This window comes from Panthera onca, chromosome D4 (genome assembly GCF_046562875.1).
Source record: "Panthera onca isolate mPanOnc1 chromosome D4, mPanOnc1 haplotype 2, whole genome shotgun sequence".
NCBI lineage: Eukaryota > Metazoa > Chordata > Mammalia > Carnivora > Felidae > Panthera > Panthera onca.
In genome coordinates this window covers 28,601,590-29,178,305 of record NC_138351.1, presented here as the reverse complement: position 1 = coordinate 29,178,305, position 576,716 = coordinate 28,601,590, and the positions used below count along the sequence as shown (strand labels likewise).

The 576,716-nt window shown below is 43.9% G+C and overlaps 8 protein-coding genes, 1 long non-coding RNA gene and 5 pseudogenes across 18 annotated transcripts; 6 read left to right on the top strand and 8 right to left on the bottom strand.

Annotated features, from left to right (window-relative positions):
- Positions 1 to 5,937: 5,937 nt before the first annotated feature.
- Positions 5,938 to 9,783, top strand: LOC132677592 (procathepsin L-like). The gene is made up of 7 exons (XM_078436885.2): positions 5,938 to 6,067; positions 6,360 to 6,479; positions 6,582 to 6,716; positions 6,915 to 7,139; positions 7,838 to 8,000; positions 8,898 to 9,015; positions 9,497 to 9,783. The coding sequence occupies exons 1-7, from the start codon at positions 5,942 to 5,944 to the stop codon at positions 9,594 to 9,596; spliced, it is 987 nt and encodes a 328-aa protein (XP_078293011.1). The 5' UTR covers positions 5,938 to 5,941; the 3' UTR covers positions 9,597 to 9,783.
- Positions 9,784 to 11,448: 1,665 nt separating this feature from the next.
- On the top strand, positions 11,449 to 31,142 carry LOC145713080 (uncharacterized). Its single transcript, XR_014136014.1, has 3 exons — positions 11,449 to 11,609; positions 30,261 to 30,336; positions 30,675 to 31,142. It is a non-coding gene; the product is annotated as an uncharacterized LOC145713080 (long non-coding RNA).
- On the bottom strand, positions 20,581 to 30,219 carry LOC132677043 (procathepsin L-like). Its single transcript, XM_081791053.1, has 7 exons — positions 30,154 to 30,219; positions 23,297 to 23,419; positions 23,052 to 23,198; positions 22,644 to 22,868; positions 22,035 to 22,197; positions 21,271 to 21,388; positions 20,581 to 20,819 (listed from the first exon to the last, which is right to left on the bottom strand). The coding sequence occupies exons 1-7, from the start codon at positions 30,217 to 30,219 to the stop codon at positions 20,720 to 20,722; spliced, it is 942 nt and encodes a 313-aa protein (XP_081647179.1). The 3' UTR covers positions 20,581 to 20,719.
- Positions 31,143 to 55,360: 24,218 nt separating the features above from the next.
- LOC145713079 (protein YIPF6 pseudogene) lies at positions 55,361 to 56,077 on the bottom strand (annotated as a pseudogene).
- Positions 56,078 to 77,528: 21,451 nt separating this feature from the next.
- LOC145712410 (procathepsin L-like) lies at positions 77,529 to 81,742 on the top strand. The gene is made up of 8 exons (XM_081790888.1): positions 77,529 to 77,627; positions 77,784 to 77,919; positions 78,224 to 78,343; positions 78,444 to 78,578; positions 79,004 to 79,228; positions 79,927 to 80,089; positions 80,742 to 80,859; positions 81,332 to 81,742. The coding sequence occupies exons 2-8, from the start codon at positions 77,794 to 77,796 to the stop codon at positions 81,429 to 81,431; spliced, it is 987 nt and encodes a 328-aa protein (XP_081647014.1). The 5' UTR covers positions 77,529 to 77,627; positions 77,784 to 77,793; the 3' UTR covers positions 81,432 to 81,742.
- A 7,321-nt stretch (positions 81,743 to 89,063) lies between these two features.
- Positions 89,064 to 90,279, bottom strand: LOC145713078 (large ribosomal subunit protein uL10 pseudogene; annotated as a pseudogene).
- Positions 90,280 to 106,508: 16,229 nt separating this feature from the next.
- LOC145713077 (procathepsin L-like) lies at positions 106,509 to 109,867 on the bottom strand. The gene is given in 8 exon segments (XM_081791056.1): positions 106,509 to 106,608; positions 107,062 to 107,179; positions 107,825 to 107,987; positions 108,434 to 108,658; positions 108,842 to 108,960; positions 108,963 to 108,987; positions 109,086 to 109,208; positions 109,742 to 109,867. Coding segments are annotated over 8 exon segments (999 nt in total).
- Positions 109,868 to 144,978: 35,111 nt separating this feature from the next.
- On the bottom strand, positions 144,979 to 157,631 carry LOC145713011 (procathepsin L-like; annotated as a pseudogene).
- A 44,240-nt stretch (positions 157,632 to 201,871) lies between these two features.
- Positions 201,872 to 211,487, top strand: LOC132676774 (procathepsin L-like; annotated as a pseudogene).
- A 7,441-nt stretch (positions 211,488 to 218,928) lies between these two features.
- Positions 218,929 to 222,208, top strand: LOC132675114 (large ribosomal subunit protein uL10 pseudogene; annotated as a pseudogene).
- Positions 222,209 to 224,867: 2,659 nt separating this feature from the next.
- On the bottom strand, positions 224,868 to 229,438 carry LOC132663538 (procathepsin L-like). 2 transcript variants are annotated; one of them, XM_078436887.2, is made up of 8 exons: positions 229,387 to 229,438; positions 229,088 to 229,223; positions 228,676 to 228,795; positions 228,441 to 228,575; positions 227,542 to 227,766; positions 226,660 to 226,822; positions 225,915 to 226,032; positions 224,868 to 225,200 (listed from the first exon to the last, which is right to left on the bottom strand). In XM_078436887.2, the coding sequence occupies exons 2-8, from the start codon at positions 229,211 to 229,213 to the stop codon at positions 225,101 to 225,103; spliced, it is 987 nt and encodes a 328-aa protein (XP_078293013.1). In that variant the 5' UTR covers positions 229,214 to 229,223; positions 229,387 to 229,438; the 3' UTR covers positions 224,868 to 225,100. The 2 variants fall into 2 exon arrangements, with proteins under 2 accessions (XP_078293013.1, XP_078293012.1); XM_078436886.2 differs by having other exon boundaries at positions 229,352 to 229,432.
- Positions 229,439 to 244,508: 15,070 nt separating this feature from the next.
- On the bottom strand, positions 244,509 to 248,439 carry LOC132663540 (procathepsin L-like). The gene is made up of 8 exons (XM_060609915.3): positions 248,286 to 248,439; positions 247,755 to 247,897; positions 247,338 to 247,460; positions 247,095 to 247,241; positions 246,689 to 246,913; positions 246,353 to 246,515; positions 245,367 to 245,484; positions 244,509 to 244,884 (listed from the first exon to the last, which is right to left on the bottom strand). Exons 2-8 carry the CDS (start codon positions 247,884 to 247,886, stop codon positions 244,785 to 244,787), a joined length of 1,008 nt encoding a protein of 335 aa, XP_060465898.1. The 5' UTR covers positions 247,887 to 247,897; positions 248,286 to 248,439; the 3' UTR covers positions 244,509 to 244,784.
- A 17,336-nt stretch (positions 248,440 to 265,775) lies between these two features.
- DAPK1 (death associated protein kinase 1) lies at positions 265,776 to 454,367 on the bottom strand. Of its 9 annotated transcripts, none has more exons than XM_078436895.2 (26): positions 454,279 to 454,367; positions 452,611 to 452,780; positions 354,553 to 354,774; positions 326,421 to 326,559; positions 324,349 to 324,478; positions 324,118 to 324,166; positions 324,004 to 324,030; positions 323,152 to 323,304; positions 322,740 to 322,785; positions 321,479 to 321,568; positions 320,018 to 320,110; positions 317,643 to 317,762; positions 317,099 to 317,197; positions 316,163 to 316,261; positions 314,756 to 314,854; positions 313,583 to 313,780; positions 311,551 to 311,748; positions 306,931 to 307,029; positions 299,643 to 299,720; positions 286,902 to 287,124; positions 279,422 to 279,610; positions 277,333 to 277,530; positions 276,013 to 276,151; positions 274,474 to 274,594; positions 271,473 to 271,661; positions 265,776 to 268,289 (listed from the first exon to the last, which is right to left on the bottom strand). In XM_078436895.2, the coding sequence occupies exons 2-26, from the start codon at positions 452,670 to 452,672 to the stop codon at positions 267,057 to 267,059; spliced, it is 4,293 nt and encodes a 1,430-aa protein (XP_078293021.1). In that variant the 5' UTR covers positions 452,673 to 452,780; positions 454,279 to 454,367; the 3' UTR covers positions 265,776 to 267,056. The 9 variants fall into 9 exon arrangements, with proteins under 9 accessions (XP_078293021.1, XP_078293022.1, XP_078293015.1 ...); XM_078436896.2 differs by lacking the exon at positions 454,279 to 454,367 and adding an exon at positions 454,044 to 454,147; XM_078436889.2 differs by lacking the exon at positions 454,279 to 454,367 and adding an exon at positions 453,909 to 454,027.
- Positions 454,368 to 569,454: 115,087 nt separating this feature from the next.
- Positions 569,455 to 571,891, top strand: LOC145713019 (uncharacterized). The gene is made up of 2 exons (XM_081790887.1): positions 569,455 to 569,832; positions 569,940 to 571,891. The coding sequence occupies exon 2, from the start codon at positions 571,058 to 571,060 to the stop codon at positions 571,646 to 571,648; it is 591 nt and encodes a 196-aa protein (XP_081647013.1). The 5' UTR covers positions 569,455 to 569,832; positions 569,940 to 571,057; the 3' UTR covers positions 571,649 to 571,891.
- Positions 571,892 to 576,716: the final 4,825 nt, after the last annotated feature.

The following is a 576,716-nucleotide window of genomic DNA, read 5'->3' as shown; positions in this document are numbered from 1 at the left end:
AATGTCATGGAATAAGGGGCCAGTCTGCTCTCTGCTAGCAATACCCTAAAAAGTTCATTGTAAAACCTAATCTTACCTTTCTTTAAGTGGCATGTTCCCTTTAATAATCTGTTATTTTCACAATGTTGCATTCTTTCTAATAGGTGTTTTTTGGTGCAACTAATTACATTTTTATCTGACTTGGGTGTATTCAAAAAATTGGCTTTATTTTCAGATTTCTGAAGAACCAGGCCCCAGAGCAGATTCTTAAAGTGGACCAGCAGCATCAGTATCCCCAGGAATCTTGTCAGGAGCACAAATACTTGTCCCCCCCACCCCCCCGCCCCAATCTGGCCAGGCCTACAGAATCAGAAACTCTGGGCCTCCAGAGTCAGGATTCCAGGTGATTCTAAGACATGCTACTGTGGGAACCACAGCTCTAAAGCATGAGCTTGAAAGACTCTTTAGAAAAGTGGAAGGTTTTTTTTAAAAAAATTTTTTAACGTTTATTTATTATTGAGAAACAGAGAGAGACAGAGCATGAGCAGGGGAGGGGAAGAGAGAGAGGGAGACACAGAATCCAAAGTAGGCTCCAGGCTCTGGTCTGTCAGAACAGAGCCCGATACGGGGCTCGAACTCACGAACCGTGAGATCATTACCTGAGCTGAAGTCAGATGCCTAACCGACTGAGCCACCCAGGTGCCCCAGAAAAGTGGAAGGTTTTTAATTAAAATCTTTAGTCTTCACCATTGATGCTTCTGAAACAGCTCCATTCAACCATCAGAAAGACCACATTTTCTGTGTATGAAACCAGGGTTCCTTCCCACTGATTTCTCCTTGACCGGAGTTCTGTCCTTCCTCTGAGCTATGATCCTGCAGTCTCTGCACAGGGTGGCACCCTCTCCATGGCCCTCTGGCCTCTGGTCCATGGCTGGAGGAGAAGCAATCCTTCCCCCTGGCTTCACTGGCTTTTAATAACAGGTAGAACTCTCTGGTCTTAAGAAATAACCAAAATTACTTTATAAATCCCAAAACTTTCCTCCAGCCACTGCCCTATCTCTGTCTTCAGGTAGATCCTGGAGTCTAGGATGCCTGTCTACAGTGACTGTCTTTCATCTCCTGCTACCACCTCAGGCTGCCAGATATGACTCCATCCACTCTATCAGGAGCACACTGTCCAGTTCTTCTGACCCTATCCCTGGGCAGTGTTGGGTCCCTTGGCTACTGTCTCCTTCTTGGCATGGGTCTCTCCTGAGCATATGTCCACTTCTTTTCTGACCTGTGATATTGTGATTTATAAGAAACATGTATTTGCTCATTCAATGACCAAAATATATTTCTAATATTTGTTTGGTCCTTGTCCACAATTTCTGGCTTACAACCCCCTAAACCCTTGGGATTTCCTATGTGTTGAGAGTGATCAATGTGTCTTTTGTTATGTTAATAAGGTGACTTTTGGAAGGAGCCTAAGGATGGAGGCTAGTTGCCAATAGAGTCAGCCATCTGTTTAGAGGGTTGGAACTTTCAGCCTCGCCCTCTGACCAGAAGGGGAGAGGTGAGGGGCTGGATGTTGAATCACTTGCCAATGGCCAATGATTTAGTCAATTGTATTTATGTAATGAACCTCCTTAAAGCCCCCAAAAGAGTTTTCCAGGTTGATTAGCATGTGGAGATTTGGGGAAAGCTGGCAGGACTAGAGAGGGCAGGGGAGCTGTGTGCCCTTTCCCACAGCTTGCCCTGTGCAACCCTTCCATATGCCTATTTCAGAGTTATATTCTTTATTAAAAAACTGTGGTCTAGTCAGTAACTAAAGCTGGAAGCTGCCCTAGCAAATTAATTGAACCCAGAGAGGGCATCTTGGGAATCTTTGACTCATAGCCAGTGGGTCAGAAGCCCAGACAAGAGTCGGGGCTTATGACTGGCATCTGAAGTGGGCAGGAAGGGCAGTCTTGTAGAACTGAGCACTAACCTGGGGGGTCTAATGCTATCTCTGCATAGGGTGTCTTTAATTGAGTTGAATTTTTGGATACCCCACTGGGGTCTGAGAATGGATTGGTGCTGTGTAAGACATTGAAATTGGGTCCAGGAGCCTTTCATGGCCTTCTTTCTAAGTGTCTACATGTGCCTTCTCATTTGCTTTTACAAACTCCTGTCTTTCCTATCTCAATGGCAGTGCAGGATGCTATCGGGATGCAAACAGTGGGAGTTAACTCAGTCTCAGGGCCAAGAGGAAAGGTCATTTAAACACCAGCAAACTATCTAGTCAAGTTGATGCTTGAGATGTGGGTTCCTTACCATGATGCTGAACACTGAAGGTACCCTGAGAGGCCATCTAGCACTCTCTGGGTGACCTTCCATCCAATCTAAGCTGGACTCTGCCCCCCCCCCCCCCCCCCCCCGCTAACCACAAGGCTTCACATACAGAGGCTCCTGACCAGACCTGAGAGTCAGCTTGCCTCATCACTGAACCAACAAGGAATAAGCACCTAGAGCTCATACTTTCAAATCAAACCCCAAAATATCTAAATCAAAGATGCACCAGGACAACATCAGGCTTAACCCAGGGATTCAAAGTGACTCAACATCAGACAATCCACTGAAGTCTTGCATTAGAGTAAGGCAACAGTGGTAGGGATGTAGAGGCTAGAATGTGCCATCAGAGGATGCCATGCTCTCCTTTCTTACTGCAGCCTTGGGCAGGGTGGCTCGTACAACCCAATGCAGAGTTCAGGGTGAGTATAATTCAGGACCCAGGATTGTTCCTCAACTAACTATGGCTTGGTAGCAGTAATAGAAGTAGCAGAATTTTAACATGTACTTGACATTTTCAGTCTTCCAAAAGGAAACATCAATTTTCTTTTTCAAGAAACATTCTGATTTTAACCAATGGGCTATTAATGCTTTATTAGAGACGTTATCTGAAATGTGCACCTCAAAGATTCCAACTGAAATCTTCAAAATCTCTTAGGAATACCTTAATTTGGTGAGTGTACAGCACCTGGTCTAAAGACTGCAAAGCCATGAGGATAAGGTTTTGCTGGAAACAGAGGTGAGAGACAGCACCTTCGGTCATGGTGTGTGTTGCTTTGATGAATGTGGTGAACACTCAGGGGAAGACCCATGCACCATTCATATGCCTCTTTTCTCAAGCTGAGGCCCTGGGTCCCTTCAAGTGAAATCCCAAAACAGGGAGCTGGGAAGAGCTTGGGACTCCCCCACTCCATTCTCAGAGGCCACATATCAAAGATTTGAGGACATTGGTGGAATGGTGCCTGAGTGACCGTCCTTCCATAGGCAGGGGATGGAAGAACTTTTGGGATCTCTAGCCTGTGATCAGCTCTCATTTCTTCCTGATCAGCTTCCCAGGGTAAATGCTTGGGTCTGTCTGAGGGGGAGTCCAGGAGTTCTTTCCATTTTCTAGCATCCCCCAAAGCACAGGGAAGGTGGGACCATTCACTGGTTTTCATTGTACTTTGGGCACATGGACTTCAGCAAGCTCATAGGTACAAAGAACAGACCGGTGGTTGCTAGAAGTGAGGAGTGGGGTGTGGGAGAAATGGGTGAAGGGCATTAAAAGGAAAAAAGAAAAAAAATAATGCTGTCACCTGTTTAATTATTTTGTCCAAATCAACTTTAGTTCAAATTGGTATAGTTTTGAGAGTGGAAAAAAACATGAAAATAATTCCAATAATATAAATTTTGAAATATTCACTAACACTAGTTTCAATTATTATGGTATACATAGAAAATATAATATTTCATACAAAATACTTATAAAAATAAAATTATTTTATATATTTTAATATATATGTGTATATATATATATATATATATATATATATATATATGCTTTAAAGGAAAATGAAACACTTATAATGGTTACCCAAGCATTAAAAATAATATAAACACAGTAATTATTTCTGTTATATATTCACACAATTTCGCACTTCCTTAGCTATCTTATCTCATAGCTTATCACTGCTATTATTTCTAAGGAATATGTTTTTTCTCAATATTGACTTTGTTTTAATTTTTCATCAGACTGCCTAGAATATTTCTCAAAATTTACATTTTTTGGTCAATAAATTTGAAATTCTTGGTACTCCTAATTGACATTTCTATGAAGAACACAATATTGGAGAAAATATATGGGAAAATATTCTGTCTACGAGTGCTGAGGGATGTGTGCTCAGAGCAAATTCTGCTAAATGCAGGATGGTCTGCATTTTATTTTTTCATATGTAAATGTGGAAATATTTGAGCTCAAAACAGATGTAGGTATACATCATCATGATTCCTGGGAAGAGGTGAAAATACCAACATGAGGAGGAGTTTGGAAGAAGTGGATTCCAACCCTCATGGATGACTTTGAGGGGCTCAAGTCTCCAGTGGGAGGAAGACACTACAGGTGGAGTGGAATGAGCAAGGGAACTAGGATTAGAAGTGGAGCCTGGAAATGGGACTCAATGGCTTCAATCTCATGGTAGAACTTGAACGGATGAGGAGTTGCTTCTTATAGATGAACAAAGAACATGGTTTCTTGAGATGGAAAAGCATCTTGACCTCCTGGTGAAGATGCTGTAAAGATTGTTGAAATGGCAACACAAGATTTAGGATATTACATATCTTGAGTTGATAAAGCAGATATAGGGTTTGAGAGGACTGAGTCTAAAATTGAAAGAAGTTTTACTGTGGGTAAACTGCTAACAAACAGCATTGCGTGTGGCAGAGGAGTCATTCATGAGAAAAGAGTCAATTGCAGCAAACTTCATTGTCGTCTTATTTTAAGAAACTGCCTCTGCCACCCCAACCTTTAGCATCCACCACCCTGACCAGTCAGCAGCCATCAACATTGAAGCAAGACCCTCCACCAGCAGAAAGGTCACACTTGCTGAAAGCTCAGATGATGGGTAGCACTTTGTAGCAATGAAGTATTTTTTAATTAACGTCTGTACATTTTTTTAAAGATCATAAATACTATTGCACATTTAATAGACTATAGTGTAGTGTCAACATGACTTTTATATGCACTGGGAAACCAAAAAGTTCATTTGACTCACTTCATTGTGATATTGCCTTATTGCAGTGGTCTGGAACTGAAGTGGCAGTATCTCTGTGGATGCCTGTGCTGTCTTTTGCCTCCATTCAGAATGACCACCTTCAACATACTTTTACAGTTAAAACTTGTCAGTGAGCTGACTTTGGCTTTATTCTTTTGAATGGTGACCAAAATTTCTCTTATCTCTCTTCTTTATCTATAAAATGAAAATACACTTATCTGACCTGAGTTGTGAGAAAAACGTCTAAAAAATGTAGTTATCACAGTGTTAGATCCACAGTTGATAGCATCTGATCACTAACTGTATTCCAATGTGCCTTTATGACACACGTCCTCCCCATCTTATAATGACATCAATTAACTGGAGGTGGACATCTTTTTCTTTGCTGAATATGCGTATACTTGTTTTTGTCAGCTGGACCACTGTGAGCTCATTGTTTTAGTCAAACCAATTAAGGATGATTTGAGGGGGGACATGAGTCCACATGATTGTCTAGAAGTTTTTGTTCTGCTAAAAACAAGATATAATCATCAAGAAAACTTCAGAATAGAAGCCATCAGCTTGGAAAACAAAAGCAAAACAAACAAGATCACAGTGTGCCCAGCTGGTGTGGGCAGGGCCAGTGAGGCCAAACCCCAGGGCTTTAGATGGGTGGCCTTAAAGCCACTGCCCAACATCAGAGATCCCTGGGACTACACCTTCTGACAGCATCTGCACAGCTACATGATCAGGTGAGCAACCCGGTGGGGCTGGTACAATCTTTGGGTAAGTACTTGGGAGAATAAATTCAAGGATTTTACTCCATCATAGTGATTTTAACATCTAGAAGAAAGGAGGATGGATTTTTAGACAGATAGGTCTAATCAGATACTCATTTCTTTTTCCTTCCTAGGTTTTGAAACATGTATCCTTTTGTCTTCCTGATCGCCCTTTGCTTGGGAATAGACTCAGCTACTATAGAGCTTGATCAAAGTTTAGATGCACAATGGATTCACTGGAAGGCAACACATGGGAAGCAATATGGAATGGTTGGTAACATCCAAACTATCCAGGGGACCCAAAGAGAATGTCCGTGCTGGTGGTAGTTCGTAGCACAGAGTAGCATCTTGAGGCTGCTCTTCCTAAGGCAGTAAGCTGGGCACCATGACTGCGCACAGTGTGGGCATATGTCCTGCTGTGTGGTTGCTGGAGAACAGCTCCCAGAAGCATCAAGCCATCCCTGGCTGTGATTTCTTCTCCCCTCTGTGAGCACATCCACTTGGCGCAGGTCAGTAGGTTTTAAACAGAAATAAAGATGATAAGTCATATGTTTGCCTCTAGAATGAGGGCTGGAGGAAAGCAGTGTGGGAGAAGAATATGAAAATGATTGAACAGCACAATCGAGAACAAAGCCAAGGGAAACACAGCTTCACGATGGCAATGAATGGCTTTGGTGACATGGTGAGTGTGGCACGGATTGCTGAATGTTTTGTTCTCTCTCTCCTCAGTACTTTGCCAAAAAAATCTTATGCTTGTCAACATTCTACTTTCTTTTCCTTGAAGACCAATGAAGAATTCAGACACATGATGAATGGCCTTAAAATCGAGAAGGATGAGAAAGGGAAAATGTTTAAAATACCTTTCTTTGCTGATATCTATGTACCTGTGGACAGGAGACAGACACCTGCTGTAAGTCCTGTGAGTATCAAGGATGACCAATCATCAGGTCTCTCTCCAAGAAGAAAGCCAAAAAGAAAGTGTCCCCCTTGCTATGGTTTCCTGTTGTGGAAACCATCTACCATGTTAACTATATTTTAAAAGAGTTTTCAGATCCATAGACTGCTGTCAGTCTTGCTATTGGTTTTGTAGACTGAGACCTTGATAATTTGTTTTCAGGGTCGGTGTGCTTCTGGCTGGGCTTTTAGTGCAACTGGTGCCCTTGAAGGACAGATGTTCCGGAAAACTGGCAAACGTGTTTCCTTGAGTGTGCAGAACCTCCTGGACTGCTCTTGGCCTCAAGGCAATGAGGGCTGCAATGGTGGTCTAATGAGCAATGCCTTCCAGTATGTTAAGAACAATGGAGGCCTGGACACAGAGGAATCCTATCCATATGTTGCAAGAGTGAGTGGAGCTCCTCACTTGTCACCATTCCAGCTCTGCCCTTAGAGCTGAATGCTTTTGAAGAAAACAGACACCATATTTAACATTCGCATTTTCAATTGTAGACTATCTGCAGCCTGTCAGGACTGTCATTAAACGGTATTAGGCTGGCATAGTTCTCTGCTTAGATGGTTACCACATAGCTGTTTTTATTTCTATATCACATGGAGATATGCATGCCTTTCTATATAGGGTACAGATTTCTCCAAGGTGAAAAACTTCTTATGGACAGGTAGACCACAAGTGTTTCATTGAATCCAGACCAATTAGCTTTGCTTTTTTTTTAAGTTTATTTATTTATTAATTTTGAGAGCAAGAAAGACAAAGCATGAAAGGGGGAGGGGTACAGAGAGAGAGAGGGAGAGGGAGAGAATCCCAAGCAGGCTCCATGCTCCGTGCAGAGCATGGGGCTTCATCTCACAACTGTGAGATCATGACCTGAGCCGAAATCAAGAGTTGGATACTTAACCGACTGAGCCACCCAGGGCCCCTCACACCAGTTAGTTTTTCAATTTCAAAACAATAAATACCCTTTCACCTCCTGGGTCGCTTCACAACAAACTTGACTTGGAAATCTTTTACCTGTAAGCTGCCTTGAAGTCATGTTCCCCAGGAAGTGGATGGTTGTAATCAAGTTTCTTTTCCCTTACCATTCAAAGGATGGACCCTGCAAATACAGGCCTGAGCATTCTGCTGCCAATGTCACCGCCTTCGAGAACATCCCCCAGCAGGAGGAGGCCCTTATGATGGCAGTGGCAAATATGGGGCCCATCTCGGCTGCTATAGATGCAAGCCTGGATACCTTCCGCTTCTATAAAGAAGGTAAGCATTTGTCGATGTAGAAATTTAGGTAGAAAAATTGGAAAACCACCCTAAGAAACAGCAAGAGTGACACTTTGGTATGTAGAACTCAATGTAGAATTTAGGGGTGTGTGGACTTAACATAGTTGTTCATTCTGTACATGTAATATTTATGCCTGCTCTTTCCATATGCCATGAGTTGACATATCCCCATGAGGATAAGTATATCATAAATATATTTAAATGGTTACATAATTTGATTGGTATGGCTTACTTTACTTTTTTCTAAATATTAAAATTTTTTTTAACGTTTATTTATTTTTGAGACAGAGACAGACAGAGCATGAACAGGGGAGGGGGAGAGAGAGAGGGAGACACAGAATCTGAAACAGGCTCCAGGCTCTGAGCTGTCAGCACAGAGCCTGACGCGGGGCTTGAACTCACGGACCGTGAGATCATGACCTGAGCTGAAGTCGGACACTTAACTGACCAAGCCACCCAGGCGCCCCATACTTTTTTCTAAATATTAGACCTTGATAACTTTTAAAGAATTTTGCTACTGAAATTAACAGTGGAAAGTAGCCCTTGGCTCAAGTAATTTTATGTTCTCTGCTGTTTCCCTAGGTTGACATCCTACAAGTAGAATAATAAGGTTTCAGTGGGTGATTTTTTTAATGACCCTTGACTATTATTTTCAAAAGGGATTGTGACAGTTAGTATTTCTCCTGGTGTGAGATGAGGGCCTAAATCCCCACCCCTTCCCACTAAACAAAAATATCTGACTTTTAAATCTCATCTGAATTCATATCAATATCACAACTGAATTTTGAAATGCCTCCCCTACTGTGGTTGATAGGCTGGGTTACTATGACATGTCACGTGGGAATCCTCACCCCAGCATTGAATATTACTCCCCAGGCATTTATTATGATCCAAAGTGCAGCAGTGAAGACCTGAATCACGGTGTTCTGGTGGTTGGCTATGGCTTTCAAGGAAAAGAACCCGATAACCAAAAATATTGGTTTGTCAAGAACAGGTATGAAAATCCAGGAATACGTACTTTTGAATTTGAAAAAGGAATGTTTTTTGGAACCAGTGTTTGGACGCAGGTCCCCCAACCCTTGAGCACACTTCTGAAATCCCAGCAGTGTTTACCCCATCTAGGGGGGAACACAGACATAGTCATATAATGACAACGTTAAGATATTGCCTCACCTGCTAGAGTCCTAATATAGTTTTGGTACCACTGTATTTCTAAATTGTAACTTTAAAAAATTTCTATAACACATCTGGGTCCCAAAATTTTCCTTTTCCTGCTCACATTGCAGTTTTGTGAAAGGTCTGGGGATAGAATTCTGTGCTGGGTTAGAACTCAACCATGAACAAGAACAGCCTCTCCTGATTCTTCCTAAATCTGTCCTGGTCTCTGCTGCACTGTTCAGTATCAAGTGTTATTATTCATAAAGATAAACGTGTTTTACCATTTGTAACAATTGGAAAACCCTGTCTTCTTTCAGCTGGGGTGCTGACTGGGGCATGGACGGCTACATAAAAATGGCAAAAGACCGGGACAACCATTGTGGAATCGCCACCATGGCTAGCTTTCCTATCGTGTAAGATCATGGTGATAAAGAAAGCCTTGATTGGCAACAGAATATACAGAAAATAAATTTTATTTTTAAGTCGATCACATCTTATTGTGCGGGATAAAACACTTGAATCACCGAAGATCCAAGTTGTGATTGGATTCTGTGCCCGTTCACACTAGTGATGAAACTACTTCTTTAATCCCTGCTCTAATCAGTGGTGTGTGGTTAACTTTCTTAATAACTTTTGAATTTCATGTTTTAAAAGGTTGCATGAAAGTTTTACCTTTTAAAATAAAATTTACTGTCATATGCTGAGGTGTGATTCTGTTTTTAATACATAAACTACTTTATAGTAAAAAATGCAAAGGTTTTGTGGAGAGGAAGAAATGTCCTTATTTCCTCCAGTATTCCTCCTAATTTCCTTCCTTATTTCCAAGTGGTTTAAGAATTTAATTGAGATGAAATGGGTCAATGGGAGGAAAAAAAGCCTCAAAATTTTATTATCAGGCAGGGAGGCCCAGTAATGAGTTTGAATACCGACCCCCCCACCCCCCGCCCAAAAAATGATCAAGTTGGGCAGGGTTTTGGTGTTTTTTTTTGGCAGTCTTATATATTTTAGACAAAGACAATAATTTGTGAGGAATTGACAGGAAAAAGAGGTGTGTGGGAGCTTTAAATTGTAGGAATTCCAAGTGGCATCTGGGCTGAGTTTGTATATGAGTGAAAAAGTAACAAGGTTTGTTTCTACAGCTTTCTCAGCTTTGAAGCCCCATCTTGCTGATAAGGATGTCTCTTTACGTCGTAGCACATGGAGGGGACCTTTCATATGGGCCACTCATTTCCTGCTTTCAGGAGGGGCATGTGACAGCCTGGGTGTTGTTGCACCGGTTGCATCCCAAGTAGCTTCAACTCAAGATAGTCAATATGCCATGGTGGCACATTTTGGGGTGGCCTCCCTGGGGCTCAGAGTTTCTTCCTCTGAAACTCCCCTGAAAGTTTATATAATAAATAGCTGAGCAGGTGACTGTGGAGAGAGAAGTCCAGTTTGGATTGAGCAGTAAGAAATCTACAAAGAATAAGAAAAGCATAGATCACCATGAGGATGCATGAATGGGTGAACGAGGGTGTGGGGTACAGGCTTCTAGTATGGAATGAATCGGTCACAGGAATCAAGGGCACAGCATAGGGAATATAGTCAACAGTATTTTAATAGCAATGTAGGGTGGGGGTAGCTACATTTGTGGTGAGCACAGCATAATGTATACAGTTGGCAAGTTACTATGTTGTACACCTGAAACTACGGTAACATCGTGTGTCATTTATGCTCAAAACATTTGGAAAAAAGAAGGCAAGAGGATGAATAAATAGAAGAGAACGCATTTCCCCACACCTCATGAAATGAGTCCCACAATCCTGGAAATAGATCTGCTCAAATAAATGTGTTTCATTTATTTGGTGGAAAATATTAATTCCTTTTTAAAAGTAGATTTAAGTTAGATATTATGTGCCTCATTTGGGTTAGATAAAAAGCAACATTTTCCACTGATGATTGCACGAGCTCCCCCTGCTGGGCAGTCCGGTATCTAGAACATGATGACTTTGGAGACCCCCAGAGGCTAAGCTTTTACTTTCTGACTGGAGTGTTTTCAAAGCATGCATAGTGGTATTGAACCCTCCTTGTTCCATTATCATAGACAGATTTAGGATTGCCTTTTCTAATTCACCATCTCTGAAACTTGGGAATAAGATCTTTAATGCTGAAGAGAACCTGGAATTCTGATGTATCATCCGATTTTCTATGATTCCTCAACAGGCATGTTGTGTGGCACAATTTTATGAACAAATGATGTCACCAAGCACAGTGACAGAAGAGCCAGGTATCCAAGTCCATATGGTTCTGACCATTTAGGTGGGAGCCCTTTATATGCTTTGTTACCACATGAAATAAAGGAGCAGGGGTGCCTGGGTGGCTCAGTCCTTAAGCATCTGACTTCAGCTCAGGTCATGACCTCACGGTTGATGAGCCTGAGTCACATATCAGGTGAGTTCGAGCCCCTTTCAAGTTAGCCTCCTGTCTCTCTCTCTCCCTCTCTCATTCTCTGTCCATCTCTGCCCTTCATTCACTTGGGCCCTCTCTCAGTCTCTCAAAAAGAAAAAAAAAACAATGTGGTTTATAGACAAGGTGAGGTTGAAACCTGTACTTTTCAAAGTCTGGAGTGTTAATTGATAGTGTTAATGTTCATACATCTCCATTTTTCTTGTGGTCCTTTCAGGCTTTGAGAGCAGCACACGTTTCAAAATAGCTGATTTCAGAGTCTTCTGATTTGGCTCTGGCAGCTAGAAAGCTTGGTTCTGTCACTCAGCCAAGGAAGCCCAGATTTTTGGTCCACATTTTTAGGTGGTTCCTTCCTCTGCAACTTTCTTGGAAGATTCACGGATTCAAAGTTGAGCTGATAGTTTTATCTCCTTAATCCAGTCTCTTTGTTCTGACAATGAGTCAGTTCAGTCAAATTCATTTCAGGAAGAGGCAATGCAGGTATCTTCCTAGAGGGAGGCCTCTGCTTCAAACAATCAGGTAATAAATAAGAAGAAATTCTATGGCAGTACAAGAAAGATAATGTTTATTAATAAAAGGATCCAGTTATAAACCAGTTTCTGAGTTCCAAGGATAGCCAGTTGAAAGAATCTCTAGATGCTGGGCTTAAAGCATCTTTAGGCAGGTAAGGTAGGTAGGCAGTGGCAGGCTGACAGACTTTCTGAGAGGCTCATAGAGGAACAGGCATGAAGATTGTCTACATATGAGCTATTGCGGTGATTTCTCAGAAGGTTACATCAAGTTGTTCATATTCAATTTGCAGGGCTTCAGGAAAAGGGGAGTTTTGGGTATCCAGTGATTCCAAGTCAAAAGGATAGAAAAAAAGTGGAAAACATTAGTTTGGAGATTGTGGCCAGGCTTCAGAGGAAACTAGAAGAAATTAGGATCTCGTCCAGTTCATAGTGAACTCTATTAGACTGTAAAATCCACAATGGTGTGTAATTGAAACATAATGTTTCTTTCTTTTTTTTTTTTTTTAACGTTTATTTATTTTTGAGACAGAGAGAGACAGAGCATGAGCAGGGGAGGGTCAGAGAGAGAGGGAGACACAGAATCTGAAACAGGCTCCAGGCTCTGAGCTGTCAGCACAGAGCCCGACGCGGGGCTCGAACTCGCGGACCATGAGATCATGACCTGAGCCGAAGTCGGCCGCTTAACCGACTGAGCCACCCAGGCGCCCCCATAATGTTTCTTTCTATAATCACCCTCATTTTTACCAAGGACAGCCAAATTAAGACCAATTTGTTTGCAAAGTGTAATAGTTGCTTTTTTTTTTTAAAGTTGGCCTGATGATGAAACTGCTGTAAATCATAGCTTATGAGAAAAAGTTTCTTAGGATTCCTTACTAATTAACAGTCCCAAACATCTGTTTTCTTCATCCTGTTAATTCATCATGAATTTGTTGTCTCTTTGTCACAATGTATAAAAACTGACTGCTTTGCTTAAAGACTCAGATATAAGTATCAGGATGTTTTTCCAATGGGCTTTATTGGCTCCATAAAGTCTGCCTGAGTTCCTTCAAGCAGTCTGGTCATATCTGTGTCTGTGCAAGTCCCCGCTTGAATATGACATTTCTGTCAAAGTGTTGGTGATGTAACCAGTGTTTCCAAATATGTCCTGTTAACAAGGTAAGCAGATTCTTACTCAACTTATGCAAATTAAAATATTGTTGTGAAAATATGAAAACACTCACTGAAAGTTTTTGAATTCTGGACAGATCAGGTAAGGAGAAAAATATAAGTGTCTCAGTCTGTTCACAAAGGCATGTTTTATCAAATGGCTGTAAGTCATAGCTTAAAATAGTTTTTTAATACTGTAAAAAACATTTAAAAATCAGCAATGTTTCAAAAAATTTGTAAAAATGAGAATCATCCTCCATTCATTCAGTGCCATGTTATTAATTCTTATTCTGCTTGAATCCAGATCTTCCATTCGTTCTGGAAATTCTTACCCAGTTTAGCTTTATGATCTTAAGGTTATCAGAAGCCTATACAAAAGAGTTCTTTCCATCAGCCTCATGCAGGTGAAACACATTTGCAGAAGCTTGTTGCAAAAGCATCTGAGTAAAAGTCTAACTGTCTATAAATGATAAAAGACTTAAAAATGTCCAAAGTTAGGGGCGCCTGGGTGGCTCAGTCAGTTAAGTGTCTGACTTCAGCTCAGGCCATGAACTCATGGTTCGTGAGTTGGAGCTCCGAGCTGGGCTCTGTGCTGACATGTCAGAACCCGGAGCCTGCTTCAAATTCTGTGTCTCCCTCTCTCTCTGTCCCTCCCCAACTTGTGCTCTGTCTCTCTCTGTCTCTCAAAAAAGAATGAAAACATTAAAACTCATTCTTAAATAAAATCTTAAATAAAATCAATTTTGCCATGGCTTGCAAGAAACCAGGAGAGTTTTTCTTCTGGCTGATAGCAGTGTAGCTGGTGAGCAGCACCTCATAAGGTCCTTCCCAGCGAGGTGACGGCACACGTTTTCTTCTAAAGATCTTGAGGTCCACCTGGTCTTCTGGTGGCAACATGACGAATGGAGGTGTTAAATTCCTTACTACCTGCTGTAGCAGTGGCACATCTAGTCAGAGAGCATCAGCCCATCTGCTGAGCATGCAGACAGTGACCAAACAGAATAGCACAGGGCTTGGGGCAAATCTATCAAATCCGTCTATACAACCACAGAGGGCAGGTGGGCCTAGGAAGCCTTCCTGGGGCGTGCTGATTTCTTCCAGAGATTTCCCGGGGTTTACAAATCATTCACTGGGAAAGCATGTGGTCAGGAATGTTGTGGATGCCTGGGCAAATCCAACTGTCTTTTTGGTCCTTCATTATCTTTGTGTCCAATTTGGTGGGTGGTAAGTGTAAGCCACAGGGTCAAAAGAAAGGGTGCTCTAGGAAGTCCATTTGGCCCACTGTATAATCCATCTGATAGTTGTTTGACACCTTTTTGTATCTGACTGTCTTTTGTAGACTGTGGGGCATTTGCCGGGTAATGAATATTGTCAGTCAGGGATAAAGGCAGGGTTCACAACTGGGTGGAGAAAGAACAAGGGGGCCTGTTTGGGGTGCATACTTACAGCTCTGCCAACCCTATCATTTTCTAAAGATGCAACATCAGCTGTCTTAGTATGTGCTGAACTGTGAACAATGATGGTTTTAGAAGGAGGGTGAATAGTTGTAATATGTCAGCAATTATAAGCCTTTTAGCAATGGAAATAAGATGACGGAGGGTTAGTTAAAAGCGCTTGTTTGTAATGGGTCTGTCATGTTGTAGAGAGGTGCTATGATTTATGAACTTGTAAGACAGCAGGCACCACGTGGGGACACACAGGTGAATAGGGGAGCTTAATGTCAGAGTGCTGGCTTTGTCCATCAGGCGGCAGCTGTGGCCACCGCAGGAAAGCATGGGGACATACCTGATGCCACAGCATCTGATGGGCATGAGAAATGTGCTCCTGGTTGTATCTGATTGGCAAAAGGCTGTCCCAGAAAGCATGCAGCAACACCATGCCTTTCATTCAGTATAAATGAAAGGGCTTGTCAAAGTTAGGTAAGCTAAGAGGTGGGGTGTGGACAGAGCCAGTTTTAAGGCTTCAAAGGAGGTTAATGCCTCTAAAGTCCATTGATATCTGAGAGAAGAGCATACAAAGGTTTATCAAACATTGCAAACTAGGGACCCTTTGGAGGCAGTAGCCAGCTGCCCCTTAAGATTTATGTAACTGTGTATTCATTTTGGGGAGAGGGATGGACATAATTGATTCAAGAATATTTGGAGTGAAATTTTGAATGCCCTGAGGCATGTCCTAAACAGGTCACGTCATCCTAAATAGAAAACCGTTGTTTACATCTCTTGGAGTCTAGATGTAGAGCTGTATAAGCTGTCTGCCTTGTTCAGCTAATGCCCCTAAGAGAATGAGGGAGTCCATAAAAGCTCCCAGCTTGCTTTGTTTATAGAGTAAAGGGTACCAGCAGGGAGTCTTGGGTAGAAGTTACAGTGTCTAGCTGGACTTTAAGGACTTGGGAAAATATTGCATACACCAAATATCCTTGGGGTATGCAAGGCCAGGTGAATGGTCTCCTTTTAACTGTGAAGGCACAAGAAACCAGGAGTCAGGGTGCAGAGGAATTGAAAAGGAAGCTGTTCACAGGTCATTTCTGTAAACCAGGTTGCATCAGCAGGAATGATGAAAATTATCAGCTGGATTGCAGGGCACAGGATGCCGAGAAATTATGAAAGAGATTATGGCTTCTAAATCCTGTGCAAACTGATGGATTTGGTTTCCCTCTGAGTCACATTTGCCTTCTTTCTTTATGGGCAAGATTGGGGAGATACAGGGTCGGGTGGTAAAGACAAGGATGCTGTGGTTCAAGAGAGACTCAGTTACAAGGGTATCACTTGCTCCGAGTCTCTAGAGGGAGGGTGCTGGGCCACGAGGGCGAGGGTGGGTCCCTCTCCCAAGAAATGCACCCAGGCTCCCACTTCCTAACAACTCAACTTCAACTGTGTGTGTAGCCCAAAGACTGACTCGGGCATCTTTTAAACATCCATCCTCTTCAGAGGAATTTATCTCAGGATGAACTTGCAGTAAAGACAGCAGGACACTTGGAGCTTGACCTGAAGGTGAGGAAACAAAAGTGACTTTTCTTATTGCAATTTACATTGGCATTAAATGTAGGTAACAAATCTTTACCAAGAAGGTTTGCCAGTTAACACCTGGGAAGCAGCAGGGCCTGGGAGTGTGAACAGGGCCTGAAGAATCTGGGCTGGGCTGGGACATGGGCAGTAAGATGGGTCGCCCCAAGACTCTGAGAGCCTGAACAGAGTCAGGTGACAGGTAGAGATCAGTCCTCTGAGCAGATGGGAGAGACAGTCACACCAATGCGACTCAAGAAATCTAGTTCCTGAGCCTCTGTTTAAAATTTTCTGGAAGGTCCTGGTGTTGACTGAGTACTGGCTGACCCATCATTTAAAGGGAGAATTGTCCCTCTGGAGAAAAATGAATTTTTTCAGGGTTATGGGGATTAGGGGAAATTGTTTCTTAGACTTTTCTTTTTCTTAAGTGCAGGACAATTTCTCCCCCAATGTCCTGTATTATTTGCAATATCTGCAGTTGTCTGGAGGCAAACGGGGACACGTCAGAGTGGGCTGGAGTCATTCTCCATCATGCTTTCACCTTTCCAAAGATTCAAGTTGTAAGGCAAGACTTGTTTTCTGTTCCTTTCTTTTATTCCTGTTGGCTTTCTTGAGAGCTATTTTCAAAGATGCAGGTAGCTGTCTCCATTATTTTGTTTGGTGTTTGCCGCCTCCCACCAACCACACTATCGTGGACTTGTCAGGTGTTTTTTTTTTTAACCATATTTTAAATGTTTATTCGTTTATTTTTGAGAGAGAGAGAGTGCGAGCAGGGAAGAGGGAGACAAGTACAGAATCTGATGCAGGCTCCAAGCTCAGAGCTGTCAGCATAGAGCCCAATGGGGGATCCGAATGCACAAAAGGTGAGATCATGACATTAGCCAAAGTTAGATGCTTAACCGATTGGGCCATCCAGGTGCCCCTGTTTTTTAATATCAGGGGGGAAATTTCTCACAGAAGCAGAAATTACAAGAATTTTATGTTCTGGGGCTACTGGATTGAATACAGTGTGCTTTTTAAAGTTTGTATAAAATGCTTAACAAATGCACTTCTTCCTGAGTGTATATTTCATCCGTAGACCAATTCACTTTGGGGGAACAGGCCTCTTCCGTTGCTCCTATTAACCCTTGAACAATTGAGCCTTCTCCTGGTCATTCCCAGGAGGGCCAGAGAGACGCTGTGGCCCTCTGTGTCCCCTGTGAGGGGGGCTGTTTGGCCTGCCTGGTAACAGCCATATACTCATGGGCTGGAAGGACTCCCTTTAGCAGCCAGTGAAGGTGTCTGTGAGTTGGGTTGTAAAAAGGTATTAATTTTTAAAATTTCTCTGTAATTTCGGTAGAATCTTCTGAGAGTAGAGGTAAAGGGACTTCATAATTGAGAAGGTCTGTCACTGTCCAGGGGACATGAATTCTTTGTGACAGGGGTCCAGGAAACCCTCCTCGAGGACATTGCTCAGGAATGCCTGGAACTGGCAGAGCTTGATCACGAAGCCCTCAAGACTCTGAGCAATTGTATAGACTGCAGCATGAGATTTACCGCCCTTCCTGGCCACTCCTGCTAGATGTACTTCTCAACACTCAGCACTTACAGGAACAAACTGTATTTCCCAGGCCAGGAGGCCAGGCTGAAGTACTCTCTATAAATCTTGTAATGAAACAATTGTAAAAATAAGGAGCTGATGTTCAGGTTTTTTCAGGGAGAGTTGGAGTTTTTGTATTTAAGGGAACTGGCTGAAGAGCTGGGGCTCGGTTTTGAAGGGAAAGTTTCTAGACCAGGAGCCCAGAGATCCAAAAGATCTCCTGGAGGGTCAGGGACAGAGGCGTGGGGATGAAGGAGATATAAGAAGGGGGATTGATGTCAGATTTGGTTTTTGATTCTTATTCTGATTTTTGTTCTTTTATTAAGAGACTCCCTAAGGCTAGCCTTATACTGGTTTGTGTTTTCTTTTCTTTTTCTTTAATTTTCTTTTTTCTTTTTTAAAATTTACATCCAAATAGCATATAGTGCAACAATGATTTCAGGAGTAGATTCCTTAGTGCCCCTTACCCATTTAGCCCATCTCCCCTACCACAACCCCTCCAGTAACCCTCAGTTTGTCTACATATTTATGAGTCTCTTCTGTTTTGTCCCCCTCCCTGTTTTTATATTATTTTTGTTTCCCTTCCCTTATGTTCATCTTTTTGTCTCTTAAAGTCCTCATATGAGTGAAGTCATATGATTTTTGTCTTTCTCTGACTGACTAATTTCACTTAGCATAATACCCTCCAGTTCCATCCACATAGTTGCAAATGGCAAATTTTCATTCTTTTTGATTACCAAGTAATACTCCATTGTATATATATATACCACCTCTTTATCCATTCATCCATGGATGGACATTTGGGCTCTTTCCATACTTTGGCTATTGTCAATAGCACTGCTATAAACATGGGGGTGCATGTGTCCCTTTGAAACAGCACACGTGTATCCCGTGGATAAATGCTTACTAGCGCAATTGCTGGGTCATAGCATAGTTCTATTTTTAGTTTTTTGAGGAACCTCCATACTGTTTTCCAGAGTGGCTGCACCAGCTTGCATTCCCATGTGTTTTCTTTTCATTTTGATCCTCCCCTAAATACCAAGAAGGCAGCTGCTAGGAAGGAGAACTCTCTAAGAAGTGTTCTAAATATAGAACATTTTCTAATTTGAAAGATCTGCTGTCTGCTAATGGCCAGTGGGATCACCATTAATATATTTATTTTAATCATGACTCAATCCACGAAGCCTCTTTATGAAAGGACTCAGCGACAACTTTCCAGGATTAGAATAAGTCTCTACCATGGATGTAAGGATGTTTCTGGAGAGGGTATGGATGAAGAGGTCCCCATGATCCAAAGTTTACTCCTGAAAGAGTCTAAGAAAACAAAGACCTTTGTGGAACATCCTAATAACAAGTGTGCCAGGATGCCCACAAGGAGCTCCAGGCTCTTATGACCTGGCTTTGGTCCCCAGGGAGACTCTGCTGCTGTACTGTATTTGAGCCTGTCACCAGGGATGCCCAGGGATCCAGGCAAGGGCTGAGACCCCACCTCATGATGGGGAGAGGAAAAGCCACTGAGCAGAGGGGCGTGTGGGATGGAAGACAAGGCTGGGTCCATTTGGAACATGCAGTCTGCCATAGTCAGTCTCTGAACATCCCCTAGAAAGGACTCTTTGTAAAAGTCATCTTGCTTCACCATGACAGGCTCGCTCAGACTGCTGTCCACACCATCCTGGGAGTTCAGCCCAAGACTCTGAGAACATGTGCAGGTGCCGATGGGACAGAAAGTGGGTAGATCTGACTGATGTGTGAACAATTCAGCAGATATTAGAAGCTTCTGTAATTTACAAGCCATTCATATTTATTTAAAAATTGGAAAATCACAAATCATCTTCCATAAAACTATTTTGAGGAGCACTTGGGTGGCCCAGTCTGTTGAGAAATAGACTCTTGATTTTGGCTCGGGTCATGGTTTCAAGTTCATGAGATTGAGTCTCATGTCAGGCTGTGCACTGACAGTGTGGGGCCTGCTTAGGATTGTCTCTCTCCCTCTTTCTCTGAGTTTTCCACTGCTTGTCCTTTTTGTTTTTCAAAATAAATTTTAAAAACTTAAAAATCCTATTTCTAAGAGAAGCTTATAGACATGAAATAAATAAAGCAGAAAAAAATTTTGACTCCTCCCTAAGTCTTGCATGTATCATAAAGTAATTACCAGTGTTTCCTACATTCCATAGACCTTTATAATTTCTATCAAAAAAAATTGCAAGGGAAGCAAATGATTCAGAAATTAGAAAGTGGAATTTGGACAAGTGTGTGTGTACTTACAACACTTGGTTCTTTTAGGAGCAAAGGACTCAGAAGAGTGAAGAAGTCTCCATTGATATTTCAATCATTATCACTAAAGCTTAGTTAGAGATCACACACTATTCAAGTCCTTCTTTTTTGTTCCAACATTTTATGGTGGAGGAAAACATTAATGGTAGCTAGGCCATGTTTGTGGGTTTCTCTAAAGAAATTAAAATCCTAAACTGTCAGCTCACAGAGCCCAACGAGGGGCTCAATCCCTGGAACCATGAGATCATGACCTCAGTTGAAATCAAGAGTTGGACACTCTCCATCGGAGCCACCCAGGCACCCTGTAGTTGTTTTACTTTTAAAAAGTAAAATTTCATACATTTTTAAAAGAAACTTGAAAATTCAAAAGTTACCAGACTAGTCACTCATACAAAAGTATTTACAGCAATAATGAGTGAAGTGGTAATATTCACAGTGTAAAATGTCACACAATCAAATCACAACTTGGTTTTTAAATGATTCAAGTGTTTCACCCCACACAGCAGGGTGTGGTAGGCTTGAAAATAAAACCCATTTTCTGGATAATTTGTTGCCAGTCAAGGTCTTCTTTACACCATCATCTCACACGATAGGAAAGCTGGCCATGGTGGCGATTCCACAGTGGTTGTCCCGGTCCTTGGCCATGAGTATGTAGCCGTGTTTGCCCCAATTTGCACCCCAGCTGAAAAAAATGTTTTTTTTCATTTATTACAGAGGAAGAAACACATTTCTCTTTATGGACAATAACACCTGATACTCAGCAGTGCCTGAGGCCAAGACAGATTCAGGACGAATCAAGAGAGGCCATCCTTGCTCATGGTTGAGTTCCAACCCAGCAGAGAAATCTATCCCCAAACCTTTCACAAAACTGCAAAATGAGAGACAGGAAAAGGAAAGTCTTGGGTCAGATGTGTTTCAGATGCAGTACTACTCAAACTATAGCAGGACCCTTGCAAGTTTGAAACAGTAGCTTAATGTCATCAAATGAATATGTCTCTATTCCCGCTAAGCGGGGCAAACACTTCTGGGGTCTCAGAAGTGGGCTCAAGGGTTTGATGATCTATATCCAAACACTGATTGCAAAAAGGATTTCCTTTTCAATTCCAAAGACAAATATTTTTGGCTTTTTATACCTGTTCTTGACAATCCAGTATTTTTTGTTATCTGATTCTTCTCCTTCAAAGCCATAGCCAACCACCAGAACACCGTGATTCAGGCGTTTATTGCTGCACTTTGGATCATAATAAATGCCTGGAAAAGTAAATTTCAATTCCAAGGTGGGACATCAAAGCAACATGATAACATCTAACAATAACCGAGTCACCGCAGTAAAGGAGGCATCTCAGAATTCAGGTGGGATATAAATCCAATAAGATTTAGAAATCAGTTCTTTTTGTTTAGCAAGGCTGGGGATTTAGGCTCTCATGCACATCTTCACACACACATCATCACAATCTCTTATGTAAAGAACAGTCAAGAGGCATAGAAGAACACTCGTTGAAACTTTGTCATTCTATTCTACCATGTCAGCATTGGGAAGCAGCAGAAAAACACACAATCACTTGAGCCAAGGGGTTCTTTCCAGCGTCCATTTCACTAGTAAAACTCTTTGGAAATCTTCCAGGTCTAACAGGTGGGAAGAACTAAAGTAAGTTAAACTATACCAATCAAATTATGTAGCCATTTGAATATATTTATGAAGTGCTTGAAAGCAGGGGAATTTGGGTGAAGTCATGTCAACATGCTGAACAACAGGCACAAAATCACATGTGCTGAAGGAACAACTACGTGAAGTCCATACCCTCCTGATCTGTACACAGCAAAGGGTCTATCTTGCCTTATATGATGGTGGTTCCCCATTTGTCCTGCCTACTTTTGTACGTAGACACATGCTGACCTTTTTTATAGAACTGGAAGGAATTCAGGCTTGCATCTACAGCAGCAGAGACAGGCCCCACAGTTGCCACTGTGGTCATTAGGCCATCCTCCTTGTTTACGACACTCCAGAAGGCAGTCACGTTGGCAACAGAATTCTCAGGCTTGTATTTGCAGGATTCATTCTTTCAAAGGTAAAGGGGGAGAGGCTTGATCACTACCATCCACGTCCAGGGGAACAGGAGTGCAAAACTGTTTGCAACTGAATGATTTCCGAGTCAAGTTTGTTATAAGGCATCTCAAGACATAAAATGGGTTTGATTGTTTTGAAGTTGAAAAATTAGCAGTGTCTATCCAATGAGACACTCTTTGGGTTTACTCGTTCATAAAGTTTTCACTCTGGAGACCTGTACTGTATATAAGATGGTGTTCGTGACACCATGTAATATAGTTGTAGGAACAGCTATATGGTAATGAGGTGATCAGAGAGCTGTGCTAGGCTAATACATTTTAATGGCAGTTCTGACCCTTTGCAGGTATAGAGTCTACAATCACATACAAGAATTCTAAGTACAGGATCTGTTTCTACTGAAATGCTCAACTTTGATAAAAGATAAGGAACTCCACTTACCCGTGCATGATATGGATAGGATTCCTCTGAGTCCAGTCCCCCATTGTCCTTAACATACTGGAAGGCTTTATCCATTAGGCCACCATGGCAGCCCTTATTGCCATGAGTCCAAGAGCAGTCCACCAGGTTCTGCTCACTCAGTGAAACAAGTTTGCCAGTTTTCCGGAACATCTGTCCTTCAAGGGCACCAGTTGCACTAAAAGCCCAACAAGAATGACAGTCACCCTGAAAACAAAATGCAAACACTCTGAGCCTACAAAATAAATTGAAAGGCTTTGACAACAGCCCATAAATCTTAAAACTCTTCTAAAACATAACAAACTGCATATTGTGCCTCAATTTCCAAAGCAACAACACTGATTCCTTTTGGCTTTACTCTTGAGAGGGATCTGCTGAATATTGTCCCACCTGATTCTTCACAGGAGTTACATAGCCTTTCTCTCTCCAGTCTACAGATGAAGGGATCTCAGCAAAGAGAGGTGCTTGGAACACTTTCCCCTTTTTGTGTTTCTGGATTTTAAGGTCATTCAACACCTGCTTGAATTCTTCACTGGTCTTCAAGGAAAAGGAAACAGAATGTTGGCAAGCATGAGATGTTTTGAAAAAGTACTTAGAGGAAGCATGAAACGTTCAGCAATCCGTGTCACACTCACCATGTCACCAAAACCATTCATTGCCATTGTGAAGCTGTGTTTCCCTTGGCTGTGTTCTTGATTGTGCTGTTCAATCATTTGCATATTCTTCTCCCACACTGCTCTCTTCTGTCCTTCTTCATCCTGGAGATAAATATTTAACTTATCATCTATATTCCTATTTAAATCCTGGGAATGACCTGGGATGCCTGAGTGGCTCAGTCAGTTAAGCATCCAACTTGGGCTCAGGACATGATCTCGTGGTCTGGGGTTCGAGCCCAGTGTCAGGCTCTGTGCTGACAGCTCAGAGCCTGGAGCCTGTTTAGGTTTCTGTGTCTTCCTCTATCTCTGTTCCTCCTCAGCTCAATTTCTGTCTTTCTCTTTCTCTCAAAAATAAATAAATGTGAAAAAAATAAAATAAAACAACCTAATGACCTACACCTAGTGGATGTGCTCACAGAGAGGAGGATATCCCACACAACCAAGGATGGCCTGAGACTTCTGGGAACTGTTCTCCAGCAACCACACAGCAGGACATATGCCCATGTTGTGCACAGTCCCAGTGCCCTGCTTACTGCCTAGGTAAGAATAACCTCAAGAAGCTACTCCCTGCTATGAACTCCCACCAGCATGGAATGTTCTCTGCAAGAGTCCCTTGGAAAGTTTAAATGTTACCAACCATGCTATATAGTTTCCCGTGTGTTGCCTTCCACTGGGACCATTGTTCATCTAAGCTCTGATTGACTTGTGGAGCAGCTGACGCTATTCCCAGGCAAAGGGTAGCCAGGAAGAAGGCAGGATGCATGTTTGAAAACCTAGGAAAGGAAAAAAAATGAGTGTCTGATTAGATCAAACCACCTAAAAAGCCATTCTTCCTTCTGAGATGTTAGAGCCACTGAAGTAGAGCAAAAAGATTGAATTTATCCTCCTGAGTGTTTACAAGGGCTGTGGAGGAAGGCTGAGGATGTGGGACGTGCAGTGCTCCCACTCCCTGCTCTGTGACCTGCCTACTGGTTCCAAAGCATGGAAATGGCAGTGCAGGGAGTGAGGAGCCCTGAGTCCTGGTGTGGTGGGGGGGGGGGGGGGTGGGGAGGGGGGGCAAGCTGCCATGTCTGGAGGGGTCAGGTCCTGGAAAAGTGCCTCCTGGGAGCCCCAAACCCCCAAGGCAGCTGTCCCCAGTGTTTTCAGAGGTGGCCCACCCTTCATGCCAGTTCTGGGGATCTCACCTGTGGTAGGTGCAGTTGTGCAGCTCAGTCACACCTTCAGGTCAGGGGATGTCCAGGAGGCCTGGCAATGGTTGGGAGGCTGCCCATTTAAGGTCTAAGATTGGCCCTACCAGCCCTGCCCCCACCACCTGCGTGCCCTGCAATTGGCTGATCCATCCTGTGGGCGGGGCCTCTGTGCCCTGGAGCTCTGGGCATGTGATGCCTGGGTCCCTAATTATCCCAGGGGAATTTGTGCCTGCTTTAGTGGCCCCAGGGGGAGGTGAGCTGGGGAACCAGGGACAGCCCTGTGGAGGGGGTCCGGCGCCTCCCTGGGGACCCACATCAAATAATTACCATGAATTTATGCATTGGCGGATGGTTCATGAAAATAACTTACAGGGAACCCCAACTGGCTTTTAAGGACCCTGCCTGTCCTTTAGTCCTAGGATTTTTGGTTAAAATCTCCTGGAGGGATGAGAACAGGATAATCTAGTCTAGTGGTTCCTGTTTATTCCGATCGAAGGTGCAGCAGGTGGAGGGTGCAGAGCCCACATGGGGAGGTGTTATAAGTGTGTCAGGATGGGATGCCCCTGGGTTATGGAAGAGTCTGGAGAGGGCAGGCAGTTCCCCAAGCAGGGTATGCGCTGGGCAAGGCTCAAGTCCTTTCAGGGAAAGGGGCAGAAGGGAGGGGTGTATGGAGAAGGCATGGCATTTTTTAATGCTCCTGTCCTGCCTCCCCCAGGTAGAGATTCTTCTTCCCTCTCAAGCCTTTCTCAAAACTGACAGAAAAGAGTTATTTCCAGAATAATATGGCTTAATAAAAGGAGGACAGGCAGAATGTAGAAACACCCTTTCCCTGCCTACTGTCTGTCTTATGGATTAGTATGTTTCTCAGTATCCAACATGTTTTTCTTCAGATTTAATTTTAAAAGTTTCAGAAAGACATTTAATTCAAGCAAAAAGGTATTTATTAACCTCAGTTTCCTCAGTGAAGACATAGGGCAATAATTTGATTTTCCTTAGAGGATTCTTGTGAAGATTAAATGAGATAATACATGTGAGGCACGAGCATAGAGTAGGGCTAATTTAATACTACTTCCTTGTGAGGTCACAGAAAATCCTTCCAAAGGTCATGCTTCATTCAGAAAGTATTTATTTGAGAATTTGATACATAGGCAATCCCTATTGACTTCTTTTCTTCCCGTGAACCAGGTCACCAGTTTAGTGAAATGAATCATAAATTATAGTGGTTAAGTAAACCTATACATTAAAAAGCCAAGCTACATCTGGTTAACATTCTTGAATTATACTCCCAAACTGATAAATGAGGCATACATATCCTAACTATACCCACGGAACCTAAAATACAATCTATTGTCTCTCATTTGACCCATTATGCTAGAGATGATATCACATTTTAAATTACAGATAGCTTTTTTTCTTTCCTATTAGAATTTAGGCAGTCATCTGAGTGTGCTAAGGTGGCTCAAGTTTTTCTACAAGCTGTTCAGATTACAACGAGATGATATTTCATACTCCTCAGGATGGGTAATATTGACAAGGGTGCAATAGCAAATGTGGGTGAGGGTGTGGAACTGTTGAAACTCTCATACATTACTAGTGGGAATGTAGATGGTAAACCACTCTGGACGGTGGCTCACCACTTGCTTATAACAGTAACTATACACGTGACCATTAACTCAGCAATTGTAGTGTTAGGATCTACCCAAGTGAGAATATTCACATCAGCTTTACTCACAATAAGTTCTAACTGGAAACCAGAGGAGAATGAATAAACACACTGTAGTACATTCTTACTCAACATTTAAAAAAGAACAGTATATCATTCTTTTTTTAAAAAAATTTTTAAATGTTTATTTTTGAGACAGAGAGAGACAGAGCATGAATGGGGGAGGGTCAGAGACAGGGAGACACAGAATCTGAAGCAGGCTCCAGGCTCCGAGCTGTTAGCACAGAGTCGGATGCGGGGCTCGAACTCACCGACTGTGAGATCATGACCTGACCCAAAGTCGGATGCTTAACCAACCGAGTCACCCAGGCGCCCTGAACAGTATATGATTCTTAAAAACAGTATGTCAAGCAAAAGAAGGCACATGTTCAAAAGTACATATCTACATGTATTATATGAAGTTCAAAAGGCAAAACTAATCTGTGGTGATAGATCTCATAACAGTAGTTACTTTCAGGGGAATTATTGACTGGAAAGGGGCAAAAGAGAACTCATTAAAATGTGGGAAATTCTTTTTCTTTAAGTTTCTTTTATTATTTATTTTGAGAGAGAGAGAAAGAGAGAACAAGGGAGGGGCAGAGAGAGGGAGAGAGAGAATCCACAGCAGACTTTGCACTTGTCAGATGTGGGGCTTGATGCATAAACTGTGAGATCATGACCTGAGCTGAAACCAAGAGTTGGATTTAGCCAACTAAGTAACCCAGGTGCCCCAGAATGTTGGGAAATTCTATACCCTGATCTGGGGGATAGTTCCATGGGTGCGTGTATTTGTCAAGACTTACTCAGCTATATACTTAAGATCTATTAATTTCATTTTATGTAAAATTCTACCTCAATAGAAACTTTGTTAGGATAAAATTTGAGATCAAAGCAAAAAGAAAAAAAAAACCCACAAAGTTAAATTGTAAAACATGGATGTTTTGTCAGGATACTGAGCAAATTCCTGACTTTTCCCTGAAAAAAAAAATCTGTAGAAAGTAGCCAAATCTTTCTATTGACCTAGAGCTGTGCCCCAAGTAAGACTACTATCTGTGCTTGTTAATGTGGTGGAAATAAGCAGCGACAGTAAGACTCCCTCGGAAAAGCAGCTGTGAAAGGAAAGCCTGACCTCCAGCTTCTCTGGGTCACCAGTGCCTGCAGCCTGGGTTCACCTGAAGCCACAGGGCAGCTCTCAGTGGACAGAGTGGTCTGAACTCAGGATGAGATCCTGGGAAGCCTGTCCATCCATGAGGCCCTTATTCTCTTCTTCTGTGAATTATTCTGAAAATACTCTGACACAGGACTTAAATAACATGTTGAATCTTTATTTTTTTTTTCCTGACTCATTTCCTGACTCATTTGACAATTTCCATTGTCAAGTTAGCTAACATAAGGTGTATACAGGGTGCTCTTGGTTTCAGGAGTAGATTCCTGTGATTCATCACATAAAACACCCAGTGCTCATCCCAACAAGTGCCCTCCTCAGTGCCTATCATCCATTTTCCCTGCCCTCCCGCTCCCCACCCCGTACCACTGTCAGTTTGTTCTCTGTATTTAAAAGTCTCTTATGGTTTGCCTTGCTCTCTGTAACTGTTTTTTTCCTTTCCCTTCCCCCATGGTCTTCTGTTAAGTTTCTCAACTTCCGCATATGAGTGAAAATCTATGATATCTGTCTTTCTCTGACTGACTTATTTCACTTAGCATAATACCCTCCAGTTGTATCCACGTTGTTGCAAATGGCAAGATTTCATTTCTTTTCATTGCCGAGTAGTATTCCATTGTGTGTGTGTGTGTGTGTGTGTGTGTGTGTGTGTATACATACATATATATATATATATATATGTATATATATATATACATACATATATATATATATGTATATATATATATATATATACATACCACATCTTCTTTATCCATTCATTAGCTGATGGACATTTGGGGCATTTTTATTTATTTTTTTTTAATTTTTTTAACGTTTATTTATTTTTGAGACAGAGAGAGACACAGCATGAACGGGGGAGGGGCAGAGAGAGAGGGAAACACAGAATCCGAAGCAGGCTCCAGGCTCTGAGCCATCAGCCCAGAGCCGGACGTGGGGCTCGAACTCGCCGACCGCGAGATCGTGACCTGAGCCGAAGTCAGACGCTTAACCGACTGAGCCACCCAGGCGCCCCAGGGAGCATTTTTAATCTTTTAAAGCAGCAAGAGAACAATTAGTTACTGATTTCGCATTTATTTGTAAAACAATAAAAGTTTCCTCCAGATTCTTAGTCTGTGTTTCTAAAGTAGACCGTTAGAACATCTCCTAGGGAAGCAAAGACGTGTGCACCTGTTGGGAAGGAGCAGAAGAGGGGGAGATGTGGGAACTGACTTTGCTTCAGGAGAAAAGCTGGTTTTACTTCTGTATTTGACTTTTCTGTTTGTAAAGCCTGTTTCTCTATGTGAGGACCTCATTTCTACTGAAGTATATGCTCCTGTCATTTCATACAAAATAAAAACTGCACAAGTGTTTGTGTTCAAGGATTTACAATATGTTTATGCTCTGGGGGAAATCTTTCTTTAAAAAAATATTACTTCAGTCAACATTTATTCAGGGTAGTTTTCTGGTTCAGTACTCCAAATTATGGAGACTATGAGTCCTTTAAAAATTCACAATTTTTTATTTTATATCACATTCATTATAGTTTCCAAATATTTTGCATCTTCCAGGTAGCACCAGAATGATCCTTTAATAGAAGAAATACATCGCTTCAGGGAAATTTAACAGGAAGTAGAAGAGAAGGTCACAGTGTGCACTGTTGATGTCACTGTAACAGGCCAAGTGCCCCCAACCTTTATGCAATACAAGCAGGAAATATTTAATTCACATGGTATAAAGTCATAGCAAGTGGTTTCTGATTAATTGTCCATGACTGTTGGACTACTTAGTCCTTCACAGTGTTATCCCTGGGCTCATTGTCTTTTTATCCCATTCTGAAGGAGTACCATCACCCTCATCATAATCTTTGTTTTCTGCCATTCTTTAATTGCTGGCCCTAAATGGCATTTCCAGGCTCATATCTCATCCCTGCCTCAATGCCATAAACAGTCCATCAGCGTGCTACTCTGATGACCTGATGTTACTCTGAGGAGCTCTCCTGTGCCTCAGTGTATTTGCCAAGCTGTGTCTTCCCCCTGGAATGTTCTTCCTTTCCATTCCACCTCTTAAATGTCTGGTGGAATCCTGCTCTTCCCTCCAGTCCCCTATGAAAAGCCAGTAAATGGATTTTTTCTTTGTGTCTCCAGAGCTTCTGGACTTCAAAGCTTTCAGGGTGCCTGTTACAGTGTTTATAAGTTTTTGGTAATCCTGGCTAGGCTGAGCTCCTCAAAGTCATGTTCATGTCTATTACACCATTGAACCCAGAATCTCAATGATTGGGTAAGCAGGTGCTTGATTAATAAGAAAGGTTGCATGTTGCACTAAAAATATGGGCAGCAGAACCAAATTATGACTTTTAGTTCCTTTAGATTTTGACTTTTTTTTTTTATTTGCAAAGTACATCCATGCATAAAGTTGCTCTCATTTTGGTCACATTAAAAATGAATAAATGGAGCTGAAATATTCACATTTATGTTTATATATTTTTCTGTTTCTTTTTCCAACTTTAATCTGTGATAATTCACCCAAGGCAGGAGAATTTTCCTTCCACACTATATATTAAGAAAGAATATCATGAATAAACTAATGTTCAAGCAAGTGCAGAAAATGTTTTAAATTATTTAATAGAAAAAAAATGCTTATAACATGGTTAGTATTATTATCTGCATTCAGATGGCCAGATTATTACAAGTATATCAGCTACTTATTAAGATCATCAGTCTACTTGGTTTCACTTTATCAACAATAAGAACAAGTTACTTGCAACTTTTGCTTCAGACATTCTACAGTCCAGGAAACCAACATCATCACCATCATCGTCATCATCACCTTTGTGGTAGTTGTCAACAGCTTGTGATATGTTAGGCATTGTTACATGGCTTAAATATATCACTCTATTTCCTTTCACAGTGACTTCTGCCTGAAAGAGTCTTTGAATCCTTGTTGCACGTCCCAATGATGAAAATTTGGAGTTGGCAAACTCTAAGTTAGTCCATATGCAAAGAGTAAGAAAAATGACATGATGTGAAACTAGGGTAGTTGACAGCTCAGGTATTTTAAGATATCTTTGAAGAGCAAAAGACAGGTAATCCAAACCAATTATATTCTTTTTTTTTTTTAAATAGAATTTTGGAGAAGATATTGGGATATTGACAGAGTTCATAGCAATGCTAAGAAATAGATGTCAGGACCAAAACACCTGGAATCCAGGGCAAATCTGGCATCTAAGCAGCAGGAACTAGTCAGCAATGTGGTCAGGGCTCAGTTGCTGTAATAAAAGAATTCACATTGTTTCCTCCATCCTTGCATCCACTCTGCTTCCAGATTGAAAAACCTGGAAGACAATGTCTGTCAATATTTCATCCCGTGTCTAAGGGAGGGAAAGGCATCTTAATATAGCCCCCTCTCCCACAAGACTGCATGTGATGGGGAAGAAGAAACCACAAACGAGAGCACGCTGTTCCTACCAAGACAAGAGGAAATGGATGCTGGTGGCTAAGAAATAGCCTTTGTTCAACATGGCAGCCCCCATTTAGCTTCTCAAGATACAGATAAGCTTTTTCTTTTTATTAAATGTTTTCTTTTGAGATAATTGTAGTCACATGCAATTGTAAGAAATACTACAGAGAAAACCCATGTCCTTCTTAATTAAATGAAAACAAACACATACATGTATGGAATAGAATAGAAAGTCCAGAAATAAACTCACACATATACAGAGAATGTGAATAGATATTTTTCCAAAGAAGACACATGGATGGCCAAAAAGTACATGAAAAGATGCTCATCATTGTTAATCACCAGGAAATGCAAATAAAAATCACATTGAGATGTTACCTCACACCTGTTAGTGTTACTATTATCAAAAAGACAAGAAATAAAAAGCATAGTGAGGATGTAGAGAAACTTTGTAGAGAGACTCCTTTGTATACACTTTGTGGGAATGTAAACTGGTGCAGCTCATGTGGAAAACAGTATGGAGGTTCCCCCAAATTAAATGTAGAACTACTATAATAATTCCCACTTCTGGGTATTCATTCATAGAAAATGAAAATACTAACTGGAAATGATATATGTACTACATATCCATTGCAGTATTATTTAAAATACTATTATTATATATAAAAGAGTCAAGATATAGAAACAACCTAAGTGTCAATCAATGAATGAATGCACAAAGAAGATGTGGCATATATATACACTGACATACTGCTCAGCCATAAAAAAGAATGGAATTTTGCCATTTGTGACAATATGGATGGACCTTGAGGGTCATTATCCTAAGTGCGATAAGTCAGACAAAGAAAGGTAAATACTATATAATCTCTGTCAAATGTGGAATCAAAACAAAAAGCAAAAAAACAAAAATCAAGCAAAACAAATAAACAAAAAAAACCAAAATAAGCTAATAGATACAGAAAGTAGATTAGTGGTTGGCAGACACAGGGACTGTGGAGTGGGAGAAATGGGAAGGGGGTCAAAAAGTAAAGGATATTACAAAAAGAAAAAAAGAAGCCTGAGGGGGAAAAAAAAAGTATCTTACCTTCTGTTCCTTCTTTAATTCCAACATTAGCCTGGGGCAGAGAATTTATTGCCTCTAACCCTGCAGGTAAAACAATGCATAGAATCTAAAACACCTTCAATTATTGTGCATAGAAAGAGTCTCTCTTAACAATGCTTTCTTTTCTTCTTTCTGTTTCCTGATGGGCTGGCGTGCATAGAAGTTTCTCTGTAAAGGAAGTGTGTTTCTTGCTGGAGCTTAGTGCAGGGAACAAGGAGTAACAACTACATCCTACATTCTCACATTTTTCTGCCAAGTTTCCAAATATTCCAGCCTGGTTAGGTGTTGTCCATACCCCCAGGGACAATAGGTGATAGGTCAACCACCTTGTAACTGACATTTCCAGCTTCTCAGCTTACTTAGTAAGGAGAGACGTACCCTCACTGTATCCACCCTATCACAGCCCAGCCAATCCACATTGTATAGACTTTTATTTGTAAGACCCTATTTCCAAGTACCGGTTTCTCTATTAGACATCACTCTTCCAGTTTCAAATGACAGAAACCTAACTCAATAGGCTTGAAAATAGTATATTGCCTTTGCATGGGAAACAGGGTAGTTTCTCTTCAAGCACAGCTGGATTCCAAAGCTTAGTAGGTGTGGGACGAGCCTCCATGAATGATGTAATCACGCCCAGTGTGCGTTCCTTCCATCCATCCACTCTGACTCGTGGCTGTTGGCTTCACTCAGACTTCTTATAATCACTCTTGACCATTATAGACTTATCTATTTCTAAGGATGGCATCCTCAGAAAAGAGAAAGGATTTTGTCGAATAGCATAGACAGTCTTGGAATTGTTCCACTGGCTCTAACGAGCCTGCAGCAGATGCTCATTTTAAATACATATCTGTGACACACTGTATGTTAGTCAATTTGACAATAAATTATATTAAAAATAATTAAAATAAATACATCTCTGTGGCTTGTAGATGAAGGAAGAGATGTTGGGCTTGGTCCTGGAGATAGGTTTGGTCAGTGACACCTGAAACACTTTCAAGGAGGAGGGGGTGAGTAAGTCGGGGTGGGGGGGGGGAAGACTACAATTGCTGAGTCATAGGGTAATAGAATGTTTCCTTTTATAAGACTCTGTTTGGGTGTAGGGGACATGGGGGCAGGAAGACAAAAGGTATAAGCTTCCAATTATTAGATAAATAAGTTCTTGGCATGTAATGTCCAGTGTGGTGACTACGGTGAACAGTGCTGTATATTTGAAAGTTGCTGAGAGAGTAAAATTTAAAGATCTCATCATAGGGGTGCCTGCGTGGCTCAGTTGGTTAACCCTCTGACCCTTGATTTCAGCACAGGTTATGATCTCAAGTTTGTGAATTCGAGCCCTGCATGGGGCTCTGTGCTGGCAGCTTGAAGCCTGCTTGAGATTGTCTCCTCTCTCTCTGCCCTTCCCCAGCTCTCTCTCTGTCTCTCTCTAAATAAATGAACTTAAAAAAAAGTTCTCATCACAAGGAAAAATAATTATAACTTTGGGGGTGATGGATGTTAATTAAAGTTATTGTGGATCATTTTGCAATTTATACACATATCAAATCTTTGTTGTATACTTTAATACAATGTTATATCTCAGTTACATGTCAATAAAACTGAGAAAACTAGAAAATGCTAAACTATAATTCTAGAGTGGCTGTACCACTTTACATTCCCACCAGCAATGACTAAGTGGTCCAGTTTCTCCCCGTTCTTACCAGCATTAGGTGTTGCTGCTATTTGTATTTTACCCAATCTAATAGGTGTGTAAAGATGATCATCCTGGCTTAAACTGGCATTTCTCCAACGGCTGATAGTAGTGAACACTGTCTCATGTGTTCATTGGCCATCTGCATATGCTCCTTGGTGAAGATAAGAAGTCTTCCTTCGTGCACATAGTGCACAGATGTCAGGAGCTCATTCAGAGCCAAACAAAAGGGCTGCTGTTGTTGCCTGTGTTCTGTCCAGGGTCATCCACAGGCACCCGTGCGAAAATGGCTCCTTGATCCTGTCTGCAGACGAGTACTGGGTGTTCAGCAGTGTCTTCCGATAGAGGAGTGCAGCAGAGTGTCTACTTTCTCTTAACACAATCTTGGTCATGACTCTCATGGCTTCTCTGACTAGCTTGTCAGACCAGTGTGGACTGTCGTTGTTCCTGCTGCAGGGAGGCTGTCTCTGTAACTCTGCAGTTCTGGGCTCTGGATTTGCCCTGTGTATACTATGCCTTGTAGACAAATCCTGAGAACGAAAGTCCTCTAGGGCAAGGCTTCTCAATCTGATGTCCATTGATCTCTTGGGTTCATGGACAGACTTCAGGCGGTCTTTATTAGTCAGGGTTCTCCAGAGAAACAGAAGCAACAGGATGTATATATAGAGAATGAGATTTATGATAAGGAATTGGTCCACATGCTCAGGAAGCTACAATTCCCAACATCTGCAGCCAACAAGCCAGAGACACAAAAGATCCCAAGGTAGTTCAGTCCAACTGGGACCACCTGAGTACCAGGTGTTAGACCCAGAGAGCCAATGGTTCAAGTTCCAGTCCAAATGCTGGCAGGCTCCAGGCCTAAGAGAGCCAGCGTTTCACTTCAAGTCCAAGGTAGGAAAGACCAATGTCCCAGCTAGAAGTCAGGCAGCAGGAGGAGTTCCCCATTACTCAGGAGAAGGTCAGTTGTTTCTTTTTTAAACCTGTTTAGGCCTTCAACTGATTGGAAGATGGTTGCCCACATTAGGGAGGACAGTCTGCATTACTTAGTATACCAATCCAATGTTATTCTCATTCCAAATCACTCTCACAAACACACTGAGAATGTTTGAACAGATGTTCAAGTATTCTCTGAACTACTTGAACTACTATTCTCTGAACTACTACAAGTTGACACATAAATTTAACTCTCACAATTCAAGCCCTTGTCATACTTGGCATACTCACACATCTTCTCAAACCATACTTCATCTCCAGATAAAGACAATGACAAGGTCATAATTCTGCCTAAAATGATCCAAATAAACTGTACAACCAAAAATGCACTAATGCCTTTCTCCACAGAGGAAATAAGTTTCCTTATTTACTCTTGTCTTTGATACCCCAAAACTAAAATACTATGATGTAAAATCAACAATAACTAAATACTATGATACAAAGTCAGCACATCTTATGTAATTAGATAAAGGAATAAGAGAGGGGGAAAAAGACAAAGATATTTTATGCACATACATACACATGTGTATTCATGACAAAATAGAAGGAAACGTTCATGATAATGACAACCCTCATTCTGGAAGTGGCCACATAGTACTACATATCTAGTATTTATAACTACTTTCTTCCACAGGCTCTGTCCCTTTCCCTGGTACTGGAGATGAACCATTCTACATTCCCTTGGCCCTCAGCAAACACCTCAGCTGGTTATGATACTTTACCTGGTGTAGTGACCCAAACCTTCATCCTTGAAGGGTCTTAGACCAAACTAGCCTGCTGGATTGGGTTGCTGTAATTTTCTATTGGCCTTAACCACAGGTCAACCTAAGGTATCTCCTGTATTCCAGACACAGTCTCCCTTACCTCCATTGTATAGTAGCAGTCCAATTTCTCCTTGGTAGTGAGAATTATTTACCTCAGCCAGTACCATAGCTCCCTCTTTTACCTGTTGACTCAAAGGTGTGATGAACCTAAGTGGCTAAGCAACAGTCTTAACTTCCAGTTCAGTGGAATCATTGTGTATATTCTGGTGGAAGCATTTCTCCCTCTGGAACTAGAGCATCTAGAGCAGAGGAAAATAAGGTGGTAAGAACAGGAAGCATAAATTTTACAATTGGATCACTAAGGGTAATAGTGAGAGCTGCCACTCCCATATCCACTCTTTGATTCTTAGACCTTGGAGGTCTGGCTATTGGGGAAATAGCACCATATTGGATGCTGATTCAGACCACATGCAGCCTGCTAGAAAGCCTGCTAGAAAGCCTTGCAAGAGCCTCAGTCCTGCAAGATATTGCCATGTAGCTGGTGCTGTAACTGAGTCTTCAAAAGGCCATCGCACCATTCTATCAAGCCAGCCATTTTGGATGTTAGGAAACATGAGAAGACCAGGGAATTCCATGGGCATGGGACCATTGCTGCAGGTCACCGGCTGTCAAGTGAGGTCCTGGAATATGGTAATGCTGTGTGGGATACCATAATTGTATTGAATCCTTTCAGCAAAAGGATTGCATGCAGGGAAGGCAAATTTGTATCCAGACTGTCTGTTCGATGAAGAACAAAAGGCTGCCCCTTTCATGATGGAAGGGGTCCAATGTAATCAACCTGCCACCAGGTAGCTAGCTGATCACCCTGGAGAATGGTGTCATATCAGAGACTCAGTGTTCGTCTTTGCTTCCAGCAGATTGGGCACTCAGCAGTGGCCATTGCCAGGTTGCCCTTGTGAAAGCAGACCGTGTTGCTGAGCCCATGCATAATCTCCATCCCTGCCACTTTGTCTGTGAGTCCTTTGGGCAATGGTGGGGTGACTGTGGAAAGAGGCTGACTGCTATTCACAGAACAGCTCACCCTACCCACTTGATTATTAAAATCCTCCTCTGCTGAGCTCACCTTTTGGTGAGCATTCGCACAGGACACAAATATCTTTCTACCCATTAAGAAAGGTTTGTTCACATACTTTCCCTGAAAATTTCCTTGGAACCACTGTAGTGCTGCAGCTGTGTACTTCCAAGTGAATGCTACCCATTGTGCAGAACCACCTGTAAACCTGGCCTGAATCTTATCTTTCTCTGTCAATAGACTGTAGAGAACTCCTAGGGAGGCCATAGGTGCAGGCTGGGCAAAAGAAGGCAGGGTTGGGGCCATGGAATTTGGGCTGCTCCCTAGGGTAAATTACTCATGTTTTCAGGGCCCACTTGGGCTTAATGGTGCATATATCGCTTCCATCTGATGAAGGGTGTTGATGTGCATGTCCAACTTTATGGCTTTGTTCATCAGATAACATCCATGCTTGCCGGGCAGCCCAGGTCACACTGTAAACTGATGACCCGTGGTTAAATATTCAGTCTCTACTAAGGCTCAGGAGCAGGCCAAGACCTCTTTCTCAAAAGGAGAATATGGATTTCCTCCAAAATCCTCACTGTGCTGTGATTTACCTACAGGAGACTGCCAAAGACTCCAAACAGCACCCCTATCTGCCACTGACCTCAAACACCATTGAAAGTGACTCAAGCGGCAGAACAGCCACATAGCTATTGTACCTGGTGCAGAGCTTTCTCTTGTTTTTGAACCTCACTCAAAACCAGCAGTGTGTTTAGTAAATAGTAAATAGACATGACATGACATCCACAGGAGGACTCAGTAAATAGACATGACATGACATCCACAGGAGGAATATGTTGTTTCCTAATTCAAAGATGCCAAAACCCAAAGGAAGCCTTGTACTTCATTTTTGGTTAGCGGCGGGGAGATACTATAACATATCCTTCTCCTTAGAAGAGGTCTCTCCACCAGCCCCATACCATTGGGTGCCTAGGCATTTCACAGAAACAGAAGACCATTGAATTTTTGTCTGATTTATTTTTTTACCCTCTAACACAAAAAATGTCTTACCAACAATTCTAGAGTCATTGCTCTCTTGCTCATTAGGTCTAATCAGCATAATGTCATGTAATAGACCACTGTGATATCTTCTAGAAAGAGGGACAATCATGACCCTTGTGAACTAAATTATGACAGAGGGCTGGGGTGTTGATATATCCCTGACATAGAACCTGGAAGGTATATTGATGGCCTTGCCAGCTGAAAGCAAGCTGCTTCTGATTAGACTTATGGCAGAGATGGAGAAAAGGGCATTTGACCAAATCAAAGCCACACACTATTTGTTCAAGCCATGCATCCACATCTGGTCCAACACTGTCATTGATGTGACCTACTGCTTAAGCTTACAATTATCCACTGTCATTCTCCAGGATCCAACTGTCTTCTGCACAGACCACATAGGAGAGATGAATGGGGATGCAATGACAATCACCACTCCTATGACTTTCAAGGCCTTGATGGAGGCACTAACCTCTGTAACCTCTCCAGGGATGTGGTATTACTTCTGGTTTTACTTTCCTAGGTAGAGGAAGTTCTAGTGGCTTGTACTTGACTTTTCCATCATTAATATCCCTCACTTCACATGTCAGGGAGCCAATATGTGGATTCTGCAAAACACAGGGCTCAGTAATATCTATTCTAATTATGTATTCCAGAACTGAGAAGATAATCACAGGATGGGTTTGGAGACCCACTAGGACAACTGGGAGATGGATCTGTACTAAAACTTCAGTGATCACCTGATTTCCATAAGCCTGTACTTTGACTGGTGGACCATAGCGACATTTTGGGTCTCTTGGAATTAGTGCTGATTCAGAGTGAGTCTCCAGTAGTCCCTGAAATGTCTGATTATTTCCAATGTATTTACCCTGGTCAAAGCCAGAGATGCCTGGAGGAAAGGCTGGAGAGGGATTAACAGGAAAAATGTTTGCTAGTGTCCCGGGGTCCTTCCTCAAGGGGCCCTGGACTCCCCTTCATTCAATGGTCCAGGGTCTGTAAACTGGATCAAGTTTGGAATTGATTAAGGGATGTGATTCTCATTTATGACTCAGGTTAGACTTTTGTTCACTTAGTCTGGAACTTTTCTGCTTAGTAAGAATTTAGCAGCTTCATATTTGTTTGACCTCTAGGAACACTGTGATCAACTAGCCAATGTCACAGGTGTGCGTGAAGCAGACAATTCTGATTGCTGCTCTGACTTTGCTGTCCATCACAGTGATGGCACCAACCCTGCCTTGGGCTGCCACTGGACCCATTACAAATTCATTTCTCACAAGAGTGGTCCAAAATATGTCTTCTGCATCTTCCCAGTGTGGGTAAGAATGTCTTAAGTGACAAATCCTATCTAATATTCCAATTTTTCTACACCCGTATCCCTTATTCTACATTAAACCAGAGCCGGTCTGGAATTTCCACTCAGTCACTATGGGACACACATTTTGGTCCATGTTTCACAACCATGTGAAACTGCTAGACCCTTTCTGACTCCCCAAGCTCCATCATTAAATGTAGAAACTCTTCTTGAGGAGTCCATGTCAAGAAATTCATCTTAGTAAAAGTTTATGTTCTTCTCCCCACTGCCTCACTCTCTTACTATTCTTTCTCATACATGTTCCCCAGAGCTGTTTGTTTAAGTTAGAAAACTCGAGTAGTTCCTTTGGGTATCGTGCAACCCCATACTTCATACTTCACGAGTAGGGGCCTGGTGAGAACTCAGTTTAGCTGGAGCAAAGAGGGGAAGTAGGGGTAGGTCCTCTCTTTGTTTGCTCAGCTGTCATAACAATCTGCCATTCCACCATTATACCTCCATTCCTTAGGTGTGGACGGGAGATAGTGTTCATTCATTCAACAAATACTTATTTAGGACCTACATGAACATGATGATAGATTCACAGGCAAAGGCAGACAATAATCAAATAAATATGTAGTAATTTAGGCCACTGGTTTTGGAATTAAATAATTCTGGATTCAAATTTTGATTCTGCTTCTTACTAGTCATGTATAACCTTGGCAAGACCCTTCACCTTAAAGAGCCTCCATTTTCTCATCTGTGAAAGGGGATTAAAAATGCCCACCTCTGATTGATATTGTAAGGATGATAGAGGATACATTATATGGTGGTCAGCATACAATCCCCAGCATGTAGCTACTACTATTATTCTTAATGATTTTCTGGAATTTATTAGGGCCCTTAAACCATCAAAACACCCTCGTTGGGGTCATGCTTTTAGATATATCACTGAAGATTATAGAATTATCAGACAACACAGAAAAAGAATAGAACATGTGACAAGGGTTTAAGGTCTGGGGAGGGCAGAGCACCTGAGGTCATAGGACCAGCAGAGATGGACAGAGGATTAGCAATACGAGGCCACAAACACTCACCTGGGGCCATTCCAACAGGCTGCCTCAGGTGTGCTCTGTGCTCGAGGTTGGATGAAGAGTGAAGTCACCTTAGTAGGTGCCCTTGGAGTCTCTCAGTCAAACTGGTTTCCATCATCAAAGCTTTCTGCCCTGCATTTCCCTGCTTGTTGAGCCCCCAAATGTGCACGACACACTGAAATAGGTCACCTGTGGGCAGATTTTTGGGCAAAATGCAATGCTGAGTCCAGGCTTTGCCTTGGTGAACTTTGCTCATCAGTGATCCATCTCGGAAGCTGGTGTTCCTCCCCCCTCCCCCCTTTTCTTGCATGTTGCCAGAAAAATGAAAAACAAGTGAAAATGACTTTGTAGGCTTCCAGTAGAATCAGTCTACAACGGTCCAGGAAAACTGGACTTGCCAGGAGACATGAGTGAAGGATTACCTTAAATTTCAGTCTCTATGTCCTGGATGTATCCATAATCTAATGGAAATGCAGTGGTTTGCTATAAAAATGAAGAGTACGTGAATGTTTCATTACCAAGTGGAACAATCAACCAAACCTGTCACCTGGCTCATGAGCAACAATGTCACATTCCTTATGTCATGTCCCTGGTGGGGGGGGGGGCAATAATGCAAGGTTGCCCTGCCACTAGACCTTCATGAACAAACTGGCAGTGGCTGTTGTGAAGGGGATTCTCAGAGAGACCTTGTCCCTTGTCCTTCCAGAGTTTCTTTGTTACTTTTTTTTCTCTTCCTTCCTTCCTTCCTCCCTCCCTCCCTCCCTTTCTTCCTTCCTTTCTTCCTCTCTCTCTTTCTTTTAAGTTAAAAGACAAATAAAATAAGAAAAATGGAAAAAATATGCATCCAAATTCCCAGTCTACTTTCTTGTGGCCTCTTGAAGCCAGTGGACAACTGAATATAGTCACAAACACTCTGCTTTGGGTGATGGCCTTTGTTCACCATAATTCCCCTTATCCCATCTTATGGATGAATGAACTGAAGCTTGGAGAGGCTTGGCAGCTTCCTCAGCTGGTGAGCAGGGAGCCAGGGTTTGATCTCAGGAGCTGTAACTCCAGACAAGGCAGCACACAGAGCTGTACCAGACCCGGGATTGAAGGCTGGATGTCAGTAAAGATCATTAAAGACAATTGCAGAGGACAACAGCCAATGCTTTATGCTGCAGTCCTGGGGACAGCAACCAAGGCACCACAGTCCTCCCTGGGGCCCCACATCATTACCCCAGGCACAGTCCCTAACCCTCTGTCACTGTGTCCATTCAACATTTCTGGAAAGTGCCTCCTGTGTCTGTGACTTGCACTGCCTCATGGGGAGATTTTCCCTTCTCCCCCCGGGAACCACAACTCTCTTCTCCTAGCAGAAGACCTCCCACTCCTGAGTTCTTTCTTCTAGAGCAGGTCCTGGGTGCTGTTGTCAGGGCTGAGGGGAGACTGTATCAGATGCTGAGAGGGGCCCTGTAGCCACCTGCAGACCTGTGTCATGTGTGTCACAGGACAGTGGTACTGTCTGAAATGTCAGTGTTCTTTTCCCATTTGCATTCCATTTCTAGGGACTGGTCCCCTCTATGGCCAGGGACATCCTTGTCTCATGGAAAATGAGGATTTCAACAGCAGGAATGCAAAGAGGAAAAGAGTCACTTTTCAGCACTTGACGTCTCATTTAGAATTCCTGAGTCCAAGGGCTCTGAAAGCCAAGTTTGAAGACAAAATAACAAACAAACAATCAAACAAAACCAAAAGATTTCCTAATTGCAGGGAGAGAGAATACCTCCTATAATGTGTCTGTCATCAAGGAATGAAGTGTCTATTGCTTAGTGGAATGGGACAAGAGGGGAGAAGGGGAGGGGATTCTCAGACTGAGGACAGTAGCCTGCTTGTACTCATGCTATGTGAAGCTGGTCTAGAAAGGATGGGCTCTGGAAGATTTCCAGGCATCCTGGAATGACCAAGGGCTGGCAAAAACAGAATGTTTATAAAACTCCAGGACCCTTGCATAGCCATGGGGAGAAGGAGGGGCTCCATGAATGAAAGAGACTAGATTTTGCATGGTGGCTTTAAGTCACATTGATTTTAAGAAGAATAAAGGAATATGGTAGTTCTCAATAGTGTGGAGGTTAATTATGCCCAAAGTCTGGGTTACAGACATAGTTGAGTATGACAAAGGCTAATTAGTTCACAGAAAATGGAAGGAAGTGGCAGGGGGTTGATGCATTCTGGGAAATTGAGGTTTACTCTCCCTCCTTAGGCTTGTCCTAGGATTCCAGTGGATGCACTTTCACTTCCAGTTCTACTCAGATACTAATAAGGATTAAGGTTAACATATATTAAAAGAAAATGCCAGAGTCTCTCTAATAGGTTAGGCCATTTTGGCTGCATCAGCCGTATGTGCTCAGATTTTAGTTTCTCAGTCTTAGCTGGTGAACTCCTTCCCCACACCCCACTCTCCTCCACCCTGTGTTGTGTGCATTCCTGTTGCAAAGGGGGAACTGTTCTAAGGTCAGTTCCCCATGATTTTGTATAGTGGATGCTTAGTGAGCTCAGGGGAACCCAAGAAGTCTGGGCACAAATCCAACAGAGACTGTGCCAAATGGTGGTACTAGAATGGTCAGACTTGGTGGCAAGGATCACCTGCACAGGAGAAGATCCCGCCCCAGGTACACAGGGCTTGGGTTGAATACACATGAAATGTGGGCCCCACGGTCTCCTCCTCTAGGCACCTTACAGCAGTCTACACAGCACACAAGCATTTGCAGGTAAGATACACAGCCTCCCCCACTCTTGCTGGCTCAGAGCTCAGAAGTTAGGACGAGCAGGCAGAAGGTCCTGGCTGGCTGGTCACGATCACAGACTGAGGACATGGACAAGGGGAATATCCAAGGGGAAGGAGAAAAGCTGGAACCCTTATTCTTAAATGTACCTGTTTCTCTGATTCTAAAACTGGGACACTTGGCAAACAGAAATGTAAGGAAGAAAACAAAATGACTCAATTCTCAACACTATCGTAGTCCACATGTCAGTGTATTTCTCTGTAGAATGTTAGTCCGAGTCTGACAAAGTCTATGAGGTTTCAGAAGAATGAGTTTGTCCATTCCCTGTGCAATGAATCCTGCGCTGGGAACGACCATTGTCAGGAACAGACTTGTCTAGTGAACTATGGGCTCGTGGTTGCCAAGAACAGATCAGATTGGTAAATGTCAGGTATTTCTAGAGCTCACTGGTTGCATTGTGAGGATAAAAGGTTAGAATAGAGTTTGTATACAGTATCATACAAATAATAATTTCACAGGGAAACATTGAAATCATCCTGGGAAAACATTTTTGCTAACTGCTGACCCCTAGTGGTGAAAAGTGACAGGCCTGACGGAGAAGCTACCTCTGCACCCTGGACGGAAGACACTTCCTCCCCTGTGATCTTCTCTGGGGACAGCAAGCCGCGGCCCCTGCAGGGCTCCTCCTGGACACTCCCTCGCCCTCTGCTCTGGGTATTTCCTTCCTATTGCAGCCACACAATGTGGCCAACGACAGCTACTCAGCTGGCCCGTGTCCTTAGCTCTGGGGGCTGACCTCGGGGAGGTGAGACCTTGCAGCCAGTACATCTGGGCAGGGTGGGGTGGGAGTGGCCCAGGCCAGAGCCTGTGGGGGAAGGAAGAAGCCGGGACAGGCCTGAGCTGGGCGAGGTGTGCTGTGACCCAGTTCACCACGAAGTGATTGGGGGGCAGCCATGTGCTGGAGCCTCTGGTGCCCCCCCGCAGAGCCCACCACATGCGTCTCTTCCCACCTGCGTGTTCAGTGCCCTCACACTGGGGCTTGGAATCAGCCCTGGTGGCAGTATTTGCATCCCAGGAACAGCCGGTGCTGCAAATCAAGGCTTGTTTGCTCCCAGCGAGCTGGCAAAGCAGCCCACCCCTGCTCTGGGGGCTCAGGAGACCCACAGCCACACCTTGGGTTGTGGGAACCACCTTCTTACAAAAGGAGCGGCCCCTCTGACTCTGCCCTGTGCCCCGCCCCAAAGTGAACAGGCCAGTACAGCTGCACAGACCTGCCCAGAACTGTGCTGTTGCTTAGACCAATTCTGTCTCCCAGGAAGATGAGGGGTGCATGTCAGAATGGTGGGGAGGGGGTACAGGTAGATGTCACGAGTGCATCTAGTTTATTGTCACCACACCTGCCCTGCTGATCTGATTTTAACATCCGAGTTTTGGGAGTGGTTAAGAAGTTAGTCTGTTTTGATTTAGTTTTATGGTCCTTCCAATCAGATGCTTCATACACTGATATCAAAGCAGTTATTTTTCTAAGCCTAAGAGAGCACAGTGAAGGAAGGTGCCCAGGAACATACTGGAAAAGAGGACAAAGTTGGGAGTTTGCCCAGGATTAAAAAGTCACCACAGATAAACTGCATTTGCATCATGAAGAGTTGCAGCTCCTTCCCTGCTGGGTCTAAATGCATCCTGCCTTGTGCAGAAAGCCTTGTCCTCTCCCTGCTGCTATCTGGTGTCCCCAGATTCTGACAGTGCTTCCCAGTCAATATGCTGAAGTTCAGTCACTTTTGCAAGGAGCATGAAGCTACGTGGCCAGGGGAAAATGTTCTGGAAAAAGGGAAAGTAGAACCCAAGATTCACTGGGGCTCCAAAGAGCAATGCAGTTACCAAACGATATTCACTTAAAAGATATTCAATGTCCAGATATGCCAAGACCTGTTCTAGGTACAGGGGAGACCACAGTGCCCAAGTGGCAAGACTCAGGCTGTAAACAAATAAGGAAAATGCCAGTCAGGGGTTGGCAAACAACAGCCTAGGAGCCAGTGCATGTTTTTGTAAATAAACTGTTATGGAACACAATCACCCCTTTCATTTCCTCTTGTCTATGACTGGTTTAGCGACACATGACCGTCACGAGAGAAAACACCTGGTCTATTACAGAAAGGATTGCTGGCCTGGTGTAAGTGCAGGGATTCAAACAGGGTGAAATGAGAGAAAGGGGGTGGGGGGCTACTTCCCATTGACTGCTCAGGGGACCCCTCTCTGCCCATGACATTTAAACCAGCACAAGAAGGACAAGAGAGGGGAGGCTGCAGCAGAGGAGGGGCTGAGGGAAGGCAGAGGGAATAGTGAGTGCAAAGGGCCTGGGGCAGTAGAGAGCTGGGTGTGTCACAGGAAACACACCAAAAGGAAGGGGGATAGGCCTGGCACCGGGGCTTGAGCATGGTGGTCTGGGGGAGAACAATGCCTGAGGAGATCTAATCAGAGAGGTAGGTGGCTTGACAAACCTACATCAGGAGATTGGTTTGGTCCAGGTGTGCTCAGCAGGTGGGAGCAAGATGGAACCCACTTAGGGAATTTCCCTCCCAGTGTGCAGAGACACCAGGTAGAAGGTCATTTCTGAGTTATGATAGCACTTGGATGGGGTTGTCCAGACTCAGTTACTTTGTGAGCCATGGGCAGGAATGCACACAAAGGCCCCCATTCCTGGGTAAATACTTGAAGTAGAAAATTAAAGCAAACAAACAGGGAAATAGCACATGTCCTGCCTCCTACTTACGCAAATACACTCTTCTGACCACCTGGAAGGAGGGACTGGCTTAGAATTCTGATTCCTCTTGTTCCCTGCTGCTCCCACCACCCCTGCCCCCAGCTCTTCACAACACTGGCAGCCACACCTGCAAGAGGCCCACAGCCATGGACACTCCAGCCTCACCTCTGCACCTAGCCACACCAGCCTGCCTGTGAGGGGCGGGTGGGGAAACACACAGGAGAATATTCTAAGGCAGGAGCCATCTTTAGGAAATCCATAGCCCCTGCTCCTCACTCCCAGGCGTTACTACAGGATAGCCTGCCATTCTTAAGGTTGGGCTTCATTTGCTTGTTACTACTTCCCTGCCCTAAAAACTTTCAGGGAGCACTCTGGCCCAATCTCCAGGTTCAAATTAAATGCTGAAAGCTGGAAAAAGAATTTAACAAAAGCACCTGAGACCGGCGGTAAGGCCCACTTTTTGCCTGCCTGTAGGCTCCATCATCAGGCGCTGCAGGTCAGACATTCTTATCCAATGTTCTTTACAGGTGTACCCTACAGCCCCACCACCAAAGAATTGGTGTCCTCTGGGCACCAACAGATCTTTTAAATTATAAAGCTTTTTGCCCCTGGTTTTAAAATGTCCTACAAGAGGGGTGCCTGGGTGGCTTAGTCAGTTAAGTGTTCCACTCTTGATCTTGGCTCAGGTCACGTTCTCATTGTTCATGAGCTTGAGCCCCATATCAGGCTCTATGCTGACAGTGCAGAACTTTCCTGGGATTGTCCTTCTGCCCCTCCCCTGCTTGAGCTCTCTCTCTCTCTCTCTCAAAATAAATAAATAAAAAAATATATCTTACCAGCTGTGGAGAGAAGTTAAATAGAATAATAACTATTCACTACCCCCCCCCCCCCCAACTTCACAGAGGAAACAGGACTAAAATTCCCCTAGGCCCTCCTACAAATGATCTGCAAAAGGCCAATATTCAGGGGTTAATAGAAGCCATGTTTCATTGGGTACCCAGAAAGAAAGCTTTTGTGAAAATGCTTTACACAGACTTTACAAAGGTATGAATCTTTTGATTCCCATTTCAGTGAAAAGTCTTTCTGATATAAACAGAGAAACAAAATCATTTCATTAAAAAGATGGGCCAATCCCTTGATATTCAATCTATAATCCAGTTCTTTGGGAAATTAGAAACAACCATCTGTCTTCCAAATCTCCGCAAGACCTGAAGTACAACTCTAAAAACAAGTCCAAATCCACATGTATTTACCAATCCTCCAAACTCACCTATTCCTCTCAAAATGTTTCTGGATGTTATAAAAGATCAGGATATGGGAGCAAATTGTCCTGTACTTCAGGAAAAAAAATCCATTTTCATGTTTTTGTTAACATTTATTTATTTTTGAGAGAGAGAGAGAGAGAGAGAGAGAGAGAGAGAGAGAGAGAGAATGTGAGCTGCAGAAGAGCAGAAAGAGGGATACAGAGGATCCGAATCAGGCTCTGCACAGTGAGCTCAGAGCCCGATGTGGGGCTGGAACTCACAAATCATGAGATCATGCATGACCTGCTGAAATCAAGTCAGCTACCCGGTGGCTGATTGACTGATTGAGCTACTCGTGGTGTCCCAAGTAGGATCCATTTTAAATAGCAGTTATTCTGAAACTCTAGAAAAAAAGTGTACATTATTTTCTCTCTTCTTACAATTATAAATCTTGTCTTAAAATGTAAAGACAGCCCGAATCATCTGAGCCTGGCGGGGGGGGGGGGGGGGGGAGGGGGAAAGTAGGGAAAGTGGCCTTTCAAAAAATTTTACTTACTTGCTTACTTGCTCACTTGATTAATTTAGCGAGCTTTTTAAAATACAAACTGCTAAAAGGGCTCTTCTTCCCACACTCTACCACCTCCGATATCAGTAAGATATGCTCTTAATTTCTACCTTGGAGAAAACTTAAAACACTCTTTCTGCAGCTTTGTGATACAAATTTTCTACCCCCATCTTCTCCAAGACCTAAAGCCATTTTTTGAAATGCAAACTGTAGAGAAAAAGGTGTCATCAGAAAAAAAAAAAGTAGGGGCGCCTGGGTGGCTCAGTTGGTTAAGCGTCCGACTTCGGGTCAGGTCATGATCTCACGGTCCGTGAGTTTGAGCCCCGCGTCGGGCTCGGAGCCTGGAGCCTGATTTGGATTCTGTGTCTCCCTCTCTCTCTGCCCCTCCCCTGTTCATGCTCTGTCTCTCTCTGTCTCAAAAATAAATAAACATTAAAAAAAATTAAAAAAAAAAAGAAAAAAAATAGAGGGAGATATTTGAAAAATGTGCCTAAGTCCTCTCCAGAAAATTAGTATTTTTTTTTACTATCTTGTCTGTGTATATGTCTGCACATGTTGTAAATGCGGGATGATTTCTGTTCCTCCAGATGGTATTGCTAACATTAAGTTGTGAAAGAGCTCTATTTGGTACTAAAGGTAATTTAAGGTTATTGATTTTATTAAAATAGACGTGTCTTTAGAATTATCAGCATTAAATATGAGACTTTTATTGTGTGTTTGCTGAGATTCAAATAAGTGCAGGCTAGCTCTATTGCAAAATTTGTCAAAAAATGGTATTAGGATGGAGATATATATTTTTATTAGAGAAAAGAAGATTTTTCTCTTAATGTGAGGCTGATTGGGGGCAAAAACAAACGAACAAAACAACAAAAAGTTAAGACAATATCTGAATGTAAGAAGGAAAGTTGTAAAAGGTTTATGGAAAAGTAATCTTTGGAGAGGAGTTTTATGTTTGGTCAGTACAAGCTAGAATTAAACTAATCTTGGGGCATCTGGGTGGTTCCATCAGTTAAGTGCTAGACTCCTGATTTCGGCTCAGGTCATTATCTCACAGTTCATGTGATGGAGCCCCACATAGGGCTCGGTGCTGACAGCACTGAGCCTGCTTGGGTTCCTCTCTCTCCTTCTCTCTCTGCCCCTCCCCAGGTGGTGCTCTCTCTCTCTGTCTCAAAAATATAGACATTAAAAAGAATTTAAAAAAATAAATTTAAGTAAAAAAAAATTTTTTTTTTTGAGAGAGAGTGTGTGTGTGAGCGGGGGAGAGGTTCAGAGGGAAAGAGAGAGAGACAGAGAGAGAGAGAGAGATCATACCAAACAGGCTCCACACATATCATGGAGCTGGACTTGGGTTTTGATCCCATGATTCTGGAATCGTGACCTGAGACAAAATCAAGAGTCCGAGGTTCAACCAACTGAGCCACCCACGTGCCCCAGAAATGAATTTTGATATTAAAAGCACCCTGGTGTAGGGTCCTACTTTGGCTCAGGTCATGATCTCATGTTTTGTGAGTTCAAGCTCCCCATTGGGCTCTGCACTGTCAGTGGGATTCTCCCTCCCTCTCTCTACCCCTCCCCCACTTGTGTGTGCGCGCGCACTCTCTCTCTCTCTCAAAATAAACAAACTATATAAAAGAAAAAGAAAAAAAAAAGCACCCTAGTGGAAAATTTGTTTCTCTTTGTTAAAAGAACAAATATTTCTTGAACTAATGGTTGGCTGTTCATTAAAAATTATAAACAAAGGGGGGCGCCTGGGTGGCTCAGTTGGTGAAGCGTCCGACTTTGGCTCATGTCACGATCTCGCGGTCTGTGGGTTCCAGCCCCGGGTGGGGCTCTGTGCTGACTGCTCAGAGCCTGGAGCCTGTTTTACATTCTGTGTCTCCCTCTCTCTCTGACCCTCCCCCGTTCATGCTCTGTCTCTCTCTGTCTCAAAAAATAAATAAATAAATAAATAAATAAATAAATAAATAAACGTTAAAAAAATTATAAACAAAGGTTTTTCTTTACCTTCAAAGTTATCTGCTAAAAAAACAAAACAAAAAACCAGATTCTATATACCATGAAAATACTTTTCTATGTCTATCTGGATTTTGAAAACTTAAGAAAACTGAGTCTTTCTATTAAAAATCTTAACAAATTTTGCTTATAACTATATAAACTTTGACATCTTTTTTCTTTTCTTTCTTTTTTTTTTTGCCTTTGACATCCTTTATTGTCACTTTGTTAAATGCGTAACTACTGTTACATAATGATCTATGATCCCATTTAATCAAATGCTCAAACCTTTTGATGTGTATGTGTGTATATATACATATATATACACATATATACACACATTTATATATATATATATATATATATATATATATATATATATATGAACATTTAAAAGATTTTCTGAGAAATTAATTAGCCTTTCTTGGTGTGTTAAAAATGACATAAATTAAAGCATTGTCGAGTAAGTGATGCTAAATTCTGTTAGATTATAATTGTATAGAGATGTTATTAAAATAAGTGTTTCAAAATCGTATAAAATTGTATAAAGCCCACAGAGACCTGATGTCCAGGTCTGTTATTATATTGAAGTGTTGTGTGTCATAGAAACAATCAAATGTCCTTGTCAATTGTATTGTCATGAACTCTCACCAGTTCTTTAGCCATAGCCGTTTTCAAGCTTTTTATTATTTACAGACATTTATACTTCTACTCAATACTTTTATAAAAGCTTCCTGCCAATGTGTTTCATCTTCAGTGAGGCTTATGAAAAAAATAAAACATAGAAACAAAACCAGAAACTAAACCTCTGAGTATAGATTTCTGACAACCTTAAGATCATAAAACCGAGCTATGTAAAAATATCCAGAACTAGTGGAAAAACTGGATTCAAGAAGAACAAGACTTAATAACATGGGACTGAATGAACCAAGGAGGATTGGTAGCATTTTTATGACTTCATGCTCACTTAAAAAATGTTTTGTTTTCCCAGAGTTAAGGAAACATTTTCTTTTAAGCTAACTGACTTCTAGCAATTTGATGTATTACACTGTTGTAAGCAGGATTGAAACAGCTGTCTTTTCTCCCCACTTGAACCCTCCAAAATTCAGAACCTCACTGAGTACTCTTATATTTTTATGGCGATGTATTTATTTGCATACATTCAGTAAGAATCTGTTTTCCTTAGAACAGGGACACATTGGAAACACTGGTTATATGACCAAGGCTTTGACTGGAATGTCCTACCTACCTGGGAAAGACATGCACAGACTCAGATCTGACCAGACAGCTTTAAGGAACTAAGGTTGACTTTATGGAGCCTATAAAGCCCCAAGAAGATGTCAGCCTTGTGACAGAGTTCCCAGCAGCCTTACCAGGTGAGTAAAGAGGGTGGCTTCCTGACAGGTACAGGAACCCCAGGATATTTGGGGAACCTTGAGTAGAGAAGAATCCCCCCAAACCTATAGGTATTGCAGATGAACTCTGAGGGCAAGTAATTAGCTTGGTTCCTGGCCTTGAGAGGCTATTAAAATTTCAACTGAGAAATTTCTTATGAAAAGTTCCATCAAAGCAGCTTTTAAAGAGCCTACATCATCAATCACTATATTTTATTTTATTTTGTTTTACTTTACTTTTTTTATTTTTTATTTTTTTTTATTTGAATACAAGTTAGTTAACATACAGTGTAGTCTTGGCTTCAGGAGTAGAACCGAATGACTCATCACTTACATATAACAGTGCTTATCCCAACAAGTGCCCTCCTTACTTCCTATTACCCATTTAACTCACCCTCCTACCTACCTCCCCTCCAGGAGCCTTCAGTTTGTTCTCTGTATATAAGAGTGTCTCATGGTTTGCCTTCCTCTCTGTTGTTATCTTACTTTTCCTTCCCTCCCCTTATGTTGTTTGTTGTGATTTCTCAAGTTCCACATATGAATGAAATCATATGTCAATCACTATTCTTGCTGCACTTAGGTAAATAATCAGGCCAAGTATTTTTCAAAACTAGACTTATTTTGCAAATAATATTAATTTGACTACCTTTGGTAAAAATGAAGTGATTATAGAGAGATTATATGTTTCAGACACAGCTTTGTACATAGTAGATTCTAGTACTGATCATCATAACAACTGGATTCTGATTTCTACAACTGTCTTCCCATGCCTGGCAACAATTCTCCAAACCATCATTTTAGGGACTGTGCCTAGGGTACTGATTTTGGGGAGGTGGTGGGGAAGGTGTGAGGTCCCTTGGCTGCAGCATAAAACATTAACTATTGTCCTTTGCAATTCTCTTCCATTATCTTCACTGATTGTCAGCCTTCCATCTTGGGTCTGGCACAGCCCTGTGGTGCTAAGTGCTTTCTGGTCTGGAATTATAGCTTACAGCTCCTGAGATAAAATCCTGGCTCCCTGCTTGCTTGTTAAGGAAGTTCCCAAACCTCTCTAAGCTTTAGTTCATTCATCTGTAAGATAAGATAAAGGTTATTATGATGATCAAAGGCCATCAGTCAAAACAGAGTATTCCTTGAGTGAGCCATAAATCCCAGTTGTCTACTGGTTTCGTGAGGCCACAAGGAAGTAGACTGGAATTTTGGATGCTTTTTTTTTTTTTTTTTTAATCTCACTTACCGGAACTTTGTCATATTTTCAAAGTGATTACTTGTTTTTTAATTTTTTATTTTTTAACATTCACACATTTATTTCTATCCAAATTGTCTCAGAAATTAACAGTCTAATGAAGAGTAACAATGTCAGTATTTTACCTGGAATAAAACAGCTGCATGCAATGGATGTCTGATCATATCATGATAGCATTTAGATACATTTCAATGACTTGATGACCCAAAGATTTGAAATGACAGGAGATTTTCATTTTCATCTCCAGGAATAAACAGGAAGTCCAGGTACAGTAAGTAGTTAGCTTATAAAAAGTGTACAATTAGGGGCGCCTGGGTGGCGCAGTCGGTTAAGCGTCCGACTTCAGCCAGGTCACGATCTCGCGGTCCGTGAGTTCGAGCCCCGCGTCAGGCTCTGGGCTGATGGCTCGGAGCCTGGAGCCTGTTTCCGATTCTGTGTCTCCCTCTCTCTCTGCCCCTCCCCCGTTCATGCTCTGTCTCTCTCTGTCCCAAAAATAAATAAATAAATAAAAAAACGGTAAAAAAAAAAAAATTAAAAAAAAAAGTGTACAATTAAATCTTCAAATACAAAGGCTTGCTAACCTTCTCATCACATCTGGGGAATACTTTATAAAAAGACAAATATAGTAAACAGTTAAATGCTTACCAGTCCCATGCTCTGTGACAAGCCCACCTTGCCCAACAAAACAAAACCCCATCAAAACAAAAAGATCCAATTGAATTCATGTAATAAGCCTTTTAAAATGCAAAAGACTTGAAAATTAATGGTATGGCTGACATTTATGACTACATGGCACATTCAAATATGTTTGCATCAGTTGAGTTTTTATAATCTGAACAGCGATTAAATCCAGTCTTTACCCTTCCTATTGCTAAAGAATATGACAGTGGAGGCTCAATCTCAGAAGCAGGAGCAGCAAATGACAAGCCACGACAGTAGTGATGCACCACACTTGGCAATGATCCACCACATTTGGTAATGATGCTCACACACTTGAGTTTCATCTAAAGCATGAAAATTCCCAGTTCTTGGAAGAGGGTTTCCTTTGTTAAAATCCCCTTCTCTTCTAGTCTTTTTTTCTATAATTATCCATGTGCCTTTGCAGCAAATCAGGGAAAGCTGTGTTGAGGGTTACAACTTCCAGATAATCAGGTCTTCTGCTACAGAAAGCAATGCACTTTTTTTGCATATATTAAGAAAATATAATTTATGCCATAAAATGGATCATTCATTTTGAGAAAGATAATCTCCATTTCACCCACCTTCATTTAAATCAAATAAAACCATTCTTGAAGTCACCAAAGAGCAACAGGTTAATATACAGAACAAGCTGCCTTAACACCCAATATGTATAACCCCCGCCACCCACCCCCGCACAACCCCTACTTCATTTGTGGCCCTAAAAATTCCTGACCAAAATATTTAGCCTGAATAAAATTCAGCAGATAATTCCCTTTTGAGAAACAGTATTATTTTTTTAAATTTTACATTATAACCATTGTGACAGAGTATGAAATAACTTTGGAAGAGAGATGTTTTTGGTAAGAAGTTAGAAAATTTCAGACAATGGAAATGGATGATACTTTTGGACCAATTAGAACCAGTTTCAAAATATTTTCTTTACCACTTTAAGACTGAAACATTGGCTTTGTGCTCACGGGTTTATTTTGAAATTTAGAAGGGAAGCTGAAATAAAGATATAACCAAAAACTCTGGACAAGGCTGGGACAGAGGGGACCAACTTTGTAATGCTTTGTAATTTATTATCACTCCAGGAACCCATTTGTCCTAGTATTGTTCTTAGTTAAGCTGAGAATGGAGAAAGTGTGTTTTTAAAATTATATATCTATGTGTAGATAGTCTTTAGATACAAAATGAATAAATATTTAAATTCCATGATAAAGAAAAAATGTGGAATAAATTCCTATTTTTATAAGTAACTGTATATACAGTGGATGTTGTCTGCCTGACTCCTAATCTTTTGTCTACTAAGAGTTCTTCAATGGGCAATTTATAGAAGGCAGTAGCTCATATTACCTTAAAGGAGCCCAGTTTAGCTTAGAAATCAGCCTTTCCAGACACTCTGCTCCCTGAAAAGCCCTCACACTTGTGTGTATAAATAGCTGAGAATACAAGCAGGTGCACATGTGCAAAAAAAGTACTTGTCTAAAGAAGAGTTAATTAGATTTACAAATAAAGTCTAAAACCAAGAAAATATATTGCTATTCCCCAATCCGACAAGCACACCTAATGAAAAACTGCTAAGGCCACTATGAAAAGGTGGCAGCTGTAAACCTAACTCATCCTACGTCATGCTCTAAGCATCTAGCTGTTCTGTGAACCAGCCATCAGAACACTAAATCCCTCCGTGTTCACATGGTTAAGTGCAGGCTTCTGATTTAGCTTTACTTTCTAGTTAGAGGCCAGACTACGCAGAATAATTCTTTAGAGTTATGCTGTATCCAAACTACCTCCTACTGTTAAGAAGAAAGTGCCCACATGATAATATGAATGAAGGACTAAGGTCTTCCACCTGGATAAGTTCAAGCACTGGTCCACGGAGAGCTTTAATCAAAGGAAAATTATATGGTAACTGTGAACAGTTTGCATATTCAGAGCTAGGGGGGGTAAGATTAAAAATTAGAGTGTCACTGAGGTGCTGTTAAGCATGGCAGAAAGGTGACTATATGGAAAGACTAAAGAAGCCAATTCTTTAGCTGCCCTTTGCTTTTTAAAAAAGTAGGGGCGCCTGGGTGGCTCAGTCGGTTGAGTGTCCGACTTCGGCTTAGGTCATGATCTCACGGTCCCATCCGTGAGTTCAAGCCCCGCATCAGGCTCTGTGCTGACTGCTCAGAGCCTGGAGCCTGTTTCGGATTCTGTGTCTCCCTCTCTCTCTGACCCTCCCCTGTTCATGCTCTGTCTCTCTCTGTCTCAAAAATAAATAAATGTTAAAAAAAATTAAAAAAAAAAGCAACAAGTGTAGAATTTTCCCCTGTCAAAATCTGAACACCGGTGAATGCATGTTTTCTCCTACCCAGTTATGAAACCCCTTCCCAACCTCTGTCATTGCCTTTTTAAGCCTAGGAGAGAAATAAAAGAAAATGGATACAGACTATCCATTCTTATTTATGAAGAGAGAGGCATATTCTAATAGTCATAAGGCAATGTATTTAAGAGCTACACCTGAACTGGTATTCTCAAAACTGAAAATACACTTACTAATTCTACTCAACTTGCAGGATGTATCCATGTGCTTTCTAAATCATTGGTTGTCACTCAAATGGACCACAGTGACCCTATCATGCCTTAAGGCAGCACTATACTGTGTATACTATGTATTTTCAAGAAATGACATTAAGAGGAAAAGGACAACCTTTCAAACATCAGTTCCTTATATAAGTGGCGATGGTGCTTTATGGCTCCCAATTCATCTCAAAATATCTCCAAAATTAGACAAAAGAGGGCCAGAGGCAAAGCTCCATGGTGAATTGTATCCTTCAGATGAGCTTTAAATTCACTGGCTTTTAATTTCCATTTCCTGATTTACTTGGGAGTGAAGGTGAGAATCATCCAATTGATGACAAACTAGAACAAGAAAACAGGATAAATGGCGAGGGCTTTGCGGTTTGGAGGCTGGCTATCGGCAAAAAAAGCTGTAGAGGCTGCTATAGACCAGGCAAACATCACAATCACCACAAAAAGCCAGACCATGAAGTTTATTGGTCCCTGCTCAGCCAAAAGGACCAACTGGCAAACCAGCATTGACACTGTTAAGGGAAGTATATGGTAACCCAGCACACAGAGGCTCTGGAAAAAAGATAAGTTTCCTTCAAGAAGTTTTCAGTTGAGGGTGGTGGTAACTGCACCAAACCAGACAATGACAAAGACTTCGGCAAACTGGGGCCCTCCATCCTTTTCACTATCTACAGAGCTTCTTTGAAGCATTAATGCAAGTGTCACACAAAGGATCAAAGGGCCCCATAAATCCCAATCTCTCAAAAGACTATTACTTTTTCTTGGGTACAAAACATGCATGAATTTTTTCCCAACAGCTTTTAGATCACGCATAATAGTATTCTGAACAGATTCATTTAACGTGGAGCTGTCAAATTCCCGAATGTGAGATCTCATAGGAATGGTGAATTCTCCTTCCACGAGGATGTCTTGTGAGATGGATATATCAGAAAGGCCTGCAAACAGGGGCCTGGGCCACGTTGTCCCTGGCTCTCCCGAAGACTCTGCTGCTTTCGCCATCTTGGCCCTCCTTCTCCCAGGTTGCTCCCTACTTGTTTTTTTTTTTAATTAAAAAACAGAAGAAATTGTTGGGAGGACAATGGCCAAGGTCCCTCTGAGAATCCTTAAAAACAGCCCCTGCCAAGTTGTTCATGAAAGCTCTAATGGGGGGAGACAAGCCAGGGAAATGAGGCATTCCTGTCCCATCCCCAGGACGACCATGTAAGCAACATGTGACACTATTGCTCACGAGCCAGGTCGCTGGTTTGGTTAGTTGTTCCACTTGATAATTAAACATCCACATACTCTGTATTTGCACAAAAACCCACTACCTTTTCCATTAGATTACAAATAGGTCAAGACCTAGACACTGAAATTTTAAGGCAACTGTTGACTCATGTTTTCTGACAAGTCCAGTTTAGAAAGTGAATCCACTAGAAGTGGAGAAAGTAGTTTTTGACCTGCTGATTATTTTTCTGAGAATGCGCAAGAAAAGAGGGGAAGAACACCAGCTTGATCACTGATGAGCGAGATTCACTGAGGTGAGTCCAGGAGGCAGCATTGCATTTTGCCCAAAGATCTACCCACGATTGACCTCTTTCAGTGCATCATGCCCATTTGGGGACCCAATAAGCAAGGAAAATCTGGGCAGAAAGCTATGATGATGGAAGCTGGTTTGGTTGAGAGACTCCAAGTGCACCTTAGTCCTTTATTCTCCATCCAACCTTGAGCAGAGAGCACACCTGAGACACTGCGTTGGAATGGCTCCAGCTGAGAGAGTTGTGGCCTTCTGACCCTAATCCTCTGTCTATCTCTGTTGGGTCCTGTGACCTCAGGTGCTTTTCCCTCCCCAGACCTCAAGGGCTTGTCATGTGTCCTATTATTTCTGGACTGTTTGACAGTTCTCAAATCTTCAGTGATATATCTTAAGATATGACCCTAACAAGGGTGTTTTGATGATAAGGGCCCTCTTAAATACCAGAACATCATGAAGAATAATATAGTAGCTATATGCTAGGGATTGTATGCTGACTGCCATATAACTTATCCTCTATAATCTTTGCAATACCCTTCAAAAGTAGTCATTTTAAATCCAGAATGTCATTTCAGCTAAGTTCCCAAACTGGTTCTTTTTTTTTTAATGTTTATTTATTTTTGACAGAGAGAGACAGAACATGAGCAGGAGAGGGACAGAGAGATAGGGAGATTGAGAATCTGAAGCAGGCTCCAGGATCTGAGCTGTCAGCACAGAGACCAATGCGGTGCTTGAACCACAAACCGTGAGATCTTGACTTTGAGCCAAAGTCAGACAACTGACTGAGCCACCCAGGAGCCCCTCAAAGTGGTTCTTAATATAGAACCTAACTGCAGTTTCCACCTACCCCACCAATGTAATATTAACTTGTCAGCCATGAATTTTTCAATCTAGTCCAATGAGTCTGCCACTTGGGTCCTCTCCGTCCCTCAAAGAGGTGAGGTAGAAACCATGTTTTGTCCCCTAGAAAGAGCACTGCCAGGAGCAATCCTTTTCCTTTGCTAATAACTCTCTGGACACCCCCTTCTATAAAGTCTTCCATTTTATACTACTCCTGGATGCACATCTCTATATGCTTAGTGGGGTCCTGCCTGATTCATGAAGCATTTCAGAAAGCCACTTAGATCTCCAAATTTATTTGGTTGAATTTTGTTAGTTACCAGGAGGAAAAATTTCCTCTGCCCTTTGAGTTGGGCTAAGAATCTAACAGTTGCAGAAGAAAAATCAAATTTAGTTTCATACATACAGGGAACCCATGTTGTCATGGAATTCCAAAGACAGGCAACATGAGGCTCACAGGACATCCTGAGATAAGGAGAAAGGTCAGGGCTGGGGATACAAAGAGGAGGGAGACCATTGGCAAGCAGGATGTTTGGAAAACAATGTTTGTCCTGTTGTGTAGTTTAGTTTCTTAGGGAAGGAGCAATCTGTAGGCTAATGTCCCCTTCCTTCTACAGACAGATAGTTAAGGGGAGAGGTAAAGAGTTTTTCCTGAATCAGCTGGGTTTTGGTTTCTTTTAACTCCAAAACAATCTTTTTGCCAAAATGGCCCATCTTGGATCAGCCTGCACTTGGCCCCTGGATCCACATTTAAAAAATTTACTCCAAAACTTGAGATTTCATCTACTTGTTTTTAACAATTTTGTGCAGATTACTTACAAAGCTTTATTAGGCATTAGACAAAGTAAGTTTTATCCTAGGCTATTATTTTATTTATTTATTTTTTTGTGGCTGTAAGATCTTATAAGAGATAACTTATTTGGTTAGTAAACTCAGGTAGAATACAAGTCTGTTTATTTACTGTTCATAACTCTAAAGATGTGTTTGTGTTAATTAAACCATCAAACTTAAAGTAACTTATCAAATAATTTCTTAGATCTTTTGAACTTGAAAGTATCTGGGTTGGTCTCTACCTTTTGCAGTTTTAGAATGCCCAGTGCTTACTGTCATTTGCCTTCGAACCAGGTAAATAGAGGTCTTCACAAGGGAATTTTAGCAATGCCATCTGAATGTAGAAGCGTTTACAACACATAAAAATATGAACGTGAATGTACAGAGTCGCAGACCTTATAGCTTCTGGTGTAAAATTACTGTCATGAAATAGGTATAAAACTTACTAGTTGGGGGAGCCTGGCTGGCTCAGTTGATAGAACATGTGACTCTTGATCTCTGGGTTGTTGGTTCAAGCCCCATGTCGGGTGTAGAGATTACTTAAAAAATAAAATCTTAAAAAAACTTTTTACTTTGGATCTGTTTTTATTTTTCTGTTTGGTAGAATAAGGCCTAAAAATTAAAAACTGAAAAAAATTAAAACGAAAAAATTCCAGCAGGCTCTGATGATCAACTTTAATTTTGGTGTAAGTTTTTCTTATAGAGTTATAAAAATTTTTAAAAATATATTATCAGTTTTTAGCCAGGAAAACCAATAACATTTCTGGCAGTATTAAACAACATCATGGACCTGAAAGACATCCTCCAAAAGGGTGTAAACAGTACTACTTTGACAAGATCTAGAGCCACTCCCAAAGATAGCTGAAGAGAGAGCCCAGGCAAGTGGAAAGGCAAGCCACATTCTTAGGATGTAAAGCCAAACGGACAAGAAGGAAATAGTTATTCCTGGGAAAAAAGGATCCATAACTAATGAGACTGGACTTGGAAAGGAAGGGATAATGTGAATTTTTATTTCTCAGGAGGAATTGATTTAAAAATGAAAGAAAAAGGGGCGCCTGCATGGCTCAATTGGTTAAGCATCAGACTCTTGATTTCAGCTTAGGTCATGATCTCATGGTTCGTGAGATCAAGTCTCTAGTCAGGCTCTGTGCTGCTGGCATGGACCTTGCCTGGGATTCTCTCTCTCCCTCTTTCTCTTTCCTTCCCTGGCTCTCAAGTGCAGTCTGTCTCAAAATCAATAAATAAACATTTTTAAAAAATGAAACAAACACATACAGACAAATAGATAAATAAATAAATAAATAAATAAATATGAAACAAACAAACTAAAAACTCTTGGGGGCCCTGCTCAGGTTTAAGAAATGTTTTACTGTGGGCGGGGCGCCTGGGTGGCTCAGTCAGTTAAATGTCCGACTTTGGCTCAGGTCATGATCTCATGGTTCCTGGGTTCGAGGCCCATGTCAGGCTCTGAGCTGTCTGCACAGAGCCTGGAGCCTGCTTCAGATTCTGAGTCTCCCTCTCTCTGCCCCTCCCATGCTCATGCTCTGTCTCTGTCTCTCAATAATAAATAAACATTAAAAAAAAAAGAAATATTTTACTGTGGGCCTCAGTTCAGTCCTTGACCAACAATGAAAGGCCTCTCAGGAAGATCACCTGTAACCTCAGGTGGTGTCCTGTGAAAAGGTGAGTGTGTCTTCAGGTGGAAAGGCACCTAGGACAGGAAAGTAGCAGATGTAGCACTCAGGGCAAGGAGGGCTGAGGAGGTGGAGGACGTAAGTCAGTCTTATAGTCTTTGGTCTTAAGCACCTCTTGTGTTTCTAATTGTTCAGTAGCCTTTTGTAGTGAATCTTTCAATGCAGCTATTTTGGAATACTGAAGGCTTTTGGAGTCTTCTGCATATGCATTAAAATAAGTACCCCATTCTGTTTATTTAAACTGAGAACCCTGACTTTCATGTATACATCTTAAGTGAATAGTTCCGTCCAACTGGAAATTCCCCATAATGGCCACTATAATTCTAGGTTATTTTTAATAAATGTTTTCATCTTTCTAGATATCTGTACCTTCTGGGACTACAGTTCTTAGACAGAAAGTAAGCAGGTGTGTGAAAAGCTAGCACACCTGACTCTAGAATTTAAGGATCCCAGTAGTTACGGCTTTGGGTTTTGTGGAGCCAAGCTAATACCTGAAAGAGAGGAGTCATGGGGTTGAGGGCTGTGTGCTGTGTCACAGGGTACCAAGTTATCGGAAAATTTTCTTGAGGCTGACAGGTGACCTGGTGTCTGTCTAACCTGTTCTATGACCACCTTCTGCCATCATGGGTGTCTCTTTGAGATGGTCAGAGCTCTAGCAGCCTTTAAATGCTCAACCCATGCCCATTGAGTTTTGTGGTTTCTTGGCTTTCAAGACCTGCTGGCAATAGCCTTTATTTACACAAAACAAGACAGGCAAATATGTACCTTCATTTATTAGCATAACTGTGTCCTGTCACTATGAAAGCCCTGTGAGCACCACCGCCCATTCCCTTGGGAACCTTGGTAAGGTTTTCCACATGGAGAATGTGGCCTGAAAGGCGGGGGGTTGGCTCAGGGCAGATCCTTCTGTCAGCTCAGTGGGGCTGCGCCTGGCACAGGTGAGGTGCAGGGCCAGTCCTGAGGGGATGGGCCACTCCCAAACCAGCTTGGCCACCACCTTTTGGTTTAGAGGTTCAGAGCTCGCAGAAGGTGCTGTCCTTGAGCCTGGCCCCATCATACACCCCACCTACTGGGCTGTGGATGGCCATGCCATGTGCCCCTGTCCACATGCCCTGGAAATGGAAATGGTTGCAGGGTGGGGAGCAGTCCTGCAAGTCTCCTGCAAATCGCACGTCCTCAGCCTTCCTCCCCAGCCCTGTGCAAACACTTGGGAGTATTTCTTCTCTATCAGGGTGGCTCTAACACCTCAGAAGAAAGGAGATAGCTTTTAAACAGTTTGGTTTAATTGGAAACTCATGTGTTTTGCTTTCCTAGGTTTTGAAACATGCATCCTTCTCTCTTCCTGGCTGCCCTTTGCTTGGGAATAGCCTCAGCTGCTCTGCAACTCAACCAGAGCTTAGATGAACTATGGTCCCAGTGGAAGGCAACACACAGGAAGCTATATGGCATGGTTGGTAACATTTAAACTGCACAAAGGGACCCCCGCAGAGAACAGTCTGTGCTGGTGGGAGTTCATAGCAGGGAGTATGTTTTTTTGTTTTATATTGATGTAATATTTTTATTTGAGCTACTATCCATATTCTGGTCACTTGACCTAATAATAGCCTATGGTAATATTTTCATGCCTTCAATACAAAGATGCAGTCTAGAGTTAGGTATTGCATTTAGTTGTCAGAATTTTTTAGTCTCTTTTAATCCAGAATATTTCCATAGCATATCTTTGTCTTTTTTTTTAATTTTTAAAATTTTTTTATATTTATTTATTTATTTATCTATTTATTTATTTATATGAAACTTATTGTCAAATTGGTTTCCATACAACACGCAGCGCTCATCCCAACATGTGCCCTCCTCAATGCCCATCACCCACTTTCCCCTCCCTCCCACCCCCCATCAACCCTCAGTTTACTCTCAGGTTTTAAGAGTCTCTTATGGTTTGGCTCCCTCCCTCTCTAACTTTTTTTTCCCCCTTCCCCTCCCCCATGGTCTGTTAAGTTTCTCAGGATCCACATTAAGAGTGAAAACATATGGTATCTGTCTTTCTCCGTATGGCTTATTTCACTTAGCATAACAAGCAGAGAGTATCTTCTTGAGGCTGATCTTACCAAGGCAGTAAGCAGGGCACTGTAACTATGCACAACATGGGCATATGTTCTGCTGTGTGATTGCTGGAGAACAGCTCCCAGAAGCCAGGCCACCCCTGGCTATGGTTTCTCCTCCTTTCTGTGAGCATGTCCACTTGGTGCAGTAGAGTTGGTTTTAATTTTTTTAATGTTATTTATTTTTGAGAGACAGACACAGAGCATGAATGGGGTAAGGGTAGAGAGAGAGACACACACACACAGAATCTGAAACAGGCTCCAGGCTCAGAGCTGTCAGTACAGAGCCCAACACAGGGCTTGAATTCACGAGTGTGAGACGATGACCTGAGCCTAAGTCAGATGCTTAATGGACTGAGCCACCTGGGTGCCCTGAGTTGGTTTTAAATAGAAATAAAGATGATTAGGGAGAGTTTAAGATGACAGAGTAGCATGGAGACCCTGAATTGTCTTATCCCTGAAATGCAGCTAGATCACCACCAAACCATTTTGAACTCCTAGGGAATTGATCTGAGGATTAGTGCAACAATCTGCATAACTTGAGCTACAGGGCTTGGCAAATCTGCGGTGTGGAGAGGTGAAGTGGGGAGAGAAAGGCTGCGGAGGGAAGGGGGCCATTTTCATGGAGAGAGAGCAGAGAGAAAAAGAGAAATGGGGAGAGTATGGCCCATTGGGATCATGCACAAAAGGCACACACTCCTTCCAAAAAAAAAAAAAAAAAAAAAAAAGTAGCTGGAGAGAAAGAGTGAAAATACTCGCAGGAGACTGAACAAGAAATCTGTTCCCCAAATCATTTACAGGGAGAAAGAAGAGGGTTTCAATACCACCAAGATTCTATAATAAGTGAAGAGCAGAGTCTGAAATTTTGGAGCTCAGTGCCTAGTGGTGCTCTGGTGAGGAAGCAGGGCGAATCCCCAGAAACAGGCAGCAGGATCTGAGGTGTCCATGTGCCACATGGGGAGAAGCGATTTCCCTGCTTGGTGCGCATTTGGTAGAGGCCATAGGGCCTCCCTGCAGGCAAAGGTCCCACAGGACCCCAGAGAGCAACCACGTTTGCGGGTATTGGGACAAAGACACCAGACTGTGGCAAAACCTGGTTCCCGCTGTATGTTGTGGTTTGTCATAATCTCTGAACCTCTGCTGCTTCCCGACAGCACAAACGTTTTCTGGGGCAAACCAGCACTGGCCATTGCTCAGTGAGACCCTCCCTCAGAGAGTTGGCACGGGTCCGAACTGTGGGAGTCTCTGAAGCGTGTGGTTTTAAAACAACACCCCATCTGAGATAAAACTCTGGAGGAAGGTGCCGCCGGGCAAGTGAACAGCTTGGACACAGACGGGGTAGAGGCGGGGAGTGGAGAAGGCCTGAGACAAAGAGGGGTGCTTGATTTTGGGTGAGTGAGAGCGCCAATTTCCAGTGCCAGACAGGAGAGTAGGGGATTTTCTATTTCCACTTGTACACTGATCCATCCCAGTAAACTTAGCAGGGCCACCTAGTGGAGAGCAGAACTATTACACCAAGCCTCACCCAACTGCACCTTCCAGGCTAAAGCAGCTGGACCATCCTGGGTCAGGAGGGAATCCCCCCCGAGGCTGCACCCCACACTCCAACAGACCCTGTTCTGGGGCCAGGATCAGGCTGGGGGTGGGAGAGCAGACTGTCTGTGAGGCCGGTTGGAGCAAGGGCAGTGAGAACCATCCCTGACTGTGCAGATGTAGAAGTAGGCTCTCTGGGTGCACAGAGCACCCACCCACACCATCCTATCAGAGTTCTTGTTGGGTTTGGTGTCAGTGTTCATGTGTCTGTGTCTCCTCAGGACACGGATCTGGGCCGGGTCCACACCTTCCTGTTCCCTGCACTTTGCTCAGGCCATGGGGGCCTCCATAAATGAGTGAGTGAGTGAACCTGTGAATAATCCTGCTTCTCCATGTAGGGCTGAGAGAGGATAGTGGGAAGGTTACGGGGTCCTCCGGCCCCATACAGCTTCGTGTATGTACTTCCTGATGCCCCTTCTCAGCATCTGGTGCCATCACGGTGTCATGAGGGAACAGGACCCCTCCACACAGAGGGGCAGGGGCCCCTGGGCCACGCTGACAGGCTGACTCTGGTTCCCTTTTAAATTGACGGCTTCACGGGAATTCTCCACCCCATTTCTTGTGCACCAAAATACCATGGACGCGGGCACATCCCTGGTGACAGAGAGCATGCTGGTTGTTGCCAGAGCCCGGGCAGGGACAGGGGGTGACTTGTTATAGCTACGGAGCTTCCTTAGGGGATGGAAATGCTCTGGAACCCAGAGCAGTGCTGGTTGTACACACTGTACAGGTAGTAAAGCCACAGAGTTTCAGTCCCTCTGAAATGGCTAAAATGGTCAGTTATCTGTTGTGTGCACTTTACATGAATTGTTTTTAGATGCAACGGGACAGAATCAGACATGGGTAGCGTCGCTGACCAGGGTACCACTTTCAGGTGTAAAATAAGTAAGTCCCAGGAGGTAATGCACAGGATGGAACCACAGTTCATTACACTCTATTGCATATTTGAAAGTCCCTAAGGGAGTAGCTCTTAAAAGTTCTTATCACAAAAAGCACAGACCAGGCAGGAATTCTGAACCTGGGGCAAAATTTAAAATCTGCTCAGGGCCTTGCCTTTTTCTGTGAGTAACACACCTTCTGTCACCTGTGTTCAGGATACGCACTGAGGACCCTTCCTCCAGTAGCTGTGACCCTCCCTAACATCCAGGGTGGAATCAAAAGCAGCTGTTGGGCCCCTCGAGGTCTGGGAAAACCACCCTGGTGGGATCCCTAAGTGTGGGCTGCTGAGAAACTTCAGAAGACGAGGGCCCAGACTCTCCTCCACCAGCTCTGCAAGGTTCCTGCCCTCACCCTGGCCCTGCAAGCCAGCACATAGTCGCCTCCTCCCCGGCTCCTGTCTCTCCACTCCGTGCTTGCTTTGTGCTGTCTCCTGTCACGGTCTAGGAGGAGTGCTGGCTTTGCGTTGGTTGCTTGGCTCGTGTCTCCTAGTGCCTTGGTGGCCTTAGGTGTGGTCAGCCTGGCTGTGGGCCCTGTGTCCACCCCCTTCCTGGCCTGCACATGCAGATGTCCCAGCAATAGCAAGGACAGGCCTCACTGAAATCATGGTCACAGAAAACAAAAGTCCACATCACAAATGTGTAAACTGAACATGGCATCGTGTTCTATTGGGAGGACAGGTGGGACCCAGCCCTTGAAGACACAGTGAGCTTGGACGAACACAGCTTCCAGATTGCACAGATCCAGCATTGGCCCCAGGATGGGTCCTCACCTTAGGCTTTCTTCTTGGAATGCTGGGCACACCCAGTGACTTGAGAGCAGAGGGCAGCACAATTGGGTTCCTACGGAATCCTGTTCCTGTGCATCTCAAAGTTGATGATGTTGGAATGAATGCTCCGTAATGTGGCTTAATGTTGGGATTGCACACTCACTCACATGGAGCTTTGTTGGGATTTTATTTCTCCAGATCCCCCCAAGTGAGGAAATTACCTTTGGGAAAATAAGAATATAGCCTATCATTGATTTTCCATAACAGTTTCAATTTTGTACCTCAAATTCACTTGTGTACATGATATCACATAGTGTCATATCTGTAGCCACATCAAAAACAATGGTATTATACATGGTGTTTCTATGTGACCCCTCTCTCCATGAGGAAGGACATCTGAGTTGAATTTGTCGGGAACGGGGGACAGTTTACTGAGGTTAACATGCCCTTTCCACTTATTTTTTGTGAACACAGGAGAAGAATTGGTACTTTGGGAAGAAATAATACCAAAGTGGATTGATGTCTACACTGTTGCTCATACATATTGCTACTACTTTCTGAGCACCAAGTGTGTGCAGAGCACTGGACAAAATACAGTACATGTGACACCTCATAGATGTCCACACGAGAGCCTACAGGGTATCTCTCCACAATTTCACTGAAGCCTGGAGGGGCCAAGCGGGCTGCCCTTGCAACACAGCTGGCAGTTCATGAAGCATCTGGTTCTTTTGCCAGTGCCTAGTGATGACTTCAGCATAAAGGCAATCTCATACACGCATTTTTCATTTTCTTCTGTAGTTTTGATTTTATTTATAAATGTAGGATGGGTTACACCCTCTCTGAGGGCAGCAGTTTTCCTGATTTAATGATTAGGCTCAGACTCTGAATATGGACCAGGCCAGTGCTTCTAGTTGTAGGTCAAGTTCCCTCACAATTCCTGCTGTTGCCCCTAGAGGGAGCCAGCTCCCTGCTGTGGGGTTAAATTTACTCCAGTCTGAACCACAAGGGAGGCAGGATAGGATGAGAACTTGTGTGCCTGAGTGAGAGACAGAGAGAGAGAGAGAGACCGAGAGAGACAGAGACAAAGAGATTGGTGACAGAGAGATAAGGATAGACAGAGAGAGAAACAGAGAGAGAGAGAGACAAAGAAATCTATTTAGATCTGTTACCTGGAAATTGCATAGGTCCTCATAGATAATGAAGATTATGCCCCAGGAGCCCAGGAGTTACCCTGAACCAGCCACACATCAAGTGACACATGGTTCCTGGGGAGGGAGAAGTGTTATTTGCTACTCACCCCTCACCCCTCAGAAGTCGTGTCTCCATTCATCTTCCTTCTCACCGATTTCCCCTAACTTGAAGAATCTGCAAGTAGATTCTTGATTAAATGCAGCTCAGGGTGGCGGGATTATCTACAAGTGTCAACGTGTGCGGCAGCATCCTTCAGCCACTGCTTAAGGAGACTTGGGACTTTGGGCTCAGTGACAGAAGATTCTGTCAGGAGGATGTGCCCTTTGGACCCAGGAGCCACCCCAGCTGCAATCAGCACAGCGATGCAGCGGGTCTCCCGGGGAGGCTGCTGACCTGGTCCAGGTGCCACACACGTGTCATCTCACCGGATTCTCTGGACTTGGTGAGCTTGTGTGATAAACCCCCTTCGGGGAGAAGTAACCCGGGGCTCAGAGACATAATGTGCCTGTGACAAAGGCAGAGGCTGAAACCCAGGGTCTGGCAGTGCTGTGTACATGGGTGAGGGAGGGAGGAGGAAAACTGGATTTGCTGCCAACATTCACACTTGGAGAGATGTCACTGGACAAGTTGGGTATTTGGGCCTCTTGCAGAGGGCTGCTGCCCTCTGTCCCCAGAGAGGAGCACAAAGGAGGGTCTTCTGCCCAGTTTGCAAAGGGGCTTCTCCATCAGGCCACTAGGGGCCAGCAGTTAGCAAAAATTAATGTTTTCCCTCTGTAATTTTAATGTCTCCACATGAAATCATTATTGTTGTAATACTGTGTACAAGTCTGTCCTAATCTTTTATCCTCCCGACAAAAAATTCCTGCAGGAGGTGCCAGAATGCCTTTCATTTGGCAAATCTGGTCTGCTCCTAGGAAGCCAGAGGCCGTGGTGCCACTGAGACAGTCCATCCCTGACGGTGCTTGTCCAGGACACAGGTTTGACGGCACGGGGAGTGGACAGACCCCTTCCTGGGAAACCCGAGAGCCTTCGCCACTTGGACTAAGAGTCTGCAGAGAAGCACACTGCGACGGGGCCCACGTTGCCACTGAGGGTTGCGTCATTTCTTCTTTACATTTCTATTGGCCAGGTGTCCTACTTGTATAATCAGAGAGACCTATTCACTTAAGAGTAACTGTTCCTGCTTTTCTCCTTCCTGCCTTGAATTTTCCCATTGGGCTTATCCTCAGTCTGAAATCTTTGCTCTTATGTAAGGGCTCACTTTGTGTTTGGCTCACCGACTGTGAAAGCCAGGCAGCCCGGGGGAAATGGTCAATTCTTCAGGACTTTGCAATGTGTGTTACTATTCCCTGCAAACCTAAGGTGCTACCTACAGCTGTATCTCAGCTCCCCGGGTCCCTCCCCCAGTGCACTTATGGGGAACCGCCTCTCACCGCCCAAGTCCCAGCCCTGAGGCAGACAGACTAGCTCTGCCCTCAGGACAATGGAGGAGAGACAGGCAGGCGCGCTAGTAATGGGGCCGTGGGTCCATGGGCACCACTCCTGGGCCCCCAGGCTCTAGGTACAGACGCAAGGGACCCAAATCGTGTTTCCAGCTAACCTCACAGGTCTCACCATAAATGTTCATGCGATATTTCAAAATTGATCCATTATTTCCATTTACTAACAGACGTGGACTTGAAAAGTGGATCGTTAATATCCCTCCCATAACGGAAAAGCACTACTGCTGCCATTGATAGAAATATTGCGTGAACAGCCAACCACGGGGCTGACATCTGGTACGTGCAGTTGCTCAGTCCTGCTTTCTCAACAGGGGAGATTAGCCGGGATGGACTTCAGACCACAAACCGAGACCTGCCCCTAGAGCGACCGAAAGCCCTGGAGGGGATTCCATAAAGGAAGACCTTTCTCACTGGGACGCTCAGCGGCACTGAACACCACGGACAGCTCCTGTGGGCACTTATTGTTGCCTTTGACAAAAGATGGTCTCTCGGACCTGAGTGGTAGTGCTTGATCCACATCAGTCAGGGTCCTGGTGGGGACATTAATGAAAGGCAGAGTCATGGGCAAAAGTCACAGGAAGACCCAAGAGACAGTGAAGCATCTGGAGGCTGGGACAGAAGGAAGCCATTACCTCCCCTGGGGCAGAAAGACACAGGGATAAATCCTTTCCTGGGGAAGCTGGAGCCCAGGGGTGAAGCCGCTCAAGAATTTAGAGTCACAGACACACAGCTGGAGTCAGAGAAGCAGCACTGAGTGATGGGGGAGGAAACACGTGAGCCTAATCTCCCCCCAGCTCGTGCAGCGCCCCCCATTAGCCGACCCTAAGTAGAAGCCCAATGACAGGCAAGCCTGGGAGAGGCCGTCCATGGGGTCCACCTTTCGGGGCGTCCCTTCCTTAGGAGAGTGGATGCTCTTTTCTCATGACAACATTCTCCTGAATGGCGATGGCTCTCTCTCTTGTTTCAAAGAGACCCTCACGTACAGGGATGTGGCACCACACTGCCCGAACCCAGAAGTCAGGGTTGTCTCTGTCTTTCTCTGTGTGCAGAGCTCCACAGAAGGTTCTCACTGGCCCAGCGTGGGTTCTGGAGTGGGCCTGCATAAACATCAAGGGGTGGGGAGATGGAGTTCCCTGGTGGCCTGGCCCCAGGGCCCCAGGGCCCAGGGGCAGTGCCGGGAAAGGAGCCATCCTCCCCACGGGGAGAGTTCTGTTAACAGGGAAGGGACCAGAAGAGCTCTGGACAAAGAAAAGCAATGGATGGCAAGAGTCTGTCTACTTTTCTCAGATGCAGGTGCCGGGACTGGCACGTGTTCATCAGAATGTGGGGCTGCCTAGGCTCCGGGAATGTTAAAGTAAAACAGCGAGGCATATAACCCAAGTCCGAAGGGCTTAAGGAGCACTGCGCTCACTGCCCCATCCTGGGAAAGGCCTCGGGGGACAGGCCAGGGGGCCTTTCAGGGTGTTCTGTTCCTGAAATCAGGTGAGGTGGGAACTGTCTGGTGAAGTCCCACCATGCGTGGCTGGCTCCACCCCCTGCAGGAGGAAGAAACCAGAACATGGCTCAGCCCCTGCAGCCAAATGAGACTCATCAACGTCCAGAGTCCACGGGGCTGTCACTAAGCCTGGATGGCGTGACCCTGGGAGAGCCCCTCCAACACCAAGGGCAGGCCTGGCTGTACCTGCGCAAGCAGCCACTAGATAGCAGGCAGACTGTAAAACCTGAGGGAGGTTGGGAGACCTGAGGCTGAAAATGACTGCCTTTGTAAGGAGTAAAAGATTTCCAGGTTTGCAAGATGAGAAACGTTCTGGAGACGGCTGGTGCTGAGGGTGCACAGGACTGGCTGCCTCTGCACCCCGCAGGTAAATGTGCTAAAACGACTAATTTTGAGTTTTGTTTCTCTTACCACAATTTCTTAAAAACAAAGTAAAAAGATCCATCAAGCTGAAAGTTAAAAATAACCAGGTAAGAGAAAAGCTTGCAGAGGAGTGTGCAAAATTGCCCACTGTGTTTAGAGTATGCAGAGAAGCTGGGCTCCCAAAAAGGGCTGAGATAGAAAACATGATCCAATGCACTTTGCAAGAATTTGAGATTTGTTACTTTAGGGAAACATCTAAAGTGGTATCAGAGGAGGAAGAATTAAAAATTTTGTTTGACTTTTTTCTCTTTTGTTTTTCCATTTTGCCCCCAGTTTGAATCATAGTCTTGTCCAGACTTTTGATTCTTGAGGACTTAATTGAACCAAACTGTTTATTAGGTGGGTAGTTATCAGATTCATTGTCTAGAGACCATGGCTGAGCAGCTATGGTGAGTGCCAGCCCCAGGCTCACAAGAAGGCACAGCGTCAGGTTCACCCATGTGCCTGCTCATCCAGGGAGGTCACCAGAGTCAAGTCAACAGTGCCTGAAAAATTGTTTCTGGGTGTTATTTCCAGGGATTGGAGCTATATTTTGGGTGGCCACCTGAGAGTAAGATCAGACTTCATCTTTGCAACCAAAGGTCATGTGTTGCTGACAGGCTGGGGCCTCAGCCCCCTCAAGCCTGGAACTCAGTAGCTTCCAGACACAGGCCAGGACAGGGGTGGGAGCGCAGGTCCCCACTGAACACCCTGGAGGAGGGAGGGTCAGGGAGGAGACCCTGGAAGGGGATTTTAAGGAGATTCCATGGGCACCTCTGGAAATGTGTGTGACCGGAGCGAGAAATGACTCAGGATAATGCTGCTAATCTTCTAGAACCCCATCCTCAGATGCTTGCTGGTTGTGACTATTGCTCACGGGGTCAAGTCTTTGCTCCTAAAGAATGAAGAAGAGTGTGGGCTTGGGGAGGAGGGGCAGGAAAGAAGTTGCACAAGGTTCTACAGCAGAGTTACCCCCGAGATGGGACTCTGATGTGCCCTCCCTCTTGGGGCTGATGTTTGGTGAGGAGGCCTGGCCAGGTGCCAGATGCTATGACTCTACCCTGCGGGGCTCCTGTCAGGGGCACAGAGAGGGGACTGAGGCCAGCTCTGGGGAGGATGATGTGCCTTGTCCCCCTGAAATCATGGAATTTACAACTAAAGAGACTTTCAGAGGGTTTGATTAAGCCATTCTCTCTGTGACCTGAAACAAAGGGTTTAAGATTTTAAATAAAATTTTATATTTAATTATTATAATTCAGAATAATTGTCAGGCTGTCTGCCCACACTTGGGGACCAGTTATTCTCCTGTGCTAAGTATTTAAAGTATAATATTGTGTATGAGGACAGTGTATCTATCTATAAAGCCTGGCTTATTATTGAAAGTATTATTGAAAGTGTGTGTGTTATGAGTGTATGTATACATTGGATACTGTGAATGTGCGTATGCATACGTGCGCATGTGTATGTGTGTGCATATGTATATATGTGCACGAATGAATGAATGTAGGTAACTATATTGTGCCTATGTGTAAGTGTATGTGTGTATATATATGTATATACACATGTATATATATGTATATATACATATATACACACATACATGTGTATATATACATATATATGTAAGTTTGTGTTATTATGTGTGTAAAGGATTTTCTGGCCCTAAAAACTTGATCTCCTGGGCAAGAGCCTTGAGACTCATTGATTTATCCATGAGTGTCCATTTCCCACATTCCAGGGACTGAAAGAGCATGCTGAGAACTTTTCCTAGAAAAATATGTATTAATGAACTTTTGCCATACCTTGTAATATTTTTTTACAACATTGTTTTACTAAATATAACAGATTTTATATCAGGTTTTCGCATGGATGGAAAGAAAATTCAATCTTCCTACCATCATGAGAAACAAAAATGTTGGTCAATATTATAGTTGTTAGTAGTTTAGAAAACCTTCAGCTTCAAAACTCATTATGGATGCAGTTTTAAGAGTTTTTTTCCAAATCTGGAAAACCTCTATCAAGTTAGATATTTTTTATTGAAACATAAGCTTTAGAATCTTTAGACATGTGGAGTTTTCTCATTTGCTGACTCATTTGAATGTTCGTTGAATTGCAACAATATTAGCCAGTCTCTAGGGGTCTGCATCCTTCTCAGTCTGGTCTGAGGGGCTGAATTCCTCTGTGGGCTCCCCTCACTGGGGACACAGCCTCACTAGCACTCTGGGCTTTTCTCCCTGTGAGGCTCCCTGCCACCTGGCCCAGGTCCCCACTTCTCCAGCCTCCTCACATCTCTGCGCCTGGGAGCCTGCTGTCCAGCTGGGGCCCTGCCTGGCCTCCCATTGGGAAAGGACTGGGGGACCTTATCAGTCAACAAGGACTGTACATAGCAAGGACGCCACAAAAGACCCATCATGTAGAGAACACCCAGCTCCAGGGCCAACATGCAAAACTGGTTATCTTGTAGAATGTTCTGGTTTGTGGCCTTATCTGATTGTTTCTCCTGGTGACATCTAACTTATGCCCCATAAACTGGACAAACGTGGACTTCCAACATGGTTCGCTTCCATTTATCATTTTGGCAAAATGCTATTCTGAAAATAAATAAGAATAAGCTTTACTACCTCTGTTCCCAAAGTAGTTTGAGACTGTTTTTAACATAGATGAGCTTTTCATTTGTTGACTCCAGAACCTGAGCAGCCCTACTGTGTGCTGGAGGTTCCCACACTGTGTGAATTTCATGAAGAACATGGAGACTGACACTCTGTTACACAGAGTAAGACCACTTAGAAACAGCAACAGCTTCCCAGTGCAATCACCAGTCATGGTAAAATAGTTTTAAAACATTGTATTGGCTATCAAGAGAAACAGAAAGAAAGAAAACAAGCATTTAAAAGAAAGAAATCTGAAATCTAGGAGAGTCAGAGCCTCAGAACTGTGGACATTTTTTCTTTGTTCTTTTTTTAAAATTTTTAACATTTATTTATTTTTTGAGAGACAGAGTGCGAGCAGGGGAGGGGCAGAGAGAGAGGGAGACACAGAATCTGAAGCAGGCTCCAGGATCTGAGCTGTCAGATCCAGGATCTGAGCTGTCAGCTCAGCTTGTGGCTCAAACTCACAAACTGCGAGATCATGACCTGAGCAGAAGTCACATGCTTAACTGACTGAACCACCCAGCTGCCCCTGGACATTTTTTAATTGAATAACTTAATCTTAGAACAAAAGCATCCTATGGTCCTATTTCTTCTCCATTTCACAAGACTAGTGACCACATTGCGGTGGGCAGGGTGGCTTTCAGGTTTATTGCTGTTTTGCTTGTCTAGAAGCATTTGTTCTGTGCTGTGCATAGAAATGCAGGGAAAGCCCCACAGGCCCTGCCCATGAAATATTTCGTAGCCACATGGATCCCGTCCCCTGACACTGTAAAACTCATCCTTTGTTCCGCAGGCAGGGCCTCCCTTTGGGAAGACCAGTGATTCTGGCTGCACTTGAAATGTGCTCACAGATCCCAGCGTTAGTAGGAAACCTGGAGTCATGCACATGTCAGACCATGGCCTGTCATGAAACACAAGGGTCAGTGCATCTCTGTTCCATAGACTCAGGGATGGAGAATGGGAAGAGCAGGTTTTCTTACTTCATAAGAGTGTTCATGTTCCCACCTGAACTTCCCGTCCCTGTCCTTCCTTCCACGTGACAGAGAAGCCTGGAATCCTCATCCACGATAGCCATGTAAACATTTCTAAGACAACTAGTTATGGTGCTGCTTGTGGATTCCTTTGTCTCTTGAAGACGTGCACAGTGGAAGACAAGGTGATTGTGAATCGGAGGTCCTCAGTGCCACCCAGCTTCTCCTGAGCATCTGGCATTGGAAGGACAGTGTATCTATCTATAAAGCCTGGCTTATTATTGAAAGCCAGGAGCTCAAAACTCTGGTTTTGCAAGTTAAATCCTGAACATTTGACTTTTATTTTCATGTCTCCTTTACTACACTTCCCAAGGCAATGGATGCTTTTGGTAAATCAAGGGCGTGTTGCATATACAAATGTGAATCAAAAATGAACATAAGCCTTCCAAAAATATTATCCCCATCACAGTCGAAATTGAGTGGCTGAGAGGAGAGGGGAGAGGGGTGTTATGGTTTCATGGGGACAGAGTTCAATGTGAGATGAGGAACATTCTGGAGATGGATAGTGGTAAGGGTTGCAACAGTGTGACTCCACTAAATGAAAATGGTTGAAAGGGTCAATTTTGTTGTGCATATTTCACCACAGTAAAAAGCAATTCACCTTGCTTCCCAGTCAGCAGGCGAGCGTGGGAAGCTGTCTCACTCTGTCCTGGAAAAAGAGCAAGGAACACATTGGGTAAGATGGTGGTCTGTGGTCTCATGAGGACAGTGCTGACCTCCTGGGGTCCAGCTCCCTGGTGCTGTCCTATGAGTGTGACCAACCAGCAGGGATCTTCTGCTGTCCACCTGTCTAGATCATGAGCTCTGAGCAAGTAGGGGTGCAGCGGGCTGTGCACCTTCCCTGCAACAGCATACTTCCTGTCCAGTCCCTGCAAATGCTTGTGTGCTGTGTAGACTGCTACAATGTGCCTGGAGGAGGGGGCCGTGGGGCCCACATTTCACGTGCATTCAACCCAAGCCCTGTGTGGTTGGGGCGGGATCTCCTCCTGTACAGGTGATTGTTGGCACCAAACTTGACCTTTCTAGTAACACCAATTGGCACAGTCCATGTTGGATTGTTGCCCAGACTGCTTGGATTCCTCTGATTCAAGTGCTCACTGAACCTCTAGGGTGCAGTGACCCCACTGCATGGGGCAGTGACCTTAGAACAGTTCCCCTCTGCAACAGGAATCCACATAAGTCAGGTGGAGGAGACTGGGGCTTGGGGAATGAGTTCCCAGCCAGGACGCAGAACCCACATCTGAGCACACATGGCTGAAAAATGTTTTTCTGTGCTCTTAAGATCTCTGGTCTAACGTGAGATTAAACTGACATAAGGCAAATTCATCAGAGGAAGCATCCAAGTGTATTAAAATTTTTTATTGACATGGGGGCCTTCACAATCGAATTAAATACCCCAAGGGGTGACCACAGCTGGAAGCTTCTATAACTTTAGAGGAAGTCTTGATAAATTTGTAAAGAAATGACAAGACAAAGCACAGTAAGTTGTTGGGAGTGACAAGGAGATACTTTGGGGGGCAGGGGACAAAACTAGTGGAAGAACAGGATTATTTAGGAATTGTGTTTGCATAGATGTGTTAGGTGTTGACTCCCAGCCTCTGTTGGTCAGGATGCTCTCTTGCTGGATCCTTTCTCAGGGGAGAACACCTTTCTCAGGGAAATTTTATGACCTGCTTCTGGAAAGGGGATGTTAGAGAGCCCTTCCTGCATCTGCTGCTTCTCAAGTGCCTGCAGCTCAAAACAACCAATATGCCACAGTTGCTTACTTTGGGGGAGTGTGTCCCAAACCCCTGCAGCCTCAGCGAATAGTAGAATGTCTTAGGAACAAAACTGAGGTTTCTGCGGAAGAAGGAATGCTGCATCTAGACTGTGACACAGTGTGTGTGTGTGTGTGTGTGTGTGTGTGTGTGTGTGTGTGTGTGTTACGTGGGGTGGAGGGCTTAAACTCTGTTCTGTTTCTCTGGGGACCTCAGACTGATACAAAGACCCATCATATAGACCCACCCACCATCTCCTAGCATATCTTTCTCATGCCTTTTTCCCTTCTTTGCAATTATTATTATTATTATTATTATTATTATAGAAAGTGGTTAGTTTCATTACAGGAAGTGAATAGAGAGTCAAGACGGTGTTAATTGTCATCAGGATAGGTGGAAGCAAAAGGCCTTACTTAGCATGGCACCAATATATTTCTTTTCACGTTCGTCTATTGTGATGTCCCTTGAACCAGGTAAGGGATTTATTTCCAAGCTCATAAGAGCTGGAGTGGGTTTCTAAGTAATTCCCAACTTTCTCAAACCACTGAAGAGCTTTCCACAGTCAACCGTCTCCCTACTGCTGGACACTTCGATCCTTCCCATCTTTTTGCTCTTACAGACAATATGTAACTTTAGAAAGGCTCATCTAGGTTTCCCTGCTGACCCCCAGGTCAGAGGGCCTGCTTATCTAAACTTCTCAACGTCCACAGTGCTGCCACGTTGCTGTCCCGTGGACATCCTGTGATCTGTCTCTCCAGCAGGCAGAAGAGGGCCGTGTCCCAGCACCTGAGGACATCTGAAAGGATCAGTCGCAGCTGTTTATTGTGCATCTGCTAAGTGAGAACGGATGGGCCATGTTCTTCTCATTTCCTGATCCTCAGGGAGGCTCACCGTCTCCCATGGCTTCATCTACTATTTGTATTTTCTCTTCACAAAATGTAGTCTTATATCCTTAGTTTATCTCTCTGAAGTGATTTATCTTTTCCCTCTTAATAGGTATGATCTTTGATGTGCACTTTGTGTTACATGTTACAAACATTTTTCTCCTGTGCTGTGGAGTGTCTTTTAACTTTGTTCGTGGGGTATAATTCCCATTTTGACGTAATCACATCTATCTTTTCTTTACACTTTGTGCTTAGTGTCTTTGGTCCCGTGTAAGGTCATAAATACATTTTCTTTTATGTTTTTAATACTTTCATACTTTTGTTTTTTTATATTGAATTCTGGAATCCATCAGTAATACGTTTTGTGGATCTGCTTCTAATTTTTCCCAGATGACTAGCTATTTATTGACCATTCTCTTCCCACTGATTTGAAATAGCATGTTTCTTTTTATTTTTAAAAAGCATCTATTAAAATAATCATATGGCTTTTCTCCTTTTGATGTGTTAATCGCTCAGCCTTCCAGTCACTGAAGCCTATTTTCCCAGAGTCCAATGCAACCCAGTGAATGCTCCCACATTCCCCAAGTAGGGCCAGAGCTCTACAGAGTACTTTAGGGGATGCTAGAAAATGGAAAGCACACCTGGATTCCCCCTGAGACAGGCCCAAGCATGTAACCTTCCAGTGGAAAGGCAATCAGGAAAGAATGAGAAACAGAAGAAAGGGGTTCTCAGGTCACAGGCTAGAGATCCCAATAGTTCCTCTGTCCCCTGCCTATGGAATGACGGTCACCCGGGTGCCATTCCACCAGTGGCTTTGAATCTTTGATATGTAGCCTCTGAGAATGAAATGAGGGGAGTCCCAAGCTCCTCCCAGCTCCCTGTTCTCAGATTTGACATGCAGGGACACAGATCACTAAATCACCACTAAATATATCTCAGTTTGCCTTCAATACACACTTTTTTCATATCTTATAATGGCATCAACTAAATGGAAGTTTAACATTATTTTCTTTGTTGAATAAGCATGAGCTTTTTCTTTTGGACCCTTAGCTGGACCACTGTGACTGCTCTATTGTTTTAGTCAAACCAGTTAAGGACCATTTGACAGGAAAGTGAGCCCAGACCATTGTCAACAAGTTTTTCTTCTGTAAAGAACAAGCAATTATCATCAAGAAAACATCAGAATAGAAGTCATCAGCTTGGGAAACAAAAGCAGATCAGGAAGATTACAGTGTACTGGGCCATATGGATAGGGCCAATCAGGCCAAACCCCAGGGATTTAAGTGGGTGGCTTCAGAGTCACTGCCCAGCACCAGAAAGCCCTGGGGCTACACCTGCCGAGAGCATCTGCACAGCTGCATGATCAAGTGAGCAGTGTTATCCTTCTGTAAGTACTTGGGAGGATGAATTCAATGTTTTTACTCCACCATAGTGGCTCTAACATCTAGAAGAAAGGAGGATGGATTTTTAGACAGATCAGTCTAATCAGATTCTCATTTTTTTTTTTTTTTTTTGCTTCCTAGGTTTTGAAACATGCATCCTTTTGACTTCCTGACTGCACTTTGCTTGGGAATAGTCTCAGCTACTATAGAGCTTGATCAAAGTTTAGATGCACAATGGATCCGGTGGAAGGAGACACATGGAAAACAATATGGTGTGGTTGGTAACATCTAAAATCTAAACTATCTAGGGGACTCACAGAGAATGCCTGTGCTGGTGGGAGTTTGTAGCACAGAGTAGCATCTTGAGACCACTCTTACCAAAGCAGTAAGCACAGCACCGTGAGTGTGCATAGTGTGGGCATATGTCCTGCTGTGTGGTTGCTGGAGAACAGCTCCCAGAAGCATAAGACCTTCCATGGCTGTGGTTTCTCCTCCTCTCTGTGAGCACATCCACTTGGTGCAGGTCAGTAGGTTTTAAATACAAATAAAAATGATATATATATATATATGTTTGCCTGTAGGTTGAAGAATGCAGAAGAGCTGTATGGGAGAAGAATATGAAAATGATTATGAAGCACAATAGGGAATACCTTCAAGGGAAACATAGCTTCTTGATGGCAATGAATGGCTTTGGTGACATGGTGAGTATGGCACAGATTTGTTGAAAGTTTTGTTGTTTCTCTCAGTACTTTCCCCCCAAAATCTCATGCTTGTCAATATTCTACTTTCTTTTCCCTGAAGACCAATGAAGAATTCAGGCACATGATGATTGGCCTTAAAATCCAGAAGAATGAGAATGGGACAGTGTTTAAAGTCCCTTTCCCTGCTGGTATCTCCTTACCTATGAATAGGAGACAGACACCTGATATTAGTCTTGTGAGTATCAAGGATGACTACTCATCAGGTCTCTCTCCAAGAGGAAAGCTAAAAAGAAAGTGGCCCCCTGCTATGGTTTCCTGCTGTGGAAAAATATATTGTAGCTATATTTATTTATTTTGTTTAATGTTCATTTATTTTTGAGAGAAAGAAAGAGTGAACGAGTTGGGGAGGGGCAGAGAGAGAGGGAGACACAGAATGCAAAGCAGGCTCCAGGCTCTGAGCTGTCATCACAGAGCCTGATGCAGAGTAGACGAAGGTAGACCACAAGCCTTGAGATCATGACCTGAGCCTGCAGTCCGACGCTTAACCATGAGCCACCCAGGTACCCTGCCGTTGCTATGTTTTAAAGTTTTCATATAGATGGACTGTTTTCACTCTTGCTATTTGTTTTGTAGACTACGACCTTTATAATTTGTTTTCAGGGTCGGTGTGCTTCTGGCTGGGCTTTTAGTGCAACTGGTGCCATCGAAGGACAGATATTCCGGAAATACGGCAAACGTGTTTCCTTGAGTGCGCAGAACCTCCTGGACTGCTCTCAGGCTGAAGGCAATGAGGGTTGCAATGGTGGTCTAATGAGTAATGCCTTCCAGTATGTTAGGAACAACAGAGGTCTGGACACAGAAGAATCCTATCCATATGTTGCAAGAGTGAGTAGAGCTCCTCACTTGTCACCCTTCCAGCTCTGTCCTTAGAGTTGAATGCTTTTGAAGAAAACAGACACCATGCTTAACATTCGCATTTCCAATTGTAGACTCTCTATCTGCAGTCTGTCAGGACTGTCATTAAGCGGTATTAGCCTGGCATAGTTCTCTGCTTAGATGGTTACCACATAGCTTTTTTTATTTCTACATTACATGGAGATATGCATACCTTTTACACAAGGTACGGATTTCCCCAGAGTGAAAAACTTCTTATGGACAGGTAAACCATGAGTGTTTCATTGAATCCACACCAGTTAGTTTTGCTTTTTTTAAAAAAGGTTTTTTATTAATTTTGAGAGAGAGAAAGAGAGGGAGAGCACAAGAGGGGAAGGGGTCCAGAGAGAGAGAGAGGGAGAGAGAGAGAATCACAAGCAGGCTCCATGCTCCGTACAGAGCCCAACACGGGTCTCGATCCCATGACTGTGAGATCATGACCTGAGCCAAAATCAAGAGTTGTATGCTTAACCTACTGAGCCACCAATTAGTTTTTTAATTTTAAGACAATAAATAGCCTTTCACCTCCTGGGTTGGTTGCTTCACAACAAACTTGACTTGGAAATCTTTTACCTGTAAGCTGCCTTGAAGTCATGTTCCCCAGGAAGTGGATGGTCATAATCAAGTTTCTTTTCCTTTACCATTCAAAGGATGGACCCTGCAAATACAGGCCTGAGTATTCTGCTGCCAATGTCACTGCCTTTCAGACAATTCCTCGGCGGGAGGAGGCGCTCTTGGTGGCAATTAAAAACATGGGATCCATCTCTGCTGCTATAGATGCAAGCCTGGATACCTTCCGCTTCTATAAAGGAGGTAAGCATTTGTTGATGTAGAAAAATTGGAAAACCACCCTAAGAAACAGCAAGAATGACACTTTGGTATGTAGAATTCAATGTATAATTTTGGGGTGTGTGGATTTAATATAGTTGTTCATTCTGTACATGAAATATTTATGTCTGCTGTTTCCATTTGCCATTACTTGACCCAAATCCCCACGAGTGTAAGTATATAATAAATATATTTAAATGACAACATAATTTAATTGGTAGAGCTTACTTTACTTTTTTCCAAATGTTAGACCTTGATAACTTTTAAGGAATTTTGCTACTGAAATTAACAGTGGAAAGTAGCTCTTGGCTCAAGTAATTTTATGTTCTCTGCTGTTTCCCTAGGTTGACATCCTACAAGTAGAATAATAAGGTTTTGGCGGGTGATTTTTTTAATGCCCCTTGACTATTATTTTCAAAAGGGATTGTGACAGTTAATATTTCTCCTGGTGTGAGATGAGGGCCTAAATCCCCACCCCTTCCCACTAAACAAAAATATCTGACGTTTAAAGCTCATCTGAATTCATATCAATATCACAACTGAATTTTGAAATGCCTCCCCTACTGTGGTTGATAGGCTGGGTTACTATGACATGTCACATGGGAATCCTCACTCAGCATTGAATATTACTCCCCAGGCATTTATTATGATCCAAAGTGCAGCAGTGAAGACCTGAATCACGGGGTTCTGGTGGTTGGCTTTGGCTTTCAAGGAAAAGAATCCGATAACCAAAAATATTGGTTTGTCAAGAACAGGTATGAAAATCCAGGAATACATACTTTTGAATTTGAAAAGGGAATGTTTTTTGGAACCAGTGTTTGGACGCAGGTCCCCCAACCCTTGAGCACACTTCTGAAATCCCAGCAGTGTTTACCCCATCTAGGGGGGAGCACAGACATAGTCAGTCATATGATGACAACATTAAGATACTGTCTCAGGCTTGCTAGGGTCCTGATATAGTTTTGGTACCACTGTATTTCTAAATTGGAAGTTTTTCAATATTCTATATCACACCCAGGTCCCAAGGGTTTCCTTTTCCTGTTCACACTGCAGTTTTGTGAAAGGTCTGTGCTGGGTTAGAACTCAACCATGAACAAGAACGGCCTCTCCTGATTCTTCCTGAATCTGTCCTGGCCTCTGGTGCACTGCTCAATACTGGATGCTATTGTTCAAAAGATGTATGTTTTCAGTTGTTTGTAATAGTTGGAAAACCCTGTCTTCTTTCAGCTGGGGCACTGACTGGGGCATGGGTGGCTACATAAAAATGGCCAGAGACCGGAATAACAACTGTGGAATCGCCACCAGGGCCAGCTTTCCTATCGTGTGAGATGATGGTGATGAAGAAGGCCTTGACTGATAACAGAATATCCAGGAAATGTATTTTATTCTAAAGTTGATCACATCTTATTTTGTGGGGTAAAACACTTGAATCACTGGAGATCCAAGTTGTGACGAATTCTGTTAGTGTTTACGCTGGTGACGAAACTACTTCTTTAATCCCTGCTCTAATCAACAGTGTGTGATTAAGTTGCTTAATAACTTTTGAATGTTTATGTTTTAATTTTTTAAAATTTATTTTTGAAAGAGAGACAGGCATACAGGGTGTGAGTGGGGGAGACCAGAGAGGGAGACACAGAATCTCAAGCAGGTTTCAGGCTCTGAGCTGTCATCCCAGTGCCCAATGTGGGTCTCGAACACACAAATCATCAGATCATGACCTGAACTGAGGTCAGACACTCAGTGAACTGAGACACCCATGTGCCCCTGAGTGTTCATGTTTAAGAGTTGCATGAAAGTTTTACCTTTTAAAATAAAATTTACTTTCATATGTTGAGGTGTGCTCTGTTTTTAATACATAAACTTCTTTGTAGTAAAAATGCAATGGTTTTGTAGGGAGGAAGAAATATCCTCATTCCTCCAAAATTCTTCCAACTGGTTTAAGAATTCAATTGACATGAGACAGGTTAACAGGAGGAAAAAAAAAAAAACAACCCTCAAAGTTTTATTACATAGGCAGGTAGGCCCACTAATGAATTTAAGCCCAAAGAAATGGCCAAGGCAGATAGGTTTTTTTGTTTTGTTTTGTTTTGGTTTTTTGCAGTCTTATATATTTTGGACAAAGACAATAATTTGTGAGGAATTGACAGGAAAAAAAAAAGGTGTGTGGGAGTTTTAAATTGCAGGAATTCTAAGTGGAATCTGGGCTGAGGTTGTAGATGAGTAAAAAAGTAACAAGGTTTGTTTCTACAGCTTTCTCAGCTTTGAAGCCCTATCTCTGCTGATAAGGATGTCTCTTTACCTCATAGTACAGGGAGGGGACCTTTCATATGGGACACTCATTTCCTGCTTTCAAGAGGGGCATGTGACAGCCTGGGTGTTCTTGCACGGGCTGTATCCCAAGTAGCTTCAACTCAAGATACTCAATATGCCATGGTGGCACATTTTGGGGTGGCTTCCCTGGGGCCTCACACTTTCTTCCTCTGAAACTCCCCTGAAAGTTTATATAATAAATAGCTGAGCAGATGACTGTGGAGAGAGAAATCCAGTTTGGATTGAGCAGTAAGAAATCTACAAAGAATAAGAAAAGCATAGATCACCATGAGGATGAACAGGTGAATGAGGGTGGGGGGTACCTGGTATTCATTCATACCAGGTATGGAATGAATCAGTCACAGGAATCAAGGGCACAGCATAGGGAATATAGTCAACAGTATTTTAATAGCAATGTAGGGTGGGGGTAGCTACACTGTGGTGAGCACAGCATAATGTATACAGTTGGCAAGTTACTATGTTGTACACCTGAAACTACGGTAACATCGTGTGTCATTTATACTCAAAACATTTGGGAAAGAAGAAGGCAAGAGGATGAATAAATAGAAGAGAACACATTTCCCCACACCTCATGGAATGAGTCCCACAATCCTGGAATAGATCTGACCAATTAAATGTGCTTCATTTATCTGATGGAAAATATTAATTCCTTTTTTAAAGTAGATTTAAGTTAGATATTATGTGCCTCATTTGGGTTAGATAAAAAGCAACATTTTCCACTGATGATTGCACGAGCACCCCCTGCTAAGCACCTCCTGCTAAGCAGTCACAGTATCTAGAACATAATGACTTTGGAGACCCCCAGAGGCTAAGCTGTTACCTTCTGACTGGAGTGTTTTCAAAGCATGCATAGTGGTATTGAACCCTCCTTGTTCCATTATCATAGACAGATTTAGAATTGCCTTTTCTAATTCATCATCTCTGAAACTTGGGAATAAGATTTTTAATGCTGAAGAGAACCTGGAATTCTGATGTATCATCCGATTTTCTATGATTCCTCAACAGGCATGTGGGTGTCACACAATTTTATGAACAAATGCTGTCACTAAGCACAGTGACAGAAGAGCCAGGTATCCAAGTCCATATGGTTCTGACCATTTAGGTAGGAACCCCACATGCTTTGTTGACACATGAAATAAAGGAGAAGGGCACCTGGGTGGCCCAGTCCTTAAGCATCTGACTTCAGCTCAGGTCATGACCTCATAGTTGATGAGCCTGAGTCACATATCAGGTAAGCTCCAGCCCGGTTTCAGGTGAGCCCCCTGTCTCTCTCCCTCTCCCTCCCTCCCTCCCTGCCTCCCTCCCTCCCTCTCTCTGTCCCTCTGTCTCTGCCCTTCATTCACTTGGGCCCTCTCTCTTTCTCTCTCTCTCAAAAAAAAAGGCAGTGTGGTTTATAGACAAGGTGAGGTTGAAACCTGTACTTTTCAAAGTCTGGAGTGTTAATTGATAGTGTTAATGTTCATACATCTCCATTTTTCTTGTGGTCCTGTCAGTCTTTGAGAGCAGCACACGTTTCAAAATAGCTGATTTCAGAGTCTTCTTATTTGGCTCTGGCAGCTAGGAAGCTTTGTTTTGTCACCCAGCCAAGTAAGCCCAGATATTTGGTCCACGTTTTTAGGTGGCCTGTCTTTGGTCAATACAATTCCTTGCTCTGCAACTCTCTTGGAAAATTCACACATTCAATGTTGAGCTGTCTTCAACATTGACCTGTCCTCAGGGTGGTCCGAGTGGATGCCTGGCTGGCTTCTGGCGGGTGGGCCAGGTTTCTGCTAGATCTGTGCCAGACATGGGAGACTGGTGTATTTTGTATATATTGGGAGAAAAGAAAACCCTTAACTGAAGATATAAAGAAAATGCAGCTCTTCCACTGACAACTTGGAAGGAAATAATTTCCCCTTTTTTAGCCTTAGAAGACCAGCTCATTCTTCAAGTCTTCTGAAACAAAATTAAAGTATGACTGAGAAGGACCAAGATGGCAGAACAGTATGGAAGTATTTTTTGTGTCTCTTATCACTGAAATGCAGCCAGATCACCACTAAACTCTCTCACACACCTAGAAAACTGATTTGAGGATTAATGCAACAATCTACACAACCTGAACCCCAGAACTTGGCAGGTACGCAGAACGGAGAGGTGAACTGGTGGAGAGAGAAGCCGTGGAGGGCAGGGAGCTGTTTTTGCTTGTGGAGAGAGGACAGAGACAGGGCTAGAGTACAGGAAAAGCATCCCCTCCCCCATAAGCAGCTGGAAAGAAAGTGGAAAAATGGAAACAGCAGCAGGGACTGAACAAAAAAAGGGAGAAAGGACAAAGGAGAGGGTTTAAACACCATCAAGACTCTATAAACAGGGGGGAGCACACAGTCTGAGGCTCCGCAGCTCGATACTTGGTGGGGCTCTGGTGGGAAGGGCGAATCCCCAGGAGCAGAGAATGAGGTCCGAGGGGTCCATGGGCCACACGGAGAGTGGCAGTTCCCCTGTGGGGAGGACATTTGTTACAGGCTGTGCAGCCTCCCCACAGGTAAAGATCCCAGTAGACCCTGGAGAACAACCACATTTGCTGGTGCTGGAATAAGGATGTTGAGGGGGAAGCCTGGTGCTAGATGTGTGTTGTGATTTTCCATAAACCCTGAACTGCTGCTGCTACAAGATCACGCGAACTTTTTCCACGGCTGGCTGGCACCCAGAGTCCTGCTGGTCTCTGTGCACCAGCAGCAGCGTGGTATCCTGAACATTCCTGTGGACAGGCTGGCACCTGGCCATTGCTCTGCAAGACCCTCCCCCAGAGGAACTCAGTGGGTCAAAGCCCCAGTTCCTCAAAAGGGAGGGGTTGAAGGGAGGGGCCAACATGGTAGAGAAGTAGGGGGATCCGAAGTTCTGTCCTCTCCAACAAAGCCATGTTGAGGACAAAGGACCTTGAACCCCAAGAGTCCGGGAGGAAAAGAGGCAGAGTTGCTTCCAGGGACCCACCTGGACAACCTGACAGGCCATAGGAGGAGCGCTTCAGGGAACAGACATCATGCCCACAGTGGAGGCCTATCTACTGGAGTGGGATTGAAGTTGAGATAGCCCCTCCTCCAGAGCAGCGCTTTTGCCTTGCCTGGTTTAATTCACGGACAATTCTTATTATATAGATATATTCTTCCTTCCTTTTCTTATTCTTATCTCTTCCCTCCTCTAGTCTGGTTACCCTGGTTTTTGGCCTATTTAAGCAGACATGTTTAATCCGTTCTCTTGATACATGTTCTATACTTCCTTCCTTATTTTCCTTTCTCTCCCTCTGGATTAAGCCATATAGTTTTTCAGTCTGGGCAATTTTATCTTCTCTTCTCTTCTTCTTCTTATTCTCTTCTTATTCCCTGCCTCCTTCTTTATTTTCCTTACTCTCTCTCTGGATTAAGCCATATAGTTTCTTTGATCAAGTTTATTTTCTCTTCTTTTTCCCCACCCCCTTCTTTACTTTTGTTTCTCTGTCCCTATTAAGCCTAATAGTTTCTCTGTCTGGACAACTTTACCTTCTTTTCTTTTTCCCTGACTCCTTCTTTATTTTCCTTACTCTCTCTCTGGATTAAGCCTATAGTTTCTTTGCCTGGTCAAGTTTTATTTTTTCTTCTTCCCCAGCCCTGTCATTTCTCTTTTTGTATGGGATAAGGCCTCTTCCATCAGCACTGCCTCCACCCCATTGTTTACTTGTAGCTGGTGTTTCTGATTTTTTGCTTTTGGTTTTGTGTGTATGTGTGTGTGTCTTTTCTGTTTGTTTTTCTTTTTTTTGTTTGTCTGTTTGTTTTCCTTTCCAGGACTACTTCAATGAACAAACCAAAGCACACCTGGTGGAGGGTCCAAAACATTACTACAAGCAGGGAGATAAAGTAACCAAAGTAACAACAACAGAGAGCAAGTAACTCTCTGAAGAACACCTCCTGAAGGGCCAGGCCTTGGACAGAGTATCATCCCTCTTTAATATAGTAGTGCTTGCAGGTGCAAGACATATAACAAGCATTTAAAACACATAAGGGACAGAAAACTAGCCAAAATGATGAAACGGAAGAATTCTCCTCAAAAGAAATTCCAGGAGGAAATGACAGAGAATTGATCAAAACTGAACGAGAATTTCGAATAATAGTCATAAGATTAATCACTGGGCTTGAATAAAGCACAGAAGACAACAGAGAATCTATTGCTGCGGAGATCAAGGAACTTAAAAATAGTCACGATGAATTTAAAAATGCTGTAAATGAGGTACAAAATAAACTAGAGGTGGTGACAGCAAGAATTGAAGAGGGAGGGGGAAGAATAGGTGAAATAGAAGATAAAATTATGGAAAAAGATGAAGCTGAGAAAAAGAGAGATAAAAACATTCTGAATCACAAGGGGATAATTAGAGAAGTAAGTGATTCAGTGAAATGTAACAATAACCATATCATAGGAGTTCCAGAAGAAGAAGAAGAGAGAGAGAGGGGCCAAAGCTAAGAACAAATCATAGTTGAGAACTTCCCCAATCTGGGGAAGGAAACAAACATTGCAATTCAGGAGGCACAGAGAACTCCCTTCAGATGTAACTTGGATCGATTTTCTACATGACATATCATAGTGAAACTGGCAAAATACAAAGATAAGGAGAGAATTCTGAAAGCAGCTAGGGATAAATGCCCTTAACCTACACGGGTAGATACATGAGGGTAGTAGCAAACCTATCTACTGAAACTTGGCAGGACAAAAGGGAGTGGCAGGAAATTTTCAATGTGATGAACAGGAAAAATATGCAGACAAGAATCCTTTACCCAGCAAACTTGTCATTCAGAAAAAAGTTGAGCTGATAGATGGTTTTATGTCCTTAATCCAGTCTCTTTGTTCAGACAGTGAGTCAATTCAGTCAAATTCATTTCAGGAAGAGGCAATGCAGGTATCTTCTTAGAGTGAGGCCTCTGCTTCAAATGATCAGGTAATAAAGAAGAGGCAATTCTATGGCAATACAAGAAAGATAATGGTTAATAAAAGGATCCAGTTATAAACCAGTTTCTGAGTTCCAAGGATAGCCAGTTGAAAGAATCTCTAGATGCTGGGCTTAAAGCATCTTTAGGCAGATAAGGTAGGTAGGCAGTGGCAGGCTGACAGACTTTCTGAGAGGCTCATAGAGGAACAGGCATGAAGATTGTCTACATATGAGCTGTTGCAGTGATTTCTCAGAAGGTTACATCAAGTTGTTCATATTCAATTTGCAGGGCTTCAGGAAAATGGGAGTTTTGGGTATCCAGTGATTCCAAGTCAAAAGGATAGAAAAAAAGTGGAAAACATTAGTTTGGAGATTGTGGCCAGGCTTCAGAGGAAACTAGAAGAAATTAGGATCTCGTCCAGTTCATAGTGAACTCTATTAGACTGTAATATCCACAATGGTTTGTTATTGAAACATAATGTTTCTTTCTATAATCACCCTCATTTTTACCAAGGACAGCCAAATTAAGACCAATTTGTTTGCAAAATGTAATAGTTGCTTTTTTTTTTTAACTTGGCCTGATGATGAAACTGCTGTAAATCATAGCTTATGAGAAAAAGTTTCTTAGGATTCCTTACTAATTAACAGTCCCAAACATCTGTTTTCTTCATCCTGTTAATTCATCATGAATTTGTTGTCTCCTTGTCACAATGTATAAAAATTGACTGCCTTGCTTAAGGACCCAGATATAAGTATCAGGCTGTTTTTCCAATGGGTTTTATTGGCTCCATAAAGTCTGCCTGAGTTCCTTCAAGCAGTCTGGTCATATCTGTGTCTGTGCAAGTCCCCCCTTGAATATGACATTTCTGTCAAAGTCTTGGTGATGTAACCAGTGTTTCCAAATATGTCCTGTTACAAAGAGAGCAGATTCTTATTCAACTTATGCAAATTAACCTATTGTCGTGAACATATGAGAATACTCACTGAAAGGTTTTGAATTCTGGACAGATTGGTAGGGAGAAAAAGATAAGTGTCCCAGTCTTTTCACAGAAGCATGTTTTATCATACAGCTGTAAGTCATAGCTTAAAACACTTTCCTTAATACTGGAAAAAACATTTAAAAATCAGCAATGTTTCAAAAAAATTTGTAAAAATGAGAATTATCTTCCATTCATCCAGTCTCATGTTATTAATTCTTGTTCTGCTTCAATCCAGATCTTCCATTCATTCTGGAAATTCTTAACCCAGTTCAGCTTTACAATCTTAAGGCTTTCAGAAGCCTATAGAAAAGAGTTCTTCCCATCAGCATCATTGCAGGTGAAACACATTTGCAGAAGCTTTTGTAAAAGCGTCTGAGTAAAAGTCTAACTGTCTATAAATGATAAAGACTTAAAATGTCCAAGGTTAAAGATCTGATGAGAGATCATGACAAGGCTGCTGACAAGGAAATTGGTTATTTCTCTGACACACGACAGTAACATCTCAGGACATATCAGGTTTCTAAGAGTTGCATATGATTTCTAAAACACTTACTTTATTAACATATTTCTACATAAATGTAATCTAAGGGTGTTAGTATCCCTTATTTGACATTGCTTCCTATGTAATTTAACATAAGAAATAAGCCTAATTAGTGTAATATCTTCCTTTTTATAAAAAGACCAAATCTCTTGAAAAAGTTCCATGGATCCTCTGGAATGTTTTAATTGCATTGTGGTCAAAATACTTCATTTTAGAATTTGATTTTGGAAAGTGTGTGTTACAAAAAATCAAAATATTTGAACATTTTATTAAATAGGATCACAGATCATTATGCAACAATATTTAACTATTCAACCCAAGTGACAATAAAAGATTCCTTTTTGAAGAGAAGTGAGCCTTTATTCCCTTGTTCCACAAATAAAATGGGCTGAATTGGTTGCTTTTCGGTGATTAATCAAGAGACCAACAAATCCCATATCCTCATGCAACTCATCTGCCTCTTCCTATGCTTCAGCTTTGGCCAGGGCTGAGGGCAGCAGCAGGTACAGCAGTGATGGTGATGGCTTCAGCAAGTGGGAAGCTGTAATAAGTCCATGCAGACAAAGCCAGAACCTGCTTGTGTCCATTGATGATAGGATGGGGCAGTGAGGCAACAATCAGGTGACCTATCTGCAGACAGACACTGGCAACACTGCAGACGCCCTCCAGGAAGTGAGAATGTAGTTTCCTCTGTGATGTCAAGCACTTCACGGTTGTAGATGCTGCGATTGTCAAACACTTGCTGGTGATCATCCCAAAGGAGAAGGGGGAGTTTCTCAGCACATTCAGCTGTGTGGCCTTGCTGGCCCCCGCTTTGTCTCCAGTCTTAGCCGCACGTCACTCAGGATTTCAGTGGTGCCCCTGGACATTTTAGTGGCGATGCCTAAAGCCTGGGAGAAGAAGATCTTCTTTGGCCCCAGACAAGTATTCTGGGCTAGTACAGTGACTTCACATGGGGCTATGGCACCACCATGGCGGCAGCTGGCACCTTAGCCAGAAGCATGTCCCTGATCTTGGTGAGGTCCTCCTTGGTGAGCACAAAGCCCACATTCACCCAGATATGAGGCAACGGTTTCTCCAGAGCTGGTTGTTCTCCAGATGCCCTCAGATGACCTCATACATCATGGGGATCATGCCACAGCAGCACCACAGCGTTCCCATGTAAACACATGCGGACCTACTGCGTCTTCCTGGAACCCACGTTGTCTGCTCCCACAATGAAGGATGATCGTCCAAAAGATGGATGATATTAAGGAAGTACTTGGACTTCCAGGTCACCTTGTCTTCCCTGGGCATCATGGGGATGCACCAATGATTGCCACGCAGAGTTTAAGAAAGAAGTGACTCTCATGATGACACCTGGAGAGGAGGGCCAAGAATAAAAGATTTTAAAGGCAAATGCTGCAGGTTATACAATAGTGAACAAACTTTAGCTCTTTTAATATTAAGACTCAGTTTTCTTGAATAATCTGATAAAGACGAAGCACAGAAAATTTATATTTTTTTATATCCTTTTTTTGACAATTTATTTATTTATTTATTTATTTATTTATTTATATTTTAATTTACATCCAAGTTAATTAGCATATAGTGTAACAATGATTTCAAGGCTAGTTCCAGTGACTCATTCCCTATGAATACCACCCACTGCTCATCCCAACAAGTGTCTTCCTATTGCCCCTTACCCATTTAGCCCATCCCACCTTCTATCTCCTCCAGCAATCCTTATTTGTTCTCTATATTTAAGTGTCTGTTATGTTTTGTTCCCCTCTCTGTTTTTATATTATTTTTGCTTCCCTTCCCTTACGTTCATCTGTTTTGTCTCTTAAAGTCCTGAGTGAAGTCATATGATTTTTGTCTTTCCCTGACTGATTAATTTCACTTAGCATAATACCCTCCAGTTCCATCCACGTAGTGGCAAATGGCAAGATTTCATTCTTTTTGATTGCTGAGTAATACTCCATTGTATATATATACCACGTTTTCTTTATCCATTCATCCATCGATGGATTTTGGGCTCTTTCCATACTTTGGCTATTGTTGATAGTGCTGCTATAAACATGGGGGTGCAGGTGTCCCTTCAAAAAAGCATACCTGTATCCCGTGGATAAATGCCTAGTAGTGCAATTGCTGGGTCATAGGGTGGTTCTATTTTTAGTTTTTTGAGAAACCTCCATACTGTTTTCCAGAGTGGCTGCACCAGCTTGCATTCCCACCAACAATGCAAAAGAGATCCTCTTTCTCCGCATCCCCGCCAACATCTGTTGTTGCCTGAGTTGTTAATGTTAGCCATTCTGACAGGTGTAAGGTGATATCTCATTGTGGTTTTGATTTGTATTTCCCTGATGATGAGCGATGTTGAGCCTTTTTTCATGTGTCGGTTGGCCATCTGGATGTCTTCTTTGGAGAAGTGTCTGTTCATGTTTTCTTCACTGGATTATTTGTTTTTTGTGTGTTGAGTTTGATAAGTTCTTTGTAGATTTTGGATACTAACCCTTTATCTGATATGTCATTTGCAAATATCTTCTCCCATTCTGTCGGTTGCCTTTTAGTTTTGCTGATTGTTTCCTTCTCTGTGCAGAAGCTCTTTATTTTGATGAGGTTCCAATAGTTCATTTTTAGTTTTGTTTCCCTTGCCTCTGGAGACGTGTTGAGTAAGAAGTTGCTGTGGCCGAAGCCAAAGAGGTTTTGCCTGCTTTCTCCTCCAGGAATTTGGTGGCCTCCTGTCTTACATTTAGGTCTTTCATCCATTTTGAGTTTATTTTTGTGTGCGGTGTGAGAAAGTGGTCCAGGTTCATTTTTTTTGCATGTCTCTGTCCAGTTTTCCCAGCACCATTTGCCGAAGAGACTGTCTTTACTCCATTGGATATTCTTTCCTGCTTTGTCAAAGATTAGTTGGCCATACGTTTGTGAGTCCATTTCTGGGTTCTCTATTTTGTTCCATTCATCTGAGTGTCTGTTTTTGTGCCGGTACCATTCTGTCTTTACAGATTTGTAATACATCTTGAAGTCCGGGATTGTGAAGCCTCCTGCTTTGGTTTTCTTTTTCAGGATTGCTTTGCTATTTGGGGTCTTTTCTGGCTCCATACAAATTTTGGGATTGCTTGTTCTAGGTCTGTGAAGAATGCTGGCATTATTTTGATAGGGATTGAATTGAATATGTAGATTGCTTTGGGTAGTATCAACATTTTAAAAATATTTGTTCTTCCCATCCAAGAGCATGGAATATTTTTCCATGTTTTTGTGTCTACTTCAATTTCTTTTATAAACTTTCTATAGTTTTTAGTGTATAGATTTTTCACGTCTTTGGTTAGGCTTATTCCTAGGTACAATGTGGTTTTTGGTGCAATCATAAATAGGATCATTTCTTTGATTTCTCTTTCTGTTGCTTCATTATTAGTGTATAGAAATGCAACTGATTTCTGTGCATTGATTTTATACCCTGTGACTTTGCTGAATTCATGGATCAGTTCTAGAAGTTTTTTGATGGAATCTTTTGGGTTTTCCATACAGAGCATCATGTCATCTGCAAAGAGTGAAAGTTTGACTTCCTCTTCGCCGATTTGGATGCCATTTCTTCCTTTGTGTTGTCTGATTGCTGAGGCTAAGACTTCCAATACTATGTTGAATAATAGTGATGAGAGTGGTCATCTCTGTCATGTTCCTGACCTTTGGGGGAAACCTCTCAGCTTTTCTCCATCATTCCAAGTATTCTTGAATCAATTATGTCCATCCCTCTCCCCAAAATGAAAACACGGTTACATAAATCTTGAGGGGCAGCTGGCTACTGCCTCCAAAGGGTCCCTAATTTTGCAATGTTTGATAAACCTTTGTATGCTCTTCTCTCAGATATCAATGGACTTTAGAGGCATTAACTTCCTTTGAAGCCTTAAAACTGGCTCTGTCCACACCCCACCTCTTAGCTTACCTAATTTTGACAAGCCCTTTCATTTATACTGAATGAAAGGAATGATGTTGCTTCATGCTTTCTGGGACAGCCTTTTGCCAATCATATACAACCAGGAGCACATTTCTCATGCCCATCAGACACTGTGGCATCAGGTATGGCCCCATGCTTTCCTGCGGTGGCCACAGCTGCCACCTGATGGACATAGCCAGCACTCTGACATTAAGCTCCCCTATTCACCTGTGCGTCCCCACGTGGTGCCTGCTGTCTTACAAGTTCATAAATCATAGCACCTATCTACAACATGACAGACCCATTGCAAACAAGTGCTTTTAACTAACCCTCCGTCATCTTATTTCCGTTGCTAAAAGGCTTATAATTGCTGACATATTACAACTATTCACCCTCCTTCTAAAACCATCATTGTTCACTGTTCAGCCCATACTAAGACAGCTGATGTTGCATCTTTAGAAAATGATAGGGTTGGCAGAGCTGTAAGTATGCACCCCAAACAGGCCCCCTTGTTCTTTCTCCACCCAGCTGTGAACCCTGCCTTTATCCCTGACTGACAGTATTCATTATCCGGCAAATGCCCCACAGTCTACAAAAGACAGTCAGATACAAAAAGGTGTCAAACAACTATCAGATGGATTATACAGTGGGCCAAATGGACTTCCTAGAGCACCCTTTCTTTTGACCCTGTGGCTTACACTTACCACCCACCAAATTGGACACAAAGATAATGAAGGACCAAAAAGACAGTTGGATTTGCCCAGGCATCCACAACATTCCTGACCACATGCTTTCCCAGTGAATGATTTGTAAACCCCGGGAAATCTCTGGAAGAAATCAGCACACCCCAGGAAGTCTTCCTAGGCCCACCTGCCCTCTGTGGTTGTATAGACGGATTTGATAGATTTGCCCCAAGCCCTGTGCTATTGTCACTGTTTGGTCACTGTCTGCATGCTCAGCAGATGGGCTGATGCTCTCTGACTAGATGTGGCACTGCCACAGCAGGCAATAAAGAAATTAACACCTCCATTTCTCCTTATGGAGAAATGCCATTCCTTATGATTTACATCAGACAAAACATTCTCTTTACAGGAGGTGTAAACCACCTGCTTGCAAAATCTCTGGGATACACATTAAAATTTCATACCATATATTATCTTCAATTATCAGGGCAAATGGAACATTAAAATCTAGACCTAAGATGGATTGTAAGATAAATATCAAGAAATTAACCATGAAAGGGCAAACACATTGCTCCTGAACCTTATTAGGATCCCAAATACTCCAAACGGGACACGGACTGACCCCTTTTGAAAGAGTGTTTGGTTGTCAAAGCCTACTGGCATCTCTAAATCTTCCATCCGTGGCTGGACAATATGATGCTATGACTAACTCGAGATGAGGACTCTCCAGTACACCTGAAGCACCTTGCCAACAGGGAAAAGAGGCATGGCCTCCACCAACTGGTGAGGCTGGCCACAGCAGTCCACCAGAAGACCAGGTGGACCTCAAGATCTTTGGAAGAAAATGTGTGCTGTCACCTCCCTGGGAAGGACCTTATGAAGTACTGCTCACCAGCTACACTGCTATCAGAACAGAAGAAAAACCCTCCTGGACTCTTGCAAGCCATGCCAAAATTGATTTTATTTAAGATTTTTTTTAAGAATGAGTTTTCATATCAAAAGGATACTGATGCAACATTAAAACTTATGTTTTCTCTCTGTGTCAAGGGACAAAACATTTTCTTAAGAGTGTTAGTTTGCTTATTATAAAAAATATAACCAAAGTTTTTCCTTACCTTAATGACCAGTTGTCTAGAAATACAAACTTTCGTGGGAGGGCCGAGATGGTGGAACAGCATGGAAGGGTTTTTTTTGCATCTCTCATCCCTGAAATGCAGCAAGATCAACACCAAACCATCTTGCACACCTAGAAACTGAGTTGAGGAGTAACACAATGATCTGCACAACTTGAACCACAGAACTCAGCAGGTATGCAAAGAGAGAGGTGAACTGGGGGAGAGAGAAACTACTGAGGGCAGAGAGCTGTTTTTTCTTGCAGACAGAGGACAGAGATTGGGGGAGATTAAGGGAATAACCCCCCCAAAGCAGCTGGAGAGAAAGAGAAAGAGTGGAAACAGATGCAAGGGACTGAACAAAAAAGGGAGAAAGGAGAAAGGAGAGGGTTTAAATTCCATTAAGACTATATAAACGGGGGTGGTGTAGAGTCTGAAACTCCACAGCTCGACACATTGTGGTGCTCTGGTGGGAAGGGAAAATTCCAGGAGGAGAGAGCAAGGTCTGAGTGTCCTTGGGCCACATGGGGAAAGGTGCTTCCCCTGCTGGGATGACATTTGGTAGAGGTGAGGTGGCCTCCCCAGAGGCAAAGTTCCCATTAGACCCCAGAGAGCAGCCACATTTGCTGATGTTGGAACAAGAATGCTAAGGGTGGAGCCTGGCACCAGATGTGTGCGGTGATTTTCCATAATCCCTGAAATGCTGTGTCTACACAATCGTAGGAACTTTTTCTGGGGAAGACTGGCACAAAGCAGCAGTGTCTGGGCATCAGCAGCAGCACTGTCATGCAAACGTTCCTGGGGGCAGGACTGCACCTGACCATTATTGGTGAGACCCTTCCCCAGAGGATCTCAACGAGTCAAAGCTGCAGGACCCTCAGAAGTGAGGGGTTAGGAAACAGCCCCATCTGAGATAAATTTTGGGAGGGAGGTGCCACCTTGCAAACTGATGGCTTATTCACGGACAGTGTAGAAGTGGGGAATGGATGGAGGTGGGAGACAAAGGAGGGTTGCTTCATTGCTGGTCGGGAAGAACACAGAGTTCTGATACTAGAGACTTGGTAGCTGAAAGATGCCATTGTCACCCCTCCAGCACATGCACATACACACCTATGCTCACCACAGCAATTAAACCCAGTAAGTATGCAGCACCATCTAGTGGAGAAGAGAGCCATTACACTAAACCCCACCCAATTGGGCCAACAGCACTCTTGAAAACAAGTCTCTCCAACAGCTTAGTTTATGGACTCTAAAGTTCTTCATAGTTTACTTCTAGGGGAAACTGGATGTAATTTCAATAGTGTTTCATTCTGTTCACTGTTCTATCTATTCATTTTGTTCTTTTTATTTTCTTTTCTTATTCTTGAATACAGAAAGAGAAAAACGTTATTTTTATTTTCTGGTTTTATAAGAAAGATTTTCTTTAATTTTTTCTAGTATATTTTTTTGTAATTTTTTGAAATTCTATTTTACTTTCAACATTTCATTTTATTCTATCTTATTGTATTCAGTTTTTCAAATTTTCAAACGTTTTCTTTTTTTCCTTTTTAAAAATGTTCTCTTATTTCCCTTTTTTCTCTAATCTATCAAGCTTCCATCAACAGCCAGACCAAAACACACCTAGGATCTAGCATCATTTATTTAATTTTTTGTGTTGTTTTTAATTTTTTAATTTTTTTTACCTTATTAATTTATTTTCTTCCTTTGAAATGACAAAATGAAGGAATTCACCCAAAAGAAAGAACAGGAAGAAATGACACCCAGGGAATTAATCAACATATATACAAGCAAGATATCTGAACCAGAATTTAGAATCACGATAATAAGAATACTAGCTGGGGTTGAAAATAGCATAGAATCCCTTTCTGTGGAAATTGAAGTAAAAACTAGTCAGGATGAAATTAAAAAATGGTATAACTGAGCTGCAATCTCAAATGGATGCCACAGTGGCAAGGATGGATGAAGCAGAGCAGCAAATCAGCAACCTAGAGGATAAACTTTTGGAGAATAATGAAGCAGAAAAAATGAGGGAGACTAAGGCAAAAGACCACTATATAAGAATTAGGAAACTCAGTGACTCATTAAAAAGGAATAACATCAGAATCGTAGGGGTCCCAGAAAATGAAAAGAAAAAAGGGTAGAAGACTGTGGTGAGTGAATTATAGTAGAAAACTTTCCTAACCTGGGGAAAGACACAGACATCAAAATCCAGGAAGCACAGAGAACTCCCATTAGATTCAACAAAAACCAATCATCAACAAGACTTATGATAGTCAAATTCACAAAATACTCAGGCAAGAAAAGAATCATGAAAGCAGCAAGAGGAAAAAAAGTCCTTAACCTACAAGGGAAGACAAATCAGGTTCACAACAAACATATCTACAGAAACTTGGCAGGCCAGAAAGGAGTGGCAGAATATATTCAATGCGTTGAATCAGAAAAATATGCAGCCAAGAATTATTTATCCAGCAAGGCTGTCATTCAAAGTAGAAGGAGAGATAAAAAGTTTCCCAGAAAAGCAAAAATTAAAGGAGTTCGTGACCACTAACCAGTCCTGCAAGAGATATTAACGGGGACTCTCTGAGGTGAGAAAAGAGGGGGAAAAAACACAAAAGACCAAAAGTGACAAAAATTACAAAGGACCACAGAACACCACAAGAAACTCTAACTTTACAGGGAACATAATGGCAATAAATTAATATCTTTCAGTACTCACTAAATGTCAATGGATTGAACCCTCCAATCAAAAGACATAGGGTAACAGAAGGGATAAGAAAACAAGATCCATCTATATACTGTTTACAAGAGACCCATTTTAGACCTAAAGACACCTTCAGATTGAAAGTAAGGGGATGTAGAACCCTCTATCATGCTAATGGTCACCAAAAGAAAGCCAGAATAGCCACACTTATATCAGAAAATCTAGATTTTAAAATAAAGACTGTATGGGTCACCTGGGTGGCTCAGTTGGTTAAGCATCCAACTTCAGCTCAGGTCATGATCTTGCAGTTTGTGAGTTCAAGCCCTGCATTGGGCTCTGTGCTGACAGCTCAGAGCATGGAGCCTGCTTCAGATTCTGTGTCTCCCTTTCTCTGTTTCTCCACCCCACCCCCACTCTGTCTCTCTCTCAAAAATAAATAAGCATTTTAAAAAATTGAAAATAAAGACTGTAACAAGGGATGAAGAAGGACATTATATCATAATTAAGGGGTCTATCCACCAAGAAGATCTAAAAATTTTAACATTTAAGCTCCAAACGTGAAAGCACCCAAGTATATAAATCAATTAATCACAAACACAAAGAAACTTATTGATAATAATACCATAATAGTAGGGACTTCACTACCCCACTTAAAGCAAATGGACAGATCATGTAAGCAGAAAATCAACAAGGAACTAATTACTTTGAATGACACACTAGACCAGAGGGACTTAACAGATATATTCAGAACATTTCATCCTAAAGCAGCAGAATACACATTTTTCTCAAGTACACCTGGAACATTCTCCAGAATAGATCACATACTGGGACACAAATCAGCCCTCGATAAGTACAAAAAGATCAAGAACATACCTTTCATATTTTCAGACCACAATGCTATGAAACTCAAAATCAACCACAAGAAAAATTTGACAAGATAACAAATACTTGGAGACTAAAGAACCACCTACTAAAGAATTAATGGGCTAATGAAGAAGTTATAGAGGAAATTACAAAGTATATGGAAGCCAATGAAAATGATAACACCACAGTCCAAAACCTCTGGGAAGCAGCAAAGGCTGCTATAAGTGGGAACTATATAGCAATCCAGGACTTCCTAAAGAAGAAAGAAAGGTCTCAGATGCAGAACCTAACATTACACCTTAAAGAGTTGGAAAAAGAACAGCAAATAAAACACCAAAACAGCAGAAGACAGGGAATAATAAAGATTACAGCAGAAATCAATGCTATCACAACCAAAAAAACAGTAGAACAGATCAATGAAACCAGAAGCTGGTTCTTCGAAAGAATTAGCAAAATTGATAAACCCCCAGTGAGTTTTATCAAAAAGAAAAAGGAAAGGACCCAAATAAATAAAACCACGAATGAAAGAGGAGAGATCACAACCAACACAGCAGAAATAAAAACAATAATAAGGGAATATTATGAGCAGTTATATGCAATAAAGTGGGCAATCTGGAAGAAATGGACACATTCCAAGAAACACATAAACTACCAAAACTGGAACAAGAAGAAATAAAAAAGTTGAACAACCAGTAAAGTTGAATAACCAGTAAAGAAATCGAATTACTAATCAAAAATCTCCCAAAAACCAAGAACCCGACACCAGATGGTTTTCCAGGGGAATACTACCAAACATTTAAAGAAGAGTTAACACCTATTCTCTTTTGAAGCTGTGCCAAAAAATAGAAATGGAAGGAAAACTTCCAAACTCTTTCCATGAAGCCAGCATTACCTTGATTCCAAAACCAGATGAAGACCCCACTAAAAAGAACTACAGACCAATTTCCCTGATGAACAGGGATGCAAAATCCTCAAGAAGATACTAGCCAACTGGATAAAATAATACACTAAAAGAATTATTCACCATGACCAAGTAGGATTTATATCCAGGATGTAGGGTTGGTTCGATATGAGCAAACAATCAATGTGATTCATCACATCAATAGAAGAAAGGACAAGAACCACATGATCCTCTCAATAGATGCAGAGAAAGCATTAGACAAAATACAGTGTCCTTTCTTGATAAAAACTCTACAGTAAGTAGGGATAGAAGGCTCATACCTCAAGACCATAAAAGCCATATATGAAAGACTCACCAGTAATATCATCCTCACTGGGGAAAAACTGAGAGCTTTCTCCCCAAGGTCAGGAACATGACAGGGATGACCACTCTCATCACTATTATTCAACATAGTATTGGAAGTCTTAGCCTCAGCAATCAGACAACACAAAGGAAGAAATGGCATCCAAATCGGCGAAGAGGAAGTCAAACTTTCACTCTTTGCAGATGACATGATGCTCTGTATGGAAAACCCAAAAGATTCCATCAAAAAACTTCTAGAACTGATCCATGAATTCAGCAAAGTCACAGGGTATAAAATCAATGCACAGAAATCAGTTGCATTTCTATACACTAATAATGAAGCAACAGAAAGAGAAATCAAAGAAATGATCCTATTTATGATTGCACCAAAAACCACATTGTACCTAGGAATAAGCCTAACCAAAGACGTGAAAAATCTATACACTAAAAACTATAGAAAGTTTATAAAAGAAATTGAAGTAGACACAAAAACATGGAAAAATATTCCATGCTCTTGGATGGGAAGAACAAATATTTTTAAAATGTTGATACTACCCAAAGCAATCTACATATTCAATTCAATCCCTATCAAAATAATGCCAGCATTCTTCACAGACCTAGAACAAGCAATCCCAAAATTTGTATGGAGCCAGAAAAGACCCCAAATAGCAAAGCAATCCTGAAAAAGAAAACCAAAGCAGGAGGCTTCACAATCCCGGACTTCAAGATGTATTACAAATCTGTAAAGACAGAATGGTACCGGCACAAAAACAGACACTCAGATGAATGGAACAAAATAGAGAACCCAGAAATGGACTCACAAACGTATGGCCAACTAATCTTTGACAAAGCAGGAAAGAATATCCAATGGAGTAAAGACAGTCTCTTCGGCAAATGGTGCTGGGAAAACTGGACAGAGACATGCAAAAAAAATGAACCTGGACCACTTTCTCACACCGCACACAAAAATAAACTCAAAATGGATGAAAGACCTAAATGTAAGACAGGAGGCCACCAAATTCCTGGAGGAGAAAGCAGGCAAAACCTCTTTGGCTTCGGCCACAGCAACTTCTTACTCAACACGTCTCCAGAGGCAAGGGAAACAAAACTAAAAATGAACTATTGGAACCTCATCAAAATAAAGAGCTTCTGCACAGAGAAGGAAACAATCAGCAAAACTAAAAGGCAACCGACAGAATGGGAGAAGATATTTGCAAATGACATATCAGATAAAGGGTTAGTATCCAAAATCTACAAAGAACTTATCAAACTCAACACACAAAAAACAAATAATCCAGTGAAGAAAACATGAACAGACACTTCTCCAAAGAAGACATCCAGATGGCCAACCGACACATGAAAAAAGGCTCAACATCGCTCATCATCAGGGAAATACAAATCAAAACCACAATGAGATATCACCTTACACCTGTCAGAATGGCTAACATTAACAACTCAGGCAACAACAGATGTTGGCGGGGATGCGGAGAAAGAGGATCTCTTTTGCATTGTTGGTGGGAATGCAAGCTGGTGCAGCCACTCTGGAAAACAGTATGGAGGTTTCTCAAAAAACTAAAAATAGAACCACCCTATGACCCAGCAATTGCACTACTAGGCATTTATCCACGGGATACAGGTATGCTTTTTTGAAGGGACACCTGCACCCCCATGTTTATAGCAGCACTATCAACAATAGCCAAAGTATGGAAAGAGCCCAAAATCCATCGATGGATGAATGGATAAAGAAAACGTGGTATATATATACAATGGAGTATTACTCAGCAATCAAAAAGAATGAAATCTTGCCATTTGCCACTACGTGGATGGAACTGGAGGGTATTATGCTAAGTGAAATTAATCAGTCAGGGAAAGACAAAAATCATATGACTTCACTCAGGACTTTAAGAGACAAAACAGATGAACGTAAGGGAAGGGAAGCAAAAATAATATAAAAACAGAGAGGGGAACAAAACATAACAGACTCTTAAATATAGAGAACAAACAAGGATTGCTGGAGGAGATAGAAGGTGGGATGGGCTAAATGGGTAAGGGGAATTAAGGATTCTACCAAAATCATTGCTTCACTATATACTAACTAATTTGTATGTGAATTTTAAAAAATAAAAAAGAAACTTAAATTTAAAAAAACAAAACAAAACAAAAAAAAGAATATTTGGAGTATGATTTTGAATGCCCTGAGGCATGTCCTAAACAGGTCAAGTCATCCTAAATAGATAACCGTTGTTTACACCTCTTGGAGTCTAGATGTAGAGTTGTATAAGCTGTCTGCCTTGTTCAGCTAATGCCCCTAAGAGAATGAGGGAGTCCATAAAAGCTCCCAGCTTGCTTTGTTTATAGAGTAAAGGGTACCAGCAGGGAGTCTTGGGTAGAAGTTACAGTGTCTAGCTGGACTTTAAGGACTTGGGAAAATATTGCATACACCAAATATCCTTGGGGTATGCAAGCCCAGGTGAATGGTCTCCCTTTAACCGTGAAGGCACAAGAAACCAGGAGTCAGGGTAGAAGAATTGAAAAGGAAGCTGCTCACAGGTCATTTCTGTAAATCAGGATGCATCAGCAGGAATGATGAAAATTATCAGCTGGATTGCAGGGCACAGGGTGCCGAGAAATTATGAAAGACATTATGGCTTCTAGATCCTGTACAAACTGATGGATTTGGTTTCCCTCTGAGTCACATTTGCCTTCTTTCTTTATGGGCAAGATTGGGGTGGTACAGGGTCGGGTGGTAAAGACAAGGATGCTGTGGTTCAAGAGAGACTCTATTACAGGGGTATCACTTGCTCCGAGTCTCTAGAGGGAGGGTGCTGGGCCACGAGGGCGAGGGTGGGTCCCTCTCCCAAGAAATGCACCCAGGCTCCCACTTCCTAACAACTTCAACCGTGTGTGTAGCCCAAAGACTGACTCGGGCATCTTTTAAACATCCATCCTCTTCAGAGGAATTTATCTCAGGATGAACTTGCAGTAAAGACAGCAGGACACTTGGAGCTTGACCTGAAGGTGAGGAAACAAAAGTGACTTTTCTTATTGCAATTTACATTGGCATTAAATGTAGGTAACAAATCTTTACCAAGAAGGTTTGCCAGTTAACACCTGGGAAGCAGCAGGGCCTGGGAGTGTGAACAGGGCCTGAAGAATCTGGGCTGGGCTGGGACATGGGCAGTAAGATGGGTCGCCCCAAGACTCTGAGAGCCTGAACAGAGTCAGGTGACAGGTAGAGATCAATCCTCTGAGCAGATGGGAGAGACAGTCACACCAATGCGACTCAAGAAATCTAGTTCCTGAGCCTCTGTTTAAAATTTTCTGGAAGGTCCTGGTGTTGACTGAGTACTGGCTGACCCATCATTTAAAGGGAGAATTGTCCCTCTGGAGAAAAATGAATTTTTTCAGGGTTATGGGGATTAGGGGAAATTGTTTCTTAGACTTTTCTTTTTCTTAAGTGCAGGACAATTTCTCCCCCAATGTCCTGTATTATTTGCAATATCTGCAGTTGTCTGGAGGCAAACGGGGACACGTCAGAGTGGGCTGGAGTCATTCTCCATCATGCTTTCACCTTTCCAAAGATTCAAGTTGTAAGGCAAGACTTGTCTTCAGTTCCTTTCTTTTATTCCTGTTGGCTTTCTTGAGAGCTATTTTCAAAGATGCAGGTAGCTGCCTCCATTATTTTGTTTGGTGTTTGCCCTCTCCAACCAACCACACTATCGTGGACTTGTCAGCTGTTTTTTTTTTTTTTTAACCATTTTTTAAATGTTTATTCGTTTATTTTTGAGAGAGAGAGAGTACGAGCAGGGAAGAGGGAGACAAGCACAGAATCTGATGTAGGCTCCAAGCTCAGAGCTGTCAGCATAGAGCCCAACGGGGGGTTTGAACGCACAAAAGATGAGATCATGACATGAGCCAAAGTTAGATGCTTAACCAATTGGGCCATCCAGGTGCCCCTGTTTTTTTAATATCGGGGAGGAAATTTCCCACAGAAGCAGAAATTAGAAGAATTTTATGTTCTGGGGCTACCGGATTGAATACTGTGTGCTTTTTAAAGTTTGTATAAAATGCTTAACAAACGCTCTTCTTCCTGAGTGTATATTTCATCCGTAGACCAATTCACTTTGGAGGAACAGGCCTCTTCCGTTGCTCCTATTAACCCTTGAACAGTTGAGCCTTCTCCTGGTCATTCCCAGGAGGGCCAGAGAGAGACTGTGGCCCTCTGTGTCCTCTGTAAGGGAGGCTGTTTGGCCTGCCTGGTAACAGCCATATACTCATGGGCTGGAAGAACTCCCTTTAGCAGCCAGTGAAGGTGTCTGTGAGTTGGCTTGTAAAAAGGTATTAATTTTTAAAATTTCTCTGTAATTTCAGTAGGATCTTCTGAGAGTAGAGGTAAAGGGACTTCATAATTGAAAAGGTCTGTTGCTGTCAGGGGACATGAATTCTTTGTGACAGTGGTCCAGGAAACCCTCCTCAAGGACATTGCTCAGGAATGCCTGGAACTGGCAGAGCTATATCATGAAACCCTAGAGACTCTGAGCAACTGTACAGACTGCAGCACAAGCTTTACCACCTAACCGGATGCTCCTGCTAGATCTACTTCTCGACACTCAGCACCTACAGGAGCAAACTGTATTTCCCAACCAGGAGGCCAGTCCGAGGTACTCTCTATAAATCTTGTAATGAAACAATTGTAAAAATAAGGAGCTGATGTTCAGGTTTTTTCAGGGAGAGTTGGAGTTTTTGTATTTAAGGGAACTGGCTGAAGAGCTGGGGCTCAGTTTTGAAGGGAAAGTTTCTAGACCAGGAGCCCAGAGATCCAAAAGATCTCCTGGAGGGTCAGGGACAGAGGCTTGGGGATGAACGGGATATAGGAAGGGGGAGTGAAGTCAGATTTGGTTTTTAATTCTTATTCTTAGTCTGATTTTTGTTCTCTCATTAAAAGATTCCCTAGCACTAGCCTTATACTGGTTTGTGTTTTCTTTTCATTTTGATCCCCCACTAAATACCAAGAAGGCAGCTGCTAGAAGGGAGAACTCTCTAAGAAATGTTCTAAATATAGATAATTTTCTAGTTTGAAAGAATTGCTATCTGCTCCTGGTGAGTGGGATCACTATTAGTATATTTATTTTAATAGTGACTCAATCCAAGAAGCCTCTTTACGAAAGGACTCAGCGACAACTTTCTAGGCTTAGAATAAGTCTCTACCATGGACACAAGAGATGTTTCTGGAGAGGGTATGGACAATGAGGCCTCCATGATCCAAAGTTTACTCCTGAAAAGAGTCTAAGAAAACAAAGACCTTTAAGCAACATCCCATGAACAGGTGTGCCAGGATACCCCTGAGGAGCTCCAGGCTCCTATCACCTGGCTTTTGTCCCCAGTGAAACTTGCTGCTGTATTGTATTTGGTGCCTGTCACCAGATGGCCCAGGGACGTGGGGAAGGGCTAAGACCCCGCCTCGTGATGGGAAGAGGAAAGGCCACTGAGCAGAAGGGTGTGTGGGATGAAGACAAGGCTGGGTCCATTTGGAACATGCAGTCTGCCATAGTCAGTCTCTGAACATCCCCTAGAAAAGACTCCTTGTAAAAGTCGTCTTGCTTCACCATGACAGGCTCGCTCAGACTGCTGTCCACACCATCCTGGGAGTTCAGCCCAAGACTCTGAGAACATGTGCAGGTGCCGATGGGACAGAAAGTGGGTAGATCTGACTGATGTGTGAACAATTCAGCAGATATTAGAAGCTTCTGTAATTTACAAGCCATTCATATTTATTTAAAAATTGGAAAATCACAAATCCTCTTTCATAAAACTATTTTGAGGAGCACTTGGGTGGCCCAGTCTGTTGAGAAATAGACTCTTGATTTTGGCTCGGGTCATGGTTTCAAGTTCATGAGATTGAGTCTCATGTCAGGCTGTACACTGACAGTGTGGGGCCTGCTTGGGATTTTCTCTCTCCCTCTTTCTTTGAGTTTCCACTGCTTGTGCTTTCTGTTTTTCAAAATAAATAAATAAACAAATAAATAAATAAATAAATAAATAAATAAACTTAAAAATCCTATTTCTAAGAGAAGCTTATAGACATGAAATAAATAAAGCAGAAAACAAATTTTGACTCCTCCGCAAGTCTTGCATGTATCAAAAAGTAATTACCAGTGTTTCCTGCATTCCATAGACCTTTATAATTTCTATCAAAACAAATTGCAAGGGAAGCAAATGATTCAGAAATTAGAAAGTGGAATTTGGACAAGTGTGTGTGTACTTACAACACTTGGTTCTTTTAATTAATTTTTTTTCAACGTTTATTCATTTTTGAGACAGAGAGAGACAGACCATGAACAGGGGAGGGGCAGAGAGAGAGGGAGACACAGAATCTGAAACAGGCTGCAGGCTCTGAGCTGTCAACACAGAGCCCGACATGGGGCTCGAACTCATGGGCCGTGAGATCATGACCTGAGCCGAAGTCAGACGCTCAACCGACCAAGCCACCCAGGCGCCCCCATTTGGTTCTTTTAGGAGCAAAGGACTCAGAAGAGTGAAGAAATCTCCATTCCAGCAGCGCATATATTTCAATCATTATCACTAAAGCTTAGTTAGAGATCATACACTATTCAAGTCCTTCTTTTTTGTTCCAACATTTTGTGGTGGAAGAAAACATTAATGGTAGTTAGGCCACGTTTGTGGGTTTCTCTAAAGAAATTAAAATCCTAAACTGTCAGCTCACAGAGCCCAATGAGGGGCTCAATCCCTCGAACCATGAGATCATGACCTCAGTTGAAATCAAGAGTTGGACACTCTCCATCGGAGCCACCCAGGCACCCTGCAGTTGTTTTACTTTTAAAAAGTAAAATTTCATACATTTTTAAAAGAAACTTGAAAATTCAAAAGCTACTAGACTAGTCACTCATACAAAAGTATTTACAGCAGTAATGAGTGAAGTGGTAACATTCACAGTGAAAAATGTCACACAATCAAATCACAACTTGGTTTTTTAATGATTCAAGTGTTTCACTCCACACAGCAGGGTGTGGTAGGCTTGAAAATAAAACCCATTTTCTGGATAATTTGTTGCCAGTCAAGGTTTTCTTTACACCATCATCTCACACAATAGGAAAACTGGCCATGGTGGCGATTCCACAGTGGTTGTCCCGGTCCTTGGCCATGAGTATGTAGCCGTGTTTGCCGCAATTTGCACCCCAGATGAAAAAAAAATGGGGTTTTTCATTTATTTCAGAGGAAGAAACACATTTCTCTTATGGACAATAACACCTGATACTCAGCAGTGCCCCAGAGGCCAGGACAGATTCAGGAAGAATCAAGAGAGGCCATCCTTGCTCATGGTTGAGTTCCAACCCAGCAGAGAAATCTATCCCCAAACCTTTCACAAAACTGCAAAATGAGAGACAGGAAAAGGAAAGTCTTGGGTCAGATGTGTTTCAGATGCAGTACTACTCAAACTATAGCAGGACCCTTGCAAGTTTGAAACAGTAGCTTAATGTCAACAAATGAATATGTCTCTGTTCCCGCTAAGTAGGGCAAACACTTCTGGGGTCTCAGAAGTGGGCTCAAGGGTTTGATGATCTGTATCCAAACACTGATGCCAAAAGGATTTCCTTTTCAATTCCAAAGACAAATATTTTTGGCTTTTTATACCTGTTGTTGACAATCCAATATTTTTTGTTATCCGATTCTTCTCCTTCAAAGCCATAGCCAACCACCAGAACACCATGATTCAGGTGTTTATTGCTGCACTTTGGATCATAATAAATGCCTGGAAAAGTAAATTTCAATTCCAAGGTGGGACATCAAAGCAACATGATAACATCTAACAATAACCGAGTCACCGCAGTAAAGGAGGCATCTCAGAATTCAGGTGGAATATAAATCCAATAAGATTTAGAAATCAGTTCTTTTTGTTTAGCAAGGCTGGGGATTTAGGCTCTCATGCACATCTTCACACACACATCGTCACAATCTCTTATGTAAAGAACAGTCAAGAGGCATAGAAGAACACTCGTTGAAACTTTGTCATTCTATTCTACCATGTCAGCATTGGGAAGCAGCAGAAAAACACACAATCACTTGAGCCAAGGGGTTCTTTCCAGCGTCCATTTCACTAGTAAAACTCTTTGGAAATCTTCCAGGTCTAACAGGTGGGAAGAACTAAAGTAAGTTAAACTATACCAATCAAATTATGTAGCCATTTAAATATATTTATGAAGTGGTTGAAAGAGGGGCATTTGGGTGAAGTCATGTCAACATGCTGAACAACAGGCACAAAATCACATGTGCTGAAGGAACAACTACGTGAAGTCCATACCCTCCTGATCTGTACACAGCAAAGGGTCTATCTTGCCTTATATGATGGTGGTTCCCCATTTGTCCTGCCTACTTTTGTACGTAGACACATGCTGACCTTTTTTATAGAACTGGAAGGAATTCAGGCTTGCATCTACAGCAGCAGAGACAGGCCCCACAGTTGCCACTGTGGTCATTAGGCCATCCTCCTTGTTTACGACACTCCAGAAGGCAGTCACGTTGGCAACAGAATTCTCAGGCTTGTATTTGCAGGATTCATTCTTTCAAAGGTAAAGGGGGAGAGGCTTGATCACTACCATCCACGTCCAGGGGAACAGGAGTGCAAAACTGTTTGCAACTGAATGATTTCCAAGTCAAGTTTGTTATAAGGCATCTCAGGACATAAAATGGGTTTGATTGTTTTGAAGTTGAAAAATTAGCAGTGTCTATCCAATGAGACACTCTTTGGGTTTACTCGTTCATAAAGTTTTCACTCTGGAGACCTGTACTGTATATAAGATGGTGTTCATGACACCATGTAATATAGTTGTAGGAACAGCTATATGGTAATGAGGTGATCACAGAGCTGTGCTAGGCTAATACATTTTAATGGCAGTTCTGACCCTTTGCAGGTATAGAGTCAATAATCAAATACAAGAATTCTAATTACAGGATCTGTTTCTACTGAAATGCTCAACTTTGATAAAAGATAAGGAACTCCACTTACCCGTGCATGATATGGATAGGATTCCTCTGAGTCCAGTCCCCCATTGTCCTTAACATACTGGAAGGCTTTATCCATTAGGCCACCATGGCAGCCCTTATTGCCATGAGTCCAAGAGCAGTCCACCAGGTTCTGCTCACTCAGTGAAACAAGTTTGCCAGTTTTCCGGAACATCTGTCCTTCAAGGGCACCAGTTGCACTAAAAGCCCTACAAGAATGACAGTCACCCTGAAAACAAAATGCAAACGCTCTTAGCATGCAAAATAAATTGCAAGGCTTTGACGACAGCCCATAAATCTTAAAACTCTTTTAAAACATAACAAACTGCATATTGTGCCTCAATTTCCAAAGCAACAACACTGATTCCTTTTGGCTTTACTCTTGAGAGGGATCTGCTGAATATTGTCCCACCTGATCCTTCACAGAAGTCACATAGCCTTTCTCTCTCCAGTCCACAGATGAAGGGATCTCAGCAAAGAGAGGTGCTTGGAACACTTTCCCCTTTTTGTGTTTCTGGATTTTAAGGTCATCAACACCTGCTTGAATTCTTCACTGGTCTTCAAGGAAAAGGAAACAGAATGTTGGCAAGCATGAGATGTTTTGAAAAAGTACTTAGAGGAAGCATGAAACGTTCAGCAATCCGTGTCACACTCACCATGTCACCAAAACCATTCATTGCCATTGTGAAGCTGTGTTTCCCTTGGCTGTGTTCTTGATTGTGCTGTTCAATCATTTGCATATTCTTCTCCCACACTGCTCTCTTCTGTCCTTCTTCATCCTGGAGATAAATATTTAACTTATCATCTATATTCCTATTTAAATCCTGGGAATGACCTGGGATGCCTGAGTGGCTCAGTCAGTTAAGCATCCAACTTGGGCTCAGGACATGATCTCGTGGTCTGGGGTTCGAGCCCAGTGTCAGGCTCTGTGCTGACAGCTCAGAGCCTGGAGCCTGTTTAGGTTTCTATGTCTTCCTCTCTCTCTGTTCTTCTCCTGCTCTATATCTGTCTCTCTCTTTCTCTAAAAAATAAATAAATGTTAAAAAAATAAAAATAAAAAAACCTAAAGACCTACACCTAGTGGATGTGCTTACAGAGAGGAGGATATCCCACACTCAGGGATGGCCTAAGGCTTCTGGGAACTGTTCTCCACAACCATACAGCAGGACATATGCCCATGTTGTGCAAAGTCCCAGTGCCCTGCTTACTGACTTGGTAAGAGCGGCCTCAAGAAGCTACTCTTTGCTGTGAACTCCTACCAGCATTGAATGTTCTTTCAGGGGTCCCCCTGGAAAGTTTAAATGTTACCAACCATGCTATATAGATTCCCGTGTGTTGCCTTCCACTGGGACCATTGTTCATCTAAGCTCTGATTGACTTGTGGAGCAGCTGACGCTATTCCCAGGCAAAGGGTAGCCAGGAAGAAGGCAGGGTGCATGTTTGAAAATCTAGGAAAGGAAAAGAATGAGTGTCTGATTAGATCAAACCACCTAAAAAGCCATTCTTCCTTCTGAAATGTTAGAGCCACTGAAGTAGAGCAAAAAGATTGAATTTATCCTCCTGAGTGTTTACACAGGCCGTGGAGGAAGGCTGAGGATGTGGGATGTACAGTGCTCCCACTCCCTGCCCTGTGACCTGCCTCCTGCTTCCAGAACATGTAAATGGCAGTGCAGGGAGTGAGGAGTCCTGAGTCCTGGTGGTGTGCGGGCAAGCTGCCATGTCTGGAGAGGTCAGGTCCTGGAAAAGTGCCTCCTGGGAGCCCCAAACCCCAGATCCCCAAAGCAGCTGTCCCCAGTGTTTTCAGAGGTGGCCCACCCTTCATGCCAGTTCTGGGGATCTCACCTGTGGCAGATGTAGTTGTGCAGTTTCAGTCACAGCTTTAGGTCAGGGGATGTCCAGGAGGCCTGGCAATGGTTGGGAGGCTGCTCATTTAAGGTCTGAGATTGGCCCTACCAGCCTTGTGCCCCACCTGCCTGCACTGCAATTGGCTGATCCATCTTGTGGGAGGGGCCTCTGTGCCCTGGAATTCTGGGCTGCTGGGGCATGTGATGCCTGGGTCCCTAATTATCCCAGGGGAATTTGTGCCTGCTTCAGTGGCCCCAGGGGGAGGTAAGGTGGAGGACCAGGGACAGCCCTTTGGAGGGGGAGGGTCCTGCATCTCCCTGGGGACCTACATCAACTAATTACCATGCACTTATCCGTTGGAAGGTGGTTCATGAAAAGAACCTCATAGGAAGCCCCAGCTGGGTTTTCAGCATCACCCTGCCTGTCCTTTAGTCCTAGGTTTTTTGGTGAAAATCTCCTGGAGGGATGAGAACAGGATAATCTAGTCTAGTGGTTCCTGTTTATTCTGATCAAAGGTGGGGCAGGTAAAGGATGCAGAGCCCACAGTGAGAGGTGTTATCACTGTGTCAGGATGGGATGCCCCTGGGTATGGAAGAATCTGGAGAGGGCTGTCAGTCCCCCAAACAAGGTATGCACTGGGCAAGGCTCAAGTCATTTCAGGGAAAGGGGCAGATGGGAGGGGTGTCCAGGGAAAGTGTCTTATTTTGTAATGCTCCCTTCCTGCCTCCCCCAAGTAGGGATTGTTCTTCCCTCTCAAGCCTTTCTCAAAACCAACAGAAAAGAGTTATTTACAGAATAATATGGTTTAATAAAAAGAGGACTGGCAGATTGTGGAAACAGCTTTTCCTCCCCAGTCTTTGTGTTATGGATTATTATGGTCCTCACTATCTGACGTGCTTTTCTTCAGATTTAATTTAAAATGTTTCAGAAAGACATTTATCTCAAGCAAAAAATTATTTATCAGGAGTCTATGATTTTCCCCTCTAACGACTGGTTATGCTCTCCTTATAAACAGGATTCCATATGTCTAAACAGTGAGTGGTTGACGACCTCCTTTCCCAGACCTACTACATGCCTGAGACACCCAAGTGATCTTCCTCACATGTTGTTTCCAGCACTCTGTACTCTGGGAGCGCAGTGGTCAGAGGGATTCTGTACAGGGGTTTGGAGTCAGGGCTGGGCCTGCATGGCCATTATACAGTTCTCTTGGTGTGGGTCCCCGGTAGGTTCCCCAATGTCCTCAGCATCAGTTTCTTCAGTGAGGACATGGGGCAATAAGTAGATTTTCCTCAGAGGACTCTTGTGAAGATTAAATGAGATAATACACATCAGGCATGAGCATAGAGTAGGGCTAATTTAATACTGCTTCCTTGTGAGGTCACAGAAAATCCTTCCAAAAGCCTTGCTTCATTCAGAAAATATTTATTTGAGAATTTGATACATAGGCAATACCTACCGATTTCTTTACTTCCTGTGAACCAGGTTACCAGATTAGTGAAATGAACCATAAATAAGTAAGCCTATACGCTAAAAAAGCCAAGCTACATCTGGTTAACATTCTTAAATTGTACTCCCAAACTGATAAATGAAGCATACATGTCCTAACTATACTCACAGAACTATACTCACAGAACTCTACATATTGTCTCACATTTGACCCATTATGCTAGAGGTAATATCACATTTTAAATGTTTTATTTTGCGTGGTGTAGTCATAGCAAATGGTTTCTAATTGTCCGTGACTGTTGGACTACTTAGTCCTTCAGAGTGTTATCTCTGGGCTCATCCTTTTATCCCATTCTGAAGGAGCACCATCACTCTCATCATTATCTTTGTTTTCTGCCATTCTTTACCACTGGCCCTAAATGGCATTTCCAGGCTCATCTCTCATCCCTGTCACAAAGCAATGAATGGTGTACTCCGTCAGTGGGCTACTGTGATGACCTGATGTTGCCCGAGGGGCTCTCCTGTGCCTCAGTGCCTTTGGCAAGCTGTGCCTTTATTACATTTATTTACCTTTATTAAAGAATGCTCTTTATTACCATTCTACCTCTTTAAGTGCCTGGTAGAATCCTGCTCTTCCCTCCAGTCCCCTAATGAAAAGCCAGTAAATGGATTTTTTTCTTTGTGTTTCCACAGATTCTAGACTTCAGAGTGCTCAGGTGCCTGTTACAGTGTTTATAAGTTTTTGGTAATCCTGGCTAGGCTGAGCTCCTCAAAGTCATGTTCATGTCTACTACACCATTGAACCCAGTATCTCAATGATTGGGTCAGCAGGTGCTTGATTAATAAGAAAGGTTGCATGTTGCACTAAAAATATGGGCAGCAGAGCCAAATGATGACTTTCAATTCTTTTAGATTTGACTTTTTTTTTTTTTATTTGCAAAGTACATCCATGCATAAAGTTGCTCTCATTTTGGTCACATTAAAAATGAATAAATGGAGCTGAAATATTCACATTTATGTTTACATATTTTTCTGTTTCTTTTTCCAACTTTAATCTGTGATAATTCATCCAAGGCAGGAGAATTTTCCTTCCACACTATATGTGAAGGAAGAATTTCACGAAAAAATTAATGTTCAAACAAGTACAGAAAATGTTTTAAATTATTTAGTAGAAAAAAATGCTTATAACATGGTTAGTATTATTATTATCTGCATTCAGATGGCCAGATTATTACAAGTATATCAGCTACTTATTAAGATCATCAGTCTACTTGGTTTCACTTTATCAACAACAAGAGCAAGTTACTTGCAACTTTTGCTTCAGACATTCTACAGTCCAGGAAACCAACATCATCACTATCATAGTCATCACCACCTTTGTAGTAGTTGTCAACAACTTGTGATATGTTAGGCATTGTTACATGGCTTAAATATATCACTGCATTTCCTTTCACAGTGACTTCTGTCTAAGAGAGTCTTTGAATCCTTGTTGCATGTCCCAATGATGAAAATTTGGAGTTGGCGAACTCTAAGTTAGTCCACATGCAAAGAGTAAGAAAACTGACATGATGTGAAACTAGGGTAATTGACAGCTCAGGTATTTTAAGGTATCTTTGAAGAGCAAAAGACAGGTAATCCAAACCAATTATATTCTTTTTTTTTTTTAAATAGAATTTTGGAGAAGATATTGGGATATTGACAGAGTTCATAGCAATGCTAAGAAATAGATGTCAGGACCAAAACACCTGTAATCCAGGGCAAATCTGGCATCTAAGCAGCGGGAACTAGTCAGCAATGTGGTCAGGGCTCAGTTGCTGTAGTAAAAGAATTCACATTGTTTCCTCCATCCTTGCATCCACTCTGCTTCCAGATTGAAAAACCTGGAAGACAATGTCTGCCAATATTTCATCCCGTGTCTAAGGGAGGGAAAGGCATCTTAATATAGCCCCCTCTCCAACAAGACTGCATGTGATGGGGAAGAAGAAACCACAAATGAGAGCACGCTGTTCCTACCAAGACAAGAGGAAATGGATGCTGGTGGCTAAGAAATAGCCTTTGTTCAACATGGCAGCCCCCATTTAGCTTGTCAACATACAGATAAGCTTTTTCTTTTCATTAAACTTTTCTTTTGAAATAATTATAGTCGGATGCAGTTGTAAGAAATAATACAGAGAAAACCCATGTCTTTGGCATGAAAACAAATACATAGATGGATGGAACAGAAGAAAAAGCCCAGAAATGAACTCACACATATACAGACGATGTGAATAGATATTTTTCCAAAGAAGACACATGGATGGCCAAAAAGTACATGAAAAGATGCTCATCATTGTTAATTACCAGGAAATGCAAATAAAAATCACACTGAGATGTTACCTCACACCTGTTAGTGTTACTATTATCAAAAAGATAAGAAATAAAAAACATAGTGAGGATGTGGAGAAAAGGACTCCCTTGTATACACACTTTGTGGGAATGTAAACTGGTACAGTTCATATGGAAAACAGCATGGAGATTCCCCCTAGTTAAATATATAACTACCATAACATCCAGAATTCCCACTTCTGGGTATTTATTCATAGAAAATGAAAATACTAATTGGAAATGGTATATGTACTACATATCCATTGCAGTATTATTTAAAAGAGTCAAGATATAGAAACAACCTAAGTGTCAATGAATGAATAAATGAATGCATAAAGAAGATGTGGCATATATATATACTGACATACTGCTCAACCATAAGAAAGAATGGAATTTTGCCATTTGTGACAATATGGATGGATCTTGAGGGTCATTATCCCAAGAGCGATAAGTCAGACAAAGAAAGGTAAATACTATATAATCTCTGTCAAATGTGGAATCAAAACAAAAAGCAAAAAAGAAAAACAAACAAAACAAAAATCAAGCAAACAAATAAACAAAAAAACAAAGCTAATAGATACAGAAAGTAGATTAGTGGTTGGCAAACACAGGGGCTGTAGAGTGGGAGAAATGGGAAGGGGGTCAAAAAGTAAAGGATATTACAAAAAGAAAAAAAAAGAATCCTGAGGGGATAAAAGCTGTTGGTTCCTTCTGCTATCTTACCTTCTGTTCCATCTTCAATTCCAACATTACTCTGGGGCAGAGAATTTAGTGCCTCTAACTCTGCAGGTAAAAAGATGAACAGAATCTAAAACGTCTTCAATTATTGTGCACAGAACTAGTCTCTCTTAACAAGGTCTCCTTCTTTTCCCTGTTTCCTGATGGGTGGTGTGCATAGAAGTTTCTCTGTAAAGGAAGTATGGTTCTTGCTGGAGTTTAGTGCAGGCAGCAAGTAGTAACCACTACATCCTACATTCTCACATTTTTCTGCCAAGTTTCCTAATATTCCAGCCTGGTTAGGCATTGTCTATACCCCTAGGGACTATAGGTGACAGGTCAACCACCTTGTAACAGACATTTCCAGCTTCTCAGCTTACTTAGTAAGTTTCTCTTCAAGTACAGCTGGATTTAATCAGAAGCTTAGTAGGTGTGGGGCAAACCTCTGTGAGTGATGTCATCACCCCCAATGTGATGACGCCCATCCACTCTGATTCTGGCTATTGGCTTCACTCTCCAACTTCTTATACTCCTCTTGACATTACAGACTTATCTATTTCTAAGGATGGCATTCTCAGAAAAAAATAAAGGATCTTGTTCAATAGCATAGACAGTCTTGAAATTGTTCCATTTGCTCTAATGAGCCTGCTGCAGGTGCTAATTTTAAATACATGTCTGTGGCTTGTAGATGAAGGAAGAGATGTTGGGCTTGGTCCTGGAGATAGGTTTGGTCAGTGACACCTGAAACACTCTCAAGAAGGAGGAGGTGATTGAAAAGGGGTTAAAAAAAGTGCAATTGCTGGGTCATAACATAATAGAATGTTTCCTTTCATAAGAAACTGGTTGGGTGTTGGGGACGTGGAGACAGGAAGACAAAAGGTATAAGCTTCCAGTTATGAGATAAATAAGTTCTTGGCATGTAATGTCCAGTGTCGTGACTATGGTGAACAGTGCTGTATCGTATATTTGAAAGTTGCTAAGAGAGTAAAACTTAAAGATCTCATCACAGGGTATCCTGGTGGCTCAGTTGGTTAAGCCTCTGACTCTTGATTTTGGCTCAGGCAATGATCTCACAGTTTGTTAATTCGAGCCCTGCATCGGGCTCTGCGCTGACACTCGGAGCCTGCCTGAGATTCTCTGTCTCCTCTCTCTCTGCCTCTCTCCAACTCTCTCTCTGTCTCTCTCTAAATAAATGAACAGAGCATGTGCAGGGGAGGGGAAGAGAGAGAGGGAGACACAGAATCGAAAGCAGGCTCCAGACTCTGAGCTGTCAGCACAGAGCTCGATGCGGGGCTTGAACTCACAAACTGTGAGATCATGACCTGAGCTGAAGTGAGACGCTTAACCGACTGAGCCACCCAGGCACCCCTAAATAAATGAACTTTAAAAATAAGTTCTCATCACAAGGAAGAATAATTATAACTTTGGAGGTGATGGATGTTAATTAAAGTTATTGTGGGGATGATTTTGCATGTTATACACATATCAAATCTTTATGCTGTACACTTTAATACAATGTTATATCTCAGTTATATGTCAATAAAACTGAGAAAAGCAGAAAACGCTAAACCATATTCTAGAATAGCTATACCATGTTGCATTCCCTCCCGCAATGGCTGAGTGGTCCAGTTTCTCCACGTTCTTACCAGTATTAGGTTTTACCTCTATTGTATTTTACCCAATCTAATAGGTGTGTAAAGATGATCATCCTGACTTAAACTGGCATTCCTCTAATGGCTGATAGTGGTGAACACTTTCTCATGTGCTCATTGGCCGTCTGCATATCTTCCTTGGCGAAGATGTTTCCATCACTCTTACCTCATGCACATAGTGCACAGATGTATGGAGCTCATTCAGCACCAAACAAAAGGGCTGCTGTCATTGCCTATGTTCTTTCTGTCCAGGGTCATCCACAGGCACCCGCGTGAAAATGGTTCCTTGATCCTGTCTGCAGATGAGTACTGGGTGTTCAGCAGTGTCATCCGATAGAGGAGTGCAGCAGAGTGTCTACTTTCTCTCTTAACATAAACTTGTCATGACCCTCATGGCTACTTTGACGAGCTTCTCAGACCCAGTGTGGACTGTGGTTGTTCCTGCTGCAAGGAGGCTGTCTCTGCAGCTCTGCGGTTCTGGGCTCTTTGTGGCATTTAGCGAGAGGAGGCATTGACATTGCTCAGAAATGCATAAGGGTTGTATTAAAACATAGCCCTTTTGCTATACTAGCAAGCCACTTTGCTTTATTTGAAGCAACAGGAAAGCTCTAAAGGCTTCATGCCAAGGTTTTACAAAATGTTTTGTGAAAAATGCACCACGAGCATGGAGACAGTAGATTGCTGTTCCAACAAACTCCAGTTTTCCGATTCCACTGTCAAGGGCTTCGTTTACAGTTTATTTATTTACTTATGGCTGCTTGTATAAAACCATCACCCTCACAGCTTCACTGGGTGATGTCAGTACACATTAGTCACATTCTCTAATAACACGAGTCTCTTTCACGACTTAGCTGTGGTCACAACTTGAGGTGGTGAGAGGCTAGTAAGATCGTTGTTTCCTCCCAATTCTAAGCTCCACAGCCGGAGTTCAGATCACCTCTGTCTGTGAGGCCAGAGCCTTTTTTCAGGGCTGGTCATGTCAGCAGGACGAGAACGCCCCAAATCCCTGTTGTGGCTAAGTACAGCTGTGCCGCCTGACACACCAAAAGCATGCCTGAAAACAACAGTTGCTCACTGGTTCTCGCAGGTCCGTGCCTTGGCCGAAGGTTTTCTGATCCAGGCTGGGTCAGTGGGCTCTGCTCCGTGCATCTCACATCCTCCTGGTCTCCACGTGGCAATGGCAGAAATAGGAGAGAGTGAGTGGAACACCCGGCTTCTTAGGGCCTGAGCTCACAACTGGCACACTGTCCCTTCCATGTAATTCCATTGGGCAAAGCAAGTCACACAGACAGACCCAACCGCATCTGAGCAGAAAGGTCCACCCTGTTGAGGGAATGAATATTTCTGAATAAGAATCCTCCTGGCAGCTGGGATCCGGGAGCACGTGTCCCCATAGCAGGGTGGAGGAGTATGGCATTTTTATGCTCCAGTCTCAGAAGACTGTTCTGCTTCTGGGACAGTTATCAGATTCCACCGGGTTCAAGAAGAGGGGACATAAGAGGAACTGGGCGACTCAGTTGGTTAAGTGTCTGATGTCGACTCAGGTCATGATCTCACAATCTGTGAGTTCAAACCCTGTGTCGGGCTCTGTGCTACCAGCTCAGAGCCTGGGGCCTGCTTCGGATTCTGTGTCTACCTCTCCCTGCCACTCCCCCACTCATTCTCTGTCTCTCTCTGTCTCTCTCTTTCTGCATCTGAAAAATAAACATTAAAAAAAATTTTTTAAAGAAGAGGAACATAGACCTCATCAGTCAATGCAAGGTATGACAAGGTCATTTGGTAAAAAGACCACATACAGTTGGAGATATTGATATGGATATCCCTGGAAAATGCTATCTGCAAAACAAAACAAACAAAACAAAACAAAACAAAACAAAACAAAACAAAACAAAACAACAAACCCACAATAGTGTTTCAAAGAGACAAGCCCTGTCTTGGCACTCCGTGCTTTGTGTGCTGCAGCACACTCTCAGAATCCTGAGTGGCGGTGGGTACCATTTTGTACGCAGAAGAAATTATTTCCTCCAAAGGGAATGAGCTCCAGGTTTCCAGAGTGTAAATTTCTACCTGGACACTGAGATCTGTCGTGGCTTTAAGGGACTACATTTCTTTCTGGGAGCCCTGACTTGCCAGCGAACACGTGTGGTGGGCAGTGCTGATAACATGGGGCCTCCTACAGATCACTGCAAGATCACCCAAAGCCCATGGCTGCTTTCCCAGGCAAGTGAGGGGGCGAAGTGAGAAGAGTGTGCAGATTCTGGTGTAGGCCGCCGGCTTCCCAGGGTGTGACCTTGGGCTCCACTAGCTTCTCTTGGTTCCAGTTTTCTTATTTTGTGAACCAGGAAGGCGAAGCTTGTTCTGAGGGGTAAGCTGGGCTCATGCACACGAAACACTGGAATTGGCTCTGGGAAAGCTCTCCACACATACGGACTCATATAAAGGTGGTGGTGGCTGATAGGCATTGGGGTGGAGACAGAGCAGAGAACCACTGGGCATTTGCCGTAGACTAAAGGCTCATGCCTCCACCAATTCATGTATGGACACCCTAATGCCCAAGGTGAGGGCATTAGGAGGCAGGGTGTTTGGGAAGTGATTGGAGCCCCCAGGACTGGGATTAGTGCCTTTACAAAGATGGTCCCAGGGAGCTCCTTAACCTTTTTCTGCCCTGTGAGGACATAGTCAAAAGATGGCCACCTATGAAGAGGAAATAGCCCTTTGTCAGATTGTGAATTTGCTGGTGCCTTGATCTTGGGCTTCCAGCCTCCACAACTCTGAGAAATAAACTTTCTGTTGTGTACAAGCCCCCAGTCTATGTTGCTCTGTCATAGCAGCCGGGACAGACTAAGACAGCATTTATGCATGGCAAAGAGCTGAGTCCTGTTTTCCACAGGTTGACACAAGTCTCTGTAGGGCTGGGTGGACAGATAACATTTCTATTCTAGGTTTTCTTTTTAAGGAAACTGGGTTTCCTGTTTTGCCTGAGAAGTGAAGATAATTGCTCTTCTCCACCGGACAGGGTAGAATAGAAGGTATTTGAAGTGATTCTGGATACCAAATATTTATTTGGAGTAGCAGAGAAATTACTGGAAGATGAAAATACTTTCTACAATGTCTGAAGCTTCTTTCTATGTCATTTATTGCCTAAGTAAAGAAAAGCTAAACTCTATGATTTCCTTTTTTTATGTATATCAGATAACATTTTATATGCTACTTCCTTTCACTCAAAATATAGCAATTCATCCTTTTATGTCAGTACATGTAGATCTATGTGGTTGTTTTCATGGCTGTATGGAATTCTACCACAGGGACATATCTATAGAGGGACATTTGGTCTGTCTTCGGATTGTTTTTAATTTTTTCCTATGAAAAGTATTGTATGATTATCTTTGTACATTTGTGTATATATTCCTCTAGATTATTTGGAAACTTAACACATCCATTAGTATGGCCATCAAAAGTTTTGTAGATATTTTCAAATACCCTACAAAAAACTAAGCCAACTTATAGTCACTTAGTGTTTGAGAATTCTCCCCCGCCACACACACACACCCATCTTAGCCCCACTGGATATATCAGTTGAGAATTTACAGATTCAAATTGTTATGGGGAGATCTCTATTGTAGATATCAGTTCTTTATGATAGTATTTCCTTTTGTCTTTAGTATTAGGAAATACTTTAGTATTGTCTGTAATAATCTGTAGGGGTAATCATATAAATAGAATCATGTGACATTTCAGTTTTTTTCCATGGGTAGCCATGTACAAATAAGTTTAAGTAAATAGAAAAAAATTTTCCCTTTCTTCTGCCTTATCTTTCTTTTATTATATATACAGGTTTAATGAAGACCAATTCTTTTTTTTTAATATAATTTATTGTCAAGTTGGCTAACATACAGTGTATATGGTGTGCTCTTGGTTTTGGGGGTAGATTCCTGTGATTCATTGCTTATTTAAAACGTCCAGTACTCATCCCAACAAGTGCCCTCCTCAATGCCCATCACCCATTTCCCCCTTCCCCGGCCCCACCATCAACCTTCAGTTTGTTCTCTGTATTTAAGAGTCTCTTATGGTTTGCCTGCCTCTCTGTTTGAAACTATTTTTCCCCTTCCCTTCCCCCATGGTCTTCTGTTAAGTTTCTCAAGTTCCACGTATGAGTGAAAACATGTGATATCGGTCTTTCTCTGACTGACTTATTTCACTTAGCATAATACTCTCCAGTTCCATCCACACTGTTGCAAATGGCAGGATTTCATTCTTTCTCATTGCCAAGTAGTATTCCATTGTATATATAAACCACATCTTCTTTATCCATTCATCAGTTGGTAATTTGGCTATTGTTGAAAGCGCTGCTATAAACATTGGGATACATGTGCCCCTATGTATCAGCACTCCTGTATCCTTTGGATAAATTCCTAGTAGTGCTACTGCTGGATCATAGGGTGGTTCTATTTTTAATTTTTTGAGGAAGCTCCACACTGTTTTTCAGAATGACTGCGCCAGTTTGCATTCCCACCAACAGTTCAAGAGGGTTCCCATTTCTCCACACCCTCACCAGCATCTGTTGTTTCCTGAGTTGTTGATTTTAGCCACTCTGACAGTGTGAGGTTGTATCTCTGTGTGGCTTTGATTTGTATTTCCCTGATGACGAGTGACGTTTAACATTTTTTCATGTGTCTGTTGGCCATCTAGATGTTTTGGTTGTAAAAGTGTCTGTTCATGTCTTCTGCCCATTTCTTCACTGGATTATTTATTTTTCAGGTGTTGAGTTTGGTAAGTTCTTTATAGATTTTGGATATTAACCCTTTATCTGATATGTCATTTGCAAATATCTTCTCCCATTCTGTCAGTTGCTTTTTAGTGTTGTTGATTGTTTCCTTTGCAATGCAGAAGCTTTTTATTTTCATTTTTGTATTTATTTCCTTTGCCTTTGGAGACGGAGAGCAAGAAATTGCTGTGGCTGAGGCCAAAGAGGTTGTTGCCTATTTTCTCTTCTAAGGTTTTGATGGTTTCCTGTCTTGCATTTAGGTCTTTCATCCATTTTGAGTTTATTTTTGTGTATGGTGTAAGAAAGTAATGAAGACAAACTCTTAAACTCTCTCAAGAAAATATTAGCTGGGATCATTCTTCCAGATATCCCAAACACATGATATAATTGGTTTTTTATTTTACTCCCCCAGTGATGTCTCCACAAATCAGGTTGTCAGCAGTAACTCCACATCTGCAGGCAGCAATGAGAGTCACATGAAGACTGTCATCACCATGGGCCTGTCAAACAGGTTCTGTAACCTTCCCAGATGCTAGATATGGAGCCTACAGTAAAGGAGGAGACTGGGAGCTGTCAGCTGGGTCATCAAGTCACCAGAGGATAGCATGGTGGCAGCACAGGATGACATGGTCCCCAGAGCCAGTTTCTCTGCAGCTTTGTTAACATCATAAGTAAGCATCTGCTACCCCTGTGGAGTATGAGATTTTTGAGGTCATGTAGTTCTGACCTGAAATATGTGCCCTGCGTAGGAGTGCTGCTTGGACTATGAGGAAAGGTGGTAAAAAAAGGAAAGCTGGTAAAGGCTATGTACGCAAACAAGATCAGGGCAAAATAACATTGGGTCCTGAAGACTTGAGACCAGATTTGTTCTGTGTATTCTATGCCTTGTAGACAAATCCTGAGACTTAAAATCCTCTAGGGCAGGGCTTCTTAAAGTGATGCCCATTGATATCTTGGGTTCATGGATAGACTTCAGGCAGCCTTTATTAATCAGGGTTCTCCAGAGAAACAGAACCACAGGATGTATATATACAGAATGAGATTTATGATAAGGAATTTGTCCGCATGCTCAGGAAGGCTGAGAATTCCCAAGATCTACAGCCAAAAAGCCGGAAACACAAAAGATCCCAAGGTGTAGTTCAGTCCAACTGGGAAGACCTGACTACCAGGTGTCAGACCCAGAGAGGCAATGGTCCAAGTTCCACTCAAAATGCTGGCAGACTCCAGGCCCAAGATGAGACAGTGCTTCACTTCCAGTCCAAGGTCAGGAAAAGACCAACGTCCCAGCTAGAAGTCAGGTAGCAAGAGGAGTTCCCCATTACTCAGGAGAGGGTCAGTTGTTTTTTTAAACCTATGTAGGCCTTCAACTGATTGGAAGAGGGTTCCCCAAATTAGGGAGGACAATCTGCCTTACTTAGTATACCAATTCCAATGTTATTCTCATTCCAAGTCACCCTCACAAACACACTGAGAATGTTTGAACAGATGTTCAAATATTTTCTGACCTAGTCAAGTTGACACATAAATTTAACTCTCACAATTCAAGTCCTTGTCCACTTGACATACTCACACATCTTCTCAAACCATACTTCATCTCCACACAAAGACAATGACACGGTCATAATTCTTCCTAAAATGATCCAACTAAGCTGTTACAACCAAAAATGCACTAATGCCTTTTCCCACAGAGGAAATAAGATTAAAAAAAAATTTTTTTAAGTTTATTCATTGTTGAGAGAGAGAGAGAGACAGAGCATGAGCAGGGGATGGACAGAGAGAGAGAGAGAGAGAGAGAGAGAGTGAATCCAAAGCAGGCTCCAGGCTCCGAGCTGTCAGCCCAGAGCCTGACGTGGGGCTCAAACTGCAAGATCATGACCTGAGCTGAAGTTGGACACTTAACTGACTGAGCTACCCAGGTGCCCCAGGGGAAATAAGGTTCTTGGGTCATATTTACTCTTGTCCTTGATACCCCCAAACTAAAATACTGTGATGTAAAATAAACAATACCTAAATGTTATGACGCAAAGTCAGCACATCTTATGTGACATGATAAAGAAATAAAAGAGGGAAAAAGACAAAGATATTTTATGCACATACATACACATACGTATTCATGACAAAATAGGAAGGAAACATTCATGATAATGACAGCCCTCATTCTGGAAGTGGCCACATGGTACTACATATCTAGTATTTATAACTACTTTCTTCCACTGGCTCTGTGAATACTGAAGATGGACCATTCTGCATTCCCTTGACCCTCAGCAAGCACCTCAGCTGGTCATGATTCTTTACCTGGTACAGGACCCCAACCTTCAACCTGGAAATGTCTTAGGCCATAACTAGCCTGCTAGATTGCATTACTGTAATTTTCTCTTGACTTTAATCACAGAGAAACCTAAGGTATCTCTTGTACTCCAGACATACTCTCCTTTACCTCCATTGTGGAGTAGCAGTGCAATTTTTCCTTGGTAATGAGGATTATTCACCTCAGGTTGTACTATAGTTCCCTCCTTTGCCTGTTTATTCAAAGGTGTGAAGAACTTAAGCGGTTAGGCATCAGTCTTAACTTTCAGTTCAGTGGAATCATTATGTATGTTCAGGCAGAAACATTTCTCCCTCTGGAACTAAGGAACCTAGGGCAGTAGAGAATAAGGAGATAAGAACAGGTAGCATAAATTTTACTAGTGGATCACTAGGGGTAATAGTGAGAGCTGTCAGTCCCATATCCACCTCTTGATTCTTGGACCTTGGAAGTCTGGCTATTGGAGAAATAGCACCATATGGATGCTGATTCAGACCACATGCAGCCTGCTAGAGAGCCTTGTCTCAGTCCTGCAAGATATTGTCATGCAGCTTGTGCTGTAACTGAGTCTTCAAAAGGCCATCACACTATTCTATCAAGCCAGCTGTTTTGGATGTTGGGAAACATGAGAAGACCAGGGAATTCCATGAGCATGGGACCATTGCTTTAGTTCACTGGCTGTCAAGTGAGGTCCTTGAATATGGTAATGCTGTGTGGGATACCATAATTATATTGAATGGGTGGTAGTTTTGGCAAAAGCATTGTATAAAGTGAAGGCAAATCTGTATCCGACTATCTATTGCAGGAAGAACAAATGCTGCCTCTTCCATGATGAAAGTGGTCCAATGTAATCAACCTGCCACCAGGTAGCTGGCTGATCACCCTGGAGAATGGTGTCATATCTGAGACTCAGTGTTGGTCTTTGCTGCCAGCAGATTGGGCACTCAGCAGTGGCTATTGCCAGCTTGCCCTTGTGAAAGAAGCCTGTGTTGCTGAGCCCATGCATAATCTCCATCCCTGCTACCATGGCCACTTTGTCCATGAGTCCATTGGGCGATGGCAGGGGTGGCTGTGGAAAGAGGCTGACTAGTATTCACAGAACGGGTCACCCTACCCATTTGATTATTACAATCCTCCTCTGCTGAGTTCACCCTTTAGTGAGCATTCACACAGGACACAAATATCTTCACACTTTCTACCCATTAAAAAAGGTTTGTTCACACACCTTCCTCCCAAATTTCCTTGGAACCACTTATCCAATCATGGTCTTTCTGAGTCTTTAGTCATCCTGCCAAATAATGGGACACAGCTCATAAATCAGAATATAATTGCATGTTTGGCTGTATCTCCTTCCAAGCAAAGTGAACCACCAGGTCTATAACTGGAAGTTCTGCCCCTGGGTAAACTATCTCTTCCCCACTGTCTTTTACAGAGGTCTCAGATAAGACTATAGTGCCACAGCTGTGCACTGTCAAGTGAACCCTACCCATTGTGCAGAACCACCTGTAAACCTGGCCTGAATCTTATCTGTTAATAGAGAACTCCCAGTGAGGCCATAGATGCAGGCTGGGCAAAAGAAGGCAAGGGTGGGGGCCATGGACATTTGGCTGCTCTCCAAAGTAAATTACTCATGTCTTCAGGGCCCACTTGGGCCTAACTGCTGCATATAGCACTTCCATCTGATGAAGGGTGTTGATGTGCATGTCCAACTTCATGGCTTTGTTCATCAGATAACATCCATGCTTGCTGGGCAGCCCAGGTCACACTGTAAACTGATGTCCTGTGGTTAAATATTCAGACTCTACTAAGGCTTAGCAGCAGGCTAAGACCTCTTTCTCAAAAGGAGACTATGGATTTCTTCCAAAATCCTCAGTGTCTGTGCTCTGGTTCACCTGCAGGGGCCTGTTTAAGAGTCCAAAGAGCACCTCTATCTGCCACTGACTTCAAGCACCATTGAATGTGACCCAAGTGGCAGAACAGCCACATAGTTATTGTACCTGCTACAGAGCTTTCTCTTGTTTCCGAACATCACTCAAAACCAGCAGTGTGTTTGGTTACTCAGTAAATAGACATGACATAACATCCACAGGAGGAATAGGTTGTTTCCAAAATCAAAGATGCCAAAACCCAAAGGAAGCCTTGTAACTCTTTCTTGGGGTTGGCCAGGGGAAGGAGGCCAGATGCAATAAGGTATCCTTCTCCTTGGAAGAGATCTCTCCACCAGGCCCACATCATTGGACACCTAGAAATTTCACAGAAATAGAAGGCCCTTAAATTTTTGTGTGGTTTATTTCTCACCCTCTAAAACAAAAAATTTCCAATCAGCATAATGTCATCAATGCAATAGACCACTGTCTTTGCTAGAGCAAAGAGGGGAAATAGGGATAGGTCCTCTCTTTGTCTGCTCAAATGCCATAACAAAATACCATAGACTGGGAAGCTTAAAGGACAGAAATTTATTTCTCCCAGTTCTGGTGGCTGAAAGTTCAAGATCAAGGTGATGGTTGTTTAGGTTTCTGGTGAAAGATCCCTTCCTATCTTGCACATGGCCACCTTTCTGTTCTGTCTTAAAATGGCCATTCCTTGGTAATGTGTTTGGAGAGAGACAGAAAGAGACAGAGATCAGTATTTCTATATCTTCTTATAGTGCCACCAATTTTATTAAATTAGGACCCCACTCTTACGACCTCATTTAACATTAATTAATTCTTAAAAGCTCTATATCCAAATATAGTCACACTGAGGGTTAGACCTTGAACACTGCTGCTGAAAGGGAGGACTAACATTAGTTTTTCTGCAGAAGAAATAGTGTTAGCCATGTTTTTCAGACTTATATTTTACCCAGGAAATTTCCCCTGTGAGGCGAGAATTAGTTTTCTCCTGATGAAAAATATTTTGTTCATGTTCTCTTCTTAATTTAGTATTCCTGGCTTTAGAACAAGAAAAGTGGTCTGATTTAGCATGTAAAATATTTAGCATTCAAAATATTTAACATGTAAAAATTTTAAAATATTTTTTTAAAAAATGATGGAATCTTACAAAAGTCTCAACACAAAGTGTTTCTGGAGTGAAATGAGGAATTCACACTTGTGCACCAGGGTACCACAGAGCTGGCTGGGGCCACAGGCAACTCTGATCTTTCAATAAACTACAAACAAAACAATGATCTGCCATTCAACCATTATGCCTCCATTCCTTAGGTGTGGATGTGAGATAGTGTTCATTCATTTAACAAGTACTTATTTACGAACTACATGAACGTGATGATCGATCGGCAGGAAAAGGCAGACAATAATCAAATGAATATGTAGTCATTCAGGCTGCTGATTTTGAAATTGAGTATTTCTAGTTTCAAGTCTTGATTCTACTTCTTACTAGCCATGTATAACCTTGGGCAAGTCCCTTCACCTCGCAGAGCCTCCATTTTCATCAGCAAAAGGGGATTAAAAATACCTGTCTACTGGTATCGTAAGGATGATAGAGGATACATTATATATTGGTCAATATACAATCCCTAGCATGTATCTACTACTATTATTCTTAATGATGTTCTGGAATTTACTGGGGCCCTTAAACCATCAAAACACTCTCATTGCGGACATGTTTTAGATATATCACTGAAGATTATAGAATTATCTGACAACACAGAGAAAGAACAGAACATGTGACAAAGCCTTGAGGTTTGAGGAGGGCAAAGCACCTGGTCATAGGACCAGCAGAGATGGACAGAGGATTAGCAACACAAGGCCACAAACACTCACCTGGGGCCATTCCAACACGCTGCCTCAAGTGTGCTCTGTGCTCGAGGTTGGATGAACAGTGAAGGACTAAGGTGCCCTTCAAGTCTCTCAGTCAAACTGGCTTCCATCATCAAAGCTTTCTGCCCTGCATTTCCCTGCTTGTTGAGCCCCCAAATGTGCACGACACACTGAAATAGGTCACCTGTGGGCAGATTTTTGGGCAAAATGCAATGCTGAGTCCAGGCTTCACTTTGGTGAACTTTGCTCATCAGTGATCCATCTGGGAAGCTGGTGTTCCTCCCCCCCCTTTTCTTGCGTGTTGTCAGAAAAATGAAAAACAAGTGAAAATGACTTTGTAGGACCTACAACGGTCCAGGAAAACTGGACTTGCCAGGAGACATGAGTGAAGGATTACCTTAAAATTTCAGTCTCTATGTCCTGGACGTATCCATAATCTAATGGAAATGCAGTGGTTTGTTATAAAAATGAAGAGTACATGAATGTTTCATTACCAAGTGGAACAACCAACCAAACCTGTCACCTGGCTCATGAGCAACAATGTCACATTCCTTATGTCATGTCCCTGGGTGGGGGGGAGGGGGCAGTAATGCAAGGTTGCCCTGGCTTGTCTCCTTGCATTACAACCTTCATGAACAAACTGGCAGTGGCTGTTGTGAAGGATTCTCAGAGGGACCATGGCCCTTGTCCTTCCAGCAGTTTCTTTCTTTCTTTCTTTCTTTCTTTCTTTCTTTCTTTCTTTCGTTAGAAGACTAATAAAACAAGCAATAATTATGAAGACTTTATAAAGTAGAGATAAGCGAAATGGAAACAACATGCATCCAAAATCCCAGACTACTTTCCTGTGGCCTCTTGAAGCCAGTGGACAACTGAATAGTCACACTCTCCTTTGGATGATGGCCTTTTCACCATAATAACTCCCATTGCATTGAAGAGATGAATGAACTGAAGCTTGGAGAGTGTTGGCAACTTCCTCAGCTGGTGAGCAGGGAGCCAGGGTTTGATCTCAGGAGCTGTAACTCCAGACAAGGCAGCACACAGGGCTGTACCAGACCCGGGATTGAAGGCTGGCCATCAGTAAAGATCATTAAAGACAATTGCACAGTACAATAGCCAATGTTTTATGCTGCAGTCCTGGAGACAGCAACCAAGGCACCACAGTCCTCCCTGGGGCCCCACATCATTACCCCAGGCACAGTCCTGAACCCTCTGTCACTGTGTCCATTCAACATTTCTGGAAAGTGCCTCCTGTGTCTGTGACTTGCACAGCCTCATGGGGAGATCTTCCTTTCTCCCCCCAGGAACCACAACTCTCTTCTCCTAGCAGAAGACCTCCCACTCCTAAGTTCTTTCTTTTAGAGCAGGTCCTGGGTGCAGTTGTCAGGGCTGAGGGGAGACTGTATCAGATGCTGAGAGGGGCCCTGTAGCCACCTGCAGACCTGTGTCATGTGTGTCACAGGGCAGTGGTACTGTCTGAAATGTCAGTGTTCTTTTCCCGTTTGCATTCCATTTCTAGGGACTGGTCCTCTCTATGGCCAGGGACATCCTTGTCTTATGGAAAATGAGGATTTCAACAGCAGGAATGTAAAGAGGAAAAAGAGTCACTTTTCAGCATTTGACATACAAATAAGAATTCCTGAGTCCAAGGGCTCTGAAAGCCAACCTTTGAAGACAAAACAAGAAACAAACAAACAAACAAAACCAAAAGATTTCCTAATTGCAGGGAGAGAGAATACCTCCTATAAGGTCGCTGTCATCAAGGAATGAAGTGTCCATTGCTTAGTTGAATGAGACAAGAGGGAGAAGGGCAGGGCACAAGGCCACAGAAGTACAAGGTGTAAAGAAAAGATAGATGTGATTATGTCAAAATGGGAATTACCTCCCACAAACAAAGTTGAAAGACAGTCTACAGCACAGGAGAAAATGTTTGTAATATGTAACACAAAGGGCACATCAGGATCATACCTATTAAGGAGGAAAAGATAAATCACCTCAGAGAGATAAACTAAGGATATAAGATTACAGTTTGTGAGGAGAAAATACAAATAGTAGATGAAGCCATGAGAGACGGTGAGCCTCCCTGAGGATCAGGAAATGAGAAGAACATGGCCCATCCATTCTCACTTAGCAGATGCACAATAAACAGCAGCGACTGATCCTTTCAGATGTCCTCAGGTGCTGGGACACGGCCCTCTTCTGCCTGCTGGAGAGACAGATCACAGGACGGCCACAGGATGGCAATGTGGCAGCTCTGTGGACTTTGAGAAGTTTAGATAAGCAGGCCCTCTGACCTGGGGGTCAGCAGGGAAACCTAGATGAGCCTTTCTAAAGTTACATATTGTCTGTAAGAGCAAAAAGATGGGAAGGATCGAAGTGTCCAGCAGTAGGGAGACGGTTGACTGTGGAAAGCTCTTCAGTGGTTTGAGAAAGTTGGGAATTACTTAGAAACCCACTCCAGCTTTTATGAGCTTGGAAATCAATCCCTTACCTGGTTTTATACAAAGGCATTCTTCACATCACAATAGAGAAATTGAGGAAGAAATAAATATATTGGCTCCATGCGAAGGCCTTTTTCTTCCACCTAACCTGATGACAATTAACACTGTCTTTACTCTCTGTATTCACTTCCTGTAATGAAACTAATTACCTTCTATCATTATTATTATTATTATTATTATTTGCAAAGAAGGGAAAAGGCATGAGAAAAATATGGAGGAAAGTAGGAGATGGTGCGTGGGTCTATAAGATGGGTCCGTGTATCAGTCTGAGGTTCCCAGAGAAACAGAACAGAGTTTAAGCCCTCCATCCCACGTAAACACACACACACACACACACACACACACACACACACACACAAACACACACACACACTGTGTCACAGTCTAGATGCAGCATTCCTTCTTCCGCAGAAACCTCAGTTTTGTTCCTAAGACATTCTACTATTCGTTGAGGCTGCAGGGGTTTGGGACACACTCCCCCAAAGTAAGTGACTGTAACATATTTGTTGTTTTGAGCTGCAGGCACTTGAGAAGCAGTAGGTGCAGGAAGGACTCTCTGACATCCGCTTTCCAGAAGCGGGTCATAAAATTTCCCTGAGAAAGGTGTTCTCCCCTGAGAAAGGATCCAGCAAGAGAGCATCCTGACCAACGGAGGCTGGGAGTCAACACCTAACACATCTATGCAAACACAATTCCTAAATAATCCTGTTCTTCCACTAGTTTCATCCCCTGCCCTCCAAAGTATCTCCTTGTCACTTCCCCAAAACTTACTATGCTTTGCCTTGTCATTTCTTTACAAATTATCAAGACTTCCTCTAAAGTTATAGAAGCTTCCAGCTGTGGTCACTCCTTGGGGTATTTAATTCAATTGTGAAGGCCTCCATGTCAATATAAAAATTTAATACAACTTGGATGCTTCCTCTGACGAATTTGCCTTATGTCAGTTTAATCTTACATTAGACCAGAGATCTTAAGAGCACAGGAAAACATTTTTCAGCCATGTGTACTCAGGTGTGCGTCCTCTGCATCCTGGCTGGGAACTTGTTCCCCACGCCCCACTGTCCTCCACCTGACTTGTGTGCATCCCTGTTGCAGAGGGGAACTATTCTAAGGTCGCTGCCCCATGATTTGCACAGTAGAGGCTCAGTGAGCACTTGAGTCAGAGGAATCCAAGCAGTCTGGGCAAAAATCCAACAGGTGTTCTGCCGTGATGTTACTAGAAAGGTCAAGCTTGGTGCCAACAGTCCCCTATACAGAAAGAGATCCACTCCAGGTGCACAGGGCTTGGGTTGAATGCAGGTGAAATGTGGGCCCCACAGCCCCCTCCTCCAGGCACCTTATAGCAGTCTACACAGCACACAAGCATTTGCAAGGCCAGACAGGAAATATGCTGCTGCAGGGAAGATGCCCAGCCCTCTGCACCCCTGCTTGTTCAGAGCTCATGATCTAGACAGGTGGGGCAGGCACAGGGTCCCTGCAAGCTGGTGACACTCACAGGACTGCACCAGGCAGCTGGACCCCAGGGGTTAGCACTGCCCTTCTGAGCCCACCCACCACCATTGTGCCCAACTTGTTCCTTGTTCTTTTTCCAGGTAGGGGTGAGAAATCTTCCCACACTCACCTGCTCACTGGGAAGCAAGCTGGATTACTTTTTACTGTGGTGAAATATGCATAACATAACAAAATTGATCCCTTTAAATATTTTCATTTAGTGCAGTCACACTGTTTGCAAACCTCATCACCACCCACTTCCAGAATGTTCCTCATCTCACATTGAACTCTGTTCCCATGAAAACCTAATACCCACTACCCTCTCCTCCCAGCCACTCAATTTCAAATGTGATGAGGATAATATATTTGGAAGGTTTATGTTCATTTTTTATTCACATTTGTAGAGGCAACACACCCTTGATTCACCAGAAGCATCCATTGCCTTGGGAAGTGTAGTAAAGGAGACATGAAAATAAAAGTCAAATGTTCAGGATTTAACTTGCAAAACCAGAGTTTTGAGCTCCTGGCTTTCAATAATAAGCCAGGCTTTATAGATAGATACACTGTCCTTCCAATGCCAGATGCTCAGGAGAAGCTGGGTGGCACTGAGGACACTCTGATTCACAATCACCTTGTCTTCCACTGTGCACGTCTTCAAGAGACAAAGGAATCCACAGGCAGCATCATAACTAGTTGTCTTAGAAATGTTTACATGGCTATCGTGGATGAGGATTCCAGGCTTCTCTGTCACGTGGAAGGAAGGACAGGGATGGGAAGTTCAGGTGGGAACATGAACACTCTTATGAAGTAAAACCTGCTCTTCCCATTCTCCATCCCAGAGTCTATGGAATAGAGATGCACTGACCCTTGTGTTTCATGACAGGGCCATGGTCTGACATGTGCATGACCCCAGGTTTCCTACTAACGTTGGGATATGTGAGCGCATTTCAAGAGCAACCAGAATCGCTGGTCTTCCCAAAGTGAGGCCCTTCCTGAGGAAAACGGGATGAGTTTTATAGTGTCAGGGGACAGCATCCACGTGGCCACAATATATTTCATGGGCAGGGCCTGTGGGGCTTTCCCTGCATTTCTATGCACAGCACAGAACAAATGGTTCTAGACAAGCAAAACAGCAATAAACCTCAAAAACAAAAACAAAAACAAAAACAAAAACAAAACGTGGTCACTAGTCTTGTGAAATGGAGAAGAAATAGGACCATGGGACGATTTTTTCTAAGATTAAGTTATTCAGTTGAAAAAATGTCCATAACTTTGAGACTCTGACCTCCCCAGATTTCAGATTTCTTTCTTTTAAAGGCTTGTTTTCTTTCTTTCTTTTTCTCTTGATAGCCAATACAATGTTTTAAAACTATTTTACCATGACTGGTGATTGCGCAGGGAAGCTGTTGCTGTTTCTAAGGGGTCTTACTCTGTGTAACTGAGTGTCAGTCTCCATGTTCTTCATGAAATTCACACAGCGTGGGAATCTGGGGCACACAGTAGGGCTGCTCAGGTTCTGGAGTCAGCAAATGAGAAGCTCATCTATGTTAAAAACAGTCTCAAACTACACACTTTGGGAACAGAGGTAGTAAAGCTTATTTTTATTTTAAGGACAGTATCTTGTCAAAACGATGAATGGAAGCTAATCCAGCTGGAAGTCCACATTTGTCCAGTTTATAGTGCATAAGTTAGATGTCACCAGGAGGAACAATCAGATATGGCCACAAATCAGAACATTCTATAAGATAACCAGTTTTGCATGTTGGCCCTGGGGCTGGGTATTCTCTACACAGAAGGGTCTTTCATGGCTTCCTTGCTATGTACAGCCCTTGTTGACTGATACGGTCCCCCAGTCCTTTCCCAGTGGAAGGCCAGGCAGGGCCCCAGTGGACAGCCGGCTCCCAGGAGCAGAGATATAAGGAAGCTGGAGAAGTGGGGACCTGCGCTGGGTGGCAGGGGAGCCTCACAGGGAGAAGAGCCCAGAGCACTAGTGAAGTTGTGTCCCAGCAAGCGGAGCCTGCAGATGATCTCAGCCCCTCAAACCAGATTAAAGAGGCAGACCTCCACGGACTGGCTAATATTGTTGCAATTCAATGAGCATTCAAATGAATCAGCAAGTGAGAAAACTCCACATGTCTGAAGATTCTAAAGTTTACATTTCAATAAAAAATATCTAACTTGATAGAGGTTTTCCAGATTTGAAAAAAATTCTTAACACTTCACCCATAATGAGTTTTGAAGTTGAAGGTTTTCTAAACTAATAATAACTATAATGTTGACCAACATTTTTGTCTCTCATGATGGTGGGAAGATTGAACTTTCTTTCCATTCCTGCTAAAATGTGATATTATAAAAGTTGTTATATGTTGTAAAAAAATATTACAAGGTATGTCAACAGTTCATTAATAAATTCATATTTTTCTAGGAAAAGTTCTCAGGATGCTTTTTCCATCCCCTTGAATGTGGCAAACGGGCATTCATGGATGAATCAGTGAGTCTCAAGGCTCTTGCCCAGGAGATCAACTTTTTAGGGCCAGAAAATCCTTTACCTCATGAAAAACAGACACACATACACACACAATAACGCAAACACACACACACACATATATACACACATATATATACACATATGCACTTACACATATGCACACATACAGTTACATATACGCTCACATGCATATATATATACTTATGCACACACACATGCGCACGTATGCATACACACTTTCACAGTATACAAATATACATGTACACTCATAACACACACATGCTCATATACTATATTATACTGTAAATACTTAGCACAGGAGAATAACTGGCCCCCAAGTGTGGGCAGACAGCCTGACAATTAGTCTGAATTGTAATAATTGAAGGTAAAATTCTGTTTAAAATCTTAAACCCTAGTTTCAGGTCACAGAGAGAATGGCTTAATCAAACCCTCCGAAGTCTCTTTAGTTGTAAATTCCATGATTTCAGAGGGGACAAGGCACATTATCCTCCTCAGACTTGCCTAAGTACCCTCTCTGTGCCCCTGACAGGAGTCCCACAGGGTGGAGTCACAGCCTCAGGCACCCGGCCAGGCCCCCTCACCAAACATCAGCCCCAAGAGGGAGGGCACATCACAGTCCCACCTCGGGGGAACCTCTACTGTAGAAACCTGTGCAACCTCTTTCCTGCCCCTCCTCCCTACACCTACACTCTTCTTCATTCTTTAGGAGCAACTTGGTCCTATGAGCAATAGTCACAACCAGCAAGCATCTGAGACTGGGGTTCTGGAAGATTAGCAACTGTCCCCTGGGTCATTTCCTGCTCCTGCCACACAAATTTCCAGAAGTGCCCATGACAAGACACTGATCACTCCTTAAAATCCCTTCCAGGTTCTCCTCCATGGCCCTCCCTCCTCCAGGGTGTTCAGTGGGGACCTGCGCTCCCGTCCCGGTCCTGGTCTGTGTCTGGAAGCTGCTGAGTTCCAGGCTTGAGGGGGTTGAGGCCCCACTTCTCAGCAGCACAGGGCCTTTGGTTGCAAAGATGAAGTCGGATCTTACTCTCAGGTGGTCACCCAAAATATAGCTCCAATCCCTGAAAATAACACCCCAGGGCCAACTTTTCAGGCACTGTTGACTTGAGCCTGGTGACCCCCCTGGGTGACCAGGCACATGGGCGAACCTGTCTCTGTGACCTCTTGTGAGCTGGGGGCTGGCACTCACGATACCTGCTCAGCCATGGTCTGGAGACAATGAGTATGATAACCGTGCACCTAACAAACAGTTTGGCTCAATTAAGTCCTCAAAAATCCAAAGTCCGGACAAGACTATGATGCCACCCCACATATAGATTCAAACTGGGGGAAAAAATGGAAAAACAAATAGAAAACAGTCAAACAAAATTTTTAATTCTTCCTCCTCTGATACCACTTTAGATGTTTCCCTAAAGTAACAAATTTCAAATTCTTACAAAGTGCATTGGATCATGTTTTCTACCTCAGCCCTTTTTGGGAGCCCAGCTTCTCTGCATACTCTAAACACACTGGGTAACTTTGCATATTCCTCTGTAAGTTTTCTCTTACCTGGTTATTTTTAACTTTCAGCTTGATGGGTTTTTTTTTTACTTTGTATTTAAGAAATTGTGGTAAGAGAGACAAACCTCAAAATTAGTCGTTTTAGCACATTTACCTGCTGGGTGCAGGGGCAGCCAGTCCTGTGCACCCTCAGCACCAGCCATCTCCAGAACGTTTCTCATCTTGCAAACCTGGAAATCTTTTACTCCTTACAAAGGCAGTCATTTTCAGCCTCAGGTCTCCCAACCTCCCTCAGGTTTTACAGCCTGCCTGCCATCTAGCGGCTGCTTGCTCAGGTACAGCCAGGCCTGCCCTTGGTGTTGGAGGGGCTCTCCCAGGGTCACGCCATCCAGGCTTAGTGACAGCCCCGTGGACTCTGGACGTTGATGAGTCTCATTTGGCTGCAGGGGCTGAGCCATGTTCTGGTTTCTTCCTCCTGCAGGGGGTGGAGCCAGCCACGCATGGTGGGACTTCACCAGACAGTTCCCACCTCACCTGATTTCAGGAACAGAACACCCTGAAAGGCCCCCTGGCCTGTCCCCCAAGGCCTTTCCCAGGATGGGGCAGTGAGCGCAGTGGTCCTTAAGCCCTTCGGATTTGGGTTATACGCCTCGCTGTTTTACTTTAACATTCCCGGAGCCTAGGCAGCCCCACATTCTGATGAACACGTGCCAGTCCCGGCACCTGCATCTGAGAAAAGTAGACAGACTCTTGCCATCCATTGCTTTTCTTTGTCCAGAGCTCTTCTGGTCCCTTCCCTGTTAACAGAACTCTCCCCGTGGGGAAGATGGCTCCTTTCCCGGCACTGCCCCTGGGCCCTGGGGCCCTGGGGCCAGGCCACCAGGGAACTCCATCTCCCCACCCCTTGATGTTTATGCAGGCCCACTCCAGAACCCACGCTGGGCCAGTGAGAACCTTCTGTGGAGCTCTGCACACAGAGAAAGACAGAGACAACCCTGACTTCTGGGTTCGGGCAGTGTGGTGCCACATCTCTGTACATGAGGGTCTCTTTGAAGCAAGAGAGAGAGCCATCGCCATTCAGGAGAATGTTGCCATGAGAAAAGAGCATCCACTCTCCTAAGGAAGGGACGCCCCGAAAGGTGGACCCCATGGACGGCCTCTCCCAGGCTTGCCTGTCATTGGGCTTCTACTTAGGGTCGGCTAATGGGGGGCACTGCATGAGCTGGGGGGAGATTAGGCTCACGTGTTTCCTCCCCCATCACTCAGTGCTGCTTCTCTGACTCCAGCTGTGTGTCTGTGACTCTAAATTCTTGAGCGGCTTCACCCCTGGGCTCCAGCTTCCCCAGGAAAGGATTTATCCCTGTGTCTTTCTGCCCCAGGGGAGGTAATGGCTTCCTTCTGTCCCAGCCTCCAGATGCTTCACTGTCTCTTGGGTCTTCCTGTGACTTTTGCCCATGACTCTGCCTTTCATTAATGTCCCCACCAGGACCCTGACTGATGTGGATCAAGCACTACCACTCAGGTCCGAGAGACCGTCTTTTGTCAAAGGCAACAATAAGTGCCCACAGGAGCTGTCCGTGGTGTTCAGTGCCGCTGAGCGTCCCAGTGAGAAAGGTCTTCCTTTATGGAATCCCCTCCAGGGCTTTCGGTCGCTCTAGGGGCAGGTCTCGGTTTGTGGTCTGAAGTCCATCCCGGCTAATCTCCCCTGTTGAGAAAGCAGGACTGAGCAACTGCACGTACCAGATGTCAGCCCCGTGGTTGGCTGTTCACGCAATATTTCTATCAATGGCAGCAGTAGTGCTTTTCCGTTATGGGAGGGATATTAACGATCCACTTTCAAGTCCACGTCTGTTAGTAAATGGAAATAATGGATCAATTTTGAAATATCGCATGGACATTTATGGTGAGACCTGTGAGGTTAGCTGGAAACACGATTTGGGTCCCTTGTGTCTGTACCTAGAGCCTGGAGGCCCAGGAGTGGTGCCCATGGACCCACGTCCCCATTACTAGCACGCCTGCCTGTCTCTCCTCCATTGCCCTGAGGGCAGAGCTAGTCTGTCTGCCTCAGGGCTGGGACTTGGGCGGTGAGAGGCGGTTCCCCATAAGTGCACTGGGGGAGGGACCCGGGGAGCTGAGATACAGCTGTAGGTAGCACCTTAGGTTTGCAGGGAATAGTAACACACATTGCAAAGTCCTGAAGAATTGACCATTTCCCCCGGGCTGCCTGGCTTTCACAGTCGGTGAGCCAAACACAAAGTGAGCCCTTGCATAAGAGCAAAGATTTCAGACTGAGGACAAGCTCAATGGGAAAATTCAAGGCAGGAAGGAGAAAAGCAGGAACAGTTACTCTTAACTGAGTAGGTCTCTCTGATTATACAAGTAGGACACCTGGCCAATAGAAATGTAAAGAAGAAATGACGCAACCCTCAGTGGCAACGTGGGCCCCGTCGCAGTGTGCTTCTCTGCAGACTCTTAGTCCAAGTGGCTCTCGGGTTTCCCAGGAAGGGGTCTGTCCACTCCCCGTGCCGTCAAACCTGTGTCCTGGACAAGCACCGTCAGGGATGGACTGTCTCAGTGGCACCACGGCCTCCGGCTTCTTAGGAGCAGACCAGATTTACCAAATGAAAGGCATTCTGGCACCTCCTGCAGGAATTTTTTGTCGGGAGGATAAAAGATTAGGACAGACTTGTACACAGTATTACAACAATAATGATTTCATGTGGAGACATTAAAACTACAGAGGGAAAACATTATTTTTTGCTAACTGCTGGCCCCTAGTGGCCTGATGGAGAAGCCCCTTTGCAAGCTGGGCAGAAGACCCTCCCTTGTGCTCCTCTCTGGGGACAGAGGGCAGCAGCCCTCTGCAAGAAGCCCAAATACCCAACTTGTCCAGTGACATCTCTCCAAGTGTGAATGTTGGCAGCAAATCCAGTTTTCCTCCTCCCTCCCTCACCCATGTACACAGCACTGCCAGACCCTGGGTTTCAGCCTCTGCCTTTGTCACAGGCACATTATGTCTCTGAGCCCCGGGTTACTTCTCCCCGAAGGGGGTTTATCACACAAGCTCACCAAGTCGGGAGAATCTGGTGAGATGACACGTGTGTGGCACCTGGACCAGGTCAGCAGCCTCCCCGGGAGACCCGCTGCATCGCTGTGCTGATTGCAGCTGGGGTGGCTCCTGGGTCCAAAGGGCACATCCTCCTGACAGAATCTTCTGTCACTGGGCCCCAAGTCCCAAGTCTCCCTAAGCAGTGGCTGAAGGATGCTGCCGCACACGTTGACACTTGTAGATAATCCCGCCACCCTGAGCTGCATTTAATCAAGAATCTACTTGCAGATTCTTCAAGTTAGGGAAAATCGGTGAGAAGGAAGATGAATGGAGACATGACTTCTGAGGGGTGAGGGGTGAGTAGCAAATAACACTTCTCCCTCTCCAGGAACCATGTGTCACTTGATGTGTGGCTGGTTCAGGGTAACTCCTGGGCTCCTGGGGCATAATCTTCATTATCTATGAGGACCTATGCAATTTCCAAGTAACAGATCTAAATAGATTTCTTTGTCTCTCTCTCTCTCTCTCTGTCTCCCTCTCTGTCTATCCTTATCTCTCTGTCACCAATCTCTTTGTCTCTCTCTCTCTCTCTCTCTCTCTCTCTCTCTCTCTCTCTCTCTGTCTCTCACTCAGGCACACAAGTTCTCATCCTATCCTGCCTCCCTTGTGGTTCAGACTGGAGTAAATTTAACCCCACAGCAGGGAGCTGGCTCCCTCTAGGGGCAACAGCAGGAATTGTGAGGGAACTTGACCTACAACTAGAAGCACTGGCCTGGTCCATATTCAGAGTCTGAGCCTAATCATTAAATCAGGAAAACTGCTGCCCTCAGAGAGGGTGTAACCCATCCTACATTTATAAATCAAATCAAAACTACAGAAGAAAATGAAAAATGCATGTATGAGATTGCCTTTATGCTGAAGTCATCACTAGGCACTGGCAAAAGAACCAGATGCTTCATGAACTGCCAGCTGTGTTGCAAGGGCAGCCCGCTTGGCCCCTCCAGGCTTCAGTGAAATTGTGGAGAGATACCCTGTAGGCTCTCGTGTGGACATCTATGAGGTATCACATGTACTGTATTTTGTCCAGTGCTGTGCACACACTTGGTGCTCAGAAAGTAGTAGCAATATGTATGAGCAACATTGTAGACATCAATCCACTTTGGTATTATTTCTTCCCAAAGTACCAATTCTTCCCCTGTGTTCACAAAAAATAAGTGGAAAGGGCATGTTAACCTCAGTAAACTGTCCCCCGTTCCCGACAAATTCAACTCAGATGTCCTTCCTCATGGAGAGAGGGGTCACATAGAAACACCATGTATAATACCATTGTTTTTGATGTGGCTACAGATATGACACTATGTGATATCATGTACACAAGTGAATTTGAGGTACAAAATTGAAACTGTTATGGAAAATCAATGATAGGCTATATTCTTATTTTCCCAGATGTAATTCCCTTGCTCGGTGTGATTCAGCAGAAACAACATCCAGATGACACAATTTCCACATGCTCATCTCAGGTGGCTCTCCTTGGGGAAGGACAGGCAACCCTCAGTTTTGGGTGTGAATCCACACATAACTGTCTGCTGAAGGTAGAGGAATGTAGCAAAACTTGTCTACAATGAGGCTCCGTGTGAGTGGACAATCCCAACTTGAAACCTCATTACAAAGCATTCATTCCAAGAGAATCAACTTTGAGATGCACAGGAACGGGATTCCACAGGAACCCAACTGCACTGCTCTCTGCTCTCCAGTCACTGGGTGTGCTTAGCATTCCAAGAAGAAAGCCTAAGAGGAGGTACCATCCTGTGCCCAATGTTGGTCTGTGCAATCTGGAAGCTATGCTCATCCAAACTCGTTGTGTCTTCAAGGACTGAACCCTTCCCAGCCCCCCAAGTAGCTCCCCAAGTAGAAAACAACACCATCTACAATTTGACATTTGTGATTTGCACTTTTGGATATTTGACACTGATTTCGGTGAGGCCTGTCGTTACTATTGCTGGGACATCTGCAAGGGCAGGCCAGGAAGGGGGTAGACACAGGACCCACAGCCAGGCTGACCATACCTAAGGTCACCAAGGTATGGGGACCCAGGTGACACGAGCCAAGCAACCAAAACAAAGCCAGCACTCCACCTAGACTGTGACAGGAGACAGCACAAAGCAAGCACGGAGTTGAGAGACCGGAACCAAGAATGAAGCACCTACCTCTTGGCTTGGATGACAGGGTGAGGGCGGGAACCTGGTGGAGTTGGCAGAGGAGAGTCTGGGCCAGTGTTTTCTGAGAAATCTTCTCAGCAGCCCACACTTGACAGATCCCTCCAGGGTGGTTTTCCCAGACCCCAAGGGGCCCAACAATTGCAGTTTGATTCCAGCGTGGAGGTTCTGTGAGGGTCACAGCTACTGGAGGAAGGGTCCTCAGTGCTTATCCTGAACACAGGTAACAGAAGGTGTGTTACAGAAAAAGGCAAGGCCCTGAGCAGATTTTAAATTTTGCTCCAGGTTCAGAACTCCTTCCTTGTCTGTGCTTTTTGTGTTAAGAACTTTTAAGAGCTCCTCCCTTAGGAACTTTCAAATATGCAATAGAGTGTAATGAACTGTGGTCCCATCCTGTACAGTACATCCTGGGACTTACTTATTTTACACCTGGAGGTGGTAATCTGGTCAGCGATGTTACCCATGTCTTATTCTGTCGCTGCCCTTATGAAAATCAGGTCAGCATGCTGTTGCAGTGTCCGCGTGCCATCCCAGCACTCCAGGATGCATGGGTGTCTGCAGGCACTTCATAGTGACTGTGCACGGGTCCCCATACCTGCCAATTTCACTACAACCCTCATGCCCTGGGCCCCAGCATTTATACACTGCAACACATTATATTCGACTACAGATATTCCCTTTGATGTCTTTGGTATGTCACAGGGAGGCCATTCCATTCACATTTAACATAATCTGTGCAGGTACTTGTCATCTGTGAACTCCTCCCCCTGCCCAGTGCTCTGTAGAACTTGACGCTGTCCTTATTCTAGCTTCTCCCTTAGCCGCAAATTCCAATAGGTTCAGACACAAAGTCCTGCAGGGGAGGGAAAGGGCTGGGGGAGCCTGCCAGTAATTCCCCTGAATTGTGACCCAAGTCAGCGCAGAGGCTGAAGACGTTCTGTTGTGACACAGTCACTCATCCCAGAGCTGCCCACCAGGCGGGAAGAAATGGGGCGCTGGCTGGATCTCTCCCTGATGTCATGTAGTGTTGCAGATAAGCCCTTGACCCCAGAGCAAATCTGCCTCCCAACCCTCTAATTTAACCTTCAAAGCCTGCCCTTTCCCCTTCCCTTTAAGTCAGTCCCTGGTTCCCCCTCCCCTGCAGGGAAAGCATCTGAACTGCAGTCACCATGTCCTGTGAGCAACACCATCCATTAGGAGTATGTCACCAGGTGGAATAGAACATTCTCCCCCTAGTTTGTAACACACAGCTTACTAACATACCAAATCTTTTGAGGGCACTGGAGTCCTTTTCTCCTGTGACAGGGGAAAGGCAGAAACCTAATTCTGGCTATAATTGTACCACCAGGTGCCGGGGGACACTGTGCAATAATTGACTTGTGGCCCTTCCTGTTTTGTGTGCTGTTGATCTTGGCACCTTGACTTTGGCCAGCACTTCTGTCCGGTGTGCAGGATTGAGGGGATCCCCTCCGCCTGAGCCCCTCTGGTCCTTGCACTCTGAAGACCCTAGAGGCATGGTAGCCATGGCACACTGCTGAAGCCCCAGAGAACTTCCAGAAGCCTCTCTGACGCAAGGCTGGCTTGCTCCTGGGCAGCTGAGGGAGGGCATGTCTGTGCCCCGCCCTCCACTGACTCCAGTGCTGCCCTCCACTGACTCCAGCTCACTCGTTCAAATGACCTTGAAGGCAGTTCTGGTGAAAAGCTGCTCAGTCCAAAGGGAGACAAACTTAGAAAACACAACCATTCTGAAAACTCCGAAGATGCACTTCGGAACTTTTCACAAGTTTAAAAAATATACATAACTTTGAAAAGTACACAAGCTTCTAATATCTGAAGTTCACACATCAGCCAGCTCTTCCTGGTTTCCCTCACATCGGCACCTGCACATGTTCTCAGAGTCTTGGTCTGAACTCCCAGGACAGTGTGGACAGCAGGCTGAGCGAGCCTGGCATGGTGAAGCAAGATGACAATCACAAGGAGTCCTTCCTAAGGGATGTTCAGAGACCAACTGTGGCAGACTGCATGTTCCAAAGACGGCCCCAGCCTTGTCTTCATCCCACACGCCCCTCTGCTCAGTGGCCTTGGCTCTCCCCATCATGAGGTAGGGTCTCAGCCTGTCTCCGGGTCCCTGGGCCATCCCTGGTGACAGGCCCCAAATACCTGCAGGAGCAGAGTCTCACCAGGGAGCAAGGTCAGGCCATAGGAGTCTGGAGCTCCTTGTGAGCATCCTGGCACACCTGTTGTTGGGACTTGAACTCAGAGACGCCTTCAAACTGTGGGAGCCCAAGCAATGGGGAGGGCTGGGCAAGCGCTCTGGTCACCAGCCCAGGCTGAACGCCCTGCCCACACCTGCATCTAGGACATCCCACCAGTGGGCCTGCGTGGACACCAGCCATTCCCAAGCAACAGGGGGTTCCAGCTCTTGGAGAGACTTCCAGGAAGAACCATGCCCCTGAGCCCAGGTGGGAAACGGGAGAGACGATTTTTGACAAAATCACAGAGCTGCGAGGATTCCGAGAGTGTGTTTACATTAACAGATAACCAGTCTCTCCATTGCTTCCCCAGTGGTGCCCCCCTGTCCTAAAACCCTCGTGTGGACCCAGCCTCATCCCCCCGCACCCTCACCTCACTCTCTTTCCATGTTCTCTAGATACACTGTCTCTTTTCTCCGGGGTTCTGAGCCCGAGCCTCTGCTCAGACACCCCTCTTTTCTCCTGTCCCCCTGACTGGCTCCTCTGGGTTCTCATCAGACACCTCTTCCTCCTACTGTTCTGAGCCACCTCCTCCCCCTCCCAGCACCTGCTCCTCCTGGCGGTTGGGGATGTGCCTTCCACCAGGTGATGGCTGAGACCCAGCAGGTGCTGCATCAGTTCTGGTTGTTCCAATACAATTTCCCCCTGGCAGAAGGGATTCTGCTGGGGAGTCCCCACCTCTCCTGTGACTGCCCCTGACAGCACTGTCAGGAAGCCCACAGAATTTCCCTGCACACACCACATTTGTCATTTTAGGTTAAACAGTTGGAAATGTAAGCGTCTAGGAGGGAAGTCTCATGGAAGGTCCTTCCGGCATGACAGGTAGCCCAGTCCAAAGGGACTTGTCTCAAGGTGCTGGAGGTCTTGTGGGCTGAGACCTGCTGTCTTCCACCTCATGTGCTCATGACCGGTTACGGGGTCTATTAACTACAACCTTACGTCTTCTCCTCATGCTTTCTGAGTGGGAACATGAGTCAACCTGCAGACAGAAAATGGAACTATGTGCTTCTTTAGCCTGCGAACAGTAGGCAGAATGTCTTCTTTTAATCAATTCCGGGCTTGAGTAGCTGGGTGTAAATGAGGCCTCAGATGATCACCTTGGATGTCCTCACCTGTCTGCCACCTCTGAGGCCCAGTTCTATTTTTGAAGCTGGCCTCGTGTCTGGGGTTTACCCTTAACCCTTGTGGACCCAAGGTACACATTCCTGTAACCCACTGCGTCCGGTTCTTCCTCACCCGCAAAGAGGTTACATGATCTTCTCTGGCATTTGGGGAAGATGCACCTGAAACTGACCGTGACATCTGTCCTGTACTTGGGTGGGTTGTAACCATTTGGGTCAAATGACCATGATCTTTAAGGCACTATTCTACCTTGGAAATTCAATGTATGTATGTTCACTTTTCTAACATGTCAAGTTTTTCCTCATTGAAAGAATGTACCTTTGTCCTTACAGATCATTGTTCATATTTTGCTCTATTGAAGTGTTGGGATGGACACAGCCAAAGGGCAGCTGCCATGACATGTGCCTATTTACACTACAAGAACCAGACACCATCCAGCATTCTCCTAGTGGGCCACTGGCACATTCCATTACATTCCTAGACACCAATAGCATTTTTAACTCTATGAAAATTTAATTAATTAAAAACTTACCCTACTTCCACTTTGAAATGTCTTTATTTTAAAAGGAAAAACTTCATACATCATTTTAAAATGTGCAGTTTTGGGGCACCTGCATGTCCCAGATGGTTGAGCGTCCAGCTCTTCATTTTGGCTTAGGTCATAATCTCAGGGTCCTGGGATCAAGCCCAATGTCCATTGGGTTTCACACTCATCAGGGAGCCTGCTTGAGGATTCTTTCCTCTCCCTCTCCCTCTGCCCATCCCCTTGCACATACACACTCTCTCTAAAATAAATAAATCTTTCAAAATAAGTAAATAAAAATAAAAGATGAATTTTACAAGTTATTTGATAAGTTCATACAAAGCTATTTACAGCAATAATGAGAGAGTTGGGAACATTACTGGCATAAACTGTCACAAAATCAATTCACAACTTGGATCTTCAACCGTTCAAGTATTTTATCTCACACAGTAAGGTCTGGTCACTGTTAAGATAAAATCCTCTTCAGCAAATTCTGTCCCGAGTCAAGCCTTTTCTTACACTATCATCTCACACTGTAGGAAAGCAGGCCCTGGTTCCACAGGGGTTGTCCCGGTCCTTGACCATCAGTATGTAGCGGATGATGTACCCCAGCTGAAAGAACACAGGGTTTGACATTTTACTCAAACAATCAAACACATTTATCTTCATGAACATTAGTACCTGATACTGAGCAGTGCACCACATGCCAACACAGATTTAGGAAGAATCAGGAGAGGCCATTCTTGTTCATGGTTGGGTTTTAACCCTGCACAGAATTCTATCCCAAAACCTTTAATGGACTGCAACATAAGCAGGAAAAGGAAACTCTTGGGGCCAGATGTGTTTCCAAAATAAGAAAAAAATTTCCATTTCCAATTTAGAAATATAATGGTATCATAATTATATCAATACCCTAGAAAGACTGAGACAGTATCCTTTTTTATAATTTTTTTTAATGTCTATTAAGTTTTGAGAGAGACAGAGCACAAACAGGGAAGGGACAGAGAGAGAGGGAGACACAGAATCCGAAGCAGGCTCCAGGCTCTGTGCTGTCCGCACAGAGCCCAAAGAAGGGCTCAGACTCACAAACTGTGAGATTCTGTTCCGAGCTAAAGTTGAATGCTTAACAGACTGAGCCACCCAGGCACCCTGAGTCAGTATCTTAATGTTATCATGAGATGAAAATGTCTGTGTTCCCCCTAAGTGAGGTAAACACTGCTGGGATTTCAGAATTGTGCTCAAAGGGTTTGAGGATCTGCATCCAAGCACTGATTTATAAAGGGAAATCTTTTCAGTTCCAAAGAGAAGTATTTTTGGCATTTTATACCTGTTCTTGACAACCTAATATTTTTTGTTATCCAATTGTTCTCCTTCAAAGTCATAGCCAACCACCAGAACACTGTGATTCAGGTTTTCACTGCTGCTCTTTGGATCATAGTAGATACCTGGAAAAGGAAAATTCAATGTTGGGTTGAGAACACCCCAGATACACGTGATAGTAACTCAACCTATCAACCATAGTATGGGAAACATTTCAAAACTAGTTAAAATGACACAAAGGCAGATAATACTTAAAAGACATCTTTTTTGAGCTATGCTAATAATTTAGGTTCTCATCTAATACTGGAATAAATACAAAGTGGTGCACTCTCGTTTTTAAACAAGTGGATAAGGGCACCTGGGTGACTCAGTTGGTTAAGCATCTGACTCTTAGTCTCTGTTCAGATCACGATCTCACTGTTCATGAGATCCAGTCCCACATCAGGCTCTGTACTAACAACGTGGAGCCTGCTTAGGATTCTCTCTCTCCCTCTCTTTCTCTGCCTCTCACATGCTCATGATCTCTCTCTCTCTCTTTCTCTCAAAAATAAATGAATAAACATTTTTAAAAAGTTAAAAAAAATAGATACATCTGGATGGCTCAGTTGGTTAAGCCCTCTGACTCTTGATTTCAGCTCAAGTTATGATGTCATGGTTCGTGAGTTCGAGCCCCACATCAGCCTCTGCACTGACAGTGTGGAGCCTGCTTGGATTCTCTTTCTCGCTCCCTCTATCTCTGTTCCTCCCACACTTGTGCTGTCTCTCTCTCAAAATAAATAAATTAATTTAACAAATTTAAAAATAAACAACTAGACAAGAGGCATAAAAACCATTTGTGAAAATCTTTTCATTCTACTTTGAGGATGTCAGCCTAAGGAAGAGCACAGAACACAAAATTACCTGAGCCAAGGGCTTTGTTCCAATTTTTTGTAGTAAAATCATTCAGAAAATTTGAAATATGTAATAATTTGTAAAATGGAAAGTAAGGTAAGGTATACTGATAGAATTATGTCATCTTTAAGTATACTTATGAAGTGCTGAAAATATGGGGAATATAGATCCAGTCATGTCAATGGATACATCAGGCACAAATATTACATGTAGAATGAACAATTGTGTTAAATCCAAACCCAGAAAAATTCTACATTAAATTCTACATACCAAAGAGTCAATCTTGTCATATATCATGGTGGTTTTCCCACTTCTCTGCCCACATTTCTTTTTTTTTTTTTTTTTTTTTTTTTTAAATTTTTTTTCAACGTTTTTTATTTATTTTTGGGACAGAGAGAGACAGAGCATGAACGGGGGAGGGGCAGAGAGAGAGGGAGACACAGAATCGGAAACAGGCCCCAGGCTCCGAGCCATCAGCCCAGAGCCTGACGCGGGGCTCGAACTCACGGACCGCGAGATCGTGACCTGGCTGAAGTCGGACGCTTAACCGACTGCGCCACCCAGGCGCCCCTGCCCACATTTCTACATAGATAAATGTTTACCTTTTTTCTAGAACTAGAAAGAATGTAAAGTTGCATCGATAGCAACAGAGATGGGCCCCACACTTTCCTCTGTGATCATAATCTCCCAGCCCATAGACTCCCAGGAGACAGTCTCATCAGCAGCTGAATATTCTGGATTGTGTGAAAGGCAGGATTCATCCTTTCAAAGGGAAAGGGAAAGAGACCTGATCACTATGATCCACCTCCAGGAGAAAATGAGTGCAAGACAGTTTGTAGCTGAATGGTTTTCAATTCAAGTTGGGTATTAAGAATCCCAGGACCTGATATGCTATTGGTTGTTTTGAAATGAACAGTAGAAGGTGTCTATTTAAATAAGAAATTCATGGTCTACCTGCCCTGAGAAATTTTTCATTCTGGAGAAATCTGTACTATATATAAGACAGCATGTATATCACCACATAGCAGAGATGTAGGAACAGTAATATGGTAATGATATGAGCAGAGAACTGTGCAAGGCTAACAAATTTTAATGACAGTTCTGAAAGTTTGCAGATACTAAGACTACAATCTAAAATGAGAATATTAAATATGATATCTCTGCTTCCTTAAAATGTTCAACTTTGATAGGAAGATCAGGAGCTCTGTTTACCTGTGCAGGATAAGGATAGGACCTGTCTGAGCCCAGGACTCCATTCTCCTTAACACACTGGAAGACACAAGCCACTAGGCCACCACTGAAGCCTCCATTGCCTTTAGACAGAGAGCAGTCCACCAGGTTCTTCTCACTCAGAGAAACAAGTTTGCCAGTTTTCCGGAACATCTGTCCTTCAAGGGCACCAGTTGCACTAAAAATCCAACATAAGCCACAAACCTAATTATAAAGCTCTCAGACAACAAAACAAATAGTAAGATTTGAGAGCATCCCACACATCTGAAACTCTGTTAAAACATAGCGAACTGCACATTGTTTCTCAGTCTACCATAGCAAGGACACTGATTCCTTTTGCCTTTATTCTTGAGAGGAACCTGCTAAATATTGTCACACCTGATCCTTCACGGGAGTTACATAGCCTTTCTCTCTCCAGTCCACAGATGAAGGGATCTCAGCAAAGAGAGATGCTCAGAATACTTTCCCCTTCTTGTGCTTCTGGATTTGAGGGCCATTCGTCACATGCTTGAATTCTTCATTGGTCTTCAAGAAAAAGGAAATAGAATGTTAACAAGCAGGAGATTTTTTTTGGTATAGTACCAGGGAGATGAAGCACAAATGGTCAGCAATTCATGCCACACTCACCATGTCACCAATGTCACTCATTGTCATCATGAAGCTATGTTTCCCTTGGTCACATTCCTGATTGTGCTGTTCAATCATTTTTATATTCCTCTCACTCACTCCTCTCCACCCTTTTTCATCCTGCAGAAAAACAAATAACCCTATCATCTTTATTTCTTCTTGTGTGTGTGTGCTAAAGATCTAATTTTATTTTATATTTTAATTATCTTTTATATAATTCCAAGTTAGTTAACCTGCAGTGTAATAATGATTTCAGGAATACAATTTAGTGATTCATCACTTACATATAACACTCAGTGCTCATCCCAACAAGTGCCATCCTTAATGCCCTGAACCCATTTCGCCCATCCCCACCCTTAACACCCCACCAACAACCCTCAGTCTGTTCCCTGTATTTAAGAGGCTCTTATGGTTTGTCTCCCCTCTCAGTTTTTATCTTATTTTTGCTTCCCTTCCCCTATGTTCATCTGTTTTTGTTTATTAAATTACACATATAAGTGAAATCATATGATATTTGTCTTTCTCTGACCGACTTATTTTGCTTGGCGTAATTCACTCCAGTTCCATCCATGTTGTTGCAAATGGCAAGATTTCATTTTTTTGATCCCCAAGTAATATTCCAGTGTGTGTGTGTGTGTGTGTGTGTGTGTGTGTGTGTGTACATACATACACACACACACACACACACACACACACATATATATATATATAGATATAGATATAGATATAGATATAGATATATACCACTTATTCTTTATCCATTCACCTGTCGATGGACTTTTGGGCTCTTTCCATGCTTTGGCTGTTGTCAATAGTGCTGCTATAAACATTGGGGTGCATGTGCCCTTTCAAATCAGCACTCCTGTATCATTTGGGTAAATGCCTAGTAGTGCAATTGCTGGATGGTAGGGTAGTTCTATTTTTAATTTTTTAAGGAACCTCCATACTGTTTTCCAGAGTGGCTGCACCACTTTGCATTCCTACCAGCAATGCAAAAGTGTTCCTCTTTCTCTGTCTCTTCACCAACATCTGTTGTTGCCTGAGTTGTTAGTTTTAGCATTTCTGACTGGTGTGAGATGGTATCTCATTGGGGTTTTGATATATATTTCCCTGATGACGAGTGATGTTGAGCATTTTTTTCATGTGTCTGTTAGCCATCTGGATGTCTTCTTTGAAGAAGTGTCTATTCATGTGTTTTGCCCATTTCTTCACTGGATTAGTTGTTTTTTGAGTGTTGAGCTTGATAAATTCTTTATAGATTTTGCATACTAACCCTTTATCTGATATGTCATTTGCAAATATCTGTCAGTTACCTTTTAGTTTTATTGGTTGTTTCCTATGCGGTGCAGAAGCTTTTTATCTTGATGAGGTCTCAATAGCTCATTTTTGTTTTTATTTTCCTTGCCTTCAGAGACATGTTGAGTAAGAAGTTGCTGTGGCCAAGGTCCAAGAGGTTTTTGCCTGTTTTCTCCTCGAGGATTTTGATGGCTTCCTGTCTTACATTTAGATCTTTCATCCATTTTGAGTTTATTTTTGTGTAGCATGTAAGAAAGTGGTCCAGGTGCACTCTTCTGCATTTCGCTGTCCACTTTTCCCAACACCATTTGCTGAAGAGTCTGTCTTTATTTTATTGGATATTCTTTCCTGCTTTGTCAGATTAGTTGGTCATGTTTGTGGGTCAATTTCTTGGTTGTCTATTCTGTTCCACTGGTCTATGTGTCTGTTTTTGTTCCGGTACCATACTACTGTCTTGATGATCACAGTTTTGTATTATAGCTTGAAGTCCAGAACTGTGATGCCTCTGGCTTTGGTTTTCTTTTTAAACATTACTTTGGCTATTAGGGGTCTTTTCTGGTTCTGTACAAATTTTGGAATTGTTTATTCTAGCTCTGTGAAGAATGCTGGCATTATTTTGATAGGGATCCCATTGAATATGTAGATTGCTTTGGGCAGTAGCGACATTTTAACAATATTTGTTCTTCCAATCCACAAGCATGGAATGCTTTTCCATTAGTTTGTGTCTTCTTCAATTTCTTTCATAAGCTTTGTATGGTTTTCATTGTATAGATTTTTTACCTCTTTGGTTAGGTTTATTCCTAGATATTTTATGGGTTTCTGAGGGAGTCTGGAAGATGGCGGCGTAGGAGGACGCTGGGCTCACCGCGCGTCCTGCTGATCACTTAGATTCCACCTACACCTGCCTAAAGAACCCAGAAAACCGCCAGAGGATTAGCAGAACAGAGTCTCCGGAGCCAAGCGCAGACGAGAGGCCCACGGAAGAGGGTAGGAAGGGCGGCGAGGCGGTGCGCGCTCCACGGACTGGCGGGAGGGAGCCGGGGCGGAGGGGCGGCTCGCCAGCCAAGCGGAGCCCCCGAGTCTGGCTGGCAAAAGCGGAGGGGCCAGACAGACTGTGTTCCGACAGCAAGCGGGATTTAGCGTCTGGGAGGTCATAAGTTAAAAACTCTGCTCAGAAAGCGGGAAGGCTGGAGGACAAAGGGAGGGAGAGCTGCTGAGCCCCTGGAGGGCAGAGCTCAGCTTGGCGGGGAACAAAGGCGCTCGCCAGCGCCATCTCCCTCGCCCATCCCCCAGCCAAAATCCCAAAGGGAACCAGTTCCTGCCAGGGAACTTGCTCGCTCCGCACAAACACCCAACTCTGTGCTTCTGCGGAGCCAAACCTCCGGCAGCAGATCTGACTCCCTCCCGCTGCCACAGGGCCCCTCCTGAAGTGGATCACCTAAGGAGAAGTGAGCTAAGCCTGCCCCTCCAGCCCCCGTGCACCTTGCCTACCCACCCCAGCTAATACGCCAGATCCCCAGCAACACAAGCCTGGCAGTGTGCAAGTAGCCCAGACGGGCCACACCACCCCACAGTGAATCCCGCCCCTAGGAGAGGGGAAGAGAAGGCACACACCAGTCTGACTGTGGCCCCAGCGGTGGGCTGGGGGCAGACATCAGGTAGGACTGCGGCCCCGCCCACCAACTCCAGTTATACACCACAGCACAGGGGAAGTGCCCTGCAGGTCCTCACCACTCCAGGGACTAACCAAAATGACCAAACGGAAGAATTCCCCTCAGAAGATATTTTATGGGTTTCAGTACAATTGTAAATGGTATCAATTCCTTGATTTCTCGTTCTGTTTCTTTATTATTGGTGTATAGAAATGCAACCAATTTCTGTACATTGATTTTATATCTAGTGACTTTGCTGAATTCATGTATCAGCTCCAGCAGTTTCTTGGTGGAGTCTTTTGGGTTTTCCATGTAGAGTATCATGTCTTCTGCAAAGAGTGAGCGTTCAACTTCCCCCTTGCCAATTTGGATGCCTTTTATTTCTTCTTGTTGTCTGAGGCTAGGACTTCCAACACTCTGTTGAAGAACAGTGGTGAGAGTGAATATCCCTGTCGTGTTCTTGACCATTAAGGGAAAAAGCTCTCAGTTTTTCCAAATTGAGGATGATATTAGCTGTGAGTCTTTTGTATATGGCCTTTAGGATATTGACCTATGTTCCTTCTATCCTTACTTTCTTGAGGGTTTATCAAGAAACAATGCTGTGTTTTGTCAAGTGTTTTCTCTGCATCAATCAGAGGATCAGGTGGTTCTTATCCTTTCTTTCATTAATGTGGTATGTTACATTGATTGATTTGCAGATACTGAACCAGCCCTGCATCCCAGGAATAAATCCCACTTGATTGTGGTGAATAAATCTTTTAATGTATTGTTGGAACTGGTTTGCTAGTATCTTGTTGAGAATTTTTGCAACCATGTTCATCAGGGAAATTGGTCTGTAGTTCTTCTTTCCAGTGGGGTCTTTGTCTGGTTTTGGAATCAAGGTACCTTTGGCCTCCTAGAACAAGTTTGGAAGTTTTCTTTCTATTTCTATTTTTTGGAGCAGCTTCAAAAGAATAGGTGTTGACTCTCTTTAAATGTTTGGTAGTATTCCCCTGGAAAGCCATCCTTCCCTGGACTCTTATTTGTTGGGAGATTTTTGATTACTGACTCAGTTTCTTTATTGGTTGTGGATCTGTTCAAATTTTCTATTTCTTCCTGTTTTAGTTTGGTAGTTTATATGTTTCTAGGAAGTTGTCCATTTCTTCCAGTTTGCCCAATTTGTTGGCATATAATTGCTCATAAGATTCTCTTATTATTGTTTGTATTTCTGCAGTGTTGGTTGTGATCTCTCCTCTTTGATTCATGATTTTATTTATTTGGGCCCTTCTCTTTTTCTTTTTGATCAATCTGGCTACAGGTTTACAGTTTTGTTAATTCTTTCAAAGAACCAGCTCCTAGTTTCATTGATCTGTTCTACTGTTTTGTTTTGTTTTGTTTTTTTATATCATGGCTTTCTACTCTAATCTTCATTAATTTCCCTTCTTCTCCTGGTTTTGGGCTTTATTTTCTGTTCTTTTTCAAGCTGTTTTAGGTGTAAGGTTAAGTTGTATATCTGAGACCTTTCTTCCTTCTTTAGGAAGGCCTGGATTGCTATATACTTCCTTCTTATGACTGACTTTGCTGCATTTCAGAGGTTTTGAGGTGTCATGTTTTCATTTTCATTGGTTTCCATATACTTTTAAATTTCCTCTTTAATTTCTTGGTTAACCCATTCATTCTTTAGTAAGGTATTCTTTGATCTCCAAGTATTCCTGGTCTTTCCAAATTGTTTCTTGTGGTTGATCTTGAGTTTCATAGCATTGAGATCTGAAAATATGCAAGTCATGATATCAATCTTTTTGTGCTTGTTGAGGGCTGATTTCTGAGGCAGTATGTGATCTATTCTGGAGAATGTTCCATGAGAAGTCGAGAAGAATGTGTATTCTGCTGCTTTAGAATGAAACATTCTGAATGAAACTGTTAAGTCTATCCGGTCTAGTGTGTCATTCAAAGTCATTGTTTCCTTGTTAATTTTCTGCTTACATGATCTGTCTATTGCTATAATTGGGGTGTGGAAGTCCCCAACTATTATGGTATTATTATCAATGAGTTGCTTTATGTTTGTGATTAATTGATTTATATATTGGGTGCTTTCATGTTGGGTGCGTAAATATTTACAATTGTTAGATCTTCTTGGTGGATAGACCCCTTAAATATAATATAATGCCCTTCTTTATCTCTTGTCACAGTCTTTATTTTAAAATCTAGTTTGTCTTATATAAGTATGGCTGCTCCAGCTTTCTTTTGACAACCATTAGCATGATAGATGGCTCTCCATCCTCTTATTTTCAATCTTATAGTTTCTTCAGGTCTAAAATGAGTGTCTTGGACTCAACCTATCGATGGGTCTTGTTTTCTTATCCATTCTGATGCTTTATGTCTTTTGATTGAAGCATTTAGTACATTTACATTTAGAGTGAGTATTGAAAGATATGAATTTAGTTCCACTATATTGCCTGTAGAGATGGTGTTTCTGGTAATGTTCTCTGGTCTTTTCTAGTCTTTGTTGCTTTTGGTCTTTGATGTTTTATCTTTCTCCACTGAGAGTCCTCCTTGAAATTTCTTGCAGGGCTGGTTTAGTGGTCACAAATTCTTTTAGTTTTTGTTTGGGAGACTCTTTATCTCTCCTTCTGTTTTGAATGAGAGCCTTGCTGGTTAAAGAATTCTTGGCTGCATATTTTTCTGATTCATCACGTGTAATATATCTTGCCACTCCTTTCTTGCCTGCCAAGTTTCTGTGGATAAGTCTGCTGTGTACCTGATATGTCTTCCCTTATATGTTAAGGACTTTTTTCCCCTTGCTGCTTTCGTAATTCTTTCCTTGTCTATTTTGTGAATTTGACTATGGTATGTCTTAATGATGGTGGGTTTTGTTGAATCTAATGAGAGATCTCTGTGCTTCCTGGATTTTGATGTTTGTGTCCTTCCCCAGATTAGGAAAGTTTTCCACTATAATTTTCTCACATATACATTCTGCCCCTTTTTCTCTTTCTTCATCTTCTGGGATTCCTATGATTTGGATGTTATTCCTTTTTAATAAGTCACTGAGTTCTCTAATCTTGTATCATGATCTTTTGCCTTTGTTTTCCTCTTATTTTCTCCTTCATCATTCGCCATAATTTTATCTTTTTTTAAACATTTTTTTAAATGTTTTTATTTATTTTTGAGACAGAGAGAGACAGAGCATGAGCAGAGGAGGAGCAGAGAGAGAGGGAGACACAGAATCTGAAGCAGGCTCCAGGCTCTGAGCTGTCAGCACAGAGGTCGACACAGGGCTTGAACTCACAGACTGTGAGATCACGATCTGAGCTGAAGTTGGACGCTTAACTGACTGAGCCACCCAGGTGCCCCTCCATAATTTTATCTTTTCTATCCCTGATTCACTGCTCTGCTTTGTCAATTATTTCCATTGTTGCACCCATTTGAGATGGTATCTGTTATAGTATTTTTATATTTTATTTATTTTATCTCTACAAAATGGATTCCCTCGTATCTTCTATACCTTTTTCAACCCCAGGTAGTATTCTTATTATTATGGTTCTCAATTCTAGTTCAGAAATCTTGTTGATGAGTCCCTGACTGTCATTTCTTCCTGTTCTTTCTTTTGGGATGAATTCTTTCATTTCATCATTTTGAAGGGATAAAAGGAATTAATAAAGTAAAAAAAAATTAAAAATTAAAAACAAAGCAAAAAAACAAATAAAGAAAGCTAGGTCCTAGCTATCTTTCAGTCAGATTGTTGAAAGAAGCATGAGAGAATAGAGAAAAAAGGGAAAGGAAAGAAAAAAAGGTAACAAAACATTTAAAAGTTAAAAAAAGTATAATAAAGAAAATGAGAAAAAATTTTAAAAATAAAAGATAAAGTAAAAAGAGAAAAAAAATTTCTTTGTATATCCAAAAAAGAGAGAAAAGAAAACAACTTAAGCAAAAACAGAGGTACATAAAACGAACAAGTAAGGGAACCAGCAAGAAAGAATGACACCTGAATGAAGTTACATCCAGTTTCTCCTAGAACTGAAACTATGAAGCATTCTACAATCCATAATCTTTTTAAAATTTTTTTAATGTTTATTTATTTTTGAGAGAGAGACACACACACACACAAAGTGTGAGTGCGGGAGGGGTAGAGAGAGAGAGGGAGACACAGAATCTGAAGCAGGCTCCAGGCTCTGAGCTGTCAGCACAGATACTGACACAGGGCTTGAACACACAGACTATGAGATCATGACCTGAGCCGAAGTTGGACGCTTAACCAACTGAGCCACCCAGGTACCCCAACAGTCCATAATCTAACCAGGTGGAGTGACTTGTGCTGATCTTCTGGAGGGTGTGCTTGGAGGGGTCAGTTAGGCAGGACTTGGTTTAACAGCTCCTTTCTTCACTAGGTGGTGCTGCTTAGCTTACTGGGATGGATCAGTGTGAGTGTGTGCATGCGCATGTGTGAGACAGCTTCACCTAGTTCCCTAGTCTCTGGCACAGGAATTTTGTGTTTTCACCCACCCGCGATTAAGCATCCCTCCTTTGTCTCAGGTCTTTGTCCACTCCCTGTATCTATCTTGTCCATGTCCAAGCTGTCTGACGTCCAGGCGGCACCTCCCTCTAGAGTTTTATCTCAGTTGGGGCTGTGTTTCAAAATCCCCTAATTCAGAGAACACTGTGGTTTGTATCCATGCCAAATCTCTGGGGGAGGGTCTCGCTGAGCAAGGGCCAGGTGCTGCCTTGCCCCAGAAAATGTCTGTGCAGTCATGCAGTGACAGAGGTTCAGAGATTATGACAAACCACAACACACAGCAGGAGCCAGGTTTACTGCAGTCTGGCATCTTTATCCCAATAACCACAAACTTGGCTACCCTCTGTGGTCCACTGGGACCTTTGGCCTCTACCAAATGCACTCCAAGCAGGGGAACCTCTTCTTCCCATGTGGCACACAGATCAGTCAGACCCCACTGCCTGTTCCTAGGGATTTGCCCTGCTTCCAGAGCACAGCCAGGAACTGAACTCTGAAATTTCACTCTGCTCTCCACTCTTTATAGCATCCTGGTGGTATTGAAACCGTCTTCTTTCTCCCTGTAAATGATTTTGGGGAACAGATTTCTTGTTCAGTCTCCTGCGAGTATTTTCACTTTCTCTTTCTTTCTCTCCAGCTACTTTCAGGGAGAGTGCTTTTAGTGCATGATCCCGATGTGCAACACTCTCCTTATTTCTCTTTCTCTCTCTGTTCTCTCTCCATGAAAGTGGCTCCCTTCCCTCCAGGGCTTTCCTCTCCCCCACTTGACTTCTCCACACTATGGACCTGCTGAGTTCTGTAGCTCAAGTTATGCAGATTGTTGCACTAATCCTCAGATCAATTTCCTAGGTGCTCAAAATGGTTTGGTGGTGATGTAGCTACATTTCAGTGATAAGACAATTCAGTGTCCATGCTGTTCTGCCACCTTAAATCCTTCCCTATGATCTTTATTTCTATTTAAAACCAACTCACCTGCTCCAAGTGGATGTGCTCACAGAGGAGGAGAAAACATAGCCAAAGATGGCCTGATGCTTCCGGGATCTGTTCCCCAGCAACCACAGAGCAGGACATATGCCCACATTGTGCACAGCCATGGTGCCCTGCTTATTGCCTTGGTAAGAGTGGGTTCACGAAGCTACTCTCTGCTCTGAACTCCTACCAACATGGAACGTTCTCTGCAGGGGTCCCTCTGACAGGTTAGATGTTACTCCATATAGCTTCCCATGTGTTGCCTTCCACTGGGATCAATGTGCATCAGAGCTCTGATTGAGTTGTGGAGCAGCTGAAGCTATTCCCAAGAAAAGGGCAACAAGGAAGAGAGGAGAAGGAAGCTTATCTCAAAACCTAAGAAAGAAAAACACATGAGTTTCTGATTAAACCAAACCATCTAAAAAACCATCCTCTTTTCTTCTGAGATGTTAGAGCCACCACGGTGGAGAAAAAATATTGAATATATCCTCTGACGTGTTTGCACAGGGCTGGGGAGGAAGGTTGAGGATGTGGGTTGTGCAGGGGACTTGTCGAACTACTCCCTGCCCTGAGACCACCGCCGCCTCCAGGGCATATGGACAGGGACACATGGCACTGCCATCCCACAGCCCAGCTGGAGGGGTGTATCATGGGGCCACTACCTTTTGGCGGCAGTTCCAGATGGCCCCGCCCCTCAGGATTGACTCCATGCTTCACCTGTGGCAGGGGAAGCTACCCTGGCCCAGTCACAGGTGCAGGTCCAGGTTAGTTTAGGGTCCCAGGCTATGCATTAAGACCCTGGTTTTCCCAGGGCCAGCCCCCCCCCCCCCCCCACTGTGTGTCTCAACGTGATTGTCTCAGCCTGCCTGTGCACAGAGCCTCTGGGTTCTGCCTACTGGCAAGTGAAAAGGCTGGGTCTCACTTGCCCAAGGCAAGTGGTATGTGACTCAGTTGACCTGGAGAAGGAAAAGTTGGGGAACTAGAGACTGTGCTTGAGGAGAGGTCCATATCTTCCCTGGGGACCCAGATCAACTAATTACCCCTAATTCATGTGCTGGCAGGTGGTTCATGATTAGAAGTCACTTGGGAGCCCCAAGTAGGTTTTCAGCCTCAGCCCACATGTCCTTTCGTCCTAGAGTTTTGGATTAAAATCTCTCTGAGCACTGAGAACACCATAATCTAGTCTAGCAGTTCCTGATTATTTCAGGCAAAGATGGGTGCAAGTGGAGGAGGCAGAGCCCAGAGACAGATTTATTATCACTATTTCAGGATGGGATGCTTCTGGATTTTGGAAGAATCTGGAGTGTACTGTCAATCCCCAAACAGTTTCCCAAATCCTTAGAAGGAAATGGGCACATGGGAGGGGTGTCCAGGGAAGGCGTGGTAGTCTGTAATTCTCCTTTCCTGTGTCTTCCAGGCTGGGATTCTTCTCCCTTATTATGTCTTTCTCAAAGCCAACAGAAAGGAGTTCTTTTCAGAAAAATATGGTTTAATAAAAGGAGGAAAGGTGGAATGTAGAAACTGCTTTTTCCTCCCCATTCTCTGCATTATGGATGTTCTTCAGTATCCAATGAGCTTTTCTTGAGATTTAATTTAAAAGCTTCAGAAAGACATTTATTTCAAGCAAAAAAGTATTTACCGGGAGACCATTAATTTGCCCTCTGATGACCGGTTTTGCTCTCCTTATAAACAGGATTCCACACATCTAGACAGTGGTTCAGGACCTCCTTCTCTAGACCTACGTCCATGAGACACCCCAGTGATCTTCCTCACACATTGTCTACAGCACTTCTCTGTTCCAGGAGAGCAGTGATCAAAGGGATTCTGTACACAGGCTGAGTCAGGGCTGGGCCAGCTGGGCCATTCTACAGCTCTCCTGTTGTGGGGCCCTGGCAGCCTCTGCAACATCCTCAGCCTCAGTTTCCTCAGTGAGGACATGGAATAATAATTAGGTTTTCCTCAGAGGATTCTTGTGAAGATTAAATGAGATAATACATATCAGGCATGAGCATACAGTAGGGCTAATTTACTACTGCTTCCTTGTGAGGGCTGTTGAAAAGAAATCCACAGGCCCAAAATGATGTCACTTAGGTTAAGGGCCCAAGTCCGGAAACCAAGACTTAATACCTAACCCAACTGCAGGTTCAACACTCAGCAAGGTAACCTTGAATGAGTCAACCTGGAATTTCCTGGTCCATACTGGGGAATCTACTAAGAGCACCTCTGCTCTTCTTAGCAGGGCCACCTTTTCCAAACAACGAATTCCTTACTAATAAACTCCTTACTTCTTCTTTTTATGCTTTTTTCTCTGCCTTTTAAAACATTTCTTTTGTTTAGCTCAGGGAGGGGCAGAGAGAGAGGACAAGCAATTCCATACTGTCAGCACAGAGCCTGACTAGCAGCTCTCTCTCAGGAGCCATGAGATCATGACCTGAGCTGAAATCAAGAATCTGATACTTAACCAACTGAGCCACGCAGGTGCCCCTGTTTGTCCCATTTTTAAATCAATTCCTCCTGAGCCCAGGTTACAAATAAAAATTCACATTATCCCTTCCTTTCCAAGTCCAGACTCATTGGTTATGGATCCTTTTTCCCCTAGGAATAACTATTTCCTTCTTGTCCCTCTGGTTTTACATCCTCAGAAGGTGGCTTGGCTTTCCACTTGCCTGGGCTCTCTCTTCAGTTATCTTTGGGAGTGGCTCTAGCTCTTGTCAAAGTAGTACTGTTTACACTCTCTTTGAGGATGTCTTTTTGGATCCATGTTTAATCTGCCAGAAATGTTACCATTTTTCCTGGCTAAAACCTGATAATATATTTTTAAAATTTTTAATAATTCTATAGTAAAAAATTTTGGCCAAATTAAAAGCTGCTAAGGAATTTTTTCATTTTTCTTTTTTTTCATTTTTTAATTTTTAGGCTTTTTCTGTTAAGCAAAATTTACCCAGAGGAAGACTTTCTCACAGATGGATGGGTGTGTCAGTCCTTTGACTGTTATTAAAGCAACAGGCCAATTCTTTGAGAAGCTAAAAACAGATGTCCTTGTCTTACAGATCTAGTCTTCACTGGAGCACAGAGATCTGGTTCCAAAAATAATCCAAAGAATGCCAATCCTTTTTACTAATCCAAAAACCTCCCTTATTTATCTCAAAAGTCTTACAAGTATTGTAAAAGTTCTTGCTCAACGAGATCAAAAGTCCTTCTAGAAAGTGCTTGCATTTTTTTCCTTTGCCTTCAAAATATAAACATTCAGTGTTCTGCTGGTCTTCTCCAGGAATTTTTTATCTGGGCCATCTCTTCACAGTGCAGATTCCAGGGAGACCATTGTTACCAAGCAAACATGGAAGGCAAAGCCATTTAAAACTTGATTTGCCAAGGATAAATAAAAATCTTAAGTGTCTTCTCCACAAATATTAAAAACAACAAAAAAAAAGCTTTAGCCATCTAGACCAACAATCTTAACTTATTCTATCAGGCAGAAAAATAAAAACAAATCCAAACTTAAAAGTTTTTTTTTAAGATTTTATTTTTTAGGTAATCTCTACACCCAACATGGGGCTTGAACCAACAACCCCAAGGTCCAGAGCCACATGCTCTACCAACTGAGCCAGGCAGGTGCCCTGAAACTAGTCCGTTTTATACCTATTCCACGACAGTAATTTTACAACAGAGGCTATACGGTCTGCGACTCTATGTTCACATGCATCTTTATATGTATGACAAATGCCTCTACATTCGGATGGCATTGCTAAAATTATTTTGTGAAGACCTCTATTTAGTTGCTTTGAAGGCAAATGACATTAAGCACTGGGCATTCTAAAACTCCAAAGGTAGAAACTAACCCAAGTGCTTTCAAATTCAAAACATCTAAGAAATTATTTGATATTAAAGGTACTTTAAGGGGAGCCTGGGTGCCTGGGTGGGTTAAGTGTCTGACTTCAGCTCAGGTCATGACCTTGCAGTCCATGAGTTAGAGCTCCATGTCAGGCTCTGTGCTGACAGCTCAGAGCCTGGAGCCTTCTTCAGATTCTGTGTCTCCCTCTCTCTCTGCCCCTCCCCTGTTCACGCTCTTTTTCTCTCTCAAAAATAAAGACTAAAAAAAATTAAAGGTACTTTGAGGTTGATGGTTTAATGAACACAAACACACCTTTAGAGTTATCAACAGTAAATAAACAGACTTTTATTCTACCTGAGTTTACTAGCCAAATAAGTTATGTTACCTCTTATAAGATCTCCCATCCACAAAAAACACAATAGCTTAAGATAAAACTGACTTTGTCTAATGCTTAATAAAGCTTTGTAAGTAATCTGCACATAATTGTTAAAAACAAGTAGATTAAATATCACGTTTTGGAGTAAATTTTTTAAATGTGTAGGTGCCAAGAGCGGGCTGCCCCATCATGGGCAACCTAGGCATAATATTTGTTTTTGAGTTAAAAGCAATCAAAACCCAGCTGATTCAGGAAAAACTCTTTACCAACACCTTCAACTATCTGCCTATAGTAGGAAGAGGGCATTAAGAGAAATTCCTCCTTAACTGAGAAATTAACCTGCACAACAAGACAAACATTGTTTTCCAAACATCTCCTCTCACCTGCCTGCCGGTGGTCTCCCTCCTCTTTCTATCCCCAGCCTTCACCCTTCTCCTCATCTCAGGATGTCAAGTGAGCCTCATGTCACCTGTTATTAGAATTCCATGCCAACATGTATTCCATGTATGTACAAAACTAAATTTGATTTTCTCCTGCAACTTTGCCTCACATCAGTTAGATTCTTAGCCCAACTTGAAGGACCTTAAAGGACAGAAGAAATTCTTCCTTCTGGTAACTAACAAAGTTCAACCAAGTAAATTGGGAGATCTAAATGGCTTTCTGAAATCCTTCATGAATCAGGCAGGACCCCACTGAGCATGTAGAGATGTGCATCCAGGAGTGGAACAAAATGGAAGATTTTTATAGAAGGGGATGTCCAGAAAGTTATTAGCAAAGGAATAGGATTGTTCCTGGAAATGTTTTTTTTAGGGGACAAAGCGTGGTTTCCACCTCACCTCTTTGAGGGAGGGAGAGAACCCAAATGGCTGACTCATTGGACTAGATTGAAAAGGTCCTGGCTGATGGGTTAATATTATATTGGTGGGGTAGATGGAAACTGCAGTTAGGTTCTGTATTAAGAACCAGTTTGGGAACTCAGCTGAAGTGACATTTTGGATTAAAATGACTACCTCTGAAGAGTATTGCAAAGATTATAGAGGATAAGTTATATGGCAGTCAACATACAATCCCTAGCATGAGGCTACTACTCTTAATGATGTTCTGGAATTTAAGAGAGCCATTATCATCAAAACACCCTTGTTAAGGTCATATCTTAAGATATATCACTGAAGATTTTAGATATATTTTTAGATATATCACAGTCCAAAAATACTAGGACACATGACAAGCCCTTGAGGTCTAGGGAGGGCAGAGCACCTAAAGTCACAAGACCCAGCAGAGATGGACGTAAGATTAGGGTCAGAAGGCCACAACTCTCTCAGCTGGAGCCATTCCAACACACTGCCTCAGGTGTGTTCTGTGCTTAAGGTTGGATGGAGAATGAAGGATTAAGGTGCACGTGGACTCTCTCAACCAATCCAGCTTCCATCATCATGGCTTTCTGCCCAGATTTTCTTTCCTTATTGAGCCCCCAAGTGGTCATGGTGCATGGAACTAGGCCACCTGTGGGTAGATTATTGGGCAAAATGCAATGCTGCCTCCTGGATTCACCTCAGTGAGACTTGCTCATCGGTGATCAAGCTGGTGTTCTTCTCCTCTTTTCTTGCACGCTCGCAGAAAAATAATTGGCAGGTCAAAAACTACTTTCTTCACTTCTAGTGGATTCACTCTCCAAACTGGGCTTGTCAGCAAACATGAGTCGACAGTTGCCTTAAAATTTTGGTGTCTAGGTCTTGACCTATTTGTAATCTAATGGAAAAGGTAGTTGTTTTTTGTGAAAATACAGAGTATGTGAATGTCTAATTATCAAGTGAAACAACTAACCAAACCAGCGACCTGACTCGTGAGCAATAGTGTCACATGTTGCTTACATGGTCGTCCTGGGGATGGGACAGGAATGCATTATTTCCCTGTCTTGTTTCCCCCCATTAGAGCTTTCATGAACAACTTGGCAGGGGCTCTTTTAAAGGATTCTCAGAGGGACCTTGGCCATTGTCCTCCCAGCAATTTCTTCTGTTTATTTTTTAATTAAAAAAATATATAATCATTTTGAAAATATGACAAAGTTCTGGTGAGATTAAAAAAAAAAAAGGATCCAAAATTCCAGTCTACTTCCTTGTGGCCTCATGAAACCAGTAGACAACTGGGATTTATGGTTTGCTCAGGAATACTCTGTTTTGACTAATGGCCTTTGATCATCGTAATAGCTTTTATCTAATCTTGCAGATGAATGAACTAAAACTTAGAGAGTTTTGGGAACTTCCTTAACAAGCAAGCAGGGAGCCAGGATTTTACCTCAGTAGCTGTAAGCTGTGACTCCAGATCAGACAGCACGTAGCACCGCAGGGCTGTGCCAGACCCAATATGGATGGCCGACAATTGGTTAAGATAATGGAAGAGAATTGCAAAGGACAATAATGTTTTATGCTGCAGTCCAAGGGACGTCACACTTCCTCCCACCACCTCCCCAAAGTTCATACCCTAGGCACAGTCCCTAAAATGGTAGTTTGGAGAATTGTTGCCGGGCATGGGAAAACATTTGTAGAAATCAGAATCTTGTTTTTATGATGATCAGTACTAGAATCTACTATCTACAAAGCCATGTGACTGGAACATATATGCTCTATATAATCGCTTCATTTTTACCAAAGATATTCAAATTAACATTCATTTATTTGCAAAATAAGTCTAGTTTTTAAAAATACTTGTCCTGTTTATTTACCTAAGAGTAGCAAGAATAGTGATTGGCATATGACTTCACTCATATGTGGAATTTGAGAAATCACAACAGATAACATAAGGGGAGGGAAGGAAAAGTAAGATAACAACAGAGGAGAAGGCAAACCATGAGACACTCTTAAATACAGAGAACAAACTGAGGGCTGCTGGAGGGGAGGTGGGTAGGGGGATGGGTTAAATGGGTGATGGGAAGTAAGGAGGACACTTGTTGGGATGAGCACTGAGTGTTATATGTAAGTGATGAATCATTCGGTTCTACTCCTGAAGCCAAGACTACACTGTATGTTAACTAACTTGAATTCAAATAAAATAAATAAAATAAAATAAAATAAAATAAAGTAAAATAAAATTTAATAAATAGTGATTGATCATGTAGGCTCTTTAAAAGCTGCTTTGATGGAACTTTTCATAGAAATTTCTCTATTGAACTTTTAATAGCTTCTCAAGGCCAGAGGCCAAGCTAATTACTTGCCCTCAGAGTTCACCTGCAATACCTATAGATTTGGGGGGATTCCTCTCTACTCAAGGTTCCCCAAATATCCTGAGGTTCCTGTACCTGTCAGGAAGTGACCTTCTTTACTCAGTAAGGCTGCTGGGAACTCTATACCAAGGTACCTGGCTGATGTCTTCACGGGGCTTAATAGGCTCCATAAAGTCAACCTTAGTTCCTTAAAGCTGTCTGGTCAGGTCTGAGTCTGTGCATGTCTTTCTCAGGTAGGACATTCCCGTCAAAGCCTTGGTAATGTAACCAGTGTTTCCAATGTGTCCCTGTTGTAAGGAAAACAGATTCTCCCTGAACGTATGCAAATAAATATATTGCCATAAGAATGTAAGACTACTCACTCAAGTTCTGAATTTTGGAGGGTTCGGGTGGGGAGAAAAGATGGCTGTTTGAATCCTGCTTACAACAGTGTAATGCATCAAATTGGTAGAAGTCAGTTAGCTTAAAAAAAAAACATTTCCTTAACAAAACATTTTTTAAGTGAGCATGAAGTCATAAAAATGTTACCAATCCTCCTTGGTTCATTCAGTCCTATGTTATTAAGTCTTGTTCTGCTCGAATCCAGTTTTTCCACTAGTTCTGGATATTTTTACATAAATCGGTTTTATGACCTTAAGGTTATCAGAAATCTGCACTCAGAGTTTTGTTTCTATTTTTTATTTTTTTCATGAGCCTTACTGAAGATGGAACACATTGGCAGGAGCTTTTATAAAAGTATTTGAGTAGAAGCATAAATGTCTGTAAGTCATTAAAAGCTTAAAACTGGTTAAAGAGCTGGTGAGAGTTCATGACAATACAATTGACAAGGACAATTGACAAGGACCTTTGGTTGTTTCTGTGACACACAACACTTCCATATACTAACAGACCTGGACATCAAGTCTCTGTGGGCTTTATATGATTTTTGAAACATTCATTTTAATAACATCTCTACACAATTATAGTCTAACAGGATTTAGCATCACTTACTCAACAGTGCTTTAACTTATGTCATTTTTAACACACCAAGAAAGTCTAATTAATTTAATTTCTCAGAAAATCTTTGAAATGTTCCATGAGCTCTCTGGAAATCTTAAGTTAGATTGTGGTCAAAAGACTTGATTTCAGAAATTTATTTTGGGAAGTTTGTGTATATATATATATATATATATATATATATATATATATATATCAAGTTTGTGCATATATATATGTATATATATATCAAAAGATTGGAACATTTGATTAAACCAGATCATAGATCATTATATGACAATAGTTGTCAATTTAACCAGTGATAATAAAAGATGCCAAAGGAAAAAAAAAAGATATCAGAAGTTATATAGTTATGAGCAAAATTTAGCTCCTTAATAGAAAGACTCAGTTTTCTTTAAGTTTTCAAAAACTGGATAGACATAAAAAATTATTTTCACAATATATAGAATCCTTTTTTTTTTTTTTTTTTGGCAGGTAACTTTAAAGGTAAAGAAAAACCTTTGTTTGTAATTTTTAATTAACAGCCAAATATTAGTTCAAGAAAACTTTGTTCTTTTAACAAAGAGAAAACAAATTTTCCATGAGAGTGCCTTTTCTTTCTCTTTTTTTAAAAATATCGTTTATTTATTTAGTTTGAGAGAAAGGGATAGTGTGAGAGAGAGAGAGTGCACACAAGTGGGGGAGGGGTGGAGAGAGAGAGAGGGAGTATCCCACCGACAGTGCGGTGTCTGATGGGGGCTTGAACTCACAAACTGTGAGACCATGACCTGAGCCAAAGTAGGACCCTGCACCAGGGTAATTTTAGTATCAAAATTCATTTCTGGTGCACCTGGGTGTCTCAGTTGGTTGATCCTCAGACTCTTGATTTCAGCTCAGGTGATGATCCCAGCATCTTGGGATCAAGCTTCGAGTCCAGTTCTGTGATATGTGTGGGGCCTTCTTGGTATTCTCTTTCTTTCTCTCTCTCTCTCCTTCTGCCCCTCTCTCCTGCTCACACACATTCTCTCTCTCAAAAAAACCTCTTACTTAAATTTATCTTAATTTTATTTTTTAATTCTTTTTAATGTTTATTTTTGACAGAGAAAGAGAGCGTAAGACCTGGGGAGGGACAGAGAGAGAGGGAGAGAGAGAATCCCAGGGAGGTTCAGGACTATCATCACAGAGCCCGATGTGGGGCTTTATCTCATGAACTGTGCGATTATGACATAAGCCAAAATTAAAAGTCTGGCACTTAACCAACTAATCCACCCAGGTGTCCCAAGTTCATTTTAATTTTAGCTAGTATTGACCACACATAAATTCCTCTCCAAAGATTCCTTTTCCATAAACCTTTTATAACTTTCCTTCTTACTCAGATATTGTCTTAAGTTTTTGTTGTTTTTTGTTTGTTTGTTTTTGCCCCCAAACAATCAGCCTCATGTTAAGAGACAAACCACTTTCTTTCTCTAATAAAAAATATATATTTCCATCCTAATACCATTTTTGACAAGTTTTGCAATAGAGCTAGCCTGAACTTATTTGAATTTTAGCAAACACACAATAATACAAGTCTCCTATTTAATGCTGATAATTCTGGGATGGATGGCCAACATGGCAGAGAAGTAGGGGGATCCGTACTTCCCATGTCTCTCAAACAAAGAGGGGCTAAAGCCAAAGGACTTTGAACCCCAAAAGTCTGGGAGGAAAAGGGACTGAGTCTACCAGGGAGAAACTGGAACAACCTGAGGGACCATAGGTGGATGCTTGCGAACTGGGGGAGATAAAACAGGCCACATAGGCATGGAGGGGAGGGATCCCCTTCTGGTGAGAAACAAAAGGAAGAGAAAGAGCAGCTGGGGAAGTGTAGGCTTGTATCTGGGCAAGAGAAAAAACCTCGGACCAGGATGGAGAGAGATCCCATCTCTAACTGCAAGTCAGAGGATCTCTAACTACAGACCCCATCTTGGGAGTGGGGCAGCTGCCCTGTTCACACATCTGGGGAGGAAGGGAGCCACCTCCAGGTTCAGTGGTAGATCAAGAGTGCAGTCCGCAGCAGGAGAAACTGGTCCCCTCCCCTGAAGAGCTGTGGCACAGGACAAAACCAGCCAGAATCTTATATTGGGAGATGCTTCCCCAGTACCGGGATGCACAGAGCAGGAGTTTAATTCCCAGCCAGGTACCAGGGCAGAAGAGTGTTGGCAGAGTGAGACAGACAGCCTTGTCTGTGCCCATGGCACAGTGAGGACGACATCAAAGGAGTGATTTGGGACACTGGGCCATGGAGAAGAGACTGGGAGGTCATCATTTTTCTCCCCACCACCACCAAGGTGGGGCGTCAGGGATCAGTCTGAGGGGCCCATAGTGGAGGTGGGACCAACCTACACCAAACTACACCCCTCTGAGCCAGGTAACTGTGTGTCTACTGGGGCAGGATAGACACTGTGGAACCAGATGAAACCCTCCTCCAGACCAGCACCGCTGCATTGCCTAGATTAATTCTAGAACAATTCTTGATATATAGATATAGTCTCCCCTCCATTTCTCCTTCTTATCTCTTCCCTACTCTAGGCTGGTTATTCTGGTTATTGGTTTGTTTAAATAAACATATTTAATCCATTCTCTTAGTACATGTTCTATACCTCCTTCTTTACATTCCTTTCTCTCGGGAATAATCAAGCCATATAGTTTCTCTGTCTGGGTAACATTATCTTCGTTTCTTTTTCCCCGCTTCCTTCCTTATTTTCTTTTCTCTTTTAATGGATTAAGCCTTTTAGTCTCTCTGCTTGGTCAATGTTTATTTTTTTCTTTTTCACTGGCCCTATCATTTCTCTCTTTGTATGTGCTCTTCCATCAGTACCGCCTTCATCCTGTTCTTTACTTGTAAGCTGGGGTTTCTGGTTTTTTGCTTTTGGATTGTTTTTAGTTTTTTGTTTTATTTGTTTGTTTGTTATATTTGCTTTTGTGTTTCTGTGTTTTTGTTTCCTGTTTGTTTGTTTTTCCTTTACAGGGCTACTTCAAGGAACAAATCAAAGTACACCTGGTGGAGGGTCCAAAACATCACTATGAGTAGGGAAATAAAATAACCAAAGTCACAACAACAGAGAGCAAGTAACACTCTCCAAAAAACACCTCCTGAAGGGCCCAGCCCTGGACAGTGTATAACTCCTCTTTAATACATCAGTGCTCACAGGTGCAGAGCACATAACAAACTTTTAAAACTCATAAGGGACAGAAAACTAGCCAAAGTGATGAAACAGAAGAATTCTCCTCAAAAGAAATTCCAGGAAAAAGTGACAGCTAAAAAATTGATCAAAACAGATTTAAGCACCATAACAGAGCAAGAATTTAGAATAATGGTCATAAAATTAGTTGCTGTGCTTGAAAAAAGCATAGGAGATAGCAGAGAATCTATTGCTACAGAGGTCAAGGGACTAAAAAATAGTCATGATGAATTAAACAATGCTATAAATGAGGTGCAAAATAAAATGGAGGCGGCCACAGTGCAGATTGAAGAAGCAGAGGGGGAGAATAGGTGAATTAGAAGATAATTAGAAGAAAAAGAGGAAGCTGAGAAAAAGAGCAATAAAAAAAAATCCAGGATCACGGAGGGAGAATTAGAGAACTAAGTGATTCAAAGAGAACAATAGCTGTATCATAGGAATTCCAGAAGAAGAAGAAGAGAGAGAAAGGGGCTTGAAGGTGTACTTAAACAAATCATAGCTGAGAACTTCCCCAATCTGGGGAAGAAAACATGCATTGAAATCCAAGAGGCACAGAGAACTCCCTTCAGATGTAACCTGAATCAATCTTCTGCATGACATATCATAGTGAAACTGGTAAAATACAAGGATATAGACATAATTCTGAAAACAATTAGGGATAAGTGGACCTTAACATACAAAGGTAGACACATAAGCGTAGTAGCAGACCTATCAACTGAAATTTGGCAGGCCAGAAAGGAATGGCAGGAAATCTTCAATGTGATGAACAGGAAAAATATGCAGCCAGGAATCTTTTACCCAGCAAGCCTGTCATTCGGAATAGAAGGAGAGATAAAGGTTTTCTCAAACAAATAAAAACTGAAGGAATTCATCACCACTAAACCAGCCCTACAAGAGATTCTAATGAGGACCCTGTGAGTGAAATGTTGTAAGGACCCCAAAGTACCAGAGACATCACTACAAGCAGGAAACCTACAGATAACATGATGACTCTAAGCCCATATCTTTCAATAATAACACTGAATGTAAATGGACTACATGCTCCAATCAAAAGATAGGGTATCAGAATGGAAAAAAAAAAACAACAAGACCCATCTATTTTCTACAAGAGATTCATTTTAAACATGAGGACACCTTCAGATTCAAAGTGAGGGTATGGAGAACTATCTATCATGCTACTGGAAGTCAAAAGAAAGCTGGAGTAGCCATACTTATATCAGACAAACTAGACATTAAATTAAAGGCTATAAGAAGAGATGAAGAAGGGCATTATATAATTATTACAGGGTCTATCCATCAGAAAGAGCTAACAATTACAAATGTCTATGCACCAAGTATGAGAGCACCCAAATATATAAAACAATTAATCACAAACATAAGCAATCTTATTGATTAAAATGTGGTAATTGCAGGGGACATTAATACTCCACTTACAACAATGGAAAGATCATCTAGACAGAGAATCAATGAAGAAACAATGGCCCTGAATGATACATTGGACCAAATGGACTTGACAGATATATTTAGAACTCTACATCCCAAAGCAGCAGAATATACTTTCTTCTTGAGTGCACATGGAACATTCTCCAAGATAGATCACATAGTGGATCACAAAACAGCCCTCAATAAATATAAAAGAATTGAGATCATACCATGCACACTTTCAGATCACAATGCTATGAAACTTGAAATCAACCACAGGAAAAAGTCTGAAAACCTCCAAAAGCATGGAGATTAAAGAACATCCTACTAAAGAATGAATGCGTCAATGAGGCAGAGAAGAAATTTAAAAACATATTGAAACAAATGAAAATGAAAATACAACAATCCAAACCCTTTGGGACACAGCAAAGACAGCCCTAAGAGGAAAATACATTGCAATCCAGGCCTGTCTCAAGAAACAAGAAAAATCCCAAACACAAAATCTATCAGCACACCTAAAGGAACTAGAAACAGAACAGCTAACACACCCCAAACCCAGCAGAAGAAGAGAAATAATAAAAATCAGAGCAGAAATAAACATTATAGAATAAAAAAAAAACCCAGTAGAACAGATCAATGAATCCAAGAGTTGGTTTTTTGAAAAAATAAACAAAATTGATAAATCTGTAGCCAGGCTTCTCAAAAAGAAAAGGGAGGGAACCCAAATAGATAAAATCATGAATGAAAATGAATTATTACAACCAATCCCTCAAGCAATTATCAGGGAATACTATGAAAAATTATATGCCAACAAACTGGACAACCTGGAAGAAATGGACAAATTGCTAAACACCCACACACTACCAAAACTCAAACGGGAAGAAATAGAAAATTTGAACAGATGCATAACTAGTGAAAAAATTGAATCAGTTATCAAAAATGTCCCAACAAATAAGAGTCCAGGACCAGATGGCTTCCCCAGGGAATTCTACCAGACATTTAAAGCAGAGCTAATACCTATTTTTTCTCAAGCTGTTCCAAAAAATAGAAATGGAAGGAAAACTTCTGGCCACATTCTATGAAGCCAACATTACTTTGATTCACAAACCAGAGACCCAGCAAAAAAAGAGAACCACAGGCCAATATCCTTGATAAATATGGATGCAAAAATTCTCAACAAGATACTAGCAAATCGAATTCAACAACATATAGAAAGAATTATTCACCACGATCAAGTGGGATTCATTCCTGGGCTACAAGGCTGGTTCCATATTTGCAAATCAATCAATGTGGTACATCACATTAAAAGAAAAGATAAGAACCATATGATCCTGTCAATCAATGCAGAAAAAGCATTTGACAAAATTCAGCATCCTTTCTTAACAAAAACCCTCAAGAAAGTCGGGAAAGAAGGAACATACTTAAACATCATAGAAGTCACTTATGAAAAGCCCACAGCTAATATCATCCTCAATGGGGAAAAACTGAGAGCTTTCCCCCTGAGATCAGGAACATTACAGGGATGTCCACTCTCACCACTGTGACAACAAAATGAACAAAATCAAAGGCATCAAAATTGGCAAAGATGAAGTCAAACTTTCACTTTTCACAGATGACATGATACTCTACATGGAAAACCCAACAGACTGCACCAAAAGTCTGTTAGAACTGGCACATGAATTTAGCAAAGTCATAGGGTACAAAATCAATATACAGAAACCGGTTGCATTTTTATACACCAATAATAAAGCAACAGAAAGAGAAATAAAGAAACTGATCCCATTCACAATTGCACCAAGAACTGTAAAATACCTAGGAATAAACCTAACCAAAGATGTAAAAGATCTGTATGCTAAAAACTATAGAAAGGTTTTGAAGGAAATTTAAGAAGGCATAAAAAAATGGAAAAACATTTCATGCTCATGTATTGAAAGAATAAATATTGTTAAAATGTCAACACTACCCAAAGCAATCTACACATTCAATGCAATCCCAATCAAAATTGCACCGGCATTCTTCTCAAAGCCTAGAACAAACAATCCTAAAATTTGTATGGAACCACAAAAGACCCTGAATAGCCAAAGTAATATTGAATAAGAAGACCAAAGCAGGAGGCATCACAATCCCAGACTTTAGCCTCTACTACAAAGCTGTAATCATCAAGACAGTATGGTATTGGCACAAAGACAGACACATAGACCATTGGAATAGAATAGAGACCCCAGAATTGGACCCACAAATGTATGGCCAATTACTTTTTGACAAAGCAGGAAAGAGTATCCAGTGGAAAAAAGACAGTCTCTTTAACAAATGGTGCTGGGAGAGCTGGACAGCAACATGCAGAAGAATGAAACTAGACCACTTTCTTACACCATTCACAAAAATAAACTCAAAATGGATAAAAGACCTGAATGTGAGACAGGAAACCATCAAAACCCTAGAGGAGAAAGCAGGAAAAAAACCTCTTGGACCTCAGCCACAGCAATTTCTTACTTGACACATCCCCAAAGGGAAGGGAATTAAAAGCAAAAATGGAATATTGGGACCTCATGAAGATAAAAAGCATCTGCACTGCAAAGGAAACAATCAACAAAAGTAAAAGGCAACCAACGGAATGGGAAAAGATATTTACAAATGACATATCAGACAAAGGGCTAGTATCCAAAATCTATAAAGAGCTCACCAAACTCCACACCCAAAAAACAAACTATCCAGTGAAGAAATGGGCAGAAAACATGGATAGACACTTTTCTAAAGAAGACATCCAGATGGCCAACAGACACATGAAAAGATGCTCAACGACACTTATCATCAGGGAAATATGAATCAAAGCCACACTGAGAAACCACCTCATGCCTCTCAGAGTGGCTAAAATGAACAAATCAGGAGACTATAGATGTTGACGAGGCTGCGGAGAAACAGAAACCCTCTTGTGCTGCTGGTGGGAATGCAAACTGGTGTAGTCACTCTGGAAAAGTGTGGAGGTTCCTCAAAAAATTAAAAATAGAACTACCCTACGACTCAGAAATAGCACTGGTAGGAATTTATCCAAGGGATACAGGAGTGCTGATGCATAGGGGCACATGTACCCCAATGTTTATAGTAGCACTTTCAACAATAGCCAAATTATGGAAAGAGCCTAACAGTCCATCAACTGACAAATGGATAAAGAAGATGTGGTTTATATATACAATGGAATACTACTTGGCAATGAGAAAGAATGGAATCATGCCATTTGCAACAACGTGGATGGAACTGGAGGGTATTATGCTAAGTGAAATAAGTCCGTCAGAGAAAGACAGATACCATATGTTTTCACTCATATGTGGATCTTGAGAAACTTAACAGAAGACCATGTGGGAGGGGAAAGGGCGAAAAACATTACAGAGAGGGAGGGAGGCAAACCATAAGAGACTCTTGGATACTGAGAACAAACTGAGGGTTGATAGGGAGTGGGAAGAGGGGAAAGTGGGTGATGGGCATTGAGGAGGGCACTTGGGATGAGCACTGGGTGTTGTATGGAAACTAATTTGACAATAAATTATAAATACATAAATAAATAATAAAAAAATAATGCTGATAATTCTAAAGACATGTCTATTTTAATTAAACCAATAAACTTAAATTACCTTTAGTACCAAATATTTTCCCAGATCACATGAACTTGGAAACATTTCAGGTGGTTTTTATCTTTTGAGTTTTAGAACGCCCAATTTTACAAACACTTGCCTTCAACTAAATAGACCTCTTTCACCCCTTAATGTTAGTAATACCATCTGGGGGGACAGAAAACATCTCACATTTACAACATATGTTGACATATACACAGACAAGATAGTAAAAACAATATTAACTTTCAGGAGAGGACATTAAAGTCCCATTTTTCAAATATCTCATGTATTTTTCTGATGACACCATTTTCTCTAGTGTTTGCATTTCAAAGAATGGCTTTTAGGTTTGGAGAAGATGGGGATAGAAAATTTATATCGCAAAGCTGCAGAAAGAGTATTTTAAGTTTTCTCCAAGGGAGAAATTAAGAGCATATCTTACTGATATTGGAGGTGGTAGAGTCTGGGCACAAGAGCCCTTTTAGCAGTTTGTATTTTAAAAAGCTCTCTAAATAAATCAAGTGAGTAAGCAAGTAAGTAAGTAAAATTTTTTGAAATGCCACTTTCCCTTCTTTTTTTTCTCCCAGTCTCAGATGATCCAGGCTGTCTTTACATTTTAAAACAAGTTTTATAATTGTAAGGAGAGAGAAAATAATGTACACATTTTTCTAGAGTTTCAGAGTAATTCCTGTTTAAAATGGATCCTTCTTTGTGCATCCGGGTGGCTCAGTCGGTTAAGTGGTTGACTTCTGGCTTCAGCAGGTCATGATCTTATGGTTTGTGAGATCGAGCCCCACGTCGGGCTCTAAGCTCACTGTGCGGAGCCTGCTTCAGATCTTCTGTCTCCCTCTTACTGGCCCTCTCCAGCTCACATTCTTTATCTCTCAAAAATAAATACATGTTAACAAAAACATGGAAATGGATCTTTCTTTTCTGAAGTACAGGACAATTTGTTCCGATATCCTGATCTTTTATAGTATCCATATCTTGAAAGGAATAGGTGAGTTTGGGGGATTGGTAAATATATGTGGATTTGGACTTGTTTTTAGGGTTGTATTTCAGGTCTTGTGGAGATTTGGAAGACACAGATGGTTGTTTCTAATTTCCCAAAACTGAATTATAGATTGAATATCAAGGGATTGGCCTATCTTTTTTTTTTTTAACTTTTTAACATTTATTTATCTTTCAGAAACAGAGTGTGAGCGAGGGAGGAGCAGAGAGAGAGGGAGACACAGAATCCAAAGCAGTCTCCAGGCTCTGAGCTGTCAGCACAGACTCCGACCCAGGGCTCAAACTCATGAATCCCGAGTCATGACCTGAGCTGAAGTCGGATGCTCAACCGACTGAGCCACCCAGGTGTCCCATGCATTGGCCCATCTTTTTAATGAATTGATTTGTTTTTGTTTTTATATCAAAAGATTTTTCACTGACATGGGAATCAAAAGATTTGTACCTTTGTAAAGTCTGTATAAAGCATTTAAACAAAAGCCATCTTTCTGGGTACCCAACTGAAACATGGCTTCTATTAGCCCCTGAATATTGGCCTTTTGCAGATCATTTGTAGGAGGGCCTAGGGGAATTTTAGTCCTGTTTCCTCTGTGAAGTGGGGGGGTGGTAGTGAATAGTCATTATTTTTAACTTCTCTCCACAGCTGGTAGGATATATTTTTTAAGTATATTTATTTATTTTGAGAGAGAGAGAGCTCAAGCAAGGGAGGAACAGAGAGAGAGAGAGAGAGAGAGAGAGAGAGAGAGAATCCCAAGCAGGTTCCACACTGTCAGCAGAGAGCCCAACGTGGGACTCAAACTCAGGAAACCGTCAGCTCATTACCTGAGACCAAATCAAGAGTCGGATGCTTAATTGACTGAAACACCCAGAGCCCTCCTGGTAGGATATTTAGAAAAGAATTTCAATGTTTATTAATTTTTGACAGACAGAGACAGAGAATGAGTGGGGGAGGGGCAGAGAGTGAGAGGGAGATACAGAATCCAAAATAGGGTCCAGGCTCTGAGCTGTCAGCATAGAGCCCTACTCAGGTTTTGAACTCATGAGCTATAAGATCATGACCTGAGCCAAAGTCAGATGCTTAACCAACTGAGCCACCCAGGTGCCACTCTTGTAGGACATTTTTAAAGTGGAGGCAATGGGCTATATAATTTAAAAGATCAGAGGACACCAATTCTTTGGTGGTGGGGCTGAAGGGTACACCTGTAAAGAACATTGGATAAGAATGTCTGACCTGCAGCGCCTGATGATGGAGCCTACAGGCAGGCAAAAAGTGGGCCTTACCGCCGGTCTCAGGTGCTTTTGTTAAATTCTTTTTCCAGCTTTCAGCATTTAATTTGAACCTGGAGATTGGGCCAGAGTGCTCCCTGAAAGTTTTTAGGGCAGGGAAGTAGTAACAAGCAAATGAAGCCCAACCTTAAGAATGGCAGGCTGTCCTGTAGTAACGCCTGGGAGTGAGGAGCAGGGGCTATGGATTTCCTAAAGATGGCTCCTGCCTTAGAATATTCTCCTGTGTGTTTCCCCACCCGCCCCTCACAGGCAGGCTGGTGTGGCTAGATGCAGAGGTGAGGCTGGAGTGTCCATGGCTGTGGGCCTCTTGCAGGTGTGGCTGCCAGTGTTGTGAAGAGCTGGGGGCAGGGGTGGTGGGAGCAGCAGGGAACAAGAGGAATCAGAATTCTAAGCCAGTCCCTCCTTCCAGGTGGTCAGAAGAGTGTATTTGCGTAAGTAGGAGGCAGGACATGTGCTATTTCCCTGTTTGTTTGCTTTAATTTTCTACTTCAAGTATTTACCCAGGAATGGGGGCCTTTGTGTGCATTCCTGCCCATGGCTCACAAAGTAACTGAGTCTGGACAACCCCATCCAAGTGCTATCATAACTCAGAAATGACCTTCTACCTGGTGTCTCTGCACACTGGGAGGGAAATTCCCTAAGTGGGTTCCATCTTGCTCCCACCTGCTGAGCACAACTGGACCAAACCAATCTCCTGATGTAGGCTTGTCAAGCCACCTACCTCTCTGATTAGATCTCCTCAGGCATCGTTCTCCCCCAGACCACCATGCTCAAGCCCTGGTGCCAGGTCTATCCCCCTTCCTTTTGGTGTGTTTCCTGTGACACACCCAGCTCTCTACTGCCCCAGGCCCTTTGCACTCACTATTCCCTCTGCCTTCCCTCAGCCCCTCCTCTGCTGCAGCCTCCCCTCTCTTGTCCTTCTTGTGCTGGTTTAAATGTCATGGGCAGAGAGGGGTCCCCTGAGCAGTCAGTGGGAAGTAGCCCCCCACCCCCTTTCTCTCATTTCACCCTGTTTGAATTCCTGCACTTACACCAGGTCAGCAATCCTTTCTGTAATAGACCAGGTGTTTTCTCTCGTGACGGTCATGTGTCGCTAAACCAGTCATAGACAAGAGGAAATGAAAGGGGTGATTGTGTTCCATAACAGTTTATTTACAAAAACATGCACTGGCTCCTAGGCTGTTGTTTGCCAACCCCTGACTGGCATTTTCCTTATTTGTTTACAGCCTGAGTCTTGCCACTTGGGTGCTGTGGTCTCCCCTGTACCTAGAACAGGTCTTGGCATATCTAGACATTGAATATCTTTTAAGTGAATATTGTTTGGTAACTGCATTGCTCTTTGGAGCCCCAGTGAATCTTGGGTTCTACTTTCCCTTTTTCCAGAACATTTTCCCCTGGCCACGTAGCTTCATGCTCCTTGCAAAAGTGACTGAACTTCAGCATATTGACTGGGAAGCACTGTCAGAATCTGGGGACACCAGATAGCAGCAGGGAGAGGACAAGGCTTTCTGCACAAGGCAGGATGCATTTAGACCCAGCAGGGAAGGAGCTGCAACTCTTCATGATGCAAATGCAGTTTATCTGTGGTGACTTTTTAATCCTGGGCAAACTCCCAACTTTGTCCTCTTTTCCAGTATGTTCCTGGGCACCTTCCTTCACTGTGCTCTCTTAGGCTTAGAAAAATAACTGCTTTGATATCAGTGTATGAAGCATCTGATTGGAAGGACCATAAAACTAAATCAAAACAGACTAACTTCTTAACCACTCCCAGAACTCGGATGTTAAAATCAGATCAGCAGGGCAGGTGTGGTGACAGTAAACCAGATGCACTCGTGACATCTACCTGTACCCCCTCCCCACCATTCTGACATGCACCCCTCATCTTCCTGGGAGGCAGAATTGGTCTAATCAACAGCACAGTTCTGGGCAGGTCTGTGCAGCTGTACTGGCCTGTTCACTTTGGGGCGGGGCACAGGGCAGAGTCAGAGGGGCCGCTCCTTTTGTAAGAAGGTGGTTCCCACAACCCAAGGTGTGGCTGTGGGTCTCCTGAGCCCCCAGAGCAGGGGTGGGCTGCTTTGCCAGCTCGCTGGGGGCAAACAAGCCTTGATTTGCAGCACCGGCTGCTTCCTGGGATGCAAATACTGCCACCAGGGCTGATTCCAAGCCCCCAATGTGAGGGCACTGAACACGCAGGTGGGAAGAGACGCATGTGGTGGGCTCTGCGGGGGGCACCAGAGGCTCCCACACACCGCTGTCCCCAAGTCACTTCGTGGTGAACTGGGTCACAGCACACCTCGCCCAGCTCAGGCCTGTCCCGGCTTCTTCCTTCCCCCACAGGCTCTGGCCTGGGCCACTCCCACCCCACCCTGCCCAGATGTACTGGCTGCAAGGTCTCACCTCCCCGAGGTCAGCCCCCAGAGCTAAGGACACGGGCCAGCTGAGTAGCTGTCGTTGGCCACATTGTGTGGCTGCAATAGGAAGGAAATACCCAGAGCAGAGGGCGAGGGAGTGTCCAGGAGGAGCCCTGCAGGGGCCGCGGCTTGCTGTCCCCAGAGAAGATCACATGGGAGGAAGTGTCTTCCGTCCAGGGTGCAGAGGTAGCTTCTCCGTCAGGCCTGTCACTTTTCACCACTAGGGGTCAGCAGTTAGCAAAAATGTTTTCCCAGGATGATTTCAATGTTTCCCTGTGAAATTATTATTTGTATGATACTGTATACAAACTCTATTCTAATCTTTTATCCTCACAATGCAAACCAGTGAGCTCTAGAAATACCTGACATTTACCAATCTGATCTGTTCTTGGCAACCACGAGCCCATAGTTCACTAGACAAGTCTGTTCCTGACAATGGTCGTTCCCAGCGCAGGATTCATTGCACAGGGAATGGACAAACTCATTCTTCTGAAACCTCATAGACTTTGTCAGACTCGGACTAACATTCTACAGAGAAATACACTGACATATGGACTACGATAGTGTTGAGAATTGAGTCATTTTGTTTTCTTCCTTACATTTCTGTTTGCCAAGTGTCCCAGTTTTAGAATCAGAGAAACAGGTACATTTAAGAATAAGGGTTCCAGCTTTTCTCCTTCCCCTTGGATATTTCCCTTGTCTATGTCCTCAGTCTGTGATCGTGACCAGCCAGCCAGGACCTTCTGCCTGCTCGTCCTATCTTCTGAGCTCTGAGCCAGCAAGAGTGGGGGAGGCTGTGTATCTTACCTGCAAATGCTTGTGTGCTGTGTAGACTGCTGTAAGGTGCCTAGAGGAGGAGACCATGGGGCCCACATTTCACCTGTATTCGACCCAAGCCTTGTGCACCTGGGGTGGGATCTTCTGTGCAGGTGATCCTTGGCTCAAAACTTGACCTTTCTAGTAACACCATCTGGCACAGCCTGGTTTGGATTTGTGCCCAGACTACTTGGGTTCCTCTAAGCTCACAGAACTTCCACTCTGCAAATCATGGGTCATTGACCTTAGAACAGTCCTCATTGCAACAGGAATGCACACAATGCAGGGTGAAGGAGAGTGGGGCATGGGGAAGGAGTTCATCAGCCAGGACTGAGAAACTAAAATCTGAGCACATAAGCTGATGCAGCCAAAATGGCCTAACCTATTAGAGAGACTCTGGCACTTTCTTTTAATCTGTGTTAACCTTAATCCTTGTCAGTATCTGAGTAGAACTGGAAGTGAAGACAAATCCACTGGAATACTAGAACAAGCCTAAGGAGAGAGAGTAAACCTCAATTCCCCAGAATGCATCAACCCTCTGCCACTTCCTTCCATTTTCTGTGAACTAATTAGCCTTTGTCATACTCAACCATGTATGTAACCCAGACTTTGGACATAATTACTCTCCACACTATTGAGAACTACCATATTCCTTTATTTTTCTTAAAATTAATGTGACTTAAAGTCACCCATGCAAAATCTAGTCTCTTTCATCATGGCTTCTCCCCATGGCTGTGCAAGGGTCCTTGGGTTTTATAAACAATCTGTCTTTGCAGCCTTTGGTCGTCCCAAGATGTATGATCTACTCGCCTTCTTGACAAAGGCTGTGCTTGGCAATCTTCCAGAGCCCATCCTCTCTAGACCAGCCTCACCCAGCATGAGTGCAAGCAGGCTACCCCTGTCCCTCTCCCACTGTTGGGGAAATTCTTGTCCCTTGTCCCATTCCACTAGGCAATGGACACTTCATACCTTGATGACAGCAACCTTTTGGAGGCATTCTCTCTCCCTACGATTAGGAAATCTTTGATTTTTTTTTTTTTTTTGTCTTCAAATCTTGGCTTTCAGGATCTTTGTGGACTCAGGAATTCTTATTGAGATGTCAAATGCTGAACAGTGACTCTTTTTTCTCTTTGTATTCCTGCTGTTGAAATCCTCATTGTCCATGAGACAAGGATGTCCCTGGCTGTAGAGGGGACATTTCCCTAGAAATGGAACACAAACAAGAAAAGAACACTGACATTTCAGACAGTATCACTGTCCTGCATCACTCATTATGCAGGTCTACAGGTGGCTACAAGGCCCTTTTCAGCAGCTGATACAGTCTCCCCTCAGCCCTGACAACCACACCACAAGACCTGTTCTAGAAGAAATAACTCAGGAGTGGGGGGGGGGGGGGGGCTTCTGCTAGGGGAAGAGAGTTGTGGTTCCTACAGGGAGAAGAAAGTACCAGCCTTCAATCCTGGGTCTGGTACAGCCCTTGTGTGTTGCTTTGTCTGGAGTTACAGCTCCTGAGATCAAACCCTGGCTCCCTGCTCACCAGCTGAGGAAGCTGCCAGTCCTCTCCAAGCTTTAGTTCATTTATCCATAAGATGGGAAAAGGGGAATTATGGTGAACAAAGGCCATTATCCAAAGCAGAGTGTTTGTGACTATATTCAGTTGTTCACTGGCTTCAAGAGGCCACAAGAAGACTGGGATATTGGATGCATGTTTTTTCCATTTTGCTTTATAAAGTATTCATAATGATTTCTTGTTTTATTAGTCTTTTAACAAAAAAAGAAAGAAGGAAATAAAGAAAGGAAGAAAAGAAAAGAAGAAAAGGAAGAAGAAAAGAAAAGAAAAGAAGAGAAAGTAACAAAGAAACTCTGGAAGCACAAGGGCCAAGGTCCCTCTGAGAATCCTTCACAACAGCCACTACCAGTTTGTTCATGAAGGTTGTAATGCAAGGAGACAAGTCAGGGCAACCTTGCATTACTGCCTCCTCTCCAGGGACATGACATAAGGAATGTGTGACATTGTTGCTCGTGAGCCAGGTGACAGGTTTGGTTGATTGTTCCACTTGGTAATGAAACATTCACATACTCTTTACTTTTATGACAGACCACTGCATTTCCATTAGATTATGGATACGTCCAGGACATAGAGACTGAAATTTAAGGTAATTCTTCACTCATGTCTTCTGGCAAGCCCAATTTGCCCTGACCAATTATAGACTAACTGTACTATAAGTCTGTGATGTCACTTTCACTTTTTTTTTTCATTTTCTGACAACATGCAAGAGAAGAGGGCGAAAACACCAGCTTCCCAGGTGGATCACTGATGAGCAAAGTTCACCAAGGCGAAGCCTGGACTCAGCATTGCATTTTGCCCAAAAATCTGCCCACAGGTAACCTATTTCAGTGTGTTGTGCACATTTGGGGCCTCAAAAAACAGGGAAATGCAGGGCAGAAAGCTATGATGATGGAAGCCAGTTTGGTTGAGAGACTCCAAGGGCACCTTAGTCCTTCACTCTCCATCCAACCTTGAGCACAGAACACACCTGAGGCAGCATGCTGGAATGGCCCCAGGTGAGTGTTAGTGGACTCGTATTGCTAATCCTCTGTCCATCTCTGCTGGTCCTATGACCTCAGGTGCTCTGCCCTCCCCAGACCTCAAATCCCCGTCACATGTTCTATTCTTTTTCTGTGTTGTCTGATAATTCTATAATCTTAAGTGACATATCTAAAAACATGACCCCAACAAGTGTATTTTTATGGTTTAAGGGCCCTAATAAATTCCAGAACATCGTTAAGAATAATAGTAGTAACTACATGCTAGGGATTGTATGCTGACCACCATATAATGTATCCTCTATCATCCTTACAATATCAGTCAGAGGTAGGCATTTTTAATCCCCTTTCACAGATGAGAAAATGGAGGCTCTTTAAGGTGAGGGGTCTTGCCAAGGTTATACATGACTAGTAAGAAGCAGAATCAAGATTTGAATCCAGAATTATTTAATTCCAAAACCAGTGGCCTGAATGACTACATATTTATTTGATTATTGTCTGCCTTTGCCTGTGAATCAATCATCATGTTCATGCAGGTCCTAAATAAGTATTTGTTGAATGAATGAACACTGTCTCCCGTCCACACCTAAGGAATGGAGGTATAATGGTGGAATGGCAGATCATTGTTTTGTTTGTAGTTTATTGAAAGATCAAAGTTGCCTGTGGCCCCAGCCAGCTCTGTGGTTCCCTGGTGTAGTTCACAAGTGTGAATTCCTCATTGCACTCCAGAAACACCTCGTGTTGAGACTTTTGCAGGATTCCAACACTGTGTTTTTAATACTTTACCTGCTGAATCAGTCTGCTTTAGTTGTGCTAAAGCCGGGAAGAACTAAATTCGGAACAAAACGTGAACAAAACATTCAGCAGGGAAAAACTAATTCTTGCCTCAAACGGGAAATTTCTTGGCAAAATATAAGTCTGAAAAATATGGCTAACACTATTTCCCCTGCAGAAAACTAATGTCCTTCCTCACTCTCAGCGACATAACGTGACTTCTTTCTGACACACCTCAACAGCCTTTCATACATCACCACCTGTCCTCTTTGATCTGATCCTTTCTCCCAAGTTTGGACAGGTTTCCTGGAGAAAGCCCCTCCTCCTGCATTCCATCCTCACTCCAAATGCCCCTTGCCTTTTCCCCTATGTCCATCAGGTACATTTTCCCAGCTGATGCTCTGGCTACACTGACCAGAGAGATACTTCTTTTATTGGGTGTGAGAGGGAGGAGGATGTATTAATTCTATGTTACAGAGAGAAAAAATTGAGAATCTGGTTCATTTTGTTTCACTTGTGGCATATTTTTAACTGAGGCAAAGAGCCCACATCTTACACATAGATGAATCTTGATAAATCTATTTGCTTATGTGAACAAGTTCAGAAGATAGAACATTCAACCCAACCAGCAACATCCATTGTGCTGCTTTTTCAGTCAGTACCCGCCCACCACACCTGCTGGGGCAACCACTGTTCTGATTTCTCTTGCCACAAATACTTTTGCATGTCTTTGAGTTCATATCAGTAAAATCACACAGTGTGCACTCGTGTGTATCTTCCTCTTTCACTCAACACACTCTCTGTGAGATCTTCCATGGTGTTGCCCCTATCAGCCCTTCCCTCTTCCCATTGCTGGGTAGTATTCCAGTGTATGGATGCTCAAACTCATCTGGGCATTCTCCTGTTGATGGCCACTGGGAGTCCTTCCACCTTTTGGCTATTACAAATACAGCTGCTATTAACATTCTAGTACAAGCTGTTCTGTGGCCACGTGCTTCATTTCTCTTGAGGAAACACCCAGGAGTTAATAGCTGGGTCATATGGAAGACATATGATTTAATTTTCTAAGAAACAGCTGGCTTTCCAAAGTGGATGCACCATTGTTAACTCTCAGTAGTAATGTAAAAGAGTTCCTGTTTTATTTATCCTCACCATTTGGTCTTATCTGTCATGTTAATGTTAGCTATGTTAGTAGACAGAACAAGTGTTCTCAGTATGGTTTTAGTTTGTATTTCTTTAAAGACTAGTGATGTTGGGTGCCTTTTCATGTGCTTACCAGCCACTTTTGAGAAGTATATGTTCAAAAGAGAAAACTTTTTAACCTTTGATTCAGAATCCAGAAAATAACCACTTATTTATTTTAGGACAAATTTCCATTAGCGTGAGATAAGTGGAAAGAATGCCATAGAGCATAGTTATATTAGAAAAGGTGATTGCTAATAATTCTGTCTAAAGATCAGTCCATTTTACCCTTATTTTCAATGCTTCAATAATCCCCAGTGTAGTTTCAGAGTCCTTGGCCATGACTGTGCAACTCTGGCCACCATGCATAATGCCCTGTGTATTTAGAGGCCTTGGTCACTAAATTCCTTTCTTGTCAAAGGAACCTCATGGTTTAAATGTCAGCTCAGTTTCCACAGCTCACTTTGGAGACAATCTTGGTTGATCCTGATAACTAGTAAACAGTAGAGCACAACCCAAAGTCCAAAAACCTAAATAACAGGAGACTCTTGGTCCTGGCACTAGTCCTTAAACTGTTTAAGAGCTTTAAGAGGTAATTAATGTTAAATGAGGTCATGAGGGTGGAGCCTTAATCTAATAAGATTGATGGCATTATAAGAAGATATAGAGAAATATATATTTCTGATCTCTTTTTCTGTCTCTCCCCATGCACATACCCAAGGAAAGGCCATTTTTAATACAGAACAGAAAGGTGGCCACATGCAAGACAGGAAGGGATCTCTCAACAGAAACCTAATCAACCATCACCTTGATCTTGAACTTCCAGCCTCCAGAACTGGGAGAAATAAATTTCTGTTCTTTAAGCCACACAGTCAATGGTATTTTGTTATGGCAGCTGAGCAAAGACAGGACCTACCCCTAACATCCCCTTTTTGCTCCAGCTAAGCTGAGTTCTTAGTAGGCCCCTAAAGGTGAAGGATGAAGTGTGACCCATGAGGGATTGCACTATACTCCAAAGGAAGTACTCGAATTTTCTAACTTATACAAAAAACTCTGGGTAACATGCATAAGAATGGATAGTAAGGGAGTGAGGCAGTGGGGAAAAGAACATAAACTTGGGTTAGGATGAATTTATTCATATGGGCTCCACAAGAAGAGGTTCTACCTTTAATGTTGCAGTTGGGGAGTCAGAAATGGTCTAGCAGTTTGTTTGGTTAGTTGTGAAACGTGGACCAAAAGGTGGCCCATAGTGAGTGAGTTGGAAATGCCAGATCTGCCCTGGTTTAATGTAGAAGAAGGGATTCACGGGTGTAGAAAGATTGGAATGTTAGATTGTATTTGTCACTTAAGACATTTTCACCCACATTGGAAGGATGCAGAAGACATAATTTGTATCACTTTTGTGAGAAATTAATTTGTGATGGGCCCAGTGGCAGCACTCAACAGCCCAAGGCAGGGTTGGTGCCATCACTGTGATGGACAGCAGAGTCAGAGCAGCAATCAGAATTGTCTGCCTCATGCACACCTGTGGTGTTCCTTAATTGATCACAGTGTTCCTAAAGGTGAATCAAAGAGGAAGCTGCTAAATTCTTACTAAGCAGAAAAGTTCCAGAACAAAAGTCTAACCTGAATCATAAAAGAGAATTACATCCTTTAATCAATTCCCAGACTTGAGCCAGTTTACAGACCCTGGACCATTGAATGGAAAAGAGTCCAGGGCCCCTTGAGGAAGGACCCTGGTACACTAGCAAACATTTTTCCTGTTAATATTTCTCCAGCCTTTCCTCAAGGTACCTCTGGCTTAGACCAGGGTAAATACATTGGAAATAATCAGACATTTCAGGGACTACTAGAGACTCACTCTGAATCAGCACTAATTCCAAGAGACCCAAAATGTCACTATGGTCCACCAGTCAAAATACAGGCTTATGGAAATCAGGTGATCATTGAAGTTTTAGCACATATCCATCTCCTAGTGGTCCTAGTGGGTACCCAAACCCATCCTGTGGTTATATTCACAGTTCTTGAATACATAATTAGAATAGATATTACTGAGCCCTGTATTTGGCAGAATCCACATATTGGCTCCCTGACCTGCAAAGTGAGGGACAAGCCACTAGAACTGGCTCTACTGAGGAAAGTGGCAAACCAGAAACAATAGCACATTCTTGGCGATGTTGCAGAGGTTAGTTCCACCATCAAGGCCTTGAAAGTCACAAGAGTGGTGATTGTCACTGCATACCCATTCATCTCTCCTATTTGGCCTGTGCAGAAGACAGATTGATCCTGGAGAAAGACAATGGATCATCATAAGCTTAAGCAGGTAGTCACTTCAATCGATGTTGGACCAGATGTGGTTGCATGGCTTGAACAAATAGTTGTGGCTTTGATTTGGTCAAATGCCCTTTTCTCCATCTCTGCCATAAGTCCAACCAGAAGCAGCATACTTTCAGCTGTCAAGGCCATCAATATACCTTCCCTGTTCTATGTCAGGGATATATCAACACTCCAGTCCTATGTCATAACTTAGTTCCCAGGGATCATGATTGCCCCTCCCTTCCAGAAGATATCACAGTGGTCTATGGCACTGATGGCATTATGCTGATTGGACATTTTTTGTTTTAGAGGATGAGAAATAAATCAGATAAAAATTCAAGGGTCTTCTATTTCTGTGAAATTTCTAGGTGCCCAATGGTGTGGGGCTGGTGGAGAGATCTCTTCCAAGGAGAAGGATATGTTATTGCATCTGTGCCCCCTGTCCCCCTCAAGCCAAAAGAGAAGTACAAGTCTTTCTTTGGGTTTTGACATCTTTGGATTTTGGAAACAACCTATTCCTCCTGTGGATGTCATGTTCTATTTACTGAGTAACCAAACACACTGCTGGTTTTGAGTGAGGTACAGAAATAAGAGAAAGCTCTGCATCAGGTACAATAGCTATGTGGCTGTTGTGCCACTTGGGTCACATTCAATGGTGCTTGAAGTCAGTGGCAGATGGAGGTGCTGTTTGGAGACTTTGGCAGTCCCCTGTAGGTGAATCACAGCACAGACACTGAGGATTTTGGAAGCAAGCCATATTCTCCTTTTCAGAAAGAGGTCTTGGCCTGCTCCTGAGCCTTAGTAGAGACTGAATATTTAACCACGGGTCATCAGTTTACAGTGTGACCTAGGTTGCCCATCATTCATGGATGTTATCTGATGAACGAAGCCATAAAATTGGACATGCACATCAACACCCTTCATAATATGGAGGTGATATATGCACAGTTAGGCCCAAGAGTGCCCTGAAAGCATGAGTAATTTACCTTAGGGAGCACCCAAATGTCCATGGCCCCCACCCCTGCTTACTTTCACCCAGCCTGCACCTATGGCCTCACTGGGAGTTCTCTATTGACAGATAACATTCAGGCCAGGTTTACAGGTGGTTCTACACAATGGGTAGGGTTCACTTGAAAGTGAACAGCTGTGGCACTATAGTCTTATCTGGGACATCTGTAAAAGACAGTGGGGAGGAGAGATTCTACCCAATGGCAGAACTTCCAGTTATAGACTTGATGGTTCACTTTGATTGGAAGGAGATACAGCCAAACATGTTATTATATTATGATTTATGAGCTGTGTACCATGGTTTGCCAAGATGACTAAAGACTTAGACCATTATTTGATAGGTGGTTCCAAGGAAATTTGGGGGTAAGGTGTGTGAACAAACATTTCTTAGTGGGTAGAAAGTGTGAAGATATTTGTGTCCTGTGTGAATACTCACTAAAGGGTGAATTCAGCAGAGGAGGATTTTAATGATCGAGTGATTATTTGAGTGAATAATCGAGTGACCCGTTCTGTGAATAGCAGTCAGCCTTATTTCATAGTCACCCCACCATTGCCCAAAGGACTCATGGACAAAATGGCCATGGTAGCAGGGATGGAGATTATGCATGAACTCAGCAAAATAGACTTCTTTTACAGGGGCAACCTGGCAATGGCCACTGCTGAGTGCCCAATCTGCTGGCAGCAAAGATCAACACTGAGTCTCAGATATGACACTATTATCCAGGGTGATCAAGTAGCTACCTGGTGGTAGGTGTTTACATTGGACCACTTCCATCAAGAAAGGGGCAGCCTTTTGTTCTTTGTGGAATAGACAGTCTGGATACAGATTTGTCTTCCCCACATGCAATCCTTTTGCCAAAATTACTATCTACTCAATACAATTATGGTATCCTACACAGCATTAGCATATTCTAGGACCTCACTTGACAGCCAATTAACTGAAACAATGGTCCAATGCTCATGGAATTCGGTGGTCTTAACATGTTTTCTAACATCCAAAACAGCCAGCTTGATAGAATGGTGGGATGACCTTTTGAAGACTCAGTTACAGCACAAGCTGCATGGCAATATCTTGCAGGACTGAGACAAGGCTCTCTAGCAGGCTGCATGCGGTCTGAATTAGCATCCAATAGGGTGCTATTTCTCTAATAGCCAGACTTCCAAGGTCCAAGAATCAAGGGGTAGATATGGGAGAGGCAGCTCTCACTATTACCCCTAGTGATCCACTAGTAAAATTTGTGCTTCCTGTTTTTGTTACCTTATTCTCTTCTGCCCTAGATGCCTAGTTCCAGAGAGAGAAATGCTTCCACCAGAACACAATGATTCCATTGAACTGGAAGTTGAGACTGCTCCCTAAACACTTAGGTTCCTCATGCCCTTTAGTCAACAGGCAAAGAGGGAGCTATGGTACTGGATGAGGTGAATAATCTTCACTACCTGGGAGAAATTGGAATGGTACTTCACCTTGGAGGTAAGGGAGAGTATGTCTGGAATACAAGAGATACCTTAAGGTGCCCTGTGATTAATGTCAGTAGAAAATCACAGCAACCCAATCCAGCAGGCTAGTTATTGCCTAAGACCCTTCAAGGATGAAGGTTTGGGTCACCACATCAGGTAAAGTATCATGACTACCTGAGGTACTCGCTGAGGGCCAAGGGAATGTAAAATGGTACATCTCCAGTATCAGGGAAAGGGACAGAGACTGTAGAAGAAAGTAGTTATAATATTAGCTATGCAGTACCATGTGTCCACTTCCAGAATGAGGATTGTCATTATCATGAACTGTTCCTTCCTATTTTGTCATGAATACATATGTGTATGTGTGTACATAAAATATCTTTGTCTTTTTCCCTCTGTTACTCCTTTATCATGTGACATAAGATGTACTGACTTTGTGTCATAGCATTTAGGTATTGTTGATCTTATGTCACAGTATTTTAGTTTTGGGGTATCAAGGACAAGAGTAAATATCACTCAAGAACCTTATTTCCTCTGTGGGGAAAGGCATTAGTGCATTTTTGGCTGTAATTGCTTAGTTGTATCATTTTAGACAAAATTATGACCTTGTCATTGTCTTCATCTGTAGATGAAGTATGGTTTGAGAAGATGTGTGAGTATGCCAAGTAGACAAGGACTTGAATTGTGAGAGTAAAATTTATGTGTCACTTGACTAGGTCAGAAAATATTTGAACATCTGTTCAAACATTCTCAGTGTGTTTGTGAGGGTGACTTGGAATGAGAATAACATTGGAATTGGTATACTAAGTAAGGCAGACTGTCCTCCCTAATTTGGGCAACCCTCTTCCAATCGGTTAAAGGCCTACATAGGTTAAAAAAACCAGCTGACCCTCTCCTGAGTAATGGGGAACACCTCCTGCTGCCTGACTTCTAGCTGGGACATTGGTCTTTACTAACCTTGGACTGGAAGTGAAACACTGGCTCATCTTGGGCCTGGAGCCTGCCAGCATTTGGAATGGAACTTGGACCATTGCCTCTCTGGGTCTGACACCTGGTAGTCAGGTCTTCCCAGTTGGACTGAACTACACCTTGGGATCTTTTGTGTTTCCAGCTTGTTGGCTGTAGATCTTGGGAATTCTCAGCCTTCCTGAGCATGTGGACCAATTCCTTATCATAAATCTCATTCTGTATATATACATCTTGTGGTTCTCTTTCTCTGGAGAACCCTGATTAATAAAGGCTGCCTGAAGTCTATCCATGAACCCAAGATATCAATGGACATCATTTTAAGAAGCCCTGCCCTAGAGGATTTTAGGTCTAAAGATTTGTCTATAAGGCATAGAATATGCAAATCAAATCCGGTCTCAAATCTTCAGTAACCAAGGCTATTTGGCCCTGACCATGTTCGCTTGCACAACTTTTACCAGCTTTCCATTTTTACCACCTTTCCTCATAGTCCAGGAAGCACTCCTGCCCACAGCACATATTTCAGGTCAGAACTACATGACCTCAAAAACCTCATACTCCGCAGGGGTAGCAGATGCTTATGACGTTACAAAGCTGCAGAGAAACTGGCTCTGGGGACCATGTCATCCTATGCTGCCACCATTCCATCCTCTGGCGACTTGATCACACAGCTGACAGCCCCCAGTCCTCTCCTTCACTGTAGGCTCCATCTTTAGTATCTGAGAATGTGACTGAGCCTTTTTGACAGGCCCATGGCGATGACAGAGTCTTCATGTGGCTCTCATTGCTGCCTGCAGATGTGGAGTTATTACTGGCAATCTGATTGCCAGAGACATCACTAGAGGAGTAAAATTAAAAAAATCAGTTATATCATGTGTTTGAGATATCTGGAAGAATGACCCCAGCTAGTATTTTCTTGAGAGAGTTTAAGCATTCATCTTCATTACTTTCTTACACCATACACAAAAATAAACTCAAAATGGATGAAAGAACTAAATGAGAGAAAGGAAACCATCAAAACCCTAGAGGAGAAAATAGGCAACAACCTCTTTGACCTCAGCTGCAACAATTTCTTGCTCAATATGTCTCCAAAGGCAAGGGAATTAAAAGCAAAAAATGAACTATTGGAACCTCATCAAAATAAAAAGCTTCTGCACTGCAAAGGAAACAATCAACAAAACTAAAAGGCAACCGGCAGAATGGGAAAAGATTTTGCAAATGGAATATCAGATAAAGGGTTAGTATCCAAAATCTATAAAGAACTCACCAAACTCAACACCTGAAAAACAAATAATCCAGTGAAGAAATGCATAGCAGACATGAACACTTTTACACAGAAGACATCCAGAAGACACATGAAACAATGCTCAACGTCACTTATCATCAGGGAAATACAAATGAAAGCTACACTGAGATACCACCCTCACACCAGTCAGAGTGGCTAAAATGAACAAATCCGGAAACTATAGATGCTGGGGAGGATGTGGAGAAATGGGAACCCTCTTGCACTGTTGGTGGGAATGCAAACTGGTGCAGCCACTCTGAAAAACAGTGTGGAGATTCCTCAAAAAAATTAAAAATAGAACTACCCTATGACCCAGCAATAGCACTACTAGTATTTATCCAAGGGATATAAGAGTGTTGATGCATAGGGACACATGTACCCCAATGTTTATAGCAGTGCTTTCAACACTAGCCAAATTATGGAAAGAGCCTAAATGTCCATCAACTGACAAATGGATAAAGAAGATGTGGTTTATATATACAATGGAATACTACCTGGCAATGAGAAAGAATGAAATCATGTCATTTGCAGCAACGTGGATGGAACTGGAGGGTATCATGCTGAGTGAAATAGTCAGAGAAGAACAGATATCATATGTATTCACTCATATGTGGATCTTGACAAACTTAACAGAACTCCATGGGGGAAAAGAAGGGGAAAAAAACAGAAAGGGAGGGAGGAAAACCACAAGAGACTCTTATACAGAACAAACTGAGGGTGGATGGGGGTTGAGGGAGAGGGGAAAATGGGTGATGGGCATTGAGAAGGGCACTTGTTCGGATGAGAGCTGGGTCTTGCATGTAAGCCAATTTGACAATAAATTATATTTTTTAAAAAAGAAGGAAGATAGAAACACCCCACATAGATCTACATGTACTGATATAAAAGGATGAGCATGCTATATTTTGAGTGAAAGGAAGTGGTATATAAAATGTTATCTGATATACATAAAAAAAGAAATCACCAAGTTTCATTTTTCTTTACTTAAGCAATAAATGACATAGGAAAAAGCTTGAGACGCTGTAGAAAGTATTTTGGTTTTCCTGTAATTTCTCTGCTACTCCAAATAAATTCTTGGTATCCAGAATAACTTCAAATACTTTCTACTTCTACCCTATCCAGTGAAGAAGAGCAATTATCTTCACTTCTCAGGAAAAACAGTCCTTTTCTTTGGGCTTTGAAAAGGAAACCCAGAAGAGAAATGTTGTCTGTCCACCTAGCCCTACAGAGACTTGCATCAACATGTGGAAATCAGGACTCAGCTCTTTGCCATGGATAAACGTTGTCTTAGTCTGTCCCGGCTGCTATGACAGAGCAACATAGACTGGGGGCTTGTACACAACAGAAAGTCTATTTCTCACAGTTCTGGAGGCTGGAAGCCCAAGATCAAGGCACCACCAAATCCACAATCTGACAAAGGGCTATTTCCTCTTCATAGGTGGCCATCTTTTGACTGTGTACTCACAGGGCAGAAAAAGGTTAAGGAGCTCCCTGGGACCATCTTTGTAAGGGCACTAATCCCAGTCCTGTGGGCTCCAATCACCTCCCAAACACCCCGCCTCCTAATGCCCTCACCTTGGGCATTAGGGTGTCCATACATGAATTGGTGGAGGCATAAGCCTTTAGTCTATGGCAAATGCCCAGTGGTTCTCTGCTGTGTCTCCATCCCAATGCCTATCAGCCACCACCATCTTTATATGAGTCCGTTTGTGTGGAGAGCTTTCCCAGAGCCAATTCCAGTGTTTCATGTGCATGAGCCCAGCTTACCCCTCAGAACAAGCTTCGCCTTCCTGGTTCACAAAATAAGAAAACTGGAACCAAGAGAAGCTAGTGGAGCCCAAGGTCACACCCTGGGAAGCTGGCGGCCTACACCAGAATCTGCACACTCTTCTCACTTCGCCCCCTCACTTGCCTGGGAAAGCAGTCATGGGCTTTGGGTGATCTTGCAGTGATCTGTAGGAGGCCCCATGTTATCAGCACTGCCCACCACACGTGTTCGCTGGCAAGTCAGGGCTCCCAGAAAGAAATGTAGTCCCTTAAAGCCATGACAGATCTCAGTGTCCAGGTAGAAATTTACACTCTGGAAACCTGGAGCTCATTCCCTTTGGAGGAAATAATTTCTTCTGCGTATGAAATGGTACCCACCGCCACTCAGGGTTCTGAGAGTGTGCTGCAGCACACAAAGCACAGAGTGCCAAGACAGGGCTTGTCTCTTTGAAACACTATTGTGGGTTTGTTTTGTTGTTTTGTTTTGTTTTGTTTTGTTTTGCAGATAGCATTTTCCAGGGATATCCATATCAATATCTCCAACTGTATGTGGTCTTTTTACCAAATGACCTTGTCACACCTTGCATTGAATGATGATGTCTATGTTCCTCTTCTTTAAAAAACTTTTTTTAATGTTTATTTTTCAGATGCAGAAAGAGAGAGACAGAGAGAGACAGAGAATGAGTGGGGGAGTGGCAGAGAGAGGCAGACACAGAATCCGAAGCAGGCCCCAGGCTCTGAGCTGGTAGTACAGAGCCCGACACAGGGTTCGAACTCACAGACTGTGAGATCATGACCTGAGTCGACATCAGACACTTAACCGACTGAGTCGCCCAGTTCCTCTTATGTCCCCTCTTCTTGAACCCGGTGGAATCTGATAACTGTCCCAGAAACAGAACAGTCTTCTGAGACTGGAGTGTAAAAATGCCATACTCTTCCACCCTGCTATGGGGACACGTGCTCCCAGATCCCAGCTGCCAGGTGGATTCTTATTCAGAAATATTCATTCCCTCAACAGGGTGGACCTTTCTGCTCAGATGCGGTTGGGTCTGTCTGTGTGATTGCTTTGCCCAATGGAATTACATGGAAGGGACAGTGTGCCAGTTCTGAGCCCAGGCCCTAAGAAGCCGGGTGTTCCACTCACTCTCTCCTATTTCTGCCATTGCCACATGGAGACCAGGAGGATGTGAGATGCACGGAGCAGAGCCCACTGACCCAGCCTGGATCAGAAAACCTTCGGCCGAGGCACAGACCTGCGAGAACCAGTGAGCGACTGTTGTTTTCAGGCATGCTTTTGGTGTGTCAGGCGGCACAGCTGTACTTAGCCACAACAGGGATTTGGGGCGTTCTCGTCCTGCTGACATGACCAGCCCTGAAAAAAGGCTCTGGCCTCACAGACAGAGGTGATCTGAACTCCGGCTGTGGAGCTTAGAATTGGGAGGAAACAACGATCTTACTAGCCTCTCACCACCTCACGTTGTGACCACAGCTAAGTCGTGAAAGAGACTCATGTTATTAGAGAAAGTGACTAATGTGTGCTGACATCACCCAGTGAAGCTGTGAGGGTGATGGTTTTATACAAGCAGCCATAAGTAAATAAATAAACTGTAAACGAAGCCCCTGACAGTGGAATCGGAAAACTGGAGTTTGTTGGAACAGCAATCTACTGTCTCCATGCTCGTGGTGCATTTTTCACAAAACATTTTGTAAAACCTTGGCATGAAGCCTTTAGAGCTTTCCTGTTGCTTCAAATAAAGCAAAGTGGCTTGCTAGTATAGCAGAAGGGCTATGTTTTAATACAACCCTTATGCATTTCCGAGCAACGTCAATGCCTCCTCTCGCTAAATGCCACGAAGAGCCCAGAACCGCAGAGCTGCAGAGACAGCCTCCCTGCAGCAGGAACACCCACAGTCCACACTGGGTCTGAGAAGCTCGTCAAAGTAGCCATGAGGGTCATGACAAGTTTATGTTAAGAGAGAAAGTAGACACTCTGCTGCACTCCTCTATCGGATGACACTGCTGAACACCCAGTACTCGTCTGCAGACAGGATCAAGGAGCCATTTTCACGCGGGTGCCTGTGGATGACCCTGGACAGAAAGAACATAGGCAACGACAGCAGCCCTTTTGTTTGGTGCTGAATGAGCTCCATACATCTGTGCACTATGTGCATGAGGTAAGAGTGATGGAAACATCTTATCTTCGCCAAGGATGATATGCAGACGGCCAATGAGCACATGAGAAAGTGTTCACCACTATCAGCCATTAGAGGAATGCCAGTTTAAGCCAGGATGATCATCTTTACACACCTATTAGATAGGGCGAAATACAAAGAGTGATAACACTTAATGCTTGGTGAGGATGTGGAGAAACTGGACCACTCAGCCATTGCTGGTGGGAATGTAATATGGTACAGCTATTCTAGAATATGGTTTGGTGGTTTCTGATTTTTAATGTTTTATTGAGATATAATTGAGATATAACATTGTATTAAAGTGTACAACATAATGATTTGACATATGTATAAATGGCAAAATGATCACCACAATAGCTTTAATTAACATCCATTACCTCACGAGGTTATAATTATTTGCATTGTGATGAGAACTTTTAGGTTTTCCTCTCAGCAACTTTCAAATATACAGAACTGTTCACCATAGTCTCTACACTGGTTATTACAGCCCAAGAACTTATTTATCTATCTAATAACTGGAAGTTTATACCTTTTATCTTCCTGTCCCCATGTCCTACACACAAAGCAGCTTCTTACAAAAGGAAACATTCTATTACCCTATGACTCAGCAATCGCACTCTTTGTTTACCCCTTTTCAATCATCCCCTCCTCCTTGAGAGTGTTTCAGGTGTCACTGACCAAACCTATCTCCAGGACCAAGCCCGACATCTCTTCCTTCATCTACAAGCCACAAAGATGTATTAAAATGAGCACCTGCGGCAGGCTCATTAGAACAAATGGAACAATTCCAAGACTGTCTATGCTATTCGACAAGATCCTTTCTCTTTTCTGAGGATGCCGTCCTTAGAAATAGATAAGTCTGTAATGTCAAGAGGAGTATAAGAAGTCTGAGAGTGAGGCCAATAGCCAGAACCAGAGTGAATCGGTGTCATCACATTGGGGGTGATGACATCGCTCACAGAGAGGTTTGTCCCACACCTACTAAGCTACTGATTGAATCCAGCTGTGCTTGAAGAGAAACTGCCCTGTTTCCCATGCAAAGACAATAAACTACTTTCAAGCATATGGAGTTAGGTTTCTGTCATTTGAAACTGGAATAGTGATGTCTACTAGAGAAACCGGTACTTGGAAATAGAGTCTTACAAATAAAAGTTTGTACAATGTGGATTGGCTGAGCTGTGATAGGGTGGATACAGTAAGGATACCACTGCCCTTACTAAGTAAGCTGAGAAGCTGGAAATGTCTGTTACAAGGTGGTTGACCTGTTACCTATTGTCCCTGGGGGTATAGACAATGCCTAACCAGGCTGGAATATTAGGAAATTTGGCAGAAAAATGTGAGAATGTAGAATGTAGTGGTTACTTCTTGCTGCCTGCACTAAGATCCAGCAAGAAAAGCACTTCCTTTGCAGAGAAACTTCTACACATGCCAGCCAATCTGGAAACAGGGAAGAGAAGGAGACCTTGTTAAGAGAGACCAGTTATGTGCACAATAATTAGAGATGTTTTAGATTCTGTTCATCTTTTTACCTGCAGGGTTAGAGGCACTAAATTCTCTGCCTCAGGCTGATGTTGGAATTGAAGCTAAAGATGAAACAGAACGTAAGATAGCAGGAGGAACAAACAGCTTTTTATCTCAGGCTTTTTTTTTTAATATTCTTTACATTTTGACCTCCTTTCTATTTCTCCCATCCACAGCCCCCGTGTCTGGAAACTTTTTTCTGTATCAATTAGCTTAGTTTGTTTTTCTTTGTTTGATTTTTGGTTTTTTGTTTTGTTTCCACATATGGAAGAGATTATATAGTATTCACCTCTGTTTGCCTGACTTATTGCACTTGGGATAATGACCATTAAGGTCCATCCATATTGTCACAAATGGAAAAATTCCATTCTTTTTTATGGCTGAGTAAGTGTGTATATATTCCACATTTTCTTTATGCACTCATTCATTAATTGACATTTAGGCTGTTTCTATATCTTGACTCTTTTAAATAATACTGCAATGGATATGTAGTACATATATCATTTCCAGGTAGTATTTTCATTTTCTATGAATAATATCCAGAAGTGGGAATTCTGGATGTTACAGTAGTTCTATTTCTAATTTGGCGGGTATCTCTATATTGTTTTCCAAATGAACTGCACCAGTTTACATTTCCACCAACAGTATACAAGACAGTCCTTTTCTCCACATCCTTACTATGCTTTTTATTTCTTGTCTTTTTGATAACAGCCATCTTAACAGGCGTGAGGTATCATCTCAATGTGATTTGCATTTACTGGTGATTAACAACGATGAGCATATTTTCATGTACTTGTTGGCCATCCATGAATCTTCTTTGGAAAAATGTTTATTCATATCATCTATATATGTGTTAGTTTATTTCTGGGATTTTGATTCTATTCTGTTCCAACCATCTATGTGTTTGTTTTCTTGCCAGTAAGAAGGACATGGGTTTTCTCTGTATTATTTCTTACAATTGCATATGACTATAATTATCTCAAAAGAAAATGTTTAATGAAAAGAAAAAGCTTATCAGTATGTTGAGAAGCTAAATGAGTTAAGTGAGGGCCATTTCTTAGCCACTAGCATCCATTTCCTCTTGTCTTGGTAGGAGCAGCATGCTTTCTTTTGTGGTTTCTTCTTCCCCATACAGTCTTGAGGGGGCTATATTAAGATGCCTTTCCCTCCCTTAGACATGGGATGAAATATTGACAGACATTGTCTTCCAGGTTTTTCAATCTGGAAGCAGAATGATGCAAGGATGGAAGAAACAATGTGAATTCTTTTATTATAGCAACTGAGCCCTGACCACATTGCTGACTAGTTCCTGCTGCTTAGTTGCCAGATTTGCCCTGGATTCTAATTGTTTCAGTCCTGACATCTGTTTCTTTAGCATTGCTATCAACTCTGTGAACAACGAAGTATCTTCTCCAAAATTCTATTAAAAAAAAAAGAATCTAATTGGTTTGGATTACCTGCCTTTTGCTCTTCAAAGATATCTTAAAATACCTGAGCTGTCAATTACCCTAGTTTCACATCATGTCAGTTTTCTTATTCTTTGCATATGGACTAACTTAGAGTTCACCAACTCCAAAATTTCATCATTGGGAAGTGCAACAAGGATTCAAAGACTCTCTCAGGCAGAAGTCATTGTGAAAGGAAATGCAGTGATATATTTAAACCATGTAACAATGCCTAACATATCACAAGTTGTTGACAACTACTACAAAGGTGATGATGATGATGATGATGATGATGATGATGATGGTGATGATGATGGTTTCCTGGACTGTAGAATGTCCGAAGCAAAAGTTGCAAGTAATTTGCTCTTGTTGCTGATAAAGTGAAACCAGTGGAATAATGATCTTAATAAGTAGCTGATATACTTGTAATTTTCTGCTCATTTGAATACATATAATAATGATACTAACCATGTTGTAAGCATTTTTTTCTACTAAATAATTTAAAACATTTTCTGCATTTGCTTGAACATTAATTTATTCATGAAATTCTTTCTTCATATATAGTGTGGAAGGAAAATTCAGCTGCCTTGGATGGATTATCACAGATTATTATTTGGAAAAAGAAACAGAAAAATATATAAACAGAATTGGGAATATTTCTGCTCCATTTACTCATTTTTAATGTGACCAAAATGAGAGCAATTTTATGTATGGATATACATTGCAAATTTTTTGATTTGCAAATTTTTTGATTTGTGTCAAAATCTAAAGGAATTGGAAGTCATCATTTGGCTTTGCTGCCCATATTTTTAGTGCAACATGCAACCTTTCTTATTAATCAAGCACCTACTGACCCAGTCATTGACATAATAGGTTCAGTGGTGTAGTAGACATGAACATGACTTTGAGGAGCTCAGCCTAGCCAGGATTACCAAAAACTTACAAACACTGTAACAGGTACCCTGATGACTTGTCCAGAAGCTATGGAAACACAAAGAAAAAATCCATTTGCTGACTTTTCATAGGGGACTGGGGAGAAGAGCAGGATTCCACCAGACATTCAAAGAGGTGGAATGGAAAGAAAGAGCATTCCAGGAGGAAGGCATGGCTTGACCAAGGCACTGAGGCACAAGAGAGCTCCTCGCAGCAACATCAGGTCTTCAGAGTAGCGCGCTGATGGACTGCACTGTTTGTGGCATTGTGGCAGGGATGAGAGACGAGCCTGGAAATGCCATTTAGGGCCAGCAATAAAGAATGGCAGAAAACAAAGATAATGATGAGAGTGATGGTGCTCCTTCAGAATGGGATAAGAGAACAATGAGCCCAGGGATAACACTGTGAAGGATTAAGTAGCCTGACAGTCATGGACAATTAATCAGAAACCACTTGCTATGACTTTACACCATGCTAAATTAAACATTTCCTGCCTGTATCACATAGAGGTTGGGAGGACTTGGACTGTTAGAGTGACATCACAAGTGCTCACTGTGGCCATCTCTTCTACTTCCTGTTAAATATCTAGAAACAATGTATTTCTTCTGTTAATGGATTATTCTGGTGCTACCCAGAGGATGTGAAATATTTGGAAACTATAATGAATATGATATTAAATTTAAAAGTGTGAAATTTTAAAGGACTCATAGTCTCTATAATTTGGAGTACAGAACCAGATAACTACCCACAATAAATGTTTTACTGAAGTAATAATTTTTTAAGACATTTTCCCCAAAGCATAAACATAGTGTAAATCCTTGAAAGCAAGCACCATAGTAGAGATTTATTTTTTATGAAATGACTGGGGCATATAGCTTAGTAGAAATGAGGTCCCTCACACAGAGAAACAGGCTTTACAAACAGAAAAGTCAAATACAGAAGTAAAACCAGCTTTTGCCCTGAGGCAAAGTCAGTTCCCACATCTCCCCCTCTTCTGCTCCTTCCCAGCAGGTGCACACACCTTAGCTTCTCTGGGGGATCTTCTAACACTTTACTTTAGAAATACAGACTAAGAATCTGGAGGAAATTTTTATTGTTTTACAAATAAATGTGAAATCAGTAACTAATTGTTCCCTTGCTGTTTTAAAGATTAAAAAATGCTATTTAAATCCTGTGTCAGCTGAGCATTTTTAGAATAATTTACAGAAGAAGAGAGTAAGGCCCCAATAGGAGGACAGGCTTCCCAGGAGCTCACCCTGAGTTCAGACCACTCTGTCCGCTGAGAGCTGCCCTGTGGCTTCCAGTGAACCCAGGTTGCAGGCACTAGTGACCTGGAGAGGCTGGAGGTCAAGCTTTCCTTTCCCAGTTGCTTTTCCAAGGGAGGCTTACTGTCGCTGCTTATTTCCATCACATCAACAAACACAGATATAGTAGTCATACTTAGGACCCTATAGGCTTACTTAACCACTATACATTATGGTTCATTTTGCTAATCTGGTGACCTGGCTCACAGGAAGTAAAGAAATCAGTAGGGATTGCCTAGGTCCTCAAATTCTCAGATAAATATTTTCTGAATGAAGCAGGACCTTTGGAAGGATTTTCTGTGACCTCACAAGGAAGTAGTATTAAATTAGCCCTACTCTATGCTCATGCCTGACATGTATTATTTCCTTTAGTCTTCACAAGAATCCTCTGAGGAAAATCTATTGCCCCATGTGTTCACTGAGGAAACTGAGGCTGAGGGTGTTACAGAGCCTGCGGGCCCCACACCTGGAGAGCTGTAGAATGGCCATACTCGCCCAGCCCTGACTCTGAGTCCCTGTATGGAATCCCTTTGCAAACTGCTGTCCTGGAGCAGAGAGGTGCTGGAGACAACACATGAGTAAGATCACTGGGGTGTCTCAAGAATGTAGGTCTGGGGAAGGAGGTCCTGAACCGCTAGCTCACTGTCTAGCCATATGGAATCAAAACCAGTTGTCAGAGGGCAAATTCATAAATACTGATAAATACTTTATTGCTTGAAATAAATGTCTTTCTGAAACTTTTTAAATTAAAGCTGAAGAAAAGCATGTTGGACACTGAGGAACACAATATTCCATAACGCAGAGAGTGGGGAGGAAAATGCTATTTCTACATGCTGCCTTTACTCCTTTTATTAAACCAAATTTTTCTGGAAATAACTCTTTTATGTTGGTTTTGAGAAAGGCTTGAGAGGGAAGAAGAATCTCTACCTGGGGGAGGCAGGACAGGAGCATTACAAAATGCCACGCCTTCTTGGGACACCCCTCCCTTCTGCCCCTTTCCCTGAAAGGACTTGAGCCTTGCCCAGCGCATACCCTGTTTGGGGGACTGCCTGACCTCTCCAGATTCTTCCATAACCCAGGGGCATCCCATCCTGACACAGTGATAACACCTCCCACTGTGGGCTCTGCATCCTCCACCTGAGTGACGTTTGTTCAGAATAAACAGGAACCACTAGACTAGATTATCCTGTTCTCATCCCTCCAGGAGATTTTCACCAAAAACACTAGGACTAAAGGACAGGCAGGGTGATGCTGAAAAGCCAGTTGGGGTTTTCCGGGTGAATTCTTTTCATGAACCATCCACTAACGTATAAATTCATGGTAATTAGTTGATGTGGGCCCTCAGGGAGGCACCGGATCCCTCCACAGGGCTGTCCCTGGTCTTCCAGCTCACCTCCCCTGGAGCCACTGAAGCAAGCACAAATTCCCCTGGGATAATTAGGGACCCAGGCATCACATGCCCCAGCAGCCCAGAGCTCCAGGGCACAGAGGCCCCGCCCACAGGATGGATCAGCCAATTGCAGGGCACTCAGGTGGTGGGGGCAGGGTTGCTAGGGCCAATCCCAGACCTTAAGTGGACAGCCTCCTACCCATCGCCAGGCCTCCTGGACATCCCCTGACCTGAAGCTGTGACTGAGCTGCACAACTACACCTGCCACAGGTGAGATCCCCAGAACTAGCATGAAGGGTGGGCCACCTCTGAAAACACTGCGGACAGCTGCCTTGGGGTTCGGGGGTTTGGGGCTCCAGGAGGCACTCTTCCAGGACCTGACCCCTCCAGACATGGCAGCTTGCCCCCCCCCCCCCCCACCACCACCACACCAGGACTCAGGGCTCCTCACTCCCTGCACTGCCATTTACATGCTTTGGAACCAGTAGGCAGGTCACAGGGCAGGGAGTGGGAGCACTGCACGTCCCACAACCTCAGCCTTCCTCCACAGCCCATGTAAACGCTCAGGAGGATAAATTCATTCTTTCTGCTCTTAGTGACTCTAACATCTCAGAAGGAACGATGGCTTTTTAGACGGTTTGGTCTAATCAGAAACTCATGTGTTTTCCTTTCCTAGGTTTTGAAACATGCACCCTTCCTTCTTCCTGGCTGCCCTTTGCCTGGGAATAGTGTCAGCTGCTCCACAAGTCAAACAGAGCTTAGATGAACAATGGTCCCAGTGGAAGGCAACACACGGGAAACTATATAGCATGTTTGGTAACATTTAAGCTGTCCAGAGGGACCCCTGAAGAGAACATTCCATGCTGGTGTGAGTTCATAGCAGGGAGTGGCTTCTTGAGGCTGCTCTTACCAAGGCAGTAAACAGGGTACTGTGACTGCCCACAGTGTGGGCATACATGTGGTTGCCGGAGAATAACTCCCAGAAGCATCAGGCATTCCTGGCTGTGGTTTCTCCTCCTCTCTTTGAGCACATCCACTAGGTGCACATCTGGTGGTTTTAAATAGAAATAAAGATGATAAGTTATATGTTTGTCTCCAGGATGAAGAAGGACAGAGGAGAGCAGTGTGGGAGAGGAATATGCAAATGATTGAACAGCACAATCAGGAACACAGCCGAGGGAAACACAGTTTCATGATGGCAATGAATGGTTTTGGCGACATGGTGAGTGTGGCACAGATTGCTGAACATTTCAGGCTTCCTCTAAGTGCTTTTTTTTTTTTTTTCAATATACGAAATTTATTGTCAAATTGGTTTCCGTACAACACCCAGTGCTCATCCCAAAAGGTGCCCTCCTCAATACCCATCACCCACCCTCCCCTCCCTCCCACCCCCCATCAACCCTCAGTTTGTTCTCAGTTTTTAACAGTCTCTTATGCTTTGGCTCTCTCCCACTCTAACCTCTTTTTTTTTTTTCCTTCCCCTCCCCCATGGGTTTCTGTTAAGTTTCTCAGGATCCACATAAGAGTGAAACCATATGGTATCTGTCTTTCTCTGTATGGCTTATTTCACTTAGCATCACACTCTCCAGTTCCATCCACGTTGCTACAAAAGGCCATATTTCATTCTTTCTCATTGCCACGTAGTATTCCATTGTGTATATAAACCACAATTTCTTTATCCATTCATCAGTTGATGGACATTTAGGCTCTTTCCATAATTTGGCTATTGTTGAGAGTGCTGCTATAAACATTGGGGTACAAGTGCCCCTATGCATCAGTACTCCTGTATCCCTTGGGTAAATTCCTAGCAGTGCTATTGCTGGGTCATAGGGTAGGTCTATTTTTAATTTTCTGAGGAACCTCCACACTGCTTTCCAGCGCGGCTGCACCAATTTGCATTCCCACCAACAGTGCAAGAGGGTTCCCATTTCTCCACATCCTCTCCAGCATCTATAGTCTCCTGATTTGTTCATTTTGGCCACTCTGACTGGCATGAGGTGATATCTGAGTGTGGTTTTGATTTGTATTTCCCTGATGAGGAGTGACGTTGAGCATCTTTTCATGTGCCTGTTGGCCATCCAGATGTCTTCTTTAGAGAAGTGTCTATTCATGTTTTCTGCCCATTTCTTCACTGGGTTATTTGTTTTTCGGGTGTGGAGTTTGGTGAGCTCTTTATAGATTTTGGATACTAGCCCTTTGTCCGATATGTCATTTGGAAATATCTTTTCCCATTCCATTGGTTGCCTTTTAGTTTTGTTGGTTGTTTCCTTTGCTGCGCAGAAGCTTTTTATCTTCATAAGGTCCCAGTAATTCATTTTTGCTTTTAATTCCCTTGCCTTTGGGGATGTATCGAGTAAGAGATTGCTACGGCTGAGGTCAGAGAGGTATTTTCCTGCTTTCTCCTCTAGGGTTTTGATGGTTTCCTGTCTCACATTCAGGTCCTTTATCCATTTTGAGTTTATTTTTGTGAATGGTGTAAGAAAGTGGTCTAGTTTCAACCTTCTGCATGTTGCTGTCCAGCTCTCCCAGCACCATTTGTTAAAGAGACTGTCTTTTTTCCATTGGATGTTCTTTTCTGCTTTGTCAAAGATGAGTTGGCCATACGTTTGTGGGTCTAGTTCTGGGGTTTCTATTCTATTCCATTGGTCTATGTGTCTGTTTTTGTGCCAATACCATGCTGTCTTGATGATGACAGCTTTGTAGTAAAGGCTAAAGTCTGGGATTGTGATGCCTCCTGCTTTGGTCTTCTTCTTCAAAATTACTTTGGCTATTGGGGGCCTTTTGTGGTTCCATATGAATTTTAGGATTGCTTGTTCTAGTTTCGAGAAGAATGCTGGTGCAATTTTGACTGGGATTGCATTGAATGTGTAGATAGCTTTGGGTAGTATTGACATTTTGACAATATTTATTCTTCCAATCCATGAGCAGGGAATGTCTTTCCATTTCTTTATATCTTCTTCAATTACCTTCATAAGCTTTCTATAGTTTTCAGCATACAGATCTTTTACATCTTTGGTTGGATTTATTCCTAGGTATTTTATGCTTCTTGGTGCAATTGTGAATGGGATCAGTTTCTTTATTTGTCTTTCTGTTGCTTCATTGTTAGTGTATAAGAATGCAACTGATTTCTGTACATTGATTTTGTATCCTGCAACTTTGCTGAATTCAGGTATCAGTTCTAGCAGACTTTTGGTGGAGTCTATCAGATTTTCCATGTATAATATCATGTCATCTGCAAAAAGCGAAAGCTTGACTTTATCTTTGCCAATTTTGATGCCTTTGATTTCCTTTTGTTGTCTGATTGCTGACGCTAGAACTTCCAACACTATGTTAAACAACAGCAGTGAGAGTGGGCATCCCTGTCGTGTTCCTGATCTCAGGGAAAAAGCTCTCAGTTTTTCCCCATTGAGGATGATGTTAGCTGTGGGCCTTTCATAAATGGCTTTTATGATGTGTAAGTATGTTCCTTCTATCCCGACTTTCTCAAGGGTTTTTATTAAGAAAGGATGCTGGATTTTGTCAAAGGCCTTTTCTGCATCGATTGACAGGATCATATGGTTCTTCTCTTTTTTTTTTTTTTTTTTTTTTTAAATTTTTTTTTTTCAACGTTTTTTATTTATTTTTGGGACAGAGAGAGACAGAGCATGAACGGGCGAGGGTCAGAGAGAGAGGGAGACACAGAATCGGAAACAGGCTCCAGGCTCCGAGCCATCAGCCCAGAGCCTGACGCGGGGCTCGAACTCACGGACCGCGAGATCGTGACCTGGCTGAAGTCGGACGCTTAACCGACTGCGCCACCCAGGCGCCCCTCTTTTTTTTTTTATTAATGTGATGTATCACGTTGATTGATTTGTGAATGTTGAACCAGCCCTGCATCCCAGGAATGAATCCCACTTGATCATGGTGAATCATTCTTTTTATATGCTGTTGAATTCGATTTGCTAGTATCTTATTGAAAATTTTTGCATCCATATTCATCAGGGATATTGGCCTGTAGTTCTCTTTTTTTACTGGGTCTCTGGTTTAGGAATCAAAGTAATACTGGCTTCATAGAATGAGTCTGGAAGTTTTCCTTCCCTTTATATTTCTTGGAATAGCTTGAGAAGGATAGGTATTATCTCTGCCTTAAACGTCTGGTAGAACTCCCCTGGGAATCCATCTGGTCCTGGACTCTTATTTGTTGGGAGATTTTTTTTAATCTTTTTTTTTTTTTCAACGTTTTTCATTTATTTTTGGGACAGAGAGAGACAGAGCATGAACGGGGGAGGGGCAGAGAGAGGGAGACACAGAATCGGAAACAGGCTCCAGGCTCCGAGCCATCAGCCCAGAGCCTGACGCGGGGCTCGAACTCACGGACCGCGAGATCGTGACCTGGCTGAAGTCGGACGCTTAACCGACTGCGCCACCCAGGCGCCCCTGTTGGGAGATTTTTGATAACCGATTCAATTTCTTCGCTGGTTATGGGTCTGTTCAAGCTTTCTCTTTCCTCCTGATTGAGTTTTGGAAGCGTGTGGGTGTTTAGGAATTTGTCCATTTCTTCCAGGTTGTCCAATTTGTTGGCATATAATTTTTCATAGTATTCCCTGATAATTGTTTGTATCTCTGAGGGATTGGTTGTAATAATTCCATTTTCATTCATGATTTTATCTATTTGGGTCATCTCCCTTTTCTTTTTGAGAAGCCTGGCTAGAGGTTTGTCAATTTTGTTTATTTTTTCAAAAAACCAACTCTTGGTTTCATTGATCTGCTCTACCATTTTTTTAGATTCTATATTGTTTATTTCTGCTCTGATCTTTATTATTTCTCTTCTTCTGCTGGGTTTAGGCTGCCTTTGCTGTTCTGCTTCTATTTCCTTTAGGTGTGCTGTTAGATTTTGTATTTGGGATTTTTCTTGTTTCTTGAGATAGGCCTGGATTGCGATGTATTTTCCTCTCAGGACTGCCTTCGCTGCATCCCAAAGCGTCTGGATTGTTGTATTTTCATTTTCGTTTGTTTCCATATATTTTTTAATTTCTTCTCTAATTGCCTGGTTGACCCACTCATTCGTTAGTAGGGTGTTCTTTAACCTCCATGCTTTTGGAGGTTTTCCAGACTTTTTCCTGTGGTTGATTTCAAGCTCCACAGCATTGTGGTCTGAAAGTATGCATGGTATAATTTCAATTCTTGTAAACTTATGAAGGGCTGTTTTGTGACCCAGTATATGGTCTATCTTGGAGAATGTTCCATGTGCACTTGAGAAGAAAGTATATTCTGTTGCTTTGGGATGCAGAGTTCTAAATATATCTGTCAAGTCCATCTGATCCAATGTATCATTCAGGGCCCTTGTTTCTTTATTGACCGTGTGTCTAGATGATCTATCCATTTCTGTAAGTGGAGTGTTAAAGTCCCCTGCAATGACCACATTCTTATCAATAAAGTTGCTTATGTTTATGAGTAATTGTTTTATATATTTGGGGGCTCCGGTATTCGGCGCATAGACATTTATAATTGTTAGCTCTTCCTGATGGATAGACCCTGTAATTATTATATAATGCCCTTCTTCATCTCTTGTTACAGCCTTTAATTTAAAGTCTAGTTTGTCTGATATAAGTATGGCTACTCCAGCTTTCTTTTGGCTTCCAGTAGCATGATAAATAGTTCTCCATCCCCTCACTCTCAATCTAAAGGTGTCCTCAGATCTAAAATGAATGTCTTGTAGACAGCAAATAGAGGGGTCTTGTTTTTTTATCCATATTGATACCCTATGTCTTTTGGTTGGCGCATTTAATCCATTTACATTCAGTGTTATTATAGAAAGATATGGGTTTAGAGTCATTGTGATGTCTGTATGTTTTATGCTTGTAGTGATGTCTCTGGTACTTTGTCTCACAGGATCCCCCTTAGGATCTCTTGTAGGGCTGGTTTAGTGGTGACAAATTCCTTCAGTTTTTGTTTGTTTGGGAAGACCTTTATCTCTCCTTCTATTCTAAATGACAGACTTGCTGGATAAAGGATTCTCGGCTGCATATTTTTTCTGTTTAGCACACTGAAGATCTCGTGCCAATCCTTTCTGGCCTGCCAAGTTTCAAAAGAGAGATCAATCATGAGTCTTATAGGTCTCCCTCTATATGTGAGGGCATGTTTATCCCTTGCTGCTTTCAGAATTTTCTCTTTATCCTTGTATTTTGCCAGTTTCACTATGATATGTCGTGCAGAAGATCAATTCAAGTTACGTCTGAAGGGAGTTCTCTGTATCTCTTAGATTTGAATGCCTTTTTCCTTCCCCAGTTCAGGGAAGTTCTCAGCTATTATTTCTTCAAGTACCCCTTCAGCACCTTTCCCTCTCTCTTCCTCCTTGGGATACCAATTATACGTATATTATTTCTTTTTAGTGTATCACTTAGTTCTCTAATTTTCCCCTCATACTCCTGGATTTTTTTATCTCTCTTTTTCTCAGCTTCCTCTTTTTCCATAACTTTATCTTCTAGTTCACCTATTCTCTCCTCTGCCTCTTCAGTTGGAGCCGTCGTCGTTTCCATTTTGTTTTGCATTTCATTTAAAGCGTTTTTCAGCTCCTCGTGACTGTTCCTTAGTCCCTTGATCTCTGTAGCAAGAGATTCTCTGCTGTCCTGTATACTGTTTTCAAGCCCAGCGATTAATTTTATGACTATTATTCTAAATTCACTTTCTGTTATATTATTTAAATCCTTTTTGATCAGTTCATTAGCTGTTGTTATTTCCTGGAGATTCTTCTGAGGGGAATTCTTCCGTTTTGTCATTTTGGATAGTCCCTGGAGTGGTGAGGACCTGCAGGGTACTTCCCCTGTGCTGTGGTGTATAACTGGAGTTGGTGGGCGGGGCCGCAGTCCTACCTGATGTCTGCCCCCAGCCCACCGCTGGGGCCACAGTCAGACTGGTGTGTGCCTTCTCTTCCCCTCTCCTAGGGGCGGGATTCACTGTGGGGTGGCGTGGCCCGTCTGGGCTACTTGCACACTGCCAGGCTTGTGGTGCTGGGGATCTGGCATATTAGCTGGGATGGGTAGGCAAGGTGCATGGGGGCAGGAGGGGCAGGCTTAGCTCACTTCTCCTTAGGTGATCCACTTCAGGAGGGGCCCTGTGGCAGCGGGAGGGAGTCAGATCTGCTGCTGGAGGTTTGGCTCCGCAGAAGCACAGAGTTGGGTGTTTGCACGGAGCGAGCAAGTTCCCTGGCCGGAACTGGTTCCCTTTGGGATTTTGGCTGGGGGATGGGCGAGGGAGATGGCGCTGGCAAGCGCCTTTGTTCCCCACCAAACTGAGCTCTGTCGTACGGGGGCTCAGCAGCTCTCCCTCCCTTTGTCCTCCAGCCTTCTCACTTTCTGAGCAGAGCTGTTAACTTATGACCTCCCAGACGGTAAGTCGCGCTTGCTGTCAGAACACAGTCTGTCTGGCCCCTCCGCTTTTGCCAGCCAGACTCGGGGGCTCTGCTTGGCCGGAGAGCCGCCCCTCCGCCCTGGCTCCCTCCCGCCAGTCCGTGGAGCTTGCACCGCCTCGCCGCCCTTCCTACCCTCTTCCATGGGCCTCTCGTCTGTGCTTGGCTCCGGAGACTCCGTTCTGCTAATCCTCTGGTGGTTTTCTGGGTTATTTAGGCAGGTGTAGGTGGAATCTAAGTGACCAGCAGGACACGCGGTGAGCCCAGCGTCCTCCTATGTCGCCATCTTCCAACCCCTCTAAGTGCTTTTCCAAATCATCTCATGCTTGCCAACACTCTGTTTCCTTTTCCTTGAAGACCAGTGAATAATTCAAGCAGGTGTTGAATGACCTTAAAATCCAGAAACACAAAAAGGGAAAGCACTCCAAGCACCTCTCTTTGCTGAGATCCTTTCATCTGTAGACTGGAGAGAGAAAGGCTATGTAACTCCTGTGAAAGATCAGGTGGGACAATACTCAGCAGTTCCCTCTCAAGAGTAAAGCCAAAAGGAATCAGTGTCATTGCTATGGAAATTGAAGCACAATATGCAGTTTGCTATGGAAATTGAAGCACAATATGCAGTTTGTTATGTTTTAGAAGAGTTTTCAGACCTATGGGCTGTTGTTAAAGTCTTGCAATTAATTTTGTAGGCTAAGCGCATTTGCATTTTGTTTTCAGGGTGACTGTCATTCTTGTTGGGCTTTTAGTGCAACTGGTGCCCTTGAAGGACAGATGTTCCGGAAAACTGGAAAACTTATTTCACTGAGTGAGCACAACCTGGTAGACTGCTCTTGGTCTCAAGGCAATGGCAGCTGCCGTGGTGGCCTAATGGTTAAAGCCTTCCAGTATGTTAAGGACAATGGGGGACTGGACTCAGAGGAATCCTATCCATATCATGCACGGGTAAGTGGAGTTCCTTATCTTTTATCAAAGTTGAGCATATTCAGTAGAAACAGATCCTGTATTTAGAATTCTTGTATGTGATTATAGACTCTATACCTGCAAATGGTCAGAACTGACATTAAAATGTATTACCCTACTAGCACAGCTCTCTGATTACCTCATTACCATATAGCTGTTCCTACAACTATGTTACACGGTGACACGAACAGCATCTTATATACAGTACAGGTCTCCAGAGTGAAAACTTTATGAACGAGTAGACCCAAAGAGTGTCTCATTGGATACACACTGCTAATTTTTCAACTTCAAAACAATCAAACCCATTTTATTTATTTTTTATTTTTTCAATATATGAAGTTTATTGTCAAATTGGTCAAACCCATTTTATGTCCTGAGATGCTTTATAACAAACTTGACTTGGAAATCATTCAGTTGCAAACAGTCTTGCACTCCTGTTCCCCTGGACGTGGATGGTAGTGATCAAGCCTCTCCCCCTTTACCTTTGAAAGAACGAGTCCTGCAAATACAAGCCTGAGAGTTCTGTTGCCAACGTGACTTCCTTCTGGAGTGTCATAAACAAGGAGGATGGCCTAATGACCACAGTGGCAACTGTGGGGCCTGTCTCTGTTGCTGTAGATGCAAGCCTGAATTCCTTCCAGTTCTATAAAAAAGGTCAGCATGTGTCTACGTAGAAAAGTAGGCAGGACAAATGGGGAACCACCATCATATAAGGCAAGATTGATCTATAAGGTATGGATTTCATGTAGTTGTTCCTTCAGCACATGTGATTTTGTGCCTGTTGTTCAACATATTGACATGACTTGACCCAACTTCCTCTCTTTCAAGCACTTCATAAATATATTTAAATGGCTACATAATTTGATTGGTATAGCTTAACTTACTTTAGTTTTTCCCAAATGTTAAGCCTGGAAGATTTCTAACGAGTTTTACTAATGAAATGGACGCTGGAAAGAAGCCCTTGGCTGAAGTGGTTTTGTGTTTTTCTGCTGCTTCCCAATGCTGACATGGTAGAATAGAATGACAAAGTTTCAGCGAGTGTTCTTCTATCCCTCTTGACTGTTCTTCACAAAAGAGATTGTGATGATGTGTATTTCTGCTGGTATTGCATGAGGGCCTAAATCCCTAGCCTTGCTAAGCAAAAAGAACTGATTTCTAAGTCTTATTGGATTTATATCCCACCTGAATTTTGAGATGCCTCCTTTACTGCGGTGACTCGGTTATTGTTAGATGTTATCATGTCGCTTTGATGTCCCACCTTGGAACTGAATTTACTTTTCCAGGCATTTATTATGATCCAAAGTGCAGCAATAAATGCCTGAATCACGGTGTTCTGGTGGTTGGCTATGGCTTTGATGGAGAAGAATCGGAGAACAAAAAATATTGGATTGTCAAGAACAGGTATAAAAAGCCAAAAGTATTTATCTTTGGATTTGAAAAGGAAATCCTTTTGGCATCGGTGTTTGGATACAGATCATCAAACCCTTGAGCCCACTTCTGAGACCCCAGAAGTGTTTGCCCCACTTAGCGGGAACAGAGACATATTCATTTGATGACATTAAGCTACTCTTTCAAGCTTGCAAGGGTCCTGCTATAGTTTGAATATCACTGCATCTGAAACACTTCTGACCCCAAGAAATTCCTTTTCCTGTCTCTCATTTTGTGGTTTTGTGAAAGTTTTGGGGATAGATTTCTCTGCTGGGTTAGAACTCAACCATGAGCGAGGATGGCCTCTCTTGATTCTTCCTGAATCTGTCCTGGCCTCTGGGGCACTGCTGAGTGTCAGGTGTCATTGTCCATAAAGAGAAATGTATTTATTCCTCTGTAATAAATGAAAAACCCCATCTTCTTTCAGCTGGGGTGCAAATTGGGGCAAACACGGCTACATACTCATAGCCAAAGACCAGGACAACCACTGTGGAATCGCCACCATGGCCAGCTTTCCTGCCGTGTGAGATGATGGTGTAAAGAAGACCTTAATTGGCAATAAATTATCGAGAAAATGGGTTTTATTTTCAAGGTGACCACACCCTACTGTATGGGATGAAGCACTTGAATGATTGAATTCTCAAGTTGTGATTTGATTGTGTGACATTTTACACTGGGAATGTTACCACTCACTCATTACTGCTGTAAACACCTTTGTATCAGTGACTTGTCTAGTAACTTTAGAATTTTCATTTTTTAAAAAAAGTATGAAGGTTTACTTTTTAAAAATAAAACAACTGCAGGGGCACCTGGATGGCTCAGTTGGTTGAGTGAGCAGCTCATGATTTCGATCCAGATCATGATCTCATGGTTCAGGGTATTGAGCCCCTTGTCAGGCTCCATGAGCTGACAGCATGGGATTTTAATTTCTTTAGAGAAACCCACAAACATGCACTAATTACCATTAATGTTTTCCTCCACCATAAAATGTTGTAACAAAGAGGAAGGACTTGAATATCGTATGATTTGTAACTAAGTTTTGGTGATGATTGAAATACGTATGCTGCTTAGAATGGAAATTTCCTCTCTTCTGACCCCTTTCCTTCTAAAAAGAACCCAGTGTTTAATTGCATATCCATTTAACCAAATTTAACTTTATAATTCCTGAATCATTTGGTTCCTTTGCAATTTATTTTGATAGAAATTATGAAGATCTATGAAATATGGGAAACACTGGTAATAACTTTATGGTACCTACAGACCTAGGGAGGAATCAAAATTTGTTTTCTGCTTTATTTATTACATGCCTATGGGATTCTTTTAAAAATAAGGTTTTTTAAAGTTTATTTCTTTCTTTATTCTGAGAGAGGGAAAACACAAGCAGGGGAAGGGCAGAGAGAGAGGGAAGGAAAGAATCCCGAGAAGGCTTCAGGCTCTCAGCACAGAGCCTGACATGGGGATCTACCTCACAACATTGAGATCATGATCCGAGCAGAAATCAGGGTACAGTCACTCAACTGACTAGGCCCCCCAGGTGCTCCTAAAAATAATTTTATGAGAAATGCAGTTTGGGCTTTTTAAATTTTTTTTAAAAAACATTTATTTATTTTTGAGACAGAGAGAGACAGAGCATGAATGGGGGAAGGTCAGAGAGAGGGAGACACAGAATCTGAAACAGGCTCCAGGCTCTGAGCTGTCAGCACAGAGCCCTACGCGGGGCTCAAACTCACGTACCGGGAGATCATGACCTGAGCCGAAGTCGGCCGCTTAACCAACTGAGCCACCCAGGCGCCCCTAAATTTAAAAAAAAAATTTTTTTTTACATGTATTTATTTTTGAGACAGAGACAGAGCATGAACGGGGGAGGGGCAGAGAGAGAGGGAGACACAGAATCGGAAGCAGGCTCCAGGCTCCGAGCCATCAGCCCAGAGCCCGAAGCGGGGCTCGAACTCATGGACCGTGAGATCGTGACCTGAGCTGAAGTCGGACGCTCAACCGACTGAGCCACCCAGGCGCCCCGCCCCTAAATTTTTAAGTAAATATAAATGGCTTTGTAAATTACAGAAGCTTCTAATACCTGCTGAATCGTTCACACATCAGCCAGGTCTTCCCACTTTCCCTCCCATCAACACCTGAACAAGTTCTCAGAGTCTTGGGCTGAACTCCCAGGATGGTGTGGAGAGTACTCTGAGAGAGCCTGTCATGGTGAAGCAAGATGACTTTTACAAGGAGTCCTTTCTAGAGGATGTTCAGAGACCGACTAATGGCAGACTGCATGTTCCAACAGACCCAGCCTTGTCTTCATCCTACACACCCTTCTGCTCAGTGGCCTTGCCTCTTTCCATCACAAGGTGGGGTCTCAGCCCTTCCCCAGGTCCCTGGGCCATCTGGTGACAGGCAACAAATACAATACAGCAGCAAGTCTCACTGGGGATGAAGGCCAGGTGATAGAATATCAGTCAGGTCTTCAAGACCTGGAGCTTTTCAGGGTTATCCTGGCACACCTGTTCTTGGGATGTTGCTTAAAGGTCTTTGTTTACTTAGACTCCTTTCAGGAGTAAACTTTGGATCATGGAGGCCTCATTGTCCATACCCTTTCCAGAAACATCTCTTGTGTCCATGGTAGAGACTTATTCTAAGCCTGGAAAGTTGTCACTGAGTCCTTTCGTAAAGAGGCTTTTTGGGGGGCGCCTGGGTGGCTCAGTTGGTTAAGCGGCCGACTTCGGCTCAGGTCATGATCTCGCAGTCCGTGAGTTCGAGCCCCACATCAGGCTCTGTGCTGACAGCTCAAAGCCTGGAGCCTGTTTCAGATTCTGTGTCTCCCTCTCTCTGACACTCCCCTGTTCATGCTCTGTCTCTCTCTGTCTCAAAAATAAATAAACGTTAAAAAAAAAAAAAAAAAGAGGCTTCTTGGATTGAGTCACTATTAAAACAAATATACTAATGGTGATCCTACTCACCAGGAGCAGATTGCAATTCATTCAAACTAGAAAATTTTCTATATTTAGAACATTTCTTAGAGAGTTCTCCCTTCTAGCAGCTGCCTTCTTGGTATTTAGGAGGGGATCAAAATGAAAAGAAAACACAAGCCAGTATAAGGCTAGTGTTAGGGAGTCTCTTAATAAAAGAACAAAAATCAGAATAAGAATCAAAAACCAAATCTGACATCAATCCCCCTTCTTATATCTCCTTCATCCCCACGCCTCTGTCCCTGACCCTCCAGGAGATCTTTTGGATCTCTGGGCTCCTGGTCTGGAAACTTTCCCTTCAAAACCGAGCCCCAGCTCTTCAGCCAGTTCCCTTAAATACAAAAACTCCAACTCTCCCAGAAAAATCCTGAACGCCCAGCTCCTTATTTTAACTATTGTTTCTTTACAAGATTTATAGAGAGTACCTCAGCCTGGCCTCCTGGCCTGGGAAATAGAGTTTGTTCCTGTAAGTGCTGAGTGTTGAGAAGTACATCTAGCAGGAGCGGCCAGGAAGGGCGGTAAAGCTCATGCTGCGGTCCGTACAATTGCTCAGAGTCTCCAGGGCTTCGTGATCAAGTTCTGCCAGTTCCAGGCATTCCTGAGCAATGTCCTTGAGGAGGGTTTCCTGGACCCCTGTCACAAAGAATTCATGTCCCCTGGACAGTGACAGGCCTTCTCAATTATGAAGTCCCTTTACCTCTACTCTCAGAAGATCCTACCGAAATTACAGAGAAATTTTAAAAATTAATACCTTTTTACAACCCAACTCACAGACACCTTCACTGACTGCTAAAGGGAGTCCTTCCAGCCCATTAGTATATGGCTGTTACCAGGCAGGCCAAACAGCCCCCCTCACAGGGGACACAGAGGGCCACAGCCTCTCTCTGGCCCTCCTGGGAATGACCAGGAGAAGGCACAACTGTTCAAGGGTTAATAGGAACAATGGAAAAGGCCTGTTCCCCCAAAATGAGTTGGTCTACGGTTGAAATATACACTCAGGTGTAGAGGAACACCCAAAAGCGTTTGTTAAGCATTTTATACAAACTTTAAAAAGCATACTGTATTCAATCCGGTAGCCCCAGAACATAGAATTCTTCTAATTTCTGCTTGTGTGGGAAATTTCCTCCCTGATATTACAAAAATAGGGACACCTGGATGGCTCAGTCGGTTAAGTGTCTAACTTTGTCTCATGTCATGATCTCACCTTCTGTGGGTTTGAGCCCCCCGTTGGGCTCTGTGCTGACAGCTCAGAGTCTGGAGCCTGCGTCAGATTCTGTGTGTGTCTCTCTCTCCCTAGCTTGCTCTCTCTTTCCCTCTCTCAAAAATAAATGAATAAACATTAAAAAAAAAAACGTTAAAAATAACCCCGACAAGTACACAATAGTGTGGTAGGTTGGACAGGGCAACCGCTAAACAAAATAATGGGGGCAGCCACCTGGATCTTTGAATAGCTCACAAGAAAGCCAACAAAAAGAAAAGAACTAAAAACAACAATTATTGCCTTACAACTTGAATCTTTGGAAAGGCGAATATGTGATGGAGAAGACTCCAAGCCCACTCCAATGGGACCCTATTTGTCTCCACACAACTGCAGATACTGCAAATAAACCAGGACAATGGAGGAGAAATTGTCCTGCACTTAAGAAAAAGGGGAGTCTCAGAAACAATTTCCCCTAACCCTTTAACCCTGAAAAATTCATTTTTCTCCTGAGAGCCAATTCCCCCTTTAGTTTTTTTAATGTTTATTTATTTATTTTTGAGAGAAAGAGAGAGCATAAGTAGGGCAGGGGCAGAGAGAGAGGGAGAGAGAGAATACCAAGCAGGCTCCATTCTGTCAGCGTAGAGCCAGAACTGGGGCTAGAAAACATGAACAGTGAGATCATGACTTGAGCTGAAATAAAGAGTTGGCAACTTAACCACTGAGCCACCCAGGCGCCCCAACAATTTCGCCTTTAGTGACAGGTCAGCCAGTACTCAGTCACCCCCAGGACCTACCAGAAAACTCCAAACAGAGGCTCAGGCTAGATTTCTTGATTGATGTTGGTGTGACTTTCTCTCCCATCTGCTCAGAGGATTGATCTCTACCTGTCACCTCTGACTCTGTTCAGGCTCTCGGAGTCTCGGGGCGACCCATTTTACTGCCTGAGTCCCAGCCCTGGCCAGCCCAGCCCAGCTCAGTATCTTCAGGCCCTGTTCACATTCCCAGGCCTTGCTGCTTCCCAGATGTTCACTGGCAAACTTTCTTGGTAAACATTTATCTACATTTAATGCCAACATAAGTTGCAATAAGAAAAGACATTTTTGTTTCCTCACCTTCAGGTCAAGCTCCAAGTGTCCTGCTGTCTTTACTGCAAGTTCATCCTGAGATAAATTCCTCTGAAGAGGATGGATGTTTAAAAGATGCCCGAGTCAGTCTTTGGGCTACACACACGGTTGAAGTTGAGTTGTTAGGAAGTGGGAGCCTGGGTGCATTTCTCGGGAGAGGGACCCACCCTCCCCCTCGTGGCCCGGCACCCTCCCTCTAGAGACTCGGAGCAAGTGATACCCTTGTAACTGAGTCTCTCTTGAACCACAGCATCCTTGTCTTTACCACCCGACCCTGTATCTCCCCAATCTTGCCCATAAAGAAAGAAGGCAAATGTGACTCAGAGGGAAACCAAATCCATCAGTTTGCACAGGATTTAGAAGCCATAATCTCTTTCATAATTTCTCGGCATCCTGTGCCCTGCAATCCAGCTGATAATTTTCATCATTCCTGCTGATGCAACCTGGTTTACAGAAATGACCTGTGAACAGCTTCCTTTTCAATTCCTCTGCACCCTGACTCCTGGTTTCTTGTGCCTTCACAGTTAAAAGGAGACCATTCACCTGGCCTTGCATACCCCAAGGATATTTGGTGTATGCAATATTTTCCCAAGTCCTTAAAGTCCAGCTAGACACTGTAACTTCTACCCAAGGCTCCCTGCTGGTACCCTTTACTCTATAAACAAAGCAAGAGGGGAGCTTTTATGGACTCCCTCATTCTCTTAGGGGCATTAGCTGAACAAGGCAGACAGCTTATACAGCTCTACATCTAGACTCCAAGAGATGTAAACAACGGTTTTCTATTTAGGATGACGTGACCTGTTTAGGACATGCCTCAGGGCATTCAAAATCTCACTCCAAATATTCTTGAATCAATTATGTCCATCCCTCTCCCCAAAATGAATACACAGTTACATAAATCTTAAGGGGCAGCTGGCTACTGCCTCCAAAGGGTCCCTAGTTTGCAATGTTTGATAAACCTTTGTATGCTCTTCTCTCAGATATCAATGGACTTTAGAGGCATTAACCTCCTTTGAAACCTTAAAACTGGCTCTGTCCACACCCCACCTCTTAGCTTACCTAACTTTGACAAGCCCTTTCATTTATACTAATGAAAGGCATGGTGTTGCTGCATGCTTTCTGGGACAGCCTTTTGCCAATCAGATACAGCCAGGAGCACATTTCTCATGCCCATCAGATGCTGTGGCATCAGGTATGTCCCCATGCTTTCCTGCGGTGGCCACAGCTGCCGCCTGATGGACAAAGCCAGCACTCTGACATTAAGCTCCCCTATTCACCTGTGTGTCCCCACGTGGTGCCTGCTGTCTTACAAGTTCATAAATCATAGCACCTCTCTACAACATGACAGACCCGTTACAAACAAGCGCTTTCAACTAACCCTCTGTCATCTTATTTCCGTTGCTAAAAGGCTTATAATTGCTGACATATTACAACTATTCACCCTCCTTCTAAAACCATCATTGTTCACTGTTCAGCACATACTAAGACAGCTGATGTTGCATCTTTAGAAAATGATAGGGTTGGCAGAGCTGTAAGTATGCACCCCAAACAGGCCCCCTTGTTCTTTCTCCACCCAGCTGTGAACCCTGCCTTTATCCCTGACTGACAGTATTTATTACCCGGCAAATGCCCCACAGTCTACAAAGGACAGTCAGATACAAAAAGGTGTCAAACAACTATCAGATGGATTATACAGTGGGCCAAATGGACTTCCTAGAGCACCCTTTCTTTTGACCCTGTGGCTTACACTTACCACCCACCAAATTGGACACAAAGATAATGAAGGACCAAAAAGACAGTTGGATTTGCCCAGGCATCCACAACATTCCTGACCACATGATTTCCCAGTGAATGATTTGTAAACCCCGGGAAATCTCTGGAAGAAATCAGCACACCCCAGGAAGGCTTCCTAGGCCCACCTGCCCTCTGTGGTTGTATAGACGGATTTGATAGATTTGCCCCAAGCCCTGTGCTATTCTGTTTGGTCACTGTCTGCATGCTCAGCAGATGGGCTGATGCTCTCTGACTAGATGTGGCACTGCCACAGCAGGCAATAAAGAAACTAACACCTCCATTTCTCCTTATGGAGAAATGCCATTCCTTATGGTTTGAATCAGACAAGAAATTCTTTTTACAGAAGGTATAATCCACCTGCTTGCAAAATCTCTGGGATACACATTAAAATTTCATACCATATATCATCTTCAATTACCAGGGCAAATGGAACATTAAAATCTAGACATAAGATGGATTGTAAGATAATCAAGAAATTAACCATGAAAGACCAAACACTTTGCTCCTGAGCCTTATTAGGATCCAGAATACTCCAAACACGGGACACGGACTGACCCCTTTTGAAAGAGTGTTTGGTTGTCAAAGCCTATTGGCATCTCTGAATCTTCTATCCGTGGCTGGACAATGTGATGCTATGACTACTCGAGATGAGGACTCTCTAGTACACCTGAAGCACCTTGCCAACAGAGAAAAGAGGCATGGCCTCCACCAACTGGTGAGGCTGGCCACAGCTGTCCACCAGAAGACCATGTGGACCTCAAGATCTTTGGAAGAAGACGTGTGCAGTCACCTCACTGGGAAGGACCTTATGAAGTGCTGCTCAACAGCTATACCACCATCTGAACAGAACAAAAACCCTCCTGAATTCTTGGAAGCCATGTCAAAATCAATTTTATTTCAGAATGAGTTTTAATATCAGAAGTACACTGATGCAACATTAGAACTTAGGATTTCTCTGTTAAAGAGGAAAAAACATTTTCTTAAGAGTGTTAGTTTGGGGCACCTGGGTGGCTCAGTTAAGCATATGACTTTGGCTCAGGTCACGATCTCATAGTTCGTGGGTTTGGGCCCCACGTCGGGTTCTGTGCTGACAGCTTAGAGCCTGGAGCCTGCCTCACATTCTGTGTCTCCCTCTCTGCCCCTCCCCTGCTCATGCTCGGTGTGTCTCTCCCTCTCTCTCAAAAATAAATAAACATTAAAAAAATGTTTTAAAAAGAGTCTCAGTTTGCTTATTACAAAAAATTATAAACAAAGTTTTTTCTTCTCTTTAATGGCCAATGGCCTAAAAATACAAATTTTCTATGCTTTATCTTTATCAGATTATTCAAGAAAACTGAGTCTTAATATTAAAAGAGCTAAAGTTTGTTCACTATTGTATAACCTGCAGCATTTGCCTTTAAAATCTTTTATTCTTGACCCTCCTCTCTCCAGGCGTCATCATGAGAGTGACATCTCCTTTACACTCTGCATGGCAATCATTGATATGCATCCGCATGATGCCCAGGGAAGACAAGGTGACCCAGAAGTCCAAGTACTTCCTTAAGATCATCCATCTTTTGGACGATCATCTTTCATTGTGGGAGCAGACAACGTGGGTTCCAGGAAGACGCAGTAGGCCCGCATGTGTTTGCATGGGAACGCTGTGCTGCTGCTGTGGCATGATCCCCATGATGTATGAAATCATCTGAGGGCATCTGGAGAACAACCAGCTCTGGAGAAACCATTGCCTCATATCTGGGTGAATGTGGGCTTTGTGCTCACCAAGGAGGACCTCACTGAGATCAGGGACATGCTTCTGGCTAAGGTGCCAGCTGCCGCCCGTGGTGGTGCCATAGCCCCATGTGAAGTCACTAGCCCAGAACACTTGTCTGGGGCCGAAGAAGACCTTCTTCTCCCAGGCTTTAGGCATCACCACTAAAATGTCCAGGGGCACCACTGAAATACTGAGTGATGTGCAGCTGATTAAGACTGGAGACAAAGCAGGGGCCAGCGAGGCCACACAGCTGAATGTGCTGAGAAACTCCCCCTTCTCCTTTGGGATGATCACCAGCAGGTGTTTGACAATCGCAGCATCTACAACCGTGAAGTGCTTGACATCATAGAGGAAACTACATTCTCACTTCCTGGAGGGCGTCTGCAGTGTTGCCAGTGTCTGTCTGCCGATAGGTCACCTGATTGTTGCCTCACTGCCCCATCCTATCATCAATGGACACAAGCAGGTTCCGGCTTTGTCTGCATGGACTGGTTACCGCTTCCTACTTGCTGAAGCCATCACCACCACTGCTGTACCTGCTGCTGCCCTCAGCCCTGGCCAAAGTTGAAGCAAAGAAAGAGTCAGATGAGTTGCATGAGGATATGGGATTTGTTGGTCTCTTGATTAATCACCGAAAAGCAACCAATTCAGCCCATTTTATTTGTGGAACAAGGGAATAAAGGCTCACTTCTCTTCAAAAAGGAATCTTTTATTGTCACTTGGGTTGAATAGTTAAATATTGTTGCATAATGATCTGTGATCCTATTTAATCAAATGTTCAAATATTTTGATTTTTTGTAACACACACTTTCCAAAATCAAATTCTAAAATGAAGTATTTTGACCACAATGCAATTAAAGTATTCCAGAGGATCCATGGAACGTTTTCAAGAGATTTGGTCTTTTTATAAAAGGAAGATATTACACAAATTAGGCTTATTTCTTATGTTAAAGTACATAGGAAGCAATGTCAAATAAGGGATACTAACACCCTTAGATTACATTTATGTAGAAATATGTTAATAAAGTAAGTGTTTTAGAAATTGTATGCAACTCCTAGAAATCTGATATGTCCTGAGATGTTACTGTCGTGTGTCAGAGAAATAACCAATTTCCTTGTCAACAGCCTTGTCATGATCTCTCATCAGATCTTTAACCTTGGACATTTTAAGTCTTTTATCATTTATAGACAGTTAGACTTTTACTCAGATGCTTTTATGAAAGCTTCTGCAAATGTGTTTCACCTGCAATGAGACCGATGGAAGGAACTCTTGCGTACAGATTTCTGATAACCTCAAGATCATGAAGCTGACCTGGGTAAGAATTTCCAGAATGAATGGAAGATCTGGATTCAAGCAGAAGAAGAATTAATAACATGAGACTGGATGAACAGAGGATGATTATCATTTTTATATATATTTTTGAAGCATTTCTGATCTTTAAATGTTTTTGTCCAGTATTGAAAAAACTGTTTTAAGCTATAACTTGAAAAAAGCAGCCGTTTGATAAAACATGCCTTTGTGAACAGACTGGGACACTTATCTTTTTCTCCCTACCTGATCTGTCCAGAATTCAAAAACTTTCAGTAAGTATTCTCATATGTTCTTGACAATATGTTAATTTGCATAAGTTGAATAAGGATCTGCTCTCCTTGTAACAGGACACATTTGGAAACTCTGGTTACATCACCGAGGCTTTGACAGAAATGTCATATTCAAGCAGGGACTTGCACAGACACAGATATGACCAGACTGCTTGAAGGAACTCAGGCAGACTTTATGGAGCCAATAAAGCCCATTGGAAAAACAGCCTGATACTTATATCTGAGTCTTTAAGCAAAGCAGGCAGTTTGCATACATTGTGACAAAGAGAAAACAAATTCATGATGAATTAACAGGATGAAGAAAACAGATGTTTGGGACTGTTAATTAGTAAAAAATCCTAAGAAACTTTTTCTCATAAGCTATGATTTACAGCAGTTTCATCATCAGGCCAAGTTAAAAAAAAAAAGCAACTATTACACTTTACAAACAAATTGGTCTTAATTTGGCTGTCCTTGGTAAAAATGAGGGTGATTATAGAAAGAAACATTATGTTTCAATTACACACCATTGTGGATTTTACAGTCTAATAGAGTTCACTATGAACTGGACGAGATCCTAATTTCTTCTAGTTTCCTCTGAAGCCTGGCCACAAGTCTCCAAACTAATATTTTCCACTTTTTTTCTATCCTTTTGACTTGGAATCACTGGATACCCAAAACTCCCCTTTTCCTGAAGCCCTGCAAATTGAATATGAACAACTTGATGTAACCTTCTGAGAAATCACCGCAATAGCTCATATGTAGACAATCTTCATGCCTGTTCCTCTATGAGCCTCTCAGAAAGTCTGTCAGCCTGCCACTGCCTACCTACCCCTCCTGCCTAAAGATGCTTTAAGCCCAGCATCTAGAGATTCTTTCAACTGCCTGTCCTTGGAACTCAGAAACTGGTTTATAACTGGATCCTTTTATTAATAAACATTATCTTTCTTGTACTGCCATAGAATTTCTTCTTATTTATTACCTGATTGTTTGAAGCAGAGGCCTCCCTCTAGGAAGATACCTGCATTGCCTCTTCCTGAAATGAATTTGACTGAACTGACTCATTATCAGAACAAAGAGACTGGATTAAGGAGATAAAACTATCAGCTCAACTTTGAATCTGTGAATCTTCCAAGAAAGTTGCAGAGGAAGGAACCACCTAAAAATGTGGACCAAAAATCTGGGCTTTCTTGGCTGAGTGACAGAACCAAGCTTTCTAGCTGCCAGAGCCAAATCAGAAGACTCTGAAATCAGCTATTTTGAAACGTGTGCTGCTCTCAAAGACTGACAGGACCACAAGAAAAATGGAGATGTATGAACATTAACACTATCAATTAACACTCCAGACTTTGAAAAGTATAGGTTTCAACCTCACCTTGTCTATAAACCACATTGTTTTTTTTTTTTTCTTTTTGAGAGACTGAGAGAGGGCCCAAGTGAATGAAGGGCAGAGATGGACAGAGAATGAGAGAGGGAGAGAGAGAGACAGGAGGCTAACTTGAGAGGGGTTCGAACTCACCTGATATGTGACTCAGGCTCATCAACCGTGAGGTCATGACCTGAGCTGAAGTCAGATGCTTAAGGACTGAGCCACCCAGGCACCCCTGCTCCTTTATTTCATGTGGTAACAAAGCATATAAAGGGCTCCCACCAAAATGATCAGAATCATATTGACTTGGATACCTGGCTCTTCTGTCACTGTGCTTGGTGACATCATTTGTTCAGAAAATTGTGCCACACAACATGCCTGTTGAAGAATCATAGAAAATCGGATGATACATCAGAATTCCAGGTTCTTTTCAGCATTAAAGATCTTATTCCCAAATTTCTGAGATGGTGAATTAGAAAAAGCAATCCTAAATCTGTCTATGATAGTGGAACAAAGAGGGTTCAATACCACTATGCATGCTTTGAAAACACTCCAGTCAGAAGGTAACAGCTTAGCCTCTGGAGGTCTCCAAAGTCATCATGTTCTAGATACCGTGACTGCTTAGCAGGGGGTGCTCGTGCAATCATCAGTGGAAAATATTGCTTTTATCTAAACCAAATGAAGCATATAATGTCTACTCAAATCTTCCTTTAAAAAGGAATTAATATTTCCCATCAGATAAATGAAACACATTTATTTGAGCAGATCTATTTCCAGGATTGTGGGACTCGTTTCATGAGGTGTGGAGAAATGTGTTCTCTTCTGTTTATTCATCCTTTGCTTTTTTTTCCCCAAATGTTTTGAGTATAAATGACACACGATGTTACTGTAGTTTCAGGTGTACAACATAGTAACTTGCCAACTGTATACATTATGCTGTGCTCACCACAAGTGTATCTACCCCCACCCTTTACATTGCTATTACAATACCGTGTACTATATTCCCTTTGCTGTGCCCTTGATTCCTGTGACTGATTCATTCCATACCTGGAAGCCTATAACCCCCACCCTCGTTCACCCATTCATTCATCCTCCAGGGGATCTATGCTTTTCTTATTCTTTGTAGATTTGTTACCACTCATGTATGAACTGGATTTCTGTCTCCACAGTCACCTGATCAGATAGTTAGTAGGTAAACTTCCAGGGGAGTTTCAGAGGAAGAAATTGTGGGGGCCCAGGGATGTCACCCCAGAAGGTACCACATGGCATATTGACTATCTTGAGTTGAAGCTATTTGAGACACAGATGCTGCAAGGACACCCAGGCTGTCATATGTCTCCCCTGAAAGCAGAAAATGAGCATTCCCATATGAAAGGTCCCCTCCCTGTACTACGAGGTAAAGAGACATCCTTATCAGCAGAGATGGGCTTCAAAGTTGAGAAAGTTATAGAAACAAACCTTGTTACTTTTTCACTCATATACAAACTCAGCCCAGATGCCACTTGGAATTCCTACAATTTAAAGCTCCCACACACCTCTTTTTCCTGTCAATTCCTCACAAATTATTGTCATTGTCTAAAATGTATAAAAACTGCCAAAAAAACACCTACCTGCCTTTGCCATTCTGGGGGGGCTCAAATTCATTACTGGGCTTCCCTAGTTGTGTAATAAAACTTTGAGTGATTTTTTTCTACTGTTTACCTGTCTTATGTCAATTAAATTCTTAAACCAGTTTGAAGAATTATGGGGGAAATGAGGACATTTTATCCTCCCTCCAAAACCATTTAATTTTTTACTGTAAAGAAGTTTTTGTATTAAAAACCAAATCATACCTCAACATATGCAAGTAAATTTTATTTTAAAAGGTAAAAATTTTATGAATGTTTTAAAACATGAGCCTTCAGGGGGGGCTGGGTATCTGAGTTGGTTGAGCATCCGACTTTGACTCAGGTCATGGTCTCTTGGTTTGTGGGTTCGAGCCCTACATTGGGCTCTGTGCTGACAGCTCAGAGCCTGGAGCCTGCTTCGGATTCAGTGTCACCCTCTCTCTCTGCCCCTCCCCTGCTCGCACTCTGTATGCCTCTCTCTCTCTCTCTTTCAAAAATAAATGAAAAAATTAAAACATGAACATTCAAAAGTTATTAAGCAAGTTAATCACACACCACTGATTAGAGCAGGGATTAAAAAAGTAGTTTCGTCACCAATGAACAGTCACAGAATCCAACCACAACTTGGATCTTCAGTGATTCAAGTGTTTTATCCCCCACAATAAGATGTGATCAACTCTACAATAAAATCCATTTCCTGGATATTCTGTTGCCAGTCAAGGCCTTCTTCATCACCATCGTCTCACACAATAGGAAAGCTGGCCTTGGTGGTGATTCCACAGTGGTTGTCCCGGTCTTTGGCCATTTTTATGTAGCCATCCATGCCCCAGTCAGTGCCCCAGCTGAAAGAAGAGAGAGTTTTCCAAATACTACAAACAATCAAAAACATGTATCTTTTTGAACAAGAACATCTGATACTGAGCAGTGCACCAGAGACCAGGACAGATTCAGGAAGAACCAGGAGAGACTGTTCTTGTTCATGGTTGAGTTCTAACCCAGCACAGAATTCTATCCCCAGACCTTTCACAAAACTGCAACGTGAGCAGGAAAAGGAAAATTTTGGCACCCAAATGTGTTATAGAAATTTTTTAAAATTACAATTTAGAAATACAGTGGTACCAGTGTGCCTGGGTGGCTCAGTCGGTTGAGTGTCCGACTTTGGCTCAGGTCATGATCTCACAGTCTGTGAGTTCAAGCCCCATGTCGGGCTCTGTGCTGACAGCTCAGAGCCTGGAGCCTGCTTCAGATTCTGTGTCTCCCTCTCTCTGCCCCTCCCTTACTCGTGCTCTGTCTCTCTCTGTCCCAAAAATAAATAAAAACATTTTAAAAAATTAAAAAAAATACAGTGGTACCAAAACTATATTAGGACTCTAGCAGGTGAGGCAATATCTTAACGTTGTCATTATATGACTATGTCTGTGTTCCCCCCTAGATGGGGTAAACACTGCTGGGATTTCAGAAGTGTGCTCAAGGGTTGGGGGACCTGCGTCCAAACACTGGTTCCAAAAAATATTCCCTTTTCAAATTCAAAAGTACGTATTCCTGGATTTTCATACCTGTTCTTGACAAACCAATATTTTTGGTTATCGGATTCTTTTCCTTGAAAGCCATAGCCAACCACCAGAACACCGTGATTCAGGTCTTCACTGCTGCACTTTGGATCGTAATAAATGCCTGGGGAGTAATATTCAATGGTGGGGTGAGGATTCCCACGTGACATGTGATAGTAACCCAGCCTATCAACCACACTAGGGGAGGCATTTCAAAATTCAGTTGTGATATGAATTCAGATGAGATTTAAAAGTCAGATACTTTTGTTTAGCTTGGGGGTGGGGGTGGGGGTGGGATTTAGGCCCTCATCTAACCCCAGGAGAAATAGTAACAGTCACAATCTCTTTTGAAAATACTACATCTACCCTAGGATGTCAGCCTAGGGAAACAGCAGAGAACATAAAATTGCTTGAGCCAAGGGCCTCTTTCCAGTGTTAACATCAATAGCAAAATTCTTTAAAAGTTTTTAAGGTCTAACAATTAGAAAAAAGTAAAGTAAATTCTACCCATCGAATTATGTAGCCATTTAAATATATTTGTGATATACGTAAACTCATGGGGATTTTGGTCAAGTCATGGCATACAGAAACAGCAGGCATAAATATTATGTGTACGGAATGAACAACTATGTTAAATCCACACACCCAAAAATTCTACACTGAATTCTACATACCAAAATGTCACTCTTGCTGTTTCTTAGGGTGGTTTTCCAATTTTTCTACCTATATTTCTACATCAACGAATACTTACCTTGTTTATAGAACCGGAATGTATCCAGGCTTGCATCAATAGTCGCAGAGACGGGCCCCACCTTTCGTAGTATCATCATAAGGATCTTCTCCCGCTGAGGGATTGTGTGAAAGGCAGTGATATTGGCAGCAGAATGCTCAGGCCTGTATTTGCAGGGTCCATCCTTTGAACGGTAAAGGAAAAGAAACTTGATTACTGCCATCCACTTCCTATGGAACATGACTTCAAGACAGGTTGCAGGTGAAAGATTTCCAAGTCAAGTTTGTTGTGAAGCAACCCAGGAGGTGAAAGGGTATTTATTATTTTAAAATTGAAAAACTGGTGTGAGGGGTGCTGGTGGCTCAGTTAGTTAAGTGTCCAACTCTTGATTTCAGCTCAGGTCATGATCTCACAGTCATGGGATCGAGACCCGTGTTGGGCTCTGTACGGAGCATGGAGCCTGCTTGGGATTCTCTCTCTCCCTCTCTCTGTCTCTGTGCCCCTCCCCCTTTCATGTTCTCTCTCTCTCTCTCTCTCTCCCTTTCTCATTCTCAAAATTAATAAATAAATAAGCTTAAAAAAAAAAAAGCAAAGCTAATTGGTGTGGATTCAATGAAACACTCGTGGTCTACCTGTCCATAAAAAGTTTTTCACCTTGGAGAAATCTGTACCCTATATAGAAAGGTATGCATATCTCCATGTAACGTAGAAATAAAAACAGCTATGTGGTAACCATCTAAGCAGAGAACTATGCCAGCCTAATACCGTTTAATGACAGTCCTGACAGGCTGCAGATAGTCTACAATTGAAAATGCGAATGTTAAATATGGTGTCTGTTTTCTTCAAAAGCATTCAGCTCTAAGGGCAGAGCTGGAATGGTGACAAGTGAGGAGCTCCACTCACTCTTGCAACATATGGATAGGATTCCTCTGTGTCCAGGCCTCCGTTGTCCTTAACATACTGGAAGGCATTACTCATTAGACCACCATTGCAGCCCTCATTGCCTTGAGGCCAAGAGCAGTCCAGGAGGTTCTGCACACTCAAGGAAACGTGTTTGCCAGTTTTCCGGAACATCTGTACTTCAAGGGCACCAGCTGCACTAAAAGCCCAGCCAGAAGCACACCGACCCTGGAAACAAATTATAAAGGTCTCAATCTACAAAACAATTAACAAAAGTGACAACAGACCATCTATACAAAAACTTTTTTTTTTTTTTTTTAATTTTTTCCCAACGTTTTTTTTTTTTTTTTATTTATTTTTGGGACAGAGAGAGACAGAGCATGAACGGGGGAGGGGCAGAGAGAGAGGGAGACACAGAATCGGAAACAGGCTCCAGGCTCCGAGCCATCAGCCCAGAGCCTGACGCGGGGCTCGAACTCACGGACCGCGAGATCGTGACCTGGCTGAAGTCGGACGCTTAACCGACTGCGCCACCCAGGCGCCCCTACAAAAACTTTTAAAACATAGCAATGGTGGGGTGCCTGGGTGGCTCAGTTGGTTAAACGTTTGACTTCAGCTCAAGTCATGATCTCAGGGCTTGGGGGTTTAAGCCCTGCATCAGGCTCTGTGCTGACAGCTCGGAGCCTGCTTTGGATTCTGTGTCTCGCTCTCTCTCTGCCCCTCCCCTGCTCATGCTCTCTCTCTCTCTCTTTCTCTCTCTCTCTCTCAAATAAATGAACATTAAAAACAACAATATAGCAACACCATATTGTTCCACAGCAGGAAACCATAGCAGGGGGCCACTTTCTTTTTGGCTTTCCTCTTGGAGAGAGACCTGATAAGTAGTCATCTTTGATACTCACAGGACTTACAGTGGACGTCTGTTTTCTCTCGACAGGTACAGAGGTGCCAGCACAGAAAGGGACTTTAAACACTTCCCCATTCTCACTCTTCTGCGTTTTAAGACCAATCATCATGTGCCTGAATTCTTCATTGGTCTTCAGGGAAAAGAAAGTAGAATGTTTACAAACATGAGATTTTGGGGAGAAAGTACTGAGAGAAAGAACAAAATATTCAGCAAGTCCATGCCATGCTCACCATGTCACCAAAGCCATTCATTGCCATCAAAAAGCGGTGTTTCCCTTGATAGTATTCCTGATTGTGCTGTATAATCATTTTCATATTCTTCTCCCACACGGCTCTTCTGCATTCTTCAACCTAGAGGCAAACATATAACTTATCACCTTTATTTCTATTTAAAACCAACTGACCTGCTCCAAGTAGATGTGCTCACAGAGAGGAGGAGAAGTCACAGCCAGGGATGGCCTGATGCTTCTGGGAGCTGTTCTCCAGTAACCACACAGCAGGACATATGCCCACACTGTGCGCAGTCACGGTGCCCTGCTTACTGCCTTGGTAAGAGCGGCTTCAAGATGCAACTCTGTGTTACAAACTCCCACCAGTACGGACATTCTCTGTGGGTCCTCTGGATAGTTTAGATGTTACCAACCATGCCATATTGCTTCCCATGTGTCTCCTTCCACTGGATCCACTGTTCATCTAAACTTTGATCAAGCTCTATAGTAGCTGAAACTATTCCCAAGCAAAGTGCAGTCAGGAAGGCAAAAGGATGCATGTTTCAAAACCTAGGAAGTGAAAAAAAATGAGAATCTGATTAGACTGATCTGTCTAAAAAAACCATCCTCCTTTTTTCTAGATGTTAGAGCCACTATGGTGGAGTAAAAACATTGAATTTATCCTCCCAAATACTTACACAAGGATGAGTCTAGCCCCACTGGGGATGCTCACCTAATCATGCAGCTGTGCAGAGGCCCTCAGCAGATGTAGCCCCAGGGCTCTCTGATGGTGGGTGGGGGCTCCGAGGCCGCCCACTTAAAGCCCTGGGGTTTGGCCTGATTGGCCTGTCCATCCCGCCAGTATACTGTAATCTTCCCAATCTGCTTTCGTTTCCCAAGCTGATGACTTCTATTCTGATGTTTTCTTGATGATAATTGCTTGTTCTTTACAGAAGAAAAACTTGTTGACCATGGTCTGGGGTCAACTCCCTGTCAAATGGTCCTTAGATGGTTTGACTAAAACAATAGAGCAGTTGCAGTGGTCCAGCTAAGGGTCCAAAAGAAAAAGTTCATGCTTATTCAACAAAGAAAATAATGTTAAACTTCCATTTAGTTGATGCCATTATAAGATATGAAAAAAGTGTGTATTGAAGGCACACTGAAATATATTTAGTGGTGATTTAGTGATCTGTGTCCCTGCATGTCAAATCTGAGGACAGGGAGCTGGGAGGAGCTTGGGACTCCCCTCATTTCATTCTCAGAGGCTACCTATCAAAGATTCAAAGCCACTGGTGGAATGGCACCCGGGTGACCGTCATTCCATAGGCAGGGGACAGAAGAACTATTGGGATCTCTAGCCTGTGACCTGAGAACCCCTTTCTTCTGTTTCTCATTCTTTCCTGATTGCCTTTCCACTGGAAGGTTACATGCTTGGGCCTGTCTCAGGGGGAATCCAGGTGTGCTTTCCATTTTCTAGCATCCCCTAAAGTACTCTGTACAGCTCTGGCCCTACTTGGGGAACGTGGGAGCATTCACTGGGTTGCATTGGACTCTGGGAAAATAGGCTTCAGCGACTGGAAGGCTGAGCGATTAACACATCAAAAGGAGAAAAGCCATATGATTATTTGAATAGATGCTTTTTAAAAATAAAAAGAAACATGCTATTTCAAATCAGTGAGAAGAGAATGGTCAATAAATAGCTAATCATCTGGGAAAAATTAGAAGCAGATCCACAAAACGTATTACTGATGGATTCCAGAATTCAACATAAAAAAAACAAAAGTATGAAAGTATTAAAAACATAAAAGAAAATGTATTTATGACTTTACACGGGACCAAAGACACTAAGCACAAAGTGTAAAGAAAAGATAGATGTGATTACGTCAAAATGGGAATTACACCCCACGAACAAAGTTAAAAGACACTCCACAGCACAGGAGAAAAATGTTTGTAACATGTAACACAAAGCGCACATCAAGGAACATACCTATTAAGGAGGAAAAGATAAATCACTTCAAAGAGATAAACTAAGGATATAAGACTACAGTTTGTGAAGAGAAAATACAAATAGTAGATGAAGCCATGGGAGACGGTGAGCCTCCCTGAGATCAGGAAATGAGAAGAACATGACCCATCCGTTCTCAGCAGATCCACAATAAACAGCTGCGACTGATCCTTTCAGATGTCCTCAGGTGCTGGGACACGGTCCTCTTCTGCCTGCTGGAGAGACAGATCACAGGATGGCCACGGGACGGCAACATGGCAGCTCTGTGGACATTGAGAAGTTTAGATAAGCAGGCCCTCTGACCTGCAGGTCAGCAGGGAAACCTAGATGAGCCTTTCTAAAGTTACATATTGTCTGTAAGAGCAAAAAGATGGGAAGGATCGAAGTGTCCAGCAGTAGGGAGACGGTTGACTGTGGAAAGCTCTTCAGTGGTTTGAGAAAGTTGGGAATTACTTAGAAACCCGCTCCAGCTTTTATGAACATGGAAATAAATCCCTTACCTGGTTTTATACAAAGGCATTCTTCACATCACAATAGAGAAATTGAGGAAGAAATAAATACATTGGCTCCATGCTAAGGCCTTTTCCTTCCGCCTAACCTGATGATAACATCATCTTTACTCTCTATTCACAACCATGTAATGAAATCTAACCACCTTCTTTTTCTCTTTCTTTCTTTCTTTCTTTCTTCCCTTCTTCTTTCTTTCTTTTTTGCAAAGAATGGAAAGAGGCATGAAAAAGATATACAGGTAAGTAGGAGATGGTCTGTGGGTCTAAGATGGGTCCATGTATCAGTGAGTTCCCCAGAGAAACAGAACAGAGTTTAAGCCCTCCACCCCATGTAAACACACACACACACATACACACACACACACACACACACACACACACACACACACTGTGTCACAGTCTAGATGCAGCATTCCTTCTTCCGCAGAAACCTCAGTTTTGTTCCTAAGACATTCTACTATTCGGTGAGGCTTCAGGGGTTTGGGACACGCTCCCCCAAAGTAAGCGACTGTGGCATACTGGTTGTTTGAGCTGCAGGCACTTGAAAAGCAGCAGGTGCAGGAAGGACTCTCTGACATCCGCTTTCCAGAAGCAGGTCATAAAATTTCCCTGAGAAAGGTGTTCTCCCCTGAGAAAGGATCCAGCAAGAGAGCATCCTGACCAACGGAGGCTGGGAGTCAACACCGAACGCATCTATGAAAACAATTCCTAAATAATCCTGTTCTTCCACTAGTTTCGTCCCCTGCCCCCCAAAGTATCTCATTATCATTTCCCACAACTTACTGCACTTTTTCTTGTCATTTCTTTACAAATTTATCAAGACTTTCTCTAAAGGTATAGAAGTTTCCAGTTGTGGTCACTCCTTGGGGTATTTAATTCGATTGTGAAGGCTCACATTGAATATAAAAATTTAATACAACTTGGATGCTTCCTCTGATGAATTTGCCTTATGTCAGTTTAATCTCACGTTAGTCCAGAGATCTTAAGAGCACAGGAAAACATTTTTCAGCCATGTGTGCTCAGGTGTGGGTTCTGCGTCCTGGCTGGGAACTCGTTCCCCACGCCCCACTGTCCTCCACCTGACTTATGTAGATTCTTGTTGCAGAGGGGAACTGTTCTAAGGTCACTGCCCCATGATCTGCACACTAGAGGCTCAGCGAGCACTTGAATCAGAGGAATCCAAGCAGTCTGGGCAATAATCCAACACAGGCTATGCCAAATGGTGTTACTAGAAAGGTCAGGCTTGGTGCCAACAATCACCTGTACAGGAGGAGATCCCGCCCCAACCACACAGGGCTTGGGTTGAATGCAGGTGAAATGTGGGCCCCACGGCCCCCTCCTCCAAGCACATTGTAGCAGTCTACACAGCACACAAGCGTTTGCAGGGACTGGACAGGAAGTATGCTGTTGCAGGGAAGATGCACAGCCTGCTGCACCCCTGCTTGCTCAGAGCTCATGATCTAGACAGGTGGGAAGCAAAGATCCCTGCTGGCTGGTCACACTCATAGGACAGCACCAGGGAGCTGGACCCCAGGAGGTCAGCACTGTCCTCCTGAGACCACAGACCACCATCTTACCCAATGTGTTCCTTGCTCTTTTTCCAGGACAGAGTGAGACAGCTTCCCACGCTCGCCTGCTCACTGGGAAGCAAGGTGAATTACTTTTTACTGTGCTGAAATATGCACAACAAAATTGACCCTTTTAACCGTTTTCATTTAGTGCAGTCACACTGTTGCAACCCTTACCACTATCCATCTCCAGAATGTTCCTCATCTCATATTGAACTCTGTCCCCATGAAACCCTAACACCCCTCTCCCCTCTCCTCTCAGCCACTCAATTTCGACTGTGATGGGGATAATATTTTTGGAAGGCTTATGTTCACTTTTGATTCACATTCGTATATGCAACACACCCTTGACTTACCAGAAGCATCCATTGCCTTGGGAAGTGTAGTAAAGGAGACATGAAAATAAAAGTCAAATGTTCAGGATTTAACTTGCAAAACCAGAGTTTTGAGCTCCTGGCTTTCAATAATAAGCCAGGCTTTATAGATAGATACACTGTCCTTCCAAATGCCAGACGCTCAGGAGAAGCTGGGTGGCACTGAGGACACTCTGATTCACAATCACCTTGTCTTCCACTCTGCATGTCTTCAAGAGATGAAGGAATCCAAAAGCAACATCATAACTGTGTTAACAAATGTTTACGTGGCTATCATGGACAAGGAATCCAGACTTCTATGTAACGTGGAAGGAAGGACAGGGATGAGAAGTTCAGGAGGGAACATGAGCACCCTTGTGAAGTAAATCCTGCTCTTCCCATTCTCCATCCTCGAGTTTGGGCCGTTTGTCTGGGTGGCAGGGGAGCCTCACACAGAGAAGCTCCCAGGGCGCTAAGGAGGCTGTTTCCCCAGCAAGGGGAGCCCGCAGAAGTACTCAGCCCCTTAAACCAGAGGGAGATAGTTGTAGACCCCCACAGACTGGTTAATAGTGTTGTCAATTCCAGGAGCATTCAAATGAGTCAGCAGATGAGAAAGCTCCACATGTCTTAAGATCTAAAGTTTACGTATGAATAAAAAACATGTAACTTGAAAGAGATTTTCGAGATTTGAAAAATATCTTAAAAATTCCTATGGCATTTCCCATAATGAGTTGTGAAACTGAAGGTTTTGAAACTACCAATATCTATAACATTGACCAATCATTCTGGTCTCTCATGATAGTGGGAAGATTGCATTTTCTTTCTATTCTTGTAAAAATGTGGTATTATAAAGACTGTTATAAGTAGTAAAACAATGTTGTAAAAAAGTATTACAAGGTATGTCAACAGTTATTAATAAATTTATATTTTTCTAGGAAAAGTTCTCAAGATGCTTAGACTCCCTGAATGTGGCAAACGGGCACTCATGAATGAATCGGTGAGAGTCAAGGCTCTTGTCCATGAGATCAAGTCTTTAGGGCGAGAAAATCCTTTACCTCATGAAAAACACACACACACATACACACATGATAATAAAATTGTGTGTGTGTGTGTGTGTGTGTGTGTGTGTGTGTGTATCAGCTGTCCCCTGGTTCATTTCCTGTTCCTGTCACCCACATTTCAGAGGTGCCCATGGATTCTCTTTAAAATCCCCTTGCAGAGGCTCCCCCGGCCCTCCCTTCTCCAGGGTGTTCAGTGGGGACCTGCGCTCCCGTCCCGGTCCTGGCCTGTGTCTGGAAGCTGCTGAGTTCCAGGCTTGAGGGGGTTGAGGCCCCAGCCTGTCAGCAGCACATGACCTTTGGTTGCAAAGATGAAGTCTGATCTTACTCTCAGGTGGACACCCAAAATTCAGCTCCAATCCCTGAAAATAACACCCCAGGGCCAATTTTTCAGGCACTGTTGATTTGAGCCTGGTGACCCCTCCTTGGTGAGCAGGCACATGGGTGAACCTGTCTCTGTGCCCTCTTGTGAGCCTGGGGCTGGTGTTCACAAGAGCTCACCAATAGCTGGTCAATCAAGATCTGTAAACAAGGAATGTGATAACCGCACACCTAATAAACAGTTTAGCTCAATTAAGTCCTCAAGAATCCAAAGTCCGGACAAGACTATGATGCCACCCCACATATAGATTCAAACTGGGGGAAAAAATGGAAAAACAAAAGAAAAAAGTCAAACAAAAATTTTAATTCTTCCTCCTCTGATACCACTTTAGATGTTTCCCTAAAGTAACAAATCTCAAATTCTTGCAAAATGCATTGGATCGTGTTTTCTACCTTAGCCCTTTTTGGGAGCCCAGCTTCTCTGCATACTCTAAACACACTGGGTAATTTTGCATATTCCTCTGCAAGTTTTCTCTTACCTCGTTATTTTTAACTTTCAGCTTGATGGGTCTTTTTACTTTGTTTTTAAGAAATTGTGGTAAGAGAGACAAACCTCAAAATTGGTCGTTTTAGCACATTTACCTGCGGGGTGCAGGGGCAGCCAGTCCTGTGCACCCTCAGCACCAGCCTTCTCCAGAACGTTTCTCATCTTGCAAACCTGGAAACTACTCACAAAGGCAGTCATTTTCAGCCTCAGGTCTCCCAACCTCCCTCAGGTTTTACAGCCTGCCTGCCATCTAGCGGCTGCTTGCGCAGGTACAGCCAGGCCTGCCCTTGGTGTTGGAGGGGCTCTCCCAGGGTCACGCCATCCAGGTTTAGTGACAGCCCCGTGGACTCTGGACGTTGATGAGTCTCATTTGGCTGCAGGGGCTGAGCCATGTTCTGGTTTCTTCCTCCCGCAGGGGGTGGAGCCAGCTACGCATGGTGGGACTTCACCAGACAGTTCCCACCTCACCTGATTTCAGGAACAGAACACCCTGAAAGCCCCCCTGGCCTGTCCCCTGAGGCCTTTCCCAGGATGGGGCAGTGAGCGCAGTGGTCCTTAAGCCCTTCGGATTTGGGTTATATGCCTCGTTGTTTTACTTTAACATTCCCGGAGCCCAGGCAGCCCCACATCCTGATGAACATGTGCCAGTCCTGGCATCTGCATCTGAGAAAAGTAGACAGACTCTTGCCATCCTTTGCTTTTCTTTGTCCAGAGCTCTTCTGGCCCCTTCCCTGTTAACAGAACTCTCCCCGTGGGGAGGATGGCTCCTTTCCCAGCACCGCCCCTGGGCCCTAGGGCCCTGGGGCCAAGCCACCCCTTGATGTTTATGCAGGCCCGCTCCAGAACCCACGCTGGGCCAGTCAGAACCTTCTGTGGAGCTCTGCACACAAAGACAGAGACAACCCTGACTTCTGGGTTCTGGCAGTGTGGTGCCACATCCCTGTATGTGAGGATCTCTTTGAAGCAATAGAGAGAGACGTGGCCATTCAGGAGAATGTTGCCATGAGAAAAGAGCATCCACTCTCCTAAGGAAGGGACACCCCGAAAGGACCCCATGGATGGCCTCTCCCGGGCTTGCCTGTCATTTGGCTTCTACTTAGGGTTGGCTAATAGGGGGGGGGTACTGCATGGGCTGGGGGGGAGATTAGGCTCACGTGTTTCCTCCCCCATCATGCAGTGCTGCTTCTCTGACTCCAGCTGTGTGTCTGTGACTCTAAATTCTTGAGCGGCTTCACCCCTGGGCTCCAGCTTCCCCAAGAAAGGATTTATCCCTGTGTCTTTCTGCCCCAGGGGAGGTAATGGCTTCCTTCTGTCCCAGCCTCCAGATGCTTCACTGTCTTTTGGGTCTTCCTGTGACTTTTGCCCATGACTCTGCCTTTCATTAATGTCCCCACCAGGATCCTGACTGATGTGGATCAAGCACTACCACTCAGGTCCGAGAGACCGTCTTTTGTCAAAGGCAACAATAAGTGCCCACAGGAGCTGTCCGTGGTGTTCAGTGCCGCTGAGCGTCCCAGTGAGAAAGGTCTTCCTTTATGGAATCCCCTCCAGGGCTTTCGGTCGCTCTAGGGGCAGGTCTCGGTTTGTGGTCTGAAGTCCATCCTGGCTAATCTCCCCTGTTGAGAAAGCAGGACTGAGCAACTGCACGTACCAGATGTCAGCCCCGTGGTTGGCTGTTCACGCAATATTTCTATCAATGGCAGCAGTAGTGCTTTTCCGCTATGGGAAGGATATTAATGATCCACTTTTCAAGTCCACGTCTGTTACTAAATGGAAATAATGGGTCAGTTTTGAAGTATCACATGAACATTTATGGTGAGACCTGTGAGGTTAGCTGGAAACACGATTTGGGTCCCTTGCGTCTGTACCTAGAGCCTGGGGGCCCCAGGAGTGGTGCCCATGGACCCACGGCCCCATTACTAGCACGCCTGCCTGTCTCTCCTCCATTGTCCTGAGGGCAGAGCTAGTCTGTCTGCCTCAGGGCTGGGACTTGGGCGGTGAGAGGCGGTTCCCCATAAGTGCACTGGGGGAGGGACCCGGGGAGCTGAGATACAGCTGTAGGTAGCACCTTAGGTTTGCAGGGAATAGTAACACACATTGCAAAGTCCTGAAGAATTGACCATTTCCCCCGGGCTGCCTGGCTTTCACAGTCGGTGAGCCAAACACAAAGTGAGCCCTTACATAAGAGCAAAGATTTCAGACTGAGGATAAGCCCAATGGGAAAATTCAAGGCAGGAAGGAGAAAAGCAGGAACAGTTACTCTTAACTGAATAGGTCTCTCTGATTATACGAGTAGGACACCTGGCAAATAGAAATGTAAAGAAGAAATGATGCAACCCTCAGTGGCAACGTGGTCCCCGTCGCAGTGTGCTTCTCTGCAGACTCTTAGTCCAAGTGGTGAAGGCTCTCGGGTTCCCGAGAAGGGGTCTGTCCACTCCCCGTGGCATCAAGCCTGTGTCCTGGACAAGCACCGTCAGGGATGGACTGTCTCAGTGGCACCACGGCCTCTGGCTTCCTAGGAGCAGACCAGATTTGCCAAATGAAAGGCATTCCGGCACCTCCTGCAGGAATTTTTTGTTGGGAGAATAAAAGATTAGGACAGACTTGTACACAGTATTACAACAATAATGATTTCATGTGGAGACATTAAAATTACAGAGGGAAAACATTAATTTTTGCTAACTGCTGGCCCCTAGTGTCCTGATGGAGAAGCCCCTTTGCAAACTGGGCAAAAGACCCTCCCTTGTGCTCCTCTCTGGGGACAGAGGGCAGCAGCCCTCTGCAAGAGGCCCAAATACCCAACTTGTCCAATGACATCTCTTCAAGTGTGAATGTTGGAAGCAAATCCAGTTTTCCTCCTCCCTCCCTCACCCATGTACACAGCACTGCCAGACCCTGGGTTTCAGCCTCTGCTTTTGTCACAGGCACATTATGTCTCTGAGCCCCGGGTTACTTCTCCCCGAAGGGGGTTTATCACACAAGCTCACCAAGTCCAGAGAATCCGGTGAGATGACACGTGTGTGGCACCTGGACCAGGTCAGCAGCCTCCCCGGGAGACCCGCTGCATCGCTGTGCTGATTGCAGCTGGGGCGGCTCCTGGGTCCAAAGGGTACATCCTCCTGACAGAACCTTCTGTCACCAGGCCCCAAGTCCCAAGTCTCCCTAAGCAGTGGCTGAAGGATGCTGCCACACACAGTGACACTTGTGGATAATCCCGCCACCCTGGGCCACACTTTGTCAAGAATCTACTTGCAGAATCTTCAAGTTAGGGAAAATCGGTGAGAAGGAAGATGAATGGAGACACGACTTCTGAGGGGTGAGTTGTGAGTAGCAAATAACATTTCTCTCTCCCCAGGAACCATGTGTCACTTGTGTGCGACTGGTTCAGGGTAACTCCAGGGCTCCTGGAGCATAATCTTCATTACCCATGAGGACCTATGAAATTTCCAGGTAACAGATCTAAATAGATTTCTTTGTCTCTCTCTCTCTGTCTTGAGTCACTGGGTATGCCCAGCATTCTAAGAAGAAAGTCTAAGGGGAAGGACCCATCTTAGGGCCAATATTGATCTATGCAATCTGAAAGCTGTGCTCGACCAAGCTCACTGTGTCTTCAAGGGCTGATCCCTTCACAGCCCCTCAAGTAGAACACAACACCATCTGCAATGTGACATTTGTGGTTTGGACTTTTGGATCTTTGGCCATGATTTTGGTGAGGCCTGTCCTTACTATTGCTGGGACACCTGCAATTTCAGGCCAGGAAGGGGGTGGACACAGGGCCCACAGCCAGGCTGACCATACCTAAGGCCACCAAGGCACCAGAAGACATAAACCAAGCAACCAACACAAAGCCAGCACTCCTCCTAGACTGTGACAGGAGACAGCACAAAGCAAGCACGGAGTGGAGAGACAGGAGCTGGGGAGGAGGCGCCTATGTGCTGGCTTGCAGGGCCAGGGTGAGGGCAGGAACCTTGCGGAGCTGGTGGAGGAGAGTCTGGGCCCTCGTCTTCTGAAGTTTCTCAGCAGCCCACACTTAAGGATCTCACCAGGGTGGTTTTTCCAGACCCCGAGGGGGCCAACAGCTGCTTTTGATTCCACCCTGGAGGTTCTAGGAGGATCTCAACTACTGGAGGAAGGGTCCTCAGTGTGTATCTTGAACACAGGTGACCGAAGCTGTGTTACAGAAAAAAGCAAGACCCTGAGCAGATTTTAAATTTTGCCCCAGGTGCAGAACTCCTGCCTGGTCTGTGCTTTTTGTGATAACTACTTTTAAGAGCTACTCCCTTAGGGACTTTCAAATATGCAATAGAGTGTAATGAACTGTGGTCCCATCCTGTACAGTACATCCTGGGACTTACTTATTTTACACCTGAAAGTGGTACCCTGGTCAGCGATGCTACCCATGTCTGATTCTGTCCCGTTGCATCTAAAAACAATTCATGTAAAGTGCATGCGACAGGTAATGGACCATTTTAGCCATTTCAGAGGGACTGAAACTCTGTGGCTTTACTACATGTACTATGTGTACAACCAGCCCTGCTCTGGGTTCCAGAGCATTTCCACCCCCTAAGGAAGCTCCATAGCTATAACCAGTCACCGCCTTTCCCTGCCCGGGTTCTGGCAACCACCGGTGAGCTCTCTGTCATCAGGGAGGTGCCCGTGTCCATGGCATTTTGGTGCACAAGAAATGGGGTGGAGTAATTCCTGTGAAGCCATCAATTTAAAGGGGAACCAGGGTCAGCCCGTCAAGAGTGGCCAGGGACCCCTGCTCCTCTGTGTGGAGGGGTCCCATTCCCTCACAACACCATGATGGCGCCAGATGCTGAGAAGCGGCATCAGGAGGTACAAACACGATGCTGTGGTGGGGCCGGGGACCCGTAACCTTCCCAACTGTCCTCTCTCAGCCCTGCAGAGAGAAGCAGGATAATTCACACATTCACTCACTCACTCGCTCATCAGCACACATTTATGGAGGCCCCCATGGGCTGAGCAAAGTGCAGGGAACAGGAAGGTGTAGACCCGACCCAGATCCGTGTCCTGGGGACACAGAGACACGTGAACACTGACACCAAAGACAACAAGAGCACTTTGATAGGACAGTGTGGGCAGGTGTTCTGTGCACCCAGAGAGCCCACCTGGACTCCTGCACAGTCAGGCACGGCTCTCGCCGCCCTGGCTCCATCCACCCTCACAGCCAGCCTGCTTTCCCACCCCCAGCCTGATCCTGGCCCCAGAACAGGGGCCTGTTGGGAGTGTGGGGTGCAGGCTCAGGGTCCTTCCCCGACCCAGGATGGTCCCTCCGCTTTAACCTGCTAACTTCCATACATCCGGGGGGACTGCTTTTACTGGGTTCTCTTCCAGAACGTTCCTCCCCAGGAGGCTCCAGCCCAGGTGGGGTTCTCCATCATGACCCCGCTAGACTGTAGGGTGTGGTGGGATGATCTTCCCCCTCAACTGGGAGCCAACTTGAGGAGAAAGTCGTGTCCCCAGCACCTGGCAGGGAGGTGCTCAATAAAGGGGTGTGTACAAATGACAGGACTCAGGGGGACCTGCAGGAGCCTCTCAGAGGGAACTGCCTGCTTTTAGTCTCCTGTGGTCTCAGGCCTGGCAGACACTGCTTCCAGCTCTCATCCCGGGAGGGGGGATGTCCTGCTGGCCTCTTCCCGCTGAGCCACGGTGGCTTCTTCCACTGACCACCCAGCAGGCTCACCTGTCAGACTCCACTCCTTCCCCATTTTCTCTGTGTGACCCTGACCTTCCTTCTCCACATGGCAACACTGCCTCCTAGTGGGCACGGTGGGAATGGGCGCTACGTTTTCAGTTCTTGATGTTGGGGGTGCTCGTGGATGTGGGTGCTATGTGTCCACACACGTTTACACATGTCCTGGACGGTAACAACTCCCTGGGTCCACCTGAGCGCTGAGAGTCTGCTGAGCATTTATTTAAGAGAAAAACTTGCTTATGATTACATGACCTTAGGCTTAACTGCATGCCACATATGACCCAGCCTGTTTTGGAGAGTGTGTTATCTCAATAGTTGAGGTTTCCAAGAATGCAAATGCTTAATAAATTGGTAAAAAAAACCCTCACGAGCTCCTACCCTCACTTGCGAAAATCAGGTAGACAAGCTGCTACAGTGTCCGCGTGCCATCCCAGCACTCCAGGATGCACGGGTGTCTGCAGGCACTTCATAGTGACCGTGCACGGGTCCCCATACCTGCCAATTTCACTACAACCCTCATGCCCTGGGCCCCAGCATTTATACACTGCAACACATTATATTTCACTATAGATATTCCCTTTGATGTCTCTGGTATGTCACAGGGAGGCCATTCCATTCACATTTAACATAATCTGTGCAGGTACTTGTCATCTGTGAACTCCTCCCCCTGCCCAGTGCTCTGTAGAACTTGACGCTGTCCTTATTCTAGCTTCTCCCTTAGCCGCAAATTCCAATAGGTTCAGACACAAAGCCCTGCAGGGGAGGGAAAGGGCTGGGGGACCCCTGAATTGTGACCCAAGTCAGTGCAGAGGCTGAAGACGTTCTGTTGTGACACAGTCACTCATCCCAGAGCTGCCCACCAGGCGGGAAGAAATGGGGCACTGGCTGGATCTCTCCCTGATGCCATGTAGTGTTGCAAATAAGCCCTTGACCCCAGAGCAAATCTGCCTCCCAACCCTCTAATTTAACCTTCAAAGCCTGCCTTTTCCCCTTCCCTTTAAGTCAGTCCCTGGTTCCCCCTCCCCTGCACAGGAAGCATCTGAACTGCAGTCACCATGTCCTGTGAGCAACACCATCCATTAGGAGTATGTCACCAGGTGGAATAGAACATTCTCCCCCTAGTTTGTAACACACAGCTTACTAACATACCAAATCTTTTGAGGGCACTGGTGTCCTTTTCTCCTGTGACAGGGGAAAGGCAGAAACCTAATTCTGGCTATAATTGTACCACCAGGTGCCGGGGGACACTGTGCAATAATTGACTTGTGGCCCTTTCTGTTTTGTGTGCTGTTGATCTTGGCACCTTGACTTTGGCCAGCACTTCTGTCCGGTGTGCAGGATTGAGGGGATCCCCTCCACCTGAGCCCCTCTGGTCCTTGCACTCTGAAGACCCTAGAGGCATGGTAGCCATGGCACACTGCTGAAGCCCCAGAGAACTTCCAGAAGCCTCTCTGACCCAAGGCTGGCTTGCTCCTGGGCAGCTGAGGGAGGGCATGTCTGTGCCCCGCCCTCCACTGACTCCAGCGCTGTCCTCCACTGACTCCAGCTCACTCGTTCAAATGACCTTGAAGGCAGTGCTGGTGAAAAGCTGCTCAGTCCAAAGGGAGACAAACTTAGAAAACACAACCATTCTGAAAACTCCGAAGATGCACTTCGGAACTTTTCACAAGTTTAAAAAATATACATAACTTTGAAAAGTACACAAGCTTCTAATATCTGAAGTTCACACATCAGCCAGCTCTTCCTGGTTTCCCTCACATCGGCACCTGCACATGTTCTCAGAGTCTTGGTCTGAACTCCCAGGACAGTGTGGACAGCAGGCTGAGCGAGCCTGGCATGGTGAAGCAAGATGACAATCACAAGGAGTCCTTCCTAAGGGATGTTCAGAGACCAACTGTGGCAGACTGCATGTTCCAAAGACGGCCCCAGCCTTGTCTTCATCCCACACGCCCCTCTGCTCAGTGGCCTTGGCTCTCCCCATCATGAGGTAGGGTCTCAGCCTGTCTCCGGGTCCCTGGGCCATCCCTGGTGACAGGCCCCAAATACCTGCAGGAGCAGAGTCTCACCAGGGAGCAAGGTCAGGCCATAGGAGTCTGGAGCTCCTTGTGAGCATCCTGGCACACCTGTTGTTGGGACTTGAACTCAGAGACGCCTTCAAACTGTGGGAGTCCAAGCAATGGGGAGGGCTGGGCAAGCGCTCTGGTCACCAGCCCAGGCTGAACGCCCTGCCCACACCTGCATCTAGGACATCCCACCAGTGGGCATTCGTGGACACCAGCCATTCCCAAGCAACAGGGGGTTCCAGCTCTTGGAGAGACTTCCAGGAAGAACCATGCCCCTGAGCCCAGGTGGGAAATGGGAGAGACGATTTTTGACAAAATCACAGAGCTGCGAGGATTCCGAGAGTGTGTTTACATTAACAGATAACCAGTCTCTCCATTGCTTCCCCAGTGGTGCCCCCCTGTCCTAAAACCCTCGTGTGGACCCAGCCTCATCCCCCCGCACCCTCACCTCACTCTCTTTCCATGTTCTCTAGATACACTGTCTCTTTTCTCCGGGGTTCTGAGCCCGAGCCTCTGCTCAGACACCCCTCTTTTCTCCTGTCCCCCTGACTGGCTCCTCTGGGTTCTCATCAGACACCTCTTCCTCCTACTGTTCTGAGCCACCTCCTCCCCCTCCCAGCACCTGCTCCTCCTGGCGGTTGGGGATGTGCCTTCCACCAGGTGATGGCTGAGACCCAGCAGGTGCTGCATCAGTTCTGGTTGTTCCAATACAATTTCCCCCTGGCAGAAGGGATTCTGCTGGGGAGTCCCCACCTCTCCTGTGACTGCCCCTGACAGCACTGTCAGGAAGCCCACAGAATTTCCCTGCACACACCACATTTGTCATTTTAGGTTAAACAGTTGGAAATGTAAGCGTCTAGGAGGGAAGTCTCATGGAGGGTCCTTCCGGCATGACAGGTAGCCCAGTCCAAAGGGACTTGTCTCAAGGTGCTGGAGGTCTTGTGGGCTGAGACCTGCTGTCTTCCACCTCATGTGCTCATGACCGGTTACGGGGTCTATTAACTACAACCTTACGTCTTCTCCTCATGCTTTCTGAGTGGGAACATGAGTCAACCTGCAGACAGAAAATGGAACTATGTGCTTCTTTAGCCTGCGAACAGTAGGCAGAATGTCTTCTTTTAATCATTTCCGGGCTTGAGTGGCTAGGTGTAAATGAGGCCTCAGATGATCACTTTGGATGTCCTCACCTGTCTGCCACCTCTGAGGCCCAGTTCTATTTTTGAAGCTGGCCTCGTGTCTGGGGTTTACCCTTAACCCTTGTGGACCCAAGGTACACGTTCCTGTAACCCACTGCGTCCGGTTCTTCCTCACCCACAAAGAGGTTACATGATCTTCTCTGGCATTTGGGGAAGATGCACCTGAAACTGACCGTGACATCTGTCCTGTACTTGGGTGGGATATAACCATTTGGGTCAAATGACCATGATATTTAAGGCACTATTCTACCTTGGAAATTCAATGTATGTATGTTCACTTAGTGTGTATTTTTTCCTTATTAAAATAATTAACCTTTTTCCTTATAGATCATTGTTCACATTTTGCTCTATTCAAGTGTTGGGACAGACACAGGCAAAGGGCAGCTGCCATGACATGTGCCTATTTACAACTACAAGAACCAGACACCATTCAGCATTCTCCTAGTGGGCCACTGGCACATTCAGTTATGTCCCTAGAGCCCAGTGACATTTTTGGCTCTATAAAAATTGAGTGTATTAAAAACTTGAATACCTTGAAATGTTTTTATTTTAAAGAATAAAACTACACACTTCATTTTAAAACATGAAATGTTACATGCCATTAGACAAATTCCTACAAGGCTGTTTACAACAATAATGAGAGAGTTGGGAACATTCCCAGTATAAAGTTCACAACTTGGATCTTCAGCCCTTCAAGTGCTTTATCCCACACAGGAAGTTCTGGTCAGTGTTAAGGTAAAATCCTCTTCTGCATACTCTGTCCCCAGTCAAGGCCTTCTTTATTGCATCGTCTCACACAGTAGGAAAGCTGGCCAAGGAGGCGATACCACAGTGGTTGTCCCGGTCTTTGGCCATCAGTATATAGCCATCTATGCCCCAGGCTTCTCCCCAGCTGAAAGAAGACAGCATTTGCTATTTTACTCACACAATCAAGCACATTTATCTTTATGAACGACAGCACCTGATATTGAGCAGTGCACCAGAGGCTACAGCAGATTCAGGAAGAATAGGAGAGGCCATTCTTGTTCATTATTGAGTTCTAACCCTGCACAGAATTCTATCCCCAGACCTTTAACAGACTGCAAATGGAGACACAGAAAGAAGAAACTCTTGGGGCCAGATGTATTTCAGAATTCATAAAATTCCCGGTTTAGAAACGCAGTGGTACCAAAACTATATCAAGACCCTAGCAAGCTTGAGACAGTATCTTACTTTGTTGTCATTACATGAATATGTCTGTGTTTCCCCTAAGTGGGGTTCTGGGTTCCTGAGATTTTACAAGTGTGCTCAGGGGTTTGAGACCTGTACCCAAACCCTGATTCCAAAAAGGATTCCTTTTTCAGTTTTAAGGGTAAGTATTTTTGGCTTTTATACCTGTTCTTGACAATCCAATACTTTTTGTTATCCAACTCTGCTCCCTCAAAGCCATAGCCAACTATCAGAACGCCGTGGTGTAGGATTTCATGGCTGCAGTTTGAATCATAATAAATGCCTGGAAAGTAAAATTCAGTGCTGGGGTGAAGATTCCCACATGATGTGTGATAGTAACTCAGCCTATCCACCGCTGTAAGGGAGGCATTTCAAAATGCAGTGAAATGACGTAATTCCAGATACAATTTAAAAGCCAGGACTTTTGCGGGGAGGGGCGCCTGGGTGGCTCAGTGGGTTAAACATGTGACTCTTGGTTTTGACTCAGGTCATGATCTCACAGCTTGTGAGATCAGGCTCTGCACTGACAGTGTGGAGCCTGCTCGGGATTCTCTCTCTCCCTCTGCATCCTCCCACCCCCATTCATGTGAGCATGCACGTGTGCTCTCTCTCTCTCTCTAAATAAATAAATAGATAAACTTTGAAAAAAAATTAAAAAATGAAAGCCAGATCTTTTTTGAGCCAGGCAAGAGACTTAGGGCCTCGTCTAATACCAGCTGAATATGAAGTGGCACAATCTGTTTTGTAAATAACTAGTCACGAGCCATAAAAGACCATTCACAGAAACCTACTTTTAGGATGTCAGCCTAAGGAAACAGCAGAGAACACAGAATTACTTGAACTAAGTTTTAATTTCAGTAGTAGAATCATTTGAATTACTTGAAAGTTCTAGTAACTTCAAAATCAGGTAGTAAATTATGTAGCCTTTTACACATATTTATGAAGTGATTAACATCATGAGGTTGTGTCTCCAGTCATTACAGATAGAAACATTAGGCACAAATATTACCTGTATACAATAAACAATTGCGTTAAATCCGCACCCCCCAAAATTTTGTGTGAAATTCGACATGCCAAAGAGTCAGTCTTGCTGTATGTGATGACGGTCTTTCCATTTCTCTGCCTAAATTTCTACACAGACAAATCCTTACCTTGGTCATAGAACCGGAAGGTATCCAGGCTTGCATCTATAGCAGCAGAGACGGGACCCACAATTGCCACTGACCTCATAAGTTTGTACTCCGTCTTAGGGATTGTCAAGAACCCAGTTATGTCGGCAGCAGAATTTTCTGGATTGTATTTGCAAGATTGGAGCTTTCAAAGGTAAAGGGGTAGAGACTTTATTACTACCACCTACATCCTGGGAAACATGAGATCAAGACAGTTGCAGATATAAAGGCTACAGTCTAAATTGTGAAAATTAAATATGGCATCCCTTTTTCCCTGAATGTGTTCAAGTTTATAGCAAGATAAGGAGCTCCATTTACCTGTGCATGGTATGGATAGGATTCCTCTGAGTCCAGGCCTCCATTGTCCTTAACATACTGGAAGGCATTATCCATGTTGCCCCCACTGCAGCCCCCATTGCCTTCAGACCAAGCACAGTCCAGCAGGTTCTGCTCACTCAGTGAAACAAGTTTGTGAGTTTTCCCAAACATCTGTCCTTCGATGGCACCAGTTGCACTAAAAGCCCAGCCAGAAGCACACTGACCCTGAAACCCAAGTAAAAAGTTCTCAGCCTACAAAACAAATAGCAGGACTTGACAACAGAGCACACATCTCAAAGTCTTCTAAAACATAGCAAATGGCACATTATTTCTCAGTCTACCACAGCAAGGACACTGATCCCTTTTGCCTATACTCTTGAGAGGAACCTGCTGAATACTGTCCCACCTGATTCTTTGTGGGAGTTACGTAGCCTTTCTTTCTCCAGTTCACAGATGAGGGGATCTCAGCAAAGAGAGGTGGTTGGAACACTTTCCCCTTCTTGTGCTTCTGGATTTGAAGACCATTCATCACCTGCCTGAATTCTTCATTGGTCTTCAAGGAAAAGAAAGTAGGATGTTGACAAGTTTGAGATTACTTTGGCAAAGTACTCAGAAAAACAAAATGTTCACCAATCCACGCCACACTCACCATGTCACCAAAGCCATTCATTGCCATCGTGAAGCTGTGTTCCTTTTGTTTGTATTCCCGATTGTGCTGTTCAATCATCTTCATATTTTCCCCCCACACTGCTCTCCTCCATCCTTCTTCATTCTAGAGGGAAGATACAATCACACGTCTTTATTTCTATTTAAAACCAACTCACCTGCACCAAGTGGATGTGCTCACAGAGAGGAGGAGAAACCACAGCCAGGGATGGACTGATGCTTCTGCGAGCTGATCTCCAGCAACCACACAGCAGGACATATGCCCACGTTGTGTACAGTCAAGGAGCCCTGCTTACTGCCTTGGTAAGAGCGGCCTCAAGAAGCTACTCCTTGCTATGAACTCCCACAGCACAGACTGTTCTCTGCAGGGGTCCCTCTGGACAGGTTAGATGTTACCAACCATGCCATATAGCTTCCTGTGTGTTGCCTTCCACTGGGACCATAGTTCATCTAAGCTCTGGTTGAGTTGCGGAGCAGCTGAGGCTATTCCCAAGCAAAGGGCAGCCAGGAAGAGAGAAGGAGAAGGATGCATGTTTCAAAAACCTAGGAAGGGAAAAGAAATGAGATTCTGATTAGAACAATCCATTTAAAAGGGCATCCTCCTTTCTTCTAAGGTGTTAGAGCCCTGTGGTAGGGTAAAAAGATTGCATTTATCAAATGTTTACACAGGGCTGTGGAGGATGTGGGATGTGCGAGGGGCCTGATGCTCCACTCCCCGCCTTGGAACCTGCCCACCAGTTTTAAGGCATGTGGACAAGGGGCCATGACTCAGCGGGCTCTACAACCTGGTGTGCAGAGATCTGGCTTCAGCGTCTGGTGGGGCCAGGCCAGGGACAGTACCTCCTGGGAGCCACGAACCCCAAATCCTAAGGCTGGTGGCCAACCTCGTTCCCAGGTTGGCCCTCCACTCAAGCCCAACCCTGGGCCTCACCTGTGGCAGGTGTAGCTGTGTAGGCACAGTCCCAAGTACAGGGCTGGGGGTCCACTGGGTCGCGAAGTGGGTCCAAGGCTGTCGGTTTAAGGCCCATGATTCCGCCGGATCGCCCAGCGCTGACCACCTGTCCTCAAGGTGATTGGCTCAGCCGGCCGGGGGGCGGGGCTTCTTGGCAGCGTTCCCACCTTTCCTAGGGTAGGTAGTATCTGCCCACTGGCCCCCAGGGAGACAAGCCTGCCGAACGGGAACAAGACCCTGGAGGGAGAAGGGAGGGTACAGCTCATCCCTGGGACCCGAAGCTACTAATTACCCAGACTACAAGAGATGGGCAGGTGGTCCATGAGAAGAAGCTCACCGGGAGCCCCAGATTGATTTTCAGCATCAGCCTGCATGTCCTTTAGTCCTAGAGTTTTGGGTTAAAGTCTCCTGGAGGGCTGAAAGCAGGATAATCTAGCCTAGTGGTTCCTATTTATTCCAGGCAAAGGTGGGGCAGGGGGAGGAATGCAGCACCCACAGAGAGAGGTGTTATCAATGTCTCAGAATGGGATGCCTCTGGGTTTTGGAAGAATCTGTAGTGGACTGGAAATCTCCAAAACTCAGGATATGATGGGCAAGACCTAAATCCTTGGACTGAAGGAGACAGATGAGCAGGATGTCCAGGGATGGAGTGGCAGTTTGTAATGTTTCCAGTCCCCTCACAGTTATTTTCCTTTTCCTTCTCAAAACAGATAGAAACAAGTTATTGAAAAACAAAACAAAACTGGATTAAGAGATGGAGGAAAAGCAGAATATAGGAACTGCATTCACTTCCCCATTCTCTGTATGGATATTATGTTTCTCGATGTCTAAAGTGTTTTTCTTGAGATTTAACTTTACAAGTTTAAGATAAATAGCTATTTCAAGCAAGGACGTATTTATCAGGAGACCACGAATTTGCCCTCTGACGACCAGTGTTGCTTTCTTTAGAAACAGGATTCCACATATCTAAACAGTGGGTTGGCACCTCCTCTGGACCCACTTTAGTGAGACACCCCAGTGATCTTCCTCATGCGTTGTCTCCAGCACTTTTCTGCTCCGGGAGAGCAGTGGTCAAAGGGACTCTGCACATGGGCTCGGAGTCAGGGCTGGGCCAGCAGGGCCATTCTACAGCTCTCCTGGTGTGGGCCCAGGCAGGTTCCACAACACCTTCAGCCTCAGTTTCCTCAGTGAGGACATGGGGCAATAATTAGATTTTCCTCAGAGGATTCTTGTGAAGATTAAATGAGATAATACGTGTTAGGCATGAGCATAGAGTAGGGCTAATTTAATACCGCTTCCTTGTGAGGGCTGTTGAACAGAAAGCCACAGGCCCAAAATGGTGTTGCTTAGGTTAAGGGCCCAGGTCAGGAAACCAAGACAACTGCAGGTTCAACCTCCAGCAAGGTAACCCTGAAAGAGTCAACCTGGAATTTCCTGGTCCATGCTGGGGAATTTACTGAGAGCCTTTCTGCTCCCCTTTAACAGGGCCACCTTGTCCAAACAATGCATTCCTTGCTAGTACATTCCTTTCTTCCTTTTATGCTTTTCCTTACCTTTTCAAACCTTTCTTTTGTTTAGCTCAGGAGAGTTTCCTTCTATATGCTAGATGGGATGCTGCCTGATTCATGAATCCTCTAAGAAATCCAATTCATTTCTCAACTTTACTTGAATTTTGATTTAGTGGCAGGGACAAGATCTGGAGAAAACTTCTGGCAACATACCCAGCAAGGAGAAACAGGTGTGGTGCCCACAAGCCTTAGGTTCATGGCCTTCTCCTCCTTTCCCAGCGCTGTGGGTAAGCTCCTCCGGGTCAGAGCTCCATTCTGTTTGTCTCTATCTTTGCCTTGGAGCTCCTGATCCCACTGACCTTCCATTACAAGTCAGGCCAGCTTGAGCTGCAGATGGTTATGCCAGGAGCCCAATGGTGCTGGTGTGTTTGCCAGGACTACCACTGAGCTGACAGAAGGGTCGCCCTGAGGCAACCCCTGCCTTTCATGCCACATTCCTCAGCAAGAGGTTCCCAAGGGAATGGATGGTGGTGCTCATAGGGCCTTCCTAGTGACGAGACACAGTGCTGCTGATAAATAAAGGTACATGTTTGTTTGCCTTGTTTTGTGTAAATAAAGGCTATTGCTAACAGCCGGATCTTGGAGGTTAAAAAGCCACAAAAATTGATTGACATGAGTTCAGCATTTAAAGGCTGTTAGAGGGCCCACCACCTCAAGAAGTCTCCTGTGATAGGATAAATCAGCCATGAAACAAGTTACATGGGCACTAGGTCACCCACCAGCATCAAGAAAATCTTCATGCCACTAGATACCACTGTGAAACACCACACAGTCCCCAACCCGTGGTACCTCCCTTTTAGGTATTAGTTTGGCTCCTAGAAACCCAAAGGCTTAGCTAACTGGATATATAAAGAATCAACTGCAATCCTTTCTGGCACACTTGTTTATTTAAGTCTAAGAATTGTAATCCCAGATGGTAAACATATCTAGAAAGATGGAAAAGAATAATTAGAAAATAACCTAGAATTACACTGGCCATTACAGGAAACGATCCAGTTAGACAGGACTGTTCTTTCAAGGAGTGTACATGAAAGTCAGGGGTTCCAATCTAAATAAACAGAATGGGGGGCCTACTTTAATACGTATGCAGAAGACTCCAAAAGCCTTCAGTATTCCAAAATAGTTGCATTGAAAGATTCATTAGAAAAGGCTACTGAACAATTAGAAACATGAGAGGTGCTTAAGACCGAAGACTGTAAGACTGACTTATGTCCTCCACCTCCTCAACCCTCCTTTCCCTGAGCACTCCATCTGCTACTTCCCCGTCCCAGGTGCCTTTCGAGACACTCACCTTTGTCCAGGAACACCACCTGAGGTTACAGGTGATCCTCCTGAGATGCTTTTCATCCTTGGTTAAGGACTGAACCGAGGCCCACAGTCAAACATTTCGTAAACCTGGGCAGGGTTCCCAAGAGTTTGTTTGAGTTTGTTGAGTTTGTTTCATTTTTAAATCAATTCCTCCTGAGCCTATATGAGAAAGGGAAATAAACACTCACATTATCCCTTCCTTTCCAAGTCCAGACCCATTGGATATGGATCTTTTTTTTCCTGGGAAAAACCATTTTCTTCTTGTCCCTCTGGTTCATGGCTTGGCCTTCCACTTCCTCGGCTCTGTCTTCAATGATCTTTGGGGGTGGCTCCAGAGCTTGTAAAAGTAGTACCGTGCTGTTTACACCTCTAAGGATGCCATGTGAGACCATGGGCTTGTTTAGCACTGTCAGAAATCTTTCCTGTTTGTCCCGGCTAAAATCAGACAAATTTTTTTTTTTAATTTTAATAACTCCATAATAAAAAATTTGGCCAAATTAAAAGCTGATAATCAGAGCCTGATAGACTTTTTTTGGCGGGGGGCGGGGTGGGGGAGGGGCTCAGGTTCTCTGTTAAGCAAACCATCCAGAGGAAAAGAAGACTTCCTCATAGGGATGGATGTGTTAGCCCTTTATTATTATTTAGGCAACAAGCCAATTCTTTCAGAAGCTAAAAACAGCTGTCCTTGTTTTACGAATCTAGTCTTTACTGGACCAGAAGTCTGGTTCCAAAAACAATTCAGAGAACTCCAATCCTTTTTATCAATCTTCAAACCTCCCTTATTTATCTCAAAAGGCTTATAAGTATTGTAAAAGTTCTGCCCTACAGAGATGAAAAGTCCTTCTAGAAAGTGCTTGCATTTTCCCCCTGTGCCTTCAAAATATAAACATTCAGTGTTCTGCCGTCTTCTCCAGGAATTTCTTATCTGGGCCATCTCTTCACAGTGCAGATTCCAGGGAGACCGTTGTTACCACGCAAACATGGCGAGCAAGGCCAGAAAACCCGACTTGCCAACGACAAATACAATTCTTAAGGGTCTTCTCTACAAATATTAAAAAGAAAACAGGCTTCAGCCATCTAGACCAATAACCTTAACTTATTCCATTGAGCAGAAAAAATAAAAGTAGATACACCCTTTACAGCTGGTAAATTTCATGGCAGTTAATTTTACAACAGAATCTAGAAGGTCTGCAATCTGTGTTATAAATGCTTCTATATTCGGATGGCATTGCTAAAATTACTTTGTGAAGACCTCTATTTGGTTGGTTTGAAGGCAAGTGACAGTAAGCACTGGGCATTCTAAAACTCTAAGAGGTAGAAACCAACCTAAGTGCTTTTCAAGTTCACATGATTTAAGAAATTATTTGATATTAAAGCTACTTTAAGGTTGGTGGTTTAATTAACCCAAACTTGTCTTTAGAGTTATCAACAATCAATACAAAGACTTTTATTCTACATGAGGTGACTAGCCAAATAAATTTGTTATTTCTTATAGAATCTGTCATCAGCAAAAAAAACCCCAAAAAACAAAAACAACAAAATAGCTTAGGATAAGGACTATGTCTAATGCTTAATAACCTGTTTTGTAACTAATCAACACATAGTGCTTCAAACAGGCAGATTAAATATAAATAGCAAGTTTGGGGATAAATTTTTTAAATAGTACAGAGGCCAAGGAGAGGCTGTCCCAAGATGGGCCACTGAGGCATAAGGATTATTTTGAGTTAAAGCAATCAAAACCCAGCTGATTCAGGAAAAACTCGACCTCCCCGTCACATTCCTGCTTTAGCAGAAATAGGGCATTAACAGAGAGTCCTTCTACCTGAGAAACTAACCTGCACAACTCAAAGAACTTAAAAACAGAGGAAATTCTTCCTCCTGCTAAATAACAAAATCAGCCAAGTAAATTTGGAGATCTAAGTGGCTTTCTGAAATGCTTCACGAATCAGGCAAGACCACACTGAGCAGGTAGAAGTGTGCTCCCAGGAGTGGTACAAAATGGAAGGTTTTTATAGAAGAAGGGGGTGGCCAGAGAGTTATTAGCCATGGAAAAGGATTGTTCCTGGCAATGCCTCTTTCTAGGGGACAAAGCAGGCTGTCTTATCAAGCTACTTCCCCTTCTTGGGGGGGACAGAGACGGCCCAAGTGGCAGACTCACTGGACCAGACAGTAAACTCCCTGACGACAGGTTACAACTACACTCCTGGGGAGGTTGAAACTGCAGTTAGTCTGTGTTAAGCACCAGATTGGGAACCCAGTCGACAAAATTTGGGGCCTTTTTTTTTAACATTCCCGAATAAATAATAGTTTCCTCTAATCTTTTTGATAACATAAAACCTTAAAAGGTTTGCTACTTTAAATAATGAGTTAAGTTAAATTCATTAAAAATCTAGATCATTCCCAAATAACACAAAACACTAGGACATTAATTACTAAACATAGGTTTATCTACTATTGGCTTCTTGTTGCAGAGAAATTACAAATATTTGCATATGTTCATGTTACATTAAAGACATTTAAAAAGGCATATGCCTCTAGAAATGTTTAAATACATTCCTAAGTTTGCAAATTAAAAAATGCTCTGATGACAGGTTGATCACCATGGCTTGCTACTTAGTTTTCACCAGAAGTCTAGGTTTCTAAAGTTAAAAAATATAATTGAGATAAGTAATTAAAACTACTAAAAATGATAAGAGAAATATCTTCGTATGTCAGGAGAATGAGATAAGTTTTCAGAGAAAAAAAGGACATAAGAAATAGAGATACATTTTGCTGTTAAGAAAAGGAAAGTAGGACACCTGGGTGGCTCAGTCATTAAGTGTCTGACCTCTGTTCAGGTCATGATCTCACCGTCTGTGTGTTCGATCCCTGTATTGGGCTCTGGGCTGAGAGCTCAGAGCCTGGAGCCTGTTTCAAATTCTGTCTCCCTCTCTCTCTGCCCCTCCCCTGCTTATGCTCTGTCTTTCTCTCTCTCTCTCAAAAATAAACATTAAAAATTTTTTTAATTTAATTAGTTTGTCTAAGTTTCATAAAGATCTGTGATCCTATTCTAATAAGTGCTTGATAGCCTCTTTTGCACAGAAATATTCCCAAAGATTTGTTACACTACATAGGCTGATTACATATACTAATAATACTAAGCCTTTAGGTTATATCTGTAAGATTGTGTCACTTGTGGCTAAATTTAATTCTGCTTCCGCAAAAATAGCCCCTCATTGCCAGACTTTAGCTGTCCTACTGTCCTGGTGACATGCACACAGTCAGCTTTTGAAAAAAAAAACAAACCTTAACTCGGACAAATAACAGTGGCGAATTCAATAAACAGGGCTGGGGAGAGTCCAACACAGCAGCTCGGTTCTTCCGGGCTCCCTGACAAACCTCCTTTTTCAAGTGTTTCCCCAGATGACTCAAATTAGAAACAGACAATGGTGTAGACACTTCCGTAAAATTGTAACACTTGCAACAGGACTTGATTGAACTGCCACTGAGGACGGGTGATCATAGGTTCTGTTATTGTACACTCATTTCCAGATGGGTTAGAGCCTGTCCTTGTCACAGGGCTGATGCTTTCACAGTGACCAACCAAGTTAAAATGTGTTTCCCACTTGGGGTGCACTTCCTTCTCTCTCCAGTGAGCAAGGCCCTCGACAAACCCTCACCGGACAAACCCTAGGAGTTAACAAGAACCTTACAAACGTCTTGGGATCCTGTTAGCACACACCTTCTGCGGACCCTTGCTGTCTCGGGCTGGGGGCCAGCTGCTGTCAGTCTCATGTCTGATGCTCACGCCTGTCATCAACAGGATAAAGAAGACTTCTTGCATTTGAACTCAAAGGAACCTGGCGGCCACTGTCAGAGCAGGTGATGGGGTATTGTAAACCTCATCAGGGGAAGACAGGCTTCCTGTCTGTAAAGGGGACCTTACCGAGGGCTCCCCATACTGATGCTGCTGCAGAACTCAAGGATGCTGAGACATTGAAGTCAGATCCCCGGGGAAGAGAAGGAGTGACACGGAGGGTCCACCGCTTCCGCCCAGGACAGTGGGCTAACACTACACACTTTCACTGACCATAAGCAAGCTTTCTCTCCTGAGTCTCCTTTCCTCTGCTCTGGCATTGATTGGCCTTGAAGGATGGGGCCCTCTTCATGTGTCTCCCAGACCATGGCTAAAGGAAGGTAGGTGACCTCTTTTATTTCAGGCTAGGGAAGAATCTAACTGCCCCCTAACTTTGCACAGGCAAAATAAGACATCTCATTGGTCGACTCCCCTGAATTCTTATTGTTTAGTTAGAAAGGACCTACCAGGAGTCTTTCCGCAAGATTCACGCCTTTGGGCAGGGACATCCGCATTTCCCGGGTTAGGGACCAATGTAAGAGGCTGTGATCAAAAACTTCTCCTTAATTTTGATATTATTACAAAATCTGCTGCTGAAGCTATAGCGGGAAAAGAGAAGGAAAAACTCTTCTCTACCCTTGAGGTCTTCAGGCTGTACTAAGAATTACATTTCTAGGAGACAAATCAATAGAAGAAAAAACCCCAAAGTTTTATTACCTGCACTCAGAAGCCTAATTATAAAATAGGGAACTAAAGAAAGGACCTAGACAGGCAGTTTTTATACTTTTCAGATAGAGAGACAATGAATCTATGAGGAATTGACTAGACAAAGAAAGCTTAACTTTGGGAGCTTCAATTAGTAAGGAATTCTGAACAGAATTTGGGCAGGGTGAGAAATTAGGAAAAAGTAACAGGGTGTGGATACAGTCTTCTGGGCTCTGAATGCCCCTGTCTCTGGTGACGAGAATGTCTCTATCTCCTGGTGCAGTGAGGGCGCCTGCCACAGGGAGAGTTCTTCCCTGCTCTCAGGGGACCGGGGGAGGCCCCGAGTGGCCTTCTGCACAGGCTGTCTCTTGAGTAACTTTTAGTCATCATAATAAATATGCCAAAGTGGCACATTTTAGGGCCGCCTTCCCTGGGCTCCTTTAACCCTACATCCAAACACAATCATATTGGAGGTTAGATCTTTAACAATGAATTTTGGGTGGTACAGAATTCATGGCAGAGAACACAAATTTATATGGGTGAAAAGTGCATCTTTCTTTTATCAAGCACTGACTGAAAATTGGCATTCCCTTCAAGTGTGTTTGTCACCAACAGACTGAGGTAATATTTGTAGTACCCACGACTTTGTGATCATGAGAAATCACATAACTTACAAAATCCACATAACTTACAAAATTATAAATGCTTTTCAGTGCTTCCAAGTTACAGCACTTAGAAGATCCTCTACTGGAGGCACTCATATTATCATGTTCCCTATTTCATTTTTATATTTTGATAAATACATTTCAATGCCCAATCGCCTTATAAGCTTAAGTATTTTATGGCAGACACCTAAAAGCATTGTTGTGAGACAAGATCCATGGGCATCATCACATTGCCAGAATGCCAGAGCTGAGAGGCTCCTATTAGAGGGAAAAGTATACATTTAGGTTGTTGGATTTGGGGTCACACTCTGCTGGTTACTGGTTATCAGGATCACCCAGGATTGTCTCAGATGTAAGGTGTGGAAAGGTAAGCTGACATTTACCATGAGTTCCATTGAAAACAAAAGAGTTTAGTGACCATGGCCTCTAAATTCAAATTTGCAGGGCATTATACTTGATGGTCAATACAGCAGGATCATGGTCAAGAATTCTGCAACTATTTGAAGGAGTATGAAGCCTTCAAGTTTAGGGCAAATTTGACCTAACTTCAGATAGAATTATTACCGATCCTTTTTTTTTTCTCCCTAGAACTACACTCTATGGCATTCTTTTTTTGTTTTTGTTTTTGTTTTTTTTTTAATGTTTATTTATTTCTGAGAGAGAGAGAGGGGGAATCGGAGACACAGAATCTGAAGCAGGTTTCAGGCTCTGAGCTGTCAGTGCAAAGCCCGACATGGGGCTCGAACCCTCAAACCATGAGATCATGACCTGAGCCAAAGTTGGCCGCCTACCTGACTGAGCCACCCAGGTACCCCTATGGCATTCTTTTACAGACATTCAGAGAAATTTGTTCTGAAATAGATAAGGAATTACTTTCTAGTTTGTACATTAAAGGTTACAAAGATTTCCCTCTTGAACAGATATTTATCAAAAGAAGATGGAAAAGTGGCCAATAAACACCAGCAAACTACCCAACATCATTAGTTATTAGAGAAATACAAACTAAAACCACATTGACATCCCTACTACAACTACTAAGACAGCTAAAATTAAGAGGACTGACAAGACCAAACGTTGTTGAGGGTAGAGTAAAACTGGAATTCTTTTACATTGCTAGTGGGAATTAACAATGGTGCAATGCTGGTCACTAAGGTGACCTTGGAGACTGTCAACCAAACCAGCTTCCAATCATCGTGGCTTTCTGCCATGCTTTTCTTTGCTTAGTCGGCCCCCAAATGTGCACAATGCACTGAAATAGGTCATCTGTGGGCAGAATGTTGGCAAAATGCAATGCTGAGTCCAGGCTTCGCCTTGGTGAACTTTGCTCATCAGTGATCCATCTGGGAAGCCAGTGTTCTTCCCCTTCTTCTCTTTCATGTTCTCAGAACAATAATAACAAAGTCAAAAACGACTCCCTCAAGTTCTAGTGGGTTCACTCTCCAACTGGTCCTGGGAAACTGGACTTGCTAGTAAACATGAGTGAATAGTTACTTTAAAATTTCAGTGGGTTGAAAAAAATTTCAGTGGGTTGAATGCCAGTGTCATATGAATGCCATCTTCCCCCACCTCCAGGAACTGAGGGCGGTCTACACAGCACACAAGTGTTTGCAGGGGGCGGACAGGAAATACGCTGCTGCAGGGAAGATGTACAGCCCGCTGCACCCCTACTTGCTCAGAGCTCATGATCTAGACAGGTGGGGCAGGCACAGGGTCCTGGCTGGCTGGTCACACTCACAGGACTGCACCAGGGAGCTGGACCCCAGGTGGTCAGCACTGCCCTTTTGAGACCACCCACCGCCATCATGCCCAACTTGTTCCTTGTTCTTTTTCCAGGAAGGGGTGAGACACTCACCTACTCACTGGGAAGCAACCTTGATTTCTCTTTATCCTGGCAACACATACATAATAAAAGTGACCCCTTTAACCATTTTCATTTAGTGCAGTCACATTATTATGCAAATATCACCACGATCCATCTCCAGAACACACCTCATTTCAAACTGAACTCTGTCCCCATGAAATACTAACTCCCCACTCACTTTCGTCCCAGCCCCTCTGTTTCAACTGTGATGAGGATAATATTTTTGGAAGGTTTATTTATGTTAATTTTTATTTACTTTCTTAGATGTAACCTGCCCATGATTCAACCAGAAGCATCCATTGCCTAGGGAAGGATTAGGAGTAGTAAAGAAGAAATGTAAATAAAAGTCAAATGTTCCAACTTTAGCTTCCAAAACCAGATTTTGAGCTCCTGTCTTTCAATAAAAAGCCAGGCTTTATATAGAGAGACAGACTGTTCTAAATGCCAGAAGCTCCTATCTTTGGTGGGTACCTAGGATATACTGACTCATGCTTAGTTTGTCTTCCACTGTTCATCTTTAGATGAAAGAAGTCAGCAAACAGCATCATTACTATGTTAACAAATGTTTACCTGGCTGGGGCGCCTGGGTACTTCAGTTGGTTGAGCTTCAGACTCTAGATTTCTGCTCCGGTCATGATCTCATGGTTCCTGAGTTCGAGTCCCGTGTCAGGCTCTGAGCTGACAGCATGGAGCCTCCTTGGGATTCTGTGTCTCCTTCTCTCTCTGCACCTCCCTTCTCACGCTCTCTCTCTCTCAAAGTAAATAAAAAAATACACAAAACAAAAGACAACAAATCCAGGTGTCTATGTGATCTGGAAGGAAAGACAGGGATGGGAAGTTCAGGCGGGAATATGAGCACTCTTATGAATTAAAACCTGCTCTTCCCATTCTCCATCCTCGAGTCTATGGAATAGAGATGCACTGACCTTTGTGTTTCATGACAGGGCCATGGTCTGACACGTGCATGACTCCAGGTTTCCTTCTAACATTGAGATCTGTGAGAGGGTTTCAAGAGCAGCCAGAACCACTGGTCTTCCCCATGTGAGGCCCTGCCTGCGAACACAGGGTGAGTTTTATAGTGTCAGGGGATGGGATCCACGTGGCCACGAAATATTTCATGGGCAGGGGCCTGTGGGGCTTTCTCTGCATTTCTATATACAACACAGAACAAACGCTTAGGGACAAATAATACAATAAAAAGCTTTAGAGCCCCAACTGCCCACAATGATCTGTGATCACTAATGATGACCACTGGATGATATCTTTAAGATTAAATTATTCAGGGGTGCCTGGGTGGCTCAGTCAGTTGAGCATCTGACTTTGGTTCAGGTCATGATCTCATGGTTCATGAGTTAGAGCCCCGTGTCAGGCTCTGTGCTGACAGCTCAGAGCCTGGAACCTGCTTCAGATTCTCTGTCTCCCTCTCTCTCTCTCTCTGCCCCTCCCCTGCTCATGCTCTGTCTCTCTCTAAAAAACAAATAAACACTTAAAAAATTAAAAACAAGATTAAATCATTCAAAGGAGAGAAATATCCATTATTTTAAAACTGTAACATTCTGCATTTAACAAAATTTATTCTTTTTTTTTATGGCATTACAATGTTTTAGAAGTGTTTTTTGTACTTTGATGGTGACAACAGTAGGCAGCTACGGTGTTTCTAAGTGGTCTTACTTTGGAAAATAGTTTCAGTCCCCCATGTTCTTCATGAAATCCGACTATTCCATGAAATTTCCAAAGCATGGGAACCACTGACACACAGTAGGGCTGATCAGCATTCAGGAGTCAGGAAATGAGGCTCATCTTCATTGGAAAACGGTTTCAGGCTCTAGATTTGGGATGCAAAGAGTGGTAACATTTATTTCTTATTTTTAGGACAGAATTCTTACCAAAATGGTGAAAGAAACCTAATCAAGGCTGAAGTCTATCATTGTCCTGTTCATGGGGGATAATTTAATGTCACCAGGAAAAAGCAATCAGATAAAGCCACAAATCTGAACATTCTACAAGATAACCAGTTTTGCATGTTCGCCCTGGGGCTGGGTATGCTCTACATGGAGGGGTCTTTAAAGGCATCCCCACTATTACAGCCCCTGTTGTCTGATAAGGCCCCCCAGTGCTTTCCCAATGGGAGGGCGGGCAGGGCTCAGCCAGACAGCAGGCTCCCAGGCACAGAGAGGTCAGGAGGCTGGAGAAGTGGGGACCTTGGCCAGGTGGCAAGGGAGCCTCACACAGAGAAGAGCCCAGAACGCTAGTGAGGCTGCGTCCCCAGCGAGGGGAGCCCTCAGAGGATCTCAGCCCTTCAAACCAGACAGAGAAGGACGTGGACCCCCACAGACTGGCTAATAGTATTGTCAGTTAAACGAGCATTCAAATGAGTCAGCAGGTGAGAACTCCATGTGGCAGAAAACCCTGCAGCTTAGATATGAAAAAAAACCTAAACATGACAGAAGTTCCTGGGATTTGAAACCAATCCTAAAAATGTGTGTGGCATTACCAAGAATGAGTTTAAAGCCAAAAGTCCTAAACTATCAATAACTATAACTACATTCTTAACTAACGTATTTTGTCTTTCATGATGGGGGAATGATTGAGCTTTCTTCCCATTCTGTTCAGAGTGATATTGTAAAAACTCTTATATATACCAAAAAATGAGGTAAGAAAGTATCGTAAGTTGTATCAACACTTAATTAATGAAATAATGTTTTCTGGGGGAAGGAAAACCAGCAGAGAGAACACGAATGCACTTTTTTACTCAGCAATCAATCCTTTTCTCTGGGATTTTAAGCACGTGACTAAAGCCTCCCCCCTCCAAAGTTTCATGTCCAATCCAAAATACAGGGGGAAAATGTGCATAAAGATGTTCACTCCAGCTTTATGTGTAATAGAGAAATGACTGAAATATTCATGACGGGGACAGGTTAAGTCAACAGGGATATGACAACACTACTGGTGTCACGCAGGCATTAAAACTGTACTTTCTGAAGAGTTTCCCGTGTGAGGACTGGTCACAGAATCACATGATTCACAGGAATCGCTCTCGGGTGACTGGCCTTCCCTTCTTGGAAGACAGAAAGATTATCTTCCGCACCGGCTGCCATGTAACCCGAGGACTCTGTAGGACCCCGTGGGGCTCACACAGGGGCGGGGATGGCGGGGAGTTGCGGGAGGAGAAGACAGTCCTCACCCTGCTCTGTGAGTCTCCCTAACTGTGGGGAAGAGGCACTCGTGGATGAATCGGTGAGGGTCATGGCTCTTGGCCAGGAGAACAGGTCACCAGAGCCAGAGAATCCTATATCTCGTGAAACACAGACACAAATATGCACACACTTAAACACAACACACACATACACACACATTTATAGACAAATGCACATGTATGCATACACACTTTCATGCTACACATATATACATGCACAGTCATAACACACACACACACACACACTCAACACACACACACACACACACACACACACTACATTACCATACAAATACTTAGCACAGAAGAATAATGGATCCCCAGGTGTGGGCAGATGTCCTGGCACTTAGTCTGAATTGTTAGTAATTGATGGCACAATTTTGTCTAAATCACTAAACCCTCTGTTTCTAGATCTTAAATGTGAGGTTGAAGCAGACCATCTGTAAGTCTCTTTCAGTTGTAAAACTGATTTCAGAGGGATAAGACACATCATCCACCAAAAGCTGACCTCAGTCCCCTCTGTGCCCCTGACAGGAGTCCCGCAGGCTGGAGTCACAGCCTTGGGCACCCAGCCAGGCCCCCTCACCAAACATCATCCCCAAGAGGGAGGGCCCATCTCAGGCGAACCTCTGTAGAAACCTCTGTAGAAACTTGTGCAACTTCTTTCCTGCCCCTCCTCCCCACACCCACACTCTTCACCCTTTTGGAGCAAAGACTTGGCCCTGTGAGCAATAGCCATGACCAGTAAGCATCCGAGGCTGGGGTTCTGGGAGATTAGCAGCTGTCCCCTGGGCCATTTCTCACTCTTGCCACACACATTTCCAGAGGTGCCCATGAGAGGGGACTGACCACTTCTTAAAACCCCTTCCAGGGGCTCCTCCCTGGCCATCCCTCCTCCAGGTGTTCAGAGGGGAATTGTGCTCCTGTCCTTGTCCTGGCTCATGTCTGGAAGCTGCTGAGTCCCCAGCCTGAGGGTGTTGTGGCTCCAGCCTCTCAGCAGCATGCAACTTTTAGTTGCAAAGCTAAAGTCTGCTCTGACCCTCAGGTGGCCAGCCAAAGCACAGGTACAATCCTTGAAAGTAGCTCCCAGAGCCAACTTTTCAGGCACTGTTGACTTGAGCCTGGTGACCCACCCTGGGTGACCAGGCACATGGGCGAACCTGTCTCTGTGCCCTCTTGTGAGTCTGGGGCTGGCACTCACGATACCTGCTCAGCCATGGTCTGGAGACAATGAGTATGATAACCACGCACCTAATAAACAGTTTGGCTCAGTTAAGTCCCCAAGAATCCAGAGTCCGGACAAGACTATGGTGCCATCCCACATATGGATTCAAACTGGAAAAAAAAAAAAAATTGAAAAACAAAATAGAAAAGTGGCCAAATCAAATTCTTACCTTTTTCCTATAATAAGCACTTTAAAGATTTTTTTTGAAATAACAAATACCAAATTCTTCCAAACAGCAATCTGTCATTTTTTCTATCCCCCCACACCACCGCACTTTAGAGCCCTGTCTTCTGGACGCACTAAACACAGTAGGTAATCATGCGTGTTCCTCTGCAAGCTTAACTGTTAAGGAATATTGTTAGGTTTCAGTTTCATGTTTTTAAATCTCCTTTTCTTAAAATTGTGGTAAGAGAGACAGAACATAAAATCACTCACTTTAACGATACCTCCCTGCAGCGCGCAGGGGTGGTGACTATACGCACAGCATCCGTCTCCAGAACAGTTTTCACCTTGGAAAACTGGAAATACATTCGACTCGTCAGGAAGACATTCCATTTCCAGGCTCAGCTCTCCTGATGTCCCTGTGGGTTTTATAGCCTGGCTGCCATCTAGGGGCTGTTTTTGCAGGAACAGCCAGGCTGGCCCTTCATCTTGGAGGGGCTTTTCCAGGGTCACACCATGACCAAGGGCAGGCCACCCCAAAATGTGCCACTTTGGTGTATTGGTTACAATAAATAAAAGTTACGCAAGAGACAGCCTGTACAAGAAGGGCACTCAGGGCCTCCCCGTGCCCCTGAGAACGGGAAAGAACTCTGGCTGTCAGAGACACCCTCCCTGTGCCAGGAAATAGAGATATTCTCGTCACCAGAGCCCAGAAGGCCGTATCCACAACCCTGCTACTTTTTCCCAAATCTCAACCAGCCCAAATTCCGTCCAGAATTCCTGACTAATTGAAGCTCCCGGAGTTAGCTTTTCCTGATTCTGTCAGTTCCTTACAGATCCACTCTCTCTCTCAAAAGTAAAACAAAGTAGAGAAGTAGAAAAACTGCACCTCGGTCATTTCCGTAGGTCCCGGTCTCACGATTGGGCCTCAGTGTGCACATAATTGAACTCTGGTTTTCTCTCTTGTTAATCTGGTGTAAATTTAATTCTTAGTCCACCCTGGTGAACTTGAGGGTGGAGAAGAATTTTTCCTTCCCTTCAAGGGTTCAGTAAGACCAGGGTAGACTCAGGACACTAGGGGGAGCTGATCAGTTTCGACACTTCAGTGAATCCTGTAGTTGTAATGATACCCCTTTCCGCAAACTGTCCGCCAGAAATCCCACCCACAGTTCTGATTCGTTTTGTGAAAGGTGGGGAATCCAGGTTTCTGAACAAATCAGAGCCACAAAAGTCTGTCACCACTCCATAACAGCTTGGGGTCCCTGGGAAGCTCCTGTCCATAAGGAGACCTCAGGCACCGCAGGGCAGCCCAAGGTGGACTTTGTACCAACAGGCAGCACAGCACAGAGAACACGTTCCCTGTGCATCTCACATCCACGCTCAGAGCAATGGTTCCATGAGAGGCTTTTCTTTCTGGCCCTCATGCAGGGGGTGGAGCCGGCTGCCCACAGTGGGACTTCACCAGACAGTTCCAGTCTCACCAGAATTCATGTCCCTGAAGACCCCAAAAGTCCCCAGGAATGTCGGCCACCACCTAATCCCAGGATGTGGCACTGAGCTCAGTCGCCCATAATCTCTTCAGATCTGGGTCGTAATGATTCTTACTATGGCTTCAACATTTCAGGAGCCCAGGTGGCCCAGATCCTTAAGAACACTGGCACCTGCATAAAACAAGAGTATAAAGATTTGCAGCACTTTGTGTTTTTTTAATGTTTATTTATTTTTGAGAGGGAGAGAGCATGAGCCGGGGAGGGACAAAGAGAGAGGGGAACAGAGGATCCAAAGCGAGATTCAAACTCACGAACTGCGAGATCATGACCTGAGCCAATGTTGAATGCTCAACTGACTGAGCCCCCCAGGTGCCCCAGTACTTTGTTTTTATTTGTCCAGCATCCTGCCTCTGCCTATTTCTCCTATTAACACAACTCCCTTCTCGGGGAGAATGGCTACTTTCCTCACCTTGACCCAGGGTCCCCGGGGCCAGGGCCTTGCAGAACTCCACCTCCCTTCCCTCCGTGTTTTGTGTAGGGCTGCTCTGGGACCCAAGGTTGCCCCAGTCACATCCTTCTCTGAGATTTTACATACAGGTGATACCAGAGACTAACTCTGTGCCTGGGGGTTTCAGTGGCCTGGTGTCATGTCACTCCCCTGTGACACTCTTTGAAGCAGGAGAGAGTGAAGTGGCCACTCAGGACAGAGGTGACACAGGATAAAAGCATCTACTTTTGTAAGGTGACCACAGCTTCGATCTCAGTACCATCCTTTTCAGGCGTGTCTATGTAGCTTTTAGTTTTATTTCATTCATTTATTTTCCTAATGTAACTAACTAGACCGTGTTTATTGTGGACAATTTGGAAAAATGGAAATGACCTGTTTCCCCAGCCCCACAGAGAAAATCATTACCGTTTTAATCTTTTTCCTTCCAAATTTTTTTCTTTGTCGATGTATTTTTAAAAAGTCTTGAGGTTTTACTAAATGCAGGTTTTGTCACTGAGTGCTTCCATGCACGTCAAAGCTAACATTTCCAGTACATGGCCTGGGCCACGGGCTCTGTCCGGAAGGATAGAAGATACGCGTCTTTGGCAGTAGGTTTATCTCTTACTCCTGTGGGTTGGTCCCCGCACCTCTGTACAGACAGAGAAAGCTCCCCACAGGCCCGGGGCGGCACTCAAGGACTCCAGTGGTGTTTGGGTCACCCAAGGACAACAGAAGGGATTCCCTTCTTCAAGTGACAACAGTGTGAAGACCATCTGGGCTCCTCCTGCTTCCCCCTACCATCCCCAACTTTAGTACTAATGCCCCCCAAATGAGCCGGGTGTTTCCACACGGGAGTTTAGGTTAACTGACTTTCTGGACTTCAGTTTGGTTTGCCCCGCCATGTGGGGTTTTGGTGACTGAAGAGAAAACAGAGAAAAAGGATTCCTTTTGTATTAAAGACCAACAATCAAATGCAACAAGCAATAGTTTATTTATATTTTTAAAAAAAGAAAAGAAAAAAAAGAGAACAGAAAAGAAAAACCAACATGTTTTTACTACATTGTATAGATTAAGTAAAAATACCTGTATTCATATATATGTATATACATAATGCATATATATATATATATATACACACACATATACACACATGTAATGTAACATTAAAATTACACGCTTCTCAGGACAGAAGAATTAGGACGTGTTCCCTCACTTCAACCTAAAACTCCATCACTACTTAAAATCACCGCAGGAAATCTTGCTTCCTCGCCTTCTTTGTCGGACTTCACAGACAGGAAGTCATCGAACCAGGATCTACATGTGAAAACCATCTGCTCCGCGCAAATGACAGCGGACTGCCACCGAGCAGGAGTCAGGGGTCTGCTGAGTCCTCCCGCAGACCTTCCTTTCCTGCAGCTGTGTCACCTTCTACCTGAGATGAGCGGGAATGATCAGTGGACACTCTGAGGGTTCCGCGTGGACACGCACGTTGACGTTTACACAAGAGCAGCAAGGACGTGTCTTACCATGAAAACAACACTGTGTGTGAAATCACTCTAGAAGAGGATTCCTTCCTCCCCTTTCCATGTGAAATGAAACACAAAAATTTCTGGAAAAACCACGACTCAGGGGGGAGCACCTCAGGCGGTGATCAGCAGACAGCAGGGGACACAGAGGGAGCGGAGCGTTCCCTGGATGGTCTCAGACACAGCCTCTTCTGCAAAGGCCTCACATGTTGTCTGTTTGTCAGTCAGACAGTGGGATTCCACACATGGGAGTCTGTCCTACAAATATCAAAGGGATAAGACGAGGACATGGTCTGACAAGGAAAAGACTATAAGAAACACATTTGGGATAAATGTGTGTTTTTTTTTTTTTTTTTTTAGGACAATTCATACAGTAGTTAAAAAAATTTCATTGAAAAGTTAGGAATTCCAGTAAAATTATCAGTAAGAAGCAAGGTGCTGGCGGATGAGAGATGATCTAGGGCACAGGGAGGAGGGATACTGGCTTCTCAATTGGCCAAAGGACAGGCTGTGGTCTGCTCTGTAACTACAAAGACCGTTCACACACAGTGGAATGTGTGGGAGGAGGGAGGTAGTGGCAGAGAAACTGGTGAAGCAGGAGGGAGGGCGGGGACCTTCAGGATGTGGGCACAGGGAGGGATGGGGGAATTTCTGCCGGGACTATGGGCTGCATCCCCCTGCTCTGCAGTCCGAAGACACCCTGCCCAAGCCAAAGGCTGCCCTCACCGGGACACGACAGAGCTGATGGAATTATAAGATGTGCCACTGTTACAGCTGGAGTCATAGGCCTCCTGGCCATTGCCATCGAGGTTGATTTTGAACACTGAGGATGCCTTCAGTAGAAAGTCTGCTGCGTCCCGACGCCCCAGCTCCCGCAGTTTGGACATGAGGATGCCGACCGTGCTCTCGGGGTAGGAGGCCCATTCCCGGAGCAGAGCGTGGACCGGGCTTGGGAGGAACTCCTTGGAAGCCCCGTTATTGGTGTTGTACTTTGCCACAAGGTCGGGGAGACCCAAGTTCATGGCCAGAAGGCACCAGTCCTTCCCCATGGGGTCGGGCGGGTCCAGCAGACGACACAGTTTCCTCCGGGTCAGGAGGTTCAGATCTGATGCATGGATGTCCATCCCTAGGCTGGCCTGCGAGTACACGTCGTGACACCCAAAGCACATGATGCTGCTGAAGCTTTCCTTGTACCCGCCCATGGTGTTAGTCAGCGAGGTCTCCTTCAAAGTCTGCGCCCGGAAGAAGTCCCGTGGCTGGTAGATCATGACGGGCTCATGGTGCTCCCTCAGCTGCTGGGGGCTCAGGTAATGCTTCACTGTCAGCAACCCTGGGAGAGTGGTGGCCATGACGTTCTCCATGGTGCTGCACACGGAATCCAGGAGGAGGCAGCACTTTATCTTTTCCGTCTCCAGCCCTCGCACCTGCACCTCAATGCCCTGGCCGTGGTTGACCAGGAGCACCAGCAGCTCGGCCCCGCGATTGGCAATCTTGCAGCCATTCACCCAAAGGCGGATGTCCGCATCTCCCTCGGTGCTCTGCTGGTGGATCCACCGACAGAGGTTCACCTGGACCTTGTGAAAGATGCCACATGGGAAGGGGGTGAGGTGCTCCACAGGGACGATACGCACGCCCCCGTAGACCCTCCCCTCATCCTCCTCATCTGTCCAGGAGCGGTGGAGGTTGTCAGTCTTGATGAGGGCAGGGATGTCCACCATGGTCCCGCTGCTCAGGTCCCGGGCACAAATGTCCATGGCATCTAGGATCTGCAGCAGCTCCTCCACATCGCTGTCAGGCACCAGGCGCTGAACGTCCTCCACAGTGTAGCGGCCCCGGTAATGGTGCAGGGCCCGTGGGGTCTCCACGGACAGCAGCTTCCCCAGGACATTGGTGCAGAGCCAGCGGGGGTCCAGGAGTAACACGTCCTGGACTGTTTCACTCTGCATGATGTTGATCTGCCAGAAGGGACAACAGGAGGTCACACATGGGAACACAGAGGGCCAGAGGCACCAGCTGTTCAGAGCACTGAAGGAGGAGAGCAATGATAAAATCTGTGCACATGTTGCAAAAAACGACCCAGGGCATTCATGGATCTCAGAAATCAAACACTGAGCCAAAACGCCAGCTTGAGAAGGTCATAAGAGAGATTCTGAAAGGACTACCTTTGACTTTTAAAAAAAAGGTCAAGGTAATAAATTCAAAGACAAAAAAGAGAGAGAGATGGCAGGTAAATGCAAGGAGTAAATTTTGACGGGGCTCTACATCCCAAAATACACGAATAAAAGCAGTTACAAGAGAAATTATTGGGACAAGTGGCAAACACTGGAGTGCGAACTATACATTCAATAACAAGGTCACATCTATGTGCTTCTGGGATGTGATCATTGTATGGTTATCCTCAGCACTCCATCTGGTTCACGTCCACTCGCTGACACCCCCGGCTACGTGTTCCCGGGGCTCTTGGAGACTGATATACATACCTTAGACATGCCCGCCACCGCCAGGAGGGTGAGAAGCTTGCTTTGCCCTGCCCCAACCCCGGTAGATTTGTTAAAGATAACAAAGTCTCTCCCTTTCCTGACACACAGGTGGAGCCAGGAGATCTAATTCGATGTTAGAGGTCAGTGAGTTGCACACGGACTCTTTGATCTCACCGCACTGCCCTTCTGTGCAACCCTCGCTCTATCACATCTGTAGACTAAGGTCCAGACTTTGTGGAGACCAGCAGCACAGCAGGATCATTGCCCGCCATATCTCCCCGGTTAGGAAGTTACCCCAATTAAAACTGTGTAAACTATAAGGAGTCACCTGCTCTGTTTTTCTGGTCTCAATGTGGGGGATACTTGACTGTCCGTCCTCCACCCTGTAACAGTGGGAAAACACCCCGCTGCTTAGGAGATCCAGGCTAAAGTACTGAGGGGTGAAATGTCAGGATATTTGCAAAATAAATAAGTAAATAAATAGAAGAGAAAGAGAAAAAGCCCATGGAGCAAAATGTAAACAACTGATTAATTTAAGTGTGAAGTAGATGAAGATTCTTTGAGCTACTCCTGCAACTTCCCTAAAAGCTTGAGATTTTTCAAAGAGAGATTCAAATTGTTATATGAGTCCACAATATAAAATTTTAATATGCATAGGAGAAAAGGTCTGGAAAGCACCCTGGAGAGGGCAGAGAGGAAGGAGACTATAGTAGATGGCCAGAGGAGACTTGGAGCTTACCTGAACCCTTTATTTCTTTAAAAAGCAAAAGTCTGAAAGAAAGAAATATGACAAAAAGCAGAGACAACTTTGGTCTCTTTGCAACACTCACCCTCCTCTCCTCCCTCCCTGCTCAGGGCCAGGTCTACACACAGTGCTGACCCAAGGGACACTCTGTTCTCACACGGAGCCTGAGGCTCTTCACTGTTTGTACCAAGAGTACTTTCTGGTCCACACTCCGGTGACAGCTTTGAAACACCCTCTGCATATGATTCTGTTCAAACCGGCCCCTAGGTTGACAGTTCCTGGAGGGTAGAGCATCTATTTCTTGATAAGGCATTTGGTGGGGACATCATCTGCAGTTCAACTCTGGGCACTGCCATCCCCTCAGGATCACGGGAGACAGGCTGAGACACTGGCCACACTGGAGGAGGTTAAGGGGACAGATGACCAAGGGCAGTGAGGGATCCGGGAGCAGAAACAGGCATCATGAGGATAAGTGGTGAGATGTGCATAGGACTCGGGCCTTCCTCACTAGCAGCAGTAATAGCACCGGGGGAGAGGCTGGTGGCCAAGCAGAGGGGGCCACCTGACCGATATTTCCCTTCCTTACTCCTACCATCAAGTCTTCATTCATCACTCACTGAAGCCTCAAGGGCAGGGAGGGGTATGAGATGCAGAATAAAGTGGATTATACTTTGATCTAGAAGTTGCTGGTCAAATAATGGAAGGCAAGAGAATACTGGGCCAATGGAGTGAGTTTATTTTTATGGTTAATCTTATAATAAGCATCTTATAATGTAAGTCTGGATCCCAGTCCTTGGATTCAACCCTTTTTTAATTTATATGCTGATTTTTGTTTATTAAAAAAAATTTTTTTTGGTATTTACTTTTGAGAGAGAGAGAGAGACAGACAGACAGAGCGTGACTAGGGGAGAGGCAGAGAGAGAAGGAGACGCAGAATCCGAAGCGGGCTGCAGGCTCAGAGCTGTCAACACGGATCCCCACTTGGGGCTTGAACTCAGAAACCGTGAGATCTCGACCTGGGCCAAAGTCGGACACTAAACCGACGGAGCCACCCAGGCGCCCCAAATTCAATGACTTTAAAGTACTGCTGGAGAGGTCTATAGATTACTGGTAGTTTCAGTGAAGTTCAGAGGCTCATGCTGTCACTGCATGACACTCTAGTTCAGTTGTAAGTTCAGTTGTAATTTCAAGTCTCTATGATTTACACGCACTGGCCTCAAGTCAGAGGTGGGACTGAGACTGCACAGGAAAGAAGCTCCTGGGGTCTAAAAATCTCAGAACTGCTTCTGGGCTTTCACGTTCAGAACTGCCTTTCGTGGCCCAGACTAGCCTAAACTGTCCCCGGATGTCACAGGACAGAGGGATACAAAGGCCAGCTCCCCTCTCCCGGGATGCAATTAGAACAGCGATCTGGATGCCACATGAGTGGGAGCAAAGATTCCCATTTCTGGGAAAGGCTGTCATTTCTGGGGACACTGCTTGCTGGGCCTTAGTGTCTCTGGACAGGCTCTTGTCATTGCCTTGTCTGGACCATCTGTGAACCCAGGAGTCTGTGTGGAGCAGATAACAGCCCCGGCCAGAGGCTGCAGGAATCACAGCTAAGCAACAGACGCCCCCGGAGGAGAGGAGAGGCCCAGTTGCCCAGTGTGGTAGAAACTGTGCTCCCTGACACAAGCTGGAAAACAAACGCATCAGAAGAAAACCAAACACCAGCTCTTAGGGTGCATGGGAGAGCAGAGAACTGCAGTTCAGAAGATCACCGAAGCCTCTGTGATCGCCACATGTCTGGATATATTATGGGTCGTCGGGCAGTTTCCACTCTGCCTCTCTCGGCTCAAACCACCTTCACAGTGGGGACAGAAACCAATCTCCCGAGCCCCTCCCAGACCCCTGCCTGGTCTCCAGCCCCCTACCTCGCCAGCACTGTGGAGCTGCTGGGCTATGCGCCTGAGATCCCCCTCTCTGGCCAGGGGGTTCAGCTGGTCTTGCACATCGTACACGAACTGCTGCAGTGACATCAGTTGGTTGGGCCCGTTGAGCTTCCTCCAGGAAGGCAGCGTGGAGATGATCTTCTCACACAGGTGGGTCATCGGAGGGCAGACCTAGGACACACAGCACAGGACAGGTCAATTTGCAGCTGAGGGGACTCCCTTGGAGATGGTAGAAAGCTTGGTGCTCTTTCCTGCACTGTTGCAAAAATACTTCGGATGAGTTAGTGCTTTTTGGTTGGGTACTGGGCGGTTCTTTTGTTAAAGTGTTGCCTCTAAGCAAAATCCATTTGCAAGGGTAAAATGGTATGGATGCTTTCATTTCTTCTTCCCTTTTTTTTAACGTTTGTTTATTTTTGAGAGACAGACACAGTGTGCATGGGGGAGGGGCAGAGAGAAAGCAAGACACAGAATCCAAAGCAGGCTGCAGGCTCAGAGCTATCAGCACAGAGCCCGACGCGGGGCTTGAACTCATGAACTGGGAGATCATGACCTGAGCCGAAGTCGGACGCTTAGCCCACTGAGCCACCCGGGCACCCCGTGGATGCTTTCATTTCTATTGCTAATAATTAAACAGGTGGTGAGGCTTCACAATAATGCTCTTGGACTCAATCACAGTGTTCCCCAACTCCTAAAGTTGTGCGCCCCCTCCCCCCTCCTCTGGAGTGACTGTTTCAGCCAGATGATGGTTAATTTTATGAGCAAAGGAAGAGGAAAAGAGATGAACTGTCATCAGCAATACTGTAGTGAGTTTTTACCAGTATATTAAGTATTTGTAGGATTGCTGTGGAAATACTATTTCAAATTAGACTAATTCTTGGTAATTGGCTTGAAACAGCTTTCTTTCTTCGTAATTTGTTAAAATTCTTATTTGAGTATAGTTGACATGCAAGGTTACATGCGTTTCAGGCATGCAACACAGTGATTGGACAAGTCCGTAGGCTATGCTGGCCTCACCACAAGTGTAGCTATGGCACCTCCCACTATTACAATGCCATTGACTAGATTCCCTATGCTGTGCCTTTTATCCCTGTGACCTATTCATTCCACAACTGGAAGGCTGTATCTCCCACCCGCCTTCACCCATTTTGCCCATCCCCTCACCACCCTTGAAATAGGTTTTTAATCTTTTAATTTGATTAGATAAATCATCTATGTGACAGGCCCATATAATCCGCACACCATCCTAATTAAAAACAAAAACAAAAACAAAACCAACCGCTGCTCTACATCATTAACCAGGCAGTCTCTTCTCGAATCCCACCTTTATGTCAGCTGAATTCCACTCCCTGTTTCTAAAACAAAGTTCCCAAGGATAAAGGCAGTCTGTGGTGGGTTCTGCCTGCTTGGCCTCAGGAATTGAGGGTTGGGGTTGGGAAGCAGACAATCTCACCACACCTCAGCTCAAAACTTCAGGGAACCCCTACAGCCTATCATAGAGGCCCTAACGCCACCACCACCAGGTGGGGAGGTGCTGGTCCTTCACAGACCTCTGTCCCAGATCACTGGCCACTGCTCTCTGCGACTGGCTTCCTCTGAGCTCCCCCAGACTACTCCCCACTCACCCTCTATGCCATAGTGGGGCCCCCATCAGAAGGCAGGGGCCAGGCAGGCTTCAGGAGAGCCCAGAGTTTTCTTGAAGATTCCAAAAGCACGTCTGGAACTGGAGCCTGGTGCTGTGAATGGGGGCATTTCGCAGCAGAGAAGGAGTAAGCTGTAACTGGAAGGGCCACTCCCCACCCAGGGAGGGATGGACACAGCCTCCTCATCTACACGCAGGCTGGGGCAGCAGGAACTTTCCAGGGAACATTTTGCCCTTGGGGGTGTTTATCCTTTCTCATCAGTTGGGGAGAACTTTTTGAATATCATAGATTAGAAACCTTTTACGTGTCAGAGGCACTGAGAGTAATTTTTCCAGCCGATTTCTCCTTTTAACTTTGTTTATGGAGTTTATTTGCCAGAAAAGAAATTTTAGCTTTTGTAATGTCAAATAGGTATATTTTCTGCAAAAACTTCTAGGGTCCTCGATATTGCCTAAAGGGTTTTCCAAAGCACTATCAAGTTATTTTAAATACACGTTCAAGATACTGCTGGTTTTTTTTTTTTTTTTCTTTTTTACATTTATATGTTTGAATCCACCCACAATCTATTCTGGGGATTTGTAGTGAAAAGAATTCAATCTCACTTCATTCTAGACTAATAGCCAGTCGTGTCAGATCACTGATGAAATAAACATCTTCCCCCAAACTGAAATAACACCTTTGTTTTCTATTAAATTTCTGCAGATGTTGTGCTTTACTTCTGTATTCACTAATCTATTCCATCTATTGGTTTCTTGATTTTGGATTTATTAGTTACACAGCCTTTACAATATGCCTTATTTATCCTTCCGCTGAAATTTTAAGACAAAACATCCAATTTCCTCATTCCCATGAGTTGCTGGCCGGTACCGGACTAAGTTTATATAACTTGCGAAAACGAAACGTTGAGTAAGATCTTGCCCTCCACAAGCACATTCCAGCTCGTTTGAGTATCTATTACTTTATGTCCTTCAACAAATCTTGCTGGTGACGGTTCTTCTATTGTTCTGCATTTTCTAAGCATTTCACAGTAACTCACTTCTGGGCAGTTTTTATGATTTGTAAAAGGCAATGTCACTTATAAACTAACCATTAACACCGTCAGAATCCCATATGCTCTAAGGTGGGGCCCTCGCTCCTAACTTCCCTCATCTCCCAGCCACGTCCTTGCTTCTCACTTTTCGTTCCTTGTTGTAGACCAGTGGGACACAAACACAGCCATGCATCCGCCTCGTGCTGGGTCCCCTGAGAACCGAATCTAACCAAGAGGAGCACGAAGAGGCCAGCTCCGGGGTGACCGGATGGTCTGGGCAAAGGTGGAACCACAGGCTCTCCAGCACACTCACCGAGACAATCTGGCTCCGAATGTCTTGCAGGTGACTTCGCAGTACCTTCATGTCCTTAGAGCCCGATGCGCCAGCATCCAGAACAAACAGCTTGTTTGAAATGTGAAGATCGTTCCCAAACCTAAGGGAAGGGCAGTGGCCTCATCAGGGTGATGCGGTCTCACCAGGTGTCACCATGGACACGAGGCTCCCGTATAGCTGATCTGAAGCCAGAATGTCCTGGTGACTTTGCAGAGGCTGCCCCCTCCCCACTGTCCACTGGCTCGTCATATTACGGTGGTGTGAGGCCTGGGACCCCTGAGCTCCCAGTCCTGCGGATGGGGGTGGGGGGGTGGCTCAGGTTGCACAAATTGGCAGCGACACAGTATGGGAAGACTTCAGGTCCCCTGATGCAGCACAGGTGAGGCCCATGCCCTCACCTCAGATGCTGGGAGGACGGAGGCCACTACAGAGGGACGGGTAAGAGCAGAGGGTAGGCATGAAGGCCACTCCCTCAATGGAAAATACTAGCATGAGCCTTCTTTTTCCTATCAGGAGGACAACAGGGAAGTGTCTGCAGTAGATAAACCAATAGTTTGTGTTACTGGCGGATTATATAGAGATGCAGCTTCAACGTTTTTTGGCCAAACATGAAGTAAAACCACACGTTTCTACACCGTGACCCATGCACATTCATACTGCTCAGTGAAACAAAAGTTTTCCATAAATGCTTGCCAGGAAAGGCACTCTGGTATTTTCCCCTCCTGTCCATCCCACTTTCGTGACCAGGTCAGGACCCCCAGGTGACTGTCACGAGCCCCTGGTGAGTGGCAACTTAGACTTTGAGAAGTACTGCTCGGTGGTAAGATGACAGTCATCAGAGGAACTGAGAGCCAACACAACAAAAAGAACCGCGCATCTGTGTCAGGCATGGTGACAACAGTCGATGCCACTGTATTATACGACTAACACTTGCTAAGGGTTGAACTTAAACATTCTCACCCAGAATTCAAACTTCTGCCATGCCTGTGGAAATTTCTTACCATTTTCCAGGGGGCGGGGGACGGATTTATTGCCTACTTTTAGTGACTCAATACATGATCAGTTTTGAAGTCTCAAAAAAACAAAAAACAAAAACCATTCTCACCAAAAAATAAATAAAAAGCAAAGACAGAGAAACATGTGAGGTGACAGATGTGCTAACTAACTAGACGGGCGCGTCCTCTCATAACGTGCATCAGATCGCCGCGACACGCACTTCAAGTATCTTAAAATATGATTTGTCGATTATAATTGCCTCCACAAAGCTGAGAACTGACGCATGCAACTCCTAACAGAAGGTCCCCCGGGCAGTGGTACCTGGAGGTGAGGAAGGAGGTGATAAGTCTGTTGTTTTACATCCCGTGGCCCTTACTTTGGTTTCATTTGTTGTGTTTTCAGCGTTTTGATAAAAAATGAAATCTACGCCACAAAGCCAACCAAGCAAAGGAGGCCCTTGATTCCTTCCTCCGGTGTCCGTGAGCTCTGTGAGATGGCCCCTGTCCCCAGCGGCGCCCTCACCTGTTCCTGATCTCCTTGAGCAAGGACGTGTCCTTGTCGTACCCGAACTCGCCTCCAGCCGGCCGAGGCACGTTCATGATGTCGGCGTGGGTAGCCACCAGCACGACGTGGAGCGGGTTCTTCAGCTTGCCACCAAAGGCTGAGGGCAGAGAACAGACATTTCACAGGCGGGTTGTCCTTCCTGGTTGTCTCCAAGGCAGGTAAGGCAGGGCGTGCTGGCCAGCCTGCCGTGCAGGGTCACCTCAAGAAGGCCCTGGCCCAGCCAAGAGTGGGTTTCCTGGTCCTCGGGGAGGGCAGCTCAGAAGTGGACCAGCACTGACCACAGAACTCAAGGCAGCTTCTCAGATGTCCCCCCAAGTGGCCCTGCTTGTCCAGTGAGAGGAAATCTGGCTCTGAGCAAAGGCACCTAAGACCTAGAAAGTTCTGTGAGTGCAGCTACACCCAGAAATGTCCAAAACAGGGCCTGTGGTGGTGCACACAGTCTCTTGTGGGGAGAGTGTTTTGGAAAGAAAACACCAGAAAGAATGAGAAAGAGAGGCAGAGTGGATGGACCCTGAGGGGGGTAAGCCCACTTATTTGACTTTTATAGGAATTTCAAAAAAAAAAAAAAATTGATAGCCCAGTTGTGTTTCCACCATGAAAGGCTGCCCAATTCTGTTTTTTTAAAAAAATTTTAATGTTTATTTATTTTTGACAGGGGGAGGTAGGAGGGGCAGAGAAAGAGGGAGATACAGAATCCTAAGCAGGCTCCAGGCTCTGAGCTGTCAGCACAGAGCCAGATGCAGGGCTCGAACTCACGAATCAGGAGATCATGACCTGAGCCGAAGTCAGACACTCAACTGACTGAGCCACCCAGGCGCCCCTCCCTCTGTTTTGTACAAAGGAACAAAATCGTATTCCACGCTATTTTCTGCTCTAGGAATAAAGTTAAGATAATGCCTTCACTCAATATGGACCCTTCCGTTCTGGATGGAACCACAGAACGAAGGGGGTTAATTCTGCTTATTAATTACGTATCATTAGGTAGAGAGACACAGAGGCCATCTCTGGGAGGAGTCCACCTCTACCCAACAAAAGTGACCACAGCTCTAAAGTGTAGGAAGAAAGCGAGAAACAGCTCTCAAGAAATCCCTCAGACTTGGTCTCTGAGGCAGGAGAATGCAATCATGTAACAATTCCCTGCAGAAACGTCCAGAGTGGGAATCTTGTCACAGGAAGCAGCGACCAAGGAAGCCTCACTGTTAGCCCCGAGCTGTAGATCCCCCAAGTGGCTGAGCGGCCCACGGGAAGGGCACTCTCCACCAGGACGTGCTGGCTTACCTATGGGTTCTTCAACCGGCACAAGAGACTTCAGGAAATTCAGCCAGAAAATCACTTGGTTCAACTGGATCTCGTAGGGTTCTTCCAGACTGAAAACGATGACGTGGATGGATGTGGGATCATTTGCAGCGAAATAGTCATAACAGCAGAAGTACACTGGATTTCCAGAGAATTCCCACACACTGAAATCACCAACTCCTACAGACAGAATGAAGATTACTATCTGAAACAGTACCAACAAGTGCCAATCACCATTTTGCTTGCACCTTAGTGACCACCAAGGGAAAGAGTGATGTCCGTAGCATCGACCTGTTTATCTTTGCATCTTCGGAGACACGTGCATTCCATCTCTCCCCCCAGGGATTCCTCCTCACAAGGAAGGAGTCAGGGCAAGATGCCGCCTTGGGTTCCCCGTCAACAAACTCACACAGAGAACGTACATGATAAGATTCCATATCCTCACATACGTATAAATTATTTTTGGAACATGACAGGGTATACGACGTTGAACATAAAAGTCACTACGACATGTAACTTAATTCTGGCTTAGTGATGACCACGTTCACCTTCCACAGGTGAGTTAGTGACCTATTCAGGTGGGTCAGGAGCCAGCAGGCTGCCTGCACAGGGGAAAGACACAACAGTTGATTCGCAGTTCTGCACCTGAAGGATGTGGGCGAAAGCGTGAGGAGGTGGGGGTCCGTGAGGTCACCCAGCGTGGGGGGCAGCTGCTCCCACATACCTGAGTGTGGGTGCAGAGGGTTTTTGTAGAAGTGTCTGTGGGTGAGACTCTGACTGCACTTCCTGAGGGACCTGGCACCTTGCAGTGACCATCCAGACACAGGACCGCCCCACCCCTACATGGCCACACCCCAGCAAGACAGTGACCACCCACCCACCAGCCTCTGGGGGGACATGGCAGGACCACTTACGTTGTAGGATTTCAGGCTCTCTTTCCCTAATTCTACCCTCAGTGCTTATTTTGGGCCAGAAATTCTGTAGTCAACAATTTGGAAGATCTGTGGCTCTTCTGGAGCCCCCTCTAGGAGCACACACACTCCTGGGGACAGGACTCTCTAAGTCTGGCAGCTGAGACCTTGGTGTGAGAGGTTCTGGAACACGGGCTTGAGTCCTCTGAGAATGGGGAGCACTGAGAGCCAGACCTGGGGCAGGAGGGAGTTATGGAGGAGCTGGGTGAAGGCTTGTGGGGTGCTGAGGACACACTTCTCCTCTCCCTATGAAGCATGCCAACTCAGCTCCGGGACCTCGGAGAGCACTCAGCTTTTAGGATAGCACAATGCCCATGGACTTCAATGCCACCTCACTAGGGCCAGCAGAACCTCCGTGAAGATGCTCCCGATTGCCATTTTCTGAGCGCCTCCCCTGTGCCACTCTACCAGGCACTCGAATGAACATCGGCTCATACACTCTTCACAGATGAGTCTCGAAGAAAATGCTTGATCCCTGCTCTAAACTGCGTCTCAACAGGGCAGAAGCTGGTGTTCAAGTGACATGGGCCCAACTGGGGTTCCTGGGAGCTCGGAAGGTACAGCACCAAGGATTCAGTGGTTGATGGAGATAGTAAACCTTCCCTGGTAACATTTAAAGCTTCACCCCCTTGGAAATGATTGACAGCACTTGAAATTTTGCCTGTGGGAAAAAACTGCCTGGCCTGTATCATAGCATCAGCCATGAGTGGAGATGTATTCAAGAATCACTCTTCTCATACTTGCATTTGTCAAACTGCTAATGGGATTACATTTTATAAGTTTTCTCATCCAAGTGGATGTTTGGCTCTGCCTAGAAAATGTATTGATTTACTCAGCAGTCATTTATTAAGCACCTACTGTGTGCCTGGGGCTTTGCTAGGTGCCCAGGACAGCAGGGTGTCTGGTTTCACTAGGGGTATTGACCAGCCATGCTTCACTGGGTCATCCCAAGGTCACTTTGTGCGGCTCTTCCTCTGTCCTTCGTGGGGCTGTGACACATGCAGCGGGAGAGGCCCCCTGGGTGGGGGGGGGGGGTGATTTACAGTCCGGGCAAAGGGACTCTGGGCGCGCTCCCCGGTATGGTGGGCGGGCTACTGTACCGTTCAGATAGGCGTTCTGGATGTCGATGGCCTTGGTGGACTGGTCATCGGCCGCGCAGTGCGGGTGCTGGGGCGGGGCCACCACCACCTCTAGGGTCCCCCTGGTGAGACCGGGCTCGAACATCATGCTGCGGCTCCTGACGCTCACGTGCTCACAGCCCGGGTACAGGTTGCTGATGCTCACGGAGCCTGCAGGAGGAGAGGAGGCAGTGAGACCCCGCCCAGGGCGGCGTGTGTGCATGAGCCCCTCCCACCTCGCCATGCCTTGCCCCTTCCCACGACAGGACACTCTTTCGTCCCCACCCCCTGCTGGGCTGTGTGGACCCCTCCCGTGTGCTATGCGGCAGCGGTTCAGGGATGTTGCCTGGATTCGTTCTGGCTGCTGCACCTCCCACATGCCTTTCCTGAGCTGCTCTGGGCCCCAGAGACGGACCCCATGGGCTGCATCTCTGGGGTCCCCCGGCCACTTGGCTTCTGGTTGGGGTCAACCAACGGAAGGCCCTGGACAGGCTGCAGGGAGAGAAGGCCCAGGCGTCTCCCCCCCGCCCCCCCACCCCGCCCCATCACTCCCAGCTGCTTCTCTGAATCCAGTTGTGTGTCTGTGACCCTAGACACCAGAGCGGCTTTACCCCTGGGGTCCAGCTTTCCCAGGAACACGATTTCTTCCTCTTGTCTTTACAGCCCGAAGGGAGGTAACGGCTTCCTTCTGTTCCAGGACTTGGATGCTTCACTGTCTCTAGAATGATCCCCTGACTTTTGTCCAGGACACTGTCCTTCCATTAATGTCCCCACCTGGCCCCTGACAGATGCAGATAAAGCGGTACCACTTGGTACATGAGATGGTGTTAGGTTGACTGCAAATAGATTCTACACAGTGGCAGGCTAGGATTCTCCAGGGAGAGCTGACAGGACTTGGTAAAAGGTAGGCATTGGTACACCTCGGTGAGTTTTCATTAGGAAAGAGTTTTTATACAATATTTTTAAAATAATAATTTCATGGTGGGGGGGTGCCTGGGTCGTTCAGTTGGTTAAGCGACTTGGGCTCAGGTAATGGTCTCACTATTCCTGGTATCAAGCCCCACATCTGGCTCTATGGTGACAGCATGGAGCCTGCTTGGGATTCTCTGCCCCTCCCTGTTTGCCCTTCCCCTGCTCTCTCTCCTTCTCTCTCTCAAAATAAATAAATAAACTTAAAAAAATAATTTCACGGGGATATATTGAAATCATAGAAAGAAAACATGATTTTTTGCTAACTGCTGACCTCTAGTGGTGAAAAGTGGCAGGGCAGGCCTGACGGAGAAGGTCAGAAGACCCATATAAGCTACCAAAACTGAAACAGGAAGAAATAGAAAATTTGAACAGACCCACAACCAGTAAAGAAATTGAATCAGTAATCAGAAATCTCCCAGAAAACAAGAGTCCAGGGCCAGATGGCTTCCCAGGGGAATTCTACCTAACATTTTAATGCCTATTCTTTTGAAACTACACCAAAAAATAGAAATGGAAGGAAAACTTCCAAACTCATTCTATGAGGCCTGCATTACCTTGGTTCCAAAACCAAAGGCCCCACTACAAAGGAGAATTACAGACCAATTTCCCTGATGAACACGGTCGCAAAAATTCTCAACAAGATACTAGCAAATCAAATCCAACAATACATTTAAAGAATTCACCACAATCAAGTGGATTTATTCCTGGGATGCAGGGCTTGTTCAATACCCCCAAATCAATCAACGTGATACACCACAGATTAATAAAAGAAAGGATAAGAACCACATGAGCCTCTCAACAGATGTAGAAAAAGCATCTGAGAAAATATGGCATCCTTTCTTGATAAAAACTCTCAAAGGGGCATCTGGGTGGCTCAGCTGTAAGCACTGGACTCTTGATTTCAGCTCACGTCATGATCTTACAGTTCATGAGGTCGAGCCCTGTGTTGGGCTCTTCACTGGCAGTGCAAAGCCTGCTTGGGATTCTCTCTCCCCCTCTCTCTGCCCCTCCCTGGCTCGCTCTCTCAAGATAAATAAATATACATTTAAAAATTTTTTTAAACCCTCAAGAAAGTAGGGATAGAAGGAACATACCTCAACATCATAAAGGCCATATAAGAAAGACCCACAGCTAATATCATCCTCAATGGGGAAAAGCTGAGAGCTTTCTCCTTAAGGTCAGGAACATGACAGGGATGTCCACTCTCATCACTGTCATTGAACATAGTATTGGAAGTCCTAGCCTCAACAATCAGACAACAAAAAGAAATAAGGAGCATCCAAATCAGCAAGGAAGAAGTCAAACTTACATTCTTCACAGAGGACATGATACTCTATGTGGAAAACCCTAAAAGACTCCACAAACTGCTTGAATTGATACACAACTTTAGCAAAGTCGCAGGATATAAGATCGATGTACAGAAATCTGTTACATTTCTACACACCAATAATGAATCATCAGAAGAAGAAATCAAGGAATCAATCTCATTTATAATTGCATCAAAAACTGTAAGATACTAGGAATAAAACTAATCAAAGGGGTAAAAAGTCTGTACACTGAAAACTAAAGAACGTTTATGAAAGAAATTGAAGAAGACACAAAGAAATGGAAGAACATTCCATGTTCATGGGTTGAAAGAATAAATATTGTTAAAATGTCAATACCACCCAAAGCAATCTACATATTCAATGGACGCCCTATCAAAATAACACCAGCATTCTTCACAGAGCTAGAACAAATAATTCTAAAATTTGTATGGAACCAGAAAAGACCCCCAATAATCAATCTTAAAAAATAAAACCAAAGTTGGAGGCACCACAATTCCAGACTTCAAAATGCATTACAAAGCTGTAATCATCCAGACAGTACGATACTGGCACAAAAACAGACACATAGATCAATGGAACAGAATAGAGAACCCAGAAATAGACCCACAAATGTATGGCCAACTAATCCTCAAAAAAGCAGGAAAGAATATCCAATGGAAGAAGGACAGCCTCTTCAGCAAATGGTGTTTGGAGAACTGGACAGCAACATGCAGAAGAATGAACCTGGACCACTTTCTTACACCATACACAAAAATAAACTCAAAACGGATGAACGACCTAAATGTAAGACAGGAAGCCATCAAAATCCCTGAGGAGAAAACAGGAAGCAACCTCTTTGACCTCAGCCGCAGCAACTTCTTACTAGATGTGTCTCGAGAGGCAAGGGAAAAAGCAAAAATGAACTACTGGGACCTCATCAAGATAAAAAGCTTCTGCGAAGGACTGGGACCTCATCAAGATAAAAAGCTTCTGCGAAGGAAACAATCAACAAAACTAAAAAACAACCAATGGAATGGGAGAAGATATTTGCAAATGACAGATCACATAAAGGGTTAGTATCCAAAATATAAAGAACTTATCAAACTCAACACCCCCAAAAAACAAATAATCCACTGAAGAAAAGGGAAGAATACATGAATAGACACTTTCCCAAATAACACATCCAGATGGCTCATGAACACATGAAAGATGCTCAACATTACTCATCATCAGGGAAATACAAATCACCACAATGAGATACCACCTCACACCTGTCAGAATGGCTAAAATGAACAACACAGGAAACAACAGGTGTTGGTGAAGATGCAGAGAAAGGGGAACACTTTTGCCCTGTTGGTGGGAATGCAAACTTGTGCAGCCACTCTGGAAAATGGTATGGAGGTCCTCAAAAAATTAAAAATAGAATTACCTCATGACCCACCAATTGCATTACTAGGTATTTATCCAAAGGATTCAAAAATGCTGATTTGAAGGGGCACATGTACCCCAATGTTTACAGCAGCACTATCAACAACAGCCAAATTATGGAAACAGCTCAAATGTCCATCAACTGACGAATGGATAAAGAAGATGTGGTTTATATATACAATGGAATACTACTTGGCAATGACAAAGAATGAAGTCTTGCAATTTGCAACTATGTGAATAGAACTACAGTGTATTATGCTCAGCAAAATAAGTCAAAAAGAGAAAGACAAATATATGATTTCCCTATATGTGGAATTTAAGAAACAAAACAAATGAGCATAGGGGAAAGGAAGAAAAAATAAAATAAAAACAAAGAAGGAAGCAAACCCTGAGAGTTTGTTCTTTTTAAAAGAGATTTTTTTATGTGTATTCATTTTTGAAAGACAGAGACAGGGTACAAGCAGGGGTGGGGCAGAGAGAGAGGGGGACACAGAATCTGAAGCAGGCTCCAGGCTCTGAGCTGTCAGCACAGAGCCCAATGCAGGGCTCGAACCCACGAACTGTGAGATCATGACCTGAGCCGAAGTCAGATGTCAACCGACTGAGCCACCCAGGCGCCCCTGGAGTTTGTTCTTAAATACAGAGAACACACTGAGGATTATGGAGGGGAGGTGGGTGGGGGGATGGACTAAATGGGGGATGGGCTTTAAGGAGGGCACTTGTTGGGATGAGCAGTGAGTGTTACACGTAAGTGATGAATCACTAAGTTCTACTCCTGGAACCAATACTACACAGTATGTTAAGTAACTTGAATCTAATTTAAAAAGGAAATGAAAAAGACACTTCTTCCCACTTGTTCTTCTCTGGGGACAGCAGGCAGCGGCCCCTGCAGGGTGGCTCCTGGACACTCGCTCCCCCTCTGCTCTGGGTCATCTCCTTCCTCCTGCAGCCCCACATGCCACAGCTGTGATACTCAGCTGGCCACAGAGCGAGTGTATGTGTGGTGGCCAGACCACGCAGCATGGGGTAGGGACCAAGTGACCTGAGTGCCTGCAGACAGGGGTGGCAGACATGTCCCCTGGTCTTGGCTTTCTGGCTGGTGTCAGCCCCCGACCTCCAGCATATTCAGGAGATGACCTCGGAAAGGGCCAAGTTGTTAACACGAACCAGCTCCCTGCTGTCTGCGAGATATGAATGCACTTGCGTGGAACATTTATATCCGATATCGGGGATGTGAATCAGTGTACCCAGAGCTTCCAATTTTCCACAAAGAGCCCCGTATCCAAATTTCTTGGTGAATGAGTTCTGAATGTCAGCAGTAAATCCAATTTTCCTCCTCCCCGTCTCTTGTATCACATATAGCTGGGTTTCAGCCTCTGCTTTAGACACACATTATGTCTCTGAGGCCCAGGTTACTTCTCTCTAAAGTAGGTTCGTGAGAATCCAGTGAGATGACATATGTGCGCCACCTGAACCCAGGTCAGCACAGAGGCGGTCAACCACAGGCTGCTCTCCACTCTTTCTTGCTTCTAGGTTTTACTGCAGTCTCCCCAAGGGGCAGCCACTTTGTCAGCTGGATCTCCTTGTGGTGTCCCCTTGGCCTGCTCTTGTGTCTTTCCAGCATCTGCCACTTTCTTCAATCTTGCGAATCCCCAAGGGGACTTTCTTTCACATGAGTGACCAGGGAGAGCAGACCTGTGCCTCCTGAGAGAACAAAGCCGCCCGCTCCCAGGAGAAGGGACTACCACGTGATGGTCCCTCCCTTCAGCTGCTTCTGGTGGCAAAACCAGCATCGACGCCAGGGCACCAGGAAGATTCTAAAGAACTGAGTCACGTGGGACACAACAGCAAGCAGTGATTACCTCCTAGCAGCTCTGTGGGGGAAGCCTGACCCCACTAACCTGTTATCTTGACAGAAATTTGAGGGTTCGGACTGGAGAGACAGCTCTGAACAATTCTAAACAGAGGAAGACCCTCTGTGTCTCTGCCGACTGCGGCCAAGTGGCTTCTCTGGTCCAGAGCAGACTTCGTCCTCCACAGAACCTTCTGTGACCGAGCCCCACGACCAAGTCTCCCTCGGCGCTGCCTGGAGGACGCTGCTATAGCACCGTGACCCTGGCTGATAATGCAGCCTTCCTGAGGCGCGTTTTATCAAGGATCTACTTCCAGATTCTTCCAGATGTGGAAGATGAGTGGAGACATTACTTCGGAGAGGTGAGGGATGCACAGGAGATAGAATCTGTGGCTGGTTCAGTTCAGCTCATGGGCTTATAGGGCATAATCTTCATACCCAAAGAGGACTCACAGACATTGCAGATCCCAGGTCTAAATAGAGGTCTTTGTCTTTATCTCTGTCTCTCCCCCTTTCCCTCTCTCACACACAGATACACACTCACAAACAAGGGCGTGGTTCACACACAGAGTATGAACCTAATCATTAAATCTGGAAAACTACTGGCTTCAGACAAGGTGAAACCCATCTTACAAACTGAGCCCAAATTATGGGAGACAATGGGAAAATGTGTGTCTGAAATGCCCTTATACTCCAGACGGAGTTGTAAGCATCGTCCCTAAGCACTGGCTCGGGAGTCAGACACATCAAGAATGCCAGCTGTGTGACACCGGGCAGCCCATTTGACCCCTCAGGACCTCAGTTAAATACCCTGCAGGCTGTCGTGTGGATCAAAGGAGGTGTCACACGTACCACATTTTGTCCAGTGCCTGGCACACACTCGGTGCTCAGAAAGCACAAGCAATAGGTGTGAGCGACACTGTAGTCATACTAATTATAAATCCATTGTGGTTATTATCTCAGCGCCTGCTTGTAACTCCACTGCTGTTCACAGTAAAGAAGTTGAAAGGGCGTGTAAATCTCAGTCAACTGTCCCCCAGCCCTGACGAATGCTCCCCAGACACTCCTCTTCATGGACAGAGAGACTGCGTAGAAACAAAACGGTAAAACCACTGTTTTCAATGTGGGGGGACTGATGAGACACCTTGTAATATCACGTGTAGAAACTGAATCCCTGCACAAAATGGAGAGTGAGGAAACTCTGTGAAGGGTTATATTCTTACCTTTGCAAAACAGGACTCCCCCAATCAGGCTGCGTGTGAGTGGATGGACCAACCGCAAAATCCTTAGGGAGCCTTTCGAAACCACCAACCTACTTGGAGTCGCACAGGGATGGAACCGAATTTTGTTGCTGTGTTCCTGAGTCACTGGGTGTGCCCAGCATTCCAAAAAGAAAGCCTAAGGGGGAGAACCCATCTTGGGGCCAATATTCGACGTGCACAATCTGGAACCTGTATTTGTTCATGTGACTTGTGTCTTCAAGGGCCGGGTACCCTGGTCTGTATTTTTACCCATGTAGCAGATATGTTTTATTCTGTCCCATTGCATTTAAAATACATTCACATAAATTGCACATAGCATACAATTCACCTCATTACCCATTTTAGAGTAGAACACGACACCATTCTGTGATCCGCGCATTTGCAGTCTGGATCTTTGTGTCTGTGACCATGACTTTGGTGAGGCCCCGTCCTTGCTATTACTGGGGCATCTGCACCAGCAGGCCAACACATGGCCCACAGCCGGGGTAGAGTAACACCTAAAGCCACCAAGACAGTGAGATCTGGTCACCCCAGGCCAGGTAACCCAACACAAAGCTAGCACTCCTCCTAGACCGTGACAGGAGACAAGCACAAAAGCAAGCACCTAGTGGAGAGGCAGGGGCAGGGGAGGAGGCGCCTACCTGCTGGTTTGGATGCCAGGGGTGAGGGCGGGAACCTGGCGGAGCTGGCGGAGGAAAGTCTGGGCCGGCGTCTTCTGAAGAAGCTTCTCAGCAGCCCACACTTGAGAGACTCCACCAGGGTGGTCTTCCCCGAGCCTGAGTGGCCGAACAGCTTCAGTTTGATTCTGGGTTGGAGGTTCTGTGTGGGCCGCAGCTGCTGGATGAAGAGTCCTCGGTGCGTATCCTGCACAGATGAAAAGGGGCGAATTAGCCACAGAGAAAGAGAAGGCTCTGAGCAAACAGCCAATGCCGACTCTTACAGTTAGGAACTCTCGCCGTGTCCTTCCTCAGAGTTCTCTTGTGATGAGAAGGTTTAAGAGCTACTCGCTTGGGAACTTTTAAATATGCAATACAGTATTATGAATTGTGGTCCCATCCTGTACAGCACATCCTGGCATTTACTTATTTTACCCCTGGAAGTTTGTACCCTGGTCTGCGACGCTTACCTGTGTTGCAGACGTTTTATTCTGTCCCATGGTATCTATAAAAAAGATTCATGTACAGTGCACATAACACGTAATTGACCATTTCCGAGTGGTCTGGAAGGCTTTCCGAGTGGTCTGGAAGTTCCGAGGCTTTACTGCATATACAATGTGTACAACCAGCACTGCATTGGGATCTAGAGCATTTCCACCCCCTAAGGAAGCTCTGTAGCTATAACCAGTCACCGCCTTTCCCTGCCCGGGTTCTGGCAACCACTGGTGAGCTTTCTGTCATCAGGGAGGTGCCCATGTCCATGGCATTTTGGTGCACAAGAAATGGGGTGAAGTAATTCCTGTGAAGCCATCAATTTAAAGGGGAACCAGGGTCAGCCCGTCAAGAGTGGCCAGGGACCCCTGCTCCTTTGTGTGGAGGGGCCCCGTTCCCTCACAACACCATGATGGCACCAGATGCTGAGAAGGGGCATCAGGAAGTACATACATGATGCTGTGGTGGGGCTGGGGACCCCGTAACCTTCCCACTGTCCTCTCTCAGCCCTGCAGAGAGAAGCAGGATAATTCACACATTCACTCACTCACTCGCTCATCAGCACACATTTATGGAGGCCCCCATGGGCTGAGCAAAGTGCAGGGAACAGGAAGGTGTAGACCCGACCCAGATCCGTGTCCTGGGGACACAGAGACACGTGAACACTGACACCAAAGACAACAAGAGCACTTTGATAGGACAGTGTGGGCAGGTGTTCTGTGCACCCAGAGAGCCCACCTGGACTCCTGCACAGTCAGGCACGGCTCTCGCCGCCCTGGCTCCATCCACCCTCACAGCCAGCCTGCTTTCCCACCCCCAGCCTGATCCTGGCCCCAGAACAGGGGCCTGTTGGGAGTGTGGGGTGCAGGCTCAGGGTCCTTCCCCGACCCAGGATGGTCCCTCCGCTTTAACCTGCTAACTTCCATACATCCGGGGGGACCGCTTTTACCGGGTTCTCTTCCAGAACGTTCCTCCCCAGGAGGCTCCAGCCCAGGTGGGGTTCTCCATCATGACCCCGCTAGACTGTAGGGTGTGGTGGGATGATCTTCCCCCTCAACTGGGAGCCAACTTGAGGAGAAAGTCGTGTCCCCAGCACCTGGCAGGGAGGTGCTCAATAAAGGGGTGTGTACAAATGACAGGACTCAGGGGGACCTGCAGGAGCCTCTCAGAGGGAACTGCCTGCTTTTAGTCTCCTGTGGTCTCAGGCCTGGCAGACACTGCTTCCAGCTCTCATCCCGGGAGGGGGGATGTCCTGCTGGCCTCTTCCCGCTGAGCCACGGTGGCTTCTTCCACTGACCACCCAGCAGGCTCACCTGTCAGACTCCACTCCTTCCCCATTTTCTCTGTGTGACCCTGACCTTCCTTCTCCACATGGCAACACTGCCTCCTAGTGGGCACGGTGGGAATGGGCGCTACGTTTTCAGTTCTTGATGTTGGGGGTGCTCGTGGATGTGGGTGCTATGTGTCCACACACGTTTACACATGTCCTGGACGGTAACAACTCCCTGGGTCCACCTGAGCGCTGAGAGTCTGCTGAGCATTTATTTAAGAGAAAAACTTGCTTATGATTACATGACCTTAGGCTTAACTGCATGCCACATATGACCCAGCCTGTTTTGGAGAGTGTGTTATCTCAATAGTTGAGGTTTCCAAGAATGCAAATGCTTAATAAATTGGTAAAAAAAACCCTCACGAGCTCCTACCCTCACTTGCGAAAATCAGGTAGACAAGCTGCTACAGTGTCCGCGTGCCATCCCAGCACTCCAGGATGCACGGGTGTCTGCAGGCACTTCATAGTGACCGTGCACGGGTCCCCATACCTGCCAATTTCACTACAACCCTCATGCCCTGGGCCCCAGCATTTATACACTGCAACACATTATATTTCACTATAGATATTCCCTTTGATGTCTCTGGTATGTCACAGGGAGGCCATTCCATTCACATTTAACATAATCTGTGCAGGTACTTGTCATCTGTGAACTCCTCCCCCTGCCCAGTGCTCTGTAGAACTTGACGCTGTCCTTATTCTAGCTTCTCCCTTAGCCGCAAATTCCAATAGGTTCAGACACAAAGCCCTGCAGGGGAGGGAAAGGGCTGGGGGACCCCTGAATTGTGACCCAAGTCAGTGCAGAGGCTGAAGATGTTCTGTTGTGACACAGTCACTCATCCCAGAGCTGCCCACCAGGCGGGAAGAGATGGGGTGCTAGCTGGATCTCTCCCTGATGCCATGTAGTGTTACAGATAAGCCCTTGACCCCAGAAGCAAATCTGCCTCCCAACCCTCTAATTTAACCTTCAAAGACTGCCCTTTCCCCTTCCTTTCCAATCAGTCCCTGGCACTCCCTTCCCCTGCACAGGAAGCATCTAAACTGCAGTCACCATGTCCTGTGAGCATCACCATCCACTAGGAGTATCTCACCAAGAGGAATAGAACATTCTCCACTTATTTTGTAACACACAGCTTACTAACATAAGATTCTTTTGAGGACACCAGTGTCCTCTTCTCCTGTGACAGGGGAAAGGCAGAAAACCTGCTTCTGGCTGTAATCCAACCACCGGCTCCCAGGGACAGTGTGCAATTAGTTGGTTTGTGGCCCTTTTCTGCTTTGTGCACTTCTGATCTTGGCACCTTGACTTTGGCCATCACGTGCCCTGTGTGCCAGATTGAGGGTATGTGTGTCCCCTCTGCCTGAGTCCCTCAGGCCCTTGCAGTCTGAAGACCTAGAGGCTTGGTAACCATGGCACACTGCTGCAGCCCCAGCAAACTTCCAGAAGTTTCTTTGGCTTGCTCCAGGGCAGCTGAGGGAAGTCATGTATATGCTTTGCTCAGTGCTGCCCTCAAATGACTACAGTTCACTCCTTTAAATTCCATGCAGGGTATTGGGGGGCTAGAAGCTGCAGGTAATGTGTTTGCTGCTTCCCCGGCCAGACCAAGAACAGAGGCAGGCAGGGATGAAAACTCTCACTTGGTCCTAACTCTAGTCAAGGTTCTCTGTGTCTTGCCCTGTCCTTGGCCAAGTTAGTTTACTTTTAGCAAGAATCCTGTTCAGTCAGTTTAGTAAAAATCCCACTCCTTCCTACGTGATGAAATTTCTCACCTCTCCCCTATATCTGATCACCTGGCCTGCTTTGGCAAGAATCCTGTTGAGTATGTCCCTACACACAGGCTCTGGGATACCGGTGTGATAAGGTGAGCCATGCCTCACGTTTTCCTTCTAACCCCCAAATCTGACCCAGGGACACTCAAATGCTCCCAATGACATTCCTTGTATACCCCACGCTGCTCCCCCATGATGCCCTTGCCAGGGGTTCTCCCTGCTTCCCCACCCACTGGCTGTGCTGGGACTGCCTCATCCACCCTTCACCTTCTCTTTGGAAAGAAGACAAGTTTGGAAACAGCTCCCCATCAAGATGGACAGATCTGCCATAAGGCAAGAAAGCAAAATATGAGTCTTCTCCTTTCTAAGGAGACCCAACCTGGTCCTGCAGGATAATCCCTCCTCTTGCTCACTAAGAGCCTTGGAGAATCTGAACACAACCGATTTTGATGCAGAAGTACAACAGAAGGTGCTGAAATCTCTCCCGGACTGCAGGTGGGTGGCGCATTTTCTCTTGTCACCAGTAGGCGGCGGCACAAAGACTGTTGGGGCCTAGAGCAGTGTCCCAGGGAAGGCAGCTGCCATCACCAGACAGGCGTGCTCTCCAAGGCTGACTGTGGTTCTGACGCAGAGAGGGCCTGAGGAAGACAGTGAGTTTGCCCCCCCTCCCCCCGCCCCACAGCTCTGAAGGTGGGAGAACACCGATTTCTTTGGAGGGAGCACACAAGTCCCTCTGTGGTCTCTACCTACCAGGAGATCCAAGGCCACCTGTGCCCTGGTGGCCACAAAGCCCCGCCTCATCAGACCTTCCTGCATTAACACCAAGGACTACCGTGTTTCCTAAATTCTGGCTCCTGCCTTGGAGTATTCTCCTGTGGTTAGTGCAGAGGTGAGGGCTGGGGTGGCCATGGCGGTGAGCCTCTAGCAGGTGAGTCTGCCAGGCTTGGGTCTCCCCAAGCCTGTGGGGAAAGCAGCAGGGAACGTGAGGATCAGAATTCTGAACCAGTCCTGCCTTCCAGGTGGTCAGAAGGTGTATTTTGTAAGTAGGAGGCACAACATGGACTATTTCCCCATTTGCTTTTGTTAACTTTACACTTTAAATATTTACCCAGGGATGGGCACCCTCCATCTGCACTCCTGCCCATGGGTCACAGTGTAACTGAGCCTGGAAAACCCCATCCAAGTGCCGTCATATCTCACCTGGCTTCCAAGACCACTTCCTACCTGGTCTCTGTCGGGGCAGTCAGAGGGCAAGTCCCAAAATGAGAGTCAGATTTTGCTCCCACCTGCTGAACACAACTGGACCAAACCCAGTCTCCTGACCTAGGTTTGTAAAGCTGCCTACCTCTCTGATCAGTCACCATTCTCTCCCAGACCACCAAGCTCAAGTCCTGGTGCAGGCCCATCCCTCTCCTTTTTGTTTTCTGGGACACACCCACCCAGCTTTTTACTGCCCCAGGCCCTTTGCACTCACTTTTCTCTCTGCTTCCTCCCCACCATCTTCTCTGGTTGCCTCCCCTCTCCAATCTTTCATGTGTTGGTTTAAATGTCACCAGCAGAGTGGGTGGAAAGTAACTCCCCTCCCTTCTCTAATTTCACCCTGTTTGAATCCCTGCACTTACAGCAGGGGCAACGATCCTTCTATAAAGGGTCAGGTGGTCTCTCCTATGATTGTCATGTACCCAGAAACCGGCCATAGATAGTAGAAAGTCAATGGGTGTGGCTGTGTTCCAATAAAGCTTTATTTACAAAAACAGGTGGTGGACCCACTTTGGCTGGGAGGCCATTGTTTGCCAACCCCTGACTTACCCCATCTGGTATTTTTCTTTATTCGTTTTTTGGCTGACTTTTGCTTCTTTTGTTCACTGTGGTCTCTCCTGTGCCTAGAATAGTTCTTAGCATATCTAGACACTGTGAATATCTTTTAAATGAATATTATTTGGTAACTGCATTGCTCTTTGATGCCCTGGGGAATCCTGGTTTCTAGCTAACTTTCTTCCTGCACCTTTACCCCTGGCAATTTAGCTCCACTTTCCCATCAGCAAAGATGACTAAACATCAGCAGATTGACAGGGAAGACCATCTGAAATCTGGGAAAGCCAGATAAGAGCACAGGGAGGTGATGTGGCTTTCCCCACATGGCAGGATGCAATTAGACCCAGCAGGGAAGGAGCAGCAAGTCTTAATTATGCAAATGTAGTTTCCTTGTGCTGAATTTTAAATTCTGGGTAAATTCTACACTTTATCCTATTTTCCAAAATATTCCCAGGCACCTTTCTTCACTGTCTCATCTTAAGTGTAAGAACAGCAACTATTTTAATGCCAGCTTATTAAAATCTAATTGGAAGGACAATCAAGCCCCCCAGTGTGAGGGCACTGAACACGCAGGTGGGAAGAGACGCATGTGGTGGGCTCTGTGGGGGGCACCAGAGGCTCCCGCACACGGCTGCCCCCCAATCACTTGGTGGTGAACTGGGTCACAGCACACCTCGCCCAGCTCAGGCCTGTCCCGGGTTCTTCCTTTCCCCACAAGCTCTGGCCTGGCCACCCCCACCCCCACCCTGCCCAGATGCACTGGCTGCAAGGTCTCATCTCTTCAGGGTCAGCCCCCCTGAGCTGTCTGAGGACCCAAGTAGCCTCTCGCTGTGCTCTGGCCAGTCCTCTGCTGCCCCCTGCAGGTCAACAAGATGACTTAGGTTTTATTTCTGGAACAGGAAGCCCCTGGCTTCCCCAGCAAACCTTTAAAAATCTGTTCCTAGGCTTGTCAACTGATTAGATGTGAATTCAAGGGGGCATTTCTGTTGCTAATTTGGTCTACTTGGAAACCTATTTCAAGGCCACCCCCCTGCTGTGCAGATACAGACTTATCCCCATGAATGTGTTTAGGATCCACAGGGAGGGGGGTCTTACAGAGGATGGTTCTCTCCCAGGGGTGTCAGGAAATGTGCAGTTTTTTATTTCACAATGAATGGGGGAGGGGCCAAGATGACTGGAGCTGCTTGGGGGTCCTCTTATCTTGTAAGGACAGGAAGTCCCACCACCCCAAACTGCCCACTGCACCCTGGTGAGAAAGACTGGGAACATCAAGAAAAAATGACATGGAAAGGAAATTGGTGACACGATGCTCCTATGTAGAGATTGCCCTCTTCCTTTCCCTTATCCGCGGATCCTGGTGTGCTCACTCTCCTCCAGGGACCCGACTTATAACTGCAAATACATCTACTGTCTTGGCTTCTCTGAAGGTATCACCTACTCCTCCTGACAACCTACCACAAGTCCTTACTGACATCTTCTCCAGGGTCGCTCCTGTGATGCCTCAACCACTTTCAAGAACCAGATTCCGGGACCGGGTGTCCCCAATTCCAGGCAGTTACTTATTTGAAAATATATTTATTTTAAAAGACACGAATGTGGTTAGAAATACGGGGCAGCCAACTCCTCCCTTTCTGCCTCATCAGGAAGCTGAGTCTAGAGCCTTCTGAGGGAATGACTGTGGCAAACAAATCATGGGTCTCAGTGAACACGGAGTCCAGGAGACTCTGCTGAAGGGAGCAGGCCGTGGGGACCCCTGGAAGGAGATCGGGGCTCACCGCACAGCGGGTGAGCTCAACACGGGGAAAGACCCCTGTCCCGCAGCTGGTGAGGAGTTGGCACTGAAGCCCGGAGCCCACTGAAGGCCACAGGACATCTTATTTCAGGACTGACTCTGGGTGCTGCACTGATGAGCGTTTGCGTAGCCTCACTGAGCCCCGCTTTCCTGCAGGAACATCTCCATCTTTGGGATGTTGTAAAATCACAGCACCTGCCACACATGGACGGTTGAATGATGGCTGTTGTAACGCTGGCTCTCAAGGGGGCCCACTTGCCTTGTTGACACTCCCACATCTGCTCCTGGGTGCTGGGTCACAGGAGGGGCCACCACAGGGAAATTCTTATGTTTCCCCGGGACTCAGAGATTGGTTTGCAGGCTACCAGAAACAACAGCAAACACACGGTGCTTACTGTGTGCAGACACTGGTGTAAAGACAACATTTACATCATCACCATACTGTCAGGCAGATCTACAATTACCCCATTTGACAAACAGGAAACTGAAGCTAAGCAGGTTTCTATTTCCCAAGCCAGAAAACAGCAGTGTTGGGATTTGAACCCAGGCCATCTGACTCCTGAGTCTGTGCACCCAGCCATCAGTTTATATTTTGCCTCTCAAAGCAAAAAGAGAGAGGAATCTTTCTGTGGACTCTGGGCACTAACAGGGATGATGTCCTTTGATCACAGGTATTAAAATGACTTTTTTTGCGCTGACCTCTCCTTAGAGAAAAATCCCAGGATAATGGCAAAATATCAGAATATCAGAAATATCAGAACATTGGAATATTCTCTCTCCCATCTGTCTTTTAAAAAGCTAGGCACCCTTCTCACTGCCACGTAGTACTCCATTGTGTATATAAACCACAATTTCTTTATCCATTCATCAGTTGATGGACATTTAGGCTCTTTCCATAATTTGGCTATTGTTGAGAGTGCTGCTATAAACATTGGGGTACAAGTGCCCCTATGCATCAGTACTCCTGTATCCCTTGGGTAAATTCTTAGCAGTGCTATTGCTGGGTCATAGGGTAGGTCTATTTTTAATTTTTTGAGGAACCTCCACACTGCTTTCCAGAGTGGCTGCACCAGTTTGGATTCCCACCAACAGTGCAAGAGGGTTCCCGTTTCTCCACATCCTCTCCAGCATCTATAGTCTCCTGATTTGTTCATTTTGGCCACTCTGACTGGCGTGAGATGATATCTGAGTGTGGTTTTGATTTGTATTTCCGTGATGAGGAGCAACGTTGAGCATCTTTTCATGTGCCTGTTGGCCATCCGGATGTCTTCTTTAGACAAGTGTCTATTCATGTTTTCTGCCCATTTGTTCACTGGGTTGTTTTTCGGGTGTGGAGTTGGAAATATGGCCCTTTGTAGCAACGTGGATGGAACTGGAGAGTATTATGCTAAGTGAAATAAGCCGTACAGAGAAAGACAAATACCATATGTTTTCACTCTTATGTGGATCCTGAGAAACTTAACAGAAACCCATGGGGGAGGAGAAGGAAAAAAAAAAAAGAGGTTAGAGTGGGAGAGAGCCAAAGCATAAGAGACTCTTAAAAACTGAGAACAAACTGAGGGTTGATGGGGGGTGGGAGGGAGGGGAGGGTGGGTGATGGGTATTGAGGAGGGCACCTTTTGGGATGAGCACAGGGTGTTGTATGGAAACCAATTTGACAATAAATTTCATATATTGAAAAAATAAATAAATAAATAAATAAACTGAGAACAAACTGAGGGTTGATGGGGGGCGGGAGGGAGGGGAAAGTGGGTGATGGGTATTGAGGAGGGCACCTTTTGGGATGAGCACTGGGTGTTGTATGGAAACCAATTTGACAATAAATTTCACATATTGAAAAAAAATAAAAAAACAAAAAATAAAAAATATATATGTAAAAAATATATATATTTATATAAAATATATAAATTTATATAAATTTATATATTTAATATATATATTATTTATATATATATTTATAAATATTATAAATAAATATATATTTATTTATATAAATAAATAAAAAGCTAGGCACCAAAACACAAGGGCGCCAATTGGTGGGAGAAAATAAAGGAAATCCGAAACCGGGACAGTGCAAGAACGCACCTACCATGATTTAAAGATTCTAGACTGGAAGACAGCCTACCGCCTCCCCTGGGCACACAGGGTTGGCAGGATCACCATACGAGCTTCCTTGTATTTGTATTTCTAATCATAAAAGCAACGTAAGCACATGGCAGGAAATCTGGGATCAGATTAAGGGAGAAAATACTTTTAAGCCCCTCAGTCTGATCCCTCTCTGCTGTCACTGGAGAGCCTGTCCTTCATGTACTTTGGTCTGGGCTTTACTCACTGTTTCAGACCTGTCACCACAATAACTTCCGGCTTTGCACCCAGTGTGGCCATCCATTTTAAAACAAAAGAATGGACCTTTCCTGTGTGTTAAACACGGCACAGCCCAAGGAAAAGCTGTGTCACCTTGTCCGAAGAGGATGTCTCCCCAGGTGACCCACCAGACAGGCGGGGATCATGGTTTGCCACTGATTTCTGCTTAAAAATGAGTGTCTGTCCCATCCCAGGGTCGCAGCTCTGTGAGAAGTCTCTGAGATGGTAAGCAGCACTCCAGGCCCAGAAAGATTCGCCAGAGGCTTCACTGTGAGGAACGCGGCCCACCGTGACCGCTGAGCCCTCTACACGCGGCAGGGACGTCACTAGGGCTCAGATTCGGGTGGTGGCACCCCGCATGGGTGAGAACCCTCCTCCGTGGAATGTGGGAAGCCTGAGAATCCCTGATCCGTGAGGTGTTCAGCCTAACGAAACTTTCCTCTCCACCAGTGGACTGTAAGAGAGATCTAACAATTCACAGTAAAACTGTGTCCTCATCAAGTGAGTTGCCAAGGCCAGATTTCAGGTCAGTTTCTTTTTGCTGTTGATGGATACTACAATGAGTGATCGACTTACAACCACCCTTCTCTTGTGACATGTCACCTATAAACATAGGCTCTGCACTCAAATGCAGGGCACCTTGCTATAAAGTCCACCCAGAGTCAAAGGTCGCAAACACTGAGCCAATCCAGCCGGTTGTTGTGTTCCAGACTGTTCCATTCTTCCATGTGCTGACTGACACACTGCTTTACTTTAAGGGAATTTGGAGATTAGGAGACTTTGTGGGCAAGTTCCTGGTTGATCTGCTGATAGTGACTCCCAGGCTCCACCCCCTCTCTTTCTGCTTGTAAACAAAACACTTTCCCTTGTTTTTCTAGTCCAAATTCTCCTCCACAGTGAGACAGTGCATGGCAGTGCAGAGTGGGAGAAAACAATGTCTACATTTAACGCATGCATTTCCTGTAAGAACATGTGAGTAAGGCTAGGGGTGCCTGGGTGACTCAGTCAGTTGGGCCTCTGACTCTTTCCATTTCAGCTCAGGTCATGATCTCACGATTTGTGAGTTCAAGCCCCGCGCTGGGCTCTGTGCTGACAATGTGGAGCCTGCTTGGGATTCGCTCTCTCTCTGCCCTGGCCCTGCTTGCATTCTCTCTCTCAAAAGAAATATATAAACAAAAAACATTTTTTAAAGATTAAAAAAAAAGAACATCTGAGTAAGGCTAAGAACATTTTTCCAGACTTCTCTTTCTGGAATTTCCAGAAGGAAGGGCACATTGAATCCCTGCAGTGGCCAGGGACATCTGTTTTCACGGGTCATCTTCCTACTGCCTTTGCAGCCAGCTCACAGACTCCGAAGCACAAAGGTGTGAAGAAGAATGATCTCTCCCAGCTCAACTCCAAGGCTGGGAAGGAAATTACTGCACCCATGTCCCCTCCCCCGCCCCACGGCCAGGACCCTGGGACCACTATGAAAATTCAGACTCTCAGTAGCTGTGGAGGGTGAGAGGTGATCATCCCTCCCAGGACACTTCCAATTTGTTTTTTTTTTTTTTAATATATATTTATTTAAGAGAGAGAGACTGAGGAAAGGGCAGAGAGAGAGGGAGACACAATCCCAAGCAGGCTCCAAGCTGCCAGCTCAAAGCCTGATCAGGGCTTGATCCCATAAACTGTGAGATCATGACTTGAGCCAAAACCAAGAGTCAGTTGCTTAATCGACCGAGCCACCCAGGCACCCCCTCACTTTCCAATTCATATGGGGCAGGACATCTATGGGATACCCCAAGCTTATTTTCGATAATCCCTTTCCATTGAGCACTTAAATCAACTGAATTATTATTTATTTCTAGAAAGTCTGTCTTTGAAAAATTACTACATGATTATAGTTGGCCCTTGAATAACACAGGGATTAGGGGTGCTGGACCCCCACACAGTTGAAAATCTAGATATATTTTTGACCCCCCCCAAACTTAACTACTAATAACACTCCACTGTTGACTGGAAGTCTTACTGATAACATAAACGGGTGATTAACACATATTTTGTATGTTTATATGGACCATGGACTATATTCTTACAATAAAGTAAGTGAAAGAAAAGGAAATGTAAGAAAATCATAAGGAAGAGAAAATAGATTCACAGCACTGTACTGTCTTTATTTAAAAAACGTGCATAGAGGTGGACTTTGTACGGTTCAAATCTGTATTATTTAAGGTCACCTATATTATAAGGAATTTGGAAAAAATATAGTAATGTTTACAGAAGGAAATGTTAGTTACCAAAATACCACTGTTAATATTTTCTATGTATTTCTATGTATACAGGAGAGATTATAATGTGCATATGTATAATTTATCTTCTGCTTTGAAACCCTGCAACATCCTAAGCACTGAACTTTTGTTACTAAAACCTCTTCAGAAATATTTTAGTGGTCAAAAACAGTTCTACCCTGTAGCTGTATAACAATTTACTAGACATCATTGTTGGTCATCTGTTTCCGATTTTTATTATTGTATTATATATAACTATATAACTATATATATATATATATAGTTATATATATAGTTATATATATAACTATATATAACTGCAATGAAACCTGCATGCATAAAACACTTTTTCCTGCATTTCTTTCATTTCTTTAGGATAGAGTCTCAGACACAGAGTTCCTACCTTAAAGGGTGTGACTAATTCTGAGGACTCCTGATACACATTGTTATGATCTGGGCTGGAAAGACACACCTGCCATTTACTTCATTTTGTCCTGTGTCCTTAAACCTTAGAGCAACAGTGTTTCCTGGATCAGAGCGTATCATGTGATATCTGGGGGCTCAACACATTAAGAAGGAAAGAAGCAGTCAGCCTTCTCATTTCCTGTCTACTTTGTGGGGACGGTTATTACAGAGAGGGCGGGAGGAGGGAAACCAGGCATAGCAACTGTAAGGACGTCACATGATTTCCATGTCCAAACACAGAAGAGGAAACTGATAGGTAGCTGATGCACTGACGCTAACTGTATGCAAGCCACAGGACAGGGACAGACACCTTTCAAATAACCCGTGTGCCCAAAGCCTCATTTTGTTCATCTCATTCTTTACAAAGAAAAAGGCAGACCTTTTCATATAAAACAGAGAATTTCAGACCGATAAACAGCATTTCTCACCTTCCGGAGCCTTGCAAGCAGACCTGCTACATGCTCGTGCTGTTCTGATTTAGCCAGCTCTTCTGCTGTCTTCCCATCCTGTTGGAGAAAAAGGATTAGTTTCTTTCCTTCTCACAAGAGCTGTTTGTTCCATACATTAGCTCTGCCTTCGGAGGCAGAAACAGGCATAACAGGCGTCAGAAACAAAGAAGGTGGATAAACAGTGTGTCCTAGATTCTTTCTCTTCTGTAGAATCCTTATTTCACTGGGCTTCCCAGGAAAAGAAGAGGAGAATTAGGAAAAAATTGTGCACTGGTGCCTTGAAGTCCATCGGTGCGATGTTTCAGACCCACAAGCTTTCATCACACTTGGCACCTCGTTGGCGAGCAGATTACCCCAAATCCTGAACCCCTCTCCAATAAAGCAGACAATGAAGACTTTCACAGATGCCAAATTCTAGTTAGTGCTAGCTAATGACTTAAATTCCTTCTAAGAACAAACCTCAGCACTCATAGGATGCTAGTTACTGGTAATAACTGTGCATTTCAAAGAAAAGGCTTAGTTTTATGGACCATTTTGACCTAAAGAGTTTCAGGGAACATAAAAGAAGGACATCAGAGTCTGCAGCACCTTTCAATTAGAGAATTTTCATAGGGCTGCAGTTTCGTAGCGAGCAAATTCACTTCCATTTCTGTGCCATGAATACGCACGACACCGGCTAACACGTACGGAGCACCTCCCGATATCATGCGCCTGGTCCAGCTCTCAGGGCTGTGCCTGCACTGACCCTCGGAGTCGCCTGGGAGAGGCAGGCACGGAGGCTGTTCGCATGCCCCCAAGGAGGAAATGGAGGCTTTGGGACTGTTCTGCTGCAGTTTTAAAGACATTACAAATTCGAAAGTAGAAAATTGCAATTTCCATGCAATTACATGCAGTATCTTTTCAACAAGAAGAGTTAGAAGCATCTCGGCCCCTCTGTCAATGTTTATCAGTAACCGCTAAAGTTCCATTCCCACGGAAGCTCACGGACGCCCGAATCTGATTCACAGCACATCTTTGAATTTCTCAACTCGAGTCATAATCTGAGCCATGCGCGGGGTTTCATGAGACCAGCGTTTCTCAGCCTCAGCACTGTTGACGTCTGGGACCAGATCAATCTCTACTGTGTGGGCGGGGCTGTCCTGCGCATGCGGAATGTTTAGCGCATCTCTGGCTTCGGCATCAGATGCCAGCAGCATCGCCTTTCCAAACACGTGACAACCCAAAGTGTCTTCATGAGACAATATAGGGAAAGCAAAAGGGACTTAACTCCTATAAAGCCACTGGCCTAAGGCAAGGGTTAAATGTTTCCATAGGCTTAGAGACAAAAATCTCCTTCTGGAAGGGAGAACAAGGGAGAGATGAGAGCCATTAGGGAGTAACGGTGGTCTGGGCAAAATTAAAGTAGCAATTTAAAGGCTCCTTGCACAAGTATTTCTGTTTTCCAGAAGTTCTAAAGGAACGTTGAACATGGGGAAAGGCATCCTGTGATTGTCTTGTATCCACTAAAAAGTAACAACCACAAGATAATGACTGTGGGACTGAAGGATGCTTCCCCACTGCTTGCTGTCACCCTTTGGAAACGTGCCTTTATAAGCCTTGCATGCTGTCCCTTCTGGGAGCAACATTCCTCCTGCTTGTTGGCTCCCTCGTACACAGGCTATCTCTAATAAGTTCTGCCTGCCTACTTTCTCTCAAGTTTAGGGTTGAGACTCAAAAACCTGGTCTTGGGGGTCCAGTAACATTCAGACACTGCCAAGCATTCCCTGGGTGGTGCGAGATGGCCCCGGTTGAGAACCACTGCCTTGGGCCGAAGCTGGAAGCTCACGTGGGTGCTCCGGGGAGGCAGTCTCCCACCCATCTCTCTCTCTCCCTTAAAGTCCCCAGGTGTCTCCAATGGGCAGTTGAGGGCTCCTCGTTTGCTTTGGGGTCAATTAGGGATCTTGTCGGACACCACAGCCCAACCAGGAATTCATGCCCAACTGCCCAGATCCTTACTGACATAAGAAAAGGCTTCAGGTTAGTGGTTCCCAAATCTGACCGCACACTGGAATCGCTGGGGTCCTTAATGCCTCCCAGTGCCTGCACATGTCCACTCCCTCTGGACACTCTGCTTCTCTAGGTCTGGTTGCCACCTGGACACTGTGGTTGTAAGTGTTCCCAAGTGATTCCATCGTGCAGCAAAGTTTGGGAACCACTGTCCCCACTGGGAAAAACTGAGCCTTGACTGAAGTTGTGTGCCTTCTGGCCACAGCACTTCTCTCAGAGACCCCAGGTCTGCACATGACACAGGCAGAGGACCTTCACTGGCAAAAGTTAGTGTCCATCATGGAGCCTTTCAAACAACAGGAAAACCCCCATCAACCACATGTCCTACATTTATACAGCACTTTACAGTTTGCAAAATGCTTTGCCCTAAGAGACACTATTCAGGCTCCCAAAAGAAAAGCCTGTCAGTGTAGTAGAAAGAACTTTGGAGTCAGATAGACCAGGTTGAAGTCCTGAATGTGTCCCTCACCAGCTACGTGCTCAGTCACTCGGCCTCCTGGAAAATTCTTCATCCGTATGCAGAAACAGACACCCTCACCACTTGAGCAGATTAGAGAAAACCAAATAGAAAGAACAGACTGTCAGTCGTGGAAAAGGAAGCAACAATAATTATTAATTAAAGAGCTGAGAATTCAGCCTTTCTCGGAGGGAATGGGGTAGGAGCTGGAAGTTTGCATTCTTGGCCTTGCTCTACCGTGGGCCCCTGCTGGCTCCCACAAGCAATTCTAACCCTTAGTGTCTTCTTGGTTACAAACAGTGGTCTGGGAGGGCCTCATTAAGAAGGTGATGTTTTGAGTTGAAACCTGAAGGAGATGAGAGGGCAAGCCATTTGGATACCTGAAGAAAGTCCTGTGAAGAGGAGCAAGTGCAAAGGCCCTGAGGCAGCAGCATGGCTATCATGTTTGAAGAACTTCAAAGAAGCTCATATGGCTCATGCGGTGCAGGGGGGTCAAAAGGAAGAGATGGAGCAAGAGACGGGTGTCAGGGAGGCAATGCGAGGGGCTGAGATTTAAGGGAACCCCCAACATAAGGACTTCTAAATTGATGGGGGGTCTGAACAGAAAAGGGACATGTTCTGATTTATATTTGAATAGAGTCACACAAGCTGCTGCCTGAGAAACAGACTGGACACGTGAGGGTAGAAGCAAGGAGATCAGTTAGGAGACCAGAACAAATAGCACATGATCATGGCCAAGGGTTCACAGCTTCATGGGGGACCAGCAGCCAATTCCAACAGAGCAAGAAAGGAGAGCAAATCATACCTGCCAGAGGGGGCTGGGAAAGAGGAGGCTGTCTGGGGCTCCAGTTTAATATCGAAAGATGAGAAGGAGTTAGTGTCCCAGAATCCTCCTGCCACTAATGTCATCTGCTACTATGTGCCTGGGTGCCTGCCACGAGGCATTAAAAGTCTCTTACTCTGGGGGCGCTTGGGTGGCTCAGTTGGTTAAGTGTCCGACTTCAGCTCAGGTCATGATCTGGTCGTTCCCAAGTTCAAGACTTCATCAAGTTCTGTACTGACAGTTCAGAGCCTCAAGCCTGTTTCATATTCTGTGTCTCCCTCTCCCTCTCTGCCCCTCCTCTGCTCATGTTCTGTCTGTCTCTCTCTCTCAAAAATAATAAAATAAACACTAAAATAGTCTCTTACTCTGAAAGAAGGAGCACATCATGTTACCTTATAGCAGGGGTGTGTGTGCACAGGCACCACATGCAGGGGAAGGAGGGGGTGGAAACGCATGAGATTCCAGAGGGAAAAAAGAGCATGTGCCAATTCGATGAGGTGGGAGAGAGTGAGGGGATTCCCACGACCTGCATAGAGCCCTGTTCTACCAGGTCCAGCTAAGGGGGGACAGGGGTGAAGGGTGAGGCTGGGCAGTGGAGGTCGGAGTTCACTGGCTCTTTCCAGAACCATAGATGTGGCAATCCAGACCCAGATCTGAGGATGAGCTGGTCCTGGGGGAAGCACAGAGGTCCTTAACCAGACAGAGGCCAGAGAACACAGTGCTAGGAGACCAAGAGGAACCCAGGATGTGGTCCCCAGGAGGATGCAGGGGAGGAGAGGCAAGCAGAGCTTCCCCTTCCACGGACTGGGCGACGTGCCACATGCTGACGCCCCCTGCAGAGGTCAGATACTGACAGAGAGGGGCAGAGCCAGAGGGAGAGGACGAACGCGGGGGCCGGGACACTGTGACGGTGGTGCCCCCCAGAAGGAGTCTTAGGGGGCGCTCCGGGACAAGCGAGGCTAGAGCCGGGGAGGTGGGCCTGAGCCCAGGAGCAGCTGCAGGCCTGGGTGGTGAGAATGGGGGAGGCCACTGAGATGGACGCGCGGCTGGAAGAGGCGAGCAGAGGCAGGAAACGCTGCTGGTGCGAAGACAGGCAGGGACACGGTTGCCCCAAAAGTCAGGGCAGGGTTATGCTGTGCGGAGGGTGATGCAGCGACTGAGACAGGCCCCGGGGTGGTGACCTTAAGGTTCTGTTTCTTGACCTGAGTGCTTATAAAGGTGCTGATCTTACAATAACAATTCAGTAAGTTTTACTTTTGTTCATGTGCTTTGCAAAAAAAAAAAAAAAAAAAAAAAAAAAAAAAAAAAAAAAAAAAATCTGTGTTATATCTTACAATAAAAAAGTTTTGAAGGAGAGAGAGACCAGGAGGTGACTGGGGACTGGACCTAGAGGCTGGAGTCCAGCAGGGACTGCGTGGGGGGGGGGGGGGGGGGGGGCGGGCAGAGCCCCGGAAAAAGAGGTAAGGCGACCACTAGGGGGCGCTGCAGGGTCGAGAGCTGAGGTTAAGGACCGGAACTCTGGGGCTCAGGCAGCGGGGACAGAAGCAGAGGAAAGCCCCCCCACCTCCCGGCACTGTTTTCTGCCAATAAGGAGGCGGCTGCTCCCCAGCCCTGACTACTCAATGCTTGAAATGAGGCCCAGAAGAATGTGAAAGATCTCAGTAGTTTTAAAATACAGATTGCAGATCGAAATGATAACATTTTGCATGTTTTGTGCTCAACAAAATATATTCCTGAAATTAATTTCTTCCGTTGCTTTTCTTTTTTGGATATGGCTTCTGGCACATTAAGGACGGCACGACTACGCGTGTTAGGGCTCTGCTAGAGATGTCGTCAGCAGGGAGCACGGTGTCTCCATGATGATCCCCTCTCCTGCTGGACACCTAAGACAACTGGGAGAGGGAGACCCTCAGTCTCTACTGCACGGCCTGGGAGGCAGGGCGCAATCTGGCCCTGTGCATCCCGGCCCGCCATGCTGTACTACAGCCCACCGTCCTTCAGGCTCCTGTAAGGCCTTGTGGCTTCTCACAGGGTGCTCCCTACACTCTCCCTGAGGAGCACTCCTGACCCGTGGAAACTCCCTCAGGGCCCTGGTGTGTAACCCTCTGGAGACCCCATTAACTGTACATTTACTGCTGTGGCTCGTGGGTCTGTCTGACTCTCTGTCAGGAGACTGGAAGTTTTCTGAGGGAGGAGAAATCACCTGCCTGTGCCCCACTGTGTTCCTGGGTCTTAGCAGTGCTTGGTGCACAGTACATGCCTAGTATTTGGGGAATGAAGAAAGGAGTAAGGTGCGTGAGTGGACTCCCAGGTAGCAGGGAGGCCCAGTGGTGAGCAGAGAATGAGTGGGGAGATACACTTGAGGGCTCACTGGAGGGGGAGGCCACTCGCGGGAGGCAAGGAAATAGCTGCTGTGGGCAAGGGCTCACAGAGGTCATGGGGCAGCACTGGGGACCCAGCAGAGGCCTAGGGCTGCACATGTTTGCGTCCCCAACCTGTGAGATGTGGCAGAATCAGCAGCTGGTATCTTCAGAGCTATCCCTGACAGTTTGTTTTTTATGAGACAACATTTGTGACAACAAACAAACAAACAAAAAAACTTCTCCTCATAAAAATGCACATAAATACTCTATTGTGGAGTAACTGAACTGAGTGCCAAGACATGGCTGGGCAGGGTTTGATAATGGCACACGAGGCCTAGAAGCCCATGCATGGCCATGCAGGGTTTTGTGATGGGCAAGGAGGTACCCTGAGAAAGGGACAATCCCATCTAGAGCACTGGCCTTCACTGGGCCTGCAGAAAAGCCCAGCACAGGGCTTGACACTACAGAGAATGGGCCCACTACTTGTGGGGACAGAATGACATCAAAGGATCATCAGTACAGTCAGGGAGGCAATGTCTCCGACCAGAGGTCAATAATTTTCTATAAGGGGCCAGAGAATAGATAACTTCGGGCTCTGTAGGCCATAGGGTCTTTGTCGTAACTGCTCAACTGTGCCCTTATAACGTGAAAGTGGCCACGAATATGTAAATAATGAGCCTGGGTGGGTCTCAATAAAGTTTGATTTATAGAAACAGCTGGTGGGCTGTAAACTATGAGCATGGCTGGGTCCCAGTAAAACTTTATTTACAGAAACCAGGCAGCGGGCTGGATTTGGCCTGCGGCCTGTAGTTTGCCAACCCCTACATGACTCTCCAAGAAATGAGGCCTTGATTTTCCCAAAGTTGGCTGCCATATTTTAAAATCCCAATGGATTTCCTCAGATGCACACTTTACATCAGCAAAGCATTAGTGAGGTTTAGCAGACTCAACCTACCATTAGGCCAGAAACAAGTCAAATGATAAAATTTCACCGTAGCAGTAAAATGACCATCTTATCGCATCAGTCCATGTATTTTCCCTCTTTGGTATTTCATGAACTGTAAATCAAAGGGCTCCTCCTGGAGGGTGGTGCCAGGCACGGAATGAGGGGTGGGGAGGCACCGGGAACAAAATAAGAAAGGCAGACTTTTTAAACAAGAGAGAACAGCTCTTGTAAGCAGTTCCCCACCCTGAGGCCTGAGACTTCTTCCTCCTTCCTCCCCCAAAGCCCAGGGCACCTCCAGAGCCGTTGTAGGGGAGGGGGAGCATTTAGAAAAGGAAAACACACATATCTAACAAAACACCCTAAGGCGCTGCTGTGTAGCACGGGAAACAGCAGGCATTCCTGGCAGTGCGGGCCCCAGAGCACCAAGGGCCCTGGCACCAATGAGCATAACCAGCTATCACCCTGGTTCTGTGTGGGCAACTGTCTACGGAACGGCACTGCAGGAGCAAAGCTTAAGAGCAGCTTGTCTGCTTGAGATGCAGTTGCCAAGCGATACCTTTCCCCGATGCCCTTGAGGCCCAAAACGTTCTCTACGGCTTTCCGTGGCTTTCTCCTGCCAGAAAGTGACTCACCGAGGTCAGCGCCTCCACGTTGGCGCCCGCCAGACAGAGGTAGCGGACCACGTCCAGAATCCCGTTGTTGGCTGCGAGGTGCAGAGGCGTTCGTCCATACTGGAAGACACACAAAAAGAAAAGCCCAAGGAGAGTCCTTCTCACAATGGCTTCTGAGGGTGGCACTGACGGGAGTCTATCCCACGGGCCGGTACTGTGTGCGGGATCTGGGACCCCCCAGAAGAAACAGGACGTGTGGACTCCCTTCTCCAGAAACCCTCCCTCTCCTGGGGGGAGGCAAGCCAAGAGGAATGTGTTGAAGTATTTTCCAGTTAAAAGAGTCACTTTGAAAGAAAACTGCAAAGGATGAAAGAGTAGGAGGCTTATCACAAGATAACTAAATCAAGTCTCCTCCCGTGCTGGTAGAAAGGAGGCATGAGTCAGGGTTCTTATTAAGGGGCCCAAGGTTCCAGAAAGATTTGCACCACAGTTCAAATTAGACACTGCAAGGGACAAAGGGATGGAACGATAGCCAGTGAAGTCGTTCTAATGAGGTGACATTGCAAAGCCATGCCCACCATGCTCTCCACTGTTTATGTCTGTGGTTCCCAAACTGTGTGCCAAGGCACTTCAGGGCGCTGCAGTGAATCCATGGGGTACTGAGGAATATTTTACATTGTTGATGGAACCAGCAGGTTCAGACATAAAGTGAACTACTCGCTCCAGGCAGCTTAGGGTCTCAGCATTAGATCACACTGCCTTCCTTTCAATGCCATCATATCTGCACAGCGGGGGGTTGGTGGTTACTGTGACAAGAAACAAGTACCCTGAGAACACGGGTGTAGAATAGGAAGTAATGCAGTGTCCAGCCTGGCTGGGTTCAAGGTCTGAGGAGCTGTGAGGTGCCCAATCAGCACACACATCCCATCAGCATGCAAGTGTGGTTATGGAAGAATGAAATGAAAATATTCATTTTCTTTCCATTTGTGGGCATCGTTTTTTCCCCAACAGCTACTGAGTCGTTAGGACATAAATTCTTACTAGGTTGTTCGGACTGAACTGCTTAATAAACAGAACTGTTAGGTATTTCTTCTGCCCTGGGGGAACCACAAAAAAACGTATCCTTGGTGGATACTGGAAGCAGAGGAAGTTCAGGTGTCTGTCTTATGCTGTTTATTTGCAAATGTAAGTTTTTGTTATGAAGTGAACACATGCTGACAGAGAAAGTGCAAAGGACGTGGCAGGACACATAGGATCCGTGGTGGAGAAGAGAGGCGCTCCTTTCCTTCTGTCCCCTTCCCCAGGGTCCCCTCCTCAGAGCACTTCCAGCTCGATCCTTTGGTGCCCGGCCTTCCAAGCTTTTAGCTATGAATCCACAAAAGGAAAGAAAAAAATGTGAAAAGCCAAGACATATTCCACTTTCTAGCCTGCCACTTGCTACGTTCCCCTAGTAATACATGGCACACACCTTGCGGGGCCTGTGACTATCTCTAATTTGTGCTTTCGGCTACCTGAGTAACACTTGGCATGTGGATGTGCCACAATTCACTCAGCCAGCCCACGGAAGATGGACACTTACGGTGGTTCCATTCCTGCCCCTTACAAACAATGCTGCAATGTGCGCACCGGCCTGTGTTAGTTTACTATCGTCTCGAGTGATCTAGGGAGCAGAGATCAAATACCCTAGAGATACAGTGAGAAGGAAAAGAAGTTGTGAAGATGTAGCAAGGTGTTTGGATTTCTGTGTAAGGAAGAGGAGCCTGGCAATGGGAGGTATCGTTCATGGAAGGGAAAAAGGACAACAAAGAAAAAAGACTAGGAAGTTTACATGTTGAAGGCCCCGACTTCTGGCAGAACCAAATCCAAACTCCCGAGCCTTACGGTCAAGGTCTTGCACCCCAATGTCCCCTTCCACCTGCATTTTCTCTCTCTGCCCCATTGCCAGCCTCCCTAAATGCCTACACTCCACGTCAGCTACAGGTGCAGCCAGACAGCCCCCAAACATACACAAACACTTCCCCTGGTCTGAAACACACTTTCCTCTCTCCTTCATCCAAAAGCTCTCTCTGTTTCTTTCATGTGCAGATGTCCGCATCTCCATAGCACCTGGTGCCTCTTTCACAGCAGTGACTGCAACATGAGCCCGGCTACACCAAAAAACACCTGGGGGCACGAACCATTCACTATGCTATCCACAAGCCCCTCATCCTGCTCTGGCACAGTACTGTCAGAGAAAGGCACTAACACACACTTACTGGGCACGGAATTGTCACGCATATGCCTGGATATGTACATGTGTGTGTGTGTGTCCGTGTACATGTCCACATGTGCGCGTGTGTGTGTATGTGTGCCCATTTGTAGATGTGAGTCTGTGCGTGTCTATGTGCATGTCCGTGTGCCTGTGTGCACGTACACGCATCTGTGTGTTTGCGTGTGTGCGCATCTGTTTATGTGCGTGTGTCTGTGTATCTTTGTGGGTGCACGTGTCTGTGTGCTGGTCTGCGTGCATGCATGCACGGGTGTCTGTGTGTGCATCTCTGTGTGTGTGCCTGTGTGTGCACGGGTGTGTGCATGAGTACAACATGCTTTCTGTCTTCGCTGGGAAGAGGAAGAAAAAAACGAAGATGTCACCAACCCACTGAAGAAGGTGTGAGGCCCACGGAGTGACGGTGTGCCGAGTCCCTGAACACTGATGGCGGCCTGGGGACCTCGTCTCTGGCTCCACGTGGAGCTGCCAGTCAGCTCGCTGCTGCACCAAGAGGGTCCCAAGTAACTATCTACACGAGGCTGCTGATTCTAGGAGGGTGACACTGTGGAGCTCCAGCTGAGCTCAACTCAGTGACAAAATCACCTACAGAATGCCCTCTTTGTGCCGCTGTGTGGCCCAATATGGTAAAAGCAAGTGTGTGTGGGTATGTATGAACTACCATCTGCAGCCTCAACAACGTAGAGGCCTTCCCATTAAATAAGTCAATTGTTTTTAAACATGAAAGTCTAGGGTTATCTTGCTGGGTATTTTAAAAAGCAGACTTAGCAAGTGCATGGCTTGCACTTAGGCGCGGGGTGAACACCCATTCCCTTCTTTCACTTAGTGCCCAGTACCATGAGTCACCCGCTCTGCTCCCCCACCTTCCCAGGAGACAGTTCATCCCAGATTCTGTGCACACAGTAGGCCAGCTGTGTGGACTATGGCCAAGTCCAAAGGTATTCAAGTAAGTACCATGATGTTCCCTGAAGCCATTTTTTATTCGTTTAAAGACTCCTAGAAGGGGGGCGCCTGGGTGGCTCAGTCGGTTAAGCGTCCGACTTCAGCTCAGGTCACGATCTCGCGGTCCGCGAGTTCGAGCCCCGCGTCGGGCTCTGGGCTGATGGCTCAGAGGCTGGAGCTTGCTTCTGATTCTGTGTCTCCCTCTCTCTCTGCCCCTCCCCCGTTCATGCTGTGTCTCTCTCTGTCTCAAAAATAAATAAACGTTAAAAAAAATTTAAAAAAAAAAAAAAAAAAAAAAAAGACTCCTAGAAGGAAAGCCAAGATCTTGATGCTGCTTAATATTACATTTGGCTTTCCCCTTAAGCCACTTTACCCAACAGACTTGGCAGGATTAGAATGGGATAAACAAAGAAAGCAACCAGCACAGCAGCTAATGCCTAAGACCTATGATCCTGTGTTTTCAAATTTCCAGAATGTGAAGACTGCTGATTTCAAGATTCATGAGAATTAATCACATAATAGGCAAGAGGAATAATTTTTTGTAGACGTGTAATTTTCCAGCTATTTTAGCTGTTAATTCTCTTACCTCAAACAAATCATGAGAAAATTCTGCTGGCATCGTGTCTGCCATTTATAAACAAACACTTCCCACAATCAAAATTTTAATTCCACTTGGACTTTGTCTTCAACACAATCGTGAAAGAGTAGTGCTTGCCTTTTGTACAATTACATGCCTTAAACCACATGAATATACAACTGTTCTGTCCTATTTGGTAATGAAAGTCTCTATAGTATTCAGGGAAAAGGAAAGGTGTTAGCTAACTTCTAGAAGTCAACATATGGGGTTTTTTCATTTCATCGTGTGACTATTTTCATTTCTTTAGTATTCACCAAATAGTAGCATTCCCTTGGTCTTACTAAATTTATTTAACACAAAAAAGGTGTTCTGAATGTTTGACCATAAAAACTCTCAAGGGAGAAAGCCAAGAAGAGAAATCTGGTCCTAGGAATCTCAATGAGGTGTTTTCCTGGAGATTTAGTACTGCAAAAAGATGTTCTAATTTGACTGATGTTCTGGGATTCTTCTACAAGAGGTCACACACAGACACACACACACACACACACACACACACACACACACACACACACCCCCTTTCTCTCTCTCCCTCTCTTGATGTTCATCAGTAACAACCTGGCTAGGTAGGAAGTACTTAATAATGTAATGATTTTCTGTTATTTCACGAAGTTACTCAAAAGTCCAATGTAAAGTATGATTTAATGTAGACAGCTCTACAAGCCAGAACAGAACAGGTCCCTATGAGTAACACTGGCTTTGAACAATGAAGAGACGCGAAGAGAAACTTGGAGAAAACCCAGAAGCAGGTGGAGGGACACGCCCTGCTGGCCCCCGAAGGGATCCCCTCCAGGGTTACCTTGTTGGAGATATCCAAATTGCAGCTGGCTTCACAGAGGGCCACCACAATGGGCACGTTGCCATCTTTGCAGGCCACGTGGAGGGGGGTGTTGCCGTGCCTATCTTGGAAATCAACAGAACACCCCTGGCTGATGAGAGCCTGGATGACCTCCATCTGGCACCGTCTCACAGCAAGATGAAGAGCGATGTGTCCGTCCTGTAACAAACACCAGGGGCCGTGAGCACTTTCCCTTATGCATGTGGGCCTGGCCACCTGCCTTTCCAGCCACCACTGGGCCAAGTTTACTTGGCCAATGGCATTGTTACTGCAGATCCCGAAGAAGGATTACAACACATTCTTTACTCCTGGCGAGTGGGGGAGAGGTTTTGTGTGCCCCACTCTGAACAACCACAGACTAAGCTAACCATCAGCCTGACTAATTCGGGCGTGGCCCTAACAGTCAGACAGAAAGACCCAACACTTCTTGTCTCTAAATGTATAGAACTTACGTAATTGTTGGCTCTCCAATGGCCTGTTTTATCAAGCGCTTAAAAACCCCTTTTATTTTTTTAAAATCCTGTTTGAGAGAAAGAGGGACAGAGAGAGCATGAGCAGGGGAGAGGCAGAGAGAGAATGAGAGAGAAAATCTTCAGCAAGCTCCACACCCAGGGTGGAGCCCGACACGGGGCTCAATCTCAGGACCATGAGATCATGACCTGAGCCAAAATCAAGAGTCAGATGCTTAACCAACTGAAACACCGAAGTGCCTTGAAAACCACTTTTAAAAACATTTGCTCAGCAGTCTTCACTTACTTCCTAAGCAGAAAGCCTTATCATTTGGGGCGCCTGGGGGCTCAGTCAGTTAAGTGTCTCTTGATTTTGGCGTAGGGTCATTACCTCAGAGTCATGAGATCAAGCCCCAAGTCAGGCTCCACGCTGAGTATGGAGCCTGCTTAAGATTCTCCCTCTCCTTCTACCCCTCCCCACAGCTGGCAATTGCTCTCTCTCTCTCAAAAAAAAAAAAAAAAAAGCCTGTTTTCTCTTACCCAGGGAGAAACTGAGAAAGCCATGGGAAGTGATGTGCTCAAGGGCTGTCATACATATCAGAGGCAAATAAAACATGCTGAATCGATGCATCCCACAAAAGACCAGCCTGGGAATTCCCTCCACTTGTTACGGAACCCCTGGCGAACAGACAGGTTGAGTTTCGTGAGCTGCGTAGAGAGTTTGGGGACATGTCTGTAACTTATCTGTTCTAAGGGTTCTCTACCTCAGTATACTAATTGACATCTGGGGCCTGTGCTGGGAGTTGTAAGATGTGTAACAAAAGCACACGGATCTTCGTCCACTAGATGCCAGTAGTAACCCTCACTCCTGGCTGTGACAACCAAAACCAGGCTCCAGCCACCACCAAATGCCCCCCTGGGGCAAGCTTGTTCCCAACTGAGAACCACTTCTCTGCACCAAGAAAACACTCCACAAATGGCAGTTCCTAACTTACCTACAATATCCCAAATTTGACGATACGAAGAACACCACAGCCTCATTTAAGTACAAGCTCACAAACAAAAACAGTTTATGCTGAATTTGCTTGATTAATAAAGGAGCACCTGGTCTAGAGTTGCAATTATCAGCCAACTAAGAGTGGTTTTTATCTTTTTACGAAACAGCGGGCGATAAAAGTAAATAAACCATCTATTTCTCTGTTTTGCTACAAAGTAATAGAGAGTTGCCAATTTTGGTCCTAACTGAAGATTGTCTTAGGCCCAGTGATCATTCCTATACCTGCTTCAAAGCTAAAAAGGCGGAACATAAAATAGACAGCTGAGCCATCTGACCATAGAGTGTTAACATGCCACAAATGAATATTAATTGTCAAACAGAATCTCATATTAATAGATTAATAATTATCAAACAGAGAAGAGAAAGGACCATTGTAATTTGCTCCATTCCAGTTTGTTATTGTAGGTAATTAATGGAGGAGTCTTGTGGTCCCATCAGCCCCCCGGATCACCTGCCAGTGCGTGTGATACATCTACCCACAAACCACCTTGTCGGAGGCATTGAGGTCGGCTCCGTGTTCAGACAGACACTCCACGATGTCGTGATAGCCCCTGGCAGAGGCCGTCAGGAGGGGCGTCTCTCCTTCTCGATTCTTAATGTTCACATTGCAGCCGGCTTCACAAAGGGCTTTGGCCACAGAATAATAGCCGTGCCAGGCAGCACAGTGCAAGGGAGTTTCTTCTTCCTGGCCAAAGAGACACACGGGTAAAGGAGGAGAACACAAGAGAACACCGTACAGACGCAGTGAGTTCCAGCCAACATCGGCAGCCGAGTCAAGGCAGTAGAGAAAAAAGAGCTCGTGGCAAAAAAAAAAAAAAGAGCAAAATCTGAAATAATGGACGCAGGTCTGATGTCTCTCCTTCACTAATTTTCTTTCCTCAACACTTGGGTGTTGGATAAATTCAGTTTTCCCTTAAGTTTACTAACAACTGACTTTTAGGAGCCCCCTGGAACCACTGGTTCAGCTCTTCTACACAGGAGAACCCCGGGGTGGATGGATTTATAACATCTTTCTTGTCAAAGTGCCTTCGTTCAGTTCATCTGAGACTCCTCACAGGAGGAGAGCACTTATCTGAGCGGGAATTCTTGTAACAAGCTTAACACCTCAGGATTTCTGTCATGTGTATAACACAGAGATCACTCACATAATTTGTTATTGCTCTGGCAAAGACGTGCTGAGATAATTGTGCTTTAACAAGTCAGGGTGATGGCTGGCCACGAGATCTATAGGATTGTAAGGCCTGTATATTCACAACGAACATCATTAGACACAGATGTCTGTCTACGAGAGGTTAGTACAGTGAAGTGTTTACAGGATGACTCTGGAACCAGACTGTTTGGGTTTGAGCCCCAGCTCTACCATTTATAGGCTGTGTGAGCTTCGGTATGTTACTGAACCTCTCTCTGCCTGGATGTTCTCTTCTGTAAAAGAAGGAGTGAAAATAATAGCAACTTACTCACAGGGTTGTCCAGAAGAGTGAATGAATGAATGAATGAATGAATGAATGAATGTTAGTGCTCCTGTTTGAGTCCCTGCCCTCAGAAATCTAAGCAGAAAACCTACCTTGGATAAAACCCCAAAGGACCCGACCATATCAAACGGCTACGGGTACAGCCACCCAGCAGGCGAAAGGAAGTAAGGCCGGCTACCGTGACCCACCTTGTCCTGGAAATTGGGGTTAGAGCCAAAGTTGCACAGTAACTGAACCACATCGGCATGGCCATAGCGAGCTGCCACATGAAGGGCTGTCTCTCCAGACTGTAAAAGAAACAGCCAAATTCAGAGCACTCTCCGGGAGCAGACTCTAGAAACTAAATGCACAGGACTGGAGGCCCACTCCCATGCATGCCTGGCTCCAGTCCTCCCCTGAAGGGGCCCCCACCACCCTCAGGCCACATGCCCCTTTGGTCCTGGGGTGGAGGGTCCACCACACAGCTAGTGTGAAACCCACATGTGTAGTCCCTCCTGCTTGTCATAAAACCTCCTATGTGAGAATGTTTTCCTTCTCTGTCATGGCGGTTCTCAATCTTCTTTATGTACGGATGCTTGTAGCCATGTGATTTTCTTTTTAAAACACAAAACTCCTGTTTTAACACAGTTTTATTTATGAGCAAGTTTCTGATTTCATTGTCTACATTGAGAATGTTATTTCTTACATTCTCAGAGATTAAAAAAAAAACATCACTATTAGCCCACAGTGGCATTCTCCGAATTTGCAATAGGTGCAATTTCCCTATGATTTCCTTATGATATTTTACTTATACCTGTCCAAAAACTGTGACTATAAACTGATTGATACAAAACAAGATGCTTGCTGCTACCTGACCGAAAACTGCCATCATACGTGTGTGTGTGTGTGTGTGTGTCTTTGACGTGAATATCATCCCTTACAGAGCAGTGCACAGTCCATACAACTGTATATGGCAGCTCCGATTAAACATGAAAAGTCAGTCTACAAGCACTAGGAGCAGACAGGAGTTGCACAGTAGAACGCATAATGAATGAGGAGGTAAGAATCCTTGGTACATGTTCGAGCCCTGCCAATGAACTCACAGGGTTCTTGTGTGAACTGAATGAAACACAGATACATGAAAATAAGGTAACTTGCTAAATCAACAGCTTTTGTTATAATACCTTTGCTCCCCAAAGCCTTATTTTATATGCATTGTCTCATGAATTCTTCTAGTGCCAGGGACTGTAAGGTCAGCACTGGCAGCTACTTCAGAGGGGAGGAGAAGGGTAAAGAGATGTACACATGGCAATTCGATACAAGGATCAGGACTCGGATCTGCTTCTGGTTGTCTTTCTAGTAGAACCTTGAGTGTCCAGGTTATGGGGCAGATAATTCACTGCTTGCATATTATGCCAACTAGCTGGCAGATGTCAGCTAAATGCAGATTTTAATATTAGACTCAGCCAGTAGCAGAAAGACACTTCTGAACTTCCCTGCAGGAAGATTTTGATCACGAGCCCTTTTGCTTTGGATCCAGATGCAGGTGGCATGTCCACACTCAAACGTCGCCTCAGATTACTTCCCACTATCCCTAAGAAGAGAAGGAGCCTTACCTTGTCTTTAATATCCAAAGGGCATTTGTTCTCATTGAGAAATTTCAGGGTGTCCACGTGGCCATGCCGAGAGGCCCAGTAGATGGCATTGGATCCCCCCTGCATAAAAACCAATGTGGAGTCACATTTCCAGATCCAAATGCACACGTCCCTCAGACTCACTCCATTTCCCTTCCTGTGTGACGGCAAACTTCAAAGGAGCAACTTCCAAGAGGAACGAACTCTCGTTTTATTCTTTAGTATTGATAAAAAGACCAAGGTGATGTAAGATGTTAACATTCTGGGAAGTGGGGCAAAGGGGCTCCAGGAGCCCTCTGTCCTATCTTTTCACCTTTCTTTGGTAAATCTAGAATTACTTCAAAATCATGTTTTTGTTTTCTTAAAACCTTCATTTCAATCTCCGGTTCAAATTTCCTCCGTAGTCAGGATTGGCTCTAGTCCGTGCACAGTTCTGTAAAATCTATGGCCACTGATGGCAGATGCATTGTAATGACTATTAACTGTTGACCAACTGTGTCTGTTCTCCCCCCAGCGTGACCCCGCACCTCAACGCACATGGACCATCCTGACTTTGTTGCCCTAATACACATGCAGGCAAATACATCTCTGATGAGATTAATCGGACGATGAAAATTTTCCCGGATGTGACATCTCATAACACTGTTGAGTACATGTGATGAGTAAGGAATAGATCTGGGGTAGTGCGCAAGGAAAGGCTGATGCTGAGCAACCGAGCCAAGAGAAAGGGACGTATTTGCCTTTTTGTTTGTAACACGGGTCAGACTGGACCAGGCTATGGGACAGGTCATCTTCCTTTGTAGGAGACTGAGAAATGAAGTAAGGGGCACATGTGGTTTTCCTCTGTTAACTCTGTGATAGGAAGACATTTGGAAATACTTAGGAGGTAATTCAGTGGCAATAAAACAGAATTATGACCTTGTCCTGGACATCAATTCTTGAGCCTCTTTTAATGAGCAACTGTAGTATTTGAATATTCCCACAGCCAGCAGCAATCAGTAATGGAGGTGTCCCGTGCTGGAAGAGACAAGAAAAACATTTTTTGAGGTTTGGTAGGCAAGGAAAAGCAACTGTCACCGTTGTCCAACACCACACAGCTTCTTAGGTCTCAATAGATGCACAACCACTGCTGTGTAACAGGAATGGGGACAGCCGGGGGAACACCCAGCCTTCCTCTGCTGGATTCACACTCAAAGGTGACAGTTTCATGTCCAGGATGAGCACATTCACAGGGTCGTGGGGAAAGGCTTTGCGTGGAGAAAGGCCCTCGGTGCATTTGACCTCATTTCTAACTCAATTCACTCTCTACGCAGAAGTGATTTCTCCACAGTATGGAGTTTGTAACAGCAAGGGGGGGATGGAGAAGCAGAAGGGATCTTTTTCACCGTGAACTTGGAGGTGTACAGTCACAGTGACCACCCCCCACCCCCCGCCCACTACCCCTGGCAGAACAGTAGCAGACCTTGTTGGGTTGGTTAACGTCATAGTTGGACAATGAGCCCAGGAGGTGCTGTAGGCCTGGGACGTTGTCATCATTGATGGCGTGGATGATGGCTTTCATCACAAAGGAGTCTTCCTCATCCTTGAGAGGGACAGTGAAGAGGGAAAAAGAGTTAGCTTGCTGGCCATGATCCTCTTATCAACATAAGAGAAATCAATGCTCATTTGTCAAGAGAAGCATCTAGAGGAAAGTAGGCCACTTAATCTACAAATCCACACAGTCATGAAAGGAACCAGGAGGTTACTTTTTGCTCCTTCCATGTAGGAAACTAACGCCACCTTCTTTTACCTGTGCCTTAACGTCACTTGCATTATAACCCAGATGGCAAACACCTTTCAAGATTCAGATTTAGAACAACTGATAACAAGTTATCTTTTGTGTTTATCTTGGACACCTTTCAAAATATATAGTCCCAGAAACCACTGTAGAAAATATCAGGCATAACTCAGAGTCTAAAAACCATAGAACCAAAGAAATGATACCTCTGAATTTTACAGTCTTAATTTGTAATTTGTCCAATTATAGAATTGTTATTTTTTGATCACTGGAATTTCTTCCTCCTCTAAGTATAGAATAACATGGCAAAATTCTCTGAAAGCTAGTCACTATATATACATATATGTATATTTTAAAGATCCTAAAGGAGGAGTAATGTAAAAATAAAGGCCAGAAAAAGGAAAACAGATGCATTGCTAATTACAAAGAGAAAATAGAGAATGTCAAACTAGTTAAATCCTTGCCAATTTGTCAAAGTTTTCTTATAGTAAGATATTTACCAAATATGGTACATTAAAACTAAAGAATAAGCTAGAAAAATCCCAAACAATATCTCTGGACTCACAGAGGTATGGCTCCTAATATTTCAAATCTGGAAAAGCGTTATCACAGAGGCTGAGTCTCTGCTTGTGGGGTGGAATGGAGAAAGCATTTCTCTGATTTCTGCTTTCTCTTCTCTATGGGTCTGAATCCAAACCTCATGAGGGTTTTAATAATATTTGGACAGACTCCATGTTAAGAATGTCATAGGTTTTGCTTTTCCATTACAATTCCAATCGATGACTAAGGGACATTTGCATGAAAGGGACAGTCAAGAGAAACGAGGTGAATGGGGGGCGGGGATAAGCAGATGGTCCTGACAGGTCCTCATGATCAGTAGGACATCAGAATGATGAGGCAACATGAGTTCCAGGAGGGGTCATCCCACCTAGAACCCCCACGCACCCTGGGGCCCTCTCCCTCCCTAAACTTCACACTGTGACACATATATTTTCCTCTAAGTGCTTATTCAAGATGATTTTAATTTATAACATTTAATTGTTCTCATCTTCCTTAGGTTAACAGATTTTGTCTTGTCCCTGGTTCCACTGTTACCCTCAAACAATTCCCGAACCTAGACTTTCTTTTCCATGTCCTCCTTCTCCAACCTTGCTTCTTTCCCATTCCTGTTTTCTCCTTAACATTTCTCCTTTGACTCTACAAGGCTACACCTGGAGGCTCAGTGAAGCAACTAGCTTCGGGGCGGGGATAGAGCTCATGTCTGCTGATGTGTGATCCTGCCCATGGAGTCCCTGGAATCATTCATGAAACACTGACTATGCAGTCATGGGAGCAGGTTGGTTCCCACAGAACCAACCTTTCTCCCTTCTCTGACATCCCCTTTACCACCAGGGCTCCCAAAGCCCTGTTGTCTGACTGTCAGGGGACAGTCTTATTGAATTCGGATGTGTCCAGTCATATCTGAAGAGTTAATCTGTGATTAGGTTTCAGTGTTCATTACGGGAAAAAGTATGGAATTGTTCTCAAGGGTTTTAGGCACTCAATACAATGTCAACAGAGCAAGTAGGTTTAGCCTTCTGGTCTACCACAAACTCCCCCCAGCAAGCTCCACAGTATTTGCCGTGATTTTGGGGGGTGTGTGTTGGTAGGAGGAGTATTCGCCTCTTTTATGGTATTATGACCAAGTATTTTCCAAGGTCAGTGGCAATAGAGGACTCTCATTTCTTCATAAAATTAGAATAAACTCTTTCCTCTTCTGCTGGCCAGTCACTCTCTCACCAAACTGTGAGTGTGGGAAGAGTGGGGCAGGCCATGGTAGTGTCAGAGGTAGTGGGTGAGACTGGGCATGGTGCCAATCCAAACAAAGAGAAAAAAGAACGAAAGAACCAATACGGTACATCAAATCAGCCACCTAACTCCCTACCTTGAGCAGAGGAAGAACAGGCCTGACACTTCCGTGACTTTAGGTTTTCTGGGTTGTTGAACAAATCAAACAACCTAAACATTGGAAATACACAATTGTAAGAAAGAACTTCAGCAAGGCAAACAGGTGTGCTTACCAGAGTATCGTCGCTTCTGGCAACACTCATGTTACTCCTGGACAAGAACGACCTGGATAATCTTTGGCACAGTGATATCAAGCGAACGGATTGCTTTAAAAAAAAAAAAAAAAAAAAAAGGCAGGGAGAGAGGAAGAGAGAGAGTTTATGTAAGGATATTCAAATTAGTACAAATGACAAAGTCTTTGAGATAGCGTTCACTGCTGACAGCATGTTCTTTAGGGGTGGGAGACCTTCCAAGCAGGTTGGATCATATGCGCCTAAAGAAATTTCTAAAGGTCTTACAAATTAAGACAACAGGATAGAGATTCTCCTTCTGCATTTCATTATTAACTACACAACTGTATACTCTATACCCCTTCTCTCTTAATATTTTCTTCTCTACTTTTTGAGGAATGGAATCTTACCCTAACAAAACCCCTTGCACATCCCCACTCAGGGGTCCTGTCCTGTGTCCTTGTGCCCAGGCAAGCTGGTATTAATAGTAATGTGACTATCAAAACTCATACAGTTGTTAGAAACAAACAGATGGGGAACTCCTTAGCCTATAGGACAAACACCCCTGCATTTACTCTCAAAGGCAAGAACAACAATAGGTAAAAGAATGTGTGTGTTGGGGGTGGGGGGGGGGTGAGTGTGGGTATGTGAAAAAGAGAAAAAAAGAGAGACACTTATGGTGTTCTCTCTACATTTTAAGCCTAGTCTAAGGGCTTCTTTCAGACTAAGTGTTAAGTCTTAAGTAACCCTAGTGCTGTGGTCCTCCTCATCCCTGTCATGGCACCCTAAACTTGACGGGTGTGAAAATGAGGTACATTTCTGGCCCAGTGCTCAGAGACATGGCAGGTATCTGCTTCCTCCGGGCTTCACATGATCCTGGGCATAAGAAGACATCCTGTCACCTTCTCAACCTTGAATTTCTATTTGTTCAAGGTTGACTGGAATGCCCTTTAGAGCCATGCCCCATACAGCCCCTGCAGAAGCCATTCACACTGAAAAAGAACACGAGACCACAGTACAAATGCTCATGGCCCCACCCCAACCCCCATCCCAACCATTCATAGACCAAGGCTGGTTTCAGAGAACCATTTAGACAAGTTCTACTATAAATGCACTCCCATGCTGCTTACCACAAAGAACAGAGTTATTCAAAATGTGGTTTGTTGAACTTAGGAAAAGATTACACTATAATTTTGTTGCACTGATTTAAAAATTTGCCTTGGGAATGGTCTTGATTTAAAACAAATGCAAAATTACATGCAAAAATAAGACTTAAAGAGGACTGAATACTATTTTTGCTTATCTTTTGAAAATAGTGTTTAATGGTGCAGAAGACTATAGAGTCAATTGAAAAAAACAAAAAGGATGCACTTTTGAAGGTCAATGTCAGAAGAGATGAGCCTGGCCACAGGGAGTGCCACGGAGAAAATAAATTAGTTATCCCTCCCTATCAAACAATCTTACTTTCCACTTTTTCCGGGCTGCGAACTTCTTGAACTTCTCCATGTTGACTGCCGACGCCTTTCTACTAAGTGCTTGTTGGGTATCTTTAGGCTAAAATCAAAGTCCAAGAAAGCAAATTTAGAACACTCCAAGATGGAAATGGGTTACATGACAACTTTTGGAAACCTGTAGTTAGTTAGGATGCTTACACACTCACCTTAGTAAAATAACAGAACAAGTTGGGATAACTTGCAAAAGCTAGGAACCTAGTCTCCGGAGGGCAACTCTTAGGGCTAAGGGTTTGATAAAATCCACAAAGACTGGGTCTTGGGAAAAGCTGAAGAGTTGGGCTCAGAACAGGCTAAATTTCAACTTCCTGGACTGAGAGTTTGGGAATGGCAAGATTCGTGGTGAGGTTATGTTATAAGGCATTTGAACTTAATATATCATCAAGTAATAATTTAGAGCTGGTAGGGAACTCAGAGGTTAGCAAATCTGGCCTGGCTGATAGCATTAGGATCCGTTGTACCGCATCTTTTTTGGGAGGCCATTAGTTCTACTGATGAGAGGAGACACCATTGCCTCCTCAGGGAACCCACGCAACTGCTAGGAGCTCATGCAGCAAAGCTCTCTGGATGCCCCAACCCTACTTCTGCAATGCAAGCTGCTGCACCATAATCCCCTCACCGGTTCCATGACTTTATTCTGTAATTGCCACGTTCCCTCACCGTTGGTCCTTTCTGTTCTAGCCGGAGCACTTCAGTTCTTTAACCCAAATGGCAATGGGTGTTGCAGGTAATGTAAAGGTATACGTTGTGCCAGGGGGCGGCTGCTGGCCCTGGCCCAAAGGCAGCTGTGCAGGGTTTGGGTGGCCTTATGGAATGAGGGCTCAGTACTGGTAGACATTCAGATTTTTCAACAGACGCTGGAAATCCAGATTTGATACGGTATTTAAATGTTGGCAATTAATTCCAAAAAATTAAAATATTCTCTGGGCCAACATCCCACAGGTGAAACCAAACATGGCTGTTGAGTAGACCTGACCCATTTACAACTGACCTTCAACTCCCCGTTTACAATCCTGCATTGTGATAGCTTATTCTCCTCCATCTCCGTGATCATTAGGACACTCTCATCTGTGCACCATCTTAAAATAGGGCACCAATGTCAAAACCAATACTTCAGATGTGACCTGTGGTGAGACCCCCACAGTAACTAGGCCTAAGGCAAATGCATTCTGGGATGTCCTATAATACCAAACCAATCACAATATGCAACTTACCTTGATCCAGGGATGCTGCAAACTATCTTGAATTGTCATTCGCTTCCTTTGTAGGGGGAAGGGGAAAGAAAAAAAATGCTGTGACCATAGAAGCAAACACTGAGGTTGTTTCCATGCCAGTTGGGCCTACCAAGCAGATGCTCTGGAAAATGCAGTTCAGGGCCTGCTTCGTGGAAGAAAGCTGGAAAGAAGTCAGTCTTTCTGTGACTATCTTACTGTGTCTGCAGGGACTGACTGAGCAGGTGCAAAGGCCCCGCCTGCATTTTCTGAAGCGTTCCACATGGCATGCTTTCCTTTGCCACGTGGAACCCACCAGGCTCTCATAAACGTGGTCCGCATGCACAATACAAGTGCTGGCCCTGGTCCTGCTGAAGCCACGGCCAAGTACCCCTCAGGAATAATGGACACTCACTTTGGATCCTTGACGAGGAGTCTTCTTATGAAATCTTTGGCTAGGGCACTGGTATTACTGAAGTATTCTTCCTCAAATTCGTAGTTGACGGCAGATACATTTGCTAGCGTTTCTTGCTTAGTGTCTCCAAGAAATGGGGAGGCCCCACTGAGGCTGTTAATAAAGTGGGGTGCAGAACATGAATGATTACCTCTTGGGATATCATGTCATTCGTAGCATATCTAATAAGGGGAGTGAGGAATAATATGATAATCTGTCCTTGGGCAGTCACTTCAGAATCCGATTACGTTTTACAGGGCATTTAGTTGTCACGCACAACAGCTTCAGCTTAATGCATAGGATGCATTTAAAAAGTTAATCTGGAATAGCATCTTTTAGTTAAAAAAAAAATAAAAAAGCTTCCGACTTTGGCTCAGGTCATGATCTCACAGTTTGTGGGTTCGAGCCCCGCACCGGGCTCTGTGCTGACAGCTCAGAGCCTGAAGCCTGCTTCAGATTCTGTGTATCCCTCTCTCTCTGCCCTCCTCTACTTATGTTCTGTCTCTCTGTCTCTCAAAAATGAATAAGTGTTAAAAAAAAATTTAAAAAAACACCGCTTTCCTATTTTCTCAGCAGTGATGGACAGCCACGCTTCCTTCAGTGATTAGGCTGTAGTTTCTGATGACTCATTGCGAATTAGGAGAAAATGTTTAATTAGTATAAACTACACGTGTTCTGGGGGTGTGAAATGAATATGTTTACATAAAAAGCATGCATAAACTGAAGAGATCAACATGACATATAGATGGTTAATAAGACATATGGTCTCAAAGAAAGAGGAAAAGAATACAAGGCGTGGATTTTGGTACTTACAGAATATAGGTTATCACCCCAATACTCCTAGACACAAAACGAAAACAGAAACAAATGTCAGAAGAATAGTACACTAAAGCAGAAAGATGAAAGCATCAAGGACATGCTCCTTACCACATATCTGCCTCAAGACCAAGAGGTTCATAGTTGACTATCTCAGGAGCTAAGAGGAAATAAACGCATGTTTAGTTTTCAGAGAAAGTGAATCAACAGATTCTATTTTCACATATAAACCAGAAATATGTACCAGGGAAATAAATGATGTTACAGCAGGGGAGTTTCTGCCAGTATAATTCATATTATTGATGAGAAATAAATGAGCACAGGAGTAAAAAAAAAACTTACCAACAAACTCTGGTGTCCCAAATATGTTTTTGAATTCATTTCCAAAATCAATTTTATGGGCCAACCCAAAGTCAATGATCTTGATCCGAGGTTTAGGGACATTTCTATCCAAAAGCATTATGTTTTCAGGCTTCAAAAAAAGAGAGAGAGAGAGACAGAAATAGTACACTAGTGTTCAAAACAGCCTATTCACAAAACCAAAAGGTGGAAACACCCCAATGTCCATCAACTCATCAAACATGCTACAACATGGATAAACCTTGGAAACATTATGCTAAGTGAAACAAGTCAGACGAAAAAGGACACATATTGTATGATTCCACTTATCAGAAGTATCTAGAATAGGCAAATTCAGAGACACAGAAAGCCGAAGGGTGGTTGCCAGCAGCTGTGAGAGGAGGGATGGGGAGCTCGGGATTAATGGATACAGGGTTTCAGTTTGGGAAGATCCACTAGTTCCAGAGATGGACGGGGGTGCTGGTTTGCACCACAGTGTGAATATACTTAATGCCACTGAACTGTACACTTAGAAATGGTTAAATAGGTAATCTTCATGCTATGTTTATTTCACCACAGTAAAAACAAAGAGCTATGATATATTATGCTGAAGACAAAGTGGTAGAATTGTCCCCTGCCCCCCACCCCACCCCGGAAAAACCACCAAAACCTACAGGTAACAGGGTAGTTGTAAGAGAACACCAGGAAAAATAAATGTTGTGGTTTAGGTTCTCCCAGGAGCAGACTTGTTGACAGAGATTCGGGTGCAAGTGGCTTATGTAGGAGCAGGCTCCAGGGAATACTTGGGAGAGGATGGGGAGGCAGGAAACAGAAGGAAGGAAACCCACACAAGGTGTCTTGTCAAGGTGAAGGTGACTGGAGTACAATCCCTTTGGGGAACTTAAGGAGGAGCAGCACTGAGTTTTCCAGCTGGAGCATGAGGGAGCTGGGGTATTTATCCACCGACTCCCCGTCCTCCATTGCTAACAGCGGCCTCTGTGGGGCTTTACTCTGGCATTTCCAGCTCCCAGGGCCAGAAACCAGACATCAGGCAGGGAGCCACAGGGGTGTCCAGCAGCGGTATTCAGGGCGTGCGTTAGCGAGTGTTGGGGGGATCTGGATGGGGTGTTGACAGCATTGCTACAAGAAACATGGAGGAAGTCCTCCCTCCTCTGAAGCCTTGTCCTAGCTCCAACGATCTGAATCATTCACTTGTCAGTCGACCGCATGCTTCTTTGTGACTACCTTCTCAATGCCTCAGATTGTACCTCAATTCTTCCGTTGTCACTGTATGTTGCTCCTGTGCATGCCTTTCCTTCCTAGAGACACCATAGCTTTTCTGACAGTTAGAACTAGGACATGCCTTTATATCCCCCACAGTGCTGTGCCTCCAGACAGGCAAAGACCCAATTAGCCAATCTCCGCGGCTGTCTTGATTGATGGCCGGTGACAAAATCAGGCCTTTGCATCAAGAGGGAGAGGAGAGATCAAGACATCTTCCACCTTACGTGCCCTGCAGCCACAGGGGATGCAAACTGGACAGCCAGTGGCCACTCTAAGCTGAAAACATTGCATAACCAATAGCAGCTTAGAGATCTGGCTGGTAAACCCCTTTGATTCTTCCCCAGGGATTCTTGAATGTAATCATTCGTCCTAAGCCTCTATCCCACAAAAGGTTAGGAATCCTTGAGTAGGCATTCATTATATACCTGGTAATTTATCTTCATAATTCCATCTGTTAAGCTCATACAGGATAGGGGCACCTGGGTGGCTCAGTTACACACCTGAATCTTGATTTCGGCTCAGGTCATGATCTCATGGTTCATGGGTTCAAACCCTACACCAGGCTCCACGTTGATAGTATGGAGCCTGCTTAGGATTCTCTCTCTACCTCTCTCTCTGCCCCTCCCTCCCTTTCTCTCTCTCTCAAAACAAATAAATAAACCTAAAAAAAAAACAAAAACCCATACAGGATTAAAAAAATGTATCTCTTTCAGATGCTTCAATTTTTCATAGCCAACCACCAATGCTGGGATTTGCATAACCTTCTCTCCGGCTTACACTCAGCAACGTACCTTAAGATCAAAATGGGCAATCTGAAGGGAGTGTAGGTAGTAAACACCATTAAGAATTTGTTTCAGAAACTCAGTTGCTTCCTCTTCAGTCAAAGATTCTTTTTCAGCCAAGAAGTCGAACAGCTCCCCACCTGCCACTCTGAAAACCAGGAAGCAGAGGTTACTGAGGATGCTTGTTTCATACAGATTTGTTCTCTTGTAGACTATTGGTGTGCTCAAATTTCAGGCAAAAGAATGGCCTAAGGACAAGCCGAAACTGCCAAGCAAGGAATTAGAATTCATGCTTCTCACCACTGGGCTGACAATTCTGCCCATTTGTACTTGAAAGCACCTGGATACCATTCTCCTGATGTGCTATGTTCACACATGAAGGCAGGGAGCAGAGACGTGACGGGGGGGGGGGGGGGGGGGGAGGAATGTATATTTAAAACATCTTCGTTACACATACTTACAGGTGAAGTCTTAATTCACTGATTTAAAAAAAAAACAAATTATAAGCCAACTTTGGGCAGCATTTATAGAATAGATCTTCCTAGCACAATCAGAAAGTACCTGGAAAGTTCATAATCCGTATGCTAATCAATTGTTTTAAACCCCAAATCACAATATACGGCCTACAAGGATTTTTTGTTGTTGTTTTATATCCATTTATATATAAATACTTACATATTTATTAAAAAATCACATTTCATAATGAATTTAACAAATACCTTCACTAATAAGAATACATGTACACTGGGGCACCTGGGCTTCAGTTAGGCGTCCGACTTCGGCTCAGGTCATGATCTCACCGTCCATGAGTTCGAGCCCCACGATGGGCTCTGTGCTGACAGCTTAGAGCCTGGAGCCTGCTTCGGATTCTGTGTCTTGCCCTCTCTCTGCCCCTCCCCCATTCTCTGCCCCTCCCCCACTCGCACTCTCTCTGTCTCTCAAAATGAATAAATGTTAAAAAAAAAAAATAGGGGCGCCTGGGTGGCTCAGTTGGTTAAGCGACTTCGGCCCAGGTCATGATCTCGCGGTTCGTGGGTTCGAGCCCCGCGTCGGGCTCTGTGCTGACAGCTCGGAGCCTGGAACCTGCTTCAGATTCTGTGTCTCCCTCTCTCTCTGCCCCTCCCCCACTTGCATTCTGTCTCTCTCTGTCTCAAAAATAAATAAACATTAAAAAAAATTAAAAGAAAAAAAGAATACATGTACACAAAATTGAAATGCATGAGGTTGTTTGGGGATTTATCAATCAGTCTCCCTGGCCAGACTGTAAATCTCTAAAGGACAGAGGTCAGCCCCCGGCCATCCACCAGGTTCTCCCACAGTCCCAGCCACAGAGCAAGAGCTCAAAACTTTGTTATCCAGTGGATAAATGAACAAACTCCCCAAAGAAATCTACAGCAGTAATTAATGGCAAATAACAGGGAACTTTTAATAAGAGTTTTTATAAGTTCATCTTTTCTCAAGTTTAACCATACATTCACAACATAATAATTAACTGTAATTACGCACATAACTGCTGTGTTCATTATCTTTCTTTCAGCAAGACAGCTCCATAAACATACATACCACTTCTACATCCAGAGGAAAAAAAAAACAGTGCTTACGAGATTAAACTATAATGACAAAAGTCTGTGTCTTAAAGAACAGGGTCAGATCTTGCCCCTTCACCCTCTAAGTTGTTGTTTTTCTTAACCTGGCCCCAGCTCCACTAGCATTAGGATTGCTCGGGGTGTTTTAAACATGCAGAGTCTGAGGCACCTGGTGGCTCAGGTGGTTAAGTGTCTGACTTTGGCTGATCTCACAGCTCGTGAGTTTGAGCCCACGTAGGGCTCTGTGCTGACGGCTCAGAGACTGGAGCTGCTTCAGATTCTGTGTCTTCTGTGTCTCTCCCTCTCTCTCCTTTGCCCCTCCCCCATTCATGCTCTGTCTCTTTCTCTCTCTAGGCTCTAAAAAATAAATAAACATTAAGTTAAAGAAAAAAAAAAAATTAAAAATACAGGTTCTGGGCCTCCCTTCCAGCCTGCTACCTGAGAGTTTCCGAGATGGACACCAAGAAACGCAGAATTTTTAACCAGCGCCCCCAGGGGATTCTTAGCACACTAAAAAGTGAGGGCCATTTTTCAAAGTTTTAACTGCATCCTCCTGCTGCATGGCCTCCCTCTGATATTTAAGGTCTGGATGTTTATCCAGAAGGCGAGGTGGCTCCTCCGCCCCTGGGACCCCAGCAGAGGGCTCGCGCAGATATGCCACAAGCCACAGAGCCTGAGCCAGCCAGGGAGGCCTGGAGCCCGGCCCGGGGGACAGAGACCTGCAGGTGACAAGGACATTCCTGCAGCAGTGGCCTCCCTGCCTGCACCCTCCTAGCCTTACTGCACTCTCCTCTCTATGGAGCCCTTGGCCGTGGACCCCACACTGGCTCCCCACACTCCTCACTTTTCTGTCTCCTTACTCCTCTTAAAAACAACAAAACAGGGAGAGGGATTCCTTCAACTCCAGGGGAAAACAGGGAAACAAACCAACTAATTTTGAGCAAGATGGTCTATCACCTGGGTGCTTCCTTACTCTCTGGGCTGTATGGCGTCGTTGAGGTGCATCGCACAGCCCTGGGCCGCGTGCTAGGGTGAGGTCCAGAGCTGGCACACCCAGTGCAAACCTTAATTCTGCAGCCACAAGGTTATGCCTTCTCTCTGGGCCTCACTTTCTCACCAAACAGGTATAACAGGACCTACTCCTTTGACGATTTTGAGAATGAAAGGTAATAAATACACATGACGCGGCTGGCAGGTCTGGCATGAGGCTGAGGTCCAGGAAGCGGAATGGATGCCATTTAAAGGAGGGACAGACCGTCCCTGTGGGCTGCCATGCCACCTGCCCCAGGGCTCCCAGAGGAAAGCCCCCTTCCTGCCCTGCTTTCCCTCAAACCCACTGACTGGCCTGACCAGTGCGCTCGCAAGGAGGGGGTGCAGCTTGATAGAGGAGGCTGGTCCCACCTTTCCTCCCTCTGCCCCGCTTTCAGGGGCGTCCCCACTCCCCCTCGCTCACACAGACCGCTCACGCTTCTCAACACATCAGAAGTTTCTTGACAGTGAGAAATGGCTGGGGGTTGGCTGCCTAGAAATGGGGAAAACCTTCCAGTATCGAAAGCGTCAGCACAGGGCAGAGGCCTGGGTCCTTCCTAGAAACCCCACTGCCACTTCAACCCAGGTCTTTGCTCCTTTTCCCTTTGGTAGCTTTCCCTGCCTTGTGTCTGACCTGAGCTTCCTTCTGGTCCTGGAGAAGCAGTTAATTTCATTCTCCTTGGGCTCCAGGCTCTGTGAAGCGGGACAGCAAGGGGTGAGAAGACCCCAGTTCAAATTCTCTCCCATTACCCAACTTCCACTGAGCCTGGGATCCCTCTTCTGTAAAATAAGGGTCAATCACACCCCACAGAGTTGTTTGGAGATTTCAGGATATGTAGACCCCCTTGGCGCTCAATAAACACTGTTTTTCTTGTCTTCTGGCTTCAAAGTAAAAGCCCTCCCACAGCAGCATGGTGTGCAGGTGCATGTTTAACAATGGACTCCCTGGGGTTGGGGGCAGGGACAAAGCCCATTCCTGAGCTGTCCTATTCCTCTCATGGTCATTTCAAGCCACCCAAGTGATGATGGTGACCGTGCGGTTGGGAAGCATAAACAGCTCTGTGACCTGGGTGAGCCAGCTACCTGGCCCACCGACACATTCTGGTATTTTCCAAGGATGGCGCCACAGCATGTCATGCCACGTGCTCTTCTGCGCTGTGATTGTGCCTCTGTGGCTCCACCCCCTTGATTCTTTGACCAATAAGACATAGCAGAGTGACTCTGTGCCAGCTTCAATGTGGTTCTTCATAGACCTATGGCTACCACATCCCGAAGTCCTCATGTAAGAAGTGTGATGGTCCCGAAACCACCATGCGGTATGAAGAAACCCTGGAAGATGAGACGCCCCATGAAGAGAGAAAGAAGCCAAGGAGCATTAAGCAAGAAAGAAATCTTGGGAGTGGATCCTTCTGTCCAGCAGAGGCCATGGAGGTCAGACTCTGAGCCCTTCTAGAATTCCTGACCCACAAAATCATGTGCAAAATAAAACGGTCATTTTGATCCACTATGGAGGGCACCATGAATACCACCCATGCTCCCCATGGAGGAAGGACGCACTATCCAACTACTAGGAGGATACCAGAGCTTCCTTCTGCTACAAGCTGCCGTTCAAGGTCACATCCAATGGCTGCTGAGCACAGGAACATAAAGCTGGGCTGAACAAATGTCTATAAAGAGCTAGATATAAATATTTCAGGCTTTGGGGGCTATATAGCTCTGCCACAACCACTGAACTCTGCCCAAGTAAGGTGAGAGCCTCCTTAGATAATTTGTAAATGAAGGGGTGTGGTGTGTTCCAATAAAACTTTATTTACAAAACCAGGTGACCACCTGGTTTTGGCTCATAGGCTGTAGTTTGCCTACCGTGACATAAAGGCCAGGACAACTCAGTCCAACCTGGAGCAATTCTAAAATTCCTTCAGAATTTTCTGTTGGGCCCACTGGGGCTGCCACTGAGCTGCAAGGCAGCACGACCTCTTCTGTCCACTACTGTTCCTTCCCCTCTGTTCCAAGTCTTGATCCCAAGGGCAGTTCTTAATAATCATCCTCCACACGTCTGCTTCCCTGGGAACTACCCTGCACCCCACTAAATTTGGGGGTAGTTTGTTACAGACCAGTAGATGACAGAACACTATCTTGAACTGGGTCTGTTCACTTGGTTCAGCCAACAGAAACCAGGTTTGTCTTTCTCTGGGCCCGGTCACCTTCTACCCTATTCAGTCTTCCTTTCTCGAGCAACTTAACTCCAACAGTGCCTCCTGATCACAGAGATGAGAACCAGAACAACCCTGGAGCCCCCAGAGTGAAGGACAGTGAGGGACCAGCCTGCAACGTGGCGGTGCCTGGTCAAGACTGAGAGGAATGAGACCTGAATCATCTCTGGTTTCTCCATCATCCTTCTCCAGGCCCTGTTCAAATCTCAGGCATTCATGATGAGCTCCATGCTGTGGTTCGTCCAGGGAATTATTCAGCTGGACTTCAGGAGTGTTGGGAGAGCCCCCACCTCACTGGGCCTGGACCCATCACTGGTTTCCTACTGCCCTGAAGGCCGTACATATATATTCATTCTCCTTCACACGGAAAGGCAGATGTTCTAGCCATCAATTTTAAATATGGCTTCTAAAATATTAAATTTGATAAAACTCATCAATTATTTAGTCATTAACCAAGGAAATCAACACTACATGATTTTGGCAAAGGTTTGGGGGCATTATAAGCATCACTGGATAATTTACCCCACTTAGCCCCCAAATCTCAGAAGGGCAAAAAGTAACCTGAGGACTTTTTCCATATACAGGCTTAGAACCAGAACTCAAAGGCTTACAATGTTGTTGGGGAACAGCAGGGTAATGCTAACAAGATCAGCCAAAACCTTGGTATTTCCACTCTTCGTTCCAAATTTTACATTTTGCTTAAGAGAAGGAAGATTGATGGGGAGAGAGATGAGCAATCTGTGCAGCAAATTTAGAAAGCAAGTCTACCCTCCTTTATTAGGTCTTTGACTCAGAGTGTTTTAAATTACAGCATTATCATGGAAATTGTGTGAAATGCATGCTAATAAGCATTGCTGTTTTCACCAAGAAAGCTGGAAAATAGGAAGGTTTCCTCTCCTCCCCATGCCTTCCTTTGCCGCCAATACCTCCCTTAAAAGGCTGCTGTCACAGAATGTAGAATTTAAAAAAATTTTGTTTATTTATTTCTGAGACAGAGAGAGACAGAGCATGAGCAGGGGAGGGGCAGAGAGAGACGGAGACCCAGAATCCGAAGCAGGCTCCAGGCTCTGAGCTGTCAGCACAGAGCCCAACGCAGGGATCGAACTCACAGACTGTGAGATCATGACCTGAGCCGAAGTCGGTCACTCAACCGACTGAGCCACCCAGGCGCCCCACAGAATGTAGAATTTTAAAAACACAGTGCCTTCAGAGTGACACAGAGAAACTATTACAGAATTCCAATTTCTGAATTATAACACTATTCAGGGTCCCTGACTTTTGCTAAGAATTGTCCAAGATATAGTAGGACTTGTTCTGGAAGAGGACTGGTCGTGACCTAAACTGCAGGGGCTCTTGGCTACAAGATAACTATACCTGATGAGCATTTCAAGGTAAATGCTAGAATTCATCAGCATTGGGCTGGATTTCCCCATTTGGTGAAGAGGGGGCCACTGGAACAATTCAGGACACACATTCAGGTCTTGGACTACTAGGACTGGATAGGCCTCAGCACACAGGCCCCCAACCCCAGCTCTGGCCCTAGGTTGTGGATTTCAGGCCCAGGCCTGGCCCCTGAAATATCCTGCACTATTCTCCACTCACTCTTTCCCCTGTCTCTTTGGCTACCTGAACACTGATGGCCCAGCAGGGGACTCTGAGGAGGACCAGGGCAGCAGAGACATTAAGAAGAAAGAATACGGATCCCCAAGCCACTGTCTGGAGGCCACCCACCCAACCTGTAACATCCACACTGTACTTGAGTGAGAGATAAATCCTATTATGTTAAGCTACTGAGATTTTGCAGTTGTGTTCCCGCTTCTGTGAATACCAATCTATTTAACCAGAAGTAAGAATACAATCTATTTTTTAAATTTAAATTAAAAGAAAGCAACCAATGCAAAGCACAGAGTACAGTAACTATTCTGATTATCTAGTGCTGTGCAACATATCTCCCTGAACTTAGTGGCTTTAAACATGACAATCATTTTGTTGTCTCCTTCGATTTCTGTGAATCAGGAATCCAGGAAGGCTTGGCTGGGTAGCTCTGGCTTAGGGTCTGTCATCAAGGTGCAATCAGACAGTAGCTGCAGCTGAAAGCACAGGGATGATGGACCACCGGGGGGCTCTCTGGGCATTTCTCTCCATGTAAAGTCATGGCTCCATGCGGGCTAGTTTCGGCTTCCTGACAGCATGGCAGACTCAAGACAAGGAGACCATTTGTGTGGAAGCTCATGGCTTCAGGGCAAGCGTTCCAGGGTGGAAGCTGCCTCAACAGTCACACAGCCTCAACAGCAAGTCAAAATCTCCTCCAGATTCAAGAGGAGAGATGTAGAATTCATCTCTTGATGGGGGGAACTTCAACATTCTACACAACACGTAGGACAGGAGAGGACACTGCAATCTTCCTCGGAACACACGTCACATTACCTGTGACAGACAAACTGAAATTCTCAACCTTACTTCACCTGAAGGAGTATTTTACGAGGGTGAGTTAGAGGTAGTTGTATTAGTGTGCTAGGACCACACCAACAAATGGGGGAGGGGGACGGTTGGCTCAAACTAACTGAAATTTCTTGTCTCAAGTTCTGTAGGCTAGACCTCCGAAATTGAGGTGTCAGCAGTGTTTTGATCCCTTTGAACTCTCTAAGGGGACCTTCCTTGCTTCTCCTAGGTCTTAGCAGTTTGCTGGCAACCTCTGGTGTCCTTGGCTGGAGATGAACCACTCCAGGCCTCTGCCCTCATGCACAGGTCTGTGTGTGATGCCCAAATTTCTCCTCTTACAAGGATACCAGTCTAACCGGATTAGCACCCACCCTAGTGGCTTCATTTTCACTTGGTTATGTCCATGAAGGCTCTATTTTCAAAGAAGGTCACATTCTGAGGTACTGGGGGTTGGGACTTCAACATCTCTGTCTCTTTTTTTTTTTTTTTTTGGGGGGGATGGATACAACTCAACCCATAACAGGTAGTAGCTGCTCACAGGCTGCAAGCAAAATGTTACAGGCTGGCTACAGCGTCTCAGGACCAGTGGAGGAAGTAAGAGGGAGGATAATCCTAATCTGCTCATGTCTTTTGTTAGCCTTGTTTTCAGATTCTCCTAGGACAGAAGGGTCCCTTCATGCACCGTCATAAAAACTTTTAAATTCAGGTCAGGGAGCGCCTGAATGGCTCAGTCGGTTAAGTGTCCGACTTTGGCTCAGGTCATGATCTTGCAGTTCATGAGTTCAAGCCTCACATCAGGCTCCATGCTGATGGTGCAGAGCCTGCCTGGGATTCTCTCTCTCCCTCTCTCTCTGCCCCTCACCCGTGTGCTCGTGCGCGCGTGCTCGCTCGCTCTCTCTCTCTCAAAATAAATATATAAACTAGAAAAATAATTCACATCAGACAAATGTGAATGAAAAATGCATATCTGGTCCTGTCCTGAAGTAACTTCCCCAACATTTTGAGATGATCCTTCTCTTACATCGTGCGGGACGTGATGTGAAGGTGTTGAAGGCAAGTACCCGCCTTCTTCCTGGCTCTACCTCTGAACAAAAATTAGAGCTCAGTGCTCTACTGTCATCATCAGGTTCCTTCTTGCTAATCTAGGGGGTAGCCCTGGAAGGCTTTCACACTGTCACCTCTCAGGGTCCAAAAGGAAACCCCCCAGGTAATTGAAGACTTTGAGGAATGCAAAGCTGGTAATCTGAAGGGAAAGAAACACAACACCCCCTCCTTGTGGAATTTGTGAAATAGGTGTGAATTTAAGGTCAGCAGTAGCCTGGGGGCTTGAGAACACATTCTCTGTTTAGATACTGTGTTATCCCCCAGGCACTGTATAAATAGCATCAAAGGAGTTCCTAACTTCACACCTCCTCTGAATTAGCCCTGCCTCCTTTGAATCCAAAACATAAACTATATCTGAAAATACATTTTCTGCCTGTTTCACCTCAAATTCAAGTTCAAGTAACAACTTAAGAGGAGTTCTGGGGATCCTCACAACACAGCATGCTTGGCACCCAAAATTCACAGTGGGGGTGGGGTGGGGGAAGTGATCTTTCACTTTACCCAAAGAGGCTGTGCAGGAAACAGGGAGGAGCCTTCCCAGGGTTTCTAGAATGAAATCCCTACAGGAGGAACATCACCAAAAGGGTAAAAGGCGTTGGAGGCAGACATTCTGGGTTTCAGTCTGCGCTCTATGACTTCAGATAGGTTAAGTTACTTTCAGAGGCAGTTTCTTTGTCTATCAAATGGAGATAATAAAACCTACTGTTCATTATTACTACCGGGGATGAAAGGAGAAAATGTGACTTCGGTTAAGAGCATCTGGCACTCGACAAGTGTTATCAATATTCCAGGCAGCCGTCCCTCGCCTTCACTCCACCTAACCATAGGTGTCCGGGTGAGGAAAACCTTTGAGCTGCCCTCTGTGTCTCACGTCCAGATGCGAGCCTACGGGGTGGGATTTGGACATGGCTGCCATGCCAAGGAGGGACGTGAGGCTGCTCACTGGTTATACACCAAGGCTTCCCTGAAATGAGTAGTCATTCCTGGGGCACAAACCTGGGGAAAAGGGGGGGAAGGTGGGCTTTGCCTCTGTTTCCTTGGGTCTGGACAGAGAGGAATCTAGATGTGCCTGAGGGCAGCCAGGTGGGGGAGGGAATGGGAGAAAGTGGGTCCTGATGGGGCAGGCAGGCACCTGCAAGCAAGAGGAAGCACTGGCAGTCCCAACGCAACACCATCCACTTAATGTGACTATTTCTCTCCTGTCAAATAAAGACGTAACATGGCCCTGTCTAGATTGTGCCACAGGAGATTAAAGACGTGATTTCTTGCTTAGTCAAGAGTGTGGAGAGAATACCAAGGCCTGTATGGAGCTGAGAGAGGTGATGAGGGACAGTCCTCAAGGGAAGTTCAATCTCATGGGGCCAAAAGGACCACCACACCCAGCCACTCCCCCACCTCACCCATGAAGCCCCCAGATGGCCAACCCCACAGATCTGTGCTTACCCAGTTAGCTGGCACATTCTCTTACAGAAGTCACTCCATTTTTAACTTAAAAATATTATCCAAGAAATACATAAATATCTCTTAAAAATATTATCCAAGAAATATATCAATATACTCTCCTTAAGAAAAATTAACACACCCATACATAAAACTAAAGACCCTTTTGACTATCCCTCTCCTGCCAGGTCCCGGCCCTCTCTCTCTCCACCTATCATCTCCTGTAGCCCTCCAGAATTTTCTCAGTATGTTCTGTGAACTGCACAGCACTGTTTCATCTACATTTTAAGAACGGAAATGATACCAGACTGTATGCGTCATTGTGCAATTAGCGATCCCACCTTGGCAATGCTCGCTGGGAAACAGCTCTTGCGCCCTCCCTTTTCATTGCTGCCCAACGGCCATGGGGCTTTCCAGACCAAAGTTTTACTCAGCCATTCCCTGGCTGATGGACTTAACGCTGCTTCTGATTTTTCACTATCACAAACTATAACGCAATGATTTTTGTGTGTGTACTTGCCTCTTGAAGAGGTGAGAGTTTTTCTGGACTCTTGGATGTATGTATAGCCCAATTTGGAATTTCTAGGTCATAGGCTAGGCTTGTTTTTAATCTCAATTTATGCTCGTCAGCTGTAGCTGGTGAACGTGCCATGGTTTCCCAGATCATGTGCTTGGTATTATTACTTTGGGCCAATCCAATGGATGACATAAATGAATCACCATTGTATCCTACCTGTCCCTGCTAACAGAGAGACTGCTGCCCTTTCGGATCAAAAGACTGCTCATTTTTCACGTTTTTCTGCCTTTTGTATCTGAATGGGTGTAAACTGTCTACACTCTGCCCATTTTCCTTTTGGACTGTCAATTGTTTTTCCATTTTAATTGGCTGATAAGTGTTACATTGTCCTCTCCACACAAAACCTTGATCTCTTCTATATTCCCAATGTGTTCTCCCGATCTGTGATTTGTCTTATAACTTTGCTTCAAGTGATGCTTTGTTAGACCAATTCTAAATTTGGACGCAGTCACACTTGTCACTCTTTGAAGAAATCAAGATTTTTGAACCAAATGTGGGGACAATGGAATAGCAGGTGGGGTATAGTCGCTGTGAAGCCAGAGCAAGAACTTAGTCGTCCTGCGTTTGTAGATACTAATAGCGGTTCCCCGTGAGCCCAGAGAGGCAGGTAGAATTTCAAAGGTTTTCCAGCATTTTCGTTCCTCCCCAAACCCAGGTGTGTCCCTAGATTAGGAGCTACCTGAGGGGCAGTGTGACACATGGTCGGTCCCCTGAACCTGTCATGGTGGGAAACTGGGGCTCCAAGAGCAGATTATGTGCCTCTCTTCCCAACTCCTCCTGGAGTGATGTTATATCAGAACTGGAAATTGGCCATGGTGGGATTTGTACCATAGAAATAGACAAACTTTACAAATCAGGGCTCCTCTTGCCTGGAGAGCTAGATGTTACACACTTTTTTTCTCCAGCACACCACTGACCTATAGTATCCTAGGCACAGCCACCTGCCTGCATGACCTCCAGCTGTGGGCTGCTATTCCTCTTCATGTCTAGTCGGAAAATGTCTTCTTATGCAGACCTGAAATGTAGCTCTGGTAACACAGGTCCTAATTCTGCCTTCTAGAACCAGGGTCAACAAACTTTTGTGCAAGAGGCTTCATGGACTATTTGGTCTTTGTTGCAACTTTTCGACTCTGCTCCACAGTCTTCTTGCCTTTTTCTTCAACCGTTTAAAAATGTAGAGCCATTTTCTTCTCAAGAGCTGTGCACGAACAGGCAGCAGGCTTTGGCTCCCCGGCTGTAGTTGGCGAAGCCCTGCTCAAGAACAACACGGCCAACAGAACACAAGGCACTCTGGGACCTACACACCATCCTTCCTGTATCCGAAAATGGTTCTCATACACCCCTGGGTCTTTTCTTCTTAGGTCTAAGATTCTTCCAAGTTTGCTCCTAAAGGCAATTCCAAAACCAAGTAAAGTGATTTAGGAATGTTTCTAGGATGTGCTTTACTGGGTTTCTGTAGCTGTGGTGGGATTGATATAGAGGCCAAGTTAATGGCAGGAAAAGGTACAGAAACCTGGACTGAGGTCAGTCAGGTGTTCTGACCAACTCAGGAGTGTCACAGAATCCCTAAGAAGCAGAGCTCAGGGGGCTTCGCCACATGTTAGCTGTGTGATACAGGGTAAGGCACTTAACCTTTCTGGGCCTCTGGTAGAATGAAGATAGCTGCAAATTCTTACATGACCCACTGACAGCCATGGTCTCTTTTTCCATACCTCGAACCCGAGTAGGCTCTGTGTCTGCTGGGCCAATAGCAGATGAGAAAAGTGATCCCACATCAGTCTTAAGACACTGGCAGCTTCCATTTCCTGTTTGGAAAACTTAGCCTGGGAACCCAGCTGCCATGCTGTGGGTGAACACAAGCAGCACTATGAATGGTGCACATGGAGAAGAGCCAGCACCCCTGACTGAACTCCCAGCTACAGCCAGCACCATCGTGCTGGTCAAGTGAGAGAGCCATATTCGAGGGGGCCATCCTGCCTCATGCAGTGGCCAGGCTGATGCTCCAGGGAACAGAGAGAAGCCAGAACAGCTAACCCTTGCCCACATCGTAGATTCAAAATCAAAACAAATGATGGCTGTCATTAAGCTTCCGAGTAGTTTGTTACACAGCAGAAGACACCCAGAATGGGGCCTCAGAGTCCTACCTCCCTGGGCTTTTGTTAGGATTAAATGATATGCCAGGTACTTAGCTAAGTGCCTGACACATAAAATGTCCTCAATGAATGGCAATTGTTCTGAAAAAAAATACAGACCCTTAAGTTACCTTCCACATACAGGGGAAATGTTTCACCTCCTTATCTTAGGGGTTTTGCTTCTAAGGCCAAGCTTTTGAAAGAGGCTGACATTTTTTATGGCTTTTCCATTAAATGAGATGAAATGAAAAGCACTTAGCACAGAGTAAGGCATATAGTAATTGCTCAGGAAATGTCAAAAATCCTTCCGCTTTGATACCCAGAAACCTCCACAGAAGTTCTAACTCGCCTCAAACCTCCACTCCCAACCCGCCTCCGGCCCACCACATAAACCACTCCATCTGGGTGTCTCTGCCTGATCCCCCAAACTCTCCGAGAACTACCCATTTTATTTTAGTTCTTTTACATCCAGGTGAACTCCTCAGATCCATGGGAACTCCTCGATTCAAGGGGGACAGACTGTTGTGATTGGTAAGTAAACAGGACATGGTATTGAATAAATGGAGAGCTGGTCTATATGCTCTGGGGCATGCATGCTTTGTGCGTAAAGGAACAAACCCATGAATTCTGCCAGCTATGGTAGGGAAAGCAAGATTCCGATCTGGAAAGATTCACATTTGGAAATAAGTTGAGATCCCCAAGATCCCCTTACCTCAAAAATCTTGTCTTCTACCATCATGAAGGACTCATCTGTGAAGCTGGATTAAAAGCATAGCCACCGGGGCCACCTGGGCGGCTCAGTCTGTTAAACATCAGACTCGATACTGGCTCAGGTCATGATCTTGCAGTCATGAGATTGAGCCCTGCATCAGGCTCTGTGCTAAGAGTGGAGCCTGCTTGGGATTCTCTATCTCCTTCTCTTTCTGCCCCTCCCACACTCTCTCTCTGCCCCTCCCCCACTCATGCTCCCTCCCTCGCTCTCTCTCTCTCTCTCAAAAATAAGTAAGTAAAAATAAAGCATTGCCACCATGGCAAAATGAAGATTTTAAAGCAATCACTTTCATTCATAGATGAAAGAGCAGAATCATGACTTTTTTCCAGTATCTGAGATGGAAACAGAATGCTGGGTTGGTAACAAAAAACAAAAACAAAAACAAAAAAAAAACAAAAACAAAAACACCACACCATGCCTTATCAATCCCAGCAGACATGAGCTGCCCACGTTAATCAGCTGTTAAGAAGATGGCAGCGGCTGTGGATGGTGTGTAATAGGCAACTGTGCTCCAGTCCAAGTGGTCCCTGATAAGATTATCCACCTCCCTCATTTAAATGACGGCATGCTAAATTCAAGGCCAGAAACGGAGGCACAGTTTTCTGAGTCAGATTTTCAAACGAGAGGCTGCAGTTCCCAGTGAGACAAGGTACTGGGGGCGGGGGGGATGTTTTGTTTTTTTTCCACATTGAAGATTCCCATTGAAGAAGACTTATGAGGAATATAATGAGACATTTATAACACAAGCCAATAAACCAAAACCGAAAACATTTTTGTTTCTCTCTTCCTGTTTCTGGGAATAGAATCTACTTGTCCTCTGCCCATGAACCAGATCAAAATGATTGCAACGCATGAAAATATGCTAGTGGTTCAGAGACATGGTTGGTTAGAGCCAGCTCTCTGGAGAAGAAAACGCTGATGGTTGTTTTTTGCAGGATCAGGCACTGAGGTAACAGGTGACGCCTACAGCATGTCTTATGATGGTGATCGTCACTCCTACAGTGGATTCCCATACACCATAGTGCCCCCCCAGAGACCTGGGAAAGAGGAATGGATGGAGTGAGGTAGCATAAAAATGTGCCAAAGTGATAAAAATCAGTTTAAAGCATCCAGAAAACTTCTAGAGACAAACAAAAAGCAAACGATGGAGTCCATCAGTTCAAGAAGGTAAAGAGGAGAAAAGTGTAAGACTACAAGAATGGAAACCTTTGTGGAAGATGGCTCAATCTGCTTCCCAAATAATTCCACGAGACCAAAGGATACCCTTGAAAAGAGGTAGTAGTGTGCAAGAAAGGGTCGTGTTGGGAGCCAGTGTGGACATTTGTAGACTCTTGGGTTTCTGGGTTAGAGCAATGAGGAGTCCTGGATCTGGAACCACCCAGGTGGGGAAGAAGAAAGGGAAGGTAGAGAGGGAGTGTCAGAAATGTCTACATTCAGTGAAATTAAGCAAATTCAGATGAGAAAAAGCAGATGCTAGCATGCCAGAGAGGGAACGCGGGGTCAGAGGAGATCCTTAACAGATGTGCTGGGAATGCAGTGTGGATTTAGAGCCTGAGGCCCAAGGCCTGTCCCCCACATCAGTCAACATCCTGAGGACTGCAGACAGTCATGGGCCCTATATTTCAAGAGAGATGTGGAGCCTGGAGAACATTCAGGAAACGCCACACCAACAATGAGAGAGATACACACGACGCTGACCATAAAGACTGTCCACTCCCTGGGATGTTTAGGGGGGCCAGGAGATGCAGGAATGCTGGGCACATGTGGCCCCAGGAACGGAGGACTCCCTGCCTGGCCTGGTTTCGGCAGGAAGCCCACTAGAAAGGCCTCGTATGGCCTTGCGGCTATGGTGTCCCAGAGTTCAGTGGCCAAACCCGCCCACCTGGTTACCACAAATGGGGTACAAGTGTTCAGAGGCACAGGGGCCCCAGCCCTTAGGTGTCTGGACGGAGGCCAGAGCTGCCTGGCTGGACCTTGAGGGTGGCCATCTCCGGCCACAAACAGCCTCAGCTGTTTCCCCCCCCACCCCGTGCTCCAAACAAATGACCACGTGCACTGCACACTGGCGTGATGTGACAAGGGATGAGGAGCATGCCCACAGGCAATATGGTGGGGATGGGGGTGGTAGAGAAAGGGCTGAGAGAGAAACCAGCCCCACCTTCCAACTGATCCACACCGATTTCCCGAAGTACAGAGAGTACTCACATAAAGGGAAATACAGGCAACAGCAAGACTGACCACAGCACACACCAAGTCTCTTTTTATTTTAATGGCTTCTGTCCAAGCTTTGGAGACCCACAGAAATAATGAGGCCAAAGAAAATTGGAGCAAACGAAAAGCTGGGGCAGCCAGACATCGCTTCGGCCTGGGTCACCATAACAGGTGCTGGAACAAAAGGCCAGTGGGAAGTAAACCAAGCTGGCACAGCCATAGATGGAGGTTTATTCCAAAACCAGTCAGTCTCATCTAGTTGAAAACAAGGGAAGGCTATTATTATCCAGGGAAACACAGGGACCCATCTCTCCTCCTGCTCCTTGACTGGGTCTATTCTCCCTGACAATCCAGCCCAAAGGGCTCAAATGAAAGCTTCTAATTGTTGTTGACAACCAGGAAATCCCAGGATGAAAGACCACTTGCCCATCAGATAGGGGACACTCACCAATCTGAAGGATGGTGTTGCCCGTTCTTTTCTTTCTTTCTTTTTTTTTTTAAAGTTTATTTATTTTTGAGAGAGAGAGAGAGAGAGAGAGAGAGAGAGAGAGAGAGAGAGAGAGAGAGGAGAGGGGCGAGGGGCGGAGGGAGAGAGAATCCCAAGCAGGCTTCGCGCTGTCAGTGCAGAGCCCGACGAGGGGCTGACGCTCATGAACTGTGAGACCATGACCCGAGCTGAAATCAAGAGTCAAATGCATAAACAACTGAGCCTCCCAGGGGCCCCTGGAGCTGCCCATTCTTGAGCCAGCCCCCGAGACGTGGAAAGCTGTGATTTAAAATGGGCTTAAAGCAGAGTGGTCCTACCCTTGAGTCTGAGGATGGATTTGAGGAGGAGGAAGAAGAGTGGGAAGAGGAAGAGGTGGGAAAGGTGAAAGAGATGACATTCATTCAGCAGGAGGAGATGCTATCAGACCATCTCCTGCCACGGTTTCCCTCCAGGAGCTCTAACAAACCCGGCCACTGGCAGAAGCCGGACATCAAGCCGAGCGCCTCCTAATGAACACCTTGGTGACGAGAAGGGGGGTGGGTGACCTGAGACCTCTAAGAAAGATAGAGATGAGACCTGGATCTCTTTTTCAACAGCATAGTCAGCCCGGGAACCTGCCAGAGTTTGAGCCGGGTCAGTGTGACACAGAATGGCACACTGGGCAAAGGTGACTTCTGATTGTCTGAAGAGCTTACCTTCTTTCTCTCCCCTCCTTCCTCCCTTTCTTCATTCCTTCTTTCCTTCCTTCCTTTCCTTCCTTCCCTCCCTCTTTCCTTTTCCTTTTGCATACATGTTGATTGAGTGCCTACCCTGTTACAGGCGTTATTATACTAGATGCCAATGACAATCAGCAGCTGGAATTGTAGGTGCCCACTTCTGACTGTCATTGATGTCCAGCATCATAATGCCAGGCGCATAGTAGTTTCTCAGTTCCTGTCCCTCAGAACCCCACCAGCTACCCTTCTACTCTACTTCCCCATCCCAGGTACTTGGCTGACACATACAGCCCAGCCCTCTCAGGCCCAATGTGGAAATCAGCTACGGTGACAAACTGCTCTGTACTTTTGGCAGGTCAGAAATGATGCAGAGCTTTCAGCTTTGTCCCCTCTTGTCGTCCCCTCTGTCCTTACTCTAGAAAGGCCCCTCACTGCTGTCCATCAGGATCTCCCAGCTGGTCTCCTTGACGGAATCCAACTTCAGCCACTCTTACCAGCCCCAGGTGCTTGTATTCACACCCTCTCCTACAGGGAGGGAGGCAGAGGCAGAAAGACAGGTAAGTAAAATGCTGGCACATCTCCTGGAAAGTTCACAGTCCCTTGCAGGAGAAATGTACATAAACATTTAAAATATAGTATGGTAAACGTTATAATCAACACACTTCTACGAGGTGATGAAAACACACATTAAGGAAGCAATGAAATCTAATGGGGTAGGTAGGAAAGCCAAAGAGAGAGAGGAGGATGTGTGAGCTGGACTTCAAGAGAGGAGCAGGAGTTCTACAGGTGGGCAAGGTTTGGCACGTCAGGCAGAGGGTGAAGCATAAACAATGGGTTGCGGGTAAGAACATGGAATAATGTGGTAAAGGCAAGAGCTTGTCTGCAGCGTGAGCATCAGGGGCAAAGGCAAAAGGTGTAGAGGAGAAGTGGTTGTCCATAAGGAGGGTGCTGGACACCCTCAAAGATCCTATATACTCTATGGATCATGACCTCATTCTACAGGAAGGAGGGAGCCATCAGAGATATTTTCTAAAGTTTTATTGAGCTATAACTCATGTACCAAACAAGTGACTCTTTTAAAGTATACAGTACAATGGTTTTTAGTGTACTCACAGAGGTATGCAACCATCACCACAATCTAATTTTAGAATATTTTCATCACCCCAAAAGAAACCTTGTGCCCAACAGTAGCCATTCCCGTTCTCCACCACTAGTACCTCATCTGGCCTAGGCAAGCACGAATCTACTCTCTGTCTCTACAGATTTGCCTATTCTGGACATTTCATATAAATCCAATCATATGATATACAGTCTTTTGAGATTGGCTTCTTTCACTTAACACAACACTTTCAAGGTTCATCCGTCCATGTTGTACCATGTATTTGCACCTTATTCTTTTTTTTATGGCCAAGTAACAGTCCATCATACAAACAGACCATATTTTGTTTATCCATTCATCAGGAGATATACATCGGGTTGTTTCTACTCTTTTGGCTATTGTATTCAAGCTTTTATTCCTTACCCTCTAGAAGACTTAGTCAAGAGTATGTTTCCTGAAGCCCAAGCAAGTAGATCAGCAACTCACAAAGAAAAAAAATCTACATCAATGGTCAACTGTTCTTGAGACACACATGACCCATCCCTTACATCATGATATTCTTCTCGCTCTATTTGGACTCTCCAAATAGACCACAGTGTTAAGTTCTGTGGGCGCCAGAGCAGGTCACGGTCTTGCCCTCAAAGAAACATATTGAGGGTGGGGAAAAAATGCACGTGGAGCTATAATACCAAAGCCATCACAACGCCATCCTACCTCCTGAACTTCACCATTCCCATAGCTACAGTAGAACGTGCTCTGCCCTCTCCTAGCATCACAGAAATGCTAAGAAATTAGGGGCAGGAACAACATGGCTGCTGGAGAAGCAGCAGAGAAACAGAAAGGTCCTGAAAGTCCAAGTTCACTTCCAAAAGTTGATAAATTACTGTTTGGAAATTAAAGAGGGGCAAATACAGCTCTAGATTCACAGATGATGAGAATCGGTGCCCTGGGGGGTAACAGGCCTGCCCTGGCCAGAGATGACTGGCCAAGCCCCAGATGAGGAGGACAGTGAGTGGAGTAGGCTTGGAGAGTCCTTGGTGCTCCAAGGGGGTCTTCTTTATTTCATTTGCCTCCCTCACAACCTCCAAAGACAGCAGCATTTAAAAGATGGGCAAGGCGGGGGGGCACCTGGGTGGCTCCGTCAGTTAAGCACCTGACTTCAGCTCAGGTCATCGTCTTGTGTTCACGAGTTCGAGCCCCATGCCAGGCTCTGAGCCGATTCTCTGCCCCTCCCCCACTTTCTCTCTCTCTCTCTCTCTCTCTCTCTCTCTCTCTCCCCCCCCCCCTGCTCAAAAATAAATATTAAAAAAAAATTTTTGTTTTATAAGAGATGGGCAATGGGCCTTGTAGGTTAAATCCTACATGGGCTTAGCAGAATTTCAGGATGCAAACAAAAAAGTCCCCTCCCCCAAAAGCTACTGTCTGAGAATCAGAATCCCCGGCTCCTATATCCAGAGACACTGGGCCAGCTTTCTGAACCTGCAGGGTGGTGACCATACCCTGGAGTTGCACCCAAATATTAAATGACATGACGTATGGAAGGCAGGGGCCCCACGGTGGCTAACCCGGAGAGTCAAATGAAGTGCAGCTTCCCTCCCTTCGCCACGAAAAGCCTGTCTCGTCCTTCGCCTACATCCTCTTTCTCAAGACAGTTTGCAAAGATCCTCAGCAAACTGGAAGTACCTCAGGAGAAGTGAACATTCTACCCCCTGTTTCCGAAACACCCAATTCTACTTCGATTTCCCCCTCAGCATATCAGGCGACTAAAATCACTGACGCTGCTGTCACCAAAGGAAGGGTCTTTGAGCCCACGTCTGACAGCCGACTTTGTCAACACGGCACTCGGGTGGCGTTGCGGCCATACCTGGTAACTGTGCTGGTTCACAGACCAGAGATGCAAGTGGCCTCTGAGCACACGGAACATGCAAATACTGACTGCCACCCTGCTAGCCTGGCGTCCCTCACCTGCATTACAGTGACTCTGACTGTATGAAAAACAAGTGACACACATGGAAGGAAAAGGGGTGGGGCAAACATGGGAAGGTCAGGTAATATTCAGCTACTTCGAAACACAAATTAGGAGAAAAAAAGCAATAGAAGGCTGCCTTAGAAGTGTTCCATTCGTTTTTAAGCAGTATTTTGCAATGATGTGAGGCAGAAAGGAGGTTCTAAGAGACTGGAGGATGGTTGATCGGGAGTGGTTGCTACTGACCTGCCCTAGACACCGGCCTAAGAAGGGAATCCCACCCACGTCCTGGGGTCTGGGTGCTCTCTCTTTTGGGGGTGAGTCCCCCAGGCTCCTGTCTCCAAGCTGAACCACCATCCCACCAACCATGCTCCCAGAAACCTGAATGCACTGTGCCTCGATGTGGGCGCCACAGGATCCACATGGAGGAAAGCCAGATGGAAGGTCTGGGCCGAGCCTGGAGCACCAAAATGGCAGCCCCTGACCTGGGAGGGACCCGGGCTCTGGATGCAGAGGGGAAGCCAAGCAGTACAGGGAGACCGGGACCTGTGACTGGGATGGCCAAGCCACGCATAAAAGAAACTGGGGCAGCAAGAAGAGGGAATGGGGCAAGAGAGGAAATCAGAACGTCTGAAGGGCCAGTTAAGCCACAATCCCACGGAATTCTCCTGTCATATCCTCCCGAAGTGTTGGTTAGGACAGTGGGTGACCAAGACAGGAAGAATAAAGAGATTTTGCGACATGGCTTCCAAGAGGAAGTGTGAACGGTTCCCAGGGATTTGGATTACCCCAGAGTGTCCTAAAGTAGTCTGCGGTCCCTGGGGAGGGGCTCAAGAATCGCCTGTCACTGGAGCCACGGATGTCCCGAAGGCCGGCTGGCGGGCAGCAATGGTACCCGTTCACCAGACCACGGCAACTACAGGTCCTTCTTGGAGGTAAGAAAGATTGCAAATACCAACAACTCATGTAGACAGCACAGGGAACACCAAGCCAGATATTGAGATAATGCATATCCGGTTAAAAAAAAAAACAAAAAAACAAAAAACCCCACTATCTATGAGTTCAGATGCCACATCTGGTTTGTTTTTATCATTGCCATTTTCCCAAGTTTTCTGAGACCATCCAGCAACCAAATAATCCACATAAGTGAGTGAAAATGCCCACTGAATAAACAGTAAGGAAATGCTTTTTGACTGAACTGGCAAGAAGCGAGGGTGTGGGGGAAGACATAACACTCAGGGTTTTGTCTCTCAAGAGAGCACCTGAACGGGAAAATAACCAATTTTGTGTGATTTAGTTCTGTTGTGAAAGGGGAAGCCACTGCCAAATGCACTTCGGTTCTCCGCTCTTGCCTAATAGCAGATATCTGAGAAGCAAGGTGCCAAAACTGTAAACCAGAACAGATCTTGAAATTACCTTTCTGAATAAAACCAAAAGTTCAAAAAGTCAGAAGAGCTGGCACAAGCTCAAAAAGAAGGAACAAATGTAGCTAGGAAAAAAAAATAGCACTGAAGCAATCTGAGTGTGCTTTTGTGTCTTGTGAGGACCAGGAGAGGAGTGGAGCAGAGAGCAGGGGGTGGGGGTGGGGGGGAAAGGCAGGGGTGGGGCTTGGGGGCTGACAGGTCTCCAGCATCAGATACACCTCACCTACCAGCATCACCTACATCCCTACAACTCATTCAGCTTGATACAACTTTGCCCCTTTTAAGGTATCTTGAGACCGTCACTCCAACCACTGAATTTTTTTTTTTCTTGAAAAGCTCTTGTGATTCTTCTAGGCTTGAGCTGACGTCAGTGTGGCATGAGCTCATCTGCATACCCTGTGCTGGTGTACAATGAAAAAAAATCATCTTGGCTTGGTGGTGAAAGAGAGAGGGAGCCAACTTAACAGTGATCCTGTCTAAAATAATCTAATATTGCACAAAGGTTTGACTATAACTCAGGGGCTGTTTGCAACGGGCATGCTGAATCCCAGCAATTATTAACCTGGCCAAAGTCAAAAAGTAAGCTAATAAGGGGAGCTGTTATTCCAAAAGCATAGGGTTTCAGTTTTGCAAGAGAAAAAAATTCTGGAGATCTACTGTACAATAAGGTGCACACAATTAACATTACCGCGTGCCTAAAAATGGCCAAGGTGGTCCATTTCATGTGTTTTTGTTACAATAAAAATAAATAAAATTTAAATTTCTAAATTAAAAAAATATATAACAATGTATATAGGCACTAATATTTAATGTACTAATTAAGCTGAATTTCCTATCACAAAAAGAGAGAGAGAGTGAACACGCTAGCTAGCTGATTTCAGGCTCCTCTTTAAGTTCCAAACAAAACAGATAAGGAGAAAAAATTAAGGCTGGAAAACCCAAACTGGCTTACTTTCTGCTACAATCCACTGATACTTACATGGCAGTGTCAGCATTTTCACTTCATAAATCTTTTCTTGGTAACTTCCAGAAAGGTGATTCAAAGCTACCAGGATGACTACCCCGGAGCAGGCGATGGGGTGACGTCTGCCCCTGCCTTGAGTTAGACCCTTATCACCTCCTCTGCCCAGGCCTTCTGCAGAGAGTAAGACTGATGCATCACATCATGGCTCAGGTGCCCGATGGAGCCACCACCATAATTAGGCGTTGTGTTCTGGTTTTGACTAGCTTACAGAACTTTAGACTAGCATGTGAGTGGGCTCCCAGTCTAGGAATTACCATTTTCTGTTCAACCAGCCCTTCTGTATTAGTTGCTGGGGCTGCCTTAACAAAGTACACATACTGAGTGGTTTAAAACAACAGACTCTTATTGCCTTGCCGGGGTTCTGACGGCCAGAAGTCCAAAATCAGGGTATCGGTGGACTCCGTTCCTCCCGAAGGCTCTGGGGGAGAAGCTGGACCATGCCTCTCCCCTGTGGCTAATAGACACATCATTCCAATACTCCAGTTTCTGTGTTCACACGGCCTCCTTCTTGTAACAGTACCAGTCACCGTACGTCATACATGAGGGACACACCTTACTGCAAAATGACCTCATCTTAACTAAATACATCTGTACAGACCTGTTTCCAAATAAGATCACATTTTGAGGTACTGGGGGTTAGGATTTCAACATTTCACGATTCAACCTGAAACAGCTTCTCAAAAGATGACCACCAACCAGCAGAATCAGCATCAGCTGGGAATTTGTTTAAACTGACAATTTTCAGACCCACTGAATCAGAAACTCCGGAAGTACACCCAAAAAACGTATATTTTAACAGGCTTTCCAGAAGATTCTGACGCACGCTGAGGTTTCAGAACCACTGTGTTAAACCACATTGCCCATTTTTTAAAAAATCATTTTCGGGGCTCCTGGTGGCTCGGTTGGTTAGCCATCCGGCTTCAGTTCAGGTCATGATCTCACGGTTCGTGAGTTTGACCCCTGCATCAGGCTCTGTGCTGACAGCTCAGAGCCTGGGGCCTGCTTCGGATTCTGTGTCTCCCTCTCTCTCTGCTCCTCCCCTGCTCATGCTCTGTCTCTGTCTCCGTCTTTGTCTCTCTCTCTCAAATAAATAAACATTTTAAAAAATTTAAAAAAATAAATCATTTTCAATGATTTTGCGTGTGACGTTTGATGACAGCAAGTGTGCGTCTTGCCCTTCTGGGCTGCCTCTGACTATACCTATCACACACTGCTTCCCCCACAGTGGTGACCAACTAATACTGCTGTGATAAAACAGACTGGAGTCTCAGGTCACAGGTCACATGTGGCCCTCAGACAGGTTTTATTTTTGTTTGTTATGACTACTGTGAACTGCCAACATTAAAAGCCTAGGCTACAGACTTTTCTTGGAAAAAAAGTTGCAAGATTTGGCAGCACAAGATCCAACATTCCACGTGGCAACAATCAACTGATTGGTGGCTGCCCACGGAGGTGAGGCATCAGGGTTCTGGCTGAGTCACAGTCCCCACTATTCCCGATGCCTGACCAACCGCGAGGCTCCATGCACATGATACCTGCTCACATATCGTCCCTCTCTGGCCTCTGCGATTGGGCTTGAACCATATCTGGCCAGAGGAGAGTTAGGGAGAAAAATGCATCACCATCTACAGCCTGAAATACTTAGCTGTTTCTAAGCGGCAAGTTTAGGAATGAAATTCTAGAAGCTGGTGGCTCTGATCAGCACTGACTTTAAGTTCTGAGAGCTTAGCTTCCCTTTCTACCAGGTAACAGAAGTTTTAAAGTGGCTTGCCCATGCAACAATGCAGGGTGAGTAATAGCACAGTAAGAAGAGAGTTTCGTATTGGCATGGCTTCATTAGGGGACAGTGGGACATAGAGGACATGAAACCTAGATGAGACATCACTTAACGCCTTTGTGTGCCTGCTGTGCTGAGCAGATCAGCTATGAAACAAATGATTCTTCCCCAGTAAAACAACTGGAGAAGCTATTATTTAAAGCTACTTTCAAAGCTTATAAAATTCTTTTATATACACACACACACACACACACACACACACACACACATTTTAGAAGGGGAGTGGCAGAGGGGGAGGGGGAGAGAGAGAGAGAGAGAGAGAGAGAGAGAGAGAGAGAGAATCTCAAGTAGGCTCCACTCTCAGTGTGGATGGAGCCCAATGTGGGGCTCAATCCCATGACGCTGGGATCATGACCTGAGCCAAAACTCAATCGAATCAGCCACCCAGGCGTCCCATGGTTTACAAAATTGTTTAAGGGCAGATCCTGGGCTAGGATTTGACAACTTTGCCTTTGACACAGACACCAAATAGTTTCTTTACAAAGGACAGAAAAGATGCCATTTCTGTACCTCAGCCAGGTCATGGGAGGCAGTTTGAGAAAAGGGGAACTGAGTGGTGGTTTGGGGGTCTCTTCACCCCAGCTGTACGGATGGGCCTGGAGTTTGCAAGTGACAACTCACACATACAAGTGGAGTCAGGGACAAGTTTTCAAGGAGGGAGCAAGCTTCACAGAAAGCCTGAACGGAAGCGCTACTTACCTGGGAGATCATCCCAAAGCAATCAATCGGATAAATACATTCACCGAAAGAGTATTGAAGCAGAAGATTCAGCCAAGTAGCTACTATCAAGTCACATGGCTCTTTTCTCACAAATTCTTAAAGTTGATTCTCTCCTAAGCCACCCTATACCTCAGCATTCTTAAGAAAGAAAAGAGGGGATGTAATATGTCACTGATGGCTAATCTTCCCTTAAAGCTATTAGAGTTTAGAACAACGATAATTTCCTCAAAGACAAAGATGGCTGTGTCTTCCGGGCGGACCTAATGTTTTGAGGAATCTATTAAAAATTAAAATACTTCTTCACAGCAAAGTACATATACAAATGGGGCAGGCTTGTGATACTTAAACATGGGTTACACTTTCCCTCTGACTGTGTCAGTCAGCGTTCTCCAGAGAAACAGAACTAGTAGGAGACACATATATGTGTACATGGAGAGAGAAGGGATTTATTCTAAGGAACTGGCTCACATAATCATGGAGACTGACAAGTCTTCAGATCTGCAGGGTGAGTGGACGGAACCCAGCTAGGGACCCAGGACAGCCAATGGTTCAATCCACTCCTAAGGCAGGAAAAAGCCAATGTCCTAGGCTCCAAGGAATGCCCTCTTACTCAGGGTAAGGTTCCATTTAGTTCTATTGAGGCCCTCAACTGATTGGGTGAGGCCCACCCACCCAGGAGAAGGCAACTGGTTTCATTCAGTCTACAGATTCAAATGGTAATCTCATCCAGCAACACCCTCACAGACACAACCCAGAATTATACTGGAACAAATGTCTCCCGACACCCCAACTGACACATAAAAGTCACTGACACTTGCCAGTGCGGGCAGAGCAACTGGGACTCCCATCCTTTGCTGAAGGGACTGCTATCCGGTGCAGCCGCTTCAGGAAACAGCTCAGCACTTTCTTAGAAAGTTAAACACGCAGTTATGTGTGACACAGCAATCCCACTCATGGCTCATGGGTATTTACCCAAAAGAAATGAAAACTTAAGTTTGTACAGCAGCCTGCAAGTGAATTTTTATAGCAGCTCTGTTCACCATCACCAAATACCAGCAACAACCCAAATGTTCTTCCAGGGGTAAATGGACAGACAAGCATCCACGCAGAATACCACTCAGCAGTAAAAGAGAGCAAAGCACTAATGTATGAATCTGAAAAGTAATGTGCTGAGTGAAAGAAGTCTCAAAAGACTGAATATTGTCCAATTCTATTTATGGGACACGTTTGAGAAGACAGAACAGCTCAGCAGTGGCCAGGAGGTAGGGGGGCGGAAGGTGTGTGTGACTCTATAGGAGTAAGACAAGGAAGCCTGCGGGGTAATGGGACTGTGTTGAATCCTGATTTGGGTGGTGGTTACACAAATCTAAACATGTGTTAACTTCCACAACCCTCCCCCGACATCAAATTTACGGTTACGAGATTTTTTAAATTGTGAAAATCAAATGGTAAAAAAAAAAAAAAAAAAAAAAAACCCTATATATCACCCAATTTATGCATAGGATAAATGGACCTAACGGGAAATGTCTACAGGATTGGGTCAAGCTGAATCCAGAATGTGCACGGGCAGGTGGGAGCCAGAAGGGTTCAGGCAGCAGCCAACAGTTCAGTGTATAGAGAAGATAAGAGACATTCCTGAGTCACTGCATACAACCTTGGAATTCTCTGAAAAGGCAAAACAGCTATGATTTGTAATGTTTTTTTCCCCCCGGGAATTTTGTATTCATGGTCTCTTACAACAGCCTAAAGAGAGGAAATGCAGGCTTATGGATGGTCAAGGACTGGCCTGGATTTTGATCTCAGTTCCGTCTGGTTCTCGAGAGTCACCACACGAAACCGCAGCGAGGATTACACTCTGACTCCTCTCTTTTCTCTGCTGTCCCCAGCAGGGCCCCTTAATCCCCTATGTTCTTAAGGCTCTGCTCTTCCTTAAAGCAGGAGTTTTCCATGGAGAGAAGGGGGATATTTTGTCCCCTAGGAGACATGTGGCATTGTGTGCAGGTGGGTTTAGTTGTCACAGACAGTGGGCAGGGTGCTACTGGCATCTACTGGGCAGATGCCAGAGATGCGGCTAAACATCTTACAATGCACAGGGCAATCCCCTGAAACAGAATTATCCAGCCCCAAATGTCTCTAGGGCAGAGGTTGGGATCTTCTGTTTGAACGGAAGGAAGGAAACATGTTCACGGTTCACTGTGCTAAGTATTGTCAAATTCTTAATTCTCGTATTTCCTCAAGACCCTGCTGAGATAGCTATTATTAACCCCAATTTCTAGTTAAGAAAGTTGCTGCTCAGACCCACTAAAATACAGTGCCCCTACACCAGAGACAGATGAGAATCTGTGGGCAGCCCCAGGCCCCTCTGATGGCAAAGCCCAGGGAGCCTGCAGTATGATGCCCTCAGGGCTAGGCTGGGCCCTCCAAAAACTTCTTTCCTTCCATCCCTTCCGGTCTAGAAATCGCCTCCTAGCCCTAACTGGTCTGCAAACAAGGGGAGCTGTTTGGCTGGCCCAGGGCAGATGTGAATTCGGGAGGACCCAGGAAACGAGTGGAGCCTGGCATCACTGAGAACCACCCAGGACTGTTTGTCCCTTTGTCTTCTGCTCCATCCATGGCTCCTGCCCTCACCTCCATGGGAGCAGCCCAGAGACATCAGAGGCATTCCCAGCCAGGTTCTCTTAGAGAGCTTCCTATCCCCCACCCCTGCCTCCTCCAGCCTGTCTCTTCAGCAAGAGAGGAGTGGGGCCCTCAAGCAGGGGTCTGGGAACAGACAGATACAACACAGAACAACAGGCTGAGATCAGTTTCCCACAATAACATCCTACAGGCAGGGCCTAAGAAAATAAGCAAAATGCTTTAAAAACAAGTCCTATAATCACCTCGGGGTGATTATGGCTCAATTTTACCCTTTTATATAATCAGTGTTGACAATTCCAACAGCTGAAAATGGGGGTGGGGGTTAAAATCAAGGGAGGTGGAAGAGAAGCAGAAAAACAGAGGGAAGGCAGAGGAACAGCGAGAGGAGAAAAAGAACATAAGCTTAAAGTTTATCATAAAACTCAGCAGACAGATGGCCTCATGACACAGGAAGAGGAGCCCCAAGATTTGGGGGCCTCTTTGCACGTCGGGCAGGACCACATTCACGGCAGCTGCTCTTCAGCGTCATTCTAGGAAACCGCAGCCAGGCCTCAGGGCAGGCGGTTCACGCTTGTTCTCGAACTAGGCAAAGCAGTTATTTCCTGAGGCTCAGCGCTCGCCCCCAAGCTGTCCAGCTGCAGGGACGCCAAGGGCTGAGCTCGACCCACCCTGATCCCCACCCCATGCCTCCTCGGCCCAGCCACAGCCACAAAGGCGGCACTCACAGTTCTAAAATGAGGATGACGTCCGTCTTATTCTCATAAACCTCATGGAGGGTGATGACGTTGGGGTGCTGGATCTCCTTCAGGATGCTGACCTCCCGCTCGATGTCCTCGCGGCTCACGCCCCGCCGGCTGGATTTTGTCCTCCTCTTCTTGATAAACTTGGCGGCATACTGCAGACCAGTGCTTTTCTCCCGGCATTTCTTCACGACTGCAAACTGCCCACTGGAGACAGAGGAGGAGAGGTTACAGGTCATTTCTTTATTGCTCACTGGAAAAGAGAGGATTTCAGCAAGGATGTGGCATGGGGGAGGAGAGGCTGTGGAACTGCGAGGAGGAAAGTCCACAGCGTGGGAAATTAACAAATTAAGCAGGCATATTTCTTATGACATTTTGGTTTCATTGAACCTGTTTCTTTATGAATAAAGTTGCAAGCAATACAAATTCTTTTCTTGAACTATAGTTTATTGAATGGGTTAATAACGTGCTTTTCTGTGCTTCCTCCCTCCCTCCTGTTTCAGATTCTGGGATAGCAGGAAGGAGCTCCCCGACCTGACCTCCTTCTGACAAGCCTTCTCCTGTATGGCTAGGAAAACAAGGGATCAAGACGGGGGAACTGAGAGAAAACTACATAGGGCTCTGCTTTCAATGACATATTTCTAGGACCAGTATTTATCAGTTGAAACATCCAGAACAACAATGAAAGCTATTTGTTCATACTTCAGGGATTGATAAGCCATATATACTTAACATTTGTCAGTGGCTTTTCCAGCATCACACACTTCCCTCCTTTCCCAAAAATATCTGTAACTAGGGACCCTGCACTTCTGGGGAAGCTGACTCTACCCCCATATATAGATATGCATAGGGTGACTGAGGTTAAGCCAATCAGTGTACTATATCTTCCTGACTCCACTGACAGGCACACGACCTAAGTAAGACCTTTTGGAGAATGCAGAGACAAAGACCTTTTCTGAGACTCTCTTCTGGATGTTAACACTTAACTATATGACCCCAAAAGCCACTTCCAGCCATCTTAGGACTTCAGGAGGAGGTCCACTCTTGGTTTAAAGCCAACCATCACAGAGGCAGAGCCAGTAGAAGAAAAGAAACCAGGTTTGTGGTAACACTGTGAAATGGCTGGATCAACCCTACCCTGAAAGCCATCTGCCCTTGGATTTTTCAGCAACAGAAGCCAATAAATTCTCTTTACTGTTAATGCCAGTTTGATCTGGGTTTTCAATTTCTTGCAGAGGAAAGCATCCTATCGATATATCCTATGCCACAGCATGTAACCAGAGCCTCCTGCCTATATATAAAAGAGTACAATAACAGGGGCGCCCGGGTGGCTCAGTCGGTTAAGCGTCCAACTTTGATTCAGGTCATGATCTCTCAGTTCGTGAGTTCAAGCCCCGTGTCAGGCTTTGTGCTGATAGCTCAAAGCCTGGAGCCTGGTGCCTGCTTCAGATTCTGTGTCTCCCTCTCTCTCTGCCCCTCCCCTCCTCTCCCCCCCCCCCCTCTCAAACAAACATTAAAAAAAAGAAAAACATAAAAAAAGAGTACAATAACAGAACTTAACATAAAATAATAAAATAAACACATAAGCAGGTAAAGTCTTGAGAGGTAAGTAAGCTACCCTGAAAGTAACACAAACACGATACGCACACACAACACAAAACCCCTTCCCGTGTCAAAGCTGGCACCCACACTTCTTCCCCAGAGCCCACCCATGACAGGATCTGTGTATTTCTTGGCAGGTGCTGGTGAACTGATATGTAGAAAACTGTCACGGTTACTTTTCACTAGCTTTATTCTCACATGAAGACAAAAGAGAGAGAGAGAAAATCAAATTAACAGTAACATTTCAATGGTAAAGAAGGGACACTTTACGTTACTCATTTACTTTAGCAGCAGAGGTCAGCGAAGAAAAACACATAGTAAAGGATTATTTTTATACCACTGCCAAATTTTTGCATGACAGGTTATTAATACTCTCTCTCCCCCCGCAGCAGAAGAGCAGAGAGGCTGAAGAATAAATCACACCAGAAAGCTAGCACCAACTGACTGTAAACTCACGATCCTAAAGAGCCATGGGATCTGTTATGACTTTATTACAACATTTTCTGGGTTTTCTGAAGAGTAAAGAATTGGGCCTTCTCTCTCTTGGAGGGTGGAGGTGAGCAGCAGAGATGGGACTTATGAGGAAAAAAAAAAACCCAACAAAACAGCTTGACTATAAAACACCCCTCTCCCAACCGAGTACCCCCGAAGAGGTCCCCGGATGCAGGGTGGGACAGTGCCCTGGCCCAACCCGGGACCTCCAACCCACAGGCAGCTCGTGCTTCCTGGGGCTGGGCCTGTGCGTGCCTCTCACACGGTCACTGCGACTTTTCTCGGGGGCGGTCAAGATTCAAGGTGGACTCATTGGTCTGAATCATGGTGCTTTAAAAAACAAAACCAAAAAGCCAGGCAAGCCACAAAGAACTTAAATGCGAGCCTAAATTCAAAGACTATTCCAAATGTGTTTTTAGTGCCAAATGTTCATGGTGACCTTTCCCCCTTTTTAAAAAAAAAACAACTTTTTTTTAACGTTTATTTATTATTGAGAGACAGACACAGAGTGCCAGCAGGGGAGAGGTAGAGAGAGGGGGCGACAGTGAATTTGAAGTAGGCTCCAGGCTCTGAACTCACAGAGCCCGACCTCACAAACCGAGATCATGTCCTGAGCCGAAGTTGGTCGCTTAACCAACCGAGCCACCCAGGCGCCCCGACCTTTCCCCTTTTAACTATGGGAAGGTGAAAGCATCAAGGCCTGCCCATGCTAGCGACTGGGCCAAGGTGAGGCACTCAGAAATCCACACGTCAAGGCCAGGAGTGTGTGAATCAGGCCTAAGCTGACCGCGCTGCCCCCATCTGCAGCGACATATCTGGAACCTACTCCCTCACCAGACAATTGATCCCTCACTCACACTTCTGGGTCCCCTGAGGGGAAAGCAGGCAGGGATAAAGGCCAGAGGGTGGGAAAGGACCCCCACCCAAGAGAAGATGTGATTTTAGTGCCCACGGCCGCGGCTAGTGTCCTAACCTTGGCTGCAGGTGGTTGAGAGGGTGTGAACTAATTTTGAGGACTACTCTTCTAGACTCATCTCAATGCTATCTCTTTAAAGACACTTTTCCTATTTATCTCCAACTACCCAACCTCTGCCCGCCCCCCACCCCCACCATGCTCCGACTGGTGCTTTCTCCGGCACCTGAGTCCACGGAGCACCTCTGATGCTTTCTGCCTGTTTCTTGCCCATTTCCACCCTTCCCCAGAGGGCAATTCCATGAGAACAGAGGCCTGTCTGGCAGACATCTCGTCCCCCGAGGCAGGGGATGCAGAGCTCCTCCAGGAGTTCACGCAGGATGCTTATGTGCTGCTCTTGACCTCTGAGTCTAGAATCCTAAAAACCCGAGGCGTTACCTGAAGACGCGTGCCTGTGATTCGGCAGAATTGTGTGGGGCTGGGAGCACAGGGTGCCTGTCTGAGCTGGTTCCCCGCCTCCTAGTTGTATTAACTGTGGACTTACATCTGACTTAACGCTCTCTGCCTCAGTGTCCTTATCTGCCAACTGGGTAGAATAACAGCACCTACCTGGGAGGGTTGTTGGGTGGAAAGGAAGGATTAAATGAGCCTATAGATCATGGAAAGTGGTTAGAACAGTACCTGGCAGGGGTGTCTGGGTGGCTCAGTCAGTTAAGCATCCAACTTCGGCTCAGGTCATGATCTCGCGGTTTTTGAGTTCGAGCCCCATGTGGGGCTCTGTGCTGACAGCTCAGAGCCTGGAGCCTGCTTCAGATTCTGTGTCTCCCTCTCTCTCTGCCCCTCCACTCATGCTCTGTCTCTCTCTCGCTCTCTCTCAAAAATACATAAACATTAAAAAAAAACTAAGAACAGCGCCTGGCAGTATTAAGTCTTCAATAACTGTTTTCTATTATTAACCTTCGACAACTGGTGCTACTGTCATGAGCTTACGGTTTGTGCTTAAAAGCCCAAAGTGCCACTGGTGCTGCCTTCAAAGTATCACCTCTCGCGGTGCCTTGGCTAGCCCGAGACCCTCTCAGAGGTGAAACATTCTCTCCTTGAACAAACCCTAGCCAGGCTCCTCTAGGCCCTCTGCTCAGTGACACCCCCAGCTTGGCCTTTAAAGACTTGAACAAACATTAACATACTCAAGGCTGCATCCCTGAGATGACTCTAGCTCCCCCCCCCCTTAAAGTGCCTGCGGGAGAAAACGCAAGGCTTCCAAAAGAACTGACCATTTCTTCCAGAGGACACCTGAAGATAGGGCTCTGGTCTCCAGCGTTGGGGGGCGGGGGGGGAGCAAACCCAGATGGGTTTCACATGGATCAACCCCCCTCCGGTTATTTGTAAGTTTTCACTGCCCTGACTGTCCTGAGCTCCTGCTCACGCCCCTCTCCAACCGCCTCATTCTCCCTTTAAAACACCCAGTCAGTCACCTCTGCACAAACCAAAGTTCGTGCACGTCACACTGGACCCTTCCCTTTTGTGACAGTACGTTGCTGATTAAAATTGGTCCTTTCCACTTTAACCAGTGTCTGGCTTTGTTCATCTGTGACAAGAGGACACACTGCGGAAGTAGGCGTGGTCTGGCCGACCCAGGTCCTGGCTTATGCGGCTCAGAGGGCCACCCCCACCCCCAATCTCCAGGCTTCTCTCTGAAAGCTCAACCTTCTTACCCTCTGGCCTGAGGCAGTGTTCCCTATTTTAATGATTTGCAATTCACCATGAAAATGTATGCTTTAAAAAACAAAAGAAACAAACTAAACAAAGTATCACCTCTCAAAACTGCTGGGGGAAGAGAGCCCTAAAAAGAAAATGAACAGCACAACAGGGCCGTACTGTGTTTAAGTGTGTAAAGCTACGGGCAAACCTGGCACCTGGCTTCATCCTCCAAACACAGCATCCCTGCTGTCCCCACCCCCGCCCCACGTGGAGGGCGAGCTGCTGCCTACAGCAGCCCGGGAAACTGAGTCACAGCTGAGCGAGGGCAGGCAGGAGGCCCACGCGAGGCTACTGGGCCTTAGTGTGCACTCGGTAACTCGTGCCCAGAGCTTTCACAGCAGATCTCCTCTGGCAGGGAGCAAACGGAAGCCAGACCCCTCGGAGAAGAAATTCTTTTCTAAACACTGTAATTTGCTTCATGAGGACTAATTCGAACTGGACTGGCAGTTAACGGCTGCTCCTGACCTCTCTCTTTCCTGGGCAGCTGGCCCTCAGCACACCAGCTGCCACACCCACTCTGGGGGGGCAGGGGGGGGGGAACAGTTCCTCTTCTCCAATCCCCCTCCCCCAATAAAACAATTGAAAAAAAGGACTCATTTGGGCTTTTTTGGGCCAGGGCTTCTCAATCATGGGATCCCAGAGAAACAACCTAATAACAGCTGCCAGGGTGAGCTCCGGGAAGGGAGGAAAGTAAATGCACACAAAGGAGCAAGGCCACCTGCGTCGCCCGTCGGGGGTTGGGGGGGGGGGGGATCGATGGCCTGAGCTCCAGCTTCCCTCCTATTACAAACCCCGCAGGCTCCTCCGTGACTGACAGCCCCACAGACGGCTGCAGCGATGGTCAGTGGGTGGTAGAAAATCAGTGCGTACCTGCACATTTAAATTGACAAAACAGAATACGGGTTGATCCTCGCTTTTTGCGGGATCCATATTTGCAAATTCACCTACTCGCTAAAATGCACGCGTAACTGCATAATCAACACTTGACAGTGCGTTCACGGTCATTTGTGGATCTGAGTTGTCCAACATGAACATTCCCAGCTGAGGCAGATCAAGGGGACATTCCGCCTTCCGTCTCAGCTTCTGTACCATGTACACATGTCCTCTTAATGGTCTGTTTAGTGCCATGTCTTTGCATTTCTGCTTATTGTTGGTGATATCACTATTTAAAATCAGCCCCGAAGTGTGAAGTCCACTGTTCACAGGCACAGAGGTTGTGATGGCCTTACGGAGAAAACATGTGCCACATAGATAAGCTTTGTTTGGGCAGGAGTATCAGCGCTGTTGGCCATGAGTCCAATGTTAAGGAATCAACAATACATATTACAGAAGTCCCTTTAAGCAGAAACACACAGAAAACAAGGTTGTGCACTGATCCGATGACGGAAATGCTATGACCAGAGGCTCACAGAAACTTAACCCTGTATTTTCTCTAGAACAAATGGGTCAGTATTCGCTAACTCAGTGATTGTGGTAAAGTCACAGAATATCACTACACCGCAAATAATGAGAATCCGACTGGATGTTGTTTTTAAAAAATGTATTGGGGTGCCTGGGTGGTTTAGTCAGTTGAGTGTCCAACTCTTGATTTTGACTCAGGTCATGATCCCAGGGTTGTGAGACTGAACCTCGTGTCAGGCTCTGTGTTAAGTGTGGAACCTGCTTAGGATTCTCTCTCTCTCTCCCTCTCTCTCTCTCTCTCTCTCTCTCTCCTCCCTCTGCTCCTCTCCCCCCTGTGCACGGTCTCTCTCTCTCTCCCAAAATAAATAAATAAATAAACAAATGGATAAAATAAAAATATACTAATATTCTCTGTCACCTAATAACTAACAGAACAGCCATCCAAATTCATTTTGACATAAACACTTTCGATTAAATGTAATAAACACGTATTAACTACCAATGGCCAGACTATACAAAACCAATGAGACACATCCCTACTTTAAAGAGTTTGATACTAAAAAAATTTTTTTGATTCAAAAATAATCACAGATTTTATTAAAAGGAGAAAACTTTGGATAAAAGGAGCAAAACTGCAGAAAGAACAACTTGACATCTAATGTCTTTGACTCACTGGTATATCTAATCGAATCACCTTGTAGTCACTCGAAAACTACAACCAGAATTCTATGCAAGGAGCTTTACACATAATTACCTCATTCATTATCACAACCCTATGAGATTCATATCATCATCAACTCTTCCGTCAAGGAAAGAACCAAGCCTTAGAGCGATTTTTTTTCTACTCCCCTCAAATCTTTCAAGCAAGTAAGTGCCACACTTGAGAAGTGAATCCCAAGTGTATTTGCCTCCAACACTCTATCCACTGAACCTCGCTGCTGCCCTGGGCTCGTGTCCATTTGGTTTGAAAGACAGGCCACCGCCCTGTGAAGTTACAGACAGGTCTGGAAATCATTCTAGGAAAGGGCTCTGGGAATGGGAGGCACAAGAGAGGAGGATTGTGGTTAAATACGTTTGGGGAGTGTGGCCTTCTCCTCCCCACTGAAAACTCATTAAGTGTTTTAACCAATGAAAACCACTGTTTTAACATGCTCTGAAGTTCTCTGCAATAAAAAGCAACTCATGTTTGTGTGTGTGCTTCAGAAGCCCTATACTGACAATTAGCAAGAACCACAGAAGGTTCTCAAGGTCAGCGCACAAGGACGGCAGGCACACATTTGTGAAGCAGGTGGGTTCTGATAGGTCCATGTAGTGCATTAAAAATAAAGCTGTTGAACTTTGTTTAATTGAGTCGGGTTTGATTTTCAAATTCATTTGTCTGTGGGAGTTTTGCTCACTTGGGGAAAGTTGACATCAATGTACAATGACAGAAGCATCACATTCAGAATGGAGAAAGAGCAACCCGGCCCCACGTGACGATGTGTTCTCTCCCTTTGGGTGGGCACCTAGCCCAGGATCTAACATTTTCCTTGTTGACCTTGATCTAGACACCACATGAGAACAAGTTCCCACCCAGGAAGGGGGGTGCAGACTTTTTTTTTTTAAGTGGCTAAAACAGGGGCACCTGGGTGGCTCAGTTAGGTCAGCAACCAACTCTTGATCTCGGCTCAGGTCATGAACTCACAGTTTCTGGGACTGAGCCCCACATGGAGCTCTGCACTGACCGGGAGCCTCTTGAGATTCTCTCTCTCCCTCTCTCTCTCTCTGCCTCTCCCTCACTCCTGCGCGCACTCTCTCTCAAAGATAAATACATATTTGAAAAAAAAAATACAGTGGCTAAAACAGCATACAAATTTTTCTTTGATTTTAAATATGTCTCTTCCCAGTATATGTTATTTAAAACATTCTTTATGGTAACTATTGCTGTGAATTCCCTCTATTAATGCTGAAAATAGATCTGGTTTCAATACAACAGATGATAAGCTCCATCTCTCCCTCCTACCAAATCTTTGCAATAAGGTTTCTTTTTTCTTTCTTTCTTTTTTTTAATGTTTATTTATTTTTGAGAGAGGAAGACAGAGTGCCAGTCGGGGGGGGGGGGGGGGGGGAGGGTTGGTGGGCAGGGAGAGGGAGACACAGAATCCGAAGCAGGCTTCAGGCTCCGAGCTGTCAGCACAGGGCCTGACACGGGGCTCAAACCCACAAACTAGGAGATCATGACCTGAGCTGAAGTTGGATGCTTAACTGACTGAGTCACCCAGGCACCCCTGCAACAAGGTTTCTAATTAAGGCAAAATATTTTCTACTTTTGAGTTCATGTATCAACCTCAGCACAATTTTAGTGCTGGCTTATGGGTCATTTGCTTTTCTTGAAGAGCTGTATTGAGAGAGTGGTAGTGGCTTGAATCCTGCCTGAACACTGGAATCACAGGTCTTAAATAAGAGATGAGGTGACAGAAATTATTTTTCAAGGATGAGTTAACATTTATGGCAGGAGAAAAGACCCCAAAGCGTTTACAGACTAATGGGAGAGACGAGCACGTAACACCAGAATAAGGGAAGGGCCATAAAAAAGGACGTGGCCACTCTGAACCACCCCAGGGGAGAGTGTGAGGTCAGGAGGCCCAGGCTGTGTTCTGAAGGTTGAGTGCCAGCCAAGGGGTGAAGAAAGCGTGGAGGAGAATGTGTGGAGGAACAGTGTCCAGGAGGAGAAAACAGGAGCTGAGTCAGGGAGGCAGGAAAGAGCCTGTTCATATTTCTGAGAGATGAGGCAATGGTGGAGAAGTGGGCAGGCCCCACAAACTGGGCCATGCCCAGGATACAACAATGCCAGCCCTAACTTTGCCAACACCATGGGAAAGCAGTGACCTCTCTGAGCCTCAGTTTCCCCATCTATGTGAGGGTAATGACAACACAAAATGAGGCCATGCATGTGAGTGTAAGCTGGGTTCTCGAACCACATCGTGCTAGTGTAAAGGATGAAAATTAACAAGATGTCTCAGCTTCAAACTTCTCAAAGGAGCCCAGAAGGCATTGTTTCAGCAGCTGAAAAGCAGCACCAAATTTCTTTTTGGCATTTTTCTATGCAACAACTGTGTGATCTAAGTACTAAATCTCTACGCCTTTTTTCTCCTGTTTAGGACTCAACCATTCTGGATGAGGCCTATTTGATTTGTCCCCTGTGGCCCCCAAAGGACCTTGTGGCTTTGCTTTGATGCTGAAGTTTTTGTCTGTGGCAAAGCAGTGGGAAGCAAACCACCCTTTGTGAAGATGGCCTCGGTCAAAGATGGCCAAAGATGGCCTTCCAGCTCACATGCTCTCCCGCAGTGTGACCTTGTCTCTCCCTATCATGAGGTGGATTCTCATCCTTGTCCCCTGGAATCTGAGCCTTATTTGACCAATAGAATGCAGGAGAAATGATTCTGGGACTTCTGCCTGGTTCTCAGAGCACACACTCTTGGGTGCTCCCACTTGGAACCCCGCCACGATACTGGGAGAAGCCCGGGCTGTGTGGAGAGGCCATGTGGAGGTGTTCCCATCAACAGCTCCCTCTGAGCTGACAGCAGCTTTAACAGGCTGGCCAAGTGAGTGGCTATTGAACATCTGGCTCATTGAGTCTTCAGACGGTGGGGCACCTGGGTGTCTCAGTCAGGTAAGCGTCTGACTTCGGCTGAAGTCATGATCTTGCAGTTTCTGAGTTCGAGCCCAGCATTGGGCTCTGTGCTGACAGCTCAGAGCCTGGAGCCTGCTTCAGATTCTGTGTCTCCCTCTTTCTCTGTTCCTCCCGTCATCATACTCTGTTTCTCTGTCTCTCAAAAATGAATAAATATTTTTAAAAATTTTAAAAAAAGTCTTCAGATGGCTCCAGCCCCACCCAACCACTTAGTGCAACCTGAGAGACCCCAAGCAGGAATGCTCAGGCAAGCCACAGAAGCGTGAGAGATCATAGCAAATTGCTGGTTTATGCTTCCATGTTTTTTTTTTTTGGGGGGGGGGGGTTGTTACACAGCAACGGACAGGTGGGACAGCCAATAAAATATTTCGGATGGTGGGTTTGGCCCATGACCTAGAAAGCCGTGTGGAGGAAGGACTCGATACTGGGGGGTGAGAGGCCAGCAGGTGACCGGGATCCCAGACCGGCCTAACGGGAAGGCATGGGAAGGCACAAGAACGCCCAAGCCATGTTGAGCGCAGGTCCCACCCTGAAACACAGAACCTACTGCCCCAACAAGACTCAGTGCACACGCTGCTCCCTCATGTCCACGTGCCCAGGGAATTCCCACCGTGACGCCGCCTGGAGATGAGCGCATGTGAGGAGAACGCACGTTGCCCTGCCTGGTGGAAGCCTCCCCTTCCATCCCAGCCCACCAGTGCCCGGATTTCAGCAGATGATGACAGCTAACCCATCCAGGGACTGCATACTTCAGCACCAAGTTCAATTCCCTTGGAAGGCTTCTGGGTGCGGCCCACACTCCGAACTGCCTCTCTCTGCCCTTTGAGAAGCTGCACACGACAGGCAGGCAAAACAGTTTTTAGAAAAATTCAAAGCTGGTGATGATGCTGCTGATGCGGATAGTGAGAGTGATCAAAAACACACAACCCCTCAAAAACTATTTGACATTGCTACCGGGGCTCGGTCAAAATGGCACATGATTGGAAGAACGGGGTTCCCCCAACCAATGAGAAAGCAGCGCAGGTTGCCAGGGTACGGACAGGGGAGGGGCAGAGTTTACCAAGGGCATAAACACCAGCATGTCGCCCCGGGAACCAGAGCAACACAGGAGTCAGGAGTGAGATGCAGAACTCGAGGTGACGCCTACGGGCGGCCAGGAGATGTAAAAGCAATGCAGCGGGAGGAGGCCCGGGGCAGAGAGTGGACCCCTTGGGAGAGCACCCTCCTGGAAGCCAGGACCACACAGAGAAACCCACGCCCAGGAGAAGACAGCAAAAGCCTGGACCCAAGGCAAGGGTGGCCAAGGATCTGGCTTCTAGCAGAAGCACGGTGCTGCCGGTGGGTCAAAGAAGCCAGAGTATCGGGTGGCTCGAGCAGCCTCCTTATAATTAAGGAGTTAGCAACCCCAAGCAGGTGAGGACTCAGAAATAAGAAAGATTAGAAAATCAGCAGTGCATGTTTTTACTCATCCCATTTGTCCCTAGGACACCTCTCTGGACGGGGAAGGTCTGAGATCCATCTGGAAGAGCGTTTCTCAAATCAAGAGATGCTACTCGGAGAAAGGGTTTCACAGCCAAGCAGGTGAGGGAAAACTGTGTGAAGAGGGTCCCACAGGTCTGTATGAAAAGACTCAGCTGACTGCTGTCTCCAAGAGCGGGTATACAGCATTCAACGTTTCAGAGGCTTTCGGCCAATAACCACAAAACCCTTTTGTTATTGTTTTGCTTGTTTTTGTTGTTGTTGTTTTTGTTTTGTTTTTTAATTCTTTTTTTAATGTTTATTCACTTTTGAGAGACAGAGTGTGAATGGGGGAGGGGCAGAGAGAGAGAGGGAGACACAGAATGTGATGCAGGCTCCAGGCTCTGAGCTGTCAGCACAGAGCCGGACGTGGAGCCCGAACCCACCAACCATGAGATCATGACCTGAGCCGATGTCGGATGCTCAACAGACTGAGCCACCCAGGCGCCCCTTGCTTGTTTTTTGTCATGGAGCATTTTGAAGTCTCATTTTCTTCGGAAAGTTTGCTTTAGTCTTCTCTCCCAGTTAGTTTCTTCATCAGAGCTGGGACTGGACTCTGTATGCACAGTTTCCCTTTAATTTTCAACACAGCCACACTCTGAGGTTATTTCCTAAGGCATGGCCCCGGTCAGGCTGCTTCCTCCTTGGTGCCAGGCAGCTACGTGCAGAGATGGCACTGGGAGCGTTCAGACCCTCAGAGGGGTGGGGGCCCACTAAGTCAGGCCGGGGCGAGGAAGCCGCCCACCGCTTTGGGGTGGCTGTTCCTCTGCCTCCTTCAGGCTGTTGGTCTGGCAGCTTAGAGGAGACAGGCAAATGAACGATGGTCTCAGTCCTGACACAGGCCCAGTACCATTTGAGACGAATTTTTCTCTTCTTTCAGGTGGTCCATTGGGTTGGGTAGTTTTGATAGGAACTGAGAGCTGGCAGGGGAGCTGTGGAGGGTAGAGGCCCCGAGGCAGGGCGCAGTACTATTTGCCGGTGGGTTTATAGGACAACTCCTGACTCTACTCCACTTTGGACCATGGGAGCCACCACCAAAAGGATGTGGCAATGACGGGAAGGAGCCGTGACCCTGCAAACCTCTTAGAGTGAGTCCTCAGCAGCCTCGCGGGCCCTTGATTTACACGCGCCTAGAAGCAATGCTGCCATCTTGTTCTGGGGGCCCTTCCTTTGGTTACTGTCACTTGTGGCCATACGTCATCTTGCCTGATTCAGATATGGTCTGTGACTTTTGGAATTTGTACCTCACAGTGACGAACAGGACATCTCCATATAACAGGGTTGCAAGTGCTCTGTATGATGGACAGAGGTGTGTAGAGTGAGTGGGGGCCCCGCTCTAGCTGAGGGCTGGGGGAGAACTCCACCTAATCCACTCAGCACCACCCGGGCTACCAAACTCAGGGCTGGACACAGACATGTGCTTGGTGTTTGTTTTTTGTTTTTTTAAGCCGAAGGGAAAGGAAGGAAGAAAACAAGTATCAGGACAGTGCCATCTGATACAATCTAAAGAGAACCTTCTCCAGACAAATAAAACAAACAACAACACTCCAAACATTCGGTCCAAATATAGTTAAGTCCCACAGTGGGACCAGGATTGCCCTTCGAGTCCAGTATTCTGGAGAGTACAAGGCCCTTATAAGGAAAGGGTGTCATGCCAGGCCAGGATCAGCCCTCCCATTTAATCAATGGTGACCTCGACAGGTGACTGCAGACGTGGGCTTCCCGCCCCCAGAGTGTGTTCAAACCACAGTGGGGGTTTGGGTGCCCTGCTGAGACTCAGAGGGGTCAGTCCCTTATTTGTTCATTCTGACTTCGGCAATGCTTCCCCTGGGATCAGTCCCAGTGTTTGTTCACCCTGATTTTGTCATATCATCCCTATTCAGCTTCTGGGCTAAAGTGAACTGGGTCATAAGGTACGATCTGTCCTCCAGGCAGCAAGCTCCTCTCAGGGGGAAAGAGCTGAAAAAGAGAGCAGTAGGTTCATATAACTTTATGGGGAAAGAGAAGAAATACAGGAGCTGAGCTGAAGTCCCTTCTCCCGTGACCGAAAAAGAAAGTCAGTTTCATTCATGTGGAGATTCAAGATGGGGAAAGCCAGCCAAAGGTAACATGAAAAGTAAAGTTCAGCCGAGACTAATGGGCACAGGTTGTAATTGTACAACCAAAGCACCCAGTTGCATAGATTCAACGAAGCTTCCAGAAACTGTGATAGTCCTCCCAGACATGGACTCTGCCCAGTTCTGGAACATGCGAGACGCTTCACAAAGATGTCTGGATGTTTGCACATCTTCCTTCTCAGCTTAGGCAGAAGTTCTATCTGCCTGTGTGCTTTCACGGACAGGTCTGGTAGACGTGCTGCCGAGGGGAGCACGTCACAGGCAGGTCTGGGCCCCCCTCCCTCCGCCATGCTTTGTCATCAGAAGAATTAGCTCCGCCTTATCCCCAAAAGCCAGGTCTATATTGAGGAATATGGACTTGAGTGACCTTGGAAGAAATTAAAATAAGCTTGGCATCATGTGGCTTTCGGCACAGCCTGAGGACCGATGTGCTTGGGAGACGCTGGACACAGGCCTGTCTGGCTCAGGAGACTGACTACAACGGAGGATAGTGGCTTCTTCATGGTGTTTCTTCCCAGGGCCTGCAAGAGTCCCGGACCCAGGTCTCTAAGAGGCACTTAGCAGTTGTCTGGCTCTCGGCCCGGCCGAGAGGAATCCTTTCCACAGCGCTCTTGGCCAAGTCCTTTCCCGTGATGCCTACAGATCCATCACCTTGGCTCTGAATCAGGTGGGGACTCACCTCACAGAGGAAGTCTAGGGAGAGGAGAAAACAGGCACTGAGGGGGTCACTTCAGGCCAGCAAGGAGAGGCTGGCGGGGAAAGTCACTGCTGGAGTTACCTGAAGAGACAGCCACGAAGATAAAACTGAAAGATGATAAGTTAAGGAGAAACCAGAGCTCCCGGGAAGTCTGAGTCTCCCCTCAGGGGAAGCAGAACACCCTGGAAGCCTGCCACGTGGGCTGACCTCACCCCTGTGATCGGACCCGAGCAAGCACGAAGCTTATTATCAGAGGCAGGGGAGGGCTGTGAATCCCACGGCCAGGAGACCCAACACACACATGACGTCACTTCTCCCAGGAAGTGGGGTTTCTGAGGCGCAGGTGACACTAACCAGGTCTTAGGTCAAACACTACAGAAAATGAACACACCTCGCGTGTATGAGGTATGAAAGTGATACCTCCTGAAGCAGGGATTGCAAACCCATTCACCTTTCTGTGTGTGTGTGTGTGTGTGTGTGTGTGTGTGTGTGTTGGGGCGGAGGGGGGGGGCAGTGGGGAGGTGTCACTTCCTAAGAAAATGTGGAATCTGAATTCAGGGGGAGCTCTGTCTTATGAAAACACAAATTTCTGGCAGGCAGGGGAGGGAGGTATTGCAGAACTGAAGGGGGGCTGACCTCTGCAAAGGCCCCTGTCGAGGTGTGGTGGGAAGTCCTTCCTTAGCTGCCTGTGGCGTGGGGGGCTGTGGGTCCCTGCTCCCCTCCCCACACCCATGGCCTCTGACTCTGCAGAGCCTCCCCTGAGGGCCTGCATGGTCTTACCACTCCGATCACCAGCTTGTCCCTATATGCATTCCCATGAAAACAGTTTAAAGATCCAACCACAATTCCCAGGCAGGTAATGAGGCCCAAAGAAAACAAGGGCTACGGGCCTGGAGCAACAAACAATCTAACGCACTCATGATGCCCTAAGGCAGGCGCACCACCCCGAGCCACTAGTTTAGGTTTTCCACTCTAGGTGCTGGAGCTTCTAGCCCAACTCCAGAAGTGGCTTCTAGCCACTCTGGGGCTTCTAGATCAACTCCAGAAGTGAGGGCTGCCCGACTCCGCTAAAGCTGGGTGGCATCATGGCATCAGTGAGCTCTGGGAGGGAGTTGGTGCTGGCTAAAAAGCTGTAAAAGGCCAATACATACGATTTGAAGGTTATTTTCCGCTTAATAGGCAAGTGAATGGCACAAAAAAAGAACCCATGTTTCCAGCTAATCAGGAGTCATTAGGCATTTATGAGAGCTCTATCACCAGTTACTTTGGAACCACAAAGAAGTTACACTGGGCTTACCAGATGCACTTCCAGAAGTTACACTGGGCTTACCTACACTGCACTCTACCAATAGATGAGCTTTAAAAAAAATGTTCATATCATATTTGTGCATACGATTTTTATGCAAATTAACACCCCAGAACCTACTATGGTGCATTCGAAAAAATTTCTGAATTAATACAGTTGACCCTTGAATAACACAGGAATTGGCACAGCAACCCAACCCCCACAGAGCTGAAAATCTAAGTATTAACTTTGACTCCCCCAAAACGTAACTATCAATAGCCTACTGTTGACCAGAAGCCTTACACACAGTTGATTCACACGTTTGGGATATCATATACGGGATTCTTAAAGTAAGCTAGGGAAAAGAAAATGGTACTCAGGAAATCATCAGGAAGAGGCAATACATTTCTAGTACTGCATTGTATTTATTGGGGGGACAAAAAAGCTCACACATAAATGGACCCACACAGTTCACACCTGTGTTGTACAAGGGTCGGCTGTGCCGGTTGACTCAATCGCCTTATCTGTCACCTTAAAACTATATGCTGACTACCTACCTACGGAAACATTTATTTCCACTGAACCTCTGGACGTGGTTGAACAGTTGCTCCAGTAATTAGAAATATCACAAAAGATGTCCATTGTTTGTTTTAAGAACATTCTAGCTCTGGGCAGTCCCTGTGCATTCACTTTTCTCCAGCATTCACCAGGCTCCAGCCATGTGCTAGGTCCCGATAGGCCCCCTAGGAGTTGCCCACCTGCCTCAGAAGCTCGTCAAGGGGACAATCAGTGTATTTGATCTTATACACTCATTTGAAAACCAAAGGTATATTATAGTCTTCATATGGGCTACTGATACCTAAGGGAATTCTCCCGGGCTCCTTGGAGCTAAGGTCTCCTCAGGGCTAAGTGCTTTGCATAAGCAGATGCCTTATGCCATAACTTTAGGTAAGTGGGCAAACTGAAGCACAACCTAAATATTTTTTAAATAAGAATTTTCCATAGTCATTAAGCAATCTGTAACTGGCCCTTGAGAAATCAATGCAGTCTGCAAAGCCCATGAGGTCAGATTTCTAAAGAATGGAAAATGGGAAGGCAAGACTCATGATCTTGTATGAATACAATAAAACGGCACACATTATTCAGGAAGCTCAAATAAACTAAGCTTTAAGAAAGAAAAAAACAACAACACATAACAGAAGATGGACAGAAAAGGACTAAGAGTGGCTGGTCAGAGTCGATGGTGTGATAGACATGTAGGAAAAAAAATGAATTCTTTTGAGCTTCCATTTTTTTCATGTGTGGGGTCAACGAACTTTACTCAGTTCGTGGAACTGACTAAAGGTGGAACTAACTAAAGCTTGAGTTTAGAACAAAAGATAATGAAAGATTGTCTGGTTGGGCATTTACAAGAAATTCAAGTCTGCAGGTCTGAGCAAGTCAAACCCGAGGGTGGCCGAAGCAGTCTCAAATCTTTGCTGGCAATCTTGGACAAATATTAAAGAATGACGCTATGCTGATGTTCAAAAGAGGACCAAACTGGCTCTGTTTTTTAAGATCAATCAGCTTGTTCATTAGTCTCCAGCAAAAATTGAGAATCAATTATTGATCAGATGAATTAAAAACAGCAGGTGATCAACAGCACAATCAGCAAGAACATTCTCCCTGCCTCTGTTTGGGTTGGTAACAACACAGGCAGGAATGGGAAATAATATAGACCAAAAAAATATTTTGATTTCCACAAGGCCTGTGACATAATTCTTCACGATATTTTTGTAGATGAAATGGTGAATCACCATGTGGCAGGCGAGAGGGCTCCTGAGTTTAGCACTGTCCTAGATAAGCTGTTTCTCAGTGTATTAGATGAAGGCATACTTACTGCATTTTTTAATAACCACTCTAAGAGGAATGACTAGAGAACTGATGGAACCTAGGATCTAAATTATCCCAGCTGGCTGAATAACCAAACTCATAAGAGAGATAAACAGAAATCCCTATATCTAAGTTCAGAGAAATTCACCTCACACGACAGCAGCTCATACAGAAAATACCTAACTAGTTGATCACAAATGACACAAGCCACATCCCTGCTGACATCATGGGTACAGCACCAGCATGTTTTAGGGGTACCGCACTCCTGCACTCAGCCTGTCTGGGCCCCACACTGGGCACTTCCACATGGTAAGAAAGATGGAAACAGTGTAGGTGGCAGTGGGAGGGGCGGGGACAGGGCAACAGGGAGGTTCTGCTTCTGGGCACGAGAACTGTCGCTATCTGAAAGGTTGTCAAAAGGAATTAGGCCATTAGCCAGGAATGAGTGGAAGGTGGGATAATGGTCTCTTAGGTCCCTCCCAACTTTAAGATTCGGTACAGAAATCAAGGCCCTGCCTTACCATTCTCCTCACTTAACTGAAAGGAAACATATCGTTCAGTAGTGTTAGAATCCTATGATGAATTACATTTCCTGAATCTCTATTACCCTAATGATCTTCCCAGATTGAAACTTGAAAATCCATATTGCCATCAACTTCTCTAGATTCGTTTTAGAAATAGATTTGACACACATGTGCCTTAAGATTAACTTTGCAACGTGACAGAGAGTCCCCTTAACCTGAGCAGAAATGTATTGTGTTCAGGGTAGAGTGCTAGGCCACAAGATAGCAGTACCGGATGCTGACCCCCCTCTGCCATCTATCAGTGGGAACACTGACCATTCTGTACCTCTTCTGAGCCTCAGCATGGTCATTTAGGAAATTAAAAAAAAAAATTGAGATTAATAATGTTTAACTTACAGGACTGCTCTAAGATGTAAAAAGATGTAATTGTGTCTTATGTACTCCATACTACCAAACAAATATAACATCAATATTTGGAAATATTGAATAACCTCACAGCTGGGAATAAAACCACTGTCTCCATTTCCAAAGATTCCTAAATGGGTTCCATCCAGTCAGTCTCTAATAAGGGATGATGAAGGAAGAAAAGGATTCTTTTAAATAGGATTTAGAAACAGCCAGTTCGAGTCTTCCAATACTAATTTAAATATCTAGATAGATAAAATTAATCTTCTGCGTGACATTATGACTCATAAACTGTGGAGGCAAAGGGCCTGGTTTTGAATCCTGGCTTTGCCACTTACAAGCTGTGTGATCTTGGGCAAATTTTCAACCTCTCTGTGGCTCAGGTTTCTCATCAGTAAACTGAGCATAATAACTGTACCTACGTTAAACAGTTGTTGTAAGGGATTAAATGAGTTATACAAGTCAAGATCTTTCAATATGGCCTGACTCATAATATAGACCACCTGCTTGCTACTGTTACTACAATTATTATTATTGTATGTGTTTGCTTAAAACCACCTACATCTCTTAGGCACATGCTGAGGCTCATATATTGTCCTTTTACAGAAAATTAGAGAAGGTAAAACCAATCCAGTTCTTCCCAATCCTGTTCTGGAGCAGCCATCTTGGGCACATGCTGCTGAGTCTATCTCCCACAAAGCCTGCTGGCTTCAGAATATCTCAGCATGAGGGGATGGTGCTGACTGCTTGGGTTAATGAAATACTGAAATATTCAGGGTACAGAGAAGGGAACCATGAATGGCAGATTTCTACACCCGGAGTCCTTCATTAATATTGTGAAGTCTTTCTGGCCTAACAGTCTCAGGAGTGAGTGGATGGTCAAATTCTATGAGGCAACCTTACCTCAGGAGGGTTATAGGCTATTGATCTATCTCTTGGACAGCTTATGGAGCAGAGGTTCTAACTGAGGCCATCTGGGGCTGTTGCTAACTCAAGTTTGCATGTGTTCCAAGAAGACTCAAATTTCTCCAGTTAACTTTGCAACTTTGATCATTCAAGCCTAACATGTATCATGCACCAGAAAAATAAGATTAGCATCCTCCAGAAATGCTCCCTGTTGGAAAACAAAGCATTAAAAGGAAAATTTAAATCTGCAAAGAAAGTAGAGAATTATCTAATCTTGTTTTTTCTTCCATTATTATTTTGCACGCGTGTGTTTAATTCCAGGATGATTAACATAGTGTTGTATTACTTTCAGGTGTACAATACAGTGATTCAACACTTCTATACATTACTCATGCTCATCAAGGTAAGTGTAATCTCTTAATCCCCATCACCTATTTCACCCATCCCTCCACCCACCGTCCTTCCGTAACCATCTATTTGTTCTCTATAGTTAAGAGCCTGGTTTTTTGGTTTGTCTCTCTTTTTCCCTTTGTTAGTTTGCTTTGTTTCTTAAGTTCCACATATGAGTTAAATCATATGGTATTTGTCTTTCTCTGACTTATCTCGCTTGGCATTATACTCTTTAGCTCCATTCATGTTGTTGCAAATGGCAAGATTTCATTCTTTTTCATAGCTGGATAATATTCGTGTGTGTGGGTGTGGGTGTGTGCGTGTGCGCATGTGTGTGTGTGTGTGTGTGTATACACAGACACACGCAGACACACACGCACACATATATATCCCGCATCATCTTCATCCATTCATCTACCGTCATTATGGACCCCCTTGGGTTGCTTCCAAAATTTGGCTATTGTAAATATTGCTGCAATAAACATAGGGGTGCATATATCCTTTCAAGTTATTGTTTTCCAAGAAATATATTAATTTATACAACTCAACACCAAAAAACCCCAAATCCAATTCTTCCATTATTATTAATGTAAATGTGAAATGCTACTATCTATTGACTATGAAGGCAGGAAACACCAAGGAAAGCTTCATGCCTGAGAGTTAGCTTTGAAACTGTCCACATGAGCCTGACAACAATGAATCAGGCAACATGTACAGCTACTAGAACATCCCATATTTCCCAAATCTCTGCTTTTGGATCTGCCTACAAATCCATGGAACTCACATGGTGTGGGTGAGGAGGGAGTTCTGAACCTGCTAGAACTCATGCCTTCCCTCTCTCTTCCTCCAGCAAATGTTTACTGAAGGGATGGATGAATCGATTTGTTCAGCCCTGGAACTCCAAATTTTTCTGCTTAATTTTTGATGCATTGGCCCAATCACTGTATTAACAAACCATAGAATGTAACTTTTAGGGTGCTGAATTAACTTTAAAACTCTTATCTCTAGGGACCCCTGGGTGTCTCAGTTCCTTGAGCATCCAACTCTTGGTTTCAGCTCAGGTCATCATCTCACAAGCCCCGTGTCAGGCTCTGCACTAAACAGCAAATTAAATAAATAAATAACTTTTTAAAAATTTATTATGCCATATTTTACTTATCTCATGGGGGGGGATGAGGCTTAAACCCCAGCGTGTGCTTTGCACCCACAACCATCTCTGGTGTTTTTTTTTTTAATTTATTTATTTTTGAGAGAGAGAGAGAGAGAGAGGCAGGGAGAGGGAGGGACAGAGGATCCCAAGCAGGTTCCATACTGTCAGCACAGAGCCCGACATGGGGCTTAAACTCAACGAACCATGAGATCATCACCTGAGCCAAAGCTGGATGCTTAACCCACTGAGCCACCCAGGTGTCCCCCATACATCTCAATTTGGACTCTCCATACTTTTTAAGTACTCCACATCCATAAGCGGCCTGTGACTATTGTGTCAAACAGCCCAGCTTCAGGCTAATTTTATAGCTATCATATAAAACTGGGACATAGCTTGATTATTTTATTTATAGAAGGAAAGTGGAAAGGATACTTGTGGAGTCACTGGGAGGTGAAACATTGCTAATTTAGCACATGAATCATTGAAAGATGAAAGATACTACCACTGACCTTATTAGAATAATAATAGGGACCAAAAAGTATCCTGGCAACCCAGACTATGTATTCTAGGTATTTTTATCTTAAAAATATGTGATTATACTGGGGCGCCTGGGTGGCTCAGTTGGGTAAGCATCTGACTTTGGCTCAGGTCATGATCTCACGGTTCATGGGTTCACGCCCCACATCATGCTCTCTGCTGTCAGCACATAGCCCACTTCAGATCCTCTGTCTCCCTCTCTCTGCTCTCTCGTAGGCACGCACACACGTGCGCTCTCTTTCTCAAAAATAAAAAATAAATAAACATTTTTAAAAATACATGATTACACTTTCAACTCTTCATTTATTTGTGCTAAAATGGTTTTCTTTTTAAACATACTCAGCCGTATGGAGCACGGAAGTCAATTGGACAACCCACATGCTCTAACAAGCATTCGTGTACTTGAAGGCATTTACCAAATCTCCTTCCAGCTTCTCTAGCAAATTCTTCTTCCTGCAGACAAGCTTATGGCTCCAGGAAGGATTTCTATGCAGCAAGATTTCCATGCAGATTTCTACGCAGTTCTTACCCCAGTGAGAAATACAGATTATGATCCAACTATAAAAGTTTGATCCTATTTGGTAAGCTGACTTTGTATGTGATCTTATTTTTTCAGTTTCCCCCTCCTCCTGCCCAAGGACTGAAGCAAAGGAAGGAGAGCGTGATAGTGAGAAAATGGTGGATGGACTGGAAGTTTCCTGGGAGGCCAAGTTGATCAGGGCAGAAAGTGCGGACAAGTCAGTGGGGGGGAGGAGCCATGTGAGTGGCTGTTGGAAATGGAGATTTGGGTTATTTGGTTGATGGCTGTGGAGCAGAGGAAGAGTTATTGGTAATGAGGCAGCCCCAAACTAGGAAGCAGAGTAATGGTTACATCATCTGCAAGGAAATAAAAGTTGCTGACAGGATGGCAGGGGGAGGTGAAAGAGAAGTCTGCATGCCCAGATTTTCACTGCTCACAGACATCTGCCCTCTCTCTGCACCATATTTTTTAAATACAGGGCTGATTCATTTCTCCCTCACTTGTGAGACATCACAGTACTGATGCCCATGACTTCTTGCTGCTGAAAGTCATAAGCATTAACAAACCCATGAGGTGAGATTCACAGGCACTTCTGCAGAGAGTGCCTCACGTTCCACCCAAAGGGGAGGGTTAAATATGCTGAGGTACAATAGGGATCTCTACTCTCTACCTAAATCCAGGTGATTGCTACCCACATTCATTCCTGCTTTCATTCAATGAACATTTCTTGAGCACTGGCTCTGTGCCAGACACAGCATGGTGTTTGGGGTTTTATCCCCCCTAAAATATTTCCTAAAATGTCTTAAAACATCCAAAATATCACCAAAAAAGGGGGAATGTAGAACGAAATGTTGTTCTTCCCTCTCCTGGCTGAGAATCACAATCTCTAGGAGTCTTTCTCTCTGTTTACCATTCCTTTGCTTCCTTCCTTCTCCCTATTAAATAATAGAAAGATAAGTGTCATGCCATTCTAAAGGCGGCCAACTATTATGCACCACTGATCTGGAGAAGACAGTCCCAAGATCCTAGGGTTGGGCTACTTCTTGACAGAGCAGGAACATTCTATGCGGCTATAGCTCTGGTCAACAATACTCCTTACGACACAGAGACCCCATTAGAGGTGGGGGCAGTCAGCATAGTAGGGAGAAAATAGTCCCATGGTAGGGGAAAAAATAGTCCCATGGTAGGGAGAAAATCTTCATGGTTGTGAACATGGCAGAAGGAACACAAGTGGAGTGTCAGTCTCAACAAACGTGCCAGCCACTCCTGGCCACATTTTTTAGGATTTGTCCTCTCTACTGAAGAGCAGTGAAGAGTGTCACGGAACGTCAACCATTACTGGGCCCCAAAAAGCTAGATGCTACAGTCCTGGAGCCTCTAATGATTGCCATTTCTCTCCTGGTGTTTTTATGACACATCCAGCCTTTTAACTCACTCCACCTTGTTATCGACTGAACTGTGTCCCCCACCCCCCAAAATTCATGTATGGAAGCCCTAACCCCAGTGTGATGGCATTTGGAGGTGGGGCCTCTGAGAGGTAGAGTCTGGGATTAGGGCCCGTAGTAGGAAAGAGATCTGCTCTCTCTCTCTCCCTCCCCTTGTCTCTGCCACGTGAGGACTTAGCAGGAAGGCAGCCATCTGCAGTCCAGAAAGAAAACTCTCGCCAGAACCTGACCACCCTGTACCCTGATCTCAGACTTACAGCCTCCCCAGCTGTGAGAAAACACACTTCTGTTGTTCCAGCCACCCAGTCTGTGGTATTTTGTTATGGCAGCCCAAGCTGACTGACATTCACGTCGAACCTCACTCTACTCTGCTTTAAATCACTTCTTGGTACAATGAGAAAGGGTGCCAAGATTCTAACAATTCCTTCACTATGACTTTACATCCACCGAATTCGGATCTCACTAGGTCGTCTAGGTCACTGACAAAGGAACCCGAGGAGAAAGATGTACCTGGTATGGGGCCACATTCCAGCAGGGCACAACATCCATCTTCATGGAAAACATAAAGCTGATCATCTTAAGTGGTATAGCTTTGAAGGGCTCCTAGATTTGTTTTCTTATGGAGTGCAGTTGTTTTTTGTAGAGTACCAAACTCTACGTGAGGCCCTGTCCAAATTAAATTTCAGTTGAAATTTCTTATTACATCAAGCCCAAGAGTTTCAAATGAAAGAAAATGAGGGAGAATGAACGTTTAAAAAATACACATGACCTCGGGGGAACGTGATTTCCTCCAGGTGAAGGGCAGAGAATGAAAGGCTGGCTTGTTCTTTTTGCCACAGACCCTCTCCCACCGGGAGAAGCTTCTCCAAGTTTGCAGGCTGGTTCAGACAGGCCGGTTTTAAGGCTGGCTCTGTTTTGCAGGCTGGTCATGTGAGTACATGGCTTCTGACCCACAAGAGCTTATTTTCCACATGGCCAAAGGGAATTGGGGTAGTTCAGGAAAAGAATCCAATTCTAATTTACATCCCAACCTTGCCACAAGTACACCCAAAATACATGGGCCTCACCACTGTAATGGGCTTATCCACCCCCGAAAACACAGGCTTCAGAGTCCACTTTCTCTATTACAGATAATGATAAGCGTGCGATTTTAAATCCATTTTGATTTCAGGATGTGGTCGTAAGTAAAATTAACCATGTTCTTGAAAAGGTCACAGCATGCTTCTGTTATCATGGTTTGTGCTCAGGTGAGCCCGAATCGATCTGCCTATAGACACAAGAGCTCTAAGGATGCTAATCCGGACACACGGAGTAAACTCCAGGCCAGCCTGCCACTCATGGCTATTCCCAGCTCCTACGCCTTAGACAGTAAAAAGAAAACAGAGGCACAATCAAATGACACAATTTGAGGAATACAGTTTGTGTCCAAGGAATTAATAAATATGCCCATGGATCTCCAAAAGCTATGTGTTTCTGAAGGCTGGTCTGAACAGCAGTGAGCACAGCTTGCCCCAGTGTTACATGAGGAGTCTGAAAGAGGTAGAGAGAGACAACTCAGCTAACTTTCCTGATTTTTATCTAACTGGGGCGTGCTCACCCTGCACCGACTCTATACATAGGGGAATAGGTGTAGCAGCCCCACACAGGGGTATGTCATCCACACTTAGTCCACAGCAAAGATATATAAAGGCCACATACCAAAATGATGGCCAAGTATCAGATTAAATGTCTCACGGGCTGTCAGAACCACACTCTGACCCCAGCTTCTCCAGAAAACTCCAGAAAGCCTCTTTAGAAGTTTAACTTCTCGGGGCACCTGGGTCGCTCAGTTGGTGAAGATTCCGACTCTTGGTTTTGGCTCAGGCCATGATCTCACAGTTTGTGGGTTCGAGCCCCGCATTGGGCTCTGTGCTGACAGTGTGGAGCCTGCTTGGGATTCTCTCTCTTCCTCTCCCTCTGCCCCTCCCCCCAACTCTCTCATGTGTACATGTGCCCTCTCTCTCTATCTCTCCCCTGTTTGTGCTCTCTCTCTCTCTCTCAAATGAAATAAATAAACTTAAAAAAAAAGTTTAACTTCTCCATCCTACCTGGAAGATGCATCTGATCATGACTGGAATGCCACAGAGAGCTAAAAGGAAGTCTTAGATCAAGTGCAGATATCAGTCTGTGTGATGATGCTTACACTAGCCTTGTAGACAGCCTTGTACACAGTGAGTGCTCAATATTTGATGAACTAAACTCTGGAGTAAGAAATTCCTCAAAGGTAAAGGGATGAAGGATAGAATTCATGACTGTGTATAAACTATGGAGATTTCATTTGCCAAACCCAAACCAGGGCATGTAGCCTAAAAACTCAAATTATATTTACGAGGACAAAATCTTTGAGATTGCTTCTGCCCTGGACCTCCCACCCCATGTCAGTTTCTTCTTGCCATCTCTGCAAACTCCCTTTTGCCATATAAGGTCCCTATTTATAGGCATTATTAGGAGGAGGACATCACCAAGGGTCATTATCTAAGCCTACCACAGCCCTCAAATGAGCTAACCATAATCACAGACCTTTGTATTTATTTCCTTTTAAAGTTAGGAACTAAAAGGAGTTCTCTAAAAGGAAAAGCAGACTGGGCCATTTCTACCTATAACCATGAGGTAAATGTTTTCCCTGCCTGCTTCCTCAATAACTATTACCTGCTATTACCACTGTCTTTGAATGGAGAAGGGCTTATTATTAGCTAAATTCTCTATTTGTTTATCATCTCATCTGGTTTAAATGAAAACAAATTCTGCATATATGAGTGAGTCTACCCCAGGCCATCACTAGTCTCTGGATACTTAGCACACACTCACATGCACACACATTATCCCTATGCTTTAGAAAACCATGGACAACTTTCTAGTTGTAGGTGTTCAACACATGTTTACTGGAAGGATGGATGGATGGATGGATGGATGGACAGACAGACACATTTAAGAGCCTCTGGGATAAAAGTAAGACCATCAAGTTCATTCCTGCAGCATTAATTGATTTCCCCAAACTGAAAAAGAGGAATCACTCTGCAAAGAAACAGAAGAGAATGTGCAAATCTGTGGCTTCGACCCTGCAGTAGACAAGTTCAATCCTTCTTGCTGCCCTTGTACCTTCCAAACCTCCCCACCTCTCAAATAATGCCAACTTCTTGGAATTTACTAACAGCTGGGCTTCTGCTGTTATTCTCCCCAGACCCCAGGTCCTCTAAGCTAAGGCAGGAATCTAGGCTGTCAGGTAGACATCTACACTTTCGAAAGTAGAGCCCCCAGGATAAGAAGGTGCCAGAAGAAGTCTCATGGATTAGAACAATGATAATCCACTACTTCTCCACTGCCCTTCCCGCATGAAGTTTTCCCCAAACCTAGAGACATGTTATCTGGGCTTGATCAATATGGCTTAACCATCGTGACAGCCTGGGATGCTTATAAGATGTTAAATGAGGACAGTGGAAATGTTCTCAACTGCTTCATCTACCAAATTAAGGTGCATTCGGTTTGAAAGGAAAGTACAATTACAAGTCATTTGGTGCTTCACTCAAATATCATGTGTCAAGGAAAGCCAAGGAAACAGATTCTCTGATTATTTTAGTTGGGGGTCCAAAAAGACTTCCTTGCTTGATGCACTGAAGAAGCACCTTTGTGTGTGTGTGTGTGTGTGTGTGTGTGTGTGTGTGTGTGTGTGTGTGTTTTGGGTGGGGTGAAGTACCACTTCTTTAAGAGATAACATACACCTTGGGATCTAGGATAATTTAGCTTTGATTCTAATGCTATGCTTTGCTACAATATCTCAGAACATTTATTAAGGGTCTTGAGGGTGCACTAAGCGTCTTCCTGGTAAGTGCTGATGTGCATGACGTGAATGGGTTAAAAGATACAAAGGCATTAAAGATGAAGCCCAGATACAACAAGACAGAGTTACAAGACAGCAGAGTTGAAATCCCCAGATAAGATGAAAATCCCTAAACCAGAGCTGTCGGATATTAAGACATAAACGTGATTCCAAAAGATGGATGAAAGAAAGATAAAGACACAGGGGTTTAGAAATCTCTGCTGCTAGAGAACAAGGACTCCACCACTTGGCTCGGCAAAATGATAAAATTTTATTTGTTTGTTTGTTAAGATAATAACCAATGCCAGCAAAAGTACAGGGAGACAGGCAGCTCTGAGAGCAGAAGTCAAAATGGCAGGCAGGGCTCCTCCAGAAATAAATGGAGCATAAGTAATGAGAGTCTCTGAAACATTTATAACTTTTGGCCCAGTGACCCTACTTCCAGGAATCTATCCTAAGGAAATAATCAGAAAAGCAAGGATTTATTTACAAAGATATCAGAACTTTTGGGGAAAAAAAAAGACTGGAATTAAAGAGAGAGAAATGACTGAGCCGGTTACGACAAATCCACATAGTGCAATCTGATGCCAGCTTTGAAAATGGAATTCAAAAAATATCCTGCAAAACTATCATCATATACTGTCAGTAAAAAGCAAGACATGCAACTATCGATGCGATCCTAATTTTATATTAAAAATGACATATAAGTGCAAGAGATGAGGCTAACACAGCAAAATGTTACCATTTCACGGATCTTTGGAGGAATGGGATTATGGGAGATTTCTATTTTCTCTTTCAAAGTTTCAGAGGTTTTTTTCAAACTTTTTACATAAGCATGTGTTACATTTAAAATTAGAAGACCGCCAGCTAAAGGTATCCGAGTGCTACAGGAATGAAGCAAAGGCAGTGGAACTTTTCTATGGCCTGTGGATAACATCTCACCTTTTCCCCAGGAGTCCCACTGAGATCATATCACAAGAGAACCGCGCCCCTATTTCTAAAACTGCACCCCAAAAGACTAGATGAAGAAGCAGAGGAAAGGAAGGAGGCAAGGAGGGTAACAAGGCAGGAGAAGGACAAAAAACAAAGGCACCTGAGTGGCTCAGTCAGTTAAGCATCTGACTCTCGATTTCAGCTCAGGTCATCATCTCGTGGTTTGTGAGTTCGAGCCCCACATCAGGCTCTGCACGGACAGTGCAGATTCTCTCTCTTCTTCTCTCTCTGCCCACCCCCCCCCCCACTCGAGTGTGCTCTCTCTCTCTCTCTCTCAAAAGTCAATAAAATAATCATTTTAAAATATTATTATTTTTTTTTTAAATTTTTTTTCAACGTTTTTTATTTATTTTTGGGACAGAGAGAGAGACAGAGCATGAACGGGGGAGGGGCAGAGAGAGAGGGAGACACAGAATCGGAAACAGGCTCCAGGCTCCGAGCCATCAGCCCAGAGCCTGACGCGGGGCTCGAACTCACGGACCGCGAGATCGTGACCTGGCTGAGGTCGGACGCTTAACCGACTGCGCCACCCAGGCGCCCCTAAAATATTATTTTTTAAAAAAGAAGACAAGACAGAAACACTTTAAAGCAGAATTTTTCATTCCTGGGTACACTGGGAATCACCCATGGAAATTTTTTAAAATCCCCATGCCTGGGCTCTATCCAAAACTTGCTGAGTTAAGAGTCTCTGGGAGCAGGGCCCTGATGGTATTTTAAAATGCTCTCTGGGGAAATCTAAGGTCTTAAGAACCCAGATGTAGACACTAGTGGTTTCCAAATGTTAGTATGCATTCAAATCATCCAGAAGTCTAGTTAAAACATAAATTCCTAGGCTCTGCCGTTGGTTTCCAATTGCTACATCTGGGGAGGGGCCTGAGAATTTGCATTTGTAACAAGTTCCCAGTAATGATGCTACTACTGCTGGTCCAAGGACCACACTTTGTGAACTTGGATTTGCCCTAGTGACCTTGAGTTCCACAACAGGTTCCCAGATAAATTTTAGTGACAAACCAGATTATTATTTCTGCCCCTAAACAATGACTTCTTTACCAAAGAAGGCAAAGGGAAAATCAAGGCAGAGAGAGGAAATGAGCGTTCACTGAGCAGTTGTAGGGAACCAGGCGTTCCAGGAAGCCCTTCCCGTCTTCTACAGCTCATTCCATCCTTTTGTGAGGAAGGCATAGCCATTTCTATCATAGGAAAATGACAAGTGAGATCCAGAGTAATGGTAATCTGCTAGGGACAGGCAGCCCATGAGGGGTGGAGGCCAAGACTTACTTAACTAAAATAAAACCTTGCCTATTAGCAAATAGCATGCTGCCTGAAAAGACAGCACTTAAATAATACGGGGAAAACATAGGAGCAAATATCTGAGTTCATTATGCTTTTTGTTTGTTATTCTTACAACTCTTAGTACCGGTAAAGACACGGTGCCAGAAAACATTTGCTCAACCTGGCTTGATCACAAATTCAAACATACTTTCATTTGCCTCTGGCCTCTGTGTGTCCATGTGTGTGAAGAATGAACCCTTCAAACTCCGGTCAAGTTTAAAATACACTGAATGCTAATGTTGAAGAAGACTACATGGAAACAGACATCCTGAGCTAGTTACAGAAAGCAAAGCGCCCAACCGTGGAAAGCTTCTGTATACTTGTGAGAGGCGGCTGCTTGGATTTCAGGACCTTATATTCTCGTCCTCCCTCCCAGAGCACGGCCAGGTCCGCCTCCACACCCACAGAATACACATCCCACCCACACCTTCTGTCCTGCCCCAGATTTCACTTCCCAGGGGAGCTCCTTAATGCCTGTGAATGTGAGCGTTGTTCTGTTCAAGTCTGAGATGATTAGGTTGAAGAAAATTATTCTTATTCTTCTCCCTCTCTTGGCACATGCTCTTCTAAAGGGAGGACTGTGTTTGCTGTTAGGCCAAAAAGAGGGGGTCGGGCGGGGGAGGTGATAACTTTCAGCCCGCTTAGTAGTCTTCACCTGTACAAAAGTTATTCTAGGTATTTTCTAGGAACAAGGTGAAACGTTTCAGGAAAGAAAACACACACACACACACACACACACACACACACACACACACACACAGAATAGCCCTATCAGCACTACACTAGCTCTAGAAATCTCGTTAACTATCATTGTTCAAATAATACGGATGCCACTCCTCAAATGGCTCCAGTACGTCCAGAGAAGAGTGACATGCCCGGTACCTCCAGTTCCTGGCTTTCTCTTACAAAGTAAGAGAATCTGAACACTCCTTAAGACACATAGGCTTCATCATGCCCCAGAAAGCCCTCAGTGCTGCCTCAGAACCAACCATCCTTCTAGTGCTGAGAGACTCGGTCCATTTTCCTATTCTTGCCATGGCCACGGTGGGCAATCTCTTTGCCTGGCTCAAAACACAGGTGCAAACATTGCAAGCTGAAGATGGTACCAGGTGAAGTGCCATGAATCTATGAGTCTTTCCTTCTGCCTTTAAGCATTGATTATAGATAGCAATTCTTTCCTTATATCTGCAATCCTCATCAGCCCTAGTTAATTCAATTATTAAACCATAATTAGTTGAGTGCAATCTATAACAGGCCTGCTCTGGCTCCTCTTGGAAGAATGCTTAAGAGATCCAGCATGACCCCAAACCTCCCGTGGCACATAAAGTGGCTTGAAAGCATCAGTCTGAAACATTCGGACTTAATCCAAACATTACCTGGGTTTGAAAATGACCTTAAGACCCAAGTGAGGCAGGAATTGTGTATTCCATATTTGATCTTTCCTTTGTCTTGAGTCCTAGAATTATCAATTTCTAGCTGTGGATCTGGCCACCTGATATAAAGACCACATTTTCTACACTTTCTTATGGCCATGTAACAACCTAGCTGCGGCCATATAACTATGTTCTGGCCAACAGGAAAAAAAGGAAAAGTATTCTGTGCAACATTCAAGGAATGTCCTTATAAGAGAGGGCATACCCTTCTTCCTCCTTTCTTCCTGAGTGGAATGAAGATGTGATGGCTGGAACACGAGCAGCCGCATTAGACCACAAAATGAAGGACATATTCTCAGGAGTCACATCATAGAGGCAAAGTCCTTAATACTGCAGACCTGCCTCACCAGCTCAGGACTCCTTTACATGATAAAGAAACTCTTATTTTCTTTAAGCCATTATCATCTTGGGCTTTCTGTCACAAGTAGCCAAAACGAATCCTACCAAACAACCAGTAATGAAAATACTTCTAAAGAAACCGTCCGAGTGCCTGGGTAGCTCAGTCGGTTAAGTGATCAACTCTTGATTTCGGCTCATGTCATGATCTCACAGTTCATGGGTTCGAGCCCTGCATCAGGCTCTACACTGATGGTGCAGTGCCTGTCTGGGATTCTCTCCCTCTGTCTCTCTGCTCCTTCCCTGCTCTATCAAAAATAAATAAACTTAAAAAAAAAAAGATTTTTAAAACATAAACCTTTAAAACCTCAAATGACCAGGGGACAGCTTAGGGTAGAATCACAGAGATTAGGGACATATGAAGTGAATACAGAAGTGACTACAGAAGGTCTGAGTCCTGCAGCCACAGGACACTGAGATGAAGCGCAGGCGAGGGGTGGGAGCACTTCTGGAAGCCTGAGCCTTCCCGGTCAGGCATGTGCAGCAACCACACAGCTGGGTGGGGGGAAGCCCCCGGCTGCACTGCCCACCTCTGCAAACACACCGGGCCTCCTTCAGAGCCACGTATTCCCACCCCAGACTCCCTCGCCCCACTTTCACTTCCTCCTCCCCACGGCTGTGTGCAAAAGACAGAACTCAAGAGTCACCGGCTCTTTGAGGAGCAGCGTTTCCATCCTGGAGAGACGGCATTAGCTGTACTGACACTTGGGGAAAATGTGCAGCACACGATGGGCCTGACGGAGGGGAGACCAGCTCAGGTTATTCGGCAGGGAGGGAGACTCCTTCCTCCCAGGCAGCCAGAGGGGGTTGTCAGCTGTGCAGGCTCCGAGAGGAGGACAGGTGTGAACTTCTGTGTACTTTTCAGCGTGTGATACCAGGTAGTGCGAGGAAGGCGCGCGTTCCCAGCCCCTGGAGGCTGGGTTCTCGCTGTGTGATCTCATATAGGTCACAGATGCTCTCAGACTCTCGCAGGGCCCCCACTTGGCTGACTGTAAGAGCGAGGCTGATGTCTTAAGTATTGGCATCGTGAAGGTGGGAAGGGTTGTGTGTTTCAGAATCCCCAGGCAAAACCAACGATCGCCAGGTCTGGTGCTCTCTGACTTCGAAACTTGCCACCCAGCATATTCTGTGGACGCACAGCATCACACTCAGTAGCAATGCAGACTTTGAGCCCCCATTCAGACCTACTCAATCAAAATCTGCATGGTAACAAGATCCCAGGTGATTCATGTGCACACTGGAGTTGGGAAAATGTTGGCTTACATGTACGATATCATGACTTCAAGAATATATTTGTCGGGGCGCCTGGGTGGCGCAGTCGGTTAAGCCTCCGACTTCAGCCAGGTCACGATCTCGCGGTCCGTGAGTTCGAGCCCCGCGTCAGGCTCTGGGCCGATGGCTCGGAGCCTGGAGCCTGTTTCCGATTCTGTGTCTCCCTCTCTCTCTGCCCCTCCCCCGTTCATGCTCTGTCTCTCTCTGTCCCAAAAATAAATAAAAAAACGTTGAAAAAAAAAATTTTAAAAAAAAGAATATATTTGTCATCATCCTGGGACCCAATCTAAGCTGTACCTGCTTTTCATTTTGCTTCATTTTAAAAACAAAAACCACTTACTGTGAGGTTATAAGTCTTAATGGTTATAAAAGGCATGCTATGGAGGGCATGAAAGGTCAATAAATTCTAGCTTTGCTTTTGTACCACTGTTATTATTAGCTGCCATATCCACTGGTCTCGATCTACCAAAACTCAAGAGAACCACTGTGGGGAATAGGAATTTCAAATTTTGAAGCAACTCTTTTTATTTAAGACATTTTATTTCCAACCCCTAGCAAGGCAACATTCTTCCCCAGTGAACAAAAAACACTTGAAATCTTGTCTTGACTGATACTCCAAAGGCAAAAGAAAACACAACAGCCTCGGACTCGGGGTCGTCAACCAAAGCGCCGGATCAAGCCAATGGCAAAGCCAACTTCTTGGCCACTTCAGGAGAAAAGAGGCTTCCTACACCACAATTCGAGGAGCTACAGTAACATCATGTTCATGTGACAGAAAAATCAAGGGACTGCCCTTATGCACCTGAAATGCTGAATGCTCCCCTATTCTCACACTGGCATGCACCCATTGCCTGCAGACATCAGTGGGTAAATGCTTTTTTGAATGGATTTAACCAAAGCTGAACTGCGGGAAAGCAGATGGGTAGCCACATGACACAATCATCAGTCTGTGTCACTGGGGCCTCTGCAGAGAGGCAGATTGAGTGGGGGAAACCAAACTCCCTCTTTTCCCTTTCCAGTCTCCTCCTTCTGTTTGACACCTCGTGTTTGTCGGTGGGCGTAGGGTCTGGACTCTTGGTCTCTTCCAGTCAAGCCAAGCCCCGCTCTGCCAAGTTCATCTAATTTTTAAGTGCCAGGAGAAACTAGTCCATGGGTTACAATTTCAAACACCAGCAACAGTTCAGGCATTTGCTCCGGGGTTCCCAGCAATGCCGCCTTTATAAAGAGTGAAACAGGGTAAGCTGAAGCCTAGGGTCTCCCATCTTGTCCCCAGGTAATAGCTTTTGTTCCCAGGGCACAATCAAGTCACTGTTCACTTTGTGTGTGTGTGTGTGTGTGTGTGTGTGTGTGTGTGTGTACCAAATACACAATACCTTCCATTCTCAGGGACTAAAGAAAACAGGCGTTGGCATGAGGTGTCCACATTTTCCTTAATGAAATGAACAGCCCAACCCGAAATTCAAGTGCTAAACTTTCAACAGCAAACAAAAGGCTCGTGTTCCAGTCCAGTCCCCTGAAACCCAGTGACTTTTCTATCAGCCTCGAACGCTGAGAGTGTTTACTTACTTATTCTTCTGTTATCAGCACGTTTAGGGGTCAGTTGCCCATGTAAGCAAGGAAAACAAATTGAGCATATGACACTTTGGATGAAAAAACATCACTGAGATTCATACCCAAGACCCTGTGTGTTCCAGAATGCTCTGTCTTCCTCTCCTTTCCCCAGTATCTGGAGAATCGGGCATTTCGGACATTCGAACAGGAAATTCAGTCTTTGGAATCAAATCTCCGAGGTGGCTGCCATAAATGGTGACTGTTTTCCATCAAGAAACATGGGAGAAGTGGGTGTGTTCAGCAAGCTTTTCAATCCCCACACCGAAGCCCTCTGCTTACAGGGCCATGGCTCTACAGCATAAAACCTGTATTACTTATGCTATGTGCAATTGGCTATTTATTTGCATAACAAAACAACAACAAAGATGGAAAAGAGTATGGCGCATCTGAAGGATGTGATTATTGGCATTAAAGCAAAGTGTTTGACGATATATAAAAAGACACATATGGTAGATTTACATCAAAGCCATTTTGAGATATAAAATCACTTCCTTAAACATAAGTTTTCTTTCCTTTTCTAACCACCAACTTGCAGTACTTCTCAGTGTTAATAATTAGACAAGGTTGGAATCGGAAGGGAAGTCTCTAACAGAGAGCACTACACGGACAGGATAAAGTCTGTCTCCTTTAGACACAGGAGGAAAATGAGGTCAGGAGTCCATATGGACTTCGGTGATATTTGACCTGCAGTGTTTATATCTGCTCCTTCCTGGACTGCAACTCACAAAAATTCTTCTCTTAGCACAAAGTCACAACAACAACAACAAATTCTAGCAAGTGACTCAGTTATGCAAAGACCGACGCTAAAAGTACAATGCAAGTTTCAAGATAAGGGGTAAAAGAATCAGATGCAGAAAAAACAAACTGCTTGCGTTTCATAAGCTTTTCTAACTCATTCAGACACAGAAACACAAACATGATATTGCCAGAACGGAACGCACAACTTTCAGAGGTCTCCAAGTTGTATTTTATGGTGATTTCTTCCATCAAAAAAGAATAATTAAAACATGATTGGTCAAAGTTGTCCGGAGTCTTAAAAAGAACAAAGCAAAGGAACAAACAGCTCTCAGTCTTGCATTTACAGCTGTTTGGCACCATTTCTATAAACCACCATTCCAGGCAGGAAGCAGGGACACGAGGTCAACGGATTGGAAAACCTCTCAGAGGGAAAGCCTAAGTTTAAACAGAAAGCCACTGCCTCACGCCCACCCTGATCCAAGCTGTGCCCGCCCCTCCACAAAACACAGCCTGTCCGACCCCACTCCCCAGAGGTAAAGAACTAGGGTGCCGCAGCCTTTGTACCTTAACTGACATCTGTTTCAGGAAATCCGGCTTCTCCTCAAGTATGTGCCCAAAGTGGAACACTAAAGAATTTCTATTTACTAGCTGCCAATAGCACGAATGTGTATTTGCAGATGGGTGCCCACTCCGGGGAGTAGGAAAGGCCGCCCACAACCTAAGCCAACAATCATTGGGGCAAGGCTGGAGGTGGAACCTTTAAAACATACAGATTCCAGGGCCTCCCTGAGGTGTTGATTCTGTGGATGGGATGGGGCCCAGCACTGGGCATTTTCACAACGTGCTCTGACCTGGAGTGGAGTTCTCAATCAGAGTTCTGGGGAGCCGCTGAGAACGCAGGTGCTCAGGCAGACCTGGGCCCCATGAAATCCTAATCTCTGAGGCTGGACCCAGGAAGCAGTGGCTTTTCAAGCTCCCAGGGGCACCTGGGTGCTCAGTTGTGCATCCGACTCTTGATTTCAGCTCAGGCCATTATCCCAGGGTTGTGGGATTGAGCCTCGAGTCGGGCTCTGCACTGAGCAGGGAGCCTGCTTGGGATTCTCTATCTGTCCCTCCCCCTCACTCGTGAGCACACTCTCTCTCTGTCTCTCTCTCTCTCTCAAAATAAATAAAATGGAAAAAATGAAAAAAATAAAAAATATATAAATAAGTAACATAAAATAAAAAAGAAAGCTCCCAGCAGATTGCCTCAGAGGACCCAGCTGAGAACCACTGAGGTAACACCAACCAGCACAGCACCATTGATGCAAAAAACAAGAAGGGCCTAATGTGATCTCTTCACCAAAAGGAGCCCCTCTCCCCAAATGTTCTAATCACTTCCGCTAGGTGCCTCCTTTCAGGAGCTGACCTGTAACCCTTTTCTCTGTATGAAGCCTGCCACAAGCAGTCCACAGCCACAGCCCAGGATCAGAAGGAGCCCCTTCCTGTGGAGAGCTCCCCCTTCAAACGCAGAGCATAGATCATGAACAAACCACAGTTTGAAACCGCACCTGCTTTGTGACAACCCCAAAGTATAAACTATGGCTCAGACAGCTCTTTTCCCCCTTCCCAAGGAATTTTAGAAAATGGTTTTTTAACGAGTTCTGTGCATCACCCAAAGTATATTTAGATAGCCTCCCCTTCCGTATCCTGGCAGGTTGCCACCTGTGGGTCCAGACCTGTGTGCAGACAGGATGGGGGAAGCATGGTTTAGCTGTGAGGCAACACCATGCAGGCTGTGCCTCGTTTTCCCACTTTCTTTAGCCAAGATTCATTGAAGCTGGGAGACCCAGAGCTGGCGCAAGAAGGTGCCACGGATGACAAAACTTCTCCCCCGAGGACTGGATTAATTAGAAACTAAATTGCCTCAACAAACTCTGACAATGCAAGTAACCCTCAAAAGCAGCTAAGCTTCCTTCACCAGGGAGTGTTATTTTAACCCACTGATCAAAACGGGAGGGTTCTGCGGATGGTTTTTGCTTTGAGCCACAGAGTATTTTGAAAAGAACTGAGCCCACTGTCCACGTTTTACAGTCCAATTCCCTGCACTGCCTAGACTTGGAAGAGCTGGCATAACCATCACACAATGCAAAACGGCTACCCGCTTTGGATGGTCCTGTGCTCTCCAGCTGGATGCATGCCTCACCGTTCCCCATTGCCTTTCACCGAGTCTACTTCACTACAGGCGTCTGAGTTTGCAAACGCTGTTTTAATCAATGGTCCTAAAAGGGCAGAACTGGCGACAGAATATGTAGTCACATTTTTGACCTTCTACTCATAGCCATAAGATCTTGAAGGGCCACTATTTCCTCCTGGGATGGAGCCTCCTCTTTCACATTACTATTCCATTTGAACAGTGATGGCTTCTTGGGCGTGTTTACGTGTATTAAAAGTAACTACAGGGGCGCCTGGGTGGCTCAGTCGGTTAAAGTGTGCGACTTCAGCTCCGGTCACGATCTCGCGGTCCGTGAGTTCGAGCCCCGCATCGGGCTCTGGGCTGATGGCTCAGAGCCTGGAGCCTGCTTCCGATTCTGTGTGTCTCTCTCTCTGCCCCTGCCCCATTCATGCTCTGTCTCTCTCTGTTCCAAAAATAAATAAAACGTTAAAAAAAATTTTTTTTTTTAAAATAAAAGTAACTACATGTGAGCGTTCAAATGTCTGGAAACTATAAAGCAGTACGCACGTGTAAAGGACAGTTGGCCAATCAGTTCAAGGCTGCCATTTTGAAAACGTGAGTCATGTTTGGGTGGGAAGACCATGAGGGCAGTCCCAGTGGAGTGGGTCATGGATTAATGAGAAGGCAACCTGGGCAATCTAGGCGGTAGCCCTATGAGGGCAGAGACTGTAGCCCCAAGAAGATGCTAGAAGAATGCAAATCTGCTGAGCACGGCAAGCCCACCAGTAGAAATCAAGAGGTTGCCCGTTCTTGAACCCAAACAAAGAAAACTAGTATGAGGCTCTGCAAAATGTATTCTCGAAACCAAGCCTCCTAATTCCCTCATTACTTCCGGACTTGACCCATCATCTCGGACTGAGACAGGGTCTCCTGATCCACACCTGGTCTTTCCCCAACAGAAACACGAGAGAAAGAAAACACATAAAAGAGCTAAGAACACAGTCCCTTATTCCTTCCCCCTCCCCCTAACAGACCTTATCTTTCTCTATATTATCAGTTTAGTAGGTTATTTGCATTTTGGCAGGATTTCCCCTTCCCAGGGCCTATCCACCGAGTCTGGAGGAGACAGCAGATGGCCTGCTACACAGCTAATTTGAGTACATATTCAAGACAATAATCAGCTACAGATTGACTTGGCACGAGCAACCAGGGGAGGAGATACCAGGCATTTCTAAAGTCGCCATGTCCCTTCCACTCCGCCTTCACTTGCTTTGCCAATACAAAGAGTATATCTTAATCTCATAATAATTTGTCTTGGAAGGAACTCTGGACTTCGTAAGTAGTCCATCTGTATCTTCAGACAAACTACCAACATGAATTCTGGACACTTTGCGCTGGTAAGCCATCACTGACCAGCTTTCTTGCTATCTGGCTTTTTAACCAGTCACCCAGATGTACCGGTATCAGCTCATGCTCTTTCCATGCAGATCACAAGGATCTGTCCCAGGAAGGGCATTGTCAGATACCCTCCTGACACCCTCTGTGTGCCACAACTCCATGACTCTGTTCAGCAGTCCACTGATGTTTTCAAATAAGAAAATCAGGTTGGGGGCACCTGGCTGACTCAGTCTACAGAGCATGTGATTCTTGATCTCAGGGTTGTTGAGTTCGAGCCCCACGATGGGTGTAGAGATCACTTAAAAAACAAAACAAACAAACAAAAACCTGGGGGCACCTGGGCGGCTCAGCCAGTTAAGCATCTGACTCGATTTCAACTCAGGTCATGATCTCAGGGTTTGTGAGAATGAGCCCCTCATCGGGCTCTGTGCCAATAGCACAGAGCCTACTTGGGATTCTCTTTCCCTCTTTCTCTGCCCCTCGCCTCACCAAAATAAATAAACTTGAAAAATAAATTAAAACTAAATAATCTCTTTAGGAAAAAAGAAAAGGAAAGAGTATCAGGTTGGCCTGATATGACCACTCCCTCATGTTCATTGCTTCCCTTTCATCCTTCTCCAACCCCAACCAGTGTGTGTCTATCCATCTTACCCTAGTTTTTCTTGTTCAGAACACAGGTCTGAGAACTGTTTTGTTTCTGTATTTCTCACAATCAGCCAGGTAGAGTCTAGGCTAATTGTGCAGTGAACAGCACTTATAGAATTGATTCTCCCCACTTTATTTTTGGTAGACCCTTGCACAATCTGAGCTTTTTGAGAGCACTCCTTTCCCCCAAAATATTCATCTCCTTCTACCCCTCAAAATGACCAGGCTCCCTCTAGTCGGCATCTTCTGTCCTCGGTGCCCAGGGCACTACTGCCAAGGCTCATCTTTATTATTGTTCTCCAAAAACCACTGAGGACCTATGTTACTACTGATCATCCTCCTCGGGCATGTGCGTTATCTTCTGTGGCCTTGCTACTCAGAGTGTGAACTGTGGGAGTTTCCAGACATGTGGATTCTCAGGCCCCTCTCCAGATCTCCTAAATCAAAGCCTGCATTTTAACAAGATATGAGGTGACTTACGTGCACATTAGTAACGTTTGGGAACACTGATGAGTGGTATCCATTTATATCCAGGACGTGACGGCCACGTCCCAACACCCAGGGCAGAGCTCACCCTCACACAGTAGTTATCCCCCACACCTTGTCACCCGAAGGGCCACCATACCCACTCTGTGCCAGGATCTGCATAGGGGCCCAACAGTCAGTGAAGGATAGCAAACAGCCTCTTCCCCTAGGAGGTTAGCATCCAATGGGAGATACTAACCTGTAAACAACCACAGGGCAATGGAGAAAGGGCCAGTGACAGAAATATGTATCGAGGGCTCTGGAGAATCAGGAGAGGCACCTGGGTCTGGAAGACAGGAAGAAGTTCCAAGGAAGGGAAAGAGAGGCAGGCATTCTAGACTGCAGGAATAACACGTGCAAGAAGATGACAAAATCACGTCATACTGGGGGATGGTAAGAAGGTCTGTGTGGCCACCGTGGTCAATCACTGGGCACAAAAGCACTCAATTTAGTGGCCCAAATAACAGTGGCAAGAAGGTCTGTGTGGGCAGCGGCTGGCTCACAGTTCTCTGGGTTGCAGTATGGGCTGGGCTCAGCTGGGCAGGTCCTCCACCCCTCGCGATGCTGACCAGGCTCGTCCACATGGAGGCTACTCAGATCATCTTTACGTGGTGGTGAAGTGTTCCAAGAGAGCAAGGCCTAGCCTTCGCAGTCACACAACGTCCCTTCCATAGAACTCTCTGGTCAGAGTAAGTCATGATTCAAGGGGTAGGGAAGGACAACAAAACCGAACTGCCACAGTGTGTGGCCCAGGGATGCACGGTTCCTTGGGGACCGTGAATATTACAGCTCACCCACGTGGTAAGATATAGGATTAGTGCATGTGTTCACACTTTGTCCATGAAGTCCCTTAAATTCAAAAGCATTCAAGGAACTTAAAATCCGATTTCTCTTTATGCCCCCCCCAATGGCAACTCCCACCATTTCCAGTGGGTGTTTAATAAACATATGTGGATTAATTAAATCCTCACAAATGCACATACTTCTAAATTTGGGAAGTATTGTTTACCAAGCAAGAATGCTCAAAGATACAATTCATAAAGAATAAAAAGTCTCTCCTGCTTACAAAACATGTCAAGAAGACTTAGAAGAAGAACAGGACCATTTCACAAAAAGCATCCGGCCTGAAATTCACCAGTAACAAGGCTCCAGGCAGACTGCTGCTCTCCTTCCGTTTTCCAATCTTCGGTCCAAATCCCATCGTCAGGAAGGACATAAAAAAAAGTTGAAGAGGTCAGCATCTGCTTTAGGTTCCAGAAGAAAGCAGCCCAAGTCATCATGTCCAGGCAGAATCCTCTTTAAATCACTCTTTAAGCTTAATATAGAGCAAACTGCCTTTGCTCTCCAACAGGAGCAGACCACTCTTTCAATCTGTCTTCCTCGTTCGGGCAGCTGACAAGCTATCATTTCATGAGTTGGACTTGGCAAGATTTATCTCCTTCTGGACAGTGTGCCTGAGATGAAGTGAAATAACATGGTAAGAGGCTATATGGGCAGTCCCAACTTTCTTCACGTGTAAATAATGTGCGTTCCTGGGTTAGCAAATGACCCAGTTCCTATACGCTTCTCCTGTAAAAATAGAAATCTTTATAAAAATAACTACTATGACAATGCTATTATCCATCACCAGTCAGAGTCCTTTCGTTCCAGCACATGGTAGGAGGGCACCTCCATGGTCTCCAAGTTAGGTGTGGCCAGGTGACTTCTTTTGGTCAATGAAATGGGAGCCAGAGTATCTGTGTTGACTCCCAATGAAAGCTTCGAGAGCCACTCCTCAGTGTGTCACATGCTGTCTCTTAACAACGCAACTGCCATTTCCCACATGGCAAAGGTTTCATTTGCTGTGGTCCTGGAGTCACAACACGTGTGACAGAGCCTCCATCTAATTCACTTAAGCCATCGGTATTGTTTCTTACCCTGGCCTAACTTTGTCCATCCTAACTTACTACAACTACAGTAAACATGTAACTACTGTTAACTGCTATGTTGAATAAAGAGATGGTTCATTTTAAGCAAGATGGCTCCTGGTTTTAGAGTAGCTTAAATGCTAGTAACTACCCGACTTCTCACTTCCCTCTGGCTAGTCAGTCCTACTTCTCTCTTCTTGCTTGCCTTGAGGTTAGGAAACTCCTTTCTTTCCTTTCTTTGCAAGAAAGCCACAGAAATTATTGGGTTAAGGGAGAGAGCTTGGGGCATATCTAAGTTCCTTACCTACCACAGGACCTTTGCCTTGACTCCTCTGATAGCCATCTCCAAGTCTGAGTCATGGGACCAGAGGATATTTATATTGCCCCTTGAGACCGTATCATTCATAATCCTGACCCTGAGGGACAAAGAGTGGGCCACTTGCCTAGAGTAAGTAGTAAACCCAGGTCCAAAACCATCACTGTTTTTCCAGGAAAATCCTGTAGACTAGCCCGTCCCCTGACACTATTGCATGAACTGTCCCCTGACACTGTGCATGAACTCCTGCCTGCCTTCTTCCTCCCCTGGCATCTCAACTTGCCTTTTCTGCCTCTGTACAGCTGGTCTGTGGGCTCCTGGGCCTGAATCTCTTCTGCCCTCCCATGAGCTTTCTTTCTGCCGGTTCTACAGCTCCATCTTCCCAAAGGCCAGCTCCTGGATGGCCAAAGCCTCTGCTTACAGACACTCAGAAATGAAACTGTGACTGGATTCTCCGGTGCTCCCACTGAGCACTCAGGGCCCCACCCAACCACCCAGCTCCTACTTCCCTCCTGTTAGGAGCCAGGACGCTCTGCGGTCCCCACAAGCCCCGAGCCCCTTCTTTCACAGACCCACACCGAAGTGTCTAGAAATACTGAGTTACGCATCTGCGCAAACCCTGGGTATCTGTGCTATCACAGGTTCTGCAAACCAGCTCCAGTAACTCTCCCCCATCCTTTCTCATAAAGGTCTTAATCGCTATGAATAAACTGCAGTTTGATGAACTACCATCTGAAAGGGACTCCTTTAAGGGGCCAACCCTTTTTTCCCCTTTCACATTTTAAAACCCATTTAAATGGAAGAATTTTCAAACAAACCCAGGCAGAGGAGTCCTCACAGGCAGCGACTTTATCCCACACTTCTCCATGACCAGACACACAAAGAAACGGAGACCAGACAGAGATACAACACACCCCTTTCCTCTATTTTTGGAAGGAGTTAGAGCCTGCACTCACAAAGGGAAGCTGGCATGCTCTAGCAGCAAAAGAAAAGCAGCCAGATGCCTCTAAGTATCAAGGGCAAGCCATCGGAAAGGGGCTCGTGCCCCAAATTCTTGGAACCATCACCCAAACCCCGAGAGGGTGGATGGTGAAGACCACCAGGTGAATGTGGAGCTGCTGGCTGGCTGCCCCAGGCTCCCCTCCTTCTGTCTTCCTATCAGAATCAAATTGTATTCGGGGGGTGTTTTACTTCCCGTGCTCTGGGGTGGGGGCAGGGCGCATGGTGACACAGTCCGCTTTCGAGACGTGAACAGAGCTCTACTGGTACTTCCAAAAAGCCCATTAAGGGGGCCAATGAAGCACGCTCACCCCCTTCTTGCCCTTCACACTTCTCTTCCTCCGGCTGAAACCATGGGCACGGTGGATGGAGCTCTGGTGGCCACATGGAGCCTCGCAGATGCCAGTGACCTCTAAGGATGGCAAGACAGAAACCCAGGAGGAGCCTGAGTCTCCCCAATGGCACTGAGGGGTCATGTCACACAGGGCCACATGCCTCCCCACTTCTGTAGAGAGAAAAACTGATCCTTTAACTTGACTAAACCACCGCTACGTAACGCATACTCAAACATTACTCAAATACAATACCTGTCCAACCTACTGCTCAATCAGGGGCATCCCCTAGGCAAACCTGGGGAATTTCTTTCTTCTATGGAAAGTCAGTGGCCCGGGGAATTTCAAAGTCAATAGGTGGTTTCATTAGACTAAAAACCCTTTCTGGGTAAACACATTTGGTATATTGTGGGGTGACAAGGGGAAAAAGCATAAAAGCTTAACTCTTGCTGCTCTTAAAATGTGAAATAGACACAAACTGCTCCTCATCAAATCAAATAGTTGTCCGGGTATTTTCATTACAGATTACACGGGGGAGAAAATGGGAGGAAGAAGGGGAAAAGACAGAAGGTTCACCAAATGTCCAAACATCCACCAAAGGGCGAATGGGTAAAGAAAATGTGGTATATGCATGCGATAGAGTATCAGTCAGCCTTAAAAAAGCACATCTTAGCCACTACGTGGGACAGCACAGAACATTTCCATAACCACAGTAGGCCCTACTGTACAGGACTGGTACAGACTCTACACTACATACTGATTAATGTGCTGTAATGAAAGGAAGCTATCCCGGGCCACTGGGAAACCTGTGGCGTACTAGTAATGACATATGACTTCTCCCTGCCTCAGTTTCCTTATTTGTCAAATAAGGGCAGTATGAGCATCTAACTTACAGGGTAGTTGAGTGGACTAAATTAGATCATACTTGCAAAGCACTTAGATGTGGCCCACCACAAGGCTTCAGGGCATCATTGCATCAAGGCTTCAGTGCTGGCTATCATTCTGGGGAAAGGGAAGGGGGACACAACTGGTGCACACATGCACACAAACACATGCACACTTGTGACTCTTTGCAGACAGTGAGTCACTTCCCTGTACCATCATCCATCCTCCCCACCCCCAGGAGGGGCAGAAGGTTCCGATCAAACAGCTGAAGCGGACAGCACCTCCAGGTAGCCCCACAGGCTCTGTGACCAGGCTGGGGATGGTCTGGTCTCCCTTCTCTCCCACTGGCCCAACAGAAATCCAACCCATAGGAAGCATGGGAATAGGAACCACATGTGGGAACCCACTTGGGTGGGTGAAGCCCGGAACAGGCTCTGAATGAGCCCCCTCGTGGCTCTGGCAGGCCTACCAGTGAGTCTGGTGGGGGATTCACAGAAGGAAACTACTGCCTGGGTCAAAAGGAACCCCTACATTCCCCAGCCTTTCCCCACAAGGACTCTGCGGTAAGAGACAGCAGAAACCTAGGGACCGGCTAGGACCAAATACTGCTCATTCCCATCTAAAGGGATGTTCACATGTATATTTGTGTGTGGATGCTGACGTGTGTGAGCATACTGGTCAGTGAATTTGTGTGCAGACACATGTGTGTTTATGTGTATGGAGCATATTCAAGTGATTCCAAGATCCTTCACTCATTTAAGACTTTTTGTGATTAATTAAAATATATCCCTTAATTTCTTTTTTAGGCTAGCTTTATTTGTTTTCTCCCATTGGTCTGTGGATTGATCCTCAAATTTTGCTTCCCAGGACAAAAGGGCATGACCCAGGGTGCCCTGGTGGCTCAGTCGGTTAAGCGTCCAACTCTTGACTTCAGCTCAGGTCATGATCTCACAGTTGTGAGATCGAGCCCTGCATCAGGGTCCGCGCTGGGTATGAAGCCTGCTTGGGATTCTCTCTCTCCCTCTGTCTCTGCCCTCCACCACCTCCTACCCACTCTCTCTCTTCAAAAAAGTTTAAAAAAGGGACATGACTCACTTTGTTTCAGATCTTCCTGGTACGGACAGGCTGAGAAACCCAGTGTGCAGATAAGACATCAGCCACGGCAAATTCTGTGAACATTATGTGAAAAGCAGACAGATCACCTGCCTCCTGCACTTGGTCTCCAAGGGACGGGGTACAGGATCAGCAGATGTAGGGCGGGCTAACTAGCAATTACCACGCTGGGCTCTTCCTCAAAATTCTGACTGTTAAAATTACAATTAAAAATTGATAGCCGGGTAAGTGAAGGAAGGAAAACACTCACAGGATTGCTAACTGACTTTTCCAAGACACAGACTTGGCTAAAGGATTAGGTATTTTTAAAAACCTAAAACATTTTTCTTTTAATAGTTCCTTCTCAACGAGGAATAGTTTGAAAGTAATAAGTGGGGGACTCTGTGGGTGATAGGAAAAAAGTCTAATGATTTTGTCCCCCAAATAATTTGTCAATAAGAACTATGGACAGGGGTGCCTGGGTGGCTCAGTCGGTTGAGCGTCTGTCTTTGGCTCAGGCCATGATCTCAAGGTTTGTGAGTTCCAGCCCAGTGTCAGGCTATGTGCTGACAGCCTGGAGCCTGGAGTCGGGTTTGGATTCTGTGTCTCCCTCTCTCTCTCTGCCCTTGCCCGGCTCACTGTCTCTCAAAAATAAATAAACATTAGCAAAAGGAATTTTTGAAAAAGAACTACGGACATTTGATGTTATCTTAAATTTACAATTTCTTAATCTGCATGATTTTAGAGCTCCCGAAAGAGGATTCTTTGAATCACAGAAAGAAAACTGCACTTTTCTTCATGAGAGGAATGCAGCCTATAGTAAGTGGGGAGCAGGATGGGTGGGGAAGGGGCAAGGATTCTCCCCTGGCTTGGCCATGGTGGAAATGGCAGATGCTGGGTTTCCGGACTCTTCTCAGAGGACTATTGCTTTCCTCAGAGGGCTGCCTGGCGGATGTGAGGCTGCCAGGTAACGGTCCCTTTGAATAAAGGGCTCTGGAACCAGAGAGGATTTGAAAACCACTGGTCTCAAAAAGCCAGACACGGAACTGGAGAAGCCACACAGCCGAGGAAGGCTTTGCAGTGGGGGAGGAGGGCGCGGGGAGAATGGGGGCAGAGACTAGCTAGGCCTTTGCCTTCCTCTTTTCTAACCCTTAGGGGCTGTGGGCAGCTGGACCCCAGAGGGGGAAACTGGAGATCATCCACCCACCTCCTCTACCAAGCTCTGAGAAGCTCTTCAGGCCTTGACCCCACCTCCCAGGCTGGTCCCTGACGGAACACCAACTCAGAACTGGCCTGAGACTAAGCTCATGGGCCCTACCTTTGTGACTCAAGTCTACTGGAGTCATTTCCACTCCTCGTCCCTTATTGGCAGCCATGACAAGGTAAAGCGATTCTGCCACCTCTTTAAGTAAAAACTTGAGCAGGCAATTATTCCTCCTCCTAAAGGGATGGGCTGTGGAGCCACATAGGCCAGGGCTGGGATCCTCCCCACGTGTTCTAAGGATCCTGGCCTCAGGCAAATGACTTCACTTCTCAGAGACCCAGGCTCCCCTCTGAGAAAAGTCAGGTGAGGCTACTTCCCAGGGTGTCAGCAGGCCTTACCTGCCTCATCCCCTGCCAACTACCTCTGCCCCGCCAGACATGAGCACTGTGGGGTCAGACGGTCTTGTCGGCTGCTGTAACCCCAGCGGCTCCATCAACACACAGGGAATAAGTCAATGAGCCCGAGAACACACGGAAGCCCATTATGGCAGCATGAGAAGCATGTTACCTGCATGGTGGGTACACTCAACCGGGCCCTGCCACCTTTAACAGAAGAAGCCGGGGTGGGTACTTCCCCTCTCCATGCCTCAGTTTCCTCAACCACAAAATGAACATTATCCTTTACCTTGACGGCTGTTTGAAGCAGTAAATGAGGGAACACAAGGAAAAGCGCTTCACACCACGCCCGGCCCACACAGGTGCTCAGCCAGCGTGGTCCTTGTTGACGAAGTGTCCACCCAAAATTGCCATCTCCTGTCTTAGGGCCTTGCATCCAAAAATCATGAGTCCCAGTGACCAAGATTTGAATGCAGATAAGCAGCGCCTCGTCTGCTCCTCTGCTGTGATTACGACGATCACACTTGCTCTTGCTTCCTCCCTCATAATACCTAATTTTCTTATTTGTCTTTGTGAGAATAAAACAGTATCTCCCACAGTGGAGCACAGTGACGACCTCCATTCCGTTGAATAGTCCTTTTCCCGCGCATTGTTGAATTGTAGGGATATGGCACTCACCTACCTTGTAGTTGCCAGCAATTTTTTAATAGTGTGCTGATTGCGTATTTGTGCTTAACAGTAAGTTTTAAGGTGCTGCCGGCGTTTGGTTTTTTTTAAGCTTGGGGTTAAAAAGATTTTAATTGTTTTTTATCGGTTTTTGTTTTCCATGTTACTAGTATTTCCTGAGGACCCCAGGGGGTCACTTCCATGTTCTCCCTGTGTCTGTGAGAGAGAAGACAGGGGACCAAAGGAAGGACAGATGCGTTGCATTAGAAGGCTAAGACCAGGCTTAGCTGTGACCCAAGTGCTTGCTGACTGAACGTCTCGTCAAGAACGCGTGCCGCGTTACGGAAATGCTCTCACGGGACAGCGAGATCAGGAACCAAGTCTTCTGGGACCTGAGATTCAGAAATAAGGAACTTGCTTTGCTGAAAAAAGGGGATGTCGTGGAACCCCCTCCAGGCCTTACAAGTCTAATAGTGAGGCTGCCTGAGCACCCAGCTCGCTCCCCATGCTCCGCTGTGCGGGAGTGGAACCACACACTGAGTCATGACAACCTGACGGTTGTGGCAGAGAACTTGTCACCTGCTGAGCGTCTCTTTAAAGACCTCCTGGAGGGGTGCCTCAGTGGCTCCCTCAGTTAAGCATCCGACTTCAGCTCAGGTGATGATCTCAAGGCTTGTTATTTCAAGCCCGGGTCAGGCTCTGTGCTGACAGCTCAGAGCCTGGGAGCCTGCTGGGGATTGATTCTGTGTTTCCCTCTCTCTCTTGCGCTTGCCCCTCCCTTGCTGCTGTCTGTCTGTCTCTCTGCCCCCCAGAATAAACATTAAAAAAAATCTTTTTTAAATACACAAAAAATAAAGACCTGGAGAAGCAGCTGAAGCCGAGAGCAGAAGCCTCTTGCTCTGGGCGTGCAGAGACGATGCAGCAGAGGAAGCCCCAGCAGGACCGCAGGACGGGCTCCCTCCAGTCCTCCCAGACAACTTGATGGGCTTTGCTGGCTTGAGCCCAGGTTGCCATGTAGATCAGCCGTGTCCCCGGATGCCCCCAACCGAGGCCCAACTGGCACTTTCTTGATGGGGGAGCTGAGTGGGCACCCCTAAGTCACACGGCAGTGGGGGGCTCGGTGTACAGAGTTGGTAGGCTTGGCCCCCCATCTTCCTGCTGGGTCAGACAGAGTGCTCTGCTTTCGTCAGGTCAGTTATGTCTAGAAGGGAAGGTTTTTTTTCCTTTAAATTAAATTTTCTAGCTGAAGTGAAGATGACCCTTTTTTTTTTTTGTGGTATATTACATTTTCTTTTTACAGCTTCTTCCAGTATTTCACAATTGTTTAAATTAAAGATCGCTACTGAGCTAAAAAAAAAAAAAAAAAAAAGCCCTTGAGGCATTGCAAAAACTGGGAATAATAATTTAAAAAACAGTAGTCAGCAACAAGAACCCTTAAAGCGTCAGCACAGCTGCATTCTGATTTTTTTACACTTGTTGAAGAGACTACTGATGGCAAACCCAAGTGCATAATTTCAATGGATCAGTAGCTGTTTATGAACTAAGCTACTCAGATGAAAATAAACATGTTGCCTACTTTTTGCGCCTTAGCACAGGATTTCTGACCCGAGGGCTATGTGTTCGAGGATCGGCGGTGAGTTTTCTGAGAAGGGGGTGTATAGCTCTAAACTATTCTTTTTTTTTTTTTTTTTTTTTTTTTTTAATTTTTTTTTTTCAACGTTTTTTATTTATTTTTGGGACAGAGAGAGACAGACAGAGCATGAACGGTGGAGGGGCAGAGAGAGGGAGACACAGAATCGGAAACAGGCTCCAGGCTCCGGGCCATCAGCCCAGAGCCCGACGCGGGGCTCGAACTCACGGACCGCGAGATCGTGACCTGGCTGAAGTCGGACGCTTAACCGACTGCGCCACCCAGGCGCCCCGCTCTAAACTATTCTTAAAGGCATTCCCCCCAAAATAAGTTTAGAGCTCACTTAATTTACAGCTAAGTTTCCCAATCCGGTCCTTTTATCCCACTGACCATGACAAAGCTCAGTGGAAGGCACAAACTGGGGGGTGTTTTCCTGTCCCCTCTTTCCCCCCACAGGCTCCACGTCTCATCCTTTCCCCTTCTCAACCTCTCCTTGTCACACTCATCTATGAATATTTAGAAAAATAAATATTGAGCGACATATGTGCCAGGCATAGTGCTCACTGCTGGGTATATGAGGACAAATTAGACAAGGTCTGTGTTCTTAAGGAGCGCATAGTCAGGTGGAAGAAAAGGCCACATAGGTGGATAATCTGCCACGTGTTATAAGTACTGAGAGGCCAAAGGACAGAATGCTGGGGGAGGTCAGAGATTGCTGGGTAGGTATCAAATACTCCCAGTCACCCAACCCCACCCTATGTCACAGATAAAAAGTCAAGAAAGATGATAACTTGAAGAGTCTGATGAACAGGGTTTTGCTTGGCTTCTTGCCTAGTTGACTGGAACTTAAATATCAAGAACAAGATGTATCTTCTCAAGAGTAGTCTTAAATTCATTTTTTTAAACATGTATTTATTTTTGAAAGAGAGACAGACAGAGCTCAATCAGGGAAGGGGCAGAGAGAGAGGGAGACACAGAATGTGATGCAGGCTCCAGGCTCTGAGCTGTCAGCACAGAGCCCGATGTGGGGCTCAAACTCACGAACTGTGACATCATGACCTGAGTCGAAGTAAGATGCTTAACCGACTGAGCCACCCAGGCACCCCTTAAATTCAGGGACCGAAAGCAGAATGGTGGTTACCAGGACCTAGAAGGAAGGACAGGCATGGAGAGTTAGTGTTTCGTGGGTACAGAGTTTCAGGTGGGAAAGATGAAAAGTTCCGGAGACAGATGGTGGTGATCACTGCACAGCAAAGTGAATGTACTTAATGGCAGTGAACTGGACCCATTAACAGGTGGTCAAAATGATAAATTTTATGGAATGTACATCTTCCTACAAATTTTTTTTAAAGTTCTCTTGATTTTTCTGTATGTATTTGGCAAAAAGAGATGTTTTCGGAGCCCATTATCTGCCAGGCTACTAAGAAAGTTCTGCTGGATGAAGAGTTTCACAAACTCTGACGGTGCACACAAGGTTTTTCCCTATTTGCCAGATAGTGGTGTTCCTGTCACTGCCCATCCTACACACTCTTATCCTGTCTCTTCTCTGGGATGGCAGCAGGGCAGGGAAGGAAGCCTTGGGGCTCCCTGGCCAGAGCTTTGGAGTTCCAGGCAGCCTCGTCGAACCAACTCCCCACAACTCAGTAGCGGCCACCAGCCTCAGCATCTCCTGCCCACTCCCTGGGCTCCCTGTCGGTCCCAGAGAGTATGGGCCCCAGACGGTGTCACGTTTCCATGACTAGCAGCCTGAAAAGTGAGCCACTGGGTGGGGGGGCTTGGACAGAAGAGTTACAGGGCCTCTTGGTCGGACCAGAACTTGATCGTGGTTATCACAGAGACTCCACAGAGGCCCCAGGCTTACCGGCAGCTGAGATTACCCAGAGTGCAGCGCGTCTAGATTCACCTGCAGATCGCAGTCCCGCAGAGGCACCTGAAACCCCGCGTCTGCTTGGGGCTCGCATGTCTACTTGCAGTGCACACCCCCCGCCCCCCACCGGGAGATGACAACACACGCTGATGCTTATCTTCCAGATCCTCCTTCAGGATCCTGTGGCTACACCTCTGGTTTGGTTACAGCTTCTCTGTGCCCATGTATCAGGACCTGAGCTGCCCCGAAGGGAGTTCCTGGAGCTGATCGCTTTCTCCTGCTGGCGGCAGGGGGTGTCCTGCTGGGCTAGCCCTCAAGGATGCCCGGGATCCCTCATGCTCCCCTCTTCTCCACAGCGCTGGGGGATCGCAGCTGCTTCCCTGTCCTTCATCAGATGGCACCACAGGCCTGGGGACCACAACAATCTCCCCAAATCCCTTCATCTTTGCTGTCCCAGGTAACAGGCCCTCAGCCACTGGGTTTTTAAGGATTTCATCGCTAACCTTACAGGAGAACCAACAGGTCCTGGCTTAGGATCTAAATAAAGGGTCATGAAGGAGTGCCTGTGTAGCTCAGTCGGTTAAGTGTCTGACTCTTGATTTCGGCTCAGGTCACGATCTCCGGTTCATGAGTTTGAGCCCTGCGTCCAGCTCTTTGCTGACAGTGCGGAGCCTGCTTAGGATTCCATCTCCCTCTCTCTCTGACCCTCCCTTGCTTGCTCTCTCTCTCCCAAAGTAAAATAAATAAATAAATAAATAAATAAATAAATAAATAAATAAATAAAGGGTCCTGAAGACAGTTTTAAGAAGTTGGATCTGTGGTTTGTAATGGCCATCTCCTGACTGGACTCCGCCCTGCCAGTCTTTCAGCTGCTGCCCACGGGAGGTGGGAAACCCACCCACTAGGCTCCTCTGACCTGGGAAGGAACACCCTTCCACATCTACTCCCAGATAAGCCCTCACCCCTAGGGTCGGCTCCTCTGGCTTCCGTGTGGGCGGAGGACCTTCTCTCTCCCAGACTCCCTAAGATTTCTACCTTTGTCTCTGCCTTCCTAAACACTGCTGCTCTGGATGCTGGCACATCTCATCCTTGCTCCTGGTCCCACAGATCTCTGCGATATCACAGGGGTTTAGACTCTCCTCTAAGGCTCTGGAAGTATGGAGCCCCTGGCAGCCCGCCCAGCCTTCTCCTCTGGCTCTGCTCCCTCGTCCTGTGTGGGTCCTGGGAGCACCCAGTCATTCTCTGCTCAGATGAAGCTGAACGTCTTCAGCCCTCCTCAGGTTCTGCTTCCTTCACCCCTCAACTAAGGGGTCCCTTGTCACCACCACACCTAGCCCATTTTTGTCTCTCCTTTCCTTGGCTCAAAGGGCCCTCCCTTCCCTGCATTTCCATTTCAGAGGTGAGAAATGGCTTCAGTTCACAGCCCAGTGCCCCTGCGTTTTCGGGCATTCATGCCAGCCCCTCCTCAGGATCTCGGGGGATCCAATACAAGGCTATTCCTCACCCTACCCCACACCCCTCAGAAAGAGCCTCTGCTTAGTCCGGAAGCAAGCACAACTTCAATCCAAAAGAAACTCAAATGCATTTAAGTTCTTTCACGGAAAAGACAAAGCAGGTCGTTTGGCACACCTCCCCCCTTCCCGAACCCCCAAAGCTTTACCTACCGGCAAAATTAATCCTCACTAAGCACTACACCTTTCACCCACAGGCCCACCTCATCTGTTGAACACCCCCTCGCCCCGCAGTATCAATCAAGTAGAAACTGACCCTTTCACTATGTTATTAAGAACTCCCCGTGTTGTAAAGAAATATTTGTGGTCAAAGGTCAATCGTTCGGCAAATTGAAATTCACTTGTTCTTCCATTTTTCCTTTGTGCTCACAGCAAACATTCAAGGATTCCTGTGGAAATGACCAGTTGATAGGACCTGACATACTGGGAATTCTCCATCTTTTGGTTAGAATTATAGAAAAATGTACAAGTTTTGAGCTATTTTCTGAGCCATTATTTATTTGGTCTAATAATCTTCATCCCGCAGAGGTAGAACCAGAAGCACAGAAGCCCAGAGATTTACCACTGAATCTCAGGAAGTCACAGCCGTTTCACACCTAGGTGTGTATCTAAGAGAAACAAAAACATGTCCACAAAAAGACTTGTTCTGGAATGTTTCTTAGCAGTTTTGTTCACAATAGCCGAAACGAGTGCCCACCAACAAGATAACAGTTAAACAAAACTGCAGATTATGGAAAAGCTACATGTGAAAGAATGAAGCTGGACCGCCTTTTAACACCAAACACAAAAATAAACTCAAAATGGATTAAAGACCTAAATGTGAGACCTGAAACCATAAAAATTCTAGAAGAGAGCACAGGCAGTAATTTCTCAGACATTGGTCATAGTAATATTCTTTTAGATGTTTCCTAAGACAAGGGAAACAAAAGCAAAAATAAACTATTGGCATGACATCAAAATACAAAGCTTCTGCAAAGGAAACCATCAACAAAACTAGAGGACAACCTCCTGAATGGGAGAAGATATTTGCAAATAATATGTTCAGTAAGGAGTTAACATATGAAATATATAAAGCATCTATGCAACTCAACACCAAAAAAAAAAAAATCCAATTAAAAAACGGGCAGAGGATCTGAATTTTTTGCAAAGAAGACACAGATGGCCAATAGATACATGAAAAGATGCTCAACATCACTAACCATCAGGGAAATGCAAATCAAAACCACAATGAGGTATCACCTTATACCTGATAGAATGGCTAAAATAAAAAACACATAATAACACACAAAAAACACAATAACAGACATTGGCAAGGATATGGAGAAAAAGGATCTCTTATGCACTGTTGATGGGAATGTAAACTGGTGCAGCCTCTCTGGAAAACAGTATGGAGTTTCCTTGAAAAGTTAAAAATAGAACTACCATGTGATTCAATAATTCCACTCTTTGGTATTTACCCAAAGAAAGCAAGAACACTAATTCAAAAAGATACATTCAACAACAACAACAACAACAACAAAATGACATATGCACCCCTATGTTTACTGCAGCATTATTTACAGTAGCCAAGATACAAAAGCAATCTATGTGTCCATCAATAGATGACTAGATAAGGAAGATGTGGAATATTACACAGGCATTAAAAAAGGATGAGCTCATGTACAGCATGGATGGACCTACAGGGTATTAGGCTAAGTGAAACAACTCAGACTGAAGAAGACAAACACGATATAATTTTACTCATAGGTGGATTCTTCAAAAAATGAAATAAACAAAAACCAAAATCAGACCAATAAATACAGAGAATAAACTCATGGTGGCCAAAACGGAGGGAGGTGGAGGGGTTGGGCTAAATGGATGAAGGGAAGAGGGAGTTACAAGCTTCCAGTTATGGAATGAGTAAGTCGTGGGCATAAAAGGCACAGCATAAGGATCATAGTCAGTGATATGGTAACAGTAAGGTATGGGAACAGATGGTAAGGACACTTGAGGTGAGTATAGCATAATGTATAAACCTGGTGAATCATCATGTCCGATACCTGAAATTAGTGTAAATTATGTATCAACTACACTCAAATCAAAGCACTTAAAAAATTTTTAAAGCATAAAAATTAAAATAAAAAGCAAACTGGAGTTTCCTTCTACCATGAGAAAATACCCAGCAACAAGGAACAAATTATGGACACGTGCAATCACCGAGACCAATCTCAAAATCATCTGTTGGTGTTCTGGGCTGAATTTTAACCCACCAAATTCCTACGTTTAAAACTCTTAACCCCCTGAACCCCAGAACGTGACCTCATTTGGGAATGAGGCCATTGCAGATGTAATTAGTTAAGATGAGGTCATAGTGTAGGAAGGTGGGCTCTAATCCAGTATGACTGGTGTCTGTATAAAAAGGGGAGCTGTGGACACAGGGACATATGCACAGGGAGAATGCCAGGAGACTGAAGGTATGAGGTCACAAGCCAAGGGACCACCAGAAGGTAGTAGAGAGGTCTGAAATACATCCTTCCCTAAAGCCTTCACAGGAGCATGGCTTTCCCATACCTTTATCTTGAACTTCTACCCTCTGGAACCGTAGGACAACAAATTTCTATTATTTAAGCCTCCCAGTCGGGTACTTTTAGGGCAGCCCCAGCAAACTCACACAATGGACAACAGAGGTCTCCCACAAAAGAATACATACTATATGGGTTCCCCTACACTGAGTTCTAGAACAGCTTAGACAAAAGTATGGTGGAAAAAAAAACAGGTTTCCTCTGGAGTGGGGGTGGGAATGCATCAGGGGCAGGAGGGAACTTTCTGGGGTGATGTTACTATTCTGACTATCTGGACAGGGGTTCAGGTTACACAGGGCTGTGCATTCTCAAAGCTCATCAAAAGGTGCACTAAGGATTAGTGTATTTCATTATACGTAAAATCTACCATCGTAAAAAGAACCATGAACAAATACTGAACTCTAGGGTATGATATGTACTTAGAAGTGTTTAAGGTATGAGGTAGGCAGATACCCATAATTTACAACTCTGAAAATCATTAAAAATGAAGATAGTGTGATAAGAGGGCTAGATGCATGAACAGATATGCATAGATATGTGGTAAAGCAAACACAGCAAGATGTTAGTTGTGAACCTAGGTCACGCATACATAGGTACTCGTGATACAGTTTTTTTTCATTTTTTGTCTATAGTTGAAAATTTTCAAAATAAAATATGGAAGGGTTACCCTGCCCACAGTCTGATCTCTTTCAAGGTTCTGCTGACAGTATGATCGCATGATGATGCTACCAAGGATCTAAAAGCCAACTTAATAAAAGGTGTTCTAAAAGGAAACTTAACTATGGGAGAGAGAGAACATGATGCTGAAATATTCACTGTCGAGGATGAGAAACGCTGTCCCACCCTCATCTATTGGTAAGACTAACTGAAGTTTTATGAAATGCCTGTTTAAAAACAGAAGAGGGTATGGAAAGTACCAAGAACTTTTTCTTCATTTCAGAGGTGTCTGTTCTTAAATACCCTGAGGAAAAGTCCAAACCAACCACCTAGATAGAAACTAAATTTTCACTACACGGTGAGCTCCTAAGTACATTCTTTGCAACCCTGTGTGAAGGCTCAGCATGGACAGCAGCACCCCTACCCGCCCCCACCCCGGAGCAGAACCAGACTCTGAAACACACAGGGGAAAGAAAGCTCCGGCTGGAGCTCAAGAGACTGAGAAGCTCAGAGCATGCGCGGCAAGTGGAAAATCAGCACTGTGCACCCCAGGACGAACGCCAGATCCAGGGACCACCGGCTCAGAAATGGCTTCCCAAAAGGAAAAACGTACACAAATGAGAAACAATGCTATGCCTTCCTCTCTGGGTAAGCAAGGCAATTCTGAATATGCACCTTTAGTTGTTGCAAAATAGAAAAAGCAATTCCAGCATTTTAGGATAACTTCAAAAAACAAATGTGAATCGATTCAATTTCTCAATAACCGAATGTCTTTTATTCATAATGTTACCAAGCTTATATTTTGCAGGAGAGACACGGGAATAGGAAAAACGTTCGCAAAACGGTGAGAGAGAAAACAAAATGCCAGGACCCTCTCACCGGTTCCCTCTGAAAAAAAAAAAATCCATGGGGAGAAAATGATCATTCATGTATCGTAGATGATGATACTGAGGTTCAGAGAGGTCCACAGGCCTTCCTGGTCTCTTTGGCTCCTGTGAGGAAAAAAAAGTGTTTAGGAAAGAAGCCTGCCCCTCAAAGACAAGGGAGGCTCAACAGAATTGATGGTAAAGGGTAAGACCCGCAGCCAAGCTGCCTGGGTGAGATTCCTGATTTACTCGCTGCGTGACCTTCGGCAAGTGACTTACTCCATGTTTCATTAATGTTTTCTATAGAACTGATAACAACAGCTGTTATCTGATGGAGCCCCAAGGAAAGTGCTTAGAATAATGTCTGGCACTCTATGGGCAGAGTATTTCTAAACCTGCGCTGTCCCCTCCGTGGCCACTAACCATAGGTGGCTACTTGAATTTAACTTTACATGAGTCAAAATTTAAAATTCGTAGTAGTGGTGTCACTAGCTACAATTCAAATGCTCAACAGCCACATGTGGCTAGGGGCTACGGGACTGCACGGTGAAGACAGAGAACACTCCCATCATCACAGAAAGTGTCACTGGACAGTCCTCGTCCACAAAAGGGAATGAACCTCTTCCCAAGGAAGCCAGCCAGTGGCTCATAAGTAAAAGGTTTGTTAGGATGCCAGTGTGGGTCTTGGCTTTATCATCATCATCATCATCATCATCATCATCATCATCATCACCATCATCGCAGTAGGTTTTTTAACGCCCTCTCTGAGGTTTTCACTTAGTAAAATGAAATGCGGATCGCTTTGGTCATTGCAGCCTTCTGCTGAGTCTTCCATTAAAAGGAAGGGCAGGAAAACAAAGAGATGAGGAGGAAGGGAGGGAGAATGAGACAGGAAAAAGGAAAGGGAGGCGCAGAGACAAAGGGTGTGGGAAGAGAGAGGGGACACACATTTTGTCATCCAAAGTCAACACGCTGTCTGTATTACTCATGCCTTTTTAAGTTTTATATTCTGATGCTTTGATCTCTGGGGCCTTGCTGACCTTTCCTAGAGATAAACAACTCACCTGCCAGTGTACCTTTCCTATGCAAACCCATCAATCCAGAGCCCAGATCCCTCACCTCCTCTGTCAGGCTCTCACCAGGTATCAGCCGGGACCTCCCCTCTGCCCCTGAGCCTTCAGAAACCATTCACACCAGCGGATCCCAAACCTTCTCACCCTGCTCGCCCGCTCATTCTTTCCTGCAGAAACCATGAGAGGCTCATGCCCACAATTTCCCCTCACCTCCTCTGCCTCCAGACCCACCAGACCCAGGTGCTTCTGGGTGTGGCCCCCCGGGTGGGCTGTGCCCCTCCTCTCTCGGGGACTGTGAGTGACAAACTCTCTTGCCAAGGCAGTTGTCTCTCCACCTGCTAGCCTCACTACACCCGAATAATAATAAAATCTACATTTTATAAACATTTCCTTGACCACACCCAGTCTCACCAAAGGAAATCTCAACGGTTTTTAAATGCAAATCAACTTCCCAGCCAAGAAGCTGGATTGTGTTATCTGGCTCTGAGAGGTACCGAGGATGTGGAAATACCACAAAACAAAAACAAAAACCAAAAAACTCTTCTTTTACACTTTTTGGGAATGCGCCAGAATGGTCCCTCTTAGGGATAGAACTTAGCTATCAGGTGATCAGATAAACAGCCTCACTTCACAGCTGAAATGCCTCAGCCAAGGTCACCTTCACGGGCAGGGGCAAAGCTAGGATTCAAACGTAAATATTCTGACTGATGTCTAGCTGGCATCTTTTCTTCAGCCGGTTGCACCTTCATCTAAAATTCAAAGAAACTAACAAATGACTTAGATTCTTGCTTGTGGTCTGCTGATCCTCCAGGATCATGTGTATTTCAATTACACCAGCCATCAAGATCTCTTCACCCCAAGGAACTGCGGGTGCTGACATTATTAATGCACAGTTCAGCTGTTGCTTCAGGAACCATTTCCAAAGTCAAGCACTTCCTCAGGCCTCACCAGAGAGGCCAAGAGAGGCAGGGAGGCCGGGCTACTGGAGGCCTCTGGTTTTCTGAAGAAGAGGCGCTTGGCACGTCAGCGGCGGTCTGACCACTCCTGGTTGTGTCCTTGCATACAAAGTACGGAGATAGCTGATACCATCTTTCAGATAGCAAGGCGGATTGGAAAAGCAAGCAATGGAATGCTGAAAATAACCTAGAATGTGTGGGGACACCGCCCACAGCTCAAGAATGGGCTGCAAAGGTACACGAAACCATTTATCTGGAGAAGGCAAAGCTGTATTGCCTATTTCCCCTGCCGGGGGAAGCAGGGGGACTACATTCTTCAAATTAAAATCTTCATTTTTCAATTTCATTCTATTGAAAAATGCCTTTCTTCCTGCATTTTGAATACTGGTGGGGAAATCCACTTTAAGTCAATCTTAAACTCTCATTTAAAAGTTACCATTATCGGGGCGCCTGGGTGGCTCAGTCGGTTAAGCGTCCGACTTCGGCTCAAGTCATGATCTCGCAATTGGTGAGTTCGAGCCCCACATTGGGCTCTGTGCTGACAGCTCGGAGCCTGAAGCCTGCTTCAGATTCTGTGTCTCCCTCTCTGTCTGCCCCTCCCCTGCTCATGCTCTGTCTCTCTCTGTCTCAAAATAAATAAACATTAAAAAAAATTACCATTATCCTCAGTAGGTTGTATGTGCCTCTTGATCTCAGGGTTGTGAGTTCGAGTCCCACGGTGGGTGTAGAGATTACTTCAAAATAAAATCTTTAGGGGCGCTTGGGTGACTCAGTCAGTTTAGCGTCCAACTTTAGCTCAAGTCATGATCTCACAGTTTGTGAGTTTGAGTCCTATGTCAGGCTCTGTGCTAACAGTTCAGAGCCTGGATCCTGCTTCGGATTCTATGTCTCCCTCTCTCTCTGCCCCTCCCCTGCTTGCGCACGCGCACAGTTTCTCTCTCTCTCAAAAATAAACATTAAAAAGATTTTTTTAATAAAACAAAACCTTTAAAATAATAAAAGCTACCATTGCCCAGTCCTCCCGCTTTTCCTGTTTGAAGCAATACATACATAATCCATACCTGCAGGGACCACCCAAGTCCTACCATTGAAAATAAAGCTTTAATCACTAAATACATTGCAAAAATCACTTACTTGCAAAAGGTCCAGATAGTGTTTTGGAAGGAACATCAGACAAATATTCTGAAATGTGTGTGTGTGTGATCGTGGATACACACACATACGTATATACATACATGTATATCTCAAGTACCATATATCCTTGAGTATGATGGTACTCGCAAACCTTTTCCCCCCTCAAGCACACAATATTTAATGATGAAAAAGTGGTGAGCTCACTGGTTCATCTTCACTGTCAGAAAGCGTTTACTAACCCAAAATCATCCCAGAAATTTATTGGAATAATGAAGCTATGGGTGATTTCTCCTGTTTTTCCAAAATTTGGATACTGAATTATGTAACTTCTACATTTTTTTCTGAAGCTAACATATTCATATACTTAATCATGTATATTCCTATTGCGAAACTTGATCTTAAATAATTTTATGGACAGAATCCCTGCCTTCCGGGGGGATTATGTATTTCTAACTTCCACTTTTATTATCTCAACTCGAACTTATTTTTAAATGTGGTATGAAATCTTCCAAGTCCTCAGTCCTCAAATCTACAATGTTATAACAAATAAAATCCAAACACACAACTCTACCAGCCATTTAATCTGGATATTTTAAAAAATGAGGCTTTTACATTGTTCCCAAGTTTGTAATCACTACATCCAGCTTATAACCTATACTACCAAACAATGCAATACTTAATAAAGCAACTTCAGAAAAACCCCAGCCAAGGATAAATGATGAAATTGCAGAAAGTTCCACAAAATGAAAAGATAATCCTTGGCCGACTGTGTTGTTTTTGCACACTATGTCAGAATCCACTTATCTACGATCAGAAAACATTAATAACAGCGCATTTTTAAAAAACTGGATTCTAAATGATTTAACGGTTACACTTAAATGGTGAGCCATATAAATTGTGAAAACCAATTTGCGCATGATGAGCATTGAGAAAGACTCAACTGTACGCCCACCATACGTATGGAGGCCACCATAATTTTATTTTTTTGTAAAGACTGACTTTCCCTGCTTCCACTTCAAAGACAAGACAGGTTCCCTATCAGATCAGTTGTTGTAGACAAGCAGACCTATGCCAGCCAAGAAGTACATATCTTATACACAAATGTGAAACCTTAAATAATACTTTTTACACCTCTTTTATGCTAACATTCCCTGGCTTGTTCTCCGCAATCTACGCCATAAAGTACTTCATTATTAAAAGAACTCTTACAAAATGTCTACATTATATCTATTGTAGAAGCAATTAAAATTTATTTTCTAATCTGTCACCCCTACGGTCACATTAAGCTATTTAATTATAAAAAGACGTGCTGGCAATGAACCAAGTGACTCGAGCATCTATTTATGACCACGCTGATGTTTCACGTATTTCAGAGAGCTCTGGGGTGGGGACAGCAAGGAAATGTGCGCGCCCTGTCGAAACTGGAGGGTCTGGCGGAGAGGTTCCACCGTGGCCCTGCAGCTAGGCCACCCTGAGCAACAATGAGGCTGTTAGTCTTGGCATCAGACGGACTTGGGTTGCACTTCTCGCCGGCCATTTCTCTTTAGGCGACTTGACGCCCAGTCATGGTCTTTTCATGCTTAAAATGGGAAAGATCCTTCTCTCCCCATAGGGTTTGGTGAGGCTTCACCATGTCAGTGAGTATAAGCCATCCAGCACAGTAGGCACTTGATAAATATTGATTTCTCTTACAAAAGAGGGAATGAACATGCACAGGAAAACCAAGCTGAAATCTCTACAGCACAGGGCGGCTCTGAGAAGGCGATCACGCACGCACTGCTCGCAGTTTCATATCGACTGACTCCGAAAGCAATGGTGGGCAGAGCAGGGGCCAGGGACCAGGGCGTCATGCACCCTGGGGCTCAGGGCCTGGCTTTATCCCTTATTCTGGGTGCCCACCCACAAATCCCTTTACCTCATCAAGCATCCGTGTTCTCATCTCTAAAACGGGCAGGACACCTCACACCCTCTGGGATGGTTGTGACGCCATGTGGGACAATCCATAGAAAGCACAGCCACATACAAACGCTGTCTGACTTGTCTTACATGTTCAGGAAAGGTTACCTACTGCCATTACTAAGTAATTCCCAAACCTTAGAAAACTACACTACTAATTTTTCATTGTTAATCCATGAGTAAAGTGGGCTAAATCGTCCTGAAGTCCTGTAACTGCAGATGAGTATGAAACTTTGCTGACCAACCCTGCAAGTCATTTTTCTCTAAGCCCCTGACTCTTCCACATAACAGCTGAGGGCTTATAATCGGTGCTGTTGTCCTTACGTCTGGGGCCTGAAAACATTCTGATTTCTGTTTCTCCCAGGAGTCATTTAATAATTAATTTAATAATAACTAATTTAACTATCAATTTGAATGTATATTTAAGTAAAACTTCATACGGAAATTCTGTAGAGCTATCAGCAGTATTTTGGAGGTGAGCAAAGACACTCTCAGACCTGAGGCACAAACAGCAGCAGAAAATAACAATATCTAATTGTAACAAACAGGAAAAACATAAACAGGTTGGGACTGCACGGGTATGTGATGGATACATAAGAGAAAAAGCAGCCAATCGCCTTAGTACCAGCAATGGTCACACAGATTATACTAACATCTACTGACTAGTAATATGTAAATAGTAGTTCACGAGGGGCGCCTGGGTGGCTCAGTCCGTTGAATATCTGACTCTTCACTTCTGCTCAGGTCACGATCTCACGGTTCATGAGATCAAGCCCTGTGTGGGGCTCCACACTGACAGCAGATTGGATTCTCGCTCCCTCTCTCTTGGGATTTTTTTCCTCCCTCTCTCTCTGCACCCCCCCCCCCCACTCCAAATATGTATTTAAAAATATATAGTAGTTCACAAAAGTGTATCCTGGAGAGGTTCTAACTCTTCCCACTTCTCCTTTCAATTTGAAAATAAATCTCACATTTCCTAAATAAATCTCACATTTCCTCTTCTGCTTTTCTTCAGTGGTTAACTGGAGTGTTTTGAGGAACTTTTCTGAAAGTCCTATGTTTCCTCTAGTGGGAAGCAGTCTACTCTGATGCCTTACAAGGTCTTTCTCCATCATTCTTTAAGTGCTGGAAGATCCCTTTATGCTTGAGCTGGATGTAGGATAGATACACTCACCAGAAACTGCTGATCCAGGAATCAAAACAGTTACCAATATTTAGCATTTAAGAAAGGGAGGTTCTATTTGAACTTCTTGACGTTGTCTTTTCTAAAAACGTTTTGGATAATTTATACATGATACATATTATTACTTTTTGAAAATCTGGAGTGTTTTAATTAAAATACGGTAAAGTATGAGAGTGCTCCTGGGAAGTCTTTCAAATTACTCTCATTTCTGTATAAGGTTTAGGTTGGTATGGAAAACGAAAACAGATTTTTGTGGTATCTTCATCATAGTCCAAAAGAATTTGGCTAAAGAGAGGATAGCTCAATGAGAAGGCCTTTCGTTAATTCAACAATTACTGATATCTCAAGTACATGTTAGCCCTAGAGATTAAAAAATGACTAAGACACAGGTTCCCCTCAGAGGGTTAACAAACGGGAAAGCCAGGTAAGTGAGTAACTACATTTGGGTATAATGTGTGTAATAACAGAATTATATACTGAAGTCTCACTAAATCTCCTATCATCAGCTACCATCCTCATTAAACTGATTTAACAGCAGTCCAGAATACTTAGCTTTCACTAGCACACATAATCTATACAGTGGAAACTATGTATCCATACATCTTAAATCTATGTATAATCTATGTATCTTAAATGTCAGTAACCATCCTAATATAAGCCTCATCACTTTTAGAAGACTTAATTTAAGCTAACATGCACAGAGGCCCCATAAAAGGCCTCCAAGTATATATACAATCCAATTCTGGTTTTACTCCTTCCTCAGAGTCCAAATGCATTATCTAACAAGTACAAAGATCTGTCACAGCTAAAGACTCAAAAACACCTAATTTTAGGGGCGCCTGGGTGGCTCAGTCAGTTGGGCACCCCACTTCAGCTCAGGTGGTGATCTCGCAGTCCGTGAGTTTGAGCCCATGTTGGGCTCTGTGCTGACAGCTCAGAGCCTGGAGCCTGTTTCGGATTCTGTGTCTCCCTCTCTCTCTGCCCCTCCCCTGTTCAGGCTCTGTCTCTCTTACTCCGAAAAAATGAGTAAATGTTAAAAAAATTTTTTTTAAAAACACCTAATTTTAAAAGATGAGTTAAAATTAAAAAAAAAGAAAAAACAAAGCCAACAGTTTATAATTTGTTGTTTTGTGATTTAAGTTTTTAATACTACAGATAATGTTAAATTTTTAATTAACCAGATGGAGGTTTCTGGTTTTTTTAATCTCTCGCAATTTCTTTTTAGTTATGTGGGCAACTCCTATAGAACCAGCCAGCAAGAAAACAGCTGGGCAAAAAAGTCACTATTGCTCAATACTGGGTCTTTCTCATTTCACTGTTTTAAAAAGCATGTTGCTCAAATTTTTGTTCTAACAGCAGGTCTCTGAGACATGTGACATATCGAGGCTTTCACTGTGGACTTCAGATAAAGGCCCTTTAAACTGAGAAAATAATATAATCTTAAGGTGAATGAAAACATATTAGTCTTTATACATACAACATGAACCCCAGATTTGCCAATTAAACCACCATGCGCACCCCCACCCACCCAGCCACACATATTCAGACATCTACATACACGATTGGGAAACTGATAATTACAGTGATTCTTTTGAGTGGTGGGATTTCCTTCCTGCCTTCCTTCCTCCCTTCTTTCCTTGCTTCCTCCTTTCCTTTCAGGTTTATTTATTTATTTTTAAAAAGAGAGATAGAGGAGGCGGGGCAGAGAGATTGGGAGAGCAAGAATCCCAAGCAGGCTCCGCACTGTCATAGACAGTCTGCCATAACAGAGACCAATTCGGGCCTCATGAGATCATGACTTGAGCAGAAATCAAGAGACAGACCAACCGAGCCACCCAGGCGCCCTCTTTCTCCTGCCCTCCCCCTCCCCCCTCCCTCCCTTCCTTCCTTTTCTTTCTTGTTCTTTCTTGTTCTTTCTTTCTTCCTCTCTCTCTCTCTCTCTCTCTCTCTCCTTCAGTGAGCATGAATTACTTTTATAATGAGGGGGGAAAAAACCCTTCCTTTAAAAAACATGTACTCCGAGAAGGCAGATCCCTAAATCATTCTTCAGTGTCATTATTTGACTCAATTATTAGCACACCATACTTCTGTGGGCAATTAACATCTTAAATTGCCTCTAAAAAAATTCCACAATAGTCCTGGTGAATTCATTTAAACAATGGCATTGAGACTGTAGCTTTAGCTTTAATTAGAATCCCTTTGACCTTAAAGTAAAAACCGGGAAGACACTGAATTCCTCAAGCCATCTGCTGAATTACAAAGCGTCCTGGAGCAGTGAAACAACTGTAATTCCCGTGGGATCGTGGATGAAAGCTGGCAGCCACTAGTTTTGTGAATGAGCACACATTTCAGCTCCTCTCAACCCCCTGGGTGGCCCCTGGGCTCTCCTAGCTGATTTTATAGTTTTCGGGCGTTGATTTTATGAGGATACCCCTTCCTCAGCCTCAGAACCAATCTGGTCCCCGTGAAGATTTTCTTCTAACTTTACAGCTGCACATTTCATACCATCTGCTGCTTCCAGAAAACCTCCATTAAGAGCAGAGAGTGAGAAATGCCTCTTTTGTGGCTGCTTCCACTGCTCCTTCTGAACACACGCAAACATACACGCCCCATTTACATCACATACTACAGACACATCCACACGCTCCCACACTCCACATGCACACACACCGCGTTCCACATAGACATGCACACATCATGCATGACAAATTCCACATGAATACACACACCACATCGACATATACACCACATTCTCCATACACACAAGCACACACCATACAGATCACCTACTCTGCATACACACAACACACGTATGCTGCACATCACCTATTCGACACACACCACATTCCACACGGCAGGTGCACACCCCTTGCACACCACATGCTACACACACTGCACGACACACACATCCCATATACATCACATACAACACACGCACAAACATACACAATAGCAGACCCGAAAGCATTCCCTGGGCACCAAGCCTGCCAAGAGGAGTGAGCTAACACGGGGCAATGATGTACCACTTAAAGAGGGCTTCCAAAACATTTTAAAACCTCATTTCTCCAATATTAAGTTTTCCAAAGTAAAAATTAATTTAAAATGATCATATTGTCCAGATAATAAAGCTAACACTGCTATTGCCTTACAAAAATATAAAATGATCAGGTTAATTAAAATTCTTTCCTAGCCTTGAATTTTGAATAAATCTATTGTTATTGTGCCTATTCAATACAATGCAGAATTTAAATAAGAATAAAATATTCACAAAGAGGATATCATTTGCCCTAAAGCCAAATGGCTCAGAAAGCATAGCTACAAATGCAGTAATTTGCAAAATGAGCTGAATATAGCATAATATTAATTTCATCCAAACCTAACGCAAACAGGGAGCGACAGGAAGGTAGAGTGATAGGAAAAATCAGGTATTGATTATGTTTTTACAACTCCCACATGTCCTGCAGGGTTTCTTTAAACTAATTAAGCTGTCAAAATCTTACGCTCCTGGTTTTCAAAATCAGTACAGACATACAAAAGCTTTAATTATTTAGCATTTCTCTGGAGAAAAGACTCTGTATTATTAAACAATCTTTGGGTCACATTCTCATTCCACATGGTGGGTGTCTTAAAAACAACTTTACTTGTAGGCATGTGCTCCGATTTACATCACTGAGACTACTCTCAATAACACCTTTGCTGGAGAACCGAAAGCCTGAGCTCTCTGCACGCTGTGGTTCCCAGAACAAACCAAAACGGGTTTGTTGACTTAAAATCCAGTGAGCCTTGCAGCCTTCTCCACACTAGTGTCTGTGCCATCGGGGTCACTTTGGTGACACCATACTGCTGTTACTCCCAACCTCCCAGAGCACCTGGGGATTGATCTGAGCAGTAACCTAACCTAGAAGGACAATAAGGAAGGTAAGTTAAAACCCATGTGGTGACTATGGTCGGTGACACTGTACTGTATAATTCACTTTCTCTAAGAGTAGAACCTATATGGTCTCACAAAAATAATAAAAGAAATGTGTGTGTGTGTGTGTGTGTGTGTGTGTGTGTGTGTGTGTGTGTGTAGTGATGAATGGAATTAACTAGATGGGAGAAATCCTTTCACAGTGTATATGTGTAACAAATCATCACAGGGTACACTTTAAATATTTTATAATTTTGTCAATTATACTTCAACTAAGCTTAAAACACACACACACACAAATTTTTTTTTTTAAATGGTGGCTGGGCAGCTCAGTTGGTTGAGCACCCAACTTTGGCTCGGGTCATGATCTCAAGGTTCGGGGGTTCGAGACCGGCCTCCAACTCTGTGCTGACAGCTCAGAGCCTGGAGCCTGTTTCAGATTCTCTGTCTCCCTCTCTCTCTGCCCCTCCCCTGCTCACATTCTGTCTCTGTCTCTGTCTCTCTCTCAAAAATAAGTAAAGATTTAAAAAAATAATAAAATAAACATTAAAATTAAAAAAAAAAACATGTATTTTACCTAATAATTTTGTAAAGAATTGGTGAAGAAAGTTTATGGATCTGGATACACTCTAAAATACCTAGAATTATATTCCTATGATACAAAGAGAAATAAAACTCTAACAGACTACATATTAAAATATACTAGAACAGAATGTAACAACTTTTCCCAGAGGGGGGAAATCATATTTATAGACAGTGTTGTATTAAAAGAATATTATATATTTGACATCAAAGGGGACCTTCACACATGAGAACTTCAAGTTAGGAGCAACTGAACCCTGTGAGTTATTCTGAGTGCCTATAATTTATAATATAAAATGCTGATCCCATATAAATTTCAAAGATATGGGGTTTTTTTTAGCCACACTCAAAACTTAGTATGGCTTACAATTTTCATGTAACTCAGTATGAAAAACAGATCCATTTCATGTAAAATACTAAAATCGAAAACTACACTAAATCTTAAGAACACTGGTGATAGAGCACATGCACAAGCATCTCCATGCTGGTTTTCTGCGTGACGCTGCTGTGGGAACAATAATGCAGGGTCAAGTAAGCCCGGGAAAGGGGGGTTAATGGAAATGCAGTTCATATGCCCTGGTGACCACAGAACAGGGGCCATTATAAGAAGCCAAGCCCACAGCAGGATTTGCCTGTGGGTAGAAACACACACAGAGAACACAAAAAAAAATGGCATGGTCTCTGGGTCATCTGTTTATCCATTTACATCATGTGGTTTCCAGAAGCTAAGAACTGATGAACAGGGTTTGTTTGGTTTTTGTTTTTCTTGTTCGTGTGTATGTGAAAACATTTAACTTCTACTCTCTTACCAAATGTCAATTACACAATACAGTGTTATCAACTATAGTCACCATGATATACATTAGATCCTCAGACCTTACTCATCTGATAGCTTAAAGTTTGTACCTTTTTACCAACCTCTCCCTATTTCCCTAAACCCCAGCCCTTGGCAGCCACTTTTCTACTCTCTCTATGAGTTTAACTTTTTTTTGTTATATTCTGCGTTTAAGCAATACCACACAGGTATGTCTTTTTGTGTCTGGTTTATTTCCCTAAACCCCAGCCCTTGGCAGCCACTTTTCTACTCTTTCTATGAGTTTAACTTTTTTTTCTTAGATTCTGCATTTAAGCAATACCATACAGGTCTGTCTTTCTGTGTCTGGTTTATTTCATTCAGCATAATGACCTCAAGGTTCATCCATGTTGTTACAAATGTCAAGATTTCCTTCTTTCTCATGGCTGAGTAATATCTATTCATATATATATATATATATATATATATATATATATATACACACACACACACACACACACACACACACACACACAATATTCATTCAAATATGTAAACAATACAGGTTTGAACTGTGTGGTCCACTTAGATAAGGATTTTTTTTCCCAGTAAATAACAGTTCAGTACTGTAAATATATTTTTTCTTCCTTATGATTTTAACATTTTCTTTTCTCTAGCTTATTTTAAGAATATACTGTATAGGGGCGCCTGGGTGGCTCAGTTGGTTAGGTGACCAACTTTGGCTCAGGTCATGATCTCACAGTTTGTGAGTTCGAGCCCCGTGTCGGGCTCTGTGCTGACAGCTCAGAGCCTGGAGGCTGCTTCAGATTCTGTGTCTCCCCCTCTCTCTACCCCTCCCCTGCTCATGCTCTGTGTCTCTGTGTCTCTCTGTCTCTCAATAATAAATGTTAAAAAATTTTTTTAAAAATACTGTATAACACATACAGCATACAAAATATGTGTTCATCAACCATTCATGTCAGTAAGACCAACAGTAGGCTATTAAGAGTTACGTTTCAGGGCGCCTGGGTGGCTCAGTAGGTTTAGCGTTTAACTCTTGATTTTGGCTCATGGTTGTGACAGCAAGGCCCACATTGGGTTCCACGCGGGTCATGGAGTCTACTTATTATTAATAATATTATTAATGTTCTCTCTCTCCTTTTCCCTCTGCTCCTCTGCCCCCACTTACTTGTTCTCTCTTTCAAAAAACATAATAATAAAATAAAAATGTTTAAAAATAGTTAAGTTTTGGGAGAGCCAAAAGGTATATGGGGATTTCTGACTGCAAGAGAGGTCAGTGTCCCTAATCACTGCACTGCTCAAGGGTCAACTAGATATACCACTTCTTCATACCTTTGCTATCGTGAGTAACGCTGCAATAAACAAAAATAATAACAATGGTGCATATCTCTCTCTGATTTCCTATTTTCGTTTCCTTTGGATACATACCCAGAAGTGGGAGTGCTGGATTCTAGGGTAGTCCTATTTTTAATTATTTGAGGAACCTCCATACTGTTTTCTAGTGGTGACACCAATTGACATTCCCACCAATAGTGCACAAGGGTTCCTTTTTCTCCACATCCTTGCCAACACTTGTTATTTCTTGTCTTTTGGATAACAGTCATTCTAATAGGTGTGAGGTGGTATCTCATGGTGCTTTGGATTTGAATTTTCCTGATGATGAGTGATGTTGGGCACTGTTTCGAGTATCTGTTGGCCATCTGGAGGTCTTCTCTACAAAAATGTCTATTCAGTTCCTCTGCCCATTTTTTAATTGGATTGTTTTTTGCTACTGAGTTATAGGAGTTCTTTGTATATTTTGGGCATTGGATATATGACTTGCAAATATTTCCTCTCATTCCTTAGATTGCCTTTTCTTTTTAGTTTGATACAGTCACTTATTTATTTTTGCTTTTGGTGTCAAATTAAAACAAAAAATCACTGCCAAGACCAATGTCAAGATGCTTACTACCCATGTTTTCTTCTGGGTGTGTTAGGTCTCAAGTCTTACATCCAAATCTTTAATTCATTTTGAGTTCATTTTCATGCATGGTATAAGACAGTGGTATAGTTTCATTCTTTTGCATGTGGCTGTCCAGTTGTCCCAGCACCATTTATTGAAGAGACTGTCCTTTGTCTCATTTGTTGAAAATTGACCATAAATGTGAGGGCTTATGCTGTTCCACTGATTTGGGTATCTGGGGTTTTTTTTTTTTAATTTTTTTTTAATGTTGATTTATTTTTGAGCAAGAGACAGAGCATGAGAGGGGGAGGGGCAGAGAAAGAGGGAGACACAGAATCCAAATAGACTCCAGGCTCTGAGCTGTCAGCACAGAGCCCAATGTGGGACTCAAACTCACGAATGGTGAGATCATGACCCGAGCTGAGGTCAGATGCTCAACCAACTGACCCACCCAGGTGCTCCGATTCGTGTCTCTGTTTTTATGTCAGCACCATACAGCACCAGTTGTGATTATGATAGCCTTATATTATAGTTTGAAATCGGCAAGTATTTTTACTTATTCTTTAATCTTCCAAATAGCCTGCCTTCTAAAAAGCTTTCTTTCATATTAATACATTTGCAAAAATTGAATCAATCATAGAAAATAAATCAAGAAAGAACACAACACACTTTTAAAATAAGGGTACCCAACAGGAAAGTATTTCACTTGTCCACAGCAGTGCCTGCTGATAAGAACACGGAATTTGCCTGAAATCGTTTTTGCTGATCCTTGGGTCAGAAATGGAATCAAAGCTAAGGCATCCTACCAATAACTCAAAATAAACTCACTGGAAAGTAAACATTTACCGAGTATCTGCATGGGGATCAGTGCTGATTAAGGGCCTTGGAAAATCCAGTGAAATGTCTGTTAAAAGGGAGACAGCAAGCCCAAAATGGAGTCACTTGTGCCAAGCCCCACATCGGCAAACCAAGACTTCAAACCTAACCTAACTGCAGGTTCAGCCCCTCAGGAATGTAATCTTTAACCAGTCCACGCAGAATTACCTGGTCAGCACCACTAAATTCCTCTACCTGATAGACCCCTTCTATACCCCTTGCCCGAAACAATGCGTTCTTTGCTAATAATGTCTTGTTTCCACTCCCTGTCCTCTTTAAAAACCTTTCCTTCTCTAAGCTCAGCAGAGCGCCTTTCTATTGCTAGATGGAATGCTGCCCGATTGGTGAATTGGCTGAATAAAACCAATGTGATCTTTAAATCTGCCAACATGGTACCTTTGCCCTCAGGAGCAAGAACTCGGGGCGGGGGACTGGGGGGAGGAAATGCAGCAAAAACCGCCTATTTTAAAACTTCCAAGCCAAACCGGCAGAGCAGCATCATTAAAACAAAACAAAAACAAAAACAAGTACCAAAACAAGCAATCCGCATTTTGGCTACATGTGACATACAGCAGACAGCACATTTACTGATGAACAGGACCTGGTGTTTATTACCTATTTTTCGCCCCAAAATTCCAAGCAGTTTGCAAAATTAAAAAAAAAAAATTCTCTTAAGAAATTGAGATCACAACGCCCATGGGATCTTAGTGAAGGCCAATAGTACCCATGAAAAATGCTTTAAAACTTGTAAAGTACTAGGCAAGTGTGCATTGAAACAAGCCTTAGCTTAGCACAGCTGGGAGAAACTGAATGAACGCAATGGGTCAATGAAGGAGAAAGTGTTCCTGTCATAAAAGGACTGATAAGCAAAGGTTCTTCCCTGGCCCCTTTGGTAACAGGTTGCCTAATGCATTTCAAACATTTTTCCTAGGGACGGTCTCTCTCACCCTCACACATTGGCCACTTTTCCTGCCCTTTCCCCCTCCTTCCTTGGACACTCCCTGCAGGGGAGTCAAACAGGTTCAGGGAGCCACAGCACAACTGTCCTGAGCTCAAGCTTCCCGTGAGGATTTACCAGCAAAGGGCAAGAGAGTCAAGGCTGTACTGGTGAAGCCACATAGCCTGGCCAGAAACGGGGTTGCATACGGACATGACTGTGGCATCTTTAATTTCACAACACTGCCCTGGTATCCGATCACTGCCTGGTGCAGTTTTCTCCCCGCAGCTGCCTCTCACTCTGCATCCCAAAGGCTCCATTACTTTATGGACAATTTTCTTCCTTTATTTGATATAAAGACACACACACACCCATATACAAACATACACATAGATGTATACATACACACATACAGATACAAAATTTTACAATGCCTGTGTGCAGATACATATGCACACACATGTATATTTTTTAATTACTTGTATCTTATTTTTGGTTTTGGTTTTTTTTTTTTCTACCAACTTCTTTTTAACACTTCCCTTTTATTACATTCAGGGAGTACAAATATTCCACACCCTTTGGGCTATGCCTAATCAACAGTGGAAATAAAAGTAACCCATACTCCCTATCTCTCTGCCCCTCCCCGCTTGTGCTCGTGCTCTCTCTCTCTCTCAAAAATAAATAAATCGGGGTGCCTGGGTGGCTCAGTCAATTAAGTGTCTGACTTCGGCTCAGATCATGATCTCACAGATCATGAGTTCAAACCCTATGTCGGGCTCTGTGCTGACAGCTCGGTGCCTGGAGCCTGCTTCAGATTTTGTGTCTCCCTCTCTCTCTGCCCCTCCCCAGCTCATGCCCTGTCTCCCTCTGTCTCTCAAAAATGAATAGACGTGAAAAATTAAAAACAAATAAATAAATAAACACTTTTTTAAAGAGATACACTAAAAAAAAAAAAAAAAAAAAAGGTAGGCACCTAGATGGTTCAGTAGGTTAAGCATCTGACCTCGGCTCAGGTCATGATCTCTCATGGTTCATGGGTTCAAGCCCCACATCCTGCTCTGTGCTGACAGCTCAGAGCCTGGAGCCTGCTTTGGATTCTGTGTCTCCCTCTCTCTCTACCCCTCCCCTGCTTGTGCTCTGTCTCTTTCTCTCAAAAATAAATACATAAACATTAAAAAAAAACACATTTAGGGGCACCTGGGTGGCTCAGCTGGTAAAGCCTCTGACTTCAGCTCAGGTCATGATCTTGCAGTTTGTGAGTTCAAGCCCTGCGTCAGGCTCTGTGCTGACAGTCTGGAGCCTGCTTCAGATTCTGTGTCTCCTTCTCTCTCTGCCCCTCCTCCCCCACTTGTGCTCTATCTCTCTCTATCAAAAATAAATAAAATATTTTTTAAAAACCACACATTTAAAAAAATAGGATAAAAAAAAAAAGTAACCCATAGTTCATGTAGTAGCATCTGCAACTGATTTTGAAATGCATCAAAAATGAGGTGGAATGATGGATAGATATGTTACAGATAAAATAAAGCAAATGTTAATGATTGAAGAATGTAGGTGGTGGGTATATGGGTGTTCACTGAAAAGTTCTTCTCAACTATCAACTTCTCTGTATGTTTGAAAATCTTCATCACATGTTAGAAGAAAAGAAAGTAGTAAAGAGGGTAGTAAAGGAGACATGAGATTTTTTTTTCTCTTAAAGCATCAGATATTACAGATGCCTGGCTATGTATATTCAATAAACATTCTTTCATCAGCTAGCATTTTCGCATTTATATCGGGGGGGGGGGGGTGTGAGTGTTACCGAAATGACAACTGTTACATTACAATATGAATGGGATTGATATAATATTAACAAGAGCAACATAGGCACCAGTAATGAAAACCAGCCAGCTACTGGCAGTGGGCTGAGGGGCACTGCCTTCCACTCGGAGGGGACCACGCACAAGAGGGGTGCTCGCAATCCAGCCCAGATCCGTCATGGTGTAAAAATGAAAAGCACACTGAACCTCACCCACAGCATACAATGGGAGAAAATCAGACCATTTGTTCCCCTAAATTATGTTTTTGCCAAAGTCTCTCTTTCTTTCCTCCCCACCCCCACTCCTCCCATGAATGCACCTCCTCCCCCTCTGTCTCTCTTCCTCCATTGCTGGTCTCTTCCCTCCCTCTCTCTCTTTTTTGTCTTTGAGAGAGAGGGAGGGAGGGAGGGAGGGATGGATGGATAGATAGATGCTTTCAAACATATCCATGACTCTACTTTACTTTCCAAAAGATAAGCAATTTCTCACATTCATTACTCTGTATTTTTAAAAGGCCTGATGCTAATCCGTGGCTCACAGCTGCTCTGGGCCCCCTGGGAAAGGAAATTACTTAAAAACCTCCTTTGAAGGGGAGACCTACATGAATGTGAAGAGGTCACTGGTCTGGCCCCCATGACTACTTTGTTCCAGGGAGGTTGACCTTTAAAAGGGTCCCTTGGGGATTTCCCTGGATGTCTGCTCCCACCTGCCACAAGAAGGTTTCCCTCTGCACACCCTTTTCACGGGGTTCCACCCAGAACCAGCTGACATAAAGGGAAACCAGTTCAATCAGTCTGTCCCAAGCCGGCAAGATGCATATGAAGATCGGTTTAAAAATTAAATAGCATGTTTATCTTTTTAAAGAGCCAAATTACTATGCCTCGGACAGAGGAGAACTATTCTGGAATTTTCAAAGAAGTGTCGTGGATGAAAGAACTTTTCATCCATTAATTATTAAAGCTAAAATGGAGTGTATGCAGCTGAATACAGACTCTCTCTTCCAATTTCAAAATGGGCCCAGAAAAGCAGACAGTGTTTGACTCTCAGAGGGCCAGAGGTTGTTAATATGCTTCATATAAATGGTACACACTTGAAGTAAATGTGCACATTTAAAATCAAGCTACCTTCCAGGGAGGACTGAAAGCAGGAACTGAGGATACAACCTGGACTGGAAACACAGTGTCTCTGGGGCTTATGTCAAGAGTTACAAGAGCTTTCCGCTGCTTGCTCTGGACTTCCGACACTGCCTGAAAGTGACAGCCTCCGAGTTCAGCTTACTTCTCACATTCTGGAACATGCTATGTCACTATGGTGTAAGTTGTGGTCAATGTAATAACAACAACAGAACATGAGAAAAACCATATAGGTTCTTGTTGGGAAAAAAGGGAAGGGGGCAAAATTGGTGCTTTTTTAATTCTAAATAGCAGACAGTAGTGGAAGGGAGGGGAAGAGCTTCAAAATTAAGAACAGCACTGCAGTGCCCCGAATAGCTAAAGCAATCTTGAAAAAGAAAACCAAAGCAGGAGGCATCACAATCCCAGACTTCAAGCTATACTACAAAGCTGTAATCATCAAGACACAAGAGCCAATGGATGAATGGATAAAGAAAATGCGGTATATATATATACAATGGAGTATTACTCGGCAATCAAAAAGAATGAAATCTTGCCTTCTGCAACTACGTGGATGGAACCAGAGGGTATTATGCTAAGTGAAAGTAGTCAGTCAGAGAAAGACAAAAATCACATGACTTCACTCATATGAGGACTTTAAGAGACAAAACATATGAACATAAGGGAAGGGAAACAAAAATAACATAAAAACAGGGAGGGGGACAAAACAGAAGAGACTGATAAATAAGGAGAACAAACGGAGGGTTACTGGAGGGGTTGTGGGAGGGGGGATGGGCTAAATGGGTAAGGGGCACTAAGGAATCTACTCCTGAAATCATTGTTTCACTATATGCTAACTAATTTAGATGTAAATTAAAAAAAAAAAAAAAAAAAAAGAACAGCACTACAGTCAGAAATGATGTCCAGGGCACCCAGGTGGCTCAGTCGGTTAAGCGTCCGACTTCGGCTCAGGTCATGATCTCACGGTCTGTGAGTTCAAGCCCCGTGTTGGGCTCTGTGCTGTCACTCCAGAGCCTGGAGCCTGTCTCTTGCTCTGTCTCTCTCGATCAAAAAAATGTCTCGCACTCTGTCTCACACTCTCTATGAAAAAAAACGAATAAGCATTAAAAAAAAATTTAGAAAAGAAGTGATGTCTGCTCTCTGATGTAATGTCTAAGGCAGTTCTCCTGATCTTTACTTTGCAGATGAGGAAGCAAGGGTTGTATGAAGTCAGGGAGCCACCAGATACTCCCCCACACCAACATTTCTCACGAAAACCTAAATTTAAAGGGACAGAGGTGACAAGAAGGAGATTTATAGCAGGAGGCCAGATCCCAGCACCACAGAGCAAGCCTGACCTGCACTGAGGGGCAGGTGACCAGGAACTCTTTTCCTGGGCTCTCCTGGGCCAGCCTGAGCCCGATTGGGCAAGAGGCTTCTTTACTACCTCAAGGCAGTCAGTTGTGTTTGCGGGAAAAGGGATGAAGCCTTCAGTGCATGTGCTTAAAGCTCTGTCTCCTCCAATGCAACCGTCCCCCCACCTTTGCAGTCAAGAAATGAAAGCAAACAAATAAGCCAAAAACTATGCTATGCACCCCCTCATGCATGTGTGCACTTTCTGCTGAGCACTACTGTGTGTGAGGCACTGTTCCAGGTGCCTGGCATAAAACAGACAAAGATCTCTGATGAAAGAGTCCCAAAATAGATAATACCCTTAACTTTTATAAAGACAAGATAGTTAGGTTCTGTTAGTAGCATGTTAGAAGTGCTAAGCGCTAGGGAAACGTGGGGCAGAAAACGGGGTACGATGTGGAGTGAGAGCTGATTTTTAGAGGGCAGTAAAGTTTGGCTTCACTGCGAAAGTGACATCTGAGCAAAGGTTGAAGGAGGTGAGGGCTGGTGCATAGCTCTCTGCAGGAAGGGCACACGGAGAAGAAGGAACAGACAGTGTATTCTAACAATAAGCTTCCAAATGGACGAAGCGTTGTTATGCTTAGGCATGCTGAAGTTCTCGAAAAGTCTGATTGACGTAGGTGAGTGTTTAAGCAAGGATGCTAGTCTTACGCTGCACGTCAGTATGAGCTTCCAGTACATTCCGTACAAACATGGCTTGATGTAACCATGTACGGAATTCAAACTATCTCTGTCTTTAAGTGCATGAAATAATGTGGGATGTATGAGTGCAACATACTTCTGAAATGTGACTTCCCATTTCAAAGTCACTAGGAATGTAGCAGCAAAGAAGGATTAATGATTTCCGTACTCCGGCTGGCAAATGATCACTTGCAGGTAAGGTCTTGGATAAAAGATCCCATTCCATTCTCAGATTTCCTCCCGGCCTAACATGCGTGCTTCAAAGGAGAAGTATTTTAAATGTCACTTGCAAGAAAAGAAGGATGTGAAATAACCACATAATGCAGCCAGTAACAGCTCAAAGGGAAGCTTGGTGTTTGGTAACACAACCATTGGGTTTGTGTTTTGATAGACTTGCTAATGGAAGACAGTATTGCATGCACATTTACATGAAGGGCTTTTAAAGTTTACATGAGGGGTCTTTTGTGAGATCATCCTCCTTACAGGCCTGGATTCAGAGAGCATCAGAGAAGTTTCCCCAGAATCTCACCTCAGCAGGAGCAAGTGCATCTGTACTCCACTAGGGTGACTCAGCCAGCTAAGGCCTGGCCCACCACAGTGCACGGCCACCCTTGACGCTTGGTGACCAGTGACGGCAGCCCAGCATCCCCGAGGTTCCAAGTTGCTGCTTCTAGATTCACGGACCCAGCAGATATAAAGAGCAACCATATGCTGGGTTGGAGGCGGTGAGATCAGTATCAAAGACCCAAGAGGCCCATCCTCTCCAAGCCCCTCATCCTAACAAAGAGAAACCGAAGTACGCACAATGCTGAAGACAACACTGTCAAGGTCAAAATCCAAGTTTCCTCAACACTACTCTAGGGACTTTTTTTCAGCCTCTAGGAGATCAACGCTTAAGGAGGCAGAGGGTCGCTGGACATGATACAACCTATTAGTGAAGCGTGCAGACATCAGTTCTCCCCACTGGGATGTGCAGCCTTGTAGCAGGCTTTGCTCTCACAGAATGTTTACAGAGTTCTGTTTCTATCAGCTAAATAATTACAGACAACTAACATCTTTGGTCCTCCACCCTTTTAGGTGTCCGTGTCGTGAGGCTGCCCAAGACGGATGTCCTCAGGGGGTTCTTTCTATCCCCTCCTCCTTGGCCCCACTGCTAAGACCCAGTTCTAAAGGGAAGAAATTGTGTCAAACTATCCTCCAACTGTCTTTGAAGTAGAAAACAGCATATGGAAATGGTTTAGCTTGAGTTCTGAGTTTGCAGAGAAATGCTTTTATAACGTTTCTAATTGGCCTGAACATCAAAGAAGGCATTGTCACTCACGAAAGAGAGCGGTAGAGAATAATTAAGGATGGCTGAGTTGGTGAGGTGTCAACCAGACTCGGGCACAGTGACACCACCACTACCACCGTCATCTTAAAGGACCCTCAGCACAATTATACTGGATGTCTTGAAGGATGTTGCCCAAAAGCTTTGCCCTGAAGAAAGATACCAAACATGCTTGCTTAGTACCATAGCGATTCTCTAGAACGCCTCCCACCCACTAACAGATGGAAGTAGTCAAAATATTAAAAATATACTGGAAAACCCTGAATGCCCTTCCGTGGGTGAATGGATAAACTGTGGCATATTCATCCAAGGGAATACTGCTCAATGATAAAAAGGGATGAACTGATACCCCAACAACATGGATGAATCTCAAATGCATTGCGCTCGCCAGACTTAAAAGGCACATACACTAGGACTCCATTCCTATATCATTCTCAAAAAGGAAACTATGAGAACAGAAGACTCAGCAGTGATTGCCAGATGCTGGGGGAGGCAGGGGCTAGCTACCAGGAGTACAAGGGAGTTTGGGGAGATAAGGGAACTGCTGTACATTCTGACCGCACTAGAGGTCATAGGACACCATGCCTTTGTTAAAATTCACAGAACTGCATGATAAAAAGTGTGATGCCTGGGGCGCCTGAGTGGCTCAGTCAGTTAAGCATCCGACTCTTGGTTTCGGCTCAAGTCGTGATCTTGTGGTTCATGGGTTCGAGCCCTGCCTCGGGCTCCACGCTGACGGTGCAGAGTCTGCTTGGGATTATCTCTCTCTCTCCCTCTCTGCCCCTCCCCTGCTCCTGCGCTCTGTCTCTCTCAAAATAAATAAATAAACTTAAAAAAAAAGTGTAATGTCACTGTATGCAAATTATACCTGGGAGAAAAAGGCAAAAAACATCGAATCATCAGGAAAAAGAGCAAAACTCAACAAAGAATTGAAATATTTAGCGTTTCTAGGTAAATTTCACTTCAATATTTCAAAACAAACTTCCATCTCTCTGTAAAGCTATGGCTCAAATGACTGGTCATGTCCTTCAGAACAACTGACCTCTTACCCTGATGAGAGCAACAGGGACAGGGAACTCAGCTCCTCAAACACTGAAGCTTCCAGGGACACCAGACACAGTGGGCAGGCAGCTGGGCAACCAGGGGAGCAGCCCCAGTGCCACATCTCGGAGAGCTCTTGGAGGGAAGAGACGAAAACACACAGAAAAGGAGGTAGACCAGAAGTCCCCAGCCTGGACACAGTTGCCCTGACAAAACGACTATCTCTGCTTATTTTTGGAACTTGACATTGTGTCATTCATTAATTCAACTCATTTTTGAGCTAAGCTCGATGAAAAATAGAGACGCAGTAAGTCCTGGAGTTCCCTGCCCACACTGGAAGACATATTCCTCCACCCCAACTGCATCCACAGGGCCACCCACAGGCTACCATGGGATAAAAGGGGACCCCGGGGAAACCGCAGGATGTACCAGTCACACCGTTTGGGATGTGGACGGAAGGTGACAGGTGTCCCCTGGAATTCTTTGAGGGGGTGCTTCTGGCAGGGAACCCAATTCAGCTTCACCTCAGGCTTCTGAGAAAGATGCAAGTTCAAGGCTTCCCAACCTTTCCTACCCCACCTCACGGAACACACAGCAATGATGTCTCTGCTGCCTGCGGCCTGAGATAACGAGCCTGGGGGTTCCAATGCCCCAGCCCTGCCAGCTACCCTGAGGGTGAGGGGCTCAGGGGTCAAGCACACCTGGAATGCAGGGTACTTCTGAAGCTCCTCTCAAGGAGCCTGGGAGGATAGCTCCAGAAGGGTACTCGGTAGTGAATCTAGAGACTTGGGAAACTGGGTTCTAGTGTCAGGGCACCTCTGGCCTATTCGGAGCCTTTGAGTGAATCATGAACAAGTGCCCCTCTTCCTGTCAGAGGCCCCCGAGCATCAGCTAGATTTCAGCCCCAACGCCCACCCCCTTCCTCGCCTCCTTTACAGCCTCTGGCAGGGCACAGTATGCTCGTCCTTCCCTGAGAGACAGGAAGCTCTGTCCTGTGGGCTGTACAGATCCCATCCAACTGTGTCAGCAGGGATACAAATAGACCGTCTTTCAGCAAGTTCAGACAAAGTACTGACGAGCATGTCTGGGATTCTATTTGAGGTTAGCAAACATAAATACCCGGGAGCTTGTATTTTCCTAGAATGAGATTTCCTCAATCTAGGTCAAGCTTATTTCTGAGGTCCCCCCACCATTCACATAAACTGCTCAGAATGGCTTCTTTACCATTTCCCTATAGCTACTGAAATGCCAGACACGACCCCACCAATTGAATCCACCTTGTCCCCACACCATGTTTGATGACCAACTGGCAATCAAAGGTCTCACTTTCTGGGAAAAATATATTTGGAACCATACCTCACATTTTATACTCAAATGAGTTCCAGATGGATCATAGACTTAAATTTAAGTAACATACCACAAACGTATTGCAAGAAACCATAGAGATTATTTATTAACAAAGTCAACATGGGAAAGGACTCTCTAACTGTGACATAAAACCCGCAACAAATGAAAAAAAAATTCGATAAATTTGACATGTTAAAAAAAACAGGTGTCTGAGTTGATGAAAATGTTCTGGAGCTGGATTAGTGGGATGGTTGTGCAACCAATGTGAATGCACTTAATGACCTGCATACCTGAAAATGGTTAAAATGGAAAATTTTATTTTATGTGTATTTTACCACAATACACAAATTTATCCATGGGACGGAAAACACTAGAAACAAAGTCAAAAGACAAATCATAGCCTAGAAAAAAGATGCACAAATCATGTCATAGACATGAAGCGATTTGTAATATATGAAGAGCCCCCACACATAGAAGTCTACAAAGCTACTGAAAAACGAGCAAACTATGAATTGAAAGCTCACAACAAACACAAAAAATTCTTAAACACATGAAAAGGAGTCTATACTCATTCATATTTAAAAATTAATGAAACTACACTCAACAAAGTGGCAAGAACCCAACCCTGCTGCAACAGCAGGGTTGGGTTCTTGCCACTTTGTTGAATATAGTTATCCTACGGATAACTGTAACATTTTACACAAAGGAATTCTTTGCAAAATTATTTGTAACAAAAAAGTTAGGAAAGAACCTTACGAGCACCTAGATCGGGAGAGAGTTAAATAAATTACGGCAGACAACCAGAACAGCAAGAGGCATTTCTTTTTGTACAGTAACAGGATGACTTCCGAGATAGGTTGCCAGGTGAAAAAAACAAAGTGCAAAACAAGATGAATAGCATTTCAGTAAAAATATGAAAATATTTATACGTTTATTGACTTAAATGCATGTAGACTCTATCTGGATGGATCTCAAGAAGCTGAGTTGCTGGTGACTAGAAGACAGACAGAAGGAGGCTACCTCTCCCTGCACATCCCCTTTGACTTCCATGCCAATGTGAATATGTCACCTATTCCAGAAGACATAAAGGGATACGACTCTCTTGTTCCCTGTAACGGAACGGAACCTCAGAAGTCACCACATTGCTTGACACAAAAGCCTTCCCTTTCCTAGAAGATGGGGAAGAAAAATACCAGCTTAAATAAAGCTGGAAGTAAAAAACATAGAAGGAGATGCTGTCTTCTCCCTTCCTGTCTGCGTCACACTGCTCGAGGGCTGACGTCCCACCAGAAGGCAGCCCAGCCTCGAAGCTTCACACACCTATGCTACCAACAATTCCTGCGTCTGTCACTGACATTCAGCACCATCCTTGGGACTGAGTAAGACAAACAAGCACCTGCCTTTTCAGACCTTAACAGTGGCACAGGGGAAGGTTCCAGCCTGCCTGTGCCAGCTCACGAGAGAGTTCTGTTCATTTTGCAGGTATCGGAAGAGCCTGCTAAACGCACTGTTAAATAATATACAATCAAATAATGTCCCAAAGCCTACAATGACACCGAAAGCTTAAAAAAGATAGTTACCACTACTGCAATTGGCAGTGAAGTTGAAAAACGGTTCAGTTTAATGAATATAATTTGTACGAGGCTGAGTCTAACAGCAGATCGCATGTCAGATTTAATGGTGATGTATTTATTGGGAAAAGAATTAGCAAATAGGAATGCAACTCCATTTGTCAAAATATTGTCAACCACAGGTCAGCCAAAGCAAAAACCAAGGAGAGCATTCTGTGAGATGCAAACGGCTATATGGAATTTACACACATCTTAGTATTTGTGAATTGTGTTATACATCCTTTATATCAGTAAAATCTCTAATGCACATGTGCACATGTACACACATACATGTGTACCTGTGTTGTACACACACACACATATAATATATGCATATGCACGCACGCCCACAGTTCAGTTACCACTAAATTGAGCTCTCTGCTGCCATGAACTCTGGTTCCCCAGTCTGTAAAAGGAGCATTAAAAAAAACCACACTTCCTACCACCTTCGTGGGACAGTAAGAAACTATAAAATTGAATTCCAGTTGTTACCAATGTCCTGATTCTTCCCTCACCCCACAGTGGCTGATTTTAAAATACCTGCTCTCAAAAACCTTCCCCTTGTCGTGTGGCTTTCCAGAACCTGTCTTCCGGCCTATGATCTCTTTATTACCACAGAAGGGAGTGCAACCCCAGGAACAAGAGCTAGGCACTGAAAACTGTCTCCAGCTGTCCCTGTCCTTATCTGCTCAGGGGTAATTCAGGGGTAATCAGCAGGTGCTTTCACAGCCCCGGCCCCCACTGTCCCCACACTTGCCCCAGGCAGGGGAGGCTCGGCTGCCAATGCCTGTTTTCCCATCAACCCTTTTACAAGACTCTACCGGAGGCACTGTTTCTTCACTCTGGGTATAATTCCATGCACTTCCTATAGAAGTAATTTTAAACCATAATTAAACCCTATCCTTTCAGAACACACGATACACCTTTCTACATGTACTAAGAATCAATTGAAATCTACTGGGGAAGAAGTTGATTCTATATTAAGATTTCCGTTTTCCTTTGTGAAACCTCCATTTTCAGGCATTATATAAAAATGAGAGCAGATCTGACAGAACTGCCTGACAGCCAGGGCAACTGCAGATTGCAAGAAGGTTTAACACAAGTCCCTTAGTTTCCACTTAGAAACTGCAAATATTCCAGGGCAAACGGCTGTGCCATAGAGGCTCTGTTCCCAGACTCAGCACAGACACGCGCTGCTTTCTCGGAGAACCACACCAGCTGTGACACGGGACAGATCAGTACCAGGTACCTACTGCCTCTGCTATCTGTAATTGAAATGGGGTCAACCACATTTTATTCCCACTAGACTCCCCTCCGACCCCCATACTTTGAAATTCTTAAATATATATGACCCTGAGAATATGTAACATGGTCAAAAGTACCAGCAGAGTTTGGGGAAATCCTCACTCTACTGCAATAGAAAAGACAAAGCTGTTCTGTCCACATCCTCCCCTGCAGATAGCACTGTGATATGGGGACCTTTGGGGGGCTGTCACCTCTCAGGGTTATCCCAAGGATGAGAACACACTATGCATCTTAAAGAACCCATTAATGATTATTTGTCCACATTTGAAACTCAGGAACTATGGCTACCGTCCTTCTGTGATGATGACCAGTTAAGGGAACTGATCATCAAACAACAGGTATTTCTGGAATACCTTCTTACAAGATGCTAGGAACAAAAGAATTATGATGTCTCGAAGGGCTTACAATTCAGGGGAGACACACACACACACACACACACACACACACGGTAGTGAGCAAAGCAATGGTGGGGAATCTAAATGCTACATGAATGTTCCAAAGAGAAATTGCCCCAGAAGTTTGCAAGAGGAGGTCATCACTTTGAAGTGGGATGCCCAGGATGACCTCCTGAACAAAATGGAATATACACCCAGCATCCAGAGTAGAGAGGAAGGTCCCACATGTGGACAGGGCAGAGATTCTGATCACCTGCACAACAGAAGGTAACAATAACATACAAACCCGGCCCCAGGTCACTATTGTCACCAATGGATGTCCCTTTCCTGATTATTCTTCATTGCCTCCATCTCCACCCCCCACCCCCAATGTGTTCTACACTCTTCTTTGCCCAGCCTGGAGGCTGTCCCCACACATGGCACCACTGTGTTTTCCTGTAGGTGGTTAACAGCAGGCACTGGCAGGAGGTTGGAGGGGAGGAAAGAGGGAGACAGAGGTCAGGGTGTTTCTTCCCTAAAATGACACATGCTGCTGGTAGGTCTCCTCCGTGGCTCCAGCTCAGCTGAGGCAGATTATCAGATCCCCAGACGGTGGGTACCTGGCCGTCCTATAACCTTCACCTGAACGGCTAGAAGTGGACTCATTTCCTGCCATCACCCTGATGACACATTTCCCTTTTCTTCAACATCCCCCAAATCAGGGTCCTTTCACACCCTCCCCTACTGGCAAGCTTCCCCAGCTGACTTCCATGAAAGCGCCCTGTCTCCGTGTCCCCAGGGAGCTGGGAGACAGGGCAAAACACTCTTCCACCTCCTGCTAGGGCCACCCCACCCCCACCTGACTTTCTACCTTTCAAAGCCCCTGCCAGGAGGAAGGGATCTATGAGCAGTAACTAGGGCATGTGGGCTCCCAACTGTCACACAGCACACTACACCATCCAGGCAGAAACCGGGGGCTAAAAGAAATGAAAAGAGAATAAAAAGTAGGAGTTACCTAGCTTTGACCTAAAATTAGCAATCAGTATAAAACAAACAAAACAAAACAAAACAAAACAAAAACACCTATTAAGCAGGTTAAAAACAGAATCATCAAGACAGGAGCAGATGCCACCCTCGGGAGACAGTGGGGTGGAGAGAGGTCAGGCAGCAATGGGATCCCAGCTGTGACTCACAGCATCCTGCTCAGGAGGGAGGGGCACGGCAGAAACCAAGCTGTCAGCTGGGGGAGGCACCCACGCCCAGGGGAGTGACATCTGGAAGTCTGACCAGCAGCCTCTCCAGGTCTTACTCACTGCCAATCCCACCCCAGACCTCTGGGAGACAGCAGACCCACCCACTCCTGGGACAGCACGTCAGACATCACCTGCCCCAGACTTCTGGACACCAATTTCAATAGCTTCCTTCAAGGGCATTGCCTCTGCCCACTGGGTGCACGATCCTGGCTTGCCTACTGCAAGCACCAGCCCTCAGGCCCATTAGTCAACACTTCCTTGTCTTGACCCTATAGCCCACTCCTTCTCTATGGGCTGTGGGGAGGGTGGTGCCCCTCAAGAGACACGTAGCAATGTCTAGACACATTTTTGGTTGTCACAACTTGGCGGGGGCGGAGGTGCTACTGGCATCCAGTGGAAGGAGGTCAGGGATACTGCTAAACATCCCACAGTGCCCCAGACAGCACTCACTGCAAGGAATTATCCCCACCAAACTATCACAGGTGCCAAGGTTGAGAAGTGCCTAGAACAAAGGAAACCTGCACTGAACACATCACAGGAGCTGGCACTCTGCTAGATGTTCTAGAGTTCTTTAAACTTCTCCTCCAAAAAAAAAAAAAAACCAAACAAACAGGGAGGGAGACAAACCATAAGAGACTCTTAAACACTGAGAACAAACTGAGGGGGGATGGGGGGATGGGGGAGAGGGGAAAATGGATGATGGGCATTGAGGAGGGCGCTTGCTGGGATGAGCACTGGGTATTGTATGGAAGTCAATTTGACAATAAATTATATTTTTTTAAAAAACCCTCAATAATAATAATTAAAAAGAAAACATTAAAGAACAAAAAAATAAACAAATAAACTTCCCCTCCAGGACAGTGACCAAGGAACAGGACACAAAGTGAGCTACACCACCCACCACCCAATTCGCAGACACAGATGAGCAGTTCGGGTCTCGAAGGGTTACCTCTGCCATTTTACACACATTATCCAAGGCCAGTGTCTTCCTGAACCTCAGTTTTCTCATCTGTAAAACGTGGATTACAATGCCTACCTCCAAACCCCGGTCTACATGGGTTCCCAGTCCATCTCGGTTTCCTTATTTTCTGCTTCATGTCTGATTCCCACTTTCTTCCAAGGAACATAAGGACAGAGATACATACACGTATCCCCCAGGTGCTCACCTGCTTCCATTTTTACATGCCCACAAGAATGTGAGTTAACGAATGAAGAGAAATCAATGACCCCTCCGGATCAGAACGACCTCTCCCTGCCTGAACGCCAAAAACAGTTTCCATACTTGGTTTCTCTCTCTTCTTACTTGGGCTTTCTATTACCATTGACTGGGGAAAGTCCGTCTACTCTACAGGATTAGAGACCTGTTGAGATAAACTGTCCTGTGGAACACGTCAGCAAGGGCTGGGCCATTCAGATGCGCAGCCCACCCTGGATGAAGGAAGAGATATTGAACAGATATTACGGTGCACAAGACTCTTTGGTTCAACGGTCTCTTCTCTGTATGCTGACTGCTTATAGTTAGCTGTGTCACTCCCTGATATTTTACCTCGACTCCCCACCCAGACTCAGCTTCCAAGTGTTTGCCCTTTCAAATTTGCAAGCATCTAATGTTGCTTTTATAAACTAAAGCTATCCACTCGATAAGGAAGCATCCTTTTAAAGTGGCCTCTTGAACAGCAGCCATGCTCCCTGCACAAACGAGACCCTGGCCCAGGGGAACAGGGACGGGGACTCAAATGTGTAAGTGGGCATTTACCCACAGCAGCTGGCGGAGCCTCCTGGCCATTAAGTACCTCCTAACAATTCAGTCTTTCAGCCACCATCCTAATAGGCTTTTCTTGGCACGGGCGATTTGGGCTTGGCCAAACACTCATTTTCACATCTTAAATCAGTACGTGTCAGAACTGAATGGAGGCCCGGATCTGCCATAGGTCTTGTGTTCTGCAGCAAGCTCATTTTGGTCAGGAACTCGGGGGCCCACACACTCATTTCGGACTTCTTTTTCCATAAAGATCTGTAACAAAAATCAGTGATGTGTCTCTCTGATCAAATTCCTAGCGTCTTATCTGGCTGCTTGAGACAATTTTTAACTTAAAAAGGAGCTAGAAGAACGAAATAGGCTTTTCAAGTACCGAAGGACACCCTATGAAAACTGAATTTGCATGCTGACCTGCCTCGGGTTCCCGACAATGCCAGGAGGGCTACCCCTCTGAGCATTTTCGAGCAGCTGACACCTGGCCATCATGCAGCTTCAGCCGCCCTGGCTTCCCTGGACACATCTCTTTCCATCTAAATAGAACTTCCTTAACAGAAGCTCCCCCCTCCTTCTTCCCACGGCGTCTGGGTGGAGGTTCAAGTTGGCATCCTATCTCTAGCAGCCCAGCTAAACTTTTGAATGCCCAGCTAAACTGCTCATTTGTTTCTCAGGAACTCGAAGAACCATCTACCACACTTGAGGCAGACCCGCTGAGGGAGCCCAGCACACAAACCGAGTCCTGGGTGAGGGCCCACCAGCCCAGAGCAAGCACACCCACAAGGACAGATCAGATGAACAAAGTCGAACATGGCAGAATGAGCCCCCACCCCCCACCCCTGCAGACTGAGCCAAGGGCAGAGGAGAAAGGAGAAGAAAAGGAGGAAGGAAGTGACACATGAGCCCTCACCCCCACCCTCCCTAGGTGTCCAGACCAGAACCTGAGTAGGGAAATAAGGAATGGATGGAGAAGAGGTAGGGTTCTGATACATAGATTCAAAAGCATGTTACACAGTCCCCATACCCTCACCATGCCATTCCCTCTCATTCTGTCTTGTTAAGCAGCCATTGCTTCTCAAGCATTTAATATATGCAGGGTACTAGACCACTTTACACTCACTATATACAACCTCACGATGAGCGTATTTTTTTTTAATGTTTATTTATTTTTGAGAGAGAGAAAGAGTGCATGCACACGTGTGCAAGCGGGGAAGGGACAGAGAGATAGAGATAGGGAGGATCGAAGCAGGCTCCAAGCTGTCAGCACAGAGCTGGATGTGGGGCTCAAACCCACAAACCATGAGATCATGAGCTGAGCCTAAATCGAACACTTAACCCACTAAGCCACCCAGGAGCCCCTCACAACGAACATATGAGATAGGTATGATTTCTACTCCCATTTAACAGGAAAACACCTGCATCTCATGGAAGTCAAGTGAGTTTCCCAAGGTAACAGCTAGTATATTGTGGAATGAGGGATTTGGGTCCAAAGCTCTGAGCCATATTCTAATTTCTGCATATGTACCTGCATTAGGCAAATAAACAAGGCCAAATGCGTGCTTAATTTAATCCCATCCAATGTAAGAGACAAAAAGCCATGTTCTCTACTCTCAGAAGAAACTTACAACCCAGAGGGAGAGCCAAGAATCGCATGCATAAACCAACTGCAAAAGTACACAAATGGTCATTTCTATATTCCAGATTGTTAAGGAACATAAAAACTAAGAAAGACAGTCTTCCTGGTGGAATAGCCAGGGACATGCTCTGGGGAAGGATGTGGACTGAAAATGGCCAGGTTATTTCCTCCTTGCCTCTTTTTCTCCAGGTGATAACTTCTCTCTAGCGTAAATAATTTTTTTTTTTTTTATTATCTTCATCAAAGGGAGAACATGGCTCAGAAGATGAGACCTACAAAGGATGGTCCCTATTAATCAGCAATATTCATAAAAGAGGACACACTCATTCCACGCCTGCCTTGCATTTAGCAAAACCAAGGGACTTCGTGTTTCAAAGCGTGTTTCAGGCTCCCCTCGCCTGTCCACTGCTGTATTTTCCGAGCACAGCTACCTCGTGCCAGAGGAGGGGTGGGGACAGCACAGACTGACACAACTTCATCCTGGAAAAGATTCCATTTGTACTAATTCACTTCCTCTCCCAAACAACTGAACCAGTCGCCTGAAGCTCTACGTAAGGGAAAATATATGACGGTGCTTGGGGCCAGCCCTCATCAATTCTAGATGGGAAAACTGTAAATATCTTCCAGCTCTCCCGAAGCTTGTTGGAATTACCGTGCAAAGAAATGCCAAGAACAGAATCCCAAGAAGTCATTTTATAGGCTCACGGCCAAACGGGATGACAGGTGAGGATTCCACTTAATTCCACTGGCACAATGTGGAAAACGTGACATTAGGGAGGAAAAGGAGCAGAAGCGCCGTTAAGTCAGCCAGGCCTTGCCCTGAGCATGTTGGTGCCACCCCAATGATGGTCTGTGCTGCGGCGTGTGCAAGCCAGGAGAGGGGCCATTCATACACCGCAGTGGGGAAGGAAAACGAACCTGTGCTCATCAGAAGCCAGAGGAGCTCCTGAGGACAAACTCAGTAGAAGTTTCTGGCTTCACAAAAAGCTGTTCACATGCTAATTCAGCCCCCCAAATTTTTCATGTTTATTTATTTTTAAAAGAGAGAGAGAGAAAGGGAGAGAAACGGGGGGGGGGCAGAGAGAGGGGGAATGGGGGAGGGACAGAGAGCGAGGGAGACACAGAATCTGAAACAGGCTCCAGGCTCCAAGCTGTCAGTCAGACCCTGACACGGGGCTTGAACCCGGCTTGTCATGACCTGAGCCCAAGTTGGACGCTTAACCGACTGAGCCACCCAGGCTCCCCTGCATGCCGACACTGCATACACTCGGAGGGGCAAAGACAACATTTAGAAAGACAACGCTGTATATTCATGTCCCAGGTGCACAGCAGAAACCCCGGGCAGGTGCTGCTTTCAATTATACTGATTTATATACCAATAAGATAGTGATTCGTCAGATAGCAAGTGACTTCTTGGCATTTTTGTTTTTGCTTACCCAGTTTCTACAGACAGCTCCTCTGTGTATCAGCATCCCGGACAGCAGCAGTTGGCTGTCAAAAGTCTATTCTCGAAGGTATTCCGTATACCTACAGTGCCCGTAGCTTAGTTTGTTGTTGTTTGTAAAGTGCAGCAGCTTGTAACTCCCAGTCTATTAAATCCTACACTCAAAAGGTTGCAGCCTTTCATCACTTTTCCAGAGACACACACACTGCTTACCCAGAAACCACAGACGGCAAAAAAAAAAAAAAAAAAAAAAAAAAATGGGACTCCACACAGAAGCAAGGCAACGTCTCAAAGTAGGATGGGAACCTAAGAACTGAGTCAGTTCGAGCTAGTGACCTCTTCTGTCTTCTGCCCCAAGCCACTCTTTCTCTGTCCCAACATATCCCTCCGTCACTGTTCCTTGCCTTGCCTCACCTAAGTCATACCTACCCTCTGCATACACAGCCTGCTCAAAGACAGACATGCGAGTTGTAGGCAGCTCAGTGGAAAAGCTAATCCTTTTCATGACAGATCAAAAAAAGGGGCACTGATATGTTCCCTACATTTATCTTTCAATGGGAGAATTCTACTTTTGGGGGCCTCAAACAAGAGCATGGAAGACAAAAATACCGTTTTTAAGTGACAAAGGAAAAGCGTGCGTGGTTTCAAAGGCAGAAAACAAGAAGCTGCAGAAAGAACAATGGGGAAGAATGGAAATCAGCTCCTTCCTTACAGGTGAACCCTTACAGTATCAGCTGTATTTGAGCTACACCAGCCTTGTTCATCACATTAGATCTAAGTAAGAACGATTAGGCAGTTTTGACAGAAAATGTGTCCCAAAAGAGAATCCACACTCGGAGTCAAATTGCCCAGCCGAAAACCACCAGGCTTACGAATATAAGGACCATCAATATAAATTTTCCAAACACCAGAGATCAGCAGGTTACAGCGTTCATCTTCTCAAACATTACGTTCCTTGTCTGAAGTTGAACGTGTTTATAAAGGGAAAAAGATCAACGACATTCGCCCCACCTCCTCTCCTGACATCTCTCAATATACATTAGGATGCTGAATAAAATTTCTCAAGCTCACGACGAAATGTCGTAGAACACAGAGGAAAGCCCCACAGTCATTTCTCAGGGGGAGGTAACATTACTTAAATGGCCATAGTGTGATCCCTAAGCCACATGAGCTCATAACGTCACCTAAAAAAGGACAGAAGTGAGAAATAAAAGCCACCCAGGATCACACTGGTGACCTACACCAGAGGTTAGTTACAGGCACATGACCGATTTTGTTTTGTTTTTTTGTTTTGTTTGTTTTGTTTTGGGCTGGGGTCGAAAATAAGACGGGAACCATTTTAGGCTTTCCAACTTTTTCATTGTAACAACCCTCGTGGTGCATTGAATCTAGAGAGAGGTACAGCACTTTCTGGTTTCCCTAAGAAAGATTCACTAGTTAGACACAGTTATTTTAATCCCATTTAGTTAGATGATATAGAAAAACCGAAGGGCAATTTTTTCCCCTCCTCTCCCTCCTAACCGCACATTTAAAGGAATTCATTTAGAATGTTAACAAAGTGATAAATTGGATTTACTCTAAATAATTATACTATCATATCATCTCTTTCAAGGCTGAGAGATGATGCATTCTGTTGTGATAATTTACCTCAATAAACCGAAGCAAAACAATTCAGTATCACCTTCCACCTCAAGTCTCAGACAATCACATACCAGCCCCAAACCAGACCGACGAGTGCCACTTAATGAAACGAAAAACTTTGTCATGTAGGGGATGGCCCACTAGGCAGGGCCATGACTCTTAACACACTACCCTACTCAAAGGTTAAAAAGTAATAAGAGTGTTCTGTGAACTTTCTAAAAAGCTGAACTATTAACTTTCGGAGTTGGGTCAAACTATGCCACACACTAACATCATTCATAACCGTGGGGCACAAGCCATTGGGAAAAGGAAAGCAGTTTCTGTGGGTAGGAAAGTGCCAAGGAAGAGTGCTGTGCCCAGAGTAAGCCCCTGGCTGGTGGGGGGCGAGGGGGGCATAAAACCTTCATTGAGGTGGCTACTAGCTCTTCTAACCACCCTCTCCAACGCAGGTATTAAAACAGATTAGCCTTAGCAGGCTGCCCAAATCACCTTTCTTAAATATCAGCTTCATCTGGCTTCCAAAAAAGGAAAATTGTCAAATCCTAAGTAGCGTGAAGAACGCTAAGGAAGCCTGGCCAGGGTTCGGGGCCCGCCTCCTGCTACCTACTAAGAGCTGCTTAACAAAGCCACTTGACCTAAGCACCCACTAGATGAAATAAGAAGGGAGGACCCAGCGACCACTCCAGCTTCTTCTAGGTCTGGGTGTCCAGGGGTCTCTGGGCTGAACTTCACCAATGCGAGCCCCTTCCCTCCCCCACCAGTAGGCTGCTTCTTTGTCTCACGATGAGTAGTAAGTTTCTACCAAAATTAGGCTTTGTTGCATTTATACCAAATGCCTGGTTAACTTAGGCACACACAGCAGATGGCTAGAATTAAGGATTCAGGATGAAATTCCCTGCAGGAAGCCAGGGGGTCTTCCAAGAGGTCAGACTATGTAATTGACCTTGTAACTCACAGGTCACCTCCTGAGACAGAGAGTGAGACCCCAAAGGGCCTCCGAGAGCCCTGCCTCGGCACCACTCCACTTTCAGGAGTATCCAGCAGCACGCCCTCATGCCTCTCCACCCAGATGCCCTCCCTGCCTCTACCCCACCCGGAAGGAAATGGCCTTTGCCTTCAAGCAGTCACAACTTTGCTGGGTGGTAAGAGGATATGTCGCCAATGTCACCTCTCCCGATATAACCCCCATATGTAATTACTGAAATTAATCTGAGCATCCATTTCTGTAAGCTTACTGTGTGTTTTTCATGGCTTTGCAGGGGCAGCCAATGCTATGGGGTCTTAGGTTCCTAAGTGGATGGGCAAGATACAGGCTTAGCGTAACAGGGCACAGGGGACCCAAAAGTCGGCTTCAATGCTTCTTGGCTCCCCATCAACAAAACCTCAATCCCCTTTGTTCATGGCCCCATCCAACCTAAATTATGCCTAGTGATCCAGAGGTGCCTTCCCAGTGCATCAAGCAAGCATCCAGCCAACTGCCACTCATGACCATCACCACGCCTTCTCTCCACACCCCAGAAGACCATTATTAGACCTTCCTAAGAGGCACAGAATTCAAAATCACTGAATGCAGAATATAGTCAATGATATTAACACAGTGTTGTACAGTCGCAGAGGGAAGCTACACTTGGGAGCATTCTGTAACACACTGACTTGTCCAATTGCTATGTTGCACACCTGAAACTAACATAACATTGTGTGTCAACTATACTTCAAAAAAAGTTGCTGAACGTTACCTCCGCTACATATATTTGAACGTCATCTCTCTTAAAACATTGCAGCCTCTCCTATCAAAGGAAACATCTGAGAAACACAAATAAAAAAAAAAAATCACATTCAGCGCTGTCCTACGGGATGATCTCCTAGTCAACCCAGTGGGCCTGTGAGTCCCACTTCCAAAGAGGAAACATCCCAAGAAGTCCTTCCTCCTTCCATCCACACAGGCCTGCCGTAATTCTAAGGGCCCACCCCTGCAGTCCGCAGTAAACCAAAGGAATGATGTACTCCGACTCTCGGAGTTTAGGACAAAGCCTTACTTCAATTAAAATGCCTATGGATTTTATGCCAAAGGGAGAATGTTTTAAATTTGAATTATTAGCTTCTAGCTACCAGCCGACCAGTGTAAACTCTCTAAGGCTCCACTTTGTTTTGTTTAAAACTGATCTTGTGCTTGTAAATTTTGGCTGCTGTGCATATTACTGTTCAGGCATAGACAATACAAAAGGAAAAGCAGCTTTGATGTTTATGAGCTGCAGACTTTAACATCCTAAGCTCATCTCCACCAGGGTCATCACTTATCGAGGGCTATACGTACGTACATGTTGGTGGGGCGGGGGGGTGCGTGTGTGTGTTCGCGGTGCTTTGCATATATCAATCCATTCATCCATCAGCAAGCATTTATTGAGCCCCTACTGACATGCACCTAATTAGGCATTAGAGATAAAAAATGATGAGCAAATCCAAGGTCGCAACCTTGTGACAACCTGTGGGGAAAGCAGATAATCAAAGAAGCAATGACTCTACAATATGGTAAACACCAGGATGGGGACAACAGGTTATTAAAAATAATACCTTAGGCAGTGACGGTGTCATATGTTTACAGCCACTGTCTCCGACTCCCACAACACCCTATAAAGGCAGGTGTCTCCTCACTTTCCAAATGAGTATACTAAGGCTGGCCCACACCACTCACTGCATGCTTATCAGCATCAGCGTTCACATCATCATTTATGTCTCAAATCCCCATTCTGGTCTTGATATTGCACCTGCCAACCTGCATTAGTTTGTTCAGGCATGAGTCAAGCTTTTGCCTGGTGTTACACAGCGCACTCTGTGCCCTCGGGAGAAAAGACCGCGGAACTCACCCAAAAAGAACGTTCAAACTGGCTACAAGAGGCAACACAAGAATAACGACAACACAGATCAAGGACACAGCATGGCACGAAGCCGGCTGCGGTCACATACCAACACAGAAGAGTGATTCAGACGGCACATCTTTGGTTTCTAGAAGGGGCACATCATTGTGGTGGGATTTCTTCAGGAGGGAAGACCTAGGTCTTAAGATCGTGTAAGGTGAGACAGCGGAAGAGGAAAGAAGGCCTGCTCCCCGGGAAAGAGGTGCTCAGAGAAGTGTCTAGAAGGCTCACAGGTTAGGCTGAACCACTGCCAACCACATAACCAGCGCCCAAAGGTGGGACAAGCCAGCCTGTGGCCTTCCAAGTGCCAACTGATAAGAGTGGCTGAGGCACCCTGGGGCGTTAAAAGGACCCAAGGGGACCAGCAGATGGAGAAATCTGCATTTATAAGAACTCCTCCCAGAAACCATTCCATGGGATGGAAGCAGTGCTTTGCTCCACCTCCTGAGACAGAGAGTGAGACCCCAAAGGGCCTCGTAGAGTCAACATGGAAGGTCACCAAACAGTCTTCTAAGGACGGGGGTCCTGCTCATTACAGGAATTTGTTTCCACGTGGAGGCTGGGCCGCTTCACTCTGACTCAGATGGGGAGGCCAAGGGCAACATCAAAGTGTCTCCCCAAGGACCCTTTTCCCAGAAGGCCTCCTTTCCCCAAATTGGTAAACAGATACCTGGATGTACGTTGACTTGCAGGCCAAGTCCGCAGCCTGCCTGCAACACCCACAGGTCTCAGCCAGGCCTGCAGATGAGATCTGCATTTGTTTAACTCTATACTGCTGATGAAAATATGTTTACATGTGTTACACAACAGCCATGACACAAGCACTAAACCTCTCACTTCAAAAATGAAGGAGGGGAGCCTGGGTGGCTTAGTTGACTGAGCATCAGACACTTGATTTCAGCTCAGGTCACGATCTCATGGGGTCTTGAGATCGAGCCCCGCTTCGGGCTCTGTGCCGAGCGTGGAGCCTGCTTAAGGTTCTCCTCCTCCCTCCCCCTCTGCCCTTTCCCATGCACGAATGCTGTGTGTGTCTCCCTCTCAAAAAATAGATAGATAGATAGATAGATAGATAGATAAATAAATAAATAAATAAATAAAAATGAAGAATCCTAAGGGTCAGAAAGGGTGAGTGACTTATTTAAGGTCATAAAGCTAGCAAGTTGCAGAGGTAGATTTGGAAACCGGATATCTTTCCCATGGTCTGTCTGCTGGATCACCACTGCAATAACCAGAATACTTTATAAAGTTCTTTATAGGGACAGAGAGCTTTTACAGCAGTCCTGGGTAGCACAGTCCTGGGTAGACACACACTAACATACACAGACCAACAGACACGTGCATGCACACATACTTATACATACACACGCTCCTGCTTTTCCTCAACGTAAAGTAGTAACAATAACACTACACCCGTCTGCCCTTCTCTCGCTATGGACTTGGTCTCCGCATATTCATAAGTTAGGAGAGTAGCTATCACTTAGATGACTTCTAAAGACACCCAGGTCAAGTGCTGAATCCATACGCTGGTCCCTGTATCACTCACTGCTTAGATCAGCCTTGCATTGGTGCTAAATAACTGCCCATTTTCATTTCTGTGACACATGAAGCAGCCTCTTTTCTTTGTGTCTGCCTTAGTCAGGACTTGTTTTCGGGAAGTGGCTATCTCCAAGGCAGATGCAAAAATCACAGCACTTGGAAAAAAACTTCCCCCTACAATCAACCATTTCCCCCATTTCTAGGCAAAGCAAAAGCAGCTGGTATTGGATGGATATAGGGCATATGTGCTCTATTTAAAAAAACCCCAACTCCCAGTTTTTCAGAGCCCTTCCTTCAAATTCAAAGGTCACATAAATTAAATTATTCAGCAAACAAGGCGTCAATTAGTGTTGCACAGCGGGGAGAAAGTTATTCGTGGAAACAAGACTGAGGCCAAATCAGAGTGAAATGCACTGATAAGTGAACAGGCCACCTCCCAGCTCAGCTAAGAGGGCCTGTCATCTCGCCCACAAAATAAAGATTACAAACTCCCCCACCAGCCTCAGGGAGGCTTCACTTTTTTTTTCTTTCTCAGAACACATAATTCTAGCAAAAGATCCTACTGAAAATAAGGTCATATACTTAATCCATAAAGCAATCAGCTCATCTAATTTTAATCACTCCTCTTTCTAAGAGAATTTCTATAAGCAGGCCACACAACACAAACGGAATTAAAATATATTTTTCTACCCTTTTCCCCTACTCTCAAAGGAAAACTCCATATACCACTCATCTTGCTGAAAACCGCAGGAATAGAGTGATTTAATTCTAGTTAAACCAAGTACCTCAACCACACACCCTTAAACCTTAATCTTAAACATATCCAGGAAACATGACTTTTGAGAGCTTTCTTTCTAAAGTATTCACTCAGTAAATCTGCAATAGATGGGAAGCTCCTCTTAAGTGCAGGCTCTCAGTGATGTCCTGAGTTGATACAAAACACACAGAGAAATATTCTATTACAGTAACTTTTTTCAAAATTGCTTTTATTCTGCACTATTACTTAAACTTGTAAAAAAATTTAGTTAAGCTCCACAGTGGAAATTCTCATTAGGTAACCTGGGGTGTGGGTATTTCTGAATTTCTTTCTAGTGAAGAAACTGCTTTGCATCAGAACATCCGGGGTATATGGAAAAATATATATTTTGATACAAATGTAAGTAAATACACACTTTCTGTTTGTTTCAAGATCCTTTAGTCAGTACCAACACACTACAATCAAATTCTTACATTGAATTTAAATGTAGGTGTGAAAACAGCTTTCTGCTAGTTAGACCAGAGCTCAACCAACACACCCTGTCAAATACCCAGTCAAGGGGAAACTGAGCCAGCCCGGAGCCGCCTCAAAATAATCATTCTTTGTTTACCTAGAAACTGAACGACTTTACACACAGAGACACAGCTCCCAAAGCAATGCTCTGAATCCAGACAGCCCTATTAGACTCTCCGTCATTTATTTGTTAAAAATTTAACATTGTAAATGAAACCAAAGCAACCACTAACACCAAGGGGGTAATTAAATTCCTGGTTAGAGGAAGTTTCAAAATCCAAACCCAACACCAGCATCTGGCAAGTCGCCAAATATGATCTACCAATACTTACTTGCTCCTGTTACTTTGAAAATGCAGACAGAAAGTATTAAGATTTTAAAAGCCAACTAATTAGTTTGTACTCTGTTTAAATCACATAGAAGACCTAACTCCAGACGCAAACATACCTTAGCGTCTGCCTCATCTCGAAGGGCAAACGCTGACAAGAGTTACTGCAGACAATTAAATCTGTTCCTGCCCAGGGGTCTTGATCAATACCCTCTGCAACGTAATCACTGAAATCGCCTCTCCATCCTAGCCCCTTGGATGAAGTGGTTTATTTCTGGTTTCCAGCCCGCGCTGGGCTAGTAACTCCTTTCTCTATAATTTGCACATCTCTTCGAAGGGAGAGGGAGCCGCCCGATTCAAATTGCATTCAAATTGCAGCTGCCCACTGCCCCAATATTATGCATTCCCGCGACCCAGTGGCAGGCGCTTCGGGCGCCCCCTGTACCTGCCAAGTTCCTCGCCGGTGTCGTAGTAATCATCCACGTTTTCCTGCCTGAACACAGTCATGATAAACTGTCACACCTCAGCAAAGCCCAGCGCACTTCAGCTCCGCTTCCCACACCATCACCACCGCTCCTGCGCCTCCGTGGGCCCCTCATGCATCAGTCTCCAGCCCTTTAAAATAAGAGCAATAACAATAATAAAATGACAACCCGGAAAGGAAGAGGACCTCCCCATGCTAAGAGCCGCTCGCCTCGCCGAAGCCCACCTCTCCCCAGCTGCCCCTCCCCGCCCGGCGGAGAGGAGCACCCTTTGTTAAACCCGCGCCAGGGACGCCCCCGGCCCCACAGCGCCCGCGCGCGCGTGGGGCCGGGCACAACCGCACCCCAAGGTCCGCGTCCCCGAAAGCAGGGCGCTCTGAGCGGATCAGAACCGGCTCCGGAAGTGACTGGCCTCCCCGCCTCCCCTTTCTCCACACACACGCCCACCCAGCTCCCCACCTCCGGGGGCGCCGCGGAAGAATGAAGCCCGCGCCCGGGAGGAACGCGCCTCGCTGGAAGCATCCCCCTCCAGCCCGCCGAGGCTCGGCGGCCCCCGCGCCACCTCTCGGCTCCCGCACTCCCCAGCAGCCACGGCCACCCTCTCCCCTCCCTCGAGCCAGGCAGTCCCCAGAGGCACATTCCTGGCGACTCCCGCTCCGTTACCCGGCCGACCCGGCGCGCGGCCGCCCGGGGGAGCAGGGGAGGAAAGGGAGCGGCCGAGGGAGGCGCGGCCGCCTGCTCCCGGTCTCCGCGCCCCGACACAAAGCGCCCGGCCCGGCCCGCGCCACCTGTTCCCACCCGGCCCGCGGGCCTGGGGGCGCCTCCTGGCTGCGATCCCACTTCTCCCCCTCAGTCCAGCCGCCCCCTCCTCGGCCTTCCCAGTTGCCCTGGGCGCTGCCCGGGCAAACCCCGCCGCGCCGCCGCCGCGAAAGCAAAAGCGTGCGGCGGGGCCCGGGAGGAGCCGGGGAGCGCGCGCGGCCACTCACCCGGGCGCCCAGGAGCTGCCCGAGTCCCTCCCGAGCTGTCGGAGGCCGACCGTGGGCGCCAGCGCCGGAGACGAGCGGGGCGGCGGCGGGAGCGCGGGGAGGGGGCGGGTGGGGGGCGCGGATCCCGCGCGTCCGCCCCGGCGTCTGCTCGGCCGGGCGCTCCCCCCTCCGGCTCGGGAGCAGCTCTTCGGCTCCTCGCCGCCTTCCTGGCGGAGGGCTGCCGGCGGGCGGCCAATGGGGACCCCGCGAGCGGGCTGGCGGCACGGCCCACCCACCTCCAAGCTGCCGGGCCGGGCCGGCGCTGCGGGCTCTGCGCAGCGCTCTGGCTGCTCCTCCCTGCTCTGCGCTTCGGGCTCGCTGGCGCGCTCTACCGCGCACACCCCCGCGCACACCCACTCACCGACACCCACCCGGGAGCCGGGGGAGCGCAGCCGCGCGCGCCGTGGGCGCTCCACCTGTGCACGCCGCTCGGCTGCCCCCCACGGCCGCCGCGTTCCAGAGAGATGAGATTCCTCCGTCCTGCAAATGTGAAATGAGCGCCCCGCGTGTGCCAGGCACGGTGCTGGGCACCGGGAGCTCGGAGACCAAAATAGATTTAAAAGAAAAACAAAAAAACCCCAAAAACCCTGCCCTCATGAAACTTACATTCTGGTGGAGAAGACAGGGGGGAAAAAAGCCGTAAGCAAATAAGATCACTTTGGAAGAAATCGGCTCAATGGAGGCGGTAACACAGAACAGGCTGGAGTAGGGCAGAGAGGGAATGGGTCGTACAGTCCCTCTCCGGAATAGGTATGTCTAGCTGAGATCTGAATGATAAGACATGCAACCAGAGAAGAAAGAGTTGACGTCTCACGGGCCCAATGAAGCAACAGAGAGGAAGGGTTTATGTGTGCTCTTCAATATGTTTTTGGCTATTGATGATTTAAAATGTGGCTGGCTAGTCAAGAGTGAAGTGTTCAAAAAGTATCTCGGATTCCAAGACTTGGTATAGAAATAAGAATGAAAAGAGTCTTGTGAATATTTTTGTAATAACTGCATATTTGGATGATAGTTTTGGATATATTGAGTTAAATACAATCTATTATTAAATTAATATCACCTTTTTTCTTTTTTAAAATGCAGCTACTAGAAAATATAACACTACCTTTGGGGCTTGCATCATGTTTCTGAAGACTGTGCTGGTCTATTTCCTGGAGACTCTTCATCCATTCTGTTTCTTACTCTGCTCCCACCACCCTTTTAGGTCTGGGGAACAGAAAGGATGGTTCCCCATAGGGACTTTCTGGGGATCCCCAAACAGAAAAAAGCTCCTACAGGGAAATTTATCTTACTTCTTAGAATGACAGAAAATATGTGAGCCCTCTGAGATTTCAGATTTACATCATTGTTCGAATAATCTAGATTTCCTAAAATGAGAAGGTTTCAACTCTCTTTGGTTCAACATAAATATCAACTGTAGACATTTTGGCCTATTGCAGAAAAAGAAGAAAGAAAGAAAGAAAGAAAGAAAGAAAGAAAGAAAGAAAGAAAGAAAGAAAAAGAAAGAAGGGAGGAAGAAAGAAAGAAAAAAGGGAGGAAGAAAGAAAGAAACAAAGAAAAGAAAGAAAAGAAAGAGAGAAAGAAGGAGGGAGGGAGGAAGGGAAGGAAGGAAGAAGGGGGAGGGAGAAAGAAAGAAAGAAAAAGAAAGAAAAAGGAAGGAAGGAAAGAGAGAAAGAAAGAAAGAGGGAGGGAAGGAAGGAAGGGAGGAAAGAAGAGGGAAGAAAGAAAGAGAAAAAGGAAGGAAGGAAAGAAGGAAGGAAGGAAAGAGAGAAAGAGGGAGAGATGAGACAGAGAAAGAAAAAGAGAGAGAGAGAAAGAAAGGGAGAGAGAAAGAAGGAAAGAAAAGAATGCCCCTCAGACCTTATATCAGATGGTCCTCTTAAAGAACATTTCAATTCATGGTCCACAGGAAGGGTACACATTCATGATGACAGAAACAAGGGAAGGTTCCAAATCGGGAGATGGTACCTGCCTTAGTGATGGGTTTGAAAATTAATACAAAAAGATCTTGGGAGGTGAGCAATACAGTCAAAAAATAACAACAACAACAAAAAAGTGATTCATCTGGGGGGGGGAGGGAATGCAAATGAATACATCTGTTGGGGGTGGGGAATTTTAAACACGGATGTTTGGGAGAAACTTGGAAAGCACTCATGGATGACTGCTTTCTGGGTAATATTTTTCCTGCAAAATAAATGGAAGTATGTTTTCCAAGGCAATGAGGATTATCTCTGTTTGGGGAATAACATGTCTTACCTACCATATTTGGTGTGCTAATCACAGGAGATTTTCTGGGGGAGTGAAAAGGGCATGGAGGTAGGAGTCACAAAAATGGATCTAATATTGGTGGAACCATTTAACAGCTGAATGACTCTGGATGTGTCTCTTACCCCCAAGCTTCATGTCTGCGTTAATTTAGGCGAGCATTTTCGAGAAGGAAAATATGGTAGTTAAAAAAAAAAAAACATGGCCAAAAATTCAGTCAAGAAGTGAAGTCTAATTTTTCCCCCCATGATTATGAGTTGGCCCTGATGTCTTGCTTCTGAAAAAAAATATGAGGGAAGTGACACAGCATAACGTCCTTCTAAGGCTAGATCATAAGGCACAAAGAACTTCTGCTTCACCCTCTTTCTCCATATCTCACTCTGGCTCTCTCTTTCTCACTCTACTCTCATTCTCTCTAACACTGGAAGCCTTCAGCTGCCATGGTTACCCTGGGGCTGCCATGTGGAGAGACCATGTGGAGAGACCACAGAAGAAAGAAGCCCAAGGAAGCCAGCTGTTCCAGCCCCACCCCCACCCCCAGCTATTCCTGTTTTCACAACCGGGTTCCGTGAACAGAATCAATGACTATTTCTGTTTTAAGTCATTATTTTGGAGGTGGTTTGTTACACAGCAATAGATAACTTAGGGACTCAGATAGAAAATAACACGTACCAGATGCCAGGCCGACTAAATCATTCTCTTAATAAATCTTCAAATAACTCTGCATATCAGTTGTTTCCATTTTTTTCTCCGCTTTATACTTAACCTTAGTGTCAATTTCATCACCGGCAAAATGGGGACGATAATAGACCCTCGAATGTTCCTCAGGTTTGGTGGGAGAATATAGAGAGATATTACATAAAATAGGGCTTTGTACATTATAAGATACATCAGAATATTGTCTATCATATTTTCTATCATGTTTCCAGCAAGAAGGGCTCCATGAGGCATCTTTCAAATGGAAGACAGCAATACAGTAATCCTCAGATTATGAGATTCAAGCTGGAAAGGGCTTCTCTGAAAATAACTGATTATGAATATGGACAGTGGATTATGATAATCATGGTGATAGCATTTAAAACAAGTTCAAATATAAAACTTAGAACATTATTTTACTAAGGTAAAACAACTGCTGCTATAAAGCCCAACAAAACTTAAGAGTTTTAACAAATTAAAAGTCTATTTCTTGCTCTCAGCACAGAGGCCTGCAGGAGGTAGACAGAGAGCTTGGTCCCACATAATCACTCAAGGATCCAAGTTTCTGCCCTCTGATTGATCCATTGTCCCTCAGTGCACACGAGCTTTTTCGTCGGTTCTTTTCTTCTGCTGGCTGATAAGAGAAAAGAGAATCCAGAGAAGACTACACTGAAGGTTTATTTAGGGGGTCAGGTTTGAAGTCTAAGGCTTAACCATTTGGTGGCAAGATATTCTAAGATCTATCAGATTGGTTCACATTAGTTCAGTTCACCTTTGGATTACTCTTTAACAACAAGTCTTTGGCTTTTATCAAGGGCCTATTTTTTTTTTAATTTTAATTCTAGCATAGTTAACATACAGTGTTATGTTAGTTTCAGGTGTACAGGCACTTACATTTTTAAACAGCCCCGTGAAAAACGTTTCTGCACCCGTGGCTTTCCTTGGAGGGATTGCCCGTTATGCAGCTGAAGGCCTCTTATGTAGGAAGTCACATGACTGAATCCAGTCCCTCCCAGTACTGAGCACTAAGCTAACTCGTCTCTCTTGAACAAATTATGTTTCTTTTTCTCAGAAAGTGAAAATCATAAAGTTCATTCTGTTTTCCATTTTCCCTGGATTCCAAAAAGCATGTGGCAAGCTCAGAAAGTATAGTCCCCCTAGTAATGTCCAACTCAAGATATTCTCTGAATCGATCAATAAGCATTTATTATCTAGTATATATTAGATACTGAGGATGCAGAGATGAAAGAAACATTCTTCGTCCTCAAGTAACTCAGTCTAATGCAGGAGCCTGATGAGTAAAGAGTTCTGTTACAGCGTGATTTTGCTGGATATCATCCATTCACGTCTCTAGAGCCAGTCTTGGTGCTTCTCCAACCTTACAGGTCGGCAGACTTGGCTGTGAGATTATTTTAATTCACTTCCTTGTCCTCTGCCCGCTGGTTGGTTTGGCCATTGGGAAACCCTGGCATGAAGTCAAGTAGAAGGGAGGAGAAATGAAGCCAGGAGAATCACTCTCCTATTTTCCTCGCAGAAAGGTTGCCTCAGTCACTGTAAAACAAAGGTCACTGCTCCTCATCAGATAACCTCTTCTACATGATTTTCTCTGTTCAGACTGTTGGTAACCAGTCTCTAGTCTTGTCTGTTTGGATTAGTTGGTACCAGATCAATTGTTACTAACCTGGGGTTCCTACCCCACCCCTTAGGGTTCCCACCCTATCCCTATGGTTCTTCCACACCTCCTTGAATCATCCTAATTACAGTGTGCCATCTCTTTCCTTGGAGACCCTGATTGCTAGTGTAATGAGAGCAGAATCTCAGGCTGCTGTGAAAACACAAAGGGAGGGCACTCAATTCTGATAAAGACCAAGAAAGGAGGATGATGGTAGGGGTGAGCCTAGGGCTTTAGGGAAGTTTCCTGGAGGAGCTGACATCCTGATAAAACATATGAAAAAAAAAAAATTAAGAGTTGGCAGAATAAAATGGTGGGCAATGGGGTGAAGGATTGGAGGGTGCCAGGGGTGAGAGAAGAGGGCATCTAGAAAGAGGAAAACAGTGAGGGTAAAATCACAGATGCAGGCATCTCTAAGCAATAGAACTCAGGCAGTGAAATGGCAAAAAGTAGAAACAGAGAAAGAAGGGTCTTTTCCATCATGCCCGGGACTTAGATAACAGTGGAGAAATAAACCAACATAGACTTTGACAAGCTTGTCCATTAGGGGTTGTCATTAATTTGGCACACGTTCAGAGATGGTAGGTAGAGAACAAGAATGAGATACCTTAAGGAGGTAGAAATCACAGGTCTTTGCATTTGAGGAAAAGGACAGAGTCAGGGTGATATCCAAATTTTTGGCTAAGTGATTAGATAGATATTGCTGACTTATAGGCTGAAATATAGGTGGACAACTTGTTTGGGGGAAGAGAAGATGAGGTCAGTCTTGGAGATATGAAGTTTGAGGTGCCATGGGCATCTAGATGATGTCCAGGGGAGGTGGAGACCCATGAGATAGACAAGGGTGATTCTGGTATATACTAGAGGAACCAAGGCATGAAGTAGCTGAGGCCACCTAGACACAGGACACAGGACTAGAAAGAGCATGAGAGGCAGAACTCTTGGGAACATAAGCTGTTAACCCAAACAAATACAGAGGAGCAAGTATGCCTGGCCAGCAGCTATAGATTGACAACTAGCCTGATGAGCAGCTATGGGTTTTACCTGTGTTTCTTGGGGCCAGAATGGGTATCACCAGTGGGTAGTACATTAAGACCTTGTGAATATTGAGTGCCTTACCTGCCTATATATATAGTGCATCATGAATATTTGCTGTCTTCCTGGTCTAATAGGTTGCTAACTTCCTTCTCTATGCTTAATACATCTTGTGAATTTGATTCATCCCATTTATTTTCTTTTCTATAGTAGAATTAAATATTTACAAACACAAGAACAAACGCACATTACACACGTTCTTCTGCCCTGTGAGTTATTGGAGACAACTTTCTGACCCCTTTTCCCACCGTTGCTCCAGACTCACCTTTTTTGTAGTGCATGGGTTTAAAGATTGGGGCTTCACCTTACCGCACTGGTCCCCCGAGCTGGACTATGTGACCGCAGATTTAAGACCCCATGGCATAGATCTTTGCCTATTCCTCTACCCCTACTTTCCCTCCGACTCAGTTTCTTTTCAATTTTCATTTATTGTACCCTGAGGTATTGAATGCATCTCTGACCCTCATCAAATCCTTTGTGAAGACAACTGGGGCATAAATAAACACTTGCAAATCACTGACCAGTATCTGAAAGGCCACAGGACATTATACGCCTCTGGGGTTACAAGTTTACTCTTGCCCTCAGCAGGATTTCCTTTGTGCCCAGCCCAATTTCTTCTAGGTTCTGATGCTGCCTAAAACAAAGATTGGTAACACTTTACAACACTTATAAAAGTCATGGCCCAGAATGGCAGTCAGGTTCCTAACTAAAGGCACACGGAGCTGCCACTAGGCAGTATACATTTCGCTCACTTGATCGTTTATATGCAAATATGGAGTTCGTGTGACGTGTACCCTTCTCTCCCCACAGGAGTTTACCTGCTAGTGGGTTTTTAGTGCAATTAGTTACCAGATTCTACATTTCCCTAAGAGAATGTGTGGCTATAATTGGGAAGAAGAGTAGAACATTCAAAGGAGTTTCTCTTTCGTCAAACAAATTTAAAGCAAGACTAAAAAAAAAAGAAAAACGTCATTCAGAAACACTCAAGATCAATCAACCAGTAGAACTGGATGTACCAATCATGACTGCAGATAAACTATAGGCACACTGATTTAGTGAATGTATTATATTTATTTTCCATTGCTTCTAATTTTTTTTCTCTGCCGGTGACTGATAAACCTCCTTAAAACCATCAGACTTAATACCATTGATTTCTATTTATTTTTCCTTACAGCAAAACTTATGGTAAAAAATATTTGCAGTCAGTATCAGAATTCATCTTTTCAGGGGCACATAGGTATTAAATATTATAGAAGATTCAATATCAATGAAAGCCTCTAGGTTTCTTGGCATGGTTTCATGAGACACAAGTCCCATTATTCAAGTCAGTGAAGTGATTTACAGCCTTATTCATAGCAGTTTGGTAGGATTTATAGAAACGTTGCTTTTTTAAAAAGACAAACTTGTCATAAATCTTTCCAGAAGATTCTGTCAGTTTGAAGATTTGCAAATAGAGCAGTAATCTTTGACCCGTTCAATGCTGTATTCTCCCAACAAGAACTCTAAATTGACACGCCTATAAAATTGGTATTTTCTGCTTATATAGATTTAGTAAGTCTAAATTTACTCTTTGAAAAAAAAAAACTATATAAGAATAATGGGTGTAATTTAATTTGCTGCTTAAGTATTTCTGCAATTTTCTCTCAATTTTAAGAAATTTTGAGATGATGAAAATTTCTGTGAAAATACCCTTCAAGAACACTGCACTGGGTTTATAAGATCTTAGAAATCCAGAATTACTTCTAATAGTATAATGTTCACCATTAATGTAATTATTTATTGCTTGATAAGGATAATGGTAATATAGACTCAGGCAGTGATGATTCAGAAGGAGCCACATTTTCCATTTCTTTAGAATTCTCTTAAAGAAACATCTACTTGGGTTTCCTATTATTTCCTGCTGGTTTCCTAGAAGAAATCCTTGAATGTAGCTTTCCAACCACAATCAATAAAAATAGTCCCTAATCAAGGTTACCCAAAAAAGGCAAAATAGCTGAAAATGCATTTCCCACCTGTCCTGCACTCCTCCACCCTACTCCCTCCCTTTAAGCACTCTTGAGGTTTAAAAAACATAGATTCCCCAGCCATGATGGGGGATTTTTGCAGAAGTGATTACTTTTTCAAATATTAACTAAATAGATTCTTCCATATATTAAAAAATGCATTTTAGGGGCGCCTGGGTGGCTCAGTCGGTTAAGCGACTGACTTCAGCTCAGGTCACGATCTCGCGGTCCATGAGTTCGAGCCCCACGTAGGGCTCTGGGCTGATGGCTCAGAGCCTGGAGCCTGCTTCCGATTCTGTGTCTCCCTCTCTCTCTGACCCTCCCCCGTTCATGCTCTGTCTCTCTCTGTCTCAAAAATAAACATTAAAATTTTTTTTTTAAAAAAATGCATTTTAATTGGCTTCAATACGTCTGAAGTAACATTAGCATGTCTTCGAAAATGGTGTTTGATGAGGTACTTGACTACAAGCCACATTTATATAAACTTTTAAAATAATTGGAGGCTCCTCAAGTGTTAGAAATCCAAGTTCTACATCTTTTAGAATATCTCAAAAAGCTCATACTAAAAAAGCATGGTGCTAGGCACATGGTAGAGCTCAGTGAACATTTTCTCCTGGATTGATTACCTTTTAGTGTAATGAATTAGCTACAATGTGTTCTGATAGACAGACAGTGTCTGCTTTTAGCCAAAATGCATCCCAGGGAACTAGAGCATCATACAGCCCATGGTAGAATGGCACTTTTCCATGGGAAGAGCGAGGTAATTGGGGGTTGCATTCCGGACCAAGAATCAGGCATGAAATAAATAATGGCAGTAAACACAACTATGTCGTAAAAGCCAAGGCTCAGCATCTATAACGCTGAAAATACAAAACAGTAAAATTCTGCTTCAAGCCTAATAAAAATAGGCATAAATGCACTGCACATGTCTGCCACAGCACTCCATTTTTATAGGTTTTGTGCACATGTGTGCATATACATGTGTACAATATCACACAAACTGCAATGTTATAGTCAGATAAATTCTAGATAAAACTGTGTGTGAGTAAAATAAGCATTGCTTGCACAGTTCATCATTAACAATTGTGTGGAAGAGACAATAAGAGTCTGGAAGGACTTTTGGGGGTAACTGGCAAGGGCCAGGTTTCCAATATCTCCCTGAGGACGTTTGAGCTGATTCCCCTTTACCTTTTAGAAAAGTTCCTTAAAGCAACAAGAGTCTTTGTAATTCTTCAGTGCTGCTTCAAAGAACTCTATGAGGTACTCAACACATGTTATTTGTTGACATCGAGGGTTGCTGCACAGAGAAGTTTTTTATAAAGGATCTCAAATTTGACCAAAAATATCTCCCTTTACTGTTTGCTGCTTCCTCAATTAATTTACAAGTGCTTTTTATTATGATATGTAAGAAAAGCTCCCAGAAAAGAATACACAAAAGCTTTTCCAAGTTCATTGGAAAACTTTGAACTTAACAGTAGTTTTATGTATTCTCAGAGTAGCCAAGCAAGGCCTACACCAAAATCCAACCAACCTGAGCTGTTCCCTCAGTCTCTGACAGAAGTCATGCAGTGAAGGCCAAAAGGCATTGGAACCAGGCAGCATATGGAATAAGGAACCCCCAAACCCTCTAGCTGTGAGGTACTAGAAACACTAATAACATATAACAAACACCATTTAAATGCACATCTGCACCCAAAAGAGAGTAAGGAAGATATAACCAAAGAAAAAAAATTAAGAAAATACAAGTGGATCTTGACAGCATTGGGGATGGGTGTCAGCTTCAGAAATATAAGGCATTGGATTTTCAATAGGAGCTGAGACTTTTGGCAATTCTGAATCAAACTCTCTCCAAGAGATCAAACTTTTAGTAAGAGCTGGACTGGATAAAAATCAACCGTTTACATGGGCCAATGACAAAAGGCTGATCTACCATAAAGTGCATGAGAATTTGTAACTTCAGGCCTCCTTCTCAAATGGAATTGAGTTTAAAATTGATACTTCGTGTATCACCTATACCAGGAAAGTGGCCCTGTACCTCCTCTGGAGGGACTTGCTCTTGTCCCATGCCATGGAGAATACTAAGCCCCACTGAAGATGAGCTCACAATTGAAAACTGTAATGCAGCATAATGACAAGTCATCAGATTTCATAAATAACAGGGATAGCTTCCTTCCCAAGAACTTCAGATAACAGAACAATTGGATAGAGACAGTAAAACAAGCATATTTAACATAAGTAAAGACATTAACAAAAAAATCAAACTTAAAAATGATCAAGGACGGGGTGCCTGGCTGGCTCAGTCAGTAAAACACGTGACTCTTAACCTCAGGGTTGTGAGTTCAAGCCCCACGTTGGGCATAGAGGTTCCTTTTTTAAAAAAAAAATGATCAAAGACACACATTGAGAAGCATTGGTAGGTGACAGGCAGTATGGAATGCAAGGACTTCAACAGAAGAAAAAGTGAAACACAGGACCTGTACACCTTATATATGTTTGACTAAGTTGGATTTTTCTCCATATACTGTGTTCATCCAACCACAACTCTTTAATGTCTCTTATTTCAAGGTAAGAATTGGGTGACTGTGTTGGAATCCGTAAGGAGAAACAACAGATTTGTATGATTAAAAAGTAGACTAGAAATCCTTACAGAATTGGTTAATGATTGCAAATTCCTATGGAACCATCTCTATGCCTTTGAGCAATATTGACATTTTTATAACCATAAAGCATTTTCCTTTCATCATTAAAAAAACCTTATTTCTATTTGGCCACATTTGAGTAGGTTAAACTTTAAGCTTCTATTTTTTTCCTCCCAAGGTCAGTTGTGACATTGTTTCAATCTGTTCATCAGTCTTCTGAGGGTTTCAGGTTGTAGATAAGGATGCTTTTGTAAGATAGAACTTTGTAGAACAAGCACAAGACTATAACTGAGCAGATTTGGGTTCAACTGCTCACTGGGCCATTAAAAAAGTCATATAATATCTCTCAATGCCAATTTTTCCTTTTTTTTTTTTTGGTTTTGTTTTGTTTTAAACAAAGTTTTGTATTAGACAGGCAAACTAGCAAAATGTAGGGGGGAGGCGGGGAGATCAGATTCCACTAGAATGTAATACCTGTCTCACTGGATTGCATGTTTTTAATAGATTTTATTTTTCAGAGTATTTTAAGGCTCATAGCAACATTGAGGCAAAGGTACAGAGATTTCCCAGACACCCCCTGTCCTCACCACATGTACAGCTTCCCCTATTATCAAACATCCCTCACCAGAGTGGTACATTTGTTACAATCAGTGACTGCGTTAACACATCATTGTCACCCAAAGTCCGTAGTTTACATTAGGGTTCTTTCTTGGTGTTGTACATTCTATGGATTTGGGCAAATTTATGACACATATCCACCATTATAATATCATACAGAATAGTTTTGTCGCCCTAAAAATCTTCTGCGCTTCGTCTGTCCACCTTCCTGCCCTCACAGCCTCTGGCAACCACTGATCATTTTACTGTCTCCATAGATTTGCCTTTTTAGAATGTCGTATAGTTGGAATCCTACAGTATGCAGCCTTTTCAGATGGGCATCTTTCACTTGGTAAGATGCATTTAAGTTTCTTTCATATCTCTTCATAGCTTCTTAATTCATTTCATTTTATGCTGAATAATATTCTATTGCCTGGATACACAACAGTTTATCCATTCACCTACTGAGGGTCATTTGGTTTCTTCCTGGTTCTGGCAATTATGAATAAAGCTGCTGTAAACATCTATGTGCAGGTATTTGTGTAGAGATAAATTTCTAACAACTTGGGTAAATACCAGGGAGTACAGCTGCTCGATCTCTTTTAGATTTGTAAGAAACTATCTTCTAAAGTGGCTGTACCGTTTTGCACTCCCACCAGCAATGAATGAGAGTTCCTGTTTCTCCACATCCTCACCAGCATTTGATGTTGTCAGTGTTTTGGGTTCTGGCCATTCTGATAGGTGTGTAACGACGTCTCCCTGTTGTTTTAACTTGTGTTTCCCTGATGACGTACAATGTGAAACATCTTTTCACATGTTCCTTGTCATCCATACATCTTCTCTGGTGAGGTGTCTCTTAAGATCTTCAGCCCATTTTAAACATTGGATTGTTTGTTTTTTGTTGTTGTGGATTACGATTTCCCAATCCATTTCCCATGGAGTTCAGTTCCTTGACATGTACATTCTGTGAGAAAGGGCATTGGTCAGGTGAGCTTGGGGAATTCTCAAGTAAACAGAGCTAAAGAGTTTCTCTTCAGCACAACTTCTCAGAACTTTAATATCTTAATGTGTGGGGTGTGCTCCAAGTCAGGAATTTGTTGAGCCAGGAGTCCCTGAGTGATTGGACCCCTGTTTTTGCCCAGATCATCAGAACACCAGATGTTGTCAAACTACTTTTTATATCTTTCAGGTCCATTGTTGTGTTTATAACCATATGGATATATTTTTATTTATGTGCTATTTCTAACTCAATTGAGGTGGATATAAATATAGGTTATGACAATCTATCAAAATTATGACCATATATACCAGAGTATTCCCAAATTTGGAAACATTCTGTTAAGAATATTAACCATTCTTTAGGTCTAGCTCATGGCTTGTTACCTCCATGAAACTTTCCTTGATATTGATGATCTACATTGATCTCTTTTCTCTAAGCTGCTTTGACCATTTAGCTTTTTCTATGCAATTTACCCCCAAATATGTGTTCCTTTGATAGCCTTCATTATCCCATGTTTGATGATCTCACCTCTCAGTAGGGTTCATGTCTTTAAGAATGTGCCTTGTATTACTGCTGAGTATTGTACACATGGCCCGCACATGGATTTTTAATTAAAACTGTCCAGTAATTCTTTCTTAGGCCTTCCTTCCTTCCTTCCTTCCTTCTTTCCTTCCTTCCCCTTTGGATAAAATATATGTTAATTGAAAGCATCACAGTTCCACCTATTTTCCAAGTGGATCACAGTAGTGTAAAATTAGATCAGCTGGATTCTAATACACATTGCAAGGTGTTTAAGCACACCAATGCACAGGTGTTCCTAAGGTGCAAACTTTACAGAACCATTAAATTATGCATCATGGCATTCTTTCCCAATGATCGATAGGCTGTACAACAGCCAAAATAGCAGAGAAAAATGTATTTAATGACACCTAAATGCACTGTATTTTGACAATGGAATAAACCATTTTAAAATATGATTGCAAAAGACAGACTTATACACAGCATTGGAAATGTTTAATATAACATGCCCTGCCCTTAGAGTGTTTTGTGATGTTAAATAGCATCAGCCAGGCAGATTTCTCAGTTTTCCCATTGCAATGTTGATATAACAAACCAGATATTTGTTTAAAATCTGTCATCAGGGAAACCCAGGCCTTTCCATCTCCTAGCCAGCAAGAACTGTGAGTTCTGTACAAATGAGTAACCTAGATACAGGAGCAACCAAAATACCTGAATTGGAAATGATTCACATGATTAGGAAAAACTCAATACATGCTTTTGTGAGGGATAATCACTGTTAAAAGGAATCATAAAATGTACTAAACGTCATTGAATTGTACGCTGAAAACAAGGGAATTTCAATAAAGTTGCTTAAAAAAAAGAATTGCATGATTTTATCCAGAGTGGTATTGAGAACACAGCTCTGATATGATAGAACATACCATCTTGCACTTAATTTAGAATATAAGCATTTTCTTCTTCCTTTTTAAAATTTATTTTAGAGGGGGAGAGAGCATTCAAGTGGGGGAGAGGGGCAGAGGGAAAGAGAGAGAGAGAGAGAGAGAGAGAGAGAGAGAGAGAGAGAATGTTAAGCAGGCTTCACACTCAGCACAGAGCCCGACTTGGGGCTCAATCCCATGATCCTGGGATCATGACCTGGGCCGAAATCAAGAGTCAGATGGTCAACCTAGTGAGCCACCCAGGTGCCCCTAAAGTACAAACATCTTCTTAAAATCTGCTAGGTATGGCTGAATTAGTCATCAGAGAATGTACAGAATTAACATCCTCATCAATTGTGACTACAATAGTTTGTTAAAAATAATTGTTCACAATTTTCTGTTGAAGGACAATTTCAAGTATAATGGCATGCAAGACACATTTTTTTTTAAGAAACCTTCATCATTTTATTGAAAACACAATGTGTTTATCCCCGAGCAAGGCCATTAATTAAGTACCTAAAAATAGACAGCAGGAAGCTGCTGGGCAAGGACATTCCTCAATAGTTACAAGCATGAAATACCTGAATAAAGCATTTGTTAATTGGCACTGAAGGGTTATGTCCCTCCTGTTAAGATAATAGGGGTGTGAACCTCAAAGACCCACTCGTGAGCAGCTAGCAATGGAAGTTCCCCATCCGTCGGTCGGGCCGTGTGGAGATGATTTTCTATCATCCTGCCTTCCCTGCAGGTGTTCAAACCACTCTGTAGTGACAGGGGTGTGGCAACCCCTTAATTTTAATAGGCAATCTATGAGTTGCCTTTTACTTTATGCTTTGGCCCCACAACAAGAGGACACGAGTAGCCCTTCAGTTTCTTCTAGCCACAGCTCTTGCAGAGTCAACATTTGATTAGCAGTGACAGCTGCGGAGGTCTCTTCTTTCCTTGTTTTATGTTTTCTCCCACGAAATGCTTATTTCAGTCCTGCAGGCTGGACGCAAGGGGACACATCAGAGGGTTGTTCCAAGGGCCTTACCGCACCATGGCAAGTTCGGTTCAACAGGAAAGTGGTATCATCGTTAAAATGGTGACATGGCCTTGTCATCTTCACAGTTTGGGTGAGTCTCCAAGAAATGGTGATGCCACCGTGAATGAAAAGGATGAAGAGAAAAGAAAGGCTACTGGGGGTGTCTTCCTGGACAAGAATGGGTACTCGGCCAAGGAGATCTACAGAGGATCATCCACCATGAAAACCACACGCTCCGGGGTGTTGCTTATACCCCCGGGGTGTTGCTCATACCCCTGGAGCCCTGAGAAAGGGAGTGAGGGGTGAGGTTGCTACATTCTGACCGGCTGTGATACAAGCACTTATCGCATTCATTCGAGGTGGTTCTTTAAACGTTCTCCGGGCAGAGCAAACTAGCAAAGCAGGATCTCTCTCATACATAGAATTTTGTAAGCTGTAAAATACCCGGCATAGGTACAGTATTATCAATCCTTATTTTTCCACCCTGACCAGATTTCTTCTGCTTTCCTGATTTCCCTTAAAGGTGATGAAAGTGAGGTACCTGCCTCATTTTCCCCACTCACAGCCCCACCCCCACCCAGCTCACTGCACTCCTCATCCAATGGGTCAGTAAATCGCCTTGTACCTCTGGATTTAGCTGCACTCCCCAACCTGTGACTGTGTGGCCCAGACAGTCCTGCCAAGCTTCCAGGGACTTCTGTGTGTTTCCTTATCACCAAGCTGGCCTAAGAGAGAGGGCAGCAGAGCAGGGGACCCATGCCACACCCCCAGCACTCACATAGTCTCCAGTTGGCACCCTCCTGTCTGGGTTGGCCCTATCACAGGCCTGGCCTTGAGTCTAGTGTGTGCTTTGTTGTGATACATGGGTTTATTTTCCAGTCCCTATGCAATGTGTACCACCCGCCCTGCCTTCTCTCTTGAGATAGAAGTTGTTACCTGACCTCTATCTCGGGAGAGCAGCCCTGATGCCCTTGCCTGGTCTTGCAAAGCCCTGCTCCTAGGAGAAGAGCTTGTTCATGGCCCTGGGATAGTGCAGTGATTCACCCCAAGTGTCCCTTCGAGGAGTGGGGGACTACCCTTCTCAGCTGCTGGGGGACTTTCCTAGGCTAAAGAGAGCCTCCTGACCCTAGCTGGAGTGGAGCACACTCAGTGACCACTGGAGGTGGGGTACAGAGGCCCATTCTGCAACTCTAAACCTGTTACCCCAGCGTCAGATCTCCTAATGGAGTTGTCTGTGGCCCATGATCATCTCCCTCTCTGCCAATCCAATCTCCTACCCTTCCCTTCCTCAGATGTTGACCCCAAGAGCACCACTAACTGACCTCCTACAGGCCAGTCTCCTCCGCTCAGAGCCCAGGGGGATCCGACCTGCCCCAGACCTTGTACCTGGGTCTCCAGGGCTCCTGTAATGACAACCTCCACTTATCTGGTTTCATGTTTTCCGAGCCGCCTAGATTCTCTTGCAAGGTTCTGGCCACCTCCTTTCCAAGTATTTCCTGAAATGGGACTGGGTTCTGCAGCTTTACATTTATAAAAGAAGGTAACTTTGTTGAGGCTTCATGTAAAAGCTTAAGGAAGCTTTCCCCCTGCATGAAAGCAGAAATCATAATATTTCCTTTGCCTGAGAGATCTTGATGCTGTATTACAGCTATTTTCTCTCTGTTATTTTGCCCCAGTTTTCTTTCAGTTATACTTAGAACCCTCTGACTTTTCTGGAGCGACAAGATGACCCAGCTCTGTTGACTTTTTTTTTTTTTTTTAATGTTTTTATTTATTTTTGAGAGAGAGAGAGCAGGGGAGGTGCAGAGAGAGAGGGATACACAGAATCCGAAGCAGGCTCCAGGCTCTGAGCTGTCAGTACAGAACCTGACATGGGGCTCAAACCCACGAACCCATGAGATCATGACCTGAGCCGAAGTCAGATACTTAACTGCTGAGCCATCCAGGCGCCCCAGCTCTGTCGACTTTTAACCACTTCTGCTCAGTCTGACTGCTGTGGTTAATAAGTACATTCTGGAGTTTAGGAGATACAAAATAAAATGCCATATGGAGAGACAGAATAAAATAGATTGCATAACAGCAAAATGGAACTGACCACAATTTTATCTTTCCTGTAATGATCCAGAAAGCACCGTGAGATCTTGAAGAATTTATGAGCATCTTTTATAGAACTTCCAGTTAACAGGGGTGGCTGGGTGGCTCAATCAGTTGGGCGTCGGACTTCAGCTCAGGTCGTGATCTCGCGGTCTGTGAGTTCTAGCCCCGCAGAGGGCTGTCTGCTGACAGCTCAGAGCCTGGATCCTGTTTTCAGATTCTGTGCCTCCCTCCCTCTCTCTGCCTCTTTCCCACTCATGCTCTGTCTTTCTCTCTCAAAAATAAATAAACATTAAAAAAAAAAAAAAAAGAAGTTCCTGTTACCAGAGATTTAGAGGTGCTAAGATTTTGCTGAAACCTGCTTTAAAGCCACGTAGAAGGTGGACGCCTGGTACACTGATGTTCTTGTCGCTGTTGTCTAACTTGAGCTGCAAGATGCAGAGAAATTGGTTACATGGATAAGTGGTTCTGAATAAGCCACTTCCCTACTTCAGCCTTTTGTTGTTACTTGGGTAAAAAGAGGGAATTGTGTGGAGTGTTGCTATGGACTCAAATTTGTGTCCTCTCCCCCAGATTTATACCATTGAGTCCTAATGCCTAAGGCGGTGGTATTGGGAGGAGGGGCCTTTGGGACGTGCTTAGGTCATGAGTGGGATTAGTGCCCTTGTACAAGGTCTGAGAAAGCTCCTCTCGTCCGCCATGTGAGGACACAGCAAGAAGTTGGCATTCTGAAACCTGGAAGAGGGCTCTCACTAGAGCCCCACCATGCTGGTACCCTGACCTTGGACTTCCAGCCTCCAGGATTGGGAGAAACAAATTCCTGTTGTCTATAAGCCCCCTGGTCTTGGTGTTTTCTTATAGCAGCCTGAACGGACTAAGACAGGTGTCAAATTCTGTGTGTATGATTTCTCATAAAGTTTGCTACATTAGAGAAATGTTGTTGGGGTCAATAAGGTTTGGTGGTTTGAGTAAAGGGCCCCCCAAGTCTGCACCTCCCACCTTGCATCTTATTCTCAGGAGTAGATTCACGGCTAACCTTGTGGCTGGCATCTCCCCTGAATGATGGACAAGGTCACGTACTTGATCTCAGCATTTCCCTTTGGAACATTTGTGTTTATTTGGTCTGTCTCCATAGAATGTTGTTTGAACTCCCAAGAAGGAAAAGTGAAACTGGAAAAGAAAACGTTACCATTTTTAGTGGGAATTGTTCACATCGTTAGAACCACAGATGGTCTCTGCAGCTTTAAATCTCAGCAATATCCTTGTGTAAACATGGGCAGGATACCCATGTTGAGTCCTTTGTACCTTAGATTTCTCCTTAGACAAATAGGGACAGCTATTAGCATCTAACTAATGGGGTTAATGTGAGTCTTAATGGTATGGATAGCCCACTCCTGGCACAGAGTAAGGCTTACTATATATAGCTTTTATCTTTATTATTTGCTCTGTGATGTCATGATCGCCACACAAAATTATGTGGGGTTAGATAATTACTATTCCAGAGATATAATCAAAATAAAAAATGATATTTACAGTCACAGGGCATCATTTAGTCTTAGACAACAGCTAAATTTTTAGGCTGTAACTCACGTTTTTGGTACAATCACAGGAAGAGGAAAGACCGGCACTGACTCTGATATAAAGGTCTAGAGAAGAAATAACAATCGAATAGCTAACAATTTCTGAGCTCAAAACTCATTCCTCAGCAAAAATAGAACAGTACAGATTTCTCACATACTCTACGTTCTGTGGAGGGGAAAAAAAAATAAGTCACAGAGGGAAAGGATAAAATAGTGTGGGAGTGTTTCAAAGTGGGCTAGGAAAGAAAAGTCTTCCGGCTGCTCCTTTGAAGTTCAATTGCGATGAGTCTATTCCCTACCCAAGAAACGAAGGCATGATTTGCAGTGTATGTTTAATTTTTGCTAAAAATATGTAGTTAAGAGGAAGCCAAGGAAATATTTTCATTTAAGGGAAGCCAACTTTGCTGTTGTTTTCTGTGTGGGTGCAAAGTGCTGTGTTTTTATTCTTGCCAATCAATAACCAAAATTCGGAGTCTCCATACACATTCCCATTAAATGAAATCTCTCTGGTCTTTGGTGAGTTTAATGTTGAAAGCAGCAGGATCTCCAAGGTAAACGTATCTTTCTCCAGCTGAGGTAGGCATTTTCCCTTGGGAAAATCAGGAAGTTACTTCCAATGTTCTCCTAACACTTTTTCTTACTTGAATTTAAAGCCCCATTTGCAGGTCACATTTGACCATAAACTAGACCCTCTGACACATTCTTCTTTGTATAGTTGGAGCTGAGGAGGGAGGTGTGTGGTGTGCTGGGGGTAGTGAGAGCCGAGCCCAAGGTCAGAACCAGATGCAGTGGGTTCCAACCCACTGCCAGGTGTACTCCAAGCTTCAGTTTCCCCATTCGTAAAATGGAGAAAATAACAATACCTAGCTCATGGGGCTTTTGTGAGCATTAATGAGGTCATGTATGGGGTATGAGTTCACTGAAGAGGCAGTGTAAGTAGTGGTTAAGGCTCCAGAGATTTCAAACTGCCTGAATCTGAGCCCCATCTCCTTTACTTCTTAGTTATGAGATACTGAAAACACTGAATTGGTGTCTTCATCTATCAAATGGGGGGAATTGGGGTACCTGGGTGGCTCAGTCTGCTGAGCGTCCAACTTCAATTCGGGTCATGATCTCACAGTTCGTGGATTCAAGCCCCACGTTGGGCTCTGTGCTGACAGCTCAGAGCCTGGAAACTGCTTCCGATTTCATCTCTCCCTCTCTCTCTGCCCCTTCCCCGCTTGCAGTCTGCCTCTCTCTCTCTCTCGAAAATAAACATTAAAAAAATTTCTTTTAAATAAACAAATAAAATGCAGGTAATAAGGGACACCTGGGTGGCTGTCAGTTAAGTGTCCAACTCTTGGTTTCGGCTCAGGTCGGTCATGATCTCACCATTTCATGGGTTCAAGCCCTGCACTGGGTTCTGCACTGGCAATGCAGAGCCTGCTTGGGATTCTCTCTCTCCCTCTCTCTCTGCCCTTCCCCCAAGCACACTGTCTCTGTCTCACTTAAAATAAATAAATAAACTTTAAAAATTTTTTTAAACAGAGGTAACGATCATTGCTACCCTCTTACAATGAGTTGAGGTGAGTAAATGAAATAATACATAATAACAACTTGGCCACTATTTTTTTAAAAACATTTTTAATGCTTATTTTTTAGAGGGAGAGACAGAGCATGAGTTGGGGTGGGACAGAGAGAGAAAGAGGGAGACACAGAATCTGGAACAGGCTCCAGGCTCCAAGCTGTCAGCACAGAGTGCGATGTGGGGCTTGAACTAGGGAACAGCGAGCTCATGACCCGAGCTGAAGTCGGACACTTAATCAACTGAATCACCCAGGCGCCCCACAACTTGGCCACTATTGATTAATATTATTTCTTATTGGTCTTCCCTATTGAGAAGTCCATATTTTTTTAGTCTTTTACCATGGGGATTATTTTTCAACCTTCTATAGTTCTTTGATTTTTCATTCTTCTGAACTCCTATAGTAATTTTTTGTACCTTTCTTATTCCGTGGCATAGTTTTATGTGTGTCAGCTTGGCTAGGCTATGATACCCAGTTTTTCAGTCCAACACTAGTCTAGGTGTTGCTCTGAATGTATTTTATAGAAGTGGCCAAGAGTTCCAATCAGTTGATTTAGGTAAAGATACTACCTTGGATAATATGGGTGGGCCTCAGCCAATCAGTTGAAGGCTTTAGGAGTGAAAACTAAAATTTCTTGGAAAAGAAGAAATTCTACATCAAGACTACAGTATCAACTCCTGCCTGCATTTCCAATCTGCCAGAATGTCCTATAAATTTCAAGCTAACCAGTCCTTGCTCCAGCTGCTTGAAATAAAGCATAAAGCGTAAAGCATAAAGCATAAATCTTAACCTCCCTCCCTTGCATCTATGCATGTGTCTGTGTGTGTGTTTGTTTCTCTGGAAAACCTTAATACATCCTACCCCACTCCTACCTTTTTAATCTTGTATAAACATTTTAGTTGTATGTGACATCCATTCTCCTGGAGAGCAGATCTTTGTATCTGGCCCAGTGGGTTCCTAGGACTGTATCTGCTCCACGGTAGATCCAAAGTCACAACCCTGCCTAGCCCTTTTCATTTGGGTCTCTACAGTATTTACACATTCTAAAAAATTAGTTGTCAATGTTAAAAAAAAAAAAAGACTTCTGATAAAAATTTGAGGGTTTGGCTTCTCTTGTAAAGTCAGTAGATTTGGGGGCTCATATTTCCTCACGGCAACAATTGGGTAGAACCTCATGGGGGCTGTTTGCTCAGAAAGAGCTGTTATCCAACATATCCAGTTATGGACATCTGTGTTTGCCGCCCTTGGATGCTTCATATTGTGTTTGTTAAAACAAACAAACAAAAAAGGAGCGGGGGATTCATTTATTTTTGTGATATTTTTAATTTAATTAATTAATCTATGTATTGAGAGAATGAGAGAGTGAGGGCATGCCCAAGCGGGAGAGGGGCAGAGAGAGAGAGAGAGAAGAGAGAGAATCTCAAGCAGGCCACCCACGGTCAGGGCAGAGTCCGACCTGGAGCTCCGTCCCATGCCCATGAGATCACGACCCCAGCCGAAATCAGGAATCAGATGATTACCCAGCTGAGACACCTAGGAGCCCCTGTGATATTTTTATTGGAATATCCAGTTTTGCTTTTTTAAGAGTTGTGGTGGCCCGATTACAGGCAGAACTCTAAGATTATCTCTCCATCCATGTCTCTCTCTCTCTCTCCCTCCATCATCTATCTAAATTAAATAACCTACTTATTTATAACCTAAATGCTTTCTTAAATAACCTAACTATTTGTATTATCCGAATTCCAGAGAGAAAGTGAACACCGGAATCTTAGATTGGGGCAACGGCCTTGAATGTAGAACGCCAGCAATGACACGTTGTGACAGTGATTTGGCCCCACCGGCATGAAATCAAGGCCTTGAATTGCTGTAAAAACTCAGGACTACTTTGAGTCCAACAGCAACCATTTCTCAGTTACATTTTGTTTACTACCTCTTCAAGCTTATTAGCCTTGCTTCACTGTGCTTAATGAAATTATTCTGGAGCCTCTCCCGATTCCTTTCAAATTAGAACCAGACTGAATTAACCTCCCCAAACAGAACTGCTATGGTCTGGTTTCTGTGAAATGACTTAATATGAAGTTATATTTTCTGAAACTAGAAATTTGAGATGCTTTATTCAAACCCGCAGCTGCCGCCATTTCAGGCCTGCATGCGAGTATTTTGGCCAATTCAAAGACAAGGGCCAGCCACACCCCTGGGTGAGTTTGCATCAAAATGGAGAAACCAGAAGAAAGAAAATTGCCTAGCAGCCTCCGCCTAGGGTTAACGAACAGGCAATGAAGGGTAAAACTGTGACCTCGGTGTCAGAGGAGCTGGGGCCACCTTTAATCAATATGGGCAACTCTTTTTTTTTTTAATGTTTATTCATTTTTGAGAGAGAGAGAGCATGAAGGGGGGGGGGGAGGTGCAGAGAGAGGGAGACAGAGGATCTGAAGCTGGCTGTATGCTGACAGCATAGATGGTGACATGGGGCTCATACCCATGAACCGTAAGATCATGACCTGAGATGAGGCTGGACAGTCAACCAACTGAGGCATGCAGGTGCCAATATGGGAAACCTTTTTTTTTTTAAATACTTATTTACTTTTGAGAAAGAGACAGAGCACAAGCAGGGGAGGAGCAGAGGGAGGGAGACAGAATCTGAAGCAGGCTCCAGGCTCTGAGCTGTCAAGGTAGCTCTTGGAATGGGGCTCAAACCCACCCCACGAAACGTGAGATCATGACCTGAGCCAAAGTTGGGTGCTCAACCAACTGAGCTACCCAGATGCCCCATTTTGGGCAACTTTTAAGCCACCCTGGGCTCCTTGCTGGAAGATTCCTCCCCAATATGTTAGGCGCCTCTAGCATCGGGTAGGAGACCAGGAAGTGGGGTCAACAAGGAAGGAGCTGGCTAATAATCTCAAAAGGGCTTTACTGACCGCCTTGAGGGAGGCGTAGACCTGTGTGATGATGGCGCCAGTTTTAATTATTAGATGCTGCATTGAATAGGCTTGCTTAGAAAGGAAGTGTCATTAGCTGTGACTGGCTATGCCCTGGTTCCCGCAGCCATCGCATTTTAGCACGTGCCACCTACGACGAGCACTGACAGCTCTTTGCTGGCAGGCTTTCTCTGTCTGCTCCACACAGTGAGACAAGGGTGCCTGGGATTCACACATCCAGCCCTCCCTGCAGACTGCAATTAATGACTGATGGGAAGTGGAGCACAGAAGCCCTGGCTCCCTCACTCTGGTGGGGGAGACCACCCTGAGGCACAAATGCTGTCTTGTTCCCTAAAATTCTCCCTGCAGGACCAAGTTGCAGTCGCCCACAGTGGTAACTGGCTCAAGAACATACTGCTCCTTCTTCCCAGTTCTTCATGGTGTTTCACCCCTTCTCGGGGTTTTGGAGATCCCTCCCCGAACAGATCACGTGTGCTGGAATCCTTGTCTTGGGGACTGCAGACTGCCCTTGTCTGGGGGAATCCAAATCAAAATAGCAACTATTCTCCCAAAGTTTCTCCTTTGTGGAATCACACTGTGAGTGCTTGGTCTGACAAATGTCTGTGTTCATTCATTCATTCATTCATTCACTCACTCATTCATTCATTCATCGACTCATTCTGTCTTTCAGAAATACAGTGATTGAGTGCCTATTTGATGCAACATCACTACATGAGCTACATGCGGGAAAGACAGCGGGGAACAGACATAGATCCTGTCCCCTAGAGCAGCCTGTCCCATAGAAATATAAAGTGAGGGGGGCCTGGGTGGCTCAGTCGGTTGAGCATCTGACTTCGGCTCAGGTCATTATCTCACGGCATGTGAGTTCCAGCCCCGTGTCGGGCTCTGTGCTGACAGCTCAGAGCCTGGACCTTGCTTCAGGTTCTGGGTCTCCCTCCCTCTCTGCCCTTCTCCTGCTTGTGCGTGTGCTCACGCACGCGCTATCTCTTCCTTGCAAAATAAATAAACATTAAAAAAAAAAAAGAAATATAAAGTGAGCCACATGCGTAGTTTAAATTTCCTAGTGGCCACATTGAAAATAGAAATAAAAAGAAAGGAACCCAATGCAGCAAAAATACCGTGATTTCAATGTATGCTAAAGCTTTGCAATCCAGTGTTCTTTTTACATTGTCAGCACCTCTCAATGTGCACCAGCCACGGTTTCAAGTGTTCCATAGCCACACATGGGTAGAAGCTCCCACCATAGAGGAAAGCAGCTCCTGAAGTTTATAGTCCGGTGAGGAGGAGGAAGGAGCATGTCACCTACGAGGTAATCACACAATAGAAGATTGGTCACCTAAACTGATGGTTGTCCAAGTTGGTGTATATCTGAGTTGCCCAGAGGGCTAGTAAAGAACACAAGTCCAAGGCTCATGCAGGTAGGAGCTGGCCAGGGACTGCACATGCTCACCAGGTTCCCCAGGGGTCCGGATACACAGCAAAGTTTGACAACCACTGCCCTACCTTGCCCCAAACCTGATCTTCTCACTCCCAGCTCTTCGTGTGATTGTAGGGGAAGAAAAAGAATTCTCCCCCGATCCTTATAGGTTCTTGGCTGTGTACCCCCTGTAATAAAACACAGGTTAACAACAGATAAACAGACAAGTTTATTGACATGCATACCTCACATATACACGGGAGAGACCCATGAAAGCTGAGTTACTCTCCCCACAGTGGCCCAAGCCACCACCTTCAATACCATCTTAAAGGCAAAAGAAAGATGTTGGGGGTGGGGACGAAGGCCAGAAGGGAGCTGGTTATGGGGGGTTACCAGGAAAAGTTTAGTGAAGGGTCACTAAGTGTTATGCAGATCTCAGGAGTGTTTTGTCCACTGATAAGAGTCATTCGGGTTAGTCAGCTCTTCCTGGTACAGTGAGGGGGTCACCCCTACAAAAGTAACATTTTTTACTTTTACTTTCTTAGTGAAAAGTAACTTCTACTCTGTTTGCCAAGCTTTTCCTGTGTCTGCACTTTCTCAAAATAATCCTTATGCCAGAGATACATATGGTACCAGGGATGGTAAAGGCTGCTACCCTTCACAAGACGGTTGTTCTCAAACTTCTTTGTACCTTGGATACACCTAGGGAGTTTTAAAAATACTGATGCCCGGGTCTCATTCCAGAAATTCTAATTTGGTGGTAAGAGTGAGGCCTGTCTATCTAGGCATTAAAAGATTCTCCGGAAGATTATAATGTGCAGCTAGGTTTGAGCACCACTGACTTAAATTGCGGTAACAAAACAGCACATAATTTAGGTGTTCAGTTTTGTAGAAAATATTATCTCAATATATGCATGCCCACCAGGGAGAATCCCAGGATACCCAAGTAATGAATACAAAGATGTTCTTTTTGCTTGTCTCTGTTTTCCGAATGTTTGGTGATAAGGGTGCACAGCATTTGAAATGCAAGATAATAAAACAAAATGCAATTAACGAAAGAATGTAAGAGTTGGATCCAGGGGTACCTGGGTGGCTCAGTCAGTTAAATGTCTGACTTCGGCTCAGGCGATGAGGTCATGATTTGTGAGTTTGAGCCCCGCTTGGGATTCTCCCTCTCCCCTTCCCCACCCGTGCTCTCTCTTAAAATAAATATAAATAAACTTAAAAAAAAAAAAGTTGGATCTAGATTTGTTTGGATGTTTGGTGGGGGGTGGGCAGCAGGAGCACTTCCACTTTGGGTTTTCAACCAATTATGTCTGCTCTGCTCTTTGGCAATGTTTTCCTTGGTCTTTAACTTGGCCTTGAATTGAATGGTGGGTTGAGTGTTTCCTGTCTTTGCCAGGGGAAGGCTGGCCCCGTAGGTCCCCCTGAAGAGACCCCAGCCGGGAGGAGGGAAGCAGAGGAAACAATCAGCTGGCCCTGCCAGTGAGCAGGCTTTCCACAACCAGGTCAGATATGTGGGTGTGCCTTCCCACCCTGTTCCTGGGCCCCTCTGGTCAGGTGGGTCCTGTGCTTGAGGCCCCGGCACCTTAGCACCTGGGAATTTGCATGATGTTTTTTGCTGGGTTGACCAATCAACATTGAAAAAAAAAACCCAAAAAACAAACAAACAAAAAAACCCTGAAATATTAGGCTTTGGCTTCAGGCATTAACTAGTTTGCATTTAAATTCAATATTGAATGAATTTAAGGCTATAAACATTGATCTTCTCTGAGAACAGTTGCATTTATGTCTGAGTGGTCAAATTCAGCGGTGCTAAATTTTGTGTGTTTGCGTAGATGATCTCTGGTGCTTGAGATTGATCTGGGTGCGTTCGCTAGGGCCCAACCATACATCTTCCGAATGGAGCCTGGCCTTCTCTCTCAGCCGCCGCTGGCCGTGCTCAGTGCTCCGTCCATTCACAGGAGCCCCAGAAGGCAGTTTTTAAGTTCATTTTGAAAATTGAAATAAAATTGAGCTTAAACTGCTGCTAAGTTTTTAAGAGTTGTCTAAACAGTGATTTGATTTGCTCTGACAACTGTGACAGATTGAAGCCAAAAGAGGAAATTAAGCAAAAAGGAAGGGATGTTTTCATTGTTTGGTTCTGAGGTCTTTCTTGGTTTTCACATTCCTGGGTGCGTGTTTTGCTTTGCATTTCTTTCCCAATGAACTGTACTCGAACCAATAGATCTTTCTAGAGTAGTCGGATGCCAAAATTTTTTTAGCACCATGGAAACTGGTTTTATTTTCCCCAAACAGGTTTTTCGTTTTGCAGTCTAAAATGACAACAGAGTGCATGTAGCCAAGGTCCCTTCTTGAGCCCATTACAAGATTCAGACCTTTCTGAAGATCAGAGGACTGGTCATTAAGAGGTGATTTGCATGAGGTGACCTGCACTGGGTCTGATTTTTATTTCGGGAGAGGTGAGGCAGATTCTGGTGTGCCTAGGGGAGAGAGAGAAATGTAGGAAGGATGGTCTGGTGCCTGCCAGGCCTTCACCTTGCTGACCTGTGGAGTCATTGGTGAATGAATTGGCTCCCTTCAGTTCCTGGTGACAAAATGTGGCCCAGAGTCTGTGATGTTTTGTCCTCAATCTTCAGAGAATATGTCATCAGACTCCCAGTGAAGTTTGGTACAGTAGGCAACATCCAGAGGGAGCCAGAGAATGGACTTTGACCTTCCTCTGGTTGGCACTAACAGTAGGGGCAAGGGTCTCTGAGGCCAGAGAGCATCAGAGGAGAGACCAGGCAGAGAGGAAGAAGTGAAGGTGGTCCGCCTTGAGTGATGTAGCTGAGGGTCAGGTTTGGGAGCCCAGAAGAGGCACCAAATGAAAATATGAGAAGGTGGGAAGAGTAGATTGCTATATGGAGAAGGTCAAGCCACTAGTCAAGGACACTCAAACATATCCTTTGAGAGTCTCTAGTATAGGTCAGGTCAAGAGTTGCAGAAATGTGGGCTTTTCTCATTAATATGACTCCATTTATACTTATCTCATGTGTTTAAGACAGCAAAATTGGAATCACTTGGATTCAGAAATGGTGATTTATACTAGCAATGGAAATGCTTCCTTAGCCAGATAGGTCCCTAAGTGGGGCAGGTCAGTGGTGAGAGACTACACATCCTGTTAAGTCTTTGGCTCCTAGAAACATTCCTAGAAGTCTTGCACTAGAGCATAACAATAAACAAGCAATGTTTGGATTTTCAGGGAGGAAATGCTCTTGGCCAGCAGTCAGCCAAGGAAATCTTCAGAAATGCACATGATACCCAAAGAGGTGTTGTTTTGGGAATACCTTGCAATTAGATCCAAACTCTTACCAAACAGCAGCACAGCCTATAATTTCTATGTAAACTCAGCTCACTGAGTCATGCTGTGTATCTTTCTTTGTTCAAGATTTGTCATACTACTAAGAAAAAAAAATCATCTTTTGCTATGCAAAGTAGGCAGACACTTGAAATTAATGGAGGGCACATTCAGTTTATGTAGTGGGATTGGCATGTCCGGGTGGGAAAACCAAAAGACCCAGAAATGGGGAAAACCTGAGTTCCTCTCTCACTCATTGCGTGACCTGGATGGAGACAGCACCTTCATGCTTCTGAGCCTGGGCTTCCTGCATTAGTTAAATGAGGGGCTAAATTCAGGTTCTAATTCGATAACTATTTGTTGAGTCACAGATTTGTGCCAGGCGTTTCCACAAACCTTCCCGAACCCAATCATCATTATTTCATTTCAGGGCCATCTCTATTTCCAAGGTCCATTTCAGTCCTAGCTGCTTTATGTGTCTGGGGACTTAGGTTTCAAAAATTCTGTAAGAAACTTACTTGGTGTGTAATGAAAGTAGAAACATCCCTATTGTTTTCTCCTGATTTCAACTTGCCAATTATAAATATTCACACAACACAGAAATTTAGAAAATAAAAATCATTTGAAAACATCTGTCTCAGCAATAATCACAATCCATATTTTGGTGTAGCAACATCTCAACCTGTTTTTGTGGAGACTCTCACATTTATTCTTCTTAGGGTATTTTCAGACATCTTCCAGGGGTGCCTGGGTGGTTCAGTCGGTTGAGCCTCCCAACTCTTGATTTCGGCTCAGGTCATGATCCCAGGCTCATGGGATCAAGCCCCGCATTGGGCTCTGCACTGAGCATGGAATCTGCTTCAGATTCTCTCTCTCTCTCCCTCTGCCCCTCTCCTGCTCTCTCATTCCAAAATAAAAATAATAATAAAAAAAAAATAGAGAAGGCCTCCAAATCCCCCCCTTTTTTTTTCAGCACATAGTATGTGGATATCTTTTCATGTCAATATGAAAACTTCATGTCGGGACACCTGGCTGGCTCAGTAGGTTAAGCATCCGACTTTGGCTCAGGTCATGATCTCGCAGTCCATGAATTCGAGCCCTGCGTTGGGCTCTATGCTGACAGCTCAGAGCCTGGAGCCTCTTTCAGAGTCTTTGTCTCCCTCTATCTCTGCCCTTCCCCCACTCATTCTCTCTCTCTGTCTCTCAGAAATAAATAAACGTTAAAAAAAAAACTTCATGTCAACAAATGCAGATCTGCATCATCATCTTCAATGGCTTCAGAACACTCCAGTACATAATTAAATCATGCTTGGAATAACTACACCCTATTGATAGGCATGAGTTTGATTCCATTTATTGTATGAAAACAAAGCTAAGTATCATTGCATATCTGTCTTTGTGAATATATTTCCTATTTCTCCATTTTTCCCCTTTTAAGATCAACTCCTGGAAGTGGAAATCCTAATTCAAAAGATATTAAAGGGGCACCTGGGTGGCTCAGTCACTTGAGCACCCGTCTTCGGCCCAAGTCATGATCTCACGGTTTGTGAGTTCGAGCCCTATGTCGGGCTCTGTGCTGACAGCTAAGAGCCTGGAGCCTGCTTCAGATTCTGTGTCTCCCTCTCACTCTGCCCTTCCACTGCTCCCTCTCTCTCTCTCAAAAATGTATAAAAACATTTAAAAAAATCAAAAGATATTCAGAAAGGCTACATTCTTACCATAGTGTAGACAAATGCCCAATTCTCCAATGAACTCCAGCTATACTGGCATTATCATCTTTTTAAATTTTTATCAATTGCTAGGCAAAAGATAACATCTTGTTTAATTTTTACTTGACTATTAGCAAGGTGGAACATAGTTTTATGTGCTTATTCAGCATTTTATTATTTTCTTTTGTAAATTACCTATCTCTATCTTTCCCCTAATTTTCTATTGGAAAACATTTTCTTATTGCTTTGTAAAAACTCTTTCTATATTAAGGATAACCTATAAATTCTAATACAGACCATATACCTTTATTATCAAATTACTCTCATTTAAATTTAGGCTCCCTTCCTCTGTTGGTATATCATTTATAAAATGGAAATTTAAGAAGGTGGGAAGAGTAGATCACTATATGGAGAAGGTCAAACTTTATTTTATATGTCAAGTTCATTTATTTTCAAATCTCACTTTTTCTTTTCATTTTGTTCTCATTCTTCATACATAACCCTTTCCTAACCACCCCCGCCCCCCAGCTCCACTTGAACTCCCCAAAAGTAAGGCTCTTAAGGTACTCAGAGATTAGAGGATTTGAACATTTTGAAAATGAAGTGGGTGGAGACAGCACGTTATTGAAACTTGAAAGAAAGCCAGTGTGATATAATTTCACTTTGGGAGCTGATCACTATGGCAACAAAGAACAAATTTTGAAAAATAAGGTTCTATATAATAGAATTAGGGGAGAAAAAAGTTGATTAGGATAAAAAAGACCGTCTTTTGTTTTAGTCTCAACTTATTTATTGTATGCATCAAAACTGTACTTGAGCACCCAAGAAACATATTTCTGCTTTCAAAAGCAAACACATTTTTTATTATGTTTACATGGTACAAAGCCACAAGATGGAAATACTTTTGGTAATATTGTTTTTGTTTGTGATAATAGTGACAGTGTCTCATTGGAATCTTTTATTTGAGAAGAAATAGTATGATCTACAATATACACATAGCTTTGAATTCTTCTCTCATTTTGCACTTAATTATTTTCATCCATCTATTCATTCATCCAACAAATATTCATTGAGCCACTGTGCTAGGGATTGGGAATACAATATTGAGCAAATTCAGACTTGGTGTCTATTCTCATGGAGCTTATGTTCTATAGGAGATATCGTTTCATGTCCTTAAATATTCTTCAAAAGATGATTGCACAGCACCTAATATTCCAGTGTCTGTAAATGTGATAATATCATCATTATACTATAGTTTGACATTTAGACTGATTTTAATTTTTTATTATGATAGATGATTAAGTGATGAGTATATCTGTATATGAATCTGAGTTTCTGGTTGTTGCCTTAGGATTGCTAGAAACATAATTATTACCTTCAAATACCTAAACTTCTTTCTTTAAAAAAAATAGAACTTGAAAAATGACAAAAATCACACAGCCTTTCCAGGGAAAAGGTCATCCTCTTGATAACACTATTTCCAGAAATGTAGCAAGGATAGGACAGGGCAACAAATTCTTTTATTTTATTAGTGTCTCCTAAAGGAGGTGTTAAGTGTTGAATTTTGCTTTAGAAACCAAATCAAAGTTTAATGAAATGTCAAAAATCAATACCACTCGATGAATAAAAGCTTTGTAGAGAAGGTCAGCTTTTGATCAGAAAGCAAAAAGATTCTCTATCTACTCAAGAAGGTTGTATTTGAGGGGAAAACAAGGTCTAGTTTTGAAGTTAATTTGCTTCTTCAGGAGATCAGTCCAAAGGTCAACAGCCAACGTAGGGTTGTCAGAAACCAGTTAGGAGTTAACTGCCTTTTTGGTCTATCATTACTCATGACCATAATGATTGATTCTCTGTGACTAGGGATGGCTTCTTGCCATCCCATTTTTATTTCATGAAGTCTTCTCATTATGCCATTTACCAGAATACAGAGTATTCACACAGAATGCAAATTTTATTTGCTCAAAAGACATTTCAATTACATTTTACAAATCATTAGACTCACCAACTTAGTATTCTACAAAGCCAACATGATAAATGCTGCTTCCTTTTATTTGGTTTAAAACATATCTGTTCACATGAGTATTTCTCAATTACTCCCACTCCCCCCTGAGGATAAAATGAGAAGAAAAATGCACAAATATTGAATCTGGGAGGCTAGTCTTTGGTCCGAATTTGTGGGACCTCAGGCAAGTCACTTTGTCCTTCTGGGTCTGAGTTTCTGCAGCTATAAAGTAAGGAGGTGAGAGTTCATGGTCTCCAATATGTCTGGCGGTTGTTCTTCCCGGCACACCCCACCCCACACATGATTTATCGTAGTTTTCTTATCACCATTTGTTGCTTGGTAAAAGATGTTGAGAATCAAACTTTGGTAAAAGATGTTGAGAATCAAACTTGCATGTATCCTATTTATCAATGTTGCCCATTCGGCTCTGAAGGTTAAGGTCCCTGCAGAAAGAGTACTGCCCTGGTTCCCTTCCTCTGCTCTCCCCACTCCTCTTTCTATTCCTCCTTCTTGTTCTGCTCCTTGCCCTCTACTTCTTTCTTCTCCTCCTCTGCTTCTTCCTCTGCCTCTCTTCCTCTTTGTAGGGCTGTCTGTTCTCCACCATGGTTTTGCTGTGGTTTTGTTCAAAATCAGGTGCCTACAGGGGGACAGAGCTCAACAACCTGGGGTAGGTCATTTCATTTCTTCGGGCTTTGCTGTTTCCTCTTGTCTCCCTTCTCAGGCTAAATTTGCACAACAACCCCTTATACACACACAGACACACACACAGACACACACACACACAGTGTACCAACTAAAATGAATCTCTTTACCCTCTCTGACATATGGTTTATGTGTTTCTTCCTCCAGATTGGAGTTCATGGCTCTTCCCAGTGTTGGGCTCTCGTCCTCCTTCATCACTGGCAATCCATTGTCTCAGGCCCAGTTCAGCGGACATCTCTAGGTTACCTTTCTTGGTACTCCTACAGGTAAAGGTCACATTGTGATTTCAAACATCCACGATCCCCTGGCTTTCTGTCTCATTCTATCTCTAGCTTCAAATGCACACCAGTGATACATGAAAATATCAAACTATTAAGTATACAAATAAATGATAAAGACATGCCTCTCCCCGCAAACAAGACAAAGACTTCTCTAGATCTGAACACAGGACAGATATACAAAGCAGTGAGGAGGGCTGAAACTACAGGCCAACTGGTCTGTGGGTGTGAGAGAACAACTTAACGTCAGCGGAGTAATTGCAACCAAAATACCTAATGAAAAATGAATCAGGCATACTGCCTAGAACTGAGAAATTCTATTAAATCCTCGGCCTGCAAACAGAGGTGAAGGAAGTGCTGATACTGTCTAGAAGGGCAGTGTGTATAAAGCTTTGCACCTTCGTGGCGGGAGGAAGCAGAGTCAACTGCTTATAGGTGGCTTAGTCCATATGCCTCTATAATACCCTCACTACCGTCTTAATTCAGGAGCCCTCAGAGTCTCCTACAAGATCTGGATCTCCCTGGGAGAACAGAGGTGGCTTGTGGAAGATACCATAAAACTGCTAGTAAAGAAGGCAAACCAGAAAGAAGGAAAGACAAATACAAAAAAAAAAAAAAAATCTGGGGCGCCTGGGTGGCTTAGTCAGTTAAGTGTCCGACTTCAGCTCAGGTCATGATCTCACGTTCGAGCCCCACATCGGGCTTTGTGCTGACTGCTCAGAGTCTGGAGCCTGCTTCGGATTCTGTGTCTCTCTCTCCCTCTGCCCCTCCCCTGCTTGCACTCTCTCTCTCTGTCTTTCTCTCTCTCAAACATAAATAATAAACATTAAAAAAAATTCCTATTCATAAGTTGCTCACAGGCTCCAAGTCCAAGGTACATTAAAAAAGCTGACACTAAAAAGGATGGGGAATACTCTCAACAATTGTGTGAGAAATTTGCTCCTAAGGACATGAAAATAATGGAGCAATCCAAAAAACGACTTTAAGGTAAGTATGTTTCAAATTAAGAGACAGAGGAAGGACAAGCATTTATCGAAACCTTGCAATAACTAGGAAAGGAAGTGTCATTTTGTTCTTTTGTGAATTTAGGATCTGAGACTTAGACTTAAAAAGTAGCTCAATGACCCATAGTTAGTAAGTAGGGGAGCCAGGTTTCACACTCAGGGCCATCTCCAATGCCAAGCACTCAAGCACTGTATTATTATTATCCTTGCCAATGTCTATAAGGCAAAATATCTTTGCTTGTTTCAGATTATCTGGAAGTACAACAGAACACTTCTTTAAAAATGATTTGGGTATGCATAGATTTGGCTTCTCTTGTATGCAGCACTATAAAACAATAATTTCAGGACACCTGGGTGGTTTAGTTGGTTAAGCATCCAACTTCTGATTTGGCTCAGGTCATGATCTCAGGGTTCATAGGATCCAGCCGTGCATTGGGCTTCCTTCTGAAGGCATGGAACCTGCTTGGGATTCTCTCTCTTCCCCTCTCTCTGCTTCCCCGACTTGTACTGTCTCTCTCTGTCTTAAAATAAATAAATAAATAAATAAATAATCTTAAAAAAAAAGAGGACAATATTTTCAATGAATTCCAATTCAATAAGTATTTATTGAACATCTATATTTTGTCCAGCTCCCTGCTGGGTATTATGAGGGTGGGTGGTGATGGCGGGGCAGGGTTGGGAGGGTTGTTGCTGGAGAGGAAACACTAGAATTTGAAGTCTAACTGGGGGTAGGACTTGGAGCTGTGCTCCGGGTTTCTGGAAATATTCACAAGATGTGCTTGTGTAAGAAAATGAATAGTGCAGCCAATAAGACAGTCAGGATGCCAGAGAAAGCAGGGGCCATTAGAGGCATTCCAGTAGGGTAAAGAAGCACATGCATGATTCAGATAGGGTGTTCTCAAGGAAAGAGAACTCCAGGGAACAGGAATAACCTACCTAAGGGAAGGAAGCAGGGGAAATGGAGCCATTTTGGGGAAGCCCATGAAAGATTCCAGGTCAGGGATTAGACAGAAGAGATTCCACTGAGGAGGTACAAGAATGCATTTATATAGACTCACTTAGTATCATTCATTCCTGAAAATCCCGCTGTTAAGTGAAAAACTATGAAGTGAAAAAAAAAAAAAAAATCCATTAGTTTTAATAGGAAAAATTAGAGTGTGTTCCAGACCAGGGCCACGGTGCTTAAACAATATGCACAGGTAGAAAAGCATTTCATTTGAACAGTGATACTTTTATATGGGTTCTAAAGAAAAATGTCAAGGTTATTAATGCAGTTTATACATGGAGAATAAAGCTTTATGGTTTTTTGAAAAGAAGAAAAGGTGATGGCTCCTGGTGGTTGATGGAGGAGAGACACCAGAAAGTTTTCTTTGGAATGCTGGAATATATATTTTTTATTCTGCCCCATTTTCTTCACCAACTTTTCAACCTATTTGGGGCCCATGAGTATCTTGCATAAAGCAAACCATCAACAAAACAAAAAGGCAACCTACTGAATTGGAGAAGATATTTGCAAATGATATATTCAATAAGGGGTTAATATCCAAAATATATAAAGAATTGATACAACTCACTGGGGAAAACAAAAACCAAACAACCCAATATAAAAATGGGCAGAAGACCTGAATTGACATTTTTTCCAAAGAAGACATACAGATGGCCAACAGACACATGAAAAGAGGCTCAACATCACTCATCACCAGGGAAATGTAAATCAAAACCACATTGAGATATTTTATATCTGTCAGCGTGGCTAAAATAAAAAATACAAGAAATAACAAATGTTGGCAAGAATGTGGAGAGAAAGGAACCCTTGTGCACTGTTGACGGGAATGCAAAGTGGTGCAGCCACTGTGGAAAACAGTATGGAAAACAGAGGTGCAGCCACTGTGGAAAACCTCAAAAAATTAAAAATAAAATTACCATATGATCTTGTAATTCCACTACTGGGTATTTACCCAAAGAAAATGAAAACATTAATTTGAAAGATATATGCATCCTTATGTTTACTGCAGCATTATTTACAATAACCAAGATATGGAAGCAATCCAAGTGTCCATCCACAGATGGGTGGATAGAGAAGATGTGATCTTACCCATAAAAAAAAGAATGAAATCTTGCCCTTTGCAGGAACATAGATGGACTAAGAAGGTATAACGTTAAGTGAAATAGTCAAAGAAAGGCAAATACCATATGATTTCACTCATATGTGAAACAAATAAGAAACAAAATAAAGACAAAAAAAGACCAAAAAACAAAACCAAAAACCAGTCTTAAATTCAGAGAACAAACTGCTGGTAGCCAGAGGGGAGGTGGGTGGGATCAAGATAAAGGGATTAAGATCAAGGGGATTAAGAGTACACTTATCTTCAGGAGCACTGAGCAACGTACAGAATTGTTGAATCATTAAATTGTACACCTGAAACTAATATAATACTATGTTAATTACACTTCAATTAAAAAAGCTGCAGGAGGGGCACCTGTACTCTTGATCTCAGCTCAGGTCATAATCTCACAGTTTGTGAGATCAAGCCCCGAGTTGGACTCTGCTGATGGTGTGGAGCCTGCTTGGGATTCTCTCTCCCTTCCTCTCTCTCTCTCTCTCTCTCTCTCTCGCTCTCAAAATAAATAAATAAACTTTTTAAAAGAATGCACAGGAGAATAGAGGGATAGCTTAGAAAAACATCTTTTGGGCAAAACGGACATTCCCCAAAATGCTATGGGGAAACACCTGGAGATAGCGGCTGTGCACCCCAGGTGGAGGAAGGATACCAAGTATTATCTCCTTCGTCCTTTGCTTGACATATCCAGGCAAAGCAAAATGTCTCAAGGTCACCCAAAGTGCTGCACGATCCTAAATCCTCCCACCTGTGAGTCTCTGGGTAAACTCACAAATGTGGCTTGGGCCGAGCTGTAATGTTGAGCGAATTTGTTAGGAAAAAGAGGAATTGCTTCTTTGCAAAGTGAGTCTTTTCAAGAGCCTTCACTATAGGGAAAGGTCATTAGCTGAACACTAGTTAATCTCATGAGGTCAGTCTTCACTCGGAAGGGAGAAAGCCAGGCGGACGTTTCCGGGGAGGTAACTCAGCTCCCCCTCTCGGAGACAGACGCCAACTCCTAGAAATACCTGCTTCCACCTGCGTGCAAATAATCACCCGTTGTACTTGAAGGTAAACAGGCGCAGCGGCCTCAGTCCTTAGATACACTGTGGTTGTCTTTTTCTGTCGACACCTAAAGAATGGGATGTTTGGATTGCAGATTGTAATGCATCATGTACTCTTAATACTTGCGGTCTTATGAAAAGGGTATTACCTCTGTCTGTATATGATTTCTTTGGCAAATACCCTCTGGGGCCCTACCGACCCCTAACAAAATAGCGTAACAAAATTACCAAGACCAAGTCACTTAATATAACAGGAGTTGTTTGCTTTGTTTTCCAGTTTGATGTGTAAACTAAGACAAATATTGACTTCATTGTTCAACTTGATACCTCCAGCATATATATTACTAACCTCCTAATGACAGAGCATCTGTTTTGAGTGGCCATTATGAATCATATTTGGGTAACTGAAGGGACAGCTCCATTAATAATAATTAACATTCTCCTCCCTGCTTTGATTCAAGCAGCGTTCTGTTCACCAGAGAGATCTTTAAAATGAGGAGTGAGAAATCTCCAAATACAAGGTTGCCTATTGATTTGCGTTCCAAATCAGTGTGGCTTCATTTTGAAAAAAAAAAAAAAAAAGAAAAAAAAAGAGAGAAACAAACAAAATGAGTACAGGAAATGAACTCCTGGCACAGTCTGTTCTCAATCACTATTCAGAGGTGATCCCACTCAACCATCTATTTTAAGGTGAACATCCTGCCTGAGAGTCTTTTTCCAAAGGTGTTTATAAGCACCACATGTGTCTTTGAGGAGGAGGAATCCAAGAAAATCCGAGTTACTCCCATGACTAAAGGAAATAGATAAGCTAGCCATTCATCTTTAGGAATCAATGTTTTCTTTTGGATCATTTTCAGTGTCTCTCCTCTCCAGTCTCTCAAATGCAGAAATAACCAGGTCAAACCCCGTGCGGGCTTTACAATGGCTGTTGCTCAGAGAAAAGGGCAGGAAGTCTGTAGGTCTTATCTCTAATTTCGGCGGAATTTTTTTCCTTTCATCTCCATCCAAATGAAAGCAGTTGTATTGTGAGGTTGAACTTTATGTTCACTGCTGAATCAAATAATGTTTACTGACGCTCGACTACTCTATTAAGTAATTAGTTAGGTCTTTGTTATTTTATGGTTGATAATAGGGATGATGATAATAATTAGTCATGCAGGAGTGATACATGAAACTTAAGGCATAAGAGGTCACCCTTCCTGCTGAGATGTTAAATAGCTTTCAGGATTTATCTGAATTAAAGCTAATTTAGTCTGAAATAACTATAGACAGTGGAACAATTACATCAAAGCTATTTGTCCTCATACAAATTATAGCTCTCAGACCTAGGATCCCTTGAGATTTACATATTTTTCAATCTTAATATAGAACACAAATTTGGCCCAATTTATATTCAGGCAGATTCTGATTGAAGAATTCTTAATAATTAATGCATGAAAGCCAAGACCACACATGTATATTAATGGATAGACAATTAGGTTAATGGCTAAATAACATTCTATTACACATTTTAATTATGCATTTTATTGGCAGGTTGCTTTTAGAAGTGGCTTTCTCCATACAGGTTGAACTTGTTATCCCCATAATAAGGAGCAGAAGGTTCGAGGAGGGGGTTACTTGCTCTAGATCACAGAAGCAAAGTGAGAGGTGGAATCCACAGCCCCTGAGCTTGAGTTGTTTGCTTAGTTGTGTTGCTGCTGGTCTGTTGCCTAGAAACAGCGGTGCTATACTTCCTTACCCAATAGCGCGGTTATCTACAGAACATACTATTACCAGCGCAGGGTTAGTAATTGGAAATCAAATTCTTCTTAAATCCGTTCTTCGAATTCCGTCAAGATTTGAAATAAGAATTTTTCTCCCAAGGACTTACTTAGTGTTACTTTTCTCATGGAGCCCTCCCTTCTGTGTGCTTTGGACCAAGTGTTCCTTTTTAAGAGGTGATCTCTGTATCCTGTAGCCAAAAGGAATCTGTGGCTCCTTTCTTAGGAAAGAATTTTGGGAGCAACAAGAATAACAGCTGATAATAATTGATTGTTTACTAAGTGCTGACACTGTTTCCCAAACTGTCTTTGTAAATGGTGATGTCAGAGTTTGAACCTAAGGCTCTGGCACTGACGCAACACCATCGGGCTCATGACGCTCCCTTGGAATAGCGCAGTGGTTGTGAGCTCTGGGGTCAGCCTCAACGTCTAGTCCTGGTTGTAGTCTTCATTACTTTGGGCATATTATGCTAACATTCTGGTCTTTCTTTGATGCAGAACAGGGAGGGTTATCTTGTTCAAGTTTTACATGTTAGTTAGGAGCAGTCAAATAGCAAAACGCTTGACAAGCACTTAGCACCATGCCTGGTGCATAGCAGGTGCTCTGTACATGTCAGCTATTACTGTTATTATCAATAGTCTTAATCAGGAAGGACATTGGCACGGGAGAACCTGTGTACAAAGTACGGCAGGCTTTTAGAATTGGAAGGGATCTTTAAGTTCACTGTTCAACCCCATCATTTTTCTTTTTTCTTTCCTTTCCTTTCCTTTCCTTTCCTTTCCTTTCCTTTCCTTCTGTTTGTGTGCTAGTGGGGGAGGGGCAAAGGGAGAGGTAGGGAGAGAATACCAAGCAGGCTCCATGCCCAGTGTGGAGCCCAACACAGGGCTCGATCTCATGACCCTGAGATCATGACCTGAGCCCAAATCAAGAGTCAGATGCTCAACCAACTGAGCCACCCGTATGCCCCAGAACCCCATCATTTTCTGATGAAGAAACTGAGATGGGCGGCATGAAGGGATTCATTCAAGTTCCCCCAGTTGGACAACGCCAAAGTCAATACCACTCAACGTAGTCAGACCTTCAGGAGTGGGAGGGGGGTATGTGAGCAGAGGTAGAGACCCGAGGTAGAGGTGCAGAAATATAAGGCTAGATTCAGACAGGCCTTGAGAGCCAGAGCAGGGAGTTGGGCATTTGTGTTTGTGTGGTGGTGGGATACTGATTAGGGGCTATAGCTGCCGAGGTGTAGAGAAAGACTGTGGAACATTTTGGGCACGAAGAGAGTCTTGTTTATGCATCCATCCGATGGACAATGAAGAATGCAAATAGAGCCCAGCCATGGAAACAGGTCTGGCAAGCACACCAGAAAGGGGCCCTCTCATGGTGCCAGAAATGGGGACATTGAGGAACCCCACGTACCCAAGGGATTACATGACTATGCCTGCCAGTCCAGCTGCCACCCTGTCCATTTTCAGGGATATCTGCTCCTTGTGTAGATAGTACGATCTCTGGACCCTGCTGGCTGCGAGGTCAATGGCTGGGTTCTCATGAACATTTGAGAAGAGACTGGGACTTACAACTGTTAGCAATAGAATTATATCATTGATCACTTAACTCTTTAATGACTTAACTCTTTAATTTAAGTTTAATAACTTAACTCTTTAGTACTAAACCTCCGACCATCTTGGACATTTTCCTAACTGCCTCCTACAGGATGTGGCCTTGAGAAAGATACCTAAAAACATGTAAAACAAACAAAACAATGATCTCAAAAATACTGTTTTAATGTCAAGATCTTCACTTATAGACTCTAATTCCAGCTCTAAGCTTTTGAAGAGAATAAGTCAGCTCTGATCTGTGGCTCTTCATCCAGGACCACCCTCACTTTTTCTTGCTGAATATTGTCCAGGTCTTGTGCCATGAGTAGGTGGGAGGATGCCGGGCTCGGCAGGCACTCATGCAAAGCAGCATGAGTGGTTGAGAAGAACAGTCAGCCACACCTGGGATGACCTTCAGGAGCTCCAGGTCTGAGGGGACCAGTGAGAGTGGAGCAGGAAGGACCAGTGAGAGGGGAGACGAGTGCTGGCAAGGGATGGGTGACCTGCTGAGGTGAGTGTGGGTGCCTGTCCTATGCTGTGGGTTGGACATGCCACAAATAAGAGACCACAGGCTGCTTTTCCTTCCCACTTGATGGAAGTTTAAAATTCCTTTTTTATACATTAAGACTTTCAGAGCCTTCTTTTTTGAGAGCCTTTCCTGAAAATGTCTTCTTTGGGCATAGGACTATATTCCAGATTCTCTTCCAGGATTCAGTTACATGCATGTATGCAACTTAACAAACTAAGGGTATGTTTCTGCCTTACCTAAGAAGGTTCTGGAGGTAGCCAGCCTCCATCATTACTTCTGCTCCTCCAATTTCAGCAAGCAGCCTCTATGCTCATTATTTCAGGGCTCTGAATGGGATCTAAGCTTTAGCCCCCATATCTGAGTTCAGTGTGGTCTCAAGAAGGAGAAGGGGATGGGTGGAAAGGGTACACCTCTCAACTGAGTCAGCCTCCCAGTGAAGGAGCATGGGAGCACCACTCAAGGACTCCCTGTACATCTCACAGGCCACCTCTAGTGACAAGGAAATCTAGGAAATGTAGTCTTTAGGCTATGATACCATTCTGTTAGTGAGGAGGAAGGGAAAATGGGATTGCATGGGCAACTAGTGATCTCTTCCACATGCCACCTCCAGACTCGTTATTAGCTTTCATTCCGACGTCTCCCTACTCTGTATCAAAGGTTTCCTGACCTCACCTGTCTCTGATTTCCAGCTCTTTTTCTAGACTTTTTTTTTTTTTTTTTTTTTTTTTTGGCAAACATGTTAGTGGCCTGAGGGCTTAGAATGAGAGGGTTACTTCTGCAAGAAACTACTAATGACAGAATGTCAGGTAACTGTGGTGATCTGAAGATGGTGTAGGGGGGTGTAGGAGGAGAAATTACGAGGTAAATACGCTTCCAACAAAGAGCCCCACGCTGGATGTCACCTCCTCTCCAAGTGTTGTGGATTTGTTAGCCTCCTTTCTCCCTTCCTGTGATTTTCAGAGCTGGGTCAAATGACACCTCCTCACCTCCAGGCTTCCGGCCGCTCTGATTTCCAAGTCAGTGAGTTTTAACTCTGACTGTGCTCGAGGGTCAAAATATCTTTCTGTTCAAAATGTATGTATCTGGATTTCCTCACAATCTCTGAGGCTGTATTATGCTTGTGCATATTTTGAAACACCATCCTGGCTCATCCTGGGGAGCATTCAGTGTTAGAAACTACTACTTTTAGGCATTTCTGAGTAATGTGGGAAGTTTTTTTAATGCTTCGTTCTCATCTTACAAATAACCAAGGGAGACCTAGCATGGAGAATGCTACCCATCCCAACTCCCATTAACCCACCCAGGGTAGCAGTGCCTGCTGGAAGATGGAATACTGGAATATATGGAAGTCCACCAGTGCCTGAATCCCAGAGCTCTGTCATTGAGGAGTCTCTGCTCAGAGAATGGGGAGATCTGTCTGAGTTGCTGGGAAGGGATGTACAGTTTGCTGAATTAGACTTTTCCTTGAACCCTGGTTCTAAACTGGGTGGCTACCTTGATATTACAATTGACTGTGGAGAACATCTGTTATTTGTGTCTGGGAGTGTCTCTTCCTTTGGGACATATTCCTCCTGATCAATGTGGCTCTGATACAGCTGCCCATCAGAAGAGCCTGTTACCATGCCCAGCAGAGGCTTGGTGTGTCACATCAAGCTGGGTCATCTAGACTCTCTTTGTCACAAATTTGAATCATTAGTAAATATGGTTGAAGGACAGAGTCTACACATTCATGAAACTGAGGTTCCTGAAGCTTACTGTTCTCACTTTCTCCAAAGTTTGGTTGTTATAATTTTTTTTTTGATTTCCTGGTATTGAGTATGCTCTCAAAAAATGTTTTCTTTGGTTGACTCAGCCAGAATTGATTTTCGTTATTTGCATTCCAAGAACCCTGATCATATGAACATTGACAAGAGAAAGAATGGTTTGCAGGATGTAGATCCTCAAGAAAATGTGATTTATTAGAATTAGCTATTGAATGTGTATGGGGAAAAATATGGTGATGTTCCCATTTATGTGCCAAAATATATAGAGGCAAGGTATGGCCTGGAAAACTGCTAGTCTAATTATCACCTGTGTTCAGGTAGGGCACACAGCACCACTAAGGGAGAAGCTCTTCAGGAGTAGGTAGGTATGGTTGGGAATCAGTTTTTTTTTTTTTAAGATTTTAAGTATCTCTGTGTTCAATGTGGGGTTCGAACTTACAACCCCGAGATCAAGAGTCACACGCTCCTCCAACTGAGCTAGGCTGACGCCCCTGGGAATCATTTTAAAGAGAATGAGAAGTACTGAGAGCCCAAGACGAGGATGGCTTCTTCTAATACCACTGGATATTTTAACAGCTGTATCAAACTTTGAAATAAATATAAAACTCAGAATTTTTATGAGATTGTGGCTGAAACCCATTATCGTGTAGTTAAAACCAACAGTTTAAAAATAACATAGAAGAGAAGAGAAAATATCAAAGTACATTCTATGTGGTCAGGGTAAGAAATGTTTCATATAATCTTTGATTCAATTGTATGCATATGTGAATTCATTTGTGATATAAAATTTACTTGATAATGTAGGTTATGTTCAAAAATGCTGGAAAAAACACAGACCATTTATACTTGCTTTGGGCTTATAGATGTGGAGCTAAAATAGCTAAAAGAAAATCACAGCCTGACTTTGCAGATTGCTAAGTTATGCATCAGTTTAATTCACAATCTGACCAGGTCTCTAACTGAAAATTAAGACTTTGACCAGGCCTAGTGACTGGAATGGGATATATGGCAAGATTTGATGGGCTTTTCAGATACTCAAAACTTTCTAAAATGCTGTCTGCAGATGAGGAAGCCACATCTCCTATGTAGAAGACAGAGTAATTTTCCACATGCTCTATATACTGTTGACGCTCTCAAGATAATCAGGATTTATACATAATATGCTCAGGAAGATGCAGAGCAAAATTCAGATGTCATGAACTTAAAAGGATTTGTGAATTTCTACCATTAAAAATCTAGAAAAATTAAAAAAATTAATGTTTATTTTTTGAGAGAGAGAGAGAGAGAGAGAGAGAGAGTGAGCATGAGTGGGTTAGGGGCAGAGGGAGAGGGAGACACAGGATCAGAAGCAGTCTCCAGGCTCTGAGCTGTCAGCACAGAGCCCGATGCAGGGCTTGAACTCACAAACAGGGAGATCATGACCTGAGTCGAAGTCAGACACGCAACTGACTGAGACACCCGGGCGCCCCTAGACAAATGTTTTGAGATGAATTTTGAGCATATTTCTCCAGGGATGGGACTCAAATTACTTACATGGGTATATTTACTAGAGATTCAGCATGAACTGGGCTAGGTTTAGCTAACCAGCTGTGATTCTAACATTTTTCTTGCTTAATTCACATAATTTTGGATTAAATTTTGGCTCATACTAAATGACACAGAAAGACCAATAAAGTTTTTATTATAATGCAAGAGTAATAATTTCAAGAATTTTTTAACAGAGGCTGAACTGAATCTGTCATGTTTGCCTCACTGGCCCACTTGTTATATCTTCAGAAATAACCAAGAAGAGAATGAGAAATACTGAGAGCACAAGTGTACAATGGTTTCTCCTAATACCACTGGATATTTTAACAGTTGTATTGAACTTTGAAATGAACATAAAATTCAGAATTTTTAGGAGATTGTGGTTGAAACCCATTATTGTGCTGGTAAAATCAATAGTTTAGGGGCACCTGGCTGTCTCAGTTGGTTAAGTGTCTGCCTTCAGCTCAGGTCATGATCTCGTGTTTTGTGAGTTTGAGCCCTGTGTTGGGCTCTGTGCTGACAGAGTAGAGCCTGCTTGGAATCTTCCATCTCCCCTTCTCTTTACCCCTCCCCACTCTCTGTCTCTCTGTCTCTCTCTCTCTCAAAAATAAAAATAAACATTAAAACAAAACCACTAGTGGGGTACCTAGATAGCTCAGTTTGAGTTCTAGCTTTGGCTCAGGTCATGATCTCATGGTTCATGGATTCAAGCCCCACACTGGGTTCTATGATGACAGCTCAAAGCCTGGAGCCTGCTTCAGATTCTGTGTGTGTTCTCTATCGGTGCCCCTCTCCTGCTTGTGCACGCTCACTCTCTCTCTTTCTCTCAAAAATAAATAAACATTAAAAAATTAAAAGAAAATAATAGTTTAAAAATAACATATAATGGAATATCAAAGTACATTATATGTAAGCAGGGTAAGAAAAGGGAGAACTCTACTTTTGCTATGAAGACATGTTGATGAAAGAAGTAACACAATATTTAAAAAGAGCTTTACAGTTTGTTCCTGAAAGATCAAAAATGTTGATGTAAATGCTTATAGGGCTCCTTGATCTCAGTGTAGTTGAAAGAAGCCCAGAGTGCCTGCATCCAAATGACAGCAGAAACAAAGTGGTATAATCATTTCATTATGCAGCAGGGAAAACATGGTGTGAAGAATGTAAGAGATTATCAGACATGCATAAGTATCTGGCTGTGGTTTTTAAGTTATGGGGTCCTCAGAAATGAAATCCACAGACAGCCCATGAATGGAAGGAAAGAGAAATATGACTCGAATTATTATATTAGGAATTAAGACTTCTTATACAACTCCACAATGTGAGTCAGTTAAAAAATCTAGAGCCTCTTGAATAAAGGGGAAACTGAGTACCATGGGTAAAAAGCTGTGCTATATTACTACATGCATCTAAGAAGTTTTCTGGAATCCCCTCAAAGTAACTGTGACTATTTTATTGAGGAAAATATTATAAACCAAAATTAAATAAATTCTTAGTGATATAGAATAACATTGTAGTTTGCTGATCACAGTAATTGGCCAAATCCATTGAAGAGTAAATGGAAAGCAAATTTCTGTTTCTGGGGGAAATTCAGAGATTATGATATAATGAAACATTTGAATATGAATGGCTGATGGTTCTTTATGGCTTTCTGATGCGTTTTTCAGTTTGGCAAATTAAAAACAAAAACAAAAAACCAGAAACAGTCTGATCCTATATAATAACAGTTTAATTATAAACATAACTAGGTGGTAATTTCCATTGTGGATGCTCATTCACACAGACTTTTATTCCTGGAACAAATTAATAAATTTATGAAGATCTTTTACTGATGGACAGGTATTCATCTATTTCAATAAATGGAGAACACCAGAAATATTTTACTTTCACCTGACAGGGTCAGCAATATACATTTGCCATTTTGCCTCAGCGATGTATCGACTCTGACTCAGTGCCACAATCTGGCTCATAAAAATTGGAACCAAACCATCATTCTTTTTTTTTTTTTTAATGTTTATTTATTTTTGAGACAGAGAGAGACAGAGCATGAATGAGGGAGGGTCAGAGAGAGAGGGAGACACAGAATCTGAAGCAGGCTCCAGGCTCTGAGCTGTCAGCACAGAGCCCAACGCAGGGCTCGAACTCATGGACTGTGAGATCATGACCTGAGCCAAAGTCGGCCGCTTAACCGACTGAGCCACCCAGGCATCCCCAAACCATCATTCTATCGTATATCACTACTGCCTGCACTGATGACATCATGTTGATGGACGCTGGGGAATAGGAAGTAGCAGATTCTCTGGTTGTTCTGGTTGTTCTGAGATACAAGTTAAACATCATTTCTGGAGCTCCTATAATCTGGGGAATATCAGGTCATTTTCTTTTTCAATAGGAAACACATGTTACTTAATATTATGTCTCCCATCACCCAAAAGCGGCAGGATACATAATGAGCCTCTTTGGGTATTGGGTGTCCTATTTGGGCCAATTTACCATGTGGCTTCCAAAAGCTGTCAGCTTTGTATGGAGCCCAGAATAAGATATGACTTTACAATAAGCCTGATCCTGTTTTTCTCTTTTGGTTCAGAACATTCAATAGTTCTTGAAATATCTGTGGCGGAGCACAGATTCTCCATTGAGAAACAGCTCCTGACTTGCTACTGTGCTTTGATCTAAATGCATGATCATGACCTGGATATTATCTGATGCTACTGTGCTTTGATCTAAATGCATGATGATGACCTAGATACTATCTGACTCACCCAGCCATGAAGTCGGGTCTTCAGTCTTCAAGCATAAGAAGCCATCATAGGAGTAGCCTGAGTAGTCCCTGAAGTCATAGCTAGGTTGCGTGACCATGTGATTCACACTCTCATTGTGCCTACTCCTGCCACTCATCTGTCTTTCCTTCACCCCACACTGGTAACCACCTTGAAAGCTCCCATGACTGAAGATTCATAAAACAAAACAAAACAAAACAAAACAAAACAAAACAAAACAAAACAAAACAATTTGATCCTGTACACAGATGTTCCTCCCAGACTTGCCAACCTGCACCAGAAATGGGCAATTAGAGCATTTCAACTGAGGGTAGTGAGGAAGGAAAATCTTCCCAGTGGGCAGAATTTTGAACAGTGTATCTCTTTGTCAACTTTCCTGGAAGGGAGGATTATCTGAAGTGATACGGATCTATATGGCGATTCTGGCAAGATGATCAGCAGTTTGGAAAGAGAAAGATTAGATTTGGACAAGGAGGTCTAGAGAAGGCACAACCTTCTCTGAATGGGCCCAGAATGTGAGAAATTTTATTTCTCATTTGGATGGTTGGGGAGAACTAAGGGAAGTGTCCTGAGCTTCCCTGGGTAAAGGATAAAGAGTACCCTCACTTGAGAAGGTCATAGAACACCCTCAACCTCAGGAAAGGGCATGGAGGTGGAGGTAATAATCAGTAAAGATGTTCTGGATATATGGAACTGCCAAAAGTTCCAGGAGAGAAGAAAAGAGTGAGATTTGCATTGGGAGAGCACAGTCTAGTGTAGGAGACTCTAGGCTTAAGAGGGGATTTATATTCTGGGTTTTGACCAAAGCTAACAGAGAGGCAAGACATGGTGGGTTTATTTATCTGTGGGAGTACAGAATCAGATAAGAGTACCAGAAAAGGGTTACTTAATAACTAGGACTGTGGCTGGAGAAGGGAACTCTGACCTCTACAGAAGGGCTTTACAGCTGGTTAGGTCTGATGGTTGGGGCTCCAGAAGGGACTCCAATCTTCCACTATCCAATATCTATTTTCTCCTTTTTCTTACTAACATAACTCAACTTTTGTTCAGAGTAACATGTGACCCTGTCCCAAATCACCTGATTTCTCAGGCTCCCTAGCAATAGCCATGGGACATAAATATGAAAATCCACTGGTAGTGTTTTCTGGAAAGCTATTCTTTTCCTGAAGAAAATAAAGACTGCATAGGCATGCACTTTTTGCCCATTGACTGTCCCCCTTTCTCCTGCCTGAACACTATCACGATGTCATCTTGCAACTCTAAGGATGAATACTTCATGCAAAGGATGGTGGAAGAGAAAGGGGGATCCTAGGTCTTTGGTGGCTTTCCCAATTTACGACACCTACTCTAGACTTCCTACCTCTGGATGTCTTATTTAGTGAGAAAAAATAAACCCCTTATTTGTTTAAGACACCATAGTTGAGTATTTGGTTCATGTAGCCCAATGCAACCCTAACTGAAAAAGTTCTGTGGGGGAAGGTAAAAATATGAATAGAGGCTTGAAGGATTAGAATCTTGTCTCCAAATGTTAAACCAATTTTCATTCTAGGTGTTTCATTGCTGTACCTGGAACATGATGAGAAGGTGATATTATATGCATAAAGGAAAAAACACCAACTGGAATTATTTAGTGAGACATGGGCTTATTTCTTTTAATGTTTATATATTTATTTTGAGAGAGGGAGAGAGAAAGGGAACAAGCATGAATGGGAGAGGAGCAGAGAGAGAGGGAGAGAGAGAGTCCAAAGCAGGCTCCACCCTGTCAGAATAGAGTCTAATGCGGGCCTTGATCTCATAAACTGTGATATCATAACCTGAGCCAAAATCAAGAGTGACACTTAACTGACTGAGCCACCCAGATAAGGACTTATTTTTATGCAGTCAGTACAACAAATAATTAAATGATACCAAAGCCTCTTGGTAGCAAGCCGTCCAGAATCAGCTATAACTATATGTACATGCACATTCTGGACTCTGTACATGAGGGTCCCTCTTGGAAGACTTATAGCATGGAGAAACAAAGGAGAACCAATGCACAGAACTACACATGCCCAGTATATCCAGTGGTCACCTTCCTCCTCAGGGGCAGAGTGGTTGAGAGTCAGAGAGACACCTGTATTATGCTTTAAAGCAAGAAGAAACATTGAGTCCTGCTGCATTCATCTTAGACTTTCTAGAATTCTGCCAAATTCTTACTTATGACTTGGCCAACATGGTATAGACCTAGGCCCCTTGGAGTCCCTGGCTTACTCCATTCATCATGTTTATGAATGACAAAATGTATGTAACTCATTAAATATGCAGGGCTTGGCACATAGGAAATGTTCGATGTAGTAAGATGGCATAGTCATGTTTTTCTGTTGTTATTATTAGCAAAGTATGGGAGGCAGTATGGTGTATTCGACAGACTGTGATCCAGAGGCCGGGTGTGCAATCCTGGTTCTGCTAGAAGCTAGCTAAGCAACTTGGAGAAGTCTTCTCTGAGGTCCTCGCTTTCTTATCTGTGGAGGGTTTGGTCATTTGTATGCAATGTATGCTTCCAAGTGTCACTCTTGACATGGGTGACAATGTAAAGTATATCCCCTAGAGTTGTGAAACGTGGGAGGCCTGCAGTTGCTAACTTCCCACAATGGAGGGGCCCATGCCGAATTGGGACGTTCTCAGCTTGGAGTCAATGCTGTTTGATGGCCCCTCCCACTGTCAAGGTGCAATCCATTAGTCAATGGTACATGCTTTAAATCAGTGATGAAATGCATGTCAGGAATTAGCCAGCTCTGCTGTAATAAGCTTTATGCTCGTGAGTTTGTACTATTTGTCAAGTGGGAAGCAGCAAATGTAAATGTAAGAGGGAAGCAGAATGCCTACACATGTTCTGAAGTTCTAATCTCTACAGGGGGAGCCAATCAGGTTGACCACCAAGGTCCTGAACTCTGAACTTTGAGGAGTCCCAGGGATACTTTCTGGCAGGCTGTAGGAACATCAAAGGAGATTGGACAGAAACAGGAGGGCCAACCAATGCTGAGAAGAACTGGTGGCTCTCATATACAGGTAGTCCCCACTTTATGAAAGTTCATGCTATACCACTTGGCTTTTATGGAAGACCTACATTAGTACCTGATTTTGCTAACCAAAAGAAATCCAAAGAGGATTTTTGTTTTTACAAAGAAAGGCAAAAATTGAAAATAGTGTTCAGCATTTGTTTTGCAATGAGCCATTACAGAGATGTACCCTGAGCAGCAGCAAGAGTGGTCCCACTAAGCATCTTCTCCAGGAACCACACTTAGCATCACAGCATCCAGCCATCAGATCTTTGAACTTGTCTGTGAGCATCTGTGCTTTATCTTCATTTTTTTGCTGTGTGCATCAGTTATCAAGATGTGCCTTAGGGTATCAGAAAAACCTAAGAGAGGTTATTTTGGAGGACTGGGAACACTCAAAATTTTTTTCCATATAAATCATTGGTAATTGCTTCTTTGGTTTCGCTTATGAAGGGTTTCATTATCCCCCTCCTGTTCCACACCATCTTGTTTATTGCCTTCTTGTGACATCCTCACTTTGTTCTTGATCTTAGCGCAATATTTGGTCACTTATACAATATTTTAGCAGTTGTATGAAGCATAAAAGGATAGAGAACAGATTGATTGATTTACTAGTGTGTTATTTGGAAAATATGTAATCCAGGTAGGTCTTTGAAAGGCTAACAGCCCATGTTTGGACATTTAACACAAGTTTTGATTGGAAGAAGAGTTCTCAAAAAGGAAATGCCTAAAAACCCTGTCCCTTAAGAAGGGCCCATTCTCCACCACACACTGTGATATCCTGTTTGCAGCAGGTGTTTAGGCAGACATTTCTGATTGTGCAGGGACCTGGTGATATGTTGCAGGTAGACTTAATTTTTTTTTAAGTTTTTATTTCAATTCCAGTTAGTTAACATACAGTGTAATATTTGTTTCAGGTGTACAATATGGTGATTCAACACTTCCATTCCATCACCTGGTGCTCATCATACAAGTGCTCTCCTTCATCCCCATCATTCACCCATCCCTCACCCCCTCCCCTCTGGTAACCATCAGTTTGTTGTCTGCACTTAAGAGTCCATTTCTTGGTTTCCTTTTCTCACTCTTTTTCCCTTTGCTTGTTTGTTTTGTTTCTTAAATTCCACATAGGAGTGAAATCATATGGTATTTGACTTTTTCAGATCGACTTATTTTGCTAAACATAATACTCTCTAGCTCCATCATTGCATATCATTGCAAATGGCAAGATTTCATTATTTTTTATGGCTGAGTAATATCCCATTGTGTGTGTGTATGTGTGTATGTATGTATGTATGTATGTATGTATAATCTATATATTATCTTCTTTATCCATTCATCTGTCTATAGAAACGTGGGCTGCTTCCATAATTTGGCTATTGTAGATAATGCTGCTATACACATTGGGGTGTGTGTGTCCCTCTGAATTAGCATTTTTGTATTCTTTGGGTAAATAAGAGTAGTGCAATTGCTGGATCATAGGGTATTTCTGTTTTCAACTTTTTGAGGAAACTCCATACTGTTTTCCAAAGTGGCCACACCAGTGTGCATTCCTACCAACAGCGCATAAGAGTTCCCCTTTCTCCACATCTTCACCAACACTTTTAAAATAAAGTTGAATACAGTTTTATTTTAGTAAATGTTTAATAACTGGTTCTCCAGAAAGAAAACAAATTGCCAATATCCGTGGTGTGAATACTCTCTTTGAAGCTGATTTCAAGCTACCAATGTACTGTCCTTGAAGGCAGAGTTGGGAAGAGATGCGTGTAACTCATGAGAGCTGACATGAACTGCTCTGTCACACCAGTGAAAGAGTTCTACAGCTTGACGTTTAAAGCAGAATTTCAGACATCTGCCAATAATCCTGCAAAATCCAAATCCCAAGAGGATTTACTTCAAAGGGTAAAGTGTTCAGGAAACAAAACCAAACCCAAGTGGGTTCGGTTCCACTCACCCACAGATAATACTAACTTGAGCATCTGAAGAAACAGGGGAGGGAAGAGAAGGCACAATCCTCCAGCAAAGTGTCTGGAACAGAGTAAGTCCCAAATTATTACTTTTAAAACTTCAGCTGTATTTGAATACTGACTGTATGTATTCTTATTTATTTAAATATTTTAATTAGCTTTACTTAAATTATTCTAAAGACTTATCTTTACTCTAAGCAACTATATTTATTAAAGCATGGAGTTGGTAAACTGGTTATGTCTTCAAATACTTATTTAAGCAAATAAATAATGTTTACAATAATAAATATTCATCTCTTAGAACCTAAAATCAATCTGTATACCACCTGTATTATCTGAACAAGTATCTGTACCATACTTTGTGAAACAATACACCAAGTAAGTGATGGCCATTATTAATATTTATTTGTGGAGCCTGAGGATTGAAAGACCCCTTTTAATAATGCAGGTAGTAAAATTTCAGTACTATATTTAGATGAATCATCAGGAAACTTGGCTCCAAATATCCTGAAAAACCTTTAGGAAAAAAATCTACTTGACCTTTCTGTAAAAGTCACTGCCACTAAGCAACACCATTCTTCTGAAATGCTGACCACATTTCTTAGATTTTATTAAAGCACCTGTCTTAGTTGGGGTGGAGGTGGAAAAACACATTCTGTTCCTGTCTAACCTGTCAGTCGAGTCAGAGGCTCAAGGAAGACCACAGGATCAAACACAGAAGTATTCATGAATTTCCTCCCCTGCTCCCAAACACATGTGGGGGACAGCAAGCAATATTATAGACTGGAAAATGAGGAGCTCTATTTCAATATTGGGCCTGCCACCTACTCACCAGTGATTACTGGGCAACTGCCCAAACTTAGGTTCCCCCAACCTCAAACCAGTTAAAAAAGGAGTCTGTCTCCAAGTGGAGAAGATCAGATCTCAGAAATTGAGGTTACTTCACCCCATCCTCCCTCCTGAGCTGATCAATGACAATTGTTCACAACAATAACACATGGTGGCTAATTTTCTTTTAATTCATTGATTTTTTTAATCATGGCATAGAGAGCTCTCCCACTATAAATCTGAAAGAGATGTCTGTACTTTGAAATTATTCTTTTTCCTTGTTTTAAAGGAGATTATAGTGTTCAAATGCAAATCCAAATCAAAACCCAATTTCTTCAGGTGGTTAATTAAATCAGAAGAAGAGTTGCTTCTAATTACCAGCTGTCTCCTGATTACAGGGTTATCTGTATTCATCCATGACTAGTAAATTCATAATTTATGAGTCCCTATATAGCCACTCTCCTTAATAGCCTTCATTTTAAAAAGCTGATGTCTTTGAGCCAAAGGAAGGTGAACACAATGTTTACTAATGTTGATACGCCTTGATCCACTATTCCCCAAGTGAATGTTTGTGGAAAAGGAAGTAGTTTCTAATTCATCTCTGTTTTTCCTCTGGGTCAATTCACCCCAGCTCCTTTCTCCCAACCACAGGAAGAGCATCAGGCTGTAAGGTACAGGAAAGCACCCAGTTGCTGAATCTGGCTTCACTGAAGAAGCTGACAGCTCAGTGCATTCTCAGCCTCCCAAATCTCAGTTGGTGAGTGGCTGGTTCTCTATTATCTCACAGTTTAGTGCTCAATGATTCAGGCTTCTTTCTTGGCAACAAATACCTGAACTTCCAGTTTCTCAAGATACCAGTTGTGGGAAAGTGCCCATCAGGAAGAGGACTTTTGCCTCTGGCAAGATTTGACCACAAGTTCAGAGCATATTATAGTCATGGTTTCTATGAAGGAGGCTGTTTCTGGATCTGAGAGGAGGTCAGCCTCTGCAAATTTGAGCAAAAAGGGCCAATAATGCCAACGGAGAGAGTCCAGCTTTGCAGAGAGGACTCCCAAGCAAAGTGGAATTAACTTATAGGGAACTATGATCTAAGAAAAGGTATACAGTCTCAAAGATTCTGTCTCAAAATCCTCTTCGAGCGGGAGGAAAAAGCCACAGTCTATGCAATGCATAGGGCTGGCTGTGACCTGGTTAGACTGATATTACCAATTAGCTTTGTGACATTAGGCAAGGCACTGGACTTTTCTGAATGTCACTTTTCTAAGAAGAAAAGGAGTTGGACAAAATGGTTTCTAAGAAAATAGTTTTAGAAGCTATCTAATAGTCCTAAGATTTTATGGCTTATTTGTGTAATTTTGATTCTGGAACCTCACTTATTCCCCTGGGCAGTCAAGTCACATTTCCAACTGTGATTGGAGTGTGCAGAGATTAATGTACTAAGATTATGAGATTTAAGAGTTTCTAGACTCTGGTATTTCTTCCCCAAGGCATTGCAGTCCTACTTTTTATTTTTTCTTCTGGGCTTAAAGCCCACTGCCCAAGAATGCTACAGATCATGTCCTAACTCCCTTTTGCTTAGTCTCACCAATGAAAAATGGAAGATGTGTACTGGCATAAAAAGAACATAATAAACCTTGAAGCCACAAAGATTTATGGACAAATTCCAGCTCAATTACTTACTCTCTTGAGTAAAGTTAGGTAGTTATTCAAGGTATCTTTTTTCTGTTAAGTGGGGATAAAAATGTCATGCCATGTGGAGTTGTTGAGGGGATTGAATGCTCTCCACATCCCAAAGGCATTTGATGGCTCAACTCTTCAAAACTCACCTTTTCACTCCATTCTCGGAGAATTCCACAACCACATAGATGATCCATGTTGCATGTTAGAGTTTTATTTTTTTCTACCTTCTCTCTTCATTATTTCCTTTAATGGCACCTGAATTATTGACTACTGTGCCCATAACATGAACTTTCCATCATCTACTTTTTTTCCCAGTATTTTTTTCCCATTTTTTACTTGGTTTCTGTAGTTTTTAAAATTCTATGAAGTAAAATTTATCTATTACTTTATAATTTTGTGTTTTGTCTTGCACAAGAAAACCTTCCTTACCAAAGCATGCTCTTCCATTTACTCATTTAACAACTGTTAATGGAGTGCCCACACTGAGTGTAGAATTGTTGTAGGCCCTGAACATATATGTAAGGTAATCTTTGGGTAACATGCAATTTTAGCTGGGGAAGGGAGACAGTATCATTTGAGCTAATACTAATTTCGGATTACCATAAAGGCCTTGAAGGGCATAAACAAAGTGACATGGTTGACACCACCCAGGGGAAGGGGTAAAAGGGCCACTTGAGATAGAACAGCTGAGACCTAAAAGATGAAGAGGAGTCAATTAGTGCGTCACCTGCAGGGGAAAAGGTACTTTGGCAGAGAGAATAGCAAGGACAATCAATAACTCTAAAGCAAAGAAAAGTGTGGTAGACAGCAGTTGCAAGAGCAGCTTAGATCAGAGGGAGCTTTGTGAGCAAAGGGAAAGTTTGGTGAGATGAGTTTGGTGGGGTAGATAGGCTCGATCATGCAGGGACTTATGAATGCTGGATTGAGTTCTAAGACCAGTGGAACACTATGGAGGAGTTTTAAGTAGATGGGGCCACAAGAGAGCACCTGGTTCCCAACAGCTAAGAAGGCATCAGCCCTGCTTTAGTAGGAACTGGAGATAAGTTCACTTGATGAAAATCATCAAAAAGGGTCAGGACAATTTTCTAGAGTTTTTTGTTTTTTTGTTTGTTTGTTTGGGGATCCAGAGCCAAACCTTTTATTTCAGTACTTACTTTTTAGACCAGGAATAATTACACAAATGTGTGTTATATTGTTCTGCTCTCAACAGAGGAATATATTGAAGATAATACACTAGAGGTTCTAATTCAGGAAATGTTCTATTTTAAGTGTTTTAAAAAATATTTATTTATTTATTTTGAGAGAGCAAGCAGAAAGAAGGAGAAAATCCCAAGCAGACTTTGCGCTATCAGTGCAGAGCCCAATGCAGGGGTTGATCTCATGATCTATGAGATCATGACCTGAGCCAAAATCAAGAGTTGGACGGTTAACTGACTGAGTTATCCAGGTGGCTGCAAATGCTCTATTTTAAAAGTAAACTGCAATATTATTGATGTTTTATGAACTCAGAAGTAGGATTTTTTCAAACAAACACATGTAAGTGAACACTATTAGTAAGATGCTGTGTAGTAAGCATAGTTTTATAAGAAGCAGTCTTTGTCCTCAGGAGCCTAAAACTCATCAAGGAAGACAAGGGATGAATATGTCTACAGTACTTTAGAGAGAGCCTGATGAGACTCTTAAAAGAGCTAAAACCCGTCTTGTCCTGACTCAAGGGAAAGCTGTCCTTGAGTGCTGGGGTGGCCAGGAAAGACTTCCTGGTTGGGACGGTATTTGAGCTTGATCTCAGGAAATTCTACAGTAGATGAACTGAGGGGAGGGTACCCTTGGCATAGGAAAAGGGATGCTATTAAGGGAGGAAAGGTTAAGATATTTGGTGTAAGCTGACAGTAAATTTGGATGAAGCATGAGGGAGGTTCAGGGGATTACTGAGAAACAGGGCTTAATGGTGGCTGGTTGATGACAGGACCCCATTGGCAAGGCTGTGGACCCAGGTTGGAGTGGTACTCACAGGAAGGCAGATTTGAAATTGAATACTAAATCCCTGATTCTATTGGGTTCTGTTGGCCTTCTGTCCAGAAAACCTCAGGTTTCTTTTACCATGTCTGTACATCTTTGTCCTGAAGGAACCTGTGTGCTTTGATCTCCAGTGGTCCAGGTCTGCTTCTTCTTTTTTTTTTTTTTCTCCTCAGAAGACTGTCCTAAGGTTACCATGGTCACTTTACTTGCAAAATCAAGGAGCTAGTAGCTCCTATAGTTGGTGTCCCTCCCTGGCCCCTCTGGGGGTAAATTGTGCAAGCTCCCTGGTCTCAGGTCAAAACTCTGATCCCTGCAGGATCAGGCTGAATCTACTCCCTGGGACTTTGCCTGAAATTGTGCCCATATTTAGCTTCTTCCTCTTCCTCTTCCTCTTCTGTTTCCCCCACCTCTTAGCCAGTCTCCTTGGAGAAACTTCCTTAATAAACCACCTGGAAATGAGTTCTTGTTTCCATGTCCTCTTCTGGGGAACCTGTCCTAAGATACTAGTCAAGGGCTACTTTTTTTTTTTTTGAGTTTTATTTTTATTTTTTTTTCAATATATGAAATTTATTGTCAAATTGGTTTCCATACAACACCCAGTGCTCATCCCAAAAGGTGCCCTCCTCAATACCCATCACCCACCCACCCCTCCCTCCCACCCCCCATCAACCCTCAGTTTGTTCTCAGTTTTTAAGAGTCTCTTATGCTTTGGCTCTCTCCCACTCTAACCTCTTTTTTTTTTCCTTCCCCTCCTCCATGGGTTTCTGTTAAGTTTCTCAGGATCCACATAAGAGTGGAAACATATGGTGTCTGTCTTTCTCTGTATGGCTTATTTCACTTAGCATCACACTCTCCAGTTCCATCCACGTTGCTACAAAGGGCCATATTCCGTTCTTTCTCATTGCCATGTAGTACTCCATTGTGTATATAAACCACAATTTCTTTATTCATTCATCAGTTGATGGACATTTAGGCTCTTTCCATAATTTGGCTATTGTTGAGAGTGCTGCTATAAACATTGGGGTACAAGTGCCCCTATGCATCAGTACTCCTGTATCAGCCAAGGGCTACTTTAACTTGCTCAACTAGTGCAGCACTGATCCAAGGGGAAGGTCCATTGAATGTCACTGAGGACCCCTGAGGAACAGCTTTAGTGGAAAAGTGACACAGAAGCCAAATTGCAAGGATTAAAAGAAGTAGGTACTGTGGACACTTTGTCATTCTCTCTGGATGTCCTACACTTTTGGAAACTCTTGCAGTGTTTGGGTATTTCTGGCCTTTTTTCATCTTGCTTCATCAAAGCAGAACTTAGAAATTGAAATTCCCAGGCTTTCTCAAAGCTGGGATGCAAGAATGTGACCCACACAGCACTGACCAGACACACCCATGTTAAACATCTGTTCAGAAAAGCACAACTTGTGAAAGAGACCTACTTGAAGAATCCTTTATGTTTCTTTTGGTTGGGTGGCAGTAGAGGTTTTGGCTTTTTGAAGAGCAGTGGTTGTGAGGTTGTGGTCCTGACTGGAAAAAAAAAGTGTCATTGTTGGGGTGGCATTGATGGTGGTAGTCCCCTATAGTGCTTAGTAGGGCAGCAGTAACAGCAGCTTCAGCAAAAGACTATTCTGTCATTGGGCCAGTTCTGTGATCAGACTTTGGGCACTGTTCCTAGAAATGTAACTTCACCAACCCTGGGTCTCCAGCTCTCCCCCAAATATCCCTTAAGTAAATTCCTCTCTTGAATACTTGGAGTCAAGTTCAATTGCTTGCAAATAGGAACTCTGCCTGAGAGAGTAGAGGATAAGAAATCGTGAGCAGTGTATACAACCTTTCCAAAGGCATGTGGAATGATAGGAGTATGAGAATGTACTGGGGTAGCCTCTAACATGGCCCCTCTGATCATTATCTTGTGGTGTTCAAGTGCTCCTGCTGTCCCTTTCTATGTTGAATCAGGGCTGGTATGTGGGGCCAGCAGAATAAAGCAGAAATAATAGTGTATGGCTTCCAAAGCTAGTTCAGACAGGCATTACAGCTTCTGCATTGGAAGGTGATCACACATCTAGGAATAGCCATGTCAGGGAGGAGGACCTTCTTTTGAGATAGGAAGAAGGAAGGAATAAGATTGTTAGAGTCAAGGATGAGCATAAAGGAAAGGATAGACTGAGAATTTCATCTTCTTGGCAAGTAAAAGTCAGGCAAGATCAACTGCAAAGATGAGGGAGGATGGCGAGAGAGGGGTCTATGTTTTAAGCTTACATTTATTTAGTGTTGATTTAGGGCATTGCGTTAGCTCCTTTAATCTCATTTAACCATTCTACCAACTCCACAAGATAGGAACTATTATTTTCTTAATGTTACAGATGATGAAGCAGAAGCTAATGGAAGCTAAGGAACTGAACAGGTGAACCCCAGTTTGTTGGACACCAGAGGGCAAACCCTTCATGACTCTCTATACCCCTTGGGTAGTTTACTTAATAACTGCTGTGAGAAATTTTAAAAGAGAGTCAATGTGAGATAAGCCAAAAGGAAAAGGAAAAGATTTCTTCAGGAAAATAGAGGACACTTGACCTTCACACTTTCAACCACAAAAATAACCACAAAGAGGAAAGATTTTTTCCCAGCTGTTTATAGTGGCTTTTAAATATGCCCAAACAGTCAGATATGTCAAGAAACAGAGAGTGGGCATTGTTTTGCATGACAAAATATAATGAAACTTCAGATTTCATACCAGGAAGTTATGCATATTCCAGTTTCTTTTTTGGAAAGGCAAGGCTATCTTTGAGGAGATTACCTTTATTAATATCTAATGCTCTATGTTAAAACAACGAGAGATGACTGCTTCTTTGCTGAAAATTTGGACCTGCATATGAGCTCTTGGGTTGGAAATTTCATATATTCCATAGGAGGTCGAAGTTAGAAAGTAAAATTTTTAAAAAGTCACCTTTTCTTTCAGTTTGTAAACTGAGCTGATCAGACAAAATTTTCAGGATGTAATGTAGTTAAAATCATATGATATCAGAGCAAGAATTGACAGATCAGTAAGATAGTTCAGCTGTCAAAAAGGCTCCTGAGTATGTTTTAGGAGATAACATATGATTAAGGAAACATCACAAAAAATGGGAAGGAATGAAGTATTCAGGAAGTGATCCAGCTAAAAGCCAACATCATACTTCATCAGGAATGAGGTTAGGATAGTCACTAGCAGCCCTGCTATTTTACTTTGTTCTGGAAAATATATATAGATTAACTGTGCCCTCCTTAGTGGGGAGGATCTTTCTAACCATAAGCACTATGTAAGAAATCCGGAATAAAAGATTCATGATTTTTACAATATTCAATTTAAAATGTAAAACATTTATATGACTTTAAACACCGTTAAATGGAAACTGGGAAAATAGAGCAAATGATTAGATAAAGAATTAACTATGTGAAAATACTTCAATCAACACACATATTGTTGAGGTAGCAGCCCAATAATAAAAAACGATCAAGATCAAGGAGTATAAGGAGTTCACAAATGAAACCACACTGCTTTATCAAAAAAAAAAAATTCAAAAGAAAACTGTGCAATAGTAATGGTTTTCTAGGGAGCTGAGGAGTCCAAAAGGCTGGTGAGGGTGTGGTCCACCTTTTGGGGCTCTAGAAGGGAGCCCCATATTATGATATGTAATACATTTCCACATTATGTATCAATACCTATAAAATTCACATCATTTGACCCAGGAAGTGGACTTCTGAAAATCTATACAGAAGAAATAATCAGAAAGTCAGAAAAAGAGGGGCATGAGACTCTTGGTCTCAGAGTCATGAGTTCAAACCCCACGTTGGGCATAGAGTCTACTTAAAAAAAAGTCAGAAAAATTTTTATGCACAAGAATCTTAATTACAATGTCATTTATAAGGGTTAACAAATGTTTAAAATATTCAAGAAAATGATAATATTTCAATACAATCTGATATAATCACATAAGAATATAAGGTCGTTAAAATCATGTTCTTGAAGAATTTTTAGCAATAAGAGAATAATCATGACATGTGGGGGAAAAAAAAAACCAGGATACAAACTCCATATACTTTATCCTCCCAGTTGTGTAGAATAAAGAATTCTACTGGAAATAGGATGTAACACCTGCATGTTAAAAAAAAAAAAAAAGTGCAAAAATATTAAGTGTTTAACACTCAGTGGTGGAAAGTCAGGTGATTTTAATTTGTTTTTCCATAGTTCTCTAGATTGTCTGTAATGAGCATATTAGTGTCTTTTACCAAAACTTGATTTGAAGTGAAACTATCCATGATCTCTGAAGATGGGCCATTGACATTTCTGCGGTCAGTAGGGTTCCAATCTGGGAAGAAAATAAGCCTCTTGTCTCAGCTCCAAAGCTTGAGATGGGATGGGGATTCCCAAGACATCTAAGCTCTGGTGAGAGATCATTTGGATGAATGCCAAGTAAGTCTCAGCGAGTTCTTCCTTCACACAAACTCAAGACAGTGAGGTGAGAAAGCCATCAATCAAAGGATCCACCACTGGTTTTCATCCAGTGCTTCTCAACATCACTGTGCATGTGAATCAACTAGAGATGTTGATAAAATATAAATCAAACTCATTAAGTCTGAGTAGGGCCCGAGGCTCTGCATTTCTCACATCTCCCAGATAATGCTGCTGCTGCTGGTCCATGGGCCACACTTGGAGTTCAAAGCTTACAGTGCCTTCCCTAGAGGACAGCACAGCTTTCCCTGCTTTTACAAATATGAAAGATTTAGAAACAAGTTCAATCAGCAGGCATTAATTAGATAAGTAATACGCATCTGGTGTCTGGGAGCCCACATCTGGGGAGACAGTTCTGGGACTCGCAGGTCATTAGGACATTAACAAATGATCTCATGGTACAAGTGCTCTTGTGTGAGTGTGCAATGCATATACATCTGTTGATACATGTGTATTGTTTTGCATTTGTGGTGAACTTCTTTGAGGAAATTCTTGGGCATTATATTTCCTCTTTCCTGATGGAGTTGCATTAGTGATCAAAAGAGCAAACCACCAATCCTTTCCCCTTGTCTTTTTCTTTTTCCCTTTCATAAAACCTCTGGTCTCTGCATGTGTGCTCAGTAATAAGAGAAGCCAAGGACTCCTGTGGGTCCTAGGAAATGCATTATCTAATCTAAAAATAGACAAGAGCCCATTGTCTCATGCAAAAGTAAATCCCATATACTAATCTGGCAGAAAGTGATCTAGCCTTTTTAAAGATTTATTAACTCCTGATCTTTTCTCTACGCATGACTATTTTTCATCTCATTCTGTGATGGGTAAGTTGAATTAAGCAAGAGCTAAAATAATTTCTTTTTAAATGTATATAAATCTTTGTTATATAAACCTTGGGGTTTAGGAGGCCTCAAGGTACTTGAAGTATCAAAGCATTGAGTGGGGAAGAGAAAAGTAACTGTTATTATAGAAACAGATGGTTTCCCAACAGTGGCATATTGTGAATGTTTGAAAACTAGTTCTAAAGAAAGAAAGAAAGGAAGAAAGAAAAAAGGAAAGAAGGAAGGAAGGAAGGAAAGAAGAAACAAAGATTGATTGCCTGTGCTAGGGGAAGAAGAAATGGGGAATGATTGTTAAGGGGTATGGATGTTTCGGGGGATGATGAAAATATTCTGATATTGGATGTTTTGATAGTTGCACAAAGCAGTGAATACACTGAAGACCACAGAATTGTACAATGTAAAATGGAAACAACAACACAAGACCCACCTCCCCACAACACTATTCACACCATTTGCCAATTTCCATGGTGTAAACCACCCCATTATGGCTGATTCCAAACTGCCCACGTGGCTTCACTGAATGCAGCCTGGAAGGGCACAGGCTCTCACACAGCACTGGTTTCCTGTGTGGCAATTCGTTTCCTAACCACTGGGGTTTAGGGAGACATTCAGGATTATATAGCTTTCCCTGAGCGCTAGCCCTAGAATTTCCATTTTTCTTGTTTTTCTGCTTACTGTTATTACTATTTCTTCCTCCTTTTTTTTTTAAGGATTTTTAATGTTATTTTTAATTTGAGAGGGAGAGAGAGAGCTCATGAGTGGGGGGAGGGGCAAAAGGAGAGAGAGAGAGAATCTTAAGCAGGCTCCACACTCAGTGCAAAGTCCGATGTGGGGCTCGATCCCATCACCCTGGGATCATGACCTGAGCCCAAATTAAGAGTCGGATGTTCAACTGACTAAGCCACCCAGGCACCCCTGTTTCTTCTGTCTGAAAGTGACAGAATGTGGCAAAGAGTCTGAAATGGGACCCTCAAGTTCAACATATGTTCTTTTATTAATTCAGATTTTCAACAACACATTTGTTGAGGGACTCCTCATACTGGGTTTTGTGCTGTATGCTCAAACGTTAAGGTATGTGGAATGACCTTGGCCCATGAGGAGACTCCAGTCTAGCCAAGGGTGCAAATACAAACACACCTGGTGTAGAATCTGTGTGTGTATATGCTTTAATAGAGGAACGTGCACCCTGAATGAATTATTTTTCTTGGTGAATGGGGAATGGTGGTGATATCAGTGAATGTCTCACAGAAGAGGAGATATCTGACCTGGAATCAGGGAAGGACATTTTTTTTTTTTTTTTTAGGACATTTGTAATTCAAAAGTACAGCTTAAAGGGAAAGGCATGGAGGTCTGATGAGATGCTGTGGATACAGGCACTAATGTGCTGTGGCTAGGTCATAGATTCATCAGTGGCTGCGATGAAGAATGACCAGAAAGATGAGCTGATATATTTTTAACATCTTTATGGGCCACACTATGGAGTTTGCACGTTATCCTACAGTAACTGCGGAGCCACTGAGATTTGTTAAGCAAGGGAGGGACATGCATAGATCAGCAGTATTACTCATTGCAAATAAGAAGTGTACACGGGTAGGAAAGAGAGATGAGAAGAAGCTAGAATTAGGGAGGCCAGAAAGCAACATTGTGTTATTCCAGTGAACAGAGATGGACATGAGATGAATAAGCCAGTGTGTGGAGGCATAGAGTGTAAGGGATGCGGTGGAGAAATACATCAAAATAACATTCATAGAGCTGAAAACACCACTGAATGTGCATGGGGGAGCAGATGGTAGAGTCAGGCTAATGTAGAAGTTTCTTTCTTGCATGACGAGATAAATGGTGTTGCTTAAAAAACGCCTTACACATAGTAGGCCCTGAGTGTATATGTGCAGAATGTTGGAATATAGAGGGGCAACATAGTGTGATGGAAGACATTCAGTATGTTGAGTCACATCAACTATGCATCAGAGCATGGTTACGTAATAATTATTGGACTTTAAGCAAGTTTCTTAATTTCTTTGAGAAATTTCTTTGAGCCTTAATTTCTTCACTTGTAAAGTGGGAGAATTATTTGACCTTAAAAGGACCTTGATTAAGACTAGAATTAGTACAACCTCTTAAATTATTATTCCTTGAAAGAGCAAGCATATTGTAAGTGGCACTAACAGGTGAAGGGTCTCCAATCATAGTCCGCAGCCCATTTGTGAAGAAAGACCAGTTTCCTCCTACTATGTATTTTCTCACTCAATCTCTGAAGACTCCTTGATAGAAAAAGGGCTAGGGCATTCTTTTTGGCTTGTAAATTTAGCTTGAATCCATGTGCACCAAAGAGGAGATCCTGAGAACTGGCTAGTGCTGGGATTATTTCAAGGCTTAAAAAATCTACAACTATTTCTTGGGCTCCCGAAGGGGACTACAACAAATTTGTTATACAAATTGGGAATAAAAAAAAGCAGTGGGCCACATGCAGTCATCACAAATATGATTCAGACCCTATTTCTTGGTATCTGAAGGGTCCCTGGATACCCAGTGACTTTTGTGTGTGGTTAAAAGGCAGAAGAAGAAAAGACTCATCCAGCATAAAGCTGATCTGAGGGAGAGCTCCATGTGGCCCACTGGCTGGTATCCATGGAAGCTTCATACAAAGGAGGACCCTATGATTCCTCGGTGGTCAGGAGCCCAGACTATGTCTTATTTGGGAATCCCAGGTAGTCATGAACTACCAGACATGGGAAGGGGACCCCCACCAGTTTATAGGGTAAAGCTGAAACTGAAGCTGTTAAGGGATGCATATCAGTGTCTTCAAAGTGCCTTTGAAGTGAACAAAGCAGATGACTGGATGTCTTGATAGCATAATTTTTGTGATTATCTCTACAGTTTCCTTGTCTTTGAGTGATTTTATAACTCTGTAAATTATAGATAACTGATAGCAATAAAAATGATTCATGTCCATAGGCATGCAAATAAAACCTTGTCTGGTGGAGAGGTAATTGATCCCCTTACATCCTCATGAAAGAAGCATGGTTTGCATGTATTAAGCCAATTCATTTCAGCACTTTGTGGGTCTTACATTGTTGTCTGTTCTTTGCTTTCTCCTTAAGTTGGCTACAATATTTTTCTGGCTTCCTTATTAATTAATGAGTCAAATAAAACCTCCAACACATTTATTTTATATGACAGTCATGATTTTACTCTATAAAACAATGATCAATTGTTGATTATCACTATTACTTCTTACACATTAAAAAAACTAGGGAAAAGAGGAGTCCCTCCATCCTCAAAGCATCATCAGAGTGTTGGTGGGGAGGAAATAGTGATCTAAGGAAAGGGAATCTAGTAAGTCTCTCTCTGGGGTGCAGGGGAAGTCCAACTTCTACTTCGCCAAAGCAAGGGGAGTATCTCCTCAGGTAGACCTTAGGATGGGTCATCAGAATTCTAGCCCACAGGAGATTTAGTAGATATGTCCAGGGTGGACTCTACATTGAGGAAGAAAGGGTAAAAAAATACTTTTAAGGGGTGAAAAAAATCTCAGTCAGGATTCAGAAAAGTTCTCTCTAAAAGGACATTAGAAAATCCATCTAATTTTTGATGACCTTAAAAAACACTGGTTGTGTGTCTCCTTATATGTAGAGCATAATGATGCATTAACAATATGCAAAAAAGGTGGCTAATATTAGTAAGAGAAGGGTTTGTTTCTCATGGGTGACCAATTTAGAAAAATATGAGGAACCAGCTTTTCTCGGGATCAAGCAGAAAGAGTCTCAGTGACTCATAAGGGCAAGTAGCAGTATGGAGCCCACCCTATGGGAAACAGAGAATTAGCAAAAGATGAGAAAGGTGGGTTGAAAAATGTGACTCTGGACATTCAGAGAAACCAGTGATCAGTCTTCAGTATGTCAGTATTTTCTTGATAGTGAACTGTAACTACCCAGTTCCAGATGTGGCAGGATGTAACGGTGCTGAAGAAAGGGCGTAGATATAAGGGATACCCTGTGGGGGAAGCAGATGTAGAGGAACAGACACAATTAACATTGGAGTCTCCAAATATAAACCATGTAAGAAGTTGTCAAAAGAGTACTTGAAGGACAGTGTGTAGTGTTACACGTATATATTACAAAATGAGGGGCGCCTGGGTGGCTCAGTCGGTTAAGTGACCAACTTTGGCTCAGGTCATGATCTCACAGCTCATGAGTTCGAGCCCCACATTGGGCTCTGTGCTGACAGCTCAGAGTCTGGAGCCTGCTTCGGATTCTGTGTCTCCCTCTCTTGCTGTGCCCCTGCTTCATTCATGCTCTCTCTTTCTCTCAAGAATAAATAAAACATTAAAAAAATTAAAAAATGAGAAAGAAGCTGAAAAGTGAACAATAACAAGAAAAGAAATCCAAAGAAAGAATACAAAAAAAAAAAAAAAAGGCAAGTAGGATTAATGAAATAGTAAACAAAAAAATCCCTATACTTGATTAAAAAAAAAAAAAAACACCAGTGAAAAAGGCACTCTTATAGCAAATTCAATCACAGTAAAAGCACAATATTAGAAACAAGAATTTGACATCACTGTAGATAGGCAGGAAATTTAAAATGTAATACATGAGAATAGTTTGTACAAGTCAAGCCAACATGTTTGAATAAAATAACTTTCTAGGAAAATGAAAATTGCCAAATCCAAAATCTATTCCCAGTTAAAATTCAGAAATAACCTCAAACATGTGTAAGAACTACATGAGAAATATTGCAAATTTTTTTTTTTTTTTTTTTTTTTTTTAGAGAGAGAGAGAGAAAGAGCACAAGTCAGGGAGAGGCAGAGGGAAAGAGAGAGAGAATCTTAAGCAGGCTCCAAGCCCAGCATGGAACCCAACTTGAAGCTTGATCTCAAGACCAGGAGATCATGACCTGAACTGAAATCAAGAGTCAGATGCTTTACCAACTGAGCCATGCAGGTGCCCTAAAAACTGTAAATATTTACTGAAAGATACAAATAATAGTTACAAGTTGGACATATATAGTGTGTTCTTGATGGCAACGCTCACTATTATAAGGATTTTCACATCTGCCAAATTAATCTATAAATTCAGGACATTTCCCAATCAAATTCCAAGAGAATTTATGGGCAAAATAATGATAAAATTCACTTTTAAAGAGAAAACAGAGAACAGTTATGGATACTGACACAGCAAACAAGAACAATGGGGAGAGAAGACCCTCAACACCCCAAGCTGGAGTAATTTAAAGTGTGCCATTAGATACAGAACACTCACGTAGACAATTTGATAAGTATTGTTGGGACCTTAGGCTATTTGGAATAGATAAAATCACACCCTTATTTCATCAGAAGCAGAATTAAAGAGCTCAGTCTCAAGAGCAGAGCCATACAAGTATCAGGAGGAAAATACTCTTAGTTTTTAAAATAATCTTGGGGATGTGAGAAGGACTTCCAAAACATACACAACTCAGAGCCCCAAAAGAAAATATTTATAGATTTGACTACAAAGAAAATAACAAATGTCTTTATGACAAATGTCACTGTAAAAAGTTAAGATACTCGGCAGACAGGAAGAAAAATGATTAGTGACCAGCAAATATAAAAAGTTCCTAGAAATCAATATAAAAACAAACAAAATAGGGCACGCCTGGGTGGCTCTGTCAGTTAAGTGACTGACTCTTGATCTGGGCTAAGGTCATGATCTCACGGATTGTGAAATGGAGCCCCAAGTCAGGGCTGTCACTCTGTGCTGTGGTGTGGAGCCTGCTTGGGATTCTCTCTCTCCCTCTTTCTCTCTGCCTCTCTCCTGCTCTCAAAATAGATAAACAAACATTTAAAAATATCTTAAAACAAACAAAAGAGATATGAATAAGAAATTTATGAAATAAAAATTACAAATAATTGTTATGCCCAGAATTCGTGATCCCCAAAGACCGCCAGGGAGTCGAGTCCGATGTAAAAGCAAAAGAGCCTTTATGGATACTTTATGGATACTTTATGGATACTCAATCCCCTACCTGCAGGGGGGCAGCGGTGAGATACCAGGGAGAGAGAGTGAGTTTCAAAAGGACAAAGGTTTTATTGGGACCTAGGGGCAGTTGGTGAGGTAATGGCTGTGGCCTCAGCCGATTGGCTGGGGAAGGGTCTGAGTCCTGTTAGGCAGGTGAGCGGGAGGTTACTCAAGGGGAGGAGGCTGGTCAAGGTGAAGGACACAGAACAAGATGGAGTTGGCCGGCATAGGCCCGCCCTTTCAATAATCAATAAACAAATGAAAATATACTTAACCTTGCTAGTAGCTGGGAAAGTATAAATTTTAACTGTCGTTCATAATTTGTGGGCCAGAATTAGAGGAGCAAGGGTTCACACTATTGACTGGAGTGTAAACTGTAAATCTTTTGAAGGCCAAATTATCATAATTTAATTCCTTTGATCTAGGGATTCTAAATCTAGGAGTTTGTCTGAAGAAATACTTGCCTATATACACAAATGTGTATACAAAGATGTTCATTGCAGCATTATTTGTAATAAAAATAATTAGGACTAATATAAATGTCCACCAAGATGGAATGGGGATGGCAGATGTTGACACAGAAGGGGAAAAGGGCCATTCGTGTTTTACTTCTTATACTAATCTTTAAAAAATCTTTTAGGGGCGCCTGGGTAGCTCAGTCGGTTAAGCATCTGACTTCGGCTCAGGTCATGACATGATGTCACAGCTCGTGGGTTTCAGCCCTGCATTGGGCTCTGCTGTGCTGACAGCTCAGAACCTGGAGCCTGTTTCAGATTCTGAGTCTCCCTCTCTCCCTGCCCCTCCCTTGCTTGTCCTTGCTCTCTCTCTCTCTCTCTCAAAAATAAATAAATAAATAAATAAATAAATAAATAAATAAATATTTAAAATTTAAAAAAAGTAAATGCATTAAAAAATCTTCAAAAAAATTTCTTTTTTGAGAGAGAGAGAGAGAGAGAGAGAGAGATTGTGTGCATCTGTGCATGCATACACTCATATGCATGCAGGGGAGGGGCAGAGAGAGAGAATATCCTAAGCAGGCTCCACGCAGAATGTGGAGCTGGACATGGGGCTCCATCCCACGACGCTGGGATCATGACCTGAGCCGAACTCAAGAGTCAGACGCTTTACTGAGCCATCCACATGCCCCCCAAAGAATCTTTTAAACAAGAATGTAGACATATTTAGTTGCTTAGGTTAAAAAAAAGAAAAAAATGTGAAGAATTACACCAACATATTTGAAAAGTTGTTTCTGGGTGGTGGCATTGTAGATGCATGATTTTCTATATTATTCAGATGATCTACAATAATCAGGTATTATTTTTATAATTAGGAGAAGACTGAAAATCAGCATATAAAATCTTGAATACTTCATATGTTAAAATTTATGTGAAAAGAACTATGAATGGCAAAAATACTGAAGAAGATGAACCCATAGGAACCATGGTTGTTTCTAGATGGCATATATTTTGGAGCTTTTCTTTTTTATTCTGTTTTTCTCTCTTTTTCAAGTATTCTGTGATGAGCTTTTCTTTCTTTTTGTTTTCTTTCTTTATTTTTACTTTTAGTTTTTGTTTCTGTGATGAGTTTCTAAACTTTTCTTTCAAGCTTTAAAAACACTCATGTTTTTAAAGGATGCATTGCAAATGACATAATGTAAGTGCTATAAACACGAGTGCATTTTGTCAAATGATTATTCATAAGTTATTTCTATCTTTTCAACTATTTAAACTCAAGACAGAACCATAGGTGTCCTTGTGTGTGTATTCTACAGTCATGATTTAAAGTAAAGCTGTAAGAAGTCTTTTCACATGTTGTGGGAATTGCCATGTATTTGATGCCTGGTCCACGGAAATCAACAATGCATCAGGGCTATTGTCTCATTGTTCAATGGGTGCTGGCTTCTAGAGCCTGAGGGAGAGCGCTGGTTTTTTAATAACCATGGGTCAGGCACAGGCTTCAGAACAGAATTCTGACCTTCTGCTTTATAGAGGAAAATGCCCTTTAAGATGTGGTCTCTGGGCTGACCAGATCATTAACTTGAGTTTAGCAAGGTCATGGCAAAAAGAAAACAAAACAATCCAGAAAAAGCAAGTGGTGACTTGAATTTTAATTTTAGTGTATTCACATTTCTTCAAGTTTTCTTTGGGAGGAATGGTGGTTTTCAAGGTGTTAATGAAAAGGAATTCTGATCTTGGTTTCTAATTAATTTTCTTCATTCTCATTTGCATTTTATTTGTGAAAGTCCCTGCTAGGCTTTATCTGAATTAAACAAAAATTCCCTGGGGACAGGCATACTTACTCCTTATTTTAAAATCTTCTTATGGTGGAAAGCATCACAGAACAGGGAAACTTGCAATTAATGTGGCTGCATGTTTGCAATCTGTGTCCCAATGAACTCTTCTGGCTCATTTGTGAAAATTTTGATAGCTGAGTGCTTACCTCAGAGGCACAGAGTCACTTGAAACTTAAACCCCGGCATTACTGGATGGTTCCCAGCACCATTTTGCTACCTTCATTCAGTTTCTTTGTTGGTGTCCCAGAAATTGGAATCTTTTCATAAATCAAACTCTCCTTTTAAGAACTTGTGGACCATGTTTTCAAAGCTACACCAAAATCAACCTTTGAGATCTTAAGTCTCCCTCTGCATCTTTCACTAATTCCATTCGCAACCTGAGGCCCAGAGAATTCATTCCCTTTAACTAAAGAGAGGCCATTACCCAAGTTCCCCTCAGGCTCCCGTGCCATAAAATGGCAGGACTTCCATGAAAATGTGTTCAGTGTTGCTGAAGCATTGCCTTTGGCTTTTTTAGTCACTGCCGCTCTGTGTTTGTTCAGCTGGAGAGGTCAAATGATTTGTTCTTCCAGAAGTTAATCATTTATGACAAATTTGCTTGGCTGATACGTGCACTGATACGTTGCAGATGGCTGGAGAGGCACAGACGAGCGCATTTGTCTTTTTAAAAACGCTCATATTTTTCAATGTACTTTTCCCTCATTGTATACACTAGCCTCAGGCCACTGGTATTTTGTCATCATTTTCCTTCCAGCATCTTCCATCCCTTCTACTCTCCCCTTTTCTTCAGTTGTCAATTAAAGGCGCGGAACTTAGCTTCACCTGCCAGGACACATCAGGACTCAAAGTCAGCTTCTCCTGCTTGATTGGAGATGGATTTTCTGAGGAAGCTTAGCTTTGAGCTCAGTCTAGCTTGCACTGCCCTAGTGCTGTGTTCACATGGGCATGTACTGAAAATGCACAAATGTCCGATAGCTTAGCCTCCGTCTACTGCAACTTCTCAGGTATCTCTCCCCACCTATGGCTGGAGTTGGAGCGGCCATGGCCATTTCTGGGAAATCTCTGAGGGAAAGTTGAATGGCTGGGGCGGTGGGGGGGGGGGGGGGGGCACATCTAATGTGGATTTGTATGGAATAGACTTACTTGGTTCACACTCATGTGTGTATAGTTCAGTCAGTGCTGGTTGTCCTCGTGGTACAATGGCTCACTCTGCCAGCTCTCCTGGTGTGGAGACAGGAAGGGGATGGTCCAGGGTCCTGCCCACCCCCTTCTTATGGGGGAGGTGGGGTAGAAGCATAAGTCTAGAGGGTATGGAGCCTGAGGCTAGTCTGTGAAAGTCTCTTCCAATTTTTAAAGCTCATATGTGGAGAAAACTTGATAGAAATCTGCCCAGATTTGACAATACCTTAAAAACAATTGCTAAAACATTATTAATAACAGTCATGTTGCTAAAAGAGTTTTCTAAACTATCAACTTAAAAACGTGGTCAACCATGCTAGAGAAAAGGTCTTTGACCTTGTATTTGATGTTACAACATCTCTGTCACATGAAGAAATGATCAGACACCACAGCCAAAAACGTAGGAAGGAAAGCATTTTTGAGATGTGTTAGGACTTTAATTTTTTTAATGTTTTATTTACTTTTATATTATTTTCCCGTCTTTTATGATATACGTGATATTTGTCAGCTTTCCAAAATTTGCATTTTATTGTGATTTCTGATTTCCCTTGCATTGTACCTAATTTTTCATCCTTTTTAAGAAGAAGATTCCTGAGACTGTTTAAGCTTTAGAGGTCTCAACACATAGATCAATCCCTGCTCTTAACTATTGGAAACCACTGTGACGGTTCCGAAAAAATAATTTGTTCATTAAGTCTTCTAAATCAGCAAATTTCAACTCATAAGTTAAAACCTCAAAGGCAAAATCCCTCCTATTTATCTTTCTTAGTCTACTGTGTTCCAGGGCACTTGTAACCAATATGCATGAGCCTGGCAAGAAGTCTCTTAATATGGGACAGTGCTGCTCTGAATCTGCACTCAGACTTTTCTGGCTCCTATGAAATAGGAGTGCAGCTTAGAGGACATCCATTACCACATGTTACACCAACACTCAGATGTCTCTAAAAATACAAAGCAACATTCAGTAGGAAGGAAGCCATGTCATAAGAATCATTTGGCTGGTTCTTAAGAACAGTTAGTAACTGGGCATAGCCAAAATCGGTGTGTTTGTCTTCTAACAGATCATAATACCAGGTGGCATAGAAAAAGAAGGGAAGAAGACACATGTAGCATGTTTCAAAGGGGATTGCTGCGTTATGCAAAAGGCATGGATCCCAGAAGAAGGCGTGTGCCGTCCCTGCTGTTCAGATGGGGCTTGTCTGGTGCTCGGCAGCAATGACTGGGGGAATAACAGACTGGTAGGATCTTCTCATGGGGAAGGAACCTTCTGGTGCCACTTATGAATAGACTCCAAAGGGTAAATGCCTTTGGGACAGAAGGTAGTTCAGATCTGATTATATTCTATGGGTCCTAAAGTTTGGCACCTGGAGACCTTGTTAAAACAGATTGTGTTAATACACCCTTTACAGGCTGTGTGGACTCTTGGGAAGGAAGTGTTCCAGACCCAAGGCCCATTCTTGTGTGGCTGAATGGGGGTCAAAAGACTGTACATGAGACCTTTCCCCACACTTCAGGCATACTCTGATTGGGGACTGTTGGTGTGGGGAAGCTATAGGTGTGGTAACTAGAAGTGGGCGTCCTATGTGGTTAGTTTGGGGTACATATTTGGCTTTCTCTTAGAAATGCTGGCAGTTATTAAGTCCTGGCTATTTGGGGCCTATCATTGTTATTGTTTGCCATACTGCTCTATTTGGTATAGACAATGGTCTGACATCCTATGATTCTAACACACAGATTTATAGACTGCCTGGTTTCTTGGGCTGGCTAGTGTAGATAATGGGTTGGTTTCCTGAATTGGTTGCTGCCAATTGGAGATCAGAGTGCTATTTTTACATCTTGTTTGGCCACTGTCCATTTGCATGTTAAGGCTCTTGGATGTTCAATAAAAGTTTTTGCCTCAATTAGCAGAATCATATTGAGATTTGCAATAGCTGAAAACCAAGTCCCTGTTCCTTCATTCACTCTCAGATATTGCTTAGGCACCTGCTCAATGTCATACATCATGTCAGCACTGGGGATACTAGTGGGGAACAATGTAAGCTGAGTCCCTTTGGAGCTTACAGTTTCTAGAGAAATAAAGAACTTTGAATAATTATAATGAAATATGATGAGTGAATTCATTGAAGAAATATGAGATCTGCTGTGAGAGGGCAAGGTTCCTTGTGAGAGAAATTTAAAGAGGGTAGACATTAGGTGAAAATTGATGGTAGAGGGAGGAATGGGTGGAAAAGTGAGGAGAGTGTTTTGTAGGCTGAGAGGTCACTGGGTTCATCAGTGCTTGTTGCTGCAGTAAGAAACTCCCAAATCTCAGTGATGTAACATAATAAAGGGTTATTTCATTAAGGTCCTATTCAGTCCAAGGTTGGATGAGTTAGCTCTTCTGCATGACTTTCTTCCAGTGGTGATACCGGGACCCAGGCTATTCCATTTTGCAGCTGTGCAACCCTTCACTTCCAGGTGCATAGATGGGAGAGAGGATGACTTGGGGTACAGGACTGGAGATGACTCATCACTTTTGCCTACCCATCATTGGCAAAAAAAAACAAAAAAACACAGTCGTGTGACGCATTTAGATGCTTCGGGTCTGGGAAATAGGAAAACACAGATACACGGTGAGCACTAACAGATGCTACAACAGAACAACGCATGCAAAGATTTAGACAGGAGGTCATGCTGTGTAGCTGGGCAAGAGCATGGGATATGAAGGGTCAAGGGACAGCTGTTATGAATAGAGGGGATGACAGGGAGCGAGATAATTTGGGAACTTGGGAGCCATGTTGGGGAATTTTTGTTTCACCCAAAGGACAGTGAGAGCCACTAAAGGGTTAAAAGGGGAACGTGTTGAGATCAGATTTGTGGCTTCTATTTTTTTCTTTAATGTTTATTTTTGAGAGAGAGAGAGAGAGAGAGAGAGAGAGCGTGAGAGCCTGAGCAAGGGAAAGGGAAGCTCAGAGAGAAGGGAGAGAATCTGAAGCAGGCTCCGGGCTCTGACCTGTCAGCACAGAGTCTGACACAGATGGGGCTTGAACTCACTAACCGAGTGATCATGACCTGATCCAAACTCAGAAGCTTAACCGATTGAGCCACTCAGGCACCCCTGTGGCTTTGAGAAGATTGCTTTGGTTTTATCCTGGATAGTGTGTTGGGAGAGGGCAAGACTGGGTAGAAAGAACAATGCAACATGTTGATATTCTACAAAATACAGTGCTACTGAATTCTTGATCGTTAGTTGACAGCAAATACTTAAGAGTTCAACATGAACATGATACTAAGCACATTTGAAGTCATCTGCTTTATTTAATACTTCTTTTGAATGCTAACTTAATCATGGTTCAAGAAACAAAACTGAATCTTTACTTCAGACGTAAGCTATAGGAGCATGACCATTTTTTTCATAGAGAAACAGTACCTTGCAGTTCCAATGTGATAGAGATCCATTTAATTTTGAGTGGAAGGGAAAAGGAGGCTGTAAACCTGTGTTTAATTGATTTGGCACAGGATATCCTCACAATGGAAGAAATCAACATAAAAATTTGGAATTTGAGTGATAATTGGAACTCAGAGGAGATTCTAGCCGCCCTGTGGCTCTGACACTGTGTTGTATCTGTTTTTGAGTAATCACTTGCTACCTGCATTCTCTCTCGACTGCAGGAAACACAGCAAGACCCAACCTCAGATTTTCTCTGTAGGCCTAGAAGGAAAGTGGGGTGATGTAAATATCTTCCAGAAGATACCACTGGAAATAAATGCATTCTTTTTTTTTTATTTTTCTTTTTACATTTATTTATTTATTGATAGACAGAGACAGAGCACAGTGGGGAAGGGTCAGAGAGAGGGAGACACAGAATCTGAAGCAGGCTCCAGGCTCTGAGTTGTCAGCACAGAGCCCGACGCAGGGCTTGAACTCACAAACTGCAAGATTGTGACCTGAGCCGAAGTCAGACGTTTAACCGACTGAGCCACCCAGGCGCCCCCGGAAGTAAATGCATTCTTCTAAGGCATGTTTGCTACATAGTCCAGGAAAAAGAATCAGATTACTGGATGAGAGTTTAGGGAACCAGTCTTTTTTTTATCTGCCCCTTTCCCTACTCTCCCAACCTCTCTGAACCTTTTAGCCTCTCATGCAGGGTAATGACTTACCTACCTGATTGGACCACAGGGCATCCTATTCCATGGAAGGGTCTGGTATATTTTTATTTTTATCTTTACTTTTAAGAATAATATAATACAGTTGGTCTGGAGAGCTTCACATATTGTAGTATGTCTTCTCCTGAAAGAATTCCTGTGGTTGTTTATTTTCAAATAGTTGGAGTCCTATATGAAGGCAACACATTGAAAACTTCTTTGGCAGACTCTTGCTCCCGGCATCTCCTTACCTTTTTTCAGGTTGTAAAGGAAAGAGCTGGCGAGTGCCTGTGGGTCCTTTTGGTGTTGTTGTTTGTGTGCTTTTCTTTAAGTCAGGAGAGTCAGAGAAACACAACCCGTGGAAAAGATCCAGGCCTCAGCTCTGTTGCTCTCTGCTAAGGTCATGACGAGGTCTTGAGTGGAAAGGTTAAAGTTCCTAAAAAGTCTATTTTTTTTTTTGCATTCTCTTGAGATTTTTTAAAGCCCCAATTTATAAATTAAAGGATAAAGAGTATTGTTTTGCTAAATCCGAAGGCACTCAGCACTTTGTGATGTTCCATGTGGCAGGGTTGGATGCCTGAGATAAAAATTATATATGATAGAACCCTTAAAACCCTTTTCATACCTGATTTCTACAAGTAGCATAGGCTCATGCTCACTGTCTTAGCCTGATCAGGCTGCCATAACAAAACACCACAGATTGGGAGGCTTATAAACAAGGAACATTTATATTTCACGGTCTGGCAGCTGGGAAATTCAGGATCAGGGCATCGGCAGATTCAGTGCTTGGCGAAGGCTTCTTGTTTCCTTTTCACTATGTTCTCACGTGGTAGGAGGGACTCGGGAGCTTTCAGGGGTCTAAGGGCACTAATCCCATTCATGAAAGCTCCCCCCTCATGACGTCCTCACCTCTCAAAGGCCTTACCTACTAACACCATCACACTGGGCATTAGAATTTCAACATAGGGATTTGGCAGGGGTTGGAGACAGACATTCAGACCACAGCACTCCCTGAAAACCAACATTTCTAACAAGTAGACTTAGTTTTTATGACATTTTTTCTAATATCGGCTGTGCTGTATATAGTTTTTTCACTTATTTAAGCATAACCATTTCCCCCATGGCTTTCATATTTCTTTGCAAATATACTTTTAGTGACTGTATAATATTCTGTTATATGAAATTCCCATGATTTATTTACCAGGGGTCCACTGGTTGTTGTTTAGGCTATTTGTAGTTTTGATGGCTATGTGTAACACTGTCACAAATACCATGGTGTGTACACTTTTTGTCTTTATTTATAATTTCCATAGACTCTTAGAAGTAGACTGGGTCAAAAGGCATAAATATTTTCAAGGCTCTTTGTTTCTGTCATTACTAAGATGATTATATGGTTCTTTCTTATTTAACTTGATGCAATAAATGGGACTCATGTAAAACAAAATACCATAGGGAAAATTTGAAAGAAGTGCTACCCACTTAATTGTAGAGCAGGTTTATTCATAAAGTTAAATTAGGTAGGATATTGGCAACTCAATGTGGAGAAGCACGTGGATATATTTCGTGAGCATTAACCATTTTGCCACAAGCCAGCATGGGCAGAGTTCTAAGGGCAGAAGAGAATGGAGGGCAGAGCATGGCAATTAAGGGTTGAAGGGCACACATGTTCCATGTTTATCTGTTTTCTAGTAACATCTAGGTTGCGCAGCGTCTTTTATCTGTCAGGATGACTCAAACCTTCAGTTGTGTGGGGTCTGAGCCCTTAGTTGTTTTGCCTTTATAGTATTGTCTCAGTTTTTCATTGACCAGAAGTATTGGGCCAGGAGGTGTTAAGAATTGCCCAGACTTAGGCACCCCCTGGGTTCCAGACTTAGGATTCTTTGTATCTATTGATTGAATCACAGCATCCATGTCTCCCTGTCAGTTTGCCAGTACAGAGACCCTCTTGTCCGCTTGCTGGGTCAATTGTGTGAACAACTCAGAATGGCCATGGCATAGTCTCAGTTTCTTTCTTTCTTTCTTTTTTTAAATTTTTTAACGTTTATTTATTTTTGAGAGAGCGAGGGAGAGAGACAGAGTGGGAATGGGGAAGGGGGAGAGAAAGAGGGAGACACAGAATCTGAAGCAGGGTCCAGGCTCCGAGCTGTCAGCACAGACACTGATGCGGCTCGAACCCACAAAACATGAGATCATGACCTGAGCTGCAGTTGGACACTTAACTGACTGAGCCACCCAGGCACCCTAGTCTCAGCTTCTGTTGTAACAGAACCAAATCTGTGTTCTCTGGTAGAAAATTTCTCTTTTGATCATTTAGACTACTAAATCCCTTGATCTCAAGATTTGGGAGGGAAATAAATTTTCCCTGTCAAGTATTCTGGTATAAAGTTCTAAGTGGCCTTTTCTACTCTTTTCTTTTGATTCCCAAGCCCAAGCATACTGGCTATGAGGAAAAGAGAGTAAGAAGGCATAACCTTTTCTTAAACACTTCATCCAGAAGTGACACATTCTCTCTCACACTGAGTCAAAACCTAGCAGCATGCTGAAGCTAATTGCAAGGGAAGCTGGGAAATGTAGTCTGGCTGTCGGCTAAGCAGGAAAAGGAAATGAGTCTTGTGAACACGGAGAAATCTCCCTCACACCTCCTTTCCCTTCAATTCAGTTTTTGCTTTCAAAATGATGACATAGTTCTAGTTTTATTAAAAACATGTTTATTAAAAACAGTTCTAGTTTTATTAAAAATGTATTAGATATATTTTCCCCTATTTACATGTAGCTTGTTTTTTTGTTTTTTTTTTAAGTTTATTTATTTTTTGAGAGACAGAACATGATTGGCGTGGGGGTGGGCAGAGAGAGAGGGAGTCACAGAGTCCAAAGCAGGCTCCAGGCTCTGAGCTGGCAGCACAGAGCCTGATGTGGGGCTTGAACTTGTGAGATCATGACCTGAGCCGAAGTCAGACGCTTAGCCGACTGAGCCACCCAGGCACCCAAACGTGTGGCTTGTTTAAGAGAAGTCAAGTCATCCTTCCATTTTTAACTGGAAACATAGACACCACTGACCTACCTATTCATTTTCAGTGGCCACATTCTCAGCTGCTGTCAATCCTGACATTTGAATAATTAGATTTAGATTTAGATTTTAGATTTTTGTTCTTGGCACACAGAACACTTCTTTAGGTGATTAAATATAACTTGGTGCTTCCAGTTATGTTCGGAAAATACCTGAGAAATTATTTTCTTTGTATACAAAAGTATCCAGAAAAATCCAAGGTTAAACGTTAAATTCAGTATCCCAGGTTTTGAGTGCAAATCTTTTGCATTGATAACATGAGAAAAATCATGAGCAATTGTTCTTTGATGAATTCCTTGTATTATTTTATGTCAGAACTTCCAGATAAAGCCCCTTGGGTGGTGAGAAGTTCTCAGCCAAATCATAGCTGAGTCAGAAAACCTGGTGCAACCATTTCTTTGCCAGGTGGTTGAGCCCAAGACAGAGTGAGTAGGTATCTCAGTACCTCTTTTACTTTTTTTTTGTTTTATTTATTTATTTTGAGAGAAAGAGAGAGTGAGTGTGAGGAGGGGAAGAGCAGGGAGAGAGGGAGGGGGAGAATCATAAGCAGGCTTCATGCTGTCAGCATAGAACCCGACATGGGGCTCAACCTCACAAATCCTGAGATCATGACCTGAGCCAAAATCAAGATTCAGAACTTAACTGACTGAGCCACCTAGGTACCCCACAATCAGTACCTCTTTGTCAAGTGCTTCATATGGGCTCAGCACTTCCTGGGAGCCCAGAATCCCTTCTCCCTATAATGACAGCTGGTATTGAGGATGGGATTCAGAGTATGTGAAGGGCCTGCAGCCCTTGGTATAGGCCATTTGAAAAGTTTCATAGGGGGCACCTGGGTGGCTCAGTCGGTTGACTTCGGCTCACGTCATGATCTTAACTGTTTGTGAGTTGGAGCCCCCTGTCAGGCTCTATGCTGACAGCTCAGAGCCTGGAGCCTGCTTTGGATTCTGTGTCTCCCTCTGTCTCTGCCCCTCCCCTGCTCACACAGTCTCTCTCTCTCTCTCAGAAGCAAGTAAACATTTTTAAAAAAATTAAAAAGTAAATAAATAAAAAGTTTCATAGAAACATCATAGAAAGACTTTACTATCAAATAAAGACTTTGGTATTTGTTCATCCAATTTATCCTTAATTTTGTAAATTTCAAATAACCCTGGATGCTATTTTGAAAGAGATCTTTCTGCATGTAATAAAAAGACTTTTGACATTAGAAATATGCTAAAGAAATGGCTTTATTTGACATATTTGAAATAAAATGATTCATGGGACACAAATACTATGATGTATAGAAATGCATATAAAAATAGATCCGAGGGAAAGGTTTTTGATTGTAGATTTTTAAGAAAGATTAAGAAATAAAATATGTATTTTTTTCATAATTCACAGAAATGAACTCTTTTAAAAAATGTTTATTTATTTTGAGAAAGAGAGAGAGAGCAGGGAGGGGCAGAGGGAGAGGGAGAGAAGAATCCCAAGGAAGCTCCCAACCTGATGAGGGGCTTGAGCCCACCAACCATTTGATCATGACCTGAGCGGAAATCAAGAGTCAGATGCTTAACCGACTTATCCACCCAGGCATCCCCAAATGAACTCTTTTTAACTGGGTAGCTGTCATTTAACCAAACGCATTTTTGTAGAGACAAAATTATAGTTACTCAGGCAAAATTGCTTGCCTTAGTTTGCACAGATACCAAAGATGTGATTGCTTTAATCATTGTAAGTGTTAGAGTTGAGATGATGTGTTTGGGGCCTGTGTTTGTGTAGTGCTGTGTTTTACATGTTCACACATTGTTTTTTGTTTTTTTAAGTTTTTTTTTTAATGTTTATTTAAAAAAATTTTTTTTAACGTTTATTTATTTTTGAGACAGAGAGAGACAGAGCATGAACGGGGGAAGGGCAGAGAGAGAGGGAGACACAGAATCAGAAGCAGGCTCCAGGCTCTGAGCCATCAGCCCAGAGCCCGACGCGGGGCTTGAACTCACGGACCGTGAGATCGTGACCTGACTGACTGAGCCACCCAGGCACCCCTAATGTTTATTTATTTATTTTTTAACCTTTATTTTTGAGAGAGAGAGAGAGACAGAGCATGAATGGGGGAGGGTCAGAGAGAGAGGGAGACACAGAATCCGAAACAGGCTCCAGGCTCTGCGCGGTCAGCACAGAGCCCCACGCGGGGCTTGAACTCATGGACAGCGAGATCATGACCTGAGCTGAAGTCGGCCGCCCAACCGACTGAGCCACCCAGGCACCCCCCTAATGTTTATTTTTAAAAGAGAGAGAGAAAGAGAGAGACAGAGTGCAAGGGGGGAGGGGCAGAGAGAGAAGGAGACACAAAATCCAAAAGCAGGATTCAGGCTCTGAGCTGTCAGCACAGAGCCCAACATGGGGCTTGAACTCGTGAACCACGAGATCATGACCTGGCCGAAGTAGGAGGCTTAATTGACTGAGCCACCCAGGTGGCCCAAAACACATTGTTGATTCAGAGGCTTTTAGCCTTGCTTCTTTTGCCTCTTGAGATACTTCAGTGATCTTGAACCATGTCCTGAGTATGCATTCACGTTGGCTCATTAAGAGATATAAGTTCCGAGATCAAGGTTACATATCATGGGTTTGATATACGGTGTCTCTGTTCCATGTGGGTATTCCTCCTCTGCCTTTTTTCTTTTTCCTCCACCTTTTCTACTTGCTTTTCCATTTTTCCATTTTTCTCCTTTTGTGAATCCATGAATCACCATTGTGGGTTCTGGCAGGATTTTCACTTGAGAAGAGAGTCAACTCTCCCTTCAGTTACTGGGAGAGTGAGTTAAACTCTTGCAGGAGACTCAGTCTTGGTATGGAGAGAAGTGGAATTCTCCATTGTTTTGAAACTTTGAGCTGCTAGGAGAAGGGGTTTGGGTGTAGGATGATTGTCAGCTGACTCATACTTCCTTTAGGCCTTGGCTCAAAGAGTGCTGATGTTTGTTGAATGAATAAATGTTGACAGTGGGCCCATGACTATCTAAGCTGGCAGGATCCATCTGCAACTGTGGGGAGGGCCAGTTATGAAGCTGCACATCCAAGAAGATGCCTCTTCAGAACTTCTCCATGTTCTGAGAAGGTGGTTCTCAGGTAAGGCGTGAGATATGAGTTAATAAGGGGTGAGATATCAGTTAATAAGTAGGTGGGTATTTGTTATGTTTCTTAAGTTGATTATGATTCATGTGCTTTGGCACAGTTTCTCTCCACGACTATTATTGGACTTGGGGTCGGGTTGCGGGGTATCACCTGGCAGTGTGCAAACACAGAGTTTCTGAGGGAGGTTTGTGTGAGGTAGAAGAAAGCTGTAGATTGCAAGGTCAAGAAGAAAAGTGGAAAATCACGTAGGAGTGAGTAGTAATACCTGTTAACTTCCATTGTGCCTGTTGTCACACTGTTCTCTTTACACAATATATATTTTACCCTGTAAGCAAGATTCAAAGACTTTCAAAACCACTTTTCTTACTTTAAATAATGAATTTTATGTATCATTAAATTTGCAATTACATAAAAGTCACAGCTATTTTATAGCTGGTAGGGAACTCTTAGCAATACCTCAGGCACCAGCCGTGTCTTTTGAAGAAATAACTTTTTTTTTTTGGTTTCCTTAGAGAGGAAGGTTTGAGCATGAGTGAACTCCTCTAGAAAAACAGGGAAAGGGAAGGAAGATTACCTCTGCCAACAGGCTACATTCCCTGAGGAGAATCCTGGGAAGCTCAGAGAGGGGGCCTGGAAGATAGCAGGACCTGGAGGGCTCTGTCCATCTGAAGAACGAGAGAGAACATTCCCTGGCCCCTGTCCTTCATCATTCTCTGTTTTTCGGGAGGGAGTGGAGGGCTGTCCGTGGTGTGGGTTAAGGAAGTCCACTTCTACTGATGGGTCAGAATGCCAGCTGTTGAAAAATATTGCTCAACCCCTTCTGTCTCTTTTTCATTCTCCTGGCATCATAGTTTGGTCTCATCACTTACCACTTTTTAGGGTGATTTGCACCATTTCTTAGGAATGTCATAGCAGGGATTTGTCCATGCAACTAAATAAAAAATCATATAAGTTGACATTTACTGAGGCATTCTGGGTGAGGCACCATGTAAAGCTTTCTCTCAATATATTCTCATTTAATCATCATGAAAACCCAGAAGAAACTTCTGTTATCCTTCTTTTACAGATGTGTCAAATAAGGCACAGAGAGGCTTGGTCACTTGCTCAAGTTCACACAGCTGGCACATGGAAGAGCCAGGATTTGGACCCAATTCCAGAGCCCACATTCCATATACTTCTGCTTCCAACTGAACACCAGTGTCCCTCCTAATCTTAATATTTAACAGCTCAAGTAATGAACTCTCAGTTCAACTGACTCATTCTGAGCAAGCATGTTGTGTGTTTGAACCTTCCATCAATAGAGAGTCCCAGGTAGTGCTCAAGAACGTCTCTGGAGAAGGAAGCTGGGTGTTTCTTATGCACATGAGTCAGAGCCCTCAGTTTCTCAGAACTTGAAACAAGGGGCCAAATTGCACCCACTCTCAAATTCTTAGGACTTTGGATCTGTATCCTATTCTTTGTAGCTGATGATGGGATATGATTTGTTCTCAGATGCCTGTTAGGGTCATAGTCAAGCCAGAACCCTCACCTTTCCATGAGAATCTAAGCTAGTTTGGTCCTAACTGGATGCTGTACTTGAGGGAAAAAAAATGTAAGACAACCAAAATATGTACATTGGAAAGCAAAGATTTTCCAAATGTTCTGTCAGGAAGTGTTTAGCATTCAAATATCCCGAGCTACAAAAGAGAGAGAGAGAGAGAGAGAGAGAGAGAGAGAGAGAGAGAGAGAAGTTAGCAGATATCTGTGATAGGTAAAGTTTCTCTTCTAATTTTTTTTTCAGACTCACATTCAAATTCATTCTCAAGGACTTTTCCATCCTCTGCATTTGTGTATGATTGCATAATATTATGAAATATTAACCAAAGTTTTCTTTGCCTGGTCCTTTCTGTCCTCTGAGCTTCCCCTTCATTGAGTGCTCAGGCTGAACAGGCACAAAGACCTAAATGTAAGTCATGAAACCATAACACTCCTAAAAGAAAGCACAGTCAGTAATGTCTTGAACGTTGCTCTAGCAATATTTTTCTAGATATGTCTCCTAAGCAAGGGAAACAAGAGCAAAAATAAACTGTTGGGATTGCACCAAAATGAAAAGTTTTTGCACAACAAAGGAAATCATCAATAAAATAAGAAGGCAACCTACTGAATGGTAGAAGACAGTTGCAAATTATGCATCTGATAAGGGGTTTATACCCACAATATATAAAGAACATGTACAACTCAATGCTAATTAAAAAAATTTTTAATGGGCAGAGAATCTGAAAAGACATTTTTCCAAAGAAGACATGCAGATGGCTAACAGACCCATGAAAAGATGTTCAACGTCACTCATCATCAGGGAAATGCAAATAGAAACCACAATGAGGTATCACTTCATACCTATCGGAATGGCTGGTATCAAAAAGACAAGAAATAACAAGTGCTAGTGAGCATGTGGAGAAAAGGGAGCCCTCATGTACTCTTGGTGGAAATGCAAATTCGTACAGCCACTGTAGAAGACAGTATGGAGAGTCCTTAAAAAATCAAAAATAGAAATGCTGTATGATCTAGTAATTTCACTGCAGGATATTTATCCAAAGAAAACAAAAACACTAACTCAAAAAGACACATGCACCTCTATGTTTATTGTGTATTATTTACAATAGCCAAGATATGGAAGCAACCCAAGTGTGTCCACTGGTGGATGAATGAATAAGAGATGTGATTACATATATGTGTGTGTATATACACACACATACATGTAATGGAATATTCTCATCTGTAAAAAAAGAACGAGATCTTGCCATTTGTGACAACATGGATGGATCCAGAAAGTGTTATGCTAAGAGAAGTCAGACAAAGAAAGATACATACCATATACTTTCCCTTATATGTAGAATCTAAGATTTCCCTTACAGGTAGAATCTGAAACATAAAACTAAGGAAAAAATAACAAATATAGAACAAACAAACAAACAGAAACAGAAACAGAATGGTAGTTGCCAGAAAGGAGGGGTTGGGGGATGGGCAAAATTGATGAAAGTGATTAAGGGCTACAAACTTCCAGTTATAAAGTAAATAAATCATGGAGATAAAAAGTACAGCATAGGGAATATGATCAATAATATTGCAATAGCGTCTTATGGTAACAGATGCTAACTATACCTATGGAGGTGAGCATTGAGTAATGGATACAATTGTTGAATCACTATGTTATACACCTGCACCTAATACAACATTGTATGCCAGTTATACTTTAATAATAATAAAAAAGAACCTCAAAAAAAGTTGGAAAAAAATGAGAGTATATATTCTAAAAACAAAAACAAAACCTGACCTTGCATAAGAAACACCTGAGATCTTTTACAAATTAACCCTGTTGGGGCTTTGCTGCCAGAATGCATAAATCAATATTTCTGGGGGCCCGGCCAGACATGGGTGTTTTTGAAAAGTTCTCCAGAGGATTCTTACGTGCACTCAAGTTTGAACAGCACTGGAGTGACTGAACTTCCTGCAAGGGATAAAAATTCAAAAAGAAAAAAAGAAATATATTCTTGAGGCACCTGGATGGCTCAGTCGGTTAAGTGTCTAAATCTTGATTTCAACTCAGATAATGATCTCATGGTTGTAGGACTGAGTCCCACATCAGCCTTCGTACTGAGTGTGGAGCCTGCTTAGGGTTCTTTCTCCCTCTCTCTCTGCACCTCTACCCACTTGCATACTCTCTCTCTCTCTCTCTCTCAACATAAATAAAAAAGCATTAAAAAAGAAAGAAGTATATTTTTGGCATTTGGGCTTCAGTTGACTAGTAGGGGAATGGAGAGGACAGGTGGCAAACAGAAGATCTGGCAGAAGATAGCATGAGTCGCAGCAAGGATTCCTTCTCCCCGGATAGAAAAGAGATTCTTTAGGCTGCAAGGAAGGTGAATGGGAGAACTAGAAGAAAAGTGATGAGACTTATTTATCTGGGGGTAATTGAAGACCCTATTAGACACAAGGGATAGACTGTGATAGGGAACCAGGTAGGGTGATGGACATCTTAACAGACGCCTTCATGCACAATCTGATGCCACCTTCCTCTCCTGCCCTAGTCTCTTGGCACAATGAAGGCTTCCTAGACCTTAGATGCCATTCTCGGGAAGGAAGGGGAGATATTACCCTTTGGCAGAGGGATCTCAGAACTGAAGTTTTAGGTTGAATTATGAAAATTTAAGAATGCTATATACCTTACATATCTGCTTCTAATGTGTACACTTTGTGTTTGGCTCTGTCTTCCGGCTGAAAGAATAATGAAGATTATCTCTGGTGGTGCTGTTGGCTCTGCTCAGTACCAATGGATTTGCCTGTTACCACCTGGTAACTGAGGGTTTTAATGTTCTTAATAGGGGCCCAAAGAAACAACAATAGGGTGTTAGTGAAGGCTAAGACCAATCACCATTTTACTATGAAGGTGCTCTACCAAATTAACCAGATTTATTTAGCACTATCAGGTACTTCTGTCTGGATTTGATATACCATAATTTTGTCCATTTTTAAAGCAATTTAATGACTTGAAAAATTTTTTAATGTATTTTCTTTTTTCTTAATGTTTAGTTTTGAGAGAAAGAGAGAGAGTGAGCAGGGGAGGGTGAGAGAGAGAGAGAATGGATTTTCTTCATATAAAGAATAGGTAGTACATTCACATGTTGTAATCCACAAGAAAAAAAGGATCAAGGCACCTGGGTGGCTCAGTTCGTTAAGCATCCGACTTCGGCTCAGGTCATGATCTCACCATTCATGAGTTCAAGCCCCATGTGAGGCTCTGTGCTGACAGCTCAGAGCCTGGAGCCTGCTTCAGATTCTGTCTCTCTCTCTGTTCCCCCACCCCCCAACTCATACTTGGTCTCTCTCTGTCTCTCAAAAATAAAGAAGCATTAAAAAAAAATGTTAAAAAAAGAAAAAAGGATGTAGAGTAAAAACCACACTTTCTTTAGTCCTGCCCCCAGTTCCCCAAATCCTTTCAGAAGCAACCAGTGTTATCAGTTTCTGATACATCCTTTGAAGATAGTCACTGCACATGGCAGCAAATGTGCAAACATTCTCTTTCTTATTTCTCTTTTTCCTCAAATGGTGGCTAAAATAAATTGATCTAGACCTTGATTTCTATACCAGGACATGATGGAGACCTTTATTCTTTTTTATGGCTGTGTGGTATGTCATTGAATGCATTCATCAGGATTTATTTAATCTGTTCTTATTGACAGGGAGTTTGGGATTGTTTCCATTCATTAAGCACTTTAAAACAATGACTGGAAGGGTGCCTGGCTGGGTCAGTCGGAAGAGCATGTGACTCTTGATCTCAGGGCCGCGAGATAGAGACCCACATGAGGGATAAAGATCACTTAAAAAAAACAGATTGGAGAGCTAGGGTCCTCTGAAGAGCTTCATCTCTAGAACTACCAGTTTGATAATAACATATAAACACTTGAACTTCAATTGGTATTGTTTTAACAGCATTTTAGTTTATTTAAAAAGGATTTTGATTTTACATGTTACAAGATACTTTAGCACTGATTATTACATTTAGAGTTTCATGAGGTTTTATGAGTTTTTTTTCTCTCTCGGATAGCCTCCTAAAGTTTTTATATTCCCTCTTTTTGCTGTCTTAGATATTGTCTGTTTTGGTGCAATTAATAGTTTACTCTGATGTGCTCTCATGCTCTTTCGCTACATCAAAATATAGAACTTAGAAATATCGTTAACAATGAGGTAATTTCCATTTGAAGATCCTTGTTTTGACTAGAATTACTTCCTTCAACTGCTCTGGGAGCCTGGTTCAAAGTGATGTTCCTTATGCTGGAGAAACATATTACGCTCTCCATTAGTTATAACTTTTCATACATAAGTTCAATTTAGCCTCTTCAGGTGTTAAGATTTAAGCAATTTCTGGGTGAAAATGATAATGTATTTCTTTTATATAAGTGTCTGGTTGTGTTCTGAGATTCCATATTGGTGCTAAATAGATTTAGAATTACAGTTCTTATCATTGGTTATAAGATCTAGCCATTAGTGACACAATGCAGGATGTCTCTGCCTTGGTCAATAGCTACCTTTGCTTGGCAACTTTCACGGGGAAGAAATCACCACCCTGCTAGGATAATCATTCTGGCTTGGTTTTGTTCTAGATTTTTATGATTTTTATGCTTAAATAGAATTATTTTTTTAAGAAAGAAAACATAACATACAACTCTTCTAATGATTGAGGGATTAAGCTAAAAACGAATGATAGATGACATGAGTCCAAAGTCAACAGGACTCTGAAAGGCATAAAGAGAAATGTTCACAATACTGATTTCCCTCCAACCCACGGTCAGAAGTATCAGCAAAATCATGTTCTTTTCTTTGCCTGCTCCTTGAAATTCACCCAAATGATCCTTTGGATGCTAGGAAGATTCACTAATGTTTGCAAGTATCATCTTATTTGGAAGATCGTGACACCACATTTGTTGCTATCTTCCTATTTTACATTGCTTTAAGTTAAGACAGGGCTCATGATCAAGAGCTAGGCAGTTTTCAGGTGATACTTGAACATGACATTACTACAGTTGATTTAACATTCAAAAATCTTACCTATTTCCATACAATAGTTATAGTGATGCTACACTCATGAATTGATGCTCCGTTGTTTTTGAGTCAAGGATCCATCCTCTATCCTTTGAAATCACACCTCAATTTTCCTTTGGAAAACAATACCTCTTCTATTGGATAATGCTATTAGCCTGGTGTCAAGATGTCTCTCACTCACCTGCCACGGAGTGAGCTTGTGATCCCAAGTTTAGTCACACTCTCCCCTTGGAATCTGAATGTTAGGAAGACATGGAAAACAATTAGCATTCATTCATTCATTCATTCATGGATGGGTATTTCTCCAGAAAGACTAACATTTAACTTTTACTCACTCATGAAATCTGTTTCTTCAGCCCTACCTCTCACTCTGTAAGCCATTCAATAAATTTCATTTTTACTTAAATTAACTCGATCTGGTTTGGGTTGTTTGCAACCCAAGAACTCAAGTGGATACAATAATGAAGACAAGATATTGCTTATGAATAATTTAGATGTCCTCAGATGATAGCCATACTAGAAATTCATTTTTTTTGCAAAGGTTTTTAATTCCAACCCAAATGAATCACTGTTGGGAGGTTAATTATGGGATCTTGCACAACTAATGGAGCTGGAAAAAAGCATATTAATAAGTAGTTTGAAAGTGCTGGGCTAACACAAATATTTTGACAAGTATATTTTTTTTTCTGGATTAACTTATACTCTCCTTTGAAGGAGGTATCCAAGCTGTTGGTATTGTCAATATAGCTTGGAATTGTGGAGTGTTATACGGACCCCGGAAAATTTCACAATGAAGGGGAGGGGTTGTCCACCCAGCCTTTGTGTTCTTTTCCTTAGGTCTGGATCATTTATGCTTTTACAGCCCATCTCCAGAATCCATTCTAGACTTTTCCAAAGTCTCTCTTTGTCATCTTCATCAAGCTCCAGAGATGGACTCTTTAGTCTTTGGAGGCAGCATGGATATCAATTTGTAATTTTAATTTTTGAAGTTAACTTTTTTATCGTAAGGGAAAAGACTGACCTTACGTTACCCCATTTCTGTATCTCAAAGTTCTACCCATTCTTCAAGCATAGTGAAAATTCCAAATATTTTGTAACTTTTTTCCAATTAACCACATCTGAAGGAACCTCTCCCACTCTGACACTCTGTGATGTGGATTGCCTGTACCAATCTTCTTGGCCTTGCTTTATAATCTGGCCCTTTATTTACTAACCTTATTTCTTTGCATTGTCCCTTACCTTCTGGAACATAGAGATTTGCATCTTCTGTGATGGTGCACATGGATGGATGACATCTTTTTGCAGCCCCCCTCCACCCTCTGCCCCAAACCACTGAGGCCAACAGGTGTTGATAAACCCTATTACTGATTGGCTGGCACCCTTGGTGATGAGATTAGTGTCAGCAAGAACAGTAGAGAAATAAATGTTATGGCAGCATTTCAAAATCTGCGGTCTTGGGCTGTGGTCCACAGGCCATTGAAGTCTAGGGACATGTCTCAAAATAAGTATTTAAAATAATACAAATTCAAAGAGTTACAGCAGAGCATGTGTTCTCCACCTTGCTGCAGGTCCTATTTCTCCCTGCTCTCATCCCCCATTTACATTACTTGATAAGCTCTGAAGACATTTGAGTTTGGGGTTCCAATTATGTTTTAAACCTGTTGCCATATCTTCAAGTACCCTGCATACCTGCCCATGCATCTCCATATTTCTCTAGTGTGTGTTTTTAAAACCCCTTGATAAGAGTGATGCTTAACTGCAGACCACTACACAGCTAGGCTCTCACTAAATATTACCAACTGTTGATCTTAAACTTGAGGTTTCCATGTGAGAAATCCATGCCAGACATCAATGTTTGGCTTTTAAGCTTTGAAGTCATGCTTCAGCCTCAGGATAAGCTCTTCTCTATAAGCTTTGCAAACGTTTGCCCCCTCAGTCATGCTCTAGTTTCCCAGGAAAGCAAACAGCTTGGCCAAAAGTTATATTTGTAAAAGTGCCTGTGTAGTGAGCCTGGTGGCCAACAACAGAAGCATGATCATCTGGGTGTCTCTGTGGGTAAAGTATAAAGGTCTTAAGTTCTGATTTTTTCCAACCAGTGAAGTAGAAAAGCAGATTAACTAGTCTACTAACTAGACATGCTAGCAAAGACTAGACTAACTAGCAAAACTTTGGTGACAGCTCTGAATGGTAGCCAGAGCTGTGCTTCTCCAGGGGATGAACAAATGTAGGGGACACCCAGAGGCTTCTTGTGGCCTGAATTCCTTCCTTGGGTAGATCTTGTCCTAAGACACCATCTTTCTATCTTAAGTTAGCCTTTTCTATCTTAAGTTAACCAGCTTCAGACTGGTTCTGAGACACGGCAAAAAGAGTAGAGGGAAAAGGTGAAGAGCCAACAAAGAAGTCAGATGGCTTGGAAATTCAATAGCAGGCATTCTCAGATCATTCAGTTCTTCAGAATGATTTTTGAGGAAGTAAAAATAGACAGAAAAAGGAGAGAAGGAAGAGAGGAGAATGCAGAAAAACAAATAAGATGTTATATTATCTTAACACATATTAGGACTCAGTGTGTATATGTTGGCTATTGATAAAGGAAAGCTTTTTCTATTTTTTAAAGTCACATGCTGCATTACATATATTTATTTGTTAATGTTTTGCATTAACGTACCATCTCCCAGATCATATTTGTCACTTATTACCCTGTAGAAAAAAAAATACAAAAAACAAGTAGGGAAGTGGTATATCCTTAAAGAGAGGGAGGGAAACCTGCTCTCGATGCCCTGTTGGTTGACAGCAGAGCAACGGCTCATGCTAAAGCTTCAGACAGTCCTTTTACAGCTCCTTGTCTCTGAAATAGGTTTCAGTGCATTTTGGAAATAGGAGTTAAAGATTAAATGGCAGTCTCCCTATGCACATTTTGTTTTATCTCTTTGCATTTTCCAGTTATAAGGGACAAAGGGAGGAGGCAAAATGCAAGGTTTGATCTGCCAGTGTAGAATGCACTTGGTGTAGGTGCTTGAGCAGCAGCGGTAATGGTCCTCGTTCACGCTCCCTGGTTGCATTAATAGCACTTGTAGGGAGTGTGCTGTTTGCACTTCTGTGGAGCAACAGCAGGTCACTCAGAGTTATATTTTATTCTGTGTTACTTTTTTCTAAGGGCAACGTTATCTATTAACCACCTTCTCTTTGCCCACATTCCTGCTAGGTATTGTGAAAAGTAGAGATGTAGAATTTCTGAAAATTTTAAACCAATGAAGGAAATTTTTTTGTGTGTGGGAAGGGGAATTAAGGGGAAATGGAGAGAACTCTGAGCTCACTTCTCCCAATTCTGTTGGCTTATGAACATATATATGTTAGCTCTAATTTAATTTGCTCATAAAATTCTCAGGCCAAGAATATTCCGGAATGTGAAAAACCATCAATATCTTTTGCCTGGATTATTACGGTAATTTTTGTATTGATTTCCTTACTTTCTGTCACTCCATATGTGATACTTTGTTCTCCATTTAAGTGTATGTGCCAGCTTTCTAAAACATGTAATCGCACAGGTCAGAGAGCTTGGAGGCTTAAAGGTCCCCCATAGCCAATTCTACCCCCCAGCTTCTTCACCCCAAATGTTTCAGCCTCACAGACCACTCTAGGCCTTTCCATGACCTTGAGTTTTTGATCGCATTGTTTGTCTCCCTTTAGTGTTCTAACTTTCTTCCTCTAACCACTGAGTGGGTTCCCTTCTTCTAAAAAGTGTAGCTCATGGGGCACCTAGGTGGCTCAGTCGGTTAAGCGTCCAACTTCAGCTCAGGTCAGGATCTGTGCTGACAGTCTCTCTTCCCTTCTCTAACAATTGATTTCTTCCTCATCTGTTTCCCGTCAACTTTCCCTGTATTAGTTTTAGAGATCTCCAATTACATTATAGGTAATTGTTTATGACTCATTTTTGCTAGTGTGTGTGTGCACGCACATGCATACACGTGTACGATTGTGGAAGAGAAAGAGAGAGTCAAAGGAAGAAAGCATGGAGCTTGGAGAATTGGAGAGTTATTTCAGAAGAGGAGAAATTCCAGTAAGATTCATCCTCAAAGCCCACACTAGATTTTTCTGTTGATGTTTGCCACTTCATGCTGCCTTTCCTCTCACCAAGAAAAGGTGACTACATCACAGAGGGAACATTTCTTTCCTGGAACTTCCCTAACTTCACCTGAAGGCAGGGACTGACTCTAGTTCATCTGTACCTCCATGAAGAGCACAGTGCCTGGCCCAGAGCAAGAGAATGGTCGGAATGGTTGGAAAAATGGATGGCTCAGAGGCTTTGCCTGCATGTGTAACTCTTCCACCAGCCTAACCCCTGTCCCTGACTTTGTTCCTGGGATGATCTGTCTCACCTGCCCCTCACTTGTTCATGGACGACTTGATGCCAGTTGCTTACGCTGAGTCAGACTTCATCTGTTCCTTCACATCTGTCTATATGTAGCCTGGTTGTTGGGTGAGTTGCAAACAACCAGGGGTCTAACACATGTGCCAGATCAGAATCTGTCCTTATCCTGCCCCTGCCTCGATAGAGACATGTGGTGGTCAGCTCTTCTCCCTTTCTCCTCCATATACCCTTTCTCTTCTTTAGCTGTGAGTTGCTTGGTTATGAATTCCTCCTTCAGGAATGTCCTCAATGTTGTTTTAACCTAATACCTTCTCCCTAAAATAAACCAACAGAATCTAAAGAAACCCAAAATGCAGCCAACATTGTATCCTCCTCGTTGTTATTCTGTGCCTTTAAAAAACAATTAAATTGATGTGAAGGTCTGGGCAGATTTCGTCTCTTTGGCCCAATGCCTGATGGCCTGTCAATAAAGCCTTAGACAGCACTGATTAAAATCATAAGCTTGCTCAAATTTCACTCTTATCGAATTTGTAGATGGGCAACAAAAAGGAAGCTTGTTTTTAGTCCGTGTTAGTTGAGCACCAGTAATAGGTACAGGAGACAGAGCAGCAGAACCAGTTAGAGGCAGGGATAGTGCCTTTCCTAAGAGCTGCAAATCCAAAATATAAAGATTGAATTTCCAATCCTCCCCTAAGCTGGCTTCTTACCTGCCTCTGAAAGGGTGAGAAACATTTCTTTCTCAACAGTATTAAACTCACAAGATTTTAAGCATCAAGACAAAAGAAATAAAAGTATTTCTATTTCAAGGAAGTATTGTTACTGATTTATCTGTGTTTGAACTTTTTAACCATGGCATCTGTTAACAACCAAAAAAAGTGAAAAATAACCCCCACACTTTTAGTAAGCAAGGGTATTAAAACAGCTATTACAACAATATTTCATATATTCAAAAAGCTAGAAGAAAATGTGTACATGTTATATAGAAATATGGAGGAGAAAAAAAAGACTCAAATTGAACCTCAAAAGTTGAAAACACAATGTCTGAAATGAGGAATACACTGGATAGGATTAATATTGGTTTTGGCATTGCCGAAGAATTAGTGAACTTGAACATAGCAATTGAAACTATCCAAGATACACTTAAAGAGTAAAGAAGAAGTGAAGAAAACATCAGTGAACCTTGGGACAAATTTAAGCAACCAAATACAACTGACACTTAAACAATGTGAAGACTGGAGTAACAACCCCCCATAAAGTTGAAAAATTTTTGTATGACTTTTGACTCCCCCCAAACTTAACTACCAATAACCTAGTATTCACCAAGAGCCTTACCAACAACATAAACAATTGATTAACACATATTTTGTATATGTATTATATACTAAAGAAAATGTTGTTAAAGTCATAATGAAGGGAAAATACATTTACAATATTGTCCTGTGTTTATTAAAACAACAACCAACAACAACAACAAAAAAACATGTATAAATGACCCAATGATCCTGTGTAGCTTAAACCTGTATTGTTCAAGCATAAACAGTATACATGTAATTGGAGTCCCCAAAAGAGAGAGGGATGCAAAATATTTGAATGACCAAAATTTCTCCAAATTTGATAAAAACTATAAGCCCAGATCTAAGAGATTCATCAAACCTCAAGCATAAGACACTATGGCACATCATAAGCATGTTGCTTACAAGCAGGGAAACAGAAAATCTTAAATGCTGCCAGAGAAAAAAGATACGTTGTGCACAGAGGGTAAAATTAAAGAGCAATAGTTTTCTTGTCAGAACATTAAAAGCTAGAACCCAGTGTACTGAAATTAATAAAAAAACCTGTCAACCTAAAATTCATTAGCAATAAAAATATCTTTATGAAAACACAATAAGGACTTTTTCAGTTATACAAAAGCTGAATGCATTTATTGTCACCGAACCTGTACTATAAGAAATAGTAAAGCAAGTCCTTTAAACAGAAGAATTATGCCAGATTGAATCCTGGATCTATGCAATGGAATGAAGAGTGCTGGAAATAAAAATTGCAGGGGTAAATAAAAATATTTGTCTCTTTAAACTTCTTAAGAAAATAATTGACTAAAACAAAACAACAGGGGTGCCTGGGTGGCTCAAAGCGTCAGACTTTGGCTCAGGTCATGATCTCACTGTTCCAGGGTTTGAGCCCCATGTCAGGCTCTGTGCTGACAGCTCAGAGAGTGGAGCCTGCTTTGGATTCTGTGACTCCTTCTCTCTCTCTGCCCCTCCCCCGCTCATGCTCTGTGTCTCTCTCAAAAATAAACATTTAAAAAAAAAATAAAATAAATAAAACAAAAACAACAAAACATATTTTGGTGTTTAAAAACATATGTAAAAATATATATATGATAATAATAGCAGAAAGGCTGGGAGGGGAGAAATGGAAGCATATTGTTGCAAGCTTCTTGCAATATGTATAAAATAGTATAATATCACTTGAAAGTAGACTGTGATAAGTTCAAGATGTATGTTATGAACCATACTTCAACCACAAAAATCTCAGAAAAAAGTAATTATAGGTTAGCCAGCACGAAAAAATAAAATGAATCACAAATATGCTCAATTCATCCAAAGAAGGTGGAAAAAGAAAAAAGGAATAAAGAACCTATAAGACTATGAGGAAATAGAAAAAATACCTGTAATTAGCTATATAATTGCTAATGGTCAAAATATCCCAATTAAAAATAAAAGATTGTCAGACTGGATTTAAAAAAAAAAGACCTAACTTTATCCTGCCTACAATAAACTTTGAAAGTAAAGACACAAATAGGTTAAAAGAATGGTAAAGGATATCCCATGCTAACACTAGTCCAATCCCCCTCAAAACAAACAAACGAACAAACAAACCCTATAGCAGCTAAATTAATATCCAAGTCGATTTTGCAGAAAAAAAATTCATTGCTGTGGATAAAAAGGGTAAATTCATAATGATAAAAGTGTCAATTCATCAAGAAGATATAACCAGTTTAAACATTTAAGTGTGCGTATGCACACACACACACACACACACACACACACACCAGAGCTTCAGAAATACTTGAAGGTAAATCTGATTGAATTGCAAGAAGAAAAAAAGAAAAAGTCCACAGTCCCTTACTCAGTAATTGGTAGAAGGAGACAGAAAATCAGTTAAGGTTACAGAATACTAGAACCACATTATAAACCAACTTTATCTTCGTAACTCTTATAGAACACTTTACTCAATGACAGGAGACTATATTCTTTTCAAGTATAAAGAGAATGCTCACGAAGATAGACCACATTCTCAAGTCTCAAAAAATTTAAAAGGATTTGTGTCATCCAAAGTATGTCCCCTCACTGAAATGAAATTAAATTAGAAACCAAAACCAGGGGTGCCTGGGAGGCTCAGTCAGCCAAGCGACCAACTCTTGATCTCACCTCAGGTTATGATCTCATAGTTTGTGAGTTCGAGCCCTGCATCAGGTTCTGTGTTGATGGTGTGGAGCCTGCTTGGGATTCTCTCTCTCCTTTTCTGTGTCCCTCACTTGCTTGTGCTCTCTCTCTCTCTCCCTCTCTCAAAATAAATAAACCTAAAAAAAAAAAAAGAAATCAAAATCAGGAAGATATCAGTATTATTTAACTTACAAGCACTTGGAAACTAAACAACATATTTCTAAATAATCTTTTGGTCAGGTGCACCCAGGTGGCTTAGTTGGCTAAGTGTCCCATGTTGGCTCAGGTCTTGATTTCACTGGTCAATCTCACTGTTCCTGAGTTCAAGCCCAGGGTCAGGCTCTGTGCTGACAGCTCAGAGCCTGCAGCCTTCTCCTGATTCTGTGTTTCCCGCTGTCTCTGCCCCCTCTTCCACTAGCACTCTGTCTCTTTCTCTCTCAAAAAATAAATAAACATTTAAAATTTTGCTTAAATAATCCTTTTGTCAAAGAAGATATCAAAAGGGAAATTAGAAAGTATTTTGACCCAAGTAAAAATGGAAACAAAACGTTAAAATTTATGAAATGCAGCTAAGGCAGTACTTAGAGGGAAACTACAGCACTAAATACCTTCATTAGAAAAAAAGAAAGGTCTTAAATCAATGACCTCAGCTTCTATTTTAAGAATACAGAAAAAAAAAAAAAAGAACAAATTAGATCCAAATGAAGCAGAAAAAGGAAATAATAAAGATCAGAGCAGAAATCACTGAAATAAAAACTTGAAAATAAAGAGAGAGAGAGAGAGAGAGAATCAAAACCAAAAACTAGTTCTTGATAAACCCCTGGCCAAAATGATCGGGGTGGTGTAGGAGGTGGAGGGAAGAAAAAACATGAATTACCAATGATTTGACAAATTTTGTATATATTAAAGGCCAAGTAAAGAAATATAAATGATTTTGTGTCAAAAATAGTTGACAGCTTAGATGAAATGGACAAATTTCTTGAAAGACAGATACTAACATAGCTTACCCAAGAAAAAAAATAAACATTTTGTTTGTTAAAGAAATAGAATAGTTTAAAACCTTCCTCAAAAAAAACTCCAGGCCAGAAATCTTTACTAGTGAAATCCACTAAATATTTCAGAAATAAATATTATCAGTTCTATATAAACTCTTGCAGAAAATTGAACAAGAACTAATACTTCCTAACTAATTCTAAAAAAAGCAGCATTAATCTGATGCCAAAGCCGAGACCAAAAAAAAAAAAAAAAAAAAAAAAATACAAGACAGGAAAACTGAAGACCAATATTTCTTGGGAACATAGATGCAATAATCCTTAAAACTTTAGCAGATCCATTTCAACAATACATTAAAAAGAATACATTGTGACCAAGGGTGGTTTACTTCAGGAATACAGGGCTGGCTTAATATTAAACACCAATGTAATCTCTACCATGTTTATAGGCTAAAAAAGAAAAACTGTATGATCATTTTAGTAAGTGTAAAAAAGGCATTCAGTTAACTCCAAAATCTACTCCTGACAAAAACTGTCAGCAAACTGAGAGTCGAAGAGAACTTCATCAACCTGATAAAAGACACCCATGAAAAACCTCCATTTAACATACTCAAGGGTAAAAACTAATAATTTTCCTCTAGCAGGAACAAGTCAAGAATGTCTGCTTTCACCACTTCTATTAAACATTATCCTGAAGAGCCTAGTCAGTCAATAAGACAAAAATGAGAAACAAATGGTATATAAATTATAAATGAAGAATTACAACAGTTATTATTAGCTAACAATATAATTGTCTACACAGAAAATCGTAGTAAGTCTACAAAAAGCTGCTAGGATTTGTATGAGTTTAACCATGTTACACTAAATAAAATCAATATTAAAATGTCAATTGTATTCCTGTATATTAGCAACATAAATCAGAAACTGAAATTTTAAAAATGGCATAATTTATTGTATGAAATATGCAAAATGTAAGGATAAATCTTACAAAAATATGCAAGTCTTGGAAACTACAAAACATATGAGAGTAATTAAAGATGACTTAAATAAATAGGGAGCTATATTATGTTCATGAATTGGAATTGTTAAGATTGTTAAGATGTCAGTTCCCCCAAATTGATTTATAGATTCAATGCAATTTCTAAATAAATCTTGTCAACTTTTTTTTATTAGAAATTGACAAGCTGATTCTAAAATTCCTATAGAAATGCAGAGAATTTAGAACAGCTGAAATAACTTAAAAAAAAAAAGAACAAAGTTGGAGAATTTGTACTATCTGACTTCAAGTCTTCTTATGAAGACACTGTGGTATTGTTGTCAAGATGGATACGTAAATCAACGGAATAGAACAGAAAGTCCAGGAAGAAATCCACACAAGTATGGTCAATCGATTTCTGGCAAAAATGTAAAAGACAATTCAGTGGAGAAATGATGGTGTTTTGAACAAATAAAGATGGAACAACTGAACATTTATATGCAAAGATATGAATTTTTATTCATAGCTCACACCACATTCAGAAAAAGTTAAGTTAAAATGGATTGTAGACTTAAATGTAAAGCCAAAAACTACCAAATTTCTAGAAGAAAACATAGAAGAATATCTGTGGTTTCTTGAATAAGGCAAAATTTCTTATAAATAACATCAGTAGAAGGATCTATAAAAGAAAAAAGTTCTAAATTAGACTTCAACAAAATTAAAACCTTTCATTCTTAGGAAAACAGTGTTAGGACATTGAAAAGACACGCTACGGACTGAGAGAAAATATGTGCATATCATATATCTGATAAAGCACTTGTATCCGGGGGCACCTGAGTGTCTCAGTCAGTTGAACATATGACTCTTGATTTCGGCTCAAGTCATGATCCCAGAGTCATGGGATCGAGTTGCACGTCAGACTCCATCCTGAGTGTGGAGCCTGCTTACGATTCTTTTTTTTCTCTCCCTCTCTGCCCCTCTCCTCTGTTTGTACACATGATCTCTCTCTCTCTATAAAAAAAAAAAATGCACTTTATCCATCATAAATAAAAGACTTTCAGAACTCACTAAGAAAATGAAAACTCAATAAAAAACTGGCAAAAGATGTGAGCAAATAATTCATCAAAGGAGAGACAGGGCTGACAAGCACATGAAATGTTGCTCAACATCATTAGTCATTAGAGAGATGCCAAGGAACAAAACAAAGTACCACATACATCTGTGAAAATGGTTTCACTTTTCAAAACTGACCATCGTAAGTGTTGATAAGAATGTGAAATAACTTGAACTCTCACACACTTATGATGGGAGTGTAAAGTGGCAGATGGTTTGGCAGGGCGCCTGGGTGGCTCCATCAGTTAAGCATCTGACTCTTGATTTCAGTTCAGGTCATGATCTTGCAGTTTGTGAATTCAAGCCCTGCATCAGGCTCTGCGTTGACAGTGTGGAGCCTGCTTGGGACTCTCTCTCTCCCTCTCTCTCTGCCTCTCCCCTGCTCACTCTCTCTCTCTCTCAAAAATAAATAAATAAACTTTAAAAAATTAAAAAAAAATAAAGAATGGTTTGGCAATTTTTTCAAAAGTTAAACATATGGACTCTTAGGTATTTACCCAAGATAAATAAAATCGTATACCCACACAAACACTTGTACACAAATGGCCATAGTAACTTTATTTGTAATAGCCCCAAACCAGAAACAATCAAAATATCCATTACCAGGTGAGTGGACGAGCAGGCTGCGGTACGTCCATGCAGTAGAATCCTAGTCATGCTAATAAGAAGGAATATGGTATTGATACACATAACAGTGTGGATGAATCTTATGATTATAAGGTGGCATGAAAGAAGCTAGAAAAAAGAGATTATACTGTGAGATTCAATTCACATAACTTTCTAGGAAATGCAATCTAATTTATAGTGACAGAAAGCAGATTGGTGGGCGCCTGGAAATAGGAGTGGGGAAAAGAAAGGGTCAGAGAGGGACAGGAGGGAGAAACTACAAAAGAATGCAAGGGAACTTTTTGGATGGATATGTTCATTATCTTGATGTGGTGATGGTTTCACAGATGTACACATATGTCAAACTTAGTAATTTTACACTATAAACCTTTCCAGTTTAACATGTCAATTATATCTCAATTAAATTGCTTGAAACAAAAGACTATGATATAGGAACTCAGTCAGGGTTTAAGGAAGGCACTGATATTTCTATAACTAGAGACTTTAACCATTGAAACCATATAAACATTAAAATATCTAATAGCCATTATAAGTAATTAAAGACAACGAAATATGGGAATCCATTGAAAAATAGTCAAGTTGGAAAATAAATACACTTGTAAAGCATATGGATGAAAGTATTATCTCTGTGTACAAGATTTGTGCATTCCAAAATTGTTGCCATCTGCTAAATTATAATTTATTTCTGTGGGAAGGGATGATAAAACAAATCTTGAATGATCTGGTGGTACAACAAATGTCATAAAAATTGGTTAAATCTTTTGAAAATTATCAAGGGACAAATAAATCTGAAATGTCATTGGCCAAACAGTCATGGTAATATGATCACCGATAGAAACAATGATAAAAATGAAGGGTTTTTTTTTCTTAAAGAATACATTAAAAAAGGTCATAATACATTTCAGAAACACTTAATTTTAGAGCATCTGGATTTTAAGCAATGGATTTTTAAAAAACAGTCCAAAGTCCTAAATAGAGTTGGCACTCAAAATATTTTTTGAATGAATGAATATGAATATGATCATTGCAGACTGAGTTTTGGGTCTGGATTCTTTTTAATGTTGCAATTCACATTGAAACTAAAAAATAACTTGGCTCATGTGAATGGAAATTACCACTGTGTTTGCCTTTTGCGAGATCCTTCTGTCTTCCCATGGTATCTTCAGAGCCCATAATAGTGTGTGATACTTGATAGGTCTCAATTATTTATTGTTAAATAAATTAAAAGATTTTAGTGATTGTAAATAGTTCCACCATTGTCTCCTGCACTTTGATAACTTGACTCTGAGAGACCACTTCACTTTTTTCTCCCCTTCCTCCACAAATTCCTCTACTCCACCCCCACCCCAACAAAAGCTTTCTTGCCATGCCTGGTTTGTTCATCATTTTGATATGCTCTTCTGGGAAGCTGACAGCCTTCAGGTATTGTTAAATAAGGATCTTGAAACTTGAAACACAAACTGATAGATGTCTTGTGTAGTTAGCACTGGTGGCCTTTTCTGTGAAGACCCAGAGATGATTAAAAGCTTATAATAATGGAAGCTGAAACCAAGAGAAAGGACACTCATTGCTGCAAATATTTTAGATTTTCTTTTCACAAACTACATAGAAAAGAATGGGTGTTTATCTCTTTTTCTGGTTATACAGTATAAGGAACACAGCTTAATCCATCACACTGATTTTTGCCTTGAAGAAATTATGAAGTTGTACTTAACTCTCTAAAGTAAAGGCTTTGTTATTTGAGCAAAGATCGATATGGCATTTGGTTGACTTATTTCATTTCCAACATTAAAAAAAAAAAACAAAAAACCTCACCCCAAACAGATTTTCCTTTTAACACATCCTCATTATTTAAATAATTAAGCCAATACTAAAAATTTATTGAAATAGATTTTCAACAGTAACAGATGCCCCCAAACTCCCTATTAGGCTCTTTATTGTATTTGGCTTTCTTAGAAAGATGGCTTTTTAATTTCAGAAAATAAAAGTACCCCTGAGGTTTAACCAAATTAAACAAAAAAAATCTATGCTGAGAATGTAAATGGCTTCACCTATTAAACTTGAGTTTGTTTGAATCATACAATCAATGCACGAGTTACAGTGCATATGCACAAGCCAGCTACCACACAGCTTCTCAAGGACACGCTAGCCATGTGTTACATAAAGAAACCAGTAAGATGGAAAGAAAATTGTTTAAATGGCTGATGAACGCGGTGATTGTTGGTGCAGATTTCCTGATCTTATTGCGTATATACTGTATCAGTCAACTGAAGTCACCATAGCAAAATACCATAAACTGGGAGGCTTAAGCAACAGAACAGTCTTCTCGCTGTGTCCTCACACAGCACAGAGACTCTGGTGTCTCTTCATCTTTTTGTAGGGATATTATTCCCACCATGGAGTCTCCACTCTCATGACTTCATTTAAAACCCCCTTCAGTAAAATCCCCCAAAGGTCCCACCTTCAAATCCCATTCCATTGGGAGTTAAGACTTCCAACATGTGAATATCAGAGAGAAACAAACATTTAGTCTGTAAGATTCCTCCCTGATCCCTCCAGATTTATGTCCTTCTCACATGCAAAATACAGTCATTTTATCCCAACAGGTTAAAAAGCCTTAAATTATTCCAACATCAACTCTGAAGTGTGAACATCCAAAGTCTCACCTAAATATCATCTAAATCAGCTATGAGCAAGACTCGAGACAAGATATAATTCATCCTGAGGCAAAATTCCTATTCAGCTGTAAACCTGTGAAAACAGACAAGTTATATACTTCCAAAATACAATGATGGGGCAAGCATAGGGTAGATAATCCCATATCAGAAGGGAAAAATAGGAAAGAAGGAAGGAGTGATGGTCCCCAAGCAAATCCTAAATGTAGAAAGGAGAATTTCATTAGATCTTAAGGCTTAAGAATAACCGTCTTTGGTTTGATGCTGCCTTCCAGACCCCCTGGGACAACAGTCCTGTCTCCACAACTTCTGGTGCAGGTCCTGCCCCCAAATCTCCAGGTGGTTCCATCTCCAATTTCCTCCCCCAAGAGTCTGGGTGATTGTCATCTGAAAGCAAAGCAATGTCCCACTCTCAGCTACCTGAAACTGAGGAGGAAGCCTTAATGATGTCTGGATTGCCTTCAGAGTCTTCCCTTGTCTTGAAGAACAGTGCATGTGCCCAGCTGACTAGTTCCATGGCCCCATCCCATAAGATGTAAGGAGTCCAAGAGCCTTTCTTCATTTTGTCCATCTCTGTCCCCTTCAGCTCAAACTGGCAGTGTCTCTGTTCATATAATCCCATAATCTATTTTGAGACTTGGCCCTGCCACAGCCTTGGTATTCTCTCCCAAATACTCCTGCTTTGTTTTGCAATGTGGACAGTCTGAGGAATTTTGAAATCTTTAAATTGTGCCTTGTTTTCACTTAAAAATTCCTTCTCATTCCTCCCTTCTTATATTTACCATAAACAGTCAGGAGGAACCAACTTGCTCCTTCAACACTTCGCTTAGAAATATCTTCAGCTAAATATCCAGTTTATCAGCCACAAGCTCTATCTTCCATAAAACACTAGAACCTGAACATAATTCAGCCATTTTTTTTTGTCACTTTATGGCAAGGACCATCTTTCTTTCAGTGTCCACTACATGTTCCTCATTTCCATTTGACATTTCTACCAACATTCTGTTCATGGTTATTTATGTATTCTCTAAGGGGTTGGAAGCTTTCTATTCAGCTGTCCTCTTTACTTTCTAGATAATAGGCACTCAGTGAGGCTGGAGGTTCAACTTGAGTTGTGGTTTATCCAGTCATGGGATGAGACTCTGCATTTGATTTCAGGCAATCTTAGCACTGCCCCTACGGGAGACGAGGAGCTCCTTTAGGGCACACCTGGAAAATTTCCGGTCATTTATGCGGTGCTTGAGCTTGGAATTAGAATCCCTGAGCTCATCCTTTTCTTTTACTACTCTGTCCAGAAACATTAGGAACAACCAGCCAACCTCATTATCTTTGTCAGGGTTCCAAAAAGGTTCAAAAGTAACATATACTATCATCTAGATCCTTATTTCTTATAAATGGTTGATGAAAAGTATACAGTGGATACATTTAAGTATGACTAGCAGTGCTCTCTTCACTATTGGAAATAGAGTCAATAGCATTTTAAAAGTCTAATCAGTTTGGAGAGATATTTCTAGAAACCTCAGGGTCAATTTAGAAAGTCATCCTTAAAATTCTGTTTTTCTAGAACCATTCTTGGTACCAAAATCTGTATTAGTCTGGGATCTCCAGAGAAACAGCATTTGCATATATCTATATCTATATCTATATCTATATCTATATCTATATCTATATCATCTTTATCTATATCTATATATATACACACACACACATACACACATATATATGGAATGCATACATATATATCTCCTATATATATAATATATATCTCTCTATATATAGATATAATATATATATCTCTATATATATAGATATAATATATATATCTCTCTATATATAGAGATATATATATTATATATATCTCTATATCTATCTATCTATCTAGATATAGATATATATATTATATATATATCTCTATATATATCTATCTATATATATAGAGATATATATATAGATATATATCTCTATATATATCTATCTCTATATATAGAGATATAGATATAGATACAGATATAGATATATTATATATATCTCTATATATAGAGATATATAATTATATATTATATATATATTATCTCTATATATAGATAGATATATATATATAGAGAGAGAGAGAGATATTATATATATATATAGAGAGAGAGAGAGATAGAATTGGCTCATGTCATTAAGGAGGCTGAAAAGCTCAAGATACGCAATTGGCAAGCTAGAGACTTAGGTGGAGAGCCAATGGGTCCAGAAGAATCAGGAGAGCCAACAGTGTTAGTTCCTGTCTGAGTCTGAGTCTAAAGACAGAGGAAGACTGATGTCACAGCTTGAGGATATTCAGGTAGGGGGGAGGGAGAGACAGAGACAGAGACGGAGACAGAGACAGAGAGAAACAGAGGAAGAAAGAAAGAAAGAAAGAAAGGAAGGAAGAAAGAAAGAAAGAAAGAAAGAAAGAAATGACGGAGGGATGGAGGAAGGGAGGAAGGAAGGAAGGAGGGAAGGAAGGTAGGAAGGAAAGAAGGAAGGAAGAAAAAGAATTATTACTCAGATTTTAACCTATTCAGTCTGATTGGATGAGGCCCACTCACCCTAGGTAGGACAATCTATTTTACCTAGTCTACTGATTCACATGTTATTCTCACCCAGAAACACCCTCACAGACACACCAGAAATACTTAAGCAAATATCTAGGTACTCTGAGTCCTATTCAAGTTGACACATAAAATTAACCATCACATTTACCAATTAGGGAGTATCACCTGGATTCCATAGTTGGGGTAAACCAAGAGCTCAGTCTAACAAAGTGAAAGGAGGTGTGCTTCTCCAACAGCTGTTCTCATGTGTCAGCTGAAGTTATAGATGGGAGTAGCTGTGCCTGGGCCCGTGTGTGTCTCAGTGACAAAGCCAGCTCAGATCAAATAGCAGGAAGAAACAAACTCATCAGTGACTCCTTTTGATTTCAGGATAACAACTTGATCCTCTTGTGGAAAGTGATGTTGGTTGTAGTTGTTTACTAACCATTAGTGGGGGTGCCTTAGGAGAGACCCCATCCTCAAATGCTGCTCTTCAATGGGCTTGGAGCAGCTCTGACAAACAGGCTTGACACCAGCCCTTTTAGAAGATTGATCTTAGCCAAGAATGGAGCAGGATTCCTTTTGGCCAATGATTTTGAACAAAACCATTGAGTTCATTGAGTTAATAACTAAACAACACACACACACACACACACACACACACACACGCACACACACACCCTTTTCCTTTAATCAGTCCTTGTATGTACAGATTCTAAATCAAAGAAAAACAAGTACAGTTTTCTATTGTTTACTCATCAAAGCAAGATTCTCATTGTCTTTTTAATGTATCTTCCATCGGGACCATTGTTTTGTTTAATTATTGGCTCATCATATGGACTTAACACCCATTATAAAGCCTTATTTCAAAGTGTTTTGACCCTTCCTTTTTTTTCAGGGCGGTGGTGATAAAATTTTTATTGAATTATATGTGTGAAAGAGTATACAAATCATAAGATTGGCTTGGTGTATTTTCATAAAGTGAACACATCTGTCTAACCGCCACCCGATTCAAGAAATACAACATGACTTTAGCCCCCTCTTAGTTCTTTTTTTTTTTAATTTTTTTTCAATATATGAAATTTATTGTCAAATTGGTTTCCATACAACACCCAGTGCTCATCCCAAAAGGTGCCCTCCTCAATACCCATCACCCACCCTCCCCTCCCTCCCACCCCCCATCAACCCTCAGTTTGTTCTCAGTTTTTAAGAATCTCTTATGCTTTGGCTCTCTCCCACTCTAACCTCTTTTTTTTTTTTCCTTCCCCTCCCCCATGGGTTTCTGTTAAGTTTCTCAGGATCCACATAAGAGTGAAACCATATGGTATCTGTCTTTCTCTGTATGGCTTATTTCACTTAGCATCACACTCTCCAGTTCCATCCACGTTGCTACACAGGGCCATATTTTGTTTTTTCTCATTACCATGTAGTACTCCATTGTGTATATAAACCACAATTTCTTTATCCATTCATCAGTTGATGGACATTTAGGCTCTTTCCATAATTTGGCTATTGTTGAGAGTGCTGCTATAAACATTGGGGTACAAGTGCCCCTATGCATCAGTACTCCTGTATCCCTTGGGTAAATTCCTAGCAGTGCTATTGCTGGGTCATAGGGTAGGTCTATTTTTAATTTTCTGAGGAACCTCCACACTGTTTTCCAGAGTGGCTGCACCAGTTTGCATTCCCACCAACAGTGCAAGAGCCCCCTCTTAGTTCTTAAAACCAAGGGTAAACTATTAGTTAGGTTTGCCTAAATTTATACTTTACATAAATGGAATAATACAGTATGTAGTACCTAGGTGTTGCGTCTTTCAATCTACCGTCTACATGCCAGATTTATCTGTGTTGTTGAATGTAGTTGTACTGCTTACATTTTCAGGGCTATATAGTATTCCATTGTACAAGTGTGCAGCCAAGTTACTTACTTATTGTTCATTGCTGGATGCTTGGGTTATTTCTAGTTTTTGGAAATTGTGAATAGTGCTACTGTGAACATCATAATACATTTGTTTTGGTGAACACACGATGTGATTTTGCGAGGTATATATCTAGGAGTGGATTCCTAGATCACAGTGTATGGGTATGTGCAGTATAGGAGATATCAGCAGTTTCCTACAGTGGTTGTACCAGTATATACTCCCAACAGCTATATGTGAGAATTCCAGTTGTTCTGCATCTTATCCTTGGTGCTGTTATTCTTTTTAATTTTAAACAATTTGGTGAATATGCAGTGGTATGCTATTGGATTTTTAATCTGTATTTCTCTGATGATTAACGAGGTTAGTCACCTTTTTATATGTGTATTAACCAATTGGATACAGTCTGGGGAAACAGATGAGTTATCTGTGTGTAGTTGGTTTAGGAAGATGATGAGTGGATCTTAACTTTGATCATGTGCAATGTATAGCTTTTTTGTAATTATGTATATTCATTTTCTAGGTGACAGAAATATGATCTTTAACTGTGAGCACACTAGTAGAGTATATCTGGATAATTACCCTTTTCTTAAGTAAATGGATTATTGTTTATGGAATGGTGATGTCCTCACTAGTTCCTGTCCATTTATTAAAATAAAGATTCCTGGTAACAGTCAAGGGCTCACTTTTGACACAGGTTGATTTTTAGGACTTTGTAAGAACATACATAGTGGCCCATATAGTGGTCATGGCAATAGTGGCTGTTATCGGCTGAATTGTGTCACCCTCCACCTCCACCCATTCATATGTTGGAGTTGTAATCCTCAGTACCCCAGAATGTGACTGTATTTGGAGATAGGGCCTTTAGGAAGGTAATTAAGGTAAAAAATGAGGTCATTATGGTGAGCAGTAATATAATATAACTGGAGTCCTTATAAAAAGAGGAAATTTGGACTCAGGAATTCACAGGGTGAAGATCATGTGAGTATAAAGAGAAGACAGCTACTAAATACAAGCCAAGGAGACAGGTATCAGAAGAAATTAAACCTGACAGCACCTTGATCTTGCACTTTTAACTTCCATGACTGAGGTGATTTTTGTTTTTTAAGCCACTCAGTTTGTGGTACTTTGTTATGGCAGCCTAGGAAATGAATATACTGACCAAACACTAAGAATCCATCCTAGGAAGTCTAAACCATTGAACTTTAGGGGTAGAAGATCTGGCCAAACACTTAAAACATTCAGGCTCCATTCTTCCGAGATAAAGCAATTTTGATACTTCAAAGAAGTCTCAGGCAGGGGTATTCAATTTGATCTTCCAACTACCTAAACAATATCCTTTCTGTGACTATGTGGTTCTCCCATATTTAATAGGATATGCTATTCCCTTTCTTATATTCCCTTTCTTCTTGGAGACCTTCCCTCTACTTTTAAATTCCAAAACACAAAATCATTTCTCAAGCTGGGCCACTTAAAGCTACTCCCAGCTGGAGAGCGATGCCAGTATCCTTACCAACAGAGCTCAGCCACTGTCTGTCCATATGTGGACCTTCTAAGTATGGTGTGCTGTGGCAAGTTGTATTACGGCTCATTCAATCCACCCACTGGGTTTTGTTTGCCAGACACTGTATAGTGGGAAAGGGAGGCTGACATGAATGGACCAGTACACCCACCCTTATAGAGGCAAACTGTTCAAGTACCTTGACATAATCTGATGATGGTAAGTGGTAAGGGTCCCTGAATTACTTAGCAGGAAACTTGGAGGAAGCATTTGGTGGTAGATATTGAGAGATGTCCTTCCTCTGTCCCCAAATACCTGTATACGCTTGCCTTTGTAGTCCCTAGAGTCCCCGAGGTGTCTGCCTTCTGAAAATGCACCAGGTTAAGAGAAAGTCTTAAAGAAAAACAGACGAATAAATCTTCCCATGCAACCAGGATCCTATAGTTCTTTTTGGATCCCTCTGGGTTTTGTAATGTAAGAAGTTCTCCACAGCGTCCAGGCACTTAGCACAGAACAAAGGAACACATTCTTTGCTCCCAATGCATGCACTCTACAATTTAGAGAAAATGGGAACACGTCAAACAAGGACCTGGGAAGAGGCTGGGACTGGGCTGGTGGCGGGGAGAGTGGGAGGCAGCGTCCTAGGAGCAAGCGCTTTATGCGCAGTCTGGGGCCAAGCGGGAGCGGGGAGGCAGCCTGTAATTTTTTTTTAACTTTGGAAAAGGATCAGGAGCTATTTTTTGGTTTGTGAGCTTTGCTCTTATTTAAGTTTGCCCTCAGAGGGCTGCTGGTGTGGGTGGATGGTATTGTTCGATTGAAAAATGGGGCAGCGGTTGGTGAGTGGTTAATTTAAGAGGGAATCATTGGTCTGACAGAACAACCCATGTGTCCTGTCCTGGGTGTGCGGGGGAACCGGAGCCAGCACTGCAGTTATTGTTTGAATTAGCTCCGTGTAGCAGGTATTAGTGCAGAAGACACAGATGTCAAGAGGGTAAAGCAAATGAACCAAAGTTAAGCTGAGGGCAGACTTGGGATTTTAATTTAGCTTAGCTCAGACTGTGCACCTCCCACCAAAGAGTGGTTTTTGTTTATGCGTTATGATTGATTTGTAATGCTGAAGAGAAGGGATTCAATGGTGTCCAGCTGAGGAAGGAAGACAATGCACTTGTGGCCCCACCGCAGAGGTCTGTGACTGGGCCCAGGTTTCCTTGGGTTGTTCCCCTGGAGCCATTCCCTTCTGATGTGGCAGCCAGGTCGCAAAGGCACTTCTGCTTATCATGACAGGAAAAAGTGAGGCAGCAGTAATGGGGAAAGTAGAATCTTCTTTCCTCTTGGCTCTTAAATTTCAACAGAGTGGGCTCTTAGGGTGACATAAAAAATTAACGTGAAAGTTCTCTTCTGCATCTTAGGCAATAGAATACATTTGGGGCAATGAAAATCATATGAGAATAAAGCTTTCCTTTCTTTCTTTCCACTAGAAAAAAAAAAAAACGTCTTGGACCAAGGGAATGTAGAGAAAGAGAGAGAGGAAAATGTGAAGGAAGAGAGGTTTGTAATATTCTAAACAAGAGCATGGTCCCTAGGGGACCCCAAGCAGAGGAGTGCCATCAATATGGAAAGATCACCAGCCTTCACTGGATCCAACACCATCAGTTGCCAGCATCGGGCCCACATGGGAACTAAGAAGCACCTGAGAGCAATAGCACAAAACGATCACACTTCTCACTGCCTTTTGGTGGGGATCTCACTTAGACAGTGTTCACAACTCATTTTGACATCACTCCAGTAGGAGTGTCACATGTATGGGTCCGAGTTTTTCCCTTCAACCTTCATTGGACTTAGCCTGCATGTAAAATCTCTGCTTCCATTTTCTCCAGATGGAGAGTGGATCCTAGATATGTAGAGCGGGTTGTGGTGGAGGAGTAAGAGCCCCTCTCTTGGGAGTGGGTGGGTCAAGAGGAACCAACTTCAAAGTTCAAGTTAGGTCTTGCTCCCATTCTGTGTCATCTGCCTCAGCATGATGGAGTCTCCATAGGTGCCTTCTAAGGAGCTGTGTCTCCCCAGGTACAAGAATAGATAGACATCCATCTTGCAGAGACATCCACTCATTCATCCCCATTGTCCTTGCTGGGGCAGTGCAAGACTGAAGCTCAAGCTAGCTTTCTGGCATAAGTGCTTCAGTATTTTGAGTACTTAAAATTCCATCTGTGCAATTCAGGGTCAACTCAGCAGTCCCAGGGCTTAGGCTTGGAAGAATGAAATGTTCCTCCATTATCTGTCCCAGACCTGGGACTTTTCAACAAATCTGGGTGATCTCACTATCTTCGCCCATACATATGGGAGATTAAGCCAGAAGATGCTAGAGAAGCCCAGCTAGGCCCTGACTAGACACAGAAGCCCCCTGGGACAGGGTGAACTCCACTTGCCAGAAATGGACAAAGTTATTGGTCACACAACCAGGGATGGTGTCAAAGCTGGTGAATTTCGGGGCACCTGGGTGACTCAGTCAGTTGGGCAGCCGACTTCAGCTCAGGTCATGATCTCACAGTTTGTGGGTTCGAGCCCCACATCGGGCTCTGTGCTGACAGCTAGGAGCCTAGACCCTGCTTTGGATTCTGCCCCTCTCCCACTCATGCCCTGTCTCTCTCTCAAAAATAAACATTAAAATAAAACAAAAATAATTATAAAAGCTGGTGACTTTCTAGGAACCCAGGACAAAACGTCAGCTTTCCTTGTGTTAGAAAGTAAACCATTGGCTCCAAATGCTATCGGTTAGGCCAAGTCACTAAACCGGAGTAAAATGCCTAAACCCTAATTACAGTTTCAACCTCCACCAGAAATGTAAGTCCTACCCTGTCGATTAGGAATTTTCTGATAAGCAGCAATGAGGTAGGCAGTCATCTGGGCCTTTCTATTCTCCCAAAGGAAGATGAGGTAATCCACCAAATACGACCCTCTGCTCTTCCAGGAAGGTGACCTTGGCAGAAACAATCTTCTCTTCTCTTTGCCTTCTTGCTCCACCCTCCCTCCTGTAAAAACCTCCCATTTTGGACAATTCTGATTTCCCTCCCATTTGCTAGATGGGATGTTGCTGGATTCATGATTCTTTTAATAAAGCCAATTAGATATTCACGTATTTACTCACTTGAATTTTTGTTTTTTTTTAACCCTTGTTATGGAGTGACATCCTGGAATTCAGAGCGCTTGGGTAAGAGATGGGTGTCCAGGGGGCCTGGAGATGTGCCACCCACATCCCCATTCAAGGGAGGACGTGTATCAGCAAACAGTGCTCAGCTCCCAGCTCCTTGTGGGTCTGCCTCAGCTGCAGACAGCTACCTTGCCTGAGAGATGGGCCATATTGCAGGTGATGGAGACGAGAGTATAAAGGCCATCCCAGCCTGCAATGACTCTGACACCAACTAACTAGACTTGAACCAGACCACCCAGGTAAAGGGAACGTTTTCCCACAAGGCTGATCTCACTTCAGACACGAGCCACAAGTTTGGGGGTTCCCAGGCCACCTTGACTGCACTAACCCTTCAGGTTTGATAATGTGTTGGAGGAACTCACAGAACTTAGGAAAGCTCTATACTGCTGATGACAGCTTTATTATAGGAGCAAAAAGGATGCAAATCAGGGCCAGCCACACAGAGAGACAAATAGGGTAAGGTCTAGAAGGGTCCTATGTGTGAAGCTTCCTTGTCCTCAGGATATCTTCTTCTGCACATCAGTTTGGGACAAGACACCGAGGTAACCAGGGAAGCTAGTCCCAGCTTTGATGTCCATCATTTTTATCAGGGTTTCATTATGTAGACACAGTTCATTGAATCACTTGCCTTGTGACTTGATCTCCAGGCCTCCTCTATTCCCCCAAAGGTCAGGCTGATTCATGTGGAGCAAAGCCCTAACTCTCCAATCACATGGTTGGTCTGTCTGGTGTGACCAGCCCTCATCCTCAGTCACCTCATTCCCATAAATCAGGTGTGGCCTAGGGGCCCTGCGAGAATAACAAACACATTCTAACCCCAGGAGAAATTCCAAGGTTTAGAGGCTCACTCCTAGGAGCAGGGAACAAGGGCCAACCAAATTCTTTATACACACAGTCCAATGCAGGACCACTGTCATGGGCTTCTTCCACTCCAGGATCTCGACAGGGGTGGCTGAGGCCACTGGGGCTGTCACAGTTCTTCTTCTTTCCAATCCCTTCACAGTTACTGCTCTGTGGGTACTCTCTGTCCTAAGTGTCCAAAGCATCAAACTGTCTCCGAGTCAGCCTCTGAGAGGTCCTGAATTGTGGCAGTTGGTTCTAGCATGGCACAGCCATCCGACTGAGCACTAGCATTTCGTTACCGATTGCAGCTAGAACACAGATAGGCATGGAGCACAAGGTGGCTGTCCAGTTATGAAACCTTCCACCCACGGTGAGCTGGGGTAACCCGGAAAGGAAGGTATGGGTGTGATGTATCAGGAGTTTCAATGGAAAGAAGAAATAATAACAGTACTGGGATTGGTTGGCGATTGCCAGATTCTACCTACTCTCTAGAAAACTATAAGAAAAGAAAGGACGAGTGTGACAGCCAGAGGCCATCCTTGGTATTTTATAAAGAGGTCTCATCTCCTGTAGTTGGAACGCAGGGAGAGCTAAGGCTCTGGCCCAGGATTCTTCCTTCTCCTTCTTCTCCTTCTCCTTCTCCTTCTCCTTCTCCTTCTCCTTCTCCTTCTCCTTCTCCTCCTCCTCCTCCTCCTCCTCCTCCTCCTTCTCCTTCTTCTTCTAAATAAAGGAAGAGATTTTATTTCATTTATTTATTTTTTAAGTAAACTCTTCCCCCAACGTGGGGCTCAAACTCACGACTCCAAGATTAAGAGTGGCATGCTCTTCTGACTGAGCCAACCAGGCGCCCCTCTGGCCCAAGATTTAATCATCAGAATCCTGAGCTCCAAAGAAGCTACACTCCAACAAAGCAGTTCAGCTCCGCCAAGGTCAGGGCCGTGGCTGGGAGAGAATGGGACCCTGACACATGGATGGGATGACTGGGTTTATGCTCCTGAAAATCTTGAATGCGTAGATTCCCTCAAGCGCTCAGAGCCTGCAGAAGTGACTTATCCCTCCTGGAAGAGCCAGGGACACTCACTGTTCTAGAGGCTTATCCTCCAGCACAGGGTCAGATATAACAATATGTCAAACTGGGGGATGCACCTTAACATCAAAAGAGATGTTAAGGAGCAGACCGGGTGAGCACCGTCCAGTGATGATATCACAGACCCACCACGCCAGAGTAGCTGGTGATGAGGGAGCATAAGGCGAGCTGATAGGCTGCAACCTGCAGGTGGGGTGTGTGTGATATTCCTCTGCACTCCTGGCTGCCCAAGAACAAAGGAAAGGGGTAAACAAAGGGTTAGCTTATAGATCGTAATCCTGCAGGACCTAAGTCTCCATCGCCCTTCCATAGTGATGTAGGCAACAAAGGCAGAAGGAAATGGCAGATAGAACTAAATTTCTTTATAACCAGCAGCCCATTGACAGATACTTGAGGCTGGCAGAGTAAAACATTTCTCCAGGAACTCCCTACTGTCTTAACGCTAATGCTTTGCTAGAGGGAAAACCACCTTCCCTTGACAGTAGCTAGGCTTCCACTATCCTGAGAGTCTTCTTTAGCACATGAAAATCTCATTGGAAACTTCCGCTGGCCGTTACCTCCCCCAACTCCATAGTATAAAACCAATCTCTCCTCTTGGTCCGGGGGTAGCTCTTGCAGCCCACGGGCCCTGTCCCTGTGCTTTAATAAGATCACCTTTTTGCACCAAAGACTTCTTCAACAATTCTTTCCTGGTCGTCAGCTCTGGACCGCGCGAGCCCCACTGTCACCCCCAAAAACACTCATCAGCTGGCACGGTCAAGGTTTGGAGGAGCCTGCTTCCAGGCAAGATGTGGTGAGGATGGAGTGTCGTCTCTGGCTGCCGTCCACACTTCGAACCAAAAAACCTTATACAATTCTGTGTCTCCCATAAGAATACAAGAGTCACGAACCCAGGGAGGAGAAGCTGCATGTTCCTGATTCCCATCATGCCCAGTGACTAACTAGGAAAGTGTTTCCCATCCTGTGACTGTGAGCTCTACAGGGTTAATGTGATTGTCCCACAGGGAAGACTTCCGGCAAGGGACACAGCAACAAGATTACCATTGAACTGCAAGCTTCAGCTGCTGTCTGAGCACCGTGAGGTCCCGTGTTTAAGACCAGCAGGCAGAGGGACTTAGCATCTTGGCAGAGGGGACAGGCCATCAGTGCCAGGAGGCAGGGCTGCTGTCACGCAGTGACATGGTGGGGGCTGGCAGGTCCCAGGTCCCAGGGATACTCCTTAGCCCAAATTTGACAGCAAATGGACAATGGCAGCCACAGGGCCTGAGAGGGGCCGGAGAGCCAAGGCTGAGACAGGTCACACCTCCAGGCAATCCCCCAGAATGGGTAGGGCTGTTATCTGAGCATGAGGGCAATCTAGAATGGAGAGCAAGGAGGATCCTGATGAGTATCAGCCACCACCAGAGCCTACCGGAAGCACCTGCCAGCGTCTCATGTTCATGAGAGGGGGACTGGAGTATGGGCACAAGTTGAAACCGGCTCAGGCATCGAATCTCCCACATCTGAATGCGGCTCGAAGAAAAATTCCGGTGGGATCCATGCTTCCCGTGTTACCCAAAACAGCTTGAGAAACTGGCCAGGAGCCTTACTCCCCTGGCAGTTGTCCACGAGTCCACCCTCTGGACCACCAGCTTCTAGGAGCACTGGATGAGGTCTCCATTATGCTGCACAGTCACCTTGGGGGCCAGGACAAGGCCAGTTCCCAGTAGCACTAAGACCTTCAGTGGGTGAAGGTGATGGTGACAGGGAAGGCTTCCTGGGAACCAGTGGACCAGCAAAGGGGTGTGGAGGAGAGAAGGGACAAAGGAGGAAACCTACTCCATTTGGGGGCCACCAAGAATTCAAGGAAGGCAGGCAGACTTGTTCTGGGCTTTTGTTCAGAGGGAGGGGAGTCAGAGAGAAGAAACTGCGGTCAGGAGACTGTGTGCAGGCAGGGGCAGTGGTAAGAAAGGCACTGATAAGGCCAGTAGAAGAGAAAGAGCAGGAAACTGGACCAAGGTGTGGGTGAGAAATAGGACTCAGCATTCTCCTCGAGTAGCCCCGGGGCCCGCCTCCACCCACCTCACACTTGCTTATTAGAGGGGTCTCCTTGTTCTCTGTTTCAGCTGCTTGGTTTATTCCAGGATGCTCAGAATTTCCCCCTCAAGTTCCCTGCAATTTTCAGTGGAGGAAAAGAACAGAACCTTCTAGAAGCTTCCTTGAAGGAAGATCATCTTATACTGATTGCAGCTCTGGAAGTTGAATGGAGATGAAACAAAGCAAGGCTTGGAAGATGGAGCAAATGTTGAGGAATAAACAATTATTTCTGAACTATTTTCTCCACCTTGGCTATTGAAGTAAAATAGTTTCCAAATACCCAGAATAATTTAATCATGCTCTTCAGAAAGGCAGTATCACGTGCCCATTAAGAGTGGGGGGATTTGTAACTCCACTGCTTGGGTTTGCATTGCGATTGGCTTCACTCTCTCTAGTAGCCTGTCCTGGGCAAGTTGCTTTGCCTCGCTCAGCCTCAGTGTTCTCATCTGTGGAGTGGGGAAAACATTCACACTTGTCTCCTTAAATGTGCTGACTACTGAATCAGCCATCACTGTAGCTGGCTTATTGGGAAGCAAGCCCTGATCCACGTTGTCATAAAATCCTTGTCCGCACTGACGCTCAAACATCTACAGTCTTAATTTTTGGTTGATGTCTGTGAACATCTATTTCAACAACTAATTCTGGGCATTTATCCTAAATTTTGTGACAAAGGAATGTTTCCGGTCAATGAGAAGGTGACCAGCCCAAGCTAGTGGGAGAAGGAAGCCCCTGACGACTGGGAAGGGGACTCGCTCCGCATCAAACACGCACCCTTGTCAAGGGCAAACGTTTTGTGATATTGTCAGGAGCCTGTATGAATGAAAGGGCGGGCCTACGCCGGCCGACTCCATCTTGTTCTGTGTCCTTCACCTTGACCACACCTCCTCCCCTTGAGTAACCCCCCCCCCCCCCACCTGCCTAACAGGACTCGGACCCTTCCCCAGGACCCTTCCCCAGCCAATCGGCTGAAGCCACAGCCATTACCTCACCAATTGCCCCTAGGCCCCAATAAAACCTTTGTCCTTTTGAAACTCGCTCTCTCTCCCTGGTATCTCACCGCTGCGTTGGTGCAGGTAGGGGATTGAGCTCGAGCTAGCTCCAATAAAGACTCTTTGCTTTTGCATCGGACTCGGCTCCCTAGTGGTCTTTGGGGATCACGAATTCTGGGCATAACATTTGGGGGCTCGTCCGGGATCCCCAAGACCCCCGAGGGACCCCCCACCCGGAGAGCCTGACTGGCCACGGTTAGTGTCTGTTTGTTCTGTCTTTTCTGTGTGAGCTCATTTCTGGAATTCTGGTAGTGCCCGACGCGGTCTAAGTGGATGCACTGGAGGACCACGGGCCGGGAGTTTCGGAAGACGTTCTGATTCTCCCTTCTGGAGGGACGTGGAATCCCCTCAAAGGTCTGAGATGAGGTGGGTCACTCCCGCTGGTCGGCATGAGGCCGTCGTCTTTGGAGGGACGTGGAATCCCCTCATCGGTTTTGGAGGGATGTGGAATCCCCTCAAAGGTCTAAGCTAGCTTGCAGTTTTGCTTCCATGGAGTTGGAAGACTTTCTAGGGGCCCTCTGTTTGTCTGTTTTTGTGTTTCTCTGTTTTGTTCTGTGGACTTACTGGACGGACGTTATGGGACAGACTCAGACTACTCCTCTAAGTATTATGATTGATCACTTTAAGGATGTGAGGGGAAGAGCTAACAACCTCAGTGTGGAAGTCCGAAAGGGTCGGTTGCAGTTTCTTTGTTCTAGCGAGTGGCCAACTTTCAATGTCGGATGGCCACCAGAGGGGACCTTCGACCTCCCTACCATCCACCGAGTCAGGAGTATCATCTCTCAGCCTAAGACGGGCCATCTTGATCAGCTCCCTTACATTATCACTTGGCAGGACCTTGTAGAAGACCCACCCTCTTGGCTTAAGCCCTTCCTAACCCTGCTCCCTCCAGAGCCAAAACCCATTCTTGCTTTGCAGGAGACAGAGAAGAGGAAAAGTCTTACCCAGCCTTCAGCACCCCTCTACCCTGTCCTACAGGGGGTTACTGAAGAAGAATTAATTTTTCCTCCCCAGTATAACCCCTCTAGGATGCCGCAAGAACACCATCCTCCCCCTCCGGGGGAGGCAGACGCTGTTCCGAGAGCGGGAGGCGGAAACGCTCCAGGGGGAAGCCCGCCCTTTACCAGACAAAGGGCTCAGAGGGAGCAATCCGCCTCCGCCACCGACTCCACTATTCTGCCCCTGCGAGCCACCAGACCCCCAGACGCGGAGGGGAATCAGCCCCATCACTATTGGCCTTTCGCCACTAGTGACCTCTACAATTGGAAAGCTCAGAATCCTAAGTTTTCTGAGAAACCGGCAGGGCTTATTGATTTATTAGACTCTGTTCTTTTTACCCATCAGCCCACATGGGACGATTGCCAGCAGCTTTTGCAGGTCCTGTTCACGACTGAAGAAAGAGAAAGAATCTTCAATGGGGCCCGAAAACTAGTTCTGGGCGCAGACGGGAATCCCACCACCAACCAGGCTCAGATAGATGCCTCCTTCCCCTTAACTCGGCCCCAGTGGGATTTCAACATGGCAGAAGGTAAGGAGAGGCTCCGGGTCTACCGCCAGACTCTAATGGGGGGGTCTCCGAATGGCTGCTAGAAAGCCAACCAATTTGGCCAAGGTAGGAAATGTACAACAGGGAAAAGATGAATCTCTGGCTGCCTTTTTAGAACGGATGATGGAGGCATTCCGTACCTATACCCCCATGGATCCAGAGGCTCCGGAAAGCAAGGCAGCTGTTATCATGGCCTTTGTAAAACAATCGGCCATAGACATTAGGAGAAAAGTACAAAAAATAGATAGACTAGGAGAAAAAAGTCTGCAGGACTTACTGGTGGTAGCCGAAAAGGTATATAATAACCGGGAGCCTCCTGAGGACAAGCAGGCTCGCGCCATGGCGGCTGCCAGCAGTAAGCAGACTCGAGACCTGGCCAGAATACTACTAGCTACCACTGCTGACTTCCCCGAGGAACGAGACCGCCGTCTCCGGCAGCTGGCAGACGACGCAAGAAAAGGTAAAGGAACCACCAAGGGGGGGAAGCAGAGGCTGCAGAAGGATCAGTGCGCATACTGCAAGGAGATAGGGCATTGGGCCCGCGATTGTCCAAAAAGGGCCGGCGGGAAGGGAAGCAAGACTGATCGAGTAAAAGTCCTAGAGCTAGATGAACTAAGTGATTAGGGGAGTCGGGGTTCGGACCCTCTCCCCAAACCCAGGGTAACTCTTAAAGTGGAGGGGACCCCTATTGACTTCCTTGTCGACACCGGAGCACAACATTCGGTCCTCCACACCCCACAAGGAAAACTAGCCAGCAAGAAGTCCTGGGTACAAGGGGCAACTGGTATGAGCCAGTATTCATGGACTACCCGAAGAACAGTAGATTTGGGAATGGGCCGGGTATCCCACTCCTTTATGGTAATACCGGAATGCCCCTACCCACTGTTAGGACGGGACTTACTGACCAAGATTGGAGCTCAGATAACTTTCAGACAAGGGCGGCCTCAGGTCACCGATGGCAAGGGCCACCCCATCCAGGTCCTGACCATGAAACTGGAGGATGAATACCTCCTCCACCAGGAGGCGCTCCCGAGAGAGGATAATATAGACAGACGGCTACAAGAATTCCCCTCGGTTTGGGCAGAGATGGGGGGATGGGACTAGCCGCTCACAGGACCCCAGTCCTGGTAGAGCTCAAGCCAGGAGAGAGTCCGGTAAGGATCAAACAATAACCCATGTCTCAGGAGGCCCGGAAGGGGATCCAGCCACACATCCGGAGACTACGAAGCCTAGGGGTACTAGTTCCTTGCCAGTCTGCCTGGAACACCCCCTTACTGCCGGTCAAAAAGCCTCACACAAATGACTACCGACCGGTACAAGACCTCCGAGAAGTAAATAAGAGGGTCGCGGACATACACCCAACTGTTCCCAACCCATATACTCTCTTGAGCTCCTTGGCACCCTCCAGGGTCTGGTATACTGTACTAGATTTAAAGGACGCCTTCTTCAGTCTGCCGCTGGCACCCCAGAGCCAACCCCTGTTCGCCTTCGAGTGGCATGATCCGGAGGAGGGCTACAGTGGGCAACTCACCTGGACACGGCTACCTCAGGGATTCAAAAATTCACCCACCATCTTTGACGAGGCACTACACGAGGACCTGGTATTTACAGACACCTTCTCTGGCTGGGTGGAGGCATACCCAACCAAGCATGAAACGGCTCAGACGGTGGCTAAGAAGCTACTAGAAGACATCTTACCCGGGTATGGTTTTCCTGCCATGGTAGGATCAGACAATGGACCAGCTTTTATCTCGCAGGTAACACAGGCAGTAGCCAAGGCGGTGGGGGCAAACTGGAAATTACATTGTGCTTATAGGCCCCAGAGCTCAGGACAGGTAGAAAGAATGAATAGAACCCTAAAAGAGACCCTTACCAAATTAACCATGGAGACTGGCGGGGACTAGGTGACTCTCCTACCGTACGCCCTTTACCGGGTTAGAAACACTCTTTACACTCTGGGTTTTACTCCCTACGAGATCATGTTTGGCAGGCCACCCCCTGTTATTCCCAGCCTTCGAGCTGAACTTATTGCTGAGTTTAAAGATCAAGAACTTTTTTTTCCTTGAGCGGGCTTCAGAGGGCGCACAAGGACATTTGGCTGCGCCTCCATGCCATCTACGAGGCTGACCCAATCCCGACACCTCATCAGTACAGGCCGGGAGACTGGGTCTACGTCAAGAGGCACCACCGAGAGACTCTCGAGCCGCGCTAGAAGGGACCCTACATCGTGGTGTTGACAACCCCCACCGCTCTCAAGGTAGACGACATCGCGACCTGGGTCCATCACACCCACGCTCAGGCAGTGGACCCCTCCTCGATCCGGAAGGACGTTGTCATGCGATGGGCCATCAGTCGGGACCAACACAACCCGCTCAAGCTCAAGCTACAGCGCATTCGACCTACCTAATATTGGTAACTCTGTTAACTCTGCTTGTCATTGCTCATGCTGCCGGGAGTCCCCACGCCCCCCAAAACATCACCTGGCAGATCATAGACACCAGCTCGGGGACAATACTTAATCAGACGTCCCAGAGCCACCCCAGGGACACTTGGTTCCCAGAACTTTGCGTAAACCTCCAAACTCTGTTCCCCTTGTCACCATAAATGCAGCCGGTCCCATGATTGGGTCCCTAAGCTACATGACAAGGGGGGAATGAAAGGGCGGGCCTACGCCGGCCGACTCCATCTTGTTCTGTGTCCTTCACCTTGACCACACCTCCTCCCCTTGAGTAACCCCCCCCCTCACCTGCCTAACAGGACTCGGACCCTTCCCCAGGACCCTTCCCCAGCCAATCGGCTGAAGCCATAGCCATTACCTCACCAACTGCCCCTAGGTCCCAATAAAACCTTTGTCCTTTTGAAACTCGCTCTCTCTCCCTGGTATCTCACCGCTGCATCGGTGCAAGTAGGGGATTGAGCTCGAGCTAGCTCGAATAAAGGCTCTTTGCTTTTGCATCGGACTTGGCTCCCTAGTGGTCTTTGGGGATCACGAATTCTGGGCATAACATGAAGAGCTTCTGTGAGGGGACTCTGTCTCTCAGGCTGTCCCCATCTGCAATGTCCCCTGCTTCTGCTTCATTTGGGGTTCCTGGCTGGGTCTGCTGCTGCCCGTGCTTTTGAGAAATGGATGGGAGATAACGGCAGGGTGGGGTGGGGAGGATGCGCTGGGGTTGCAGGCATTGTTGCTGTGCCCCTTTGCTTTTTTCCTTTCTTCTCTCAGACCCTAGGTGACGGGAACAGCAAGGCAGGGTGGAATTAGGCAAATTGAGGAGGGAGTAGGCCGGATCTGTCAAATGCATTGCTTGCCAGTGGGGTGTCCATCCTTGCAGGGCAGGGCGGGCTTTTCCTTTCAGGTTTTGTTCTTATATAAAGGTAACGTGGGCAGGGGGCGGGGTGTGGGGGTGTCATACATAAGCCCTAAGAGAAGAAAACTGGAGTTCTGGTAGAGCCACTGGCAGGATCTTGGAGTAAATCTTTGCCATAAAGTAAAGAAAATACTGGCTGAATTACTTTCCTTCCAAGGGCTAGGACAGAACAAAGGTATGCAGAGATCATTCCTCACAGGCCCATAAAACATGCACAGAACTTTTGAACCACCAGCTCCATACTGTGTCTTTAAAAATTTTTTTTGTTGGGGGCACATGGGTGGCTCAGTCGGTTGAGCGCCTGACTTCGGCTCGGGTCATAATCTGGCTCGCGAGTTCGAGCCCCGCGTCAGGTTCTGTGCTGACCACTTGGAGCCTGGAGCCTGTTTCTGTTTTTGTGTCTCCCTCTCTCTGCCCCTAGCCCACTCACATTCTGTCTCTGTCTCTCTCAAAAATAAATAAACATTTAAAAAAAAATTAAACTTTTTTTGTTGTTAACTGAGGGTTGCCGGAGGGGAGGTGGGTGGGGGATGGTTTAAATGGGTGATGGGCATTAAGGACGGCACTTGTTGGGATGAACACTGGGTGTTATGTGTAAGTGATGAATCACTAAATTCTGTTCCTGAAATCATTATTGCACTACATGTTAACTAACTTGGATTTAAATAAAAAATAAAAATACATTTTTCTTGTTGTTAATTAAAGGTGCTTCCCCACTGACCTCGATATTTTAACATTAAAGTTAGCCTAGGCCAGTTCTGCCTTCAAGAATATCAGAACTTACCCAGCTTAGTTCAACTCTGCCAAATTCCAAATAGCTGCAGTATATATTTTCTCCTTTCAATTAGGTTCTCGCTTCCCATTCTGATTATTGCAAGTTATGCAAATCAAGCTAGAGAAGAGATTTAATTTAATCAACTGCGGGCTTGCTTGCACTGATTTGAATATTAGCTGTCGTCTATATGTAAATGACCGGAGAGAGGGAAACTTGTTGCTAGGCGCGGTGACCAATTCCCGTTGCCATTCTTGCCGGCTAACCTCGTGCCAGATCTCAAGGTCAGGCTCAAAATCGAAGTGGTTGTGGGAGTTTGTGCTCTCTGGAGGGAGACACTCCAGCTACCAAGTCTGTGCTTGGGTGATTAAAGACCAGCTGTGTTTGTAGATATTGTCAGGAAGACCTCCATCTTGCCTGTTATTTATGGTTTCTGAAAGAAAAGATGGAAGGAGAGAGAAGGGGGCGGAGGGGGGGGGGGTTGTTTCTTTTTACCAAGAATTCTCCATTCACTCAAATAAAGCCACATTCTTTGCATTCCAAACGGGGAAAGCAGCTAAGGTATCCATTCCCTGAGGGGAAAAAAGGCTGTTTGGAGCTGTTAGCAATCTAGGAGGAGAAAGAAACTCTGTCCAAATCGCACAAAGGGACGAGGAGAGAGAAACCACCCGCACAGAGTGAGTTCTCAGCAAACAGGGGACCAGAGTACAAACCCAGAAGGTTCCTTGCGGGGGGGGGGGGGGGGGGCATCCCTCTGGCTGACCACAAACAAAATACTCATCTCTTTGAAGCACTAACACTGCTTTTAGTTGGGGAGGAAGAGGCAAGGGAGGGGCGTTCCAAGGTAATAAACACACTATCTGCTCCTCTGGAAGGTGCCGGCCCAGTTTCCAGGCGCAGATGTCGTTTTGTTTTTAAAAAGCCAGAGGCATGGTCTTCATAGGAGAGCTGACCTAATCCTAGAATTGATTCTTCTTCCTCTTCACCCCTCCCCCCCTCACGAAACTGGGTCAGGAGAGAGTTTCATATTTTTGTCGTCCTTGCTACACTGCCAGCACAGAAGTAGGATGATTGGCTGAGATTTGCAACTTAACAATTAACGTTAAATACAGGCAGCTGGCTGTGTTTTGATTAAAAGCCACAATCAAGAAATCTGGCAATCTGGAATTTGGGGTTGGCTGAAGCCTGGGTTTTTTTGTTTGTTCTTTTTTTTTTTTTTTTTTTTAACCCTATTTGCACAATTGCTAGTCTTCTGGGGCCTTTTCCTTTACTGTCCCTACTGTTTTTCATGTTTAAAATCTTGGCAAAAAGCCTTCGAAGTCGCGCAAGGTGACTTGGGGTCTGACACAGCCAAGGTGTGCTGTGTCTCCACCCAGTGATTTGCAATTTCTGCTGTATTTGATGGAAAAGAACACCGAAGACATGGGTCCCTTTGTTGGCACAATGCTTAATCCTTTTTTTTTCCCCTCTTCAATTAATTGCTCATAAATGGGAAAACAAAAACAACTCAGATCCACTCCTTTTAGTGGCAGGGCCTGTCTGGAGGCTGCATTTT

Coding starts and splice junctions, on each gene's coding strand:
- LOC132677592 (XM_078436885.2), top strand. CDS start 5,942: ATGTATCCTTTTGTCTTCCTGATCGCCCTTTGCTTGGGAATAGACTCA. Junction 6,480..6,581: donor TGAATGGCTTTGGTGACATG/GTGAGTGTGGCA, acceptor TTTTCCTTGAAG/ACCAATGAAGAATTCAGACA. Junction 7,140..7,837: donor CCTATCCATATGTTGCAAGA/GTGAGTGGAGCT, acceptor TACCATTCAAAG/GATGGACCCTGCAAATACAG.
- LOC132677043 (XM_081791053.1), bottom strand. CDS start 30,219: ATGCCTAACATATCACAAGCTGTTGACAACTACCACAAAGGTGATGAT. Junction 23,199..23,296: donor TGAATGGTTTTGGTGACATG/GTGAGTGTGACA, acceptor TTTTCCTTGAAG/ACCAGTGAAGAATTCAAGCA. Junction 20,820..21,270: donor TACTGGATTGTCAAGAACAG/GTATAAAAAGCC, acceptor CATTTTTTTCAG/CTGGGGTGCAAATTGGGGCA.
- DAPK1 (XM_078436895.2), bottom strand. CDS start 452,672: ATGACTGTGTTCAGGCAGGAAAACGTGGATGATTACTACGACACCGGC. Junction 324,167..324,348: donor TGGGACACCAGAGTTTGTTG/GTAAGTTTTTTT, acceptor ATTTCCTCTTAG/CTCCTGAGATAGTCAACTAT. Junction 299,721..306,930: donor ACGTGGAGGCGCTGACCTCG/GTGAGTCACTTT, acceptor TTTCTCCAACAG/GATGGGAAGACAGCAGAAGA.
- LOC145712410 (XM_081790888.1), top strand. CDS start 77,794: ATGCATCCTTTTGACTTCCTGACTGCACTTTGCTTGGGAATAGTCTCA. Junction 77,920..78,223: donor ATGGAAAACAATATGGTGTG/GTTGGTAACATC, acceptor GTTTGCCTGTAG/GTTGAAGAATGCAGAAGAGC. Junction 78,579..79,003: donor AGACACCTGATATTAGTCTT/GTGAGTATCAAG, acceptor ATTTGTTTTCAG/GGTCGGTGTGCTTCTGGCTG.
- LOC145713019 (XM_081790887.1), top strand. CDS start 571,058: ATGGCTGCTAGAAAGCCAACCAATTTGGCCAAGGTAGGAAATGTACAA.
- LOC132663540 (XM_060609915.3), bottom strand. CDS start 247,886: ATGCATCCTTCTCCTTCTCTCTTCCTGGCTGCCCTTTGCTTGGGAATA. Junction 247,461..247,754: donor ACAGGAAGCTATATGGCATG/GTTGGTAACATC, acceptor TCTTCCCTCTAG/AATGAAGAAGGATGGAGGAG. Junction 245,485..246,352: donor CTTCCGGTTCTATGACCAAG/GTAAGGATTTGT, acceptor TTTACTTTCCAG/GCATTTATTATGATTCAAAC.
- LOC132663538 (XM_078436887.2), bottom strand. CDS start 229,213: ATGCATCCTTTTGCCTTCCTGACTGCACTTTGCTTGGGAATAGTTTCA. Junction 228,796..229,087: donor ATGGGAAGCAATATGGCATG/GTTGGTAACATC, acceptor GTTTGCCTCTAG/GTTGAAGAATGCAGAAGAGC. Junction 228,576..228,675: donor TGAATGGCTTTGGTGACATG/GTGAGCATGGCA, acceptor TTTTCCCTGAAG/ACCAATGAAGAATTCAGGCA.